The 468,509-nt window shown below is 43.1% G+C and overlaps 2 protein-coding genes and 1 long non-coding RNA gene across 9 annotated transcripts; 1 reads left to right on the top strand and 2 right to left on the bottom strand.

Moving 5' to 3' along the window:
• Window positions 1-16,167: 16,167 nt before the first annotated feature.
• Window positions 16,168-251,946, bottom strand: cobll1b (cordon-bleu WH2 repeat protein-like 1b). Of its 5 annotated transcripts, XM_068035220.1 has the most exons (16): window positions 251,521-251,946; window positions 251,214-251,347; window positions 171,395-171,445; window positions 138,812-138,877; window positions 100,968-101,156; window positions 95,604-95,808; window positions 87,088-87,316; window positions 85,656-85,697; window positions 85,023-85,114; window positions 82,812-83,054; window positions 64,890-65,043; window positions 51,668-51,763; window positions 41,310-41,550; window positions 37,701-37,801; window positions 30,753-32,401; window positions 16,168-18,643 (listed from the first exon to the last, which is right to left on the bottom strand). In XM_068035220.1, the coding sequence occupies exons 2-16, from the start codon at window positions 251,261-251,263 to the stop codon at window positions 18,416-18,418; spliced, it is 3,636 nt and encodes a 1,211-aa protein (XP_067891321.1). In that variant the 5' UTR covers window positions 251,264-251,347; window positions 251,521-251,946; the 3' UTR covers window positions 16,168-18,415. The 5 variants fall into 5 exon arrangements, with proteins under 5 accessions (XP_067891321.1, XP_067891322.1, XP_067891323.1 ...); XM_068035221.1 differs by lacking the exon at window positions 138,812-138,877; XM_068035222.1 differs by lacking the exons at window positions 138,812-138,877; window positions 171,395-171,445 and having other exon boundaries at window positions 251,521-251,945.
• Window positions 251,060-275,860, top strand: LOC137371996 (uncharacterized). The gene is made up of 3 exons (XR_010975329.1): window positions 251,060-251,417; window positions 258,861-259,024; window positions 275,827-275,860. It is a non-coding gene; the product is annotated as an uncharacterized lncRNA (long non-coding RNA).
• A 22,425-nt stretch (window positions 275,861-298,285) lies between these two features.
• On the bottom strand, window positions 298,286-464,013 carry slc38a11 (solute carrier family 38 member 11). Of its 3 annotated transcripts, XM_068035217.1 has the most exons (12): window positions 463,580-464,013; window positions 463,128-463,251; window positions 425,366-425,440; window positions 425,097-425,231; window positions 419,697-419,762; window positions 399,048-399,154; window positions 388,087-388,166; window positions 328,518-328,588; window positions 325,519-325,680; window positions 321,318-321,430; window positions 307,045-307,176; window positions 298,286-298,871 (listed from the first exon to the last, which is right to left on the bottom strand). In XM_068035217.1, exons 1-12 carry the CDS (start codon window positions 463,634-463,636, stop codon window positions 298,581-298,583), a joined length of 1,413 nt encoding a protein of 470 aa, XP_067891318.1. In that variant the 5' UTR covers window positions 463,637-464,013; the 3' UTR covers window positions 298,286-298,580. The 3 variants fall into 3 exon arrangements, with proteins under 3 accessions (XP_067891318.1, XP_067891319.1, XP_067891320.1); XM_068035218.1 differs by lacking the exons at window positions 463,128-463,251; window positions 463,580-464,013 and adding an exon at window positions 462,719-462,797; XM_068035219.1 differs by lacking the exons at window positions 388,087-388,166; window positions 399,048-399,154; window positions 419,697-419,762; ... (2 more) ...; window positions 463,128-463,251; window positions 463,580-464,013 and adding an exon at window positions 375,240-375,305.
• Window positions 464,014-468,509: the final 4,496 nt, after the last annotated feature.

The following is a 468,509-nucleotide window of genomic DNA, read 5'->3' as shown; positions in this document are numbered from 1 at the left end:
GGGCTGCAGTAGAGTGCTAAAGTGGGAGTTTTGTTACTGAGGGAGTTCGGTGAGGAGGGAGCGAGGAGCTCCTTTCATTTCCTACCTGTCCTCAAAGAGCGTAAGGGGAGCCGAGAGTTTCCAAAGAGCACAGTTGACTGGTGAGTAAGTCCTGGTGGGTATTTTTCAAACTGGATTGAATTGTAAGTCATTGTTTTAGCAAGACTTAGTTGATTTTTTTTTATTATAACAGTCTTCTAAAGTTTTAAATTTCAAGGGTTTAGTCATGGCAGGAGAGCTTAAAGCCGTGGTTTGCTCCTCTTGCTGCATGTGGGAATCCGGGAACATTTCCAGTCCCCGGGACCAGCATGTGTGCAGGAAGTGTGTCCAGCTGCAGCTCCAGGAAGCTCGGGTTTCAGAGCTGTGTCCCTATTCTGCTAGGAGTCTGCGTCCCCTCCCCCTGCCAGATTAGTTTAAACTCCTCCCAACAGTACTAGCAAACTGGAAACACTGCGGAGCATCTGCGAGTCTGAGAGCATTGTGGATAGCACGTTTAGAGAGGTGGTCACACCGCAGCTGAAGGGACTTGAGGAAGGAAGGGAATGGGTGACCACCAGGCAGTCCAAGAGAAACAGGCAGGTAGTTCAGGAGTCCCCTGGGGTCCCGCTTGCAAATCGGTATTCCATTTTGGAGGCTGATGAGGCTGGTTCCTCCAGGGAGTGCGGACAGAGCCAAGCTTCTGGCACCACAAGCAGCCTGTCTGCACAGGAAGGGGGAAAGAGAGGAAAAGCAATAATAATAGGGGACTCTATAGTCAGGGGAACAGATAGGCACTACTGTGGCCATCAATGTGACTCCAGGATGGTGTGTTGCCTCCCTGGTGCCAGGGTCCAGGATGTCACTGAACGGCTGCAGGGCATCCTGAAGGGGGAGGGTGATAAGGCAGAGGTCATGGTACATGTTGGTACCAATGACATAGGTAGAAAGAGGGATGAGGTCTTGCATCAAGAATTCCGGGAGTTAGGCAGTAGACTAAAAAGCAAAACCTCTCGGGTTGTAATCTCTGGATTATTCCCAGTGCCACATGCTAGCGAGTATAGAAATAGGAGAATAGCACAGATGAATGCGTGACTTAAGAGTTGGTGCAGGAGGGAGGGTTTTAGATTCCTGCACCACTGGGACCATTTCTGGGGAAGGTGGGACCTGTACAAGCGGGACAGTCTACATTTGAACCAGAGGGGGACTAACATCCTTGCTGGCAGGTTTGCTAGAGCTGTTGGAAGGAGTTTATAGTAATCTGGCAGGGGGTGGGGGCGCAGACTCCTAGCAGAATAGGGACACAGCTAAACACAGGAAAGGAAACAAGTCAGAGGGAATACAGCGGAAGTAAGTTTCAAGGGAGTAAGACCAAGATGGATGGCCTTTACTTTAATGCCAGGAGTATTACAGGTAAAACGGATGAGTTAAGGGCAAGGATTGACACATGGAATTGTGATATAGTAGCCATTACAGACATGGTTGAGGGAGGGGCAGGATTGGCAGCTCAATATCCCGGGATATAGAATCTTCAGGCGAGACAGAGGAGGGGGAAAAGAGGAGGAGGAATTGCACTATTAGTTAAGGAGTCAGTTACTGTAGTAAGGAGAGATGATATCTTGGAGGGGGCATCAAATGAAGCTTTATGGGTAGAGTTTATGAATAAAAAATGGACCGCCACATTGCTAGGTGTTTATTACAGACCCCCAGATAGTCAGCAGGAAATTGAGGAGCAAATATGTGCACAATTCGCAGAGGTGGGTAAAAATAATAATAGGGTAATTTAATGAGGTGATTTCAACTTTCCCAACATTAATTGGGATAGTCATCATGTTAAGGGCTTAGAAGGAGTGGAGTTCTTAAAATGCATACAGGAGAAATTTTTAGCTCAATATGTAGAGGATCCAACAAGGGAGGGTGCAGTGCTGGACCTAATTCTGGGGAATGAAGCCGGACAGGTGGTTGATGGTGGGGGAGCATTTTGGTGATAGCGACCACAACATGGTACAATTTAAGCTTGTTATGGTGAAAGAAATAGACAAGTTGCAAAAAAAGGTTTTGGATTGGAGGAGAGCGAATTTTAGTAAAATAAGGCAGGATCTGGCCAAGGTAGACTGGAAAGAGTTACTTGTCGGGAAATCTGCAGAAGAGCAGTGGGGGGTATTCAAAAAGGAAATGGGGAGAGTACAGGCCCAACATGTTCCCTCTAGGGTAATAGGTAGGAGCAACAAGCCCAGAGAACCATGGATGACCAGAAACATTCAGGGTGCGATGAGAAGGAAAAGAGAGGCTTTTAGCAAATACAAGGAGAGCAAATCAACGGAAGCATTAGTGGAGTACAGAACATGTAGGATGGATCTTAAGAAAGCAATTAGGAGAGCAAAGAGGGGATATGAGAAAGCTCTGCCTGGTAAAAGTAGGGAAAATCCCAAGATATTCTATAAGTATATCAATGGGAAGAGGATAACCAGGGAAAGAGTAGGACCCATTAGGGACCAAGGTGGAAATCTGTGGGTGGAGCCAGAGGATATTGTTAGGGTGTTGAACGAATACTTCACATCTGTCTTCACCCAAGAGAATGAGGATGTAGATATGGAACTTAGAGAGAGAGAGAGACTGTGAGGTTCTTGAGCAAATTGTCATAGGGAGTGACAAGGTATTGGAGGTTTTGGCAGGCTTCAAAGTGGACAAATCTCCAGGTCCGGACGATTTGTGTCCCAGGATGCTCTGGGAGGCAAGGGTGGAGATTGCAGGGGCTCTGACCCAAATTTTTAATTCCTCTGTGGCCACAGGGGAGGTGCCAGAGGACTGGAGAACAGCTAATGTGGTCCCACTATTTAAGAAAGGTAGTAGAGATAAGCCAGGGAACTACAGACCAGTGAATCTCACATCAGTGGCAGGGAAACTATTGGAGAAAATTCTGAAGGAGAGAATCTATCTCCACTTGAAGAGGCAAATTTGATTAGGAATAGTCAGCATGGCTTTGTCAGAGGGAGGTCATGCCTAACAAATTTGATTGAATTTTTTGAGCATGTGACCAGGTGTGTAGATGAGGGTAGTGCAGTTGATTTAGTTTACATGGATTTCAGCAAAGCCTTTGTCAAGGTCCCACATGGGAGACTTATCAAGAAAGCAAATGCACATAGGATACAGGGTAACTTGATAAGGTCGATTCAAAACTGGCTTAGCTGTCGGAGACAGAGAGTGATGACAAACGTCTGTTTTAGTGACTGGAAGCCAGTGTCCAATGGCGTACCACAGGGATCTGTGCTAGGTCCCCTATTGTTTGTCATTTATATAAACGACATTGATGACTATGTGGGGGGCAGAATCAGTAAGTTCGCGATGACACAAAGATTGGCCGAGTGGTTAACAGTGAGGCTGAGTGTCTTGGGTTACAGGAAGATATAGACGGGATGGTCAAATGGGCAGAAAAGTGGCAGATGGAATTTAACCCTGAAAAGTGTGAGGTGATACACTTTGGAAGGAGTAATGTGACACGGAAGTATTCAATGAATGGCCTGACACTGGGAAGTTCCGAGGAACAAAGGGACCTTGGCGTGTTTGTCCATAGATCTCTGAAGGCAGAAGGGCAGGTTAATAGGGTGGTGAAAAGGGCAATTGAGGCATAGATTACAAAAGCAGGGAGGCCATGTTGGAGTTGTATAGAACTTTGGTAAGGCCACAGCTGGAGTAATGTGTGCAATTCTAGTCACCACATTATAGGAAGGATGTGATTGCACTGGAGGGGGTGCAGAGGCGATTCGCCAGGATGTTGCCTGGGATGGAACATTTAAGCTATGAAGAGAGGTTGGATAGGCTTGGGTTGTTTTCGCTGGAGCAGAGAAGACTGATGGGTGACCTGATCGTGGTGTACAAGATTATGAGGGGCATGTTGAAGGGTGAGTTATGAGGGGACACAAGTTTAAGGTGAGGGGTAGGAGGTTTAAGGGGGATTTGAGGAAGAACTTTTTTATCCAGAGGATGGTGACGGTCTGGAATGCTTGGGAGGGTGGTAGAAGCGGATTGCCTCACATCCTTTAAAAAGTACCTGGATGAGCACTTGGCACATCATAACATTCAAGGCTATGGGCCAAGTGCTAGCAAATGGGATTAGGTAGATAGGTCAGGTGTCTTTAATGCATCGGTACAGATTCGATGGGCCGAAGGGCCTCTTCTGCACTGTATTATTCTGTGATTCTGTCTCTCTCCCCCCCCTTTTTGTGTCTCGCGCACACATAAAAAATAGAAACATAGAAAGTTTATGGCACAGAAGGAGACCATTCGGCTCATCACTTCTGTGCTAGCCGAAAAAGAGTTATCCAAGCTAATCCCACTTTCCAGCTCTTGGTCCATAGTCTTGTAGGTTACAAAAGTGTACATCTGAGTGTATGTTTTTTAAATGTGTTAAGGGTCTCTGTATCCACCACCCTTTCAGGCTGTATGCTCCAAAACCCCATCACCCTTTGGATGCAAAGATTTCTCAATTCCCTGGCGCAGTGGTTAGCACCGCAGCCTCACAGCTCCAGTGACCCGGGTTCGGTTCTAGGTACTGCCTGTGTGGAGTTTGCAAGTTCTCCCTGTGTCTGCGTGGGTTTCCTCCGGGTGCTCTGGTTTCCTCCCACAGCCAAAAGACTTGCAGGTTGATAGGTAAATTGGCCATTATAAATTGCCCCTCGTATAGGTAGGTGGTACGGGAATATAGGGACAGGTGGGGATGTGGTAGGAATATGGAATTAGTGTAGGATTAGTATAAATGGGTGGTTGATGGTCGGCACAGACTCGGTGGGCCGAAGGGCCTGTTTCAGTGCTGTATCTCTAAACTAAACATAAACTAAACTAAAACAATTACTATAAATCTATGCTCCCTGCTTATTGACTTCTCTGCTAAGGGAAATAGGTCCTTCTTATTTGCTCTTTCTTGGCCCCTCATAATTTTATAGATCTCAATACAATCGCCCTTCATTGTCTTGTCTCAAAGAAAACAAACCCAGCGTATCCAATCTTTCCTAATTCAGTATTCTAGCTGTGGCCTAACTAGTATTTCACACAGTTCTACCATAACTTTCAACCTTTTGTATTCTACAGCTTTCTTCCTCACTATCAACTACACAATCACTTTTTGCATCATCTGCAAACTTCTTCATCATGCCTCTGCATTAAGTCTAAGTTATTAATATATACTACGAAAAGCAAGGGACCTAGTACTGAGACTGTGGTACCACACTGGAAACAGCCATTGACCATTACCCTTTCCAGTCTGCCACTAAACCAATTTTGGATCTAACTTGCTACTTTCCCTTGGATCCCATGCATTTTTACCTTTCTGACCAGTGTGCCATGTGGAAACTTGTTAAATATTTCACATTCCTCCTCCTTAACTACAATATCTGCATCATCCCCTGTTTTGTGAAGATAGGCGCAATGTATTCATTAAGAATGAAGACCACGTCTTCTCCCTTCACACACAGGTTACACACAGGAAAATGTAACTGGTCTGATTAGTAAGTTTGCGGACGACACAAAGGTTGGTGGAGTTGCGGATAGTGATGAGGATTGTCAGAGGATACAGCAGGATATAGATCGGTTGGAGACTTGGGCAGAGAAATGGCAGATGGAGTTTAATCCGGACAAATGTGAGGTAATGCATTTTGGAAGATCTAATGCAGGTGGGAGGTATACAGTAAATGTCAGAACCCTTAGAAATATTGACAGGCAGAGAGATCTGGGCGTACAGGTCCACAGGTCACTGAAAGTGGCAACGCAGGTGGATAAGGTAGTCAAGAAGGCATACGGCATGCTTGCCTTCATCGGTCAGGGCATAGAGTATAAAAATTGGCAAGTCATACTGCAGCTGTACAGAACTTTAGTTAGGCCACAATTAGAATATTGCGTGCAATTCTGGTTGCCACACTACCAGAAGGACGTGGAGGCTTTGGAGAGGGTACAGAGGAAGTTTACCAGGATGTTGCCTGGTCTGGAGGGCATTAGCTATGAGGAGAGGTTGGATAAACTCGGATTGTTTTCACTGGAACGATGGAGGTGGAGGGGTGACATGATAGAGGTTTACAAAGTTATGAGCGGCATGGACAGAGTGGATAGTCAGAAGCTTTTTCCCAGGGTGGAAGAGTTAGTTACAAGGGTACATAGGTTTAAGGTGAGAGGGGCAAAGTTTAGAGGGGATGTGCGAGGCAAATTCTTTACACAGAGGGTGGTGAGTGCCTGGAACTTGCTGCTGGGGGAGGCGGTGGAAGCAGGTAAGATGGCGACGTTTAGGAGGCATCTTGACAAATACACGAATAGGATGGGAATAGAGGTGTAAACAGTGGCGCGGAGTCAACTCCCCCTTGTCCCCTTTATTCCCTATACCCAGTTGATCCTGGCCGTCACGTGGGCCTGAAGTCCTCTTAATTCAGGCTCAAGCTGAGTGTTTGGGTATCAGGTTTCAAGAGAACCACCCACCAGCTTAATCCACAGCTACAGTTAATGGCTTAGTACAAAGAGGAGGAACTCAGTCCTTTCTTTAACTATCAATTTACTTTATTCACGTTGTTGTACAATGTAAGAATAAGGCGTATACACTTAGTTAGACAAAAACATACAACTCCCACTGAGTTATACAGTTAATAACAAAATTAGCTAGAATTCATAAGCACACCCACTAGGTTCCTCTGACCTTTCCCTGACCTAGTCACAGAATACAAAGGATATTACCCGAAAAAGGGAGAGTTAACGCTGGCCAGGCGTTCCGTTCTCTCTCTCTCTTCTACGTCGTCGCCGCATTGCTCACGCAGGGTCTTCTGCTTCCACGATGGTTGATCTCCGGAGTTTTCGCTGGCTCTATGCCCAAAAAGCTCTATTCTTATCCTGTTGCTTCTCTCTCCAAATCTTAGCTGTCTCTTTCCGGTTGGTTTAAGCTTGCTCACCTCGTTCACAGCTTCTCTTAATTGGCCCAGGCCCAACGACCATGGTATCACACTGTGTCCAAATAAGGCCCTTTTCTGGTGTCCTGTTCTTTGTCTTGTCTCATAAAGTAATTAGTTCAAACTGTTTTTTACCAGCACAGGCCAGTGTCCGAGCTCCAGGTTACTACAGGTCAAACAATCCCAGCAGTTTGTAACTGATTCTCTGTTTCTTGCAGCCCCTGGCCAACAGAGGGATACGGTCCCCGGAAGTGCAGAAGGTTTTAGTTTAGGCAGGTATCAAGATCAGCGCAGTCTTGGAGGGCCGAATGGCCTGTTCCTATGCTGTACTGTTCTTTGTTCTTTGTTACCTTTTTGGTCTCTAACAGGCTCTACACACAACCAAACATGCTAATCTATAAAACAAGTGTAAAGCTTATCTCAGATAAAAGTTCCATACTTGCTGGTTTGCATTCTTTTTGCATTCAAAATTAAATTAGCTGGCAATCTTCTGTTTCTTTCAATGTGAGTGTTGAATTGAGTGAAGCAGAAAAATATCCTTATTATTCATGATGGTCAGTCTTCAAAGATGTGCAGCAAATGACAGGTGTGATTTGAGAGTCTGTAGTCCCCATTTGTGGCAAGATCACAAATGTTTTTTCCTTCTTTCCAGACATCAATGGAGTGTATGGCAGTTCGTTATCAATTTTGTCAGCTCCCCTCCCCACTCACCCCCAACCTTTGGAAGTGGCTGGGATTATCCTGCGCCTCCTAATCCATAGAAATACAAATACAGTTCAGATGGCCATTGGGAAAAGAATAGACAGTCATGTGCATACCAGTTTTCAGCTTCTGGGAGCCAGGACACAGGCTACTTTCAAACAAGGCATCTCATTAGTTACTGGGGATGCAGATCCAGGCCCCACTAGATTAGAACATCAGTGTCTGATCTGGACCTGTCTTGGGCTGCCATTTTCAGAACAGCAGTACATGCCGAGTATCCAGCCTTCCCCCTCAGAGCACCACACCAGTGGCATGTAGGAGATACCTCCAAGGAGAAAACTACCATGGCAGGAGAGCATCTCAGTCCCATGAGCCTTTTGTAGCACCTGAGCAGCCAACCAAAATCCAAGCCCTCAGGTGGAACCTAGGGGAAGTACTGGATTAAGAGAAAGAAAACATATTTAGATAACCGTGGACAGTGTCAGGAAAGAGTAAATAAGCTTGTGATAACTTTGGAGTTTATTTATATTAAGGTGGAATTTATGCATCAGTCAGTTGGTAGCACTCTCACCCCTAAGCTAGAACATTGTGGGTTCAAGTCCCACTCCAGAGACTTGAGCACAAAAATCCATGCTGAGGGAGTGTTGCACCAATGGAAGTGCCACCTTTCAGATGAGATGTTAAACTGAGGCCTCATCTACTCCATCAGGTGAATGTAAAAAATCCCATGGCACTATTTTTGAAGACGAGCAGTGTCCTAGCCAATATTTGTCCCTCAGTCAACGTCATTGAAAAACCAATTATATAGTCATTATCACATTGCTGTTTGTGGGAGCGTGCTGTGTGCAAATTGGCTGCCACATTTCTTACATGATTACAGTGATGGTACGTCAATAAGTACCTAATTGGCTATAAAGTGCTTTGGGACATTCTGAGGTCATAAAAGCCACTATATAAATATAAGACATTCTTTTAATCTCTATGAATAAGAAAGCACAACATAAACCAAGCCATCCAGGAAAGGGTTAATTTACTTTATGTCAGCATTTATTTATTCAATCAAGCAATTATTATTGCTAAAGTCATGGAGAGGCCCTGATTTTGCTTTAACAACGATGGCAAGTTAACAAAGAAATCTAGAAATTTATGTCAGAGATATGTTGCTCCTACATAGGGTGCCCTGCTGCTGTTCTTGCTGATAGATCCAGAACTGAAATCGCTATAATGGCTTGAATTTAGGGTACTTATCCATTAGTTCACACTAAAGACAGCATTAAAAAGCTAGGGCTGGCGCATTTAGGAGTAAGGTAGCTTTTAACTGCATAATATGTGATAATTACTGTTTAACAACCTCTTTGGCCCTGAAAAATTAATTTTACAAGTGTTGAATCTCATTCCCTCAGAAGAAAATTAATGTTGCAGATTAAAAATAACTTTTCTCGTTGTCTCATTTATCTCTCCATTATCCTATCTGCATTTCTTAATTCTTATTTTGCTTCCTGTACATGATTTAAATGTAATTTATATTTCCTGGGATTTACTTACTGGTTTGCAGTCTGCATAGCTCAGGGAGGATACGTCAATCTGATTGGTTGAAGTGCCTCGCTGTTGCCAAAATCTGCACTGCCAGCCAGCGTGCCAGTTTGCCGGCATCATCCCTGTCCCCAGGTTGTTTTCTCAAAGGTGGTATAGGACTCAGCTGGGCTACCGTTTGCAAGTGCCGGGTAGTCAATTAAGGGGAATTAAAGGCCTATTGTCAGAGGCCGACTGGAATTTTCCAGTTGGCCTGCGGGCCCCCCCACCCTTCCCTCCCCTCCCCTCCCCCCCTAGGCCTTGGGGACTAGGTCAGCTGTCCTGGGTCAGATGCCAGTACTCCAGGCAGGCTTTGAGGCCCTCCTGCCTGCCTGCCTGACCACAGGCCACCCTGGTGACCCAGCTGCTAATTTTATTTTTTAATTGTGAAGTTCAGAAGGTTGGAGAACGAGCACATCAAAATGGAGCAGCCCTTTCCCTCTCTTAGCTGAAAAGGGAGGCTGCTGCTCCTTCCGAGCTGGATTTCCTCCTATTGTCCCCTTCTGCTTTGAGAGCCTGCCCGCCATTCTCAATTGGACGATGAGTCTGCCCTCTGGCCGCTAATTGGTCAATTCAGGGAAAATCAGTGCTGGGTGACTGTTGTGACCCCTATTTGATCCTGACGTTGGGGTCCCAAACCAAAACCCAAAATCCTATCCTACAGATCCACTGAAACAGATGCCAGATTAGTGGAGATCTCTGCTAACAACCCTTCGATAAGTCTCTGGACACCCATATGCCGCTGAGAGGAAATTCCAGACCATTGTGATGTAAAGGGTTAAATTATGAGTATGGATTACATAAAATTGGTTTCTATTCCCTTCAGTCTAGAAGGCTGAGGGTAAATGAATTGATGCATTTAAAATTATAAAATGATCAAAGAATTTGATAGGGAAGTTACAGAGAAGCTGTTTCTTAAATAAAAATAAGAAATGCTGGAAATACTCAGCAGGTCTGGCAGCATCAATGGAGAGAGAGGCAGAGTTAATATTTCAGGTCAATGACCTTTCATCAGAACTCCTGAACAGCTGTTTCTTCTTAAAAGCAAAATACTGCGGATGCTGGAAATCTGAAACAAAAACAAGAAATGCTGGATTCACTCAGCAGGACTGGCAGCATCTGTGGAAAGAGAAGCAGAGTTAACGTTTCGGGTCAGTGACCCTTCTTCGGAACTCTGTTTCTTCTTGTTGGGCAGTAGAATGTGAGGAGGATAATCTGAAAATTAGAGGCAGGTCATTTAGGAGGGAAGTCAGAAAGCACTTCTTCACTTGAAGGGTAATGGAAATCTGGAGTTTTCTCTCCAAAAAAGCTGTAGATGCCAAGTCATTTGAAATCTTCAGGGCTGAGGATCAACATATTTTTAGTAGGTAAAGGTATCAAGGGACATCGATCAAAGGTAGGTAAATGGAGTTGCTTTATAAATCAACCATGATGTGGTTGAATGGCAGAACAGACTCGAGGGGTGAATGGCTTAATTCTATTTCTCTTATGTTCCAGGTGGATACTGGAATGAAGGATTAGTCCTTTATTTTAATGTGGGGTGAAAAGAAATTGAAGCTTCCACATGTATGCTGCTGCCATCTAGCTGTACAACTCCACCCACCACCTCTCTCGAACTCTGCACTCCATCTGTGTTGTCAGATTGCTTGTCCAATACCCAGGCTTGGGTGAAGTGCAATTTCCAAAGGCAGTGGTGAAAAAGATGACTATTTTAAAGTGAAGACATCAATGATCAGTTGTATTCAATGTTAACAGTCATAGAGAAAACCTTTAACCTTTCATCCAGATACATCTGCCTCCCAGCTGCTATGACCACCTCCCATACATGTCCACATTCAAGCCTTTTTGGATGATACACTTAAAATGGTTAAATGATTTGATACAGTCAATCAGTGATCCTCAACCTTTTTTTATCCATGGAGCACTTAGCCAGAGAAAAAGAACCTGTGGACCACCTACCAGTCCTACCCCACCCGCTTTCACTTGCCACCACAAAAACACTCAGCAAAATTAATGGGATGAATGGCTCTGCTTTTGAGAGACACCCATGAGGTGATGTCTGCTTCCAAGCTGGAGAGCTTCAGGCTCATGACGGGCTCCACATTCAGCTGGTTCCTCTTCTTTGCTTTCAGCCCCGTAAGTGTTGAAAATCCAATCTTGCAGTTGAATGTTGTAACAGTAACATAAATCTTACTTACAATACTACATTGTTTTTGCTCATGTTTATAACGACTTCTGGTGTCTACATAAAAGCTGGTCTGGTTGTATGACATCATGCAAATGGTGGGGTAAGGGTTTTGGCCTATTCTCTCATATGGCCTTGACCATGGCATTGCGTGTCAGTGACTTACATTTTGGATTAGGCCAAGGACCACCAGTGGTCTGCAGACCACACTTTGAAAACCACTGTGGTAAATACAGAGAAGTTGTTTCTTCTGATTAGGCAGAAGTAGGCTATAACTAGGGGGGATAAATGAGCTGAAACATACTGCAGAGTCTCTCCTGATCTGTCAAAGTAAGGAAAGCACCACTTTAAGAGTCATCTGAATGACCACTGTGTTGGAAGGATGTGCCTCATTGTAGTGTTCCTCTGCTGCTATTCATGCAACATGTTGCAAGGTCATTATAGATTGGAGCAGGGGGTAAGCCTCATCACCCACAAGACATTAATTCGCATTATTTTATTCTGTATCCCAGGACCATTGGGCTGAATTTTATAAGCTCGCCACCGATCATTTAGATGGCCTGGGTGGACCACCCCCCCACCCAACCCCGATGGCGTGGACGGGGAGGGCATCCATCCCCGGCAAGGTTCATCAACTTTAAACTATACCCCTTCCCACCATCCCCTATACCAATTAAATTACTCGGACGCCACTCCCCCACCCGCATAGAGAAACATACCTGCTCCCCACCAGTATTCCGCCTCGTATCTCCGGACGGAGATCCAAAGGCATGGGAGTGCCAGCCACTGGCACCAATTTAGCACTGGAATGGACGGCAGCAGCGGGTCAGTAATGAATTCCTTTATTTCAATAAATTAACATGTGTAAACTTTGGTCCCGTCACTCAGTGGCGGGGAGCCGCCCCGAGGCCTTGCCGCTGCTGGCAATATTGCACTGGGCCTTCCCAACATCGAATCCTGTGGCGGGCCTCTGCTGGAGGCATTTTCTGGCCTCTCCCCCCCCACCCCCACCCACGACCCCTGACGTTGGGGAGACTGTAAAAATCCAGCCCATTGAGTCAAATTGTAGCACCATTAGCATTGCCCCGTCTGAGATTAGCTAACTCAACACAGATCAAGAATTGAACCAGTTGCCTCCTTCTTTCTACATCTCAAGTATTGAGAAAATAAAGTCACTGAGCCATTGGCAAGAGTTTGTGGAAGGTGCCTCTCCAAACTACACTACTGGATTCTAGGAAAGTTAAAAATAAGAATGGAATTGTGGGACTCCTAGTAGTCTTGCAGAGAACTAAAAAATGATGGTGGGAAAATGGCACAAATGGCCAAGATTTCTGCCAAATGTACAGGAGAATGAACAGGAGAACTCATGCAGAAGTTCCAGAAACAGATATTACCAGTAAAGCCTGGAACCACAGGATAATAAAACGTCAAAATAGCAAACCTAAGAGGTTAGTTGACAGGTTAGGATGTTTGGATAAACAACTGTCAAGTAAACAGAAAAGCTTTTAAGATATTAGGATCATGATATGTATGACCCTTTGGTTATAGTTTAAGTGCTGGAAAAGCTAAGCGATATAGTACGGTTTCAGAAGATCTGCTTTTCATCAGGAGGTTTGTAACTTGACCATCAATCATACTTACTGAAAAGATGCCCGTCCAGTTGACAAATTCCTTGTGAAGGTTCCTTGTGACAAAGACAATCCATTTTTTGGCCACTAAGATTTTGTCACAAAAGTGGGTTTGTCCTAGTAGAATCTTAAGCTATAAAGCCATGCTTTCCCCCAGCGTAGGGAAAGGAAGGACAGGCAAGGAAAACAGCAGAACTATAAAGCAAAACAGAAGTGGTAGAGTGGGCAGAAAGACCAGAATGGAGAGAAGATTCCAAAAAAGTGTGAGGAAACTTCCTAGAAAGGACGGAAAGTTCAACAGAAGTTGTGAGAATATTTGATGTAATTCTGATGCAGCTGAGTGAAATTATTCAAAGTGAGGTTGTAGAATTAAGAAACATTAAGAATTTATTCTGATTTAAGTGAACCTATAAAATGCAGACTACTAGAAAAGATCGGATGTCCACCAAAGCTACTAAGTATCATCACCTCATTCCATGACAATATGAAAGGCACAATTCAACATGGTGGCTCCTCATCAGAGCCCTTTCCTATCCTGAGTGGTGTGAAACAGGGCTGTGTTCTCGCACCCACACTTTTTGGGATTTTCTTCTCCCTGCTGCTTTCACATGCGTTTAAATCCTCTGAAGAAGGAATTTTCCTCCACACAAGATCAGGGGGCAGGTTGTTCAACCTTGCCCGTCTAAGAGCGAAGTCCAAAGTACGGAAAGTCCTCATCAGAGAACTCCTCTTTGCTGACGATGCTGCTTTAACATCTCACACTGAAGAATGCCTGCAGAGTCTCATCGACAGGTTTGCGTCTGCCTGCAATGAATTTGGCCTAACCATCAGCCTCAAGAAAACGAACATCATGGGGCAGGATGTCAGAAATGCTCCATCCATCAATATTGGCGACCACGCTCTGGAAGTGGTTCAAGAGTTCACCTACCTAGGCTCAACTATCACCAGTAACCTGTCTCTAGATGCAGAAATCAACAAGCGCATGGGTAAGGCTTCCACTGCTATGTTCAGACTGGCCAAGAGAGTGTGGGAAAATGGCGCACTGACACGGAACACAAAAGTCCGAGTGTATCAGGCCTGTGTCCTCAGTACCTTGCTCTACGGCAGCGAGGCCTGGACAACGTATGCCAGCCAAGAGCGACGTCTCAATTCATTCCATCTTCGCTGCCTTCGGAGAATACTTGGCATCAGGTGGCAGGACTATATCTCCAACACAGAAGTCCTTGAAGCGGCCAACATCCCCAGCTTATACACACTACTGAGTCAGCGGCGCTTGAGATGGCTTGGCCATGTGAGCCGCATGGAAGATGGCAGGATCCCCAAAGACACATTGTACAGCGAGCTCGCCACTGGTATCAGACCCACCGGCCGTCCATGTCTCCGTTATAAAGACGTCTGCAAACGCGACATGAAATCGTGTGACATTGATCACAAGTCGTGGGAGTCAGTTGCCAGCATTCGCCAGAGCTGGCGGGCAGCCATAAAGACAGGGCTAAATTGTGGCGAGTCGAAGAGACTTAGTAGTTGGCAGGAAAAAAGACAGAGGCGCAAGGGGAGAGCCAACTGTGCAACAGCCCCAACAAACAAATTTCTCTGCAGCACCTGTGGAAGAGCCTGTCACTCCAGAATTGGCCTTTATAGCCACTCCAGGCACTGCTTCACAAACCACTGACCACCTCCAGGCGCGTATCCATTGTCTCTCGAGATAAGGAGGCCCAAAAAGAAAAAAAAAGAAAAAGATAAAATGCATTACAATTGTATTTAATAGCTTACATAAATGGGCAGAGCAAACCTAAGAAGCTTATTGACAGGTTAGGGTGTTTACATAAACAACTGTTAAGTAAACAGGAAAGCGCTCAAATACCTGCAACGTTAGCTAAGCCAGAACAAGACGATAACCAAGGACCAACCATCACCACCACAGATAACAACTTGTTGCTGCCGTCGCCAGGGTGAAACCGAGATTCCAACAGCTGGTGCCACAAAAGCAAACTAGCAGAAAGACACCCTATTGTGGAGATAGCCTGTATACTCAACATGTCAGCAACATGTTGAATATGAATAATAAACTTAACATTGCTAAGCCATATAGTAACCTCCTAAATTGCAACATAGCTTTGTTATTCTGTAATCAAGCAAACCCAGCTGCAACAGGGATGCTGCAATAAACTTGTTACATTTGTGCCTTCAAGTACTTAAATGTGTCAATTAGTAGCTTCTGTTTAAGTGTCTACTGTAATTTTTAATGCCTAATCTTGTGATGGTATTAGTTGCATTTAACTTAGCTTTTGTGAACAGAGTATTAGTGTATGTGTCCAACTCCATCTTTGATGTTGTACTGTAATTATGCAATTACTGCTTCAATGCATAATTAACATACATGGGACTAGGTATGCAACATCATTCAGAACTGAGCTAAATTGGGCATTTAACAACGGTTTTCTGATGCAGCCCTTGAGGTTATGTTGGAGGTAGTGAGAGAGGTGAGGGGTCTTATTTCCAGCCATCCACTCAAACTAAGTAAGCCTGGCTGGAGGTGGCAGAAAATGTCAGTAGTCACAGTGTTATCCAGAGAATCTAGGTGCAGGGTCGCCAAAGGTTTAATGTCCTCCCTCGCTCTGGCAAGGTGAGTGCAACGCGATACCCAGATGACAGGGCTCCAGGTCTGCAGTCACCGGCAGACACACAAGCTGAGCAACCTGTGGGTCCATGGTGCTCCTGAACATGGCAGGAATGTGCACCCAAGGAATTACTGACTCATCAGCAAGGCCCAGAGTTCCAGCGCTGTTGAGGACCTAGCAGCACTGATACAGCTTCTCATTTAGATGAACCATTGGCATCGGTGAGGGGGGCAGCATTGCCTTATCTCTCTCTCCTGTCTTTGCAGGAAAACAGGGTGCAGAATGCAAGGGAGAGAGTGTGCACAGGTGGAGGAGTGCCCCGTCCTCACCATGCTTTCAGGTATGCCACTTTTAAATTAGATTTTTGAAAATAATTTGTAATATAAAAACTAAACCCCCTGTGAGTAAGACAAAGATGTTGGTGTTGGGAGATGTGGCTCTTTGTATGCTGTTGGAAAGATTATTGTGCACTTTGCAACTATCAGTACAACTCCATCACTAACAAAATTCAATTACATTTTTAATAGTGGACTTGAACTTCTACAAAAAGGACTGCAACAGTCCATCTCCAGTATCTCTACAGCTGAGACTAGCACATACAGTTAAGTAGGAAAGTAGTAGTTCCAAAATTAGTACCCAGGAAATTGGATCAGCTTCCATTTATTTATAATCTTTCAGATCTCCATTACTTAGTGCTTAACAAAAATAATTCACTTACAAACTAGGTACAAATAGATCCCTCTAGTTTTACATTGAGAATGTAGATTTAAAGATAATTTGGCAGGTAAAAAATTAAAGTTTTAAATATGTATTATAAATGCTGTTAGTGTACAGAAATGGAAACATTGAATATTGCAGGACTTAAGAAGTTAATTCTTAAATACAGTGCTAAATCAGAAAATATATTGCAAATGTGAAAGTGGACATATCCGACTATAACACCAAGTAATAGTGACAGTGTTTTTACTTCAACATAAATATTCCATAATCTTTGCAAAGACAAGCATTACTTATAAATCAGCTAACATAAGTCATTTTATACATTAGAATTCCCTTCCCCCAAAAAAACTTTCCCAAGATTCAGTAAAGCTTTGAATATAGACACAGTGTATTAATTGCTTCAAACAGTGATTAGATACATTACTTTCAATTATTTCAGTTTACTTCCACATTAAGAAGCAAAACAAGTTAAGCCTTTATCTGAACTACCGATTTCTTTACAAGTAATTCATCAACTGATATTTTTGGATCAAATTAATCTTTGAAACATGAAAGACAGAAGATATATATCAATTTTAATCCACTGCATGTATTCCTTCGCATAACACTTCATATAACAGATGTGCTTGTAACAGTTTAGTAACAGAACATGATCATTTCTATCTACAGAAAGCTTCCACCAAATATTTGATATTTTTTTTTTCATTTTTATGACACAATCAAGTACCTATTGATTTGGCTTTGAATTTGCAGTAAAGTGCAAGCCAAGTGATCCCATAAATGCTTCCACTTGATGGAGAAGGAAGGATTCACTGCAGAGATTCCATTTAGAGACCTAGGCTGGATTTTACCACAGGTTTTGGGACACTGTCAGAATCAAATGGGGATCCCAAGCCCACCTGCCGGCAGCACCTGACGGCACAATCTCCCACATCCTTGCTGAACGTCCTATTAAGGACAGCCGGTGGACTCCCAAAGCTGCCGGCCTCGACATGGAGGCACCCTGGGAGGCGTGCATTTGAATTAAAAATTCTGAGTGGTGAAGCCGTTTGGCCCCTCGGGGAAACCCCTCCAGGTGGAATAATTGGGTTGTGGGTGCAGCTTTCTTGCCCATGGCCCCCTCTTTGGGGCATGGAGCCTCTGGCTTTGATCGTTCCCTAGCCTGCCACAGGGAGACTGCCTCCATTGCTCCGCCGGCGGCAAAATTCTAGTGAGCCTGCTAAACGCCCCTAATTGGAGCCTTAATTATTTAAATTGGCTGCCTTCCTCCATGGTGCAGGCAGCTGATCTGTGTTCCCGTCTGCCCTTGGTAAACTTCCCTGCTGGTGGGAATGTATTGGCGAGCCTTTCCAACATAGCTCTCTGCTATTTTCCTGACCCTCCTCCCCACCACAACTATCTCCAAGCTCGCCACCACAGGGCCAGAAAAATCCAGCCCTATTATAGTTTTACGAACAACAGAGACCTGAAATTACAATGTGGAAATACAACACTGCTGAATGTCCACCAGGGAAACCAAAATATTGGTTGGCTTGTTTGTGGTACATGTTTGAACAATTGGAAGGCATATTATAAATTATTTTAGCCTGAAAATCTGAAGACAATAATTGGATTTTAAAAAAATATGGCAAAATAGATATATTTTTCAATTGCATTTAAAATATTTTAGTCCTCATTACAAAAATGCTTTTACTATTATTGTATCTTTTTATGTACAGCATAAAATTTGTATGCAAAAAATGTAGATTTTGTACTGAAATTATATTAAAGGTGTGAACTTGGGATTAGTTTGATAAGTGCACATAATTTTCACATACAATATATAGTATTTGTATTTTTAGGTTCACAACTACAGTTGAGTTATCACATCATCAATTTCGAGACCGAACTCCTCATATTCCAGTGAAATGCAATGTATAGTGCAAGAAGATACTGATGACTGTGTGCTTTAAGAGTTTAATAATCGCTGGACAATTTCTAAGTTTTCATTGAATACATTTCAAAATATAGTCGATAAACTTAATTTTAGTAAATTATTAATGCATGTAGTTACATTGTGGGTAATGTGTCCACCTTTTTAAGTTTGGCAGCTCCTTCTCCTGAGTGAATAGCATCCAGTACAGCTTGATGACTTTCCCGTGGATCACTGATTTGGGAAATTAAAGTAGGTTTTGATTTTCTTGAAGGAGATGGCAACTGTGGTTGTATGTGCTGTGTCTGGGTTCCTGCCGTTTCATTGTAGAAATCCTTTTTTGTTTCTCTTTCAGGAGACAAAGTCTGTAAAAGATTACAAGACAACTACAATTCAGAATGCATCAACTTGCTGCAAAATGTGACAAATTCTGAAAGTGTTAAGACAAAAATCAGACTTTAATCCATCTTTCCCCCCCTACCTTCTGCGTAACTTCCTAACTGAAATATATGCAGCTAACCAGCTCTAATGCATATATGCCAGAGCAGCTCAGTGAGATGCACCCTTGAATGTTTCTTTCAATTTTATAAGGAAATGCCTGCCTCTTCTTCCGAGCAAACAGCATACACTCAACCAATGAACATACACCCTACTCACCATAATAGTGAATTATTGCACTTGACAAGTTGGTTTTGGATTGGGGGAGAGCGAATTTTAGTAATATAAGGCAGGATCTGGCCAAGGTAGACTGGAAAGAGTTACTTGTCGGGAAATCTGCAGAAGAGCAGTGGGGGGCATTCAAAAAGGAAATGGGGAGGGTACAGGCCCAACATGTTCCCTCTAGGGTAATAGGTAGGAGCAACAAGCCTAGAGAACCCTGGATGACCAGAAACAGTCAGGGTACGATGAGAAGGAAAAGAGAGGCTTTTAGCAAATACAAGGAGAGCAAATCAACGGAAGCATTAGTGGAGTACAGAAAGTGTAGGATGGAGTTCAAGAAAGCAATTAGGAGAGCAAAGAGGGGATATGAGAAAGCCCTGGCTGGTAAAAGTAGGGAAAATCCCAAGATATTCTATAAGTATATCAATGGGAAGAGGATAACCAGGGAAAGAGCAGGACCCAAATAAAAACAAGAAATGCTGGAACCACTCAGCAGGTCTGGCTGCATCTGAGGAAAGAGAAGCAGAGTTAACGTTTCGGGTCAGTGACCCTTCTTCCGAAGAAGGGTCACTGACCCGAAACGTTAACTCTGCTTCTCTTTCCTCAGATGCTGCCAGACCTGCTGAGTGGTTCCAGCATTTCTTGCTTTTATTTCAGATTTCCAGCATCTGCAGTATTTTGCTTTTATTAAAGAGTAGGACCCATTAGGGACCAAAGGGGAAATCTGTGGGTGGAGCTAGAGGACATTGGTAGGGTATTGAATGAATACTTCACATCTGTCTTCACCCAAGAGAATGAGGATGTAGATATGGAACTTAGAGAGAGAGAGAGACTGTGAGGTTCTTGAGCAAATTGTCATAGGGAGTGACAAGGTATTGGAGGTTTTGGCAGGCTTCAAAGTGGACAAATCTCCAGGTCCGGACGATTTGTGTCCCAGGATGATCTGGGAGGCGAGGGTGGAGATTGCAGGGGCTCTGACCCAAATTTTTAATTCCTCTGTGGCCACAGGGGTGGTGCCAGAGGACTGGAGAACAGCTAATGTGGTCTCACTATTTAAGAAAGGTAGTAGAGATAAGCCAGGGAACTACAGACCAGTGAGTCTCACGTCAGTAGTAGGGAAACTATTGGAGAAAATTCTGAAGGAGAGAATCTATCTCCACTTGGAGAGGCAAAATTTGATTAGGAATAGTCAGCATGGCTTTGTCAGAGGGAGGTCATTCCTAACAAATTTGATTGAATTTTTTGAGCATGTGACCAGGTGTGTAGATGAGGGTAGTGCAGTTGATGTAGTTTACATGGATTTCAGCAAAGCCTTTGACAAGGTCCCACATGGGAGACTTATCAAGAAAGTAAATGCACATGGGATACAGGGTAACTTGATAAGGTAGATTCAAAGCTGGCTTAGCTGTAGGAGACAGAAAGTGATGACAAACGTCTGTTTTAGTGACTGGAAGCCAGTGTCCAGTGGCGTACCACAGGGATCTATGCTGGGTCCCCTATTGTTTGTCATTTATATAAATGATATAGACTATGTGCAGGGTAGGATCAGTAGGCCAATAAAGATTGGCCAAGTGGTTAACAGTGAGGTTGAGTGTCTTGGGTTACAGGAAGATATAGACGGGATGGTCAAATGGGCAGAAAAGTGGTAGATGGAATTTAACCCTGAAAAGTGTGAGGTGATACACTTTGGAAGGAGTAATGTGACACGGAAGTATTCAATGAATGGCCTGACACTGGGAAGTTCTGAGGAACAAAGGGACCTTGATGTGTTTGTCCATAGATCTTTGAAGGCAGAAGGGCAGGTTAATAGGGTGGTGAAAAAGGATTATGGGACACTTGCCTTTATCAATCGAGGCATAGATTACAAAAGCAGGGAGGCCATGTTGGAGTTGTATAGAACTTTGGTAAGGCCACAGCCGGAGTAATGTGTGCAATTCTGGTCGCCACATTATAGGAAGGATGTGATTGCACTGGAGGGGGTGCAGAGGCAATTCACCAGGATGTTGCCTGGGATGGAACATTTAAGCTATGAAGAGAGGTTAGATAGGCTTGGGTTGTTTTCGCTGGAGCAGACTGAGGGGTGACCTGATCGAGGTGTACAAGATTATGAGGGGCATGGACAGTGTGGATAGGGAGCAGCTATTCCCCTTAGTTGAAGGGTCAGTTACGAGGGGACACAAGTTTAAGGTGAGGGGCAGGAGGTTTAAGGGGGATTTGAGGAAGAACTTTTTTTACCCAGAGGGTGGTGACGGTCTGGAATGCACTGCCTGGGGGGTGTGGTAGAGGCGGGTTGCCTCACATCCTTTAAAAAGTACCTGGATGAGCACTTGGCACATCATAACATTCAAGGCTATGGGCCAAGTGCTGGCAAATGGGATTAGGTAGACAGGTCAGGTGTCTTTAATGCATCGGTGCAGACTCGATGGGCCGAAGGGCCTCTTCTGCACTGTATTATTCCGTGATTCACTGAAATTAAATGTTATAAGGAGGCACCCATGAGTTGGGGAGTATAGCTTATTCTTAGTTTGTAGGATAATTACAGCATATGGTAGATAATGGCCTATAAATAACCAGGATCATTTGTAATTTATTTTGAAGCATCAAAGCCAAGATTAACCATTTAGTGTTATCCTATGCAAACAGTCTATTGAAGGAATACCTTTAAGTGAGACCATCGTGGCCCTTTCTTGAAATTTCATCTTTTAAAATCATAACTGATGAAAAGTACCTTCAATAATTTTATAATATATAAGGAAAATTGTGTGTGACTGGCTTTCCAGCCAAAAACCAAAATGTTTAACATCTTTGCAGATAAAAACATTGTTGATACAAACTGATTTTGCAACACATTCCTAATGTCCTGCCATTCTTCATTTCTTTTGGAGTCTCTCAAAACTCAGTGGTGGGAAATCTTTTAGAGATGGTAATCCAATACAAAATTAACAGTCATTTGGACAAAGGCTGATTAATCAAGGAAAGCCAGCACACATTTGTTAAAGGCAAATTGTGTTTAACTAACTTAATTGAGTTTTTATAAGGTAACAGAAAGGGTTGATGTGGTGTAAATGGACTTTCAAAAGGCGTTTTCTAAAGTACCACATAATAGACCTGCCAGCAAAGTTGAAGCCCATGGAAGAACAGAGAAAGTGGCAGCATGGATCCGAAGCTGGCCGAGTGACAGGAAAGAGAAAGAGTACTGGTGAATGGTTGTTTTTCGGACAGGAAGAATGTATATACTGGGGTTCCCAGGGATTGGATTTAGGACCACTGCTTTCCTTGATATATATTAATGACCTAGACTTGGGTGCACAGGGCACAATTTCAAAATTTACAGATAACATAAAACTTGGAAGTATTGTGAACTGTGGGGTGGATCGTGACTTCAAGAGGACAGAGACAGGTTGCTGGAATGGGCAAACATGTAGCAGATGAACAAAGAACAGTACAGCACAGGAACAGGCCATTCGGCCCCCCAAGCCTGCGCCGATCTTGATGCCTGTCTAAACTAAAACCTTCTGCACTTCCGGGGTCCGTATCCCTCTATTCCCATCCTATTCATGTATTTGTCAAGATGCATTTAAATGAAATTTAATGCAGAGAAGTGTGAAGTGGTACATTTTGGTAGGAAGAACGAGGAGAGCCAAAATAAAGGGTGCAATTCTAAAGGGGTTTGCAGGAACAGAGAGACTGGGAGTATATATGCACAAATCATTGAAGGTGGCAGGGCAGGTTGAGAAATTGGTTAAAAAGGCACACGGGATCCTGGGCTTTATAAACAGATGCACAGAGTGAAAAAGCAAGGAAGTTATGATAAACCTTTACAAAACTCTGGTTCAGCCTCAACTGGAGAATTGTGACCAATTTCAGGCACTGCACTTTGGGAAGGATGTAAAGGCTTTAGACAGGGTGCAGAAAAGATTTACGAGAATGGTTCCAGGGATGAGTGACCAGTTACATGAATAGATTAGAGAAGCTGTGGCTGTTCTCCTTTGAGAAGAGAGCGAGAAAAAACACAGCAAGAGCAGAGCTTTAAAAAACACACCAAGAACTCTGAGACCAGAGACAGAGAGGAAGAGAAAAAAACACAGCGGGAGCAGACCCCGGGGAAAATCGGAAAGTGACATCAGAGTGACGTCACATTCAACAATGAGAGCAGGGAAACAGAAAGCAGCTGGGGTCGGTATTCAGGTAAGCTTTTAATTTAATTGAAATCAAATATAGAGTAAGACCTGATTGATTTATTAGTATATAAACTAAAACCTAAAGCGGATTAAAAAACTAAAGACCAGTCGGAAATTTAAAAAACAAATTAAAATCAAATTAAATAAAATCGAGATGCAGGGCCGAGTGATGTATTGTGCCTGCATGATGTGGGAGCTAGCAGAACCCATTGTGGTTCCTAGTGACCACATCTGTAGCAAGTGTTGGTTGCTCGAGGAACTCCGGCTCAGAGTTGATGAGCTGGAGTCTGAGCTTCGGACACTGCGACACATCAGGAGGGGGAGACTTAACTGGACACTGTTTCAGTAGACTGTCACACCCCTTAGATTAACTAACTTGAATTCAGCCAGTGGTCAGGGACTGGAGGGTGTGACTATGAGTGAGGCAGGTAGAGGGATCCAGGAGGTAGTGTTGCAGGAGCCTCAGCCCTTGTTCTTGTCCAACAAGTTTGAGATTCTTACTCCGTAGTGGGGGGAGAAAAGAGAAATGTAGTCGTAATCGGGGTTAGTATAGTTAGGGGCATAGACACTCTTCTCTGTGGCCAGGATCGTGAGTCCCGAAGGCTGTGTTGCCTATCTGGTGCCAGGGTTCAGGATCTCTCATCTGGGCTGCAGAGGAACTTGGAGTGGGAGGGGAAAGATCTAGTTGTCGTGGTCCACATAGGTACCAAGGATAGAGGTTCTGCTGAGGGAATATGAGCAGCTCGGGGCTAAATTAAAAAGCAGCACCAGAAAGGTAATAATCTTCGGATTACTACCTGAGCCACGAGCTAATTGGCACAGGGTCAATAAGATTAAAGAGGTAAATGCGTGGCTCAAAGATTGGTGTGGGAGAAATGGGTTCAAAATCATGGGACAATGGCACCAGTACAGGGGAAGGAGGGAACTGTTCTGATGGGACGGGCTCCACCTGAATCATGCTGGGCCCAGAGTCCTGGAGAATTGCATAACTAGGGCTGTAGATAGGGCTTTAAACTAAATAGTGGGGGGGAGGGTTCAGTTGCATGGAAAATTAGGAAGTCAAAGTTAAAGGAGCAGGTAAGAGTGCAGGTTAGAGATGAGGCTGATTGTTACCAGAAAATAAAAGGAAGGGACAGAACGTGTGAAGGTCATATTGCACCAAGGAATCATACAAGAGTAGGGAAATTTGATAATAGAACAAACTTAAAGGCTTTGTATCTGAATGCACGAAGCATTTGGAATAAAATAAATGAGTTAACAGCGTAAATAGCGATGAATGGGTTTGATTTAGTGGCGATTACTGAGATGTGGTTGCAGGGAAACCAGGTTTGGGAATTGAATATCCAAGGGTACTCAGTATTTCGGAAGGATAGGCAGGAAGGAAAAGGAGGTGGTGTAACTTTGTTAGTAAAGGAAGAGATCAGTGCTGTAGTGAGAAACGATATAGGCACTGGAGATCATGACATAGAATTAGTCTGGGTCAAAATAAGAAATAGCAAGGGAAAGAAGTCCCTGGTGGAAGTAATCTATAGGTCCCCAAACAGTAGTTCCACAGTGGGGCACAGTATAAACCAGGAAATACCAGGTGCTTGTAAGAAAGGTACGGCAATAATCATGGGTAATTTTAATCTGCATATAGACTGGATTAATCAAATTGGCAAGGGTAGCCTCGAGGGAGAGTTCATTGAATGTATTAGAGATTCTTTTTTGGAGCAATATGTTGTGGAACCAACCAGGGAGCAAGCTATTCTAGATTTGGTATTGTGTAATCTGGTGGGATTAATTAATGATCTCATACTTAAGGATCCTCTAAGGAAGAGTGATCATAGCATGCTAGAATTTCAATTTCAGTTTGAGGGCGAGAAACTGGAGTCCCACGCTAGCGTTCTGGAGTTAAACGAAGGTAATTACATAGGCATGAGGACAGATTTGGCCCTAGTGGACTGGCCAGGAAGACTGAAAGGTTGGACAGTTGATGAGCAGTGGCAGATGTTTAAGGAGATATTACTAAAATATATTCCAGAGAGGAAGAAATATTGTAAGGGGGGGAATAAACATCCATGGCTAAGCAAGAAAGTTAAGGATAACAAAGACAAAAGCTAAGGCATACCATATTGCGAAGGCCAGTGGCAGGCTGGAAGATTGAGAAACTTTTAAAGATCAACAACGGTTTACTAAAAAAGTAATAAAAAGAGCAAAGGTAAATTATGAAATAAAACCATCATAAAGTACAAAAACGGATAGCAAAAGCTTCTATAAGTATATAAAAGGGAAGAGAGTAGCTAAAGTGAATGTTGATCCCTTGGAGGATGAGACTGGGGAGTTAATAGAGGGGAACACAGAAATGGCAGAGACACTAAATCAATATTTAGCCTCAGTTTTCATGGTGGAGGACACTAGTACCATCCCAATAGTAACAGGTAATGCACAGGTTATAGAAAGGGTGGGGGGGGACACTTATTACTTTTTCCCCAGTGATGATGATTGTTCCGAGCAAACTATTGGGATTGAAGGCAGACCAGTCCCCAGGGCCTGATGGCCTACATCCTAGGGTCTTAAAGGAAGTGGCAGCGGAGATAGTGGATCCATTGGTTATAATATTCCAAAATTCCCTGGATGCGGGAAAGGTTCCAGTGGATTGGAAAAAAGCTAATATAACGCCCTTATTCAAAAAGGGAGGGAGGTAGAAAGTAGGAACTATAGACCAGTTCGTTTAACATCCGTCGTTGGGAAATTGTTAGAATCCATTATTAAGGAAGTAATAACAGGACATTTAGAAAGTCAAAATGCAATCCATCAGCGACAGCATGGTTTTATGAAAGGTAAATCGTGTTTGACTAATTTGCAAGAGTTCTTCGAAGCCGTAACAAGCAAAGTGGATAATGGGGATCCTATAGATGTAGTAAATCTGGACTTCCAGAAGGTATTTGATAAGGTGCCACACAAAAGGTTAGTACACGAGGTAAGATCACATGGGGTTAGGGGCAATTTATTAGCTTGGATAGAGGATTGGCTAACCAACAGAAAACAGAGAGTCGGGATAAATGGATCTTTTTCTGGCTGGCAAGATGTATCTAATGGGGTGCCACAGAGTTCAGTCCTCGGGACCCAACTATTTACAATCTATATTAAAGGCTTGGATGCAGGATAGAAGGTACTATAGCCAAATTTGCAGATGACACTAAAATAGGTGGGATAGTAAGTTGCAATAAAGAAATAAGAAATTTACAAATGGATATGGATAGGTTAGGTGAATGGGGCAAAATCTGGCAGATGGAGTTTAACTGGCTAAGTATGAGGTTATCCATTTTGGTCAGAAGAATAGAAAGGCAAATTATTATCTAAATGGAGAGAAACTTCAGAGTGTTTCGGTGCAGAGGGATCTGGGTGTCCTTGTACATTGAATCGCAGAAAACTAGTATGCAGGTAAAGAAGGTAATCAGGAAGGCAAATGGAATTTTGGCATTTATTGCTAAAGTAATAGAGTATAAAAGTAGGAAAGTATTGCTGCAACTGTACAAGGCATTAGTGAGACTGCACCTGGAGTACTGTGTACAGTTTTAGTCCCCTTACTTGAGGAGGGATGTAGTTGCTTTGGAGGCAATTCAGAGGAGGTTCACTAGATTGATTCCACAGATGAGGGGTTTGTCTTATGAAGAGATTGTGCAGTTTAGGCCTTTACTCTCTCGAGTTTAGAAGAATGAGAGGAGATCTAATTGAGGTATATTAGATTAGATTAGATTAGAGATACAGCACTGAAACAGGCCCTTCGGCCCACCGAGTCTGTGCCGACCATCAACCACCCATTTTTATACTAATCCTACACTAATCCCATATTCCTACCAAACATCCCCACCTTTCCCTATATTTCCCTACCACCTACCTATACTAGTGACAATTTATAATGGCCAATTTACCTAACAACCTGCAAGTCTTTTGGCTTGTGGGAGGAAACCGGAGCACCCGGAGAAAACCCACGCAGACACAGGGAGAACTTGCAAACTCCACACAGGCAGTACCCAGAATCGAACCCGGGTCCCTGGAGCTGTGAGGCTGCGGTGCTAACCACTGCGCCGCCCCTTAAGGGGATTGACAAAGTAGATGTAGAGAGAATGTTTCCTCTTGTGGGGCAATCCAGAATGAGAGGTCATAGTTTTAGGATAAGGGGCAGAAGATTTAAAACAGAGATGAGGAGAAATTACTTCTCTCAAAGGGTGGTGAGTCTGTGGAATTCACTACCCAGAGTGTGGTAGATGTTGGGACATTGCGTAAATTTGAGGAGATAAACAGATTTTTAATTAGTAATGGGTTGAAGGGTTATGGAGAATGGGCGGGAAAGTGGAGTTGAGGCTGAGATGAGATCAGCCATGATCATATTGAATGGCGGAGCAGACTCGATGGGCTGAATTGCCTACTCTTGCTCCTAGTTCTTATGTTCTTATGTAAGAGAAGGTGCAGAGGAGATTTGAAGATGTATTCAAAATCATGAAGGGTCCAGACAGAGTAGATAAAGTGTTCCCTTTGGCAGAAGGGTCAAAAACCAGAGGACAGAGGACATTGATTTAAGGTGGCTGGCAAAAGAAGCAACGGTGACATGTGGAAAAACATTTTTACACATTGTGTGTTTAGCATCTGGAATGCACTGCCTGAGTGTGTGGTGGAGGCAAATACAGTTGGGGCTTTCAAAAGGGGAATTTGTAAGCACCCTCTTTATGAGTGCTTTTTTATTTGTTAAATTTTGAAGATTTGTGGTTTCAAACTGAAAAGGAGTCCATGGGTTTTTTTTTTAAACAATGGCCACTGAGAGGTCTGGACTGTAAACAGTTACTGGAAGGCACCTGTCATCAAATAATTATCGGGCAAGGATTGTTTTTGACTTGGGGAAAGATGTTTGCAGAGAAGTGACAGGTCAAGATTTATATGGGTCAGGAGGTGGAGTCTCACTGGTTAATGCAAGGAAGATTTATTTTGAAATGGTACAAACATCTCCAACAGCCTTCACTCCAGGACTACAGATGGCTACCAATTCCAATCCTTACAAGCAAGTCCAGTTGTGCTTCTGGCCCCTTTAGTATAACTGATCATGCAGTTCTCTGATGGCAGCACTGCATTCTGTAAAACCTAGGCTGAGAAGAATGTCCTAATGTTGTGAACTTGGAATTTCCTGAGATTTATTTGGAATTTCTTGACATTCAGTAAGAGTCCTGATTTTATCAAGATCTATATCATCCTACAATGATACCTTTGCCTCTTTATTGAGGCTTGCTGACAATTAATTGTCAAGGTACAGGCACAATTATATTTTTTGATGATTCAGGTGCAGAGTTACAGAACAAAGCAAATGTGAAGATTTTGAATGAAACTAAGCTAGAATTATTTGTCTGCTACCTTGCCTGCTACTTAGAAATATCCAATATCAGTGGTATTTGCATCAAGGTGTAATTTGCTCCATTTGGGATCTAGCACCTGATTCTTCTTGCAGCAGGATTACAGATCATGTCACTATTGTGATCATTTAAACTCTGCCATGGACGACAGTTTTCTACTATAAAATGGTGTTGCCTTGGATATAGGATCTATACGACTGGTACTGCTGAGGTTTTCTATCTGGAAAATAAGCAACATAGACAACTGAAGAATCACCTTTTTCGCTTTTTGGCATTGTTGGTATTTATTAAAAGCTTCCTCCACCTTCTCTGTAATTTGTCAGAAAAATACATGTCTCTAAACTAATTTATTTTTTGAAGCCATGGATGTTTCCAGAGCTAATATCACAATCATACAAAACCTATAGCTGTGGCTGTGCTCCCTGAAGTATCTAAAAATACATCTAAATCTCACTAGGGCTCCAGCACTGGAGTTTTGCAATATTCTATTTATCATTTTCACAGGAGAAAGTCCAGTCTTCGGAGGGGAGGAAATAGGAATTTATTTGTGAAAAACTGCTCATTTAATGGTTTACCCAACACCACCCACAAGCACACACATGTTTGGCAAGAAGTTTTGAAAAGTTACCATCCTTTCAAGAGTTTGAAAGGTCATGCCATCTCTCCTACTCCTAGGCAACAATATTATAATTGCCTATTCTGACCATCGTGGCCACTGTGACACAGATAATATGGACACTTATCACAGATGCTTGTAAAGGAGCTCTACTTTTAATGTATTCTCATTATTGCCTAAATTCCAGGACTTCAATCTATTACGTTTGAACTGACACGAAAAAAACGTTAATTTGTGTCACCACGAACAGTGACACTACTTGAGGAGCAAATGATCAACAAATCATTCAAAGTACTAACCAGCAAAAATCAGAAATGTTAATAGCAAGTGAAAGACAACTGATTAAGAAGTAGATTTATAGCCTCTTACACAAGCAGCTATCCTTTAAAATTTCTTAGCTTATATTTTATTTCAGCTCATTGTCTACATATAACTGCAAATTAAGTTATTTGGTAGACAGAAAGAGCTTATTTAACTCTATTTAGCATATTTAGGCCCTTTTCCAAAATTGGTTCTGGTCTGACCACAGCATGCTGGAGTCAGTTTTCTCAGGCACACAGCAGCCAAACCAAAGATTTTTACTTACCTGAATACAAAGCCAAGAGGCGCATTCCCTCCCCCTAAACTTATCTGCTCCCCCCACAACTGGGGAGCTACATGCAGGGCTGTGGTGGGTGCTCGCAGTTTGCTGGTACTATTCAAATGAGGCTATCAGATCAATTTCCTGAAGTTCTGCCATCCCGAGACATGTAGAACATGCACTGTACCTGGATCATGCTCAGATTTGGGCTCAATCCAACTTCTAGGCCAGAGCATTTTCAGGCAGTTATGATTTAGAATTTCGAAGTTTAAAAAAGCCAGTTCAAGCTTGTTCCTTCTGAACTGGACCAAGACATTTATTAGCATTTGCCAATGTGAAAACTACTCTCAGCAAGAGCAGTTAACCAATAATTTTCCTCGGGATGCTGCTATTTACATCAATTAGGCCTTATGACCTTAAAAGCTAAGAGCAGATTAAACACAGATGATGTTAGTAATAGAATTATGTAATAAATTGTGCATTACATGGTACAATATTCCTATTATATAACAGTGCATCTAAGTTAAAATGAGTAATATCATGGGAGTAAAAGCAAAATACTGCGGATGCTGGAAATCTGAAACAAAAACAAGAAATGCTGGATTCACTCAGCAGGTCTGGCAGCATCTGTGGAAAGAGAAGCAGAGTTAACGTTTCGGGTCAGTTCCGAAGAAGGGTCACTGACCCGAAACGTTAACTCTGCTTCTCTTTCCACAGATGCTGCCAGACCTGCTGAGTGAATCCAGCATTTCTTGTTTTAATATCATGGGAGATTGTCTGTTTAAAAATCACACTGCACTTATTTATACAAACTTCTAAAAAGAGCTTAATAATTGATTAAAATCAAAATTTGCCAAATAATCTGATTATAAATCTTTTGATTGCAATACTGAAAAGAAGTAATCACGTTACAATGATTAGGCACTTATTGGAATTTATGCTGCACATGTCAATTGATAGGGAGAATAAAGGAACACTTAAAACTAAACATGTAGATCTAGTTCTTTGTTGCAAGTCAAAAGTCAGCACATAATATTCCAATATTGTTACCTGTTTTAATATGTTGCTGTAATTGGACTCATTAGGAATTGATGAAGGTAGAGGCAATTTTCTGTCTGCATAGTTAGTGGGAGAAGGTAAGGTTGATGAATCCGTTCCAGCACATTTGGGCTTAAAGGAACACGTTGCATTTGTGTGAGTTTTCTTGACCGCTGAGGATACCGCAAGAGCAAAGGGTGATGGTGAGGTAGAGGTGTATGTTGTTGCAGCTACAGTAGTTCTGAGAGCTTTTGTGTCACTTAATTTTACACGTACGGATGGCTTGCTTGGTACTTTGGGAGGTTTTGAAGGTCGCGATGAAGATGTCTCACCAGGTTTGGACAATTCTTTCTGGGCATTCCCTTCAGAAATACCAGCAAATTCTGGTGGCGGAGGAATTATAACATCTAGACCATCAACATTTCTAGGACTAACTTCCTGAAATGGCACTCCATTTTCCTCTTTTGTTAAAAATGTGTTCTCCCTATCTAAGCTGGACTGAGAAGGTAAACTAGGACTTCTAGCAAGTGCGGAGGTAACATATTGTCCTGAGCTCCTTTTATGCAGCTGAAGGAAGACAGATCCAGGTTTCATTTTTCTCTCCGTAGTACTCTGGGTTCTTCTAGTAACCATTACCTTGGGTTGTGCAACTTCACTGTCAGCAAACAGTTTGGGAACTGTTGCTTCTGGGTGATGAGACTGGGTTGTGGAATTAATGGGCATCCATTTTACAGTTTTATCAAAGTCAGCTTCTTGGTGAAAAGCAACCGGCTCTCTTCTAACGCTTGATGGAGGTTCTTCTGTTGTATTAGACCGCTTTATTGACTTTTTTGAAGTGTCAGAATCTGGGATATCATCAAAAGTGGAAGTTTGTTGATCTACTGGTTCAGCTTCTGGCATGATTCCAGATGTGACAAATGCTTCGTTTTCTAATGACTTTGAAGGCACAATTTTATAGGTAGTCATTCCAATCTTTGGTATATAGTCTCTTGTGATTTCATTAGAAGGTTTAGGTTTAGGCTCAGATTCACACTTATATATTATTGGAATCTTTGTTGGACTTTCTGGACTTCTGATTGCATCTTTGGTCAACAATGGTCCATGGGAATCAGCGAATGTTAAAGTTTCTGGAGCTGGTTGGTTAACAGACATTATACCTTGCTTACCAGCGAGTCCCTGTTCAGTTGTGTCAGCAGATTTAGTTGCAGCAGACACACAATTCTGTTGCTCAGAAGACACTGGCAGGCTGAAATTATTGATTTGTGTATGTTGTATACTTTCAGAAGTATTTTTCAAAGTCGTATCATCCGATGGGATAATGTTACCATTTGTTGCCTTGGTACATCGCGCATTCTGGAAATCCAGTGTTTTATCAGCTTCTACTGAATTAGTTTCTTCAACTTTCATCTCATTGATCTCCATTTTGTCCGAATGTTTTTGCTGGTCTTTAACAGTTATATTAGATGACTGAAAACTGGCAGAATCTTTGGGCACAAGATTTGGTCTTGTACCTCCAGAAATGCTTGCCATTTCTGGAGCCTGAGGCAACTTTTCTGCTGTTCCTTTATCTGGTGCATATGTGGAGCTGAAGCTTGACATTCCATCAGAATCTCTTTGGTGCACCTCACTGGTTGTATTTTCTGCAATTGGTGGTTGTTCAACTAAAATGTAAGCAAAGAATGTGATCAGTTTACTTGGATGAGAAAAATCACCAGCAAGAATATATGGCAAGTTCAACAAGCAATTTTCACCTATGATACAGGCATAAAATAGAGAATGTTCAGCAAAATATCTTTTGAGGTATACTACATTTGGTCATTCACAATACGAGCAAATCTCCCATGACTTTCCTTTTGGTGAGTGTCACATTTCAGGGTTCCTTGACCATTTTTCCACGGGGTAAGGAGCCAGAAACTGGTAATGTTAAAAAAATGTTTTAAGTTTAAGCTTGCTTTAAAGGGATAACAATCACAGGACAGCAGGGCTCCCAAATGTAAATTTTGGTTGCTGATGGGGCATCTGAAATTAATGTCCTGTGGATAATAGGGATAGTTTGCAATTAAAGTGACCAGTCACACTCCCTGATGATGAGACAATCCTATTCACTTGAATTCAGCACAACCACTGGCCAGTTAAGTTAGTGGATTTCACTGGGGAGGAGGACGTAGTCATTTTTGACCACTTGAGTCAGTTTTTTGAAAGAAGAGACACGGACACCAAAAGGCAGTCAAGCTTCCAGGTGCCACATGTAAGTTGAAGAGACAGGAGACTGTAAGGTGGAATATTCGGTCCTGGGCTGTAAGTCAGGGGATCAGAGAGATCATTCTGTTTCAATTAAGTACGATGATCCACCAGAACAAGGGTAGCATCGTGTGTTCTTTGTTTTGTCATTATGCGAGAACTTACTTGTACCCATTGAACTAAATGATTCTGATCATGCCCATCACTCCTGGAGTTTCACCTTACTGTGTAAATTGAAGATGTACATGTGCATAAGACAAAGATCCAGTCCAGACTGCAAGACAGTTTCATTGTTACACTCCCAAGTCCTGCTGCCGTACAAATAGATATTCGGCAGTGCGGTTCAATTACTATAAAATGAAGTAGGAAGAGGCTTGTGTGGAGCATAGACACATGCGCAGACCTGTTGGGCTGAATGGCCTGTTTTTGTGCTGTAAAATACAATGTAATGCTATGTAAAAACGCTCTGGTTGACATCAGTTGCTCCCATAAACAAACCATAAATAATAACAGATCCTCATTCATCACAGGTTTAAAAAGAGGGTTTCTTACCGGGAACACTGACTTATCAGCATTGGGCACAGCTCTGGATCTGGGAATACGGGAAAGGAAGCCCCCACTCTGGCAGCACACCGACAGGAGGCTCAGGGACAATTTTGAGCAGGATCACAGTGTCTGGGAGATGGATTTAAGGGTTCCAGGAACACTAAAAAGGGAAGCTCTAGGAATACTGAGCAGGTCCTGGGATCTGGTGAGCTAGGGACACTGGGGCGGAAGTACTTGGGTCTAATAGCATTGGGTCAATTCGGTTTTCAGGGAGCACTGGAAATGCAGTTTATCTTGCCAGACAAATTTATTGCCCCCCAGTATTGCATCTGCCTGCTTCTTGAATGACTCGAGGTTTTGCTTCACTCTTTGCATGGAGGTACATCTTTTACCAAATTGTACCCATGTCCCTTTTATGAAATAGTGGTTAAACTTTTTTTTAATACTTTATTTAGCGTTTCGCTACACAACTGCAATATGTCATTACAATTCAGCAGTCAAGTGATTGTAAGGCATGTCTCTTACTTTCTATTGTAATTTAAAAGATTTGTATCTGAAAATCCATAAGGTGGACATTCACAACTGTTCTGCACTTGAGCACAAGCAAAATGTGCCAAATGTGGCTAAAACACTACAGGGTACATAACAGTATGTACATACTAGTTACTTTAAAAGAAAAATTGCACTATTATCCTATTTTATCAAATCTAGGTATTTTTTGCTGATTTTCAAATGGCCTGTGGACTGAGTAGCATATCATTGGTGTGGGACTGGAGTTACAATATAGGCCTTTCCTAAAGAACATAAGTGAACTGCAGTCTGACATCTTCATGGTCACTTTTCAAGTTTTTATGTCCAGACATTTTTAAAAATTGGATTAAAATTCTCAAACTGCTAAACTGGGATTTGAACACATTCTCTGGATCATTAGTCCCAGCCTGTTGATTATTACCTTGGTAATATAACCACTACACTACTGTATTCGTGGAAATGTAATGCAGGACATTTTCAGGATTAAGGCTGCAACATGCAACTAAAAGTAAAACAACACTGTAAGGAAAGGAATGCCAGAGCTGGGAAAAGGAATACTTCCCATTTCAGTGTCAGCAGCTAGCACTTCCAGGTCTTGTACAACATAGCAGAGTTGAGCTTCTTTTATTGCAATTATGTGCCTAACTTCAAACTACAAGAATGCTTCCCACTGTACAAAAGTATTTTCAATCCCATTTCTACACTTGTAATTTTCATTGCTTCTCTGAGATAGATTTGCACTAAATTAATGAGTCCTATCAGTTTGGGCTAAATTCAAATCACAACTTATGTCCTCCAGACTTGGTCACATCTACATGTGACACCAATCCAAACCATGTGATTGACTTTTAATCCCCTATGAATTGGCCCAATAAGCAACTTGCTTATATCCTGAGGTAAGCGTAAATAGCAATATATGGCATATTTAAATTTTCAGAAAGCTTTCGATAAGGTCCCACAGAAGAAGTTGGTAAACAAAATTAGAGCACATGGGATTGGGGGAAATATACTGGCATGGATTGAGAACTGGTTAACGGACAGAAAACAGAGAGTAGGAATAAATGGGACATTTTCTGATTGGCAGACTGTGACTAGTGGGGTACCGCAAGGATCAGTGCTCGGGCCCCAGCTAGTCACAATCTCGATCAATGATTTGGAGGTGGGGATTAAATATAATATTTCCAAGTTTGCAGATGACACTAAACTAGGTGGAAGTGTGAGTTGTGAGGAGGGTGCAAAGACGCTTCAAAGGGATTTGGAGAGGCAAAGCGAGTGGGCAAGAATTTTGGCAGGTGGAATACAATGTGGAGAAATGGGAGGTTATTTACTTTGGTAGGAAAAACAGAAAGACAGAGTATCTCTTAAATGGTGAGAGGCTGGGAAGTGTTGAATTTCAAAGGGACTTGGGTGTCCTTGTTTATGAGTCACCGACAGCTAGCATGCAGGTGCAACAGGCAACTAAGAAGGCAAATGGTATGTTGCCCTTCATTACAAGAGGATTTGTGTATAGGGCTGGGATTTTACTGAGCTTCTGACGTTGGGCTTCATGACGGGGGTGGGGGTGGGCAGGGGTGTCGGAAGATTATTCCAGCAGTGGCCCGCCACGGAGCCCGATGCCAGGAGTGCCAGACCGAACCTTCCCAGCAGCAGCGAGGCTCTGTAGCTGCCACGCCCACGCCAACCACCACGCCCGCCCCCCCCCGGCCCCACCGCCACTGGGCGACGGGACCCAGATTAACATATTTAAATATGACATGAATACATTTAAATTAATGAAATGAATACAGTTAAATAAAATCAACAGCAATCTTACATTCAGGTCACAATCCAGCGAGCGGCAGCTGGGACTCACACACCTTCACTTTCCCGTCCAAGGAAAGTAGGCGCCACCGTGGTGGGGAAGGGGAAACATGATGTTTAGTGCTTGGTGAGGGTGTGTGGGCAGGCAAACGGGCTCTAATGCAAATTACTAGCGTAAGGGAAGGTGGTCTGCACGGAATGTCCTCAAGGCCCTACGGGAAAAGGAGATGGTGGATCCTGTCGGATGGTTCCCCGAGCAGACCGTCAAAGTCATTTGGCGGAATGCCTCATCACCAGAACTTTCAAACAAGCATCAAGATGTAGCTTGGCTGGTGGTGAGAAGGGCTCTCCCCGTCAGATTCTTCATGCACACCCGAAGTCTCGCCCCCTCCGCGCAATGCCCCCGCGGTGGCTGTGGTGGGGAAGAGATGGTTGCCCACCTCCTCCTGAAATGTGTCTTCGCAAAGCAGGTGTGGAAAGAGATGCAGTGGTTTTTGTCGAGGTTCATCCCAAGCAGCTCTGTAACACAGGAGTCTGTGCTCTACGGGCTGTTCCCAGGGACGCACACCGAGACAAACATCAACTGCTGCTGGAGGACTATCAATTCGGTGAAAGACGCCCTTTGGTCTGCCCGAAACTTGCTGGTCTTCCAGCGCAAAGAGTTGTCCACCACCGAATGTTGCAGACTGGCACATTCCAAGGTCCAGGACTACGTGCTGAGGGACGCACTAAAGCTTGGGACAGCCGCAGCAAAGGCTCAATGGGGAAAGACTACTGTGTAAGGTCCCCCCACCAAGCTGAACTGAGGGGCTGGATCCATGGGAAACCCCTTGAACTGTATCGGGAAAATTTCTGTCTCCTGTATAATGTAAAAATGTATCTGGCACGACAAATGTGAAATGGAAGGGTTGTGAGGCAACTCATAATTGTATAGGAGGAAACTGATCACTTTTGCACTGTTTATATTTTTTGACTTGATGCTGTTTTAAACTGTTTGGGAATGTAATTTTTTACAGATTTTTATGAATAAAGTATATTTTGGAAATAAAAAAAAAAGGGAAGGTGGGAAGGGGAGACCTCTGCACTTTGAAAGGTTTTGGGGGCGGGGGGTGCAAGGTCAAGTGTTGAAGGTAAGTGTTTTGGGGGGCGGGGGGGGGGTTGCAGGGAAGAGGGCAAATGTTGAATTTAATCGTTATTGGTTGGAGGGGAAGCAGTGATAGATTTATCAGCAGTACATTGGCACCGAAGTGGATGGCGGGAGCAGGTAAGTACTTCATTCCTTTATTTACATAATTTTGCCTAAGTAGATTTGTCTCCCATCGCCGTGGCAGGAAGGTCGCCATGAGGCCTTGCCGCCGCCAGCAATATCGGGCCAGGCCTTCCCGGTGTCGAGGCCCATGGCAGGCCTCTGCCAGAGGTATTTTCCGGCCCCTCCTGCCACGACCCCTGACGTCAGGGGGCTGTAAATTGCATCCCAGAGGGTGGCGAATCTTTGGAATTCTCTGCCCCAGAGGGCTGTGGAGACTCAGTCATTGAATATTTTCAAGACTGAAATTGATAAGATTTTTACATATCAAAAACATCAAGGGTTAAGGGGATAGTGCAGGAAAATGTTGTTGAAGTAGAAGTTCAGCCATGATCTCATTGAATGGCGGAGCAGGCTCAAAGGGCTGAATGGCCTACTCCTGCTCCTATTTCTTATGTTCATAATAATGCACATATATTTAAACTAAAAAGTTGAGGATAATCCAGTTTATGGCTTATTTCAAATGTGAACCTCATTTTTGAAGACTTAGAATTCCAGTTAGATTTATTTCTTTGTTGTTTATATATGGCACTTACCATATGTGTTTGCCACTGACAGATCCTTATTCATATTTGCCATCAACTTTTCATCCTTTTCTGTTGCAATTTGATTACACACATCTTCAGCTGTACTTACTCTGTTGAAACACAAGTAAAAAAGCAATTATAAAGTGGAGGCACAAATATTATAGTGGGCTTGTATTTGTTGGTGCACCAAGTCTGCAAAATGTGTAACAACTTTAAAAATGATATTGGGGACAGGAATAGTTTTAAAGAACACATTTATAGTTATGCTGACCAATACTTCAAACTGATCTAGTGCCCAGTTTTAAAATCATTTTAAAATCTAAGTATTAGACCTGTTCAAAATGATAAAATGTACAGACAAGGTAAATAGATTTCCACTGGTTGAAAAATTGAAGCCACAGTATTAAGTTAAGCACTGGATACAGGAAGAAACTTGGACACAAAGGGTTAACGGAATGTGGTAGCCACAGGTGATGATTGGTAACAAATTAATTACATTATTCAATAAAGGTACTAAATAATAAATTTAAAAATATAGTCGGGTATGTAGAGAATGCCCAGATTAGGTTGGGTAAAAAGGTAAAAAAGTGGGATTGTGCAGGCAAGAAAGGACTTCTTCTGTGTTAAGATTCCTATGTTCTATTTATACAGCAATATTTCACTGAAAAGATAAATTATCCAGTATTATAATCAAAAGAAAGTATTAATATAATTATCTAAATGTAATGCAGATCTTTACTTAACAGCTGCCCATACTATACCAAGTCATGAGAATGTTAATGCGAAACTGGGTTTCCAAAATGGAACATGTTTCCAAGCATGAACATCTATCACTTGGATGAGAAAAATACCCAGCAAATTAACAAAAAAGTGTTTATAAGTGGGGAGGGTCATCTTCCAAGAAGTGTACAGAGCTCACCCTGCAAAACCTTGGTGAATGGATATTAACTGGTAACTAATCTTGTCCAGGTCCCAAATACCAAAATGACAACTGCAGGAATGATCCAGCAGAGTGACTGGTCAAATTTGTGCAGAGATTGCTTCAAACCAGTTGTTTCTTTTTTCTTTAATTCCTACCTCAGAGGATCATACATCAGCAGACAGCCCTCTGATCACAATGCTAACATTAAAGCTTCCTTGATATTTGCTGACACTAAAGCACAGCCAGTTAATTTCTGCAAGACTCAAGTTCAAAACTTTACTCCTGGCTGTGTAGAACTTGCTTTGCCAGCCTTGATTAGTCCTAATCGCATACTAACTTTGATGTACTCCCATAAGGACCTCTCGAAGCTGGAATGGTTCATCAGTTTTGGATTGCAGGCCCAATTTTAAGGTTCCACTCATGGGAGGAAAAGGTGTGCTGAGTGACATCAATATTTTCAATGATGGCCTGGATTTTGCAGTCAGTGGCGAAGTGACAGCACTTGCTGTTGGCCTCGATGAATGCTGCCCACAAAGGTTTAGTGAGCTCTGTGGCATGAATTTCAACTTTCCTGATGTTAATTTCATTTTGGAGCCAGCTACTGGGATCTTTGATGTTCAGCAATAGTGAAGTCATCAAGCAGGCTAAGCAACCAATCACACTGAAGTATTGTTACAGACAGCAAACCAGAAAGTTACAAGCAGGTTTCAGCATTCATTTGTTATCATTTTACAGAAAGTGAAACAATGACAGGGACATTCACCTGAAATTACGGTTGAACATGAAGTATCAACAAACATTACAAATAAATTAAAAATCCTTGGGATGGAGAAATTTGACACTCCACAAATACAAAATTAATTTTTCAGGAACGAGAAGTTGTTCAGCAGTGATTATGACTTTGTATGCTGTTGAAAACCCAGTTGCACCTCATTCAACAAGGCATAAACTTTTTAAGGTTTTCATTTAGCATGAATAAAAGAACAAAAAGTGGAATTTTATGTCAATTCAGTGATTTCTAATTGATTTCCATCAGTGAGAACTTCAGCAGTGTACCCTGTGGAGGAACAGCGAATCACTGACTGCAACTTCTAGATTTCCCCATTTAACTGTACATGTGTAGATGCCAGAAACTGCTATCAATTTCACAGGGCAATGATGGAGAATGCTAACAGTTTCGTCCTACAAAGTCTGGGCCGATGACTGGTCAGCAGTTGAGCTATCCAAGGAATACTGCTCAATAAGTGGCAACATGTTTTAAGTATTCAATATTTTACATCACTAAAAGCCTCTCTTACTTGCTATGGAATTTTTACATTCTAGATGACTGGAATACAATGGGGTAATTTTATGCTGTCCCCGCAGTGGGTTTGGAGGTGGGGAGAGCATATAATCAGGTGGGATGGTGGTGGGGGGGGGCCCCCGCCACCTTCCTGCCTCTGCTGGAATGAAGTCTGGGGCAGGAAGGCCTGTAAAACCGCCCTCCTGCCCCATTGCCAATTGAGGCCCTGTAGTGGGCAATTAATGTCCAATTAAGGATCTCCTCCCACCGCCACAATTAGCTCAGCAGCAGGCGGGCCTGTCGCCGCATGGGCAGCATGGCAAGAAAAACTGTGGGGGTTGCTTACCAGTTCCAGGGGAGGTGTGGGGGGAAAGATAGTGTTAAAAGGCACTTGGTGCCTAAACGACGGACCCAGCATCAGGAAGGGGAGCCTGACAGCCAACCCTGCCCTTGCTGCCAACCACCCTTCAATCCCCTCCCCCATGACCCCTACCCCACGAGACCCCTCCCGCCTGACCAACCTATGGCCTAGGTCCAGTGCCACTCCTAGGCCTCGAGTGGGTGCTTCACCAGCAGCAGCCACTGCCTCTGCAGTGGTGCTGCTCAGCTAAAGAGCTGCCAGTCTCTGATTGGCCGGCAGCGCTCAGAGGGCTGGACTTCTGTCGCCGGGTCCTTGATCCTGTGGAAGGCCCACTGCTGTCCACTTAAGTACCTAGATTAGATTTAGATTAGAGATACAGCACTGAAACAGGCCCTTCGGCCCACCGAGTCTGTGCCGAACATCAACCACCCATTTATACTAATCCTACACTAATCCCATATTCCTACCAAACATCCCCACCTGTCCCTATATTTCCCTACCACCTACCTACACTAGTGACAATTTATAATGGCCAACTTACCTATCAACCTGCAAGTCTTTTGGCTTGTGGGAGGAAACCGGAGCACCCGGAGAAAACCCACGCAGACACAGGGAGGACTTGCAAACTCCACACAGGCAGTACCTGGAATCGAACCCGGGTCCCTGGAGCTGTGAGGCTGCGGTGCTAACCACTGCGCCACTGTGCCGCCTAATTGGCACTTGATTCGGCGAGCCTCCCACAGAAGGGGTGACGCAGAGTTCTCGTCGGTGCTTTTGCCGGAAATTGAGACCCATGACATCTGGATAAATTCCCAGCCAATGTTACAACATAATATACATTATACCTCATTCACATCCATACCATTGTTCATAATCCTAAGTGATAGCAACCAAGCTTGCATTCCATTAAGTGCAAAAGTAATTTAATACTTAAAAGGTTACATTTTGGTAAACTGAGCAAACAATATTTTGGGAACTGTTTAAACAAAATTTGAAAACAGTCTTATAAAATGCACAAGAAGGCCACCAACACTATCCTTCACAATTACTTACTTGTCCTCGGATTTTGTATCGGTTTGTTTATCTGTTGCAATAGAGGAATTATGCACATCTAAGTTGCCAGGTCCTGAAGTCTGAGCGTTTTCAGAATTGGATGGAAAATCTATGGAAACTTGCAAGCAAAGTGTCTCTTCTCCTTTTTGAAGAATAGCATCTTCTGCTTCATCAATGTCCAGAGATTTTACCTCTTCAGTTTCAACAATCTCCTCAAGGTTATGTTCCGATCCAATGCCAGCTGCACCCACAGGAAAAAAGAGTCAATGAACAAGCTACAGTACTTGATCAGTTTACAAAACTGTTTATCAAACTAAAGGTTCAACAACTGAACATTCATCTTTCAGATTTGTATTTTGACAGAAATAAACCCTCAAAACAAATCACTTAAAAAACATCCTGCAGCCAGTATATATGTTTTTAAAAATCATTTACTCACCAGATAATAAACCTGCACAAATTCTGCTAGGATGCTGGCAACACATACATTTTCCACTGCTGTGTGGCCCATATTATTCAATTTCAAAATGCATTGAAAACTATCAGGCTCCGACGATGACCAAATCCATCATAAAAGTGTCAACATTTACCTGCAATGTGCTGCTACATATATTTCCAAAATTTCTGACCTAAAATTAATGGCAGCCTAACTTCATATTTAACTTATGTGGTGGCAGTATGTATGTATGATCTAATGGCAAAAAAAACTTCTTTTTGTTTGCTTGAAGATGCAGGCTCTGGCTACTGGGTGGGTTGTGGTATGAACTGATGTTATTTCCTTGAGTGGTCGTGGATCCTGAAGTTATCTGCTTTGAGGTATACATAATTAAGATAATGAACTATTATTGGGTGCAAACAGGATACTATCCCTACTTTCCCTGCCTGCCAAAACCTGTACCTTACAACAGTGTGCAGCTAATCCCACTATTTTGACTGCACTACCCTTGTGAGATATTCCTTTCCAAGCTCCCAAATTGACACGATAGGCCACTAATCCCTGACGCCACACTAAGCATTTCCTTGGTGCCATCTACCATAGCAACCATCCACCCCAAAAAGTGAACAGTGATGCTGTCACCTCAACTGACTTCTGTCTGAGAATGGGATCTGAACTTAGTGCACAGGGCTTCTGGAGATGCTGTTGTGTGCTGGATGAGTCCAGGCTCAGCTTGCCAGATCATAGCCAACAGATCAGCTGTATCCTTCCCTCCCCCTTCCATTTGACAGTGAAGCTGCCAGAAGGGTTTTTTAAGCTCAACATTTCCCATTTACAGCACTGAACTGTGTTTTTGGATTTTACATTAATACTCTGCATATGGAGTGAATGCAGAAATGTTGAGTGACTCCAACTTCTAAATGCAGATCATTTCAAATTGGAATTAGTGTACAATAACTCGTATGCAAAAGAAATAGTTGATTTTTTCAAGCAGAGTGGAAATAAAGAGCAAACTACAAAAGAATTAAAATCACAAGAGTGTCAGTGTTTATGACAAAAGTAGTTTTGCTTATGACTGCTCACTACGATTCTACGCGATCTATCAAATCAACTTTCCAAAAATGCTGCCATGGTCAACTTCAACTTGCTACCACAATGTAGCCATGACAGGAGCATTCTAAAACCTGATGGAATGACCAACATTCCACATTCAGCAGGTATCCTGTTGAAATGCCAGAGAGATGCCTGGATTTACAGGTAAAGCCAGTCAGTACTTACCTTAGCAGCAAACCTACACAAAGTGATTGTAAGCACTACCTCAAAACCGGAGCCCAAGGTGATTACAGCACTTCTGTCCCTGCCATTGATGCAGGTCCTTCAGCGTTAGTCACAGTTATGGGTAACAGGCCTTCTGTAATCCCTACAGTTGGTTAGGCAGTCATCCACCATTGCTACTACTTCAACTAAGTTAGCACTTAGTCAAACAACACATCCGCAGCCAACGCAGAAAAGTTCGTGGCACACAAGGGCAAACAACAGCATAACAAATCAAATATATAGATTACTAACAGTATAAAACTTCATGAAATTAATTCAGTTAATATGTCTTGTAGTCTGGCATTCTTTCATTGTGCAGAACATAAACCATTGCAGAAAATAAACCATCTGTTATCTAAAAGCCAAACAAGACAAATACAATACACAGCAAAAATGGGTTAGCAAATAAAAATTCTACAACTATCAATATGTCCAAAAGAAAATTTAATGTCAAATTACTCAACTCTGGAGTAACTTCACATACTCATCTCTTTGCAACAAGCATTTAAGGCAGCAGTGAGTTCATTGTCATCGTGAACTATGGATGCTTGACAATCCTTGAAAATCCTCAATGAGCTAGGTGACACAGCTCTCTGGTAAACATGGCCCTCCTGCCCAGACACCAGAAACTGTTGTGGTAGGCCCATCTACAACTTGAACTTTTATGCCATCTACAACTTGGAGTCTTTTATGACCTCGGTGCTTCAGGACTGCCTCTGATGAAAAGTATAGATGTAATTGCTATTATCAGCAAATATTTTGGTGCAATTAGGAAACCTTAAGACTAGTTACTACTTTACTGGTGTTTGTAACTCCTTGCATTCAAAATCCTCAATATATCTATAAAGCTTTCATTTCCATCTGTCTCGTATGACTGTGAAATCTTGTGTTAATTGTGCATGTTTGGCATTTAATTGCGGGGGGGGGGGGGGGGTTAATTAAATTTAATTGGACCTTTCCCCCAATGTTCTAGAAGCCTTTTAACACCTACTTGAGTGGTGGAAATGCTTAGTGCACAGATGATGAATCAACTGCCCATCTTTCAACATTACACCACTCTACATGAAATTTGACTTTTTTTTTTATACAGCTGAATCAACATAAAAATGTTACCTCAAGATTTGTACACACAGAAAATACTTAAAATATCTACTTTAAGAGCATTCTTTAGGACATAGAAGAAATAAATCACAGTAGGAAGATAAATTTGAGAGAGCAAGAGTTGTCTTTGGTGCATGATAACAGAAGAGATGTTGGAAATAGAACAGAAATAATTTCATTAAGTTAAAGAAAAAGACATCAATAAAGGAGACTGCAGACTTGAAACAGGAAGAGAGATGATGCAGTTCACAGAACAGTCAGTCCCATTCACTTCATTCTTGCAGGCAGAAGTGGATTTTTACATCTGTAGACAAGAATGAAAGTGGTCAATTACTTGAGCTTTTTTTTTTAAAAAAGAGAATTTGTTCTCTGGAATAATTGCAATGGGGGAAAAACGATTGTAATAAATCTGAGCATAGGAGTGATTGTTGCATGGGAGTAGCCAGCCATTTTTAAATCTATTGCCAGGAGACTTAATTCAAACTTCAACATACCAGTAACTGCTTATAATAACATTAGTTCAAAGCTGACTACATGAAAGGAACTTAAGGTCAAAGAAGTTCAGAGGTAAGAATTTGTCTCTCTTTTTGCAGCAGGCAGGGAGAAATACTTGCAGAACCAATCCTCGGGAAATTGAATAGGTTGGTACAGCCAATGAGAATGGAGACGATGTACAGTCTCTTGAAGGACTATGGCTGATGGGCCAATGGTCATTGGCCAATTGGCCAATGGCCAATGGTTTCTGTGTTTAGAAGAGGAGCCTGTCTGTTCATCAATGGACAAGTTAAAAGAAAGCAGAAAATGGAATGTTCATGCTCAGAAACCTAAATGCATGAAATTTGTGTGCTTTTAAAAAATAAAATTGCATAATAATTTCAGGAAGCCATTTCAATTTAGGTTGTGCCTTAAGGGGTAGAGAAAAAGTACATGAGGCTTCATGAAAAGAGACACCCTTAATTTGCAGTTTACATTCTTGAGAAAGCAATTGATTGCTGATACATCTGCAATGAAGTGTGGGATTGACAAGTGTGTGTGTTGTCAATACGGTACATAAGAATGTTGTAATTTCAACCGTAGCAGTTTATGATGATATAAAAGGCCAAACCATTAACTTGCACAGGTAAATTAAGTCCACCAGCAGTATCTTTTCTCCCCATCATTAATTGCCAACAAAGTTCCCTGAATAAAAACAAGAGCTTAAGTTCAATTTAGAAACATTCTGTTGGGCAGAAATTTTATACAATTTTCCAAGATAGTAGTTTTTACCAGTCATTGGTATAAAACATTTAACATAAGTTAGGAAATTAATGTTTCCAGTTAATGTGTAAAATGTTCTGACTTAAAACACTAAGTGCTTGTGTTTATCTTAAGGTTAATAAAATTATCTTGGCCTTAATTGTCAATATCCTCAGCAAGATCATAAGATACAGTATGAGAAGAAAATAGAAATCAAGGCAGATAGAGAGAGAAAACAAAGAGGGATTTGTAAAGGCTAGGTCATGCCTAACAAACCTGATAGAACTTTTTGAAGAGTTGGCAGAAGTAGTGGACAAGGCAATGTCTATGGGTTTTATTTATATGGACTTCCAGACGGCATTTGCTAATGCCCCACACAAGAGACTGTTAGCTAAAGTTGAAGCTCATGGAATTGAAGGCAAATTACTGACCTGGTTAGAAGATTAACTGAGCAACAGGAGTACCTGGGCAGGTACTCTAATTTGGAGGGCCAATTGTTGTGTTTATGGGAATTTATGTTGGGACCTCAACTATTCACCATATATGCTGATGGCTTAGTTGAGGATCCAAGTTTGCCGATGACACAAAGATAGGCAGCATTGTAAGCAGTGTAGATGGAAATATAAAATTACAAAGAGATATTAATAGATTAAATGAACAGGCAAAATTGTAGTAAATGGATTTCAACTTCGGCAAATGTGAGGGCATCCACAGGATAGAACAGGGTACTTTCTAAAGTGAAAAGTCAGAAACTGCAGAGGTCCGAAGAACATAAAAAACATATGAAATAGGAGGAGTAGGCCATTCGGCCCCGCCATTCAATAAGATCATGGCTAATCTGCCCCAGACTTCAACTCCTCTTTCATGCCAGCTCCTCATAGCCCTCAACTCCCCTATATTTCAAAAATCTATCTACCTCCTCTTTAAATACTTTCAGTGATCTAGCCTCCACAACTCTCTGGGGTAGAGAATTCTAGACATTCACTACCCTCAGAGAAGAAATTCCTTCGCATCTCAGTTTTAAACAAGGGTCCCTTATTCTGTAACTATGTCCCCTAGTTTGAGATTCCCCCACTAGTGGAAACATCTTCTCAACATCTACCCTGTCAAGCCCCCACTCAGAATCTTGTAAGTTTCAATAAGATCACCTCTCATTCTTCTAAACTGTAATGAATAATGGCCTGACATGTTTTGCCATTCTTGATAAGTCAACCCCTTCATCCCAGGAATCAGCCTAGTGAATCTCTTTTGAACTGCCTCCAATGCCAGTATATCCTTTCTTAAATAAGAGGACCAAAACTGGACACAGTACTCCAAGTGGGGCCTCACCAAACACCCTGTACAGTTGTAACAAGACTTCCCTATTTTTAAATTCCAACCCCCTAGCAATAAAGGCCAAAATTCCATTTGCCTTCTTGATTACTTGCTTCACCTGCATGCTAACTTTTGAGTTTCATGCACAATAACACCCAGATCCCTCTGTGCTGCACCTTTTTGGAGTCTCTGTCCATTTAAATAATAGTCTGCCTTTTGATTCTTCCTACCTCACACTTTCCTACATTAAATTCCATCTGCCAAGTTTTTGCCCACTCACTCAACCTATCTATATCCCCTTGCAGATTCCTTATGTCCTCATCACAATATGCCCTCCCACCTATTTTCGCATCCCCAGCAAATTTGGATATATTACACTCTGCCCCCTCCTCTGAGTCATTAATATAGATAGCAAATAATTGAAGCCCTAGGACTGATCCTTGTGGCACTCCACTACTTAAGTCTTTCCAAGCTGAAAAAGCCCCATTAATCCTGACTCTCTTTCTTGTGTGAGTTAACTAATCCTCAATCCATGCTAATACATTACCCCCTAATACTGTGAGATCCTATCTTGTGCAATAATTTTTTTATGTGGCACCTTATCGAATGCCTTCTGGAAATCTAAATACACATCTATGGGTTCCCCTTTATCAACTCTTTTTATATCCTCAAAGAACTCAAACAAATTTGTCAAACATGATTTCCCTTTCACAAAACCATGTTGACTCTGTTTGATTGTGTTAAGCTTGTCCTGCTATTTCTTCCTTAATAATGGACTCTAGCATTTTCCCAATGACCGATGTTAGGCTGACTGGCCGAGAGTTGCCTGCTTTTAGTCTCCCTCCCTTCTTGAATGGGGTGTCACATTAGCGGTTTTCCAATCTGCTGGGACCCTCCCGCAATCCAGTGAGTTCTGAAATATTTCAACCAATGCCTCCACTATCTCTGCAGCCACTTCCTTTAAAATCCTTGGATGTAGGCCATCAGGTCCTGGCAACTTGTCTGCCTTTAGTCCCATTAGTTTGTCAAATACTTTGTCCCTCGTGATCGACACTGTTACAAGATCTTTCCTCCCATTAGCTCCCTGCTTATCTGATATCTCTGGGATGTTTATAGTGTCTTCCACCGTGAAGACCGATGCAAAATATTGGGTTAAATTATCTGCCATTTCCCTGTTCCCCGCTATCAATTCTCCAGTCGCATCCTCCAAGGGTCCCACGCTCACTTTAGCTCCTCTCTTTTTATATACCTGTAGAAGCTCTTGCTGTTTGTTTTTATATTTCTTGCCAATTTAATTTATCAATTTTCTTCCTCTTTATTAGCTTTTTAGTCATCTGCTGCTGGTTCCTGAAAAATTACCAATCCTCTGGCCTACCACTATTTTTCGCCGTTTTGTACGCCTTAGTTTTTGATTGGATACTCTCCTTGACTGAAAAGACTTGGAGGTCCAGGATCATAAAAGCATGTTGAACAGGTACAGAAAGTAATCAAAAGGCTAATGGAATGCTGGCATTTCTATCTAGAGGACTAGAATACAAGTGGGTAGAAGTTATGCTGCAGTTATACAAAGCCCTGGTTAGACCACATCTGAGCACTGTGAGCAGTTATGTGGACCACACCTTAGGAAGTGTATATTGGCGTTAGGCGGAGTGCAGTGCAGATTTATCAAAATGATATGTGGACTCCAAAGCTTACGTTACAGATTATACACATTAGGGTTGTAATCCCTGGAAGTAGAAGATTAAGAGTGATTTGATCAAAATTTTCAAGTTGTAATAGGAAATAGGGAGAAACTATTTTCACTGGTTCGAGAGTCTAGGGCTCGGGGGCATAGTCTAAAAATTAGAGCCAGACTGTTCAGGAGAGAAATGAGGAAACACTCATCCATGCAAATGGCCATTGATGTTCAGTCAATTGTTAATTTAAAATCTGAGATTGATAGATCTTTATTAACCAAAGATATTAAGGGATATGGGGCAACGATGGGTAAATGGAGTTAGGTTGCAGATCAGCCATGATCTCAATGAGCGGCAGAACAGGCCCAAGGGGCTAAATAACCTACTCCTGTTCCTATGTTCCAAGAAAGGGGTGAGAAAGCGCGAAACAAAGGGGTGGGAGAGTGGGGAAAAAGGCAAGGGACAGTGCGAGAAAGGGGCAGATGTGTGCAAAAGGGGTGGGTGGGAGTGTACAAAAGGGGAGGAAGAGGAGGGCTGGAGCAAGAAGCGTGGGGGGGGGGGGAGAGGAAGGAGAGAGAGGGGGAAGAAAGGGGGGAAATGAAGGGGGGGGGGAGGAAGGAGAGGGAGGCAGTGGAGGAAGAGGGGGGCCGAGTGTTGGGGAGTGGGGGAAAGAGAGGGGGAGGGGGGCCGAGTGTTGGGGAGAGGGGGAAAGAGAGAGGGGGAGAGGGGGAAAGAGAGAGGGGGTGAGGGGGAAAGGGAGAGGGGGAAAGGGAGAGGGGGAAAGGGAGAGGGGGAGAGGGGGGAAAGGGAGAGGGGGAAAGGGAGAGGGGGAAAGGGAGAGGGGGAAAGGGAGAGGGGGAAAGGGAGAGGGGGAAAGGGAGAGGGGGAAAGGGGGAAAAGGGAGAGGGGGAGAGGGGGAAAAGGGAGAGGGGAGAGGGGGAAAAGGGAGAGGGGAGAGGGGGAAAGAGAGAGAGGGAGAGGGGGAAAGGGAGAGGGGGAAAGGGAGAGGGGGAAAGGGAGAGGGGGAAAGGGAGAGGGGGAAAGGGAGAGGGGGAAAGGGAGAGGGGGAAAGGGAGAGGGGGAAAGGGAGGAGGGGAAAGGGAGGGGGGGAAAGGGAGGGGGAGAGGGGGAGAGGGGGAAAGAGAGAGGGGGAGAGGGGGAAAGAGAGAGGGGGAGAGGGGGAAAGAGAGAGGGGGAGAGGGGGAAAGAGAGAGGGGGAGAGGGGGAAAGAGAGAGGGGGAGAGGGGGAAAGAGAGAGGGGGAGAGGGGGAAAGAGAGAGGGGGAGAGGGGGAAAGAGAGAGGGGGAGAGGGGGAAAGAGAGAGGGGGAGAGGGGGAAAGAGAGAGGGGGAGAGGGGGAAAGAGAGAGGGGGAGAGGGGGAAAGAGAGAGGGGGGAGGGGGAAAGAGAGAGGGGGGGAAAGAGAGAGGGGGGGGGAAAGAGAGAGGGGGGGGAAAGAGAGAGGGGGGAGGAAAGAGAGAGGGGGGAGGAAAGAGAGAGGGGGGAGGAAAGAGAGAGGGGGGGAAGAGAGAGGGGGGAAGAGAGAGGGGGGGAAGAGAGAGGGGGGGAAGAGAGAGGGGGGGAAGAGAGAGGGGGGGGAAGAGAGAGGGGGGGAAAGAGAGAGGGGGGGAAAGAGAGAGGGGGGGAAAGAGAGAGGGGGGAAAGAGAGAGGGGGGAAAGAGAGAGGGGGGAAAGAGAGAGGGGGGAAAGAGAGAGGGGGGAAAGAGAGAGGGGGGAAAGAGAGAGGGGGGGGAAGAGAGGGGGGGGAAGAGAGGGGGGGGAAGAGAGGGGGGGGAAAGAGAGGGGGGGGGGAAGAGAGGGGGGGGGAAGAGAGGGGGGGGGGAAGAGAGAGGGGGGGAAGAGAGAGGGGGGGAAGAGAGAGGGGGGGGAAGAGAGAGGGGGGGAAGAGAGAGGGGGGAAAGAGAGAGGGGGGAAAGAGAGAGGGGGGGGAAAGAGAGAGGGGGGGGGAAAGAGAGAGGGGGGGGGAAAGAGAGAGGGGGGGGAAGAGAGAGGGGGGGAAAGAGAGAGGGGGGGGGAAAGAGAGAGGGGGGGGAAAGAGAGAGGGGGGGGAAAGAGAGAGGGGGGAGGAAAGAGAGAGGGGGGAGGAAAGAGAGAGGGGGGAGGAAAGAGAGAGAGGGGGGGAAGAGAGAGGGGGGGAAGAGAGAGGGGGGGAAGAGAGAGGGGGGGAAGAGAGAGGGGGGGAAGAGAGAGGGGGGGAAGAGAGAGGGGGGGAAGAGAGAGGGGGGGAAAGAGAGAGGGGGGGAAAGAGAGAGGGGGGGAAAGAGAGAGGGGGGAAAGAGAGAGGGGGGAAAGAGAGAGGGGGGAAAGAGAGAGGGGGGAAAGAGAGAGGGGGGAAAGAGAGAGGGGGGAGAGAGAGAGGGGGGGGAAGAGAGGGGGGGGAAGAGAGGGGGGGGAAGAGAGGGGGGGGGGAAGAGAGGGGGGGGGGAAGAGAGGGGGGGGAAGAGAGAGGGGGGGGAAGAGAGAGGGGGGGGAAGAGAGAGGGGGGGGAAGAGAGAGGGGGGGGAAGAGAGAGGGGGGGGAAGAGAGAGGGGGGGGAAGAGAGAGGGGGGGGAAGAGAGAGGGGGGGGAAGAGAGAGGGGGGGGAAGAGAGAGGGGGGGGAAGAGAGAGGGGGGGGAAGAGAGAGGGGGGGGAAGAGAGAGGGGGGGGAAGAGAGAGGGGGGGAAGAGAGAGGGGGGGAAGAGAGAGGGGGGGAAGAGAGAGGGGGGGAAGAGAGAGGGGGGAAGAGAGAGGGGGGGGAAGAGAGAGGGGGGGAAGAGAGAGGGGGGGAAGAGAGAGGGGGGGAAGAGAGAGGGGGGGAAGAGAGAGGGGGGGGAAGAGAGAGGGGGGGGAAGAGAGAGGGGGGGGGAAGAGAGAGGGGGGGGAAGAGAGAGGGGGGGGAAGAGAGAGGGGGGGGAAGAGAGAGGGGGGGGAAGAGAGAGGGGGGGGAAGAGAGAGGGGGGAAGAGAGAGGGGGGCAAAGAAGGGGGAAAAGAAGGGGGCGGGTAGACAGGAGGCGTGGAAGGGGGAGAAGGGAGGGTGGAGGAGGGAGGCCTCCTTTCAATTAAATGTTCTTGCTGAATGCTTTGGACAGCATATTTCGTATGGTTTTGAAACGGTATATACTATTATTACTATCTTGTTTGTGGACAGAGTTTGTGTGATATACTACTTTTCTTTATAGCAATAGCCAAATTAATCAGAATTCTCATTTAAGGAAATTATAAACAGATGCTTCCTGGGGAAGAACTGATAATTGCTGATAAGTGAGAAATATTTTTACCTTGATCATCAGCTGATGTGGAGGACATTTTAATAATTGAAGCCTTATCTGCAGCATCAGGACTCGGGCATGGAACCACTGATCCCAGATTAGAATCTGGCAGAACAAAATGCAACAACATTATCGTTGAGACTGAAATACCACTTCTCCATTTATGTTATCTCTATTTAAATCTTACAATTACATCTGTGGTACATGTGCTTTGGCAATGATAACTGTGGAATTATTACAACAGCTCAAAAGATTTGTACCTCAATCCTTAACATAAATCCTTCCATCAGGGCAAACATAGATTTTGAATCAAATGATTTGCTGAAAATAAATACACCCTCCTTGATATAATCAATTAAAAAGTGATGTACCACATTTATCTTCAACTAGCAAGAATTTACAAATTTCTTTAAATGTTTGATAAACCCATATCAGCTGCACAATATTATACTATCCAAATATAAAAGTCATAGAGTCAGAGTTACACAGCACAGAAAGAGGCCCTTCGGCCCATCGTGTCCGTGCCGGCCATCAAGCACTTATCTATTCTAATCCCATTTTCCAGCACTTGGCTTGTAGCCTTGAATGCAATGGCATTTCAAGTGCTCATCTAAATACTTCTTAAATGTTGTGAGGGTCCCTGCCTCTACCACCCCTTCACGCAGTGTATTCCAGATTCCAATCACCCTCTGGGTGAAAACATTTTTCCTCAAATCCCCTCTAAACCTCCTGCCCCTTACCTTAAATCTATGCCTCCTGGTTATTGACCCCTCCACTAAGGGAAAAAGATTCTTCCTATCTATCCTATCAATGCCCCTCATAATTTTGTATACCTCAATGAGATCCCCCCCTCGGCCTTCTCTGCTCTAAGGAAAACAACCCTAGCCTTTTCAGTCTCTCTTCATAGCTGAAATGCTCCAGCCCAGGCAACATCCTGGTGAATCTCCTCTTCACCCTCTCCACTGTAATCATATCCTTCCTATAGTGTGGTGCCCAGAACTGTACACAGTACTCCAGCTATGGCCTAACTAGCGTTTTGTACAGCTCCATCATAACCTCCCTGCTCTTATATTCTATGTCTCAGCTAATAAAGGCAAGTATCCCACATGCCTTCCTAACCACCTTATCGCCCTGTGCTGCTGCCTTCAGTGATCTATGGACAAGTACATCAAGGCCCCTCTGACCTTCTGTACTTCCTAGGGTCCTTCCACCCATTGTATTCATACTTTCCTTCCTACTTTTTTCTAACATATATAATTCTATCTTCTGCTTCTGAGAAAATTAGAAAAAAAAACTAAAGCTAAAATTTAAAGTTTTATTTTACTTCTTACGGTATTTACATAGCAACTTAGCAAATCTCCAACACCATCACATACAATGAGGTAACAGAAACATTGTAACCATTGCTGCAGCACCCGAAGCAATTACTCCTTTGAGTACCCTGATTCTGATGGTGGCTTTATTATACATCTGCTAAATGTGCTGTATTTAGGGCTTGAAGATTTCAACTTGTATACTGCTTTCTCAAACATCTCAAATGCAATTCACAAACTATTTTAAAATGCATTAACTGTGTAGGCAAATATCACATATATTACACATGCAGCAAAATCTCTCAGTGTTAAATTAATATCATTATCTTGCTTTGGGTGGTACTCAGTTGAAATAAGATTCTTGGCCAGGAGCCATGGGAACTCCCTGCTCCTCGCTCCCTCTGCCACTCTTTTCACCAGTATACTACCACTCTTTAGAACTCTCTACCCAATTCTCTTTCATCTTGCTAGCTCATCCCCTCCAAAAGCCTGAGGAAGTCCACTTCTTCCAACTATGCCATCAGATTCCTCTCCTCCACATCTACCATATCCCTTTCCTCTTTATTTTTAAAAAAAGCTCTAAGACATCTCCTTGCATGTATAAACTGATTTAGAAAAGCAAGTTATTGTTGTTAAAGAATAGTGCAATGGGATCTCCATTTCATCAACCAAAACAAGCAAATGAGCTTAGTTTAATGCTTCATCTGAAGGCTAATACCTCACATGGTACACTACATTAGAATGTGAGCTCAGATTAAGAGATCAAATTCTTAGCATGAGGCTCAAGCCTTTTGATTGAGATGCAACAGTGTTAACAACTGAGCTAAGCAGACAAATCTTACATGGATCTCAAACTCACGAGAAATTCTTCTGTTCAATTCTAGCTTCAGTACAATACAGATGGAGTGTTTCACTGTACATGGAAGTTACAACAGAGAAACAGGCCATTTGGCCCAACCAGTGCGGGCATTTATCCTCCAAATAATAGCAAATCACATTAGATTACACACTTACAGATGGGCAGCCATTTGTGGGCTTAATGCACTTTAGTTCAGACATCCAGAAATCAGAGTAAAGATCATCACATACGTGTCATGTTGCAGTTAATTTGGTACAATGGTTTACAATTAAAAATATTCACCATTTCCCTTGTTTGCCTTGATTTGGGTGCCCAGTAGAAAGCGACAAAGATACACGTAAGCAGTCTATAGTTAGATGCAGTTAACAAAATACAGTAGAAGCCCTATTTAATAATTATAATTCTTATTATTAGATCTGCAACACAATTAGGTCAACAGTAAAATTAATGACCTCATGCAGGTGGTCAAGGTAAGTGAATGCATCTTCACAGGACATCTCATACCCAGTGTACAACCAGTCTCTCACGCTGCTCAATACACCACAGCGCCATCACTCACCCATCAGCAGTCCCTAGAACAGGGGGGAGGGGGGGGGGGGGGGGTGCATAAAATCCCCTACCCACACCTGCTACCATTTTACCAGCAGCGGCAGAGGCTGAAAACAGCCTGCTTGTCCCAGGCCAATTGAGGTCCTTAAGCAGCCAATTAATTGCCACTTAAGGGCCTCCTCCCACCGCCACTGGTAATATACCAGCAGCAGCTGGGCACTTTGCCAGCTGAGGAGGCCACCTATTTTTGGGGGACCCTCCTAATCCTATGCCCCACCAGGAGGGCACCCGCCCATGGCACAAGGTGCCCCTGCTGGAGCACCTCCCCCCACCTCGCTGGGGCCTAGTCGATTTTCCCTAGTGAGGTTTGAAACCCCATTCACCTTTTGGTCATCCCTCTTACTTTTCCGGCTGGCTGCAATCCCAGCAGTGGCCACCATTATCCAAGGCGCTGCTGGGACTGAGGCCCTCTGACTGGCTAGCAGCTCCTGGAGGCAGGAGTTCCTGCCTCAGATGAGCAGAAGACCCAACTGAGACCAATTAAGGGCCTGGGCCAAGCAAAATTACAGCCTGGCATCCAGGCCCGGTGAAGGCGGGCTCGCTCCCAACTTTTCAGCTGGTGGGCGGGGCCTCCGCTGCCATGTAAAATTCCGGCCGCAGTGTTTGGTGGCCGCTGGGAGAGGTGAAAGCCGCCCAACATCTGAGACGGAGATTACGAAATCCATGCTTGCTGCTACGCAGGCTCATATTGCTATCACGGCTGCAGATCTCAGTGCTCAAAGGACTATGTAGGCTCTTGCAGCAGTCCAGCAATCTGTCCTCCAGCAATCTGTCCTCCAGCAGATTACTAGAATTACTAAGGTCCCGCCCCATGGGAGTGGTAGTGGTATCATGGAGCATGAACCTGCTGTCCTCTCTCAGGTTGACAACATTTGTGCTCCCACCACTACCATACTAATACAGTGCCCTTGCTGTTGCCTCTCAGCCAGCCAGCCCAGACTGCTGCTGTCTATGCAGTGATGGTACAGACTGAATCAATGCCCTCAAGGGCCGAAACTGTTTGAGGACATTCCCCAGTGGAAGCCAGCAGCCTTTCACCAGCCATGATGCAGCCACTGGGGTAGCACTGCGTAGGAGCAGTAGGAGAGACAAAAGTACATGGAAGACTGGCACTAAGGGAATGCACATGGGTGAATATTTCATTTCTATTTGTGTAAATGCATGTATTATTGGATTAAGATGTCATGGAAAGTTTATTGTTGGTGGCTTTCATTGTAGAATCTTGGCCAAGGGGACACTTAATGGGGCATACCAGATGGATGGTGAGATGGGGAATAGTGGAGCATTTTATGGTGGTAAAATGAAGTTGTCTTCTTGGAAGTGGAGTCTGAGCAGACACTCTTGGACAGCCCTTCCGAAGCGAAGGTGTCCCTGATGCCTCCCCTTCTTCACCCCAAGGTGGCCTCCAGATTCTTCATGGCAATGGCTGCACCCTCACAATGGCGATGTTATGGAGGACGCAACAAACCACCACGAACATGGAAGCAGAGTCCACATGTATTGCATGGTTCTCCAAGCAGTCCAGGCATCGGAAGCATGGCTTCAGCATGCCGATGGTCTGCTTCACAATGTTCCTGCTGGCTCCATGGCTCTCATTATACACCCGCTGTCCTCATAATGTGGGGTGGCAGCAGACGGTCATCAGCCACGTGGATAGGGGGTGGCCTTCGTCCCTGAGCGGCCACCCTCTAGTTGACCTTGGAGGGGCAAAGACGTTGGGAAGACCACCTCAGAACAAAAGCATTGTGGCTGCTGCCAGGATAGCGGGCACACACCGACATGATGTACTGTACATGGTTGCAAAATGGCTGCACACTGATGGAATGGTAGCCCTTTCAGTTCCTATACCTCTCCACGTTGACATAGGGGGCTTGCAAAGATGTGCGTGCAGTCGATGGCTCTCTGCACCATTGGGAATCCTGTTATCCTGGCATATTCACATGTTCCTTCATCCTACTTCTCTCTCCTTAGACAGTACTTGATGTAACAGCCTCTCAGCCTATAGGACCTCTGTCACCTCCTGGATGCATCAATGGATGGCATACTGGGAGATGTTGGAAATGTCATCTGCTCCCGCCTAGAAAGATCCAGTCGCATACAAGTTCAATGCCACTGTGACCTTTACAGCCACCAGCAGCGCTGTCCTCACCCTGGTGTGAGGTCCCAGGCTGTGTTGAAGGGGGTGGCACAGTTCTGTAACCACCTGCTGGATGGACCCAAGTCACCTCAGTCATTGCTCTTGGCTCAGATGGAGGTATGAGAAGTAGCCTCAGAAAATACGTGATGGGTATGGCTTTGTGTCGAGACCCCTTCTTCTCTTCGCAGAGCTCCCCTCTCTGCAACCTTTGCTCGATTTGTTGGTCATATTGCAGACCTAGAGGCACTGCAATGACAGCCCCCATACCTTTTGCAGACTACAGGTGACAAAATCATCCCCATTCTCTGAATGGATGTACAAGCTCACCAATAGACCTTAAAACAAGCCACAGTACTCCCACCAACTTTGCAATAGCAGAAGTCAAAAGCACCTCACCTCCAAGTTGGATGCTTGTCCCTTTAAATAGCAACAGTAAGTTTCTTGTGCAGGTGAACATAGGTTCAGCTGTGAGTAATTAGCACAGGTGCTTGGTGAACCTGGGTAGCGGAGGTTTTGGCAATGTGGGCCAAATCAGCCATGTAATGTCACTATCAGACCTTTGTTCAAGCTACCGGTGCATGCAAGACATCCCCATGCTAGCGTCGTGCCTAGCATGGGGCGCCATGGGGAATGTGTCAGAGGTGTGGCCTAGGCATTTTGTGCTTCTGGCACCTCTGTAGCACTGGCACCAGAGGCACTGTGAAGCCCAATTTCGCTGCGATTAAACCCAATGCTGTGCAGCAGATACCTTTTTGCATTGCTTTCTTCAGTTTAGCATCTTTTTGCTGATAAAGCCTCCCATTAGCTGGACAGTGTTCCACATAAAGGAGTTTCCATTTATTTAGAGTGACAGATAATATTCAATGTAGATAAAGCCATGCAAGTAGGGTTAATGCCATGTGTATGTATAAATAATGCAAACATTTTTTTAAGGTTCACAAGCAGTGCAGAGAGGCCGTAACAATTGCAAATAGACAAATAAAACAAAAATCATCATGGTGTCCTTGTACAAGACCTAGGTTCAGCACTATTTAGAATATTTCTTTCAGTTCGCGTCCCTTATTATGGGGAATACGGAGGAGAGACTCTAGATTAATACCCAGTTTAAAACACTTAGCTACCATGAGAGACTCAATTAGCTTGATCTTTTTACTCTTGGCTTTGGGGAGATTTGACTGAAGCATTTAAATGATGATGGAACTAGACTGTGTACATCTGGAAGATTATTTGAATGAGATAAGTGAGGAAAAATGAGAGGTATGCATTTAAGTTATGTAAGTTGTCATGCTCAGAAAGGTCAGTGGTGTAGTGGTACTGTCGTTGGACTAGCAATCCAGAGGCCCAAGCTAGTACTCCGGGTTCGATCGAATCCCACCACGGCAGATGGTGAAATGTGAATTCAATTAATAAATCTGGAATTTAAATAAAAGCCAGTCTTAATGTTGACCATGAAACCATTGTCAATTGCTGTAAAAACTCATCTGGTTCTATGTCCTTTAGGAAATAAAATCTGCCTGGTTTGGCCTACATGCGACTCCAGATCCATAGCAATGTGGTTGACTCTTAAATACCCTCTGAAATAGCCGAGCAAGCCACTCAGTTCAAGGGCATTTAGGGATGGGCAATAAATGTTGGCCTAGCCAGTGACGCCCACCTCCCATCAATGAATAATAAAAAAATAACTTTAAGCATGCACTGTATCCTGCATTGAATCTTCTGGAACTGAATTTTCCTTTTGTTTTAAATGAACCACAATAAAAGTGGATGTGGGCTGCAAAGATGGCTGTGTATTCAAGAAATGACTCACTGTCTGAAAGGACAAAAGAATACCTCCCAGACTAAGAGGTATCATCAACGCCCATCCTGAAACCATCAGGGGACATTCCGAAATTGTTTCTCCTGAAACAAAGGAGGTGATTGTCTTAACCCTGCTCAGGATGAATGTCTTACCACAATAAACTAGGATGGGGCTAATCAACCTAGACCCCCACCATATTTGGAAAAGAAACAGAGAGGTCACATGGTGGGGCAGCCACATTGGTCTCCTTTTAAAAAATCTTTTAAAATCCAGACTGCAGGAAAAAGCAGACAAGGCAATACCACCATGCCTTAAAAGAACGGGAGGCTGTATTAAGGCCTCCGAGCCTGTTCCATTTCAAGTCCGCCAGTACAAAAAACCAAACTCCTGGAAATGAGACTACAAGCAAGTGACCTGCTGAAAATCCACCTAACTACACTTCAGGATTGAAAACGCCTTCTTCACCAGGCCTGCACTGCATGCCTTTTCCCCAAAACGAGTCAAATCACATGACTTATGAAATATTCCTGTTTGCAATTTGCAAAAGTGCGCTATCCTTCAAATGGCTTTCTTTCTCGAGTGTGTGCGCGAGTGGCAAATGAGTGGCATAATGTTAGACTTTCCATAGAACCATAGAAAAGTTACGGCATAGAAGGAGGCCATTCAGCCCGTCGTGTCCGTGCCGGCCGAAAAAACTAGCCGCCCAACTTGCAGCACCTGGTCCATAGCGTTGCTGGTTACAGCACTTCTGGTGCATGTCCAGGTACCTTTTAAAAGCATTGAGGGTTTCTGCCTCCACCACTGTTCCTGGCAGTGAATTCCAGACACCCACCACCCTCTGGGTGAAAAAGGTTTTCCTCACATCCCCTCTAATCCTTCTACCAATCACCTTAAATCTGTGCCCCCTGGTAACTGACCTCTCCGTTAAGGGAAACAGGTCCTTCCTGTCTGCTCTATCTAGGCCCCTCAAAATTTTGTACACCTCTATTAAGTCACCCCTCAGCCTCCTCTGTTCTAAGGAAAACAATTCTAAACTGATCCAATCTTTCCTCATAGCTGCAACTTTTGAGCCCTGGCAACATTCTTGTAAATCTTCTCTGTACTCTCTCCAGAGCAATTATGCCGTTTCTGTAATGTGGTGACCAGAACTGTGCGCAATACTCAAACTGTGGCCTAACCAGTGTTTTATACAGTTCCAGCATTACATCCCTGCTTTTGAAGTCTATACCTCAACCAATAAAGGAAAGCATTCCATATGCCTTCTTCACCACTCTATCTACCTGCCCTGCCACCTTTAGGGACCTCTGGACATGCACTCCAAGGTGTCTCACTTCTTCTATCCTTCTCAATATCCTCCCGTTTATTGTCTATTCCCTCGCTTTATTTGCCCTTCCCAAATGCATTATCTCACACTTCTCTGGATTGAATTCCATTTGCCACTTTTCTACCCACTCAACTAAACCATTGATATCTTTCTGGAGTCTACGGCTATCCTCTTCACTAGCAACTACATGGCCAATTTTTGTGTCATCAGCAAATTTCCCAATCATGCCTCCCAAATTTAAGTCCAAATCATTAATATATACCACAAACATCAAGGCATCCAATTGTTTCCTGTCCCTGAGCCAATTCTGGATCTAACCTGCCACATTCCCCTGTATCCCATGGGCTTTCATTTTACTGACCAGTCTGCCATGTGGGACCTTGTTAAATGCCTTACTAAAATCCATGTAGACCACATCCACTGCACTACCTTCATCAATCCTTCTTGTTATTTTCTCAAAAAACTCAATGAAGTTAGTAAGACATGACCTTCCCTTAACAAATCCATGCTGACTATCCCTGATTAATCCGTGCCTTTCTAAGTGCAGTTTATCCTGTCCCTCAGAATAGATTCTAACAATTTACCCACCACTGAGGTCAGACTGACTTGCCTATGATTATTTGGCCTATCCCTTGCACCCTTTTTAAATAATGGTATAACGTTCGCAGACCTCCAATCCTCGGATACCTCTCCTGTACCTAGTGAGGATTTGAAGATGATTCTCAGTGCATCCGCGATTTCCTCCCTGGCTTCTTTTAACAACCTGGGATGCAATCCATCCAGCCCTAGCGATTTATCCACTTTCAAGGATGTCAGACCCTCTCGTACTTCCTCTCTCATTATGCTTATCATATCTAATATTTCACACTCCTCTTTCACTACAATGTCTGCATCAACCTTCTGCTTTGTGAAGAGAGACAAAAAACTCATTAAGAACCCTGCCCACATCTTCTACATCCCGCATAAGTTCCCTTGTACATCTCTGATAGGCCCTACCCTTTCCTTAGTTATTCTCTTACTCTTAATGTACTGATAAAATATCTTCGGGTTTTCCTTGATTTTACCTGCCAATAATTTGTCGTGTCCTCTCTTTGCTTTTCTAATTTCCTTTTTTACTTCACCCCTGCACTTTCTATACTCCTGAAGGCTTTCTAAAGTATTAAGATTTTTGTGATCGCATAATCTTTCTTTTTCTGCTTTAACTTACCCTGTAAGCTTCGAGATAACCAGGGGGCTCTAGATTTGGCAGTACCACCCTTTATCTTTGTGGAGACATGCCTACACTGTACCTGTAGTATCGCGCTTCTGAATGCCTCCCACTGGTTTGCCACTGATTTTCCTTCAAGTAGCTGTATCCAATCCACTTTCGCCAGGTCACCTCTCAGTTTCTTAAAATTAGCCTTCCCCCAATTTAGAACTTTTACGCCTGTTTTATCTTTGTCCTTTTCCATGATTATGCTAAACATACTGTATTATGGTCACTAACTCCAAAATGGTCACCCACTGTTACTTCCTCCACTTACTCAGCTTCATTACTGAAGACTAAATCTAGAATTGCGCCCCCTCTCGTTGGGCTTGTTACGTGCTGGCTAAAAAAGTTCTCTGAAATGCAGTTCAAGAATTTTGTCCCCTCTGTGCCCTTCACACTATTTGTATCCCAGTTGATATTGGGGAGTTGAAATCCCCAACTATTATTGCCCTGTAGTTTTTGCATTCAGAAATTTGCCTACATATTTGTTCTTCTACCTCCCTCTCACTATTTGGGGGTCTATAGTACATTCCTAGTAGTGTGGCTGCCCGTTTTTAATTTCTGAGCTCCACCCATTTGGCCTGATTTGATGATTCATTTAGCATATCATCCCTCCTCAAAGCTGTTATTGATTCCTTAACTAATAATGCTACACCATCCCCCCTTTTTTATCTCCCTCTCTATCATGCCTGAAAAACTTTATATCCAGGGATGTTGCAATGCCATTGTGGCCCTCTTTAAGCCAAGTTTCCGTTATAGCAGTGTTGCCTTTCGGGGTGAAAAAAATCCTCTTTATTTAAACCCACGAAAAGCTTGCTGCTGGTTATTCAACTTGGCTGTACACTCAGGGGTTAAGAAACATACACACCTTCCTTGTCGAAAACACACTGATTACAGACAGTAAAGGGAAAAGAACTGGGGTTTCAATTCTCTCTCAATTCTGTCCATAACAAAATATAGAACTAAGTTAGATATCAGTAGGTTTTCGTTATCACACAGGATCTCAGTGAGTGTGGATTTGCTGCAAATGTTCAAAAGAGAGCTGGGCAAGTTCCTGGAGGAGGCTGATATTGCTGTGTACAAAAAGGTAATTGAGATGCTGGATGATGCAACTCAGTCACAACTATCTCCTAGAATTCATTTTGTTCTGCTTCAGGATCAGAGAGGAATTTCACTGAGTTTATTACCCTTAAATTGACTTAGGGAGTTTTTTTTTTGCTTCTCTCAGGGAAAAACATGACTGCTGGTGGGTGGGGAGCATTGTACATCACAATGCATTGTACATCACAAGGGCGGCACAGTGGCACAGTGGTTAGCACTGCAGCCTCACAGCTCCAGCGACCCGTGTTCAATTCTGTGTACTGCCTCTGCGGAATTTGCAAATTCTCCCTGTGACCGCGTGGGTTTCCGCCAGGTGCTCCGGTTTCCTCCCACAGGCAAAGACTTGCAGGTTGATAGGTAAATTGGCTGTTGTAAATTGCCCCTAGTGTAGGTAGGTGGTAGGAGAATGGCGGGGATGTGGTAGAGAATATGGGGTTAATATAGGATTAGTATAAATGGGTGGTTATTGGTCGGCACAGACTCGGTGGGCCGAAGGGCCTGTTTCAGTGCTGTATCTCGAAATAAAATAAAAATAAAAAATGCGCAGTTGCAACATGACTGAATGGGCCAGGCTCAATACAACCGCTGCTCTTTTTCCATCCATCTTTTTCATAATGTTCCCATGTATCTCAAAATCCAAAGATCAACTGAAGCACGTCAACATGGTGTTTGGACATGTTGCATTACTTGCTGGTTTAAAAACAAGTTTACGTCAAGTCCCTGCATTCAGCCATCCTGTCAGCAGATGGCACTGTCCTGAGTTTATAACAATAGGGAAATAACTTCATATATGATGCTTTTCACATATTCAGGATGTCTTAAATCATTTTACAGCCAGTTAACTTTTTAATTGCAGTCACTATTTCTGTAGATAAATGCAGCAGCAATTTACATACCGCATAGCCCTACGAACAGCAATGAAACGACTGACCAACAAAATCATAAAAGCAAAACACAGTGCATGCTGGAAATCTGAAATAAAGTTTTTCATGGTTGCAGTTGAGAGTTAAATATTGTCCAAAACATCAAGAGAACTCCCGTGCTCATCTTTGAATAGTGACATGGGATCTTTTATGTTGACTTGAGAGGGTAGGTGTGGCCTATGTTTAACCTTTTGTCCGAGACAACTGAAAACCTGGTGACAGCCCTGTAATTCATTATCGTACTTTATCCTTTTGCAGCAGGATAGCATGTGAATCAGGAAGAATTAATTTCATTCTTGCTTTAACAGGGCTGCCAGAAATTGCGCTATGAAAATGGGCAGGCTGCTCATTTCCTGGTGCAATCGAGTGGGAAGCCTGTAAATCATACTAAAATGTGAGCTGAGAGTTTGAATCACCTGGTGAGCGAATGGCTGTCACTCAATACACTGTCCAATATTACATGTGATTCCGCGACTGGACAATATTTGCTAAATAATTCTCAGTGCGCTAAGAATTACGCTGACAATTTAAGATGGTCAGTCGGGCTCAAAGTGTGGCGCATTTGCGCGCACTGGAATCTACATACATTTAATACACAGGGCCCTGTTCTTTGTAGACAGAAAGAACATGTACACACATTGCGCCTATTTCAGCTAATCAAAATAAATGACAGCCATTCGCTGGTTCATTCTTCAGGGCAATGCCTAGACTAGAGTCAAGCTGCCTGGTTTAAATTTCAAACAAAGTTTGGCAGTTAACTGTCAGTCACCATAAACTGGTGCATTCTCCATGGCAATGCCTCTACCAATCAGAGTTCACTTGCCAACCATTCAGCACTCTCTTCTCATACAGTATAAAGTTGTTGCTTCCCCTTACATTGGTATTCTTGCAGATTGTCCTGATGAGTATAAGACAAAAAGCTTCAACAACATCTCTATTTTCAGCAATACACAAGTTCTGTAGTACCAAGTGACTAACTGTCATCTTAATTGAGCTCTACGGTGTTACTCAAACTGTTACAAACAAATGGTTCATGGTTCGTATTAATTTTCTAGAGGTAACATTTTAATTTAGGAATTGATTTTTTTTTAAATGCAAGATGAATGAAAACACCTGGTTTGAGAAGCTGGTAAACAAGCCTAGGGTGATTACAAATCAAAGGGTGACCCCCATGTTTATTTAGTAAGGTCATATTGGGACCCCTCTTAACTTGTTGATAGAGATAGTTTGTCTGCAGCTACCTCTGTCAGGGGTTTAAATTATTGATATGATTTCCCAGAACAAAGAGAAGATTTAAAGTTCAAAAATCTCTCCATGAGTGCTTACAGGGACAGAATAAGACCGGTGAGAGCTATAACATCACAGGTGGCCTTGTTTAGTTGGACAGTTGGAACCAGAAAATTTAGGAGAGTTTGTTCTATCTTTGTTAGCAATATCAATTATTCATGTGGGTATCAGGAATCAAAGAGAAGATTTGGAGTTGGAAATAATTAGCTTAAATTGCTATCTGGCACATCCCACATTGCTATGGAGATAGATGCTGCTGGGGAGATGCCTTTTGGCTCAGGTTTTTTTTTGGGTGCTTGCTGATACAGTCAGTAGTTGGCTTTTACAAAGCAAGTTGGAAGTAACAGTCGAATAGGAGTGTTCTGTTGAGATTTAGAGTTTGAAATATATGTCTTCATGTTCTGTTACGATTTTAAGTTTAAAATACAAGTGTTTCTAAATTGTAGTCTTAAGTTAGTAGTGTTTTACTTTGTTTAGTCTTGTACAGTAAAGTTTTTGTTTAAAACGTGAAATCTAATGGCACAGTTCTTTCAGTAATAACTGGGCATTCGACTTACTCTTTTAAAAAGATAACGGACCCTAACACTACCTTTGCTACAGAAAAATTATACATAAAAATAAATATAATAACCTGTTGTATTATCCTGAGATGTTTGGTCATCTAATGATTTACTCGGAGGCAGAGGAGCCTTTCTTTTGGTCTTTCTTGAAGATACGTTACTTGATGTGGCAACATCACCAAAGGGAAGTGACTCCGCCCTTTGTCTGCCTGAACCTGTCACATTCTAAAAAAAGATAGAAATAGAAAACAAGAGTAAGGTTGGAAAAGACAGACATCATGCAGATTTTAAAAGTGCAGCAGAATAAGCCATGAATATTTTTCTTGTGAAGAACTTTGACGCCCATTACACCAGCACATGGGATTTGCAGATGACCAGTGTCTCAAATATCTGAAGGATGACTCAGTGAGCAATGACCTTACAGCATCAGTCCCTGAAAAGATGCAAACCAGTTGTACCTTCAATTGCTCCACACATTCAGATGACTTCAAGCCTAAATGATCTCTCTTTTTGTCTTACTAGGGCAAGATGGTGCTCAGTTCCAGAATAGAGCAAGGAGGCGAGGTCTCAAACCTCCGCTCCCAGACCCCACCAGGAGATGGCACTGAAGATCTTCAGCTGCTACACCACTGTGCCACAGTGGAGGCCAAATTGAGAGATGGGATGACTCCAGAGCCAGGCGATTCCCTGTTCACTTGTCATTTCCAAATGTGTCAGGACAGGGGCCCAGCCTTCACCAACCCTTGCCCCCTCCCCATGGACCACCTCAATACTGACAAAGGCAACCATTCTAACCCACTGCTTTTTATTCCCACAGGTCATTCAAGATGACTGAAGCCCATCACTGTGGAGGTAAAGGGAAACAAAAAGGAGGTGGTGAAAGAGGAAAAGGTGGGCGAACATTTGGAGAATGTGGACACAAACTTTGTTGTGTGACTTCAACTGTCAGATGAGGGGGCGCTGGAGCACCTAAGACACACAACTCCCTTTCTTCCTGGGAGAAAACTCTGCCCTCCTCATCTTCAGGTCACGCTCAAGCACAGTCAGAGTCATCCAACTCTCAACTAGGTACCAGCACTGACACATTTCACCAGAGCAAGGCCAGAAGAGCTCTTCAGTGTCACAAGCCAGTTTCAGGGATCAAGGAGACTCTGAGGAAATGGAGGATGCCGCCATCTCTCCAAAGAGGCCAGTTAAAGGTTGGTCACAAGCTGGTGTAACCTCTGAGTCTGCTCTAATAGTCAGCATTAACATTTTGCAGGCGATGTTAAAGCTGTGAGAATCAACAGCTGCATTAGGACATGCAACAGGTCCCTGGAAGGGCACAGTAAGGGAGTATTTGGGGTTTCCATCTTGATGCAAGCTCAGATCTCTGCACTTAAGGCTTTGGGTGATAGACTGAATGACATGAAGGTGATGGTTCCAGTCTCTTACTAAGGCTTTACAGGATCTGACAGTTGCCATTGCTCCAGTCGTCAGACTGCTGACTGGGACTGCAAATCAAGACCATTGGGAGAACAACTAATTCTGTCCAAGTAGCTGCCGTTGACACCTCCCCTTCCAACCTCAGATACATCTGCCACATTTACATGGAAGGCTGCATGAGACAGCTCTGGATCTCCCTCCAGGGTGCATCTTTGTTCCAGGGGCACAAGGCTGACAACAGAGACCATACACTGGCCCACAACTCATCACCCTGGCATCTTACCACCACACCCAGTCTTTCCAGTCTCTACTGGGAGATGGTGCAAGGGAGCAGCTAGTCAAAGGGCTCGTCTAGGTACTGGAGACAAATGGGTTGCATTGAGGGAATGGGGAGAATTTATTCCTCTCTCCACATCCTCTTCATTCTTCTCCTTTGTCAGGAAATGGGGAAGCTGCCTGGCTGCAACATTATGAACATTATGCTTATGTCTTATTTGCTCAATAACTATCTTACTTCTAATGTCTTATTGCTGCTAATTAAGAATTCTTTCCTTCAAATATTTAAATCTTTAAGTATCAAAGTTTTCAAAAGTTGCAGCAATTTCTAATATTTACAATAGTTTAACTCAGGTTTCCAATGGTTCCCAAGGTTTATTATTGATTTGTAAACGTATATTTTCTTCAACTTTGTAAAGAGAGTTTAACATTGCACTAAAACACAGTCTATAATTGAAATCTGTTCCTCATGGTAAAGTTAGCAATTTATTGAAACATTTCAGTATAGTTTAACTTTTTCAGGCAACATTTGTATTTATTTGTAAAAATTTGCAATTGAAGTTATTAAACATTTTTCATATAATCAAACAGTCTTTGAAGTTAAAAAGAGTTGTGTCTTCTGGTTATGATCAGTGTGGGGACTATCCTTGCTACTCTCTCTGAAGAACACCCTTGGACCTGAAGCAGCTCTTCTAAACCACCTGGCTGGTGGATGCATGTACTTTATTACATCTCGCCTCAACTTCAATCCATGGACTGCACAAAGGCATAATCAACCACAGTGGCAAGAGGTAAGGCTTATCATTCAGGATCCATCCAACTATTCACCCGATTTCCAAGCATTAATTAAGTTATGCACAATGAAAGTACCATGACAGGTCGTAATGTGCTGCGCACTCACATGCAAGTTGTGGAAGCTGGACCTTATAAACCATCTGAACATGCCGAAGTGGTAACTCTTATCGCTCAGGTAGCTTTGTGGGTTCTGATGGGGAGTCAATTCTTTTCTTGCTAAGTTTCAAATTTATTAGACATCATTAACACAATTTCCTTCTGGAACTCAGAAGTCTTTTTGCACATAAAGGTTTAGTTTGCAAATGATTGAAGGGAGCAGCAGCGACGGCAGCTGATAAATCTGTGTGGGGGAAGAGCATGGACCTTCCAAGGTGTTTTCCAAAAAAAAAAGCAAGGAGTGGCATCAGAGCTTTGCAGGTAGGTGTCTAGTTGGTGAATTTTCAGGTTTCTTTTCTCTCTAAATGAGAGCAGTGGTTTAAACTAGGGCTGGAAAACTATAAAGTACTGTATTAAATTTAGAGCTTAGCTTAATTAATAAAATGCAAATCGGGGTAAGTATAACAGTAAGTGAATAAGTGTATTAGCACAGAGCAGGTCTAGAGGCATTAATTAAAATTAATAACTTATACAAAGTGCTAACTAGATCATAGCGATATTTTCTTTGATCATTGGTGGGCAGCTGAGACCTGTTGCTTGCAATTCGTGCACCACGTGGGAACTTAAGGACACTTCATGTGTCTTGGACAACCATGTGTCTTGTGCAGGAAGTGTCTCCAGCTGCTTGACCTCAAGCTCAGGATTTTAGAGCTTGAGGGGCAGTTGGGGTCACTGTGGAGCATCAGGGAGGATGAGAATTTCCCAGATCATATGGCGCAGGAGGTGATCACCCCACAGGCAGAGAGAGTTTGGGATAGTAGATGGGTGGCCACCCGGGAAGAGTAGGAAGAGGCTTTGGGGTGTGAGCCACTCTCAAACCGGTACTGAGCACTGAAGACTGCTGAGAGTGACGGCATTTCAAGTCCAGCATGGTGTGCTGCATCCCTGGTGCCAGGGTAAAGGACATCAAGAAGAGTGTGCAGTATATTTTGCAGGGGAAAGAGTGTGAGCCAGAAGGTGTGGTACACGTTGGTACTAACGACAGAGAGTAGGTATTGAGGTGCTACGGTCAGATTATCAGGCACTAGGGAGGAAGTTAAAAAGTAGGACTTTTGAAGGTAGTAATCTCTGGATTACTCGCAGTACCACATGCTGGTGAGAATAAAAGCAGGAAGATAGGGAGGATTAATGCACGCCTTCAGGCATGGTGCAGGAGGGAGGGCTTCAGATTCTTGGGTATCAGGACCAATTCTGGGGAAGGAAGCATCTATTCAAAAAGGGATCGGGTGTACCTCAACAGGACTGAGACCAATATGCTTGTGGATAGTTTCACTAGTGTGGTTGAGGGTTTAAACTAAACTGGCAGGGGAATGGGCACCAACATATAGAAGTAGAAAAGAGTAAGGTGCATAAAGAAGAGTGTTGGATAGTACTAGAAAAGGAAGTACTACAGTATTAGATAGGAGCAGACTAAGAAGGACTGCGAGGAAAACAAAAACAGGTTTACAATACATGTATGTAAATGTACAAAGTGTGGTGAATAAAGTTGGTAGCTGTAAGCACAAATCGCCTTGTGAGAATATAATATAGTGGCAATATCGGAAGTGTGGCTTAAAAATGGTGAGGACTAGGTGCTTAAAATGCAAGGATACAAACTGTTCAGAAAAGAAAGGGAAGGGAAAAAGGGAGGTGGGGTAGCAGCACTCTTTAGGAAGATATTGTAGAATTGGAAAGGGAGCATATATCCTCGAGGGGACAAAGATAGAATCCATAGAGTTGAGAAGGAAAAAGAGTATGATCACATGACTGGGGTATTCTATAGGCCCCCAAATAGTGAGAGAGAGATAGAAGAGCAAATCTGCAGAGAAATCACAGAGATGTGCAAGAACTATACAGCGGTCATATCGATTTGGACAATGTTCGAGTAAAGGGAAAGGAGAGGGAAGAAACCTCAAACATGTTCAGGAGAACTCCCTTGACCAGTATATTCTCAGTCCAACTAGGAAGGAGGCATTGCTGGATCTGGTGCTGGGGAATGAGGTGGGCCAAGTGGATCAAGTGTGATACGACCAGGCTAGAAAGGTGTCCAGGCATCTGTTACTATCATAACCTGGTCTTATTGTAACAGGGTTTAATTTTAAACACACTGTTTTGAGCTCCCCCTTTGTGAATTCTGGTTCACAACATTCCAATTATAAGGCAAAGAAATGAGTACAAACAGGCTTTCTTTGGTTTAAAGAAGAAAAGATGAAATTTTATTGAAACTTAAACTTAAGCTCTAATATTGTTCATGCCTACGGATATATGACTAGCCCATGCTAGCATGCACACACGATATACACATGCAGATAGGAACAGGAAAGAGAAGAGGAAAATATAGTAGAGAGGGGTTTTAGGCAATATCTTATGGTGCTTTGAGCTCACTGTAGTCCTTTTATAAGTAATCTTGCTTTTCATTGGGACTCCGTAGTCTTAAAACCTTGTTCACGTAGGAAACTTTTCTCTGTGTTTCACGTGTTTTCACGAGATTCAGTTCCATGGGAAGGAGATCGAAGCAGGCAGGAGGTCTTCGTGCTTCAGTTCCAGGAGAGATCTTTACTCCATGAGCACATGGCTTTGTCTCAGTTCAAAAATCCTTTGTTGGAAGTTCAAATTCTCTGCAACAGCCAGTTAGTCATGTGACTAAAACTGGTCTGACCACTTCTTGTGTGTACTGGGGAAGCAACAGCTGGGTCCCTTTTGTTTTAACACTGCTAGTACTATGTAAGTGTCCTTCCAGTCAGGGTCTTGCAATTTTAAGTTTTAATGTTCATGTGGTGAAATCATGTGTGCCTCTGTCTTGACAGGTGTGGGGGTTTGCCTGATAAGTGTCTGTGGAGGAACACTTGGATAAGAGTGATGATTGTATCCTAAGGTTTGGATTAGTTTTGGAGAACAACATGGAACAATGTAAAGTAGAACTTTTAAATTGGAAGTGGGCTAACTTCAATGGGATGAAAGGGAATCTAGCCAGGGTAAGATTGACAGGAAAAACTATAATGGAACAATATGTGATCTTTAAGGATGTTTCAGGTACAGGCGAGGTACATTCCAACAAGGGTGAAAGGTAAGGGAACCAAAACCAGGGTGATAAAGAATATGATGTAACAAAAAAAGGTGCATGATGCATGTAAGGTGAATTCTTCAAGTTAGAACCAGGCCAACAACAATAAGTTGAGAGGTGAAATGAAGAGGAAAATAAGACTGGCAAAGAGAGTATGTGAATAGAATGGCAGTTAACATAATAGGGAACCCAAAAATCTTCTACCTCCAAGTAAATAGTAAGCAGGTAGTAAGAGGTAGGGTACGTCCTATTAGGGACAAAGAGGGTGATATACGCTTGGACGCACAGGGCAAGGCTCGAATACTTAATGAGTACTTTGTATTTGTGTTTACTAAGGAACAGGATGTTGACAAAATATTGGTAGAAGCAGAGATGGTAGAGTTAATGGATGGGGTGAAAATTAATAGGAAGGATGTACTGGAAAGGCTGGCTATGCTTGGAGTGGCTTGCATCCCAGGTTGCCAAAAAAAAGTGGGAGTAGAGATAGTGGAAGGGCTTGCCATAATCTTCCAATCTTCCCTCAATATGGGGGAGGTGCCAGAGGATGGCAGAGTGGCAAATGTGACACCCTTACTCAAGAAAGGGTGTCAGGACATTCCTGATAACTACAGGCTGGTCAGTTTAACATCTGTGTTGGCAAGGTTTCAGAAACAATAATCGGGGGGGAAAAAAATCAACAGGCACTTGGAGAGGTTTGAGTGAATTAAGGAGAGCCAGCACAGATTTGTAAAAAGTAGATCATGCTTGACTAAACTAATTTAATTTTTTGATGAACTGAAAAGGTTGATGAAGGGAAAGCAATGGACCTTGTCTAAATGGATTTTAAGGAAGTGTTTGACAAAGTACCACATTTTTAAAAATTCATTCATGGGATGTGGGTGTCACTGGCTATGCCAGCATTTATTGCTCATCCCTAATTGCCCTTGAGAAGGTGGTGATGAGCTGCCTCTTGAACCGCTGCAGTCCATGTGAGGTAGGTAAACCCACAGTGCTGTTAGGAAGGGAGTTCCAGGATTTTGACCCAGCGACAGTGAAGGAACGGCGATATAGTTCCAATTCAGGATGGTGTGTGACTTGGACGGGAACTTGCAGGTGGTGATGTTCCCACATAACAGGCTGGTTAACAAAACTGAGGCTCGTGGAATAGGAGGCTCAGTATTAGATTGGATAAAAAGATTGGCTTAAGGATAGAAAATAGCGAGTCGTGGTAAATGGTTGTTTTTCAAATTGGAAGATGGTAGACAGTGGTGTTCCCCAAGGGTCAGTGCTAGCACCACTGCTTTTTTGATGTATAAGTGACTTGGATATTGGAATGCAGAGTAAAATTTCAAAATTTGCCAATGATACCAAACTTGGAAGTGTGGCAGACAGTGAGGATGATACCAGTTAACTGCAATAGGGCACAGGTGAGCACAACTGGGAGATGGAATTTAATACAGGGTAGTGTGAGGTGATACATTTTGATAGAAGGGATAGGGAGAGGCAATATAGATTAAATGGCACAGTTTTAAAGAGTGTACAGGGATGGAGGGACCTGGGGGTGCAAGTGAATATACCTTTGAAAATGGCAGGACATTTTGAGAGTCATTCGCAAAGCACATAGGATCTTGGGTTTCATAAATAGAGGTATTGAGTAAAAAAGCAGGGAAGTTATACTGAACCTGTATAAAGCTCTGGTTAGACCACAACTAGAATATTGTGTCAACTTCTGGTCACCACACTTTAGGAAGAATGTAAGAGTCCTTGAGATGTTGCAGAAGAGATTTACGAGAATGGTTCCAGGGATGAGAGATTTTAGTTACAAGGTTAGGTTGGAGAAGCTGGGGTTGTTCTCCTTGGAGCAAAGGAGATTGAGGGTAGATTTGATAGACGTGTACAAGATTATGACAGATTTAGATAAGGTAGACAAAGAAAGGCTGATTGTACAAGGACTCGGGTACACAGGTTTTGGGGTATGGGCAAGAGATGCAGGGCAGTGTGAGGAAGAACAGTTTTATGCAGCAAGTGGTAATAACCTGGAACCCACTGCCTACGAGGATGGTGGAAGCGGAGACAATGAATGATTTTAAAAGGAAATTAGGTGGACACTTGAGGGAAATAAACTTGCAGGGCTGCGAGGGAATGGGACTGATTGGATTATGCTATAGAGAGCTAGCATGGACTCAATAGGCAGAATGTATTCCTTCTGTGCCGTAATAACTTTAGGACTCTCTGGCTGAATTTAACGGTGAGGCGTTGGCCCTGCTCACCAGCTGAAAAGTTGGGGCAAGCCCCCCTCCGTCAGGCTTGGAAGGCACGTTGCTATTTTGTGTGGCCCAGGCCCTTAATTGGCTTCAGTTGGGCTTCCACCCCTTTGAGGCAGGATATCCGGCCAATCAGAGGGGTGGCAGCTTTTCAGTCCCAGCAGTGGGGGTCAGAGTCTCGGGCAGGGAGGTTGTTTTAGTCGGGTGGCCTGTGCTGCTGAGGATGGCTCTGAGTGAGGCATAGAGTGCCTGATCAGGAGGCCCACCCCGCCACTCCCCCCAGCCTGCAAGGAGGCTGCCAGGCATTACTAGGCGGCCTCCTCAGGTGCTGAAGTGCCTGCCCACCGCTGGTAAGACACAAGCGGCGGCGGGAAGAGGCCCTTAAGTGGCAATTTGCTTGGGGCAGGCAGGCCATTTGTCACCTCTCCTGCCACTGGCAAAATAGTAGAGGCAGGTAGGCAATGGGCATGGCACCCACCCCTTCAAGCCCGCTCCCGGGGTGGGTGGGCGGACGTTCAATTCCAGCGCATGAAAGGCTGTCGCTTGGGACATACTAAGCATTCAGCTATTATTCACTGTAACCCTTGATCTTGCAAAATTTCAACCTGCAATGTTGCTATCCATTAACCTTAAAAATGTAGAATATTTGCATAGTCTAAAATTCAGCCAGTTTTCTTATAGAAGCAAAAACATGCCATACAAATTTTAACAATCCATGTATGAAAGTAAAAGCACACTTAGTGGATGGCAGAATCTTTAAAAACTCTGGATGTATTTCAAATGCTCATTTTCTAACCCTCCAATTTCTACCTTTCTTAGGCATTTAATGGTATACCAGCTAATGGAGGTACTCCAGTACAACCTAGTGTTGACTCTTAACCCCGGTGCTACACAGCCCCACTTGATGTTGAGCTAGATCATCGAGCTAAATTAGGAAACATAATATCTATGAGGAAATCAGAGATTTGGAAACTTAGATGGCACTGACATTCTTACTAACATGGTGCACAAACATTTCGTAATGCAAAGTTTCAACTAATATTTATCCTGGTTAAACGCTAGAAATTACACTGTTGAAAATTCAGTATATTAGAAACAAGCATGGTGAAGGCACCATAAAGTTTCCATGGTTACAGTTTAGACTTCTTCCCATTTTCCCCAAAACAACTGCTCTTGTGTCACAAGAAATATGGCTGTTTCTGTAAGTGGGCTTCATGCATCTCATTTACCTCTGTGCACAGGACATGTCCAGATTCAACAGTTACCCTCTGATTGTGGTATATTGTTCACTGGAGAATATATAGAAGGACCACACATTCACTTTTGGAGACAGAACGTTATGCCAGATCAATATGTACAGTCTAAAACCAATTCATCAAATTTATTTATAGCTATAATAGTACACATGGAGGTTTGTTTCTTCTTGGACTGCTCCCATCAGACGGGCAACAGTGGGTCAGACACCTGTTTTCTTTGCCATTTTCCTTAGAAAACACACATGGCAGAAAACTGCATGTTAATAGTCCAAGTGAGTAATATCTTGGTTATTTTCATTCTGTTCAAGTACAATACTTCCATGGCCTGTTGCAGAAAGGTTGGGGTGCATTTTATGCCTGTCCACATGATCTCACTGGCACCTGACCCCATTCTCCCTGGGAGAGGGGCTAATTTTGATATTCCAGATAGGTTTGGAACCAGAATCTACTAACTAGCTCCATGTTGCTGAGAGAGAGGAAAAGCCCCACTTATAGTTATTTGCAATCATCTGATCATTTCATATGTGAAGTGATTGAGCTTTACCCACAGATGGCATAGAAGGTCAAAACCAGTGGGTTGACTGTTGGATCTGTAATTAGAGACATTAGTTAGGTTTAAAGCTTGTTCTTGTCTGGTACACCATATGGAGGTGACATCTAGATTCCTTAGAGGAACTGTTCACATGGAGTGCTTTGAGCTAAGATGGTGGCTTGGTAGGTTAACCGCATCTTTATACAGGGATACATGTGACAAGTCTTGAACCTTAAGGAGCAGATTCTGCAAGGCAATAATAAAGATACATTCCCATCATATACAGCATCAGTACCCTGGTTGTGCAGTGGAAATCAAAGCTACAACTAGCAGGCAAAATATTTCAAATTTTGGCCAGCATAGACTCTCAAGCAAAACTGTAAAATGTAAGAGAGGATTTGATACTTTCCCCGCAGTGATGATGATCAACCTCACAATAGGACTTCTGGAGCAAGGGTTTGAGCCTTCAGAGAGAAATGTATCAAGATAGAACATCAAGAGGACTGATGGACTGAGACTGGTCTCATCTTAAGCAATTGAGCATTGTAGTGAGGGGGCACCACTGGACAGTACCAGTTGATGCAAACAGAGAATTCTTCCTTTTCCCAGCAGTAACTAAGGTCTATGCCAGTATCTCATTAAATAGCATCGGAGGAGGAATTGGCTGACAATGTGTCTATACGAGTTTGTTCTATCCACACCTTTGGGGTGTTAATCCAAGCAGTTACATGGTCTGTTTCACTAATATTGACTTGCATTACTTTCTGGCTGGGGAGGCGCCAAGTACAATGTGATACTCAAGTCATGTCCAGTACTGAGGATTTGGTGGTACCCAACTGAGATGGGTTGAACCAGTCTCGAGGAAGTCATTTTGTCAGTCAGAATATGGTGACAAAAATTGTTTTAAGAAGCAAAAATATCGAAGATTATCACAGTTGTTCGAACTGGTCTTTTTGGAAAATAATTATGTATAGAAGAAGAAATAAAAGTGTAGAAGTTGGCGCAAATCAAAGTAATTCCAATGCACAACTTTGGTTGGCGTGACGAAGCTTGAGAAATATTTCTGGACCATGTCAGGTTACAAAATATGGCAACAGCTGATTTTTCTGCAGGGTGGTCCCTATAATATAGTAAGTTATCCATTAACCTTAAAAATGTGTAATGTTTGAGCAACAAAGGTTACATTAATGAAAAAAAGGTGATACAGTGGTTGATGCAACAATTACATAAGAAATTAGGAAATAGGAGCTGGAATAGGCCATTTGGCCCGTTGAGCCTGCTCCACCATTCAAGATGATCATGGCTGATCTTCTACCTCACATACACATTCCCCATATTCTTTAATTCCCTCAGTACCCAAAAACTTATCGACCTCTTTCTTAAATATACTCAACGATTGAACAGCCACAGATCTCTGGGGTAGAAAATTCCAGCCCTTTGAGTGAAGAAATTTCTCCTCAACTCAGTCCTGAATGGGCGACCCCTTATTCTGCAACCGTGACCCCGTGTTCTAGATTCCCCAGCCAGGGGAAACATTTTCTCAGCAATTATCCTGTTAAACTCCTTAAGAATTTTATATGATTCAATTAAATCACCTCTCATTCTTCTAAACTCCAGGGAATATAGGCCTTGTATACTCAAACTCTCCTCATAGGACAATCAACTCATCCCAGGAACCAGTCTAGTGAACCTTTGATGTACTCCCTCTAAGGCAAGTATGTCCTTCCTTAGGTCTCCACACAGTACTCCAGATGTGGCCTCACCAATGCCCTGTATATGTAGTAAGACTTCTTATACTTCAATCCCTTTGTAACAAGAACCAAAATACCATTTGCCTTCCTAATTGCTTACTATAGCTGCAGGTTAACTATGTGATTCATATACAAGGGCGTCCAGGTCCCTCTGAATGCAAACATTTCCCAGTCTCTCACCATTCAAAAATTATTTTTATTTTTTCTACCAAAGTGGATAATTTCACACTTCGCCATACTGTATTCCATCAGCCATGTTCTTGACCACTTACCCAACCTGTCTATATTCCTCTGCAGCCTCTGTGCTCTCCCTGCAGCTTACTTTCCCACCTAACTTTGTAGCACCAACAAACTTGGATAAGTTACACTCAGTCCCCACATCTAAGTCATTAATATAAATTGTAAATAACTGAGGCCCAAGTACAGATTCTTGTGGTACCCCACCAGTTACAGCCTGCCAACTGTTGTTAGTGTAGAATACTGAATTTATTAGTACTATTTTTCTACTGCTGCTCAGGTGAAAAAGCATTCATCATGATGTGACAAACAAGTTACACACAAGTTAACAACAACTGGGATTAGAAATGGAGATCATTGGCAGAACAATGGAAGCAAATGGAATTGGAAATTCACTCTACCAGTTTATCACCCAAGCAGTTAAAGTGAGAACTGCCCCCTACAAGAGGGTAGTCGGTAGAAAATGACAAGCAACTAGCTCCAAATGGAGCGTGCATTAGCTGAAAGAGCACCAGTGGGGTCTCAGTGATCAATGTGGCTGCAATTTAATTCCACCAAGGAATTCAGAATATAATTACAGAATCAGAGAATGATACAGCACAGAAGATGGCTATTTGGTCCATCAGCTCTTTGGAAGAGCTTTCCAATTAGCCCCACTCTTTCCCCGTAGTCCTGTAAATGATTCCACCTCAAGTATTTATCCAATTTCCTTTTCAAAGTTATTACTGAATCTACTTCCACCACACTGTCAGGTAGCGCATTAGAACAATTGTCCCAAAATTGATCCATGGGAGCACCACTGCACAATTACTCCAGTCTGAAAGACAATTAATCATTCACCACTGATCTCTGCTTTCTGTTCCTTAGCCAATTTCATATCCAAGTAGTGACTGCCCCTTTAATCCAATGGGCTTCCAATCTGCTAACAAGTCTATTATGTGGTGCTTTATTAAAAGCATTTTTAAGTCCACATACACAGCATCAACAGCACTACCCTCATCAACCCTCTCCCTAGCTTCATCAAAGAACTCAGTGAAGTTATTCAAACACAATTTGACTTTAACAGATTCATGCTGGCTGTCCTTTCTTAACTCAAATTGCTGCAAACATTTTCAAAATCAGGAATGTTGCAAGATTGACAAGCCTTAAAACTCTTCATTAAACTTTTTTTTTTGTCAATGAGAAAAGTCCAAAGAATGCTCTGTATATTATCAAGACAACACAATAAAGCTCCAAGGGCTGAATTTTATGAGATTTCTAAGGACGGGCAGGGGTGGAGTGCCCATCGCCTTCCCAAGCCACTGAATTTAGTCAGGTGCGGGGAAAGTCAAGGTCAATTAAAGGCCACTTAGGGGCCTCTTCCCGCTGCTGCTGGTAGGCCCTCCGCCACATGCAGTGTGGTCATGCAGTAAAACCAGGCAGCCTTCCTCTGGGCTGGTGGGGAGGGGAGGGGAAATGCCCTCTTGTCTGGGCAATCTGTGGTCTACGGAGGGCCCCTGGCAGCAAAGGCTACCCATGTGCCACAACCCACTCCCTGCCCTCAACAACCCACCCCCACTTACCTAGAATCCAGGGCTATATGGCTGCTCCTGGTCCGGTCACTGCTCCAGTTCCAGCAGTGACCACTACTCCCGGTCGCCCTTTGATTGGCCGGCAGCTCTTGGAGATGGGATCCCCAACCTTAAAGGGGCGGGGACCCCAGCGCCGGGCAGTTAATTGTCTGAGTGCTGTAAAACACAACTTGGAGTCCCCCAAAGGTCGAGGCAGGGTTCCCTCGCCTTTTGGCCTGGTGTTGGGACTCCGACAGGCTAATAAAATTCAGCCCCAAGTAATTGCTGGAACTAAGTCTCAGAGTAAAATCAATCACACTGCATGGGACATTAATAATTCTTTTTATTTGGATAGTTACAGAGTTAACAAAACTACAACGGTTATAAATGTTATAATTGGGAAATTTTAAAGGAAATGCAGCTTTTGATCATTTGAAGTGGGAACTGTTACAAATATGGTTTTCCATTCAATAGTGCTCTCTTGTTCTTGTGGTCCTGTAATTTTATGCAATTAGACAGTTGATTATGCTATAAAAACAAGAAATGCTGGAAATACTCAGTAGGTCTGGCAGCATCTGTGGAGAAAGAAGCAGAGTTAACGTTTCAGGTCACTTTATCAAGTGATAAAGAACCCTACACCAGCAGCACAGACTCAAAATTACAGCTGTAAATGGAATGGCAGCAGGATAAAAACTCCCTAATGAACATGACAATCTACTGTGGTGGTTTGCCTGTTCCAATTTTCGGGCGGACCTCGATTTAGGCAGCCAACATTCTCACCAGAAACAGGCCAGACCCCATTTACAAAAAGGGATCAACTGATGTCATCAGGATCATCAATACCACATCCGCCTCAACTGGCACAGCTACCATTACCTCCTCAGCCCATTCAGAAACCTTGGGTGGTACATGTTGGGAGGCGGCCTTTTGCAGTGATATTTAAAGTAACCCTCAGCTGCAGTCATGGAAAGCTGGATGCTGGTCTTGTATTTGTTTTTTAAATTCAATCTTGAATGCTTTGAGCCTTAAAGGATTGCATAATTTTATCTTCTTGCCAACATGGGTACTGCTTAAATTTCCCTGATGCTGAAACCTGCTGCTCCATGTCATTCCCGATGCTTCCACATATCCCTTTAAGATGCTGCTGCAAGTCCCTGAGTTCTCATTCTCTCAAATAGCAAGCAGCCTAAAAGCAGCACAATCACCAATAGCAGCTTGCCTGTTGTAGTCGATGAGATCCAACCACTAAAATCAGACCTCCTGCTGATGTAATTGGGCAGCCAGAACCAATAACCCAACCCCCACCCACCTGATCTGCACCAGGAGATATAAATTCTTACTCTGTAATTTTCCAAACATCACAGGAGTGATCAGTATATTTTACCCATATGCGAAAAGCAAGCAGTGTACTACAAGATTTCAAGTTCCTCAATTACAAGTAGAAACACCACAGCTTAAGAGAAACACTCCAAGTTCAGCAGTCTTGGGCAAAGAATGGGTAGAAAAGAATTAACAGAGCTGTATAAAATAGTATCTCCACAGGGAGAGTCACTGAGTGGGTCTGTTATTATAGTATCTCCACAGGGAGAGTCATTGAATGGGTCTGTTATTATAGTATCTCCACAGGGAGAGTCACTGAGTGGGTCTGTTATTATAGTATCTCCACAGGGAGAGTCACTGAGTGGGTCTGTTATTATAGTATCTCCACAGGGAGAGTCACTGAGTGGGTCTGTTATTATAGTATCTCCACAGGGAGAGTCACTGAGTGGGTCTGTTATTATAGTATCTCCACAGGGAGAGTCACTGAGTGGGTCTGTTATTATAGAATCTCCACAGGGAGAGTCGGGTTTAGACGCTTGGGCAACTCTCAACCTCCATACATTCGCCCAGGCATGCGCCATGGAGAGGTCACTCCATAGTTGCCTCACAGCGACTGACACCACTGACCACCTCTAGGCGCTTACCCATTGTCTCTCGAGACAAGGAGGCCAAAGAGAGAGATAAAATAGAGTACAGTGATTTTTTTATTGTATCAATTGAATAATGTAACCAAATCCAAGCTGATTCACTCATCTTTGAAACCATGTGAATTGATACAGGATTAGGAGGAGACTCTTCCATTTTGTATCATAAATCTTGCTTCAAGACAGACAAAACTTTGGTTATGGAATCATAATTACAAATAAAGCAAATTGATCATACAATCTGCTGGAGTGAAATATTTTGCTAGAGGTTGTTAATAGCCATACTGGTAAATGCCACCCATACACATTTCTGCCTTTTTATATTAACCAAGTGACTTTCCACAGCTCTAGACATTTCACAAGCTCTTTGTATCACAAATGTTTAAAAACATGTACCTTTGCACAGTGCACCATGTTAAATATTGACTAATTCAAAGTTTAAATACTTTTTATCTTAAAGCGGCTCTATCAAGAGAGAATTATTTTACTTGTAACATCTGTGTTTACTCTTGTACTACTTGTTCTCTCACTTAAATATACCACTGGTCTTAGCTTAGAGGAAGAATGGTTTCTTAGTCAAGCACTAGAGGGCTACTAATACCTGCAGAACCATACTCCAGCATGAGTTATTGTCTTTCGGAGAGGAAGGACATTTTGGGGGAAGTGGGGGTAGGGTTGAAGGAACCAAATTCATCCTTAACTTTCTTTTTCTACAGATTGTTATGACCAAGTGAGAAAGGGATCTAGGGTTCCCCCTCAGCCTTCACCTGGTCTTACCGTAACAGGGTTTAATTTTAAACACACTGTGTTTTTAGCTCCCCCTTGGTGAACCCTTGTTCACCGCTTTCCAATTTTAAGGCAAAGAAACCAGCACAAACAGGTTTTCTTAGGTTTAAAGGTTGAAATTTATTAAACTTAAACTCTAATTCGGTTAGCGTCTACAGATACAAAACGTGCCCATGTTAGCATGCATACGCGATACACACATGCAGATAGAGACAGAAAAGAGAAGAAATAAAGTGGATAAGTTTGAGGCAATCTCTGAAGAGGGTTTTTGTAACGGATTTTTGAGCTCACTGTGGAGTCCTTGATTGTAGGTAGATCTTGCTTTTTGTTGGGGCCCAGTATTCTTCTTAAACCTTGTTCACTGTAGAAGACTTTTCTCTTTTGGGGTTCATGTGTCTTCAGTGGGTTTTGGAGTTCCATGAGAAAGAGATGGGAGTAGACACGAGAGGCTGTGGTGAGGTCTTTTCAGTCCAGCAGCAAACAGACACTCTGAATTTAAACTGTTTGTACAATTCAGAAAAACCAGGTTGCCAAGCAGACTAATCATGTGACCAGCTAGTCTGACACATCTGTTTGTGGATTTGGTTATCCCAGCAGTCATCCTGAAATTTGGGCTCCCTCACCTTCAATGTCTGGTGCTCAAAGTCCTTATTAGGATAAATGGATAAGGGAAGTAACCTCTCGTGTCCCGATTGGTATGCGAATGACCTCCATCCAAGTCTGGCAGCCCTTGTAACAGGCCTTCTCTTCTCAGCAACAATTTGAAATTTAATGTCCATATGGCAAACTTAATATGCCTCATTCTTGGCAGGTGGGCGTCTAGCATGACAAGAGACAAAGTCATTGTATGTTGTGTTGACAACAAAGGAAATGAGTGGACGCAGTTGCGACAATTTTGGGATAAGGCATATTGATCAATAAACAAGTGATTTTTAAAACCTACAGGAAAACCTTTCACTGTCTGTTTATCTGAAAAAAAACAAGGGGTTAAACCCTAATAACAATACACACTTGCTGCAGTCAGGTGGGGAGTTAAATAGTGGGAACCATCCACATTGCACCACCTGGCCATAACAGAGCGCTAAACAGAAAGTAAGCCCCCTAAATTTTCCTTCATTTTTAAAGACCCCATAGATTGTAAGTGAGATTTTGGGAGAACAAAACTAAAATTCTGCTATGGTGACTGGCATGGAAGCTGAGGGGAAGGGGACAAGAACTGCAAAGATATATTACACTGATTCTCACTTTTCTTCAATTCCCCTGAAGAGTTTTGCAGTGAGGACTGTACATTTTCACCATGGATTTGATACTATCTAGTCAATCAGCATCAAACACCAGTGATGGCCACAATATTGCTCTTGAAGATTGACTCTTGCATTTTTCAGAGGTTCACATTTTTTTTTATATCAAGTAGTGAGGGAAAGCCAAGGTATGTTATAAAATGGAAGTTTGGAGCTCTTAATTTCCTTTCTAGTCTTGAGGTTTGTGAACCAAGTACTAATACTGTTGTTATCCATTCAATTTGTTGTTGATAAAATTCTTTCATTCCCTGATCCCATATCTGAAAAGAAAACCTAGTTGAAACTTGCTTACCCACCTCCTCACTCAAGTAAGATTTTGATAATTCATGCGAGGAGGTATGTGTATGCACATATTCTATCGTTCCAACTAGGGGGCAATCTACTTCAGACAAGAGAGTAACAGCATTGCTGTCAACCATGCACCATAATTGAGTAGACAAGAAAATGAAACACAAAGGACAGCAAAGATGAAACTACTGCTGTGCAGTCATTCAAATACATGGCAAGCCAGTGCAAATTACAACGGTTACAGAAAACGTATTTTAAGGGTTTAAGCCCAATGTATCCTCCAAAGTGGGCTGAAATGTATAATAAATCCCAACTTAAACAGTAACAATACAAAATACTCCATGAAGATTGTTGAACTAGCTATATAAAGATAGCATCTAATTTACTGACCTGTTCAGTGCCATTGACAGAATCATCCGGAAAAAAACAAGACGTAGGCCTAATCGATGCTTGCTGAGTTAAATCTTTTGGAAAACTCTGCGAAACAGATAGGGGTGGTGCAGGTGCACGTCTTTTTTTGGGCAGATCTGATGGTAAAGTATTAGATTCATACGTTGGGCAATAAGCACTTGAACTACTCATGCCAAGTGGTCTCTGTTGGCTTATTAGTGGGGTTGCAGGAGCACTTGCTGGCTGGAAATCAAAGTAAAAGTTTATGTTTTAAAAATGCCCTCCAGTTTTAAAAATTACTGTAATCGTGAAGAATTATAACAATTTCAGAATTACTGCTGCTATAGGGAGTCAAAGTAGAAAGTGCTGGCAGCTGACTTTAAACATCCTCCTGGTATCCTAATTTATTGTTGCTTACATGCATCATGATATTCTGTGTTGTATTAGTGCTGTAATGAGAGAAATAATCTCAAGAAACATCCAATATTCCCACAGGAAAATGTCTCTGTACCTTAATAGAGCACACTATGGGAGTGAGGTATTTATATCTGGGTGGAAATGGGGTTGTTAGTGGAGGTGACAGAAAGAAAATTTTCATCTGGATTGTAGTGGTAAATACAGATGCATTGCATGTTGCATATATAACAATATACATTTTAACTGATTCTGCATATACTGAAGTCTGTGAAATGTTATATAACATATACACTAGTATTGTCAGTGCTAGCCCGCTATACCTGCAATCACATATAACAAGAAAATTGCATTCACACAAATGTGCCTGCTATAAATGATGTTCACATAAATTGCTGTATCACACAGCAAGTCAGTGTATGGTTCCAAGACAATTATGTGGGTAATGTAAATGGCCAGGTGTTGCATCTACATTTGCACAGGAAAGTGTCAGTGGAAGGACAACTGGAAATAGGAGTGGTGGAAGAATGATGTTCCAGTTGACAAAGGGAATGGACCCCCAGAAAGTGCTGAGGGGAGAGAAGGGTATGATGTCTTTGGTGGTGACATCATGTAGATGTGGAAATGGCAAAAGATGATATGGCAAATGTGGTAGGATTCTGTTGAAGAACAGAGGGAGATGATGTCATTTTCTTTTTCAAGAAGGTCATCGCTTCACACTTACATGGCACAACAGTACCTGCCAACTGTAAGTCTAAATGTTGCCCAGGTCCTGCTATAGGTTGGTATGGCTTCTTCATTATCAGAGGAATTGCGCATGGAGCCAAACAAAATAGAATAATTAGCTAATAATTGCACTTGTAATGATATGATGGAAGGAAGGCCAATTGTTGAAACAGCTGAAGATGGTTGGGCCTAGGGCTGTGATGATTGGCCTCCAGAAGCCTGGATCATCTTCCTTGGCATGAGGTATGATTCCAATCAACTACTGAACCAGTTTTGCTTAGGGCGTCCTGAAATGTGGCCTTAAGCTCTTGCTTCCAAGTCTGGATTAAGACCATGACATAGCCAAGAGTTCAGTGGTTCTGACAAAGCCCAAACTGAACATCAGCCAACAGATTATTGGTGAATCGTGTTGCTTTATAACACCATCAATTACTTCTTCCATCACATCTCACACGATTGAGGAGGAGGACATTGCCGGATCAAATGGACCAATCCACTGCAGGGTAGCTGCAGATGTCTCTTGTTCTGGTGCAGTTGTTTCACAAGTAATTGCCTTGTTAAGCCACATCAGAGGATATTACAAGTCAATTAAATTGGAGTTTTGTGTTGCCCACACTGGGTAAAGGGGAAAGATCCTTTCCCTGAAGGACATTACTGAAGCAGCTGTGTTTTTACAACTGTTCAGTTCAACTAGCCCTGATTTAGTAAACTCATGACCTCAGGGTAGCCAGTCCAGTCGTTTTATGAATTCAAAAGTTAAATAATTTGAAAAAGTCATCTATCTACACAAATCAAGTCTAACATTGTATGATCTGTGAAGTTAGGGTCGTTTCTAAAAGCAGAACTGTACCTTTACAATTTTAGCTAGACAATTTAGAAAAAGCAATATCAAGTTCTGGTGATCTTCGTTACAATTTTTTTAAAAAAAGTAACCACTTTCCTTTGATCTCGTACTGAAGGGTACCTTCTTGTTCTTAAACCAAAGTGTGATTGTTCTGTACTAACCACTTACAGTTTGAAAGATTCAATTCAAAAACATGTTTATAACTAAAACCCACATGAAAAGCTTACTTTTTCCCGTTTCTTCTTACTCAGTCTAAACATGTTGAAGAAACCTTTGTTTTCCTTCTCCAGAGTTATATTTGCAGGAATCTGAGATTGTCCTAAAACATAGAATAAGTTTGTAGGAAGTTAGAAAAGAAGGCAGTAAACATTGGTTGGATGTTACACATCATAGTTGTGTGTATGAATAATACAAAACAGCAAATAGTGGGTTTTTTTTTACAATTGTCTGTTAATTAATTAGCATTTCCTACATTTTCAACTATATGTTATGCCACGGTTCTCTCACTTTCTCAAATAAACACTTTAGAATATGAACTGTAGAGAATACAACACAAGAGATATCCAAGGATTGAACATAAATAGGTATCACTGCACACTTGTTAATTTTATAATGGATTTTACAGATTTCAGTGGTAGAGACACACATACACATGCATGCATGCTAACAAATAGGAATGGGGAGAAAGGAACAGAGAAAGGGGAAGAGAATGAAAGGAAACAGGAGGGACAACAAGCGACACACACACACACACACACGTGAACGTAAGGCGTAACTTCAGAGTGAGTCAAGATAACAAAATCTAAAAACTTAAGTGAAAAGTATAGTTTGTAAAATTCTATGTACAAAAACGTCACTACCTTGCTGAATGGATCCACCTTGAAAATTACCCTGGGAGCATCCTAAAAAAGTTGGAAGATGCAATTTTAAATATCCAATATCTATAAACGTACTTTGCAGGCTATTGCACATTTATGGAAATATGGTGTAAAACAGTAACTGTTATTCTCATTTGCACCTTGGCAACATCATCTACAGGCACAGATCAACTTTCACATGTACGTTGAGAACACCTAGCTCTACCTCGCCATCATTTCTCTCAGCCCCTCCTCTCCCTCTGTGTTCTCAGATTACCTGTCTAATATCCAGCCTTTGAAGAGCTGCAAGTTCCTCTGTAACCTTGCCACTGATTACATTCCTCCTCCCTAGCTGAACCTGACTGGTTGAAATATCCTCATCCTATTCAACCCCAAAATGGGCTTCTGACACCATACATTGATCTAACACAAAGACTGACATTTTCACCTCCATAACATCACTCACTTCTGCCCATGTCACCAAAACCCTCATCCATGACTTTTCCACCTTCATAATCAACTATTGCAATGCTCCTCTGGCTGACTTTCGATTTTCCAAGCTCCATAAATTCAGCTCGTCCTCCTCACTCATCACCACTATCCTTTAGTGTTCGCTCTAAGCTGCGCATGTCTGTAGCCATACCGCAATCATCAAGATACCTCATAGGCTGCTCACAAGTTGTTCCCTGCATGACTGTGCAAAAGAATTTCAAGGTCTCACGTACTGAAATAAACAGGTCGCACACAAAGACATTTTAGAGGGAGCATTGCTGTCCTTGCTGATATATATTGGTTCAGTGTCCCCAAAACCACCCTCGTGTCTAAATCCTTCCATGGCACCCCCTGCACCCTGCCTCACCCTCCCACCCCCAAAATCTCTATAACAAATCCCCTCCAGGAACACACTGTTCTTGTGACTGTAGTGTACCCACTCCCTTGCCACACCATTGACAGCCATGACTTAAGTGGTCTAGCCTCTGGAATTCTCTCCGTGAATTTCTCTGCCTTTCCACCCAACTCTTCTTTAAGGGCCTCCATAAAACTAACCTCTTTTACCAAGCTTTTGATCACCCCTCTTCATATCTTTCTCTCGGCATCCAGTTTTGTCTGATTAAAGCTCTCATGCAGCTTAGGATGTGTATCTACATGAAAGATGCTAAGATATTTAAGTTTTTGTTAAAACTATTGGACTCATCTTTGACGTGCTGGTGACAATTCAGTCGTCTGATACACGGTTTTATTTTTTATTTGTAGGACATAAATAAAATGTTACGCAATAGGTATATTTTGAATAAAATCATGTCAATATATAGTTTAACAATGCTACATGTTTAAGATTTTACTGCTACATATTTTAGATCATGTTACAGTAATCAAAACTGAATGTTAGAAATTATTGTGCGACAATATTCAATGGTCTCAGCCAGGTACATACCTACGCTAGTATCCACTGCATACACTTCCCGTAAACCAAGCTCCTTCAGAGATTTTGTTAAGTCATAGGGCTCCTGACACTCAAAGTCTTTTACTAGAATAGTGCTCTTTGGATCAAATTCACATTTATTGCTGATTATTGGAATCAATTCTTGAAGGGGAACAAGAGGACTAACACGTACTATGGTTTTCTGCGTTCTTTTGTAGTTTATGACAACACGCACTGTTTGCTGTAAATAAAAAGAAAGCTAATCAGAGTGTATATGAGCATGTTTAGTTGAAAATGCTGATGTAAATATACATTAAAATTTAAAATCAATTACTTTCAGGCACTGATCCCCTATTGCACAAACTTGGGATGAATTGCAAGCCATCCAACTTGTTGGGACCTTACCCCACCCCCAAATCCTCACAGTTGTAGGAAAAATGTCCAATGGTTTCTTCAAAATAGTGTTTTCAGCAATAGTTAATGCTAAGAATCATGGGCACATACAAAATTGTAAATTGAGGATTAAAGGATCCTTCACAGTTTGTAGATTTCATCAGTGGCCAGAACAAAGCATCCCCAGACTGTTCAAGGTTCAAATGAAGACTTTGCTTCTGACCAAAAATTGCCTAAAATAATCTAGTACCTTTATCTTGTATTGTCTTGTGTCATTATATGCAGACAAACTGAATGGAGTCTCTGAACTAAACCTGGGAACAACCTGATCTTTAACTGGATTGTCTTATTACTATTATTTTCAAGCAGGCCAAAGTGAAGCATATTCCAACAAACAAACCAACCTTAGTTTTCTCAAATAACGAAAACATTTTTCTCATTATAAGTTTTTGAATTGTGCTGGTCTAAGGTATTGTCACCAAATAAGGGTAACCTTGCAACAAGGTGCATCACACAGATTGGCTGAAAGGAAATAAAAGGAGTTTACTTTCAGTAAAAGGTATAAAACATAGGGCCGGATTTTGTTCTCATCCCAACAGTGAGTTTTGTGGCTGGGGGGGGGGGGGGGGGGGGGAAACGGAGGGGTGCCGGAGAATCAGGGCACAGGTGCCCACCATGGAACCAGACGCCGGGAATCTTGGTTCTGATTCTCCCGGGGCAGGATAGGCCAACGACGACCTTCCCGCCCAGAGGCCAAACAAGGGCTTCTTCCCACCGCCGCTCAGATCTTACCAGCTACTGGGGGTGGAGGAGGAGAACCTGCCTCGCGTGGGGAGGATGCCTTGAAAAATGAGGCGCCCTCCCTGTGGGCTTTGCGGGGGAGGGGTCCCTCCTTCGTGGGCAACTTGTAGTCCACGGCGGTCCTCCATCAGGAACAAATGTGCCCCCGAAAATCCCCTCCACTGGACCAAGCGCCCATTCCCCCTCTCCAGAGCCTTCAGGACTGGACCCAGCAACACACTTCACCTATCTCTTCTCTGGGGTAAAGGCCTGCTACCCGACCTGAACCAGACGGGACCCGACATGTGCCGGGTTTGGGTCGAACTTCCGGGTCCGGCATTTGGGCTTGGCTCGGACACACTATCACCCCCTCAGGTATGTGACTTTAATGTTAATTTACTTTTTGGACTTTAAAGGTGGTTTTGCTGCAGTTATTTTAAGCTTGTGCAGGTAAGGAACAAAGTGAAAACCAGAAGGTAGATTAACTGATGGTTGGGTCGGGTGCGGGAAAAAATTGAAGGGCTCGGACAGGGTTGGGCTCCGGGTCAGATGGGGTTTTGTCGGGCTCGGGTTCTCATTTGCAGACCCGAGCAGGTCTTTACTCTGGGGTTCCAGCACTGGGCTTGGGTCCAAGGTCTCTGCAGTACTGGCAATGGCCACCGTTCCTGGTGGCACTGCGGATACTGCTGAGCTGCCAGCCCCGTGATTGGCCAGCAACTCTTAGGAGCGGGATGCCAGTGCTGATTCAGTGTTTAAAGGGACAGGGATCACACCTCCTTAAACTCTGACCCCAAAAGACCAGACGATTGCTCTGGGGGTCTGAAAAAAATGCAGAGGCGGGATGCCCTCCCACCTTTTCAGCCCGGCGCCAGAAGCCCCGCCTCCTACACAAATCCAGCACATGCTGTTTTGTCACGAGATCAGAATGAGAAATCAGGGAAATATTTCGAATGATTTAAGAAAAAACTCACAAGTAGTGGGGAGTGGGTGGGGAGCGTGGTGGACACGAGAAAAACTGATTAATTACAGAAGTTCAAAAAGTCCGCCAGCAAGAGATTGATCTGGTGCTCTTTGATTAATATTCCATACCAGGTTCTTACCCAGCTTACATTTAAGGACCACCATTTTCTTCTCTCTAAAGCTCTGACAAAGTTCCAAACTATAAAATAATATCATTTGTATTATAAAATCATGTAATGGTCACACTTAAAGTTTTGACTAGTGTGTATAGGAAGCGGAGTCCTTAATGCATCAGGTATTTTTTAAGACAATTTATTCTAATGCCGTGTAGATCATTGATGAGACAATGAAGGAAACAGTATATGCAATTGTTGGCATTCCACTTTGATGCATTAGGAGATCAAACAAATGTGATGCATGAGTCTATGATCTGAACTTAGTTATGCAAAGACATCAAGACATCCCTGTTTACTTGGGATAAAAGATTAAGATGAGGCATGACTGGATTGTGAAACTTGCAATTTGAATTGAACAAATAAATGCAAGCAGGTAATGTAACATGGACTATGAGTATAAGCCAAGTGAGCAAGAATATAAAATCTACCAAGCTTCAAGTCGGATTTGAGATTAAAAAGTAAGGAATACGCAGAATAAACTCAGAACTAAGGCAACTGACGTTGAACTAATTTATACCTTACAGAAGAAAACAAGCTGGATGAATATCTGATGAAGAAGATGGAGATCATCAGGATTAATACAGAAAGGGATAATTAAATGCTCTGTGCAGCATGACTGTTCCGGAGTTACTTAGACCATGGATCTGACATAGCATTTTTACTTATAGACTTCTTGTTTTGACAGAATAACCATTTTCAACGTCTTCAACTAACAAATTAACTCCTCACATTTCAACTTTCTACTTGAAACATCAGTCACTACAAGTAAACAAGACATTAGTGACAGATAGGCCCAGATTTTGCAGTCGTTATGACAGCGAAACTGCTGGCGGTCATCATCATAACTCCACCGAAACTGACGGCAACTTCAGAAGTCCACACGCGTGCAAAGTAACACGAAAATCCAGAAGTTGCTGTCAGTGGTTTTACGCTCCTTCCGCCCCCGAGTGCAACCCTTAAGTAATCAACGAATTGATGAAAACTACCACTGTTATGCTGTCTCACTGTAAAAACATTTTAAAAAGTTAAATCTTGTTAAATAAGGTGTAACTTGGTTTTTAATCGTGTACTAACTTCATAATTACAGCTAAGCACCCTCACTGGCCCTGAATAACAAATTTCATATTTGTGGAATGTCAAATTTCTCTAGAATATAAAAAATACACTTAAAAAAATTTTTTAACTGTATTTTTAAGTGTATTTTTTATATTAGAGACATTTTTAAAGTCGGTTCATATTGATATTTTAGCTTGTATCTAAATCCAATGATAATCATTTCTTTCATCATATTAAATTTAAATTAAAAGTGAAGGAGATGAAGTGCTTTTAACTTCCTGGTTTGCCGTGTGTGAGAATGCTTCACATGGAACTTTACCTGCTTGCTGACATCACTATTCCAGCATGTCTGGAGATCCCCTTGACTTGGCACCTGATTTAAACTGTCATCAGGAAAGGGGAAGCCTGCACCACAGAGATCGCTAGATCTTTATAGGCAGCTTTTTGACGTCAGTGGCGAGTATCATTGCTTTGCTGCTGACTGCAAAATTACCCCATTATATTCAATTTTTCTCATTCACTGACTAAATGTGGGCATCGCAGGCAAGGCCAGAATTTATTACCCAACCCTAAATGCCCTTGAGAAGGTGATGGTGAGCAATGTAACCCCCAATTTATTTCGTAGTACAGCTGATTCATTTAAGTCTAGCGACTCTTAAAATTTTTTTGCGTGGCAACTTAAAAGGGCCAACTTTTACATGGCATGCGTGGGAACTTTCGGGTTGCTGCATGATGACAAAGCTTAGAGGGAACATTGGTGGTGGCCGTCTTGAACTGCTGCAATCCGTGTAGTGAAGGTGCTCCTACAGTCCAGTTAAGTAGGGAGTTCGAAGATTTTGACCCAGCGACGATGGAGGAGCGGCGATATATTTCCAAGTCAGGATGGTGTGTGACTTGGAGACAACTTGCAGGTCGTGGTCTTCCCATGTGCCGGCTGGCCTTGTGTTTCTTGGCAGTGCAGGTCCCTGGTTTGGGAGGTGCTGTAGAAGAAGCCTCGATGAGTTGCTGCAGAGCATCTTATAATTGATGCACATTGTTGCCATGATGCTTAGGTGGTGGAAAGATTGAATGTTTAAGGTGCTGGACAAAGTGCCAAACTAGTAGGCTGCTTTGTCCTCCATGGCGTCAAGCTCCTGGAGTGTTGTTGAAAGTGGACAGTATTCCATCACCCTCCTGACTTGTGCCTTGTAGATTGTAAACAGGCTTTGGGAAGTCGGGAGGTAAATCCCTCGCTGCAGAATTTTTAGCATGATTTGATCCTGTAGGCACAGCATATAGATGGCTGGTCCCGTTAAGTTTCTGGTAAATTGTGAACTCCAGGATGTTGATGGTGGTGATTTGGCAATGGCATTGCAGCTGAATGTTAAAGGGAGATGGTTAGACTCTCTCATTAGAAATAGTCATTGCCTGGCATTTGTGTGGTGCCAATGTTAGTTGCCACTTATCAGCCCAAGCCTGAATACTGTCCACATCTTGATGCATGTGGGCACAGACTGCTTCATTATCTGATGATTCGTGTTTGGACCAAGGCTGGAATGAGGTCTGGAGCTGAGTGGTCCTGGTGGAACCCACACTGAGCATCGTGAGAAGTTTATTGGTGAATAAGTGCTGCTTGACAGCACGGTCGATGACACCTTCCATCACTTTGCTGATGACTGATGGGTAGTATTAGATGGACCTACCTCGGCAATTTTTGCTGAATGAGTATAACTACAACAGTGGAAACCAAACAGCTTGGCTAGAGGCACAGCTAGTTCTGGAGCACAACTGCAGCAATATAGCTGGGATGTTGTTGGGGCCTATAGCCTTTGAGGATCTAGTGCACTGTCATTTCTTGACATACATGAATTGCATTGGCTGAAGACTAGTTTCTTTGATAGTGGGTCATCAGAGGCTGAGTTGGATCATTGTTGCAAATGCTTCAATTTTGTCTTTTGCACTCATGTGTTGGGCTCTGCCATCATTAAGGATGAAGATGTTCAAGAAGCCTCCTCCTCCCATTAATTGTTTAACTGTCTACCACCATTCACGATTGGAAAAGGCAGAACTGCAGAGTTTTAATCTGATCCATTGGTTGTGGAATCGCTTAGCTCTGCCTGGCTCGGAGCTGAAACTAGTGGGAAGCTAGATTGCATAAATTGCAGAGGTACATCAGCTGTTTTAGACTTCCATCACCCAGTGACCATTGTCATGACCAGGTGCGAAATGTGTCCAGGGGTCTTTTGCTATCTATACCTTAGTGTAACAGGGTTTAATTTTAAACACAGTGTTTTGAGCTCCCCTTTTTGTGAATCCTTGTTCACAGTTTTCCAATTATAAGGCAAAGAAACCAATTCACACAGGCTTTCTCAGGTTTAAAGAATAAAGATGAAATCTTATTAAAACTTAAACTCTAATATGGTTCACGACGACGGATATATGACTCTAGCATGCACACGTGATATACACATGCAGATAGGAACAGAAAAGAGAAGAAAAGATAAGGTGGAACAGTTTGAGGCAATATCTCGTTACAGTGCTTTGAGCTCACGGTTTAGTCCTTTTTGCAAGTAGTCTTGCTTTCGTCAGGGCCCAGTAGTCTTCTTAAAACCTTGTTCACGTAGGAAACTTTTCTCTCTTTGAGTTTCACGTTTTTTCACAAGATTCAGTTCCATGGGAAGGAGATGTAAGCAGGCAGGAGGAAGGCCTTCTTGCTTCAGTTCCAGGAGAGATCTTGACTCTATCAGCACACGGCTTTGTCTGTTTAAATTCTTTGTTGGGAGTTCAAATTCAAAAAAACTCCAGCCAGCTAGTCATGTGACTAAAACTGGTTTGACCACTTCTTCTGTGTACTGGGGAAGCAACGACTGGGTCCCTTTTGTTCCACCACTACTAGTTACTATACAAAAATGTCTTTCTAGTCAGGGGCTAGTAATTTTAAGTTTTAATGTTCATGTGGCGAAATCACGTGTGCCTCAATCTTGGCAAGTGGGGTTTGCCTGACATCATTGTATTATGAATACTTGACCATTATCCCCTTAAAGGATTTGGGATATCCCAAGAGTCACCTTTCTCTTTCTTACCTTAGTTGTGTACAATAAATCATATTTAAGACAATGCGGAAAAAAGGAGAAAATTTGAACCTAAAAAAATGATTTTCAAATTCAATCAGTATAGGAGAAAAATGAACAGCAATGAAACGGAAGAAATTGTCTCTTTGGATAAAGACCATACATACCTAAATGTGCATCTAACATTATAACTTATTTGTTTACTATCCACATAGAAATTATGAAAATAGCATAAAAGAAAAATTGGAGTAAAGATACGAAGATAAAAAGTTACTGCTAACCTTAGTACATCATCTGTCAACATGACCCATCAGATCAAGACAGCAATGCTTATGAAAACAAATATTTATGTTACTCCAAGTAGTAGCTTTGCAAACAGCTTTGAGAAAAACCTTCCCCCTGCGCCCCCCCCCCCAGCCCATCATAACATGAATAGGATGAATTTTAAACATTGCTTGATAGTTCCTGATGTAGAATCTGGGGATGGATGGGAACTGGCTCACCTTCAACTTAATAAACTCTGCTTCGTGATTGCAATCTTCAGCCAGGCTGTGATTAAACAATTAACATGCTTGTCTTTTAATCCCTGGGCTGCCACCAGATAGAACAAAGAGTGGCTTAAACATGATCAGGAGAAATATTTGGAACCAAGTAAAAAAATTACTGAGATTATCTAAATATGTAAATAAGTAAAATAAATAAATAGAGACACAATTAAATGATGCACACCCCTCACTTTACAAGCACACTAAGTACATGGAAAGGTTTACAATTCACTTCCTCAAGGAACATTAGGGCAGCACAGTGGCGCAGTGGTTAGCACCGCAGCCTCACAGCTCCAGTGACCCGGGTTCAATTCTGGGCACTGCCTGTGTGGAGTTTGCAAGTTCTCCCTGTGTCTGCGTGGGTTTCCTCCGGGTGCTCCGGTTTCCTCCCACAAGCCAAAAGACTTGCAGGTTGGTAGGTAAATTGGCCATTATAAATTGCCCCTAGTATAGGTAGGTGGTAGGGAAATATAGGGACAGGTGGGGATGTGGTAGGAATATGGGATTAGTGTAGGATTAGTATAAATGGGTGGTTGATGGTCGGCACAGACTCGGTGGGCCGAAGGGCCTGTTTCAGTGCTGTATCTCTAATCTAATCATATCTATCATTTGAAGTAGAATTACATTTTTTATTCTTCCTGACAATAAAAGGGTCTTTACAATTCCAAGGATAAGAAAAAGTACACCAAATCACATTCACATTAATTAGATACTCTTCTGATGTCTGTAACACTCTTAAGTATAAGAGCAAATACTGGGGGTAGAGTTTCCGTTTTTGGCACAATCAGTAATCCAGGCGCAAATTGCGTCCAAAATTGTGTTCATTTTGTGAAGTGTCCATTTCCTTAGTGTTTCTGCTCAAACACATTTGCATTCAAAATTTGCCATTGGGCCAGCACAATCAGGCAGCATCTTTTTTAAAAAGCAAGTTGCCTAAAAGATACTGCTTGATGTGGTTAAAGGTAGAAAATGTGATGCAATTTGGGTATCAGTTAAAAATGGGTTTATCACAAAAATAAGCATTTTTACACAGTGGCAATCTACTACTCGCATAACCAGATTTTGAACGACTGAAAATGACTTTTAAAAAATATACAAAACTATTTGCTTGTTATATTGGGGTACAGTAAGTTAAAAAAAATAGATTTAACAGCTTTTAAAACATGCCTATTAGTGTCTGCACCCTAAAAAAAACAGCTTAATTTTTCAAGCCTCCTCAAAGGCCTACAAACAAGCGCACAATGGTGATTAATTAATCCTGGGTCTGCGGCCAGTTTTGCTTCTAGCGCAATGGTTTTTAAATCAGAGCAAAAGATTGGCAAAATTCGATTTGTGCTTCATGTAATTTGCGTTTACAATGCCACAATCTTTTGCCTGCGTTACTTTGATTTTGGACAAATACACAAATAAATTAACACAACCAAGTGGAAATGCTCCCTCATTTTCTATAACAAAATTTATACTTTCAGTTAAACCTACTAATTACAAACTGAAGAATAATTTTTCCTATTAAAATTATTTGCATGTATTATTGCCATTACTTTGATGTGCTAATCAACTTTACTAACCTCAGGCACCACTGAAGTTGGCTTCTTCTTTTCTTCCACAATTTTCTGCTTTAGAATTACTTTCTCCACTTCCAATGTCCCAATCAAAGTGTTGGGTTTAAACTGGATTTGATTCTTCTCTCTTCCCACCAATTCTATAGTATGACTTGATGGATTCATATGATATTTGCCACAGAGGAAAACCAACAAATCCATCACGGGTTTGCTAGGAACAAAATGTTTGTCAGGTTAAACAACTCAGTTACAAACAAACTGCAAAATAAGAAATTAACTAGCTGACACTAATACTGTTGTGATGATATCTGATACTTGGATGTGGTAAGCTTACAACAACTGCAAAGTTGCAGAAAAATTATGAATGGATCCCAACAGGACAGGAGAAGAATCTATTTTGAATTTTAATGAATCTTAATGAAATTCTGACTTTATATAAAAATGTAGCCTAAATAGGAGAGCCATGATAGATCAAGATAATGAATAAAGTTCTATTTTGTTCTAGTCAGAGGCATCTCTCTTCATTTGAGAGATACAGTTGGTAACATACAACTTGAGGGGCACCACTCCACAAGTGTGGGGCAAGATGAGGAGGCAGACCTCCATGAACTATGGGGATTGAACCCGCGATGTTGGTGTCTTTCTACATCACAATCATTTAAAATACTAAGGGCATTCAAAATGGAGACATTTGTAATCAATGATAAATGTATTACAGATCTAGTTTTCCCAGAGAATAATAGAACTTTGGAACAAAGTGTAGGCTAGTGTGCTGAGTGCTGCTTTGCTTCTTTAGAGACCTAGAATGATTCTCGGCTGGGGACTTATATAGCACTTATATAGTACTTTTGATGACCACCTGACTTCCCAAAATGCTTTACAGTCAATAAAGTACATTTGAAGTGTAGTCACTGTTGTATTGCAGGAAATGTGGCATTGAGACCTGCTCTGCCATTCAAAATGATCATGGCTCATCTTTGGATTCAACTCCACCTTCCCGCTTGATTCCCTGAGACACCAAAAATCTGTCTATCCCAGCCCTAAATGTATTCAACGATGGAGCATCGACAACCCTCTGGGGTAGAGAATTCTAAAGATTCACAACCACCTTGAGTGAAGTAATTTCTCCTCACGTCAGTCCTAAATGATCGGCTCCTGATCCTGAGACTGCGTGTCCGTGTTTTAAATTGCCCGACCAGCGGAAATAATCTCTCAGTGTCTAACCCATTCAGCCCCTTTAGAATCTTATATGTTTCAATGAGATCACCCCTCATTCTTCTAAATTCAAAAAAAAAATACAGGCTCAATTTACTTAATCTATCAAAGGACAACCCCCTCATCCCAGGGGCCAATCTAGTGAACCTTCGCTGCACTGCCTCCAATGCAAGTATATCCTTTTTTAAAATGTGGAGACCAATACTGCACACAGTATTCCAAATGTGGTCTCACCAAAACGCTGTACAATTGCAGCAATACTTCCTTATTCCTGTACTCCAATCCCTCGCAATAAAGACCAACATGCCATTTGCCTTCCTAATTGCTTGCTGTACCTGCATGTTAACTTTCTGCGTTCCTTGTACAAGCACACCCAAGTCTCTTTGAACATTGACACTTACAAGTTGCACACCTTCTTAAAAAAAATTCTGCTTTTCTATTCTTATGACCAAAATGCAGAACTTCACACTCCATCTGCCATCTTGTTGCCCACACACTTAACCTGTTTATATCTCTTTGCAGCCTTTCTGTGCCCTCCCCACAGCTTATCTTTCCACCTACCTTTGTATCATCAGCAAACTTAGATATATTACTCTGTCTCTTCATCTAAGTCATTAATATAGACCACAGCACTGATCCTGGTGGCACTCCACTATTGACTGCCTGCCAACTTGAAAATGCCCCGTTTATGCCCACTTTTTGCTTCCTGTCTGTTAACAAATCATCTATCCATGCTAATATATTACCCCCAACTCCATGAGCCTTTATCTTGTGAATTAACAAGTCCTTTCTTCACTCCAGCAACAGTTTAAAATCAATGTTCATATGACAAAATTAATATGCCACATTCTTGGCAGGTGAGGGCCTGCATGGCAAACCGTATAACTCCTGTTAGGGGGCCTATAAATTACTCATATTAGTGCTTTCTGATTCTTGCTATTCCTTAATTCCATCCATACTGATTCTACTTCATGATCTTCTGAGGCCAGATCCTTTCTCACTAATGCCCTTATGTCATCCTTTACCATCAGTGCTACCCCTCCACCGACAGGTAAGCAGGATCAGACAGCAGATTTCCTTCCCTAAAGAACATTAGTGAACCAGATGGGTTTTTAAGACAATCGATGATAGTTTCCTGACTGTTTCCAGATTTTTTATTAATGAAATTTAAATTCCACCTACTGCGTGGTGGGATTTGATTCTGTGTCCCCAGGATATTACCCTAGGCCTCTGGATTACTAATCCAATGACATTACTACTCTGCCACCGTCTCGTCCCTGGTTTATATCTCATTCACAAGACATCACCTCCAACAATGCAGCACACCCTCTGTGCTGCACTGGAGTGTCAGCCTTGAGATCACATTATACAAGAGGTACACGTCAAGTATTAAAAGTCATGGGCAAAGTGATCTCCTGGGCTGGTTTTGATCTCAGAAAGGTTGCATAAGAATTTTGCATATTTTTTTTCAAATTAGCTTAAAGGGAAATGGTTCAATCTAGATGATTGGTCTTTGAGTATAAATAATGGATAATTTTGCCTCTGAAAGAGTTCATTTCAGAACATCCTATCCAGACAATCTCAGATCAGCCCAGGTCAATCACACAGACCAATTAAAAATAAGGACAAATGTACCATGTGTAGAACAGAAGGATTATTTGAAAGAAGGCTAATCAAATAAAGCAAGTGACTGCCGGAAATCATCTTAAAAGTTACTAATTGTCTGCTTTTCATGAGGACTTTCTTGCGTCTGTTTGTGCTGCTTGTGGGTGGGCCAAAAAATCTGCTTAATTTGGAACATGTCAAATTGTCCCATTATTGCATTGCCAGTCATCTCTTCTGCATATACCTGCTGTTTCTGTGTAAGCAAAGACAATGTTTTACGCAGCAAATTCAGCCAGCTGTTCTCAGCTCTCAGGAAAGTACACAAATGGGGTTTGAAGGTTAGCATCTATGAGCTTATTGTGCTTCTGCTGGGAATTTTATTGGGTCTAACTGCTGGCATTGGTGAGTTGTGAAGTATATTAACTTTATACTACACTCTGTGCTGCTAAATTCTATACTAACAGATGCAAACAAAAAGATTGGGTAATTTTTTTTCCCGACCATTTTCTTCCTATAAATTTCCTTTTGTTCATAAAACTACTTTTAAATATTTTGAATGAGATTAAATTAGTGCATTTGTTTTCACAGAAGTGAATACCTATCTACTAAAATGTTTATGCAGGGGAGTGGAACTAATTGGATAATTCTTCAAGAGTCGTCATTGGCACAATGGGACAAATGGCCTTCTGTGCAATATTATTCAATGATTCTTTAAAATGTATAATGGGAGAACATGATCATTTCCATCACCACTCAATTATAGAAGGCTTGCAACATTGCTAAGCTAACGTAATGTTGCAAGCATCCAGATAGATTTACAGTAAATGGAAAGCTTTGTTAATTTAAAAAAAGGAGCAAGCATTTTCCAATATGAATAAAGTACTCCTCCTAAAATTCAGTCCCAATATACTGTAGGTAGCTGCCAAGGGAAATTATTCTGTGATGCCAGTCTGTGAAGACATTAAAAATTATAACAGCTGAATGAGGCAAGTTTATCTATTCAGTGGGTGACAGTGAGGTATTCAGCCATCAATGCTAAGTGGCATCTGTGCAAATGTTGGTCATTGTCTGATAGATTTTTCTTGCAGCATGGAGGGCAAAGAGGATTGCTGTTAGAGAACTGTTACTACAGGGGTGATGTGAACGGATTGGTTTTGATCTTTTGCTGAAGCTGCTGTCTAATAGCTGTAGCCTCTTTTACCTGGGACTTTTCTTCCTCCTCAGCTGCTGCTAGCTCTATGTCATCAGATTTTTTTTCATGACACATATCTTCAAATTACATTTGGATTGAACAGTGAATTTATTTCACAGCATCATAGAATCATACATCACAGAAAGAGGCCATTTGGTCCAGTGTGTCTGTGCTGGCTCTTTGAAAGAGCTATCCAATTACTTGTTTCCCACCTCATTAGAAAGAATTACTGAAGGTTTTCTTAAACCAGGAACTATTTGATCAATCAACTGTTCTCAGCTAAACATATATTTCATAAATGGCAAGGTTAACTTTTAGAAAAATCTCATGCACATTGCCAAACCTTAGCAACTAATTTCTACACAATTTGGTTTTAAAATCCTAAGAAAATGAAGGATGCAGCAGCTATCCTATTAAACTTTCTCAGACTATGCACCACTCAATCCAAATCCAATAAACCTTTGTCCCACCACCTTTCTAGGGTTGATCTCAGCCCTGCCAATGTCCAAAACTAAAGTGCCCTAAACATGTCAGATGTTCAATATACGAATCTACAAATGCTATGGTCTTGTCACCTGTCAAACTACTTCAGCCTTGCCCACTACCGTCCTAATGACGCAGTAACATTGACAACTTTTCAGTCACAAAGACAGCTGCTCTAAGTCACCAATGGTCAGCCTTCAGTCCAGGCTCCTGCCTGCAGCTCTCAGCCTGTCTCAAACAATCTGGCCGATTTTCCATCCACTGCATGGTCCTTCACAACTCCCCCAAAGTCTTCTTTTTACAAACACACAGACAGCCTTTAACTGGTTTAATACTCTGTAGAGGTTTCTTGACAAAGTGAAACTACAACCTCTAGTCACATGTCCTTGGTTAAAAAAAAACTGCTTGCTTGTTCTCAATCACAGGACTGTTTGTTTGTCTAACCTGGGTTTGACTCAGAACCTGGAAACCCCCAGCCTCAAATCAGGGACTGTCTCAAAAACACAAACACAGGCTATTCAGAACTCAGTTTCCACACGAAGATTCCTTAGCAAATGTCTAATGCATCAAATGAAGCTGTACTGTAAACTAATGTTTTTGTTAAACTTGTGCCCAACCAATCTGTGATAACAAGAGTCAATACTAGAACACAATGCATGTGCAATCACATACATAGCATGATTAACATTAAATTATATTAAGCACTTAGTGGTCACATCTTTAATAGCCACAGTTATGATGTGATTTATAGCCACAATGTTAATTAATTAGAAGGGAGGCAAGAAGTTTTAGAAACTGCCTCAGTAGAAGCCAAACGACCAAGCTTTCAAATGCTACATTCTCGATGAATGTGGGAAAAGGTACAAAACACCTACCTTCCATTTATATTAGTTGATTGCTCCACTCCGCCTGGTAGAACCACAGTCAAATCAAAGTGTGTATTCAAGACATTGTCTTTCTGTTCCATGTTTTTATTTTCACCCTCCAGGTTCTCAGCTATTGAGGAGCTCTCAACATGCTTGGAGAGTGTTGGCGGTGCTGGGGCTTTTGGCTTGGATCTTTTGCTATTGGTAAAAAGGAGAACAATAAATCTATTATGAAAACATACTGAACAGCATAATTTAAAAATATCTTAAAATAAAAAATAAACTTAAGTTTTTCCAATTAACTAGAGGACAAAAAATACAGTGAAAAGTCACACTAAGCCCAACAAGGTCACAATATCGGTGGAATATGAATGCTGCAATTGGTCATGGGATTCTTGGGCTAGAAAAGGAAAGGATGGTTTAAAAAAAAAAAAATCAGGATTTGCAATTGTGATTTCTCCGCAGGGATTCCTACTGGAAGTGCATGTGGAGGCTGGCTGAGGCCAATTGGATTTGGCTAAGATGCTCCCTATTGGTCAAGTAACTTGCTAAACACAGACCTTCTAAGCTGACACAAGAAAAATGGCCACTTAGGCAAGCTACCAAAGGTTCATGTTGCCCAGGCAAACTGCATCCAAGCAGACATCACATTCAAAAGGGAAAAAAGGTCAAAAGTGAACAGGGAGGAAAGAAAAGGTTAAAAACCTCAACATTGGTTTATATTTAAAAAAAAAATTTCACCTGAAAAAGATCAAATATGCCAATAAATGAACTAATTATAATGAATGGGGGAGCATACAATTTAAAGTTGAGCCAATTGTAACATTCCAATCGCTGTCATATAAGTTCCATATAAGATATGTAAGAGTAGTCTTGACAGGGTGGATGTGGAAAGGATGTTTCCCCTTGTGGGAGAATCTCGAACTAGGGGTCACTGTTTAAAAATAAGGGGTCACCCATTTTAGACAGAGTTATGGAGACATTTTTTCTCTCAGAGGGTCATGAGTCTTTGGAATTCTCTTCCTCAAAAGGCGATGGAAGCAGAGTCTTTGAATATTTTTAAGGCAGAGGTAGATAGATTCTTGATAAACAAGGAGGTGGAAGGTTATCGGGGGTAGGTGGAAATGTGGAGTAATCAGTTCAGCCATGAACTTATCGAATGGCAGAGCAGGCTCGAAGGGCCAAGTTGCCTACTCCTGCTTCTAATTCATATGTCGTCACTTTGAACACTGCTGGTCTGAATACGTTTCCTTGACAGTGTAAATATCAAAACATATACTTTTGGTAAATGTAGTAGCTTGCTTTGGATTAGCATTTCTTTCTTTTTAAATGATTAGCATATTAAACAACTGGATGCCACACTACATTATGGTAGGTTTTGCACTGACATGTGACATTTTAAATTAAATTTGATCGTGGTCATTTCATAAAACTGTAGAGGAATAGCCCTTAATGTTACTGCATTAAACAAGAAAAATTTCCTCTTCTATGCTCAAAAAAAAAATCACAAAATCCGAACTATATTTAAATGAAAGCACAAATGTTCATTTTACTGACACTTTCTGGTACAGTCTGCACGAAAAAAAATCCATAACATATGCAAAATGCATTTGTGCTATATTTCCAGGAGAGAGACATTTCCCCAACTGAAAAACAGCAGCTACTATCCTATGGATCTCATTGCAGCTCAAATCGCCTTACCTATCCTGTTCCACAAAACGCTAGTTGTCCAAGGTAATTATATATCAAGTGAGATGTAATTCTTCTGGTGAATTGATTTTTTTTATAAAGCTAAGTGCAATATTTAAAAATGAACATATGGTTTGATATCTTAAGTAAAAGTTTGCGATTCAGAAATAGGAGGTGGAACGAAAAGGAGAGAAAAAAAAGAGAAAAATTGACTAAACACTGTGGTAAATCATTAAAAAGAAGCCAACAATGGAATTTCTTCAGCATATTTGAGATAAATATTGACAGTATCATTCCTAAACATAGGTGTTACAGGATTAGCTCACGTAAAGAAATTAACCATACTCCTCATGCAATAGATTTGAGTTATGCCATCTGGTTTTATACTTCGTATATAAAAAATGGATTAGAGTATATTTTCCCGGCTGATGCTTTATACTCATAGCTGCATGAGTCATACTATCTTGTTTCGATTTCACCTCAAAAACTAGATATAATAAACTATTAAAATAATAAAACATAATAAATAGAAAGTATTTGAGCTAACAATATCTGTGGTCTTTACTGATCTAATAGTGACAACCAACAAACCTTTTTATACCTTGCACTAAATGCACATAAAAACAGAAAACAGCAGGTCAGACAGCATCTATGGAGAGAGAACTACTGAAAGGTCATCCACTTAAAACATTGACCATGTTTCTCCCTTCATCATCCCCTTTAGCATCATGGTTCATACCACCAATCCGATACCTCCACAACAAAATACCCAATTATCGAAGTTCTGTCATCTAATTTGTATACTAAACCTTCAAATTGCTGTTGACCATCTTATGGCAGGAGAAATCAAACAATTTAGAATGGCTATAGCATAGAAGCTATTGAGCCTGAGCCAACGCTGTGCAAAAACAATTTAGACAGTCCCATTCCCCTCCCCTGGAATTTTCCTCCACACAAGATCAGGGAGCAGCTTGTTCAACCTTGCCCGTCTAAGAGCGAAGTCCAAAGTACGGAAAGTCCTAATCAGGGAACTCCTCTTTGCTGACGATGCTGCTTTAACATCTCACACTGAAGAGTGCCTGCAGAGTCTCATCGACAGGTTTACAGCTGCCTGCAATGAATTTGGCCTAACCATCAGCCTCAAGAAAACGAACACCATGGGGCAGGATGTCAGAAATGCTCCATCCATCAATATTGGCAACCACGCTCTGGAAGTGGTTCAAGAGTTCACCTACCTAGGCTCAACTATCACCAGTAACCTGTCCCTAGATGCAGAAATCAACAAGCGCATGGGAAAGGCTTCCACTTTGAGTGTGGGAAAATGGCGCACTGACACGGAACACAAAAGTCCGAGTGTATCAAGCCTATGTCCTCAGTACCTTGCTCTATGGCAGCGAGGCCTGGACAACGTATGTCAGCCAAGAGCGACATCTCAATTCATTCCATCTTCGCTGCCTCCGGAGAATACTTGGCATCAGGTGACAGGACCGTGTCTCCAACACAGATGTCCTCGAGGCGGCCAACATCCCCAGCTTATACGCACTACTGAGTCAGCGGCGCTTGAGATAGCTTGGCCATGTGAGCTGCATGGAAGATGGCAGGATCCCCAAAGACACATTGTACAGCGAGCTCGCCACTGGTATCAGACCCAACGGCCGTCCATGTCTCCGCTTTAAAGACGTCTGCAAATGCGACATGAAATCCTGTGACATTGACCACAAGTTGTGGGAGTCAGTTGCCAGCGTTCGCCAGAGCTGGCGGACAGCCATAAAGGCGAGTGGAAGAGACTTGGCTGTTGGCAGGAAAAAAGACAGAGGTGCAAGGGAAGAGCCAACTGTGTAACAGCCCCGACAATCAGATTTTTCTGCAGCACCTGTGGAAGAGCCTGTCACTCTAGAATTGGCCTTTATAGCCACTCCAGGCGCTGCTCCACACACCACTGACCACCTCCAGGCGCTTACCCATTGTCTCTCGAGATAAGGAGGCCCAAGAAGAAAAAAAAAATAAGCATGCTACAATGAATTGATAATGCATTTAATAGTTTAATGTAATAAAAAGGATAGAAAAGCACAGGGGATGCAACATCTGCCCTTTTACCTCCTCCCTTCCCACCATCCAGGGCCCCAAACTCTCCTTCCAGGTGAAAGAGTGATTTACAAATACTTCCTTCAATTTAGTATACTGTATTTGCTGCTCAAAAAGTAGTTTCCTCTACACTGGGGAGACTAAACGCAAACTGAGTGACTGCTTTGCAGAACACCTCCATTCAGTCCACAAATGCAAACCCAAGATTCCTGTCGCTTGCCATTTTAATTCTCCACCTCGCTCCCACTCTGACATTTCAATCCTTGGCCTACTATAGTCTTCCAATGAAGCTCAACGTAAGCTCAAGGAACAGCACCTTGTCTTTCCACTGGGCACTTTACAGCCTTCCAGACTCAACATTGAGTTCAGTAATTTTAGATCATAACCTCGACCCCATTTTTTCTTTTTTTTGCTTTTCTCCCCACAGATGCTGTCTGACCTGTTCAGTATTTCCAGCATTTTCTGTTTTTGTAGTAGAAAAAATACTTCCTGTGATTATCATTCAAATGCAGAATAGCCACACGCTCCATTTGTATAACACATCTTAAACTTCCCTTACATTTTTTGTTACAACTATAAATAAACTACTTGAAATCAATCTGAAATGGGGGGAGGGGAAATTTATTAGATCTAAGGGCTGTTAATATACAAGGTAAGGACGACTTTCACTGAAAATGGTTCCACAAAATTTTCCTGCATTCCCTCAACTTGGGGGCAGGGCACTCCTCCCATCACTTGTCAGCCCTGTTGTATGCAAATGACAGCAGGTGGGTTGGACTTAGTCCAAAGTCCCATTTTCCACTCTGTCTTCCAGGAACAATGTCTGTAACAAAGTAGCATTCGGAGTTCTTTGATAGCAGGAACTAAACAATAGGGTGATAATGACTTTGGATTAATTATTTTGTGCTGTACTCTCCTGTTACTTCTCGCCCACCCCATTATGATTTTTTGCAGCAGGGCTTTTTAGTTTTGGAGGCTTCTCAATTTTATACAGTTGTTGACCTCACTCTTGAAGCAACTGTAGAAAGTGAAATACAGCAGCTGTACAAGATATGCCTCCCACGCAGTGGCAGACTCCCAACAGGAGGTGCACATATTGATGGGAACGTGACCTGAATAGTTCATTAGTTATGATCCAGGAAATGAGACAGGATAACAGTAGATCGGACAGGGGCCAGAAGTCCCCATGTCGTTACAATAAAAATGCTGATGAAAATTCAGTTTCAAGTCTCAAAATATAGTCAAAAAACCTGTTCCACATTGTCTTGTCTAAATTTACATCATGCTTTTTGAAAAAAAGAGTTTTCTGAAATGATGCTTCATCATGTTTCTTCTCCTCTACCCTTGGCCACATCTGTTCACCTCCTACTGCGAAATGAGTTTAATGTTGAAAACAATCTAGAGCAATGAGTTGTGCCATGGGGAAGGGTAATGGCCTCAGAAAATATGGTTCAGAAACTTGCAAGGACATACAATAGCAAGAGGGTTTTTTGAGTATGGTTGGATAGCTTAGGCTTAGTAATTACAGATCATTGAGGTTGTTCAGGAAATTGACGCAGAGAGTGAACAACCAGAATGAGCGATTTGAGACCAGCTCAAGAAAGAACTAGTGCAGAAATGAAATGGGAAAATTGAATGAATTAAATTTAGGAAAAGCAAGAATGGTAAGAAAACTTGCAAAGATACCCGTGATATCTCAATAAAAATAGACATCAAGCACTGCCCAATACAAGGTCATAGAATCAGATTTTTGTACCACAGAAGAAGACCATTTAGTCCATCCTACTTCTGCCAGCTCTTTATAAAGACCTTCTCACTTAGTCCCACACTCCAGCTTTTTATACATAACCCTGAAAATTATTCCTCTTCAAGTACATGTGCAATTGTCTTTTGAAAGTTCCTATGGAATCAGGTTCCACCACCCTTGCAGGTTGTGCGCTCCAGATCTCAACAACTTTGTGAAAACAACTCTCCTTATACCCCTCTAGTTCTTTTGCCATTAATTTTAAATCTATGACCTTTGGTTACCATTGTCAGTAGAAACAGTTTCTCCCTATTTGCTCTATCAAAACCTCTACTCTGTCCTTAATCTTTATTGCTTGAAGGAGAACAATCCCAGCTTCTCCAATCTCCATACATAACTGAAGTTCCTCATCCCTAGTATCATCCTGATAAGCCTCCTCTATACCCTTTTCAAGGCATTGACATCCTTCCTAAAGTGTGGTGGTCAGAATTGTACACAATACTCCAGCTCAGCCTATTTACAAAACCAAGTACGCTTTCTTAACCACCTTATCAACTTGCCCTGCCACCTTCAAAGATTTGTGAATATGCAACCCCAGACCCTTCTGCTCATGAACACCCCTCAAAATAGTACCATTTAGATTATGTTGCCTCTCTACGCTGTTCCTCACAAAGTGCATTTCACATCACACTTATCTGCATCAAATTACATCTGCAATGTGTCTGCCCATTTTACTGGTCTATTTATGTTCTCCTGAAAGTCTGCTATTGTCCTGCTCATCACTTACTATGTTGTTAAGTTTTATGTAATTCACAAACTTCAAAATTGTGCTCCTATACCCAAGTTCAGGTCATTTATATATAAGAAAAGCAATGGTCCAAATGCCAACCCTGGGGGATGTCAATTCTTTCTCAACTTCTGTCAGAAAAGATCCCTTGACTATTACTTTCTGCCTCCTATCGCTTAACCAATTATGTACACTAGTTACGACTGCCCCTTTAATACCTTGTGCTTCTATTTTTCAAATAAGTCTGTTATGTGGTACTTTTGAAAATCCATATATACACACATCTACTGCACTACCTTCATCAACCCTCTCTGTTACTTCATCAAAGGTCCTGGTATGAAACACATGCAGAATATGAGAGGGAGCAGTTTGGACAAAGCCACAATATGTATATCAGAGAAACTATAGTTGCAACGGAATTCTTGCTCAGAAAAATAGAAGGTCATGTGTACCAAAAAGACAAGGCACAAAGAATAAGCAGCTGTCTGCCTGGAACAGTACACATTAAAGAAAGGACTATGCCTTGTGGTGGTCCAAAACAGAGCTGGTGGTGAGAAGGGCCCTCCCCGTCAGATCCTTCCTGCACGCCTGAAGTCTCGCCCCCTCCGCGCAATACCCCCGCGGTGGCTGTGGTGGGGAAGAGATGGTTGCCCACCTCCTCCTGGAATGTGTCTTTGCAAAGCAGGTGTGGAAAGAGATGCAGTGGTTTTTGTCGAGGTTCATCCCAAGCAGCTCTGTAACACAGGCGTCTGTGCTCTACGGGCTGTTCCCAGGGACGCACACCGAGACAAACATCAACTGCTGCTGGAGGACTATCAATTCGGTGAAAGACGCCCTTTGGTCTGCCCGAATCTTGCTGGTCTTCCAGCGCAAAGAGTTGTCCACGACCAAATGTTGCAGACTGGCACATTCCAAGGTCCAGGACTACGTGCTGAGGGACGCACTAAAGCTTGGGGCAGCCGCAGCAAAGGCTCAATGGGGAAAGACCACAGTGTAAGGTCCCCCCCACCAAGCTGAACTGAGGGGCTGGATCCATGGGAAACCCCTCGAACTGTATCGTGAATATTTTCATTTGCTGTAAATGTAAAACTGTAATTGGCATGACAAATGTGAAATGGAAGGGTTGTGAAGCAATTCATGAATGTAATGAAGGAAACTGATCTCCCTTGCAATGTTTGTATTTTTGCTGCTGTTTGAAACTGTTTGGAAATGTAATTTTTTTTTTTTTTTACAGATTTTTATGAATAAAGTATAGTTTGGAAATTAAAAAAAGAGGTGAAACAACATTGGCTGAAATCTTACAAGGGCTTTAAAAGACTCACATACAAAAACTCCCTCAAAACTCAAAAGGTATACCAAGTCATGGTAACTTTAAGTATACTTTAAGTGTTTGGGAAGTCGAGAACTCATTTATGGACATAAATGAATGTTTGGCAAACTGGATTCAAAGCTTCAGTGTTATCATCATAAGTAACTGGGAACACTTTAATAAAAAGGACTGGTACAGGAAACAGACTTGCACCTAATTAATTAGGAGCAAGAGACCTACAAAAAAGGGGCAGCAACTAAAATTCATTTATATTAGATGGGGGAAAAGGAGGATTGGGTAACCACCAATCTCAAACAGGATAGATCATATCATAAAAGGTAGTCAGCAGGTGGATTGTAGTCACAGTAACCTTGAGGTGCATGCCTTGAGGAGGCAAGAAGATGATTCTGTGGGAGAGGGTAAGCTACAGAAAGAAATGCATAGAGATCTCTCAGGTGAAAAAGTCTGTCGAGTCCTTCGAGAAGAGGAAGACTCATGGAAGCGATGGCTTACCGGTTGAGTTGTATTTGGCCCTGTGGGACTGGGTCGGCCCGGACCTGCTGGAAGCATACGAGAGTATGCTCCTCGCTGGCAGCATGTCAGAATCCATGAGGAAAGGCATCATCACCCTCATCTACAAACTGAAGGGGGAGAGGGCAGAAATCAGAAATTGGCGGCCTATCTCACTGCTTAATGTTGACTACAAGATTCTGTCCAAAGTCATAGCCAGTCGAGTCAAGTCTGCTCTGGAGTCGGTGATCCACCCTGATCAGACCTGTACTGTACCCGGCAGGAAGATCACCAATAGTCTCGCGCTACTCAGGGATACGATCGCCTATGTACGGGACAGGAGGGTGGACACCTGCCTCATCAGCCTGGACCAGGAGAAAGCTTTTGACAGGATATCGCACACCTACATGATGGGCGTGCTTTCCAAAATGGGGTTTGGGGAGGGAATCTGCAATTGGATCAAACTGCTCTACACAAACATCAGTAACGCAGTCTCAGTCAATGGATGGGAATCGGAAAGTTTCCCAATCTAATCTGGAGTCAGACAGGCCTGTCCTCTCTCCCCGGTCTTGTCAGTTTGCTGTATTGAACCGTTTGCTGAATCTATTAGGAAGGATGCGAGCATAAGAGGGGTGACAATACCAGGCAGTGGAGGCACTCAGGTTAAAACCTCCCGGTACATGGATGACGTCGCCTTCTTCTGCTCGGATCCGCTGTCTGTGTGCAGACTGATGAGCATCTGCAACCAGTTCTAACTGGCCTCTGGAGCCAAAGTTAACCACGGCAAAAACAAGGCCATGTTCTTTGGGAACTGGGCTGACCGATCCTTTGTCCCCTTCACCGTCAGGTCAAATTACCTGAAGGTGCTGGGGATATGGTTCGGAAGGGCCGGGCGTGCACCAAAACCTGGGAGCAGCAAGTAGCCAAGGTACAACAAAAGTTGAGCATGTGGGGGCAGCGATCTCTCTCCATTGTGGGTAAGAACCTGGTCATCAGGTGCGAGGCGCTCACGTTGTTGCTGTATGTAGCACAGGTCTGGCCCATACCCCACTCCTGCGCTGCGGCGGTCACCCAAACCATTTTCTGCTTCATCTGGGGATCTAAAATGGACCGGGTCCGAAGGGACACGATGTTCAAACCTCTGGATAAGGGTGGGAAAAATGTACCCAACGTCGCCCTCATCCTGATGATTACCTTTGTGTGTGGCTGCATCAAGCTGTGTGTAGACCTCCAGTACGCAAACACCAAGTGTCACTACGTGCTGAGGTTCTATCTGTCCCCAGTGTTGCGAAGGATGGGCCTGGTCACATTGCCGCGGAGCGCTCCATGCAGTTGGACTGTGCCGTACCACCTATTCTTCGTGGAGCAGTTTCTGCGGAAAAACACCTTTGACCACCGATCCATTAGGCAGTGGTCTGCACGGAATGTCCTCAAGGCCCTACGGGAAAAGGAGACGGTGGATCTTGTCGGATGGTTCCCCGAGCAGACCGCCAAAGTCATTTGGCGGAATGCCTCATCACCAAAACTTTCAAACAAGCACCAAGATGTAGCTTGGCTGGTGGTGAGAAGAGCCCTCCCCGTCAGATCCTTCCTGCACGCCCAAAGTCTCAAGCCCTCCACACAATGCCCTCGCGGTGGCTGTGGTGGGGAAGAGACAGTTGCCCACCTCCTTCTGGAATGTGTCTTTTCAAAGCAGGTGTGGAAAGAGATGCAGTGGTTTTTGTCGAGGTTCATCCCAAGCAGCTCTGTAACACAGGAGTCTGTGCTCTATGGGTTGTTCCCAGGGACGCACACCGAGATAAACATCAACTGCTGCTGGAGGACTATCAATTCGGTGAAAGACGCCCTTTGGTCTGCCCAAAACTTGCTGGTCTTCCAGCGCAAAGAGTTGTCCACGACCGAATGTTGCAGACTGGCACATTCCAAGGTCCAGGACTACATGCTGAGGGACGCATTAAAGCTTGGGGCAGCTGCAGCAAAGGTTCAATGGGGAAAGACCACTGTGTAAGGTCCCCCCCCCACCAAGCTGAACTGAGGGGCTGGATCCATGGAAAACCCCTCGAACTGTAATCGGGAAAATTTTGTGTGCTGTAAAATGTAAAAATGTATATGGCATGACAAATGAAATGGAAGGGTTGTGAGGCAACTCATGATTGTATTGAAGGAAACTGATCTCCTTTGCACTGTTTGTATTTTTTGACTTGGTGCTGTTTGAAATTGTTTGGTAATGTATTTTTTTTTTTAAACAGATTTTTATGAATAAAGTATATTTTGGAAATAAAAAAAAACAGAAAAAGTCCAATAATCTGCTCCCGATGCTCAGTTTGGGTTTTGCCAGGGCCACTCAACCCCAGACCTCATTACAGCCTTGGTCCAAACATAGACAAAACAGCTAAGTTCCTGAGGCGAGGTGAGTGTGATTGCCCTCGACATCACGGCAGTATGAGTATGGCACTAAGGAGCCCCATCAAAATTGAAATCAATGGGAATCGGGGGAAAACTCTGCTCTGCTTTAAAGTTACTCCCAGCACAAAGGAAGATGGTTGTGGTTGTTGTCAGTCAGTCATCTCAGCTCCAGGACATCACTGCTGCAGTTCCTCAGGGTAGTGTCCAAGGCCCAACCACCTTCAGCTGCTTCATCAATGACCTTGCCTCCAATATAAGGTCAGAAGTGGGGATGTTCACTGATGACTGCAATGTTCAGTACCATTTGCAGTTCCCCAAAGAGTGAAACAGTCCATGCTCACATGCAGCAAGACCTGGATAGCATTCAAGCTTCGGCCGATAACTGGCAAGTAATATTTGTGGCACACAAGACACATCTCCAACAACGGAGAAGCTAACCATCTCCTCTTGACGTTCAATGGCATTACAATTGCTGAATCTCCCACCATCAACTTTCAGGGGGTTACCATTGACCGGACACATAAATACTGTGGCTACAAGAGCAGGTCAGAGGCTGGAAATTCTGCAGCGAGTAACTCACCTCTGGACTCCCCAATGTCTGTCCACCATCTACAAGGCACAAGTCAGGAATGTGATGGAATATTCTCCACTTGCCTGGATGACTGCAGCTCCAACAACATTCAAGAAGCTCAACACCATCCAGGACAAAGCAATCCACTTGATTGTTTAAGCTGGTGAATGGTGTGACAATCACTCCCTCCACCACCAGCCCACAGTGGCAGCAGTGTGCATCATCTGCAAGATGCACTGCAGCAACTCATCAAGGCTCCTTCAACAGCACCTTCCAAACCTGCAAACTCTACCACCTAGAAATACAAGGGCAGCAGATGCATGGGAACACCACTTCCAAGTTCCCCTCTAAGTCACTCGCCATCCTGACTTGGAACTATATTGCCGTTCCTTCAGTGTCGCTGGGTCAAAATCCTGGAACTCCCTTCCTAACAGCACTGTGGGTGTATCGACACCACATGGACTGCAGCGGTTCAAGAAGGCAGCTCACTACCACCCTCTCAAAGCCAATTAGGGACGGATAATAAATGCTGGCCTGGCCAGCGACTCTCACATCCCAAGAATGAAATTTTAAAAATACATTTATTAAAATAAAATCATTGCTAAAACACTGAAAATGTTAGGCCATGAAATCAAAAGATCGAATGAAACTTGATCAAACCATAAAATGTACATTTTGTTCAGTAAATTAAAAATTTCCACCTTTTTAAGTTGCAGCTTGGAGAGAGAAAATGACTAATTTATGCTGCATAATCTTTTAGAACACTGGATTTAATAAAAAGTTAGGTTCTATTTTTCAATACTGGTGATTTATCTGCATTATAACGAAAATACCCAAGGATAACACTGGGTAAGGATAATAAGTTCAGTGCCCTTACATTTCTATATGTATAGGTGTTGAGTTTAAAAACTGCTACAATTGAAGCATTATGAGAAGTGTTACTCTACATTCTTCAGCAGGCAATTTCCCACAGTTAATAGGTGACAAACCCATGGACAGTTAAGTGTTATTAGTGACACAATTTTTAGGATAAAATTATAGATACTGGACCAACACAGCTCAATAGTTCTAATGACATTTTAAAAATGATGTTTGTCAGCCATGGCTCAGTGCATGGCTCTTTCGCCTCTGAGTCAGAAGTTTCTGGGTTCAAGTCCCACTCCAGGACTTGAGTACAAAAAAATCAAAGCTCACGCTCCAGTGCAGTACTGCGGGGGTGCTGCACTGTTGGAGGCGCCATCTTTTGTGTAAGATATTAAACTGAGACCCTGTCTGCTCTCTCAGGTCAGCGTAATAGATCCCATGGCACTATTTTGAAGAGAAGCAAGGGAATTATCCCTTGACAATATTTATCCCTCAATCAATATCTCAAAGACAGATTATCTGGTTACTGTCACATTGCTGTTGTGGGAGCTTGCTAGGTGCAAATTGGCTGTCATGTTTCCTAAATTATAACAGTGACTACATTTCAAAAGAATAAAGTGCTTTGGGGTGTCTGGTAGTCATGAAAGGCATAATATATAGGTAAGTCTTTCTTTCTCTCAAAGCTTAAATGGTTTGTCGACTTAAAAAAGATGTGAATTGTTGCCTTCAGAAAAAAGTCCAAAAGGGAGTATAATAGGTCAATTATTCACTTGATATTGCAAAAAAGCATTCTTGCTCACCTAATGCAAAGTAGGTGAAAGCAACAGAATAATTGAAGGTTATATGCTATGTGACTGGTACCACTGGCACACTTTGGGCTGGATTTTGCCATAGGATTTGGGACCCCGTGCCGGCACCACATCGGAGTCCAGAGCCCACTCTTGTCGGCAACGAGGTCGGCAGAGCAAACCTCCGGGAGATGGCCTTCTAATTGGCTGCCTCTGTGTTCACCGTCCAATTAAGGACAGGGGTGCGCTCTCGATGCTATCAGTCAAATCAGAGGGCCAGCAACTGCACTGGGAGAGATGGGCGTTGCTGTGGCTCAACACGGAGATGCCTCGCTGGCCTGCACATCCATCATTAGATAACTGGGATGTAGTCTGGTAGGTTAAGGGGGGTGGAAAGGGAAACCCCTACAGCGGACCGGTCTCGGCCACGATTGCGGCCTTTCATAAATGCAGCTCCCTCTTCACGGCATGCAGCCTCTGGCTCTGATGGCCACCCAGCTTGCCACATAGAGGCCGCTTCCAAGGATATGGCAGCCTCCACATGTGGTGGGGCACTCCGCCAGTGACAAAATGCCATTGACTCCACAAAATCCCTCCTAATTAACTACTCTAATTGGCTGCCCAATTCCGTGGAGCAATCCTCTTCCTAACCTGTCCCGGGAAACCTTCCCAGCAGCAGGAATGCATCAGGGAGCTGTCCTGACATGGCTCCCCACTATTTTCCCGGCACCTCTGCCCACCCCACCAAGCTCGCCACCACAGAGCTGGGAAAATCAAGCCCTATGTTTCTTCCCCCCACCCCTTTGAAAACTATAGGAATCTATGCTAAAAATTAGACACAGGATAACTTGCAGTCTGCACTTTTAAATGCTATGGTAGTTATTCAAAGACTCAAGAGTACATCAAACTAAAACAGCCATGTTCAATTTTGGGGGAATGTTGCATCTCGTGTTATTCTGCACTATATTGTGATTTTTTTTCCTTCCCAGCAAGTATCACTAAACAAACGGTATACAATTGAACCATGTAATAGATAAGCAGCAGTATCAGAAATTTTACTGTTGCAGGGAACATTGTTGCTTTTGATCACCAAAACCACATACACGTATTAGTTAACACTGACTGTTAACTTAACAACATTGGGAAATTTCCAACCTAGGTCCCTAACAGAACTGCAACTTCTTACAAAAGAACAGGAGACTTAAAAATCACAAATAGATTTAGTGGACCATCAGCACAGTGGTAGAATCGAAGCACTTGTTAGATGTCAATCAAATCTTCCAGTCTAGATTGTCCGGAGCTGTCAGTTCTTATAAAAAGAATGAAATACCATAGAAATGAACCATCCCTGGAGCAAGGAAAGCTGATTTTGCTTGTTTTAATTTAATAGTTTATAAAATGAAACAATACTTGTGATAATACTGAGCTGCAGCTCCTCTCTCTGAATTATACAGTGTTGATAGCAACTTGTGCATAAAATAAACAAGTCTAGAGTGGAAAAATTTAATGTGTAAGATCTGAATAATTGCTGCCACTTTGGGGGCAGGGCAATGAACAGAATAATAATGCATGAAGATATCACACATGAGCAAACAATGATAGAATTGCAACACCTATTTCTGAGATATTAGATACAAGCCCCATCTATTTTCAGGTGTAATTTAGCCCCTTCTGCCAAATTTCCTCCCCCCCCACCCCCCCCCCCCCCCAGATAAATAGTTAAAACTAATGCACACTGAAGATTATCAATATAGTTCACCACAAATACACCAATTCACAAGGTCAAATCTTTGCAGTCTTCAAAACGTCAAGTTACTTGCGCTCAATTTCATCACAGTATCTGCCACAAATTTGTTCTAAAAAAAGATTTCCCAAATGACTCCACAGGCTTATTCCAGATTCAGTTCCTGGTCTGTGTTGAATGGGTGATCTGACAGAAGTTGGCGATAGGGGTACCAGAACTAGCTGAAGAACAGAAAAAGGTGGAAGGGAAAGGGCAGGAGGAGGGGGAAAAGAAATACAGCGTTCCCTGGCTAGACGTTAGGTGACAACAGCACTGAACTTGGCTGTGTTGTTCCCAGCAATTAACTAATTACCAACCAATCACTTGAAGCTTACCGGTGAATTATGAGCAATTGGCAGAGAAACAGAGGATACCCATCAGACTATATGGAAAGAGGATTGGCCAGGAGGAAAAAAATAGGACAATCACAGCTTAACTACACAGTAAAGGACTGCAAAGCAGCTGCTAATATCAGTCTCACAAAAACAATTGTCTTTACAAAAGTGTTCCAACGATAAACCTGAAAAGTCAGATCAAAGAAACATTTTTAGTATACTCTTTAGTTACATTTCTAGGATATCACACAATGCAAGCACAGATCCGTAACATCTATCATTTCAACAAAACTACAATTGTAATTCAATTTTCCATTTACTGAATTTTTTCAGTCATCATTCATACCTTTTACAAAACTCCACTCACTTTGTAAATATGCACACAGCACAAAGCTATCAGTAGTTTACCACCTGGTAAAAAAAAACCCTTTCCATTTATGAAATAGTTGGTAAACATTCAATCTGAAGTCTTGGAATCAGCCATTTAATCTCCTGAGTTAGAAGTACCAGGCAGGCTACTGTACAAAGCAGCCTGCAACTTATCCCGTGACAATTATTACTGCTTACAAATTAATGATTCTTGAGAACACAAAATAGCACTAAACAGAAGTGTGAAATGTTTTTAACACTTACTGTTGCAGAAACCATCTTGTATACTGAAGCTATGATTACCATCTTGTAAAATTTTTCCACTACAGTTTTTTCTACATCAAATGTTGAGCATGTGACTTTAACCAAATGCCCAACACGCGGTCTTTGGAATGTAGGCACAGAACAGAATGCATATTCACAATCATAGCTATTACTGCAGACTTTTACATGCAAAAACAAAGACAGCCTTATGTATTCCCTTAAATGCTGGGCCATAAAACCACTATGAGTAATAGGAGTTATACTAAGGAATATTGGCATCAACACATGTCATGACCTAGTCATGACATTGGATTGTTCCTTTTTAGAGGCACATGCTTTAAACGTACAAAACTCACACAGAATTACAAAATAATTCCACTGGATGAACAACTACCAATGTTTAAAATTATCAAAGTCATGAGTTCACTTTCAATGCAGATTATTGCAGTGACATTTAAAGACAAAAAAGGACAGTATCGGCAACATGTGTAGTTTTGTTAATTTATTGACTTCATCGTCAGAGATAGCAGGATAGAATCACAAGTATTAGTAATGCCATAAGGAATGTTGTTCTCTACTCAATGTATTTGAAAAAGCAAATTCTATTTTTGTTTTAGAACTGTTTAACAAGAAACAATGTATGAAGATAACAAAATGCCGAAATTGTCATGGTTACCAAAGGATTTTAACTCATTGAAATGAACTGTTCGTCACATGTACATTAATCTGCAAACTAAACTGGATGTTGAGCATAATTTGAGCATTATTTCACTGGGAGAAGGGAAATCTTATTTTAATTAAACAACATAATTTATAAAGTAATTAACATGACATTCTTCACTTTCAGTCTTTTGTACAATGTAAATTGATTGACATGTTACATTCTGACATCAGAAATTTGTGGTGATCCAATGTTGTTAAAACGCGAGATTAATATCGGTCAGTCCCCTATGTTAGCAAATAACTGCTAGCTTGTCTCAACCCATTAGAAAACAAAATTTAATTCTATTCAATTTAAATACATGAACAAGCTTATGCAGCACATAAATTTAGTACTCAGAAGGTTAATCAGTTAATAAATTGAATATTTCTAACTGTAGCCTTTATACCTGTCCCCTTCTCTTCCAAGATTAGAAAAAAAATTAGTCTACATTTTTTGTGTTAAGTTGTGAAATTTCAACAGCTTTCCCCACTAATCACCACACCCTTTCCCCTGGGCAAAGAGAATCAGCTTTTGAAAACAAACACCAAACAAAACAGGATTTCAACTGCCCTAACAATACAAATTCCAAGTCTGTTCAGCTAACTCTTTCCCTCTTGGTAGCAGCTCAATCAGGAATTAAAAATGGATAATTATTTCACAATTTGTGCTAAAATAGAAACCGCCATTTTCTGATTTACAGCAATCATAATTTTTCAGGATAGTTCATCGTTCCTATATGTTCCTGCTATGCCATGTGCCAAAAGGCAGGCAACATTCACACAGCACAATTTCCTTTTCCTCCTGACTTGGAAGTGACTGACCTCCATCTCCAATGGAGACTGGTAATGTGTCATGTTGAAAAGACTAAGAGAATCTGCATTTTGACTAAGCTCTATCACACAGCATTTTGCGGACTCAGTACATTGCTGACTACAAATATAATGAAAAAGATATGCAGAAACTGAACTGAAGTAACATTAAACCAGTTATGTTACTGTTTGTACCAACATTTGAAAACACGTTGAAGCCATCAACAATTTCAAGTTTCGAAGCCCGGAGAGTTTCTGTTCTGGTTTTTGGATTCTGGGGCTAGATCCATTTCTGCCCTTCCAAAGATAACGGTGTAATTCTACTTGGTTGCGTTCACTGAAAATGCTGGTAGTTAATCAAAATGAAAAGCAACAGTCTTGGAATCCCCAAATCCCGTGACTTGTGCTTCTATTACACCAAGGGTAATTTAGGAAAAGAAATGTGCCTGTTGCTAATATCAGCTCAGACAGAACAGCTTTGCCTTGGAGCCTGTAGCTCAAGAAGCTTTCAAGAGAGATTGCTACAATTACAGAAGAGCTTTTAAAGCAATTTTTTTGTATTACACCCAGATTGAGCTGTACTTGCTCAGATAGCCTAAGGGCCTTCCAGTACCCCCATGGAAGCCTTTCCCCCACCCACAATGAGAAGTTCTGAGTACCAGATATGAAATTCCCTAGGATGCAATTTTGATGAACAAGGAGTAGTGCAGAATGGAGACAGGAAGATGGGGCAACATTTGAGACGACAGCATCTGATAACATATTATTCTGGCCCCCCAAAACTTGCAGGCGATGCAGATCCTATAAAGACCTTAGTGAGGAGCTCTCTGTTCACAGTGTGCTTCAATTAATTAATAGGAGAGCTGTGCCAGCTGCAAGATGATCTGTGGCCAAGCTCTTCTGCTAAGGTAGCTCTGCCAGTAGCTGTAAAAGTGACAACCACACTCAAATTTTATGCTGCAGGCTTATTTTATGGGGGCGTGGGGTGGGTTGGCGGGTGCAGGGGATCAGTGCAATATCATACAAGGGGAGGCAGTGGCGTAGTGGTAATGACACTGGACTAGTAACCCAGAAACCCAGGCTAATGCTCTGGGAACATGGGTTTGAATCCCAACATGGGAGATGGTGAGATCTGAATTCAATTAATGAACAATATTTGGTAATAAAAAAGCTAGTCTAAAGGTGACCATGAAACTACTGTCAATTGTTGTAAAAATCCATCCGGTTCACTTATATCCTTTAGGGAAGGAAATCTGCTGTCCTTACCAGGTCTGGCCTACATGTGACTCCTAACCCACAGTAAGGTGGTTGACTCTTAAATGCCCTCTGAAATGACCTAACAAGTCAGTCAGTTCAAGGGCAATTAGGGATGGGCAATAAATGCTGGCCTAGTCAGCGATGCCCACATCCTATGATTGAATAAAACATTTTTTTAAAAAGGAATGAAATCAGGAAACACATCTGTAACACAAAGGATAGCGGAAATCTAAACCTCTCGCCCCTAAAAGACAGTGGATGCTGGGTCAATTGAAATTTTTAAGACCAAGATTGATAGATTTTTGGTACTTAAGGGTGTCAAGAGAATATAGAGCAAGGGTGGGTAAATGGAGTTGAGGTAGCGATTATCATGATCTAATTGAATGGACAAACAGGCTCGAGGGGATGAATGGTATCAGAGCAAGGTGCAATGACTGGCACTGATGTATCAATGCAATTTCCTAATATTAACGCCCTCAGTGTTCTTAAAGAAAGCACCACTTTCAAAGTATCCACATCTTGTGTGAAGAGGTGCAAAGAATCTGTCACATGAATATTAAATCTGCTGGAAGTTGCCATGCTGCCTTCATCCTCAGGAATTCTCCCTTCCAGAGCCCTTTAAGGAAGATTATTCAAGTGAATGGATGGCATAGGATGACAAGACCAATTCTTTGTTGCCACAGATCATTATCCCTTTAATTTGCATGAACATCAGCCAAGGAGAACGGCGATAAGTCACATACCTCCACCAAAGTGGTCGTTTGGAGGAGGACCGAGTGGGGCCTCAAAGGACTGCTTTCACTCTTTTTATAAATCATGAGTGACTTTGCATTGTGCTGTCGATTTTATATCCTGTATAGTTGTGGCTTGGAGTGCAATGCACTACTTTGCTGTCCAAAAAGGTGAGGACACGGACATTCCTGGGCCGGGTTGGCGAAATGGCCATCACTGCTTTGGAGGTAGAACAGCAGAGATCTTCTATTTAGTACTCTACATGATAATTCAAGTCTTAATCATCTGCTTTGAATAAGTCACCATAATATAAATGTACCCCTTCCTGCATGACTATAATCCCAATGGATATCGGAACACAACCTAAGTATATGTTCATTAATACAATTAACTCAGAAATGATCATAAGCCAACCTACTCCTTGGAAATACCTGAGCTGCTGCATAGGCAGGAGGTGTGTAACACTGCCTTGTCTTGTCAGGTATTTGAATTTTTTCAAGCACTGCTCTGCAGTTGGACAATGAGGAAGGTGGCAATCAGTGCGACTGCCAGTTTCCTCCCTGACATTTAAACCATTTTTCTACAGTTTCCTAGGTACACAGTTGTCTTTCTCTCCTTTGTTGCATTTTGTTCAGGAGAACCTGAAGGTTGGTTTTATTGAAACTGCATGCTCTTCTTTTCTACATTCTGGCAATTCTTCCCCATCTTTAGTTATCTTTGCACTTGAAGACATGCTTTAAAATGTAGCACAAAAATCATACAAGCCATCCAGTACATCCTGACAGTAAATTCACTGTGCAAACACTTTTTAAACTTAGCTGCCACTGTCGCCATCTTCAGCTATTCACATCTCACCCCCTGTACTCTACTCCTGTGTTACATGATAAGTGCACTACTGAGGTACTGATGGATATTTATATGAGCTGACCCCATAATTTATGGTGGGATCAGTGCTGGACAAAATTAGCTGGTGGAAATCCCAGTTCAGGGGTGCGACACTGTTGCAGATGGCCTCATGAAATTTTGGGTTGTGGCGGTTAAATTAAATATTAATTATAGAAAGTATTTTCCGAAAGCTTCAAATAAACAATTCTTCCTTGAATTTCTAATAAACACTAGAAAAGTGGCACCACAGTGAAGCGTTCAAATTCAAATAGCAGGGTTTCAATTAGTTCAATTTTTAGAAGTTATTTCTCTAAGAAAATTATGTAGATGACTGTGCTAAAGTTTCATGTAAGACTGCTAAATATATGGAAGAAAAATGAGTACAACACTGATGGTTTTTCATGGTTTTGGTAAGACAAAGTTCAGTCTCAATTTCTTGCAATACAAGCATAGAATTCTAACCCCCAAAAATAATTAAGAAGCTTTTATAAGAAGTTTTGTTTAAAGCCATTTTTTCTCTCTGCAGCAATATAGGAATGAATTATTAAAAGTAGCAATATATCTTAATTTTATAGAACTTTTCCGAAGAAAAACAACTGCACAATATGGCTCATGTTTTACGACTCAATAAATTAATGTCCTTTTTCCTGCTTCACCCCAAAACAGGCCAACTGACATTACAGTGTCAAATACAGCAAGGACACCAACATATTGAACACCAATTAGATCACCAACTTCCTCCCCAAGTCAAAAAGTGTTGAGTTTGGAAAAAAGCTCAACTAATACCCAGTTTAACAACATCTGTGAGTGGTACAAGCAATGGTGCACTGTGTACGATACACTCAGTTGATCACCTAGGTCAGGGTTTAATATTTCGGTGGCTGAACTGTTGCAGTTGTCTGCTCTTTCCACCTGAAGTCTGACTCCATCGCCAGCTATCTGGAAACACAGTGACAGATTCACTAGTGCATTTATCCATTCAACTAATCTAGAGGCAGACAGGCTTTCCTACTGGGTTAAAATAAACTAGAAAAACTATTATTTTTATTCAAATGATTTAAAATAATAGCTTTAAATTGATTATATCCCTGCTCTGATAAGCAATTACCACAAACTCTTGGTTATCAACATTGCAGCTATTAATCTTGAAGGAATAAAACTTGAATTATATTTATATCAGACCAGTCTTCCAAAAAGAAAGTTTAAACGAGAGTAGAATGAGATTCATTCTATTTCTGAAATATGCTGCATTCCAATGGAAGAACAATTGGCTCTTGGAATGAGCAAGTAAGGTACTTCCAGATAATATCAATACCTCCTTTGATCTAAACAAGGCTCTTTCTTCCTCTGCCATATTTTGGTTTCATCAAATATTCCTAGATCAGCTACTGTATTACTGGGTAGAATACAACTGCTCCTGTATATGGAGGTACCAATATTATCAGGTGAAAGTGAATCACCAGCACAATAATTAAAATATAGCAGCTACTTGCCAATAGGGAAGTACTTTAACATTTAGTAGAAATTAGGCACATATTTCAACCAAAATCATTTGTGTCCACATACCAATTAAACACAATTCATTTCTCTTGAAATTCTTTTCAATAAGATGTAAAACCATCATAGCAAAATAGCTGCTGCATGAATGTAGTATAACTATTAATAACAGTAGATGCTTGATAAATGTCTCATGCACATATAAATATTAAATAAAGCTCAAACAAATGAACAATTTCCATGCAATGCATCAACTGCACAAACCATTAATTGATGTGCTAAGAAATAACTTGACAAGAGAACATAAGAATATACAAGCACGATAAATTTTCAGCTGGATGACCATGCAAAAATATTCATTAAAATAAAGCTAAACCGAAAAACTTCACTTCACACGGTTTATCAATTTAATTTCACATAACTAGTTCTAAAGAACCGCAATTTGCAACATCTTTCATATAAACTGCAATAGTTTCCACACTTCAAAGCAGACTTTCAAATGCTAGGAATGACTGCACTCTGAAATTATGAAAATTCTGAAATTCCTTTACATGTGCATTCTTTACAAATTCACCATTCCTTACACTTCCAAATCAAACAAAAAAAGTGAAAGAGCCTCCAAGTGAGGTGTGTCGCTACTCTGACATGGATAGGCCAGATTTTACTCTTCCCCACCCTTCCCCAGGAGTGGGCTGGGAAGTGCAGGGCAGGGGCCTAAAATCATGTAGGATGGCAGGCGTGCCATGCCCGTGGCTTACCCGTCCTCACTGGTATCTTACCAGCAGTGGGGGAGACTTGCTCTTAGGTCAATTATTTAGCCACTTAAGGGCCTCTGCCCACCACTGCTGGTATTTTACCAGTGGCACCTGGGCACGTCGCCACCTGAGAAGGCTTCCCTGTAATAACTAGTGGCCTCCTTTCAGGTTTTGGGCCTTATCAGGAGTGCCCCCACCAGCTGGACCACCACCCCTAAACCTCTCAATCAACCCACTCCCCTCACCAGGGCCTGTCTGATTGGCCCGGGGATCCCTGGTCCCACTTACATGTTTACAGCCTGGTGTCCAGGGTTCTTCTTGTTGCTGGGGGCACCGCTCCTGGTGACACTGCTCGGACTGAAGAGCTGCCAGCCCTCTGACTGGCTGGCAGCTCTTGGAGGCGAGACATTCTGCCTCAAGAGGGCAGAAGCCCTGACTACAGGCAATTAATTGCATGAGCCACGCAAAATGGCAGCATGGCTTCCAGGCCCGGCACAAGCGGGCTCCACTCAGCTTTCCAGCTGGTGGGCTGGGTCACCGCCTTATTGGTGAAATTCTGGCCATACTGTACAATATCTTGTTGCTTTACTGGACCATGGAATCCAGATTTTTATCAGCTACCCCAAAATCAAAATTTACACTTGGATGTAACAAGAAAACAACCTGGAACCAAGGCCAATTTGACCTTCTGAGTGGGCTATGCAAGATTGACAAAGGATTGATATGACATAAAAATCAAATCTGTTCACCGCATTACATTTTTGGAAACGATATTCAATCCATTTCAATATTGTGCCAAATATAAACAAAAGACACACAAGAAAAATGGCGGAGTGATACTCTCTTCAAAAATTAATGTTAATTCAAAAATAATTTAGAAAAATAATTCGCGCCACTAACAGTCCACATTCCGGCTTCTTCTACCTCTGCAGTATCAAGGTTGATGAGTACTGAATGAAGAAAGGCTGCTGACAGGGACTGCTGGACATGGTACAGGTAAGGTACAGCAGCCCAGTATCACGAGGGACCGCCACTTGGTGAAGGAATTAGCTGCGGTGGGGTTTCGAATCTCCTTCAACTGCAGGCTTGGACAGCTGGGCTGGAACACACCTTGTGGTCCTTTCCTGAAGGGGATAGTTGGCGGGGGGGGGGGGGGGGGGTGGTTTTGCAGGGGTGATGGTGAATCAATGAGAGAACTGTGCACTCACCTGTACTTTTTGCGCATTCCTGATTTCTACCGTTCCACCCTTGGCAGTCATGCCTTCAGCTGTCTAGGCCCTAAACTCTGGAATTGCGCCCTGCCCCCCAAACCTCAGCTCAGAGTCATTGAACTGGAGGCCGAGTTACAGACACTGCAATGCATCAGGGAGGGGGAAAGTTAGCTGAACACTTTGTTCCTGAAGGCAGTCACACCCCATAGGATAGCATCTTCTGATTTGATCAGTGGTCAGTAACAGTGGGTTGTGACTGCGTGAAGCAGGTATGGAGATCGAGAAGTGGAGGAGCCTCAGCCCTTGCAATTGTCCAACAGGTTTGAGGTCCTTTCAATTTGTATGAATGAGAGCAAGGGCTGCAGGATGGATGAGCAAACTGACCATGGTACAGGAAGTCATTGAAGCAGGGGGAGTAAATAGGAATGCAGTGGTAGTAAGGGGTAGTATAGTCAGGGGGATAGACACAGTTCTCTTCAGCCAGTCCAGAAGGCTGTCTTGCCTGCTCGGTGCCAGGGTTCGGGACATCTGCTCAGGGCTGGAGAAGAACTTGCAGTGAGAGGGATAGGATCCAGTTGTCATGGTCCACATGAGTACCAACAACATAGATAGGACTAGGAAAGAGGTTCTGCATAGGGAGCATGAGCAGCTAGGGCCTAAATTAAAAAGCAGAACCTCAAAAGGTACCATTGGGTCAATCTTCAGCTGAACCATGCTGCGACCAATGTTCTGGCAAGTCATATAACTAGGGCGGTAGAGAGGGCTTTAAATTAGCTAGTGGGGCAAGAAATCAAGTGAGGGAAGATGAGATAATTTGGAGAGAGAGAGAAGATTGGAGGGAAGCAAAACTGGTAACAGGAAATAGAAAAATAGCAAGTGAAATTCGAAGACTGACGAAGCAAAGGCAAGCATCAAATAGGATCAGACTGCAAAATGATGTTAAAAAGACAAAGTTAAGGACACTCTATCTGAACGCATGCAGCATTCACAAGGTAGATGATTTGAAGGCACAAATAGAGGTAAATCGGTCTGATTTAATTGCCATTACATGGTTACAGGGTGACCAAGCCAGGGAACGGAATATTCATCATTTAGGAAGGATGAGCAAAAAGGAAAAGGAGGTGGGGTAGTGCTCTTAATAAGGGACAAGATCAGTTCATTGGTGAGAGAGAATCTTAGATCAAAGGATCAAGATGTAGAATCAATTTGGGTGGAGCTAAGAAACAACAAGGGGGGAGTTGTTTATAGGCCACCAAACAACAGTGGTACTGTTCAACATGGTATAAATCAGGAAATTAGAGGTGCATGTAACATGGGTAATACAGTAATAATGGGCCACGTTAATTTACATATAGATTGGGTAAACCTAATCATCACTAATGCTGCGGAGGATGAATTCCTGGAGTATGTGCAAGATGGGTTTCTGGAGCAGTACATTGAAGAACCAACTCTCTGTATGTTAGAGCCTGTTCCCCCAATACCACCCTCCTAGTATTTCTGAGATTTTCTGTATCTTCCTCTGTGAAGACAATGTTACGCCTGAGGTTGGAGGAGTGCACTGTCTCCCTCTAGTCCCACTATTCCACTGGTCACAACATATATTTTTAAATATTTTAACCAGTTATGGAAATGGTCAATTATATACTTTTATCCATCTGTTTCAGAATACAAATCCACCAATCAGGTTTCTTTAATGAACAACAAAATTATTCATTTATTAAAAAACAGGACTTATTCAATAATGATGCAAAGTTTATTCACAGACAGGTTGAATAATGAAAGTATAAATATATTCCCTTCAATATAACCCAGCTCGCACGCATGCACACACACACACACTGGTTAAAGTAAAAAAATAAAGAAGCTTTCTCTGCAGAGATCAAGTTTACAAAAACAAAAATACTTTGGCCAAATAATTGTTAATTCTTGAAGAGAAAAAGGATAAGATACGAAGTGTTCCAGATGACTTGCAGTCTGGCGTCCTGGTACATGTAGACAGGTCACTAGACACATGTGGTTGTCACTGGGATCTTTCTGGAGCAGTTCTGTTCAGGAAACGTTGAGGAGTAGTCTTGCAGGCTTTTCAGGAGAATTACCGCATCCATGGTTCCAGCTATCACACTGGATTCTCAGAAGAGTTTTCAAAACAGGTAGCAAAGGATGAGTTGGGTGGATTCACTCTTAGCAGGATACACACCAAGTATCCTCCAAATAATCCCAAAACGAAACCAAAACTCCTGACCACCATAAATCTAGACGTGACTTCTCTGTAAATAACTCCAAATAGTTCCATAGTCCATAAGGCTCCGGCTATTTACTTAGCTTAAGACATGTGACTTCCAGTAAATGTTTGTTTTTAAACAAAGTCTCAAGTGTCCTTCAGCGACCCCTTAAAAAAAAAGTCCAGCATCTCCTCAGGTATTTTCCAGTCTTTTAAACGCAAGTCTTCAAAAAATATTAATAATGGAAGCATCTTCATGACAACAGATACAAAGTAGCTAACAGGAAACAGAGAGTAGGCATAAATGGGTCATTTTCTGTTTGGCAAGATGTAACGAGTAGTGAGCCACAGGGATCTGTGCTGGAGTCTCAGCTTTTTACAATTTATATAAATGACTTAGATGAAGGGACTGAAGGTATGGTTGCTAAATTTGCTGATGACACAAAGATAGGTAGGGAAGTAACTTGTGAAGAGGACATAAGGAGGCTACAAAGGGATATAGATAGGTTAAGCAAGTGGGCAAAGATTTGGCAAATGGAGTAGAATGTAGGAAAATGTGAAATTGTCCACTTTGGCAGGAAGAAAAAAAAAAGCATATTATCTAAATGGTGAGAGATTGCAGAGCTCTGAGATGCAGAGGGATCTGGGTGTTCTGGTGCATGAATCGCAAAAGGTTAGTATGCAGGTTCAGCATGTAATTAGGAAAGCTAATAGAATGTTATCGTTTATTGCGAGGGGAATTGAATACAAAAGTAGAGATGTTATGCTTCAGCTATACAGGGCATTGGTGAAACCACATCTGCAGTACTGTGTACGGTACTGGTCTCCTTATTAAAAGGAAGGATGTAAATGCATTGGAGGCAGTACAGAGAAGGTTTACTCGACTAATACCTGGAATGGGCGGGCAGTCTTACAAGGAAAGATTGGACAGACTAGGCTTGTATCCACTGGAGGTTAGAAGAGTAAGAGGTGACTTGATTGAAACACACAAGATCCTGAGGGGTCTTGATAGGGCGGATGTGGAAAGGACGCTTCCCCTTGAGGGAGAATCTAGAATTAGGCGTCACTGTTTAAAAATAAGGGGTTGCCTATTTAAGACAGAGATGAAGAGAAATTCTTTCTCTCAGAGGGTTGTGCGTCTTTGGAATTCTCTTCCTCAAAAGGCGGTGGAAGCAGTCTTTGAATATTTTTAAGGCAGAGGTAGATAGATTCCTGATAAGCAAGCGGGTGAAAGGTTATTGGGTGTAGGTGGAAGTGTAGAGTAATCAGTTCAGCCATGAACTTATTGAATGGCGGAGTAGGCTCAAGGGGCCGAGTGACCTACCCTTGCTCCTAATTCGTATGTTCATATGGGACTTGTGAAAATGAAGAACTGAAAGAAATTAGTATTAATAAAAAGGTAGTACTCGAAAAATTAACTAGATTGAAGGTTGATAAATCCCCTGGACCAGATGACCTAAATTCCAGAGTGTTGAAGGAAGTGGCTATAGAGATAGTGGATGCACAGTGGAGGAAAAACTTTTTCACGCAGCAAGTGGTTAAGGTCTGGAATGCGCCGCCTGAGAACGTGGTGGAGGCAGGTGCAATTGAAGCATTCAGAAGGGAATTAGACAGTTATCTGTAAAGGAAGAATGTGCAGGGTTATGTGGAGAAGGCAGGGGAATGGAACTGAGGGAGTTGCTCTTTCAGAGAGCCGGTGTGGACACGATGGGCCGAATGGCTTCCTTCTGCACTGTAATAGTTCTGTGATTCATTGGTGGTTCTTTCAAAATCCTACAGTTTCTGGAAATGTTCATGCAGACTGGAAAGTAGAAAATGTAACCCCACTATTTAAGAAAGGAGGGAGAGAGATTAGATTAGAGATACAGCACTGAAACAGGCCCTTCGGCCCACCGAGTCTGTGCCGAACATCAACCACCCATTTATACTAATCCTACACTAATCCCACATTCCTACCAAACATCCCCACCTGTCCCTATATTTCCCTACCACCTACCTATACTAGTGACAATTTATAATGGCCAATTTACCTATCAACCTGCAAGTCTTTTGGCTTGTGGGAGGAAACCGGAGCACCCGGAGAAAACCCACGCAGACACAGGGAGAACTTGCAAACTCCACACAGGCAGTTTCCGGAATCGAACCCGGGTTCCTGGAGCTGTGAGGCTGCGGTGCTAACCACTGCGCCAAAACGGGGAACAACAGACCTGTTAGTCTGATGTCAGTAGTAGGAAAATGTTAGAAGCTATTATAAAGGATGTAATAAATAGACACTTAGAAAATAATGATATGATTGGGCAGAGTCAACGTGGATTTATGAAAGGGAAATCATGTTTGACAAACCTGTTGGTGTTTTTTTTTCGAGGCTGTTGCTTGTAGCATAGATAAAGGAGAACCAGTGGATGTGGTAAATCGGGATTTTCAGAAGGCTTTTGATAAGGTCCCACACAGGTTAGTAAACAAAATTAGAGCACATGGGGTTGGGGGTAATATACTCATATGGATTGAGAATTGGTTAACAGACAAAAAGCAGAGAGTAGGAATAAAAGGGTCCATCTCAGCATGACGGGCTGTTACTAGTGGGGTTCCGCAAGGATCAGTGCTTGGGCCACAGCTGTTCACAATCTATATAAATTATTTGGATGTGGGGACCAATTATAATATTTCCAAATTTGCCGATGACACAAAACTAGGTGGGAATGTAAGCTGTGAGAAGGATGCAAGGAGGATTCAAGCAGACTAGGACAGGCTAAGTGAATGGGGTAGAACATGGCAGGTCCAATATAATCTAAATAAGTGTGAAGTTATCCACTTTGGTCGAAACAAAAAACAGAAAGATAGAGTATTTCTTAAATGGTGAGAGGTTGGGAAGTGTTGATGTCCAAAGGGACCTGGGTGTCCTTGTTCATGAGTCACTAAAAACTAGTATGCAGGTGGAGCAAGCAATTCGGAAGGAAAATAGTATGTTGGCCTTCATCATAAAGGGTTTTGGGTACAGCAGTAAAGAAGTCTGGCTGCAATTGTATAGAGCCTTTGTCAGGCCGCACCTGGAGTATTATGTACAGTTTTCGTTTCCTCATCTAAAGAAGGATATACCTGCAATAGAGGGAGTGCAACAGGCGTTCACCAAACTAATCCCTGGGATGGCAGGATTGCCTTAGGAGGAGAGATTGAGGAAAATGGGCCTGTATCCTCTAGAGTTTCGAAGAATGAGAGGTGATTTCATTGACATTTAGAAAGTTCTTAACAGGATGTGAGGGTGGATGTAGATAGGATGTTCCCCCGGCCGGTGAGTCTAGAACCAGTAGACATAGCCTCAGAATAAGGAGCAGGCCATTTAAGACTGAGATGAAGAGGAATTTCTTCACTTAGACGGTGGTGAATCTTTGGAATTCTCTACCCCAGAGGGCTGTGAAAGCTCAATGATTAAGCATGTTCAAGATAAAAATCGATAGATGGATACAAATGACACAAGGGATATGCAGATAGCACGGGGAAGTGGCGTTAAGGTAGATGATCAGCCATGATCCAGTTGAAAGGCAGAGCTGGCTCAACGGGGTGAATGGCCGAGTCCTGCTCCTATGTTAAAACAATCTACCCTTCATAAATCAATTTTCAGCCGCTCACTTGGTGCTAATTGAATCTTGGGGTCCGGTTGCAAACTGCAAGGTTTCAACTGAGGAGCCAATATTTGTGACAGGAGCTTTTGGCACGGGGTTGTTCATGGGGTTCATTGTCCTGAAAGAGCAGCCAAGGGAGCAGGGCTAACTTGTGCTGACTCCCACCTTTCCAAGCCCAGCATGAATGGTGCAGGTTGAGCTAGTGATCTAAAATCAGGGTGTGCAGCTACCAACATGCCGAGTCTCTGTATCTTTGTTCCCTCTTCACCCACCAGTGTAAACAATCTTTCACCATTTGCCCATGGTTCGGCCTCAGGTTTCATTCACTCTTTTATTGATGCTCCTCCCTTGGCACCGTTCCCTCTCACCAGGTCACTACTGCTGCTGCTCCCAGCTCTGCAGGAAGTGCTGAGATTCACACCCACACAATCTGCACCACTGCACAGTCTTCACTTCTTTCCTACTCAAGTCCCAACCCCCAGTTTCCCTCTCTTACCCCACCCTGCCTGAGCTTCAAACTTCCAACCCCATTCCCTAGTCCCAATTTCCTTTTCTCCCATCAGCTTTCACCATCTACTGCACACCCCACTCCCATGTGCTAAATAAATATAAGCTGTTGTTATACTTTGTAGCAAGAACCAGAAATACTATGCACAGCTGGCTCCTGATATCTTGGCTTTTTCTGATTCAGCACAAAATGAAGGCAAGTCCATTTGGTAAATAACAGCCACTGAATTCATGAAAAAACACATACATTTTGAAAGAAGACAGGGAAAAGTCTTTATATGCTGTCATGCAATGCCACCAACATTTGTAATTTTATTCCATAAACTGTTACCAGCCAACAGTTATTAGGATTGTTTTCAGATGCAAATTGTATCTTTTGAACATCTCAAGCTTTTTTAAAAAATTAACTTGCTCTATTCTAGAGAAACACAGAAATTCATTAATCTTTTCAGTGGATTTAAACACCCAGCATGTTGCATGAATTAACAAAAATGTCAGGGAATACAGGACTTTGTAAATGCTTAATATCGTGTGGAATTAAAATATTCAAAGGAGACAATGGGGGTAATTTTAAATTCCCCTTCCCTTGCTACTGCCCAGAAAGCCACAGACCCAAATTTGCCGATGACACGAAGATAGGTGACATTATAAGCAGTGTATATGGAAGCATAAATTACAAAGATGTATTGATAGATTAAATGAATGTGCAAAACTGTGGCAAATAGATTTCAATGTTGACAAATGTGAGGTCATCTAGTTTGGACCTAAATAGGATAGAACTGGATACTTGCTAAATGGCGAAAAGCTAGAAACAGTGGAGGTGCAGAGATTTGGGGTCCATGTACATAGATAAAAATGTCATGAACAGGTACAGAAAATAATCAAAAAGGCTAATGGAATGCTGGCCTTTATATCTAGAGGATTAGAATACAAGGAGGTAGAAGTCAAGCATAAGCTGTACAAAGCCCTAGTTAAACCACACCTGGAGTACAGTGGGCAGCTTTGAGCACCACATCTTAGGAAGGATATATTGGTCTTGGAGGAAATGCAATGTAAACTTACCAGAATGATACCTGGACTCCAAGGTTTAAATTATGATAAAAGGTTACACAAATGAGGGTTGTATTCCTTGGAACTTAGAAGGTTGAGGGGTGATTTGATTGAAGTTTCCAAGATATTAAGGGGAACAGAGAGAGTAGAAAGAAAGAAATGATTTCCGATCGTTGGGGAATCTCAGACTAGTGGCCATTGTTTAGAAATTGCAGCCAGACTGTTCAGGAATGAAATTAGGAAACACTTATATACATAAAGGATGGTAGAAACTTCCGCAAACAGCAATTGATGCTGGATCAATTGTAATTTTAAATCTGAAATCAATAGATTTTTGTTAACCAAAAGGTATCACAGGATATGGGGCAAAAGCAGGTATATGGAGTTAGGCTGCAGATCAGCCATGATATTACTGAATGGCAGAACAGGCTCGAGGGGCTAAAAAAAAAAAAAAAAATCGGTAAAAATGTGAAACCCCAATGCACCACAAATACACCTACTTCCAATTGAATCACGGTGGGTTTGGGGGCATCCTTCCTTTCATGGGATGTAAGCATCGCTGGCAAGGCCAGCATTTGCTGCCCATCCCAAATTGCCCTCGAGAAGGTGGTGGTGAGTTGCATTCTTGAACTGCTGCTGTACATCTGGTGTGGGAGCACCCACAGTGCTGTTAGGGAGTGAGTTCCAGGAGTTTTATCTAATGACAGTGAAAGATTGGCAATATATTTCCAAGTCAGGATGGTGTGCGACTTGGAGAACTTGCAGATGGTGGCATTTCCACACAACTCCTGCCCTTGTCCTTCTAATTGGAAGAGGTCGCAAGTTTGGAAGGTGCTGTTGAAGAAGGCGTGGTGAGTTGCTGCAGTGTATCTTGTAGATGATACACTAGGCTGCAACTGTGCATCAGTGGCAGAGGGAGTGAATGCTGAAGGTGATGAATGGGGTGCCGATCAAGCAGACTGCTTTGCCCTGGATGGTGACGAGCTTCTTGAGTGTTGTTGGAGCCACACCCATCCAGGCAAGTGGAGAGTATTCCATCACACTCTTGACTTGAGCCTTGTAGATGGTGGACAGGCTTTGGGGAGTCAGGAGGTGCATTAGTCGCACCAAAATTCCCAACCTCTGACCTGCTCTTGTAGCCACAGTATTTATGAGGCTGCTCCAGTTCAGTTTCTGGTCAATGGTAACCACTAGGATGTTTAATATTTAATTATTAACTGTTCCTCAGCTTTTAGGAGCCATGTGAATTTAGCGGCTGCAGGCCAGGTTTCCCAGTGCTTGGCTCAGCTGAAAGGGAGTTGGCAGATTCAGTAGTTAAGGGCTGCTTGTGAACCAGGAGGAGGACTTCTTCACTGTAGCCCCTCAAGCAAACCTCTGTTGCAATCACTCCCTTCACATGCTCTTCAGAACGCCCACATGATTCCTTCCATGATGATATCTCTGCCGCAATCCAAGCACTCCTCCCTAGCCAACCCCACCGATTGTCTCCGACTGCCATCGACTGTCCCCAATGGTCCATGGCTATGGCCCTCTACCACAAGCTTTCCCACCCGGCAGGGAGCCAGCTTTCAAATCAATCTGGCTGCCATGCAGGAAACAGCGTAAAAAATTTCTAATGGGGTCCTGCCGTTTAATTTGGTAGGATCTCCGCGTCCCAACATTTATGGGTTTCCTGGCCTGCTCCCTCCCTGCCAATATTGTGGCCAAATGTAGTTAAATACCATCAAAGATACTACCAGAATTGGCTTTTATTCACTACTTTTCATAATTCTTATTTACAGGATTTGTCTGTCAAACTCTCTATGCATTCATACTTAAATATTTTTTAAAAAAAGTAATCTGTGGACAGGTAGGATACATGAAAATAAGTCAAATGACATTAATACCACAGTCCTTTAACCTTGTGGACTACATATTTCAACAACATATGTTGATAGCTTTTTGCACTAACCATGCAATGTTCAAGTTAGTTGCACATCAACAGAGTGCAGGAATTAAATATTAATATACATTTTTTTTTAAAGGCAGGTGAGGCAATGATCTGGGCCTGAACATCACACTATGTAATTAGCACTATTCTCGGTACAAAGAACAAAGAACAGTACAGCACAGGAACAGGCCATTCGACCCTCCAAACCTGCGCCGATCTTGATGCCTGCCTAAACTAACACCTTCTGCACTTCCGGGGCCCATATCCCTCTATTCCCTTCCTATTCATATATTTGTCAAGATGTCTCTTAAATGTCACTATCGTATCTGCTTCTATCACCTCCCCTGGCAGCAAGCTCCAGGCACTCACCACCCTCTGTGCAAAAAACTTGCCTCGCACATCCCCTCTAAACTTTGCCCCTCGCACCTTAAACCTATGTCCCCTAGTAACTGACTCTTCCACCCTGGGAAAAAGCTTCTGACTATCCACTCTGTCCATGCCGCTCATAACTTTGTAAACCTCTATCATGTCGCCCCTCCACCTCCGTCGTTCCAGTGAAAACAATCCGAGTTTATCCAACCTCTCCTCATAGCTAATGCCCTCCAGATCAGGCAACATCCTGGTAAACCTCCTCTGTACCCTCTCCAAAGCCTCCACGTCCTTCTGGTAGCGTGGCGACCAGAATTGCACACAATATTCTAAGTGTGGCCTAACTAAGGTTCTGTACAGCTGCAACATGACTTGCCAATTTTTATACTCTATGCCCCGACCGATGAAGGCAAGCATGCCGTATGCCTTCTTGACTACGTTATCCACCTGCGTTGCCACTTTCAGTGACCTGTGGACCTGTACGCCCAGATCTCTCTGCCTGTCAATACTCCTAAGGGTTCTGCCATTTACTGTATACCTCCCACCTGCATTAGACCTTCCAAAATGCATTACCTCACATTTGTCCAGATTAAACTCCATCTGCCATTTCTCCGCCCAAGTCTCCAACCGATCTGGATCCTGCTGTATCCTCTGACAATCCTCATCATTATCCGCAACTCCACCAACCTTTGTGTCGTCTGCAAACTTACTAATCAGACCAGCTACATTTTCCTCCAAATCATTTATATATACTACAAACAGCAAAGGTCCCAGCACTGATCCCTGCGGAACACCACTCGTCACATTCCTCCATTCAGAAAAACACCCTTCCACTGATACCCTCTGTCTTCTATGACCGAGCCAGTTCTGTATCCATCTTGCCAGCTCACCTCTGATCCCGTGTGACTTCACCTTTTGTACCAGTCTGCCATGCGGGACATTGTCAGAGGCTTTACTAAAGTCCATATAGATAACATCCACTGCCCTTCCTTCATCAATCATCTTCGTCACTTCCTCAAAAAACTCAATCAAATTAGTAAGACACGACCTCCCCTTCACAAAACCATGCTGTCTCTCGCTAATAAGTTCGTTTGTTTCCAAATGGGAGTAAATCCTGTCCCGAATAATCCTCTCTAATAGTTTCCCTACCACTGACGTAAGGCTCACCGGCCTATAATTTCCTGGATTATCCTTGCCACCCTTCTTAAACAAAGGAACAACATTGGCTATTCTCCAGTCCTCTGGGACCTCACCTGTAACCAATGAGGATGCAAAGATTTCTGTCAAGGCCGCAGCAATTTCTTCCCTTGCCTCCCTCAGTATTCTAGGGTAGATCCCATCAGGCCCTGGGGACTTATCTACCTTAATGCTTTGCAAGACACCCAACACCTCCTCCTTTTTGATAATGAGATGACTGAGACTATCTGCACTCCCTTCCCTAGGCTCATCATCCACCAAGTCCTTCTCTTTGGTGAATACTGATGCAAAGTACTCATTTAGCACCCCACCCATTTCCTCTGGCTCCACACATAGATTCCCTTCTCTGTCCTTGAGTGGGACAACCCTTTCCCTGTTTACCCTCTTGCTCTTTATGTATGTATAAAAAGCCTTGGGATTTTCCTTAATCCTGTTTGCCAATGACTTTTCATGACCCCTTTTAGCCCTCCTAACTCCTTGCTTAAGTTCCTTCCTACTGTCTTTATATTCCTCAAGTGCTTCATCTGTTCCTAGCCTTCCATCCCTTACAAATGCTTCCTTTTTCTTTTTGACTGGGCTCACAATATCCCGTGTTATCCAAGCTTCCCGAAACTTGCCAAACTTGTCTTTCTTCCTCACAGGAACATGCTGGTCCTGGATTTTAATCAGCTGACGTTTGAAAGACTCCCACATGTCAGATGTTGATTTACCCTCAAACAGCCGCTCCCAATCTAAATTCTTCAGTTCCTGCATAATATTGTTATAATTAGCCTTCCCCCAATTTAGCACCTTCACCCGAGGACTACTCTTATCCTTACCCACAAGTACCTTAAAACTTAAGGAATTATGGTCACTGCTCCCGAAATGCTCCCCCACTGAAACTTCGACCACCTGGCCGGGCTCATTCCCCAATACCAGGTCCAGAATGGCCCCATCCCTAGTTGGGCTATCTACATACTGTTTCAAGAAGCCCTCCTGGATGCTCCTCACAAATTCTGCCCCATCCAAGCCCCTAGCACTAAGTGAGTCCCAGTCAGTATATGGGAAGTTAAAATCACCCACCACCACAACCCTGTTACCTTTACATCTTTCCAAAATCTGTCTACATATCTGCTCCTCTACCTCCCGCTGGCTGTTGGGAGGCCTGTAGTAAACCCCCAACATCGTGACTGCACCCTTCCTATTCCTGAGCTCCACCCATATTGCCTCGCTGCATAACCCTTCTGAGGTGTCCTCCCGCAGTACAGCTGTGATATTCTCCTTAACCAGTAATGCAACTCCCCCACCCCTTTTACATCCCCCTCTATCCCGCCTGAAGCTTCTAAAGCCTGGAACATTTAGCTGCCAATCCTGCCCTTCCCTCAACCAAGTCTCTGTAATAGCAACATCATCATATTTTCAATTACTAATCCAAGCTCTAAGTTCATCTGCCTTACCTGTTATGCTTCTCACATTGAAACAAATGCATTTCAGACCACCAGTCCCGCTGTGCTCAGCAACATCTCCCTGCCTGCTCTTCCTCTTAGTCCTACTGGCCTTATTTACTATGTCCTCCTCATTTATTTCACTAGCTGTCCTACTGCTCTGGTTCCCACCCCCCTGCCACACTAGTTTAAACCCTCCCGAGTGACGCTAGCAAACCTTGCAGCCAGGATATTAGTGCCCCTCCAGTTTAGATGCAACTCGTCCTTCTTGTACAGGTCCCATCTGACCCTGAAGAGAGCCCAATGGTCCAGATATCTGAAACCCTCCCTTCTACAGCAGCTGCTCAGCCACGTGTTTAGCTGCACTATCTTCCTATTTCTAGCCTATTTCAGAAATAATTCATAAATAACAGTCCCTGGAAGAGACCAACAACAACTTGTATTTATATAGCACCTTTAACATGATAAAAACACCCAAGGTGCTTCACAGGAGCATTCCAAAAAAAAATTGACACCGAGCCACATAGAGGGCACATTAGGGCAGCTGGCCAAAAGCTTGGTCAACCAAGTCGGTTTTAAGGAGCACCTTCAAAGAGGAAAACGAGGTAGAGACAAAGAGGTCTTAGGGAGGGAATTCCGGAACTTAGGGCCTTGGCAGCTGAAGACACGGCAATTAAAATAGGGGATGCTCAAGAGGCCAGAATTAGAGGAGCACAGATATCATGTAGGATTGTGGGGCTGGAGGAGATTACAGAGATAGGGTGGGGCAAGGCCATAGAGGGATTTGAAAACAAGGATGAGAATTTTTAAACTCGAGGCACTGCTTAACCCAGAGTCAATGTAGGTAAGCAAACACAGGGGTGATGGATGAACGGGTCTTGGTGCAGGTTAGGTCACAAGCAGCAGTTTGAATGACCTCAAGTTTGGAGGGATACAATGTGGGAAGCCAACCAGGAGTGCATTGGAATAATTAAGTCTAGAGGTAACAGAGGCATGGAAGAGGGTTTCAGCAGATGAGTTGTGGTAGAGGCGGAGTATATTACACCATGGTCTGAGCAAATAAACATCTGTCAGGTGTGCCATCTGGTCTCAACAGAAATGTGAAGGGAATAACACTATTATTTTAATTCTTTTTCTATACGTCTATCCCACATCTTTCCTTTTATCAATAATTTCATTACTGCAATATTCTGCTCTTCCTTCCCAGCTTATGCCCAAAACATCCACTGATTCAGAAAATCTGTTTTTTCACATTTTTGAACTTGCTCTGTATGAATCGTTACCATTCTTGCCTGGGGAACAAAAGCATAAAAACAAACTACACCTGTCAGCAGGGACCAGCAAGTCTCACAGCTAAACTGCCTGTGAAGTCCAACAGTCTCTGGGGTAAAAAGCAAACTGACGATGCAAATGCATTGCTAAATAAGAAGACTAAGTCACACCCAGAATATCTTCAGAAATAACACTGTTTTTTTAAAGATAGCAACAAGTAGCTAATTTTATTCACTTAGGCCTGAGCTTTTGATTAAACCATTTTCTAAATTTAACTGTTGACTATTGAGGTCGAGATAAACACAGCAGAGCAATCCTAAGTGACTCATTAACTTGCCGATTGCAGAGAGAGAAATGAAAGGTGGATCTGCCCAAAAGCTAGCTTTTGGTCTATTCAACTGACACTTTAAAAATGGGATAGCAGTATTACTTAAAATACTATTTTTAGTCCATCAGCTGTTTCCCTGCTTAATTTTGCAGTAAGGCAAAAATGCTTGCATGGTAAATTATTTTTCACTGATTTTAACAATGCCTCTCACCATGCTACTGCTCATCGACAAAACCTGGAATAAAATTCACATGCATTGTTCAGACTCTCCATTAAAAACTTTATCCAGGCACAAACAGTTTGCTCGCAGGGAAGTCTGAGTTGCTGTTTTTACAATGTGATCTTTGTAATGTACTAAACAGTATACTGCACTATGTGTTTGGCCAAACTATGATAGCCTATATATGAACGCCTGCTTAAAAGATATTACTAATCAGTTCAGCATTATGCCTGTAGAACACGCACGCTTGTGTAAATTGGTTTTGATGTTTTAAAAAAAAAATGAACAAAATGAGTGAGCAATAAACATCCAAATCTTACTCATCAGTTTTATTTTTAACAAAACTAAGAAAGAATGTTTACCTTTGTGCTACCTCACTTCTCAACCAGTATGTACTTCTTTTGTTCAACCCTTTCGAAGTTTTCTTGCTGTTGAATGGTTAAGAGGAAATGATTGCTTTTCCAACACACTCAGTTTACAGTCCCTCCCTAACTGTGACGTCAAGTTAAACTGACAGGGTATTTCCTTTTAGTGAGACCTCCTGACACGCACTGCATACTTAATGTACATGTAGCTACTTACCCAAGATGTACCTGCCTGACCCAATTATGCACCTGCCTGACCCAATTATACCTCACTGACAATCACCTCTATTATAACACCAATTGCTCAATTTTTTTTTAAAAAGGGCTGCAGTCAATGGAAAAATCTGTTTAAAGATAAAACATTGCCTTCCAGCATAAAAAGTGATTACAAATATGTATATGCTGATATTTAGGGCTCAGTTCAACCAGTAGCAGGATCAGTGTTTGGGGGTGGGGGTTCCCAAGGTGGGCAGTACACCCAAAAGTCATCAACAGCTTGAGGCCCGGCCAATGTTAACTTCCAGGCTTCATTATAACATAGTACGCAGATTGGCTAGTCGATGGCATGAGCAGCAGGACGTCCACTCATCTTTTCTTCGTGATTTCTGGCGGGAGACCCAAGGCAGAATATTGAAAGGGTAAATGTACCTATTAGAGAGGTGGCATTCACTGAATTTTAACACTTTAAGTATCATTATGCTGCACATTGAAGATGGCTGGAAGTGCGTAGATTGCCCCTAATTTTTCAGATGCCTCCCTGGAGGTATTGCTGATAGCAGTCAGGGTCAGAAGGAATTTGCATACTGGCAAAGTGAGAAGATGATGTCCAACAGCATCTTAAAGAGAGCCTGGTTAGAAATGGCAGGCAAAGTGGATTGCAGGAGCATCATCCCAAGGACCTGGATCCAGTGTAACGAGAGATTCAGCGGCCTCACATGATCAGCAGAAGGAGTACAGCTCCTCCTCTCCCTATCTCTTGCATTGGACGTGGTCACAGTCCCTCTCCTCTCTCCAGCTACTGAATCTATCATTTTCTCTGGCAACTGTCTTTGAGGCTGAACCTGACTGTTTATAACCAAGATGAGCTTGTGACCATATATTCACAGCAGAACTAAAGCCGCTTCTTCCACCTCCATAACACTGCCTGACTCCACCCCTGCCTCAGCTCATCTGCTGCTGAAACCCTCATCGATGACTATGCACTCCTGGCCAGCCTCCCACATTCTTCCCTCCTAAAACTGGAGGTCATCCAAAACTTTACCGCCCATGTCCTTACTTGCACGAAGACACCAATTACCCATGTGCTTGTGACCTACACTGGCTCCCAGTTGAGCAACGCCTTGATTTTAAAATTCTCATCCTTGTTTTGAAATCCCTCCATGACCTCACCCCTCCCTATCTCTGTAATCTCTTCCAGCTCCACAACCCTCCAAGATATCTGCATTCATCTAATTTTGGCCTCTTGAGCATCCCTATTTTAATCATTCCACCGTTGGTTGTGTGCCTTCAGCTGTCTAGGCCCTAAAGTCCGAAATTCCCTCCCTAAACCTCTCTGCTCTCTCTACCTCTCTTTTCTTCTTTAACATGCTCCGGCCTTCCAATACATCATACTGATATACTTTTATACTGGTGTGCCTCAAGCATTTTGCTTTTCATGGTTGGGCATCGAAGGTCCATGTCAGTGAGTTGTCTCCTGGGTGATTCCTGCCACCAGTACCTGCTCCTGTCCACTAATGCTGTGTATTTGATAATTAGCAGGCTCCTGTAAGTTGCTATCTATTCCACCTGAGGTGTCAATCCCTGCTCCAGTGGAAGGGATGGAACATCGGATGGCGCTTTCTCAGGAGGTGTGCCCTCTTCAGGTGTTGCTTAAGAAGTTCTTACCACTGAGAAAGATCCAAAGGAAAAGGACAAGAGTTAGGATGGCAGTGGGAGGCTGCACTGTCACATTTGAAAGGCCTGGCCATACTGTTTGAGGTTTTAAAGTTGGCTGAATGTACAGTTGCTTGTGATACATGAAGGGGAACAAGTAATAACAATCACCCTGCTCAGAGATGCTGCCAAACTTGCCATCTGCAATACTGCTTGTTATTGTTGTGCCACTCGTGTCATCCTTGGTAGCATTCTCACCACCGAGTCAGAAGGTTGTGGGCTCAAATCCTACTCGAGAAACTTGAGCACGTAACCTAGGCTGACAGCTCAGTGCAGTATTAACAGAGTGCTGCACCATCAGAGGTGCCGTCTTTCAGATGAGACCTGAAACTGAGGCCCTGTCTGCCATCTCAGGTGTCTACTGTTTTGACTACTGTCCTCAATCAGAAAAGACTCAAATATATGTAGAAAGATCACCCTTAGCCGATGGTTCCTGTTGAGTGGGTGAGGCTTACTGCAAGTAGAATTTCTCACTGGTTGTTCTCAGAGAACCACCTGCAGCTCCTGCTGCAGGGTTAGAGTCAGAGTGTCAGAGAGATACAGCACTGAAACAGGCCCTTCTGCCCACCAAGTCTGTGCCTACCAACAACCACCCATTTATACTAATCCTACATTAATCCCATATTTCCTACCACATCCCACCATTCTCATACCACCTACCTACACTAGGGGCAATTTGCACTGGCCAATTTACCTTTCAACCTGCAAGTCTTTGGCTGTGTGAGGAAACCGGAGCACCCGGCGGAAACCCACGCGGTCTCAGGGAGAACTTGCAAACTCCACACAGGCAGTACCCAGAATCGAACCCGGGTTGAGGTTTGAGGCCTCTGCCCCTGCTTTTCTTCCTCCTCTATCTTCACCTCCATGCAGTACAATGCTAGAAAACACCACCCAGCATATGCTTTCACTGCTTAAAGGGTAACTGAAATAAAGTATGCCAAAAAAAAGTATAAAAAGCGTCAAATGACTTCAATCTCACTAGCATGCTAATGCCAATGCTGAGTGCCTGGAGCTCATGACCTCTTGAAATCCTGCAGCCAGCTGCCTCTGGAACCAATCTCACTAACTAGTGGATTCAGAGACAGGAGGGACTTCCAATTTCTTTGGTTCTCACATTTGGATCCATACTGCATCATTTGCCTGCCATTCATGAGGCCCACGCCTGCCTCTAGCAGAAGCCTTGGCCATCTGGAAAATGCACACTGTTAAAATGGTACTGGTTGCCCAAGTGAGCCGTAAGTGCCAGTAAGAACACTTGTCTGTTTAGTCGTTGTACATCCTATTCCTGCCCAGTTGGGGTGGGGGTTTAAAATTCACCCTCCCGCTTAGTGCTTACAGTTATCAGATCTCTTAGTATTAATCTAAATGATCCTTGGCATAATTTCTTTACAAAGAGAAGTATTGTCATCAGGCCCTGAATAAAGTGAATCTGTATGTTAAAAACATAACTCAAGCTGATAACATTTATAGCTTAAGCTTATATATTAACTTTCTTTCAATGAATAGATTACAAGAATTAATCTCAATTTATTGAAATTGGAGACACAGAAGGCTGAAGCAGATGCTGTATTTTAGATGATGGTGTTCCAACTGCTTGAAGGAATTTGCCATCAAGACAAAATGGTCACAAAGCACAATGAATCTCCAACGAACTGCCACACCATGGCAGGCCATGTGTCTATATTTGTGAACTTTCACATACTGAGTGCCCAATCTCAACTGGATACTGAAAAGGCTATGCGTCCTGACAATATCCCGGCAATAGTACTGAAAACATGTGCTGCAGAACTAGTTGCGCCCCTAGCCAAGCTGTTCCAGTACAGCTACAACACTGGAATCTACCCGACAATGTGGAAAATTGCCCAGGTATGTCCTATCCACAAAAGGCAGGACAAATCCAATACAGCCAATTACCCCATCAGTCTAGTCTCGACCATCAACAAAGTGATGGAAGGTGTCATTGACAGTGGTATCAAGTGCCACTTAAACAGCAATAACATGCTCAGTTTGGATTCTGCCAGGGCCACTCAGCTCCTGACCTCATTACAGCCTTGGTCCAAACATGGACAGAAGAGCTGAACTCAAGAGGTGAGGTAAGAGTGATTTCCCTTGACATCAAAGCAGCTTTTGACAGTGTGTCATCAAGGAGCCCTAGCCAAACTAAAGTCAATGGGAATCGGGGGAAACTCTCCATGGCTGGAGTCATACCTAGCACAAAGGAAGATTCTTGTGGTTGTTGGAGGCCAGTCATCTCAGTCCCAGGACACTGCCGCAGGAGCTCCTCGAGCTAATGTCCAAGGCCCAACCATCTTCAACTGCTTCATTAATGACCTTCCCTCCATCATAAGGTCAGAAGTGGGGATGTTCGCTGACAATTGTATGATGTTCAGTACTATCCTCAACTCCTCAGATAGTGAAGCAGTCCCTGCCCCCACATGCAGCAAGACCTTAACAACATTCAGGCTTGGGCTGATAAGTGCAAGTAACATTTGTGCCACAAAAATGCCAGGCAATGACCATCTCAAAAAAGAGAATATAACCATCTCCCTTTGACATTCAATGGCATTACCATCGCTGAATCCCCAACTATCAACATCCTGGGGGTTACCATTGGCCAGAATCTGAATTGGACCAGCCATATAAATACTGTGGCTACAAGAGTAGGTCAGAGGTTGGGAATTCTATGGTGATTAACCCACCTCCTGACTCCCCAAAGCCTGTCCACCATCTACAAGGCACAAGTCAGGATTGTGATGGAATATTCCCCACTAGTCTGGATGAGTGCAGCTCCAACAATGCTTAAGAAGCTCGACACTATCCAGGACAAAGCAGCCACTTGATCGGCAACCCATTTAACATTCAGTCCCTCCACCATTGGCGGACAGCGGCAGCAGTGTGTACCATCTGCAAGATGCACAGCAGCAACTCGCCAAGGCTCCTTGGACAGCATCTTCCAAACCACCTAGAAGGACAAGGGCAGCAGGCACATGAAAACACCACCAGCTACAAGTTACCCTCGAAGTCACACACCATCCTGACTTCAAAATATATTGTCATTTCTTCATTATCGCTAGGCCTAAATCCTTGAACTCCCTCCCCAACAGCACTGTGGATCTACCACACCACAAGAAATTCTGTGATTCAAGAAGCCGGCTCATCACAATTCAAGGGCAATTAGGGATGGGCAACAAGTGGAGAGAGGAACAAAGTTAATGTTTCAGGTCTGTGGCCATCAGTTCTGATGAAAGGTCAGAGACCGGAAATTTTAACTCTGTTTCTCTCTCCACAGGTGCTGTCCGACTTACTGAGTATTTCCAGCATTTTCTGTTTTTATTTCAGATTTCCAGCATCCAAAATATATTGCTTTTGTATGGGCAATAGTTGCTGGCCTTGCCAACGATGCGTACATTCCAGGAACGAATAAAAAAATCATAGGTATAGGAGTCAGCTATTTAACCAGTCAAGCTTGTTCCAGCATTCAATGAGATCATGGCTGATCTGCGAACTAACTCCATATCCTCACCTTGGTCTCATATCCCTTAATACTGCATAACCGAAATCAATCAATCTCAGATTTAAAATGAACAATTAACCCGGCACCAACTGCCATATGCGGAAGAGTTCCAAACATCTATCATGTAGAAGCGTTCCTTAATTTCAATCCTGAAGGATATGGCTCTAAATTTTAGGCTATGTCCCCTTGCCCTCGATCCCCCCACCTGCACTAATAGTTTTTCTCTATCTACCCTGTCAGTTATAGAGAGATACAGCACTGAAACAGGCCCTTCGGCCCACCGAGTCTATGCCGACCATCAACCACCCATTTTTTTTTAACTAATCCTACATTAATCCCACATTCCTTACTACATCCCCACCTTCCCTCATTTCTCCGACCTACTCTCGGGGCAATTTACAATGGCCAATTTACCTATCAACCTGCAAGTCCCCTTAATAAATTGAAAATTTCAATTACATCACTATTAACCATCTAAATTCCAGAAAATACAACCCTAGTTTATGTAACCTCTCTTCATAATTAATCTTTGGGGTCCAGGTATTATTCTGGTAGACCCATGCAGCACTCCCTCCAATGCCAATATATCCTTCCTAAGGTGTGGTGCCCTGGAACTGAACACAGTACTCCAGGTGTGGTCTAAACAGGGTTTTGTACAGCTTAAGCATGACTTCTACCTCCTTGTATTCCAGTCCTCTAGTTAAGTAATCATTCTGCTTATTTTCTGTTCATGTCATGTCAGTGATCTAATATTTGGACCTTCACAGCTTCTAACTTTTCATCAATGAGAAAGTACTCTGTTTTATTTTATTTATTTTTTATTTAGATTTACAGCACTGAAACAGGCCCTTCGGCCCACCAAGTCTGTGCCTTTCTATCCTTTTATATTAGGTCCAAAGTGGATCACCTCACACTTGCCTAAATGAAATTCATTTGTCAAAGTTTTTCCCATTCACTTCATCTATTAATATTTTCTTTGTAATGTTATGCTTCCATTTACAGTGTTTAACATTAGCGAGCTTGACTATGTGGCCTTCTATCCCATCATCCAAGTTATTAATAAACATGGTAAATAGTTGAAGCCCCAACATAGATCCTTGTGGGACATCACTAGTCACATCCTGCCAATTAGAGTGTCTGCCCATTATCCCTACTCTCTAACTTCTATCACTCAGCCAATTTCCTGACCAGATCAATAAATTTCCCAGAATACTTTATCTGGAAGTCCATATAGGGAACACCCATAGACATTCTCTGTTCATTAATTTAGTCATATCTTCAAAAAATTCCATCAGGTTTGTCAGGCATGATCTACCCTTACAAATCCATGCTGGCTCTCTCTGATCAGCTGAAAAATTTCCAAAGTGTTTCCAGTTTGAAGGAATGGGTTCTGAATTGAAGAACTTTTACAGAGGCATCTGTAATGTTCTTATTTACTTAATTTAACACCCTGGGATAGAAACCAAATGGTCATGGGGATTTGGCACTATTTAGTGTGTTATCTTCTTCATTATCATTAGTATGTGCCCCAAAAGCACGCTGTGCCCAATGATGATTTTTTATTCCACTGGCTCGAGACCTGAATTAAATTTTTAAAAAAGGAACAGATAAAAGGTGACTGCTAGTAGCTGGAATGGCCACCGCAATTTGCATCACTATATCCTACATTCCAATGCATTGAGGTGGAGACCAGTGTCTGCTCTGTCCCCAGCAAGAACAACGACCTGGGAATTTTGAGTGAACTACCTGTCCTGTCCTGATTAAGAAGACAGTAAAGGAAATCACTTGGGACATTAAACTGGTGGCGACAAACCACTCAAACCTAATCACTTGAACAAGGGGACCCTAGTTGAGAGAAGGGAATTCCTACACGTGAACTGATTAAGTTATAAGAGGAAATACACACTGGGTCACGGTTATGTGACAGGCCCCATCATCTGTGTGTTTAAGCTGTTTTTTTTTCCTCTGCAGACTCGACAAGCAACTAGACACTAACCAGAGAAGATCCAAGTGGGGTCCCCCACTCTCGCTCTCCAGTCCACCTTGCAAGTTTCGAACTCTGCCTGCTGGCCGTAACCACCTAGGCCTATCACTGCTGTAGACAGAGATCCTGTGAAGGAAATCATCTGCATTGCTGTTTTCAGGATAACCACAGAATCTGCTGTCCACATCTGCAAGCCGGAAGCCTCAGGACCACTGAGTTCGTCCGGAAGACAACAGAGTCATCAAACTCCACAGATTGTATACCCCTTTTTACTGCTCCGGGCTCTAATCTGACCAAGCTATCCTTCCCCACTCTGTAATCTATTTGTGCGTGCATGTGAGAGAAAGTTGGAGAGTAGTTTATTATTTTACTTAGATCAATTTAAGTACAATAAAGCTAGCCCCTTTCTTTGTTAAGCTCAAGAAAACCTGTCCGATTGGCTCTTTTATGATCATAGCATGTAAATAGTTAAACACTCACTGAATTGGCAAGCTCTTTAAAAAAGGAAATAAAACTCTGTTGCCGTCAAACAAGGAGAGGGACAAGAGGGGTGCCCTTCGGCCCCATCTCACCTGATCGTAACATATGTTTACATTAATTTTGGCAAGTCGCCGCCCTTGACTCAAAATTAGTTTCTTTGGGATGCCCAGCATGCCATGCTCCTCCTCAACTGTAAATACGGATACAACGTAATTAGTCAATGTGTCCACCATTTCTTTATGGCTGTTTGCTGACAATGCAGCCAATAGGTGGCGCTGCACTGACATGCAAAAATGCAGGCTGTTCAACCTAAACGTCACAGTCAGTGACATTCAGGCAGCTGCCAAGGCTAAAGATGGCGCTTCTCAAAGAGTCACACAAAGGCAACGTTAACACATGGCAGCACACAATGACCGGAGAGATCGGCTGGCTGGAGAATGGCCGGAGAGATCAGCTAGCTGGGGAATGGCCGGAGAGAGGTGGTGGGGGGGCGGGGGAAGAACGGCTGGAGAGAGCGGGGAGCGGGCAGGCTGAATGGCCGGATAGGGAGGGCAAGAGGGCAGGCGGTGTGGGTGGAATGGCCGGAGAGCGCGGGGGGAGGGGTGGGAGGAATGGCCAGAGAGAGCGGGAGATCTGGGGGGGGGGGGGGTGCTCTCTCCCCACTTTTCCGCTTGCTCTCTCTCCCGCGTTATGCGATGACGTCAACTGGGCATGCGTGTACCAGTCCTGGCAATTTAGGTGATGACGCCATCTGCGCATGCGCCAACCAGTCCTGGCAATGCAGAACGCAGCGCACGCGCAGAGAGCAGGAGCCCGTTTGCGCATGCACGCAGGTTGACGCAGTCGGATGACGTCCCCGCCGGCTGCGTTGTCAAGAATCACTTTGTTTCTTTATTTTCATTTACAGTATCACCGTTAGCAGTTTTCAAGCAGGCCACATTGTTCCTGTCTATCCTCTATCTCTATTAATACTGAGTGGCAGTGCAGCAATGGGAATGGGAAGATAAAAGGGTTGAGTGGGTCATTCTAAGAATTCTAAGAAAAAGACATAGGAGAAATGATGAGATGATGACATACGAATAAAGTGAAAGGGAAGGAAATGGGACACGATATTTGCCGAGAGACACACTTCTCTTGCAACCTCCAGCCCAAATGCAGTCTGCAACTGCTGATAGCTCCTTTCATTGCTGGACTACAACATACCACCCATCTACTTCTACCCTAATGAAGACAGAAAAGCAAAAGAGGAAAGGGGAAAGAAACAGCAGGCAAGAGAGAGAAAACAGAGAAGAGGAAGAAAAATGAGGAGACCAAGAGACACAAGAGTGACAACATTCTCTGATTTACAGCATGAAATAAGATAGGGAATTGACTAGTTTAAAAGGGAAAAAAAGTGTCATTCCTTTTTTGGTTTCTTACCTTTATGTTGTGCCAACAGTTAATAAATAGTCTGTCGACAGAGAATCAAATGTCTACTATTTGGGGTCAGAATCTGCTTCAAAGCCTGTAACCCATTACATGGTGTGTAAACTGTAATGAACAAACACCTCTATATTGATATTATGCAGTACAATGCTCGAGTCATTATAAAACAGTATATTCTCCAACTTGATGGATTACTGTGAAATGCCATTATGTAAGCAAACTTGACAGCCTTTTGCACATCTCACAGACATTGATGAGAACTTAATAGGTGTTACTAGTTGAGGAGGTAAAAGTTCGTATTCAAAGAATGGCATACTTGACAAAAGAACATTCCTTCAATACTCCACCGGACTATCAGTCTGGAATATATAATAAACTTATGGAGTTGTGCTTGAACTCAACTTTCTAACTCAAAGGCAAGACTGTTACTAATGAGTCAAAATGACTCACAAGGAGCTGAAAAGGTAACTTCATTTCGACCAAATATCTAAAACAGTTATTTATTTCTAAGAAAGAAAATACACAGAAAAAGAGGCAGCAAATTACCAATGATACAACGACTGAGCAAATAAATAAAAGACAAGAATTAGATGACAAGGAACCAAAATATGGGGCTGGATTTTATTGCAACGATAGGGGTTCAGGCAACAGACCGGAAGGCTTGGGGTGGTGGGGGGAGGGGTGACCCAGCCTCGGCCCTTTATCAGCCTCCAGACCAAATTCAATGGCAGGCAGGCAATTAACTGCCCACCTTCGGGGATGCCATCCATTTTAAGGGATAAGATCCTGCCCCAAGAGCTCAGCAGTACCAGCAGCGCCGCTGGGCGTGGTGGCCACTGCTGGTACTCAGAGTCACAGAGCTTTACAGCACAGAATCAGGCCCTTCGTGTCTGTGCCGACCATCAAGCACCTAACTATTCTAATCCAATTTTCCAGCACCTGGCCCGTAGCCTTGTATGCTATAACATTTCAAGTGCTCATCTAAATACTTCTTAAATGTTGTGAGGGCTCCTGCCTCAACCACCCTTCAGGCAGTGCGCTCCAGATTCCAACCACCCTCTGGGTGAAAATTCTTTTCCTCAAATCCCCTCTAAACCTCCTGCCCCTTACCTTAAATCTATGCCCCCTGGTTATTGACCCCGCTGCGAAGGGAAAATGTTTCTTCCTATCTAACCTATCAATGCCCCTCATAATATTGTATACTTCAATCAGGTCCCCCCTCAGGAGGCCTGGGTCAACAAAGGCGGAGGAGGCCCCAGGACTAGTGGTTGGGATTGCCAGTAGAGGGCCACCCTCCTGCCAGGTTCATACGAAGGCTGCCAGGTCTCACTTGGTGGTGTCTCCAGGGTAACCAGGGAAAGGGTTGGCCCACTCAAGGACAGAGAAGGGAATCTATGTGTGGAGCCCGAGGAAATGGGCGAGGTACTAAATGAGTACTTTGCTACAGTATTCACCAAGGAGAAGGATTTGGTGGATGATGAGCCTAGGGAAGGGAGTGTAGATAGTCTCAGCCATCTCATTATCAAAAAGGAGGAGGTGTTGGGCGTCTTGCAAAGCATTAAGGTAGATAAGTCCCCAGGGCCTGATGGGATCTACCCTAGAATACTGAGGGAGGCAAGGGAAGAAATTGCTGGGGCCTTGACAGAAATCTTTGCATCCTCATTGGCTACAGGTGAGGTCCCAGAGGACTGGAGAATAGCCAATGTTGTTCCTTTGTTTAAGAAGGGTGGCAAGGATAATCCAGGAAATTATAGGCCGGTGAGCCTTAAGTCAGTGGTAGGGAAATTATTAGAGAGGATTCTTCGGGACAGGATTTACTCCCATTTGGAAACAAATGGACTTATGAGCAAGAGGCAACATGGTTTTGTGAAGGGGAGGTCGTGTCTCACTAATTTGATTGAGTTTTTTTGAGGAAGTGACGAAGATGATTGATGAAGGTAGGGCAGTGGATGTTATCTATATGGACTTTAGTAAAGCCTTTGACAAGGTCCCTCATGGCAGACTGGTACAAAAGGTGAAGTCACGCAGGATCAGAGGTGAACTGGCAAGATGGATACAGAACTGGCTCGGTCACAGAAGACAGAGGGTATCAGTGGAAGGGTGTTTTTCTGGAAGGAGGAATGTGACTAGCGGTGTTCCGCAGGGATCAGTGCTGGGACCTTTGCTGTTTGTAGTATATATAAATGATTTGGTCTGATTAGTAAGTTTGCGGACGACACAAAGGTTGGTGGAGTTGCGGACAGTGATGAGGATTGTCAGAGGATACAGCAGGATACAGATCGGTTGGAGAAATGGCAGATGGAGTTTAATTCGGACAAATGTGAGGTAATGCATTTTGGAAGGTCTGATGCAGGTGGGAAGTGTACAAATGGCAGAACCCTTAGGAGTATTGACAGGCAGAGAGATCTGGGTGTACAGGTCCACAGGTCACTGAAAGTGGCAACGCAGGTGGATAAGGTAGTCAAGGCGGCAAACGGCATGCTTGCCTTCATCGGTCGGGGCATAGAGTATAAAAATTGGCAAGTCATGCTGCAGCTGTACAGAACTTCAGTTAGGCCACACTTAGAATATTGTGTGCAATTTTGGTCGCCACACTACCAGAAGGACGTGGAGGCTTTGGAGAGGGTACAGAGGAGGTTTACCAGGATGTTGCCTGGTCCGGAGGGCATTAGCTATGAGGAGAGGTTGGATAAACTCGGATTGTTTTCACTTGAACGACGGAGGTGGAGGGGCGACATGATAGAGGTTTACAAAGTTATGAGCGGCATGGACAGAGTGGATAGTCAGAAGCTTTTTCCCAGGGTGGAAGAGTCAGTTACGAGGGGACATAGGTTTAAGGTGAGAGGGGCAAAGTTTAGAGGGGATGTGCGAGGCAAGTTCTTTAAACAGAGGGTGGTGAGTGCCTGGAACTTGTTGCTGGGGGAAGTGGTGGAAGCAGGTACCAGAGAGACATTTAAGAGGCATCTTGACAAATACATGAATAGGATGGGAATAGAGGGATACGGACCCCGGAAGTGCACAAGGTTTTAGTTTAGGCAGGCATCAAGATCGGCGCAGGCTTGGAGGGCCGAATGGCCTGTCCCTGTGCTGTACTGTTCTTTGAAGTGACGGGCCCCTCCAATGTTGGTTAAATGCCAACGGAGGCAGAAGGCAGCCCTTAATGGGCCACTTAAGTGGCTTAAATGGCCTCCCAGCAGACTTTCTGTCCACTACAGTGCCCACCGTGGACAAAAATAGCATGGGAGTACAATTCAGGCATACCAACCTATGCCATTTTGTCTGCCACCCACCCCCCCCCACCCCACCCTGCCCATCCTGAAGGGCCAGATAAAATCCAACCCATAGTTTCTGTAAAGGGTTTCTTAAGCAGATAATCAGCAAGATTTGAGGATAAAGTAGATTTTTCTAAGTTTCTCCCTGCAGTGAGCTAGGTCAGGTGACTCATTTCCTAGATCAACTTCATTAAGTTCAACTTCACAAATTAGCTCAACTAAAGTTGAATGGATGGAGTAGTTTCATGACGAAAGACGCTGGTCATGCCATACAGATGTTAATGAGGAGACATGAGCTAGCTTCCTCTCATACCAATGAATTTATGTACTTTTCCAAATCTATAGACTTGTACATGATAGGATATTAAAGGGAACTTCACCATCAATTAAGTAAACTTTGATCTGATTAGTCTCCAAGTACAGGCTATGACACCATTTTTTTTTTATTCGTTTCATGGGATGTGGGCATCGCTGGCCAGGCCAGCATGTATTGCCCATCTCTAATTGTCCATGAGGTGGTGGTGGCTGCCTTCTTGAACGCTGCAGTCCATGTGGGGTAGTTATACCCACATTGCTATTAGGGAGGGAGTTCCAGGATTTTGACCCAGCAACAGTGAAGGAACGGCAATATAGTTCCAAGTCAAAATGGTGTGTGGCTTAGAGGGGAACTTGCAGGTGGTGATGTTCCCACGCACCTGCTGCCCTTGTTCCTCTAGGTAGTAGAGGTCGCAAGTTTGTAAGGTGCTACCTGAGTAGCCTTGGTGTGTTGCTGCAGTGCATCTTGTAGATGGTCCACACTACTGCCACTGTGTGTCAATGAAGTAGGGAGTGAATGTTTGTAGACGAGGTGCCTAAGAAGGTGAGCTGACTGTCACTGCAAATGTGCCCAACTGTGGTCAGTTTCATGCATCTCAACTCAGAGACAAAAGGGATTATTTTAATGACACAGCTATCTGAAGCATATTTTAAAACACACGCATCTGTAGTGAAAAAATAAAGGTTTCCTCATTAGACACAGAACTGCTTTAGTCACAACCAATTTTGATCACTGCCAAATGACTCATTTTGGAAAAAGCCAATTTGTGAACAGAACTGACTTTGGTTTTAATATTCTTCACGGTTGATAATCATCATCTATGCTGTTACGGTCACTTAGGGAATGTACCAGAGGACCAACTGTACCCATGGAAGTATACACCAGTAAGAGTCAGTGCCTTAATATGAAAATTGGGAAATTCTACATCTCCCAGAAGGAGATTCAAAAATTTACAGCTGCAAAAATTACAACCTGCAGAAGGTAGTACTGACCTGCTAATTTTACTGTCTTAATACGCCTGGATTTTGCAGTAAAAATGGTGAGGCTATCAGCACTCAAGGTTATTAGAGTGTAAACCAGACAGCAACTTCCAGCAGCCACACCGGCGCAGTTAAGTACAGAAGTCAGGAAGTTGCTTCCAGAGTTGCCATACTCCTCCAGAAGCATCGCTACACCAGTATCTCACCAAGAGACTCGGCATTCAAATAGATGGAAGGGCATGAAGTTGCAGTACTTATCCACTCGATACCCACTAAACATGCCAGAAATAATTAGGGCTTGTTCATTCAACTATATATGAATGGTAAAACATACAAGACACAAATATAAAGGGAAATATAGATTCCTCTGCTAATGTTGGAAATCTGTATGCGCAACATAAACTCAGAAAGCCACTAAAGTGAATAAGTGAATCCTTGCAAATGATTCTTACTGTACATGAACTTAGCAAAGTGCTGCAAAGATCTTTTCAACATCCAGTATGCTGCACCCTGACATTCTCAGTGCACTGCGCTGGGAAAATGGCACAGTTACAGGGTGGGTTTGTGAGCATCACAGCTATTAAAGAGCTTTTGCAGAAATCAACTGCTCAGAGAAGCCAGCCCAATTTACACAGAAATTTGTATGTCAGGTATTTGGAGGCACTATAAAGTCCTTGAATGTGTTTCCTGCATTACAATAGTGACTACACTTCAAAAAAGTACCTCATTGGCTGTAAAGCGCTTTGAAACGTCCGGTGGTTGCAAAAGGTGCTATATAAATGCTAGTCTTTCTTTCCTTTTTTGATGCATTATGCATCCCCGAGAAAAAGTGCTGGAGCTCCTAAAACATTCTGGTACCTCAGTGACCAATTTATGGATTGCAAATTGGCTGATATTACATGTTACCACAGCAGTATTGTTGCATTGATTTTCAATTGTATCTACAGATCTTCATTCAACAGGTGGCAGCCTCCTCTTTTAGCTGTGACTCACTATGGCAGTGTCGGTCACTTGCAGCAAACTTTGCCTTGACAGTACACCAGTACAGGGGTACCAGCGAGATATGATGTCACCTAGCCTAATGGGTTGCCTTCTGCTTCTTTCTCTTGATATTCCTCAGCCAACATTAGTGCAAGAGATATACCAAATCCCATACCCATTGGGCAGGATGTTCCTGCCATTTTCCACCCAATAAGTGTCAGCAATGTGGCAGGAAGGAATCAAAAATTAAAATGTATTTTCACCCATTTCTGTGCCAGATGTATTTTCTTTCAGAACTAGGGTGGCACAATGGCGAGCACCGCAGCCTCACAGCTCCAGTGACCCGGGTTCGATTCTGGGTACTGCCTGTGCGGAGTTTGCAAGTTCTCCCTGTGACCGCGTGGGTTTTCGTCGGGTGCTCCGGTTTCCTCCCACAGCCAAAGACTTGCAAGTTGATAGGTAAATTGGCCATTGTAAATTGCCCCTAGTATAGGTAGGTGGTAGGGGAAGGCAGGGATGTGGTAGGAATATGGGATTAATGTAGGATTAGTATAAATGGGTGGTTGATGGTCGGCACAGACTCGGTGGGCCAAAGGGCCTGTTTCAGTGCTGTATCGTGAAATAAATAAATAAACTGATGATGGATATAAGTAGCACTTGCCCAAATACAGGTGGACAGATTCAAATGAGTCAATCATGATGAAGTGACAGCACGTTATGATTTCTACTATTGCTTCAGCAATGCTGATGCTAGTAGTGCCAGGACAGAATAGTTATCCACCTTTGCTACACAATACATAATGCATCATAAACGCTGAATATGAGTTGAGTTAATATAGAACAAACCCAGAGACTTGGAGATTGGAATATTTTGGTCAGTTTTCCCGGGGCAGCAAATGAATCTGTACGGTGATGGTTATCATGTTTGCCTAACACACGAAAGGTCCCCAGTTTGAAACCAGACAGAAGCATTTTGAGGGGCAGCAGGAAAGTGAAGTTGAGCCCCTGATCAGGTCAGCCATGATCATATTGAATGGCGGAGCAGGCGAGGATCCAAATGGCCGACTCCTGCTTCTCTTTTTTTATATTCTTATATTTTATTTGATGCCTGCCCCTTTAAGCTGCTGCAGGCGTCAGATATTGAAACTGGTGTCAGATTACCTGCAGCAGCCATTTCCTGCTTCCCATGACAAGATACCAAACTCAGGATAACCTGCCATGGTCACCGCTAAGTTTGTTGGGATGGATAGAAGTTCTGTGCCATTACATTTCTGATGGCCATTGTGATTATTCCGTTCTCAGGTGGAAGTATTTTTTTTTTTAATTTCCAAAATATACTTTATTCATAAACATCTGTAAAAATTACATTGCCAGACAGTTTCCAAACAGCACCAAAAAATACAAACATTGCAAGGGAGATCAGTTTCCTTCAATACTGTCATGAGTTCCTTCCCAACCCTTCCGTTTCACAATTGTCATGTCAATTACAGTTTTACATTTACAGCAATTCAGAATATTAACGATACAGTTCGAGGGGTTTCCCATGGATCCAGCCCCTCAGTCCAGCTTGGTGGGGGAACCTTACACTGTGGTCTTTCCCCATTGAGCCTTTGCTGCGGCTGCCCCAAGCTTTAGTGCGTCCCTCAGCACGTAGTCCTGGACCTTGGAATGTGCCAGTCTGCAACATTCGGCGGTGGACCAGCAAGGTTGACCAGCAAGTTTCGGGCAGACCAAAGGGCGTCTTTCACCGAATTGATAGTCCTCCAGCAGCAGTTGATGTTTGTCTCGGTGTGCGTCCCTGGGAACAGCCCGTAGAGCACAGACTCCTGTGTTACAGAGCTGCTTGGGATGAACCTTGACAAAAACCACTGCATCTCTTTCCACACCTGCTTTGCAAAGGCACATTCCAGGAGGAGGTGGGCGACCGTCTCTTCCCCACCACAGCCAACGCGGGGGCACTGGGCGGAGGGGGCGAGACTTCGGGTGTGCATGAAGGATCTGACGGGGAGGGCCCTTCTCACCACCAGCCAAGCTACGTCTTGGTGCTCGTTTGAAAATTCTGGTGATGAGGCATTCCGCCAAATGACTTTGACGGTCTGCTCGGGGAACCATCCGACAGGATCCACCGTTTCCTTTTCCCGTAGGGCCTTGAGGACATTCCGTGCAGACCACTGCCTGATGGACCGGTGGTCAAAGGTGTTTTTCCGCAGAAACTGCTCCACGAAGGATAGGTGGTACGGCGCCGCCCAACTGCATGGTGCGTTCCGCGGCAATGTGACCAGGCCCATCCTTCGCAACACCGGGGACAGATAGAACCTCAGCACGTAGTGACACTTGGAGTTTGCGTACTGGGGATCGACACATAGCTTGATGCAGCCGCACACGAAGGTGGTCATCAGGATGAGGGCCACGTTGGGTACATTTTTCCCGCCCATGTCCAGAGTGGAAGTATTTCCTCACCTCTGTTAGTGATCTGCCGTGAATAAACCAAATCATTCAATGAGTGTTGCACCAGCACCCCTGCTGAACATTCTCACAGTACAACATGTATGAAGTGAGAGCACTGGAATATTGTGAAAACTGGATTTAAATATCAGTTATGCTGAAATTTACAAGTTGAACAACATTAATGCACAAATTCAGCATTCTAAATTAAGTAGTCACTTCCTGCTGTGATAAAATCAAGCAACGTCAGCACTACAGGGGACTCATTAATTACCAGTACATAACAAATAGTACATGTTAAAAGTCACACCCAGAGTAAAATCCAAATTTTAGGATTAAACTAAACAAGTATGGTTTCACAATAATCTTTAACAAATAAAAGAAGACATTAAAGAGGTGATCTAATACAGATATACAAGACCACTAAATGTGTGGGAAAAATTAACCCAGATCATTATAATAAATTAAACTGTGGTAGTGCAACTAGGAAACGTGTTCAAACTAGTAAAAAGTAACTTCAGAACGAATATCCGAAAAAAATTTTCACACAAAAGGGTAATCAACATATGGAGTAAATTCCCAAATAAAAGAAAAGAAACTGGAGTCAACGGAGTGCTACAATAACAGAGAGGATGGCACTAGGATATCTCTTGCTGGATGAACTTAAGTAGGCTCAACCATAACTATCTTCTGATCTGGTGAAATCTTAATGTTTCATTAATTTGGATACCAGTACTACTGTGTGCGTCACATCACACACTGTTTGGCGACACATCCTGTGGACTGGCGTGCACGATCACGATGACCAGTGGCTAAAGCAGCTTGGCAACAGGCACCAACACCTCACAGTGTCACTTGACAACTTCATGTGCAGCGCTTGTGGCAGAACTGCCTCTCAAGGATTGGCCTTCACAGCCATCAGCAAAGGTGCACCAAGAGAAAACGCCCCACCCAAATGGATTGTTTGCTGCGTGTCCATCATCTTTCATAGATGGAAGGATGCCAACCACATACTATTGTATGTTTCAATGATTTAACTTTCATTTTTCTTTAGACCACTGTGCAAAATATTTCAGGGACTTGCATGGAGATATTTTCTGATGTTCCACAATGCAGCACCAAAGTGTGGATTTTAACCACTGGACTTAAAATAGCATTGGGCGAACCAAAAGTTGACTTAGTAGATGACCCAACATAGAACCCACGGAATTTCTGGCATATATCATTTTTTTTTTTAAAGAGTAAAAAATTTACAGAATATTAATTTAAACTGAATTAAGTCAATATCCAGTAAATCCCTTAATACCAGAATTCGAGGGAGTGGATAAATATGTAAATATTCCTCCACTAAATTATTTCCAGTACAATGCTTTTGAATGTCATGACAACGATGTGATGAAGTGAAGAAACATGTGATGTTTGATCTCATTCTCATCATGGTGGGAAACATACCATGAGGCTTTCAACAAACAACAATATTCACACCATATTATGAGCTTTTTTTAATTTTAGGCTCCCAGGCTAGCACATATCCACCAAACTGCTGACTGGATTTAAGTGTTAAATTATTTACATTATCTCAAACATATTCTTTAGGTCTGTTCTGCACTTATACTTTTGCTACTCATTGTGATCATTTTAGGCTTTAGCTAAGAAGCCATCAACATTCCACTACTGTATTGCAACTTCTAAAATTAATACATTAAGTGTATATTATGTATATTATGCATTATTTGATCTACCACAACCATCTGAACATTGACATTTTTTCTTTGAAATTCCTTGTTCATATTATTTTGCAAGGAAATTCATGGAGAACTAGCCAACAGCTCAGATTGGATGTCCAGTTTTAATCAGTGGTGTACCATGTCCATCGAACTTTATCAAACATACCTTCAGAAGCAGCAGATAATATCAACAAGACAACATTCGTGACCCCAGAAGCAGGGACCACCACCTGGGCAGCATAGTCTAGTCGCAGGACTTCAGAGCACATAGGACTTCACCAATATAAACAAGGAATTGGATTTTCAATAGTTTTCAATTAAATCAGGGTTTCAGTAACTTAGATGCTACCCAATCCCCTCAAACACTTCAATTTTATTTTGATCTGATCTTCCCTTCTAACCTCATCAGTTTACTGGGTTTTTTTTAAAAACCATTCTCTCTGACCTTCTTTCTGCTTTTAACAATCTGTCCTCAGCAAAAGCCTTAGCTTCATTTCCCTACACCCCACCTCAATGAATTCTGTAAGATATCCTATTCTTATATACATAGGATTAGGTTTAATTTCATTTTTTTTTATTCGTTCATGGGATGTGAGTGGCACTGGCAAGGCCAATATTTGTTGAACATCCCTAATTGCCCTAGAGAAGGTGGTGATAAATTTACCTTTTTGAAGCACTACAGTCCATCTGGTGTAGGTACACTCACAGTGCAGTTAGGAAGGAAGTTCCAGGTTTTTGACCCAGCAACAGCGAAGGAACGACAATACAGTTCCAAATCAGGATGGTGTGTGGTTTGAAGAGAAACTTGCAGGTGGTGGTATTCTCATGTTCTTCTGGATGGCAGAGTTTGCAGATTTGGAAAATGCTGTCGAAGGAGGCTTGGCAAGTTGCTGCGGTGCATCTTGTAGATGGTACACACTGCTATTGTGTGCCGGTGTTGGAGGCAGTGAATGATTAAGGTTGTGGGTGGGGTGCCAATCAAAGAACAGTACAGCACAGGAACAGGCCATTCGGCCCTCCAAGTCTGCGCCGATCTTGATGCCTGCCTAAACTTAAACCTTCTGCACTTCCGGGGACCTTATCCCTCTATTCCCATCCTATTCATGTATTTGTCGCGATGCCTCTTAAACGTCATTATCGTACCTGCTTCCACCATCGCCCCCGGCAACAAGTTCCAGGCACTCACCACCCTCTGTGTAAAGAACTTGCCTCGCACATCCCCTCGAAACTTTGTCCCTCGCACCTTAAACCTATGTCCCCTAGTAACTGACTCTTCCACCCTGGGAAAAAGTTTCTGACTGTCCACTCTGTCCATGCCGCTCATAACTTTGTAAACCTCTATCATGTCACCCCTCCACCTCCGTCGTCCAGTGAAAACAATCCGAGTTTATTCAACCTCTCCTCATAGTTAATGCCCTCCAGACCAGGCAAGAGGAGAGTAGCTCAGTGCAAGTAGGGGATGTAGTTCAGTGGTAGAGCGCATGTTTCGCAATCAAGCGGACTGCTTTGTCCTAGATGCTGTCGAGCATCTTGAGTTTTGTTGGAGCCACGCAGATCCAGGCAAGAGGAGTGTTTTCCATCACACTCCTGTCTTTTGCCTTGTAGATGGTGAGCAGGCTTTGGAGAGTCAGGAAGTGAGTTACTTGCTATGGAATTCCCAGCCTCTGAACTGCACTTGCAGCCATAGTATTTGCATGGCTGGTCTAGTTAAGTTTCTCATCAATGGTAACCCCCAGGATGTTGATAGTGGGTGATTCAGCGATGGTAGTGCCATTAATTGTTAAGGGGAGATGATTAGATTTTCTCCTGTTGGAGTTGGTCATTGCCTGGCCCTAATGTGGTGTGAATATTACTTGCCACTTATCAGCCTATGCCTGAATGTTGTCCAAATCTTGCTGTATGCGAGCACAAACTGCTACAGTATCTGAAGAGTTGCGAATGGTACTGAACACCGTGAAATCAACAGTGAAATTCCCGGCTTCTGACCTTATGTTGAAGGGAAAGTCATTGATAAAGCAGCTGAAGATGGTTGGGCTGAAGGCACTACCCTGAGGAATTCTTGCAGTGATGTCCTGGGGATTGAAGTTTCTGGTTTCTTTTAATTTATAGATAGCTTGTAAACTTTTGTAGCCAGAAATAACACAATGTTTTAAGCTGTTAATTCCCAGGATGCCTTATGGTTTAATGTGTCCGGGTACAATTTAGCTGTTTAGATTCTATTGAAAGGGTAGGATGCATGATTCGTGCCTGTTAACTTATTTTTGTGGCGACACTGTGGAATGAAATAGCAAAGGCAGTCTCGGGATAGGAAGTGGAACAATGAAGCTCAGGATGATTGGATACTTGCTAAATGGTAAACAAGTTGGTATCTGGTGCTTATGGAGGGAATATCTCATATCTCAGGGTTCTGCTTACAATAAGACTTGTCATGCCATAATGAATCAGCAATGGACAATGTGTAAAGTCAGGACTGAGAGGATCTTTACCCAAGGGGATAAAAACAGGGTAATTGCTTTTATTTCTCTGTCTAATGCGCAAAGACATGGTGTGTGTCTAGACTTGTCAAACACAATAAAAGAGAGTACATTGCAAATGGTATTTAGTGTCGGATTAGAACTGTCTTACAATTCCAAGATCAACATTGCGTAAGCTCTTCTATTGCCTTCACTTCTGTGCTTTTTTTTTTCTGGCCAGGTGATTCATTCTCATCAATCTTGCCTTGTTTTCACCCTTCCCAGTTCTTCGATCTCTCTTTCTGGCCTATTGCTTTCTCTCGATCTTTTCATTGAAAATCTGCACTTGATGTTTGTCTGTTAATCTTTCTAATCCATCTCCCTCTGAAATAGCACTGCTTTACTCTCAGTTCCAATCCTGACATCATCATCAAACCTGCTCCTGGGGGGTGTGGACATTGGGGAGGGCATCTTTTATATGGTGGAAGGACGTCCACTTAGCTGAAGCAACACTATATGACTCTTCTTCAAATATCACTTTGTACCATAATCCCACTGCTGATACTTCATCCTCACTCTGCCTCATGAGCCTCCTCATTCATTAGATTGTTTTCTGCCACTTACAACATGGTTCCACAACCAAGAACACCTTCTCCTTCCCTCTTCAAAAGGGTCCAGTCCCTCTGGGATACATCTGTCCATTCTTCCAACATCCCACATTTCAGCTGCCCTTCCCTGGCACACTTAAATCTAATCATGGCAGATGCAACCTCTGTTCATGCATCTCCTCCCATACCATTAGCCAGGGCCTCAAAGCCTCCTATTTGGGACAGCAATTTACATATATTTCCTTCTATCTTGTAGACTACATTCACTCTTGAGTGCAATCTCTTTACACTGGGAAAACTAAAGAAATTCACAGACTCAAACAGAAATTTAGATGCTACCATTGCCATGGTAGCCACCAACAATCTAAATGCCCCCATTACTAGTCAAAGTGCGAAGCTTATGGGAAAGTTAGTCACATCCAGACGGCACGACGAGTAGAGAAACAGTAATGCTCCAGATCGAGGTGGGGGTAGACGTAAAGCTAGTTCAAGCTCCTGGAAGTCCTCGAATGCGCACATGGTGGATATGGAAACAGAAATTGATGTCATCAGTTGTTGTACTCGGAGAGCAAGAAAAACAGCACATGGAAAATGAAAGAAAAAGGGATGATGATATAATTCCAGTGTCCACCGTAAAAATGAAAGTTGGAGATTCACAACTTACTTTCATAGGTGCAGCAGTGTCTGTTATCTGGGAAGGAGAGTACAAGAAGTCCTCTAGTCAGATTCCTTTCCGAAAAACTGGTGTGAAACTGACTAGTTATTCAAACAACAGTATTCCAGTGTCAGGTGAAGTTAGTGTTAGGTTGGAATACAATGATGCATCCTATTATTTTCCATCGGTAGTAGTAGGGAACAAAGTCTCCCTGATGGGAAGAAATTGGCTTAAGAAAATATGTTTAAGTTAAATAAGCAAGTTATTTACAGCAAGGATCAGTAAGGGTACGTCTGACATTGAGGAAGTGTGAAGAGAGCACAAAGTGGTCTTTGAGCAAGGAGGACCAAATGATCCAACCAAGACTCCTTTCATTCCATGGTCAAACACAAGAAAACTGTGGGAAAGAGTACATGTCAATTCCTTTGAAGTGAAAGGTAAATAGCTATAGCAAGTGGATAAATGTTGAGTCTGCGCCCAATACCATCTGTGCCAAAATTGTTGAGGTTTTGAGAAGCTGGTTTGCAATTTATGAGTTGCCAGAAGTGTTGGTGTGAGTTCATGGTCCACAGTTTACATTAGAAAAGTTTGAAATACTTCTGCGTAAGAATGGAATCGAACACACTCTAATACCACCACATCAGCATCGAATGGTGCTTCAGAAAGAAGTGTACAAATTATGAAGAGGTCTTTGCCTTAAGTATTTGTAAGGTGTCAAGCCAAGCAGCATTTTCCTTGTTTCTTTTCAGCACAGGCTAGACAATTTTCTGTTCTCTTATAGAATGACCCCACAATCTACAACAGCTTGCTCACCTTATGAGTCAGTGTTTAAACACACGCCTAGGACAAGATTTAGTTTGCTTAAGCCTGACGTCAACAGCAAAGTAAGAGAAAAGTAAGACAGAGTGAAGATAAGTTATGATACTCAAGGCATGAAAATTAGGGAGTTCAGTGCAGATCAGAAGGTCATGGTGAAAAACTACCGAGGTGATAAGGAGAAGTATGTGTTTAGAGTTGTTGCAAAAAGACTAGGTATATTAACATATCTAGTGAAGATTGGAGACAGAATCCAGTGTCAAGTCGATCATTTGCTTGAAAGAGGAACTCTGACAAAGGGAGAGCATGAGAAACCTCCCATTGTCCAAATTCCTACAATCCCAAGAGAAAGTCAGAATGAAAGTTAAAATCGCAAACAAACTGAAAGTTTGCTAGTATCTCAGAATAGAGCAAAGTGAGTCAGGGTTTATGATTAAGACTAATCAATCAATTTCACAGTCCCAGTCATTAAGTGGAGTTGGCAGTCAAAGTCAAAGTTCAGGATTGACAGTCTGAGATAGAGAGAGCAGAGTCAAGCTAATGGAAATAGGAGAAGATATCCAGACAGAAAGAGAAAGAAGCCAGATAGATTAACTGAAAGTATGTAGAAAGGAAGAAGGAATAAGTTCTTTGTTTCAATACTTTGTTAGATGATGATATTTTTGGTAAAGACATATTGATGTTAAGGAAAACAATGTTTTATACGTAAATTACTCTGGAAGCATTAGTTATACAAGTTTTACTTGTGATTACAGTAAAAAGCATGCAAACAAACCTGTTAATTTCCCAGAATACAAATAATAATTTATGTACAAGTACCGTTTTACATTTTAATGTACAAGCTGTTTAATTTTAAGTGGGGAAGGGGTATAGTGTACTGTATTGAACTGGCTAATTGTACTGTGATAGCTAAGCATTGTATATTGCTATACTGCCTCTCTGCTGCCTTCTGTGTTGGAAGGTGTAAATAAAGTTTCAACATGGCTGCTCCCAGTAAAGGCCTCATGTAGATTTAATCTGTGAATACACAACAGTCTTCAACAGTAGAATCTAGGCCGGGGAAAATCAGTCTCCTTACCAAGCAAGCTGAGATGATCACATTCAGCGTCAACAGAAGGGGGCGTGGGAAACCCACCTTCTCCCAAGGGCAGCTGAATGCTAGAGTCATGGGCAAGTAGGCACTGGAGATGCATCTAAAATGGTGTAGGTGCCAGCCTGTCCAATATAAATGAGGGGCCTTCCCACATACCCCACACTTTCTGATGGGGTTGGTGATTAGAAGGCATCATCAGGTGCAATCCCGGCAGTAATCCTGATTCAAGAAATTTTGAAGTCAATATGTTGTCCAATTTTGGAATTAAAATAGTCAATTACTACAAAAAATTACTTTGTCCAAACATACAATTAAACAAAGGTGACAGTTCACAAAAGACAAGCCTTAATTTACAAAAGGTTGATACTTTATATAGCTGTGTCAAATTTACCACTTTCTTTTTCAACAATAAAGCAAACAAGTTCTTATCAGGTAAAAACCTGTTATGTAAATCAAAGAGACCATTTGCAATCTAAAATAATAAATGAATCTATTGTAACAAAGATACAAAGAACAAAGAACAGTACAGCACAGGAACAGGCCATTCGGCCCTCCAAGTCTGCGCCGATCTTGATGCCAGCCTAAACTAAAACCTTCTGCACTTCCGGGGACCGTATCCCTCTATTCCCATCCTATTCATGTATTTGTCAAGATGCCTCTTAAATGTCATTATCATACCTGCTTCCACCATCTCCCCCGGCAGCAAGCTTCAGGCACTCACCACCCTCTGTGTCAAGAACTTGCCTCGCACATCCCTCTAAACTTTGCCCCTTGCACCTTAAACCTATGTCCCCTAGTAACTGACTCTTCCACCCTGGGAAAAAGCTTCTGACGATCCACTCTGTACATGCCACTCATAACTTTGTAAACCTCTATCATGTCGCCCCTCCACCTCCGTCGTTCCAGTGAAAACAATCAGAGTTTATCCAACCTCTCCTCATAGCTAATGCCCTCCAGACCAGGCAGCATCCTGGTAAACCTCTTCTGTACCCTCTCCAAAGCCTCCACGTCCTTCTGGTAGTGTGGCGACCAGAATTGCACACAATATTCTAAGTGTGGCCTAACTAAAGTTCTGTACAGCTGCAGCATGACTTGCCAATACCTTTAAACAGTAAAGTCAAGCAAAGCAGCAATTCGAACTTCATTACAATACTTTATAATAACAAAATTCAGATTTTTTTTTTTTTAAACACACAAGTCAGTCTAGGTAAAGCATTTCAGCATAATTTTCAATAATATATTTTGCAGGTAGACCTGCTAGTTACAAACTACACTTGCTATAAAACATCACAATGTACTGTTAAACTATATAGATTAAATATATTAAGCTTTGTTTCTCTCTTATTAAAAAAAGAATTTATTAAAATCTAAAACGACCTAATTTCAGATTATTCCTTGGTTCCAATGATATGCTTTAAATATTGTTATAATAAATATAGATACAGATCCCAGTTTTTTTTAAATAATAAAACAGAAAATTTTGACTAACAATCTGTTAGAAGAAACAATAAAAGTATAACTATCCCATCTAACCATTCTTGCACAAAATCCTACCATGTTTCATTAGACCCTTGGTCATTGCAGCACAGTTTTACAGCATAATTTCTAATTATAGTATAGTTTAACCTTGTAATAAACAATAGGTCACATGAGCTTCCTCTCAAGTCTGGAACAACTATAAAAGAAAACAATAGGCCAACTTTTGTTTTCCTCACATTGTGCATAGCATGGCAGCGTATGCTACTTAAGTGTATACCTGCTAAATTAGTTCCTCTGTCAAAACATACAGGATGCAAAATTCATTCTCCTCGATTTTTGGGCACGGGGCCACAATCCATATGTGCCCCTGCCTGGGAAAAAAGTTGGGTAAAATTCATCTACCCACTTCATTTCCCCGACAGTGATGTTGCTCCTGCACAGCCCCAGACTCCATTTCTCTGCCCACATCCTCTGCACACTGCAGGGGGCTGAGTAGCATCGTAAAGAAACCATTTGTTCCAGGCATCCTAGCCTTTTTGAAGGCACAGTCCCTATAAAGGGGAAGTTGCAGCAATGCACTGCAGGCTGCTGGATAATCACTTTTTGCCTTTGAGAGGCAAGGAATATGGCATACCAGAGGAAAAAGAGAGCTCCCCACTTTAGGGGCGATGACCTGGACATGCTATGCAGAGAGGTGGAGGCCAGGAAGGAGGCCATGTTCCTGGCAGGATGGGAGTGGGGGCAGGAAGCCCTCACGAATGAGCCTCTTCAGGCAATGAGAGCAGGTGCTAAGGGCAGTCAATGCCCAGAGTGTGGCCCCCCAGAATCCAACAACAGTGCTGGAAAATGACCTCACTCAGGTACACCACACCACCCCACCACACCACACACCTTACACTGCTCAATGCACCACACCCCAATCATTCACCCAGCAGCACTCCCTGGCACTCCAGTATCACCCCTAACATTCTTATACTACACCACACTCATACCTTCCAATCATATCATCCATGCACAGACCTCGACAAACATACAGCTATTCAGCTATGGCAGGCACAAACCCAATCACAATGACACACAGTTATTCTGCCCTGTCTCTTGTAGGAAGTGGTCACTCACAACAGGAGGGAGCTGTAAAGGACTGGGCGGAGGATCATCATCAGCGGCCTCAGGATGGTCCACAGGACAATGAACACCAATGGCACAGAGCCAGTGACACCTGCCACTGCTGACTCCATCCTGGATGGTGTTAATTTGCTGCCTTATGCACCGTCTCCACTCAATCCTCATCCAGAAAGCTGCCGTGAAATGGAAACTGCTGAGGGAGGGACCGTGGACTTTCAGCTTTCTCCCCCACCACCCCACCCACCATTCCCTCACCTATCTTTCCTTAATCGTTTGCGCTGTCAGACAGTCAAAAACTGCCAGATGCTCAGTCACTGAGACCTCAGGCAGAAGGGTGTGATGAACAACACACCTATGAGGAAGAAGCACTATCACATGACCACATTCACAGCCACCACCTCAGATACTGGCACTGCATAAACACCACAGGGTATTTTAGAGTCAGGGCCTACACGTGACGAGTCACAGGGCAACAACTTTGTCTCAGCACAACTAAGTCAAAAGTACCTCAGCTGCAATTCGTTGAATTTCCTTTTAATAGCCCCAAACCAGGGCTCATCTTGCTTCCTAACACTTGTTATTTCAGGAGCATATAAGGCAACTGTTGCCTGCAAATTCGCTGACCAAGTTTGGTACCCTGGTGTTGCATCTGCCTGTTGACACCATGATGCTCCCACGCCACAACTCTGCAGGAATGTCTGCATAGCACGCTCATACAAGATTCCCTGTTGATCTTTATTATAGTTTCAAATCTAGACTGTTCCAAGTCTCAGTACAACAGTTAATCTAATCTGTATGTAACCTAGCCAGTGTGAATATCATTTTTTTTTTTAACTATTTCCCACCCGAAGGGGGTGCAAGTTCTGTTGAAAATAAGCGATTATTGAAATTTCCAGGTAGAAAAGGTTGATTGGGGGTGAAATTGACTTGAATGGAAGAGAAAATCGGGTGAAGTGTAAAACGGACTGACAATTTACTATTGCCCACAGAAATAAAAACAGTAACCTATTATTTTTGTTTCAAACAAATTATTTGTGTACCGCAATATGGTTTACCTCAATTTCTTTGAAATGTTTGCTCCTGTTAACTGTGCCCAACTGTGAAGTTGCTACTTAACAGGATTGTCCACCATACGGTCCTTCCAATAGAATTGCCTGATGGCAGGACAAATGAAGACTACATTTTTTTTAAAGTTTGAATTGCCATTTAAGAATGCCTTATAAAGGAAGCGTTCCCTCTGGTTTGACAGTAACCTTTTACCTTAAGCAAACATGTTTTGTTTTCAAAAGCATTTAAATAGCTAAAACGGTATCAATTTTTCTAATTAAATTTCAGTCGATGTATTGAGGAAAAGAAATATACTTGTGAGCTACTGTCAGTTAGCTTTTAAAAAAATCTTCTCATCGTCAAAAATAAAACCACAAGAAACTAAAATGGAATGGCTTAATTATAATTTGGGCTAGTTTCAAATACTATTTGAGATGGAAAAGTAAAAGAATTGTATAGAGATGTGAATTATATTACAAACCGCGGAATAAAAAGGCTATTTGTGCATGAAGACAATCCTTTGTGAATCGTACAAACGCCCCTCTCAAAGTTTGAATAAAATTAATCTCCTGAAGGAAAGCTCTGCATAATCTCTTCCCAAAAGATAAACTCCAAAATCTTGAAAAAAAATTTCATGAATCTGTGTATGCACCATACGTTCCAATTTCAGCTCCCTCCATCAATATCAAACGTTCCCCAATCAGGTATAATATAGAAGACTACAGAATAAAACTTCCTCAATTTCATTTTAGCCCCAGTCTACTCTCAATCATCAAAGTAATGGAAGGTCCCAGCAGCACTATCGAGTGGCGCTTACTCACCAATAAGCTGCTCACCAATGTGCAGTTTGGGTTCCGCCAGGGGCACTCGGCTCCAGATCTCACTACACCCTTAGTCCAAATATGGACAAAAGAGCTGAGTTCAAGAGGTGAGGCGAGAGTTACTGCCCTTGGTATCAAGGTCGCATTTGCCTTGTGTGTGACATCAAGAAACTCCAGTGAAATTGAAGTGAATAGGAATCAGGGAGAAACTCTTCACTGGTTGGAGTCATAACTAGCACAAAGGAAGATAGTTGTGATTGTTGGAGGCCAATTATCTGAGCCCCTAGACACCGCTATGTTCCTCAGAGTAGTGTCCTAGGCCCAAACGTTTCAGCTGCTTCATCAATGAACTTTCTTCCACCATAAGGTCAGAAGTGGGGATGTTCACTGATATTTGCAGTGTTCAGTGCCATTCGCAACTGCTCAGATAATGAAGCAGTCCTTGCCTGCACACAGTAAGACCTGGACAACATTCAGGCATGGGCTAACAAGTGACAAGTAACATTCACACCACACAAGAGCCAGGCAATGACCATCTCAAACAAGAGAGAATCTAACCATCTCCTTTTGACGTTCAGCAGCATTACTATCGCTGAATCCCCCATCAACATCCTGGGGATCACGAATGATCACAAACTTAACTGGATCAGCCACATAAATACTGTGACTACAAAAGCAGGTCAGAGGTTGGGAATTCTGCACTGAGTGCCTCACCTCTTGACTCCCAAAGCCTGTTCGCCATTTATAAGGCACAAGTCAGGAAGGTGATGGAATACCCTCCACTTATCTGGATGTGTGCAGCTCCAACAACACTCAAGTAGCTCGACATTATCCAGGACAAAGCAGACCGCTTGACTGGCACACCATCCACCACCTTAAACGTTCACATGCGCACTGTGACTGCATCTACAAGATGCACTGCAGCAACTCATCAAGGATCCTTCAACAGCACCTTCCAAACCCACGACCTCTACCACCCAAAAGAACAAGGGCAGTATGTGCAAAGGAACACTGCCACCTCCAAGTTCCCCTCCAAGTTTAACACCATCCTGACTTAGAAACCTATCGTCATTCCCTCACTGTAGTTAGGTCAAAAACCTGAAACTCCCTCCTTAATAGTATTGTGGGTGTATCTACACCACATGGACTGCAGGGTCTCAATAACAGGGTCACCACCACCTCCTCAAGGACAATTAGGGATGGGCAATAAATGTAGGCCTTGCCAGCGGCACCCACATCCCATGAATGAATAAAAAAAAACTCAGGGCACCCTACGGCTGCAGTGTTTCCCACATCAACAATCCTTAACCACGCAAATAAAATTTCCAATCAATTATCACAAGATACCTAAAAGATAAGGAAGCCATAGAATTACATAGAATTTACAGCACAGAAAATGGCCATTCAGCCCAACTGCTCTGCGCCAATGTTTATGCTTCATATGAGCCTCCTCCTACCCAACTTGATCTAATCCTTCTATTAATTTCTCCCACATTTATTTATCCAGCTTCCTCTTAAATGCATCAAATGTGGTTTGTCTGGACTACTCCATGTGGTAGTGAGTTCCACATTCTCTCTATGCTCTGAATATCCATAGTTGACAAGTTCTCTTCAGATGTGGTCTTCAAATTAAGTTTCAAATTTGGATTGATCCAAACTGATACAAATTGACTCTATTCAAATGTACCCTGTCCAGATCTGTTTGATTTCAGATGGTATGTAAGGCCATTTGAGGTACATCCACAAATGCAATGGCTCACTGTTTAAATTTAATCTCATAGAAAATTAGTGAAATAGAAATCCAAACTTCAGATTCAGAGTTCTGAAAGCAGAACCTCCAAACCTATCATTTAGGCTACAGTTAGACTGTAATAACAGTGAAGTTAGTAGCTGTAAAATGCAAAGCACCACAAGCAAAACTGGTGTTATACTGCAGACTGGTTTACATTCTGCCTTCCAAAGAGAGCGTTTTCAAATTTTTGGCAACACAGGTAAGAGTGTATGCTTTCTTGAAATATTAGAGACGCTGCAGTAAATTTATAAAATACCATGAGCATTTAAAAAATCTCACCTAAACATCACAGTGGAGTATTACTCCACAAGATGTCAAATTCAATTACTTGAAGGAACACACCACTTGCTTTTAATGCATTCTAGAATTGTGCTCCGTCAATCTACACATGAAACTGTTTTGCAGTATCGCAAATGACATAACTGCACCTTCTGATTAACCACCGTGATGTGATTAAGCTTGGAACATTAATGGCTATTTTTGATGCACGCACTTCCCGTATTTAGACTTGCCAAGCAAAATCTATGTAAGCTTATGAGTCATAGAATCTTACAACACAGAAGACGATCATTCGGTCCATCATGTCCATGCCAACTCTTTGAAATAGCTGTCTAATTCAGTCAAATAGCCCATACTTCTGCAAATAAATCCTCTTCAAATACATGTCCTATTGCCTTTTGAAAGTTCTTATGGAATCTGGTCCCTCCACCCTTTCAGATAACAACCTTCTTTGTGAAAAAAAACCCCACATAACTGAATTCCCTCATTCTTTACATCATCCTGGTAAACCTATTCTGTACCCTCTCCAAGAAACTGACATCCTTCCTAAAGTGTGGCGTCGAGAACTGTACACAATACTCCGGTTGAGACCTAACCAGTGACGTGTAAAGTTTTAGTATTGTTTTTGTATTGAATGCCCCTATTTACAAAGCCAAGCTTTCTTAACTGCTTTATCAAATTACCTTGCGACCTTCAAAGATTTGAGAATATGCACTCCCAGATCCCCCTGCTTTTGCACCCACTACAAAATAGTACCATTTAAATTATACTGCCTCATGTCGTTCCTTCCAACGTGCACCACTTCACTCTTACGGCCTTAAATTGCATGTCATGTGTGTGCCCATTTCACCAGTCTGTCTACGTCCTCCTGAAAGTCTGTTTATCTTGCTCACTATTTACTATGTTGCCAAATTTTGTATCATTTGCAAACTTCAAAATTGTACTCTTATGCCCAAGTCTAGGTCATTTATATACAACAAGAAAATCAATGGTCCTAATGCCAAGCCATTGGGAGCAGGGCAGGGGGGGTGTGGGGGGCACTACATGCTTTGTTCCAGTCAGAAAACCATCTATTTACCATTGTTCTCTATCACCTATCCTTGGCCAGTTACATCTCCAAGTTATCATCCCTTGAACACCATGGGCTGAATTTCAATGGCCCCTCGACACCACTGGTCGCGGCGCGGGGGCTGGTAAAATGCTGCAGGGGGGAGGCCCACCTCGACCCGCGACGTTGAGAAGGGTCCGTCGCATATTACCGGCAGCAGGACCTTTGTGCGGCCCCACCCACCGCCAGGCGGCGGGCCCTGCATTTCCATATTAAAATAAGGCCTAATGAAATGCAAATTCACCTACCTGCAGGCAGCCGTCCCATTCCGCACGCTGTACAGAGTTCCGGGTGAGCACCTGGTGGGGAGGGGGCAGTAATAAAATTGTCAGGGCAGGAGGGATGGAGGAGCAGGGAGAACACTTTTTATTGGATGTGGGGATGGTGGGAAGGGGCTGGAGGCCAAATGCTCAAAGGCTTGGGGGGTGGGGGGGGGGGGGGGGGAGAGAAGGTTCGGGAAGGGAACAAATTATTTTTTGAGAATAAATGCCACTTACATGGCCATTGGGGGTGTTGGGGAAGGGCCTCAACATCTTTATTCATTGCTAATAAAACTTCCTGATGATTGTACCTTTAAAAATTAAAACTACATTGTAAGAGCTTAACGCCCTTTAAAAATCACGCCGGCGCCAGACGCCATTACCGGGGACGCAGCGGCCACTCCCTTACATCATTGGGGGTGGCCACTTCGCCCCCTCTATTTAAATGAGCCCCCCGCGCATAATATTGCAAGGGCTCAGGGATGGCGCGGGATGCACGCCATTTTTAGATTGTGCCGCCACGAACTGCAGTGCACTCATAAAATTCAGCCCAATGTGATTCTATTTTCTGAATAAGACTGCCTGTGGTTCTTTATCATAGCCTTTTAAAATTCCATCTATTCACAACATCTACAACACTACCTTCACCAACCCTCATTGTTGCTTCATCTAAGAACTCAATAAGGTAGTCAGACACTATTTGCCTTTAACAAATGGTGCTCGCTGTCCTTTAGGAACCTATGCTTCTCCAAGTGAGAACTAATTTTGTTCTTGACAATAGTCTCTAGTAGTTTTCCCACCACTGGCATTAGACCGATTGACCTGTAGTTACCAGGTTTACCCCTCCCCTTTTTTGAACAGAGATATAAAGTTTGCTGACACTGCACTTCAAGTAGTGCAGAAAACTGCATACATCCACAATGGCTTGTGTTATGGTCTCCGGGAAGCTGTCAAGGTGCTGGACAAACAACAAGCTCACTTATGTGTCCTGGCAGGCGACTGTGGAGAGGCACAGTATGTTAAGTTGGTAGAGGCACTCTGTGCTGAGCATCAGATTCAACTGATTAAGGTTGATAACAAGAAGAAACTTGGTGAGTGGGTAGGCCTGGACAAAATAGACCGAGAAGGGAAACCTCGTAAGGTTGTAGGCTGCAGCTGTGTTGTTGCCAAGGATTATGGCAAAGACTCACAAGCCAAGGATGTCATTGACAACTATTTCAGGGCAAAGGATATGTTTCATAAATAAAAACAAACTTCAAAAAAAAAAGAGTTTGCAATCTTCTGGGGCCACTCCCATATTTAAGGAGGATTAAAAGATCGTATTTAGAGCTTTTGCTATCTGAGAATTGTTATTTTCAATAGTGTACATACTTTCATCACTAAATTGCTGCTGATGTAGTTTCTGACACTAAGAACCTTGCTGAGCTACTTATCTACACTCATAATCAGGGTGGAGTTGTCCTTCAAAGTTTTAATACAAATGAAGCATTGATATCATTTCAATGATCTTTCAAACAAACAAATTTTATAAGACCAGAAAAATGACATTTGATTTCAGGTCTATATTGAATCAGCTGATCGCAACTGGAGATGCGAGACCGTGTTGCTGCAAATGGTTGAATGGCTTGTTAACGCTGAAGGATTATTGGAAAATGTTTGACATTAGAAGAAAGAACCTCAACTCAAGTCATTGATGGCAAGGACTGTTGCACTCTGAACTGGTTTATCAGTAAGAAACTAACAGCATTCAGGAGGTCACAGTCGACGAAGAATTGGTGAAACCTAAGATTAACTGAAATAAAGGAAATAAAGCATAGCTAACAGATGGCCCTGACCACACTAACGGTCTGGCCTACCAGTAAGATGCTTCATGATTTATTCTCCCAAACAAAGTTAGCAAACCACCAAAAACAGTGCACCTAAACAAGGATTTAGGATTGGATGAGATGATCATCCAAATATTGAGGTACTGAGTGTACAGCAAAAGGTGTTTCTAAGGCAGTTGTTTGACACTTCTTGGAACTGCAGTTGATAGTACAAAACTACCACCCAAGCAGAAGGAAAACATAAAGAAACAAACCAAAGACTATAAGTCTCAACAACGCTCTGTCTAGAGCACTCTCCATACAAAAGTTGTATTATGATTGTTGGCCAAAATCACAGGTTAATAAAAACATTAATAAAGTTTTCCAAGAGTATCAGCTTGTGTTTATGATGAATGGTCTATCAGTGGTTCTCAAACTGTCAACCGTGGACCCCTGGGAGTCTGTAAGGTCTTTCCAGAGGGTCCACGGCAGCCAGAGGCAGGCTTGGTGCAAGCTGGGAGACAGGAGCACAGTGTGTCTGCCATATGTGCAATGCAGAGTGGGCTAGCTGTCTCACTTAGGAGGGGAACACATATGGAGGAGTGCTGAGAGCAGCACAAAGACCACCTGCTAGACCCACAGTTACCAAGGTTGGCAGTGGGCACCAGCTAAGTTCAGCCTTGTTCAAGAGAGGAGAGTTTTTTAAAAATATCTACATATTTAAAATAAAAGGGCACCAAAATACAAGTTCACACAGAGCATCATTTTCTCTCAAGATGGCCCTGTTACTGAGTATAGCTGTAAAAACTATTTTCAATGCCTGAAAATGCCACATAAGTGCACTGAGGAAGCTCGCAGTTGGCGTGTAGAGCTAACAAAAACAAATACGTTGCCTTTAGAACACATTTTTGTCATTCTGGCAACTATATGCTATTGTACAACACAGACACCATTACAAATGTTGATTGAAGATAATGACAGAGTAAATTACTTTAAAATGTAAAAGAATTTTCAAACAGCTTTATACTGCCATTGCAAGTACTTCAGCTGAAGCCACAGACAGTGCAAGAGTCCAGTAGCAAAAGACAATGGAAAAAAGGAAGTCTTATTATTTAGAGCTTGGATTTATGGAGCTCGGTGATGGCTGCAACGTGTTGCGTTTTTATCCAACAAAGCAATGAAATGAAAGTGATACCTCACAACAAAGCATCCGAATACAAAGATAAATCAAAGAATTTCTTTAAATGAAAGAACAGTCCTCAGAAAATTCAAATGACAAATATAAATATTGGTTCTGGAAAAGGCACTGAAAGCATCCTTAACAGCATTTTGGATTGCTAAAAGCGAGAAAGCCCATGCTATCGGAAAGGAACTAACTCTTCCAGCTGTTGTAGAAATGTGCAAAATGACGGTGTGTGAAGACACAGCACAAAAGCTAAAGGCCATATGACTTTCTAATGACAGTTCGTGGAAGAATCAAGGAACTTTCATGAGATATAAAATGACAATTGATGAGAAGACTTTGAGGTTGAGAGTAATTCAGCTTGGTGAGACAACTGATGCTGGCAGTGCAGCACAATTAGTAATTATTAGTTCGCTATGTTTGGCTGGGGGAAAGTTTAGAAAATATCCTTTTTGGTCAGGCCTTACCTGAATAAGCAATAGTTGAGGCAAATAGTCAAGTTACTGGATAAATTCATTGAAACAGAAATCGCTCAAGTCGGAGAATTGTGTTGCTGTTTGCAGAAGGGGTTGCTATGACAGGCAATAGGATTGCTACTGCTGCAAGAATTAGAGCTGTAAATCCACAGGTAGTCATGGTACATTGCGTGTTGCATCATCAAACCCTTACTTCAAAAAGAATTGAACCTGAAATTACATGCTATGTGAAATGCAGCTGCAACAGAATTTTGTGAAGTCCAGACCTGTGAATTCACATTTATTTGCAAAGTTGCATTCAGAAATGGGTGCAGGATATGAAAAATTATTTTCCGCTGAAGTACATTTGTTATCTTACAGCAAAGTCAAAAAGAGAATTTTTGAACGTCATAAGGAGCTGCTGGCTTTTCTTTCTGTACACAATTCTGCATTAGCTGAAAACTTCTCATGACCAATTATGAATAATGAAACTTACATACCTTGCTCACATTTTTAACCTGAACCCATCAATAAGAGGGACAATACAACCATACTCGAAATGAGTGACAAGGTTGCAACATTTAGGTAGAAAGAGGAGATTTGGAAACGAGACTGAGCAACAGCGTTTCAGATACATTCCCACTACTGACTTGAGTTTCTAGATGCAAACACAATGACGTGTGGAAGAATGAGTGAAAGAAAGGACCATTGCTCACCTTGCAAAAAATTTGAAAATATAAACACGGCTCTGTACGATTGGGTTCAGGATCTATTTTCAACATTTGTTATAAAGAACAAAGAACAGTACAGCACAGGAACAGGCCAGTCGGCCCTCCAAGCTTGTGCCGATCTTGATGCCTGTCTAAACTAAAACCTTCTGCACTTCCGGGGTCCGTATCCCTCTATTCCCATCCTATTCATGTATTTGTCAAGATGCCTCTTAAACGTCGCTATTGTACCTGCTTCCACCACCTCCCCCGGCAGCAAGTTCCAGGCACTCACCACCCTCTGTGTAAAAAACTTGCTTCGCACATCCCCTCTAAACTTTGTCCCCTAGTAACTGACTCTTCCACCCTGGGAAAAAGCTTCTGACTATCCACCCTGTCCATGCCACTCATAACTTTGTAAACCTTATGTCATCTTATTGCCTAAGTTTAAAAACAGAAGAGGAGCTGGTGTTATCGCCTTGTGACTGCTCACTGAGAATTAAGTTTCAGAAACAAACACCATCCCTGCTTTGGCCACCTGTTGCTGCAAAGTACCCAGAATTGGTAAAAGCAGCAATGAAAGTGTTGCTGCCGTTCCCAATAATGTACATCAATGAAACTTCATTTTCTGCTATGGGAGCAATGAAGACAAAGTACAAGTCCTGTCTGGAAGTGGAGAATGATTTACAAGTATCATTGTCAAACTCAAACATCACACCAAGGACAGACAGGATCCGCAGTGAGAAGCAGGTACACCCAATGCAGTGATATCTGTAAGTAAATACCTGTTTTCTTAAAAGCATTATTAAAATACCCTTCACATGCAGCAATTTCATATTATGATTTATAATCTAGATGGGGTCCATGATTATTAATCCATTTGAAAAGGAGTCCTTCAACAAAGTTTGAGAACACTGATCTGAGACCCCCTCTGCAGGTTCAATGGGTAAATACACCTAATCTAATCCGATTCCCTGATGCTTTAGTGGGCAAGGGCTGCAAACCCTGGTCTGTGTTGTGCCTTTCTGATGGTCAGTGACTAAACAGTTGCAAAGCATACAAACAAAACTAATCCTTTCATGATGCGATTCCATTTGCTTGGATTGTTGAAAACTAAGAGCAAAATGAAGCACAGCAATTCACCCTTTTGATTTCAGCATCAGCCATTAATATAAATTACTCTGTGGCAGTTTTGCCTTAAAGTTTGCTTTGTACTTTGTTCTTGCTGCTGAAAATATTTTCAAGGAGTTAAACCATGAAGAGCTTTCAAAATACTTTTGAGTGCTTGTGAAACATATTTGTACTTGCACATTCTGGAAGGGACATGGTGACATATAAGCAGCACTTGCAAGACCATAGAATATATTCTGTCACTAAATGTGCCTGTTCAGGTTGCTGGAGCAAAATTGCATTAACGATGATGTGAATCCAGAGCTGCACAACCAAATCAACAGAAGGATTATAACCTCGTTAAGTGACAAGTCATCCTAATACTTTTAAGAGGAAAAAGAAAATAAACCATATTTAGAGTCATTCCATTCTGTCACTGACAGAAAATGGCAGTTTTATTCTTTCAGTGCATCAAACACCACGTTATCACCTTATTTCCAAATTCACAACACGCATGCACAAAAATATAAATCTTTAAATTTTCTTTGTAATAAGGAAGAAAATTCTATTTCAATTCTTTTTGCATGTCCAAGCAACAAGTATAAAATGATAATTATCTTCTTACAGATCTTTGGCTGTATTTTAGTCGAGACTCTGGGCAACAGAAGCACATTAGGAGAACACATTTAATTTTTGCTATTGTACAGAAATTGGAAAATGCATTTTTAAGTACAAAAATTTCATCAAAAGTAGGCAATATATAGGGAGTTCTAGTAATATAGGATTAATTGTTGCTAAATCCATGGACAGATAGTTGCATGTCCAAGTCTTAGAACATTTAAAATGCCACTTGTTACTGAGCTGCTGGAAAGCCACCCAAATCCAGGTAACTGACTCTTGGGCAGTACAGTCTATGCCTTGGGTAGCTCTTTCTTCCCCTTGCAACCCCTCACTGTGCTTCTTTGGCCTCCTGTTGACCAGGAAGATACATCTGCTGAAGCTCCACCTTGCTACTCTGTCAAATGTCAGAGTAGCCTGCTCCCATCTCAACTCCCTCAACTGCTGCTCATTCATTTGCCAGGGCTTCCTCTACCAACCTCTGATGCCCAGTTGATGCCAGCAGCCTCATATCCCCTCATGTGGTGGTGAGAACTCAGGCTACTCAGCAGGTGTCTCAACACAACCAACCCAATAGATGACAGCGGTTGTATCATGACAGCACAAATTGGGCAGGAGTATCTTGCATGCCTTTCACATGAAGGCAGAGCTATCAAATGACCCTGCTCTTCACAACCCCCCTATCTTGGCATTGCCCAAGGCCTGATGCGATGGCACCCTCACGACCTCCAGCGCTGCTTCCTCCATTGGAGTCAAAGTGTGGAGCTGCGGCACACAATCTCCCATCTGCGACATTTTGCTTGAATTATTCGCTCTCTTTTCAGACAGGATGAGAAGAAATATTTGAGTAGGCTGTCCTCTCTCATCTATTCATACTCTTCAGCGATGTCCCCTGTTCAATTTCACCCGATATGTTAGGGTCCCCCAGGCACCTCAGTGAGGCAACTTGATCTGACAAGTCAAGGAGAACTACTGGCAATCAGTCTGCTCAGCTCATGTGCACACTGGTGTATACAGAGTTACCTGTCACCTGGGTCTTGCTTGCCACTCACTTTTCCAGACCTTACCAGGTCACTGAGTCGCTTTCTGCATTGGACTCACATCCTTCTGGTGACTCTCTGGTTACTGACCACCGTCGCCAACTCCATCCAGGCCCTCTTTATTTCTCTAGGCAGATTTCTTCTTCAGGACACCAGGAACAAAACATATTTCCTATTGGACACTGCATCCATTAAAGCCTCAAGGGAGGCATGCGAAAATTCATGGTGCTGCCCGAGGATGCCTGTTCTTGCCAGTACTGGTCCTCTGAGGTTCCTGTTGCTCCATTGTTTCAGTGAACAGCAAGCCCAGTCATGGTTTCTGTTTGCCTTTGCAAAGGGTCCACTGCTGCTGCGTCCCACCTCCAGGCCACTGCCCGGACCACTAGTTGAGCACCAAACTCGACCCCAGGCCAATTAGGCCCTTCAAATTTCAAAACCGCTTCACACCACTGACGCTGATGCATCACGGGATTGGGACCCAGAAATGATCTGGGTGTTTGTTTCCTAACTCTGGATTGAAAATCAAGCCCTGGGAGTCTCACCTGAGTTGCACTCCTTCTAAAAAGATAGCTACACAAACACACACATATATATTATATATATGTATATATAAACTCTAGAAGTGTGACTGGAGTCACCCAACCGGTGCTGTTACTCTGTTATTTAAAACAAATACTGTGGAATTTGCATTATGACTTACTTGCACGTCACAAATCCCATGATAAGTTTAGGGCTGTGCCTGTACATACACAATTTGTAAAGATGGGTATCTCTGTGAATGTACAGTGTAAACAGAGCAATCTTGTGCAAGATATAAACTTAAGAACGCCTTAGGAGTTCAGCAATCTCCTAGAGGCACTTATTACAAGAGTGAATTGCAGCTAAACATATATTGCATAGTATATCGACCTTTTTAATAATAATATTAATGAGGAAAATAAGAAAATGTCCCCTAAAATAAAAAAGGGGGTCATTCTTTTTCTTTTGGGCCTCCTTATCTCGAGAGACAATGGATATGCGCCTGGAGGTGGTCAGTGGTTTGTGAAGCAGCGCCTGGAGTGGCTAGAAAAGCCAATTCTAGAGTGACAGGCTCTTCCACAGGTGCTGCAGAGAAATTTGTTTGTCGGGGCTGTTGCACAGTGGCTCTCCCCTTGCGCCTCTGTCTTTTTTCCTGCCAACTGCTAAGTCTCTTCGACTCGCCACATTTTAGCCCTGTCTTTATGGCTGCCCGCCAGCTCTGGCGAACGCTGGCAACTGACTCCCACGACTTGTGATCAATGTCACAGGATTTCATGTCGCGTTTGCAGACGTCTTTAAAGCGGAGACATGGACGGCCGGTGGGTCTAATACCAGTGGCGAGCTCGTTGTACAATGTGTCTTTGGGGGATCCTGCCATCTTCCATGTGGCTCACATGGCCAAGCCATCTCAAGCGCCGCTGACTCAGTAGTGTGTATAAGCTGGGGATATTGGCCGCCTCGAGGACTTCTGTGTTGGAGATACGGTCCTGCCACCTGATGCCAAGTATTCTCCGGAGGCAGCGAAGATGGAATGAATTGAGACGTCGCTCTTGGCTGACATACATTGTCCAGGCCTCGCTGCCATAGAGCAAGGTACTGAGGACACAGGCCTGATACACTGACTTTTGTGTTCCGTGTCAGTGCGCCATTTTCCCACACTCTCTTGGCCAGTCTGGACATAGCAGTGGAAGCCTTACCCATGCGCTTGTTGATTTCTGCATCTAGAGACAGGTTACTGGTGATAGTTGAGCCTAGGTAGGTGAACTCTTGAACCACTTCCAGAGCGTGGTCGCCAATATTGATGGATGGAGCATTACTGACGTCCTGCCCCATGATGTTCGTTTTCTTGAGGCTGATGGTTAGGCCAAATTCATTGCAGCCAGCCACAAACCTGTCGATGAGACTCTGCAGGCACTCTTCAGTGTGAGATGTTAAAGCAGCATCGTCAGCAAAGAGGAGTTCCCTGATGAGGACTTTCCGTACTTTGGACTTCGCTCTTAGACGGGCAAGGTTGAACAACCTGCCCCCTGATCTTGTGTGGAGGAAAATTCCTTCTTCAGAGGACTTGAACGCATGTGAAAGCAGCAGGGAGAAGAAAATCCCAAAAAGTGTGGGTGCGAGAACACAGCCCTGTTTCACGCCACTCAGGATAGGAAAGGGCTCTGAGGAGGAGCCACCATGTTGAATTGTGCCTTTCATATTGTCATGGAATGAGGTGATGATACTTAGTAGCTTTGGTGGGCATCCGATCTTTTCTAGTAGTCTGAAGAGACCATGTCTGCTGACGAGGTCAAAGGCTTTGGTGAGATCAATGAAAGCAATGTCGAGGGGCATCTGTTGTTCACGGCATTTTTCCTGTATCTGACGAAGGGAGAACAGCATGTCAACGGTCCATCTCTCTGCACGAAAGCCACACTGTGCTTCAGGATAGACGTACTCGGCCAGCTTCTGGAGCCTGTTTAGAGCGACTCGAGCAAAGACTTTCCCCACTATGCTGATCAGGGAGATTCCACGGTAGTTGTTGCAGTCACCGCGGTCACCTTTGTTTTTATAGAGGGTGATGATATTGGCATCGCGCATGTCCTGAGGTACTGCTCCCTCTTCCCAGCACAGGCATAGCAGTTCATGTAGTGCTGAGAGTATAGCAGGCTTGGCACTCTTGATTATTTCAGGGGTAATGCTGTCCTTCCCAGGGGCTTTTCCGTTGGCTAGAGAATCAATGGCATCACTGAGTTCGGATTTGGTTGGCTGTATGTCCAGCTCATCCATGACTGGTAGAGGCTGGGCTGCGTTGAGGGCAGTCTCAGTGACAGCATTCTCCCTGGAGTACAGTTCTCGGTAGTGCTCAACCCAGCGGTCCATTTGTTTGCGTTGGTCAGTGATTATGTCCCCTGATTTAGATTTGAGGGGGGCAATCTTCTTGATGGTTGTCCCAAGAGCTCTCTTCATGCCATCATACATTCCTCTGATGTTTCCGGTGTCTGAGGCCAGCTGAATATGAGTGCATAGGTGTTGCCAGTAGTCGTTTGCGCAGCGCCTGGCTGTTCTTTGTGCAGTGCTTCTGGCTGCTTTAAGTGCTGCGGATGTTAAATCACTGGGGGCTTTCTTGTAGTTCAAAAGTGCAATGCACTTAGCGGCTATGACAGGTTCCAGCTCTTCATTATGAGATTGAAACCAGTCTGCATTTCTCTTCGCATTTTTGCCGTAGGTGGTCAAAGCTGACTCATAGATGGCGTCTCTGATGTGGGCCCGCTTGGTCTCAGCATCCCGTGGGAGTGTTTTGAAGGGCTGTTACAAGTGAATTTAGAAATTTTTGTAACAGCTGTGGGTGAGAAATTCTGCTCGTGTTGATGCGCGGGTGGCCCTTCTGCTTAGAATGATGCAACGTCTTTGGTCTGAGTCTAACCTTGCTGCACACCAGGGAGTGGTCGGTGTCGCAGTCCGCACTGTGGAAGCTGCGTGTGATCTGAACACTGTTTAAGGCGGCTCGCCTTGTGACAATGAGGTCTAGCTGGTGCCAACAACGCGATCTTGGGTGCCTCCATGAAACCTGGCGACAGGGTTTAGTGTGAAAGAACGAGTTGGTGATGCAGAGGTTATGATAGGTACACAACTCAAGCAGTCTCTGCCCGTTCTCATTCATCCTTCCAACGCCATAGCGCCCAAGGCAGGAGGGCCATGAGTCATGGTCGGCCCCAACCCTGGCATTAAAGTCCCCCAGCAGGAATAGGTGTTCGGTGTTGGGGATGCTGCTAATGATGTTATGGAGTTGCTCGTAGAACTGGTCTTTAGCTTCAGGTGGGGAGCAGAGTGTTGAAGCATAGATGCTGAGTAGGTGTACTGGACCAGAGGTGGTGAGTGGTCGGATGGACAGTATGCGTTCCGAGCCATTTGAGGGAGGCTCTATCATGCTGAGCAAGGAGTTTCTGAAGGCGAAGCCCACTCCATGCTGTCTTGGTTCTTCAGGATCCCTGCCCTGCCAGAAGAGGTGTAGTCTTGCTCTGCTGGAGATCCACTCGCGGGGAGGAGAGTCTCCTGAAGGGCTGCAATGTCTACATTGAGTCTACTGAGCTCGTTATTAATGATGGCGGTCTTCCGAGAATCGTTGATTTGTGTAAGGTCTTCCGACAGGCCAGGACACACAGTTCTGACGTTCCAGCTTGCAAAGCGAAGGGCTGGTACCTTCTTTCCTTTTTTCGTGTTGTTTGGTGCGGTGTATCAGTCCACCTTTCGGGCAATGACCCTGAACTTCAAGCACCCATTGAAGAAGGTAGACTGTGGCGGGTCAGAACCTTATTGACCGGGGGCTGCAAGGCAGTGGGGTTGTTGGGGCCCCTACACAGGTGTAGGATGGTGCCGGTGGGAGGAGGGGATGCGAGGGGGAGGGGTAGAGGGAGGGGGTTGCAGGGGAAGGGGATGCGGGGGGAAGATGGTGCGAGGGGGGGCGGGCTGGGTCGGGGTTGTGAGGGGGTGAGCTGAGAGGGTGGAGCAGGGAAGGGGATGGGGGGTGGGGGGGTGGAAGGGGGGAGGGAAAAAGCGGGTGCAGGTAATAAGCCATTTCCTCAGTGCCCACCATCAACGTCCGGAAAGCTCATCCACGTCCTTCGGGAGGTGAAGCATCTTTTGGCAGACTTACAGAGGTGATTACATTCACTAAGGGTTTTTTTTCCAGTGGTTTAAATAAAGGCATGCAGCATTGCCGACAGTGCGCTGCAGAAGCTCTCTGAGCCATCTCCCGCGGGCGCTTTGAAGTTGCGGCCGGGGGGCCGTTCGTGGATTTTTTGGGTGATCGGGGCACCTTTTCTCAAGACTTCTCTAGGGTCCCGCTGCTCCTTCTTCACCTCAATGGACTTACCGCACGCCGTAGCTGCAGACACTCTGGGCAGTGAAGACAGCAGGATCGGAGATTAAGGTATCAACATAGAATAGGGCAAAATGATACAAGATAGAAGGAAATTTGCTCTTCTGGTTGGATGATTTCTTTGACTTTGAGAGTAATTCAAACCAATTTGAAACTCCCCTGACAAAAGCAATTTTTTAGAAATTACAATTCTCCAAATTTTCAGTTAGAAAGCATCCTGTTGGAAGCCTGCCATTTACAGTGAGGATCAGCTTTCCTCCAGATCCTGGATGGTAATGTTGATACTTTTGATACAATTATCTGAATCCTGCTGAAACTAAATATTATAATGGTACTGCAGCACCAAGAGTGACCTCAAGAATTAGGAAATAATGGTGCATCATTTGAGTGTCTCTTTTTCAACTGATGATCTATTTCTGATGTTAAGTGAACTCCAACACTCAAATTAAATAAGGAAATGTAATACTTATGGCTTACATTCTGTTATAAAACTACACACACTATTTTTGTGTCCCTGCATTGTGTCATTTTGGCTTCCTCTACAGACAGCCTGGCTGACTATGACTTCTGTGACTCATCACGGTGGGAAGCAGTGTTAAGATTATTGGCTGCTTGTAACTGCGCATGAGCAACATTTCACGTTAATTGATAAAAAGTGAAAAATTTGAATTTAAAGCTACTGTGCATGAGTGATCCATCAAAAGGTTGTGCTTGGCAACTTTATACTCCTGCTGAAGAGCTTCTCTGATGTGAAAATCATCTGGCTGGCCTGGACAAGTAGCTCAAGAGCTCAGTCATCCCACAGCCTTAACAAAATGGTGTTCCTAATGGCAAGCAGTAGCACCACTCACATTTGCGTTTTAAGGGCACTACCTTGTGGAGGCAAAGAGCAAAACTATCCATTCCTCTTTTGCCAAAAGAGATCATTCTTGTAAGGCAAACACTTTCTGAAGTTATAGTTTAAAAATAGGGTCTGCCTAAGTGAAATGGGAGGTTGACTGTCAATATTAAAAATGTATTTGTTGTGTCTCCCACTGATTGTTATTTGTAGACACTGCTGAGAGATCTTTCCTACCAAGAATAAACTACCTGGATTGTACAAAAGAAAGTTAAATCAAAAATAAGGAGATCCTTTCAATGGTTTCAGGAAATGGAAAAATAGGTAAGAAACTGGTAGCTTGGCCAAAGCGTCCTCATTAAACTACTCAATCATTTTGTTGATAACTCCTTACAATCAGCATGAGAGGCCATAGGCAACCTGAAACTATAAGCACAATCCAATAGGTATTAAGCACTCTCCAAGGCCTTACCAAAATGGGCAGTCTTCATTAGTAAGCCTCCAAAGAACGGTGACAGGCCATTCGACTATGACAGGTATCACAGTTGAGCCCAATCCTATTTCCACCAAATGTTCAACATGTACTTAGCCAGTAGGGGCCAACGGTTTTCCCCCTTCCATAAGTGCTGAAGACAATTCTAACACTCCTACTGTCATCCTGGGTAATCAGCTAAGTCAACACAGAATGAGACACCAATTTTGGCATCCTGAAAAGGGCACAATGTGTAACGAAACAAAGATTTCAGTAGAAATCAGGTCCACCTGCTTTCCACCTACTTTTAGCCCTGCTTCAGTTTATGACCGAGCCTAAGTTGGAGGCTCCCAGCTGAACCAGACAAGAGCTTCATTCCCATATTCAGAAGGGATAGTTGAAATTTACTGCTTGATTCACTGGTTGGCAGGTGTTCTGTGTGTCAAGCCCAGTACATACACAAGACTAGATAGGCAGTAATATAAGCAACATGCAAGCTAAAGCTGTTTTGGGGGCATTTTTCTAAAATCTTCTCTTGCTTAAATTTCCATGAGCCTTTGTGACAGCTGATGTTAATTATTTTTTTCCTATAGCTCCTTTTCCTCACACCAGTAAGTTTCCCGATCGGTAGCAGCCATTTGTAAGTAAAGCAAGGCCAACAGAGGGATAGTAAAGGGCAAAATAGCTTCACCTGCCCTCGTCAGCACCTACACATCTGCAAAGAGAGTCAAAATTACCTAAAGTAAGCTGTGTCATCCGTCACAACGGCGTTACAATAGTTGAGTGACTGTGCTGGATGATTCTTCAGAAACACCCACACAACGTGCCTTGTTTTTGGTGGTACTGCATAAAAGATGTTAAGCCAGGGTGATCCTGATTGGCAACTAACTGTGAACATTCCATCAACAATTTCTGCAGACCTGGCACACCTACCTGCTAATGGCCATGGCAACTGGGTCTGGCTGATGCAGAACTGTGTCATTTGCTGAAAGAATACCTCTGACTAGCATTAAAGCATAGAATTGTGACATCAGCGAAGGCAACAGTCAGCTACAGCCCAAAACATGGTCCCATTTCCTTTCAGGTAATTTACAGAGCTGTTCTTATGGGAATGTTACAGTGAAATGGCACAGAGGGCCAACCTCCTCACAAGTACCTCATGCAACACCATTTCATATTAAGTTGCCATAAAACAGGGTGCTGGGCTACTCTTAACACTTGACTGAAGACTTATGCCTGTATCCATAATTCCTTTGCTCTTCATTTTTGCCGACTACTTCTTAGTTCTGGATCCTTCAGCCAGGGCAAAAATTGCTAATGGGTTGACATGTGTCAACAGGCTCTGATTTTTTTTTGTCCCCTGTTGTTATACTCAACTTTAATTGTTCTCATCCCTTTAAATTTGACTTATATACTGTGCACCTCTCCTAATACTCTTGTTCTTTAATCCAGCTGAGTGTGCTTCTGGTACAGTGAATAATTATGTAAATAAGCTTATAAAAAAATGAATGCTATTATGTACTTTAACTAGCAGACCACTGTGCACCAGTGAACTACTTAAACTGATTTAGGTCTTCAGAAGAAAATTGATCCCCCAAGAGTCAACTGTGGGATTTGTTTTGTCCAAACAGCAAAATTATATAGTTTGAGATACAGCTAAAAATATCTCACACTGGAATTACTTCTGATACCACAAATTTACTTAACCAAACCTAATTTCTATTCCTTTACAACACAAAGTATTAAACTAACTTTATTTCTGGTCAACAGGGGGAGCAGAGAGTTTAAGAGAAGCACACTTCCTGTCTTGTGATCAAATCACGTCAGCACATGATCTGCAGTATCATAAATTGGTTACAGCACAGAAAGAAGCCATTCGGCCCATCCAGTCCATGCCGGCTCTCTGTCAGAGCAACTCAGCTAGTCCCTACCCCCTGCCCTTTACCCATAGTCCTGCAACTTTTCTCTCTTCAGATAATTTAAATTCCCTTTTGAAAACCAATATTGAACTTGCCTCCATCACACTCTCAGGCAGTGCATTCCAGACCCTAACTACACACTGTATGAAAATGTTTTTCCTCACATCGCCTTTGTTTCTTAAATTGGTGTCCCCGGTTCTTGACCTTTCCACCAATGGGAGCAGCTTCTCCCTATCGACTCTGTCTAGACCCTTCATGATTTTGAACACCTCTATCAAATCTCAACCTTTTCTTCTCTAAGGAGAGCAACCCTAGCTTCTCCAATCCATCTACGTAACTGAAGGTCGAAATTTTATACCCCCCCACCCCCGCCACTGCTCCTGGTGGCGCTGCTAGGATTAACAGCTGCCAGCCCGCTGATTGGCTGACAGCTCTAGAAGGTGAGATTTCCTGCCTCAAATGGGCGGATGTCCTGACTGAGGCCAATTAAGGGCCTGGGGCACATAAAATCAAAGCGCGGTTTCCAGGCACGGCAGAGGCAGGCCCACCCCCGACTTTTTGGCCGATGGGCTGGGCCTCCTAACCAATGTAAAATTCCGGCCGAAGTCCCTCATCCCTGGCACCATTCTCGTAAATCTTTTCTGCGCCCTCTCTAGTACAGTCACATACTTCCTAAAGTGTGGTGTCCAGAATTGGACACAATACTCCAGTTGAGACCAGATGAGTGTTTTATAAATGTTCGCCATCACTTTCTTGCTTTGTAATCTATGCCTCTATTTCTAAAGCCCAGGATCCTGTATACCTTATGAACCACTTTCTCAATCTGCCTAGCCACTTACGAGTTGTGCACATATATCCCCAGGTCCCTCCACTCCTGCACCCACTTTTGAATTGTATCCTTTATTTTATATTGCTTCGCCTCATTCTTCCTATCAAAATATACCACTTCAAACTTCTCTGCATTAAACTTCATCTGCCTCATGTCTGCCCATTCCACCAGCCTATGTTCTCTTGAAGTTCATCACTATTCTTCTCACAATTCACAATACTTCCAAATTTTGAAATTGTGCCCTGCACACCAAAATCTGACTCATTAACATAGATCAAGAAAAGGAGTGGCCCGAGTACTGACCCCTGCGGAACCCCACTATATACCTTCCTCTGAAAAACAACCATTCATCAATACACTCTGTTACTTTTCAGTCAGCCAATTTTGTATCCATGTTGCTACTGTCCCTTTAATTCTATGGACTCTAATTTTGCTGACAGCCCTGATAAGTGGCATTTTATCAAACACCTTTTGGAAGTCCATGTACACCACTTCAACCATATTACCCTCATCCACCCTCTCTGTTACCTCATCAAAAAACTCAACTAAGTTAGCCAAACAGGATTTGTCTTTAACAAATCTCTGCTGGCTTTCCTTAATTAATCAACACTTGTTCAAGTGACTTGTTAATTTTGTCCCAGGTTATCATTTCTAAATGCTTTCCCATCACTGAAGTTAAACTGACTGGCCTTGTAGTTGCTGGGCTTATCCTTATAGCCTTTTTTTGAACAAGTGTGTAACATTTGCAGATCTCCAGTCCTCTGGTACCACCCCTGTATCTAATGAGGATTGGAAACTTACAGCCAGTGCCTCCACAATATCCACTCTCACTTACCTCAGTATCATTGGATGCATCTCATCCGTCCCTAGTGACTTATCAACTTTAAGTACTACCAGCCTTTCAAATACCTCCTCTATCAATTTTTAACCTACCCAATGTCTCAACTACTTCCTCTTTCACTATGATTTTGGCAGCATTTTATTCCTTGGTAAATACAAAGTCCTGATTTAGTACCTCAGCCATGCCACCTGCCTCCATGCGTAAATCCCTCCTTGGTCCCTAATCGGCCCCGCCCCTCCTTTTACTACCCTTTTACCATTTACGTGCGTATAGAAGACTTTACAAGATTTGCATGTGTATAGCTTATTGGTTTCTAAAATACTTAGCTATTAAAGTGGAATGCTAGCTCATGAAACTATTCTGTTTACCCTTCTAAATAATTGTTTCAGCATGAATTACCTATAAATATTTAACATGTTTAATTTAATTGGTTTTAGGTAATATGGGGCAGGAAATGACTTGGCCTCAGTTAAATGGTATCTGTTTGCTGATTTTTGTTATATCTAATTACTGTGTAAATATTCCTAATTCCACAGAGCCCTGTATTCAGCCATTTTCAGAGAAACAATCATTCTCTACTGATATGACCAGGGGATCCCTTGGCCGTCGTCCCAATGCACAACAATCTATTCAGTTGCCAGTCCTGGCCCTTATTCCAACCTCTTCTGAATAATTGTTCTGGTTTTGCAAATACTTAGTGGAAACCGGAAAAAATGTTTTAATAAAGTGACAATTAGCATCTAAGTAGATCAATGTCACTCGTACCAATATGAAGCAGGTACAGTGCAATAGAGTCCGCTGTCCTACACTCTCTCACCTCATCCCTATAAAATGAAGCACTGAGCTCCACTGATGCCAAATATCTCATCCATGTATTAGCCAATTACAGAGGATTGATAAAGCCCCACTTCTGGAATTATTTACACAATTTAAAAAACAACTAACCACTTTTCCAGTACCCTTTATTACAATCTCTACTTAATAGAGTTATGGAAATTTCCAGCATTCCTATCTTACACTAATATATCTTCAACAAGAGATTTCCACACTGTGTATTTTTCTGCCTAAATGTTTCTCATAAAAGTCAGAAAATATAAATTTAGAAGCATAACAAATATTGACTTTGGGTGAGGGTAAAGGCAATATACTGTCTTCAAATAATAGAAATGACCTTGTGTGAAATAGAGGCTGAAGCTGAAGATGTGTAGGATATTATTACAGCCACAAAAGAAATTCCGTAACCTGAAGGGCAAAAGCTTACCAGGCCCAAAACTGTAAATACCTGTATGCGTTTTCTAGAATCTGATATTTCAAAGAAGGTATCAAACAAATCTAATTTACGGAAAAGAACACTTTCTGTTCTGTTGTAATATTCTTTCCTATGCAATTTATCTTAAGGAATGCAAAAGAAAGTCATAGGAGCTAGGAGCAGGAGTAGGCTATTTGGCCCCTCAAGCCTGCTCCGCCATTCTATAAGATCATGGCTGATCGGTTTGTGAACACAACTCCACTTTCCTGCCTACCCTGATACCCTTTTATTCCCTTGTTTGTCAAGAATTTGTCCACATCTGCCTTAAAATCAGTGATCCTGCCTCTACCACTCTCCGGGGAACAGAGTTCCACAGACTCGCAACCCTCTGACTGAAAAAAAAAATTTCCTCATCTCGGTCTTAAACGGGAGACTCCTTATTTTTTAAACTCTGCCACCTAGTTTCAGTCTCCCCCACAAAGGGAAACTTCCTTTCAATATCCACCCTGTCAAGTCCCCTCAGGATCTTATATATTTCAAGAAAAGACTGAACCTGTCCACCCTTTCCTCATAAGATGGATAGAAAATTGGTTGGCGGACAAGAAACAAAGAGTAGAGATAAATGGGTCTTTTTCCGAATGGCAGGAGTGACTAGTGGGGTACCGCAGGGATCGGAGCTAGGACCCCAGCTATTCACAATATACATTAATGACTTAGATGAGGGAACTAAATATAATATCTCCAAATTTGCAGATGACACAAAATTGGGTGGGAGGGCGAGTTGTGAGGAGGATGCAGAGGGGCTTCAGGATGATTTGAACAAGTTAAGTGAGTGGGCTAATGCATGGCAGATGCAGTATAATATGGATAAATGTGAGGTTATCCACTTTGCTAGCAAAAACAGGAAGGCAGATTATTATCTGAATGGCTATAAACTGAGAGAGGAATATGCAGCGAGACCTGGGTGTTCTCGTTCACTAGTTGCTGAAGGTAAGCATGCAGGTGCAACAGGCAGTAAAAAAGGCAAATGGTATGTTGGCCTTCATAGAGAGAGGATTTGAGTACAGAAGCAGGGATGTCTTGCTGCAATTATATAGGGCCTTGGTGAGGCCACACCTGGAATATTGTGTGTAATTTTGGTCTCCTTATCTGAGGAAGGATGTTCTTGAGGGAGTGCAGCAAAGGTTTACCAGACTGATTCCTGGGATGGCGTGACTGACATATGAAGAGAGATTGAGTCGGTTAGGATTATATTTGCTGGAGTTCAGAAGAGTGAGGGGAGGATCTCATAGAAACCTATAAAATTCTAACAGGACTTGACAGGATAGATGCAGGAAGGATGTCCCCGATGGTGGAGGAGTCCAAAACCAGGGGTCATAGTCTAAGGATACGGGGTAAACCTTTCAGTACCGAGATGAGGAGAAATTTCTTCACCCAGAGAGTGGTGAGCCTGTGGAATTCACTACCAAAGAAAGCAGTTGAGGCCAAAACATTGCATGTTTTCAAAAAGGAGTCAGATATTGGGTCTAAAGGGATCAAAAGGTATGGGACAAAAGACAGAACAGGCTACTGAGTTGGATGATCAGCCATGATCATAATGAATAATGGAGCAGGCTCGAAGGGCCAAATGGCCTACTCCTGCTCCTATTTTCTATGTCAACCGTCTCATCCCAGGAATCAGTCAAGTGAACCTTCTCTGAAGCTTCCAATGCAATTATATCCTTTAAGTAAGGAGACCAAAACTGTACACAATATTCCAGATGTGTTCTCACCAATACCCTGTATAACTGTAGCCAAACATCTCTACTTTAATATTCCATTCCCCTTGTAATATATGACAACATTGCATTTGTCTTCTGAATCACTTGCTGCACCTGCATACTAACTTTTTGTTTTTCGTCTACTAGGACACTCAGCTCTCTCTGCATCTCAGAGTTCTACAATCTCTCACCATTTAAATAATATGCTGCTTTTCTATTTTTCCAGCCAAAGTGGGCAAGTTCACACTTTCCCACATTATGCTCCATCTGTCAAATCTTTGCTCTCTCATTTAGCCTATCTATATCCTTTTGCAGACTCCTTATGTCCTCTTCACAACTTACTCTCCTATCTTTGTGTCATCAGCAAATTTAGCAACCATATATTCTGTCCCTTCATCCAAGTCATTGATATAGACTGTGAATAGTTGAGGTCCCAGCACTGATCCCTGTGGCACTCCACTAGTTGCAGCCTGCCAACCTGAAAACAACCCATTTATGCCTACTCTGTTTCCGGTTAGCTAACCAATCCTCTATCCATGCCAATATGTTACCCTCCATACCAAGGGCTCTTATTTTGTTTAGTAACCTTTGATGTGGCACCTTGTCAAATGCCTTCTGCAATTCCAAGTATGCCACATCCACAGGTTCCCCTTTATCCCATGGCTGCTAATTCAAATATACTGATTGTACAATCTTAAAAGGAAAAAAGGGAATTCTATCCACAAGAAAATGGAATTAGAACTTTTGGGCTATGAGGTCTATTCTTTTCTCCTGCCTTCACCCTTTAATATCATACATCGGATGAATAATAATAGAAAATAGGCTGAAGTTATGTCCAGACAGAATTCCACCCACTTTACACTACAGCTAAGTTTCTAAGGTGTGATGACTAACATTTGAGGGGCCTTTCAAAAAGAAAAGTGGTGGAGAGGGAAAAGGGGATGTAACTAGGGGAGGGGGAGAGGGTTAAGAGTTGACAGAAGGGGACGCAGAACAAGAGAGACTGAGAGAAAGGTAGTGTAGGGGGAAGGTTAAGGGGACAAAGGATTGGGAAGTGAAAAATTGAAGAGCGGCAGTAGGAGTGTCCATGTCTGCCTGTGTGTGTTGGGAGATACTATGTGAAGCTTTTTTCTCCATATTTAAGGAAGGGTATACTTGCCTTGGAGGTGATACAGGGAAGGTTCAACTAGATTGGTTCCTGGGATGAGAAGGTTGTCTGTCCTATGATGAGAAGCTGAGTAAACAGGGCCTATACTATCTGGAGTTTAGAGGAATGAGAGGTGATCTTATTGAAACATACAAAATTGTAACGGGGCTCGTCAGGGCAGACACAGGTTGTTTCCCATGGCTGGGAATCTAGACACAGGGGCACTGTCTCAGGATAAGAGGTCAATCATTTAGGACTGAGATGAGGAGAAATCTCCTCCTTCAGAGGGTTGTGAATCTTTGGAATTCTCTAACCCAAAGGGTTGTGGATGCTCCATTGTTGAATATATTTCAGGCTGAGATGGACACATTGTTGATCTCAGGGAATCATGGGATATGGGGAGCAGGCAGGAAAGTGGAGCTGAGGTAGACAATCAGCCATGATTGTACTGAATGGCGGAGCAGGCTTGAGAGGGGTGTATGGTCTACTCCTGCTCCCACTTCTTATATTCGGGGGAAGGTGGAGTAGAATTCAAGTTCCTGAAGGTCTCTTGAGAAGGGTGCGCAATAATGAAAGCTGGTATGTACACCAATCTCACTGGAGCAAAACAGGTGACTCCTGACCATAACTTATTGAGTCCTAGTCTGTCTGTGCCCCTTGCTCTCCCTCTGTATCTGTGTGTGTGCGCGTGTGTGTGTGCGTAATATATATATAAATAAGATGATGGTTGAATTGGCAGAATGCATGGAGACTCCAATAGACTGGATTAGAGAGTGACTTTGAAATTCATGCTGCATTTAGGCAATAGGTTTGATAAAATTTAAATGCCAATTAATTAGTTTTAGAGAATCAATGCAGTTCACAATACACTTAGCTCCAGAGTATTGCTGAAAATTGAGACATGTTGTCAAAGCTTTTCGTCTTGCACTCATCAGGACAATCTACAAGAATACCAACGTAAAGGAAAACAACAACTTTATATTGTATGAGAAGAGACTGCTGATTGGTAGAGGCGTTGCCATGGAGAATGCACCAGTTTACAGTGACTGACAGTTAACTGCCAAGCTTTGTTTGAAAATTAAACCAGGCAGCTTGACTCTGATTGGTCAAGGTATTGTCCTGAGGAATGAACTAGTGAATGGCGGTCACTTATTTTGTCTAGCTGAAACAGGCGCAATGTGTGTACAGGTTCTGTCTGCAAAGAACAGGGCCCAGTGTATTAATATATGTAGCTTCCAGTACATGCAAATGCGCCACACTGCGAGCCCTACTGACAATCTTAAATTGGTTGTCAACGTAATTCTTAGCACACTGCGGATTATTTAGCAAATGTTGTCCAATCGCAGAATCACTTCTAAGGTTGGACACTGTGTTTTGAATTTTGCAAGCATGGGCTGGTTGGGTATGGCCTGTACCTTGCCTGTTGCGAACAGCGAAAGGGACATGTTTGATACGATCCGCCCGTCTTTGGGACGTACGGCCTATATACCTAGCATCACACTGGCATTGAAATTCATACATCACATTACTCATTTGTGTGATAGGCAGGATGTCGTTTTACCTTGATGCAGCATCCTATTAGTGGCGAACACCACTGTAAACTGATGCATTCTCCATGGCCACGCCTCTACTGATCAGAGTTCACTTGCCAACCAATCAGCACTCTCTTCACATACAGTATGAAATTGTTGTTTTCCCTTACTTGTATTCTTGCGGATTGTCCTGATCAGTACAAGATGAAAAGCTTTGACAACATGTCTCTATTTTCAGCAATACTTAAGTTCCGTATGACCAAACGACTATTTGTACACTTACCTCTTTTCCTTACCTTGAAAGATTGTTCAGAGTGTAAATAAATTCTTGCACAGTTTCAGTGCTGGGTTTAGAGCTAAACTTGTGTGACAGATCTTTTAACATTACACCTATTAGCATTATATACTGCAGGTAAATGTTGACATTTTTCAAATAGAATTTGTCACAGAGCACAACACAGGAGTTTTAACTGCAGTTTGAAATGGGATGTTGCAACCACTCAATGTTTTTAAAATATAGAACAGTCCGGTTTCCTGTTTGAAATTCAATGTCACTAAATTATTCACAGATAGCTGGGAGTGGATTAAAAACAGTAATCTACTTCAGTAAATTAAGATGCCACCTAGATCCCAGGATGAAATTACAATTTAAAACAACCATTTGTATGTCTTACAATATACTAGTACATGTACATCTCCCATGGTATAGTGTTAGAGGATATTGTTCTATAACAACAATGTGGTGTTATGCTGTGTAGTACATAATGTACTATCAGTTGCTAATGCACAATAACCGAAGAAGTCCAAGTCTGCTTTATTACATGGTAGTTAGTAATTTTATTGATGCTTTAGTGAGTGAATTCTGAAACTTAATTTTCCTGTGAAAACTGAAACCAGTGGCCTTGATTATTCTATATTCATGAGGCTGAAATGTGAAGTTTGTCTCAACAGTGAAGTCCTTGGTTGTATCAGCAGTAGGAGGAAAGGGGTGGTCAAGGAGAAGGGTGTGACAACATGAAAGAGAGAGTACGATGACTGGCAGCACAAGTTTTTTAAGTTTTTACAAGTGAGGCAAGGCCACAAAATCTTTTGCTCCTCTAAAAAGAGTTCCTAGCTCCCTCCAGTCCATATTGGTAGTTGCTTGTTCAACCACTATGCCCTGGCCCTCTCGAACTCTCTAACATGGCTGACTGGATGAACCAACATCATCAGAATTATCTTTCCTAGTTAACACTGCTACATTCCTCCTTGCTTCTAAAAAATATTTTCAAAAATCCCATCTTTGCTGTGCCCTTGACTCTAAATCCTGCCTGCACCCACCAACCCTCCCATTCTCCTTCCCTTTGCTCAGGTTTTGTGTCTACCCTCTCCACTTCCTCTTAATTGAAAACACTGATGTCTTCCTGCACACAAGGAAGGAGCATTACATAAATACAAGTTTTTATTTTAGGATTTCTCAGAAGAAGTTTGGACATTTTGACTGTACCAACCAGTATAACTTTGATATTGAATTTTGAAGATGGTGAAAATCTGATCCCAGTGTATTCATTTTAAGGATAGTGGCTTTGAAGACTTTTAGCAGATAAATGATACAAGGTTACAGCCTTTCAAATTTATCAGAATTGAAAGGATCAACCAGATTCTCAGCTCTCCCAGACTGCAGCAATAGAATATGACACACTTTAACTACAACCTCACTAGATTATGTCATTTGACTTGATTGAAATATATAAGATTGTGAGGGGTCTTGACAGGGTAGATGTGGAAAGGATGTTCCCCCTTGTGGAAGAATCTAGAACTAGGGATCACTGTTTAAAAATAAGAGGTTTCCCATTTAAGACAGAGATGAGGAGAAATGTTCTCTTTCAGAGGGTCATGAGTCTTTGGCGTTTTCTTCCTCAAAAGGCAGTGGAAGCAGAGTCTTTGAATACTTTTAAGGCAGTGGTAGATAGATTCTTGATAAGCAAGGGGGTGTAAGGTTATCACGGGTAGGTGGAATTGTGGAGTAATCAGTTCAGCCATGAACTTATTGAATGGCAGAGCAGGCTCGAAGGGCCGAGTGGCCTACTCCTGCTCCTAATTCGTATGTTCATATTCACTGTCAGCTCAATAAAGCAGGTGTCTTGGTGTACTTGCCCACTACGTTACAATCTAGTAGGATCCTAGTTGCTAGACTGATTTAGTACACCAGTGGACTCTCAAGTCTTACTAGAATGACACTTCCAAAGGCTCTCCAAACAATACTTCAGTAATTTTCTTTTGTCCTTGCTAAATGAAGTATGTACAGAATACAGCTTTAAGTTGCAGATTGATAATTCCTGCAGCTTAACTTCTCTCCTTTAAAAATCACTTGTCATTTAGATAAAAATGAATATGATTTTGCCCTTATCTTTTGTGAACTTTGTTTTCTGTTAATTATTAATGGGATATTTATCTTTAGTTGACAGAAGTTCCCTTGTTTGAAAGAGAGAGGAATAAATGGGTAACTATTGACGAGTTAGTTTAACCTCAGTAGTGGCAAACATTTAAGGCATGATTTTAACTCTGGGCATAAGTATGGCAAATCACTCATCCCCTACACCCTGAGGCCTAGGAGATTTTAACTTCTAGGCCTCGTTTAAATGACAGAACTTGACACTCCCACCTGAATGCAGCAGAAATCACCAGGCCAGCAGCAGGAGGCCATCACCAGGAACAGTTCCTAACATTAGGGAAGTGGTCAGGGGGTCCTGAGGCAACCACAATTGGGGAATTCTGAGGAAGACCCAAGGAAAGCAATGCACATGGAGTGGGTCCTTGTGGGGCCTAGAGAAACATTCCTGTAGTGACAAGCTTCCATTTTAAGCACATGCCCATCCTGTTCCCATCAGGTTAAAAATTGGGTTTTCAGAATCTGTAATTATAGAAAACATTAATCATGTAAAATTGCATAGTGTTACAAATTCAGGTCTGACAGGTGCTTTCTCAGGTACAGTGGCATCAGTTGTTTCCTTTAGTCGTCTTAGGGCTAGAGATTAGATAGCCCTGTTTTTTGGGCCACCAACTGCTCAAGCTGCTCAATGCGCCATACCCCCCATCAGTCACCAGGCAGCACTCTCTGGCACTCAGGACTCATGCCCAACATCCAGATACTCTACCTCACTCACCTCCCAATGCTGCCAGTCTCACGCCCATTCTTGCTGCCCCCACAAACCTCCAGCTATTCAGCTATGTCAGGCACATCACCCAAACACAGTGCCACACAATCACCAATGGTCTGCCCTCTCTCTTGCAGGACAAGGTGGAACACAATACAAGGAAGCAGAGTCGATGGTGGACTAGGATGCCTGCATCTCCTCAGCCCTATGGAAGAGATGGCTCTCAGCATCATGGGGCTGACTGTGATGGGGCCCGTCATTCGACGTCTCTCAGAAGATTGAGGATAACGGCGTGTTACTGCATTATGCCCCTTCTCAACTCCTTAGCACACCCTCATCCTGCTATCTGGGACAAATCAACCCACTTGATGGGCACCCCAACCACCAGCACCTACCACCATCTAGAAGGGCAAGGGCAGCAGGCCCATGGGAACACCACCATCTCCAAGTTCCCCTCCAAGTCACACGCCATCCTGATTTGAAAATATATTGCCATTCCTGCATTGTTGCTGGGTCAAAATCCTGGAACTCCCTGTCCACCAGCACTGGGGGAGTACCTTCACCCCACAGACTACAGCAGTCCAAAATGGTGACTCACCACCACCTTCTCAAGGGCAACTAGGGATGAACAGTAAATCCTAGTTTTTCCAACAATGGACACATCAAGTGAATGAATAAATAAAATATATATATTTTTTTTTTAAAGTCAAACAGCTTGTAGAAGATTTCAAATACTCACTTCCTCATGCTCCTCTGACCAAAACTCCACTATTCCTTCCACCACTCTCACAGCTTAGACCAACCTCCCAACACTACTGAAACCACATTACTGACATATCAACATGAAACAGGAAGCATATTTCCTGATTACTGTACTCGCATTGCTGGATATTAAAAAAGTAAGATGGATGGATAGATTATATATAAATACACACCTAAATTAATATATAATAATCAAGCCCACTAGATTACAATCTGAAGAAGGGTCACTGAACTGAAGTTTTAACTCTGCTTCTCTTTCCACAGATGCTGCCAGACCTGCTGAGTATTTCCAGCATTTCTTGTTTTTATTTCAGATTACAATCTACGTTGTATGCTCTTGATGGTTTTAAAACTCTTACTATAATGAGCCATTCAAAATGCAAACAGTACTCTAACTGTGGGCTACCAAAGTTTTGTATCAATTTATCATTACTTCTTTACATTTATACTGTGTGTCCTATTTATAAATGCATTTTTTTTTAAACAGCTTTCCATGAAAATGTAAGCATAGGCACATATAATGTACAATCACCAACACTGACGTAAAATTTAGAAGAAATCCCTGGCACTATAAAATATCATCCATATATAGAATTACATAGAATTTACAACACAGAAAAGGCTAGTCGGCCTAACTGGTCTCTGTCGGTGTTTATGCTCAACACAAGCCTCCTTCCACCCAATTACTTTCTCCTTCATGTTCTTATCTGGCTTCCCCTCGAATACATCCATGCTATTCACCTTAACTAAATGTGGTAGCAAGTTCCACATTCTAACCACTCTCTGGGTAAATAAGTTTCTCCTGAGTTCCTTATTGGAGGCATTATTATATTTATGACACTTAGTTTTGGACTCCCCCACAAGTGGAAACATCTTCTTTACATCTACCTTTTCATAATCTTAAAGGCCTCTATTAGTTCATCCCTCTACAGCATAACTGCACTTTTTGGATCTATCTAAATATTAACTCTTGAATATGCACATAATTATTCTGGTCTTGATTTCTGATAAGAATTTATTATTGAAATTGGCTATGTAAATATTTATAATGGAAATTTCATATGTAATACTTAGCCGTCACAGTATAGCTGCAGGTATCCCATCATTAGCACCACTGTGATAGCCTTCCATTCCCACTCTTTTGCCTCATTCCTTCACTGGCTCCTTAGGATACACCCAAAACATCATAACCTGTCTTTTCTATTTACAGATACTTCTGGACCTGTTGACTAGCTCTAGCATTTTCTGCTTTTATTAGAGCCTGAAGGTGTCAACATTAAAGTTATACATGTTAATATAGATGCAGATCGAATCCTGGAAGGAATAAAAGGGAGTCAAATTAGATCAAGCTTTTGGTCCAGACAGCATTTAGCCCAGGTTGTTCAAAGAAATGGAAACTAAGTTAGCCCTTTGCTCACAGATTTAACAGCTCATTGGAGTATGGAATAGTTTCTAGGGGACACGTATTGAAGGTTTTGTGCAAAAGATACAGGGGGAATATGAGGAAGCATCTTTTTTTTACACAGCGGGTAAAATGACCTGGAACTCGCTGTCCACAAGGGTGATGGAAGTGGAGATGATCACTGACTTCAAGAGGAAGTTGGATGGCCACTTGAGAGAAATAGATTTGCAGGGCTATGGGGATTGAGCCGGAGAGCGGGACTGATAGCATAGCTTCGTGGAGAGCAGCATAGACTCGATGGGCTGAATGGCCTCCTTCTGTGCTGTAAATGACTATGACTCTGTAATGAGTGGAGGCAGGCTTTTATTGTAGCCTTATTCAAGTCAGAACTATGAAATTATATTCCTGTTAGCTTTATGTCAGTTATAGAAGCTGAAGCAAGATCACATAGGCCATTTCAACTGGCCACCCAGTTTCTGACACGCATGAGGGGATTAAAATTACTCCCCTAGTATATTAAGATAGAAGGGATACAAGATGAAAGAAGACATGCTAGAGAGATCAACAGGAACCAGAAACAGAATGGCCCGTAAAAGATGCTCAAGTTAAAAATCAAACTTCTTAAGAACATCATTGTAAGATGTAATAAGGCTTGCACAAATTCTCATACAGACATATGTAGAGAGTTAGTACCTTTGAGCCAGATCAAGCTAGGGGCCTTCTGAAATTCAAGAATGAAGACTGAGAATATGGGTCATGTTTCTTGAACAGATAACCCATAACAAGCCCTGGACACCTAAACAGGTCACCCTCCACCTCCAAAAGCACTCCCATTTAAACAATCTAGAAGCGGGGCTTTTAGCTGCTGTGCCACTCCATCATTTGCCCACATACTCCATATCCTACATTAAAGTTTTTTCTTTGCTTACAATTTTCCAGCTATTCCTTTTGTCCATTAAGGCCTATGGAAGGGATGGAAAATCCACAGAAAATATCTGCAGCCTTAAGATAAGCTGAAATAATTTTTGGCTACATTCCTTTAAATAAAGGGTTGCTAATGTGCAAAATTTCCTTCTTTTGGGTGAGATTTCAGCACTACTGTCGACAAGGAGTTTACTTGAACATTTTAACTAAGCCTTATTCTGGGAATTTTTGTGAGATCATCCGGGCTCCAAATTAGCAAGAGCTATGCTCACTGCCAAGAAATCTTACAATAGTAATTTGATATCGAAGAGCGATGATTCATTAGCAGTGTAAGCCATTTCAGGTTGCGTGTGTAATTATTGTGGACACTTGAAGAATCATCCATTAAGTATGGGCAACAGTATGCTCTCTGGCTTGAAATGGGATCACACTAAATGTCACAACTGTTGAATCAAAACTACCTATGAGCAATGTCAAAGGACATCAATTGGTATACAAATGTTACCAGTTAAACACTAATCAAACTCTTCAGCTGTACACATTTTTTCCAAAATAAATATTCAGCAACAGTGTAGAGAAAAGACAAGTTTTAAATTGAATTATCCCAATATATTTTGCACTGACCAAAGAACTTCAGGATGAATGAACTCTAAATATTAACGATAATGTTGTTACACCAGAGAGAAAATTCAGCTGCTTTTTATGTTGCCAGTCAATAACAAATCATGATGCAACACATTTACAATAACCACTTAATGCAGCATTCCAACATGGAGCCACTCAAGGACTTAACATTGGCAGTTAACCAACATGTAAATCCAGGAGGTGGGCTGTCTTCTAATTTGCACTAGTTTTTCAGTGCAATCTGGGTGAAATCAACAGAACCAACCCAAAGGATCATGAAAGCTTAAGTATAAGCTATTTCAAGCTTAGATCAAGTTTCTGCAATTTTTAACAACAGATTTTAAAAATTTTAAAAATAAACGAGGATGGCAAGTTTCCACTGATTATGCTGATTCATGTAGGGTCTTCAAATTGAGCTTGTTTTCTTAAGCTCACAGGCATTGTAGGCATATTTTAAACGTTTTTTAGATATAAAAATATTTAATTTACTAAGAAACTGACTAGTCTACATCAATGAAACTAGTAAATAGCCCAGCATAGTTGTTTTTTTTTAAAGTCATTTGCAGTGTTTCATCTAACCCCATTAATATATCCTTCTATTCCTTTCTCCCATGTTTATTTAGCTTCCCTTTAAATGCATCTCAACGCAAATTGGGAAAAAATGGGTTTACCTCCATTCAGTATGAAAATTGGGCTATAAATATTGAATATAAATCAAAGTAACTACTATTGAACAGAACATTTCAGCACCACATAAGTCGAGTAATAGTACAAGATGCATACTGCAGTGCTATTTAGAGCAGTGGAACACAAGTCCCTATGATTTCTACATGGTAGCTTGCTGATAATAGCCAGACTATGTAGGAACAAGTTAAGGCAAAATTTATCCCAATAGGAAGCAATAGCTAATCAATTTGGATTGTGTAATGTATTCCTACGTTAAGAATATGCCCAGTGTGTGATGACATCATTAAATATGTGATATGGCCATCTGAGTATCTGTGCATGACCCAGAGCTTCCGGTTGCTGGCCATTTCAACACTCCCCCCCGCTCTCATGCCCACATCTGTCCTGGGCTTGCTGCAGTGTTCCAGTGAACATCAGCACAAGCTCGAGGAACAGCATCTCAGTTATTGATGAGGCACGCTACAGCGTGCCGGATTGAACATGGAGTTCAATAATTTCAGAGCATGAAGGGCCCCTCTTTTTATTTTCAGTTATTTTTTTCTTTTTTCTTTTTTTATTTGATTTTAGTTTGTTTCATTCATTTTTTTTTGACCATGTGCCTGCCCACTGTTTTTTTTCATGTTTGTGCTTCGGGCCAGGGCTGTTCATTTTTCTGTCAATTAACACCATCTCTACACGAACGCTTTGTCTTTCAGCACACCATCAACGTCCCATTTGCCTTTGCTCCATGACCTTCTGATCAGTTATTCTTTGTGACCCTGTCCTATCAACACCTTCCCTTTTGTTAGCTCTTGCCCCACCCCTGCTTTACTTGCTTAAAACCTATTACATTTCCAACCTTTGCCAGTTCTCATGAAAGGTCACTGACCTGAAAAGTTAACTCTGCTTCTCTCTCCACAGATGCTACCAGACCTGCTGAGTATTTCCAGCATTTCTTGTTTTTATTTCAGATTTCCAGCATCTGCATTATTTTTCTTTTATCTTAGTATCTGTCTTGCTTTACAAGTTCCTCCCAATATATACAGATTTTGGCAACAAAATGGAATTGAAGTACAAAACAATATGCAGCGAATGGCAGAAGAGAGAGTGATGAGAAAAGTAAGAAAGCTCCCAATGACCTACCTGCTAGGATGAAGATTTTTGGCTTGATCGTGTCGAGCCTCATTGACTCAGAGTAAGGCAATTGTTGAGAGCAAGAAAGCAATTTTGCTAACAGAGATTGGCCTGGAAGTGTATAGCATACCAACAAACCTTCTTGCACCCAACAAGGCAAAAGATGTGCCATTCCAAATAATCATCACCAAGCTGGAAGAACATTTTAATCCTAAGCCACTAGAGATAGAAGAAAGCTACAAATTTGGAACCAGAAACCAGAGAAGTGGTGAAACAGTTTGCAAGTACATTGTGGCACTGAAGAATTTATCTATACATTGCAACTTTGGCACATTCTTAGACTGTGCATTATGAGACAGATTCTTGTGTGGATTGGTGGATGTAGGAATCCAGTTGAAATTACTAAACCAAGAAAATCTTATGTTTGAACTAGCATGCAAGATTGTTTCTACCATGGAGATGGCATCAAAGAATGCTTGGGAAATTTGTCCTATAAAAGTGACTAGTACAGCTTCTGTCCACTGTTGAAAGGCTTCTCCCAAGTCTAAAGCAGGGAGACCCTGATCAGAAGAGTGCTGCAGATAAAAGTTTAGTGACTTGTTATCGTTGTAATGGCAAGCGTATCAGTACAGAAATACCAAGTGTTTTAATTGCCAAAAGAAAGGTCACGTTGCAACAGCTTGCTGAGCGAAGGCCAAAGCAGGAATGAGAAGTCATTCCAATGGTAATGGAAAACAGTGACGGCACATGGGTGGAGTTCACACTCTTGAAGTGAATCCAGAGTGCCTAAGCAAAGAGGAACTCGGGTTATACAGCATTTATGCCACTAGTAATCACTCAACTGAGACTTTTGAACAGTACACCAACATGCACATTGATACGGCTGCAGATCACTCCATTATGAGTAGAGACAAGTATGGGAGCAAATTCAGTGACACAGGGGAAGCGGTGGCATAATGGTATTGTCACTGGACTAGTGACCCAGAGACCCAGGGTATTGCTCTGGGGACATGGGTCCAAATCCTACCACAGCAGAAGGTGGAATTTGAATTCAATTAATAAATCTGGAATTAAAAAGCTAGTCTAATGATGGCCATGAAACCACAGTCAATTGTTGCAAAAACCCATCTGGTTCACTAATGCCCTTTAGGGAAGGAAATCTGCTGTCCTTACATGGTCTGGCCTACATGTGACTCCAGACCCACAGCAATGTGGTTGACTTTTACATGCCCTCTGAAATGGCCTAGCAAGCCACTCAGTTGTATCTAACCGCTACAAAGTCAATAGAAAGGAATGAAACCGGATGGACCACCCGACATCGACCTAGGCACCGGAAACGACAATGGAAAACCCAGCCCTGTCAACCCTGCAAAGTCCTCCTCCAAAGTCTGGGGGTTTGTGCCAAAGTTGGGAGAGCTGTCCCACAGACTAGTCAAGCAACACCCTGACATAGTCATACTCATGGAATCATACCTTACAGATAATGTCCCAGACTCTGCCATCACCATCCCCGGGTATGTCCTGTCCCACTGGCAGAACAGACCCAGCAGAGGTGGTGGCACAGTGGTATACAGTAGGGAGGGAGTCCTCAACATCGACTCTGGACCCCATGAAGTCTCATGGCATCAGGTCAAACATGGACAAGGAAACCTCCTGCTGATTACCACCTACCGCCCTCCCTCAGCTCTCGAGTCTGCACTCCTCCATGTTGAACAGCACTTGCAGGGAACACTAAGGGTGGCAAGGGCACAGAAAGTACTCTGGATGGGGGACTTCAATGTCCAAAGAGTGGCTCGGTAGCACCACTACTTACCAAGCTGGGCCGAGTCCTAAAGGACATATCTGCTAGACTGGGTATGCGGTAGATGGTGAGGGAACCAACAAGAAGGGAAAACATACTTGACCTCGTCCTCACCAATCTGCCTGCCGCAGATGCATCTGTCCATGACAGCATTGGCAGGAGTCACCAACGCACAGTCGTTGTGGAGACGAAGTCGCGCCTTCACATTGAGGATACCCTCCATCGTGTTGTGTGGCACTACCACCGTGCTAAATGGGATAGATTTCAAACAGATCTAGCAATGCAAAACTGGGCATCCATGAGGCGCTGTGGGCCATCAGCAGCAGCAGAATTGTACTCAACCACAATCTGTAACCTCATGGCCCGGCATATCCCCCACTCTACCACTACCATCAAACCAGGAGACCAACCCTGGTTCAATGAAGAGTGCAGGAGAGCATGCCAGGAGTAGCACCAGGCATATCTCAAAATGAGGTGTCAACCTGGTGAAGCTACAACACTGGATTATCTGCATGCCAAACTGCTTAAGGAGCATGCGATAGATAGAGCTAAGCGATTCCATAACCAACGGATCAGATCTAAGCTCTGCTGTCCTGCCACATCCAGCCGTGAATGGTGGACAATTAAACAAATAACTGGAGGAGGTGGCTCCACAAATATCCCCATCCTCAATGATGCGCTGGGCTCCCCCATCAGTGCGAAGATAAGGCTGAAGCATTTGCAATAATCTTCAGCCAAAAGTGCTGAGTTGATGATTCATCTCGGCCTCCTTCTGAAGTCCCCAGCATCACAGATGCCAGACATCAGCCAATTCGATTCACTCCGCGTGATATCAGGAAACAACTGAAGGCACTGGATACTGCAAAGGCTATGGGCCCTGACAATATTCCGGCAATAGTACTGAAGACCTATGCTCCAGAACTTGCTGCGCCCCTAGCCAAGCTGCTCCAGTACAGCTACAACACAGGCATCTACCCTGCAATCTGGAAAATTGCCCAGGTATGTCCTGTACATAAAAAGCAGGACAAGTCCAACCCGGCCAATTACCACCCCATCAGGCTATTCTCAATCATCAGTAAAGTGATGGAAGGTGTCATCAACAGTGCCATCAAGTGTCACTTGCTTAGCAATAACCTGCTCAGTTTGGGTTCCGCAAGGTCACTCAGCTCCTGAACTCATTACAGTCTTGGTTCAAACATGGACAAAAGAGCTGAACTGAAGAGGCGAGGTGAGAGTGACTGCTCTTGACATCAAGGCAGCATTTGACTGAGTATGGCATCAAGGAGCCCTAGCAAAACTGTCGTCAATGAGAATCAGGGGGAAAACCCTCCGCTGGTTGGAGTCATACCTAGCGGAAAGGAAGATGGTTGTGGTTGTTGGAGGTCAATCATCTGAGCTCCAGGACATCACTGCAGGAGTTCCTCAGGGTAGTGTCCTAGGCCCAACCATCTTCAGCTGCTTCATCAATGATCTTCCTTCAATCATAAGATCAAAAGTGGGGATGTTCACTGATGATTGCGCAATGTTCAGCACCATTCGTGACTCCTCAGATACTGAAGCAGTCAGTGTAGAAACGCAGCAAAACTTGGACAATATACAGGCTTGGGCTGATGAGTGACAAGTAACATTTGCGCCACACAAATGTCAGGCAATGACCATATCCAACAAGAGAGAATCTAACCATCTCCCCTTGACATTCAATGGCATTACCATCGCTGAATCCCCCATTATCAACATCCTAGGGGCTACCATTGACCAGAAACTGAACTGGAGTAGCCATATAAATACTGTGGCTATAAGAGCAGGTCAGAGGCTAGGAATCCTGCGGCGAGTAACTCACCTCCTGACTCCCCAAAGCCTGTCCACCATCTACAAGGCACAAGTTAGGAGTGTGATGGAATACTCTCCAAATGCCTGGATGGGTGCAGCTCCAACTGCACTCAAGAAGCCTGACAACATCCAGAACAAAGCAGCCCACTTGATTGGCACCCCATCTACAAACGTTCACTACCTCCACCACCAACGCACAGTGGCAGCAGTGTGTACCATCTACAACAGTCACTGCAGCAATGCACCAAGGCTCCTTAGACAGCGCCTTCCAAACCCACGACCTCTACCAACTAGAAGGACAAGGGCAGCAAATGCATGGGAACACCACCACCTGCAAGTTCCCCTCCAAAGCACACACCATCCTGACTTGGAACTATATCGCCATTCCTTCACTATCGCTGGGTCAAAATCCTGGAACTCCCTTCCTAACAGCACTGTGGGTGTACCTACCCCACATGGACTGCAGTGGTTCAAGTCAGCAGCTCACCACCACCTTCTCAAAGGCAATTAGGGATGGGCAATAAATGCTGGCCTGGCCAGGACGCTCACATCCCATGAATGAATAAAAAAAAATACTTCCAACTAAGTGCACAGTTCAGTTGAAAACCTCCTCTGATGAGGTGTTAGAAAAGTGTGGACAAATGAAGTATAATGTCCAATATAAGGGGCAAGTCCCTCACCCCTCAAGATACCTATTGTGGTAGCAAGATAGGTCAACAAACCAACATTAATGGGCAAAGACTGGTTTCATAAGGTGAAGTTGGAAAACATGCTTCCAGTCTAAGTTGTGACGACCAAGAAGCTTGACCTGCTATTGAACAGTTACAGGAACATTTCTGAGGATAGCTATGAAGGTTTAATCGGAGTGAAAGCACACATCCGAATTAGGCCTGATGCAAAACCAGTGCTGGTTTAGGTCGGTTCCTTATGCTCTCAGAACTCAGATTGAAGAGCAGCTGAAGAAGCCAGAGAGGAATGGTGCGCTTATAAAAACTTGACTACAGTGATTGGGCAACCCCAATGCTAGGACTACAAAGTCACAACTAATCAGGCAGCAGATGATGAGCAGTATCCACTACTGACCTCTCAAGATTTGTGTGCAGAGTTAGTGTGAAATTCAAAGCCAGAAGTTTTGTTTATTGGCCTGGTCTAGATGGTGATCTAGAAATCACTGGTTAACAAATGTGCTGTTTGTCATTATTGCAGCAATAAGCTGCAAAAAACTCCTTTGCAACCATGGTCACGGGCGACTTGTCCATTTCAAAGAGTACATGTAGACTTCTGCGAAAAGGAAAATTACAATTTCTCAGAGTGACTGTCAATAAGCACCAAGTGGATCGAAGTAATGCATATAGGTCAAAACACCAATGCTAAAAGAACAATGGATGAGTTATGGTCCATTTTTACTTCTCATGATTTATTGGAGAAGCTTGTCTCCGATAACAGCCCTCAATTTTATTCCGCTGTGTTTCAGAATTTCATAAAGCAAAATGGTATCATACACACCCTCACTCCTCCATATCATCCAGCATCAAATGGAGCAGCAGAAAGATCTGAGAGAGTAGTCAAGGAAGCTAGCACTACATGGATGTTCATTCACGTTTCAGTACGAAACAGAGATTAGCTAATTTTCTGCTGAAGAATAGGATAACTACACACTCAACAACAGGGTATACACCTGCTGAGTTCTTAATGAAGCGAAGATTAAGAACACATTTGAGTTTAGTTCTACGAAATTTGACTGCTAAAGTTGAATGAAAGCAATTCAGTCGGAAATGTCAGTCTGACATAATGAAAACACATTCTCTTTTGAGGAGAAATGAACATGATCATGTTCTGAGCCCCCCTCAAATCACACAAGCGGGATGTGGGAAATGTTGTAGAAGTTTATGGTACTAAGAGATACTTAGTTGAAATTAGTGGGAAAAAAAGTGAGACGTGTTCATGTAGATCAAATGATCGCAGCAAGAGATGATCCAAAACTTGAGCATGACCTATATGATAGCAAGCTTTAACCAGAGTGTGTACCAGTTGAGAGTTCAGTGTCTGAAGTACCAGTTTCAGAAAATGAAACAAGATCTTTTGTAAGTCCTGAACTGAAATCAGACATTCCAATCCCTGACTCTACCCCAAAATCTGTGAAAAGATCAGGAAGACTTCGTAAACTTGATTTATAGATATCGTTTAAAGAAAATGAATCAGTTATTTTGCCAAATATGCATATTGTCAAAGAACGCAAATAATTATTTTTTTTTGAAGCTGTATAGTTAATTTTTTTTTAAAAGGGGAAGCAGTGTAATGTATTCCTATATTATGAGCATGCCCAGTGCATGATGACATTAAACATGTGATCAGGCCATCTTGGTGTTTGTCTTGCTTTACTAGTTCCTCCCAATATATTGTTGTTGCTGGTTGGGAATAAGTTTCTTGTTCATCCTCTGGGCCAGGTCTGCAGGACAAGGAAATGGAGAGAGCGAGAAATCTAACAAAAATGGGACTGGTGTGTTGTGTGGGCAGGGGGGGGTGGGGGGGGGGGGGGGGGGGCGGTTAAATCTGACAAGTGAACAAACAATTTGATTATGAATGCTTTTTTTAAATAAAAAATCTATCTAGCGCCCATGCATCAGAGGAATCCTATTTCTTTTGTCTCACTTATATCGTATATTTGACATGGACACAGTATAATCTCTTGCCAGCAGAATATATCAGAATACAAAAATTGTCAGTTTGATACCAGTGGCAAGTCCAGCTGAAATGGATAGCCCCATACCATTAGCTCAGAAAACAATTCTGCCAATTTGACTTGCTGCTTTGTTGATATGGAAACAGCCTTATTAATTTTGTTATTTTAACAGCAGTCGCAGTGGAAGCCACAGCAAAAAAAAAAGGCAAAACCCTTTCAGAAAAGGAAATGCATGGCTTTGGATTTCCTTAAGAAAGCAATACCCTAGAGGAAGCATTTTATACTGAAGAGCTGTTCTCAGAAACACTGAGGGAAAAGCTATGGAAAATGCCATCTTACTGAGGGAAATTTTTTCCATGCTTTTTTTCTGTTACAGAATGTCTGAGAGATCCACCAGATAAAATTTCCAAGCTAGAACTATCCATTTGTTGGATAGATCCAAATACACCCATCTCCATAAAGTGTCAATTATTTGATCAGGAATCAGCATCCTCATTGGTGCTGGATACAGATCCCGCCATTAAAATGCAAATATGAAGTTCAATACTGACTGCAGCTGAATTTCTTGCTGATGCTAAGCTTATCCATTACATTCCATGCCACCACTCAACCAGTAAATTGTGTCTGCTCTCTGGAGATCCAGGAATATGAAAAAAAACTATTTAAACAAAGGGGGAAAGAAACATGGGCTTATCTACCTTCAGCGGAAGATGCAATTTAATTTTCTAATAATAGCTGTGCATCAGTTTATGCAAGTAGGTAGTGCATATTTTTTCCCCACACGTTTATTCTCAAGGTTATTCAATAGCCAGTTTATCTGGTTTTTCTGCTTTGTTTGATTGTGGTTTCTTTCAGATTAAATACTGTTCTGCAACCTACCAATAAATGTCCTTAGGGAAAAAGGGGAAAAAAAATGGTTTTGATATTTGCTTTTATATCATTCAGCTTTTTAAGGATCAGGTTTTCCCTCGGTACAAGATGTGCAAGTGGTAAAACTATTACTATGCTTCAATATTTTCATTCCTGCAGAATTAAGAACCAGAAGGCAAAACAGACTTAGCTCAGTTTTGCAACTTGTCTCGTTTTGATGGTTAAAAAAAAAATAGCACTGGAAGATATGGAAAGCATAGTCAAGAGTTCAGCCATTACAATTTATTATTTCAAAGAACATGTATGCTTTTTTGATCAATGTTAAAGTTAAAAAATGAATGATTTGATTACCTCTTAAAGTTGGGTGTCTAATAACAAAATGCTTACTCCATTAAGTTTATGCCCGATGTCCGAGCGACCACTGATTCGTAGAAATTACTGTGGAATTTACATGTACAATTGGATGCGTAATATACAAGACAAAAAAGAGATTAACTTGTTGCAAATTGATAATTAAAATACTGACGACTGATCAAATTGAATTCAATTAACAAATCTGGAATTAAAAGCTAGTCTAATGGTGGCCATGAAACCATTGTCAATTGTTGTAAAAACCCATCTAGTTCACTAACATCCTTTAGGGAAGTCTGCCGTCCTTATCTGGTCTGGCCGACATGTGACTCAAACCCACAGCAATGTGGTTGACTCTTAAATGCCCTAGCAAGCCATTCAGTTCAAGGGCAATCAATTAGGGATGGGCAATAAATGCTGGCCTAGCCAGCGACGTCCACGTCCCACAAACGAAAAAAAAATTAAACTGGACTGATCTGCCGCAATTTCTGGGGTCAGCCTAATTTGAGATTTATGACAAGTCCCTCACAGCAGTGATACTTCTTTTGTCAGCACACCACTAGTAGGAGTGGGAATTTGCATGCTGTTACAGCTGCAGTAGCAGCAGCACCACTATCACAATTATTAAGTACAACAAAAGGACAAAACAACTAGAGACTAAAAAAATGGCTGGGAAAGCAACAAGGGTGGTGACAGAAAGGCAACCATAATTATACTGATGACAGCAGCAAGCACCAAGCAGTTACATACAAGGAGGCATTTAGCAAGGTGAATTACTTTATCACCAAGTGAAGAAACATTTCCTGGTTAAGAATGTAGAGGTCACTGTGCTGTCTCCTGGCCATTGATACAAAGCAATTCAAACACTTTAACTGGACACGAGGGGGGAAGCACTGGATAAAGCACCAAACATGAGTGAGCCGGAGCAAGTCGGACAAAGATGTGGTGGAAAACATTGCTGACTGGAGAGTCAGGAGGCTTCACCCCGCTCAACTGAAGGGCAGAGATACTCATTTCTCATGGGTCCAGCTTTTAAAAAGCTTGCAGAGCACCAAGCACATCTGCAAGTACTGAGAAATGTTTCAGACAGCAGCTGTAGATGGTGAGTCGAATGGAGAAAATAATCATCCACACATGTGGTACTCTGACAGATGACTTTGTAGCACTACTGTACACCTACAGCATGTTACCCTTGGAGAGGCTCTAAAGAAATTCTGTACTGTGTTCATGGATGCTTAGTCTGCTGCAATAGGTGCCCTGTGTTGCTCAGAGTAGTATTCTTTCTGACCTTTCAATTATTGCAGCTTGGATGCAGACAAATATCTAACAGGGCTTCGCTGCTCTCATTGGTATAACTTCTAGTTCCCCATACAAAAGCAGTGCTGGCACTGACATGTATGATGCTTCTTTCTCGCAGGATCACAGTGTATGCAGTCCTGAGCCAGCTTACTCAAATCACATCTACCTGAAAGGGTGCAGCTCCAGGCTGCCTCTGCAGCCAAACAAGAGATGCAAGCTACAACAGGTCTCAAGCACTGGTACAGTAAGGCAAGGGTCACCTCAATTCCAAGAGGCTTAAGTAGGAATTCAACAGCCATTCACCTCCCAGACTCCTGACATGCAGGAAGCATATAGAACAAACACAAGCTTAGGTTTAAGATGCACCATTTCACGCAGTTATAACAAGGTAAAGCACGGAGCACACACAATTGGGCTGGTTTTTGCTATGCCGGTAGTGCTCCCGGAGCTGGGCAGAAAAAGTGATGGGATACTGCCTCTAAGAGCTGCTGACCAGAGAGCCAGCAGCTCAGTAGTAACAGTAACACCAATGGGAGCAGTGGCCACTGCCAGTACATCAAGAGGCCTTCGACCCAGGCCCAGTGCTGGAGCCTGGACCCAGGTCTTTTGGGGGGGGCGGGTGTTCATGTAAGTGGAGTATTTCCACAGATTGCCCATGGAGGACGTCCCCCCAAACCTGCTCATTTCACAGGTGACCTCCCCGCATGGCGAAGGCCTCGCCCGGTTAAATCCCAGCAGCGGCAGGACGAGGCCTTTAAGTGGCCTGTTACCTCAATTGACCTCTGGGCAGAAAGGCATTGGTCAGCCTATCCAGCCCTGAACTAAATTCCAGTGCGCCGGGAAGGCAATAGGCACCCACCCCTACCCCCTGCCTCAATTCTATGACCCGCCCCCCCGCCTCCTAACCCATCTCCAGGGGGCCCGTTAAATTCAGCCCAATGTGTGGTCGTATTTAAAATTATTGTATGCTAAACTTGATCTGCATGCAAACATTGACAAAAAACAAATTTGCAAGTGGGTTTGATGAGGTGGCATGAATAGGAACTGAGAGTCAATGAATACAGAAGACTCTGTAGAAAATGCAGTGGGAAGGATGAAGATATAAGCAGGACTATTCATGCAGCGGCCTAGATAGTAATCAAGAGAAGATCTCCTGAATTAGTTTATATAATCATAGAATGATTACAGCACAGAAGAAGTCAGTCATTCAGCCCATTATGTCCATGCGGGTTCTCCATAACAGCAACTCACCTAGTCCCATTCCCCTGTCTTTTCCCTATAGCAAACCTTTTCTCTGCTGATAATTATCCAAATCCCTTTTGAAAGCCATGGTTGAATCTGCCTCCTTCATACTCTCAAGCAGCACATTCCAGATCCTTACACTTGCTGTGTAAAAATGTTTTTCCTCATGTTACCCTGCCACCTTCAATGATTTGTGCATATATCTCCCCAGGTCTCTCTGCTCCTGCACCCACTTTAGAATTGTCCCCTTTATTTTATATTGCCTCTCTTTATTCTTCCTACCAAAATGAATTACATCACACTTCTTTGCATTAAATGTCATCTGCCACTTGTCTGCCCATTCTACCAGCCTGTCTATGTCCTCTTGAAGTTTATCACCATCCTTCTCTCAGTTCACAATACTTCCAAGTTTGTATCATCTGCAAATTTTGAAATTGTGCTCTGTACACCCAAATCTAGGTCATTAATATCTATCGAAAAGCAGGGATCATAACACTGACCCCAGGAACCCCACTATATACCTTCCTCCAGTCCACGAAACAACCACTGACCACTACGCTCTGTTTCCTATCATTCAGCTAATTTCATATCCATGTTGCTACTTCCCCTTTTATTTCATGGGCTATAATTGTGCTGACAACCCTGTTATGTGGCATTGTATCAAATACCTTTTGGAAGTCCTTGTGCACCACAGCAATTGCATCACCCTCATCAACCTTCTCTGTTACCTCATAAAAAAACTCAATCAAGTTAAGTTAAACATGAAACAGAAACAAGAAATGCTGGAATCACTCAGCAGGTCTGGCAGCATCTGTGGAAAGAGAAGCAGAGTTAACGTTTCGGGTCAGTGACCCTTCTTCGGAAGAAGGGTTCCGAAGAAGGGTCACTGACCCGAAACGTTAACTCTGCTTCTCTTTCCACAGATGCTGCCAGACCCGCTGAGTGATTCCAGCATTTTTTGTTTCTGTTTCAGATTTCCAGCATCCGCAGTATTTTGCTTTTATTTAAGTTAAACATGATTTGCCCTCAACAAATCTGTGCTGTCTTTTCTTAATTAATTTACATTTGTCCAAGCGACTTTTAAATTTGTTCCAAATTATTGTTTCGAGCAGCTTTCCCACCACCGGCCTGTGGTTGCCGGACTCATCTTTACACCCTGTCTTGAACAAGCGTGTAATATTTGTAATTCTCCAGTCCTCTGGAACCACACCTGTATCTAAAGATGATTGGAAGATTATGGCCAGTGCCTTGCAATTTCCACCCTTACTTCCCTCAGTATCCTTAGATGCATCTCATCCAATCCTGGTGACTTATCAACTTTAAGTACAGCCAAAAACTTTAGCCCATCCAGTGTCTCAACTACCTTCTCTTTCACTGAGTTTGGAAAGACATATGCAAAGTATTCATTTAGTACTTCAACCATGCTCCTGCCTCCATGTGGAAATCCCTTGCAGCCTAATTCCTCCTTTTACCACCCTTTTACTATTTATATGTCTATAGAAGACTTTTGGATTCCCTTTCATGTTCACTGCCAGTCTTTTTTCATACTCTCTCTTTGCTGTTTCTTCACATTCCCTTTGAATCTTCCACATTGAGCCTGGTTCTCAATTATATTATCCACCTGACATCTGTCATATGCACCCTTTTTTGGCTTCATATTACTCCCCATCTCTTTTTTCGTCCAGGGAGCTCTGGATTTAGAAAGGGATACAGCACTGAAACAGGCCCTTCGGCCCACCGAGTCTGTGCCGACCAACAACCACCCATTTATGCTAATCCTACATTCATCCCATATTCCCTACCACATCCCCACCATTCTGCTACCACCTACCTACTCTAGGGGCAATTTACAATGGCCAATTTACCTATCAACCTGCAAGTCTTTGGCTGTGGGAGGAAACCGGAGCACCTGGCGGAAACCCACGCGGTCACAGGGAGAACTTGCAAACTCCGCACAGGCAGTACCCAGAACCGAACCCAGGTCGCTGGAGCTGAGAGGCTGCGGTGCTAACCACTGTGCCGCCCCTACCTTTGTTTGCCCTACCTTTCCCATTCATGGAAATGTACCTTAATAATTCAGGTACAATCTCCTCTTTAAAGGTAGCACATTGCTCCATCAGCAAAAATGTCTCGCAGTTGGCAATGGCTTCTCCTCCAGTTTCTTCAAGTTGCTGCTGCTCCTCTTCCTAAAGATTTTGTTCCCCATGAGGATCATTATCCTCTTTGCATAACAAAATTGTGCAGAAAATAAGGAGGGTCAAGTCTCAACTGTCAGATAGCAGCAGCACTAGCTACACCTGTTATCCTGTGCTATGCTGTTCAATTTGAATGCTTTGCGACTGTTATTCCATACTGCAGCATTACATTAACATTAAGGTAAAAGTCATGAGTTTGCAGCATCCTCTAAAGTTCTAAACTCACCAACCCCCACTCCATTTAGTTTCGCTGCCAAATGTTATCTAAGGGGACAGGGGTCTGCACTGCCTGGTTACATTCAGAGGGGGTCAGCATTCATAGCAACTGAAGGCCACATTGTTCAGTGATTAATATCCAACATTAAAAGCACATGGAAAACTGGGAATGTCAAACAGCAAACTCTGTGCAGCACACTGAAATAATAGGATCACTTTCAAGCAGTATAAAACAGGCTTTCTGAATTCTTAATATGCACATTGCTCTCCATAAATCCTGCATAGTAATCTATTTATTCCCTTTGGGATTGCAACATCCACAAACAAGCATTAACATAGCACCTTTCATGTCCTCGGTATGTCCCATAGCATTTTACAACTATATAACCCTGACTGCAGACTCTGGCGATACACAGGCAAGTGCAACAGCAATTTCTCGCAAGATCCCAGAAAGTGCAAATGAATGAATGAGCACATAATCTATTTTTGATGCTGTACTCATTTCAAAAAATGTTTACATCAACAGCTGCTTTAATATTGACCTCGTTTTACTTAGTATTCTCATAAATAAATGTTCATCAGCGAAATTTTCATGGGCCTATGATTCTGTTGCTAAAATAAGCAAACCAGATTATGGAGTGTAAATTCCAGCAGCGGATTGTCAAGGCACCAGTTTCCTGAAATCAAAATAAGGCCAACCTTTGATTAGGCACTTTACAGGCTTTTGGACTCAACACTGAGTTCAACAATTTCTCTGCCCGCCATTTTGTTTCCTTGTCTTTCCATGTTTCATCTTAATCTTGTTTTTTTTCATTTTGCTTTCTGACAGCAGCTGTTCATTATTCTGCCATTCATACCTCCTCTGGGCACATCTTTTGTCTCTTTACCAGTCCCATTACTACTCCCTTTGGTTCTGCCCCACCAACTCTTCTGTCGTTTAATTTCTCCCATCTTCTGCCCTTTCACAGACTTTCCCTTTTGTTCCTTTCCAATCCTCCCCCATTTGGCCTACGTAAAACCTAACTTTTCCCAGCTCTAATGAAGGGTCATCGACCTGAAACATTGACTCTATTTGTCTCTTCACAGATGCAGCCCGATCCGAGTATTTCCAGTTTTTGGTTCAGATTTCCAGCATCTGCTGTTTTTGCTTTTGTTTTTTATATCTATGTTGCATTACTATACCCCATATTATTCTGATGTAACATTTCAAAGCCGCAAGTGACACCCCTTTGACAGGTGATGGACAGAATTATTGCAGATAATAAAAGCAAAATACTGCGGATGCTGGAAATCTGAAATAAAAACAAGAAATGCTGGAAATACTCAGCAGGTCTGGCAGCATCTGTGGAGAGGGAAACAGAGTTAACATCAAGAAGGGTCATTGACCTGAAACGTTAACTCTGCTTCTCTCTCCACAGAATTATTGCAGAGTTGGCTTTCCCATTTTACAAGTCCTAGACTGTATGTAATCTCATACCAATCAAACAGTAAATCTACACGTGTAGCAGAGAACTTTCACTGTTGGAAAAACAGCAATATCTAGACTATACTAACTTACTTGAGGCTCTTCCCATGTATGTATCCAAGTCCTGTTCTATATCTTGTTCATATGCAACCAAGTAGATTTTACAGAAATTGAACAGTTGGAATATTATTCCATAATTCTACAGATTCTGGAGCAGTTCCTGCAGATTGCAAGCTCGCAAATGTTTCCCTCCCTTCTTAAATAGTGGGGAGAGAGAAAACGGAATTACAGACCTGTTAGCCTTACATCAGCCATTGGGAAAATGTTAGAATCTATTCTAAAGGATGTGATATATGGACACTTGGATAATAATGATCTGATTGGGCATAGTCAACATGGATTTATGAATGGGAAATCATGTTTGACGAACCTGTTGAAGTTTTTTGAGGATGTTACTAATAGAATTGATAAAGGGGAGTCAGTGGACGTGGTGTAACTGGATTTTCAAAAGGCCTTTGATAAAGTCTCCTACAGGAGGTTGGTTAGCAAAATTAAAGCACATGGGATAGGAGGCAATATACTGGCATGGATTAAGGATTGATTAACAGGCAGAAAACAGAGTATGAATAAATGGGTCATTCTCACGTTGGCAGGCTGTGACTAGTGGGGTACCACAGGGTTCAGTGCTTGGGCCCCAGCTGCTCACAATATACATCAATGATTTAGATGTGGGGACCAAATGTAATATTTCCAAGTTTGTGGATGACACAAAACTAGGTGGGAACGTGTGTTGTGAGGAATAAGTAAAGCAGCTTCAAGGGGATTTGGAAAGACTTAGTGAGTGAACAAGAACGTGGCAGATGGAATATAATGTGGAAAAATATGAGGCTATCCACTTCAGTAGGAGGAATAGATGTGCAGAGTATTTCTTAAATGGTAAGCGATTAGGAAGTGTAGCTGTACAAAGGGACCTGGGTGTCCTCGTCAATAAGTCACTGAAAGCTGACATGCAGCTGCAGCAAGCAATTAAGGTGGCTAATGGTATGTTAGCCTTTATCGCAAGAGGATTTGAGTACAGGAGTAGTGAAGTCTTGCTTCAATGGTATAGAACCTTGGTTAGACTGCAACTGTAGTGTGTGCAGTTTTGGTCCCCTTGCCATAAGAGGGAGTGCAATGAAGTTTCGCTAGACTTGTTCCCGGGATGGCGGGATTGTCCTATGAAGAGAGAGTGGGGAAACGGGGACTCTATTCTCTAGAGTTTCAGAGTGTGAGGTGATCTCACTGAAACCTACAAAATACTTAAAAGGGTCAGACAGGGTAGATGCAGGTAAGATCTTTCCCCTGGTTGGGGAGTCTTGAACTAGGGGACACAATTTCAAAATAAGGCAGAATTCACTTAGGACAGAGATAAGGAGAAATTTCTTTACTCAGAGGGTTGTGAATCTTTGGAATTGTCTACCCCAGAGGGCTCTGGAAGCTGTCATTGAGTATGTTTAAAGCAGAGATTGACAGATTTCTAAAAACAAACGACAAGGGGATATAAGAATAGTGTGGGAAAAAGGCATTAAGTGGATGATCAGCCATGATGGTAATGAATGGCGAAGCAGGCTCGATGGGCTGAATGACCGACTCCTGCTCCTATGTTCCAGCAGAATGCTGCAATGTGTTTCAGTGCTGGTCATTGAGAACGTTCAGGAACGTGCTTGGGTGAAAAATGCTAATGATCCAGGTATCCCTAATGGATAGGAAATTCCTTGAGTTGGGATCCGGTCAGATACACCAGAATTATGCCTGAAAGGGACTGCTAACACTGATCCCACCAGAATCGAACGATCCATGTGAGAACTGCCTGCCCCATGCAACCCTTACCTTTGATGCCTGCTGTTGGGGGGAAAAAGAGAAAGCTAGCACAGGGTGCTATCAATGATCCCCCCTTCCCACCTAATTCAGCTCCTTGTGCAAGGGGGCTGATCTGAAATATTTTAAAGAAAAAAAAAGTTTCCTTTCTTTGGGATTTCTAAGCCTCCTCACTGGTGAAGGCTACGAAGCCTCAATTCACGAGCACAACAGCCTCCAAAGTTATCAACTAAGCCAGGCAAGCAGGAACTGCCAACATTATTAGTTCCCTGCCCCTAGCTCTGACCTCTTCACTTGCATGTATGGCACATACAGAAATTCTGCCCTTAAAAGACATGTCAGAAACTCTCAGAAATGACAGAGATCCAATGCAACCAAGTCTCTACCATTTTACAGAGTTGATAAGGAACATAAGAAATTGGAGCAAGAGTAGACCATATGACACATCGAGCCTGTTCCTCCATTCAACATAATCATGGCTGATCTCAGGCTTCAACTCCAATTTCCTGCCTGCTCCTTTGATTCCCTGAGACACCAAAAATCTCTCAGCCTTAAATATATTCAACAAGGGAGCATTCACAACCCTCTACGGTAGAGAATTACAAAGATTCACAACCCTTTGAATAAAGAAATTTCTCCTCAACTCAGTCCTAAATGATTGTCCCCTTATCATGAGACTGTGCCCATGTCCTAGGTTCCCTACCCAGCTGAAACAACCTCTGCCCTGTCAAGCCCCTTCAGAATCTTGTATGTTTCAATGAGATCACCTCTCATTCTGCTAAACTCCAGAGAATATAGGCCTAATTTACCGAGCCTCTCATCATAGGTCAACCCTCTCATCCCAAGGACCAAAATAGTAAACCCTCACTGTACTGCCTCTAATGCAAGTATATCCTTTGTTAAATTTGGAGACCAAAACTGGACACAGTACTCCAGGTGTGGTCTTCCTAAATCACAATTGCAGCAAGATTTTATTCTGCAATAAAGGCCAACATGCTATTTGCTCTCCTAATTGCTTACTGTATGTGCATGCTAACTTTGTGTTCCTTGTACGAGCACACCCAGGTCTCTCTGAACATCAACATTTACAAGTTTCATGCCTTTCAAAAAATATTCTGCTTTTCTATTCTTATGACCAAAGTGAATAATCTCACACTTCCCCACATTCGGCTCCATCTGCCACCTTGTTGCCCACTCACTTAACCTGTTGATATCTCTCTACAGCCTCTGTGTCATCCTCACAGCTTGCACTTCCACCTACCGTTATATCATTAGCAATTTGAGATATACTGCTCTCCATCTAATTCATTAATATAGACTGTAAATAGCTGATACCCCAGCACTGATCCTTGTGCCATTCCACTAGTCACAGCCTGCCAACTTGAAAATGCCCCATTTATGCTTACTCTTTACTTCCTATCCGTTAACCAATCCTCTATCCATGCGAATATATCACCCGCAACTCTATGATCACTTATCTTGCCTACTTAACCTTTTGCGTGGCACCTTATCAAATGCTTTTGGAAATCCAGGTATACGATATCTACTGGTTCCCCATTATCTACCTTGCTAGTTACATAATCAAAAAACTCTAAAATTTGTCAAATATGATTTTCCTTTTGTAAAACCATGTTGACATTGTCTGATCATACTATGATTTTCTAAGTGCATTGTTAAGACTTCCTAAATAACAGATTCCAGTGCTTTCCTGATGACTGTCAGGCTACCTGGGCCTGTAGTTCCCCGTTTTCTTTCTCCCTCCTTTCTTCAATAGCGATGTTGTATTTGCTAACTTCCAATCTGAAGGGACCCTTCCAGAATCAAGAGAATTTTGGAAAATCAGTGCATCCACTCTCTGCAGCCATGTCTTTTAGAACCCTAGGATGTAGGTCATCAGGTCCTGGGGATTTGTCAGATTTTAGTCCCTTAAATTTCTCCAACACTTTTTCCTTACTGATATGAATTACCTTAATTTCCTTACTCCTTTTAGCCACTATAATATTCTTTTTCTGGTATGCAACTTGTGTCCTACTGTGAAGACAAGCAAAATATTTGTTCAACATCTCTGCCATTTCCTCATTCCCCATAATTTCTCCTGTCTCAGCTTCGAAAGGACCAACACATACTTTAGCATTCTTCCTTTTTTTAAAAACTTGCAAAAGCTCTTACAAACTCTTTCAATATTCTTAGCTAGTTAATTCTCTTATTCTATTTTTCCCTTTTTAATTAACTTTTTGGTGGCCTTTTGCTGGTTTCTAAAACACTCCCAATTCTCAGGCTTGCTACTATTCTTTGCTGGTACGGCAACTGACTGACAGATCTTCACAGATTTTCAGGCCCCACTTGATTTTTGGGAGCACTAAAAGCTTCTTGCAGATATTGCAGCTAGCATTAACCTTGTATAGTAGTGACTTACTGCTGCACAGCTTGAATGGGTCAATTAAGGGTGCAAAATTATTGAGCATCCCTAGTTATCATTTAGTTTTTGGGTCTTCTTCTTTGGCCTCCTTGTCTCGAGAGACAATGGGTAAGTGCCTGGAGTTGGTCAGTGGTTTGTGAAGCAGCGCCTGGAGTGGCTATAAAGGCCAATTCTTGAGTGACCGACTCTTCCACAGGTGCTGCAGATAAAACTGGCTGTCAAGGTTGTTACACAGTTGGCTCTCCCCTTGTGCTTCTGTCTTTTTTCCTGCCAACAGCTAAGTCTCTTCGACTCGCCACTCTTTAGCCCCGCCTTTATGGCGATCGCTGGCAACTGACTCCCACAGGACTTCATGTCGCATTTGCAGACGTCTTTAAAGCGGAGACATGGACAGTCGGTGGGTCTGATACCAGTGACGAGCTGACTGTACAATGTGTCTTTGGGGATCCTGCCATCTTCCATGCAGCACAAATGGCCAAGCCATCTCAAGCGCCGCTGGCTCAGTAGGGTGTATATGCTGGGGATGTTGGCCGCCTCGAGGACTTCTGCGTTGGATGTACGGTCCTGCCACCTGATGCCAAGGATTCCCCGTAGGCAGCAAAAATGGAATGAATTGAGACGTCATTCTTGGCTGACATATGTTGGCCAGGCCTTGCTGCCATAGAGCAAGGTACTGAGGACACAGGCTTGATACACTCGGACTTTTGTGTTCCGTGTCAGTGCGCCATTTTCCCACACTCTCTTGGCCAGTCTGGACATAGCAGCGGACGCCTTTCCCATGCGCTTATTGATTTCTGCATCGAGAGACAGGTTACTGTTGATAGTTGAGCCTCGGTAGGTGAACTCTTGAACCACTTCCAGAGCGTGATCACCGATATTGATCGATGGAGCATTTCTGACGTCCTGTTCCATGATGTTCATTTTCTTGAAGCTGATGGTTAGGCCAAATTTGTTGCAAGCAGCCGTAATCCTGTCGATGAGTCTCTTCTGTGTGGAATGTTAATGCAGCATCGTCAGCAAAGAGGGGTTTTAAAAAAAAATACAAGCACTCTTCTCAGATGAAGGATTCAGTTGTGCATTCAAACTAAATTTGTGTTTTACCCTGATCCAAACATCTTTCAGATTTTCTGCCCTTTTGTTGCTGCAGCTGCTCCTAGTAGTTGTGTTTCTAACCTGATATGATTATCAGCTACCAAAAGTGGGAAGACAAGATTTAAGATGGATAGTAACCCATTACCACCTGGTGCAGAGCAAAATACAGGACTCTCATCATTACTGCCAGATGAAGTTCTTTTATGGAATGTTTCAGGGAGTATCACAAGTCTGTGGTTGCAATCAGACAGAAAGCATGCTGGGCAAGAGCAAACTAGCAGCAAAATGAGTCATGGGAGAACCAGATGAGTGAAAATTGTACAGCCCAAGAACGGGAGGTCAATAGCAGAAAACAGCTAGGAGGGAAAACAGAGCGACAAGAATGAGAAAAAAAAAAATATGTAGAAGATGATAAACAGGAACCAGTACAGAAAGAGAAGGCTGTTAAAGGAGGAAAAATAGTTGTCAAAATAGAAAGGGATGGTCATTAAAAAAGAAAAGGGGACATAACTTGAAATATGTAAGCTACTGGAAATAGAGTTGGCAGTAAAATAAGCCACTGCAAACAAACAAATCAGTTTCAGTTCTCAAGTGTGGTACAAAATCTGGCCAACAAATCAAACATCATTGTATAAAAGTGCATGAGAAAAACAGCTTTAACTGTAATCACAGCTGCCCCCATTTTATTAAAATAAACATTTTTCATTTAAATTAACAATGTGAAATGGACTGTCATTTCCACCCTGCCGGTAGCATTTCCATATAAAGAAAGAACTACTGAGCTGTCATGACAGATGTATTCAACGCATGTGGTCATCCCTAAGATATTATCATGTCCATAAATACTTAAGTTAACCCATTTCTTTTGGAGTACCAAATTTACATCTTCTGGAACTCAGCCACTCTCTCACACGTGCAGTGCATTTGGAGTCTGTTTCTTTGATATTCTCTTCTGTCTCGACTTGGATGTTAACATGTACACACAGTCAACCTGCAAAAAGGGATCACCGGCCAAAGCATCTGTTCCTTTTTATATTGTTTGAAGCACATCTTTTCCAAATATTACTAGTAGCTCACCCATGATTTTCTTCATAGATAAAAGAAAACTAGTACATAAATGTTCTCTTCACCCATAACAAATAGATAAGTGAAGAAATAAAATTGTATCACAATACCATTTAAAAAAAAATCTATGTTTGAAATGTTCTTTGATAACGTAATTAAAGGTGCCTCATTCATTTACTGCAGTTCTTAATAATTAAGAGACAAGCATGCAAACATACAGAACATAAACGTAATTGATTGCTTCTTTCACAACCAGTTCTCACATTAATTATAAAATTTTAATCTCACTTTCAATAAATTTGCTGCATATTAAAGAATGGCAGACATACAATGCAAAACAGAACAGTAAAATTTTTGTTTCCTTGCAGCTGAATACATGTAGACCTTAATGAATTAAATCTCGATTTCCCTTTCATTAGAAACATAATCAAATTAAATTGTATAAATAAGCACAGTGATTTATTTTAAATAAACAGATTTACAAACATCTGGATATTTCCTTAAAGGTTTTTATTCTAAGTTGAAGGCTGGGGATACACACGTAAATGTTACAGTTTGCATGCTGCCCATGGCTGGTGGTCCACTGCACCATTCCCTTCTACCAACTGTGCACTTCACACCCATTCCTCAGGGCATTGTACTTTTTTCTCCCCAAGTTATTACTGTAGTTGTGAATCCAATGCCTGATATCTCTGTTGAAGTTAGCTATAGTAATTGTTTAAAAAAAAATCTATTGCTAATGGCATTGTAATGCTTAGCATTTAAATTTAGATTCCTGACAAATATGAGAATGAGGGTCAGAAAGCACGCCTCACTTTTTAGTCATTCCTAAGGCTGTTATTCTTTCCTGTGTGGTGTCAGCAGTCACTCGACAATGGACAGCAGCTGCTCTGGCTTTGCAATGGTGAACTGAATTTTTTTTTGGTCAACGATGTTTGACATATCCAGATATATATCACCATGTTTAACGGTCCCCAAACCAAACTACTAAGGTAACTTACACATGCAGAATTTCTGTCTCCCCAATGCGCACACTTTCTCCACAAGGAAACACCCATTTACTCAAGTGTGCTTGTTATGTGATATATATTACTATATGGGGTTTCCAGCAAGGTGGGTGGTGGCTGTAACTCAATTATTTTTGTGCAATGTAATTATGGAGAAAATTTAAAATCAGGAAAAAAAAGACTGAATTATTATTCATGAACACCAGAAGTAGAAGAAACAGAAAATTATAAACAAGGACAAAAAAGAGAGAATTAAACATTTATCTAGTGAGGAGAAAGAAAACTGACCCTTTGTAGCTGGTGCAGACAACAGGATCAATTTAGAATACAGATACAAGTAATTTTAAAAACAAAACAGGCCAAGAGCAAGGGAAGGAGTAAGTAATGGCGCATGGCAAGAAGCACGGGCACGTTGGGGTGTTACATACAGCACATGGCAAGAGCACCAGCGAGAGAGGAGTGAGTTACAGCACGTCAAGAGGCATGAGCGGTTGGAGAGCGCGAGAAAAAAGATAAAGCTGTGATTGTAGAATCTTACTTAACTACTGACAATCAACACTGCTCTTTTCCTCACCAGATTCTGTGATAATCTGATTCAAGGTGGAGACATTGATCAATTCATCTTTATTTTCAGTAGCAACCAACCAGTCATTTACATGCTTAAATCTGACCTGGGACTAGAACTGCTGACTGCTGCACTGAGTAAGCAGAACTGTTCAATCCAAACACTAGAGTGGGATAAAGGCCTGCTACCCAACCCGAAAGGACCCGACGACGTGTCAGGTCGGATCGGGTCGGGGTGCACTTCCGGGTCCGGCATTCGGGATCGGGTCAGGCCGGGCACACTCTATCACAGGTTAAGTGGCTCCAATATTAATTTAATTTTAGGACTAGAAAGGTGGTTTTGTTACAGTTATTTTAAGCAAAGTGAAAAACGGAAGGTAAGTTAATTGATGGTCGGGCCGGGTTGGGCGCGGGAAAAAATGGAAGGTCTCGGGCCGGGTCGGATGCGGTTCTGTCGGGCTCGGGTCGGGTTTTTTTTTTGGCAGACCTGAGCAGGCCTTTAGATTGGGAGACCTCAAAATGCAAGTGTGTTTCATTCTGATTCCATTCTATTGACATCTCTCTTTCTCTTCCACCATCGGTCTTCATCTTGATAGTGCCTATCTTGCCCATTTATTAAGTCTTCTATTTATTCCTCTCCTGACAGGGTTAGATGAGGAGGGGCAAGAGAAGATTCATGTGCACTGGTATGGACCAGTTGAGTCAAATGGTCTGTTTCTGTGCTGTCCATTCTATGTCGTTCGGGGAATCCAGACAGTAAGAGCCAAGCACTGCCACCAAAGGAAATATGAAGGGTGAGTGATGAACAAAAGACCAGAGTCAAACGAATGGCTACTGCTAATAAACACAGTTCCTTCCAGTTCATGAATCTGGAGTTGATGGGTTAGAATCATAGAATGGTTACAGCATAGGAGGCCATTCAGCCCCTCAGGTCTGTGCCAGCTCTGTGCAACAGCAATTTAGCTAGTCCCACTTCCCACCCTTTCCCTGTAGCCCTGCAAATTCTCTCTCTTCACTTCTTATCCAATTCCCTTTTGATTGAATCTGCCTCCAATACATTCTCAGGTAGTCCAGATCCTAACCAGTGCAAAAATGATTTTCCTCATGCCGCTATTGGTTCTTTTGCCAATCACCTTAAAATTGGTATCCTCTGGTTCTTGACCCTTCCGCCAATGGGAACAGTTTCTCTCTGGACCCCTCATGATTTTGAGCATCTCTATAAAATCTCCTCTGAACTTTCTCTTCTCCAAGGAGAACAACCCCAGCTTCTCCAATCTATCCATTTAACTGAAGTCTCTCATCCCTGGAACTATTCTTGTACACCTTTTCTGTACATTGCTAGCACCAGTCATATAAATCAATGTCCATTCTTTCTTTCCAATCCATAAAACACCTTACAAAAGACTTCTGTAAATTATAATCAAATATCTATAGTCTAATGAAAGAAATATTTACTTAATCTATCAAACTGGATAAACATTTTAGGCTTTATCATCGTTCCTGAAACATTAAACAAACCCATAAGAATAGATAACACTATTCTGGATTCATCATGCATTTCTCGACAGACATATACATATTACTTGCCCATACAATGACTATGCAGTGGGAATTTGAAAACAATTGTTTTTAGCTTCGTGTTCTAACAATTGTTTTGTCAGTTTTTAAAAAGCAGCCTGTGCTGTTCTGATACTCTCTACAAAGGAAGAGATACATTGCACACCTTTGGATGTAGTCACTATTCTTTAAATTAAGATATATTTCACATTACATAGGCTGGGTAAGTTGGAAAACAAAAGACCTCTCGTCCAGAACCCCTGGTCATTCCTTTATATTAAACATTGTTTAGTGCCCTACCAGTCTGTTAGCCCAGACCACCCCTGTCATTAGGCAACACCGATCTATCAACTGCTCAATATCCTCAGACCATCAACCACCAGAAGAATTCTGCTGCTTTGCCCACTATCAAGACCCTAATCCATCAGTCAAGTCCACCTTCTTTGACTACAAAGTAGGGTCCTAGCTTCCAATTATCGGACATGCCTTAGATCTCAATCCCAAGATAAGAATGGTATCCATACAAGAACACCTTGCACACTGCTTGCCACTATTCAAACATCTATTGATAACTTTAAACTGGAGAAGCCATTGCTAGCATAAATGTCCCCGTTCAAATAGTGGGAATAACTTTCAACTGCTGCCCAATTTACAAGGTAATATAAAATGGCAGGAAAACCTTAGGTGCAAGGACCACCTGATGCCATTTTGGGATGAGCCTGTAAATGGCTGTCTCGCAGTCCTGTCCAAAACATGTGGTGGCTGCTTCCACTTGCAATCCAGGTTCTACACCAGCTGTAGAACCCTATTTGGAATTCCCACACAAATAGATCTAGGGTTCACCCCAGAAACACTGCCCACTTGTACCAGACAGTGAGCAGTCTGCGCTATTTTTGGGGAAATTTTAGTCCGGCTAGGAGGAGCAGGAATGCTTTGCCTGGTCCCACAAAAATAATGCAGCCTACTACAGCTGCTGGGTAGCAAATCCCCCCATCTCGCTCCTCCTTCACTCCCAATTTCTAGGTTGGGGTTACTAATGGACCTTCTAAATTTGTTCTTGTTGAATCTACCACCATTATTGGGTGAAAGACCCAAAGTAGAAGAGAATCAAAGTGTTCCTTCACTTTGTCAGTCTTATGATTTTCATAGTATAATGCTTGTAATTCAGTCATGTTGGCCTATATAATACTGAATCTCTGAAATCTTAGCATTTTTTGGCGATCAAAGAAGCTAACAAAATTTTCATCCCATAATGACTTTGATTATAACGACAGGAAAAGTTTAATGCAACCGAGAACAAAAAAGTTAGATTAGTCAACTCGGAGGTAGCAACTAAATATCTTCTAAAAACAGAGGGATACAAAGCAAACTTCACAAAAGAAACCAGTATCACAACTTTCTTTAGCTTACTTGCATTTCTCAGCTGTCAGAGCATTATAAGGGAAAGAGATATGATGCCCATTTAAGGGGTTATTTTTTCAGAACTGGTCATGAGCCCCAAAAGTCTTTTAAGTTGCTTCTACATAGATGCTTACTTACATTTTGATAAGCCAGATCCCTAACCCTGGAGGCAAAATCATTTAAGGGAATGGTTGCACAGTTGTTACATTACTGGACTAGCAATCAGAGGCCTGAACTAATAATCCAGAGACACGAGTTCAAATCCCACCATAGCTCCTGGGGAATTTAAATTTAGGCTGGAATCAAAAGCTAGGGCTGGATATTTTAAAGCCCACTGGGCACGGGAGCGGGCGCATGCACAATTTAAAGATGGCATTGTCGGAGGTCTGCACTGCGGCCCGCCATCTCCGGAACAGGAAGTCATTTTTAAAGGGGCGTCAGGAGGTGGGAACAGTAACCCCATATGCCTCTAATTAAGTGCCTGTTGAGCTCATTAACAAGCTTGTCAGGAGCAGTTTACAATATTCAAAAGGAAGGGAATGGGCAAAACTCTATGTCTGGAACACACAGGATATACAAGTCATGAACACTGAGGGGGGCCATGAGGGACATGGAAAGAACTGAGTTACATAATGCAGAGGCCCAAAATAAAGCTCAGCTGCTCCAAAAACTGGAAGGTTTGCTTTTCTCAGTGGTGAGCAGTCGGAATCTGGAGAGGGATATGAGGCCACTGGCATCACTGGCGCAGTTGGCAGGGGAAGGCCTGGTGAATACACAAAGCCTAGCTGAGGGAGTTCAGATAGGAACAGGCCACTCTGACATTGTATAGAGCACCAAGATGAGCTTCAGCAGATGCAATTTCCTGGATAGCACGAGGCCAGAGGAGCACAAGGGAGTGCTGCAAGAGGAAGAAGGCACTACTCAAAACATTGGGCCTACTGCCTAAGAATTAGTAAGTTGCAAATGACAGAGTGCCAGTGCCATAGGAGGCTACGTCTATCCAGGCAGATGGTCTTTGACCCGTGTGCTCTGATCCACAAAGACCAGAGGCCTCGTGGCCTCCATGGCAGTCCCCCACCTGCAGGCATCAAGGTCACAGTTGCCCTGAATCTCTATGCAACCCAGTCATTCCAGGGATCAGCACTGGACCAGGTGGCATCTTGCAGTCGGCAGCTCATCACGCCATCAGGAAGATCACGGATGCCACATTCAGGAGGGCAGGGGACTACATCCACTTTGACGCACATGGTCCTGCGCAGGTACAGAAGGCATTGGGTTTCACCTCCATTGCTGGATTTCCCCAGGTGCAGGGCATCATCAATTGCGCCTATGTGGATATCAAGGCACCCAGTGACTGGCCAGTGAGATCCATCAACAGGAAGGGCTTCCACTCCCCCAAATCCAACTGGTCCGCAACCACAACAAGAGCTTCCTCCATGTGTATGCTTGATTTCCTGGCAGCTGCCATGGCTCCTTCAACTTCAGTCCAGGGTGCCTCGGATCTTCACTCCATCCCCCAAAGTGCGTTGATGGATCTGAGGGGACAAGGGAAATCCCTTAAGGAGATGGCGACTAACCGCTCTACAGGAGCCCCGGACAGTGGCACAGTGGTGATACAACAAATGCCACCTGCTAAGCAGGTCAAGCATTGAGTAGGCTATTGGCTTTGAAGAAGCAATCCCAGTGCCTGGACTGGTCAGGTGGTGCCCTCCCATACCCCCCTTCAAGCCTCTGTCATTGTGGCAGTCTGCTGCGCTCTCCTTAACGTGGCCCTCCAGAGAGGCCATGGATCTAGAGGACAGTGAGGCCCTGGAAGGAGAAAGCTCATAGGGAAGTCGGCAAGAGAGGGAGGAGCGAAGAGGCGACAAAGGGAGATGCACTGAACAGAGAGGTGCCCATGCTGCCCGACGAGGTGGCCTGCTCCTGTCACCCTCCAGGAAGAGGACCCCCCTCCTCTTCCTCACAACCGCCAGTATTAGATCCAGGTCAGCATCAATGAAGCAAGGGTCTGCCTTGATCCTAGTGTCAGGCCTCTGGCTCCCCTGTGACAGCTCATTTTCCTCTGGTATAGCGGAAGGTTTTGGCACAAAATACAGATCTCTCCCTCAGGACAACCTGCAGCCTCAGTGATGACTGCCGTGGGGTGTCTACATTAGCTCTACACTTGATCTGACCCGCCTCCATTCCCGGCCCCACTGGCTTTAAGTGAGCAGGAAACCCGTCTCCATACCTATCAAGGGCTCACCCACTTGAAAATCTGAATCTCAATCAAGTTTCCCACTGGAGGCAGGTTTCTGACCCAAAACCGGACGCAGCTCCTGTTTCCCACCTCCATAACGAAAATCTAGCCCCCGGTATCAGTAATCGTAACCATATAACTACTGGATTGTTGAAAAAACCCATTTGGTTCCCTAATGTCCTTTAGGGAAGGAAATCTGTCCTTACCTGTCTAGCCTTTATGTGACTCCAGACCCACTGCAACATGGTTGACTCTTAAAAGCCCTCTGAAATGACCTCGCAAGCCATTTAGTTGTCAAGGGCAATTAGGGATGGGCAATAAATGCTGGCCTTGCTAGCAACACCGAGAATTAATGGAAAAAAAGAGCCACTTTCTTATGGTTCTATGAATTTTCCGCCAGGATAAAGGAACCAAATGTAGTTGTGTAAAAGCCAGGAGCTAGTTCAGAGGCACCAATTTCCCAGAATCAAACACAAACAAGCACCAGTATAAAAGCACATTTATAAGGTTCAACATCCTTCTGATTACTGCAGTCACAACACTTAACCCAACTCCGATATGTGAAAAAAAACAAAAGGAAGTTTTGCTGCCTGTCTGAACTTCAGTTGAATCAATATTCATAAACAATTATTAATTAAATTACTGCTGGAATTTTTGCTTTGGCAATCTAAAAGATCACAAATATAATATTTGTATGTAAAGCGGTTGTATTTTTAAATTATAATTGAATAGATTCCAACTGCATTGAATTTTAAGATCTGCTGCTTCAATCTACTTTCACTTTATTTGTGACCCAGATTTTCAACTGTTTGAAATGTCCTTGACAAATAATTCCACGTTGACATTGTCTTTATGAAGTGTCCTGTGTGCTGGTAATAATTCTGGTTAATCTTTTTGTTGTATTACTTGGAAAAATATTATTCTCTCTCCAGCTTTATCAACAGAATATAAAATGGGAATTAAGAAATGCAGTTTTTACATTTAAGGTGAGATTTCATAACACACAGAGGCAAAAAAAACATTCTACAGATTTGTACCATACTTGATATGAATGTAGGTTTACTTACAGTCTACAATGACTACTGCGATATTTTTCAATCACATGAAAGTTTATTTAAATATAAAACATTTCTCACATCTTGATACTAAGGAAATCAAGCCAGTTGCATACCAAAAGCATTTGGAACTGCAGTCACATGATAATATATTCAATACATGGTACTAAGTCTTAAAACGATAGCAGCATTTCAACACATAGTTAGAGATCTGGGTTTCATCACAATGATCGAAAAATCTCTTTCTGATCACTGCATAATAACCAGGTAGCAATGTGTGCTTTACCATACACCAGGAATGATCAAATTGGCACCTAAGCAAATGAAAGGCCTGCTGCATAACATATTGAGTGCAATTATAAATAGGTGCGAGAAGCACGTTAATTATCACGTTAGTGACAATACATGGCAAAAAGGAGTTAGAATTACAGTAATCCAAGAAATATTTCAGTACACTATGACTTTTAATTTGATTAGTTGCTTCTATTTGAATACCAAACTCTCAAATTTTCACTTTTCTTCAACGCGGAACTTAAAATTACAAACATACATACATATGAACATACGAAGTAGGAGGAGTCGGCTCAACTCCACATTTCCACCTACCCCCAATAACTTTTCACCCACTTGCTTATCAACAATCTATCTACCCCTGTCTTAAAAATATTCAAACACTCTGCTTCCACTGCCTTTTGAGGAAGAGAATTCCAAAGACTCATGACACTCAGAAAAAAAAATTCTCCTCATCCTTGTCTTAAATGGGCCACCCCTTATTTTTAAACAGTGACCCCCAGTTCTAGATTCTCCCACAAGAGGAAACATCCTTTCAAAATCCACCCTGTCAAGACCCCTCAGGATTTTATGTTTCAATCAAGTCGCCTCTTATTCTTCGAAACTCCAGTGGATACAAGCCTAGCCTGTCCAACCTTTCCTCATAAGACAGCCTGCCCATTCCAGTTATTTGTCTAGTAAACATTCTCTGAACTGCTTCCTATGCATTTACATCCTTCCTTAATTAAGGAGACCAATACCGTACACACAGTACTCCAGATGTGGTCTCACCAATGCCCTGTATAGCTGAAGCATAACATCCCTACTTTTGTTTTCAATTCCCCTCACGATAAATGATAACATTCTATTAACTTTCCTAATTACATGCTGTACCTGTATACTAACCTTTTGTGATTCATGCACTGGGACACCCAGATCCTTCTGCATCTCAGAGCTCTGCAATCTCTCACCATTTAGACAATTGGCTTCTTTTTTATTCTTCCTGCCAAAATGGACAATTTCACACTTTCTCACATTATACTCCATTTGCCAGACCTTTGCACACTCACTTAACCTATATATATCCCTTTGTAGCCTTCTTATCGCCTCTTCACAATTTACTTTCCTACCTATCTTTGTGTCATCAGCAAATTCAACAACCGTACCTTTGGTCTCTTCACCCAAGTCATTTGTATAAATTGTAAAATGTTGAGGCCCCAGCACTGATCCCTATGGAACACCACTTGTTACATCTTGCCAACCAGAAAATGACCCATTTATGCCTACTCTGTTTCCTGTTAGATAGCCAATCTTCTATCCATGACAAGATGTTACCCCCTTTGATGTGGCACCTTATCAAATGCCTTCTGGAAATCTAAGTACAGTACATCCACCGGTTCCCCTTTAGCAACAGCACATATTACTTCTTCAAAGAACAATTTAAACATAATTTCCCTTTCACAGAACCATGTTCTGTGAAATCTGCCTGATTACCTTGAATTTTTCTACGTGCCCTGTTATAACATCCTTAACAATAGCTAACAGATTCCCTATGACAGATGTTAAGCTAACTGACCTGTAGTTTTCATCTGTCTGTCTCCCTCCCTTTTGAATAAAGAAGTTACTTTGGCTATTTTCCAACCTAATGGAACCTTTCCCAAATCTAGGGAATTTTGGAAAATTAAAACCAATGCATCAACTCTCTCTCACTAGTCACTTCTTTTGGGACAACAGGATGAAGTCCGTCAAGACCTGTCAGCCTGCAACTCCAATTTGTTCAGTACCATTTTCCTGGTGATTGTAATTTTCTTGCGTTCCTCCTCCCTTCCATTTCCTAATTTACAGCTATTTCTGGAATGTTACTTGTACCTTGTATGGTGAAGACCAATGCAAAATACCTGTTCAATTCATCTGCCATCTCCTTATTTTCCCTTATTAATTCCCCAGACTCTCTCTCTGTAGGACCAATGCTCAATTTGTTAACTCTTCTCTTTTTAAATATCTAAAGAAACACTTACTATCTGTCTTTATATTTCTTGCCAGCTTTCTCTCATACTCTAATTTTTTCCTCCTTATTAGTCTTTTAGTCATTCTTTTCTGCTTTTTATATTTTGTCCAATCTTCTGACCCGGCCACCTATCTTTGTGCAATTATATGTTTTTTCTTTAAGTCTGGTACTATCTTTAACTTTTTTAGTTAACCACGGATACATGTCACTTTGTCACCGTAGGAGAGTTTTAAGAATGAAATGAGCAAATTGCTAATATAATTTAAGTTATTTTTTGCACTAAAAAAATGAATTCAAGTAATTTAAGTTAAGCAGCATAGTGGAACACAGTGAAGTGGGAATTTAGTGCAAATTAAATGTTAGTTATCAAATAATAGGACTCGAGTAGACTAGCACAATTTCCAAATTTTAAAAACATGGTAGGAAAAAATGGGGTGAGAATGTTCTCTAATTCTATTCCCATTTAAGGGCAAGAAACACTTTTTCCCCCATTATTAGATTAGAGATACAGCACTGAAACAGGCCCTTCGGCCCACCGAGTCTGTGCCGACCATCAACCAGCCATCTATACTAATCCTACACCAATCCCATATTCCTACCAAACATCCCCACCTGTCCCTATATTTCCCTACCACCTACCTATACTGGTGACAATTTATAATGGCCAATTTACCTATCAACCTGCAAGTCTTTTGGCTTGTGGGAGGAAACCGGAGCACCCGGAGAAAACCCACGCAGACACAGGGAGAACTTGCAAACTCCACACAGGCAGTACCCAGAATCGAACCCGGGTCCCTGGAGCTGTGAGGCTGCAGTGCTAACCACTGCGCCGCCCAATAATAAATTATTTCCCATTGTCCGCAATGCAAATTCCTCCCACATCACAGAGTTCACAGTTCAGACATTTAATCTGTACCATAACAGTCGAGTAAAATTTCATTTCGAGCAACATGATCTGGTCAACACATGCCTTTTTTGGTCTTCTTTTAAACGTGCTTTTTATTTTACCAGAAAAAGTGACCAACAATAATAATAAAATTACACTTAGAAAATAAATTCAAAAGTCATCTTGAATATTACTTGCACTTTGGGAAGCGACCCAATAGATTTTCAGGTTCTTTTCCCTTTTCACATTCGATATTTTTAAACTTTGGTGTTTCAGATCACTTTTTCAGGTGTGCGTTGGCTCCCTACGGATTCGGGAGCACTTCCACTTGCCCCAACATACAGCTTGTATATTGTAGTGAAGCCAGGATAATTATCAGAGAACTCTAAGATTATTTCATTGACCAGAACTATTCGGTGCCTCCACAAATGCTCATTATCTTGAATGTAGCATGATAATGCTACATTAAAATAAAAGTGAAATACTGCAGATGCTTGAAATATGAAATAAAAACAGAAAATGCTGGAAATACTCAATAGGTCTGACAGCTTCTTTCATCAGAACTGGTCACAGACTTGAAACGTTAATTGTTTCTCTCTCCACACAGATGCTGCCAGACCTGCTGAGTATTTTCCAGCATTTTCTGTATTTATTATTGCTACATTAAATTTGTTTTGCACTTTAACTGCCAAATACCTTCATTAAATAAGGAAATAACTAAATCAAAAAAACATTTACAGTCGTTGATACATCGAGCAGAATTGTCTGAAGAGGTAAATATTCCTGTGCTGGTACTGAAAGGGAGACCCGACCCCGCTTGAGGACCCCCAACTGAGGATGGCAGTCCGCGTTCCGGAGCTGCCAGCCCTAGCCTCAGCAACACCTCTGTTAAAAGGTAGTCACTGCTGAGGTTGCAGGATAAAGGAGTACCTCAATGCCATGGCACCCTTAGAAGGCAGGTTTAAGCTCTGTGCCGGGGCAGACAGGCAGGCCCTGACGATTGGGTGGGGGGGGGGGGAGAAATCACATTCCAGCAGCAGCGCCATAGCCACAGGGGCAACCACTGCTGCCAAGCAGGGTGGGTGGGGGGAGCCCTCCATGGGCCACAGAGCTGCCATAAAGGAGGGCCTCCTCACTCCAGAACCTGCTGGGAGGCCGCCAAGGTTTATACGAAGGTCTCCCCACACAGCAGCAGGTTGGGGGCGGGGGGGGGGGGGGGGGGGGGGAAAGAGGGCGAAAGGTGGTCCTTAATTGGGCACAATTGGCCATTCAGTGGCTAATAATATGCCTGGGCAGTGGGAAAACATCGGGCTCCTCTCCAGACACCTTCTGCCGCCACTTTACCCGCCTCCCAGCCCATCTCCAGAAGGCTGGTAAAATCCAGCCCATTATATAGCTCCTTGCCAAATTAATGGCACTGCCACTAACAAGTGACCATCAACAGCCACCAATTTTTCTAATCAATAGGAAAGCAACATATGATGTCCAGTGGACAAAAGAATGCGAGAGAGACAAAAAAAGAATGAGAGAGAGAGACAGAGAGAGAATAAAAAGAGGGGGGGGGGTGGAGAAAGAGGGAGGAATAAGATTCCTTGTATTTCTCCGCATAGAACCTTCTTGAAGTCATACTAGAAGTGATCGCAGTTGATTCTCATCTTTCTGGAGAATCACCCCTTCTCTATTTTGGTCTTGTACCCATACCTTTTGCCCTTCTGACAACTTTGGTATCTTCTGTTATAATTATGGGTCTGCTTGTTTCGATACCACTTTTCTTTGAGTTGTACTTTCCGATAATCCTTGCTTTGCAATCCTGGAGGTAATTTCTTGGGTAGAATTGGAAGCTGTGTTTGAAGTTTTCTTCACATTAAGAGTTCTGATGGCGCCAATCCGCACAATAATGGAGTAGTTCTGTATGTCAGTAGTGCTAATTGGAAATCTTGATTCTTCATCAACATAGTTTTAATGGTTCTGACTGCTGGCTCAGCTTCTCCATTTGATTGTGGATACTTAGCAGAGCTTGTTAGGTGAACAAATCAACATTCTTCTGCAAAGTGCATGAAGTAATCGTTTGCAAATTGTGGTCTATTATCAGATACTATCTTATCAGGTATACCATGCGTTGCGAAAACATCTTGTAAAACTGTGATGACTTTCAGTTGTTGTTGTGTACATCCACTAAACTTTGATCCATCTTGAGAAGTAATCAACTATTATTAGATTGGATCTTCCCTCTAAAGAATAAATCCATCACCAAGAGACATGATAAAGCCCAATATTACTGCAAATATTTCTTAATTACCCTTCCTAACTTTTCTGTCTGACTTTAATACTTCCTATGTAAATAAGAGTGTATTGTTTTACAGAACCTACTTCCAATTTTGCAAATCTGTGGCTCCATAAACATGGTCACTATTACACATATAAATATAGATTTAAGATTTCATGAAGCCTGTTTAAAATGCAACACATTCACATTGCTAGAAATTCATTTATTTTGATATTGAAACATTGAAAACAGACAACTTCTCACAAAAGCATCTGCATAAACATTGTGTCAGGCGTTTCTGTAACTGGAGATCTGTACTGAACTTCCACTCAATAAAACAGCAGCCTCATTTTTTTTCACATTTTACATGGACAAATATTCAGCTTCGAAAATAAATTGCTGCAAATATTATCCTGGAGAGAATAATATAATTCACCAACTTAAGCAAGTCCATACATGTCCAGGTAACATAAGTCAGTTCTCCAACTGGAATGGAATGTATTAGAAAACCTCCAACATCTCCAAAATTATAGCATGGCTTGTGCTAAGAATTTAACTAATAACATGAAAAATCCGAAGCGCTCGTCAAATCAATCCAAATACCCTGCTCGGCAAGAAGTTAATAAGTTAGAATTTGTCAAAAGTAGCAAAAGCACTGCCTGAATGAAACTTGATCACTCAAACCAGCATGTATAGATGTACTAAATTTTCCCAGTAACTTTTGAGATATTTTTGTACTTAAACATTCACTTTATTTTGCCTTGGGTCATAACGTAAGAAGCATAAGCTCAAGTTTACTTGTAAACAAAGAAACAATGTATTTTTTGAACAGAAGTTAAAAGCAGCAATTGTTCATATTTCCATAATCAGAATCTTGTTATTCATATTGTACAAACTAAGTACTGTTTAGTATATTCCATTTTTACTTCATAATTTAAAGATAGCAACTCATTAGACCCAGTGCAATTCCCCCACCCAATAATATAAAAAGATGATTTTGTACTCAACACTCAAACAACGAACTCATAAAATTATATAATTTTGTTGATTAAGACACCAGGCATCAAAGACAAGCTTTCAAAATACTACCATCAATAAAGTTCATTAGATTAGCCCCTTCTTTTATAGTGTTTTCTGACAATATAATCAAGCATGGTTCATTTTTATTCAGCTACCACTTCAAAACTGAGATTTTATACAATGCAAACTGTAGATTATTTTTGACTCTAACACGGTCTATAAATTTCACATTTCGATCGCAACAGCTTATGGTTATTACTGTTATTATTTCTGTGAAAGTAAGCTTGCAGGACTGTAATTTTACAAATAGAATTCCAATAAATGCAGGTGACAATTATCGATAGCAGAACTCGTGTCATATTTTGAATCAAAAAATGATACACATAAATACAGTAAATATTTAATTTTGGGGTAATACTCTCAGAATCCACCTAAAGTTATTTCAGTATTTGTTCCAGCAAAATGTCAAGACAGTGAAAAAGATAATTAACGTTAAATTACAGTTCATTTGTGTTTTTCATTCCATATTAATATTTTATATTAATTGTTTTTTGTTTAATCAAGGCTTTAAAGCCAATGTGCATGAAACAATATGCACCTGCTCTAAATCTATTGTACAGTTGGACACATTGTTTATGGCTGTCATAAATTATTAATGCCTGTTTACAAGGGCAATGGAACATGCTGCTTGCATACATAGCTTTCACACTGATCACATCATTCCACAGAAAACATTCAGAAAAATTAAAACCCACAAAATAATGACAAACAGAACTAATCAAACATCAAATTTGCTTCAAACCCAAAACAACTCAAAAGTCACTTTACACACATCAGTGACCTTTTACAGTAACTGGTCTCACTCAAGCCATACATTTCATTGCTCTTAGTCGATTGCTAAAGCAAAGTTCAAGGTTCTCCATCACACACACATCAGAAATTCCTTCTTTTATTATTACATCCAGACGTCACGTACTTCTGTGGTCCTAGCCCTTGACATCAATAGTTCACTTCACAACCCTCTTCAACAACCCATTCTTTTCAGCCTGGAACCTCCAACTACAAAATTCCCTAAAACTGTCCAGAATTATTAAATAAACAAAATACAACAGTGAGTTATGTGTGACATGGCATTTTTACAAAGATAGCATTTAGCCTTCACTGCTCATGTATTGTGTGTGGGATTATGGGGCTGGCCTATTATATACATTATTTCTTTTCCTTCAGATGACAAATTTGCATATGCAATGCACACTCATACCAGAATGACAATCTGCGGCACAAGGATGTGGTCAGCTCACTGGCACTCAACTCTCCGATGTTCTGCCCACTTCCACTCCCAGCTGCAGCTCATACTTGACACAGTTGCTTCTGTTCAGGAGTAGTACTGTGACTCATTAGAAATGAGAATTCCTGAGCCCACAATTTTTGCAAGAAGAGTATTTTTCATATGCAGCAAGAGAGTCCAATACTAGACTAGAACAAGACCATTGAGTAGAAACCAGAACGCGAACTGGGAATGAGCAAGGAAGAGTGCCTCCCTTTAAAATGAAGGGAGAATGTGGGATTGTGAAATTTGTGTGTAGGGTATGGGATTGGGATCATGAAGATAGCTTGATGTGATGTGAAGCGGCAGTTAGATGAGGAGTGTGTCTCTGTGAGCACGGAGGAAGAGTGCTTCTGTGGGGAATACTTTTAACAAGGGGAGAAAGTGACTTTGCAGGAAGCTTTTAATAGTCTGTTTAGTTTCCTGAACATCAAAAAATCCACATTTCCTCTTTTAGTCAATTAAAAATCTATTAAGAACTTGCAAAATTAACTAGAGTACACCATACTTAAACAACAAATTCTATTTATATAGCACCTTTAATGTAATAAAATGTTCCAAGGTGCTTCACAGGACTGTTATAAAACAAAATTGGACACCAAACCTCATAAGGCAATATTAGGGCAGATAGCCAAAAGGCAGGTTTTAAGGAGTATCTTAAAAGGAAGAAAGGGAGCCTTGGCAGCTTAAGATACGGCCACCAATGGTGGAGCGATTAAAATCGGGGATCTGCAAGAGGCCAGAATTAGATGAGCACAGGTATCTCACAGGTTTGTGGGGCTGGAAGAGTTTACAAAGATAGGGACAGAGTTGTTGGTGAGAGACCATGGAGGGAATCGAAAACAAAGATGAGCATTTTACAATCAAGCCGTTGTTTGACCAGGAGCCAACGTAGGTCAGTGAGCACTGAGGTGATGGCTGAAAGAGAATTGGTGCGAGTAAGGGCATAGGCAGCAGGGTTTTGGATGACTTCAAATTTTACGGAGGGTAGAATATGGGAAGCCAGCAAGGAGTCCGTTGGTTCAGATCTAGAGGTTAACTCAGCCATGAATGAGGGTTTCAGCAGCAGATGAGCTGATGAACAAAAAGCAACATTTATCATTGGAGCATACCCAGAGAGCCTTCTGGAACTACACGCAGCAGCGGGCTCAGTATTTGAAAGGTGTGTGCATAGTTCTAAATTCACTGCTAAGTCCCTGATTATGTATTTGCTTCAAACATCATGCAAATTTCATTTCACAGCAAACTAAATGCTGTATCCTCGGCATAAAATGCCTTGTCTTGTGCTGTATGACATACCCTGTGTGATTACACAAAAGCTGTAGACAGGGCTTACAACAGATGAAGCTAATGCTTCCAACTTGAGGACATCTGCAAAATATCAGCAAGAAAATTCTTGAGCTTCTGTGAGTCCTTTTATTTACACTTGCTGCTCGAGCTTTTGTGGTAAGAACTAGACATTGGTTTTGATGCATATTACTGACAGAGGGAAATGAGTCTCAGATAGAAAGATCTAAGCAAATGATTCTAACTTGCACTGTAGATCCAAGGCTTCAAAAATTAGATGGGCTTAACTATTACATTTGTAGGGAAGCCTGTGCCAACTGATGTAAGAAAAACCGTAAAGTTTACCCAAATCATTAGGTTAAGTCACATGTTGGAAAAATATGAGCAATGCTAAAATGCAAAAGCACTCCAACTTCTCAATAAAGTAAGTCTGACAAATGTCCATTAAACTGAATTGTATAATTAATGTCCTGACATATTTTTGCCTGCAGCCATTGTGTCATTAGAATTAAATTTCACCACATACATATTTTGCTTAAATACATAATTGTGTATTGTAAATTCCAAAGACTCATATTTTAAAATGAACTCAGTTATTGAGTTTTCTCTCAATTTCATAGAGTTCTGCAAATTTGAAATTCAACACATCTGGAAGGAGACTGAAAGCACTCTTGCCTGATTCCAACCCGAAGGCTCTGAAAACTCACCAAGTATTCCCTTCCCCACATTGTGCAGCATGTTGGACCAACTAAATTTCCCAGCCCAACCCCTCCTAAATGTTGTGTGCCTTGTGGTAGTCTCCTCACCAATGCTGCTCAGTTTCACAGTCCTAGTCCTACCCGGAACACCACCAGGCCACTTGAAGGGAAACATCAGGCCAGCAACAGGCCAGTTATAAACAGGAAGGTAATACTGCATTGCGAAAGTTGATACTGTAAATCATTTAAATGTTATTCAAATAGCAGCATTATTTCTCTTTCTATGGGACAACTGCACTGTTTTTTGTGGTGACCAAGTTTAATTAGGGGACTTACAATGTGTGTTTTTTTTTAAACAGAGTTTATTACAGTGGCATTTGAGAAGCGGCACGGATGATCACAGCTGTCTGGAAAAGCTGCAATCTATTAGGTCTTGTCCCTTTAAACTGTTACCTGCCATTAAATCTTGCAGCTACACATGATTTTCCTCCCAGTCATATGCAATGCTTCTATTATTTAATGAAGCTCATTAAATTGCAAGTGTGGTCAGTGCCTAAATAGTCAGGGAGGTGCTGAATTTCAGGGGTGCACAGGTGGCCCATGAATCCAACATTGCTAGAGCACAAATGATAGGAAATACCTAACTTCCTGATTTGCAGATTATCATAATATGGTCCTACCTTGCTAAGTATTTTCAGATACTCAAAACTCTGAAGGTGCACTTTCTAGACGAACAGCGTGTTTCATCTAAAGTTCAACTTAAATGAAGTAGAAAATGTAAATGTATTTGAATAGTCCAATTTAAATTCTTGATTAGTAGCTCAATTACAAAAAAGTTATGATTTATTTCAACATCCTTTTGTCTATTTATGTTTTATGTTAATTTTATTGCTTTTACAATCAATTACTGTGCATCAATATCAGGCAACTAACTTGGCGAAGCAATTGAACCCATAGTGCAACAAAACAGTATTATCAGCATATTAGTCTATAACACCAATCAGGAAACTGTTTCATCATCAAATTTTCTTTAGGCTTTTCAAAATGCATATTTTATGTGCACAATTTTTTTTAGATTTTATATTCTAAACGTTGTGAAAGATCAAATTTCATACTGATTTTGGCATAAAATACTACCAGTGTTCTTGAAGGATTTTCCATCATTGGCAGTAATTATTCATCCTTTTACATAGAAAACTCTGCAAATGAAAACATTTAGTTCATAAACAGTAATACATTTTGCACGGTTTCATTAATTGTATTCTGTCTATGTGAGATTCCACAACTCACCATCTGGGTCAGAGAAAAAAAAATGAAAATTTTGCAGTCAACAGCTGACAAGAGGTCAACTAATTCCATCCTGTGACCCTTGAACAATGTAGCAAACTGCCTGGATCCAGCACAGTTAGCTGGCTAATTATCTGGCATCCATAGCCTTCATGGCCGTGGAACAAAAAGGATTTTCACTTCCATATTCCCAAAGCTCTTATGAAAGAGAGCTGGGTTCCCAAACAGAGGGTCACAAGTTCAAATCCCAGTGTTTGCTAATATTTCAAATTCTATGGCCTCTCCAGGCAAACGTCAGCTATTGACAGCCATTGGATGGAGCATTGCAGAGTTTTGCTTCTCATATAAAATTTGTCATGAATGGTTGTGGCCTGGAAAAACAAATTTCCTGTTACTAATCATTGAAGTGGCACTAAACCCAATCATGGAATAATTTGTGGCTCAAAGTTGGGAGCCTGAAAGGAAAAAGGAAAATATATTTTTAAATTTCTTTAACTCTAATGTTAATTCCATTCTTACTATAACAAACTAGATAGACCATAGTCATTTTGCATTCAGCAGCTCCTTTGTACATGCCATTTATTCCAGGTGAGTGACTCTACCTTTTGTGTGTACCATCTTACAGAGCATCCCACTCCACATACTTGGAATATAATTTGGGTGTGAAAACCTGAAATGACTCCAGAATGAAGTGGAGCAAGATGGCCTCTTCCACTTCATTTGGGTGTCAGAATGCACCCTGACTCTGGATTCAGGCTGTATTTATACTATAACTACAGTATCAGTTCAAAGCAAAACTCATTTAAATCAATACTATAACTGGTTAAGGGAAAGGAACCATAATTCAGACGCTTTTCTGATATTAAAGCATGAACAGTTTCTGGATAAGGGTCATACCTCCCCTGCTTTGACAGTCAACACCTGACACAGCTGCATATTTAATTTTTCAAATGGATATGCAAACACTGTTCTAATTAGTTCTAACTTGAACAGTTAGCACTAATGTTCTGAGATAATTCAAAATGCTTACCCCAGAAGAATAGTAAACCATATTTTCATACAAATAGGAAATCCACTGTGGATGGTACATAAGGTATATAGTTACGTTACAGTCAGGTTATTGGTTTTCTGCCTTTTGCCACCCTCCTGTAGCTTCTACTTTTCCTTAACCTCCAACTTGTTCTGTTTGGAGCCCATTATTTTCGGAAACATGTTGTACACTTCAATTTGAATAGTTTTGTTTCTTCTCTTGTGCACATTTGCTTAGCCAGCTCTGACTCATTTACTGCTGCATGCATTGCCTTTCTGGCTCTGCTGGTTTAATTTAAACTTACCACTTTTTTGATTTGCAAGTAAAATCATTCCAGCAAGCTACCACTTGTAACTGCAATTGTTACAGTTTCTCAAGGGATTCAACAACAACTCAAATAAGTAGGCCATGCCTCCTACCAATTGGAAGCAGTACCTTTTTAAGAAACCTCGCTTTGCATGTTTTTACTTGTCCCAAAGGATTAATAATTATCCATCCTGCAGTAATCCGCATACTGCATGAAGTGTAGTTTTGGCACTATGTTACTTTTTTTTGATCTGGCAGAATAACACACTAAAAGATTGTAGAAGCCTCAGGAACTAATTTTTCTTTGTTTTTTATATTGTTTATCTACAAATTAAAATCAACTAGATAGCATGTATATGAAATACAAATGCCAAAATAAACAGCATCACATAAAGCAAAATCCACAAAATTTAATAGTAGAGTACTTTTGGATTTGAAAAATAAAATTTTTGATATTACTAGAAAGATGAGTTCAATGGCTTTTTATACTACTGTCAATGGAGTCTCAGTATTGTCACGCATCTCCAGGCAGGGATCTCAAAAGTAGCTTCAGTTTGATTTTTGCAGTAGGAACCAAAAGTAGCACCAAGACTCCAGTCACCAATTTCTTTATACTCATTATACTCTCTGTCGTCAAGTTTTACAAATGAATATCAAAATGATTTACAAACTAGATCACCCCCATGGCATTGCTCATAGTCCAGAAATAGTGCATGTAACATGCCTTGCAAAACCACAACAGCAACTATTCTTCCACTTTGCTCCCAGTAGAGCAAGAATGAATATGAACCCTATTAATGAAAAGCATTTACTTTCAAAAACCTGCAAGCAGAAACAGGTAATCTGCCAACAGGGATTGAAAGAAATGCATGAAAAATCTGCCAGTGGAAATAACTGAACTGTTGCTTGTGGTGGTTGCATGAAATTGGGAATATTTAATAAGTCCCAGAAGTGTAACAGCAGCAGTGTCTCAGATTTCTTTTAGTCAAATGTGATTTGGATTGGTTAACCTGCAACCAAACTACACACAAAAAATATACAATAAACTATGGTTAAACATTTAACACAGAACAGTAAGAAACATACCAGATAAGAATACTTGATAAATGTTTTGTTTACAAGCTGGAGACACACATTATACTGTAGAAACTGTCTCCCTATCTATGTTGCTTTGCAAACTATGTCAACACTTCTCCATCAATCCATTCATCAGTGAAAATAATCTGATGTTTGAAATCAAATTATCCAAAATTACATTGAGAAAATAGCAATTGCCAGTATGTCAACTAAATTTTAAAATGAATCAGATTAACATTTGTGTCATCCTTTATGTCTTTCCTTAACAGAAGTTTATGAGCAAGTCTTTGGCTCGGTGGCAGCATTCTAATGAGTTAGAGGTGCAGGGTTCAAACCCTACTTAAGACATTCCCAAGGTGTAGAGACCAAAGCTACAGATATGAATTCTGTGTTGACATGCAGCAGCATATTTGTGTCCAGTGGCTTTAGGTGTAGGATTCCCCCACTTCCCCCCTATTAGTGTGGGCTGTAGGGGCCCAGAAGACCCTCATGCTATATAGGACTAACCACCCTATCAACTGGCACGAAGGTAGTTACGGCCACAGAAGGACCATTCCCATAGTGACCTGTCAAATTGCTTATCAGCCTGTGCATCCTTCCGCTGCTTCACAATACTCTCAAAAGTAAGTATGTGAAAATACAAAGAACAAACAACAGCTACTGAACCACATATATTCCTATATACAATATAGTGCTACCTTTTTTTTGGATTTTACATTCTTGCCCCAGAGATGCACTGAAAGCAAATTTTCTTTCACTTAGAGAGATACAGCACTGAAACAGGCCCTTCAGCCCACCGAGTCTGTGCTGACCATCAACCACCCATTTAAACTAATCCTACATTAATCCCATATTCCCTACCATATCCGCACCTTCCCTACCATATCCGCACCTTCCCTCAATTCTCCTACCACCTACCTACACTAGGGGCAATTTACAATGGCCAATTTACCTATCAACATGCAAGTTTTTGGCTGTGGGAGGAAACCGGAGCACCCAGCAGAAACCCACGCGATCACAGGGAGAACTTGCAAACTTCGCACAGGCAGTACCCAGAACCGAACCCGGGTCGCTGGAGCTGTGAGGCTGCGATGCTAACCACTGTGCCGCCCTAACTTACACAAGTTAATGTTTGAGTACTTTGCCACCTCTTGTAAAATCTACACACACCTATGAATATAAAATTAAAAGTTAATTACAAAAAACATTCATCACTATTGGAAAGATTCAGATAACAACCACCAGCATTTATATAGTACCTTGAATGTAATGAAACATCCCAAGGCACTTCACAGGAGCACCATAAAGCAAATTCTGACTCCGAGCCACATGAGGGGAAAATATGTAGATAATCTAAAGTTGGTCAAAGAAGTATGGTTTAAAGATCATCTTAAAAGGACAAAAAAGAGATAGAGAGGCAGAGGGGTTTAGGGAGGGAATTCCAAAGCTAAAGGCCTGAGCAGCTGAAGGCACCGTTACCAATGACGCAGCAATTAACATTGGGGTTGTTGAGAAGTCAAATGAGAGGAGCACAGATATGTTAGGAAGATTGTGGAGGAAATTACACAGATAGGGAGATGTGAGGCCACAGAGCAGATTTGAAAACAAGGGTGAGAATTTTAAAGTTGAGGCATTGCTTAACCAGGAGTCAAAGTAGATCAGTGAGCATGGGGTGATGAGTGAATGGGACTTGGTACAAGTTAGGACACCGGCAGCAGAGTTTGGATTACCTCAAGTTTATGGAGGTTAGTATCTGGGAGGACAGCCAAAATTGTGTTGGAGGAGTCAAGTCTAGAAGGAACAAAGGTATGGATGGATGAGGGTTTCAGTAGCAGATTAGCTAAGGTGGGACAGAGTCAGGTGATGTTACAGAGGTAGAAATAGGCAGTCTTAAGTGATGGTTTGGATGTGTGGATAAGGAATAAATAATGTTTTTGGGCTCACATTGTTCTTTCCTAACATATAACCAAAGAAGGTGTGTTGTCTAGCCTGTTATGACTTGCCGTCATTTAAATGCTGCCAAGAAAACTTGCCTAACTAATTAGTTCACAGCACATATTGGTCTAGTATATTTTCTAATTTGACCACTTTCAATTCCCCAACAATTTAATGTATTAAAGGATAATAATGGAAACTTTATATAATTCCATCAGTGAAAAGCCTATTCAGCAGATGGCAAACACAGTACATATAATTCTATTTGCGCATAAATGGTTACAATATATGCTTGGCTTTGAGAAATATTGTTAAAAACCCAAGAACATGCATTTGTGCAACCTTTTATGGGATAGCATCATTAAGTTTCAACATAAAAATTTGGGCTCATCAGGTCTGTGCCAGTGTTTTTCTCCATTGGCTTCCCGTTCACTCTCCCCATCTTTAATATTCTTCTTTTTCAATTAATGATCTAATTCTTTTTTTAAAGTACTGAAAGACTGTTTCAACAAAGTTTTGTGGCAGAGCATTCAATATTCTAATCACCCTCTGTGTAAAGAACGTTTTCTAATCTCTCCTTTAATTCTTTTCATGATGTTAAATGTGCCCTCTCACTGACAAACAGAAACAATCTATTCTCCTTTATCAGATTGTCCTCAAACTTATTTAATGGAGTGACTAAAACATTACTGTAACTACTGACTAGACAAAGTCTTGAATAAGTTCAACAGTACCATCCTGATCATGCATCCCTATACTTCTAATACAAAATCAAGTATTCCAGTTACCTTTATGACTTTATCTATTTGTGCTGCCACCTTTAATGATCTGTGGATCTGAACAACATCTCTGTTCCATTTAACATCTTATGCCCAAAAGATATATTTCCTTTTCCTCACTTCCAAAAAGTAATACTTCACATTTCTTCATAATGAACTGCATTTGCCACCTAGCTGTGCAACCAGCGATGTCCTCCTGCAGTCTTTCAGTCACCACTCCAATCACCAGAAAATTTCAATATTGTTCCACTCATTCATGTGTATAATTTGTAAAAGCAGGCCCAATATAAATCCCTGTGGAACAACACTCACCACATTTTCCAGTCCAAGAAACTTCCCTTTCATTCCTGTCTTCATGTGGCCACACTCTCCATGACTCCATGTGCCATTATCATTACCAGTCTCTTGTGCGATATCTCAACCGATGCTTTTTAAAAATTCATGAATCACATGCACTGCATGTCCTTTCATCTATCCTGTTATTTCATCAATGAGAATGGCTAAGCAGGACTTTCCTGTTTGAAATCTATGCTTAATTGGCATTGATTAACTAAAGTTTCTCCAGTGCTTAATAATCTCATCTTGTATTAGCTCTGCAAGTTGCATTTATATGGCAACTTTAACTTAGACAGAACATCTCAAGATGCTTCACAGAGGCAAAGGATGAGATATTAGAATGGGTGAGCACGGCTTGGTAAAAGAGGTGAGTTTAGTGTAGAACTTGAAGGAGAGAGAGAAGTCAAGAGGTGGTGGGTTTAGGGAGTGAATTCCAGAGTGTGGACCTAGAAGGCTAAAGGCACAACTGTCAATAGTGGACCAAAGGGAAAGGGGCATCGTGGGGTGGGGTGGGGGGGGGGGGGGGGGGGGTGCAGGGTGGAGGTGAGAGGAGAAAATACACTAGAGTTAGAGGAACAAAGAGTTCTGGGAGGAGTGTACAGATGGAGGAGTTTCCAGAGAGAGAGAGAGAGAGAGAGAGAGGCAGGGCCTTGGTGGGATTTAAACAAGATGGTGAGAATTTTAAATTTGAGAGGTGAGGTACCAAAAGCTAGCAAAAACAGATGGGTGAGCAGAACCTGGTATGAATTTTGGAAGAGTTGAACTTTACAAAGTGTGGAGAATGGGAGGCTGGTCAAGAGCACTGGAGGTCATAAAGGCATAGAGAGTTTAAGCACCAGATGGGCTGAGGCAAGGAATGAGAGAGGTGGTGTTTTGAGTTGGAAGTTGGCAATCTTAGAGGATGGAGAGGATATGGACTGGAAGCTCAGCTTTGGGTCGAATTGGATGTAAACAGTCTGGTTTGGCTTGCGATAGTGGCTGAGGATGGTATAGAAATTATTGCAGGCCTGAAGACGATGGCTTTTTTCTTCCTAATGTTTAACTAGAAGATATTGTCACTCATCCAAGACCAGATGTCAGACTAACAGCAAAGAGGCAGGGGAGAGGACAGAAAAACTGATGTCGGTAATGTACATAAGGAAGAGAACGGGCCAACAATTGGTCCTTGAGAGACCTCAGATCTAATGGTGTGAGAGCAGGAAGAGTATCCGTTGCTGGAGATGCTATGGCTATGATTAGCTAGGTAGGAGGGAACTAAGCAAAGACAGTGCCACTGAGCTGGACAACAAAGAGAGCTGTTTGAGGACAGAGGCTATAGAGGTCAAGGAAGGTTACAAAAGAAAAGTAATGATGGTCACAATCACAGGGATATTATTTTTGATTCTGATTGGGGCCGTTTCAGTGCTGTGGCAGAGATTGGAGAGATTTATACATAGAGTTGTGGAAAAGATAGGTATAAATTTGGCAGACACCACATTCGAGGACCCTGATGACAGGCAATAGTTTGCAAAAACTGAGCAATTGAAGGTGGAATTTTGAGAGGGTGATGACAGTGATTTACAAAGAGACCTGGGTGTCCTTGTCAATAAGTCACTGAAAGCTAACATGCAGGTGCAGCAAGCAATTAAGAAGGCTAATGGTATGTTAGCCTTTATCACAAGAGGATTTGAGTACAGGAATAGTGAAGTCTTGTTTCAATGGTATAGAACCTTGGTTAGACTGCACCTGGAATACTGTGTGTAGTTTTGGTCCCCTTACCTTAGGAAGGATATTATTGCCATAGAGGGAGTGCAACGAAGGTTCGCCAGACTTGTTCCCAGGATGGCAGGACTGTCCTATGAAGAGAGAGAGACTGGGGAAACTGGGACTGTATCCTCTAAAGTTTTGAAGAATGAGGGGTGATCTCAGTGAAACCTACAAAATACTTAAAGGGATAGTCAGGGTAGATGCAGGCAAGATGTTTCCCCTGGTTGGGGAGTCTAGAACCAGGGGACACAATTTCAAAATAAGGGGGAAGCCACTTAGGACAGAGAGGAGGAGAAATTTCTTTACTCAGAGGGTTGTGAATCTTTGGAATTCTCTACCCCAGAGGGCTCTGGAAGCTCAGTCACTGAATATGTTTAAGGCAGAGATTGACAGATTTCTAAATACAAATGACATCAGGGGATATGAGGATAGTGTGGGAAAAAGTGGATGCTCAGCCATGATGGTATTGAATGTCGGAGCAGGCTCGATGGGCTGAATGGCCTACTCCTGCTCCTATGTTCCTATGAAAGGGCCAGTATCTGAGGAGATGGAACCACTTGTAATGCCAGTTAGCAAGTGGACCAAGAAGTGAAGTTAGGTTTCAGTAGTTGAATAGAAATAGGGTCAAGAGAGTAGGAGGTGGATCTCATGGACAAGATGAGCTCAAAGAGGGCATGAAGGGAGACTGGAAAGAAACTAATGCTGTGGGATTAGGGCTAGTCTAGGCGAGGGTGGAGGTTTGACTTATTGGGCAAACAGAGGGGAGAAAAAGCAGAAGCAATTGAACGGATGGATGGTCTCAATCATAGTGACAAAGCAATCTATGAGGTCCCTGCACTCATTAGAGGCAAGCCCAGTAAGGGCAATAGAGAGCAGTTTAAGGAGATGTTTGGTAGCAGAAAAAGAGGCAGGTTATTATGTTTCCTCCCTAGGAGTGGACAATTTAGGCAAAGTGTGAGGCCCAATGGTACTTGATGCAGTCCAGTGAGATCCAGTGATGGATCATTAAACCAGCTATGTACCAAGTCAGCACCCCTTATGCTTGAAGCAAATGGGAGCCATACCATGAGGAACAATCAGACGAAAAAAAGTATTTTTACTGGGGATAAGAGCAAAGATAAAGATCAGGGAACGCTTTAACAAATCAACATCTGTCCAACTGTTGTGGTGAATGGAAGGTTGAAGGTTTACCAATTGGAAGTTTGAAAGTGCAGTGGTAAGTGACTTGAGGGATGGGAGAAAGAGTTTTTTCTAGGTGTAGATATAGAACAAAGCGGTGTTCGAAGGGATTGGGGGTGGTGCGTAATGATGTAAACAAGGAACTCTAGCAGTTTACCAACATCTGAAGAAAGACTAATTGGCCTATAATTTCCTGGATTAATTCTATCTGCTTTTCTGAAGAAGGGAATCATTTGTCATCCTCTAATTCTCAGACACTCCATAGTGTTACAACCAATTAACAATTATAGCCACTCCAGGCGCTGCTTCACAAACCACTGACCACCTCCAGGCGCGTATCCATTGTCTCTCGAGATAAGGAGGCCCAAAAGAAAAGAAAGAATTCTCAGACACAATTTTTTTTTTGCAGAATTTTGGCAAATCTTCATAACAGCCTTTGCTATTACTTCTCTACATTCCCTTAAGAGCATCAGTTATAAAACACCAGGTCTTTGGTGATTTAACTACTTAAAAGAAATACTTCCATTTATATAGCACCTGTCATGACCTCAGGGCACACACACATTTTACAACCAATTAAGTATTTTTGAGGTGTAGTTACTCTTGTATTGTTAAATGAGTAATTTATAATAGTAACATGATTTCTTAAATTATAGCCTAAATTATTAATCTAAACCCAGCGCCATGGGTGTGAGTTGTCTTTCTAACGTTGTTCTATCCCCGTCTATGAAAATCAAGATTAAGTACACATTCAGTACTTTTTTTTGCCATTTGTTCAACTCCCTTCCGCAAGTTTGCGTGTTTTTCTTATTGGCCTGACTACGAGTACGATGCACCTTTAAAGAAACCTTTTATTGCCCTTTATGACTTTGCTCATTTTCTCTCATGCCCCTTTATCATAGATTTTTGTAATATGCATGTCCCTGTTCTGTGGACGGAATTAAGGAGCCAGGTGGCTTTTTAGTGCCATATTTTCCTGTGTCTCCATGAAAGAAATTATAGAAGAGGGAAAAAATGAGTGTATTATGAAAGCCAAAGTCTCTAATTTAAAAAGAAACATTTAATGACAACTGGATTTGGTGGATTGCAACTGCTCAACGTCCGTGACTAAGTTCGGTGTAATACTCACCCTGAAGTAGGCAAAGCTGCGGTCCCGGACTCTGATACTTGGATTTCCATCGCTGTAAGTACACGGGCAAGTTCTACAGCAGTTCTTCTGCAGCCTCGGAAAGTTCTCGTCAGCGAGAAGTTTTTTTTGTTCAACTGTAAAGGAAATAAAGCAAGGAACGAGACAATTTTGAAGACCGTGCGATGTAACCATAAATGAATTCAGGTATTGCGACATATGGCATCGCACACAGCAGAAAGCTGGATCTGTAAATTTGAAATGTGTTTCCCCTCCACTCACCACCCCCCGGGCTCCTTCCCTCACATACCTCAGTCTGCTGAAGGATTTAGTTGGTGTTGTGGGGACCTCTCTCTCTTTGCTCGTATCGCTACCGATCCGGCCCGGCTTCTCCCGCACTCTCCACAGCACTGGAGCAAATGTCTCAGCTTCAGCGCGGCGCCAGTCGCTCACACTCTGCTTTCGCAAACACAAACATTTTCAAGCCATGACATGTGCGAAAACTTGCCCACTCCTAATCAAATTTTCCAGGCTGTCGGGTCGATCCCGGACACGAAAACTTCAGCATTCCCCTACCCCACCCCCTGCTTCCTTAACGCTGCCTTAGACAGACTGTATACACTGCACACGATCCAAAGCCACTCATTGGGAAAAGGGGTATTTGCATATATCTGTACAAAACTCGTTTCGTTTTCCTGGTTGAAGTTTCTGCAGGCTGGAGCTGCGCTTTTCAATTCCTGCCACTAGGATGCACGAGAGAGAAGTTTGTTACAAGGATTGGAGCTCCCCTGCTTCCACCTGCGATTAAAGCAGAGCCGGACCCTGCCAATAGTATTTGGGTGTACTGGTCAAAAAAATAGGGTGTTCTAGGCAGCAATGAGAAGGGCTCCCCCAGGGCATTCGACTTGCCAAATATCTCGAAATGCATGTTTTGCATTTTGATTTACACTTAATCCTAAGGTTTAAAATGGCCAATATTTTAACTCAGAATTCAAACACAACTTGTTTGTGACGTTTATGTGGAATTGGATTTGCGCAGAGTAGCATTTCTCCCTTCTCCAGCAACCGGCGAGAATCAGCCGAGGTTTTGACCATATTCACTGCGGGTTGTGGCCCCCTTAAAATTAGGGAACTACTTTTTTTACGAACAGCGTCCGTATATAAAACTTCCGTCCCGTTTTATTGGTAGTGTTTGATCTGAACAGTCAAATTCCACATATTATAAAAAAATCTACACCATTCCTGTAGTGCTGCGATTTCCGTTTCTACTTTCTCCGAGCTAATTGAAAAATACATTCTGGAAGCTCTGGGTGAAAATGATCATTTTAACACACAATGTTATAGGTGACCGTTCCCATGCTTTATATCAAGGTGAACATGCAGCAAAGTATGAACATATAACATAACTCCCGTGGCTTTGCTCACGGAAAGTTGGAGAGATGATTTTCTTTTGTCTTTAAAGCTGTGGTTTAGGCGGAGGAGGGGTTCTTCAAGGTGTTCAAATAACCCCTGAATTTCTATGCATTTTTTCTTTATCAGGCCGCTCCTTCTTTCGAAAGAATGTGCCGTTGATCATTCGATAAAACGCATGTTCTTCCAGAGCCAGTCAGTTCTGCAATTTGACCACTGAAAACCGATTAGATGGGTTTGCATATCTAAATATTCGTAATGCAGGATTTTGCCGTGAACAGCAGCAAAATTCTTCAGGCAGCAGAGACACACCGGTGCTTGGCCTTCGTAGAGTTTTTGACCAACAAAACTTTTTTTTTCTTTTCATTTTACTTTATTTGAATTGTTAGATTAATGGAAGTAATGCTTCCATTAAATCTTATTGTGAAATTCCGATTTGAACTGTAGACCTTTTGAAGTAATTTTCTTTAGTCTGGACAAGCTCATATCCAAAGACCCCCTGAAAAGAAGGTTCTGATGAAGGGTCACTGACCTGAAACGTTAACTCTGTTTCTCTCCCCACAGATGCTGCCAGACCTGCTGAGTATTTCCAGCATTTCTTGTTTTTATTTCAGATTTCCAGCATCTACAGTATTTTGCTTTTATTTACCCTGAAAAGGACCCCTGTCTATGCCATTGCCTCACTCATGGCAGAACCTGCATCTCAAGGATTGGCCTTCACAGCTGTCAGCAAAAGTGCACCAAGAGAAGACACCCCACCGAAATGGATTGGTTGCTGCGTGTCCATCATCTTTTATAGTTGGAAGGATGCCAACCATACTATGCCACTGCCTCACAATGCTACAGTGATTCGCTTGGTATGGGGATGTGCAGCTTCCAGAGCTTAATATCTGCCTAATAGTAGAAGGGTGCAACTGCAGGTGTGAATCTGTGTCAGGCCTGTTGATACTTTGCTTTGCAGATGCAAAATTTGGATCCATAGAGCCACTGAAGGCAGTGCCACGGAAGCCGGAGGCACTTTGAGTGGGTCACATGATGCCTCCAGCCTTGCCACGTGGCACTCCATGCTGGGAAGGGCACTCGTGGGGACAAGGCCTGTGTGCACTGGAAGCCTCCGAGCTGGTGCTGTCATGATGTCACTCAGCTGATTTGACACTCTATTTTTGAACTTGGACGACACAGGTTCATTCATAGTACTCGCTTGTCATTCAGCAAAGAACATGCGTTGAGCTGCATGAGGGGCCCAGCATTAGCGTTATTTAAAGGGCTAGACATCCAATTTGCAGGTAAGGTAATTTAGAATAACATATGCTTTTGCAAAGTCCCTGGAAGTACTGTGGAGTAATTTTGCAGGGGTTGTGGTAGTTCCTTGCAGGGAATGTTGCTGCATCATCACAGGGAGAGCAGAGGATTTGCTGACCTGTCCACAAAAAGAGTGCAAAAGGTATGGGGGCTGCAGTTGCAGTGGCCCCTGCATCTGCAGCCTGACAGGAAGCTAGAGCATAGATTGTGGAGAGGGCAAGCTCTGTGTAATGCCCTCTGCCAAGTTGGAGTTGAACTCCTCCATGCTCCGTCACACTGACAGGAGGCTGTCAAGCAGGCCAGCCAATGCACAACATCTCAATGTGCATCCTCATCAACGTTCTCCTATATGCCACCCCATTGAAGTCTTCATTTGAATCTCCTGTAGCAGAACTCGGCTGCGACCTTGCCCTCACTAACTATCCTTTCTCCCTGGCCTGGCTGCAGCCCGTTTGTGCCCAGTGACACATGACATGCAGATCGCAATTCTTTACTTGCATCTAAGGTACGTGCAGCTGTTGGCTGCATGTTTCAGATGATGGGGCCTCTTCATCAGTGCTTTGCTGTTGCTCCCGCTCTCTTCCTCCTGGGTGTGCTGTGGCTGGACAGGCAGCAGTTCATGGGTGTATAAGAGCAGGAAATCAGAATGGGGAAGGTGCCTGCCACAGCTGAGTAGCTGGAGGTAAGTGGAAGCAGCAGGATCTGAATTTGAGGCTGGCATCATTAGAATGTGTGCAAGGGTAAGGTGAAGTAACTGGATGTTATGCCTGAGTCCTGAGTGCAGGGACTGCTGATGGGTGAGTGATGAGGGTGTAGTGCATTGAACAGCATTAAGAGACTGGTGGAGCAGTGGGTAGAAGATGTCATATGAAAATGCATTCACTGTCCTTGACTGCCCATGTGAGGTCATGACTCTTCTTTTGGCAATGCTGCCAGGTCCTCGGGGCCATACTCCAGGAATTGTCCTCCCTGGCCCCCTGCTTTCATTTCAATTTGAGGGTGGTCTTTAAGGGGCTCCTGCCTCCCTGCAGAAAAATTGTCTGGCTCCTTCCATCCACCTCCACAACTAAGACCTCCAGCACCACATCCATGAACCTGGGAGCCCTCTCTGTGCCCTGGTGTTCTACTTTCCTTGTTTAGAATTGCAGAACTGATCTTCAGCAGAGGCTTCTGTAGTTTATTGTAGCTTCTCCTTGAGAGGGACAGGCTTTTGCACTACGTGCTCTCTGCAAACACTGCTCAGCCCTCTACTGAGTTCTCTGGCAGCCAACAATGCTCAGACTGACACTACAATCAAGTAAATGAAGCGGCAGCACCAAGTATGTATGTTGCTTATCTCCACAGCAATGGGCACAGGCAGGACGTGAATCGTGACTCCTATGCCCAAAAAACAGTTGGACTAAATACTAGCCCAGCAAATTTAATGTATTTCTAGTCATCTCTTCCGGTATAAGCAGGGAGTAAAGAAGGTAAAGCAAAGTTAAAGGATGTAGGATAATAGGACCATAGCATGCAGATGTAATTCAGCTTCCATTAATAAGGCATAATTCTGTCCTTATGTTTTATATTTACATTATAAATTCCTGTGTTCATATTTATAATGGAAACTGCCTATGTCAGCTGATCATTCTGTCACTGGGCCTCTACTTAAGGGACAAATACCCAATGTAATCAGGGAAATACTTGTGGTTTCAAATCCGCAGCTTCTTGAAATTTCTGTTTACACATCAACATTATCATTTCAGCAAAGCAGGATGTTGCAATGCTAAAGTTAGTGTGGATTTTTGAGTACCAAACATGAACAAAATAAATTAAAATCTATTATCTGGCAGAGATCAAGTAGACCCTGCAGGAATTTCAGTAAAGTAATTTCAATTTTTGTCACTGACCGGGTTGGCAAATAGCCCAAACCATTTGCCATTACCATTTTGTCATTGACAAAGCAGCCATTTACAGCATGCTAAGGATATCAGCTCTTTCAGGCAGGCACAGGTACTCACTGTGTATTTTGTACTGTGTTACACAGTGGTGCAGTGGTTAGCACTGCAGCCTCACAGCTCCAGGGACCCGGGTTCGATTCTGGGTACTGCCTGTGCGGCGTTTGCAAGTTCTCCCTGTGACCGCGTGGGTTTTCGTCAGGTGCTCCGGTTTCCTCCCACAGCCAAAAAGACTTGCAGGTAAATTGTCCGTTGTAAATTGCTCCTAGTATAGGTAGGTGGTAGGGAATATGGGATTACTGTAATATTAGTATAAATGGGTGGTTGTTGGTCGGCACAGACTCGGTGGGCCGAAGGGCCTGTTTCAGTGCTGTATCTATAAATAAATTAAGGTGCAATTGCCTATTATCTTTCTCTGTGCTTCAATCCAGTTTCAGGTATTTGTTTATAACTTCATAGTCAAAATCTTCAAGGAGAATCATTGTGTGAGTAAATTGGAATCAATATTTTTCTTATGAACAAACTAAAAAGAATCTCAAACTTGCAGCAGCTGGGATCTCAGCTGCCAGACCCCATGATGTAATTGCCAGGGTTGTGCAGTACTACTGCAGAAAATTACATATATATGGACCTCAGGTGAGAACATCTTGATATCGCCACAGTCGAATATTCACTATTATGGCTCAGGCATCACTCGTTACATGGTGGCTGCAATGCTTTCCTTGAAACCATCCTATGTGTACAGCGTGCAAATCATATTAACACCAACATGCCTGAGAGAGGCAGTGGCGTAGTGGTAATATCATTGGACTAGCAATCCAGAGGTCAAGTTAAGTGCTCTGGGGACATGAATTTGAATCCAACCATAGCAGATGGTTAAATTTGAATTCAATTAATAAATCTGGAGTTTAAAATAAAAAGCTAGCTTAATGGCGACCATTGTTAATTGTTGTAAAAGCCCATCAGGTTCAATAATGTCCTTTAGGGAAGAAAATCTGCCATCCTTACCTGGTCTGCCCTGCATGTGACTAGACTCTTAAATGGCCTAGCAAGGGCAATTAGGGATGGACAATAAATGCTGGCCTAGCCAGTGATGCCCACATCCCATGAATCAATAAAAAAAATGGTGGGAAGGATATATGCCTTTTTAAGGCTGGAAAGTACAATTGCTCTTTACTGTCTAAATGAATACACAGGTCAGTTACAAGTCAGGTTGCAGATTAGAACTTCAGCTATATTTCATTAACAGCTCAATTACAAAGTTGTAGACATTGTGGAATTGCTATGCTCTTAGAGAGAGAGCTGAAATACAGACCATGTTAAGATTGTGTAGCTATGAGAAAGAAAGCCAAGCATGGGAGGTAGAAAGTGTCAAATATCTTAAAGGTAGAAATGGTGTTTAAAAAGTTTAAACTTTCCAGCATTTACAACTAACTGTTCATTTGTTTTTAGTTTGTTTGAACTTAACTGTCTGTGGTTTGCTGTAGCTGATAAATAAGTAAAGAACTCCCACTTCCACTCTGACCTTTCTGTCCTTGGCCTCCTACAATGTTCCAATGAAGCTCAAGGAACAGCACTCATTTTTCCACTGGGAACTTTACATTCTCCCAGTTTCAACATTGAGTATAACAACTTTCGATATTAACCATTGCTCCCATTTTCTCTTGGACAACAGGTGCTGGTAATGGAGGATTGCTGCACCAGATCTGCTGGGAGTGGAGGAAGAGTAGGCTAGTGCTTGGTGTGAGAATCTCATATCAGTGCATGGCCGGTGGAGTGGTCTATATCCCTGGGGTCTACCGGCCTGTTTTCCACCACATTCCCAGGCCACAAGAGCCTTCTTTGTCAGATTTTCGATGCTTCCCTCCCCACTCTGCTATTCTGCTATAATCACTTATGAGATGGACCCATCTCTTGGTCATGGAAGAGAGTGTGGAAGTGTAGGGAGATTATGGAGGAAATTGGTGATCATTGAGCTGGAAACAGTTAAGGTTGTTGGGCCTGAGTAAAGCATTCTTGCTCCTCCAGGCTCACAAACATGACTGTAAATACACTTACCTTAAGGATCCAGGCCTTTTTGCCTCTATTTGGAGGATTGATCAATATCCCCCGCCCTACTCCATTCCATACCACCCCATACCACCTCTGTTAAACCCAGCATTGGGTGGGTTGAGGTAAGTTCGAAATATCTTAAACTTTAATTTCTCACTTGACACAAGCTCACCCATTCTTGGGTGTTAAAGTTACCTCCATTAACTCTGTTTCTCTCTCACTTTCTTTCACTCTTCATTTTAATTTGCAGCTTGACAGGTTGCAGTGTATTTACAGTGCCTGGACTGAGACTGCAAAGCAGAGCATGAGCACTATTTCAGAGTTGTGGCTATCCCTAGGTTCATGTTATATTTTCAAAGTATCTGTTATTATTTTATTTCTGACTCTACTTCTGTTTACAAAAGTAAACAATATTATTTAGCTTGATAGGAAAGTTATTCTCAAGGTTAAACAGTTTACAATATGAATGTAAGTTGTGCAATCTCTTAAAAGGTAGGCTGAAACAATAAACGCTGAACCAAACCCTGTCATAAATTCCAGACTGATGCTGGTGAACCGCTTAAATCTTTACCTTCAATTTTGCTTAGTTTTATTTTAACATTGATTCTTCCTGATCCAAGCTGCATCATTTGAGTCCAATCTAGTGGTCAGAAGGCAAGAAAATGAGCTTGAAATACACTGGGACCTTGCTATAATGTGGTCCACATCATGCGACTGCATAATAGGTGAGACCACGTTCTAACGAGGTCCTTTCAAAAGCACCAAGCCAGTAGCCAGAATAATAAACAAAGTGAAGACAATCAATTCAAATAAATTAAATTTTATTTCTCCTGGTAACAGAAATGTGAATATATATGTAGAATTGGTATTTATTGCATGGATGAATGCGTGTCAATGAAATCAGTAATTTTTAACTTTTCACATTTACTCCTAACTCTACCGTTGCTAGATGTAGGATATTCCGATGCAGTTGACTTTTCGTTGGCTTCCAACCATCTCGACGACTCTTCTAGGTGGAGGATGCCTGTATGGGATAATGGCAGTGGCTCGGTCTCGGCGCTGTCGTCATCATCAGCTTGCTGGACATCTTGAGGGTTTGGATCTGTTACAGTGGTCAGTATTTGATCATCTGTCATCATCTCATTGGTAGCTTCTTGGCATCGACATTCAGCCGTGCATTGATGTTGTCAGGATCTAATTCGGCTCCAAGTATGGACCTGGTGTTGTTTAGATTGTAGGCATTAAATCCATTGTAGTCCGTAAAGCTGTTCTCACTTTCAAGTATTTCTTCTTCAGTGAAGTGTTCGAAATCCTCCATGTTATCGCTGTAGGTTTCTGTCTCAAATGCAGCATCCAGGGCATATCTCCAGGAGTTTTTGATACAGTTAATTAGCACTTCTTGCCAGGCACAGCTGCATATGTGGATTCCCGTTTACATGTGAAGTTTTTTTTTATTCATTCGTGGGATGTGGGCGTCACTGGCTAGGCCAGAATTTATTGCCCATCCCTAATTGCCCTTGAGAAGGTGGTGGTGAGCTGCCTTCTTGAACCGCTATGGTCCTTGGTAGGTACACCCACAGTGCTGTTAGGAAGGGAAAGTTTATTCAGCTGAGTTGTCGCATTGTCCTTACTGTCCACCATTCTCCTGATCAGTTCTCTTCTGCAGTTTCATTTGAAGGTTGATATGATGCCTTGGTCAGGGGGTTGAATTTTTGACATGTTTTTCAGCAGGTAGCTGCATTCGATATTCCCATCTCATGTTACCAGGTTCTCTGGGGTTGGGTCTGCAGGGCAGTTGTCAAGCAGCAAGGTGGCCTTCTTCGGCAGTTTGTTCTGTCTGAGATGTTTTCTGACTTTTGTTATGAATTCATATGGAACCAGTCTTCAAAAATTGATGAAGTTCCAGGCTTTGGTGCTACTTGAGTATTGGCATGGTGGTGATTTTAGGTTTAGATAATGGAAGCAGCATAGTTTGCCAAATTTGCTGATGTTGGGCAGAGTCAGCCTGTGTAGACCAGTTTTATTGGACTGTCAACCTTGTCGTTATCTGTTTAAATCATTTTGCTAGTGTCGTTTCTTGTCACTAGTGTCTTCTCTGGTAACATTTTGTAGTACAGGGCCATCTCATTGCAGATATTGAATTGTTTCTCGGTGTATCCTCATTGGTGTAAAACCCTCTTTAATTCAGCAGGAAGTGATTTTGTGGCTGGCTCGTCCATGGGCCTCGTCTTATAATAACTTACAAAATGCCATGTCGGTCCTTGAATCTTGCTAACCATCCTTTGTTGGCTCCAAACTCAACTGAGGCATTGCTATTTCCAGACGTTTGGTGGGCAAACGTTTTAGCCTGAGCTTGAATAACAGGATCGGATACAGGTACACTCTCAGCTGGGATAACCACGTTTATACGGCCTTGTCGAGAGGTGTGTTGTTGGCATTTCAGGCTTTTCTTACTTGGCCACCTTTATCCATCTCCATCAATACCCTTCTTAACTTCTCTTCATCTTTAAGTCACCCACAAAGCGTTGATACAACAATCCTTGCTCTTTGTGAAATGGATATTTGTGCAGCACTTTCCTTGATCTGGGCAATAACTTTCAGCTTCTCAGTGATGGTAAGATTTTTCACTTTCGTGATTCAGTACACTTGATTTTGCATTGACCGTTGTATGGGTATCAGTGCAAGTTTGACTAGTATTTACATAGAGAAAACTGGCACCTTAATTAGTCACGAGGCTGCCATCTCATTAGCTGGTTCTAAATCATTTGTGGAGCATTTATATTTCAGCAATGTTCTGAAATACATTCTGAAATGATTTTTGAGGTCCATGATGGACACGGGTTCCACACTACAGCAGGAACCCAGTGTACTATTAATTCCAGTGATGTTCCCATTAGTACTGTTGCTGTAGCGCAGGGACTGTTGCCTTTTCCACTTGACTGTTCTTCAACCAATTGCAATTTGTTGCAACAAATTACACAGTTGTTGCAATAGGGGGGGTGCTGACCATTATATATTTGTTGAGCTTGTCTACCATTTCCTGTTTTGTGCTATTTTGGCAGGTTCATGTGAATTTCTCTTTAAAAAAAAAATGACCAGGCTGATATCTGTCTGATGAAAGGGAAACCAGTATTGAGCATGTCTACTGATGCTGTTGTAACCGTCAATGTTTTGCTGAGGCTTGGACATGCGGCATAGTGGCGCAGTGGTTAGCACCGCAGCCCCACAGCTCCAGCGTCCCGGGTTCGATTCTGGGTACTGCCTATGCGGAGTTTGCAAGTTCTCCCTGTGACCAAGTGGGTTTCCGCCAGGTGCTCCGGTTTCCTCCCACAGCCAAAGACATGCGGGTTGATAGGTTAATTGGCCTACCTAGTGTAGGTAGGTGGTAGGAGAATGGTGGGGATGTGGTAGGGAATGTGGGATTAATGTAGGATTAGTATAAATGGGTGGTTGTTGGTCAGCACAGACTCAGTGGGCCGAAGGGCCTGTTTTGGTGCTGTATCTCTCTATGACTCTATGCATTTTGTGTGAAAGAAACTATATAAAATTTCAAGTGGTCTGTAATTAAGGACTCTTTTGGTCTGTTACTAACAGTAAAGGAAAATCTCAGCAAAAGTTAGCAGCTCTGCTTGTCAAAAGAAAACAGTAGAAAGAATGAAGGCATTTCTGGATTTGGGTCTGACAATATCCTCTGCTTCGCAGATTCATAAAGGTGCACAATTTGAATTTAGGCTCTATACTAAAACACTTGGCTGATGTCAGTGAGTATGAGATGAAAATTTTGTAGCTACTATTGTATGAGAGGCATAAGACAGTTAAGGTGGTGGATACATAAATTGTTCTCAAAGTTCTTGTACACTAGAATTGTTTCTCTTCTTAGGAGATGTGTTTCATTATTAGCTGTGGGGCATGAGTTTGGCTTCAGATACATTCTTCCATCATTGTTGCACACGAATGTTGCTGGTGGTTGAACAATGGCATTTGTGTGATGGTTTTCAAATGGCCTCAATTTGCTTGGCTACTAGTCTGAAGGATGTATTCAATCTTTATTCTTCTTTCTTGCTGTACAATCAGGAGATAGAAGAACCAGGTTCCGACTAGAGGAGATTCCAGATGTCACCTCATGTGTTATTAGTTTTTCCACTTACTTAATCTATAAATGTCCATTTGCAACTTTCTTCTCTCATCTCATTCCTCAGGTATTATCCTAGGCCCAAAAGTTTTCAGCTGTTTCATCAATGACTATCGTAAGGTCAAAAGTGGGGATGTTTGCTGATGATTGCACAAGTGTTCAGTGCCATCTGCAACTCCTCAGATAATGAATTAGTTCATGCCTGCCTGCAACAAGACATGGGCAACATTCAGGCTTGGGCTGATAAGTGGCAAGTAATATTTGCACCACACAAGTGTCAGGTAATGACCATCTTCAACAAGAGAGAATCTAACCTCCTCCCCTTGATATTCAATGGCATTACTATCACTGAATGCCCCACCACCAACAAACTGGAGTTACCATTGACCAGAAACTTAACTGGACAAGCCACATGAATACTGTGGCTATAAGAACAGGTCAGAGGCTTGGTATTGTGCTCACCTCTTGACTCCCCAAAGCCTGTCCACCATCTACAAGGCACAAGTCAGGAGTGTGATGGAATACTCTCCACTTGCCTTGATGGGTGCAGCTCCAGCAACACTCAAGAAGCTCAACACCATCCAGGACAAAGCAGCCCTCTTGATTGGCACCGCATCCACCACCATAAACATTCACTCCCTCCACCAATGATGCACAGTGCCTGCAGTGTGTACCATCTAAGAGATGCACTGCAGCAACTCGCCAAGGTTTCTTCAACAGCACCTTCCAAACTCGCAACTTGTACCACCTAAAAAAAAAAAGGGCAGCAGGTGCATGAGAATGCCACCATCTGCAAATTCCCCTTCAATTCATGCACCAGCCGGACTTTGAAATATATCACCATTTCTCCATCATCACTGGAATTCAGATATCCTGGAACGCCCTACCTAACAGCACTCTGGGTGTACCTACGCCACATAGACTGCAGGAGTTCAACTAGGGCATTCACCATCCCCTTCTCAACAGCAATTAGGGATGAAGAATAAATGCTGGCCTTGCCAGTGATGCCAACATCCCATGAATGAGTTTTTAAAAATCTATACTACTTACTGCTATACCCAAGTTAGTGTTGTTTGATTCAGATAGTGTTGTAGATATATGCCTCTATATGCCTTCATCTAAGACATTGAATAATGAGTATGAGGTGAATGATAAGAGCAACCTTTATTTATTTAGTGCCTTTAACGCAGTAAAATGTCCCAAGGTGCTTCGCAGGAGTGTTATCAAATAAAATTTGACACCAGGCCATATAAGGAGCTGTTAGGGCAGATGACCAAAACGTTGGTCAAAGAGGTAGGTTTAAAGGAGCATCTTAAAGGAGAGAAGAGAGATAGAGAGGCTAAGAGGTTTACGGAGAGAGTTCCAGAACTTCGAACCTGAGCAGCTGAAGTGCCAATGGTTGAGCAATTTAAAATTGGGAATTCACAAGGCCATAATTGGAGGAGCGCAGATATCTCGGAGGGCTGTGGGGCTGATGGAGATTACAGATAGGGAGGGGCAAGGCCACAGAAGGATTAGAAAACAATGATGAGAATTTTACAGTTGAGGTGTTGCTTCACCTGGAGCCAATGTAGGTCAATGAGCACAGGGGTGCTAGGTGAACAGGACTTGGTACGAGTTAGGACGTGGGCTGCAGAGTTTTGCATGAACAGTTTATGGAGGGTAGAATGTGGGAGGCCGACCAGGAGTGCATTGAAATAGCCAAGTCTAGAGGTAATAAAGACATGGATGAGGGTTTCAGCAGCAGATGAGCTGAAGCATTGGCAGAGTTGGGTAATGTTACGGAGGTAGAAATGGTTCTTAATGATGGTGCAGATATGTGGTCAGAAGCTCATCTTGGAGTCAAATGTGATACTGATCTTGCAAACAGTCTGTTTCAGTTTCCGGGGAGAGGAATGAAGTCAGTGGTACGGAGTGAAATTCATGGAAAGTCCAAAGACAATGGCTTTGTTACTCCCAATATTTAGTTGAAGGAAATTTCTGCTCATTCAGTATTATTTGTTGGACAAGCAGTCTGAGAATATAAAATATTTGTGTTTTTTTTTGGTCATTATCATTTGGGACCTGTCACTAAGTACTAAAATTGTAAATGCTGCAAAACAGAAGGTTAATATAGCATGCCCCATTAAATCCTTATTCCCATTTATAAATTGAAAACTCTTGAGCACTATGCTAAATGTATAAATAGCAAGCTAAGAAAATAAAGGAGACTTTAAAACATCTTGGCTGGACAACAATGACCTATTGTGACGTCCCTTATGAAGGCACAGTGGTTTTTCTTTTTGCTTTTTTTCTGTGCTTATCAAGAGACTGGATGGCAGTACTGAAAAAACAAGACACTCCTCTAGTTTCAATGCAGTAACATAATTGAGAACACTTTAGTATAAGTAGGGCTCATATGAAACTCTACCTACTTTGCAATGACAATGTACCTCAGTGCAGATCTCAAGAATAACTGGGCAGCTGTACAGTTTAACACTCAGCAAGGGCATCAGAATTCAAATCTAATTATTATTTGCATTTATATTCAAGTTTTCCAAGGACAAATGTGCCAACCTTGGTTGGGTTGTGCCAAGAAAAGAGGTTATATTTAGCCTAAGGGAAGATTATAGAGCTTCTTAAATTATTCCAACTGGCAACATATTTGAAATTGGGGCTACAGATTCAAATTAGAATCAAATTTAAATTTAAATCCAGTTTACATGTCCAATGTTCAAGCTGAAAAGAACAGAATACTTAGAAAATCTGAAAAACATATTAGTAGAGAACACATGTAATTTATTAGTATTATACAAGCAAGGATCATACTAGCTAATATAAAATAAAAACAAGAAATGCTGGAAATACTCAGCAGGTCTGGCAGCATCTGTGGAATGAGAAACAGAGTTAACGTTTCGGGTCAGTGACCCTTCTTTGGAACTGGCAAATATTAGAAATGTCATAGGTTATAAGCAAGTGAGGCGGGGTGGGGCAAGAGATGACAAAGGAGAAGTTGTAGATTGGACAAGGCCACATAGCTGACCAAAAGGTCATGGAGCAAAGGCAAACAATATGTTAATGGTGTGTTGAAAGACAAAGCATTAGTACAGATAGGGTGTTAACGGACTGAATATTGAACAGCAGCAAGTACAAACATGAAAAAAAAAAGCAGTGGGTAAGCAAACGGAACAAACTAAGATGAAATGAAATAAACATACAAAAAAAAATTGTAAAAACTGTAAAAAAAGAAAAAATAACTAAAAATAAAAGTAAAATGGGGGGCCCGTCATGCTCTGAAATTATTGAACTCGATGTTCAGTCCGGCAGGCCGTATTGTGCCTAATCAGTAAATGAGATGCTGTTCCTCGAGCTTGCGTTGATGTTCACTGGAACACTGCAGCAAGCCCAGGATAGAGATGTGAGCATGAGAGCAGGGGGGAGTGTTGAAATGGCAGTGAACATCAACGCAAGCTTGAGGAACAGCATCTCATTTACCGATTATGCACACTATGGCCTGCCGGACTGAACATTGAGTTCAATAATTTCAGAGCATGACGGGCCCCCCATTTTACTTTTACTTTTAGTTATTTTTTCTTTATTACAATTTTTACAATTTTTTTTTGTATGTTTATTTCATTTCATCTTAGCTTGTTCAGTTTGCTTACCCACTGCTTTTTTTCATGTTTGTACTTGCTGCTGTTCAATCTTCAGTCCATTTGCACCCTATCTGCACTAATGCTTTGTCTTTCAACACACCATTAACATATTGTTTGCCTTTGCTCCATGACCTTTTGGTCAGCTATGTGGCCTTGTCCAATCTACACCTTCTCCTTTGTTATCTCTTGCCCCACCCCCGCCTCATTTGCTTATAACCTTTGACATTTCTAATATTTGCCAGTTCCAAAGAAGGGTCACTGACCCAAAACGTTAACTCTGCTTCTCTTTCCACAGATGCTGCCAGACCTGCTGAGTATTTCCAGCATTTCTTGCTTTTATTTCAGATTTCCAGCATCCGCAGTATTTTGCTTTGATCATACTAGCTAATATGGAGATGCTTCCAACATCCCTCAAGTACTGGTGAGTTGACCAGAAATCATCTGTAGCACTGTGTACAGCTTGGGCCTCCTTATTTGAAAAATGATGAATTGTGTTAGAAGCAGTTCAGAGAAGGTTCAGTTGACCAGTTCCAGGGATGAAGGGCTTATGAAGAAAGGTTGAACAGGTTGGGCCTATACCCATTGGAGTTTAGCAGAATGAAAGGTGATCTTATTGGAACATATGAGATCTTGAGGGGACTTGATAGAGTGGATACCAGGAGGATGTTTCCTCATGTGGGGGAGACTAGAACTAGGGGACACAGTTTAAGAATAAGAGGTCTCCCTTTTAAGATGGAGATAATGAGATTTTTTTTTCTCTCGGGATTGTTTGTCTGTGGCATTCTCTTTCCCAGAAAGCAGTGGAGGCTGATCATTGAATTTATTCAAGGCTGAGTTAGATAGGTTTTTGATACATAAGGGAGTCAGGGGTTATGGGGTCAGACAGGAAAGTGGAGTTGACACTGTAACCTGATCAGCTGTGATCTTATCAAATGGCGAGGCAGGCTCGAAGGGTCGAATGGACTTCTCCTGCTCCTAAATCCTATGTTCCTATATCTCAGATGATATCCACATGTAAGACTATCACAAATACAGTATTATCTATGATTGGAGTTACCTGAAATCTGAAGAGAAAATAAAGATGACATTTAAAAATAAAATAGATGTGAACTAAGTGAACTTGGAAGTTTCACTTTAGATTTGGAAATTACTATAATCAGAGAATTAACTTGCATTTGAAGAAAATGAGTTTGCTTTACTTTGTGATTTTATTTATGGATTAAACTTTAAAGGTTTGTTTTGGGTTAAAATTTATTCTGTTTGGTGCAGCATGACCTCCTGTACCCCTTTACATGACCAGACATTTTTTATCTTTACCAATTTTGTTCCCATCAAGCTCACAGGATATTCTGAGTTGCAATGACGTTGACCACACTGGCTGGAATGACATAACTGCAGCATGAAAAGTTATAAAATATCCTAGAAATATTTTTGCAATGCCAACATCTGGACCCTCTATTAAAGATACATGCACAACACTTTCAGTCATTATATGTAGAGATGCTACATGCATTGATCGGAACAGGGACTTTAAGAAAGTTACTATGAATATTTCTAAAGAGCTTCACCACTGAGTGAATAATAGGAAATGGTTAACAGCAATGCTACAGTGCTAAATGTCGCATTTAATAATGTTATACTGCAATTTAAAGTGACATACTGTGGAAAATCATAGAAAATTAATTTAAAGCGGATAAGCATATATACATTTTGAAAACTGAAGTCTCTATAAAATCCAAAACAGAACTTTTTTAAAAATGCACAGTTGACACCAATAATGGACAAATAATCAATGATAAATTATATAAACAAGTAATTTCCCCTTTCTTTTGGAGAGAGGTCACTGTTATATTATCCAAAATGACTTAGGAATGCTTAATGCAAGCTCCAGTATCTGTGTCTAAAGTGTGATTATTTGAGAGGGTCTGGGAACCACAAGACATAATATGGTGGCTGCAAGGTGTTTGTGAGTAGAGCTCAAACCCAATGAGCTAGGTAAATGCTGAATTTCATTGTGAAAAACACCCAAATTAGTGCTACAAAAAACCAGTATAAATCATGCAGAAAACAAGATGGCTGCTGCCACAATAATGCATGCGCAGTTCCAGCCCATGATGAATTGAGAGACCAACAAGATTGAGAAAGGTAGCCAGAAAATGTAAATTCAAGGACACGGATGAAAGAATAGTAGATCAGCTTGTTTGGGGTTCTGCACATCCTGATGCACAAAAAGCTTCAATTGGAAAGGACAAGCTTACAATATCACAGCCTGTAGACACTGCCAGAGCACATGAAGCCATGAGTAGACAGATGAAGATGCTGATTACCCAAACAGCTAGCCTTCAGTTAATTCAAGGGAAAGAAAACAGTGTTGATACAATGAAACAGCAACAAAGGAATTCACACCTGAAGAGAAAGATGTGTTAGAGATGTGGACCACTACATGAGCTCATAGAAAGAAATGTCCCACATATGGATCAAACTGCAGAGCTTGTGCAAAACCCAATCACTGGGAGATGATGTGCAGGACAAAGAAAGTAGATGGTAAAGGAATTACCAGAGGCAGAGCAACAGGGCAAATGCAAAATAAAGGAAGCCAAAACATCCATACTGTGGAAGATGTCAGGAAGTTTGAGGACACAATAGACATAGGAACCATAGAGCTACATGAAATTTCTGGATGCAGAAGCTCCCAAAGAAAATAAATTTACATAATGATATAGATTAGGAAGCAGGTGAGAGGTAAGCCCACAACCATAAATCTGAAGCTGCAGCATGATACTGGAGCACAGAGTAACACCATCCAACTCCGACTATACCAGAAGATTTTTCCTGAAAATTTGAAAGATGGTTACCCAAAGAAAAGTGCTTTGAAACCAAGTAACGCCATGCTGAAAGCATACAGTGGAACTAAAATTTGACAGCCAGGAATGAACCAAATCAGAGGGACACATAAAGGAAAAGACATTAACTGTATGTTCTATGTCATTGAAACAGATGGTCCAGCTATCGTGGGGTTGAACAGTTGGGAATAGATGCAGCTGATCTTGGTAAACCATGAGATGGAGGAGGCATCAATGAAGGTTGAAGGTAGCACACCAAATGAAAAGAGCCCTCCAATCTGATGCAAGGAATGTATCCAGAGTATTTTGATGAGATTTTGGCTGCTTTAAAGATTTTGAGTATCACATCACCATTGGCACAGAGAAGAAACCACGTAAAGTACCAATAGAGCTAAAAGGAAAGCTTGAAAGGGAACTCAAAGAGATGGAAGAAAATAAAGTGATTGTCAGAGTCACAGAGCCTACAAATTGGGTAAATTCCATCGTGGTGAGAGAGAAGCCAAGTGGACGTCTATAAATTTGCCTGGATCCCAAAGATCTTAATCAAGTAATAAAGAGGAATCATTCCCCTACTCCAAAACTGAAAGAGATCACGCCAACAGTAGCTGGGACAAAGGTTTTCAACAAGCATAATGCCGGAAATGGCTACTGGAACGAGAAGCTTGACAAGGAAGTTTTGCTGTTGACAGCTATTACGACCAGGTGAGGAGGGGTCTCAGGCTCCCCTTTGTCCGCTTCCCTGATTTGACCGCAACAGGCTTTACCTTTTTAAAAAGTGTTTTAACTTACCAATTCAGTGAGCACTTGCTCCTGTTCCTCTAATATAATTGCAGATTAACCAATCAGACAGGGTTTCTTGCGTTTAAACAAGAAAGCTGTAAGTTTGTTAACCTTATCACTCTAAACCAGTTAAAATTACTAAAATACGCTAAGATCCATGCCCCACATTCACACAAGAGCCACACACACAAATAGATTGCAGAGGGAAAAACAGAGTTGGGCGGTTGAAGTGGAGTCTGTAGTAAATGGAATTCAAATACTGAATCTCAGTTTCAGAGTTCTTGGTTGAAATTGTAGTCCTGAAGTCCTTGCTGGGCCACATGCATGGTTTGAACTTCCTTCTCAGGTACCAGAAGGCAAAAGAGAGGTTTTATCCTTGTCCCCCAGTTGCTGGCTGTGCTGGGCTGTAGGTTTAATGCTTAGAGATTGCAGCTGAGGCTTCTCTGAGACCTTTCTGACGAGAGGGAGAAAGGAGAAAGATTGCAGTTCCCTTGATGACTTACGGTTACAGTCTGCCTTCTGAGTCACCACTCACAATCTCTAGAATAACCCAAACAGTCATATGATATGACCAGCTCTTTCTGTTTGAATGAGAATCTTCTGGAATGGTCTCTGAAATTCAAGGCTCTCCCCTCAGGCTGCGCAGACATACTTGGTGGGGGGGTTTGCTCTTTCAAAGTCAATGGGTGTCGATGGCTTTTGATGACCAACATTGACAAGGCTATCTCAGATAATTGAATCAGAGAGCACCCCATTGTTCTGGCCAGGCTGTGTCAGTCATGTCTGTCTCCAGTCTGATCCTTTTGTTCTTTCATATGCAAATGTTCGTGGCCATCTTGGCTGCTAGCTGTTCTGTTTTAAAAGTTATTTGTAACAATTTCCAGGAAAAGTCTCAGGCAAAGTTCCACATGAGGAAATTAATATTTTCCATTTGGCATGTGGGGTTTTCATCACACAACATTCAATATACCCTTTGGGTGGTACAACTTCCTGCATCTACCTTTTGGCCTTAAAGTGAGACAGGTTGTATTCCAGCAGAAAATAGATGACATACAGGGGATGCAAAAGAGCAATCAACATAGCTGATGATATCCAGATCTATGATTTAGATGAGAAAGACCATAGAGAGAAACAGAAATGCTGGGATCAAGCTGAAGGCAGACAAATGGATTATAAAGGTGACAGAATACCAATTCTTCAGAATGGTGTACACACCTGATGGAGTCAAGCTGAGTTCTGAAAAAATCACAGCTATCTCTGCGATGGAAATACTGAGAGACACGAGCTGAGAAGTTTTCTTGGCTTGATCCAGTACATGAGCTCTTTCATACCTCACATGTCGGAGCACACAATAAACTTACGAGAGCTGATGAAAGAAGATCTTGAGTATCAGTGGTCAGAGTCACGAGAAAAGTTTCCGTAAACTCAAAGAAGTAATATGCCAGTAGGCAAATCTTTCATACTGCAATAGAGTGAAACTTGTCACTATGCAAGTAGATGCTTCTACAAAAGGAATGGAGGTGGTCCTGGTACAAGAAGGAAAGCTGATAGCTTTCGCATCTAAAGCTCAAACATCAGCTGAGATGAGATATGCCAAGATAGAAAGAGAACTTTTGGCAGTGGTGATTGGATGCAAGAAATTCTATACCTCTCTCAGTGGAAGAAGATTCACTTTGGAGAGTGATCATCATCCACTAGAACAGATTTACAAGAAAAATCAGTGCAGAGCACCAGCAAGGCTATAGACGTTACTCTGGAGGTTTCAGAGTTACAGTTTCACTCTCAAATACAACCTAGGAAGAGAAATGGTGCTAGCGGAGACCCTATCTCATCTGTGACCACATGAGAAACCCGAGATATAAGATCTAGGTATAAAGATACATCACCTAGTGAATGTGACATGACTGAAATTGAATCAAATCAAAAATGAGACCAGTAAAGATGAAGAGTTAACAGATGCTGTCTTAGCAAGTGATTCAGGGATGGCTGAATAAGATGCAACAAACACAACCAGTAATACAGTAGTATTGGTCAATCAGAGATGACATCTCACTAGAAGACTGTGTTTTGTTGGCTGTATCCAGAATCATCATACCCAAAACGATGCAGAGAGAATTTCTCCAGAAGATGCATGAAGGCCACATAGGGAGTGGAGAAGTGTAAGCTTACAGCCAGATCAGCTATGTACAGGATAGGCATCTACCAAGTCATTGAAAAAATGGTATCCACATTCAGTGTATGCTAGATGTAAGGAAATGCACCAGCCGACAGAGGAGATGATGGCTAGTGAGGTACCACCTAAGCCATGGCATACTGTGGGAGCTGACTTGTTCACACTAACCAGGAATGGTATCTTATATTAGCAGATTATTATTCAAAGTTCCCATTCATCAGACAGGTAAAAGATTTGACAGCTACAACAATCACCACAACAGTATGAGTCCTGTTTGCCGAGCAAGGGATTCTGGAAAGGGTCATATGTGATAATGGAATCCAATTCACCTCCAGAGAGTTTAAGGAGTTTGAACAATATACATTCAACATCATAACCGCATTACCCAAGGGGACACAGTTTTATAGAAAGACCATCTAGATGGTCAAGAGGACCCTCATAAAATGCTGAAAGACAAAGGAAGACCCAAACCTTGCCTTACTGTCACTCCGAGCTACACCTCTCCAGGCTGACATGAAATTGCCTGCAGAGCGAAAGAATGGCAGAAAATACAGACAACTTTACAAAGCAAGATACCCCCCCCCGACCCCCGCAAATGACCATGAGGAAATAAGGCAACAAATCACTGATGCACAGGTATAAGAAAGTCAGCACTTCAACATACATGCCTGAGTTATTGAGAGGACAAATTGTGCATATCCACGATCCAATCTTGAAAACCTGGAACCCAACAAAAGTTGTTGGTAAAGCTGAGACTCCAAGATCCGACATCATCGAGACTGAAACCAATAAGCACATGAGAAGGAACAGAGTCCATGTTCAGCCTACACCAGTACTGGAAAAGCAGAGAAGGTCGTCAGCGACATCGCCAACAAGCGACACAACATTAGCAACATCAGCAGCAAGCAGAGCAACATTAGCAACATTGCCAGTAAGTGACACAACATCATCAACATCAAGCACAACTTCTACAACACCAGGAGCAACACGTATAATACCGTCAGTATGGTGCACCAACTCACGGCAGATAGGGATGATAGCAACCAAATCCACAAAATGGTGGCACAATATCTTGCCACCAGAACGATATCATGAATAAAGTGTTTAGAATTACGCGTTTAATTGGAAAAGTTCATTGTAAATAGTCTTCAGTTTAGCCAAAAGCAAAGAAAAACAATTAATGTTTGAAAAAGTAATGTTCATAGCAAAAGGCATTGCGATGTTTTTAGAGAGGAATGTTATATTGGTCAAAATGACTTAGGGACTACATTGTTTAAGCATTTGTATAGATATATCTCTACAATGCCACATCACTAAGTACTGCACTACAACCTGTGTACCAAAGATGCGTTGTATCATTCTGCCACATATGGAGAGATGTTAGAAAATACACTCAATACAAGCTCCTGTATCTGTGTCGAAAGTGTGAGTATTGAACAAGCTCTGAGAATCACGAGATGTAACAGTCAGCTTCCTCTTTCTGTTTATTCTTGATGTGATGAAAGGCCAGTAATGAAAGGCTAAGATAAGAATAGTTTGTTATGCAACTTTTTGACATGCTGTTTTTGGGAAGTCACATCTTCAATAGTAGAAAAGAGTGTGGGTTTTCAATAGGTTATTTTTTTGCAAGTGCTTTTCCAATTTGTTTCTGATTATTGATTAAATTAGTTTCCTGATTATTGACATCAGGCTAACTATTGAGTAGTTATCAGGTATGGCTTTGCCAAGGTTTCTTTTTAAACATGGAAACAATATTTGCCTCTTCCCGACATTGCAACCTCATATGTTCATCAATTCCACAAAATGACCAACAGTATTTCATAAATCTTCTCAACTTTCTAAGTATATGATAGTTGAAAATTGTTGAAAATAAAGACATGTTGTCGAAGCTTTTCGTCTTGCACTCATGAGGACAATATGCAAGAATGACCAATGTAAGGGAAAACAGCAACTTATACTGCATGAGAAGAAAGTGCTGATGGATTGGCAAATGAACTCTGATTTCACACTGCTGCTATGCTGCTGTCAGGCCAAAAAGACATCCTGCCTATCACACAAATGAGTAATATATGAATTTCAATGCCAGTATAGGTATAGCATCCCAAAGACTGGTGGATCATATCAAACAACATGTCCCTTCCACTGTTCACAATGGGCAAGGTACAGGCCGTACCCAACTAGTCCGTGCTTGCAAAACTCAAAACACTGTGTTCAGCATTAGATTCTGCGATTGGACAACATTTGCTAGATAATCCACAGTATGCTAAGAATTACGCTGACAACCAATTTAAGATTGTCAGTAGGGCTTGCAGTGTGGTGCATTTGCATGTTCTGGAAGCTACATATATTAATTCACAGGGCCCTGTTCTTTGCAGACAGAAAGAACATGTACATACATTGCGTCTATTTCAGCTGAACAAAACAAGTGACAGGCATTTGCTGGTTCATTCCTCAGGGCAATGCCTTGACCAATCAGAGTCAAGCTGCCTGGTTTAAATTTCAAACAAAGCTCGGCAGTTACTGTCAGTCACTGTAAATTGGTGCATTCTCCATGGCAACACCTCTGCCAATCAGAGTTCACTTGCCAACCAATCAGCACTCTCTTCTCATGCAGTATAGGTTGCTGTTTTCCCTTACATTGGTTATTCTTGTATATTGTCCTGATGACTGCAAGATGAAAAGCTTCAACAACATGCCTTTATTTTCAGCAATTCTCAAGTTCTGTACTACCAAACGACTATTTATATGATAGTTAATGGTTTATCTCCAACACAGAAGTCCTCGAGGCGGCCAACATCCCCAGCTTATACACACTACTGAGTCAGCGGCGCTTGAGTTGGCTTGGCCATGTGAGCCGTATGGAAGATGGCAGGATCCCCAAAGACACATTGTACAGTGAGCTCGCCACTGGTATCGGACCCACCGGCCGTACATGTCTCCGCTTTAAAGACGTCTGCAAATGCGACATGAAGTCCTGTGACATTGACCACAAGTCGTGGGAGTCAGTTGCCAGCGATCGCCAGAGCTGGCGGGCAGCCATAAAGGCGGGACTAAAGTGTGGCGAGTCGAAGAGACTTAGCAGTTGGCAGGAAAAAAGACAGAAGCGCAAGGGGAGAGCCAACTGTGTAACAGCCCCGACAAACAAATTTTTCTGCAGCACCTGTGGAAGAGTCTGTCACTCTAGAATTGGCCTTTATAGCCACTCCAGGCGCTACTCCACAAACCACTGACTACCTCCAGGCGCTTACCCATTGTCTCTCGAGACAAGGAGGCCAAAGAAGAAGAAGAAGAAGAATGGTTTAGAACTAACATTGTGTTAAAGTCTGGAAGGACATGCTGTTATGTTTCTGTGTCAGAATGTCAGGTGAAACTCCATTAATAGACATGAATTTAAACCAAAGATAAGGTAAGTTTCCTATTTAATCTGTCGCCTAGAACTTTCATTTTTAGTGGAGGGGGTTGAAAGGAGAAGAAATTAACTGAGATGATATACATTTGAAATGTAGCATGCTAGGACTGTTCAAGTTTGATACTGACAAGATGGGAGTGAGCATGTGTGGGAGAGGTGATAGAGAGACAGACGCATGTACTTACTAACTCAGTGGTTTGGCTCTCATCCCACTTGTTCAATAGCTAAATCACACAAGGAAAATACAAAGTCAAACTCTAATGGAATACTTAAGTATGACAGCTTCGTTTATAAGTGAAAAATCAACTTACTGCAATATATATTTTATTATAATGTTTAAATGACAGTTTAGTCTGATTTACCAATTAGTATTAGACTTGCAATGTCAATATAAAGGGAAAAACTGCAACTGCTAGAAATCTGAAATTACACAGAAAATAATGGAAATGTACAGTAGGTTTGTTCCTAAGGGAAAACACTTTGCGTAAGTCCACCTGAAATATGATGACCTTTCTTCTCTTCAAAGATGTTGACTAATCTGATGTCTATTTCTTGCATTTTCAGTTGTTTTTCATCAATTTAGTTGTTAGACTTGAGTTTACAACATTGCTATAAAATGCCTCCTCTTAAAAATTGTAAAAGTGCAGCAGGTTCCATTGTCAGTAGATTAATATAGTGCTTAATTGTTTTCTGAAATCAGTGCATTATGGTAGGGCATACTGGGCAGAACAGGGTGTAAAATGGGCAAGAACTGATTATCCACCCATTATACATCTTGTCCAATTTTTATTTCTGTTCAAGTCAGTTGAGCAGAAAAGCAAACAGGGTATCTAGGAGGCAGCAAATCTGATCTCAGCCATTTTCCATCCTGCACTGATTTTAAATAGTATTTATTTGTGGTAATAAAAAAAAGTGCCATTCATTTTATTTGTTTTTATTCCAGAAAAGGACGTGCATGGAACCTCATAATAACCCAAGAGTTAGGAATGTTGTACTTTTAATGTATAAGTACGCGGCTGTACAGAAAGTTAAACCTGCTCTTAATAATAATTGCATCTGAAATGTTTTATGCTTGCTGTTATTCTGCCAAAAAAGCAGCTGCTATGCATCTAACTTATTCTACGCTTTAATATTACAGTTTGCAACTGCTGCTCTTAGGTAATTATCAGATACAATTTTCTTGCCGCTGCCTATGTTCAAACACAGAGTTTGGCTTGAATTCTCACTCCTGTTTACCTATAATTTTAATTACATTTTGGTCATACATACCAGAACATTACCTTTTATAAAGTCGAGTATTTACAGTTCCAGGTTGCAGTAAGGTAGGTGCCATATAGAAATTATGGGGAGGGCATTGTGATGTGGTTCATTTGTATTGTCTGGAGGGAGGGGACACGGCTTATTATGGATAGGTCAGAGAGTTGTTATGATGTGGGAGCACAGGGCCACAACCAGCACCCTCCACCCATAATTACACGCTTTGGGACCTTTCTTCCACTGCTCTATTGAACCATAGAAAAGTTATGGCACAGAAGGAGGCCATTGAGCCCATCGTATCTGCACCAGCTGAAAAACTAGCTGCCCAATCTAATCCCACTTCAAGTACCTGGTCTGTAGCCTTGCAGGTTACATCACTTCAGGTGCATGTCCAAATACCTTTTAAATGAGTTGAGGGTTTCTGCCTTAACCACAAACCTGGGCAATGAATTCCCGACAACCACCGCCCTCTGGATGAAAAGGTTTTTCCTCCAAATCTCCAGGACTCTCCTTTTTGCTGCCAGACCCCTCCCACTCTTATAAGGCCTTGGTACACTAGCTCAGTGTTCCCAATCACTGAGACTGCCTATGACAGTGCTCCCACATACTAAACAAATACTTGATGACATGAAAGCAAAATACTGCAGATGCTGGAAATCTGAAATACAAACAAGAAATGCTGGAACCACTCAGCAGGTCTGGCAGCATCTGTGGAAAGAGAAGCAGAGTTAACGTTTCGGGTCAGTGACCCTTCTTCGGAACTTCGGAACTAGTTCTGAAGAAGGGTCACTGACCCGAAACGTTAACTCTGCTTCTCTTTTCACAGATGCTGCCAGAAATACTTGATGACATTCGGCTTGATAAAAGTTGCAAAGATTCTTTCTATCAGTGCCTGAACGTATAGAGCAACAGCTATGATCACATTCACTTAGTTCAATCAATATAATTTGTTTTCACATAATGGTACAAAATTTTTTTAAAAATAGAAAAATTACAGCACAGAAGGAGACCATTCAGTCTGTCAAGCCCATGCTGGCACTCTGCAAGATCAATCCAGCTAGTTTCACTCACCTGCTCTTTTCCCATAGCCCTGCAATTTTTTTTCGCCTTCAAGTACTCATGCTTTTGAAAGCCACGTTTGAATCTGCCACCACCAGCTTTTCAGGCAGTTCATTCCAGATCACAACCAGTCGATGCATAAAGAAGCTTTTCCTCATGTGGACTTTGGTTCTTTTGCCAATAAATTTAAATCTGTGTTCTCTGGTTCTAAACCCTTCCAACAATAGAAACAGCTTCTTGCTAGCTACTGATCTAGACCCCTCATGATTTTGAACACCTCTATCAAATCTCCTCTCAAACTTCTCTAATCTAGCCACGTAACTAAAGTTTCTCATCCCTGAACCATTCTCGTCAATCTTTTCTACACCCTCTCTAAGGCCTTTGCAACCTTTCTAAAGTGTGGTGTCCGGAAATGGACACAATACTCCAGTTGTGGCCGAAACAATATTTTACAACATTTCACCGTAACTTCCTTTCTTTTGTATTCTATGCCTCTATTTATAAAGGCCAGGATCCTATATGCTTTTTTAAACTAATTTCTCAACCTGCCCTATCAACTTCAACAGTTTTTGCACATATACCCCCATGTTTCTCTGCTCCTGCGCCTCCCCCCCTTTAGACTTAGGCACTTTAGTTTAATTGCCTCTCCTCTTTCTTCCTACCAAAGTGTATCAGTTTGCACTTCTCTGCGTTAAATTTAATCTGCTATGTGATCGCTCATTCCACCAGCCTGTCTATGTCCTCTTGAGGTCCATCACCATTCTCCTCACTGTTCACTACACTTCCAAGTTTTGTGTCATCTGCAAATTTTGAAATTATGCCCTGTATAGTCAAGTCCCAGTCATTAATATGTATCAAGAAGAGCAGTGATCCGAGCACTGACCCATGGAGAACACTACTGTATACCTTCCTCCTATATAGAAAACAACCGTTAACCACCACTCTCTCTTTCCTGTCCTTTAGCCAGTTTTGTATCTATGCTGTCACAGCCCCTTTTAGTCCATGGACTTCAGCTTTGCTGATAAGCCTATTGTGTGCCACTTTTTGGAAGCCTATATACACCACATCAACTGCATTGCTTGCATCAACCATATCTGTTACCTCATCAAAAAACTCAATCACGTTAAACACAATTTGCCTTTAACAAATCCCCACTAACTTTCCTTAATCCATCTGGGGCGGCGCAGTGGTTAGCACTGCAGCCTCACAGCTCCAGTGACCCGGGTTCAATTCTGGGTACTGCCTGTGTGGAGTTTGCAAGTTCTCTCTGTGTCTGCGTGGGTTTCCTCCGGGTGCTCCGGTTTCCTCCCACATGCCAAAGACTTGCTGGTTGATAGGTTAATTGGCCATTATAAATTGCCCCTCGTATAGGTAGGTGGTAGGGAAATATAGGGACAGGTGGGGATGTGGTAGGAATATGGAATTAGTGTAGGATTAGTATAAATGGGTGGTTGATGGTCGGCGCAGACTCGAAGGGCCTGTTTCAGTGCTGTATCTCTAAACTAAACTAAACATTCTCATTCAAATGGCTGTTAATTTTGACCATATTATCGTTTCTAAAGCTTCCACAGCACTATGGCTAAACTAACTGGCCTGTAGTTCCCGGACTTATCCTCACACTCCTTTTTTGAACAAGGGTGTAACATTTGCAATTCTCCAGTCCTCTGGCACCACCCCCATCTCTAAGGAGGATTGAAATATTATGGCCCGTACCTCCTCAGTTTCCACCCTTACTTATCTCCAAAACTGGTGACTTTACCTACTTTAAATAGAGCCTGCCTTTCCAGTACCTCCTCTTTATTCATTTGTAGCCCATCCAATATCTCAACCATGTCCTCTTTTAATGTGAATTTCACAGTGTCTTCTTCCTTGGTAAAGACAGATGCAAAGCATTCATTTAGTACCTCGGCCAAGACCTCTGCCTCCATGCTTTGGTCATCTTTTTGGGCCCTAATTGACCTCTCCCCTTCTCTTTCTACCTGTCTATTATTTATATGCCTGTAGAAAACTTTTGGATTCCTTTTTCTGCTAGCTGTTAGCAGGGATAGGCACTGGCATGTTGCAGTGCGGACATTTGACAAAATTATTGACTCAGCCATGGACATGGGGGCAATTAATCTGTATATAAAGTGTATCGCCAATCTAATGCCTTCAAAACACAGTCCAATTTAAAACACAATTCTTGTTAGAAATAAAGTAGCTAAGCATACAAACATCAATGGAGAGTAGCACAACTGCATTATCTAGCTAGCAAGCAAAATAATATGCAATGCCAATTGAATCACTTTTATTGACAGAATAGAGCTCGGTACATCATGTCACAACGTGGTAGAGGGACCTTATTGGATGACCTCTATGGATTTGCACTGTGTCAGGAATGAAAATTCATCCAATAAACCATAAAACTCAAGGAGGGGATTGTTATTGTGGTTATTGAGGTGAGGCAGTAGAAAAATCAGCAATAGGAAGACAGACCATTTCTCACACTGCTGTTGTCACAAGACAATTTAACCCAATTTAATTTAAATTAAATTTTATGAGCGAGATGAGAGGAGTGTACTGTTAATTCAGTCCCACTTCTCCACAGGTCACAACATTTAAAAAAAAAAATTTCCACTTACTGAAGCAGTCAATCAGATTCACTATTTTTCCCCAAAATAGAACATACTAACCAAGTTTCTTTACTGAACAAGAAAATTAGCAGTTTAATATAAAACGAGCCTTAACTAGTAATGAAGTAAAACAATATCACACAGATCAATTAAAAAAAAATCCAACATTACATTTTTAAAAGTTCCCTTTCTACCTTAACCAAATTTTAAAGTCCATTTTTACCTTAGTCCCTTCACACTCACACATACACATACATACATATATACACTGGTTAACCGAAAAAGTAAAAAAAAGGATTTTTAGATCAGAGCTCCGTTACAGACAAAGTATTTGGGTTACCTACTTGCTCATTTTGAAGCAAACAGCAGATGAGATATGTTGTTCCAAACTGGAATGCAGTCTAACCTTTGAGCACACGCGGACAGGTCACTGATAACTTTAGAACAGTTTTCTTCAGGTGGTGTGGAGAATTATTTTTAGCAGGCTTTCTTGCGATACAGGAAACAAGATGAATCAACACAGTGGACTTCTCAAGGTCCTTCAGAGATATTGGAAAATTAAGCTGGGTTGTGGTCTTTTTCTTGACTTCTTCTTCAGACTTGACTTTATCTCCTTCCAGAAGGTAAAATATACAATCACTGACTGACAACCTAAAAGCTTGTCAGTTTTTCTGCCCTTCCACATGCTCTCTGTTATTACTGGGCTTGTCCAATCAAAGGAGCGCTTGACACCTTTCTGCCCTTGTTACCAGTGTTTCCGCGCCATCTCCAAGCCGAGCCATGTGACAACACTGTTGCCAATCCAGCTCCCTCAGTGTCCTCTTGATGGCTTCCTTTTTTTTTTACAAAAAAAGCCTGGTCCAGCATTTATTCAGCTTAACCATAATGACTGTTTCTAACATAGTCATTGAAAAAAAATTCTATGTCTTCCCTGACAATTTTTAAAACTGTAGCATGGATTTTAAGAAATCATAGACAGTTCATCATAGATGAAAATTTATTAAAGCTATCTGTTACATTGTATTTACCAACTATTGTATATGGGTCAGCAGCATCTTGTTTTTGCCAATATCATTCAGTCCCATTAGACCGTACTCTCATATTTATGAGGAACTTACAGTTCTGACTTCTGGAAATTCCTTGGATTTTCCTACCTGTTTTCCCCTCAATACAAGTTCTGGAACAGTGTGATTCCAAATGGATATCAGTAGACATTTATATAGAAGTAAAAGTCCAGCAACTTTCAAAATGTCATGAGCTTGTGTCCCAAGTGAAAGTAACGTGTGCCAAAGTTTAGAAATCGAGACACTCCCTAAGTGATTTTTGCCATTTTAAAATGAGGTTACATAGCACAAGCCTTTAAATGTGTGTCTTTAAGTAACGTAGCTGCTAAGATATTTTAAAAACAAAAAAAGCCTGGTCCAGCATTTATTCAGCTTAACCATAAATTCCTTAATTTTTTTTAAGGATCACATCCATAACACATGATGGTCAATGTTCGTGCAAATCCTCCACCTGCTTGTAATATGTGTCTGAAGACAGGACAGCCAATGAAAGGGCAGTGATCCAAATCAGGAGAATTTTATAGGATGGAGCAGACAGTACTTCAGAAGAGTCATGTAAAACAGAAAATCAGGGTGGGACAGGAAGGAACAGAGAGATTAACTGTACATAGCCAAAACTAGTTTATTCATTTTGGTAAGCTGTTAAACTAGGTCCTGGATTCTAAAATATAGAAACATCACTCATGGACAAAATGTCATTTACTCACCAAAGCTAGCGACACAATTAGATAAACACAATTACAAAGAAAGAGTGCCCTTCAGTCCCTCCAATAAAGCGTTTCTCTTAAATTCACTTATGTTTATATCTCAGTCTATCACTGTTGATTCTGATTCAGCTCTGACAAAATAATTAGTGACAAAATAATTAGTAACAAAAAGCTTTTCTGCAAAAAGTTGATCAGTTACTACTGTATGTATTATTCAGTTACAAAATATTTAATCACTATCTGTAAGATTGCCCTCCAGACTAACCAATTTATGTCCAAGCCAAATCTCTTACCCATTAACAAAGGTGCACTTTTAATGTAATGCAATTATGATATAGACAACTTTCAAATAACATTGACCAGTCAGGTTATCTGACCTCAAACTAGATAGTAAACAATGCACATTTCAGTTACTGATCTTTGACATACTTGTAAAACTTGTCCTTTCATCTAATTCTCAACAAAACAAACAGTTTAGTTTAGTTTTAGTTTAGTTTAGTTTAGAGATACAGCACTGAAACAGGCCCTTCAGCCCATCGAGTCTGTGCCGACCATCAACCACCCATTTATACTAATCCTACACTAATTCCATATTCCTACCACATCCCCACCTGTCCCTATATTTCCCTACCACCTACCTATACTAGGGCCAATTTACCTATCAACCTGCAAGTCTTTGGCATGTGGGAGGAAACCGGAGCACCCGGAGGAAACCCACGCAGACACAGGGAGAACTTGCAAACTCCACACAGGCAGTACCCAGAATTGAACCCAGGTTGAGGCCTCTCTCTCTCTCTGTATGTTTCTGTCCCCCCTCTCTGAGTCCCCTGCTTTGGGTTCCCCCTTCTCTGTCTTCTCCCGTGTTGTCCCCCTCCCATGTCATTCCCCCTCTGGGTATATGGCTCCTTTCCCGCTCTGTGTCATTGCCCCCCCCCCATCTCTCTCCCCCCTCTCTGTTTTCACTTCTCTCTGTCTCTCTCTCTCTCTTTGTCCCCCTCTCTCTTTGCCCCCTTTCTCTCTCTCCCCCATCTCTCTCTCTCTGCCCCCCTGCCCTTTCTCTGCCCCCTCTCTCTTTCTCTGCCCCCTCTCTGCCCACCTCTCTCTGCCCCCTCTCTTCCCCCCTCCTCTCTGACCATTGCAGAGAGCAGGAACAGCAGTTTCCGAACTTCGCACAACTTTGTGCTTTTCCAGTGAGCTGTTTTAAAAAAAATTCGGAACCCGACAGAAAACCCTGAAGCTGTCCTGACAGGTGCTGGGGCGGGAACAGCGGTTTTCAAACTTTGGACAGATTTGGGGCTTTCCGGTGGATACCGATTTTTTTTTTTTAAAAGCCTGCCGGAAAACCAGGAATCTGTCCGAGGTTTGCAAACAATCCTTCCTGCTCTTAGTACCTGTCAGCTGTGAATATGGAAAGGAGTGATAATGAGAATTAGACAATCATCTGAGTTTAGAAATTTCAATTCAACTGTGATTTTTTTTTTAAAAGCCAGTCTAGATGGAAAGAAGAAGCAAATGGGAAATTTCTCATTCCTGAAATTACCAGTCACGGACTTAAATGATTTTTTACCACGGGCACTGGTGTCCATAAACGGACACATAGCTGACCCCTGGCTGTTAGTTTATTCTCATACTCTCTCTTTGCCACTCTTATTTCCCTTTCACTTCCCCCTGTGAACTTTCTACATTTAGTCTGGTTCTCATTTGTATTATCAACCTGACATCTGTCATAGGCCCCTTTTTCCCACTTCATCTTACTCTGTATTTCTTTCATTATCCAGGGAGCCCTGGCTTTGGTTGCCCTAAATTTTCCCCCTTGTGATAATGTCTCTCAACTGTACAGAAACCATCTCCTCTTTAAAGGCCGTCCACTGTTCAATTACATTTTTGCATGCTAATGTTTGATTCCGTTTGCGTGGGCCTGATCTATTCTCAACCCACTGAAATTGGCCTTCCTCCAATTAAGTATTTTTACTCTAAATTTCTCAGTGCCTTTTCCATAACTAACCTAAGCCTTATGATATTATGACTACTATTCCCTAATTACCTTCAATACTCCCCTACTGACTTTTGATCCACCTCATTCTCCAGAACCAGATACAGCAAAGCCTCTTCTTCGTTGAGCCAGGAATGTACTGATCAAGAAAGTTCTGAACACACTTTAGAAATTCTTCACCCTCTCTGCTCTACTATTTACTATTCTAGTCTATATTAGGATAATTTAACTCTCCCATTGTCACTACTCTATATTTCCTGCACATTTCTGTAATATCCCTGCAAATTTGTATTTCTAGATTCTAGTTGGTGACCTGTAGAATACACTCAGTGATGTAATGGAACCTCTATTGTTTCTGAACTGTAACCAAATTGATTCTGTCCTTGACACCTCCAAGACATCCTCTCTCTCTCCAACATGGCAATATTTTCCTCAGCTATCTTTCCTGAACACCTCCTGTCAGGAATATTTAGGGCTGAATTTTTCCAGCTCACCACCGATCTCAGCAATGAGCTTCAAAACCGGCGCAGTGCATGTATGAGATGTGCACTGCAGAGCCGCTGCGATACTTCGTGTGGCGGCTCATTTCCATGGAGAGGACGGACTACCTGCCCCCGATGACATAGAGGGATAATGTGCTCCATTCCTGGAAAAGACATCCAGCGCCACCTTGCAGGCATGGACACCATTTTTAAAGGGCTTCAAACCTTTCAGGGCCATTTACATTTTTAAATGTACCAGTCTGCAAAAAATACAATTAAAATTATAATAGCCCTTTGAATCCTTTCTCCCACTGCCCCCCCATGAGAAATCAATCTATAAATTGCCCTCTTTCCCCCCCAAAAAAATTTTTTTATTCTGATCCTGAACTTCCCCCCTGAACTTTTATTAATTTTGACCCTCAACTCCTTCCCACCATCCCTACAATTAATAGTAAGAGGTTTCCCTGCTCCCCCCACACTATAAACTTCACTCGTGCCCCCCCCTCCCCACCAGTGTTACGCCTCAGATCTCCGAATGGAGATCTGAAGGTGCGGGAGTTCCGGCAACCTGTTGGAATATTGGCGGGGGATGGCCATCGGGCTGAGGTAAGTGATTGTGCATTAATTAACATTTATTTAAATATTTAAATTAAGGTTCCGTTGCCAAGCGGTGGGGGAACCGCCATGAGGCCTCGCTGCCGCCGGTAATATGGGGCAGGACCTTCCCAGCATCGAGGCCTGTGGTGAGCTTCTCCTGGAGGTATTTTCCAGGCACTAGAACTAGAACTAGAACTAGAACATTACAGCGCAGTACAGGCCCTTCGGCCCTCGATGTTGCGCCGACCTGTGAAACCATCTGACCTACACTATTCCATTTTCATCCATATGTCTATCCAATGACCACTTAAATGCCCTTAAAGTTGGAGAGTCTACTACTGTTGCAGGCAGGGCGTTCCACGCCCCTACTACTCTCTGAGTAAAGAAACTACCTCTAACATCTGTCCTATATCTTTCACCCCTCAACTTAAAGCTATGTCCCCTCGTGTTTGCCATCATCATCCAAGGAAAAAGACTCTCACTATCCACCCTATCTAACCCTCTGATTATCTTGTATGTCTCTATTAAGTCACCTCTCCTCCTCCTTCTCTCTAACGAAAACAACCCCAAGTCCCTCAGCCTTTCCTCGTAAGACCTTCCCTCCATACCAGGCAACATCCTAGTAAATCTCCTCTGCACCCTTTCCAAAGCTTCCACATCCTTCCTATAATGCGGTGACCAGAACTGCACGCAATACTCAAGGTGCGGCCTCACTAGAGTTTTGTACAGCTGCACCCCCTGCCATGACCCCTGACATCAGGGGGCTGGTAAAATCCAGCCTTAGCATCCGGTCTTGCCCTTTTTTGAATTGTCTCCATTATCACCACAACAGCAGAGAAACAGCAACGGGCAACAAACATTGGTGGGAGATGTTTACAGGCCACAAACAGTAGTGATAATGTCGGGCACAGTATAAATCAGGAAATTAGAGGTGCGTGTAACATGTAATACAGCAATAATGGGTGACTTCAATTTACATATAAAATGGGTAAACCATTTATATTTAAACCACAGCACTAATGCTGTGGAGGATGAATTCCTGGAGTGTGTACAAGGTGGGTTTCTGGAGCAGTACGTTGAATGACTAACTAGGGATCAGGCTATTTTAGATTTATTATTATGTAATGACAAAGGGATAATTAATAACCTTGCTGTAAGGAGATTTTGGGAAATGGTGACTTTAATATGATAGAATTTTACATTAAGTTTGAAAGTAATATAGTTCATTCTGAAACTATAATCTTAAACCTGAACAAAGGAAGCTATGAAGGTATGAGGGGCAAGTTGGCTCTGGTGGATGGGGAACTAAAAGATTTGATGGTAGATAGACAATGGCTAGTATTTAAAGAAGTATGACATGGCCCACAATATACATTCCTCTAAGATACAAACACCCAACTGGAAAGATGAATCAACTGTGGCTAACAAAAGAAGTTAAAAATTGCATTAGATCAAAGGAATTATAAGGTTTCCAGAAAAAGTGGTAAGGCCAAGGAGGACCAAGAAACTGATAAAGAAAGGGAAAAGAGAATATGAATGCAAGTTAGCAAGAAACATAAAGGCGGACTGTAAAAGCTTCTTTAGGTATGTGAAAAGGAAAAGATTAGCAAGGACAAATGTGGGTCCATTACAGGAGGAGACAGGGAAATGGTGGAGAAACTAAGCAGTTATTTTATGTTTGTCTTCATGGAGGAATGTACAAAAAACCTCCCAGAAATACTAGGGAACCAAGGGACTTGTGAAAATGAGGAACTGAAATAAATTAGTATTAGTAAAAAAAGTAATACTGGAAAAATTAATGGGGCTGAAAGTTGATAAATCCCCTGGACCTGATTATCTACATCCCAGAGTGTTGATAAAGATGGCTGCAGAGATAGTTGATGCATTGGTGATCATCTTCCAAAATTCTGTAGATTCTGGAACGGTTCCTGAAGTTGGAACGTAGTAACATTCGTGCCACACAAGTGCCAGGCAATGACCATCTCCAACAAGAGAGAATCTAACCATCTCCTCTTGACATTCAATAGCATTACCATTGCTGAATCCCCCACTATCAACATCCTAGGGGCTACCATTGACCAGAAACTGAACTGGAGTAGCCATATAAATACTGTGGCTATAAGAACAGGTCAGAGGCTAGGAATTCTGCGGCGAGTAATTCACCTCCTGACTCCCCAAAGCCTGTCCACCATCTACAAGGCACAAGTCAGGAGTGTGATGGAATACCCTCCACATGCCTGGATGGGTGCAGCTCCAACAACACTCAAGAAGCTCGACACCATCCAGGACAAAGCAGCCCACTTGATCGGCACAACATCCAGAAACATTCACTCCCTCCACCACCAATGCACAGTCGCAGCAGTGTGTACCATCGACAAGATGCACTGCAGCAATGCACCAAGGCTCCTTAGACAGCACTTTCCAGACCCGCGACCTCTACCACCTGGAAGGACAAGAGCAGCAGATGCATGGGAACATCACCACCTGCAAGTTCCCGTCCAAGTCACACACCATCCTGACTTGGAACAATATTGTCGTTCCTTCACTGTCGCTGGGTCAAAATCCTGGAACTCCCTTCCTAACAGCACTGTGGGTGTACCTACCTCACATGGACTGCAGCGGTTCAAGAAGGCAGCTCACCACCACCTTCTCAAGGGCAATTAGGGATGGACAATAAATGCTGGCCTGGCAAGTGATGCCCACATCCCATGAATGAATAAAAAAAAAGTAACCCCACTATTCAAGGAAGGAGGGAGAGAGAAAACAGAGAACTACAGACCTGTTAGCCTGACATCAGTTGTCGGGAAAATGCTGTAATCTGTTATAAAGGATGTTATAATGAGACACTTAGAAAATAGTGGTAGGATTGGGCAGAGTCAACATGGATTTATGAAAGGGAAGTCATGTTTGACAAACCTGTTGGAGTTTTTTGAGGATGTAACTAGTAGAATAGATAAGGGGGAGCCAGTGGATGTGGTGTATTTGGATTTTCTGAAGGCTTTCAATAAGGTCCCACACAGGAAAGCAAAATTAGAACATATGGGATTGGGGGAAAGATACTGGCATGGGTTGAGAATTGGGTAATGGACAGAAAACAGAGTAGGAATAAACTGGTCATTCTCAGGTTGACAGGCTGAGACTAGTGGGATACCACAAGGATCAGTGCTGGGGCCCCATCTATTCACAATCTCTATCAATGACTTGGATGTGGGGACCAAATGTAAAATTTCCAAGTTTGTTGATCACACAAAACTAGGTTGGAACATGAGTTGTGAGGAAGATGCAAAGAGGCTTCAGGGGATTTAGACAGGCTAAGTGAGTGGGCAAGAACATGGCAGATGGAATATAATGTGGAAAAATTGTGAAGTTATCCACTTATGCAGGAAAAGCAAAATGCAGAGTATTTCTTAAATGGTGAGAGATTGAGAAGTTTTGATGTCCAAAGGGATATGGGTGTTTTTGTTCATTAGTCACTGAAAGCTAACATACAGGTGCAGCAAGCAATTAGGAAGGTACATGGAATGTTGCCCTTTATTGCAAGAGGATTTGAGGAGTAAAGAAGTCTGGCTGCAATTGTATAGAGCATTGGTGAGACAGCACCTAGAGTATTGTGTGCAGTTTTGGTCTCCTTACCTAAGGAAGGATATACTTGCCATAGAGGTAGTGCAATGAAGGTTCACCAGACTGGGATGGAGGGATTCTTCTTTGAGGAGAGATTGCATCTGTGGAATTCTCCACCCCAAAGTGCTGTGGAGGCTCAGTCATTAATTATGTTGAAGTCAGAAATTGATTGATTTCTAGATGTTAAAGGTATCAAGGGATATGTGGATAGTCCTGGAAAATGGCATTGAGGCATGAGATCAGCCATGATCTAGTTGAATGGCAGAGCAGGCTCGAAGGACTGAATAGCCTATTTCTGCTCCTATTTCCTATGTTCCTTGCAAGGCACACTTGTACCTCCCTGCTGACCTGAGAAGGACAAAGACCTGGTGGAGAATCCAATTGCCCTGTAGCCCTCCTGCTTTGCCACTGCTGCATTGAGGTCATGGCCAAGACGATGGCATGCAGGTCTGCGCGCAGCTTCGGTATCCACTGACTGGTATGCTAGATTTGGCTCTCCATAGTGTTGCCCATCTCTCGATGAAGGAAGACAAGTGAACAGCCATCATAGATATGGCAGCACTCATGGACTCGGTGGACTCCACCATCATCCGTGCATGGGTGCACATAGCCTCTGGAAGCTGCACCAGATGTTCCATCACCTCGCTCTGCAGCGGCAGCAGTTGCTATGTCGAGGCTGACTTCAAAGTCACGTCATCAGCTTGGAGCTCAGTATGGGCCTAGCCTCCCATTGCCCTCAGACTGTCAGTGATCTCAGCTGTCACAGCCTCTGTCAACTGCTTGCATGCATCTGTGATGTGTTCACCAACTTGTGAACCTGAATCTAACTGCGAACTCATACACCCTGACAAGAGTGTGGCTGTGCTGGTGGAGGGAGAGGGAATTATGTGACACTGCACCATCAGAGGATTCCCCCCTTTTCCTCAGAGATGGCTGGCTGTCCCTGGTTTCATGACATCTTCTGGCCTGGGATCTGCGTGAGAGAACATAAACATGCAAGTTTCCTCATACCAACCATGCTTGCTGTGGCGCTCCATGTGTCCAGCATTGATCACATGGGGCTATGCCTTCTGTGTGCCAGGTGCACCATTATGAAACTGCACTTGTTGATTCACCCTCTTGGGTTGGCACTCCTGTCTCTTCATCAGCAATAGCATGGCCATCTTGGTGGCCTGCCAACTCCAAGGCCGCCTCCTCCCATGGAGGTGAGGATGTGGGAATATGGCACCCCTCCGCCAGTCTTGGCCCTCTCCTTAATGTTGTGTGCTGTCTTTTCCTGGAGGCACAAAAAGGAAGACTGTTAGTTTCCCCACGGAGAAAAGCGCAACGCCTATTCTGGTGGTAGCCCAGTGGCTCATGATGGGGGCACATAGGTGCCATCTGTGTACGACCACTATTGAGAGACCTTGTGGGTGTGGGGAGTGGGGTGGTGGTGGGAGGGGATCAGGGAACACAGAAGAGTACCTCTCACCGAAAGGCAGCCATGTCTCAGACAAGAGGTACTGCTGCCTGAACACCTTGCCACCGACTGGGTGGTCACTCCCTCGGCACCAAGCCTACCCTCTTGCACATACCACATACAAATCATAAAGGGTAAAGAGATACGGAGTACCGACCTTGATGGACCGATAGAGGTCATTGACACACTTCCAATACTGGATCCAGGTTCTGGAGGTGAGCCCACGGCTGCTGACTTCCTTTGCAATCTCCATCCAGGCTTGCTTGGTCGGGCAGGGCGCTCTCTCCTCCTCTCCCTTGGGAAAACAACCACCTGCTTTGCCCTTGAGGTCTGGAGGAGAACCTGCAGGGAGGCAATGCTGAACCGTGGGACCACCCGGGGTCTGGCTTCTGCCATTGTGTGTGTTGCCTTCCAGGGCGTTCCTTGGTGTATTTGAGTCTTCAATGAGGGGAGCAGCAGCAGGATGGTTAAAGATAGCTGTAGCAGAATGTCTGCAGGCAGGAGTGGCAGTTCAAACCAAGGCAACAGGAATAGGAAGGACTGCCTTGTTCATGCTGGAACCAATGTAGGGCTGGCTGTCCTTTAAATATGGCACCAGCAACTACCATGGTGTCAACTAACGTGCTGACCTTACTGCCTCCATTACTGCCTAGGGCTGCAGATTGGACAGCCTCTGGCCGCCGTGATGTTGCGTGCAGCTGGCCGCCGAACACAAGAACAGAAGTAGCACCCGCTTCTGGTGCCACCACTGTGACCCACACCATTGAATTAGGAGGAGGAGTAGGCCATTTGGCCCTTCGAACCTGCTGTGCCATTTGATAAGATCATGGTTGATCTAGTTGCAGTCTCAACTCCACTTTCCTGTCTGCCCCCAGTAACCCATGACTCCGTTGTCAATCAAAAATCTATCTAACTCAGCCTTGAATAAATTCAATGACCCAGCCTCCACTCTGGGGAAGAAAATTCCACAGATTATTTGACCCACTGAGAAAAAAAAAATCTCATCTTTGTCTTGAAAGGGAGACCACTTATTCTTACACTGTGCCCCTAGTTCTACTCTCCCCTATAGGAGGAAACATCCTCCCAGTATCCACTCTATCAAGTCCCCTCAGGAACTTATATGTTTCAATAAGATCACCTCTCATTCTTCTTCACTCCAATGAGTGTAGGCCCAACCTGTTTAGCCTTTCTTCATAAGATAAGCCCTTCATCCCTGGAATTAGTCAAATGAACCTTCTTTGAACTGCTTAATTGCAGTTATATCCCTTTTCAAATAAGGAGACCAAAACTGTACACAGTACTCCAGATGTGGTTTCACCAAGGTCCTGTACAGCTGTAGTAAAACTTCCCTACTTTTGTACTCTATTCCCCTTGCAATAAACTCCAACATGCCATTTGCCTTCCTAATCACTTCTTGGATCTGCAAACTAAGCTCTAGTGTTTCATGTACTAGGACACCCAGATCCCTCTGTACCACCGGGTTCTGCAATCTTTCTCCATTTAAATGGTATACAGCTTTTCTATTCTTCCTAAAAAAGTGGACAAGTTCACATTTTCCCACATTATACTCCAAATTTTTGACCACTCACTTAACCTATATATATCCTTTTGTAGACTCTTAACCTCCTCTACTATCTCTGCAGCCATTTCTTTTAAGACCCTAGGATGCAAGTCATCTGGCTCTGGGAACTTGTAAGGCTTTAGGTCTAATAGTTTTCCCAGTACCTTTTCCCTGGTGATGGTGATTGTTTTAAGCTCCTCCCTCCCTTTCACCTCTTGATTTTCAATTTCCTTGCCAGTTTTTCTAAGTCTTCTACAGTGAAAACAAACACAAAATACTTGTTCAATGCCTCCGCCATTTCCTGGTTTTCCATTATTAATTCCCCAGATTCACTCTCTAGAGGACCAGAATTAGCTTTAGTTACTCTTTTCCCATTTAAATACATGTAGAAACTCTTACTATCTTTTTATATTACTAACCAGTTTTCTCTCATGCTCTACTTTCTCCACTTAATTATTTTTGTCATTCTTTGCTGATTCTTAATATCTGTCCAATCTTCTGACCTACAACTAGTCTTTGCAGATTTGTACAGTACTCCTATTAATTTGGTACTATCCTTAACATCCTTACTTAGCCACAGATGATGCATCCTTCTCAAAGAATCTTTCTTTCTCACTGGGGTAAATCTTTGCTGAGAGTTATTAAATATCTCCTTAAAAGTCTGCCACAACATCTCTACTGTCCGACCTTTTAACCTAGTTTCGAAGTGCTAGCTCTGTCTTCACACCCTTTATTTAGGTTCTAAACACTAGTCTTAGACCCACACTTCTCCCTGTCAAACTGAACATGAAATTCTATCATACAATGATCGCTGTTGCCTAGAGGCTCTTTTACCATGATTAATATTGATTAATCCTGTTTCATTGCACTTTACCAGGTCTAGAATAGCCTGCTGCCAAGTTGGCTCTAGGACATACTGCTCTAAGAAATTGTCCCGAATACACTCTATGATCCCATTTTCTAGGCTACTTTTGCCAATTGATTTGCCCAATCTACGTAAATTAAAGTCACCCATGACTATTACAGTACCTTTCTTACACACCCCATTTATTTCTTCCTCTATACTCTGCCCTACAGTATAGCAAATGTTAGGGGGTCTATGCACTACCCCTGCAAGTGCTCCTTTACCTTTCCTATTTCTTATCTGTAGCAAAAGTGATTCTACATCTGGCTCTTCTGAGCTAAGGTCATCTCTCACTTCTGTACCAATGGCATCCTTAATTAACAAAGCTACTCCACCAACTTTTCCCAGCTTCCTGCCTTTTCAAAATGTCGAATACCCTTCAATATTCAGGTCCCAGCCTTGGTCACCTTGCAATCATGTCTCTGTAATGGCTATCAGGTCATACATATTTATTTCTATCTGTGCTAACAATTCATCCATTTTATTATGAATGCTGCATGCATTCAGATAGTTCAGCCTTTAACTCTGTCTTTTTCCCATTTCTGCAATCTTTGGCCTTAACTGCTGGTCCAGTTTTATGTTTTTACACTCTGTCCCTTCTTGCCACACTCTAGTTATCATTACCCAAATCATTACCCTGCTCTATTACCTCGTTGTTTCCCTTTGATTTACCACATCTCCTGTCACATGATCCCTTATCCCACTATTTAGTTTACAGCCCTCTCTACTGTCCTAATTATGTGACTCGCCATAACACTGGTCCCAGCACAGTTCAGGTGAAGACCGTCCAAATGTACGACTCCCACTTTCCCCAGTACTTGTGCCAGTGCACCATGAATCGAAACCCATTTGTACCACACCAGTTCTTTTGTTCAAATCCTTTTGGTAGAAAAATGGTCAAAAATCTTGAAGCACAATACTTGATCTGTGATACTGTTGGATAGTTTTATCTTGACAGGTTGATTAAAGTATGCCATCTTCTCACACCTTTGTTCATAAGTCCTGCAAATACTCTATCAAGTATTCAGCCTTGACTCTAATGTCTGCCAGCAATGGTACCTTGGCATCCTGTAGAGAGGGTGCTTTGAATCCACCCCATGCCACAGTGCATCTGTTTGAGCAACCATCAGGCAAGGGATTAAATGATGACTTTGGACTCCTTGACGTTGAACTTGACAAAGTTATAAATTATTCAAGCCCTTTTAGTCTTCCTGCCCAGTGGAAACCAAGTGGTTAGGTAGTTGAAATGCTCTGAGTTATTTGTCCACCCAGGAATTGCCAGAGTCCCACCATCCGTGTGTTTAATCTGATTTCCTGAACAAGTGGCTAAGACACCTGCCCAAAGCAGCCATGCGCTGGTCCCACTGCGAAATTTGTGAGACTTTTTTTAGGCATCCTAAGTGTACTGATAAAACGGTATGAGACTCATTAAATATGTAAGTTGGAAACCTAATGTCTGAAGCACTCTATCAACAAATCAGTTAGCTGCCACACTCAGGATTCTTCAGTAGCCCACATGGCTGACAACGCAAGGGAAGCTATTTTTTTTTTAAAAGCAGAATGCTGGACTCAGCAGATCAGGCAGTATCTGTGGAGAAACAGAGTTAACATTCCAGATCAATGATTTTTCATTAGAAGTGAAAATGTTTGAGATGTAATAGGTTTCAGGTAAGTGCAGAGGTAAGGAAAGGGGAAGGAGAGGGAAGAACAAAAGGGAAAGTCTGTGATTGGATGGAAGACAGGAGTGATTAAATAGCAATAGAAGATGGTGCAACTTCAACTTTGGAAAGGATCTTATCATTCTTGAATTCTGTTAGTTTGTAAACATTTAAGAGCATAATCATCTTTGGCCTCCTTGTCTCGAGAGACAATGGTTAAGCGTCTGGAGGTGGTCAGTGGTTTGTGAAGCAGCGCCTGGAGTGGCTATAAAGGCCAACACTAGAGTGACAGACTCTTCCACAGGTGCTGCAGATAAAATTGGTTGTCGGGGCTGTTACACAGTTGGCTCTCTCCTTGCGCTTCTGTCTTTTTTCCTGCCAACTGCTAAGTCTCTTCAACTCGCCACACTTTAGCCCCGCCTTTATGGTTGCCCGCCAGCTCTGGCGATGGCTGGCAACTGACTCCCACGACTTGTGATCAATGTCACAGGACTTCATGTCGCATTTGCAGACGTCTTTAAAGCGGAGACATGGACGTCCGGTGGGTCTGGTACCAGTGACGAGCTCGCTATACAATGTGTCCTTGGGGATTTTTATTTTATTTATTTAGAGATGCAGCACTGAAACAGGCCCTTCGGCCCACTGAGTCTGTGCCGACCATTAACCACCCATCTTCCATGTGGCTCACGTGGCCAAGCCATCTCAAGTGCCACTGGCTTAGTAGGGTGTATATGCTGGGGATGTTGGCACTGCCTCGAGGACTTCTGTGTTGGAGATACGGTCCTGCCACCTGATGCCAAGGATTCTCCGGAGGTAGCGAAGATGGAATGAATTGAGACGTCGCTCTTGGCTGACGTACGTTGTCCAGGCCTTGCTGCCGTAGAGCAAGCTACTGAGGACACAGGCTTGATATACTTGGACCTTTGTGTTCTGTGTCAGTGCGCCATTTTCCCACACTCTCTTGGCCAGTCTGGACATAGCAGTGGAAGCCTTTCCCATGCGCTTGTTGATTTCTGCATCTAGGGACAGGTTACTGGTGATAGTTGAGCCTAGGTAGGTGAACTCTTGAACCACTTCCAGAGTGTGGTAGCCGATATTGATGGATGGAGCATTTCTGATGTCCTGCCCCATGATGTTCATTTTCTTGAGGCTGGTTAGGCCAAATTCATTGCAGGCAGCTGAAAACCTGTCGATGAGTCTCTGCAGACACTCTTCAGTGTGAGATGTTAATGCAGCATAGTCAGCAAAGAGGAGTTCCCTGATGAGGACTTTCCGTACTTTGGTCTTTGCTTTTAGATGGGCAAGGTTGAACAACCTGCCACCTGATCTTGTGTGGAGGAAAATTCCTTCTTCTGAAGACTTGAGCACATGTGAGAGCAGCAGGGAGAAGAAGATCCCAAACAGTGTAGGTGCGAGAACACAGCCCTGTTTCAGGCCACTCAGGATTGGAAAGGGGTCTGATGAGGCGCCGCTATGCTGAATTGTGCCTTTCATATTGTCATGGAATGAGGTGATGATACTTAGTAGCTTTGGTGGGTATCCAATCTTTTCTCGTAGTCTGAAGAGACCACGTCTGCTGACGAGGTCAAAGGCTTTGGTGAGATCAATGAATGCAACGTAGAGGGGCATCTGTTATTCACGGCATTTCTCCTGTAGCTGGCGAAGGGAGAACAGCATGTCAATGGTGGATCTCTTTGCTTGAAAGCCACACTGTGCCTCAGGATAGACACGCTCAGCCAGCTTCTGGAGCCTGTTTAAAGCAACACGAGCGAAGACTTTCCCCACTATGCTGAGCAGGGAGATTCCACGGTAGTTGTTGAACATAAGAACATAAGAACTAGGAGCAGGAGTAGGCAATTCAGCCCCTCGAGCCTGCTCTGCCATTCAATACGATCATGGCTGATCTCATCTCGGCCTCAATTCCACTTTCCTGCCCCGTTCTCCATAACCCTTCAACCAATTACTAATTAAAAATCTGTCTATCTCCTCCTTTAATTTACTCAATGCATCCACCGCACTCTGAGGTAGTGAATTCCACAGACTCACGACCCTTTGAGAGAAGTAATTTCTCCTCATCTCTGTTTTAAATCTGCTACCCCTTATCCTGAAACTATGACCTCTTGTTCTAGATTGCCCTACCAGAGGAAACATCCTCTCTACGTCTACTTTGTCAATCCCCTTAATCATCTTATATACCTCAATTAGATCTCCTTTCATTCTTCTAAACTCTAGAGAGTAAAGGCCTAAACTGGTTAATCTCGCTTCATAAGACAAATCCCTCATCTCTGGAATCAATCTAGTGAATTTCCTTTGAACTGCCTCAAATGCTACTCAAGGGAACCAAAACAGTACACAATAGTCCAGGTGCAGTCTCACTAATGCCTTGTACAGTTACAGCAACAATGACCCTACTTTTATACTCTATTCCTTTAGCAATAAATGCCAAAATTCCATTTGCCTTCCTTATTACCTACTGCACCTGCATACTAGTTTTCTGCGATTCATGCACAAGGACACCCAGATCCCTCTGCATCGAAGCACTCTGAAGTTTCTCTCCATTTCGATAATAATTTGCCTTTCTATTCTTCCAACCAAAATGAATAACCTCACAGTTATCCATGTTAAACTCCATCTGCCAAATTTTGGCCCATTCATCTAACCTATCCATATCCATTTGTAAATTTCTTATTTCTTTATTGCAACTTACTAAACCACCTATTTTAGTGTCATCTGCAAATTTGGCAATAGTACCTTCTATCCTTGCATCCAAGTCATTAATATAGATTGTAAATAGTTGGGGCCCGAGGACTGAACCCTGTGGCACCCCACTAGTTACATCTTGCCAACCAGAAAAGGACCCATTTATCCCGACTCTGTATTCTGTTGGTTAGCAAATCCTCTATCCAAGCTAATAAATTGCCCCTAACCCCATGTGATCTTACCTTGTGTATTAACCTTTTGTGCGGCACCTTATCAAATGCCTTCAAGAGCTATGAGATCATTAATTAATCCCACCTTATTGCATAATACCAAATCTAGAATAGCCTGCTTTCTGGTTGATTCCACAACATATTCCTCCAAAAAACAAACTCTAATACATTCAATAAACTCTCCCTCGAGGCTACCCTTGCCAATATGATTAATCCAGTCTATATGCATATTAAAATCACCCATGATTATTGCCGTACCTTTCTTAAAAGTCCCCAGTATTTCCTGGCTTATACTGTGCCCCACTGTGGAACTTTTGCTTGGGGACCTATAGATTACTCCCACCAGGGTCTTCTTTCCCTTGCTATTTCTTATTTCTACCCAGACTGATTCTATGTCTTGATCTCCAGTGCCTATATCATTTCTTACTACAGCACTGTTCTCTTCCTTTATTAACGAAGCTACGCCACCTCCTTTTCCTTCCTGCCTATTCTTCCAAAATACTGAGTATCCTTGGATATTTAATTCCCAAACCTGGTTTCCCTGCAACCATGTCTCAGTTATCGCCACTAAATCATACACATTCGTCTCTGTTTGTGCTGTTAACTCATTAATTTTATTCCGAATGCTTTGTACATTCAGATACAAAGCATTTAAGTTTGTTCTGTTATCAAATGATGTATAATTAAGTTTTTCTCCTTTATGGGATAAACAGTTTCACAAAAGTCCACAGAATACCTCAACACATTAAATCAAAAATGCACATGTGGGGAGGTTCTTATGCTACTTTTTTTTTTGCGAAATTACCAGACAATACTGTATTCCCAGCAAGGTAACCCTTTAAGGCAGGGTTAAGGCAAACAGGATCAAACACATAGTTTCATTGTAATGCCTCTCCTGCTACCTGAGCTGAGTTCAATGCAGATTAGGGATCAAACAGGGAACTTTCCTGGTATTTTCTTGGTATGTCCCCAAGGACACATTGTACAGCGAGCTCGTCACTGGTACCAGACCCACGGCTGTCCATGGCTCCGCTTTAAAGACGTCTGCAAACGCGACATGAAGTCCTGTGACATTGATCACAAGTCATGGGAGTCAGTTGCCAGTGATCGCCAGAGCTGGCAGGCAACCATAAAGGCGGGGCTAAAGTGTGGCGTCTCGAAGAGACTTAGCAGTTGGCAGGAAAAAAGACAGAAGCGCAAGGAGAGAACCAACTGTGTAACAGCCCCGACAACCAATTTTATCTGCAGCACCTGTGGAAGAGTCTGTCACTCTAGAATTGGCCTTTATCGCCACTCCAGGCGCTGCTGCACAAACCACTGACCACCTCCAGGCGCTTACCCATTGTCTCTCGAGACAAGGAGGCCAAAGAAGAAGACTGGATAGCAAACAGGATCAAACACATAGTTTCATTGTAATGCCTCTCCTGCTATCTGAGCTGAGTTCAATGCCCACTGAGTCACTGATCTAGCTAATTAGTAGTGAGACATATTGGTTATAATCATTTATTGATGCATCCAAAGCAGTATCATTTGTTGGTATGAACAAACATTTACAGATTAATTAAAATGCTACAAGTTCAATTTGTTTCACTTATAAAAGGGGAAGCCAATGTTTTCTTGCTTGATATATTGACAATAAAAGAAAGCATTCAACTATAAACAAATAGGTTGCAAACTTTGACATGAAATATGGGACATAATTTTATATTTACTTGAAAAAGTAACAGCACATTTTTAATAACGTAACTGAAATCAACATATTGTCAATCAAAATCACTGCACAGACTCATATTTTACAATATGTTTATAATGAACACTGGCGATTGACTGAAAGTCTCATTGAAGAAGACTGTAATATTGTCCGTAGATGAATTTGAAGGCATGCAGTAAAACATCTCCTTTCCATGGCTGCACTCATGGGGAAAAATGACAGTCATCACAAACCCAACAATCATCACCACAACGCCAGTGATAAGGATCATACAAGATTGAACGCTGTCCCAGTGGTACCATGACTCTTCAGAGAGTTTTAGATAGCATGCTGTTGGAATGATGAAAACCAATGGAATAGCACCAATCACGCCCTGTGGAAGTGAATCAAAATGATAAAATTGAAGACTTTTTTTACTGAGTTGTTTCATTTCATATTTCTTTTATAACCAAAATATAAAGTTCTTGTAACATGGTGAAAAAATGTGATTTTTAATTTTTTTAATTTACATTCCTTTTTCATTATTACTCCCTTTTTTCTATCACTAAATGCTCCTGTGGATTCAAATACATCTTGGGAGTGTAGTGCAAAATGAGTGATCGTGAATCTGTAGACCATTTTGCACTCCGAATTTCATTCCCATTGAAGACAATTGGTGGTTTGCAAAACGGGCGGCCCATTCACTATCGATGGTTTTGTACTATCGTCCAAAATGAATTTCTACCCCTTTGCCTCCATGTATTATCCTCTGGGATAATAGTGCAGAAATCAAGGCTGGAATTTATGTTAGACAGGAGGCCTTGGGAGCCATGCCGGGATCTTTTGCTCCCAAGGTCCTTCACTGGCCATTAGGCGGGACTTCCACCTCCTTAAGGCAGGAAGTCCCGCCTAATGGAGCTGCCGGCCTATCAACGGACCAGCAGCTGTTAGTCCCAGCAGCGCCACCGGGAACAGTGGCCATGGCTGGGACTACACCCAGCTACCGCAAGCAAGGTGAAGGATGACCCCGGAACATGGTAGGTTTTTGGGGCCTTGCTGGGAACAATTGGCCAGGCCCTGGCGAGGCAAGGGATCTCAGTTGGGGGAGGTGGGGGGAGTGTACTGCTTGGGGGTGGTTTGGGCTTCAGGGGTGGTTGGGGCTTCAGGGGTGCCCCTCCATGGGGAACAGGGTGCCTGATCAGGAGGGCCCCACCCCAGCCCACAAGGAGGCCACCAGGTTTTACCTGGCAGTGTTCTTGGGGCCTTTGCTGTCTGGCCGCCACGAGTAAAATACTAGTGGTGGCGGGAGGAGGCCCTTAAGTGCCAGTTCATAGGCCACTTAAGGGCCTTGATTGGTCTCGGGCGGGGGGTCATTTCTCGCTGCCACCACCCCGCATAAAATTGCAGTGGGGGGGCGGAAGGCGTCGGGAATGGCGTCCCCCCTGCCTCTCACTCAATTTTACAGACTCCCCTGCCACCAGCCCGCTTGTTGGGGGGGCTGTAAAATTCTGGCCCAAGAGACATATGGGCATGGGTTATGCTATTGGCAGTTTGTACCGACAAAGGTTTAGTTTTGAAATTGAGAACGAATTGTAGTCCAAAGGTCCAAGTCAGTTACTTAAAGGAGAAGAGAGGTCCAAGAGGGTTCCTCACTGTTCAACATGCTCCTCTTCTAGGCTTCTAGATATGTATATCTGGTATATAATACCTCCATCAATCTGGAGAGCAAGGGATGTTAATCATCTGTGCTGATAACCTTTAATTAATTTTGAGCTTTTGCTTTCTGCCTTCTCCAATGATCAAAATAATTAATACTCTCTGTAACATCTTGACACCTTGTTCAGTATTCAGAGACATTCATTTCCCCACTGTGGTCTTGGGGACGAATATTAATGACAGGGCAATTTCCAGCTAAATCTGGTTCCACTATAACAACAACTTGCATTTATATAGTGTTTTGATGTAGCAAATTGTTCAAAGGCACTTCACAGGAACATTATCAAACAAAATTTGACACTGAGCCACATGTAAAGATGACATAAGGTCAGATGCTCATCTGAGAGTCAAATCGGATACCCCTGTTTTGAACAGTCTGCTTCAGCCTCAGATAATAGCCAGGGAGAGAGATGGAGTCGGTGACAAGGGAACAGAGTTTGTGGTGAGAACTGAGGACAATGGCTTGAGTCATCCTAATATTTAGCTGGAGGAAATTTCGGACTAGCAGTGTGACAATTCAGAAACAGTAGAGGGGTCAGGAGAGGTGGTGGTGAGGTAGAGTTGATTGTTCTCTGTTTACGTGCTGTCACAAGAATTTTGTTTTTTTATTTGAAAGTTTGGAATTCTGTGTGTTTTTAAGAGACTGAGAAAAAGGATTTTTTGTGAACCTTGAATGCTGAAACTTGGTGTTTGAAGTGAGTGGGACAGACTGCAAGACACCTGTTCCAAACAACAGCAAGGGAAATGACAGGTCACATGACTTGATTGTTGGCGTTTAAATTTCTCTTTTGCATCATAAATGACCAGTGAACTGGTCAGGCAGGAGGCAGACAAAAATGGCTGGGACCTGTTTTTTGCAGACCAGAAAAAAGACCTCTCCCTGAAAAAGAAGGCTTGCCTCTCTTGAAAAAAGAAATGATGGTGGCTGTGGTCTGCCTGGAGAAAGAAAAAGACCCCTGGAGAGGAAAAGACCCAGGAAAAGAGGAGTTTCTGCTCTTTGTGGAGAAACACTCCTTTGCTGAGAGGAAGTCCTGCATTTTTAAAGGTAGCAGATTCCTATTACCTCCAGTCTCTGAAAAATTTCTGCCTCAGGAGTGATTCCTGTTGCCTCTTATGTTTTGGGAGATCCTGAAAGCTCAAGAAAGTTTCTATTGCTAGACTGCTATTTCAAAACCCAAGTAGACCTGTTGCTACACCCTTTGCTGAAAGATCTGTGTGATGCCTACTGCAGATGAAGTGCTGTGAATGCTTACCCATCACAGACATTTCCTCAATCTCACCTGGAGAGACTTCGCGTGGCATCTGACTATTCAACTCTGGGACACCTCACTGACCGGGAAATATCCTACCAGAATGTGACAACCTAATTGTTTTATTATTCCTAAGAAACACCTTATAAACTAAAACATCTTTTTCTCCCAGTTAAACTTTTTTTTTAATGTATGTGTGTGTGCATGGGGGTTAGGAAGAATAAGAAGTTTGAAAAGAATCCTTTCATCATATAGAGTTATTTCATTATTGTTTTAACATTTAGTTCAGTAATAAATAGTTAATTTGTTGTTGTTTAAAGAAACCTGGTTTGGTGTGCTTTATTCTGGGGACAAATAGAGTATTTAATTTGGTTATTTTCCAGTAGGTGGGAAACTTTACAAAGAACAAAGAAAATTACAGCACAGGAACAGGCCCTTCGGCCCTCCAAGCCTGCGCCGATCCAGATCCTAAATCTAAACCTGTCGCCTATTTTCTAAGATTCTGTATCTCTTTACTTCCTGCCCATTCATGTATCTGTCTAGATACATCTTAAAAGACGCTATCGTGCCCACGTCTACCACCTCCGCTGGCAATGCGTTCCAGGCACCCACCACCCTCTGCGTAAAGAACTTTCCACGCATATCCCCCCTAAATATTTCCCCTCTCACTTTGAACTCATGACCCCTTGTAATTGAATCTCCCACTCTGGGAAAAAGCTTCTTGCTATCCACCCTGTCTATACCTCTCATGATTTTATACACCTCAATCAGGTCCCCCGTCAACCTCCGTCTTTCTAATGAAAATAATCCTAATCTACTCAACCTCTCTTCATAGCTAGCGCCCTCCATACCAGGCAACATCCTGGTGAACCTCCTCTGCATCCTCTCCAAAGCATCTACATCCTTTTGGTAATGAATGTGACGACCAGAACTGCACGCAGTATTCCAAATGTGGCCGAACCAAAGTCTTATACAACTGTAACATGACCTGCCAACTCTTGTACTCAATACCCCATCCGATGAAGGAAAGCATGCCGTATGCCTTCTTGACCACTCTATTGACCTGCGTTGCCACCTTCAGGGAACAATGGACCTGAACACCCAAATCTCTCTGTATATCAATTTTCCCCAGAACTTTTCCATTTACTGAATAATTCACTCTTGAATTGGATCTTCCAAAATGCATCACCTTGCATTTGCCCTGATTGAATTCCATCTGCCATTTCTCTGCCCAACTCTCCAATCTATCTATATTCTGCTGTATTCTCTGGCAGTCCCCTTCACTATCTGCTACTCCACCAATCTTAGTGTCGTCTGCAAACTTGCTAATCAGACCACCTATATTTTCCTCCAAATCATTTATGTATATCACAAACAACAGTGGTCCCAGCACGGATCCCTGTGGAACACCACTGGTCACACGTCTCCATTTTGAGAAACTCCCTTCCACTGCTACTCTCTGTCTCCTGTTGCCCAGCCAGTTCTTTACTAATATGCTATGATCTGTGGAGTAGTGAAACTGAATTAACAGAGCATTACTTCCTCCTTGGTAGTGACAGTGTGAAAACTGATGTGTTTTCAGATGATGATGCCAAGAGGCAACATTTAGATGAGAAATAGGAGGGGATCAAGGAAAGATCCTTGGGGGCTCCAGAGTTAATGGTGTGGGATAAGATAAGCCATTGGAGGAGATTCTCTGGCTATGGCTGGATAGATAGGAATGGAACCAGCTGGATAATGGAGGAGAGGTTTTAGAGGAGAATTGTGTGGTTAACCTGCTCAAAAGCTGCAGACAAGTTGAGAAGGATGAGATGGGGTAAATTTACCATGGTAACCGTCACATAGGATGTAATTTGTGACCGTGATAAGGGATGTTTCAGTGCTGTGGCAGGGTAGAAACCAAATTGGACATACAAACATACAAGCATATGAATTAGGAGCAGGACTAGGCCCCTCGAGCCTGGTCCGCCATTCAATCAGTTCACTACCACCTACCTCTGATACCCTTTCACCCCCTTGCTCATCAAGAATCTATCTACCTCTGCCTTAAACATATTCAAAGACTCTGCTTCCACCGCCTTTTGAGGAAGAGAGTTCCAAAGACTCACGACCCTCTGAGAGAAAAATTTCTCCTCATCTCTGTCTTAAATGGGCAACCCCTTATTTTTAAACAGTGACCCCTTGTTCGAGATTCTCCCACAAGAAGAAACATCCTTTCCACATCCACCCTATCAAGACCCCTCAGGATCTTATATGTTTCAATCAAGTCGCCTCTTACTCTTCTAAATTGCAGCGGATACAAGCCTAGCCTGTCCAATCTTTCCTCAGAAGACAGCCTGCCCATTCAAGGTATTAGTCTAGTAAACTTTCTCTGTACTGCCTCCAATACATTTACATCCTTCCTTAAATAAGGAGACCAGTACTGTACACAATACTCCAGATGTGGTCTCACCAATGCTGAAGCACAACCTTCTACTTTTGTATTCAATTCCCCATGCAATAAACGATAACATTCTATTAGCTTTCCTAATTACGTGCTGTACCTGCATACTAACCTTTTGTGATTCATGCACTAGAATACCCAGATCCAGCTGCATCTCAGAACTCTGCAATCTCTCACCATTTAGATAATATGCTTTTTTTTACTTCCTGCCAAAGTGGCCATTTTCCCACTTTCCCACAGTATACTCCATTTGCCAGGTCTTTGCCCACTCACTTAACCTATCTATTACCATTTGTAGCCCCCTTATGTCCTCTTCACATGTTACTTTCCTACCTTTCTTTGTGTCATCAGCAAATTTAAGTCACCTCTTACTCTTCTAAATTCCAGTGGATGCAAGCCTAACCTGTCCAATCTTTCCTCATAAGATAGCCTGCCCATTCCAGGTACCAGTCTAGTAAAACTTCTTTGAACTGCTTCCAACGCATTTACATGCTTCCTTAAATAAGGAGACCAGTACTGTATACAGTACTCCAGATGTGGTCTCACCAATGCCCTGTATAGCTGAAGCATCACCTCGCTACTTTTGTATTCAATTCCCTTCGCAATAAACGACAAGACTCTATTAGATTTCCTAATTACGTGCTGTACATCCTCTTCACAACCTACTTTCCTACATATCAGCAAATTTAACAACCATACCTTCGGTCCTTTCATCTAAAGCATTTATATAAATTGTAAAAAGTTGTGGCCCTAGCACAGATCCCTGTGGCACACCACTCGTTACATTTTGCCAAGCAGAAAATGACCCATTTATGCCTACTCCCTGTTTCCTTTTAGCTAGCCCATCTTCTATATGTTATCTTCAATATGTACTCCTCTATACTATGAGCTTTTATTTTTTGCAATACCCTTTGATGTGGCACCTTATCAAATGCCTTCTGGAATTCTAAGTACAATACATCCACTGGTTCCCCTTCACCCACAGCACATGTAACTCCCTCAAAGAACTCCAATAAATTGGTTAAACATGATTTCCTTTTAACAAAACCATGTTGACTCTGCCTGATTACCTACAATTTTTCTAAGTGCCCTACTATAACATATTTAATAATAGCTTCTAACATTTTCCCTAAGACAGATGTTAAGCTGTAGTTTCCTACTTTCTGTCTTCCTCCCTTTTTGAACAAAGGAGTTACACTCGCTATTTTCCAGTCCAGCAGAACCTTCCCTGAATCTAGGGAATTTTGGAAAATTAAAACTAATGCATCAACTATCTCATTAGCCACTTCTTTCAACACCCGAGGATGAAGTTCATCAGGGCCTGGGGACTTGCCAGCCCGAGCACCAACAATCTGTTCAGTACCACTTCCCTGGTGATTGTAATTTTCTTGAGTTCCTCCCTCCCTTCCATTTCCTGATTTACAGCTATTTCTGGGATGTTATTTGTACCTTCTATGGTGAAGACCGATGCAAATATCTGTTCAATTCATCTGCATCTTCTTATTATCCATTATTAATTCCCCAGACTCACTTTCTATAGGACTAACGTTCACTTTGTTAACTCTTCTTTTTTAAATAGCTATAGAAACTCTTACTATCTGTCTTTACATTTCTAGCTAGCTTTCTCTTGTACTCTAATTTTACCTCCCTTATCAATCTTTTAGACAAACTTTGCTGTTTTTTATATTCTGTCCAATCTTTTGACCTGCCACCTATCTTTGTGCAATTATATGCTTTTTCTTTAAGTTTGATACTATCTTTAACTGTTTTAGTTAACCACGGATGGCGTGTCCCACCCTTGGAATTTTTCTTTCTCATCAGAATGTATCTATTCTGTGTATTCTGAAATATCCCCTTTAACACTGACACTGCATCTCTATTGACCTATCCCTTAACCTAGTTTTGTCAGTTTATTTTAGCTAGCTCTGGATAGATTCAAAGGTGGAGTTGCAAGGAAAATGAGCACAGATGATGTTGCTAAACTGATTGTAGTGATAGAAATTGATTTGATGACTTACCCTGCATGATTGTGGAGCTCCCATCTATGAAGTATGACACCACTCAGGGTGTTGAACACATAGGTGAGGAAGCAATTGAGCAGGTTCACATGGCTAAAATGCTGTGGCATTGAAAGGTCAAAATGGTGGGTGAGATGATCCCAAAAGAGAAGGCTGAGTTGTTGCCCTGGGAGAGCCAGTGACAGTTGCCATGATGGGTGTCATAAAGAAAAGCAGGGAAAGCAAGAGGAAGGCTAGACTTCAACCTGAATGGCAGCTGGAGACAAGTTAGCCTAAGTAGTAGTGTTGGATGAGTGGATTTAGATTTTGGAGAAAGAACATGGCTGGATGAGATTAAAAGGACCAGAGCAGGGGTAGAAATGACCAAAATGAAAAAGTGGGACTGGAAGGTTCAGGGCTGGAGTGCACATGAATGGACATAGTGTGCAACCTTAGATTACATGGACCAGTGGCAGAGCTGCTTAGTGTAGTTGCTGATGTGAGAAAAGCTAACCAGTCCAATATCTGAGGATCTTCTTTAAGAAGGAAATCCCCAGGCAGGAGGCAGCAGTGGGGAGAAGTCCAGGAAAAGAACTAAGTGGAGAACAAAGGTTCAATTTGGAGTTGGAAATGGGCAAAGACCAGCCAGTGGGCGTTATTTGAGAAACCATTTAACAGTAAAGTGAACAAATACAGAAGTATAGAAGTTATGTTACTGGAATAGTAATCCAGAGGCCTGGACTGGCAATTCAAAGAACATTAGTTCAAATTCAATGATGGTAGTTTGAGAATTTGTTTAAAAAGCTAGCCTCAGTAAAAGTGACCAATAAGTTGTCGGATTGTCACAAAAAAACTAACTGATTGGGGGAGAAAACTTGTCATTGTTTTCTGGTCTGTCCTATATGAGATTCCAGTTCCACATCAATGCGACTGACTCTTAAATGTTCTCTGAAGTTGCCCAAGCAAGCCACTCTGTTGTATCAAACCACTAACTCCCTACTTAACAGCATTGCAGGAGCAACTTTGTCACCTGGATTGAAGTGGTTCAAGCCTTTTCAAGGATGTTTGATAAATTCCAACCTTGACAGTGACGTCCATATCCCGAGAATGAATGACAAAAAGAAGTAAAGCATCTCTTATCATAGGAATGTTATTACTCACATTTAATTCCAAAACTATTCCAAGGCAATCAAAGGCTAATGAAATGGCTGTGGCTACAGCAACAATGCAGACTGTCACAAGAACATGACAAATTGTTGACAGGTTCCCAGCGAAAAATAAGTTTCCAATAACCTGTAGATGAAAGACAATATTATGACTCCTTACTAAGTGATTAAAAGCATTTTTGTTCCCATTTTTGCATATTTTTTTCTTAAAATAAAGGTTCAGATATATACATCATGATATATCAAAACTAATGAGAAAATATTAAAAACCGAACTTCACCTGATTGTTTGGCAGTCAACATATCCAATCAAACTTAACTGGTACTATTTCAGGTTCCTCCAAAACATTTTTTATTAATTAAATGACTAATGAGGGTTGAGTTCCACTGCAGATAGTAATGAGCCTTCGCACATGCTATTGGTTCTTGATTTACCATTTTCAATCATAAAGTACAAAATTAAAAGCATATGTTTAAAGTATTTATATTATAATACACATTAATGTTTAGCCTAGGCTTGTGAGCTGGGGATCAGAAGAATAGTAGGTCTATTTTTCATGCATAAAATCCTTAATCAAAAAAGAACTGAACATCTGTATCTCCACTACTCCATTATATTAGCACTGACTGATTGCAAAATTGTATTTATAGAAGCCCAGCTTGCACAGTGAACTATAAAAAGCTACGGAACGTTCTGGATGAAAATTCCAGTCGGGGCACACTGCCTCCCTTTGTTGGCTATAAGGAAAGACAAGTGAGAAAGAATTCAATTTAAGCTTCCTTCCAGTCCCCTTTGAACAAATAGTTTGCATCCTTAACACCGAGTGATAAGCTGTGAAAAGGAGAGAAATGATGACAGGTGAAACCACCACAACTACCTGATTTGCATGCAATTACTAAACTTTGGTTGGGCGCTTTGAACAACTGAGGTAATTACTGATGAATATCAAGAAGAACACAACTAAAAGCCTAGGGCTGTGTCCACCAAAACAATCAAAAAGCAAGAGAAGGAAGCTCAAGCAGCTGATGTCACATAAACTGCAGCAGAAGTCATATCATGGCTTGTCTTCTTCTTTGGCTTCCTTGTCTCAAGAGTCAATCGGTAAGCACCTGGAGGTGGTCAGTGGTTTGTGAAGCAGCGCCTGGAGTGGCGATAAAGGCCAATTCTAGAGTGACAGACTCTTCCACAGGCACTGCAGATAAAATTGGTTGTCGGGGCTGTTATACAGTTGGCTCTCTCCTTGCACCTCTGTCTTTTTTCCTGCCAACTGCTAAGTCTCTTCAACTCGCCACTCTTTAGCCCTGCCTTTATGGATGTTCGCCAGCTCTGGCGATCGCTGGCAACTGACTCTCACGACTTGTGGTCAATGTCACAGGACTTCATGTCGCGTTTGCAGACGTTTTTAAAGCGAAGACATGGATGGTCGGTGGGTCTGATACCAGTGACCAGCTCGCTGTACAATGTGTCCTTGGGGATCCTGCCATCTTCCATGCGGCTCACATGGCCAAGCCATCTCAAGTGCGCTGGCTCAGTAGGGTGTATATGCTGGGGATGTTGGCTGTCTCAAGGACTTATGAATTGGAGATACGGTCCTGCCACCTGATGCCAAGGATTCTCCGAAGGCAGCAAAGATGGAATGAGTTGAGACGTCGCTCTTGGCTGACATACGTTGTCCAGGCTTCGCTGCCGTAGAGCAAGGTACTGAGGACACAGGCTTGAAACACTCTGACTTTTGTGGGTTTATGGCTTGTAAACATACAGATATGCATTCACTAGCCTCTGTACTGTATCTACTGAAGACTTACTAAAACATTTTTGTTGTATTTGTTGAGTTTTTATGGTGAGGAATCCAACTAATGAGTTTATTTTCAAACACTTAATTAGCAGGAACTGAATACGGGGTACAGAAATCTGTAGAAGGGTGTATACCTAGAGTGGGTTTGGACTTTCTCTATTGTGACAGTAAAGTGCTAATTTTGTCTGACTCATCACTTCGGTTTTGTGAAGTTATTCTTGCATTTGGTCTGATGTATAAAGAGCCTTATAGTTATAAGTATCAGGAACAGAAGAATTAAAGCAGTGAAATTAGTTAACACATAATTCAGACAGTTTTGATTTTTTCATAAACCCCATTACAGTGTGATTCTGCAAAAACATGCATTTAGAAAGCACCTTTAACATACTAAATCATCCCAAAGCACTTCATAGGAGTTTTATTGAACAAAATATAACACCGAGCCACAGCAGAAGACTTCTTTTATTCATTCGTGGGATGTGAACGTTGCTGGCAAGGCCAGCAATTATTGCCAATCCCTAACTGCCCTTGTGAAGGTGATGGTGAACAGCTGCAGTCCAGGTGGTGTATGTACACCCACAGTGCTGATAGGGAGGGAGTTCTGGGAGTTTGACTCAGCAACAATGAAGGAGCAATGATATAATTCCACAGGTGAGACGGTGGCAGAGTGGTAATATCACTGGACTAGTAATCCAGAGGCCCATGCTAATGTCATGGGGACATAGGTTCCAATCCGACCAAAGCAGCTGGTAGAATTTAAATTCAATTAATTAATCAATCAAAAATTTGGAATTGAAAACTAGTGTCAGTAATGGTGGTATGAAACTATCATTGATCATGGTAAAAACCCACCCAGTTCACTAATGTCCTTCAGGGAAGGAAATCTGTCGTCCTGCCTTGTGACTCCAGACCTACAGCAATGTGGTTGATGCTAACTGCCCTCAGGTGTCAAGGGCAATTAGGGATGGGCAAAAAATGCTGGCCATGCCAGCGATGTCCACATTCCATGAAATAATAAAAAAAAGGACGGTATGTAACTTGGAGGGGAACCTGCAAGGTGATGTTCCCATATGTCTGCTGCCCTTGTTCTTTTAGGTGGTAGAGGTCACCAGTTTAGAACGTGCTGTCAAAGGAGCCTTGGCAAGCTTCTGCAGTGTATATGGATGTATGAATTAGGAGCAGGAGTAGGCCATTCGGCCCCTTGAGCCTGTACCGCCATTTGATAAGATTATGGCTGATCTGATTGTGGTCTCAATTCTGCTTTTCCGTCTACCTTTGATTCCTGAGTCAATCAAGAATCATCTAACTTGAATAAAAATATTCACTGACCCTGCTCTCTGGGGAAGTGAATTCCACAGACTAACAATCCTCTGAGAGAAATTTCTCCTCATCTTCATCTTAAATGGGTGACCCCTTATTTTTAAACTGTGTCCCCTAGTTCTAGTCTCTTTCATAAGGGGAAACATCCTTTCAGCATCCACCCTGTCAAGCCCTTCAGGATCTTACATGTTTCAATAAGATCACATCTCATTCTTCTACACTCAAATGGATACAAGCCCAACCTGTTCAACCTTTCCTCATAAGATAGCCCCTATATCCCAGGAATCAGTTGAGTGAACCTTCTCTGAACTGCTTCTAATGTAATTATATCCTTTTTTAAGTAAGGAGACCATAACTGTAAGCAGTACTTCTGGTCAACTCACCAGTACTTGTGGTCTCACCAATGCCCTGTACAACTGCAGCAAAACCTCCCTACTTTTATATTCCATTCCCCTTGCAATAAACTAGGGTTTAAAAAAAAACTAGGGAGGGTTTAAACTAGCTTGTCAGGTGGGTGGGAACAAAGAACAAAGAACAGTACAGCACAGGAACAGGCCATTCGGCCCTCCAAGCCTGCGCCGATCTTGATGCCTGCCTAAACTAAAACCTTCTGCACTTCCGGGGTCGTATCCCTCCATTCCCATCCTATTCATGTATTTGTCAAGATGCCTCTTAAACGTCTCTATGGTACCTGCTTCCACCACCTCCCCCGGCAACAAGTTCCAGGCACTCACCACCCTCTGTGTAAAGAACTTGCCTCGCACATCCCCTCTAAACTTTGCCCCTCTCACCTTAAACCTATGTCCCCTAGTAACTAACTCTTCCACCCTGGGAAAAAGCTTCTGACTCTGCACTCTGTCCATGCCGCTTATAACCTAGTAAACCTCTATCATGTCGCCCCTCCACCTCCGTCGTTCCAGTGAAAACAATCCGAGTTTATCCAACCTCTCCTCATAGCTAATACCCTCCAGACCAGGCAACATCCTGGTAAACCTCTTCTGTACCCTCTCCAAAGCCTCCACGTCCTTCTGGTAGTGTGGCGACCAGAATTGCACACAATATTCTAATTGTGGCCTAACTAAAGTTCTGTACAGCTGCAGCTTGACTTGCCTATTTTTATACTCTATGCCCCGACCGATGAAGGCAAGCATGCCGTATGCCTTCTTGACTACCTTATCCACCTGCGTTGCCACTTTCAGTGACCTGTGGACCTGTACGCCCAGATCTCTCTGCCTGTCAATACTCCTAAGGGTTCTGCCATTTACTGTATACTTCCCACCTGCATTAGACCTTCCAAAATGCATTACCTCACATTTGTCCGAATTAAGCTCCATCTGCCATTTCTCCGCCCAAGTCTCCAACCGATCTATATCCTGCTGTATCCTCTGACAATCCTCATCACTGTCCGCAACTCCACCAACCTTTGTGTCGTCCGCAAACTTACTAATCAGACCAGCTACATTTTCCTCCAAATCATTTATATATATACTACAAACAGCAAAGGTCCCAGCACTGATCCCTGCGGAACACCACTAGTCACATCCCTCCATTCAGAAAAGCATCCTTCCACTGCTACCCTCTGTCTTCTATGACCGAGCCAGTTCTGTATCCATCTTGCCAGCTCCCCTCTGATCCCATGTGACTTCACCTTTTGTATCAGTCTGCCATGAGGGACCTTGTCAAAGGCTTTACTGAAGTCCATATAGCTAACATCCACTGCCCTTCCTTTATCAATCATCTTTGTCACTTCTTCAAAAAACTCAATCAAATTAGTGAGACACGACCTCCCCTTCACAAAACCATGCTGCCTCTCGCTAATAAGTCCCTTTGTTTCCAAATGGGAGTAAATCCTGTCCCGAAGAATCCTCTCTAATAATTTCCCTACCACTGACGTAAGGCTCACCGGCCTATAATTTCCTGGATTATCCTTGCTACCCTTCTTAAACAAAGTAACAACATTGGCTATTCTCCAGTCCTCTGGGACCTCACCTGTAGCCATTGAGGATGCAAAGATTTCTGTCAAGGCCTGAGGGGTAGCTCAAATTGGAAGGAAATAAAGCTGCTAACAGGAGGTAGAAAAGTAGCAAGTGACATTAGAAGGCAGGCGAAACAAAGGCGAGCATCAACTGGGCTTAGAATGCAGAATAATGTCAAGAACACAAGGTGAAGGGCACACTGCCTGAATGCATGCAGCATTCGCAACAAGGTAGATGATTTACAGGCCCAAATAGAGGTAAATGGGTATGATCTAATTGCCATAACGGGAATGTGGCCAAGACAGGGAACTGAATATTCAAGGATATTCAACATTTAGGAAGGTCAGGCAAAAAAGAAAAGGAGGTGGTGTTGCGTTGATAATAAGGGATGGGATCAGTACATTAGTAAGGGAGGATCTCAGATCAGAAGAAGAAAATGTGGAATCTGTTTGGGTGAAGCTGAGAAACAGCAAGAGGCAGCAAACATTGGTAGGAGTTGTTTATAGGCCACCAAACAGTGGTGGTAGTGCGGGGAATGGTATTAATCAGGAGATTAGAGAAGCATGTGGCATGGGTAATACAGTAATCATGGGTGACTTCAATTTGCATATAGACTGGGTAAACCTAATGAGCACTAATGCAGTGGATGACGAGTTTCTGGAGTGTGTTAGGGATGATCTTCTAGAGCACTATGTTGAGGAACTGACTAGAGAACAGGCTATTTTAGATCTAGTATTATGTAATGAGAAAGGGCTAATTAATAATGTTGTTGTGAAAGAATCTTTAGGAATGAGTGACCATAATATGATAGAATTTTACATTATGTCTGAAGCCAGGGTGTTAAATTTGAACAAAGTAAACGATGAAAGTCTGAGGGGAAAATTGGCTGAGATGGATTAGGAAAATACATTAAAAGGTATGACATAGGCAATGGATAGTCTTTAAAGAAATATTACATTGTTTACTGCAACTATAAATTCCTTCAAGGCACAAAAACCCCAAAAGTAAAGGCAGTCAACCATGGATAACAAAGGAAGTTAAATATTGCATAAGAATAAAAGAAAAGGCCTATAAAGTTGCCAGAAATAGTAGTAAATCTGAGGATTGGGAGGATTTTAGAATACAGCAAAGGAGAATCAAGAAACTGATAAAGGGAGAATAGAATATGAATGTAAGCTAGCGAAAAATATTGAACAGACTGTAAAAGCTTCTACAGATACGTAAAAAAGGAAACATTTGGCTAAGACAAATGTGGGTCCATTACAGGCAGAGTCAGGAGCATTTATAATAGGGAATAGAGAAATGGCAGAGAAACTAAATGATCACTTTGTATCTGTCTTCACTGAGGAAGATACGAGAAATCTCCCAGAATTAGAGATCCAAGGGATTAGGGGGAATGAGTAATTGAAGGAAATTAGCATTAGTAAGAAGGTTGTATTGGAGAAATTAATGGGGCTGAACGTTGATAAGTCCCCAGGACCTGATATTTTACATCCCAAAGTGTTGAAAGAGGTAGCTATGGAGATAGTGGATGCATTGGTGATCATCTTCCAAAAATCTATACATTCTGGAGCAGTTCCTGCGATTGGAAGGTCTCAAATGTCATCCCACTATTTAAGAAGGTAGGGAAAGAGAAAACAGGGAATTACAGCCTTACATCAGTCATTGAGAAAATGCTAGAATCTATTCTAAAGGATATGATAAATGGACACTTGGATAATCATGATCTGATTGAGCATAGTCAGCATGGATTTATGAATGGGAAATAATGTTTAATGAACCTGTTGGAGTTTTTTGAGGATGTTACTAACAGAATTGATAAAGGGGAGTTGGTGGACGTGGTATACTTGGATTTTCAGAAGGCTTTTGATAAAGTCCCCCACAGGAGATTGGTTTGCAAAATTGAAGCACATGGGATAGGAGGTAATATACTGGCAGAGATTAAGCATTGGTTAACAGGTATAAAGCAGAGAGTAGGAATAAACAGGTCATTCTTGCATTGGGAGGCTGTGACTCGTGAGGTACTGCAGGAATCACTGCTTGGACCCCAGCTGTTCACAATATATATCAATGATTTGATATGTGGACTAAATGTAATATTTCTAAGTTCACGGATGACACAAAATTAGGTGGCAATGTGTGTTGTGAGGAAGATGCAAAGCGGCTTCAAGGGGATTTGGACAGACCTAGTGAGTGGGCACGAATGAGACAGATGGAATATAATGTGGAAAACTGTGAGGTTATCCACTTTGGTAGGAGGAACAGATGTGTAGAGTACTTCTTAAATGGTAAGCAATTCGAAAGTGTGATGTAAAAAGGGACCTGGGTGTCCTCATTAATAAGTCACTGAAAGCTAACATGCAGGTGCAGCAAGCAATTAGGAAGGCTAATAGTATGTTAGCCTTTATCGCAAGAGGATTTGAATACAGGAGGAGTGAAGTCTTGCTTCAATTGTATAGAACCTTCGTTAGACCGCACTTGAAGTGCTGTGTGCAGTTTTGGCCCCTTTACCTTAGGAAGGATATTATTGCCATAGAGGCAATAACAAAGATTCACCAGACTTGTTTCCAGGATGGCGGGACTGTCCTATGAAGAGAGATTGGGGAAACTGGGCCTGTATTCTCTAGAGTTTCGAAGAATGAGAGGTGATCTCATTGAAACCTACTAAATACTTAAAGGTATTGACAGGGTAGATGCAGGTAAGATGTTTCCCCTGGTTGGGGAGTCTAGAACCAGGGGACACAATTTCAAAATAAGGGGGAAGCCATTTCAGACAGAGATGAGGAGAAATTTCTTTACTCAGAGGGTTTTGAATCTTTGGAATTCTCTAACTCAGAGGGCTGTGGAAGCTCAGTCATTGAGTATATTTAAAGCAGCGATTGACATGGGTAGCATAGTGGCGCAGTGGTTAGCACTGCAGCCTCACAGCTCCAGTGACCTGGATTCAATTCTGGGTACTGCCTGTGCGGAGTTTGCAAGTTCTCCCTGTGACCGCGTGGGTTTTCTCCAGGTGCTCTGGTTTATTCCCACAGCTAAAGACTTGTAGGTTGATAGGTAAATTGGCCATTGTAAATTGCTGCTAGTGTATGTAGGGGAATTGTGGGGATGTGGTAGGCATCTGGGATTGATGTAGGATTAGTATAAATGGGTGGTTGATGATTGGCACAGACCTGGTGGGCCAAAGGGCCTATTTCAGTGTTGTATCTCTTAAAAAAATGAAGACAGATTTCTAAATACCAATGACATAAGAGGATATGAGATAGTGTGGGAAAAAGGCGTTGAAGTGGATGTTCAGCCATGATCATATTGAATGGCAGGGCAGGCTCGATGGGCTGAATGGTCGACTCCTGTTCCTATGCTCCAAAACAACAACATTCCATTTACCTTCCCAATCACTTGCTATACCTGCATACTAACTTTTTGTGAATCATGTACCAGGACACCTAGATCCCTCTATGCCACAGAGTTCTGCCATCTTGCCATTTAAATAATATACTGCTTTTCTATTTTTCCTGCCAAAGTGGAGAAGGTTACATTTTCACACATTATACTTCATCTGCCAAATTTTTGCCCACTCACTTAACCTATCTGTATCTTTTTGCAGAATCTTTCTGTCCGCTTCACACCTTACTCTCCTACCTATCTTTCTGACATCAGCAAATTTAGCAACCATACATTCCATCCCTTCATCCAAGTCATTGATATAGATTGTAAATCATTGAGGCTCCAGAACTGATCCCTCTGGCACCCCAGTAGTTACAGCTTACCAACCTGAAAATGCCTCAATTATCCCAATTCTCTGTTGCCTGTTAGCTAACCAATCATTTTTCCATACTAATATGTTGCCCCTACACCATTTTGTATAGTAGCCTTTATGTGGCACCTTATCAAATGCCTTTTGGAAGTCCAAGTACATCACATCTACAGTTCCCCTTAACGCAGATTCCTTGTTACTTCCTCAAAGAACTCTAATAAATTAGTCATACATGCTTTCCCTTTCACAAAACTGCCTGTTTGCATTAAGAGTTTCTAAGTGCCCTACTATAACCTCCTTAATAACAGATTCTAGCATTTTCCCTACCACAGATGTTAGACTAACTGGCCTGTAGTTTCCTGCCTTCTGTCTCCCTCCTTTCTTGAACAGAGGAGTTACATTTGCTATTTTCCAATGGACGGGACCTTTCCAGAATCTAGGGAATTTTGGAAAATTACAACCAATGCATCTACTATCTCAGCAGTTACTTCTTTTAAGACCGTAGGATGCAGACCATCAGGTCCTGGGGACCTTTCATTCTAATAGCTTTCTCAGTACCCTTTCCCTGGTTTTAAGTTCCTCCCTCCCTTTCACCTCTTGATTTACAAGTATTTCTGGGATGCTACAGTGAAGACAGATGCAAAATATCTGTTTAACACTTTCGTCATTTCCTTATTTTCCTTCATTAATTCCCCAGACTCTCTCTCTAGAGGACCTGCACTCTTTAATTACTCTTTTTCCTTGAAAGTACTTGTAGAAATTCTTACTACCCATTTTTATATTTCTAGCTAGCTTTCTCTCATTATCTAATTTTTCCATCCTTATTATTTTTTTATAATTCTTTGCCGGTTTTAAAATTCTGTCCAATCTTCTCACCTACCACTAATCTTCGCAAAATTGTATGCCTTTTGTTTCAATTTGATACTATCCTTAACTTCCTTAGTTAGCCACAGATGATGTGTCCTTCTCATCGAGTCTTTCTCACTGGAGTATATCTTTGCTGAGTGTTATTAAATATCTCGTTAAATGTCTGCCACTGCATTTCTACTGTTTTACCCTTTAACCTAATTTCCCAGTTCACTTTCGCCAGCTCTGCCTTCATACCCTTGTAATTGCCTTTATTTAAGTTTAAAACACGAGTCTTAGACCCTACGTATCATCCCCAAACTGAATGCGAAATTCAGTCATGTTATGATCACTGCTACCTAGAGGCTTCTTTCCTATGAGGTCATTAATTAAACCTGTCGCATTGCACTTTACCAGGTCTAGACTAGCCTGCTGCCTGGTTGGCTCTAGAACATGCTGCTCTAAGAAATTGTCCCAAATACACTCTACGAGCTCATCTTCCAGGCAACCTTTGCCAATCTGATTCATCCAATCTATCTGAAGATTAAAATTTTGCATGACTATTGCTGTACCTTTCTTACAACCCCCATTATTTCTACTGTATACTCTGTCCTACAGTGTAGCTACTTTTAGGGGACCTATAAACTGCTCCCACAGGTGACTTCTCACTGTTGCTATTTCTTATCTTGTTCTTCAGAACTAAGGTTTCACTATTGTACTGATGTTATCCTTAATTAACAGAGCTACTCCATCACTTTTTCCTAGCTTTCTGTCCTTCCGAAATGTGAAATATGCCTTGAATATTTAGGTCCCAGCCTTGGTCACCTTGCAGCCATGTCTCTGTAATGGCTATCAGGTCATACATATTTATTTATATTTGTTCTAACAATTCCTCCATTTCTTTATGAATGCTGCACGCAATCAGATACAGAGCCTTTAGTTCTGTCTTTTTACTATTTTTGCAAACTCTGGCTTTATCTACTGGCAGACTCTTAAGTTTGTATGCTCTATCCCTTCCTGATTATCATTATCCTTATTGTACCTTGCTCTATTACCTTGTCCTTTCCCTTTAATTTACCACATCTTTTCTCACATAATCCCTTCTCCCAACTATTTAATTTAAAGCCTTCTCTACCACCCTAGTTATATGGCACACCAGAACACTAATCCCAACATAATTCAGATGAAGATCATCCCAATGGTACAGCTCCCACTTTCATCAGTACAGGTGCCAATGCTCCATGAATTGAAACCCAATCTGCCCACACCAATCTTTCAGCCATGCAATTAACTCCTTAATCTATTTACCCTACGCCAATTTGCTCGTGATTCAGGCAATAATCCAGAATATATTATCTTTGTGGTTCTGCTTTTTAACTTAGCCCCTAGCTGCTCATATTCCCCAAGCAGAACCTCTTTCCTAGTCTTATTGATGCAGTTGGAACCTACATGGATCACGAGAACTGGATCTTGCCCCTCCCACTGCAAGTTCCTCTCCACCCCTGAGCAGATGTCCTGAACCCTGGCAACAGGCAGGCAACACAGCTTCTGGACTCTCACTCACACCTACAGAGAACTGTGTCTATCCCCCGACTATACTGTCTTCTATTAAAACTACATTCCTCTTTAATCCTCCCACTTGAATGACTTGAATGTATGGTGGTGATATGGTCAGTTTGCTCATCCACCCTGCAGCCCCCACTCTTATCCATACAAGCTGAAAGAACCTCAAACCTGTTGGACAATTGCAAAGGCTGAGGCTCCTCCACTTCAGCCTTCTCGACTCCCATACCTTCCTCACTTGCAGGCACACCACCCACCCCACCATCCCATCCCTGACCACTGATCAAATCAGAAGACCCTATCTTAAGGGGTGCGAGTGTCTTCTGGAACAAAGTGACCAGGTAGCTTTCCCCCTCCCTGATGCATTGCAGCATCTGCAGCTCAGCCTCCAGCTCATTGACTCGGAGCCGAAGCTCCTCCAGCAGTACTTACCGCAGATGTGGTTGCCATGTATCACATTGATATCCACGAGCTCCCACATACTACAACACATGCTGCAACACATCACCTGCCCTGCCATCCTTATTGCATTTTACTTAAGTAATTAATTAATTACTGTTAATTCATGCTTCTCCTTACCACCACTTACTGTACTAATTTAAATCTTAGTAATAAAATTAAGCTTACCACTTAAAAATAAAATAAAACAGTAGACTTCACCAGCTTCTTATGTCCCTTTTGCTTGTGTCTCTTAATTAATTATTATGTAGTTGCTTACAAGCTTTTTTTTTACATTTTTCTAATTTCTTAATTTTGCTATTAACACACGCACCCTATCAGGAGTATACTAACCTACCTGTTTACAAATATTCCCTACAGCAGTTACTCACCAACCAATCACCTCACAGCTTTCCTGTGATGTCACTGATTTCTTTTTTCCAAACTCAGTCAGTGCGCACCAACTTCACAGGGCTCCTCTCACGATTCTAGATGCTCCCTCGTAGGTCCGATCCCTCTCCTCTCCCTGAAGGTAAGTGAAGTGAAGGCCCTGGGCCTTGCTCTTTATTTATCCTCTCCCAATTTTAGGTACTCTCTCGCAGGTCTGATTCCCCTCCTCTCCCTGAAGGTTAATGATGGTACACACAGCTGTCACTGTGTGCCAGTGCTGGAGGGAGTAAATGTTTAAGGTGGTAGATGGGGTGCAGATCAAGAGGTCTGCTTTATCCTGGATGATGTTGAGCATCTAAAGTGTTGTTGGAACTGTACTCATCCAAGCAAGTGCAGAGTATTTCATCACACTCCTGACTTGTGCCTTGCAGATGGTGGAAAGGCGTTGGGAGTCAGGAGTTGATTTATTCACCACAGAATTCTCAGTCTTTGTCCTGCTCTTGTAGTCATAGTATTTATATGGCTGGTCCAGTTAAGTTTCTGGTCAATGACAACCCCCAGGATGTTGAGGATGAGGGAATTCAGTGATGGTAATGCCATTGAATGTCAAAGAGAGGTGGTTAGATTGTCCCTTGTTGGAGATGGTCATTGCCTAGCATTTGTGCGGTGCGAATGTTACTTGCCACTTATTGGCCCAAGCTGAATGTTGTCCAGGTCTTGCTGCATGCAGGCACAAACTTCTTAAGCATCTGAGGAGTTGCAAATGATATTGAACACTGTGCAACCATAAGCAAACTTCTCACTTCTGATCCTATGTTGGAGGGAAGGTCATTGGTGAAGCAGCTGAAGATGGTTGGGCCTAGGACATGACCCTGAGGAAATCCTGCAGTGATGTTCCGAGGCTGAGATGATTGGTCTCAAACAATCACAACCATCTTCCTTTGTGCTAGGTATGACTCCAACCAGTGGAGTTTTCCACCTGATTCCCATTGACTTCAATTTTGCTCCTTGAATCCACACTCAGTCAAAAGCTGCCTTGATGTCAAAGGCAGCCACTCTCACCTCACTTCTTGAATTCAGCTGTTTTGTCCATGTTTGGACCAGGGTCCTAATGAGGTCAGCAGCCATGTGGCCCTGGTGGAAACCAAAATTTGCATCAGGGAGCAGATTATTGCTGAGTAAATGCTGCTTGACAGCACTGTCCACAACACTTACCATCACTTTGCTGATGGGCGAGAGCAGACTGGTGAGACGGTAATTGGCGAGATTTGATTTGTCTTGCTTTTTGTGGACAGGATGTACCCGCACTGTCGGGTAGATGCCAGTGTTGTAGCTGTACTGGAACAGCTTGGCTAAGGGCACGGCTAGTTCTGGAGCACAAGTCTTCAGCACTACAGTCAGGATGTTGTCAGGGCCAAAGTGGTAGGTTTTATGGAGCATCTTAAGGGAAGAGAGAGAGCTAGAAAGTTTTAGGGAGGAAATTTGAGTTTAGAGACTAGACAGCCGAAGGCACAACCACCATTGGTGAATGCACAAGAGGGCAGAATTTGAAGATTGGAGAGTTGTAGGGCTGGAGAAGGTTATGGAGGGATTTAAAAATAAGAGTAACAATTTTAAAATCAAGGCATTGCTTGACCGTGAGCTAGTGAAAGTCAACGAGCACAGGGGTGATGATGAATGGAACTTGTTCAGGAATAGTTAAATCAAGAGGTAACAAGACATGGATGAAAGTTTCAGCATCGAATGAACTAAGACTTGGGTGGAGTCAAACAATGTCATGGAGATTGAAGTAGGTGGTCGAGCAATTCAAGCAGTTAATGTCAGTGCAACTTTTAGCTTGATTATTGCCTTCAACTACAACAGCGCATACATATTTATTTGTTTTTCTAAAAATGTATAAAATGGCATTAACAAAATTAGGTATTTTGGGGCCAGCATTAATGACAATTGGAAACAGTTCTACATTAAGAGTAAAATTATATTTAATACTGCAGAAGGATATATCATGGGTCCCCTATTTTCTAGTCTATGTATAAATTTAAAATCTGTTTCTCATTACTGGGGTAAAAGAAAACATAGCGCTGTAAGTTAACCTAGAAATGTTTATCAACACCATGGCGCACAGTAAAATCAATAAACATTCCCAAAGTAGTTTTATAATTATATTTACTCAATGATTAACTTACCTCGCGTGTAACGAAGCATTCAATGGGAAATGTCAAAATAATGGTTATTCCAAACAGAAACCTTCCAGCAGTCGCCCAATTATCATTTTTGCAATAATTTTCAAATACATCTCCTAGTAGAAAAACATCAAAAAAATTCTAGGTTGTTTTTTGTTCCTTTAAGATGATTAAAAGCATCAAAATTGTTCCTCACAAAATATATGCTATCACTCTGAAGTAACTCATTTTTCTTGAAAATAACTAAAATTTTGCATTACATTCTCTTTACAATTCCAGACTGAGTCAACCACTTCTCTATTGTCTTACAGCTTATACAACTATAAAATTACTTTGATACAGTATAGAGAAACATTCTTGGCTGAATTTCAACCTGCAAGAGTGTCTGGGTTTGTTGCAAATGGGGGTTAAAACTGACAAAACTGTTACTGCTTTGGGAAGCTGGCTCCAACCTGCCAACTTCTGCAATTAACTCAAGCACATTAGGCTGCATGCACACAGCTCTCTTGGGAGGGGCGGGTTGCCAATGTTAATTAAAGCAATATTAACACACATTTTTGACTTTAACATTGAATCTATGGGCTTCCTAGGCTTCTTCAAACTTGCCAGTGAAAGCAAGTTGAGCACACATGGCAACTGAGGGGACTGAATCAATCATGAGGAAATACGCCAATAAATATTCAGTACTCACAGCTGCTTTCTTACCTGCTCGTGGAAAGTGTTTGTTCACAGAGGTAACTTTCTACACTTTGGAGTTTATTTTCCACCCTTTGTGAGTTACTTTCTGCACTATCACATCAGGATGAATGCTGTTTATGCTGCCTTAGATTGGACCTCAGACGAAGACTAAGATGTCCAGCAACAGCACCTGGAGCTGTTCACAGACCTGTAGCTGCATAGGAGAGAGGGAAGCCGCAGAGAAAGCAGCAAAAGAGGACTCGCTGGAGGCAATATGCATGAAATAGGGTCTACAAGCAGAGGCTGAGTTTCCTTAACATGTCTGAAAACCAGTGTCTCGGGAGGTTCAACCTATGTAGGCTCTTGGTACTGCATCTCATGTTATCCAAAGGAGGTCTCACCTTTTGCATAGGAGGCCTAACAGTTGCATGCACCAAGCAATGTAAGGCTTTTAGTTCTCTACTGTTTTAGTTTAGTTGAGTTCTGACGAAAGGTCACAGACCTGAAACGTTAACTCTGCTTCGCTCTCCACAGATGCTGCCTGACCTGCTCAGTATTTCCAGCACTTTCTGTTTTTATTTAAGGCTTTTAGTATGTTTTATTGTACATAGGGCTGTGAATGAAGGAACACTTCCAGTTGATGACTGGGAGTATAAAGGACAATGTTCTATGTCTAAGGTATTTGTAGTATGTTTGGTTGTCTAACTTGGAGAGATTACGGAGTCTTCAGTAAGTTTTAACAATAACTAGTTTATTACATATTAAAGAACTACATACAGCTTTACTGAAATATGTCTAACTCCACTGATGCCATGCTGCTTCTTCTCCTTCAAGTCTCTCTATCATGTGATTTCTTACATCATCATAGTGGGAGGTGTTATTCTCACTGTCCCAGACATTAATCCTTCCAAACCCTTATACCACAATTCCCCCAAGTCTTTGTCCATATGTTTTTAATACATTCATTTTTACTTTTACTGTGACGGTAAACATTTTAATGGGTGTGAGATGAGGTCACAGTAAGAGGCAGACATTCTTAGAATACATCCTTAGAAGGTGTGCTGACTCCACCTTTTTGCCTGACTTTGAGGTCACAACCTGGCTATTTCCCTCCACTGACTCTGCACTGACTCATTGGGGCCCTCCACAAGTCCATTCCCTGCTGTTCATAACCTCCTGCAGGAGCACTTCAACATTTGTAACAACCAAGTGCCTTCATTAGACCTCTCAGAACTTGCACTTAAAAGATCTTTGTGGTTGCTAGCAAAAAAGTCTTCTGAGGAAAGCTGATTTTTTAACTACTGCAAATGTGTAAGGCCTCAGCAGCTCATTATTTCCAAATGAGCAAGCTCCCGAAGAGACACATTTCCAATGCTCACTTAAATATTACAGTTCTTGCCTCAAAGGCCTAGTATGGGACAACAAACCAAGTTCTAATCACTAATTTCTTCCACCTACTCCCATCATTCTAATCCTGAGTTAATTACTTTCACTAGTGAAAGCAATTATCTATCCTCTCAGAACATTTCATAATTCTGAACACCTCCATTGTATCGCTTTCTCTGTTCCAGTGAAGAAAACATATTTTGAACCTTGCTTGAACACTCTCGTTCCTGGTATGTTTCCAGTGAACATCTGTACAGCTCTAATATCCTTCTGATAATAAGCTGCTTGGAGCTACTTGCTTTCATCTAATCGTGGCACAAACAATTTTCTTGTACATATTCAACATCACCCCTTGATTTTGCATTCAATGTTCCCATAAAGCTCAGAATCTCACTTGCCTTTCTCAGGGTTTTTTTTGTTTCTGTACTCCTTTTTCCTCAGCTTTAGGCCGGGAGAATGGGCAAAGTTGAGGAAAATTTGCCCAAATAACCATGGCTCCGCCAAGGAAGAAGGTTGAAGAATGTTAGTCCTAATAACTGTGGCTGGACCAGATTTGTTTCAGAATCACAAATGGGAATTTTATGCTCTCCCCTGTGTCAGGTTTGGAGGTGGGGAGAGCACATAATAGGTTGGGATGATGGCAGCGGGACTGGGAGGCGGCGGGGGGGGTGTCCTGGACACATTCCCGCCTCCACCAAATTAATTCTGGGGCAGGAAGGCCTCTGAATGGCTTTCCCGCCCCGCCATCAATTGAGGCCCTTAAATGGTCAATTAATGCCCAATTAAGGACTTCATCTCACCACAGCTGGTATTAGCCCAGTGGTGGGCAGACCTGTCGCCATACGGGGAACACACCAAGCAAACCTGTGTAGGTTGCTTGCTGGCTCCGGGAGGGGGGTGGGGGGGAGCAGGAAGGCGCAGTGTTTCTTCATTAAAAGGCACTTAGTGCCTGAACAAGGGACCCAGCATCGGGAGGGGGGGAGGGGGTGGCCGCTGAGAGCCCTACACCCCTCTCCACCGCAACCCCCACCCCACGAAACCCTTCCTGTTGTGACTGGTTTCAGGGCCTCGGGTAAGTCCAGTATCGGCAGCAGCCACTGCCTCCACAGTGGTGCTGATCAGTTAAAGAGCTGCCGGCCTCTGATTGGCCAGCAGCTCTCAGCAGGCGGGACTTCGATCACTGGGGTCCTTGATCCCGGGGAAGGCCCACTGCCATCCACTTAAGTGCCTAATTAGCACTTGATTTGGTGGGCCTTCCACAGAGGAGACGACACGGGGCTCTAGCCGGCACTTTTATCGGTGGTCGAGAACTCGTCGCCAAGACAAAATTCCGGCCACAGTGTGTGATGTGAAGAATTACAGAACTGTTAGGCCCAGAATGAAAGACGTTTCCCTGCACATGCTGGCATTCCAGGAGTTAACTAGTCATGGTTGCACAAAGCTCTAAAATATGAACAAATAAATAATACAGGGGCCAACGATGGTTGTCAAAGCTTTTAGATCTCCCTCTTCCTTCCCAATCCCTTTTTCCTATTATCCTCTCTTCTGTCAATCCTTTTTGTAAAAATTTATCTCTCAAATCATATTCTCCTTCCTCCTCTTCCGACCAATTTTATTTTGAACTATCTTGTCTTTATAGCTACTTCAGTTCTTTCTTTTCTTGCAGCATTTCCACCACTGAGTGGGTTTTGAGCCAGTGACTAATTAATTGGCAGTATATGTCCCTAACCGCTTATCTCAGCCATTTGATCCACTTTTTTGTTTTCTCTGTTTTCTTTCAAAAAAAATTGTCAGTCTGTCAGTTTTTCTCCACTTAAGGGTGGTTAAATGTTGATTTCGACGGCTAGACCACTGGGCCATTATCAATATCAGAACAATAAACCAAACTCAACAAAGAAAAAAATTAAATCAAGATCATTTTCACCTTTTGCACCAGTAATTTCTGCAGGGATTCCCCCAATCTCCCACTCCAACTTCAGTGAAAATTGATGGAAACCCAAGAAAAATGGTGTAAATGGTCATTTATGCTCTTTCTCCAGGGTTTCTGCCAGTTTTCTGCTGAATTTACGGCAATAGATTGGGGAACTCCTGCAGAAATTCTCCCCCTTTTACATTTAATTAAGCTAATGTGTTTCCTTACCCTGTGTATAGCCTGTGAAAGTTCCATATCCACATGCAGCAAAGGTCGCACTGATGAGTAGGGCAAATAACACTGACACATGAGTGATATGAGACCAGTTCTTTATTGTAGGCTGTTCCAGTGATCCATAAATTAAAAAACTGTTGTGGTGACAAATAAAAGCTGAAAGTACATAATAAGATGTTAATCAATATTATGCTGTTTCTCATGATGGACAAACAAAGAAACATGTGTTTTTTTAGGCTCCTGGAAGAGTCTTTTAACTTTGCTATTTTTCAGATGGAGAAGTTGCCAGAAGAATGTTACTTTCCAAATGCAATGCAGTAAAAAAAACTTTGTTGCTTTGGGCTAGATTTTTTTGTCAATTGGCAGTGAATGGGTGAAAAACCTAGCACATTAATGAAGTTTTTGTTTGCTTAAGTTTGGAATTTCCATTAATTATTTGCTTATTCATCTAATGCTCATTAAGGATGAATACTACATAGTAGCTTGCTGAAATATTAGAATATTTTATTTCTTCCATTTAGAACTAAGCAGTATGATAGAGGCAGCAAGATCAGAGGAACCCCAACTATATTAACATCTGATGAATGTTGGCCACGGATTTATATAAATCAATGGCAACTGCATACTTTGGTGGAAAACAGCTTCAAATCACACTTAATATGAAGGAATTAAATTGGTATGAAAACAATATAAGATACATTTGTCTGAGAACATATAGCACTTTCTGAGCATTCAGAAATCAGGAAAATTAAAGATGTCAAAATTAGAGAAGATTTCCAACTGAAAATATTCTGTTCAATATTAATTATTTTCAAGAATATATTAAAATATACAAAAAGGACTGCTTGGCTCATCAATAAACCAAATACAATTTGCACTGTCATAGAAACTTCCATTGTTATTTGTTATTTGATGTCCCAAGGGATGTCAACAACAAACAACTTTCTCAAATATAACTCTGAATTTTCTCCTTAATCTCCCTACCAACGAAATTCATAGTATGGCAATTGAGTGGTTAGGGCACTAGACCAGCAACCCAAAGGTTTTGAGCTTAATTCCCATCATGATAAGATGTGAAAACAGAATTTGATAAATCTGGTAGTGGACGAGAACAAAGAAAATAACAATGAAAGCTTCTGGATTGTCCTAAAAGCTCAATTAGTTCATTAATGCCCTTCAGGAAAGAGAGCTTACGACCTCTACCAAATCCTACATATGACTCCAAACCCAAATCTATGTTCTCCTTGGTGTGTCTACCAAGGAATTGTAGCACGTCCACCGATGATTACTTATGGGCCTGATGGAACTTACACTGCAACTATGTGAAAATAATAATGAGTTAAATGGGCTAATGATTAATTCAAAATTTATTTTCATCTGCAGACATTCCAATCTGATAATGCTTTCAGGTGCAGGCTATGCAACAGACTCTTCACTTACAGTTTGATTTGAGGTGAATTATACTTCAAGATTTCAGTACCTGCATCAACAACTATGCATTCACTTACGTTGTCCAAAATAGAGCAGACATTTAAATGTTTCTAGCACTATATTGCAATTTGTGGTGAGACAACTCGCTCCAAAGTACCAGAACCACCCTTTTTTGGGGTGGATTCCTGTCTTATGAGCCAGAGAAGGGTTGTGCTTGCCCATATCACTGTGAACATCCTGGAAGCTTCTCAGTGTCTTGGGGCTTTGGTCACAAGGGACAATACTCATTGCTGCTCCTCCTTCTGCCATTTAAACCCTCTTCATTGCTCTCACTTTCTCTTTCCCAAACATTTTTCTGTATTTCTGGGACATGCAGCAGCTCCTCAGCAACTACAGTAAAACACCTTCCTCTCAGTGGTGGAGCACCAGTCAGGAACATGATTACCACTTTAAACATATACAGCATATTAAATTAGTTCCTCTGACAAAGAAAATGCTGTTGCTATTGCATGGGATGACTAAAATCCCTACCCTCATGTTGCTGATGTGCTCAGGAAAATCTAACCTTGGGTGTTTCAAGTAGAAAATGTTTTGTTTCCCAGCACTACATTTGTCAAACAAAAAATTTGAAACAAAAAAGACCACCTACATAATTAACATGAGATATAGATTTATATTACTGTAGAAAGCTAGGACAGTTTATCCTTTTAACAATTATTAGTGTTAACATTAATCAATAATCAATAATAAGTTCCGATATGGGATGGGGGAAATTTTATGTTTTCCCCCGCGGCAGGTTTAGAGGCAGAGAGAGCATAAAATTGGGTGGGATGGTGTGGGGGGACCCTGCCACTATCACGCCTCCGCTGAAATTTAGCCCGGGGCAGGAAGGCCTGTGAACGGCCTTCCTGCCTCACTGCCAATTGAGGCCCTTAACTGGGTAATTAATACCCAATTAAGGGCCTCTTTCCGCTGCAGCCACAATTAGCCATGCAGCAGTAGAAAATTGTGTGGGCTGCTTCACAGCTGTCGGGATGGGGGTGGGGTCCCGCATTATAAGGCACTTAGTGCCTGAATGAGGGACCTGGCATTGGGAAGGGGGGGCCTGCTGAGGTCCACACCCCCCCCCCACCCTTGCTGCCAACCCCCCTCCTCCGCATCCCCATCCCACGAGACCTCTCCCACGCTAACCTACCTGAGGTCTGGTTCCAGCAATTCTCCTGGGCTTCCAGCAGTTGCACATGCAGCAGCAGACCCCGCCTCCGTGGTGACACTGCAGCTGCTGGCCTCTGATTGGCTGGCAGTTCTGCAAGGGTGGGATTCTGGCGCCAGGGCCCTTGATGCCGTGGAAGGCCCTCCGCTGTCCACTTAAGTGCCTGATCGGCACTAAATTCGGCGGGTCTAATAGAAGAGGTGACGTGGGGATCTCGGCGTCAGTTTCTCTGGACGTCAAAACCCCTGCCACCAGGACAAAATTCCCCCCATACTATATTTGTTACACAGTAGATAAATAAACAAAAGAATGAAGATTCATTGATCTATGCAAAATATTTAAGACTTACAAAATGCCATAATTCCCACTGCTTGTATTGCATATGGCTGTGCAAAAACCCAGGCAGCTTCTGTGGATGGACTGGAAAATAAATAATAGTCAAATAACAATGGTCTATAGTTTTCTTTCTTTACTAATTTCAGTGAAAATCTAGATGTGCATAAATAGTGGTTCAGTATTTGTACAAAGCAGTAACAGATTCTTTGCCCATGTTCAGAGAACTCATAGTATTCGATTCAGATGGATCGGTGGACATCATGAGGCGATGGCTCCAGCAATGTTATACATGGAGAAGCACAGAAGCAACTGGTTAGGAATCACATGAGTGGCTGTTCTGTGTTATTGAATAACACTGCAGGCACTTTCCCTAAAGCATTACAGCAATGAGGCCAAATGGCTACTACAGCAAGCTTCTAAGTCAGTTTTGTCAGTTATTTTTGCAAGCTGGCAGACTGTGTAATAGAACTCCCTGCAGAGATAAGCTGTTATATTCAGGATGGAAATACATGAAACAAACCCCTTGCTGAATTCCAAGGATGTGCTTCCTTGGAAAATCCTGAATTTAACAAATTAATGAGCATTGTAAAATATATGAGTAAACTAATAACAGCCAGCATGGATTTTTAATAGCAGGAATGAAGGGAATGCAGCAGCTGTAGCTTTCATGGACTCTCAGAGAGTGCTTCACAAGAGACTCATTGGAAAAATTCAAACACACGGTGTTAGGAGAAAAGTAGCTGCACAGATAGAAAATTGGTTTCGGAAACAAAGTTAGAAATGGAAATGTTGAAAATACTCAACAGGTCAGGCAGCAGCTGTGGAGAGAGAAATGGAGTTGATGGGCTCGATTTTAACCCTGTGCAAGTGGGTGGATTTTAAATGAGTTAAAATCTCGCCCAGTATTTCAGGTCGATGATCTTCCATCAGAAAGTTCTCAGGAAAGGTCATAAACCTGAAATGTTGGGCCGGTTTAACTCTGTGGAAGTGAATGGATTTTGAGTGAGTTGAAATCAGGCCCATTAACTCTGCTTCTCTCTCCACAGTTGCAGCCTGGCCTACTGAGTATTTTCAGAATCTTTTGCTTTTATTTTAGGATAAATGGGTGTTGCTTGTGCTGGAGAAGGATTTGAAATAGTTTACCTCAGGGGTCACTGGCAGGCCCCATTAGTTCTTGGTATGATTTTGATTTCTAAATTTACTGATGATAAAAAGTAGAGTTTGCCAAAAAGCAAGGAGGAATGGAAATCACTTCAGGAAATCAAGACAGGTTAGCAGAATGGGCAAACAGAGGACAGACACAATTTAATGTGAATAAGTTAATATAACATTTGGGGCAGGGTTATTACTTGAAGTCTGATGCCACCACACCCAAATTTTTACCTTCACGCATCTTAATGTGAACCACTTTTCTTCCATGCTTTTCCCCTTTAACAGTATTGCCTTCTTAAGGTTGAATGATTACAATTCAAACATTCTCTTTTTCATCATATACTCCACTTTAAACTCTACTATATGGTGGTCACTGTTGTCAAAGAGTTCACTAATTCAGATCTGTTCTTGTTAATATATTTGGTTCTTTATGCTGCCACCGTATAGAGTCTAGTCAGACAGGTTCTTAGACTGTAGTGTTTAAACATTAATCTTTATTGTATAGTAACTATATACACTCCACACTTGTCTCTGTGTCTCCTTCAAAAGCCATGCTGTAGCTGTTCTCCAGTCTCTCCCACATGTTCTCTGACCTCATCCTGGTAGGCAATAATTGTTGTGTGATTGCCTTTAAGAGTGTTTTCTTTTTACGATCTTAGTATGATAATGAGCTGAGTACCAGGATGCAGTCATATGACTACATGCCAGTCTCACTCTCTAACTGGAACACCAAGAGGCAAGTCCTGTAAATAGATAGCTCTGCACTGTATATATTTGTCAGCTGTTAATAAACCTGTTTGCAATCTTCAATCAGCTGAACTCCACGCATCTCATTTATGTTGCATCAGATAACAAAAAGTTTCTCATTACAGTAATGTTTACATTCTCTCTAGATTAACCCTTTGACACCCTTATACGACATCTCCCCCCAAATCTTTATCCCAATATATATTTACATGCTACCCCATCTTCCCCAATCTGTGACTTCATAGATTCATCTTATCAGGAGGCTTCACAACTCTCCCTGATCTTGTCGTCAGGTGTCATCAGGTAGCACCACAACTGACCGAGCTGGCTGAGTCCTGAAGGACGTAGCTGCTAGACAGGGTCTTCGGCAGGTGCTGAGGGAAAAACATACTTGACCTCATCCTCACCAATCTGCCTGCCGCATCTGTCCATGACGATATTGGTAGGAGTGACCACTGCACAGTCCTTGTGAAGTCCTGTCTTCACATTGAGGATACCATTATTCGTGTTGTGTGGCACTACCACTGTGCTAAATGGGATAGATTTCGAACAGATCTAGCAATGCAAAACTGGGCATCCATGAGACGCTGTGGGCCATCAGCAGCAGAATTGTACTCAACCACCATCTGTAACCTCATGGCCCGGCATATCTACTTTACCATTACCATCAAGCCGAGGGATCAATCCTGGTTCAATGAAGAGTGCAGGAGGGCATGCCAGGAGCAGCAGCAGGCATACCTCAAAATGAGGTGTCAACCTGGTGAAGCTACAACCCAGGACTACTTGCATGTCAAACAACGTAAGCAGCATGCAATAGACAGAGCTAAGCGATCCCACAACTAACGGATCAGATCTAAGATCTGCAGTCCTGCCACATCCAGTCATGAATGGTGGTGGACAATTAAACAACTAACTGGAGGAGGTAGCTCCACATATATCCCCATCCTCAATGATGGGGGAAACCCAGCACATCAGTGCAAAAGATAAGGCTGAAGCATTTGCAACAATCTTCAGTCAGAGGTGCTGAGTTGATGATCCATCTCGGCCTCCTCCTGAAGTCCCCAACATCACAGATGACAGAATTCAGCCAATTCAGTTCAAGATATCAAGAAACAACTGAAGGCACTAGATACTGCAAAGCCCAGGGGCCCTGACAACATTCCGGCAATAGTACTGAAGACCTGTGCTCCAGAACTTGCCATGCCCCTAGCCCAGCTGTTCCAGTACAGCTACAACACTGGCATCGACCCAGAAATGTGGAAAATTGCCCAGGTATGTCCTGTACACAAAAAGACTTCAAATCCAACCTGGCCAATTGCCGGCCCATCAGTCTACTCTCAATCATCTGTAAGGTGATGGAAGGTGGCAAACGGTATCAAACGGTACTTGCTTAGCAATAACCTGCTCAGCGACGCTCAGTTTGGGTTCCGCCAGGGCCACTCAGCTCCTGATCTCATTACTTCCTTGGTTCAAACATGGAAAAAAGAGCTGAACACAAGAGGTGAGGTGAGAGTGACTGCCCTTGACATCAAGGCAGCATTTGACCGAGTATGGCATCAAGGAGCCCTAACAAATCTGGACACAATGGGAATTGGGGGGAAACTCTCCATTGGTTGGAATCATACCTAGAACAAAGGAAGATGGTGGTGGTTGTTGGAGGTCAATTATCTGAGCTCCAGGACATCACTGCAGGTGTTGCTCAGGGTAGTGTCCGAGACCATACCATCTTTAATTGCTTTAGCAATGACCTTCCTTCAATCTTAAGGTCAGAAGTGGGGATGTTCGCTGATGATTGCACAATGTTCAGCACCATTCACAACTCCTCAGATACTGAAGCAGTCGGTGTAGAAATGCAGCACGACTTGGACAATATCCAGGCTTGGGCTGATAAGTGGCAAGTAACAGTCGCACCACTTAAGTGCCAGGCAATGACCATCTCCAACAAGAGAGAATCTAACCATGTCCCCTTGACATTCAACGGCATTACGATTGCTGAATCCCCCACTATCAACATCCTGGGCGTTACCATTGATCAGAAACTGAACTGGAGTAGCCATATAAATACCGTGGCTACAAGAGCAGGTCAGAGGCTAGGAATTCTGCGGCAAGTAACTCACCTCCTGACTCCCCAAAGCCTGTCCACCATCTACAAGGCACAAGTCAGGAGTGTGGTGGAATACTCTCCACTTGTCTGGATGGGTGCAGCTCCAACAACACTCAAGAAGCTCAACAGCCTCCAGAACAAAGCAGCCTGCTTGATTGGCACCCCATCCACCACCTTTAACATCCACTCCCTCCATCACCGATGCACAGTGGCAGCAGTGTGTACCATCTACAAGATGCATTGCAGCAACTGATCAGGCCTTCTTCAACAGCACTTTCCAAACCTGCGACCCCTTCTGCCTAGAAAAACAAAGGTAGCAGATGTGTGGGAACACCACCACCTGCAAGTTCTCCTCCAAGCCACACACCATCCTGACTTGGAAATATATCGCCGTTCCTTCATGGTCACTGGATCAAAATCCTTGAACTCCCTCCCTAACAGCATGGTGGATGTATTTGCACCAGATGGACTGAAGTGGTTCAAGAAGGTGACTCACCACCTTCTCAAGGGAAATTAGGGAGGGGCAACAAATGCTGGCCTTGCCAGCAACGCCAATATCTCATGAAACAAATACAAAAGTATCGCAAATCATTTTTATTTTGTTTACAATAACTAAACATATAAATTCCTGGTCAAATGTGGGTTGAATCACTGATGAATATTAAAAAATATCACAAGAAATTGCATTAAAATCATAAGCAGTCTTATACATGTTCTGTGCTAACTGAACCACCTTTATCTATTCCTCCTCCTTCACTCCAGTTTCTCACTCTCTATATTCTATTGCATAAGAACATAAGAAATAAGAGCAGAAGTTGAGCCTGCTCTGCCATTCAATAAGAACATGATTGAATTTCTACATTAATTCCACTGTCCCGCCGTATCGTCCTATCCATTGATTTTCTTGTAATCATTTTATTGACGACATCAATTTGCAAATTAAGAATCCAACTGGAAACCAATTTAGAACTAGAGAGCTATTTATTTATTAATGGCATAGGAGGAGGCCATTCGGCCCATCGAGTCCATGCCGTTTCTCTACGGAGCAATCCAGTCAGTCCCACTTTGCTGCTCTATCCCTTTATCTCTGCACGTTTATTTCCCTCAAGTGCCTATACAATTCCCTTTTGAAATTATTGATTGTCTCTGCATCCAGCACCCTCGTGGGCAGCGAGTTCCAGGTCATTACCACTCGCTGCGTAAAAAAGTTAAAGGAGAAGGTAGGAGTGCAGCTTAGCGATGAGGCTGATCGTTACCAGAAAATAAGAGGTAGGGACAGAACGTGTGAACGTCATAATGCACCATGGAATCGTACAAGAGTAGGGAAATTTGATAATAGAACAAACTTAAAGGCTTTGTATCTGAATGCACAAAGCATTTGGAATAAAATTAATGAGTTAACAGCGCAAATAGAGATGAATGGGTATGATTTAGAGACGTGGTTGCAGGGAATTGAATATCCAAGGGTACTCAGTATTTCGGAAGGATAGGCAGGAAGGAAAAGGAGGCGGTGTAGCTTTGTTGGTAAAGGAAGAGATCAGTGCTGTACTGAGAAATGATATAGGCACTGAAGATCAAGATGTAGAATCAGTCGGCGTAGAAATAAGAAACAGCAGGGGAAAGGAGACCCTGGTGGGAGTAATCTATAGGTCCCCAAGCAGTAGTTCTGCAGTGGGGCACAGTATAAACCAGGAAATCCTGGGGGCTTGTAAGAAAGGTACGGCAATAATCATGGGTGATTTTAATATGCATTTAGACTGGATTAATCATGTTGGCAAGGGTAGCCTCGAGGGAGAGTTAATTGAATGTATTGGAGATTGTTTTTTGGAGCAATATGTTGTGGAACCAACCAGGGAGCAGGCTATTCTAGATTTGGTATTATGTAATGAGGTGGGATTAATTAATGATCTCATACTTAAGGATCCTCTAGGGAAGAGTGATCATAGCATGCTAGAATTTCAAATTCAGTTTGAGGGCGAGAAACTGGAGTCCCACACGAGCGCTCTGGAGTTAAACAAAGGTAATTACATAGGCATGAGGACAGATTTGGCCCTAGTGGACTGGGCAGGAAGACTGAAATGTAGGATAGTTGATGAGCAGTGGCAGATGTTTAAGGAAATATTCAATTCCTCCCAACTAAAATATATTCCAGAGAGGAAGAAAGATTGTAAGAGGGGAAAAAAAACATCCATGGCTAAGCAAGGAAGTTAAGGATAACATAAAGAGAAAAACTAAGGCATACCATATTGCAAAGGTCAGTGGCAGGCTGGACGATTGGGAAACCTTTTAAGATCAACAAAGGGTTACTAAAAAAGTAATAGAAAGAGCAAAGGTAAATTATGAAAGAAAGCCAGCACAAAATATAAAAACGGATAGCAAAAGCTTCCATAAGTATATAAAAGGGAGGAGAGTAGTTAAAGTGAATATTGGTCCCTTGGAGGATGTAACTGGGGAGTTAATAGTGGGGATCAGAGAAATGGTGGAGACAATAAATCAGTATTTTGTCTTAGTTTTCACGATGGAGGACACTAGTACCATCCCAAGAGTAACAAGTAATGCAGAGGTTATAGAAAGGGAGGAACTTAGAACAATCATCATCACTAGGGAAAAGTACTGAGGGCAGCACAGTGGCGCAGTGGTTAGCACTACAGCCTCACAGCTCCAGCGACCCGGGTTCAATTCTGGGTACTGCCTGTGTGGAGTTTGCAAGTTCTCCCTGTGTCTGCGTGGGTTTCCTCCGAGTGCTCCGGTTTCCTCCCACAGCCAAAAGACTTGCAGGTTGGTAGGTAAATTGGCCATTATAAATTGCCCCTAGTATAGGTAAGTGGTAGGGAAATATAGGGACAGGTGGGGATGTGGTAGAAATATGGGATTAGTGTAGGATTAGTATAAATGGGTGGTTGAATGGTCGGGACAGACTCGGTGGTCCGAAGGGCCTGTTTCAGTGCTGTATCACTAAACTAAACTAAACTAAACAAACTATTGGGATTGAAGGCAGACAAGTCCCCAGGGCCTGATGGCCTACATCCTAGGGTCTTAAAGGAAGTGGCAGCGGAGATAGTAGATCCATTGGTTATAATATTCCAAAATTCCCTGGATGCGGGGAAGGTTACAGTGGATTGGAAAAATGCTAAGATAATGCCCTTATTCAAAAAGGGACGGAGGCAGAAAGTAGGAAACTATAGACCAGTTAGTTTAATATCTGTCATTGGGAAATTGTTAGAATCCATTATTAAGGAAGTAATAACAGGACATTTAGAAAGTCAAAACACAATCCATCAGAGTCAGTATGGTTTTATGAAGGGTAAATTGTGTTTGACTAATTTGCTAGAGTTCTTCGAAGATGTAACAAGTAAAGTAGATAATGGGGATCCTGTAGATGTAGTATATCTGGACTTCCAGAAGGCATTTGATAAGGTGCCACACAATAGGTTAATACACAAGGTAAGATCACATGGGGTTGGGGCAATTTATTAGCTTGGATAGAGGCTTTGCTATCCAACAGAAAACAGACAGTCAGGATAAATGGCTCCTTTTCTGGTTGGCAAGATGTAATTAGTGGGGTATCACACGGTTTGGTCCTCGGGGCCCCAACTATTTACAATCTATATTAATGACTTGGATGCAGGGATAGAAGGTACTGCAGCCAAATTTGCAGATGATACTAAAATAGGTGGAATAGTAAGTTGCAATAAAGAAATAAGAAATTTACAAATGAATATGGATAGGTTAGGTGAATGGGCCAAAATTTGGCAGATAGAGTTTAACGTGGATAAGTGTAAGGTTATCCATTTTGGTTGGAAGAATAGAAAGGCAGATTGTTATCTAAATGGAGAGAAACTTCAGAGTGCTTCAGTGCAGAGGAATCTGGGTGTCCTCCTGCGTGAATCGCAGAAAACTAGTATGCACGTGCAGCAGGTAATGAGGAAGGCAAATGGAATTTTGGCATTTATTGCTAAAGGAATAGAGTATAAAAGTAGGGATGTGTTTCTGCAACTGTACAAGGCATTAGTGAGACCGCACCTGGAGTATTGTACAGTTTTGGTCCTCTTACCCGAGGAGGGATGTAGTTGCATTGGAAGCAGTGCAGAGGACGTTCACTAGATTGATTCCAGAGATGAGGGGTTTGTTTTATGAAGAGAGATTGAGCAGTTTAGGCCTTTACTCTCTAGAATGAGAGGAGACCTAATTGAGGTATATAAGATTATTAAGGGGATTGACAAAGTAGACGTAGAGAGGATGTTTCCCCTAGTGGGGCAATCTAGAATGAGAGGTCATAGTTTTAGGATAAGGAGTAGCAGATTTAAAACAGAGATGAGGAGAAATTACTTCACTCAAAGGGTCGTGAGTCTGTGGAATTCACTACCCCAGAGTGCGGTGGATGAGTAAATTGAGTAAATTTAAGGAGGAGATAGACAGATTTTCAATTAGTAATGGGTTGAAGGGTTATGGAGAATGGGCAGGAAAGGGGAGTTGAGGCTGAGATGAGGTTAGCCATGCTCGTATTGAATGGCGGAGCAGGCTTGAGGGGCTGAATTGCCTTCTCCTGCTCCTAGTTCTTATGTTCTTCCTCACATTCTCCTGCATCTCTTGCACAAAACCTTCAATCTTCATTCTCTAGTCCTTGTACAATCAATTAATGGGAACAGTTTTTCCTTGTCTAACTTATCTAAGCCTGTCATAATCTTGTACACCTCTATCAAATCTCCCCTCAATCTCGTTTGCTCCAGAGAAAACAAGCTCAACTTTTTCAACCTAACCTTGTAACTAAAATCCCCCTCCCTGGAACAATTCTGGTAAATCTCATCTGCACCCTCTCAAGGATCCTCACATCCTTCCTAAAGTGTGGTGACCAGAACTGGATGCAATAATCTAGTTGGGGCATAACCAGAGGTTTATGCAGGCTCATCATAATTTCCCTGCTTTTGTACTCAATGCATCTATTTATGAAGCCCAAAATCCCATATGCTTTGCTAACCAAGCTCTCAATATATCTGGCCACCTTCAAAGATCGATGCACTTGCATCCCTTTGTTCCTGCACACTCTTTAGAACTGCACCAATAAGTCTATACTGCCTCAGCTTATCCTTTCTGCCAAAATGCATCACTTCACACTTGTCTGTATTAAATTCCATCTGTCACTTGTTTGTCCATTTTGTTAGTCTATTCGTGTTCTGTTGCAGGTGATTCATATCATCCTCACTATTTGCCACTCCAAGTTTGGTATCATTGGCAAAATTTGAAATTCTGCTCTGTATTCCAAAATCCAAGTCATTTATATATTGCAAAGTGGTCCTGGCATTGACGGTTGGGGAACACCACTGTCTACCATCTTGCAGTCTGAAAACTAACCATTTACCACGACTCCCTGTTTTCTGTCCTTAAGCGAATTTTTTTTATCCAATTGGACACTGACCCTCCTATTCCATGAGGTTCAATTTTGCTAACCAGCCTTGTATCTGGTACTTTATCAAATGCTTTCCATACAGACAACATCCACTGCATTCCCTTCATCAACCGTCTCAGTTACTTCCTCAAAAAACTCAATTTGATTTGTCAAGCATGATCTGCCTTTTACAAATCTGTACTGGCTATCCTTATTTTTTTTTTTTAGAATTAGAATATTACAGCGCAGTACAGGCCCTTCGGCCCTCGATGTTGCGCCGATCATCTGACCTACACTATTCCATTTACATCCATATGTCTATCCAATGACCACTTAAATGCCCTTAAAGTTGGCGAGTCTACTACTGTTGCAGGCAGGGCGTTCCACGCCCCTACTACTCTCTGCGTAAAGAAACTACCTCTGACATCTGTCCTATATCTTTCACCCCTCAACTTAAAGCTATGTCCCCTCGTGTTTGCCATCCTCATCCGAGGAAAAAGACTCTCACTATCCACCCTATCTAACCCTCTGATTATCTTGTATGTCTCTATTAAGTCACCTCTCCTCCTCCTTCTCTCTAACGAAAACAACCCCAAGTCCCTCAGCCTTTCCTCGTAAGACCTTCCTTCCATACCAGGCAACATCCTAGTAAATCTCCTCTGCACCCTTTCCAAAGCTTCGACATCCTTCCTATAATGCGGTGACCAGAACTGCACGCAATACTCCAGGTGCGGCCTCACCAGAGTTTTGTACAGCTGCATCATGACCCCGTGGCTCTGAAACTCGATCCCCCTACTAATAAAGGCTAACACACCATATGCCTTCTTAACAGCCCTATTAACCTGGGTAGCAACTTTCAGGGATTTATGTACCTGGATACCAAGATCTCTCTGCTCATCTACACTACCAAGAATCTTCCCATTAGCCCAGTACTCTGCATTGCTGTTACTCCTTCCAAAGTGAATCACCTCACACTTCTCCGCATTAAACTCCATTTGCCATCTCTCAGCCCAGCTCTGCAGCCTATCTATGTCCCTCTGTACCCTACAACACCCTTCGACACTATCCACAACTCCACCGACCTTCGTGTCATCCGCAAATTTACTAACCCACCCTTCTACACCCTCATCCAGGTCGTTTATAAAAATGACAAACAGCAGTGGCCCCAAAACAGAACCTTGCGGTACACCACTAGTAACTAAACTCCAGGATGAACATTTGCCATCAACCACCACCCTCTGTCTTCTTTCAGCTAGCCAATTTCTGATCCAAAGCTCTAAATCACCTTCAACCCCATACTTGCGTATTTTCTGCAATAGCCTACCGTGGGGAACCTTATCAAACGCCTTACTGAAATCCATATACACCACATCCACGGCTTTACCCTCATCCACCTGTTTGGTCACCTTCTCGAAAAACTCAATAAGGTTTGTGAGGCACGACCTACCTTTCACAAAACCGTGCTGACTATCGCAAATGAACTTATTCTTTTCTTTAACTCAAAACTCTCCAAATGTCTGTTAATATTTTCCCTGATTATTGTTTCTGAAACCTTACCCATCACTGATGTTAAACTAACTGGCCTGAAGTTGCTCGGACTGTCATTACACCCTTTCTTGAATAAGGGTGCCACATTTGACACTCTCCAATCTTCTGGCACCTCCCCGTATCCAGGGAAATTTGGAAAATCATAGCAAGCCCTTCTGCCATCTCCAACCCCACCTCCTTTAGTAACCTGGGATGCAAGCCATCCAGACCCTAAGCATAGCCAGCCTTTCCAGTACCTCCTCCCTCTCAATTCTTGCCCCATCCATTGCCTCTACTCTCCGCTATTACTGATATATTGTCAAATTCCTCTTCCTTAATAAACAGTGTTACAAAGTATTCATTAAGTATTCTAGCCCTGCCCTGCGCCTCTAAGCATATATTTCCCTCTTAAGTTCCTATAGGCCCACTCCATCTCTTACCACTCGCTTACTATTTACATGCCGGTAGAAGATTTTTGGGTTCCCTTTTATGTTGACTGCCATTCTATTCTCACATTCTCTCTTTGCCAGTCTTATTTTCCTCTTCACCTCCCCTCTCAACTTATTTTCTTAGGCCTGGTTCTCACTTGAAGAATTTACCTGACCTGCATCATACACCTTTTTTTTGTTTCATCGTAATCTCTAGTTCTGTCGACATTCAAGGAGCCTTGTTTTCGGTTTCCTTACATTTAATCCTTGTTGGTATGTATCTAGCCTGCACCTGAAGCATCTCTTCCTTAAAGATAACCGATTGTTCTGTTACAGTTTTTCTTGTCTGTCTTTGGTTCCATTTTATCCTGGCTAAATCCCTATTCATCGCATCAAAATTAGCCCTCTTCCAATCTAGCCATTCTACCTAATGTCATTTCTTGCTTTTCTGCATTATGAGTCTAAACCTTATGATACAATGATCACTCTTACCCAAGTGCTCCCCAACAGACATTTGGTTCACTTGGCCCAATTCATTTCCCTTTATCAGATACATCAATGCCTCCTTTTTATTTGGGCTCAGAATATACTGATCAAGGAAGTTCTCCTGAACACAATCCAGAAATTTCTCCCCCTTCTTACCCTTTACTCTAAAATTTTCCCAATCAATATTTGGGTAATTAAAGTCCCTGAATATCACCACTCTAAAGTTTTTGCATATCTCTGTGATTTCCCTGCAGATTTGCTCCTTTATCTCTCTCTCACTATCTGGAAGCCTGTCGAATACCCCTAGTAGCATGATCAGACACTTTTTGCTTTTCAACTCTAATCAAATGGATTCCACCCTTGCCCCCTCAAGGACATCCTCTCTTCCCCACATCACAATGTCTTCCCTAATTAGTACTGCCACCCCACCTCTCTTTTTTCCTTCTCTAGCTTTTCTGAGCACATTATAACCTTGTATATTCAGGGCCCAGTGCTCATCATTTGTAAGCCACGTTTCCTTTATTGCCACTACATCATATTCTCATATTACTATTTGTGCTTTGTAGTTCACCAATCTTATTCATCATGCTTTGTGCGTTTAAATACATGCACTGTAATCCTGTACTTACATACCTCATAGCCCTTCTCAGTCTGCTCCTATCTGATATGGACCTATTCCCTACTCTAATACTGTCCAAAACTCTCACATTATGTACCTTATTCCTCTTTTCTACTTCTATATGCTGCTGCCTATCCATCTGCCAATTTAGTTTAAACCCTCCCCAACCACACTCGAGAACTTCCCCATGAGGACATTGTTCCCAATCCTGTGAAGGTGCAACCTGTCCCTTTTGAATAGGTGCTTTCAAACCCAGAACTGGTCCCAATGCTCTCCCTCCTGCATCATGCTTCAAGGCACGCATTGATCATCCCAATATCCCTGTTTCTACTCTCGCTAGTGCATGGCACTGGGAGCAATCCAGAGATTACTACCTTTGAGGTCATAGTCTTTAACTTCCTCCCTCGTTCCCCAAAATCTGACCATAAGACCTCAATACCTGCCCTTGCTATGTTGTTCATACCAATGTATAACACATATTCTGGCTTACTCCCTTCCCCCTGCAAAATATCTTGCACCCTCTCCGTGGTGTTTTTTACAGGGAGGCAACACATCATGTGGGACTCATGATGACGGTTACAGAAATTCCTGTCTTTTCCCCGACTATGGAATCTCCTATAACAACTGCATTTCTACACTTTGCTGCTCCCTCCTGAACAGTCCCTTGCCCAATAGTGCTATGGTCTGGACTGCACTCCTTCAGGATATCGTCACTTCCGGCAGTCTCCAATGCTGAATAAAAGCAAAATACTGCAGATGCTGGAAATCTGAAATAAAAACAAACAGTGCCGACCTCTACCTTGCAGAGGCTAAGTGCCAACTCTCAGATACTTCTACCTACCTCCCCCTGGACCATGACCCCATGAGGTCCAACCAGTCCCCATCCACCACCACCCTCCTCCGCCTGGCTGAACTTGTCTCAGATTGTACAACTTCTTCTTCAACTCCACTCACTTCCTTCAAGTAAAAGGTGTTGCTATGGGTACCCGCATGGGTCCGAGTGAAGTATTGGATGTGATAAACATAGGGAAAGAGGAAGTATTAATGGGATTAGCATCCTTGGAAGTTGATAAATCACCAGGGCCAGATAAAATGTATCCTAGGCTGTTAAAAGAAGCAAGAGAGGAAATAGCAGAGGGTCTGACCATAATTTTCCAGTCCTCACTGGATACAGCTGTGGTGCCGGAGGATTGGAGAATTAGAACATAGAACATAGAACATAGAACATAGAACAGTACAGCACAGTACAGGCCCTTCGGCCCACGATGTTGTGCCGAACCTTTAACCTACTCTAAGATCAAACTACCTACCCTTCATTCTACTATCATCCATGTACCTATCCAAGAGTCGCTTAAATGCCCCTAATGTATCTGCTTCTACTACCACCGCTGGCAGCGCATTCCACGCACCAACCACTCTCTGTGTAAAGAACCTATCTCTGACATCTCCCTGAAATCTTCCTCCAATCACCTTAAAATTATGTCCCCTGGTGATAGCCCTTTCCACCCTGGGAAAAAGTCGCTGACTATTCACTCTATCTGTGCCTCTCATCATCTTGTACCCCTCTATCAAGTCACCTCTCATCCTTCTACGCTCCAATGAGAAAAGCCCTAGCTCCCTCAATCTTTCTTCGTAGGACATGCCTTCCAGTCCAGGCAGCATCCTGGTAAATCTTCTCTGCACCCTCTCGAAAGCTTCCACATCCTTCCTATAATGAGGCGACCAGAACTGAACACAATTTTCCAAGTGTGGTCGAACCAGGGCCTTATAGAGCTGCAGCATAACCTCGCGGCTCTTAAACTCAATCCCCCTGTTAACGAAAGCCAACACACCATACGCCTTCTTAACAACTCTATCAACTTGGGTGGCAACTTTGAGCGATCTATGGACATGGACCCCAAGATCCCTCTGTTCCTCCACACTACCAAGAATCCTGTCTTTAAGCCTGAATTGCGAGCATTGTACCTTTATTGAAAAAGGGAGTGAAGGATAGACTGAATAATTACAGGCCAGTCAGTCTAACCTCAGTAGTGGGCAAATTATTGGAATCTATTCTGAGAGACAGAATAAACTGTCACTTAGAAAGGCACAGGTTAATCAAGAATATTCAACATGGGCTTGTTAAGGGAAGATCTTGTTTGACCAACCTGATCGAACGTTTTGGAGAAGTAACAAGGAGGATAGATGAGGGTAATGCAGTTGATGTGGTCTACATGGATTTTAGCAAGGCTTTTGCAAGGTTCCACATGGTTAAAAAAATAAAATCCCATGGGATCCAGGGAAATGCAGCAAGATGGATACAAAATTGGCTCAGTGGCAGAAAACAAAGGAAAATTATTGACAGCTGTTTTAGCAACTGGAGGACTGTTTCCAATAGCGTTCCGTAGGGCTCAGTACTGGGTCCCCTGCTTTTTGTGGTGTATGTTAACGATTTGGACGTAAACGTAGGGGGCTTGATCATGAGGTTTGAAGATGACACAAAGATTGGCTGTGTGGTAGATAGCGAGGAGGATAGCTGTAGGCTGCAGGAAGATATTGATGGTCTGGTCAGATGGGCAGAAAAGTGGCAAATGGAATTCAACTTGGAGAAGTGTGAGGTGATGCATTTGGGGAGGTCAAATAAGGCAAAGGAATACATGATTAATGGGAAAATACTGAGAAGTGTAGAGGAAGTGAGGGACCTTGGAGTGAATGTCCACAGATCCCTGAAGGTAGCAGGACAGGTTGAAAAGGTGGATAAGAAGTCATATGGAATCCTTTCCTTTATTAGCTGAGGTATAGAATACAAGAGCAGGAAGGTTTTGCTGGAACTGTATAACTCATTGGTTAGGCCACAACTTGAGTACTGTGGGTAGTTCTGGTCACCTCATTAAAGAAAGGATGTAATTGCACCAGAGAGGGTAGAGAGGAGATTTATGAAGATGTTGCCAGGACTGGAAATATGTAGCTATGAGTAAAGATTGGATAGGCTGGGGTTGTTCTCCTTGGAACGGAGAAGGCTGAGGGGAGATCTGATTGAAATATACAAAATTTTGAGGGGCCTGGACAGAGTGGAGGTGAAGGGTCTATTCACCTTAGTAGTGTGGTCAGTGATGAAGTGGCATAGATTTAAAGTGATTGGTAGAAAAATTAGAGGGGAGATGAGGAAAAACTTTTTCACCCAGAGGGTGGTGATGGTTTGGAACTCACTGCCTGAAAGGGTAGTTGAGGCAGAGATTCTCAACTCATTCAAGGGAGTCTGGATATGCACCTCAAGTGCCGCCATCTGCAGGGCTACAGACCAGATGCTGGAAGGTGGGATTAGGCTGGGTGGCTCGTTTTTCAGCTGGTGCAGACACGATGGGCCAAGTGGCCTCTTTCTGTGCCATAAACTTTCTATGATTCTAGTTATGTCTCTCTTTTTGTGGGATATGTCAAACATTCCTTGTTCCAGTCCTACTCAGGCCCCCTCCCCCAACTCTTTTTCCGATACATTGATGACTGTATCGGTGCCGTTTCCTGCTCCTGCCCCGAACTGGAAAACTTTATCAACTTTGCTTCCAATTTCCACCCTTCTCTCACCTTTACATGGTCTAACTCCGACACTCCTCTTCCCTTCCTCAACTTCTCTGTCTCAATCACTGGGGATAGGCTGTCCACTAAAATTCATGAAAAGCCCACCAACTCCCACAGTTACCTGGACTACACTTCTTCACACTCTGCCTCCTGTAAGGACTCCATTCCATTCTCACAGTTTCTCCATTTCCGATGCAACTGCTCTGATGATGCTACCTTCCACAACAGCACTTCTGATATGTCTTCCTTTCTCTTCAACCGAGGATTCCCTCTCACTGTGGTTGACAGGACCCTCAACCGTGTCCGGCCCATTTCCCACACTTCTCCCCTCACTTCATCCCCTCCCTCCCAGAACCAGGACAGAGTGTCCTTGTCCTCACTTTCCAACCTAACAGGCTCCACATCCAGAGGATCATCCTCCACCATTTCCGCCACCTCCAGCATCAAGCCACCACCAAACACATCATCCCCTCCCTTCCCCTGTCAACATTCCGAAGGGACCGTTCCCTCCGTGACCCCCTGGTCCACTCCTCCATTACCCCCAACACCGCGTCCTCTTCCCATGCAACCATGCAATAGGTGTAATACTGCCATTTTACCTCCTCTCTCCTCACTATCCAAGGCCCCAAACACTCCTTTCAGGTGAAGCAGCGACTTACTTGTACTTCTTTCAATTTAGTATACGATATTTGCTGCTCACAATGTGGTCTCCTCTACACTGGGGAGACTAAATGCTGATTGGGTGACCAATTTGCGGAACACCTCCTTTCCGTCCGAAAGCATGACCCCGAGCTTCTGGTTGCTTGCCATTTCAACACTGCCCCCCTGCTCTCATGCCAACATTTCTGTCTTTGGCCTGCTCCACGGTTCCAGTGAACATCAACACAAGCTCGAGGAGCAGCACCTGATCTTTCGATTAGGCATGCTACAGTTTGCGGACTGAACATTGAGTTCAATAACTTTAGAGCATGACCGGCCTTTTTTTAATATTTTATTTTTTAACCATATGCCTGCTTTTCATGTTGTCATGTAGCTGCTCATTATTCTGCTATCAACAGTCTCTATGGACTAATGCTTTGTCTTTCACCACAAGCATTAACACACACTTTGCCTTTGTCCCAGGACAACTTGGTTATTTAATCACTCTCTGCCTATCAAACACCTTCCTCTTTGTTCTCTCCCCAGCCCCCTCCCCTTCACTTGCTTAAAACCTAATCTTTCTAATCTTTGCCAGTTCTGATGAAAGGTCACAGACCTGAAACGTTAACTTTGCTTTTCTCTCCAAAGATGCTGCCAGACATGCTGAGTATTTCCAGCACTTTTTTTTACTCCAATGCTGAATCCCTGTTTGGGAGTGCCACACACCCTGAAGACTCCTGCACTTCCTGCTCTTCCTAGTCTTCCAGTTGGTCACCCACCCAGTATCTTACTATCTGTGGGGTCACCATTTCCTGAAAAGTACAATCCAGGAAACTCTCATGTTCCCTGATGCTCCGTAGTGACTCCAGCTGCCTCTCAAGCTTGGAAATCCTGAGTTTGAACTGAAGCAGCTGGAGACACTTCCTACACATGTGGTCACTCAAAACACATGATGCAGGAATTGCAAGCAATAGGTCATGGCTGCCCATCTATGATCTAAAAAAAAACCTTTATTTCCTCTTTTAGAATCGAGTTAGCACCTGGTTTAAGCTATTAATTTTAATTAATGCCTGTAGACATGCTCTGTGCTATTATTGTTATTAATTCACTCACTGTTATACTCATCCTGACTGAGGTTATTAATTTCCTGGCTCCTAATTTGAAAGAATGCCCTTGTTTAGAGAGAGAAAAAGAGAAATACTCACCAACCAATCAGTTACCTGCTTTCCTGTGACATCACACTTTGATTTTTTTTTTGGTTTCCTTTTGCAGTGCTGTCTCCCTCCCTCTCTCTCTCTCTCTCCGCCGTTGTTTTATCCCCGCTGTGCTCTCGGACCTTCCACTGTTCTTCAGTGCTCTTTCTTAGCACCTAAAAATCTGTCAATCTCAGACTTGAATATACTCATTGATTGTGCATCCACAGCCCTGTGGGATAGAGAATTCCTAAGATTCACAACACTTTGATTGAAGAAATTTCTTCTCATCGGAGTCCTTAATGGCTAATTCCAAATTCTAAACTGATGGACTGAGCTTACTCAGTCCCATAGAGATAGGTTTGGAGGTGGAGGTGGGATGGAAAAATAGTGGGGGAGCCATGTTGGAATGGCTCCCCGACACACTCCCACCTCTGGGGAAATTTCCCAGGGGCGGGCTAGGAAAAGGGTCTGCTGCCCGCTCTACAGAAACAGGCAGCCAATTCGGGCAATTAAGGCCCCATTTAGGGGCCATTTTACAATGGTGCTGTAATTTCCCACCATTGGAGTAGCCCCCCACCGAATATAGATCCTAGTAACTCACTGAGGCGGCCTCCTAGCGGCAGGTCAGGAGGCCATAAGAGCTGGAGGCTCAATGCTCCGGTAATGGGGCTGTGGGGATGAAAGGCGTGCAACCACATCCAAAACCAATTCTGCAGAAGGATTTTGCCTCCACCTTGATGTGGGCGTTGGTGGCTAGGCCACTATTTATTGCCCATCTCTAATTGCCCTTGAGAAGGTGGTGGTGAGCTGCCTTCTTGAACCGCTGCAGTCCATGTGGGGTAGGTACACCCACAGTGCTGTTAGGAAGGATGTTGATCCAGCGACAGTGAAGGAACAGCGAGATAGTTCCAAGTCAGGATGGTGTGTGACTTGGAGGGGAACTTGCAGGTGGTGGTGTTCCCATGCATTTGCTGCCCTTGTCCTTCTAGTTGGTAGAGGTTGTGGGTTTGGAAGGTGCTGTCTAAGCAGTCTTGATACGTTGCTGCAGTGCATCTTGTAGATGGTATACACTGCTGCCACTGTGCATCGGTGGTGGAAGAAGTGAATGTTTGTGGATGCGGTGTCAATCAAGCAGGATTAGAATTAGAATTAGAATTAGAATTAGAATATTACAGCGCAGTACAGGCCCTTCGGCCCTCGATGTTGCGCCGATCATCTGACCTACACTATTCCATTTACATCCATATGTCTATCCAATGACCACTTAAATGCCCTTAAAGTTGGCGAGTCTACTACTGTTGCAGGCAGGGCGTTCCACGCCCCTACTACTCTCTGCGTAAAGAAACTACCTCTGACATCTGTCCTATATCTTACACCCCTCAACTTAAAGCTATGTCCCCTCGTGTTTGCCATCCTCATCCGAGGAAAAAGACTCTCACTATCCACCCTATCTAACCCTCTGATTATCTTGTATGTCTCTATTAAGTCACCTCTCCTCCTCCTTCTCTCTAACGAAAACAACCCCAAGTCCCTCAGCCTTTCCTCGTAAGACCTTCCTTCCATACCAGGCAACATCCTAGTAAATCTCCTCTGCACCCTTTCCAAAGCTTCCACATCCTTCCTATAATGCGGTGACCAGAACTGCACGCAATACTCCAGGTGCGGCCTCACCAGAGTTTTGTACAGCTGCATCATGACCCCGTGGCTCTGAAACTCGATCCCCCTACTAATAAAGGCTAACACACCATATGCCTTCTTAACAGCCCTATTAACCTGGGTAGCAACTTTCAGGGATTTATGTACCTGGATACCAAGATCTCTCTGCTCATCTACACTACCAAGAATCTTCCCATTAGCCCAGTACTCTGCATTGCTGTTACTCCTTCCAAAGTGAATCACCTCACACTTCTCCGCATTAAACTCCATTTGCCATCTCTCAGCCCAGCTCTGCAGCCTATCTATGTCCCTCTGTACCCTACAACACCCTTCGACACTATCCACAACTCCACCGACCTTCGTGTCATCCGCAAATTTACTAACCCACCCTTCTGCACCCTCATCCAGGTCGTTTATAAAAATGACAAACAGCAGTGGCCCCAAAACAGAACCTTGCGGTACACCACTAGTAACTAAACTCCAGGATGAACATTTGCCATCAACCACCACCCTCTGTCTTCTTTCAGCTAGCCAATTTCTGATCCAAAGCTCTAAATCACCTTCAACCCCATACTTGCGTATTTTCTGCAATAGCCTACCGTGGGGAACCTTATCAAACGCCTTACTGAAATCCATATACACCACATCCACGGCTTTACCCTCATCCACCTGTTTGGTCACCTTCTCGAAAAACTCAATAAGGTTTGTGAGGCACGACCTACCTTTCACAAAACCGTGCTGACTATCGCAAATGAACTTATTCTTTTCAAGATGATTATAAATCCTGTCTCTTATAACCTTTTCCAACATTTTACCCACAACCGAAGTAAGGCTCACAGGTCTATAATTACCAGGGCTGTCTCTACTCCCCTTCTTGAACAAGGGGACAACATTTGCTATCCTCCAGTCCTCCGGCACTACTCCTGTCGACAATGACGACTTAAAGATCAACAACAACGGCTCTGCAATCTCCTCCCTGGCTTCCCAGAGAATCCTAGGATAAATCCCATCTGGCCCAGGGGACTTATCTATTTTCACTCTTTCCAAAATTGCTAACACCTCCTCCTTGTGAATCTCAATCCCATCTAGCCTAGTAGGCTGTATCTCAGTAATCTCCTCGGCAACATTTTCTTTCTCTACTGTAAATACTGACAAAAAATATTCATTTAACGCTTCCCCTATCTCCTCTGATTCCGCACACAACTTCCCACTACTATCCTTGATTGGCCCTGTTCTAACTCTTATCATTCGTTTATTCCTGATATACCTATAGAAAGCCTTAGGGTTTTCTTTGATCCTATCCGCCAATGACTTCTCGTGTCCTCTCCTTGCTCTTCTTAACCCTCCCTTTAGATCCTTCCTGGCTAGCTTGTAACTCTCAAGCGCCCTAACTGAGCCTTCACGTCTCATCCTAACATAAGCCGCCCTCTTCCTCTTGACAAGCGCTTCAACTTTTTGAGTAAACCACGGCTCCCTTGCTCGACAACTTCCTCCCTGCCTGACAGGTACATACTTATCAAGGACACGCATTAGCTGCTCCTTGAATAAGCTCCACATTTCGTTTGTGCCCATCCCCTGCAGTTTCCTTCCCCATCCTACACATCCTAAATCTTGCCTAATCGCGTCATAATTTCCTTTCCCCCAGCTATAATTCTTGCCCTGCGGTATATACCTGTCCCTGCCCATCGCTAAGGTAAACCTAACCGAATTGTGATCACTATCGCAGGATGCTTTGTCCTGGATGGTGTCGAGCTTCTTGAGTGTTGTTGGAGCTGCACTCATCCAGGCAAGTGGAGAGTATTCCATCACACTCCTGACTTGTGCCTTATAGATGGCGGACAGGCTTTGGGGAGTCAGGAGATGAGTTACTCACTGCAGGATTCCTAGCCTCTGATCTGCTCTTGTAGCCACAGTATTTATATGGGCAACTCCAGTTCAGTTTCTGGTCAATGGTAACCCCTAGGATGTTGATAGTGGGGATTCAACGATGGTAATGCCATTGGATGTCAAGGGGAGATGGTTAGATTCTCTCTCGTTGGAGATGGTCATTGCCTGGCACTTGTGTGGTATGAATGTTACTTGCCACTTATCAGCCCAAGCCTGGATATTGTCCAGAACTTACTGCATTTCTACACCGACTGCTTCAGTTTCTGAGGAGTTGTGAATGGTGCCGAACATTGTGCAATCATCAGCGAACATCCCCACTTCTGACCTTATGATTGAAGGAAGGTCATTGATGAAGCAGCTGAAGATGGTTGGGCCTAGGACACTACCCTGAGTAACTCCTGCAGTGATGTCCTGGAGCTCAGAAGATTGACCTCCAACAACCACAACCATCTTCCTTTGTGCTAGGTATGACTCCAACCAACGGAGAGTTTTCCCCCGATTGCCATTGACTTCAGTTTTGCTAGGGCTCCTTGATGCCATACTCACTGAAATGCTGCCTTGATGTCAAGGGCAATCACTCTCACCTCACCTCTTGAGTTCAGCTCTTTTGTCCATGTTTGAACCAAGGCTGTAATGAGGTCAGGAGCTGAGTGGCCGAGGCGGAACCCAAACTGAGTGTCACTGAGCAAGTTATTACTAAGCAACTGCTGCTTGATGGCACTGTTGATGACACCTTCCATCACTCTACTGATGATTGAGAGTAGACTGATGGGGCGGTAATTAGCGGGATGGACGTGTCCTGCTTTTTGTGTACAGGACATACCTAGGCAATTTTCCACATTGCCGGGTAGATGCCAGTGGAGCACAGGTCTTCAGTACTATTGCCGGAATATTGTCAGGGCCCATAGCCTTTGCAGTATTCAGTGCCTTCAGTCGTTTCTTAATATCATGTGGAGTTAATCGAATTGGCTGAAGTCTGGCATCTGTGATGCTGGAGACGTCAGGAGGAGGCCGAGATGGATCATCAACTCGGCACTTCTGGCTGAAGATTGTTGCAAATGCTTCTGCCTTCCCTTTCGCACTGATGTGCTGGGCTCCCCCATCATTGAGGATGGGGATATTTGTGGAGCCACCTCCTCCAGTCAGTTGTTTAATTGTCCACCACCATTCATGGCTGGATGTGGCAGGAATACAGAGCTTAGATCTGATCCATTGGTTATGGGATCGCTTAGCTCTGTCTATCGCATGCTGCTTACGCAGTTTGGCACACAAGTAGTCCTCTGTTGTAGCTTCACCAGGTTGACACCTCATTTTGAGGTATGCCTGCTGCTGTTCCTGGCATGCCCTCCTGCACTCTTCATTGAACCAGGGTTGGTCTCCTGGCTTGATGATAATGGTAGAGTGGGGGATATGCCAGGCCATGAGGTCACAGATTGTGGTTGAGTACAATTCTGCTGCTGCTGATGGCCCACAGCGCCTCATGGATGCCCAGTTTTGCATTGCTAGATCAGTTTGAAATCTATCCCATTTAGCGCGGTGATAGGGCCACACAACACGAAGGACGGTATCCTCAATGTGAAGGCGGGACTTGGTCTCCACAAGGACTGTGCGGTCATCACTCCTACCAAGACTGTCATAGAGAGATGCATCTGCAGCAGGCAGATTGGTGAGGACAAGATCAAGTATGTTTTTCCTCTTGTTGGTTCCCTTACCACCTGCTGCAGACCCAGTCTAGCAGCTATGTCCTTTAGGACTTGGCTAACTCGGTCAGTAGTGGTGCTACTGAGCCACTCTTTGTGATGGACATTGAAGTCCCCCACCCAGAGTACATTCTATGCCCTTGCCACCCTCAGTGCTTCCTCCAAGTCGTGTTCAACTTGGAGGAGTACTGACTCATCAGCTGAGGGAGCCTGTGTGCCTCTTTATTTGCTGATGTCCCTGCAGGAAGCTAAGGGTACCTCCATGTTAAGGGCTCTCTGATTGGGTCTCCAGCCTTGGCAACCCACCCACCATCCTTAATAGAATGGCAAGCATGGAGATAGCCATTTAGGAGGCTGCCTCTTGAAAGGTTGCACTGGCCAGGAGCTGACAACATGGGCAGGCTACAGATCTCCATATGGGCTTGATGCCTGCCAGAAAATTCACTCTTATTACTTCTAGTTCTAGATTTTCTAGCCAGAGGGAACAGCCTCTCAGTGAGTTCTCTGTCAAGTCCTCTATGACATTTTAATGTGGTCACCTCTCATTCTTCCAAATGCCAGGGAATGTGGGCTCATTCCGTTCAATCTGAGCTCACAGGACAACCCTCTCATCCCAGAAGTTAAACAAGTGAATCTTCAGAACATCCCTCAAGGGCAAGTATATCCTTTTCACCATATACAATCAATCCCTCTACACCTTCATTCCCTACCAGGATGACCTCAGGCATTTTCTATTCTTCCTTGAACAGTGGGCAACCAATCTGGACCCACCACCATCCTCTTCCACCTGGCTGAACTGGCTCTCAAACTGAACAACTTCGCCTTTGACTTGATTCAATTCCTACCAATGAAATGTGTTGGTATGGGAACCTGTATGGGTCCCAGCTCTGCTTGCCTTTCCATGGAATATATTGAACATGCTTTGTTCCAGTCCTACTCAGGTTCCCCTCCTTCACTTTTTTTCTGGTACATTTATGACTATATAGGTGCCATTTCCTGTTCTCTCCTCAACTAAAAAAATTCATCAACTTTGCTTCCAGTTTGCACCCTTCCCTTGCCTTCTCATGGTCAATCTCTGACTCTCCCTTGCCCTTCTTCGACTTCTCTGTCCCCATCTCTGGGGATAGGCTATTGATCACTATCCACTATATGCCTACTGACCCCCACAACTACCTTGATTACAGTTCCTCCCACCCTGCTTCCTGTAAGGATGCTATTCCATTCCCCTAGTTTCTCCATCTCAGTCGCATCTCTTCTGGTGATGTCATCTTCCATAACAGTATTTCTGATATGTCTTCCTCATTCTTCAACAGAGAACTCCCCAACACTGTGGTTGATAGGGTCCTCAACCATGTTCGATGTGCTGAGCATGGTTGCATGCCAACTGCATATTCAGTGCAGTTTTTTTTTAGAGATACAGCACTGAAACAGGCCCTTCGGCCCACCGAGTCTGTGCCGACCAACAACCACCCATTTATACTAACCCTACACTAACCCCATATTCTCTACCACATCCCCACCATTCTCCTACCACCTACCTACACTAGGGGCAATTTACAATGGCCAATTTACCTACCAACCTGCAAGTCTTTTGGCTGTGGGAGGAAACCGGAGCACCCGGAGGAAACTCACGCAGACACAGGGAGAACTTGCAAACTCCGCACAGGCGGTACCCAGAATCGAACCCAGGTCGCTGGAGTTGTGAGGCTGCGGTGCTAACCACTGCGCCACAGTTGCAGCAGATTTCTGCATTTAGATGCGCTGCCTGCAAAGCCACAAGTATGCAGCCGATGGCACCATGGGGAAGACCGCTATTTTGGCAAAGCCATGAGCATCTTCTGCCTGCTTCTCTCTGGTCACAGAAAACACATTGAACTCCTCTCTCCTGACATAAAGAGCATCTGTCACTTCTCTTATGCCGCAGTGGTCAGTAAACTGGAAAGATCCCGATGCAAAAGAATTCATGGCCATGGTCACCTTCACACTCACTGCCAGTGCCACCCTTGCCCTGCTCTGAGGTCACAGGTCTGGCTGCAAGAGGTGGAAGAGTTCTGTGAGCACCTCCTTTGTACAATGCAGGCGATGCACAGGTTGTTTTGGCTTGAGTTGAGGTAAGAGAAATACTCCTGGAAATGCTCTCCTGCTGAGAGCCCTTCTTCTACTCCCTCTGCAAGCACCTTGTCTTCTCCTGTGCTGCCTTAGATAAATCTCCCTTTCATGCTGCAGACCAAGGGGGATAACAATTGGAAAAAGTGGTCTGACCCGAACCATTGAAGTCAGAACCAAGGCCTCCTCCTCTCCTTGCAGTACCGCTCCCTGTCAACCTTACTAGCTTTAAACAACGCTGGAAATTACTGTGCACTTCCACAAATCCAGAGAGAGCCAGTTTTAAATGTTGCTGGTGAGGGGGATGTTCAGCTATCCCTGTTAAAGCTTAAGGTGTTAGCTGGAGCAGTGAAGTCAAAAATGGCAGATCTGGTGTCAAATCAGCATTACACACTAACTCATGTCATGATTAGCCTAATCTGCACACTTCCGGTGCACGCTCATAACCATGCTAATACTCTCACCGAAATGGCATCAACCACTTGCTGCACTGGAAGTGTGTGCGTGTGCCACGGATGCCGTTTTAATACCAAAAAGGCACCCATGGCACTGAAACTATGGGTGCTATGGAGCCCGATTTTGCAGCAGAATTTCTCATCCACAGCTGTTACAAAAATTTCTAAATTCACTTGTAACAGCCCTTCAAAACACTCCCACAGGGGATGCTGAGGCCAAGTGGGCCCACATCAGGGACGCCATCTATGAGTCAGCTTTGACCATCTAGGGCAAACGTGCGAAGAGAAATGCAGACTGGTTTCAATCTCACTTTGAAGAGCTAGAACCTGTCATAGCCACTAAGCGCACTGCACTGTTGAACTACAAGAAAGCCCCCAGCGAGTTAACATCCGTAGCACTTAAAGCAGCCAGAAGCACTGCACAAAGAACAGCCAGGCGCTGCGCAAATGACTACTGGCAACACCTATGCAGTCATATTCAGCTTGCCTCAGACACTGGAAACATCAGAGGATTATATGATGGCATTAAGAGAGCTTTTGGACCAACCATCAAGAAGATCGCCCCCCTCAAATCTAAATCAGGGGACATAATCACTGACCAACGCAAACAAATGGACCACTGGGTTGAGCATTACCTAGAACTGTACTCCAGGGAGAATGTTGTCACTGAGACTGCCCTCAATGCAGCCCAGCCTCTACCAGTCATGGATCAGCTGGACATACAGCCAACAAAATCGGAACTCAGTGATGCCATTGATTCTCTAGCCAGGGGAAAAGCCCCTGGGAAGGACAGCATTACCCCTGAAATAATCAAGAGTGCCAAGCCTGCTATACTATCAGCACTACATGAACTGCTATGCCTGTGCTGGGACGAGGGAGCAGTACCTCAGGACATGCGCGATGCCAATATCATCACCCTCTATAAAAACAAAGGTGACCGCGGTGACTGCAACAACTACCGTGGAATCTCCCTGCTCAGCATAGTGGGGAAAGTCTTTGCTCGAGTCGCTCTAAACAGGCTCCAGAAGCTGGCCGAGCGCGTCTACCCTGAGGCACAGTGTGGCTTCCGTGCAGAGAGATCGACCGTTGACATGCTGTTCTCCCTTCGTCAGATACAGGAGAAATGTCGCGTACAACAGATGCCCCTCTACATTGCTTTCATTGACCTCACCAAAGCCTTTGACCTCGTTGGCAGACGTGGTCTCTTCAGTCTACTAGAAAAGATTGGATGTCCACCAAAGCTACTCAGTATCATCACCTCATTCCATGACAATATGAAAGGCACAATTCAACATGGCGGCACCTCATCAGACCCCTTTCCTAACCTGAGTGGCGTGAAACAGGGCTGTGTTCTCGCACCCACACTTTTTGGGATTTTCTTTTCCCTGCTGCTTTCACATGCGTTCAAGTCTTCTGAAGAAGGAGTTTTCCTCCACACAAGATCTGGGGGCAGGTTGTTCAACCTTGCACGTCTAAGAGCGAAGTCTAAAGTACAGAAAGTCCTCAACAGGGAACTCCTCTTTGCTGACGATGCTGTTTTAACATCTCACACTGAAGAGTGCCTGCAGAGTCTCATAGACAGGTTTGTGGCTGCCTGCAATGAATTTGGCCTAACCATCAGCCTCAACAAAACGAACATCATGGGGCAGGACGTCAGAAATGCTCCATCCATCAATATCGGCGACCAAGCTCTGGAAGTGGTTCAAGAGTTCACCTACCTAGGCTCAACTATCACCAGTAACCTGTCTCTAGATACAGAAATCAACAAGCGCATGGGAAAGGCTTCCACTGCTATGTCCAGACTGGCCAAGAGAGTGTGGGAAAATGGCGCACTGACAAGGAACACAAAGGTCCGAGTGTATCAAGCCTGTGTACTCAGTACCTTGCTCTATGGCAGCGAGGCCTGGACAACGTATGTCAGCCAAGAGCGATGTCTCAATTCATTCCATCTTCGCTGCCTCCGGAGAATATTTGGCATCGGGTGGCAGGACCGTATCTCCAACACAGAAGTCCTCGAGGCGGCCAACATCCCCAGCTTATACACACTACTGAGTCAGCGGCGCTTGAGATGGCTTGGCCATGCCAGCCGCATGGAAATGGCAGGATCCCCAAAGATACTTTGTACAGCGAGCTCGCCACTGGTATCAGACCCACCGGCTGTCCATGTCTCCGCTTCAAAGACGTCTGCAAACATGACATGAAGTCCTGTGACATTGATCACAAGTCGTGGGAGTCAGTTACCAGCGTTCGCCAGCGCTGGTGGGCAGTCATTAAGGCGGGGCTAAATTGTGGTGAGTCGAAGAGACTTAGCAGTTGGCAGGAAAAAAGACAAATGCGCAAGGGGAGAGCCAACTGTGGCACAGCCCCGACAATCAAATTTTTCTGCAGCACCTGTGGAAGAGCTTGTCACTCTAGAATTGGCCTTTATAGCCACTCCAGGCGCTGCTTCACAAACCACTGACCACCTCCAGGCGCTTACCCATTGTCTCCCGAGACAAGGAGGCCAAAGAAAAAAAAAAATCCCTGTGCAGCCGCTTCACAGCTTACTTTCCCTCCTAACGTCGTATCATCAGCAAAATTGGATACATTCCACTCAGTTCCTTCATCTAAGTCATGGATATGGATTGTAAATCACTGAGGCTCTAGCACTGATCCTTGCAGCACTCCACTAGTTATGCTGCAATCCTGAAAATGACCTGTTTATTTCTTCTCTCTGTTTTCTGTTCATTAACCAATCCGCAATCAATGTTTATATATTACCCCAATCCCATCAGTCCTAATCTTGTGTAACAACTTCTTGGGCTGAATTTTACCAGCCCCTCAACGTCGTGGGTCATGATGGGGGAGCCCGTAAAACACGACGCCGAGAAGGCCCCACCGTATTTTACCGACAGTGGCGAGGTCTCAGTGCGGCGGCGGGGCCTTCGTTTAAATATGAAAATCAATTTAAATGAGATGCAAATAAAGCTATCTGGTCCCAGCGGCTGTCCCATGCCAATTTTACGGCCGCCATCCGCAGCTCGCACGCCTCTGAAACTCCATTCGGAGTTCCGAGACAAGACACTGGTGGGGAGGGGGGAGGACTAAAATTATCAGGGCTGGGGGCGGCGGAGGAGCAGGAAAAACATATTGGCTGTGGGGATGGTGGGAAGGGGTTGAAAGGCAAAAGTGAAGAAGTTGGTGGGGTGGGGTGGGGTGGGGTGCGAACTTCGGGTTGGGAATAAAGTTCATTTCGTTGAAATAAAAACAAGAAATCCTGGAAATACTCAGCAGGTCTAGCAGCATCTGTGAAGAGAAAAGCAGAGTTAATGTTTCAGGTCAGTGACCTTTCATCACACAGATGTTGCCAGATCTGCTGATGATTTCCAGCATTTTTTGTTTATATTTCAGATTTTCAACATTTGCGGTATTTTGCTTTCATTTAGTTGATATTGCCTCAAAAACAAACATGGGCCAGGTTGTGGGGGGGAGGGTGGCGGGAGGTGGGGGGGTGCGGTGTGTGGTGGGAAAGGGCCTCCAGCATTCATTTCAATTTTTACGCACAATGCACCACAATATCACTTTAAAAATTAAAATTACTTCTAAGGGCTCAAAGCCCTTTCAAAATGGCGGCGCGCCTTTGCGGTGGTGCCTGATGCCGCTGCTGGGGATGGAACAGTCGCCCCCTCTACATCATCAGGGGCGGACGCTCCTCCCCCTCCATTCAAATGAGCCCCTGTGCGTAATATCGCAGGAGACCAGTGGCAGCCGATGTGCGCAGGCACGCCACTGACTTCAAAGCGCGCCGCACTTATAAAATTCAGCCCCTTCTGTGGTGCCCTATTGAATGCCTTCTGAAAATCTAAATATGTTACATCCACTGGCTCTCCCTTATCTACCCTGATAGCTACGCCCTCAAAAATACTTGAACAAATTGGTCAAACTGAAGGTGGAATCTTCCCAGAAGTGGGGGGACATCCCAACGTCGGAAAGTTTTTTGGGGGGCCAGCATGCTTCCCTCGATATTACATGCAATATTGCCAGGAGGAGTCAATCAAGAGGCGAGTCAGATGACGAATTAAGGAAAGCGGGCAAGCCTTCCACACTGTTGGCCTAATTAGACGGCCTCTCGCATGGGTGGCACAGGGTTTTATTTTTGCTAGGGCCAAGCAGCCAGGCCCCAATGATTGAAGGGGAAACTGCAGGGGTGGCCCCTCCTTGGGCCGTAGAGCCTCTGGCTCTGATGGCCTCCACAACCCCCCCCCGGGAAGACGGAGGGAGGCTGTCTCCTTGCACCTGATGGCCTCCCCATGTGGCGGGGGGAGCGGTAGGGTGGGGAGGGGACAGCCTTTTGCTGGTGGCTTGGGAAAATGGCCTGTATTGGGCATTCAATTGTCTAAACTGGCCGCCTGCCTCCAGTCAGCAGGCAGCCAAGCTGCTGCCATTTCCTCCATGGCGTGGTGCTCCACGGACAGGAAGCCTTGGTTCCACCAGGCACCAGTAAAATTCCGTCCACAATTTCTCTGTCATAAAACCATTTTGGCTCTGCCTAACCATAATGAGATTTTTCAAGTGCCCTGTTACCACACCCTTTAGAATAGATTCTAGTATTTTCCTTATTACTGCTGTCAGGCTTTCCTTGCTTTCTTGAGCAACTTGGTTACATTTGCTACCTTCCAATGTGCAGGGAATGTTCTAGAGTCTAGAGAATTCTAGAAGAACAGACCAACACATCCACTATCTCTGCAGCCACCTCTTTTAAAATCCTATGGTATTGGACATCAGGTCCAGGGGATTTGATGGCTTTTGGTCCCAATAATTTCTCCAGCACTTTGTTTTTATTAATATTAATGACTTTAATTTCCTCACTCTTATGAGATCCCTGGTTCCCCACAATTTCCAGTGTGTTCGTGTTGTCTTCTACTGTGAAGACAGACACAAATATTTGTTTAATGCCTCTGCCATTTCCTTATTCTCCATTGTAATTTCTCCTGTTTTTGCCTCTGGAGGACCCAGATTTGTTGTGATTTATCTTTTCTTTTTTTGCATACTTGTAGAAACTCTTGCAATCATTTTATATTTCTTATTTCCTTATTTTTTCACTTTTAACTGACCTTTTATACTCTTCTGTTTTAACCCCTTTACTCGCAAGCCCCCGCCCATCTCATTTTCCTCTGCAGGATGCTTTTCTGTCATGTTTGCATACCAATTCAGGAAGATTACAAGGATGTGGTTGGGGGCTGGGGTTGGAAGAGACGGGGCACTGAAGAGCTCAATAGCATAGGCTTTCAGAAGAGATGGAACTCTAAATAAATGAACAACTCTTTTATTACCTCACCAAGTACAAGGAACACCAAATAACTCCACTTTTTCATCCCACTAGAATAATGTCTAACTGTTTTGTATGAAGAAAAAAACAGGGTTCTGGAGAAAACCAAATAGGTGCAGTTTGGAACATGTGACTGACATGAACTCAGCCAATTGGAAAAAATCATGGAACTGCTGTTGACCTCTGTGCCTTTTAGTGAAAATTCAAATCATGGCACCTGTGAGTACAGTGAGCACAGCGTTACCTACCCCAAATACTAATGATAAATATCAACAAATAATTCTTCCAGACATACTCAGCTATGTTACTGATCTGGCAAGATTTAAACCTTAAAATGGAGCTCCATTTTATTTTCAAAATGAGACTAAAATGTCATTTCTTACGAAGAGATGCTGCCTGCAAACCTACATTCCACATCGCACTCCACACAAAACTGTTGGCTCGATACAGTTGCCATAGTTACAAGATCACCATGATGAAGCTTTCTTTTCCACACATTAATTCTATAGATTTTGACAGTGAGGTACTATAAAGTGTGTCAGGAAGCAAAGATGAGTTATTTATTGCATTTCAGAAAACATTTTAAAGCTTCTTGTTAATACAAATGTTTAATTTCACTGGACAGCACATTAGCTAAACTTTTTGCTGCAGTTTTATTTTATATATTTCAGTTGGCCTAAATGTTTTGTTATTTTCAAAGAAACCAAAGAATATCTATTATAGAACTGCATTTATCCACTAGTTAGCTAAGCTGATTTCATCTACAAGAAAAACCACAGAAAACAAAGCTGAATGTATAAATGTCAGAACTCACGATTAAATGTCTTTCTTAATTAATGCTATTCAGAAAATGCAAAGATTGAAAAGACGACTGAACCATTTCTGAAACGTTATTATAGTTGTAAAGCTTTTAAACATGAAAAGATTAGCATTTTCCATCCTCCCACTCAATCGAGCTGCTGACATAACATTTTAAATTCTTAGTCATCTTTGCATGGCTTAAATTAGGGCCTCCTCCCTGAAGGTTTTGCTTCCTCAATTTTGCTCGGCCTCTCAGTATTATTGTAAACAATGTTTTCTCCAACCTTTATTTTTAATTTTTTTTCCCCAATGGCCTAGAAATGCAGCTCTGGTGTGTTACTAGAACACTCTAATTTATTCTATTTTGTAGCTGGGTTTATTTCCAATATTACAAATTTGGTACCAGGCAAGCAGCTGCATATCCGAATGAACTATAGAACCAAAGGAAAGTACATTTTGTCTGTTTTCTTTCAATGTAAATTACATTTGATTTTTGGCAACTCTGACAATGTCTGCTTTTTGTTTAACCATACATGGCAACTATCTATATGCTATCCATGATAATGTTAGGAAGCCTTTCAGAGGCATGTGCAACAAAGGTAGATGTATTTTCAGCAATAACTTACATTTTCATAACACCTGTAGGGTACAGAAAGTTCCAAAACACTTTACAGGCCAGTAATAAGAGGAATGGAATGCTGAGGCAGGGAAGAAACTTCAGGAGGAGTGAGGGAAGGCTTGGATGACAAAATGTTTTGAGAAAGTTTTGATCAGAGTTGTGCAAAGCAGTGATGTGACAGGGTTAGGGAGGCATTCCAGAGAGCAGGGCCTGGTTGGCTAAAAATGCTGCCAATAATTGTAGGATGAAAGGAGAAGACGAAAGTCAGAAGACCGAAGGGCGCTGGAGGGAAAATATATCTATGAGAGATCACAAAGGGTACAAGGTGATGGAGAGATTTGAAGTCAAGTCAGAATGGGGATTTTAGGTTTCATGTGTTAGGGGACAGGCACCCAGTCTAGAGGCCTATGATAAAGGAATATTGGGTAAACAGGAGTGACTACTGTTAGGATATGGACAACTGGGTTTCGGGCAATCAGAGTTTATGGAGCGAACAATGTCCAGTTAGAAAACAATTAAAATAATTGAGTCTAGAGGTTGCCAAAGCATGGTAAAGATGTTAGCATCAGAGGGGATGTGGTGGGTTAGAAACGGACCATGTTACTGGGAGATGGAGTTAAGCAATCGTTGTGATAGAGGCTGTGTGGGTTTGATGCTCAGGACAAGTTTATTAACAATTCTTCCATATAAAATACACTTTCCATATCAGTTTTTGCTTAATTTTTGGCTGTTTGACTGACATGAAAGGCCATCACTGGCTTCTCATGCTCACCAAGGATGCCAAGATTTTACATGGTCTTGTTTAGCTTGAGTGAGTGGTGTGGGAATGAGAGTCCATGCTACCTGAGTACCTCACTGTCCTGTGCTGTCCAAAGGATGAGCCACCTTGGGTTAAGCTCTGAAGGGGAGTTAAAACAGCTTTTTGCTGTACATGTGGTTATAAATAATGCACTGTACAAGGGGTTGAAAGATATGAGCATCTCTACAGATAAACAGGATGATGGAAGAAAGTGCTCAGCAAAATCTGTGATGATCTGGAGTATGTCTCTCTGAGCACTTATGCTCATGAGGAATGGAACTGAGTTAACTAAGGCAACGTACCCTGGTAATGGAATAATTAGAAGGGATTAAGAAGGGCAAGGTGCATCTTTCTGGGTCCATGTTCTGTAGATTCTGCTGTCACCACATGTATTTATGCTTCAGTACAATTTATTGATAATATGCATGGAACATAATGATCAAAGGTTAGAAGGGCATATAAGTGTGAGTTAATCACTATATAGCGGCACTCATATGGGAATTGTGAGTCTGCTGTCACAAAAAAGACCGAGTTTTTAATTGCTACAACTGTATGTGTGTGTGTGTGTTCTATTATGAAAGGTAACACAACAAATTTGAATGAGAAAGCTGTCCAACAAGTAGCCAGGGAAAGGGATGGAATCAGTGGCATGGAAGCAGAAATTGTGGTTGGCACTATGAACAATTGCTTCAGTCTTCCTGATGTTCAGCTGAAGGAAGTTATGACTCATCCATGACAAAGGAAGGAAAGGTGGGAAAGAGGAAGGAAGGAGGAAAGTTAATTGATTAATTCAAATATGTGGAAGTTTACCCTATGTTTGCACATGATATTACATAAAACATAACAGGACAGCATAAATATGAGGGAAACAAGGAAAGACTCGGGAACTTCTGGAGTAACAAAGTGAAGAGAAACCTTTGTTGGAGATGCTTGGCTGCTTCTGGATAAGTAGCAGTGGTATCACCCACAAGTGTAAGCTCATAGGTCTAGAAAATGAAGGAGCGACAATGAGGATCAGAGTGTGATCAACAATGGCAAATGCTGTGCAACGATCCAACAGATTTATCTTATTGATGGGAAGAAAGTTTTGTGGTGAGAATGAAAGTCAAAATGACTGCTGGACACTGAAAATAGGAAGGCCCATAAGATGATGATAAAGTCTGTCTCCTTCTTCCATCTCTCTCCAATTAATGAATCTGCACCACCCTGAGAACTGCCATACAGGAAGAGGTTCAGTTACTTCACTGGGGTGACCTGGGTAAGTCAAGGCACCATTGCCAGTAAACATGCAGCCTTCTCTCAGATCCATCTCAGCATCTGGGTGTCAAAATAAAAATCAGTTATCAACAGGAAATCTCTACAACTAGTCAAGCACCTTCCTTCCACAAAACTACTCTGGCAACTCATGTAGCCTGCTACAATAGCCACTGCTCACCTTTAAGGACGCATAAAGGCACAAGGCACCTCCATATTTCATGTTCATGCAAGGCATGCACTCAGATAGGGGAATGTGCCAATGCCACTTATATGCCCTTAATATAGTCTTCTTTCCAAGAAAATGGCTGCCTACAAGCAGCGCTACAGACATATAAATGGGGGAGGAGCAACAGCACTGAAAACCCTGAGTGCAAATGAAGAGGAAGCACTGAAAATTGTAAGCAGGCAGAAATGAGAACATGTGGGAAAGGCCAATGTTGGAAGGTACTGTGGCAACAGAAGATTAGTAAAAGCTGGTAGTCTCAGCTTTGTATGCTTTCTTAATGTATTGCAATTTTCAGTTTTACTCTGAAATAATTCTAATGCTATTTGTATATCCTGACAAGGTGTGTGACTTGCAACTAGTGCTAAAGGATTCATCTGAGTGTTCGGCACTGCTGATGGGGACCCATCAACTTTGATTTATGTGGTGAAAGGAAGGGGATCTCGTGAGCCAGTCCTAACTGCTGGAAGCTAATACCTGCGGTCAGAGCATCTAGTGAGTAGTACAGCAATGGGAATTGTTCAATGTGGAGGTGGATCATCAGATGAGGAGGACCTTGCCCCTATGAGGTACAGAAGGACAAATGTGCAGGGGAACGTGCAACAAGCTGACCCAGTGCACCATCATGATGTGGGAGGGAGAGCAGGTGGCAGAGTCGCCTGTTAGCGAACACATGTCAGGATACGTGCCTACCCACCAGGAGGGGCATACCGGCTGCGTCTGAGCTACCTGCAGCCGTCAGATCACCAGTGCAGAAGAAGACTGCGGCTGTCACAGGAGACTGTCACATCTCTTTGTGAGATGTTGGCAGTGGATGTTTCCTCAAACTGTATCGGAGGCCATCCAATGCCAGTCGCTCTAAAGGTTACAATATCTCTTAACTTCTATGCGTCTGGCTCATTCCAAGCCTCAGCAGCAGACTTGTGCGGAGTCTCACAAGCAGCAGCGCACCACTGCATCAAGGTTGTGACTGATGCATTGTTCCAACGTGGTAACCAATTCATCACGTTCAAGGCGGACAACACTTGTGAGGCTGAGAGAGCCAGAGGCTTCAGCACTATATCTGGGTTTCCAATGGAACAGGGCGTGATTGACTGTACTCATGTGGCCTTCAGAGCTCCAGCAGGTCAGTTGGGGGCATTGATTAACCGCAAGAGATACCATTCAATGAACGTTCAGCTCGTCTGTGATCATCGTCAGAGAATCATGCAGGTGTGTGCACGTTACCCTGGGTTTTGTCATGATGCCTTCATTCTCCGAAACTCCCACGTACCTGCACTTTTCAGGCCTCCAGACAGAATGGAGGGATCGATACTTGGTGACAGGGGGTTATCCTCTGAAGACATGGCTCATGACACCAGTGAGGAATCCAAGGGGTCATGCGGAGGAACGATACAATGAGAGCCATGCGGCCACCACAGTGACCATCGAACAAACTATAGGCCTGCTTAAGATGAGGTTCAGGTGTCTTGACCGCTCAGGTGCAGCACTGCAGTATGCACCTTCAAGGGTTGCAAGAATAATTGTTGTCTGCTGTGCCTTGCATAACCTGCCGACTGAAAATGGAGAGGCACTGGAGAAGGATCGGTGTCATCGCGATGTGTCATCAGATGACAATGATGTTTCTGATGATGAAGCTGGACACCACTGACTTGATGGTCATGGAGAGGAAGCTGAATTTAATTTGGATCTAAGTGCTCGATAGACAAGGGTGTCTTTAAGAGGCAGACGTTTCCATTGAGAGTCTGTAAATTTTCACACAATTAGGATTACCGTATGACAAGACTAATTGTGAGGCTCTGAAAGGGCAAATTCACTCACCTTCACGGGGAGAGAAAATGCAACGATGCAATCCTTCACATCATGAGGAACGCCATCCAGGTGTGAGACCTCACGTGTTGAACTACTTTTGTTGAGCAACGATGTTGGAATTGACTTCAGGAAAGCCATGACAAAATCTCAGAGAACCCGATTTTATTACAATATTTTATAACACATTCAAATAAAAAACCTTTCAATTCACCCTGTGAACCATTAGTGATGTTAAAGTGAATTCTTAAATCTTTTCCGAGTGCTCTTTTGGGTGCATGATCCCTCGCCACCAGACACACCAGAGGCAGATGGCTGAACTGTTTGCTGCCCTGCTTGTGATGGCTTTGGCGGACGTCCTCTGCTTGCTCGCGGCCGTGAGGGCCCCGACACCTCAAGGTTCTCCTGGGAAATCTCATGAGTACCCTGTAACACCCTGGGATTTCGCTGATCACATGTCCTTGGCAGAGGGAGTAAGGAGCTGGAGGATGCATCAGAGGGGCCCTGAGAGGAGCTCCCATATGCGATCTGCTGCCCCTGTGCCCTCGTGAGGCTCCGATGATCCTCAGTGGTGACATCAGAGGGATGAGCGGCCTCGACCTGGCGCCAGCGCATCAGATTCTGCTCTCTTATGCTCTGGTCCAGGGAGGCCACTATCGATCTGACATCACGAAGTGCATCCAGAACTGGCCCTTCCACTGCAACCGCCAATCTGTCAATGGGGGAAGTTAGATGTTCAATTGCCTGAATTTGAGCAGAAATCATACTCTGGATGGATGTAGCCAGAGTTTGATTAATTCCGCGCATTGTCTCAGGCAGATCTGCCAGATTTTCAAGGACCGCTTGCTGCACCTGCAACATCTCCCGCCGAATGGATGTGCTCAAAGGCATGTCATCAGCTTGCTGCTCTGCACTGGCCTGGCCTCCCACACTCCTCCAACTGTGTGAGGCATCGGCCGATTCTGCCTCCGGTGGCAGGCCTGGCAACTGTGCTGTGCTGACACCTGGATGTGAAATTGAATCCACGGACACGCAAATCCCAACCGAGGTGTCTGTATCTGCGCTGGTGCTTGGTGCGTCGCGAGGATGTGACGGTGCGCCCTCTGAGGCGCCCTCCTCAACCTCAGAGGTGGATGGTGATACAACTGAGACGCTTCCTGTTCCATGCAGTCGGTCACCTGCCGGGAAAATTATATTGATCAGTTTGATCAGGAATCCAGAGTGGAGAACATGTATTTGGGCTTAATTATGTTCATTAGTAACTCATAACAACATTGGCCCATCAACCTCCCCCACCCTGCCCCCTCCCCCCCGAAATGCACTAATACACCACTTTCTGGATCACTCACGATCATGGCAATGTCCACCGGCCTCGCCATCTGCTATGGCTCGTCCTCCTTCCTCCCCTGCTATCATCAAGCGTCCTCCTCCATTCTACTGAGGAATGCTGGACAGGCCACGCCACCACCTGTCCGGGACCTCTCTCGGGCGTTGTGTGCCCTCTTTTCCTAATGAAAGAAAAACATTAGGTCAAACATTTGTGTGCGCATTTCACGCAATCACCCAAATGGGTTGATGTGGCTTTTAACTGCTGTGCCATTGCTGAGCGTGCCCTCATCAATCCTTCCTTAACGTTCATCTCACATATGCCCATCTTGCATCCCAATGCAAGGAGGCAGCCAGGCAATGATCACACAGGGGTTCCACATTGCATCATGAATACAAATACACCCTCCCTTGACAAAATAACGATTAGATGAATGAGGAATGCCCCTTACCCGGGCAGAGCGAAGCAGGTCATTGAGGCGCTTGCGGCACTGTAGCCATGTGCGCCGAACGACGCCACGGCTGCTGACCTCCTCCGCGACCTCCAGCCAGGCCCTCTTTGTCACTATCGATGGTCGCCTTCTACCATCTGGGTTGAAGAGGATATCACGCCTCTCCTCAACCGCCTGAAGGAGGACTTGTAGTGAATCATCTGAAAAACGGGGGGCTGAGCGAGTGCTTCTCCCCTCCATGACTTCCTCCACCTGTGTTTAAATCTCTAACTCCTTCTGCACTAACAGAACTGTAGCCTCTCAGTGAACCACAACTACTACTGCTGATTTTTAAACAATGAATGAGTACCTGGTCAATTTCATTGAGGTAAACATTTTTCAAGGGTTTACGTCAGACATTCCCGGATGTGGCTCCGCCCCCAATGATGTATATCTTCCCGCCCACACCAGCCGATTCAGGTCTCAGTTACGCCGCGGGGCCGCTAATTGGCTGCCCCGTGCGTGATGCCGGTGGATAGGAGACGCAGCGCGGGACGGAGGCCGCATCCATTTGAGTTCCACCCGTGCCGGAGCCAGTGATTACGGTAAAATTCCGGCCAGTATCTTAGTGAAGGATTTTGCTGGTGAGCCAACTGGAGGAGAATTCAGCATGCAATATGATTGTTGCTGTTATTCTTGCTGTATGTATGTGGCAAAGTTAAGCCTGGAATTGTGGGACCCCTAAGGAATGACACATGTTCAGCGGAATATAGGAACAGGTATAGGAACAAGCTTTGTATGCTTTCTTAATGTATTGCAATGCCCTTACACTTAACCACTATTCCTTCAAAGGGAATGTCATTGTGTACGCAGCTGAATAAGCTCTTCTGTATTTCACAGCATAGGAAGATTCTGACCATAAAAACGACCACCTGGATACTACTATTTAGCCCCTTGAGCCTGTTCCAGCATTCAGTGAAATCCTGTTTGATCTACGACCTCATTCCATACACCTGCATTTTTCCCATTCCCCTTTGATTTACAAAAATCTATCAATCTCAGATTTAAAATTAACAATTGATCTAGCATCAATGGCCATTTGTGGAAGAGAGTTCCAAACTTCTACCACCCTTTGTCTGTAGAAGTGTTTCCTAATTTCACTCTTGAAAAGTTTGGCTCTAATCTTTAGACCAAGCCTTCTAGTTCTAGACTCCCCAACCAGCAGAATCTGTTTCTCTCAATCTACCCTATCATTTTCCCTTAATATCTTGAAAACTTGGATCAAATCACCCCTTAATCTTTTAAATTCCTGCTTTGTGTAATCTCTCCTCATAATTTAACCCTACCCTCCAGCTTTTGGGATTCCAGGTTTGTTCCAAAGTTCATGTGTTGGTTTCTGTGGTTTTTAGGTTCTGTGAACCAAATAGTAGCTCACCCATTGTATTTTTCCATGCGATCTGGAAGCTACTCATGATGTAGAAACTGAGAGCTATCGTTAGCTTATCTGTCACTGAAAGAGCAGTACTAACTGAAATCTGTAGCTGCAACTTACTGTTCAGAAGGTGGCATAGTTCAATCAGCATTTCCAGAAATATTTTAAGTTTTGCATGCACTGCTGATTTGTTGGTGACAGGGAGGTACTCCTTATACTATTCATATTCCCTGGGAGTTATTGTTTCGGGCGGTCTTGAGCTCTCTGAAGCGTCTACTTCTGCGTTGCTTCCTGCAGCAGCACAGAACATTACTCTTCTACCTTCTTCACCCTCATTGCTTTCTATTTATCTTCTCGCTTTCACTGCCACATCTCCTTCCTTAGTAATTGTCTCTGGTTCCAACTTATTGCATGTGGATTCCAACTGAAATTCTGCCCTTCGTGTTTTGGATCCACCCACGATTACAGAAATCTCCAAAATATTCAGAATTCCGCAAAACGCTGTTCTTGCCACATCCTGAGATCCACACTCAATGCCATGAGACACCATATGTACACATTCAACCTCACTCTTAGGCAGCAAAGACTCACTGGGCCAGATTTTATTCTGGTGACAGGGGTCCCGGTGGCGGGTTGGAAGATGGGGAGAGACCGCGCCTTGGCCGTCTGTCGGACCCCCGTTGCTATTTAATGGTGCGCAGGCAATTAAACTGCCTGCTGTCCCTTTAAGGGATTAGCTGCTGCCTGCAGAGGTGCCAGCCAATTGGAAGGCCAGCAGCTCTGCAGTATCAGCATTGCCATTGGGAGCAGTGGCCACTGCTAGTACTACAGGAGGCCCTGCAGTACCAAAGACAGGAGAAGACCCGGGAGCGGTAAGTGGGGTTGGGGTTGCCAGGCCATTCAGGCAGGCCCCGGTGAAGAGGTGGGGGATGTCAGTGAGGGCTGGGGGGGGGGTCTTTCTAGATGATTGCCATTGTGCTGGGGGGCCATCAAGGGGCCCTGAATTGCCCCCAAAGGAGGGATCCCCCTGTTGTATGATCGCCTTAAGAGTCATGTCCCTTTAAGATCTCAGTATGCTAATGAGCTAAGTACCAGGATGTGGTCATGTGACTACAAGCCAGAATCACTCTGCAACTAGAACACCCAGAAGAAGGTTCTGTAAATAGTTTGATCTGTATTGTAGATAATAGTTTAGCTGTTAATAAACCCATTAGAGATCTTCAATGAACTGAACTCCATGCATCTCATTTATGTTGCATCAGAAAACATAAAGAACTCATAATATGGTAGCAATTGTGGTGAAAAGACAAAGTCTAAGTTTGAAGACCACAGGTAAAACAGCTTTGAAAACTTCTCTTCCTACAGCCACTACAGAGAAAGTTCAAAAGAAATACTGGCCCAAACAACAGAAAGAAAAAAGAACACCTCTCGCTGTAGAACACAGAGCTCAGAACAACAGGCTGCAGGTAAATTCCTGCGATCGGGTCATTTATTATGCCGACGGTCGAGGAATCCCCATTTATAAAAGAAAGTTTGAAGTGCTTAAAATGCTGATTTTTTTTTCAAAGACACTGTGGAAAAAAAACAGGGAAGACCAGACTCCTCTCCAAGGCTGATCGAGGTTGGCGCCATTACCAGAGGCGTCCAATAGCAAAAATCACGGGAATCCTCCGAACACTGCAGAGTCTCTATTCATGCAGCCAAAGTTTTAAAAAGTCATTAAACCACTCAAGTGTGAAGAACAGTCTCCATTCATGCAGCCACAGCTTAAAAAAGCTATTAAACCACTCATGCATGAAGAACATAAACAAACTCTAACAAGAAAAGCAACTGAACTGCCAATTGAACAGCTGTATAAATAGACAAGCTTAAGTGCAGCAGCAAAATGAATAGAGAATACTGTCAAACACCCGCTCCTTTCCATCCAAGCAATTAGTCTAAACAACAGAGAATTTCTTAAAGGGGAAACTGCACAGAGTCATAGAACAAGTCTTAAAGCAAGTTTTAAGCAAAATAACAGCAGAAAGATGGATACCAAATTTCCCAGCATGAACTGGAAGGCCATTGATATCCTATCTGAGTTTAAACTTTTCAAACAAAGAATGCAATTATGCTTCATAGATCAAGTGATTGTAGAACCAGAGAAACAGGCTGTAAAATACTGATAGCCGTTGGAAATGAGGGATGATACAGAATAAATACCTCTGGTTTATCTGAGGAAGATGAGAAAGATCCTGCAAAGATATGGAAAGTGCTAGAAAATCAGCTCCAATTAAGAGTGAATTTTAGAATTCACCGCCTGGAATTGATGTCCTACAGGCAACAGCCACAGAAATCAATAGGGAAAAAGGTCAAAGCATTGATGCGCTGCCAGAAGATGGCAGGAAATACAAAGCCATTGCAGCTGGACAACAGTATCTGCAAGCATCAGCTGCAGCCAACAATATTGGAATAATAACCAGGTTGCAAAATGTAAGCAAGTTGTGTGGTCAGTGTGGTTTGTCCCACTCACCATGAAGTTGTCCTGCATTTCAAGATCTGTGCAAAGTGTGTGGTGCAAAAGGGCACTGGGCCCGCCTATGCAAGAAATATGGCTCCAAAGATGTAGACAGAAGTCACAGTAGGACACAAACAAACAAAAGACAGGCGCAGCAACGAGGTGACAGCAGCAAGCAAAGTGCCAGAGACCTGCATAAATGCAAGCTGATACACCAAGTCCACAGTGAAGCAGACCTGAGACAAGACTCAGAGCAGAGCAATTCTCAGCCAGAAGATGAGCAGGCATTTCACATTCTGAACCTGACACATTGTGTTGAAGAAGTCAAACAGCTGGAAGCTTTTGCTACCATTAACATCACGTGCCCAAAGAAAGATAGCAAACACACACTCAGGGTTAAGGTTGACACCAGAGCTAATGCAAATATCCTACCAGTCTGAATCCTGAAGGATATGTACCAGAGTTGTTGGAAATAAATGATACAACTGACAACTGCAAATTTATCTGCATACAATGGGGCACCCATCCCTTGGAGTGGCACACTAACAATGCAATGCAGCTATGGCAAGTCAGCATGGAAAACACAAATATTCTACCTCGTAGACATCAGCGGACCAGCAGTTACAGTGCGTAAGGACCTCAATATCGTGACTATCCACGAGGTCACAAGGTACCCATTAAAGCAGAAAAGACTAAGGGTACCCACATTGAGTCAGTCTATGATCTACAACAAATGTACCCGGACAGGTCCGACGCCATCGGAGATTTCAAAGGCAATGCCACACTGCACCTCAGAGAGAGGATGCAATTCCGTCAATTGACCCTCTCAGAAAGTGCAGCATGCGCGTGCAAGTAGAGCTTAAGCACAAGTTAGATGACATGCAACGCAATGGCATCATCCGTCAAATGTATCATCACACAGATTGGTGCAGCTCAAATATGTGCGTACTGAAGAAGGATGGAGCAATCAGGGTATGTCTAGATACGAGGTGTCCAAACCTCTCTCTAAAGAGATGCCCCCACAAGATTCCAACATTAGTGGAATTGAATCCCAAGTTCACAGGAGCCAAATTCTTCCATGCTAAACATGGATATTAGTCAGTACACCTAGCTAACGAATCACAAGAAGTCACCGCCTTCAGGACACCATTTGGAAGATACTCCTTCCAGAGACTACCCTTTGGCTTATCTGTCAGTCAAGATCTGTTTCAGCAGCATATGGACAGAATTATATAAAATGTGCCTGGATGTATATGCATTGCCGATGATATTGCGATAATGGGCAAAACCAAAGACGAGCATGATCGAAATCTTAATTCACCGATGGCAGTAGCTTGTCGCAAAGGGCTTATTTTTAACTGCAAGAAGTGCCAGTTGAATGTAAGTCAGATAAATTTCTTTGGCTCCATCTATTCCAGTTGTGGAATCCATCCTGACCCAGGCAAAGTCGAAGATGTAAGGCATATGCCTATGCCACAAGACAGGGAAGACCTCCAGAGATGTCTTGGATGTTTCAACTTCTTGGCACCATACATTTCAAATTTTTCTGACAAAGCATCATCACTGAGAGCTCTTAAAGAAAGATGTACCATTTGTATGTCATGAGAGCCGAGGTTTGCGTCTCTCAAACAAGCATTGTCAGCAGAAACCTGTATCCTGCAATACTACAATCCAAGGAAGAAGACAATCCTGGAAGGCGATGTCTCACAGAAAGGGCTAGCAGCATGCATCCTTCAGGATGGCAAACCAATCGCATTTGAATCCAAAAGTTTATCCCCAGTACAATCCAATTACTCAAACATACAGCGTGAAGCACTTGCTCTGGTGTTTGGGATCACAAGGTTCCACATGTACCTGTTCAGTAAACAGTTCACTATGGAAACCGACCACAAACCACTGGAGATGATCTGGCGCAAACCATAACAAGTACACCACCTCGACTATAGCGACTCTTCGTGAAGGTACGGGGGTACGACTTCAATGTCTGCTACAAACCATGTACTAAAATGGTCACCTCGGAAACGCTGGACAGATTGCCAAACCCGAGCAAGAATGAAGAAGTTCCACTGGATCTGCAAGTAGGCAGCATGGACATCGAGGTGGAAGATGTGCTCAAAATCGATTTATTGCATTTTGGTCAGCACAAATGTGACCAACTACAATCAGAAACAGCCAATGACCCACAACTGAAGGCACTGTGGAGAGTCATCATAAGAGGTTGAGCTGATACGGTAAAAGAGGTGCCAGAAACCCTCAGGTGCTTCTGACCTTGCAGAGATGAACTCAGTATCTCGAGACATGTCACCTTCAAGGGAAAACAAGTGATCGTGCCCAAAGCTCTGCGACAGGACATCTTGTCACAACTTCACCAAGGCCATATGGGCATAGAGTGAACAAGACGACTGACACGAGACACTGTTTCTTGGCCAGGGATCAACACTGACATCGAAAGGTTAGTGCGAATGTGCGAGGCATGCCAGAGCCACCAGCCACAACAACGCAAAGAACCTCTACACCCTCATGAGATTCCGTCAGTTCCTTGGTCCAAAATCGCCAGTAATCTATTTTCCGTTAATGGACACGACTTTTAGTCACTGAGTGTTTCTCCAAATTTCTAATTGTCAGACAGGTAAAAGACACTTCAAGCGTCTTAGACACAGTGAGTGCCATATTCAGTCTATTTGGTGCACCTGAAGAAATGATTTTTGACAATGGGCCACAGCATATGGGCACACCTTTCAGGGATATATGTGCCAAATGGGGTGTAAACCATGTCACGTCCTCACCACATTACCCTAGATGTAATGGTCTTGCTGAGTGAATGGTTTGCACAGCCAATTCACTTATCCTGAAGGACAGCAAAACAGGATTTTCATGTTTCTATGCTCCACCGCAGAGCTACATCTATGGATATGGGCTTACCGTCACCAGCAGAGATCATGTTTGGCAGACGAGTGTGAATGACTGCCAAGCCACCATCTGTCCAAATTCTCTGAGATGCAGGAGGCACTGCTCCAAAAACAAGGGAGAATGAAGATGGTGCATGACTGACATGCAGGGGCAGAACTACCTCAGCTATACATAGGACAAAAGATCAGGATCATACACCTCACAATGAGAACATGGTTACCCGCAGAGGTATCCAAAGTATGCAGTGAGCCTAGGTCCTATGAGATTACAACGTCTAGTGGAGCAGTGTTGAGAAGGAAACTAAGGCAACTAAGAGACATGTGCAATACTCCAATTGCATACAGCAGACTTGAAAGAACAAACTCCGACAATGAGGGTGTGACGGAACAACAGGACAACAACCAACACATTGACAACATGTCTGCAAACCAAAAACAGCCAAGGTGAAATCCACATCCCCAGAAGGCTATACCATAACCGGATCTGGAAGAATTGTCAAACAACCAAAACAATATATGGACTTTTTAGCCTCTGTACTTGTAAATTTCACAATCCCTATCCTTGTACTGTAAATTTTATAATCTCTATCTGTATAACTAATTTTGATGTTATTTAATTTTATATTTTTACTTGGAGCATATGAGACTCATCTTTGGAAAGAAAGGGGATGCTTTATGATCACCTTAAGAGTGATGTCCCTTTAAGATCTCAGTACGTTAATGAGCTAAGTACCTGGATATAGTTATGTGACTCCAAGCCAGAGTCACTCTGCAACTGGAACATCTGGACAAAGGTTCTGTAAATAGTTTGCTCTGTATTGTATATAACAGTTTAGCTGTTAATAAACCTGTTAGAGATCTTCAACAAATTAGACTCCACACATTTCATTTATGTTGCATCAGACTGCATAAAGAACTCATTATACCCTTCACCCCGCTAGGAGGCCGCCAGGTTTTACCTGGCTGCGTCTCCACACAACGGTGGGCCTCTCCGCCCTCAGGAAAATTGAGGTGGAGATGAGAAGAGGCCCTTAAGTGGTCATTAATTGGCTACTTAAGGGCCTCAATTTGCGTGGGACGGGAAGACCAGGTTGGCCATCCTCAGCCTTCTCCTTCCCAGACTAAATTCGTAGGCGTCGGGAAGGTGACAGGCACTCCACTCCCCACCTTCCCATGCAATTTTATGGGTACCCCCCCCCCCCCCACCCCTGCTCTGCTCCCATGCCGAGGGGGCCCATAAATTCAGTCCACTCTATCTCAGGTCCACAGTTTTGTTTCATCCTTTGCTTCATCCGGCCCTTTTACAAAAACTTTTTATTTTTGTTTCAGGTATGAAGGATCACAAGCTTCAACAACTCATGGGCATCAATACCCCTCTGGATCCTTCTTCCCCTTCCCTTCCCTCTGACTCTATCTCTCCTTCGAATCTCATCTCTTGCTGATCTCACCCTCCAACTTCCACTCTGACTCTGAATGATCTGTCCCTAGCAAAGGACTCAGCTTCATTCCATAACACCCCCACCGCAATGAATTTTGAACTCGGCATGATGCTGAGCTCGTCATCCAGTGCCTTCACCACTGCGCCCACTTCTTTGGTAAGTAGTCTTCCCCCAGCTCAGTGGACCTATTTACAAGTCTCCAGTATTCTCCCTCCACCTGGACGCCTCCTTTGGCTTCTTACCTTCTCTTGATCATTTCATTGAAAACTGCTGCCGTGACATCGGCCATCTAAATTTCTCTGCTTGCCTCACTCAGTCTAACCTGTAAGCTCCAATGCTTACCACAGAATATTTTCTTTTCCTGGAAATACAAGGGTAAATTCACAAATCCTGTGCTCCATGCAGAAATTCACCGTTGGAAAGGAAGTGGGTCAGAGATAACACTCTAAAACTGCAGTGATGATTCTCTGTGCTGCATTTCCTTCAAGTGCCACTCATCACTGAGATTGTGATATTTTTGGAATGTAATTTATGGAATAATTGGAACGAGTGGAAAATTGATTGCATCCAAAATAAGCCTTAATTGCATTATTAAGCTGTGGGTATTAAAACAAAGGCAGAATGTTGTGCTAATAAATTATGTTTACAAAAGGGAGGAAACTTTAAATAACACAATACTGCCAGCTGACACAGCTAGTACTTTTCCTCCGAGTTCTTCACCCCTTTATATGGCAATCTTTATAGGCACAAGTAGCAAAAAACATAGTTGCACTAAATATCAGTTTGCGTTATGACTGAGCGTGTACATCAAAACCTTACTGTTTGACAAACCTGCAACTTGACAGTATAATTTTATATATTTATCCCCAAGAACCATTTGTCTTTTAAAGTGGCACTGTCTTCATGAAAAAGCATGTGGAAAACCTTTTATTTAATGAACATGAGGATTTAAATCATGGCAAAGTGAATGCAAACTTCTTTTGGCTCTTTGCTCTTGCCAACTAAAAAATGCTTGCCAAACAGCACCACTGTTAACAGGCTTACTTTTATTCCCCAAGAGTGGTTTCGATTTTTCTACTAATGAAATAGGGCTGTTGCAATCACAGATAGCTTTTGCAATGATTAATAACTGCTATGTCAATAAATTTGCTGCAATGCCTAATGGAAGAAAATGGAATTGGGAGGCAGCAGATTTTCCATTAGTAGTAAACTTGCAGCTTTTTATCAAAATGTAACCCTGCACTATTTGTTAAAACAGAGATAATAGCAAGAAAACATCTGAAGTGCTATTCCTGCTTTATTTAGAATGTGAGATCATTCAAATATCAACATATTTTCTTCAACTTATTGGAACTTTATTTCCAAATAACAACAAGTACGCCCCCTGGTAAAATAATACTGATAGCTCAGAACTGCCTTGACTGACTTACAGCAAAATGTGAGACAAACTGGAGTAGAATTTGAATGTGTTTAGTATTAGTTCATATTTTAAACAGTTTCTTCCTTCATTGCTTAGTTATATGAAAACTTGATTTTAGTGACAGTTCTGACTCAGTATGTTCTCTGTGCATTTTTCTTTTTTCTCCTCCCATCCTCCTACCCCTTCCCCATCAGGAGGCTATAATTACAGCACAGACAATTTCCATTATTAAAAGTGTACACAGGAGCTTGTAATATAAAATATTAAACTGAGGACAGAGTGTATGACTTTAAAATAGGGACTAACAGGACTTGACAGGGTAGATGCAGGAAGGATGTTCCCGATGGTGGGGGACTCCAGAACTAGGGGTCATAGTCCAAGGATACGGGGTAAACCTTTCAGGACTGAGATGAGGAGAAATTTCTTCACCCAGAGAGTGGTGAGCCTGTGGAATTCGCTACCACAGAAAGCAGTTGAGGCCAAAACATTGAATGTTTTCCAAAAGGAGTTAGATATAGCTCTTGCGTCTAAAGGGATCAAAGGGTATGGGGAGAAAGCCGGAACAGGCTACTGAGTTGGATGATCAGCCACGATCATAATGAATGGCAGAGCAGGCTCGAAGGGCTAAATAGCCTACTCCTGCTCCTATTTTCTATGTTTCTACGGACTGAATTATGCCTCTGTGCACTGGTTCAATAATCCTTCATCCGCGAATCCACTTCAACTGAAGACTATACTTGGTCTTAACTTTCCATATGTCATACCACAGAGATAAATAGACAAACAGGCACACACATACAAACATGTATGTTACATTTTACTTGTACTCCTTTCATAGATGCTTTTGAATTTTCTTTGAATAAACGGGGACAAAAAAATACCCAGTGATCAGAGGAGGTAGGATACAGATTACCGACCAGGATATTGTTTTCAACATTGATATTTGCTCCTTTATCATGTCCAACAAGGAAGTTGGATAAACAATTTAATATATTTTCTAGACAAAGCTTTTGAAGCTGAAAGCCTTTGATTTAGGTGTACAAAACCTTGCTTGCCTATTGTTACGACCAGGTGAGAAGGGGTCTAGGGATTCCCGCTCAGCCTTTGCCTGGTTTAACCTTAACAGGGTTTAATTTTAGAAACACTGTGTTTTAGCGCCCCCTTCATTGAATCCTTGTTCACTGCTCCAATTGTAAGGAACGAAATCAGACAGGTTTCCTTAGATTTAAACAAGAAAGGTGTTTATTAATCTTAAACCCTAATCTGGTCAATGATTATGAATATGCGAGGGGATCATGCTAGCATGCATACGTGACATACGTACACGCAGATAGAGACGGAAAAAGTAGAAAGAATAAAGGGGAAAAGTTTGAGGCAATATCTGTTAGTTAGTTACTGTCCTTTGAGTTCAATGTGGAGTCTTTGGTTGCCGGTAATTCCTGCTATTCGTTGAGGCCCAGTTCACAATTCAACTTGTTTCGATGTCGGATTCTTTTCTGTCTTGAGGTGTACGTGTCTTCCGTGGGTCTGGTGGCTTGGGAGAAGGTGAGAGAGAGAGAGAGAGAGAGAAGCGGAGCGAGGCTTGCTTGTTCCAGCTTCAATTGCCAACTGTCTTCTGAATTCAAACTGTCCTGTGGCTAGTTCAAAAAACCTGGACCAGCTAGTTAGTCATGTGACCGGTCCTGGCTTTGTGGATTGTATCATCTTAGTAGGCCCTGGAATGCACTTCCTCACACCTTCAATGTCTGGTGATCAAAATCCATTTGGGTTAATTGGAGCAAGGTATAGTCCTTAGGCTCCACAAGCAGCATCTCTTAGTATGCAAATGTCCTTCCAGCCCTGTGTCTGGTGATCTTCAAACAAGTCATTTCTTCACTCCAGCAACAGTTTAAAATCAATGTTCATATGACAACATTAATATGCCTCATTCTTGGCAGGTGGGGGGTCTGCATGTGACTATCTATGCAAATAATATCACGTGAACCTGACAACCTCTTCATATGACATCTGGAAGTTCTGAGTTGTTTTCAGTTTTTATCTGTTTTAAACTGGAGCAGCATTCACGACAATGGCATTCATCGTCCCAATATTTTATTGGAGGAAATTTCTACACATCCAGTACTGGATGTTGCACAAGCAGTCTGATAATTTAGCAACAGTGGAGGAGTCGAGAGAGGTGGTGATGAGGTAGGGCTGGGTGTCGTCAGTTTACATGTGAAAACTAATGCTGTGTTTTCGAATGATGTTGCTGAGGGGTAGCATGTAGATGAAAAGTAGGAGAGGGCCAAGATAGATCCTTGGTGGACACAAAGGTAACCTTGTGGGAGTGGGAAGAGAAGCTATTGCATGTGATAATCTGGCTATGATTAGATAGATAAGAATGGAACCAGGTGAATGTAGTCCCACGCAGCTGGATAACAGTGGAAATGTGTTAAAGGAGAATGGTGTGGTCAACCATATTAAAGGCTGCAGACAGATCGAGAAGGACAAGGAGGGTTAGTTTACTTTTGTCACAATCACGTAGGATGTCATTTTGACTTTGATTGCGGGATTCAAGCATAGAATTCTGGGAAATATGGGCACAGATTTGGGAGATGACAACAAGTTCAATGCTGGAGATGACATATTTTCAATGAGAGGATAAACTGAAGTCATATCTGCCTGTTTATGTAATGAAAAAGATCCCATGGCTTTATCCTCCCTGCGTCTTGATCAACATTTATCCCTTAATTAGCACCACTGAACACAGAATAACTAGTGATTCATCTTATCATTGTTCTTGGGGCTTTGCTGTGCATAAATTAATTGCCACATTTGCATACATGACAACAGTGACTGCACATCAAAAGTAAATCTTTTGGCAGAATTTTCACCATGGAGGCGGGAAACAGAAGCCAGGTTTGTTTTCGAGTCAGAAACCTGCCTCTGTTGGGAAATTGATTAAAGATAAGATTTTCGTGTGGGTAAGCCCTTAATTAGTATGGTGATGGATTTCCTTTCCAATTAGAGCCAGTGGAGTTGGGAATGGAGGGGGGCCAGATGAAGTGACTCCACACAGCAGCCATCACTGAGTCTATTGGTTGCTGTTAGGGAGAAATCTGCTGAATATGCCAATCATGATTGGCACCCGGGGCAGGGGTGGTCCTCACTTCATCAACGCCGCCCTCGAAATAATGCTGGAAGCCATGAGAGAGAGGAAGGAGGTCCTCTTCCTGGAGGGTGGTAGGAAGGTGGTACCTCGTTCTTCAGCTGGGGCACCTCTTTGTTCAGCATTATCTCTATTGGCTTGTAATTCATCCTCCTCTCTCACCTTCTGCTCCTCCCCCGATGAGCTGTCTCCTTCCAGGACCTCACTATCCTCAAAGTACATACCTCTCTGAGGGTCATGTTATGGAGAGTGCAGCAGACCACCACAATGACCCTTGCTGCAAAGTATTAGAGGGCACCACTTGACCAATTTAGGCACTGGAATCGGATCTTCAGAAGCCCGATGTCCCACTGAGCAGGTAGCATTGGTTGTATCACCTCTGTGCCACTGTTGGGGGCTCCCATAAAGGGGTGAGTAGTCTTCAAGGGATATTCCTTGTTCTGGAGGATCCATCCACGCACTTTGCAGGTTGGAGTGAAGATCTGATGCAGCCTGGACTGTTGGAGATGAAGGAGTCATGGTAGCTGCCAGGAAAGCGACCGCACACATGGAAGAAGCTCCTGTGGTCGCAGATGAGTCGAACGTTGAGCAAGTGGAAGCCCTTCCTGTAGATGAAACTTAGAGGGTGGTTTCTGGGGGGATCCAGTGATGGCAGTGAAACCCAAAGCCCACTGTCCCTGCGAAGTCGCATCTGTCATGAAATGACAGCTCTAGCCAAGAGGACATCAGTGATGTGCAGCTGCTTGCAAGATGCCAATAAAGTCTGCTGCTGATCCTTGGAAGGAGTCAGAGCAAAATCAAAGCCACAGTGACTTTGATGGTTACTGGCAGGGCATGGCAACCAATGCTGCAAGGTGCAAGGTCTTTGACAGTGAGGACACAGATGTCTGTGACTATCTGCCTGGAGGGTTGCAGTCTCCTGTGGCACTGGATCTTGGTCATTTTCAGGTAGCTACGTCTTTGTCAGGTGATCCTATTTTGAGGGTATGGCTTCCATGACCTTCCTGCCCCTCTTTCTTTCCTCTTCTGTGCCCTCCTGCTGCTCGGGGATCCACCTTTCCTGTGGAGGGTGTTGGTCCTCATCGCCATGGGCCCAAAATCTGACAGGCATGCCCCCATTGCCAGCTGCAGCCTTTTTGGACAGGTGGCTGTAATTTTCCTTGGCAGTTTTGCCCCCTGCTCTTCTGCCCCTGTGATACCGGGGGAGGGGGGGGGGGTTGGGGTGATGACCTCATTCAATTCCTAAACATGGATTGCCCCTCTCGTCACCACCTTGCAGTGCCAAGGGTACCTCTTAACCAAATGCCAAGTCCCCCTTTACCCCACTGACTTTCTTATTGTGCCATGGTGATGCCCTGGGGCAGCCATGACTGGCTTCCACTCAGTACCCACCTCCCTTCAACTGATCTGCAACAGAAACCTCCTGAAACCAATGTGCCCCCTTCAAAATTCAACCCTCCCCATGCAGCAAGCTCTTAATGAGCTTTTTAAATGCCTTAATTGGCCTCAATGGGGAAGCCCTGCTCTGCTTCACATTGCCATCGCCTGGAACGGTGTCCTGAAACTGACTTGCCAGGCCAACACCAGTACTTTTAGGCTCCTCCCCCACCTCCATTCCCTACTTCAGGGGGGCCTGAAATGTCACTCCTTGTCTGTGAAGTATCTTGTGACATCTTGAGGATGTGAAAGGCACCATATAAATGTAATTTTCTTCGTTCAGACTAGTAAGCTAAATTTAACTCCCAAGGGAATAAATGCATAGAGCAGCCAAGTGCAAGAGTGAATCACATCTTGATGTACGTGTTGTTTAAATGGTGCCTTCCACATAGCACTTCAAACTGTGACAAAACAAATTCATTTTGACATTCCTTAAGCATCCACACCCATTATGTTAATATGCCCAATTCATTTGAGGACACAGGGAATATTTGCAGGACACCTTCAATGAGGATGGTGTAGCCAATTTAATTGACAGCGCAACTGGCTAGTTTATAGATATGGATAGCTCATTAGAATTTCAAGATCAAGACATTGGCCTCCTGTGCAGCAAAGAAAGAAATGAACAAAGAACGCGCAGGCACACAATCTGAGTCATTATGAAAGATCTGGTCAGAGAGAGACATAGTGAGTAACAATGCTCCTCTTGATGTTGTACTAATCAGGTTCAAGGTGTTATGACTAGGTGGGTGTGGCATGGCTGGTTTCCACTGTTCAACTCCCAACTGACCACAGCAAGTGTTTTTGTTATCAGTGTTTAACCATTGTGTTTTATTTTCCAAATAAAGGACAGTGACAAGTTTTCTTGTAGGTTTAAAACAGCAAATTAATTATTTATTAAACAATACACATTCCCCAAAAATGCTCGCAACACCACTCACGCACGCATTCATTCTCACACGCACTCTCAAGAAAAGATAGAAAGGTGCAGGGTAGGGACTGTTCAGAGTTCAGGTTTTAAAAATCTGCTGTCTCAAGAGTAAGCTTTGGGCTCCCCTCGGGAGGTGAATTTTATAGTTGCAGGCCTGTTTTCTGGTTGTCTGGTATTCGCTGGGCTGCAATGTCCTGGCATTTCACTTTGGGTTGAAGACAGTCTGATGTCTTAGGTCAATTCTGACCAGTAGAAGAGTTGTTTTTACAAAGGTAGTACAAGAAGTCACTTGTGGGAGTGGTGTACAGGCCACCTAATATTAACCACACTGTCGGATGGGGTATAAAGGAAGAAATAATGGCAGCTTGCCAGAAAGGTACAGCAATAATTATGGGGGATTTTAACCTACATGTAGACTGAAAAAATCATATAGGCAGACATAGCCTAGATGAGGAGTACATAGAATATTTTCGGGATAATTTCTTGGAACAATATATTCTGGAGCCAACCAGAGAGCAGGCTATACTAGACCTAGTATTGTATAACGAGATAGGATTAATTAATGACCTCATAGTTAAGGCACCTCTAGGTAACAGCAATCATAATATAATTGAATTTTACATTCAGTTTGAGGGAGAGAAGAGTGGGTCCAAGACTAGTATTTTGAACTTAAATAAGGGCAATTATGAGGGCATGAAAGCAGAGCTAGCTAAAGTGAACTGGCAAATCAGGTTAAGGGATAGATCAATAGAGATGCAGTGGCAGATATTTAAGGGGAGATGTCAGAATACAGAGAATAGATACATTTCAACGAGAAAGAAAAATTCCAAGGGTGGGATTTGCCATCCGTGGTTAACTAAAACAGTTAAAGATAGTATCAAACTTAAAGAAAAAGCTTCTAATTGCGCAAAGATGGGAGGCAGATCAGAAGATTAGACAGAATATGTAAAAAAGCAAAGAATGACGAAAAGATTGATAAGGAAGGTAAAATTAGAGTTTGAGAGAAAGCTAGCTAGAAATATAAAGACAGACAGTAAGAGTTTCTATAGATATTTTAAAAAGAAAAAAGTTAAAATGAGCGTTGGTCCTATAGAAAGTGAGTCTGGGGAATTAATAATGGATAGTAAGGAGATGGCAGATGAATTGAACAGATATTTTGCATTGTTCTTCATGATAGAGGATACAAGTAACATCCCAGTATTAGCTATAAGTCAGGAAATGGGAGGGAGGGAGGAACTCAACAAAATTACAATCACCAGGGAAATGGTACCAAACAAATTGTTGGAGCCGCGGGCTGACAAGTCCCTGGGTCCTGATGGACTTCATCCTCGGGTCTTAAAAGAAGAGGCTAGTGAGATAGTTGCTGCATTAGTTTTAATTTTCCAAAATTCCCTAGATTCGGGGTAAGTTCTGTTAGATTGGAAAATAGTGAATATAACTCCTTTATTCAAAAAGGGAGGGAGTCAGAAAGCAGGAAACTACAGACCAGTTAACTTAACATCTGTCTTAGGGAAAATGTTAGAAGGTATTATTAAAGACGTTATAGCTGGGCATTTGGAAAAATCCAAGGTAATCAGGCAGAGTCAACACAGTTTTGTGAAAGGTAAATCATGTTTAACCAATTTATTGGAGTTCTTTGAGGGAGTTATTTGTGCTGTGGATAAAGGGGAACTGGTGGATGCATTGTACTTAGATTTCCAGAAGGCATTTGATAAGGTGCCACATCAAAGGTTATTGCAGACAATAAAAGTTCATGGCATAGGGGTAACATATTGACATGGATGGAAGATTGGCTAGCTAACAGGAAACAGAGAGTAGGCATTTTCTAGTTGGCAAGTTGGAATGAGTGCTGTGCCACAGGGATCTGTGCTGGGGCCTCAACTTTTTACAATTTATATAAATGCCTTAGATGAAGGGACCGAAGATATAGTTACTAAATTTGTTGATGACACAAAGATAGGTAGGAAAGTAACTTGTGAAGAGGACATAAGGCGGCTACAAAGGGTAATAGATAGGCTAAGTGAGTGGGCAAAGACCTGGCAAATGGAGTATAATGTGGGAAAGTGGGAAAATGTCCACTTTGGCAGGAAGAAAAAAAAAGCATATTATCTAACTGGTGAGAGATTGCAGAGCTCTGAGATGCAGAGGGATCTGGGTGTCCTAGTGCATGAATCACAAAAGGTTAGTATGTAGGTACAGCACGTAATTAGGAAAGCTAATAGAATGTTATCATTCATCGCATGGGAAATTGAATACAAAAGTAGGGAGGTTATGCTTCAGCTATACAGCGAATTGGTGAGACCACATCTGGATTACTGTGTACAGTTCTGGTCTCCTTGTTTAAGGAAGGATGTAAATGCATTGGAGGCAGTACAGAGAAAGTTTACTAGACTAATACCTTGAATGGGCGGGCTGTCGTACGAGGAAAGATTAGACAGGCTAGGCTTTTATCCGCTGCAATTTAGAAGAGTAAGAGGCGACTTCATTGAAACATATAAGATCCTGAAGGGTCTTGAGAGGGTGGATATGGAAAGGATGTTTCCTCTTGTGGGAGAATCTCGAACTAGGGGTCACTGTTTAAAAATAAGGGGTCACCCATTTAAGACAGAGATGAGGAGAAATTTTTTCTCTCAGAGGGTCGTGAGTCTTTGGAATTCTCTTCCTCAAAAGGCGGTGGAAGCAGAGTCTTTGAATATTTTTAAGGCAGAGGTAGATAGATTCTTGATAAGCAAGGGGGTGGAAGGTTATCGGGGATAGGTGCAAATGTGGAGTAATCAGTTCAACATGAACTTATTGAATGTTGGAGCAGGCTTGACAGGCCGAATGGCCTACTCCTGCTCCTAATTCATATGTTCCAATGTTGGTATTTTGGTACTTTCTTGTGTCTGCTGTAGCTAGCTTCCAACTTGTTTCAGCAGGTTCAACTGTATTGGCTGGAACTGATCTCTCTCTCTCAGCCTTGATGGAATGCAAGATGGCTTTATGTTACACCGTGTGGCTGAGGACAAACCAGACTGATGTTGTTGTCTCTGGTCCTGTCCTGAAAAAACATCCTCTCCGTTCCGCAAAATGATGACTATTAAGGTGAATTTTACAAGGGTTAGCTTTGCCTATGTGACTTCAGGTTTCAGTCCTAGCTGGGCTATATAATGGCCTTGATGATGGCCCCATTCTGTGGAGATGATGGTTCACAGTCCATTGTAATGGAGGTTATTCAGAAACGAAAAGTTTGAGAAAGGTCTTATCTAATTGTTTTTGAGTGTAGCTCACATCCAGGTCTGATTATCTGTTGCACTTCCACGCAGAGGGGTCTTACTTGGTTTTCAGTCTCAGTAGACACGGATGTGGATTTGAGTGCAAGAGATGCGAAGGGTCAAGTGTCTTGTCCTTCATTTTCTTGACAGCATATGTCTTTAAAATTGCTCCTTTTTTTTAATAACTCTTCAGTCTGTACTTTCATCACTGCTCTTCTCCTGAGCATAAAAAAGGGAATTACTGGTGAGAAGAGTTACACTCAGTCCACTAACAGTGACAGTGTAACTTGTTTCGCAATCTTCAATGCTACAAAAATTATAAAGCATATTGCAATTCACTGTGAATCACTGCTTTGTTCTTTCATTTACCATTTATAAAATAAATCCACCTGTTGACTTAAATCTGTCTTTGTCTCACCAGAGTGTTAAATTGTCCACCTTTTGACACATTGTACATTCTTCTTTGGCCTCCTTGTCTCGAGCGACAATGGGTAAGCGCCTGGAGATGGTCAGTGGATTGTGAAGCAGTGCCTGGAGTGGCTATACAGGCCGATGCTAGAGTGACAGACTCTTCCACAGGTACTACAGATAAAATTGGTTGTCCGGGCTGTTACACAGTTGGCTCTCCCCTTACGCTTCTGTCTATTTTCCTGCCAATTGCTAAGTCTCTTTGACTCTCCACACTTTAGCCCCACCTTTATTGCTGCCCGCCAGCTCTAGCGATCGCTGGCAACTGACTCCCACGACTTGTGATCAATGTCACAGGACTTCATGTCACGTTTGCAGACGTCTTTAAAGCAGAGACATGGACGGCCGGTGGGTCTGATACCAGTGACGAGCTCGCTGTACAAAGTGTCCTTGGGGATTCTGCCATCTTCCATGCGGCTCACATGGCCAAGCCATCTCAAGCGCCGTTAGCTCAGTAGGGTGTATATGCTGGGGATGTTGACCGCCTCGAGGACTTCTGTGTTGGAGATATGGTCCTGCCACCTGATGCCAAGGATTCTCCGGAGGCAGCGAAGATGGAATGAATTGAGACGTCGCTCTTGGCTGACATACGTTGTCCAGGCCTTGCTGCCATAGAGCAAGGTAGTGAGGACACAGGCTTGATACACTCGGATTTTTGTGTTCCGTGTCAGTGCGCCATTTTCCCACACCCTCTTGGCCAGTCTGGACATAGCAGTGGAAGCCTTTCCCATGTGCTTGTTGTTTTCTGCATCAAGAGACAGGTTACTGGTGATAGTTGAGCCTAGGTAGGTGCACTCTTGAACCACTTCTGGAGCATGGTCGCCGATATTGATAGATGGAGCATTTCTGACATCCTGTCCCATGATGTTCGTTTTCTTGAGGCTGATGGTTAGGCCAAATCCGTTGCAGGCAGCCGCAATCCTGCCAATGAGTCTCTGTAGACACTCTTCAGTGTGAGATGTTAATGCAGCATCGTCAGCAAAGAGGAGTTCCCTGATGAGGACTTTTTGTACTTTGGCCTTCGCTCTTAGACAGGCAAGGTTGAACAACCTGCCCCCTGATCTTGTGTGGAGGAAAATTCCTTCTTCTGAAGACTTGAACGCATGTGAGAGCAGCAGGGAGAAGATCCCAAACAGTGTAGGTGCGAGAACACAGCCCTGTTTCACGCCACTCAGGATAGGAAAGGGGTCTGATGAGGCGCCGCTATGCTGAATTGTGCCTTTCATATTGTCATGGAATGAGGTGATGATAATTCGTAGCTTTGGTGGACATCCGATCTTTTCTAGTAGTCTGAAGAGACCATGGCTGCTGACGAGGTCAAAAGGCTTTGGTAAGATCAATGAAAGCAACGTGAAAGTTGTTCACGGCATTTCTCCTGTAGCTGGCGAAGGGAGAACAGCATGTCAATGGTGGATCTCTGTGCTCGAAAGCCACACTGTGCCTCAGGGTAGACACGCTCAGCCAGCTTCTGGAGCCTGTTTAAAGCGACTCGAACGAAGACTTTCCCCACTATGCTGAGCAGGGAAATCCCACGGTAGTTGTTGCAGTCACCGCGCTCACCCTTGTTCTTATATTGGCATCGCACATGTTCTGTGGTACTGTTCCCTCGTCCCAGCACAGGCAAAGCAGTTCGTACAGTGCTGAAAGGATAGCAGGCTTGGCACTCTTGATTATTTCAGGGGTAATGCCGTCCTTCCCAGGGGCTTTTCCACTGGCTAGAGAATCAATGGTATCACTGAGTTCCGATTTTGACGGCTGTTCGTCCAGCTCATCCATGACTGGCAGAGACTGGGCTGCATTGAGGGCAGTCTCAGGGACAACATTTTCCCTGGAGTACAGTTCCAACCCAGCGGTCCATTTGCTTGCGTTGGTCAGTGATTGTGTCCCCTGATTTAGATTTGAGGGGGGCGATCTTCTTGATGGTTGGCCCAAAAGCTCTCTTAATGCCGTCATACATTCCTCTGATGTTTCGGTGTCAGAGGCCAGCTGAATATGACTGCATAGGTATTGCCAGTAGTCATTTGCGCAGCGCCTGGCTGTTCTTTGTGCATTGTACATGGAAGATTACAGTATCCAGTTCAAATAATAAAAGGTCATAATTATTCTAAACCTTGTTTCACGCTATCATTGGAATATCTTTGGGCAATAAAATGGTAAACACCTGATTATAAGAGACAAGCATCCACTTCCAGGGAAGGCTAGTGATTCTAGGGCAAACTGAAAATCTGTAACAGTTCCACATGAACAGTATTGCCATCAAATTCAGTTTAGGCAATTATGATCTAAAATTTTGCCTCTAGTGAATAAATACCATTAATAGCATCAGGACTAGATTCAGTCACATTTAAGCTCTGAATAGCAACTTTTCCACTGCAGTGTATTAGCTTTTATTTCAGATTGGTATTGCTCTATGTTAAAGTGAAACACTTACATGTATGGTCCAAGTGTTGCAGCTTTCACGACAACAATTCCCAAGATTGCAATAGTTAAAATAAGTGAGATAAATGACACCTAGAAAGAAAAAAAACAAAGGAAGTGAGTTTCCATTTGTTCAAAATCTTATGCCAAACTATCACAATATGTCAGAACATAAGAAAATCAGCACCAGCAAGAGGATTTTTTAATCCAAAACTTCTCCCTCTGTATTTCAAATCTCCAATACAGGGTTAAAAGATCCAGATTAAAATCTGTGAGTGTAGTATTTGAGAAAAAATACTTCAGAAAGAATCTCAGTTAAAAAAAAGCCAGCAATGGAGAAGTGGCAAGGATGGCAGGGTATTTAAACAGAGACCAAGATGCAAGAAGACAGGTAGAATATTTGGCCTAATTTTTTGGCATTTTGGGAGAGTTTAGTTGATGCTCCACAAGTGTTTGTGCCTTATAAGCCACACTTAGAATATTGCGTGCAATTCTGGTCGCCACACTACCAGAAGGACGTGAAGGCTTTGGAGAGGGTACAGAGGAGATTTACCAGGATGTTGCCTGGTCTGGAGGGCATTAGCTATGAGGAGAGGTTGGAAAAACTTGGATTGTTTTCACTGGAACGACGGAGGTGGAGGGGTGACATGATAGAGGTTTACAAAGTTATGAGCGGCATGGACAGAGTGGATAGTCAGAAGCTTTTTCCCAGGGTGGAAGAGTCAGTTACTAGGGGACATAGGTTTAAGGTGCGAGGGGCAAAGTTTAGAGGGGATGTGCGAAGCAAGTTTTTTTACACAGAGGGTGGTGGGTACCTGGAACTTGCTGCCAGGGGAGGTGGTGGAAGCAGATACGATTGCGACATTTAAGAGACATCTTGACAAATACATGAATAGGAAGGGAATAGAGGGATATGGGCCCCGGAAGTGCAGAAGGTGTTAGTTTAGGCAGGCATCAAGATCGGCGCAGGCTTGGAGGGCCGAATGGTCTGTTCCTGTGCGGTACTGTTCTTTGTTCTATAATGTTTTTCATATCTGCTGAACTTTGTGGAGACTGATTAATTTCAGTACATCATGGATTTTTCCTTGACTTAATTACAAAATGAAGCTAATTCAGAATTTTTGACTTGTCTGAACAAAAGAACTTGCATTTACATATGATCTCAGGATGTTCCAAAGGATTTAACAGTCAATGAAATGTTTTTTGAAGTGCCGTCACTGTTATTGTATAGGGAAATGCAGCAGCTAATTTACACAAAATAAGGTTCCACAGATAGCAATGGGATAAATTACCAAGCTGAATCAAGAAAGAAGAGAGCAGATCTAAAAAATGGATTAAGAGAGGCAAAGTTAAGAGTATGAGAATATGTTAGTGGCGACCAAAAAGGAAAACAAAAGTCTCTTATAAATACATAACAACAACTTGTATTTATATAGTGCCTTTAACATAGTAAAATGTCCCAAGGTGCTTCACAGGATTGTTATCAAACAAAAATTGATATTGAGCCACAGAAGGAGAGAGTAGGGCAGGTGACCAAAAGCTGGATCAAACAGTAAGATTTTTAAGGAACATCTTAAAGGCAGAGAGAGGTAGACAGACTGAGAGGTTTAGGGAGGGAATTCCAGAGCTTAGGGCCCTGGCAGCTGAAGGCTGATCTTGGTGTGAGTTAGGATAGGAACACCAAAGTTTTGGATGATATCAAGTTTATGGAGGGTAGAACGTGGGAAGCCAGCCAGGAGCTGATAATACACAATGGGTCATTAGCTTCTGTGGAGGGAAGACAGTTGATCCTGGCTTGCCATTTAACTCCGTCTCTGATTCTAACTTTAACCCACTTTTCCTTGATCTTTTACACTGTTCCAACAAAACTTCAGGAACAATTGAGCCATCCAGGACCATCCAGGACAAAGCAGCCCGCTTGATTGGCACCCCATCTACAAACATTCACTCCCTCCACCATCGACGCACAGTGGCAGCAGTGTGTACCATCTACAAGATGCACTGCAGCAATGCACCAAGGCTCCTTAGACAGCACCATCCAAACCCGCGACCTCTACCAACTAGAAGGATAAGGGCAGCAAATACATGGGAATTCCACCACCTGCAAGTTGCCTTCAAGTCACACACCATCCTGACTTGGAACTATATCGCCGTTCCTTCACTGTTGCTGGGTCAAAATCCTGGAGCTCCCTTCCTAACAGCACTGTGGGTATACCTACCCCAAATGGACTGCAGCGGTTCAAGAAGGCAGCTCACCACCATCTTCTCAAGGGCAATTAGGGATGGGCAATAAATGCTGGCCTGGCCAGTGACGCCTACATCCCATGAATGAATTAAAAAAAAAAGCCAATTTTGATGTTACCCCTTTCATCGGGTAGAGGGCAGGTGAAGTGATAAAAAGTGATTCCTGATAACGCAGCGGCCCGCTGACGTCACCAGAGTGCGCCACGCTGTGCACATGCGCAGTTACATCTTGCCAGGACTTAGTGGTGCACGCGCGGGATGACGTCATCACGCAGTGCAAATGCCATTGAGTATCCGCACCTGGTCCATCTTCGCGCATACGCGATAATGTGGATTCGGGTATCCAGCCGCTCACTTGGCTGGAGGAAGCAGCTGAATGGGAGAGTTTGAGGCTGGAGCTCTCCCCCCTCAGCAACTCACTCCAGCCTTCGACACTTACTCCCCTCAGTCGCTTGCTCCGGACCTCACTGCTCCCCTCCACTCCCTGATTGTTCCTCGCTTCGTGCCATCCCGTTCTCCAGCCGCTTGCTCCCTCCGCCCTCCAGCCACTAGTTCTAGGCCGCGCCGCTTCCCTTTTCTCGGCCACTCACTCCTACATTGCCCCATCACCTCTTGCTTCTTCGGGCGGCACGTGGAGATGCAGACTGATGAAACGTGGGAGCAAGTGGAGAGAAGCAGCACAGCCCAGTGCTCACGGTTCGGGAAGGGGGGCGGGGGAGCGAGCGGCCCACTGAAGAGCGAGGTGACGCGAGCCGGGAACAATCGGCCAGGGAAGTGGGGGGGAGCAGCGAGGTCTGGAGCTAACGGGTAGGAGGTGGGAAGCGGCTGGTAGGGAGGGGGGCGGGGGAGAAAGCAAGTTGCTGAGATGGGAGAGCGGCCAGTGGGGTAGGAGCTAGTAGCTGCATTCGGGTGAAATCAGTCCGGGTCAGTCATATAAACATATAAACAAATCGCAATAACGAATTGGCAGCACATTTTATACTCTGCCCAATTTTCTTTTCCATCTATCGGGGTGCCAATTCACTATCTTCCAAGGAAAATTCAATCCTAAAATTCCTTTTGTATTTAATAGGATTACTGGACTATTAAATGGATCTGAGGATTACAGTTAGTATCCTATAACTACATAGTCGCATATTACTGGGCTTCTATCCAACTTCATGTAAGGTTAGTTTGCTAGAACGATTTAGTCATGAGCATTTCCTGTGATAAATTGAGCAGCACCATCTTTAATCCTGGCAGCTGCCTGAATGTGGCAGATACTGACGTTCCAGCTGAAGAGCCTGCATTTGCGCATGTGCTAGCACTGCGCCACCTAGTGGTTGCGTTGTCAGCAAACGCAGCCTTCTATAAAAGCCAGAAAATCCTTGTAGATCAATGAACTGCTCCATTTTTGTATGACTTCAACCTAGTCAATCATAAGTGCTCACAGTTTAAATCATACTCAAAAGTTTTCTTGAGTGCAGAAATACAATGGCTCAATGACATTCCCACAGCCTTCATGCGTGATATCCTCCCACCGTGGGCCACCATTGGGAATGTCTGGCAGTGATGGGAAGACATTGGGCTTCCAATCCAATGTCTTCCATCCCGATATTCATCCCCCTTCCCCCCCACACCCCGCAGCTCCGAGCCCATCCACAAAGGTCAAGGGCCTGGAAAATTTGGGCCATAGGATCAGAAAGCAGTGGCAGGAAATAGAAGTTTTATAGAATGGCTAATACATGTAGCAAATAACTCACATGGAAGTTTTACTTTTGAGAACCAATCTTATAATTATGCAAGGTTTCAATAAAACTTCAGATAAATTCTCTCTTTACCTCATTTTATTGATACAATTATCGCTTTTGCAGAGTGGTGTGTTGACTTTTTCATTTAATAATGTGATTCCATTTCATAACTTTGTTACTAGTACATATTTGTAACAAGGGAATTGAATGAAATGAAGATTATTCAAGAGGAAAACTGCTCCTCAACATTACTCCAGATATTATCTTTCCAAGGCCCACATGTGTGGTGCAATGGATAACATGTCAGCGTGTTGGATGTCTAAACAATGACAAGTAAGGCATTTAAAGGTTGGAGGTTTGAGTCCCAACAGAGTTATTTTTTTGATCTCTGCAGCTGAAAGCGTGAATCCCAAAGGGTGTGTTGCCTGCCCGATGCCAGGGTTAAAGACATCTCCTCGAGGCTGAAGAGAAACTTGGAGTGGTAGGGGAAGAATCCAATTGCTATGGTCCATGTGCATACCAACAACATAGGTAAGCCAAGGAAAGAAGTTCTGCTGAGCGAGTATGAGCAGCTCGGGGCTAATTTAAAAAGCAGAACCACACAGGTAATAATCTTTGGATTACTGCCCGAGTCATGAGTAAATTGGCAAAGTGTAAATAAGATCAGAGAATGCGTGGCTCAAACACTGGTGTGGGAAAAATGGGTTTCAATTCATGGGGCACTGGCACCAGTACTGGGGAAAGAGGGAGCTGTACCATTGGCACAGCCTTCACCTGAACTGCACTGAGACCAGTGTCCTGGTGAATCATATAACGAGGGCTGTGGAGAGGGCTTTAAACTAAAGAGTGTGGGGGAGGGTTCAGATGAGGGGAAATTTAGAAAGTAATGAGAAATGACAAGGCAATAGTGCAGGGTAGCGATTTGGGTAATCATCTCCAGAGTATGACAGGAAGGGCCAGAGCATTCAAACAAGGGCGGCACAGTGGCGCAGTGGTTAGCACTGCAGCCTCACAGCTCCAGTGACCCGGGTTCAATTCCGGGTACTGCCTGTGTGGAGTTTGCAAGTTCTCCCTGTGTCTGCGTGGGTTTCCTCCGGGTGCTCCGGTTTCCTCCCACATGCCAAAGACTTGCAGGTTGATAGGTAAATTGGCCATTATAAATTGCCCCTAGTATAGGTAGGTGGTAGGGAAAATATAGGACAGGTGGGGACGTGGTAGGAATATGGAATTAATGTAGGATTAGTATAAATGGGTGGTTGATGGTCGGCACAGACTCGGTAGGCCGAAGGGCCTGTTTCAGTGCTGTATCTCTAAACTAAAGATAAGAGTGCATCAGAAAATAAGGTCACAGTAGAGAAAAAAGGTAAAAAAGACAGAATTAAAGTCTCTTTATCCTGAATGCATGCAGCTTTTGTAACAAGATGAATGAATTAATAGCACAAATAGAAACAAATGAGTATGATATGATAGTCATTACAGAAACGTGGTTGTAAGGTGACTGAGGCTGAGAACTAAATATTCAAGGATATTTGTCATTTTGGAAGGATAGGAAGAAAGGAAAAGGAGGTGAGGTAGCTCTGTTAATAAAGGATGACATCAGTACAAGAGTAAGAAATGATCTTGGCTCAGATTAAGATGCAGAATCAGTTTGGGTGGAGATAAGAAATTACAAAGGAAAGAAGTCACTGGCGGATGTGGTTTCTAGCACCCTAACAGTAGGTACACTTTAGGACAGAGTATAACTCAAGAAATAATGGTGGCTTGTAGGAAAGATACTGCAATAAGCATGGGTGATTTTAAGCTTCATGTTGATTGGATGAATCAAATTGGCAAAGATAGCCTGGAAGAGGAGGTCATATAGTGTATTCGGGACAGTTTCTTAGAACAATACATTCTGGAACCAACCAGGGAGCAGGCTATTTTAAACTTAGTAATCATCGAATCACAGAATCATTACAGTACAGAAGGAGGCCATTCAACCTATCGTGTCTGCACCGGTTCTCTAAATGAGCAATTCACCGAATGTCATTCCCTTGCCTTCTCCCCGTAACCCAGCATATTCTTCCTTTTCGGATAACAGTCTAATTCCCTTTTGAAGGCCTCAATTGAAACTGCCTGCAGCACATTCTCAGGCAGTGCATTCCAGATCCTAACCATTCCCTACATGAAAAAGATTTTCCTCATGTCACTTTTCCTTCTTTTGCCAATCATTTTAGATTTGTACCCTTTCATTCGCGATCCTTTCATGAGTGGGAACAGTTTTTCCCTATCCACTCTATCCAGACCCCTCATGATTTTGAATACCTCTATCAAATCTCCTCTCAGCCTTCTCCAAGGAATACAGGTCCAACTTCTCCAATGTATCTTCATAACTGAAGTTCCTCATCCCTGGAACCATTCTCGTGAATCTTTTCCGTACGCTCTCCAATGTCTTCACATCGTTCCTGAAGTGCGGCAGCCAGAACTGAACGCAATACTCCAGCTGAGGCCAAACTAGCATCTTATAAAAGTTCAACATATCCTCCTTGCTCTTGTACTCTATACCCTTATTAATAAAGCCTAGGATACTGTATGCTTTATTAACCACACTCTAACCTGTCCTGCCACCTTCATTGACTTATGCACATATACACCCAAGTTTCTTTGCTCCTGCACCCCCTTTGGAGTTGTACCTTTTTATTTATCTTGTCTCTCCATGTTCTTCCTACCGAAATAAATCACTTCACATTTCTCCACATTGAACTTCATCTGTCACCTATCCGCCCATTCCACCAACTGATTCTGATGAAAGGTCACAGACCTGAAACATTAATTGTTTCTCTCTCCACAGATGTTGCCAGACCTGAATATTTCCAGCACTTTCTGTTTCTATTTCTGATTTCTAGCATTTGTAGTATTTTGCTTTTATGTCCTTTTGAAGTTCTAAACTATTCTCTTCACAATTGTTCCAAGTTTCATATCATCTACAAATTTTGAATTGTGCCCTGTACACCAAGGTCTGGACCATTAATATATATCAAGAAGAGCAAGAGTCCCAACACTGACCTTGGAGAGCTCCACTACAAACCTTCCTCCAGCCTGAAGAACATCTATTAACCATCACTCTGTTTCCTGTCACTCAGCTAATTTTGTATCCATGTTGCTACTGTTCCTTTTATTCCATAAGCTATAACATTGCTCACAAATCTGTTGTGCGGCACTGCATCAAATGTCTTTTGGAAGTCCATGTATACCACAAAAAGAGCATTGCCCTCATCAATCCTTTCTGTTACCTCTTCAAATAACTTCAGCAAGTTAGTTAAACATGATTTTCCCTTAGCGAACTGTGACGGAAATCACACTTACTAAATCATAGAATCATCGAAAGTTTAAGGCACAGAAAAAGGCCACTTGGCCCATCTTGTCTGTGCTGGAAATGGAAACATATTAATTTTGTCCTATGGGACATTGCTTGAAATGTTTTTACTGGATATTGCAAATAACTTGTTTAACAAAGCAGAGCTGAGTGGCTGAAAACATGGTTGCACATTTGCATTCTGAGAGGACAGGGGCTGGCTGAGAGACATGAATGGAGAGACAATGGGAATGCTCCCTGATTCAATTAGCAAGATTAGTCTGGTCAATAGTGGTAATCAACATCTTTTGACTTTGTAATAATGAGAACTACCCCCCCGCCCGTCCCCCTCCCCATCGCGTGTGTCTGGAAAGCTTTGAAATCCAACAACCCTCCAAGGAGCTGTTGTTTCAAACAAAGAGATGGTCACATGACTTATATGCTGGCCAGACTGGGGCTTTTTGAATTGTGCCTCACAGAAAGGAAACCGACTGCAACTGGACTGGCAGAAGTCTCTCTCTCTCTCCTTCTCTCCATCAAAGTCCCAGGGAGCCCACGCTGGAAGCTTAAACTTCAAGACTACAGACAAAGCCCCTCTTCAGCTTTCTGACACCAGAGAAGCAAGCCTGGAATTGTGCACTTAGCCCCAGCGAGGAATCCAAGACCTTCACCTCAATCAAGGACACTACCATAAGAGCACCAAGAACCATACCTGTATTCTATTTATTGCAAGCTGTACTTCAACCTCCCTCCCCAAATTCTTTCTTCCCCTCTGTATCTATTTGTGTGTGTGTGTACCTCTCGTTTGCATGCGAGCATGGTTGCTTCGCATATTTTAGTAATTTTAACCGGCTTAGAGTGATAAGGCTAATAAACTTACATCTTTCTTGTTTAAACCTAAGAAAACCTGTCTGATTGAATCATTTGCAATTGTAATGACAGTGCAGTGAGTAAGAGCTCACTGAGGTGGTAAGCTAAAATTACTGTGTTTTAAAAGATAAACCCTGTTACGGCCAAACCAGAGAAGGGGCAAGAGGGGAGCCTGAGACCCCTTCCTACCCAGTTGTAACAGAATCCATGCTGGCTTTCCTTAATTAACCCACATTTGTCCATGTGACAAATAATTTGGTCTCGAGTTACTGTTTCTAGAAGTTCTGCACCACCAAAGTTAAACTGAGTGGCCTGTAGCTACTGGGCCTATCTTTACATCCTTTTTTTGAACAAGGGTGTAACATTTGCAACTCTCCAGTCTTCTGGCACCACCTAAGTCTAAGGAAGACTGGAAAATTATGGCCAGTGCCTCCATAATTTCCATTCTCACTTCCCTCAGTATCGTTGGATGCATCTCATCCAGCCCTGTGATTCATCAACTTTAAGTACAGACGGCCTATCTAATAGCTCCTCCTTAACAACTTTAAACCCTTCTAGTGTATTTATTACCTCCTCTTTCACTGTGTCCTGGGTAGCATCTTCCTCCTTGGTAAAGACAATTGCAAAGTATTCATTTAATACCTCAGCTGTTCCCCTGCCTCCATGTGCAAATTCCCCTCTTGGTCCCTAATCGGTCCTACTCCTTTTACAATTTACATGCCTATGGGATCCCCTTTTACGTTAACTGCCAGTTTCTTTTCATACTCTCTCTTTGCTTCTCTTATTTGCTTTTACACTTCCCCTCTGAACCTTCTATATTCAGGTTGGTTTTCCATTGTATTAGCTAACTGATATTTGTCATAAGCACAATTTTTCTTCTGCAGCTTCATTTTTATCTTTTTTGTCATCCAGGGAGCTCTGGATTTATTTGCTCTACCTTTCCTCTTTGAGAGAATATACCTTGACTGTGTCCGAAGTATCTCTTTTTTGAAGGTAGCCCATTATTCAGCTACTGTTTTTCCTGCCAACCTTTGATTACAATTTATTCGGCCCAGATCCACTCTTACCTCACTGAAGCTGGCTTTCTCCCAGCTAATTATTCTTACTCTGAATTGTTCTTTGTCCTTTTCCATAACCAGCCTAAACTTATGATACAATGATCACTGCCCCCTAAATGTTCTCCTACTGATATTTGATCCACTTGGCCCACCTCATTCCCCAGAACCAAGTCCAGCTGTGCCTCCCCTCTTGTTGGACTGGAGATATACTGCTGTAGAAAATTTTCCTGAACACACTCTAGGAACCTTTGCCCATCTCTGCCCTTTACACTATTACGATCCCAGTCTATATTCGGATAATTAAAGTCCCCTATCATAGCTACTCTATAATTTGAGTATTGCTGAAAATAGAGACATTTTGTCGAAGCTTTTCATCTTGCACTCATCAGAACAATTCGCAAGAATACCAATGTAAGGGAGAGCAACAAATTTATACTGTATAAGAGAGTGCTGATTGGTTGGCAAGTGGACTCTGATTATTAGAGGCATTGCAATGATGAATGCACCAGTTTATGGTGACTGACAGTTAATTGCCAAGCTTTCTTTGAAATTTAAACCAGGCAGCTTGACTCTGATTGGTCAAGGCATTGCCCTGAGGAATGAACCAGTGAATGGCTGTCACTTACTTTGTATAGCTGAAGCAGGTGCAATGTGTGTACATATTCTTTCTGTCTGCAAAGAAAAGGGCCCTGTGTATTAATATATGTAGCTTCCAATACGCGCAAATATGCCACACTGCGAGCCCGTCTGACAATCTTAAATTGATTGTCAGCGTAATTCTTAGCACACTGAGAATTATTCAGCAAATATTGTCCAATCACAGAATCACTTCTAATGTTGGACACTGTGTTTTGAGTTTTACAAGCATGGGCTAGTTGGGTCTGGCATGTACCTTGCCCATAGAGAACAGCAGAAGAGACATGTTATTTGATATGATCTGCCAGTCTTTGGGACGTAAATAACTCTAGTGTCTGATCAGCACTTCGACTGAAACAGCTCAGTCAGCACAGGCCAGCTGCAAACCTGGAGCTGGATTTTGTGGAGGAGGTGGGCTCCCGGTACCAGGCCGAAAAGTCATGCGTTGCTCCACCCACCCACCCCCCCCCCCCCCCCCAATTCGCAATTCTTGCGAATTGTTCTGATGAGTGCAAGATGAAAAACGACAGCGATCTTCTGTCGTTTTACTGCCTAAGTGCCATGTGCCAGGATTCCCGCCCCTTCAAAGGGACTGGTGACTCACAGAGCCCACTTGACGGCAAGTGGATTTGTGGCCATAATAGACCCAGAAAAGCAAGTTATTTTCAATTTAGTTTTTTTTGCTACCAGGTTGGCACAGGAAACCTTGAGCCTCCCCTGCCCTGGGATTCCCTCCATCTCCCTTGACTGAGAGGCACTCCTGATCTCACCTGACTACCTGACTACAAGAGGCTGTTTCCTTGGGTTCCTGGTAATGGCCTTCATTGCCCAAAATCCCAGACCTGCTCCCCGTTGGGTTCGGCCGGGAGACTTTTGGGGTCCATAGAAAGGAGGCCTGGAAGTTAAAATCTCCTAAGCCTCACACTGCACAGGGCCAAAAACTTACCCCTCGCTCCTGCCCACCAACTCATATCGGTGTTTAAAATTGGGGCTCTCATTGTTTTTTAGTTAAAAACAGATTACAGCAGTGCATAGATTATTCACGTTAAAAACCTTTGAAATTTAACATCCAATAGTTCATTAAACTGAAAACAATAGTCACCTTTCCTAAGTTAACAATGTTGCGATACAGGGACAACGGAAGTGTAAGCAGAATGGTTGTTAGCATAATTACAAAACGTCTCTCTGCTAATATGCTTTCAGGATCAACTGGAAAAAAAACAGATGACACAGAAATGTTAAAATTTAATTTTACAAGGGTATTTCCAAAGTTAAGAAACAAAATATTGCACTCATTTACACAATAACAGCAATTTGTCTAACGTTCTGAACTGTGTGGAATAATATTGTGGAGAAATGCATCTTTAACATACCATTTTTCAGTACATGGACAGCAATAATTTTTCAACTTGTTTTTAACCTGGTAACTTCAACATGCATAAATGTCGAAGTCAAAATGATCAAAGGTGGAATTCTTAAGAAACAATTTTCAACTAATCAGTGGCCAGTGATGCCTGAGTGAAATGTGTAATCAGGAGCCAGATATTAATTCACAACTCCCTATGTCATGTGCAATCTTCCAGCCATCTCATTGGGGCTAGCCAAAAGTGTTCTCAGCAAAAATGGATGATGGCTTCACTTAAATATATTACGAGATTTACTTTAAGTGCAGTTTAGGGTGGGATTGTGCAATGAGTTCCTTTTGCCCATCTACAACAGGCCTAAGGGAAGCTCCTTTACTGCTGGAGCTCAAAACGAAGATTTTTTGGCAACTTAAACATTCTGATTTACGATATGCTGTAATACTGAAATTGCAATAGAAATATTACTGCATTTTTAAGAGTATTTATTTGTCACAGAATGGTTATGCGGAACTTTAATTTAGAACCTAAAATAGCTGGATATTTGTTATTTGCTAATTCATCAAAAAGTGACTGGCATCATATAGATTAACTTAGAAAAGCATTCAAAGCTGTTCAACAGCTGCAAAAATATTGATCCACCTCAAAAAAAAACTACTCTTAAAATGGCCCAGAAAGTGCATGGAAACATCTGCTTGCAGTTTAAGCTGTAGGTATATTCAATACCCATTTATATTCGGAGCAAAAAAAAGTAAATAGAAGCTAGAAGAGGGATATAAGTGTTGAAGATATAAAATTGATTTTCATGGGGGTTGGATGTCTGAGGCATGCCTCTCAAGAGATTTTTGATCTCTGATTCTTCACTTGGTGCATTTTGAGGCAGTTTAGATTCTACAATGAACACAGGCAATGCAATTTTTAAAATAAAAAAAAATGAAGAAAGATCTGTTCATGTTTATTGAGAGCTATGCTGAATTAGAAAAAAAAATCTATATATAAAGCACTTTTCATGATGGGTGAGCATTCCACATATTTTGCAGCCAATGAAGTACTTTTGAAGTGCAGTACAACTGTAATGTAGGGAATCACAGCAGCCCAATTGCATACCATGAGGTTCCACAAAGAGCAATGGGATAATCAACCAGATAATTTGTTTTAGAGACATTGGGTGAAGGAAAGACATTGACCAGGCTACAGAGAAAACTCCCTTGCTCTTTTCAATAATGCAATGGGATCTTTAACACCCATTTGAAGGAGCAGATGTGGCCTCAGTTTAACATCTGATCCAAAAGACAGTATACAACCCCCGCAGTTAAATTGAACTGAAGCATCAGCCTAGATTACCAACACAAATATCTGGAATGAGGCTTGAACTCATGGATTTTCCTGATTCAGAGGCAAGTATTTTAACCACTGAGCCAGAATGTATTTCTTCCAGTAGCAGATAATTTAAGTCTGTAAGAATGAAAATGTTAATTTAACACAAAAAAAATGACAAATAGCAATTAAGGAAGTCAAATCAGTCTTACTGAACATAGGATTGGAGCTGGAATATTTAGGAGCTGTACATGCTTATTGCAAATGCTGCCCCATGCCAATGATTAGGTGGACAGGGCATACACCCCTGGAAATGTCCAACTTTTTAAACAACTTGCATTTCAATGGAGGCTTTACTGTAATAAAACATCCCAAGGCACATTCCAAGATTTATCAAACAAAATTTGACACCAAGTATGACATGAAAAATAGTATGTTATAACTAAGTGTGAAATGAGTTATTTTTGTTGGCAGTTGATGTTTTTTTAATCCAGAAGGAAAAACACAGGAAAAGCAACTGACATTTGGGGTTTCTGCAGACCAAACAGGATATCACTTCCTCAAAACCACAACCAACAGATCGGTTCAAAGCTCGGGAGTCCTGCCACATCCAGTCGTGAATACTGGTGGACAATTAAACAATTAGTGGAAGGAGAGGGAGGAGGAGGCTCCACAAACATCCCCATCCTCAATGATGGTGGAGCCCAGCACACATGTGCAAAAAACAAGGCTGAAGCATTTGCAACCACCTTCAGCCAGAGGTATGGAGTAGGTGATCCATCTCAGCCTCCTCCTGAGGTCCCCACCATCACAGATTCAATTCATTCCAGGTGACAGCAGGAAACAGATCAGTGCACTTGATACAACAAAGACTAATGGTCCTGACAACATCCCAGCTGTAATGTTGAAGACTCATGCTCCAGAACTAGCTGTGCTCCTAGCCAAACTGTTCCAGTACAACTACAACCCTGGTATCCACCTGACAAAGTGGAAAGTTGCCCAGGCACATCCTGTCCACAAAAAGCAGGACAAATCTAACCCAGCCAATTATCACCCCATCAATCCACTCTCAATTTTCAGCAAAGTGATGGAAGGGGACATTAACAATGCTATCAAGCATCACTTACTCAACAATAACCTGCTCACCACTGCTCAGCCTGGGTTCCACCACAGCTACTCAGCTCCAGATCTCATTACAGCCTTGGTCCAAACATGGATAAAAAAGCTGAATTTCAGAGGTGAGGTGAGGTGTGGCTGACTACGCTTGGCATCAAGGCAGCATCTGACTGAGGGTGGGATCAAGGAACCTCAGTAAAATTGAAATCATTTGGAATCAGGGAAAAACTCTCCATTAGCTGGAGTCATATCTAGCATAAAGGGGAGGCAGTGGCATAGTGGTATTGTCACTGCACTAGTAACCCAGAGACCCAGGATATTTCTCTGGGGACATGGGTTTGAATCCCACCACAGTGGAAGGTGGAATTTGAATTCAATTAATCAATCTGGAATTAAAAGCTAGTTTAATGATGGCCGTGAAACCATTGTCAATTGTTGTAAAAGCCCATCTGGTTCACTAATGTCCTTTAGGGAAGGAAATCTGCTGTCCTTACCTGGTCTGGCCTACATGTTACTCCAGACCCACAGCAGTGTGGTTGACTCTGAAATGGCCTGGCAAGCCCTCAATTGTATCTAACTGCTACGAAGTCAATAAAACAAAATGAAACCGGACGGACCACCCGGCATCGACCTGGGCACCGGAAGCGACAACGGCAAACCCAGCCTTGTCGACCCTGCAAAGTCCTCCTTACTAACATCTGGAGTCATACTCATGGAATTATGCCTTACAATGTCCCAGACACTGCTGTCACCATCCCTGGATATGTCCTGTCCCACCGGCAGAACAGACCCAGCAGAGGTGGAGGCACAGTGGTATACAGTTGGGAGGGAGATGCCCTGGGAGTCCTCAACATTGACTCCGGACCCCACGAAGTCTCATGGCATCAGATCAAACATGGGCAAGCAAACCTGCTGCTGATTACCACCTACCGCCCTCCCTCAGTTGATTGAATCAGTACTCCTCCATGTTGATCACCACTTGGAGGAAGCACTGAGGGTGGCAAGGGCACAGAATGTACTCTGTGGGGGACTTCAATGTCCATCACCAAGAGTGGCTCTGTAGTACCACTACTGGCCGAGTCCTAAAGGACATAGCTGCTAAACTGGGTATGCGGCAGCATACTTGACCTCGTCCTCACCCATCTGCCTGCCGTAGATGCATCTGTCCGTGATTATATTGGTAGGAGTGACCACCGCACAGTCCTTGTGCAGACAATATCCCATCTTCACATTGAGGATACCGTCCGTTGTGTTGTGTGGAACTATCACTGTGCTAAATGGGATAGATTTTGAACAGATCTAGCAATGCAAAACTGGCATCCATGAGGCACTGTGGGCCATCAGCAGCAGCAGAATTGTACTCAACCACAATCTGTAACCTCATGGCCCGGCACATTCCCCACTCTACCGTTACCATCGAGCCAGGAGACCAACCCTAGTTCAATGAAGAGTGCAGGAGGGCATGCCAGGAGCAGCACCAGGCATACCTCAAAATGAGGTGTCAACCCCGGTGAAACTACAACACAGGACTACTTACATGCCAAACTGCGTGAGCAGAGGTAACAGAGGTAAGCGATCCCATAAGCAACGGTTCAGATCTAAGCTCTGCAGTCCTGCCACATCCAGTCGTGAATGGTGGTGGGCAATTAAACAACTAACTGGAGGAGGTGGCTCCACAAATATCCCCATCCTCAATGATGGGGGAGCCCAGCACATTAGTGCAAAAGATAAGGCTGAAGCATTTGCAACACTCTTCAGCCAGAAGTGCCGAGTTGATGATCCATCTCGGCCTCCTCCTGAAGTCCCCAGCATCACAGATGCCAGATTTCAGCCAATTCAATTCACTCCACGTGATATCAAGAAATGACTGAAGGCACTGGATACTGCAAAGGCTATGGGCCCTGACAATATTCCGGCAATAGTACTGAAGACCTGTGCTCCAGAACTTGCTGCACCCCTAGCCAAGCTTTTCCAGTATAGCTATAACACTGGCATCTACTGGCAATGTGGAAAATTGCCCAGGTATGTCCTGCACACAAAAAGCAGGACAAATCCAACCCAGCCAATTACCGCCCCATCAGTCTACTCTCAATCATCAGTAAAGTGATGGAATGTGTCATCGACAGTGCTATCAAGTGGCACTTGCTTAGTAATAACCTGCTGAGTGACACTCAGTTTGGGTTCCTCCAGGGCCACTCAGCTCCTGACCTCATTACAGCCTTGGTTCAAGCATGGACAAAAGAGCTGAACTCGAGAGGTGAGGTGAGAGTGACTGCCCTTGACATCAAGGCATGAAAATATCAAGGCTTGGGCTGATAAGTGGCAAGTAACATTCGCGCCACACAAGTGTCAGGCAATGACCATCTCAGAGAAGAGAGAATCTAACCATCTCCCCTTGACATTCAATGGCATTACCATCGCTGAATCTCCCACTATCAACATCCTGGGGGTTACCATTGACCAGAAACTGAACTGGAGTAGCCATATAAATACCGTGGCTACAAGAGCAGGTCAGAGGCTAGGAATTCTGCGGCAAGTAACTCACTTCCTGACTCTCCAGTGCTTGTCCAAATCTACAAGGCACTAGTCAGGGGTGTGATGGAATATTCTCCACTTGCCTAAATGGGTGCAGCTCCAACAACACTCAAGAAGCTCGATACCATCCAGGACAAAGCAGCCTGCTTGATTAGCACCCCATCTACCACCTTCAACATTCACTCCCTTCACCACTGATGCACGGTGGCAGCAATATGTACCATCTACACGATGCAGTGCAGCAACTCACCAAGACTCCTTCGACAGTACTTTCCAAACCCGCGACCTCTACCACCTAGAAAGACAAGGGCAGCAGATGCACGGGAACACCACCACCTGCAAGTTCCCCTCCAAGCCACACACCATCCTGACTTGGAACTACATCGCTGTTCCTTCACTGTCGCTGGGTCAAAATCCTGGAACTCCCTTCCTAACAGCAGTGTGGGTGTACCCACACCCCAAGGACTGCAGCGGTTCAAGAAGGCAGCTCACCACCACCTTCTCAAGGGCAATTAGGGATGGGCAATAAATGCTGGCCGAGCCAGCAATGCCCACATCCTATGAATGAATAAAAAAAAGGAGGCCAATAATGTGAGCAACAGTATATCACTACAGGAGATCCTCAGGGCAGTGTCCTAGGCCCACCCTTCTTCAGCTGTTTCATCAATGACCTTCCCTCCATTTTTATCAGGTCAGAATTGGGGATGTTCATTGATGATTGCAGTCTTTAGTTCTATTCACAACTCCTCAGATAATGAAGCAGTCTGTGCCCACATGCAGCAAGATTTGGACAATATTTAGGCTTGGGCTGATATGTGGCAAGTAACATGTGCATAACACAAGTGCTAGGCAATGACCATCTCCAGACAAGAGAAAGTCTAACCATCTCCCCTTGACATTCAATGGCACTACCATCGTTGATTCCCCACCGTCAACATCCTGGCAGTCACCATTTATTAGAAACTTAACTGGACCAGCCACATAAATACTGTGGAGGCAAGAGCAGATCAGAGGCTGGCTATTCTGCGGTGAGTGACTCACCTCCTGACTCCTCAAAGCCTTTCCATTATCTACAAACACAAGTCTGATGTGTGATAGAATAGATATGTGCAGCTCCAACACTCAAGAAGCTTGCCACATTCCAGAACAAAGAAGCCTGTCTGATTGGCATCTGTCCACCACCTTAAGCATTCACTCCCTCCACCACAGGTGAACCGTGTGTGCAGTGTGAACCATCTGCAAGGTGCACTGCAGCAACCCGCAAGGCTCCTTCGACAGCAACTCCCAAACCAACCTCTACCACATAGAAGGTTAAGGGCAGTGGACACATGGGAACACCACCAAGTTCCCCTCCAGGTCACACACTCCCATCTTGACTTGGAAATATATTGCCATTCCTTCATTGTCACTGAGTCAAATTCCTAGAACTCCTTACCTCACAGCACTACGAGAGTACACCACACAGATTGTAGTGGCTCAAGAAGGTCACACGACCTTCTCAAAGGCAATTAGGGATAGGCAAAAATCCTGGCCTTACCAGTGACACCCACATCCCATGAACGAATAAAATAAAAGCTACCTCAACTGTCTCTGTCCCCTTCCACACCTTCTCACAGGTCACCAAGACTCTCCCCTCCAATCACCCCCAATTCAGACTTTCTTCACCTCCAATTCCCCTGTTCACAGAAACTCTTCAACCATAATACATCTTTCCCTCCAGTTCAGAGAATCTCTGTCTGTCGAACCCTCCCTGGGCTCAGGAGGAGCAGCAGTAACAACAACAACTTGCATTCATAGGGCTGAATTTAATGAGCCTGCCGCCGGGATCGGTGGTGCGCCTGGAAAAGGGAGGCGTTCCTGTGCGTCACGTGTGCAGCCGCGATTACGCGATGGGCGGCCATGTAACATAGTGTAGGTGCCAGTCACCCCCAATCATGTGACGGGGGCGGGAGGTGAGACATCGATTACAGCATCAGCTGACAGCGGTTCAGGTGCTGGCGCCATCTTTAAAAGCCTGCCAGCTCTGTATTCATTCTTGCCTTGCAGCCAATAGAAGGTCTGTTTACAGTCAGGTGCAAAAATTAACAGCACTGTTTCCTACATCATCCAAACCCCCCTAAGAATAGTGGACAGGATGGCAGAAGGTAGACCAAGGATTCTCCTCCAGGCTGCAAGTGAAAGGCAGGAGGTTCTCTTCCCAGCGATGGCAAGGAGGTCCTCCCGCCTGACCAAGCAAGCCTGGATGGAGATCACAGAGGAGGTCAGCAACCGTGGGGTTACCGGTTGCAACTGGAGCAACAGCCTCTTGCGTTCAGCCAATCTGAGTGCTAGGTTCGAATACTCTTTTCTGAGGTTTGCATGTGACTACAGCGTGTGTGACACGGTGAGGCCGCCACTGCCAGCGTGATGACTCAGAGGTTATAACCTCATCATGACAGATACATGGCTGCATCTGGGACACATGCCACCCTTATTCATAGCTCAGCCCCTGTAAATCCCATGACAGCGTGCGTCATCATTAGATATATCTGATCTCCCAGTCGGGGATGAGGGGCCCATAGTAGCAGCGTTGTCATGGTGATACTTATGCCAATTTATAATTTCTCCATCCTTCCTCTTGCAGGAGAAAAGGACGCATAACAGGAGGGAGGTGGCCAGGACTGATGGAGGGGTCCCTTACATTTGTCCTCTATGCTAGGCTGAGGAAGAGACGTTGGAACTAACGGGGAGCCAGGGCGGACATGCTATATCTGATGGGGAGACTGGAGTCCCTGTGCAATAGAGTGATTATTGCCGTTCATCGAAAAATTCATGATGGAGAACCACAGCAGGCAGTTTTAGCATACGGGATATGTGCAGCCACACGTTTCTGCTCTCTCGTGCTGAGACAGCCGAAGCATCTGACAGTCAGTGAACTGTGCATGACCAAGCCCATGCTGAGCCCCAGGCTCATGTTGAGCCTCTGGTGTCGACAGCACAGGGCATACTGGAGCTGCAGGGAGAGGTAAGGCAACATCTGGCGGTGATGCCAGAGCCATGCACAGCCAAGAGTGGACAATGGAGGAATCCATCCATGCCATGACGGCTGCCAGGTCCGAGGCATACGAGCACATGGCTCCTCCATTGAGAGGCTGGTGAACTTCATGGGAAGCCAGATCCTATAGATGTGCAAGGACCTGCACACCATCGCCTTGGCCATGTGCTCAACTCAGCAGTGGCAAGGCGAGAGAAGAACGAGGGGCCTGGAGAATTTTCCCACTCCTCATCCTTCTCTGGTCATCAGGGAGGTTCCAGAGAGCCTTGAAAGGGAGGAGGAGAGGCTGCGCTCCACATCTGGGGGCTCCCCTCAGGGTGCTCGGAGTGTGGACACTGGCTCCTCAGTCCCTCCACCAGTGTGCTCAGCTCTAGCAGCCGCGACACCTGAGGAGAGACCTGCACCCTCCAGGCCTCAGGCACCCAGAGGACAGCCGCCGAAGTCATCTCAGGCCAAGGGGAATCCTGATCAGCAGCCTGCCTCCAGCCCAGCTGCTAGCGGATGGTTCACACTGCATTGAAGCACCCAGAAACATATTAAGTAAAGCACCTAGCCACACTTGGAGATTCATGTGTGTTACAAATAGGTTCATTGTAATTTAATGAAATGCACTTTTGTGACAATCATTAGCCATCATTGTGTCAAACCCATGTTCTATCATGCTTTAATTGTGAGTTTCTGACTTCCACCCTACCCCTTACTGCAGTGCCAATGTGACCACAGCCCTCATTATCATGGCAACGTGACTGCAGATCTCATTAACATGTGTTCTCCCATTAGCACTAGCGTGCATTGCAGCTGGTCAGCATTCAGGTAACACAGATGGAATGGAGGCAGAAGACTACATGCATGAAGATGAGTCCTTATTGGATTCTCAGCGAGTGGACATCAGGGTGGCTGAAAACACGTCATTATGAGGTAGTCTGTTGCCTCATTTGCATGTTGCTCAACATGTTTGGCCTCCATCACCGTGTTATCACCATCCATTGCTGCTTGACTACCACCCCACCCACACCCCCACCCCCCCCCCCCACTGCCTGTCTCTCCTCTGCATCCTCCTCATCAGAGGATGATTGTCACTCAGGCATACCTTTCTCATGCAAGGCCTCCCCCCCTGCCTTGCTAGATTGTGCAGAGCACTGCAGAACACCACAATACACGAGACCCTCGCTAGGGCATAGTGCAGGGCTCCACGAGATCTATTGAGGAAGTGGAACCTCATCTCCAGCAGCCCAATGGCCTTCTCGATGGTTGCTCAGGTGGAGCCATGGCAGATGTCATACCTATCCTGCACTGCATTGCGAGCTTTCCTCACAGACATCAGAAGCCATGTCTCAATGAGTAGCCCTTGTCCCTGAGAAGCAACCCTTGAAGGCGAGCAGGGGATTGAAAAGCTGAGGCACCTGGGACTGACACAGTATGTAGGTATTGTGGCTGCTTCCCGGAAAGGGGGCACACACCTGCAGGAAATGCTTTCGGTGGCCACAGACCAGTTGAACACTGATTTAATGGAAGCCCTTCCTGTTGATGAAGGTGGCTGGCGGGTCAGTTGGAGCCTTGATGGCCACATGTGTGTAATCTATCACACCTTGCAGAGAATCCAGCTACGGCCCCGAAATGGATGGCCCCCTCGGCCTGACTGTCAGGGTCAGTCCGATAGCGCACATAGTGCCATCTCTCTCGAACAGGGCATTGGTCACCTCCTTGATGCAGTGATGGGCTGCAGCCTGGGAGATGCTACACATGCCATCCTTGTGGATCCCTGCAAAGATCCAGATGCGTAGAAATTTAATGCCACGGTAATCTTTAGGGTCACTGGCATAGGGTGTCCCCCAAATCCCAGAGGTCGTAAGTCGTCCTGCAGATGCCGCATAAGTTAGTAATGACCTCCGTGCAGAGCCGCAGTCTTGGTTGACAGTGTTGCTTGGAAATTTGGAGGTTGGTGATGCGAGCTTTGTAGACTCTCTCGTGTACGTGGGCCCTTCTTAGCCTGGATGGCTGCTGCTGCTCTCATCACAGAGCTTCAGGGTCAGGCACAGCTGCTTCTTAGGCCTGCCTCTGTTGGAGGCACCTTAACACGCCAAGGGGATCAAAAAACACAGGGTATATGAGACGCATGGCAGGTGTCCTGAGGCCTTTGGATTGCTTCAGATGCAGAGACAACCCTGCCTTGACAACTTTGCTTATCACTATTTGCTCTGCGGAATATCTGATGTGCCTCAGAACTCCAACTTACTGATGGGCCACCATCATTTTCAGCAGTGTGAACCACCACACACAGTCACACACAGTTACAATACCTTCTAATGTCCACTCACATCCAACCTAAGCCCTCACAGATTTCCCGATACACACAACCCCTTTGCAGAGCCTACATCAGTAGAAAAACAATGGCCTGAGAACACCCCCCCCACCCCCCACACACTTCATGCAGGTGGCTCCCTGCAGTGCTGTCCAGGGGGTCAACAGAGCCGGAGGCTCTATGCCCCACAGAGGGGGCCGCAGACAGGAAAGCTAGCCCCCATGGCCCCATTGATCCTCCCGGAGTGGTTTACTCTGCTGCTCTCGACCATCATGAATTTTAATTTTTACTTACCTGTCTGAGGGCACCTCCATTTAGAAGTGCACCGAGGTCTCTGACCTGCCTCAGCAGTGCCCAATATCCTGGTGGCACTGCTGAGGCTTTAGAGCTGCTGGCCCTCTGATTGGATGGTGGGCCCATAGGTGGCCAATTAGGAGGCCACCTTTGGCAAAATCAACAAGCTGGTCCCAATGCTGGTAAATGCAGACACGAGACCCAATTTTCTCCCTGACATCAGGGTCCCAAAGCCCGTGATAAAATTCAGCTCATTGAGTCATTACAGCACAGAAGGAGGTCATTCAATCCATTGAGTCCATGTCGGCTCTTTGCAAAGCAATCCAATCAGTCCCATTCTCCCACTCCATTCCCATAGCCCTGCGAGTTTATTTCCCTCAAGTGCCTATTCAATTTCCTTTTGAAATTATTCAACGTCTCTACTTCCATCACTCTCATAGGCAGTGAGTACCAGATCATTACCACTTGCTAAAAACATTCTTCTTCACATCCCTCTATATCTCTTGCCCAAAACCTTAAATCTGTTTCCCCTAGTCCATGTACCATGAGCTGATGCGAAGAGCCTTTCCTTGTCTACCTTATCTGAACCTGTCATAATCTTGTACACCTCTATCAAATCTCCCCTCAACCTTCTTTGCTCCAAGGAGAACAACCCCAGCTTCTCCAACCTAACCTTGTAACTAAAATCCCTTATCTATGGAACCATTCTGGTAAATCTCTGCACCCTCTTAAGGAACTTTATATCCTTCCAAAAGTGTGGTGTCCAGAACTCGACGCAATACTCTAGTTATGGCCTAACCAGAGCTAACCAGAGTAACTTCCCTTCTTTTGTACTCAATGCCTCTATTTATGAAGCCCAAGATCCCATATGCTTTGCTAACCACTCTCTCAATATGTCCTGCCACCTTCAAAGATCTATGCACATGAACTCCTAGGTCGTTCTGTGCCTGCACACTCTTCAGAACTGTGCCATTGGGCAGAATTTTACCAGCCCCTCGATGTCAGGGATCATGGCAGAGGGGCCCGTAAAATACCTTCGGAAGCCGCCCGCCACAACCCCCGACACCGAGAAGGCCCCGCCGCAATATACCAGTGGCGGCAAGGCCTCTGTGCGGCCCCTTCAGCGCTTGGCAGCGGGGCCTTTATTTAAACATTAAAATTAATTAAAACCACATGCAAATCAATTTACCTTGTCCGGCGGCCATCCCAAGCCGATATTACGGCCGCCGGCTGCAACCCGTGCAACTCCGGAGTTCCGAGGCGTGACACTGGTGGCGAGTGGGGAGGAGTGAAAATTTCAGGGCAGGGGGGTGGGGGAAGCAGGGAAACCCCTTTTGATTGGGGGGGTGGGGGGAGAGGTGGGAAGAAGTCAAGGTTTAAAGTTGCTTAAGGTCAGGGGGGAAAGGTTGGGATCTGCACAAAAATTTTTTGGGGTGGGGGTGGGGGAATGTCCAATTAATCAATCGATTCTTCCTTGGGGGTGTGGTTGAGGGGAGTGAAAATGTTCTTACATGTGTTAATTTAATTTTCATCATTCTATCTCTTTAAAAATTCAAATGCTCCTCAAGGACTTGAAGCCCTTTAAAAATGGCTCCGGAACCTGCATGGTGGCACCGGAAGCCATTGCTTGAGACAGAACGGCTGTCTCTTCTACATCATTGAGGGCAGCTGCTCCACCCCCTCCATTTAAGTGACCCTCTGCGTGAAATATTACGGTGGCTCAATGACACCGCATCTGCGCCTGAAGTATGCTGACTTCAAAGTGCGCTGCAGCGATGTGTGGTGCACCTATAAAATTCAGCCCATTAAGTCTATATTTCCTCTCCCTATCCCTTCTGCAAAATGCATCACCTCACTCTGTATTAAATTCCATCTGTCACTTGTCTGCTCATTCTGTTAGCCTATTTATGTCCTGTTGCAGGAGATTGGCATCATCCTTACTGTCTGCCACAACTCCAAGTTTGGTGTCATCGGCAAATTTTGAAATTTCACTCTGTATTCCAATATCCAAGTCATTTATATATATCAAAAAACAGTGGTCCTGGCACTGACCCTTGGGCAACACCACTGTCTACCATCCTCCAGTCTGAAAAATAACCATTTACCACGACTCCCTGTTTTCTGTCCTTAAGCCAATTTCTTTGCCCAAGCTGACACTGACCCTCCTATTCTATGAGGCTCAATTCTGTTAACCAGCCTTTTATGTGGCACTTTGTCAAACGCTTTCTCAAAATGGAGTGTCTCCTAATAAAGCAGAGCATGCGCTGCGCGATCGCCAACGTCATCAATGCGTCGAACATTTGCCAGCTTGCCAGTATGAATCCATGCGTGCGCACAGCAACGTCACCACATAATGACGTCAGGCATAATAACGTCAGAGTCCTGTCTCACCACTCAATGGCCGCAATCGCTGTCTCCATCCCTCCCAACTGTACCCCGCTCCCTCCGCAATTGCCGCCTCAATCGCCGCTTCTCTTCTCTGCTCTGCCTGTCTGCTTGCCGCTCCAACCCGCCATTCTCTCCTGCTCCCAGCTGCTTGCTACTCGCTTCCTGCCTTGCTGCTTGCCACCCCCTGCCCCTCGCCACTTGCACCCTGCTCATTCTCCCCCCGCCACTTCTCCAGGTGGCAAGGCAGGGAGTGAGCGGCAGGAGGGAACGGAAAGAAAATGGGCACAGGAATGGCAGGATGGAGCGGCAAACAGTTGGGAACAGCATGATGGAGCAGTGAGAAGTTAGGAGCAGCAGGATGGAGTGGTGAGCAGTCGGGATTGGCGGGATGGAGTGGTGAGCAGTCAGGAGGGACAGGATGGAGGAGTGTGCAGGTGGGAGGGGTGGGATGGAGCAGTGTGAAGTCTGGAGGGTTGGGATAGAGCAGCAAGCAGGCGGGAGGGACGGGATGGAGCAGCGTGAAGGCGGGAGGGATGGGATGGAGCAGCGAGCAGTCGGGGCGGATGGAGCGGCGAGCAATTGGGAGAGGTGGATGGAGTGGCGAGCAGGTGGGAGGGCCGGAATGGAATGGCGAGCAGTCGGGAGAGGTGGGATGGAACGGCGAGCAGTCGGGAGGGGCGGAATGGAGCAGCGAGCAGTCGGGAGTGGCAGATGGAGTGGCGAGCAGTTGGGAGAGGCGGTATGGAGCGGCGAGCAGTCGGGAGCGGCAGATGGAGTGACGTGCAGTCAGACACGGGCGAGAGTGGTGAAGGGAAGTGGCGATCGTGGGAGGAAGCAGGGTACTGTTGCGGGGGGGGGGTGACTGAAGCAGCGATCACAGCCATTAAAGGGCGAGGGGGTTTGGGCTCAAATTGTTTTTTTGTGTCAAATTGAGCAGCGCCACCTTCATTACTGGCAGCTGCCTGAGACGTCGCAGAGCATAGCGTTTCAGTCGATGAGGCTGCATTTGCACATGTGCCAGTACTACACCAGCTAGTGGTTGCATTGTCAGCAAACGCAGCTTTCTTCAAATCCATTTAGACAACATCCACTGCATTCTGTTCATTAACCTTCTCTGTTACTTCATCAAAAAAATTCAACTAGAACATGATCTGCCCTTTACAAATCCATGCTGGCTCTCCTTAATTAACTCAAACATTTCCAAGTGCCTGTTGATTTTTTTCCCCGATTATTGTTTCTAAAACCTTACCCATCACTGATATTAAACAGACCAAGCTGTAGTTAGTAGGAATGTCCTAACACCTTTTCTTGAATAAGGGTGTTACAGTTTTGCCACTCTCCAATCCTCTGGCACCTCTCCCGTATCTAGGGATGATTGGAAGATTATGGAAAGCCATCCGGATCAGGTAACTTATGCACTCGAAGCATAGCCAGCCTTTCCGGTATATCCTGCTTATCAATTTTCACCTCATCCATTACTTCTACTTTCTCCGCTTCGACTGATAGTTTGTCAGCATCCTCGTCCTTAGTAAACACTGATATAAAGTGCTCATGAAGTTTTCTAAACTGAACATTTTGCATCCTTGAATATTAAGCGCCCAGTCCTCCCCATTTTTAAACCATATTTCCATTATTACCACTATATCATATTCCCACAAGGCTATTTTTGCTTGTAGCTCACCAACAATATTCACCACACTTTGTGCATTTACACACATGCATTGTAATCCTGTATTTGTATTCCTCAAGGTCCTTCTTATTCTGCTCCTATCTCATATGGTACTACTTCCATCTCTAGTACTATCCAACACTCTCACTCCTTTAGGCACCTTATTCTTCTTTTCTACTTTTATATGCTGTTGCCCATTCCCCTGTCAATTTAGTTTAAATCTTTCCCAACCAGAGTAGTGAACCTCCCCACGAGGACATTGATCCCAGTACTGTTGAGGTGCAATCCATCCCTTTTGAATAGATGCCTCATGCCCCAGAACTGGTTCCAATGCCGCAAGAATCTGAAATGCTTCCTCCTGCACTATGCCTCAAGCCTTGCATTGATCCTCCCTATCTTCCTATTTCTACTGTCACTGGAGCATGGCACTGGAAGTAATCCAGAGATTACTACCTTCGAGGTTCTACTTTTTAACTTCCTCCCTCGCTCCTGAAATTCTGACCATCAGGCCTCAATACCTTCTCTCTCTATGGACTGGATTTTATGAGCTAGCTGCTGCTCCAAAAATAGTGACACGCCTGTGCAGGCCGCGCACCAAAGAGCCGCCCATAGTCTCAAGCGCAGCCGCTCATTTAAATAGCTGGGGCGGCCCCCCCCACCCCCCCATCATGTGGAGAGGGCGGGCTGACCGTCCCCGGAAATGGTGTCAGCTGCTTGCACGCAGTTGCTGACGCCATTTTTAAATGGCTGTCAGCCCCATCGGCTTATTTAAATATTTAAAGACAGATTGAATAAAATTAAATAAATACATTTCTTTTGCCCCTCTTCCACCCCCCATAACAATTAACTATTTGCCCTTACCCCCCCAAAAAACTTACCTCTAACATCTGACCTTGCCCCCCCCCACACAAACTACATAAAGTTTAAAGTACAACCCGTCCCACCATCCCCTACACCCATGATATTTATTTGATCCCTTCCCGCCCCACACCCATCGTACTGATAAACGTACCTCCTCCCCCCTCCCCACCAGTGTGTTGCCTCGTTTCCCCGGATGGGGATCTGAAGGCACGGGAATGCCGGCCACCGGGCCAAAGATCGCAATGGACCATCAAATTTAAGGCTAAGTACATACAAATCTACTAATTTTATTCATTTGCATATGGTGATTATGGACTCGTCACCGAGTGGCGGGGGGCCACCATGGTGCCCTACCATCACCGGGAGGATTGGGCCAGGCCCTGCCACCATTGAGGTCCATGGGGGCGCCAGCCTATGCGTTTGGAACCGATGTGCACCACAACTTCTGGCTTATTCCCTTGCCCCTGCAGAATATTCTGCACCTTCTCCATGATGTCCTTTACCCTGGCACTAGGGAGGCAACACACCATGAAGGACTCACAATGACGGTTAAAGAAAAGCCTATCTGTCGCTCTAACTATGGAATCTCCTGTAATGACTGCATTGCTACACATTGCTGTTCTCCCCTGTGCAGTCCTTGCCCATTGGTGCCACTGTCTGGACTACACTCCTGCAAGATGTTGTCACTCCTAGCAGTCTACAATGCTAAGTAACAGTTTGAGAGTGGCACACACCCCAAAGGCTGCTGCACTTCCTGATCTTCCAGATGGCCACTCATCTACTATCCTGAACTCTCTCTGCCATTGAGGTGGCCACCTCCTGGATCATATGATCCAGGAAACTCTCCTGTTCCCTGATGTTTCACACTGACTACAGCCCTTCAAGCTCAGAAACCCTGAGCTTCAGCTCAAGAAGCTGGAGACACTTCATACACATGTGATTCCCCCAAGACACATGAATTGTCCTGAAGTTCCCATATGGCATAGGAATTGCAAGCAACAGGTCTCAGCTGCCCACCCATGTCAAGGTTAAAGTTAAGTAAAATGCTAAATGCAAAATTTAACTAAATTTTAGAAAGATATCAACCCTTAAAATTCTCTTACTCACCAAATTCCGTGAGTTTATTACTCAGTAGATGCAGTACTCGGTAGAACTGGACTCTGTTTAACTTACGCCGTGCATTAGCAAAAGCCTCCTTATAAATGCCCAACCTACAACCTATGTGTCAGAAAGTGACCATGCATCTCCTCCAGGTTGAATTCCAATGATTCTGGATTAAAATCTTTGAAGACGTTGTACCTTGAGTCTTTCAATTCTCTACTGCGGCTGGAGTATGCAGAGGTATGGTCAGCAATTGAAGAGCTTTCAAGTTGTGCAAAGGCCATCATTAATGTGGAACAGATTGATAGACTTCAATTGTGCCATGCTACTTGGCCATTCATTTGGTAACTGTTATTTTAGGTAATCATACCTTGGTAGCTTTTGTAGGATGTGCCATCTTTCTTGCATCTACTTCCAATTTGCATTGAGCCTGGCAGCTACTTTCTGCCAGTCATGCTGCACTTTTGTTCTCCATGAAGAGTGTCATGGAGCAGCAAGCAAGATAACCCTTCCTACAAGCTGCTCATACAGCATCATCTCCACTTCATCAGCCCTCAATAAATGGTTTCAGGTGCTATGCTGCTTCACCACGAGCCCTCAGACACAGTTTTGTGCCTCCATATTTCTTTGGCAAATAGTTCTCACCCAAAATAACTTTTGTTAAAGCTGAAAATGCATTTATGTTTGCAGTCTTTGGAAACTGAAACAATTTTTGTTTCCATACACAGCCACTTACCTTTAAGTGGACATACATTTTAAATATTGGCTTTAAGAGTTGATCACTCTTACAATTTCTCACCCTCCTCCTTGGTGAGCTCCCAGGTTCAAACTGAAAAATCTTGCAAGATTCCAAAATTCCCCCATCATTCCCAGTCCTAAATTCTGACAATATTCTGCAAACCAGTATTCTGGAAAGCGCATCCTTGCGGTGGCCAATTTTAATGGGAATCTGTTTACAATGAAGTCAGCATGCCAGTGTTAAGGTGGTGTAATGGTGCCTCTAGGGAATGGAAAACATAGTGTTACCAGTTAGTTACTTACACATGGCTCAGAATACCAGGGATACCTACCACTTTAGACTAAGAAAGCTGTTAGAACCAGTCAGCAGTCAAAATGACTTGGACCTTAAACGCTGCTGGGATTTCACTGATTTCCTTAGGGAACCAAGAGCTGAATTTTCCCAGCCCTGTGGAGACGGAGGGTTGGCAAAATGGCAGAAGGCAGCATCAGAAGAGGAGCCTGATGTCTTCCTGTCGCCATGGCATACTGCCAGCGGCAGGACCCTTTGCGGTGCAGCTGCCCACCGGGCAGCCAATTAAACCACGTAAGTGCTATTTCTCACCCCTTGGGCATTTTGCCCACATCGGGAGGGCCCGCTGCCGCATGAGGAGACTGCCAGGAAAACCCTGGTGGCCTCCAAGTGGGTTCCCCTGGAGGCACTCCATTGCCCATGTTGGGCCCCCCTAGTGGCAATAGTTGCCCCTGCGCCTAACTTGCCACCGCTGTAATAAACCTCCCCATGTCCCGATCGCTAGGGCCTGCCTGCCTGGTCCGCCTTACTCAGCAACACATGTGTCTTTGTGGGCAGTTCGGCATTGAGGCGCTTTCTCCCTTAAGGTGGAGCCTCAGCAGTGGCCACCACTAGCAACGGTGCTGCTGTGCCTGCTGAGCTGCCAGCCCTCTGACTGGACCAGCAGCTCTGAGGCATGACCTGCCATCCTCAATTGGTGACCCTGCCAGTGGCCATTGGCCGCTGGGGGCAAAATTTCATCCCATGGTCCTGCCATCTGCCTCAGCGGGGTCGGCTCCCGCATTCGGCCCCGGCAGTGGGACTTCTTTGAGGCTGACAAAACTCAGCCCGAGTAAATGGCTAAGAATGGCTGCTTATGTCATTTCCATCAGGGTTTTAATGGAACGCTAGTAGAAACTCAATAGTTTTCTACCGAGTTTCATGGCACTTGCATCCAGTTTTGATAATAAGCAGAAGCAGACCTTTACCAAGTAAAAACCTGCTCCTGACTCATATGTATTAGTATAGCCTACAAAAAAGTACCAAGTGAAAATTCGCTCCTGACTCATATCCACTCGTGTAATCCACAATAACAAATCTGATCAGAAACAATTGTCTTGCTCCTTCATAGACTACTGTCTAAAGAGAGTAATAGGTATAGCATTAAGCCAACAAGTCCGAGGTTTATTCTCCAGTCTGGCACAGCAGTAGGAATGCTACAATAGGTCTCAGTGTCCCTGGGCAAAAGAGGAGGTCAGAAAAAAATAATCAGCTGCTGAAAATTGTGCTTAGCTGCAGAAAAATCAGCAAACATTTACAATCAGATGATCTTTGAAAGTTACTTAACTCAACACAGTCTGTCTGCATTTACATAACCTTTATGAAGTCAGCCTAAACCTTGCCCACAATAGGACTATTGATGGAACAAAAGGGTTCTTTTTATATAGAAACTGTTTACATGTTTTCCTCTTCTCCTTAAGGGCACCATGGACCATTGATCATACTGTGGATGAGAGGATAATCATGAGACGCACTCAGAGGATGACTTACACCGCTCTTCCAGGAGTTGTAGAAGGGCAGCACATTGTTATCCACAACCACTTTGTGTGGTGGAGAAAGTCCTGACCTCTGCATGACATCTCCCTACAGCTAAGGTTGGGAAGCGACTATGTACAGAATCAAAAGTGCAATTGCCATAGCAACAATTACTTTAGTTAGAAGTCTATTCCACACACCTGGTACTCTGTGGGGGGAAAAAAATCATTCTAATCTGAAATCTTCCTCGAGGGTGGTTAATTATATGCCTAAGTCATTCAATTCTGCATCCAGAGGTGAAGTTACTTGCACCTAGATTATCCATTTAAAAAATCTCAATTTTTTTTTCCAGTAGAAGTTTCGTTGATCATTGTCTCTTCATCATGCCATGCTGTGAATTAAGGACCTTTACTTTAGCTAAGTCTGGAGGAAATCATTTATTTCCCTTATTGTCTTGGGTATCTTCAGGAGAGGCATAGCAGTAAATTTAAGATGCAGTGTTCCTTACTTTTGAATTAAGTTTTGTGGTGCACACTGACAAGATCAGCATTCAAGCAACATTTAAACATGTTCTTGTTCTTTTCTAAACTATAAGCATATACCTTTAGTAACTGAACTATTGTGGTCAGCAATATTTACACTTGTTTCAGTCAAAAATGTATTGAGGACAAAATATATATAATTTATATGTATACATACACAAAAACATACATTCTGAATGTGTTTTTTTCGGAGCACAACCACATATTTTAAAACAGAATTTGCATTTATCATAATCTTATATTTGCCAAAAATATGCGTCATGGTAGGAGAGGTGCAGGCAACAGAAAGGGTGACTGAGCAGAGGCTATTTGTTTCCCCACAGGAAATGAGCCACCCGAAATGCTGTTATGCAACTCCCAATAGCTGGTTGCTGAGCAACATTGGTGGAAAGCTACGAGTAAGCTCTCTGTCTCTGTTCTCTTGACAGTGCAACAGTGCACATGATGAGAACTAGATAAACAAGGTGAGAAACATCCAATATATTTAAGATTATTCCAATCTATGCTTTGTTAATGAAAAAGCATTTAGGAAGAATGAAAAGCCAAGCCATCACAATGGCAAAAAGTGCAAGGGTTCAAATTTATTTTTATTTAGGTCATGCCTTAATACCTCATTTTAGAATTAACCTGGTTCTGATGCTTTGTGTTACTGTATTACATGAAGCAACCCTAAAACAATCACTTACCTCCAGGAATTCTTTGGAACACTTTTGTTAATGTATCTCCCGTGATTATGTTGTAGCTTACCATGGCTGAAAATTAAATTTTGCATTTTAAAAAATGAATTAATATTCATATAACTACTGCAGCACAAAACAAGATCTATGATGACATTTTTGGAAATTTAAATCAACTCCTTTTTGAATCTCGGTTGAACATTTTTGCACACGATCCACATCATAAAAATCAGTTGCTTTTTTTTCAACTTTGTGTCTATTTGCAAAGTCAATAGCTTAGGTTAGTCAAGACCAAATGTAATGCCAAACTAAATTCACAGTTTTCCCAAAAATTAACCTTAGAACCAATTTTACAGGAGTCAAAGAGGTTGATTCAACAGAGTTGTATAAATATCTGACAAAAAATTTGATATAGGGGTAAGAGGTACTATGGGATCACATTTCCGGCGCATTAGGATTGGACAGATGGTCTTTTTCAGTGCTGTACATTCCTATATTTCTTAAGAGTTAGAAATGCGCGATGAAAGTTTTCACCAAAATTATGTATATTACAGACGGTGACAACAAAGTCTTTGATTTATTTGTGGATTTGTGCTGGATTCTTGGGGTTGACTCAGTTCGGCTCCTACCAGGACCACTTGGTTCCAGACCTCAATACACAGACAAAAGAGCTGAATTTCAGAGGTGAGGTGGGAGTGACCGCCCTTAACACCACAGCAGTATTTGACCAAAGTGATTCCTGACAACGCAGCCGGCCACTGACATCATCAGGCTGCGCAAAGGTGCGCACATGCGGAGAAGGGCTCCTGCTCTCTGCACGTGCACTGCGTTCTGACTTGCCAGGACAGGTTAGCGCATGCGCGGATGACGTCATCGCGTGACGTGGGCACCTTCGGGCAATGCACCTGTGCTTTACGTGTACAGGAATGCAACGCCAATGGGTATTCACCCATGCGTCAAGCTCCGCTCCCCGCCCCCCCTCGTTGCTCTCTCCTGCCGCTCCGCACTTTTGGCGGCTCCGCTCCCCACTTGCTGCGCTCTCCAGCCGCTCCGCCCCCCCCCCCCCCGCTGCTCTCTCCGGCCGCTCCGCTCTTTCGGCTGCTCCGCTCCCCACATCCTCACTGCTCTTTCCGGCCGCTCCGTCTTTTGGTCGCTCCACTCTTTCCGGCCACTCTGCTCCCCCCCACCCCCGGCCCGCTCCGCTCTGCTTCCCCACTCCCCGGCCCGCTCCACTCCCCTGCCTCCTCCGCACGCTCGCTCTCTCCCTCCCATCATTGTGTGCTGCCATGTGTTTAGGTTTGGTTGCCTTCGTGTGATTATTTGAGCAGCGCCAACTTTAGCTCTGGCAGCTGCTTGAAGTCGCAGACTGTGACGTTTTAGTGGCACATGCTGCATTTGTGCATGTGCCACTGCAGCGCCATCTAGTGGTAGCGTTGTCAGCCAACGCAGCCATATTTGACTGAGTGCAGCATCGATATGCCCCAGTAAAATGAATCAATGGGAATTGGATGAGGATGCTGCACTGGCTGGAGCCATACCTAGCACAAAGGATTATAGTTGTCTTTGTTGGAGGCCAATAATCGCAGCCCCAGGACATCACTGCAGGAGTTCCTCAGGGCAGTGTCCTAGGCCCAGCAATATTCAGCTGTATCATCCACGACCTTCCGTCCATCATAAGGTCAGAACTGGAGATGTTCACTGATGATTACACAGTGCTCAGTTCCACTCCTATGATAACGATGCAACAATATCTGTACAGCATTCAAGTTTGGGCTAATAACTGCCCACACAAGTGCCAGGCAATGGCTATTGTTACAAAGGATTTATTTTTGTACTAAAATCTTAGAATTCTATGTGTTTTAAAAAACTGAAAAAAGAATTTTCAGTGGACATGGACCTGTATATAGCTGGAATTTTTGGATGTTGACTTTGTATAGAAGAATAGGAAAGCAAGCAGTTTCAAGGAAGCCAGTCAGGGTTTTTTTAACCTCCTCAGAGCAACACTTTGAATGACAGGGGAGACACTGTGTCCGGTCATGTGATTGGTTCAGCAAAGTTTACTTTCACTTTGGACCCTTTAAAAAACCAGTGAGTTGGACAAAGAGCAGGCATTTGAAATTCAGTTTCTGACCTGCCTGGAGATCAAAGTGGAAGTCCCAGAAAAGACCTCTCTCTGTAAATGAAACTTGCATCTCTTGAAAAGAAACCCTGTATTTGAAAAGTGGCAGAGTCCTATTGCCTCCTGTCTCTGAAGAATTCCTACATCCAGTGTAGTTCCTGTTTCCTCCTGCTTTTGGGAAATCCTAGAACCTGAAGAAAGCTTCTACTGCTATACTGCTGCTGTGAGTCCTAAGCAGACCTGTTGCTACACCCCCTGCTGGAAGACCTATGTGATGCCTGCTGTAGCCAAATTGCCTTAAACGTCTACGCATCACAGACTGTTCATCAACCTCGCCTGAAGAGACTTCGAGTGGCATCTGACTATTCGACTCTAGGACACCTCACCCAACCAAAGAATTTCTTACCAGAACGTGACAAACTGAATTATTTTATTATTTCTTTTATTCAGATGAACAGCTGTAACCAGAATCCTTTTTTCCCTGGTTAACCTTTTTTCTTGAATGCATATGTGTGTGCATGAGGGCCAGGGAAATAAGGAGCTTTCATATATATAGATCATTAGTGGTTAAGACTTTTTTTTCCTAATAAATAGTTAATGTTGTTATTGTTTAAAGAAACCTGGTTGGTGCACTTTATTCTGGGGGACAGAGTTTGAATTGGCTATTCTTTGGTAGGTGGAAAAATTCATTGATATGCTGTGACCCGTGGAGAAGAGGAATTGAATTAGAAGTGCATTTCTCCCACCTTGGTCGTAACACTATCTTCACCAACAGAGTTTTAAATCTTCCCCTTGATAGTCAACAGCATTACCATCATCAAATTACCCACCATCAATATCCTGGACAGTACCATTGACCAGAAACTTACTTAGACATAAATACTGTTGCTGTGGGTGCTGCAGCGATTGAAGCACCTGACTTCCCAAAGCCTGTCCACCACCTTCACGGCACAGATCAGAGTGTGATGGAATGCTTTCCACTGGCCTGGATAAGTGTAGCTCTAACAATACTCAGGAAGCTCAACGTCATTCAAGACAAAGCTGCCCACTTGATCAGCGCCCCATCCACCGCCTCAAACATTCATGTCCTCCACCACCAGCACAACATGACTGCAGTATGTACCATCTCCAAGATGAACTGCAGCATCTCACCAAGTCTCCTTCAACAGCACCTTCTAAACTTGTGATTTCTACCACCTAGATGAACAAGGGCATCAGGCATATATGAGCATCACCATTTCCAAGCACCTCTCCAAATCACACACCAACTTGATTTAGCAGTATATCGCCGTTCCTTCATCATTGCTGGCTCAAACTCTTGGAACTCCCTACCTAATAGCACTTACGCCACATGGACTGCAGAGGTTCAAGAAGGCAGTTCGTTGCCACTTTTTCAAGTGTAATTAGGGATGGGCAATAAATGCTGGCCTTACCAAAGATGGCCACATTCCATGAATGAATGAATAATAATAGACATGATTTCTGTGAAGGGTTTTGTAAGTGACAATCATTACCCCCAGCAATCTGATAATTTCTTGCTTTTGAAGAGCTGTAGCTTGGTAATTGGTTTGGAAGTAGAGGACAGCAAGTAGGAATAAAGAGAACGTTCTATGATTTGCAGTATGAGAGAAGTGGCATTCCCTAGGGATCAGGAGCCTCACAATTCACAATAATGATTTGGATGAAAGAATAGAGGGGCGTAAAGTAAGTTTGCAAATGTGACTAAGCTACAAAGCTCAAAAAATAGTGTAGATGGAAGCAGGAAGTTACAAAGAGACATGGCCAAACTAAGTGAGTGGGCAAAACTATGGCAGGTGAAGTTCAATGTGAGGAAGTGTGAGGTTATCTTTGCATCCAATGAAGATAAATTGGAATATTTTCATGGTGGTGAGAGACTAGGTGTTGTGGAGGAACAAAGGTATATGTCTGTAGAGAGATCACGGAATGTTAGTGCACAGTTATAAAAAGTAAACAAATAGGTTCATGGAATGTTTGCTTTTATCTCAAGTTGATAGGAGTACAAAATGGGGAAAATTATGCTTCAGTTGTACAGAGCCTTGGTTAGACCCTATCTGGAATGCTGTGTTCAGTTTTGGGTACTGAACCTTAGGAAAGATATATTGGCCTTGGTGGAGATACAGTGCAGATCTACCAGAATGATACCAGGGTTTAAAATTTTAAATTGAGGGCAGGTTGGATAAACTTGGTTTTTACTTCCTTTAGTTTAGAAGATTGAATGGTGATTTGATTGAGATGTTGAAAACAATAAAGAGATTTGATAGGGTAGATACATAGATATTCTACCATCAGGTGGTGTAATCCAGAACAAAGGATGCATAATCTTAAATCAAAGCTTGGCCATTTAGGATTGGAATCACGAAACACTCTTTCACATAAATGTGGAACTATCTTCCTCAAAGGGTTGTGGATGCAGGATCAACTGAAATTTTCAGGTCTGAGATCATTAGACTTTTGTTAAAGATATCAAGGAATATGGAGCAAGAAAGGTAAGTGAATTTGAGGTACAAATTAACTCTGATCTAATTGAGTGCAAAATAGACTTAATGGATCGTCTACTTGTCGATGAGTATGGAAAGAGATGAGTCAGCAGAATTATTGATCTGTTTTCAGATTTTTCTAGTTTTAAAACAATGACAAATATAAGGCCAGCTAGAAATTGGTCATGTTCCTGCAGCATTCTTTATTAAATGAGTCCTCTTGGCTAGAGCTGGTGTCATCCAGTGGAGTGTTTAAATAGTTCATATGGACCTCAGTGGCCAATGACAGCAGGAGGTCATTCAGCCTATCGTAACTGTGCTGCTTCTCTGAAAGAATCATCCACTTAGTCCCCATACTCCTGCACTTTTCACATACCCTTTAATGCTTTCCTTTTTTGAATATGAATCCACTTCCCTTTTTAAAGCTTCCAAGATTGCTTTTGATACAGCATTACATGCTCTAAATTTATACCATCTTGTTACTTTAACTGTGAAAATACTTTTTCCTGATTTACTTTCTCAAAACCTCTCAAGAGTTTTGAACACATCTATTGGAATTCCCCTTAACCTTCTTTGTTGTAATGACTCAATAATTTATCATCAATGTTATGCAATCAATACTTTGATTTATTGTTATTTTGTTGGAGAAAATTACAAAATGTTATGATAAAATTGTCTGTTCCTTTAATTTAATATTCAGCACATGAATGTTTCAGGTAATATATACAGTTGTTATCTTTACAGGCTTTGAAGAAATTCAGTGGCTAAAGAATGCAGAAATTAAATGCTTACCAATGAAAGGATACAGAAACTGCAGGAATGAAAGAATCACATAACCTGCAATACCAAAAGCTCTGTTCACCAGAGATTGATAAGTGCTTGTTCCAGACAGGTTCGCTCCTTTAATTAACAGTATAATAGAATAATCTAGGAACAAAATGGAACATTTATCATCAATTTAGAATATTTGCCATATTAAACTTTAACTGTTATCCTTCATACTTGGAATACATTTTAAATGTTAATACAATAGTTAAAAATTAATTCATAGAATGGATTACCTGTTATATATGCGACCAGAAAAAGGAGCAGTATTCCTAAAGGGAAACCAGCTTGTTTCATTGAGTAAGGTAGTCCTGACAACGTATACAAAATGTTGTGAATTAATTTTGCAACAGGAAATGAACACATCTAAGAAGTGTTTTTGAAAGAAAAAATGTTTAGTTTATATTTTTAAAAAAACAATCTTATTTTAACATATTACAAATAACAGATAAAGTACAGACCACAATTTATCCCCACTGTGAATAATCCTTTCTTCTACTCTAAAATCCATTTTCCTTTGCTAATCACCCACTGTAAGTCTGTCTAAATATCTGAAATAAGCACATTCAACGATAGCATCATTGGCCTGTATTACTTCTCAAGAAATTTACATTCATACTATCCTATGAAAGGGTATTATTATGCACTCCATTACTTTAAATTCAGCACATCTTATCTTTCTTTCATACCAGTACTTGATGTTTAAACATTAGGATAAATGACAAGTCATGCTAGAAATTGGATCATTGCATTATAACAGGTTGATGGTATAATCTATATTATTCACAAGTAAACCAATTTATGAAGAGAATACTCATCTAATATGTCCTTAACTATGATACTATAGACAATAACAATGTTATAGAATCTATGGGGAATACTTTTGTGATCAGGGTATTTCCTACCTTTATTGTGAAAAGAATATGCACTTCTCAAAATCTTGATTGATCCTATCTTAAAAACAATTGTAGATCTCTCCTAAAACCTCAGGTGGGCAATACAATTAGTAGCTGAGTCACAACAACCTGGAAAGCTCAAGACCTTGACCCGCACCAACTACCCCAGTCTTTGCAGAGTTGGCTCTCAGCTGAGTCTGCAGTTGGGGCAATCAGACTATATACCCTTAGGTTAGAAAGGTTAAAATTGGCCCCGAATTGCTAACTAACTGCATGCTGGAAGCTTGAGGAGTGCAATTTCACCTTCACAGTCCAATTTCAAGTTGAATGAAAATAAGGTGGATTCTTTTAAATGCATGTGATCCACCTTGCACAATCACCAGTCAGGTGGTGAAGGAGAAAATCTAACCCCATGTGTCTGGATGCTGAGAGAGAGAACGCAAGAAATAGGAGTAGGTGTAGACTATATGGCGAATTGAGCCTACTTCACCATTCAATACGATCATGGCTGATCATGGGCTTCAATTCCACTTTCCTACCTGCTCGCCATATCCCTTGATTCCCTGAGAGACCAAAAATCTGTCTATTCCAACATTAAATGTATTCAACAATGGAGCATCCACAACCCTCTGGGATAGAGAATTCCAAAGATTCACAACCTTTTGAGTGAAGTAATTTCTCCTCATCTCAGTCTTAAATGATCGGCCCCGTATCCTGAGACTGCGCCCCATATTTTAGATTCCCCAACCAGTGGAAATAATCTCTCAGCATCTACTCTATCCAGCCCCTTCAGAATCTTGTATGTTTCAATGAGATCGCCTCTCATTCTTCTAAACTCAAAAGAATATTGGCCCCATTTACTCAGCCTCTCATCATAGGACAATCCCCTCATCCCAGGGAACAATTTAGTGCACCTTCCCTGTACCACCTCCAATGCAAGTATATCCTTTCTTAAATGTGAAGACCAAAACTGCACACAATACTCCAAATGTGGTCTCACCAAAAACATGTACAAATATAGCAAAACTTGTTTATTCCTGTCCACCTACCTTTGCATCATCAGCAAACATAGATACATTACTCTCTGTCTCTTCATCTAAGTCATTAATATCGATTGTAAACAGCTGACGCCCCAGCACTAATCCTTGTGGCACTCTATTATTCACTGCCTGCCAACTTGAAAATGCTCTGTTTATGCCCACTCATTGGTTAACAGACAGGAAGCAATCATCTATCCATGCTAATATATTACTCCCAACTCCACGAGCCCTTATCTTGCCAACTAACCTTTCGTGTGGCACTTTATCAAATGCCTTTTGGAAATCCAGGTATACTATATCTACTGGTTCACCTTTATCTACCCTAGTAGTTACATTCTCAAAAAACTCTAATAAATTTGTCAAACAGGATTTCCCTTTAGTAAAACCATTTTGACTTGTCTAATCATACTGTGCTTTTCTAACTGCATTGTTAAGACTTTCTTAATAATAGATTCCAAGATTTTTCCAACGACTGATGTTAGGTTAACTGGCCTGTAGTTCACTGTTTTCTCTCTCCCTCCTTTCTTGAAAACGGTGTAACATTTGCCAACTTCCAATCTGATGGGCCCATTCCCGAATCTAAAAGCACTTCATTGGACTTGGTTGTGATGCTCCATAGTCAAATAACACACAATTCCCAGCTCCACAATCCCCGGCCCCCGCGATTCCCCAGACCCGATCCCTAATTCCATCCCCCAGCCCCAACTCCGATTCCTGGCCATGATCTCAGCCCCTACCCCTCGGCCCAAGCCTGACTTAATATATTAATCTATTAGGATGGATTGATGATTGGTTAATGGACAGAAGACAGAGAGTAGAAATAAGCAGAATATTTTCAGGTTGGCAGGCCGTAATTAATGGGGTACCACAAGAATTAGTACTTGGTCCTCGGTTATTTACAATCTTTATTAATGATTTAGCTGAAGGGACTGAGTGTAACCTATCCAGGTTTGCTGATGATACAAAGTTAGGTGGGGAAGGAAGCGGTGACACACAGAGGACTGAATTTTATGGGCCCTCCTGAGATGAGTTCAGAGGCGGTGGCGGGGGGAGCTTAGAATTGCAACAGGAAGCGGGGGATGGAGGGCTCATCGCCTCCCCATCGCAATGCAGTTTTGTCAGGGATGGGATAGGCTGATGATGGCCTCCCCACCCAGAGGCCAACTGAGGTGTTCAGGATGTCTATTAACAGCTACTTAAGGGCCTCTTCCCCTCCTGCTGGCATTAAGCCAGTGGGACTTCCACCATGCGGGAAGGTTGCCCAGTAAAACGAGGCAACCTCCTTGATGGCTTTGGGGGAGGTTCTCCTCCATGGCCAATCTGTGGTCCATGAAGGACCCCCGCCAGCAAACAAAACCCCTCCCTGTATTCCCTCCTCCTGTACTCAACGCCCCCGCTCCCCGCACTACCCCACAACCCCTCTCCCCATACCGCAGGGCCTTCTGGATTGACTGCCTTACCTGACGTCTGGTTCTACAGCGCTGAGCCTGGGACCAAGGCCTCTGCAGTACCGGCAGTGACGCAGCCAATACTACTGAACTGCCGTACCTACTGATTGGCCAGCAGCTCTTGGAGGCGGGATCCCTATCTTTAAAGGGACGGGGGTCCTTGTGCTGGGCTGTTAATTGGCCCAGCAGCATAGAATTGCTCCTGGGGGGCTCCAGCTGGCTGAGGCAGGATTCCCTACCACCTCCTTTTTGGCCCAACGCTGGGAGCCCTGCTGGGAGCAAAAGATTCTGCCCTTAATCTGCAGAGGAATATAGATAGGTTGCGTGAGTGGGCAAGAACATGGCAGATGGAATACAATGTGGCAAAGTGTGAAGTTATTCATTTTGGAAGAAAAAATATAAAAGAATATGTTTTAAATGGTGAGAAACTGGGACATGTTTGCATTCAGGTGTCCTTGTACAAGAATTTCAAAAATGTAACCTACAGGTACAGCAAGCAATTAGGGAGGCAAATGGAATGTTAGCTTTTGTAACAAAGGGCTTGGAGTATAAGAATAAAAAAGTCTTACTATATTTATACAGGTCATTGGTGAGGCCACAGCTCAAGTAATGTGTGCAGTTCTGGTCTCCTTAATTAAGGAAGGACACACATGCCCTAGAGGAAGTGCACAAAGTTTAACTAGGTTGGTTCCTGGGATGAGGGGATTGTCCTATGAGGAGAGATTGAGTGGACTAGACCTATATTCGCCAGAGTTTAGAAGAATGAGGGGTGATCTAATTGAAACATATGAAATTCATCAGGGGCTTGACAGTGTCTCTAGTGGTAGACTCCTTGTTGTTTGAGTACTGTTATGATCATCTAGTTCATGGTTTGTATTAATATTTTAGTGGTTACTTTTAGTTTTGTGGAAATTAAATGTGTTGGTGTAAATAATTGAAATTCCTGAATTCAAAAGGTTGTAGGACCACCCAAGAGATTGATACATTTCAAAGATCTTTCCATGTGTACTTACAGGGTTAGACGACTGCCAGCCATAAAACAACAGGTGGACTTGTTTAGTTGGCGAACTGTAGCCAGTATGTCAGGAGAGAATTGTTCTGTCTTTGTTAGCAGTATTAATTATTCATGTGGGTATACAAAATTAAAGAGATGCTTTGGAGTTGGAGGTAATTGGCTAAATTACTATCTGGCACATCCCAGATGTACCGCTGCCATGGAGACAGATGTTGCAGGGTGATGCCTGTTGGTCAGATTTTTTATCTCTGTGCTTTCTGACAAAAAAGGTAGTTGGCTTTGAAAGCAGCTGGACCCAGGAGCAGAGGCCATCAGGAACCAGGGTGTTTCTGATTTGAATGGGATGCATGCTCAGGTTGGGGAAATCCAGATTTGTTAGGTGTTGAAGGAGAGTTGGAGAGTTGCTTAGCCGAATGCTGGAGGGAGAATCCCCAGGAAATCCCATACTTTGGAAGATAGCTGAGAAACTAAGGAAAATTGAAGTGAATTCCAAAGAGTTGTGAAACACTATGGATTGCTCCCAGGAGAAGTTAACAAACTGCCAAGATCCTGTAAAGTATAGGGGAGTGTTCTGTTGAGATATAGAGTTTAAAGTTTACGTCTTCATGTCTGCTAAGATTTTAAGCTTGAAAATAAGTGATTGCAAATTGTAGTGTAAAGTTAGTAGTGATTATTTTGTTTAACTTTTGTACAGTAAGGTTTTTCTGTTTAAAATGTGAAATCTTGTGGCGTTATTCTTTCAGTACTAACTGGGAGTTTGAATTTCTTTTTAAAAGGTTATTGATCTCTAACAGGATCGTAACAGTATGTCCAAGCTGTAAACGATTCCATCATCTTCTTTGGGTCCTCTCATGACTGAAGAGTCCAATGTGGGATTAGCATGGATGTCCACAGAACTGGCAGTTTATACTGTTATTGCTGGTGCTTGGGAGAACTTGTGCAGCTGTGCCACCTCCAGCCTTCCTCTGGGCATGTCGGAGAGTTGAGAGTTTGACATAGATGGTCCTCAAAAAGTGCTGAACCAAATTTCAGTGCATGCCTCCACGTGGGCTGCAATATTTTCCCAAGAAAGGTGGTCTGCAATGCAAAAGTTTGTAAGGCTCTCTTTTAAGGTATCCTTATATCGTTTGTACTGACCACCTTGATGATGTTTGCCCTGAGACAGTTCCCCATTGAAGATCTACTTGGGGATTCTGTAATCATCTATGCGGGAGACATGGCCTATCCATTTAAGTTGTGTTGAGCACAAGAACACAAGAAATAGGAGCAGGAGTAGACCATATGACCCATCGAGCTTGCTCCACCATTCAAAACGATCATGGCTGATGTTAGGATTCGATTTCACTTTCCCGCTAGCCATACATCTTGATTCTCTGAGAGACCAAAAATCTGTCTATCCCAGCCTTAAATTACCTCATTGTTTGTGATTTTGTCCTGCCATCGGATTCTCATGATGGACCTAAGATATCTTTGGTGGAAGCATTCCAGAGCTTTGATTTGGCGTCTATAGTAGACCCAGGATTCTGCATCATACAGCAGGGTGGTAAGAACTATAGCCTGGTAGAGTTTGATTTTAGTCTTCAGCTTAATGCCATGCTGCTTCCAGGCATGATCATGGAGTCAGCAGAATTTGTTTTCTGGATATGTGCATGGATATCTTCATCAATAGTGGCATCGCTTGAGAACACATTACTAAGAATTTTTCTACAGCGTTGAGACTGATGCCATCAACAGTTATGTCTGTTGCTTCATAGTGTGTGCCTGGAGCTGGCTGAAATATAATCTCGGTCTTGGAGACAATGATTTGGAGACTAAAGTTTTTGGCAGCACTCGAGAATTTGTTTGCCATAGTCTGGATGTCTTCCTTGTTGTGGGCAGCGAGGGCACAGTTATCTGTATACAGAAGCTCTCTGATTGCTCCCTCTGTGACTTTGGTGGAGGCACACAGATTGGAGAGATTAAAGAGCTATCCTGAACAGAACCTAATGTTGATGCCTACAGGCATGTCTCTGGTGGCTTCCTTAAACATTTCAGCAAAGAAAAGATTGAAAAATTGAGGAGCCATGATGCATCCTTGCTTTACCCTGCTGGTTACCACAAAAGCATTGGACATCTCAACACAGGCACAAACACGTCCAACCATACCATCACGCAGTAGGCGGTGGATTTTGACAAACTTGTTTGGACATGCTTGCTTGGAGAGCAAGTGCCATAGACCAGGTTGACTTACATTGTTAAAAGCTTTAGTGAGATTTATGAACAGCATATATAGATCCTGATGTTGCTCTCCGCAGTTTTCTTGTAGTTGCTTGCTACAAACACCATATCGACTGTCCCACGGTTACCCTAATACCACACTGTGATTCCGGGAGGACATCATCTACAAGGCTGTCTAATAGACAGTTTAATAGGACCCTTGCGAGGAGCTTTCGTGTGAAGAAGATGCTCAGAAAACGTTTATTCTGGCTGGGAAATCTAGAACGTGGGGCCACAGTCTCAGAATAAGCGGTTGGCCATTTGGATTGAGATGAGGTGAAATTTCTTCACTCAAAGGGTTGTGAATCTTTGGAATTCTCTACCCCTAAGAACTTTGGATGCTCAGTCCCTCAATATATTCAAGACAGAGGTCAATAATTTTTTTGCCACCAAGGGAATTAGAGACATGGTTATAATGTGGGAAGATAGAGTTGAGGTAGAAGATCAGTTTGTTGAATGGTGGAGCAGGCTTGAAGTGCCAAATGGCCTATTCCTGCTGCTTGTTTTTTGGTTCTATTCTGCACGCTGTGGTTCCTTGCTGGCAACATCGTGGACGAGCTGTGAGGGTTGAGTGTTTCAAGTTTTAGGTCTGCCTTAGATATTCTCTTGAGTACATCACTGATAGCCACTTCCTTAGGCACTCTGACCATCTTGTGTAGCTGTTCTAGCCAATATCTAGCATAACCTCGAGATGTAATAATAGTACCCTCAGGGAATCTACATTGGAGATTGTGATCCAGATTTTAGCAGCAGATGACTAGAGTTATGATAGATGATACCAAGGGAAGCAAATGAAGAGAACAGTATAATTGGGCTCAAGAAGCAACTCAGTGTTCAGAAGGAATTGATCAATATGTCACAAAGGTGGAAAATAGGGTTGGGCCAGATAGTTAGCTCAATGATTCTAACAGGTTTACTATCAGGTCGCGGGCTCTGTCGAGCATGGTGAGGAGGAATCCTTTGTCATGAAAAAGGAAGATACGTTGGAAGGTGTAGTGTGGAACTGTTAGAACAGATGCGACAGAGACTGAGAAACTGGGAATGGAACAGAATCCTTACAGGAAGCTGAGTGGGAGAAAAGTAGTCAAGGTATTTGTGGGGTCAGTGGGCTTATTGTGGATTTTGGTTGATAGCCTATCCCTAGAAATGGGGATAAATAAGTCAAGGAAGGGAAAGAAAGAGTTGGAGATGGACCATGTGAAGGCAAGGGAAGGGTGGAAGTTGGAAGCCAAGTTAATGACATTTTTCAATTCGGGATGAGAGCAGGAAACGGCACTGGTACAGCCATCAGTGTACTGGAAAAAGAGGTGGAGGTACAGGGGGCATATCTGAGTAAGACTGGAAAGGACCACTCTCTGTCTGTTTCTCTTTCTCACACAAAGGGCTGAATTTTATGAGTGCGCCACAGTTCACGGCAGCGCAGTCTAAAAACAGCGTGCATCCCAAACGGATGCGCCATCCCTGAGCCCCCACGATATTACGCCTGGGGGCTCAGTTAAATAGAGGGGGCAGTGCAGCTGCCCCCGATGACGTAAGGGGGTGGCAGTTGTGTCCCTGGCAATGGCATCCAGCGCCACCGCGCAGGCGCCGACGCCATTTTTAAAGGGCTTTAAGCCCTTACAATGTAGTTTTAATTTTTGAAGGGGCACTCATTGGGAAGTTTCATTAGCAATGAATAAAGATGTTGAGGCCCTTCCCCAACCCCCACAATGGTCATTTAAGTGGCATTTATTCTCAAAAAATAATTTGTTCCCTTCCCGAACTTTCGCCCCGAGCCTTTGAGCATTTGGCCTCTAACCCCCTCCCATCATTCCCACATCCAATAAGAAAGTGTTCTTCCTACTCCTCCACCCCGCCCACCCTGACAATTTTATTACTCCCCCTCCCCACCAGGTTCTCGCCTGGAACTCCTTAGAGTTCCGAAGGCACACGGAGCACAAACGGCGGCCATAATATTGGAGTGGGACGGCTGCTGCCTGCAGGTAGGTGAATTTGCATTTCATTAGGCCTTATTTTAATGTAGAGATGAAGGAACCGCGCCGCCTGCTGGCAGGGAGGCTGCACTGAGGTCTCACCGTCGCCGGTAATATGTGGCGGGCCCGTCTCGACGTCACGGGTCGAGGCGGGCCTCTCCCCCCAGCATTTTACCGGCCCCTGCGCCACGACCCGCAGTGTCAAGGGGACAGTAAAATTCAGCCCCCACTCTCTCTACGTTATTAATTACTTTCAAAATCCTTGAAAAAGAAACTTTTATCAAGTCACGCCTTAACTTTCTTTATTCAAGTGAATGCAAGCCTAGTTTATATCATCTCTCTTCCTAATCTAACCCTTGGATAATTGGTAACAGTGTGGTGAATCTGCACTGCACTCCTTCCAAAACCAATATATTGTTTCTAAGTGCAGTGACCACAGCTGTACATAGTACTCAAGATGTGGTCTAACTGGGCTTTGTATAGTTGGAACAAAACTTCTTCCCCATTATATTCTAGCCCTCTAGTTCCATTAGCCTTTTTGACCATTTTGAACCTAATTACCACGTTTCAGTAATCTGTTCACATTGATGTCTACATCTCTTTGGATCTCCACTGTTCATTTTCACCGCTTAAATAATACACTAACCCATCCATTTTTTCGTCCAAACTGAATGATCTCACACTTACCTGTGTTGAGATCCCTCTGGCACATTTTGGCCCACTGGATGGAATGCTTTTTTATGGATTAGTTACTGCAGAGACTGTTGGATCTTTTCAGGGAAAAGTTGACATGTTTGGGGCAGAAAGAAATACAAGGCTGTAGGGAAGGAGGAGGGCAGAGGGATTTGTTTTGGAATTCTCTAACATAAAGCCAACTTTATCCTATGGACCTAAAGGTTTCCTTCTATTCTACAGCTTCCATGGTTCATCTTTTATAATTTTATGTTATTCGAATATTTCAAAGTGGTTTAAATGGTCAAAGAATCCGAGCTTACTTGGCTTTAGCATTTTAACCAGAGAGCGAATGGGGAGGAAAAGGGAAATTGAATCTGGTCTCTGTGTATGAGCAAAAAACAGTTCTAAACCTCAAAGACAGGGAATGATAACACCCAGGTCAAGAGATGGCCTATACCTCGATAAGGAACTCATTGCTAAGACACCACATTCCATAGTAAAAGATAAGCAATAGCTCGTGCATTACAGAACCTTAAACAAGGCTTGTCGAACAGAGTTGGGGACAGAAAAGATTTGAATGTGGGATAAACACCTCAAATGTGGCATCAGTTTGGTGGAATACTGTTATAAGAACATAATAACATAAGAAATAGGAGCAGGAGTAGGCCATTCAGCCCCTCAAGCCTGCCCCACCATTCAATAAGATCATGGCTGATCTGTCCCAGGCCTCAACTCCTCTTTCGGGCCTGCTCCGCATAACCCTCGACTCCCAGAGATTTCATGTTATGCATAGGTACAGCCCAAGGTAGCTGAGTACTATGAGAATGGTACCTGTTCCCTCCAAAAGTTAGAGAGCACTCAGGTCAGTTGGAAGTCCAATATAAAAACAAAATACTGCAGATGCTGGAAATCTAAAATAAAAATAAGAAATGCTGGAAATGCTCAGCAGGTCTGGCAGCATCTGTGGAGAGAAAAGCAGAGTTTACATTTCAGGTCAGTGACCCTTCATCAGAACTGGATCATCAGAGTTCTGATGAACGGTCATTGACCTGAAACATTAACTTTGCTTCTCTCTCCACAGATGCTGCCAGACTTGCTGAGTCTGACGAAGAAATAATCAAAAACTAATTTATTTCACTAGTTATTTTAGAGGGATAAAAGGGCCTCAAGTCCAAACTAATCAGAAGGATTGGTTGCCGAAAACAAACGCAGAGTAATAATGGAAAATACTAACTTGATTGAGTTTTTAATGAGTAACCGAGAAGACTGATGAGGGTAATGAGGTTAATATTGTTGTCAGGCAAACCCCCCACCTGCCAAGACTGAGGCACACATTATTTCGCCACATGAACATTAAAACTTAAAATTGCAAGCCCCTGACAGGAAAGACATTTGCAAAGTAACAGACAGTGTTGGAACAATAGGGACCCAGTTGTTGCTTCCCAAGGCACAGAAGAAGTGGTAAGACCAGTTTTAGGCACATGACTAACTGGCTGTTGCAGAGATTTGAACTGAGAGTTTTGAATTGGAGAAAACAGTGTTTGAGGTCAGAAAGCTCCTGGCTCCTGGTTTCAGAACATCTCACTCCTGTCTGCCCTCATCCCGCTCACACCAGCATCGGAAACCATTGAAGACACAAGAACCTCAAAGAGAGAAAAGTCTCCTACGTAGAACAAGGTTTAAGAAGAATACTGGGCCTCAATGAAAAGTAAGAGCTGCCTACAATCAAAGACTCTACAGCGAGCTGGAACCACAGAAACAGTAACCAGAAACCTCCTTCAGAGACTGCCTCAAACCTTTCACCTTATATTTTCCTCTCCTCTTTTCTGTCCCTATCTGCATGTGTGTATCGCGTGTGCATGCTAGCATGGGCACATCGTATATCCATAGGCGTGAACCCCCATATTAGAGTTTAAGTATAAGGCTTAATAAATTTCACTTTTCTCCTTTAAAGTGAAGAAAGCCTGTTTGTGCTAATTTCTTTGCCTTATAATTGGAAAGCTGTGAACAAGGATTCACAAAGGGGGAGCTCAAAGCACAGTGTGTTTAGAATTAAACCCTGTTCCAATAAGACCAGGTGAAGACAGTAACAGACCCTAGACACCTTTCTCACCTGGTCGTAACATTGTGGATATAGACTTTTTGTTGATAAAGTGTTGATAAAGTACCGCATAAAAATTGAACCCTATGGGATTAAAGGGACAATGGCTGTGTGGATATGTAATTGGCTAAAGGACAGGAAACAGAAAGGAGTGGCGTGCAGTTATTTTAGAGACTGGAAGGAAGTGTGCAGTGGTGTCGCCTAAGGCTCGTTGTTGGGACCACTGGTCTTCTTGATATACACTAATGACCTGGACTTGGGTATACAGGGCATAATTTCAAAGTTCACAGGTGACAGAAAACTCAGAATATAGTTATCAGTGAGGAGGGTAGACTTCAGCAGGACAGATTGGGAAATGGGCACACATTTGGCAGATGAAATTTTATACAGAGAAATGTGAAGTGATTCATTTTGTTGGAAGGAGGATAGGCAATATAAACTAAATGATACAATTTTAAAGGGCATGCAGGATTAGAGAGACATTGGGGGTGTACATTCACAACTCGTTGAAGGTGGGAGGACAAGTTCAGAAGGTTGTTAAGGCATGTGGGAATCTTGGCTTTATGAGTCATTGATTACAAAAGCAAAAAAAGGTTATACTATATCACTGTACTAAAACACTGTTCAGGCCTTAGTTGGAGTATTGTGGCAAATTCTGGGCACCACACTTTAGGAAGGATACCAAGACCTCAGAGAGGGTGCAGAATGGTACCTGGGATGAAAGACTTCAGTAACATGGAGAGACTGGAGAAACTGGGATTGTTCTTAGAACAGAGAAGGTTAAGGGGAAATTTGACAGAGGTATTCAAAATCACAAAAGGTTTTGATAGTTTTTCCTTATTTACTCTGTTTCCAGTGACAGAAGAGCTGGTAACCAGAGGACTCAGATTCAAGGTAATTGGCAAAAGAATCAAAGGTAACTGGCAAAAGAATCAGAGGCAACATGAGGAATAAGAAATATGCAGCAAGTTTTTATCATCTGGAATACAATGCCTGAAAGGATAGTGGAAGCTGATTCAATGACAACTTCCAAAAAGGAATTGGGTTAAACACTTGAAAGGGGAAAACTTGCAAGGCTATGGGGAAAGAACAGGAGAGTGGGACTAATTAGAGAGTCAGCACAGGCACGATAAGCCGAATGGCCTAGCTCTGCGCTGTATCATTCTGTGATTCTATGAATACTGACATGAGGTGAATAGGGTACACATAAAAGACATACTAACCAGCAGTAAAAGGGATTGAGGCAATGGCCAGAGCTTGACAGACAAACAGATTTGCTTAATAATAAATTAAAAGGGCATATGAGAAAAGTAAGGAAGAAATACCCAAAAACATCGAAGAATCAAAAGGAGTCTCTGAAGGGACTGAGAGCATGAGAAAAGTCTGGCAATCAATATAACAGGCAAAAGCAAAGAAATATTGAACAAGAGGATAGTTCAAGAGGTAAAAGTAGTAAAAGGAAAAAGAAAGCATTCTTAGAATAGAGAATAAAAGAATGCAGAGATGCTTCATAAATGCTTCACCTCTGAACCTACAGATGTGACTGAAGGAAGGACTTGCATAAATAGAGATAAGACACACATATGCTTGCATACACATAATGATCTGGATTTTGCAGTCCCAATAGAGGAGAACGCTGAGACGGTCGTCGCTATTGAGGGTCGGAAGGAAGCTGCAACTGCCGGTGTGCACACCTGTGCAGCCTTACTCCAGCACCAGGAAGCTGCATTACTTGAGAATGTGCTCCAAGGGCCTCAGTGAATCTTGATCTAAACTTTTAGCCCAAATTTACCAGGAATATACGTTTGTCAGACAGGGTTGTTGAATGCTGCAGCCCCCTTTCCATTTTCATGTACCTCTTTCTCCAATTCCTGACTGAAGACATTGTCCGTCTGAAGTTTGACTTATCTCTGTTAAATTTTACAAAGTTTTACCTTTTAAGGTTTTGCCCATTGTATTGCTCACACTGCTACCATAAGCCAGTCTGCTCTGAGAACCAACCACAAAATAAGGAATGCAAATCCAACAGCGAGCATTCACAGGTAATTAATGCACCCAGGCTACAGTATGATGTTTTAACTTTGTCCCAGGGTGCATTAATCACCAGTTAAACACATACTCCATTTCTTTTGTTTCATTACTTGTATGGCAATTTATAATTCACAGTGAATGACAGAAATTAACACCTTCCACACTATCTGTGAAAAAAGCTCACAATCTGTATTCCTGTCTAAATCTGCAATGATTTGGGTCATTTAAATAGGTGCAAGATGTAGCGGTAATGAGTATAATTGTATATTCTTCAATTTATTGTGATTTTTTTGCTTGTTTAAATGTGTGGAAATGCATAATAATATCTCCAGTAACCAGGGAAATGCTGCCTTGTGGCAAGACAAAGAGTAATTTTTGTTTATAGACAAAATAATCTTTGATTAAATAGCATTTTATTAACATTTGGTACATATATTTATTACATGTGTTTTGCTTTTTTTTATTCGTTCCTGGAATGTGGGCATCGTTGGCTAGGCCAGCATTTATTGCCCATCCCTAATTGGCCTTGAGTAGGTGGTGGTGAGCTGTCTTCATGAACCACTGCAATCCATGTGGAGTAGGTACACCCACAGTGCTGTTAGGAAGGAAGTTCCAGAATTTTGACCCGGTGACAATGAAGGAACGGCGATATAGTTCCAAGTCAGGATTGTGCGTAGCTTGGAGGGAAACTTGCACGTGGTGGTGTTCCCATGCATCCGCTGCCCATCCAAAAGCGGAACAGGCCACCACCCAAACCAGTGGCAAGAGGAGGCTACCTTCTGAGACAGACGACAACAGCTCCTCTTCACTGGACAGGGAAATGCTGGAACGACAGCCCCTTCAAAAGAGGTGGCAGAACTCCAAGGAGATGGAAGATAAAGCCCCCCAGCCCCTGGGCACGGGAAGCTGTGATGGGCCCGGCGTGCCCCAACCCCAAAGCGCCACATGTAACGACGTTGCTAACGCATCCCAGCTCCGGGACACTGAGAGCAAAGACACGTCTGGCGCACCTCAGCTCCGGGAAGCCGGGAGCAGTGATGTTTTCGAGGATGCAACAGAGGGAAGCAGCAGAGAACAACCCAATCCTTGCTGCCTACAAGACCCCCCCCCCCGATGTCACCCCAGCGGAACAAACCCTGCATGAAAAACCAGGAGGGGTTTCTGAGCCCAACTAATGTGAAACAGCTTGCTCACACGATGGGTATGCAGGAACATCCCGAAGGACTGGGACCAGCAAGGACAAATGGTATGGGAAGCAACAACTAACTTTAAAAAAAATGGGTGTAAGGATTGCTTCCATTAATGTGCGTAGCATTAAATCTACTACGCGATGTGTTTCAACCTTGGATTACCTTGCCAAGGTCAAAGCCGACCTACTGTTTCTGCAGGAGTGTGGAATACCACACCTCAGCACCTACAGGCAGTGGTCGCGATGGTGGTCCCACAGGCCATCGATCTGGTCGGGGGGTAATGATTGCCGTTCCTCCGGCCTGCGTATTCTGCTGCGGGGAGGTAACGTCACCATCTCCGAAGTTAAGAAGGTGGTGGGTGGTCGCCTCCTCGTAGCAGACGTAATGTACAACAACGCTCCGCTCCGGTTGATCAACGTGTACGCCCTGGTACAACGCAGCGAGCGGCTGACCGTCTTCCAGCAGATCCCACTGCTGCTGGCGACGTCCAGGCCGGTCATCCTAGGCGGTGACTTCAACTGCATCATCGATGCGGCTGGTCGATCCAGCAGTGACGACAGCAAACTGGACGCTACGTCCAGATTCCTAATAGAAACAGTTAAAGATGCCAAACTGCACGACATCTTCAGCAAACCTGCAGACGGAGCGCAGCGCAGATACACATGGTCAAGATCGGACGGGTCTGCCCGTTCCAGGATTGACTTCCTGTTTGTGTCCCGTGCTGTCACAGTCGGATCCACCGACGTCAAGCCGGTGTTCTTCTCCGACCACTGCCTCTTACTGGCCGACTGTCACTTGCAGGACGACCAGCGGGTTTGCAGAGGGACTGGAAGCTCAATGCTACACTGCTGACCCCAGAGACTTTTGAGGAACTCAAAAGGGATTACAAAGGTTGGAGGACTTTGAGTCTCCAGTTCACTGGTGGGAAGCGATCAAGGAGAACATCAAGAGGTTCTTCATCCACAAAGGTGTTCAGAGGGTGAGAGAGAGACAGAGGGAAATGTCCCGACTCCAGAAAAGTATGCAAAATCTGCTCCAGCAGCAGTTGATGGGAGTCGAGGTCAAGGAGGACCTCCAAGAGGTGAAGAGCCAGCAGGCCTCGCTCTTTGCCACGGAGGCCTCCAAGATCATCTTCCGGTCCAGAGTCCGCTCCATCGAGCAGGATGAGACGTGCTCGCGTTACCTCTTCCAAAAGGTACACAGAGAGAGCTCTGTTATCAGCAGCCTGAAGGAAGAGGATGGCTCGGTAACATCTTCGCAGTCCGACATCCTAAGGATCAGCAAATCCTTTTATGCTAAGCTGTATGACGCGAAGCCCACAGACAGCAGAGCCTCCCAGTCCTTTCTGTCAACTATCAGAGGTCTTAGATGACATCAGGAGGGAAAGACTGGACAAGTCGCTAACTCTGGACGAGCTGACAAAGGCCGTCGAGTCCTTCGAGACGAGTAAAACTCCCGGAAGTGACGGCTTACCGGTCGAGTTGTACTCGGCCCTGTGGGATTGGGTCGGCCCGGACCTGCTGGAAGTATACAAGAGTATGCTCCTGACCAGCAGCATGTCAGAATCCATGAGGAAAGGCATCATCACCCTCATTTACAAGCGGAAGGGGGAGAGGGCAGAAATCAGAAATTGGAGGCCCATCTCATTGCTTACTGTTGACTACAAGATTCTGTCCAAAGTCATAGCCAGTCAAGTCAAGTCTGCTCTGGAGCTGGTGATTCACCCTGATCAGACCTGCACTGTACCCGGCAGGAAGATCTCTGATAGTCTCGCGCTACTCAGGGATACGATCGCCTATGTACAGGACAGGAGGATGGACATCTGCCTCATCATCCTGGACCAGGAAAAGGCTTTTGACAGGATATCGCACACCTACATGATGGACGTGCTTTCCAAAATGGGGTTTGGGGAGGGAATCTGCATTTGGATCAAACTGCTCTACACAAACATCAGTAGCGCAGTCTCAATCAATGGGTGGGAATCGGAAAGTTTCCCGATCCAATCTGGACTCAGACAGGGCTGTCCTCTCTCCCCGGTCTTGTTTGTTTGCTGTATTGAACCCTTTGCTGAGTCTATTAGGAAGGATGCGAGCATAAGAGGGGTGACAATCCCAGGCAGCGGAGGCACTCAGGTGAAAACCTCCCTGTACATGGATGACGTCACCGTCTTCTGCTCGGATCCGCTGTCCGTGCGCAGACTGATGAGCATCTGCGACCAGTTCGAACTGGCCTTGGGAGCCACAGTTAACCACGGCAAGAGCGAGGCCATATTCTTTGGGAACTGGGCTGACCAATCCTTTGTCCCCTTCACCGTCAGGTCAGACTACCTGAAGGTGCTGGGGATATGGTTTGGAAGGGCCGGGGCGTGCACCAAAACCTGGGAGGAGCGAGTAGCCAAGGTACAACAAAAGTTGAGCATGTGGGGGCAGCGATCTCTCTCCATTGTGGGTAAGAACCTGGTCATCAGGTGCGAGGCGCTCACTTTGTTGCTGTACGTGGCGCAGGTCTGGCCCATACCCCATTCCTGCGCTGTGGCGGTCACCCGAGCCATTTTCCGCTTCATCTGGGGATCTAAAATGGTCCGGAGGGACACGATGTTCAAATCTCTGGATAAGGGCGGGAAAAATGTACCCAACGTGGCCCTCATCCTGATGACCACCTTCGTGTTCGGCTGCATCAAGCTGTGTGTAGACCTCCAGTATGCAAACTCCAAGTGTCACTACGTGCTGAGGTTCTATCTGTCCCCGGTGTTGCGAAGGATGGGCCTGGTCACATTGCCGCAGAACACTCCATCAGTTGGACCATGCCGTACCACCTATCCTTCGTGGAGCAGTTTCTGCGGGAAAACACCTTTGACCACCGATCCATCAGGCAGTGGTCTGCACGGAATGTCCTCAAGGCCCTACGGGAAAAGGAGACGGGGGATCCTGTCAGATGGTTCCCTGAGCAGACCGCCAAAGTCATTTGGTGGAATGCCCCATCACCAGAACTTTCAAACAAGAACCAAGATGTAGCTTGGCTGGTGGTGAGAAGGGCCCTCCCCGGCAGATCCTTCCTGCACGCCCGAAGTCTCGCCCCCTCCGCGCAATGCACCCGCGGTGGCTGTGGTGGGGAAGAGATGGTTGCCCACCTCCTTCTGGAATGTGTCTTTGCAAAGCAGGTGTGGAAAGAGATGCAGTGGTTTTTGTCGAGGTTCATCCCAAGCAGCTCTGTAACACAGGAGTCTGTGTTCTACGGGCTGTTCCCAGGGACGCACACCGAGACAAACATCAACTGCTGCTGGAGGACTATCAATTCGGTGAAAGACGCCCTTTGGGCTGCCCGAAACTTGCTGGTCTTCCAGCGCAAAGAGTTGTCCACGACCGAATGTTGCAGACTGGCACATTCCAAGATCCAGGACTACGTGCTGAGGGATGCAGTAAAGCTTGGAGCAGCCGCAGCAAAGACTCAATGGGGAAAGACAACAGTGTAAGGTCCCCCCACCAAGCTGAACTGAGGGGCTGGATCCATGGGAAACCCCTCGAACTGTATCGGGAAAATTTTCATTTGCTGTAAATGTAAAAATGTAATTGGCATGACAAATGTGAAATGGAAGGGTTGTGAAGCAACTCATGATTGTATTGAAGGAAACTGATCTCCCTTGCAATGTTTGTATTTTTTGGTGCTGTTTGAAACTCTTTGGCAATATATTTTTCACGGAATTTTATGAATAAAGTATATTTTGGAAATAAAAAAAATAAATAAATCCGCTGCCCTTGTCCTTCTAGGTGGGAGAGGTCACACGTTTGGAAGGTGCTGTCTGAGGACCAATTGTGGGTCTTCTAAGTAAAAGTAATAGGTTTTTAAACTATGGAACCTAAAATATTTATCTGTCCTGGGCACCACACTTCAGGAAGGATATATTGGTCTTGGAGGGAGTCCAGTGTACATTTACTAGAATGATACCAGGACGCCAAGGTTTAAGCTAGTAAGAGAGATTAAACAAATTGGGTTGTATTCCATGGAATTTAAGAGATTAAATGTGGCTGCAGAATTGGTGCAGGAGGGAGGGCATCAGATTTCTGAGGCATTGGGATCTGCTCTGGGGTAGGTGGGACCTGTACAAGATGGACGGGTTACACCTGAGCAGGATTGGGACTAACATCCTCGCAGGGAGATTTGCTCGTGCTGCTGGGGAGGGTTTAAACTTGATTGGCAGGGGGTTGAGAACCTGAGAGGGAACTCAGAATAGAGGAAAGCAAAACTGGGGACTAGAAAAGTAGTGAGAGAAATTAGAAGGCAGACGAAACAAAGGCAAACATCAAATAGAATCAGAATCTCTGTAACTTGAGGTCATCCAAAACTCTGCTGCTCATATCTTAACTTGCACCAAGTCCCATCCCCCGATCATGCTGTGCTCGCTGACCTACATTGGTTCCCAATCAAGCAATGTCTTCATTTTAAAATTCTTGTTTACAAATCACTCCAAAGCCTATCTCTATAATCGCCTCCAGCCCCACAGCCCTCCAAGATATCTGTGCTCCTCTAATTCTGGCCTCTTGTGCATCCGTGATTTTAATCACTCCACCATTGATGGCTGTGCCTTCAGTTGCCTTGGCCCCAAACTTTGGAATACCCTCCCGATAGCTCTCCACCTCCACATTGCTTTCCTCCTTTAAGACATTCCTTCAAACCAACTCTTTGAAAAAGTTTTTGGTCATCTGACCTAGTAGTTTCTTTTGTGGCTCGCTGTCATACGTCCTTTTATAATGCTCCTGTGAAGTGCCTTGGGATGTTTTATTCCATTAAAGGTGCTACATGAATATAAATTGTTGTTATTGGTAAACCAGAAACCAGTGGAGAAAATAAATTGAGTGCAGCAGAGAAGTTCTGGACAGTTAAAGTATTTAAAAGTTAATTACAGCTTTTTAAAGTGTTTTAAAGTATGTTAAAAAGCACTTAAAGTACTTACAAGTATTTAAAATCATTATAAAACAAAGTCACCTGCCTTTGAGCTGAAGACTGACCTCAAGGGGCGTGTCTTCAGCTCGTGACATCATTGGGAGTGTGGCTTTGCCAGGAATGTGCCACGCTGCTAGGTCACGCAGATCATTTCGTCGGTGAATCATGCTGCAGCAAGAAGCTTTGTCGCTGATCACAAAGTCTGGATCATTATTTAGCTTTAATCTGGTTAACGGGCCTTAAAGTTGACAACTTACCTGGACCAGATGATGTACACTTAAAATACTGAGGGAGATTATTGTTAAAATAACCATAATTTGCCAAAGTTGTTAAACAAAGGGCAAGGGCTAACACAGGCAAATATAGACCAATTAACTATGTCAACAGAAAAATTGTTCAATATATTAAAGGGTAATATTACTGAATTGTGCGTTTATGAGGAACCATTGGCAATGATTTATAAAGGAAATGCAGAAAACGTCTGCTAGCTTCTGTAAAGAGAAAGGATAGTTAACATTTTGGCTGAGGTCCTTACATTCTGATATTTCCAACATTAAGTTTTAATTTGAGATGTTTTAGATTTTGTAAGGACACATAATGCTTGACTAATTTAAGTAATTGAAGAACTTACTGAGCAGTGACATAGACCCTGAAGTTCCTAGGTGTAGGGAAGGTCTTTTATCAGGGTGGGGGAGGAGGGGGCATGAAAATTGGATCCATTGGGTTTCCAATCTGCAAGAAGTGCACAGAATTCTGGTGGGTGGGGAGGGAAGCCATTGCGCCTCCCTGCAAAAGCCTCCCTTCCCCTTGTCAAGGGGATGATAGATCTGAGGTGTCCAGATGAAGTAATTTCTCAACTTATGCTGTTGTAAGGTGTAATGGAGCTCTCAATAGTTCAGAGTTGTTGTGAGTGCCAATCAGGACGAAGTAGGGACTGAAGTAATTGGTTCCAGATGGAATGATTACCTTCACAATGATGGTGTTAACCACACTTCAAAACTGAAGAACAACTTACTGCACTTTTACTTCTGCCTGTCCCAGGCCATAGAGTCCCCTAGCACAGACTTAAAACAGTGGAACAGGGAGGACACCTGGTAATTGCTTTTACGGACATAAGCCGCCCACCACGACTCTGCTAATAACTCCATCCCTGAGATTTAGGAAAGGGTCTGTATCTTTCTCTATAGGCTCTTGGGAGTCCTGCTCTGCTGCACTTCCACTGGTTGAGATGGATGCATTGCATTGCAGCCCAAAGAAAATGCAGTGCATATGGTATATTTAGTCTTTTGTAAAAGTATTTGATAACATTCCATAAAAGAGTTGTTGCGTGTTATTAAAACATAAAGTAACAGCATTGTTAGAGAGATAACTAAAGGCAGAAATCTACAAATGGGCATTCCAGTATTAGAAAATGTAACTAATGAGAAGTGTGTCCCATGGGTCTACCACTAGGCAGAAATTCCTAAGCTGCATATAACCATATCAATTGAGTCACGAAAGCATTGTGAGGCAGTAGCAGGATATTTTTTCCCAGTGAATGTTTGGACATTAGTTTGCCAAACCAAATAAAATTACTTTAAAAGGTCTGTATTTCAAATAGGAGTTTTATACAAGGGTTGTGTAGAAACATTACTGCCATTAATCTAATGATCTAAATAAAGCAAATGTAAAGGAAAAAGTCTTGTTGGACAAAATAGCACATAGTCCACTGCTTGAGTTGTGCACCTATCATAACCTCTGCATCACCAACTCGTTGTTTCACACTAAACCCTGTCACCAGGTTTCATGGAGGCACCCAAGATCGCGTCGTTGGCACCAGCTAGACCTCATTGTCACAAGGCGAGCCTCCTTAAACAGTGTTCAAATCACACGCAGCTTCCACTGTGCGGACTGCGACACTGAACACTCCCTGGTGTGCAGCAAGATTAGACTCAGACCAAAGAAGTTGCATCATTCCAAGCAGAAGGGCCACCCGCGCATCAACACGAGCAGAATTTCTCATCCACAGCTGTTACAAAAATTTCTAAATTCACTTTTAACAGCCCTTCAAAACACTCCCACAGGGGATGCTGAGACCAAGTGGGCAGACATCAGAGACGCCATCTTTGAGTCAGCTTTGACCACCTACGGCAAAAGTGCGAAGAGAAATGCAGACTGGTTTCAATCTCATAATGAAGAGCTGGAACCCGTCATAGCCGCTAAGCGCATTGCACTGTTGAACTACAAGAAAGCCCCCAGCGATTTAACATCCGCAGCACTTAAAGCAGCCAGAAGCACTGCACAAAGAACAGCCAGGCGCTGCGCAAACGACTACTGGCAACACCTATGCAGCCATATTCAGCTGGCCTCAGACACCGGAAACATCAGAGGAATGTATGATGGCATGAAGAGAGCTCTTGGGCCAACCATCAAGAAGATCGCCCCCCTCAAATCTAAATCAGGGGACATAATCACTGACCAACGCAAACAAATGGACCGCTGGGTTGAGCACTACCTAGAACTGTACTCCAGGGAGAATATTGTCACTGAGACTGCCCTCAATGCAGCTCAGCCTCTACCAGTCATGGATCAGCTGGACATACAGCCAACAAAATCGGAACTCAGTGATGCCATTGATTCTCTAGCCAACGGAAAAGCCCCTGGGAAGGACAGCATTACCCCTGAAATAATCAAGAGTGCCAAGCCTGCTATACTCTCAGCACTACATGAACTGCTATGCCTGTGCTGGGACGAGGGAGCAGTACCTCAGGACATGCGCGATGCCAATATCATCACCCTCTATAAAAACAAAGGTGACTGCGGTGACTGCAACAACTACCGTGGAATCTCCCTGCTCAGCATAGTGGGGGAAGTCTTTGCTCGAGTCGCTCTAAACAGGCTCCAGAAGCTAGCCGAGCGCGTCTACCCTGAGGCACAGTGTGGCTTTCGTGCAGAGAGATCGATCGTTGACATGCTGTTCTCCCTTCATCAGATACAGGAGAAATGCCATGAACAACAGATGCCTCTCTACATTGCTTTCATTGATCTCACCAAAGCCTTTGACCTCGTCAGCAGACGTGGTCTCTTCAGTCTACTAGAAAAAATTGGATGTCCACCAAAGCTACTAAGTATCATCACCTCATTCCATGACAATATGAAAGGCACAATTCAACATGGTGGCTCCTCATCAGACCCCTTTCCTATCTTGAGTGGCGTGAAACACGGCTGTGTTCTCGCACCCACACTTTTTGGTATTTTCTTCTCCCTGCTGCTTTCACGTCTTCTGAAGAAGGAATTTTCCTCCACACAAGATCTGGGGGCAGGTTGTTCAACCTTGCCCGTCTGAGAGCGAAGTCCAAAGTGCGGAAAGTCCTCATCAGAGAACTCCTCTTTGCTGACGATGCTGCTTTAACATCTCACACTGAAGAGTGCCTGCAGAGTCTCATCGACAGGTTTGCGGCTGCCTGCAATGAATTTGGCCCAACCATCAGCCTCAAGAAAACGAACATCATGGGGCAGGACATCAGAAATGCTCCATCCATCAATATTGGCGACCACACTCTGGATGTGGTTCAAGAGTTCACCTACCTAGGCTCAACTATCACCAGTAACCTGTCTCTCGATGCAGAAATCAACAAGCGCATGGGAAAGGCTTCCACTGTTATGTCCAGACTGGCCAAGAGAGTGTGGGAAAATGGCTCACTGACACGGAACACAAAAGTCCGAGTGTATCAAGCCTGTGTCCTCAGTACCTTGCTCTATGGCAGCGAGGCCTGGACAACGTATGTCAGCCAAGAGCGACGTCTCAATTCATTCCATCTTCGCTGCCTCCGGAGAATACTTGGCATCAGGTGGCAGGACCGTATCTCCAACACAGAAGTCCTCGAGGCAGCCAACATCCCCAGTTTATACACACTACTGAGTCAGCGGCGCTTGAGATGGCTTGGCCATGTGAGCCGCATGGAAGATGGCAGGATCCCCAAAGACACATTGTACAGCGAGCTCGTCACTGGTTTCAGACCCAGTGGCCGTCCATGTCTCCGCTTTAAAGACATCTGCAAACGCGACATGAAGTCCTGTGACATTGATCACAAGTTGTGGGAGTCAGTTGTCAGCGTTCGCCAGAGCTGGCGGGCAGCCATAAAGGCGGGGCTAAAGTGTGGCGAGTCGAAGAGACTTCGCAGTTGGCAGGAAAAAAGACAGAGGCGCAAGGGGAGAGCCAACTGTGTAACAGCCCCGACAAACAAATTTTTCTGCAACACCTGTGGAAGAGCCTGTCACTCTAGAATTGGCCTTTATAGCCACTCCAGGCGCTGCTCCACACACCACTGACCACCTCCCGGCGCTTACCCATTGTCTCTCAAGATAAGGAGGCCAAAGAACTGGTTATGTTACATAGGATTATATAGGATGTACATCATAAACACAGGCCATTCAGCCCAATGAGTCTATGCTGGCATTTATGCTCCACTCGAGCCTCCACCCTCTTTCCTCACTTAAATCTTTCATTGTAACCCTCCATTCTCCCTCATATGCTTGTCTAACTTCCCCTCAAATGCATCTATACTATTTGCTTCAACCACATGCTGTGACAGCAAGTTCCACAGTTACACCACTCTTTGGGTAAAGAAGTTTCTTCTGAATTCTCTGTTGGATTTCTTGGTGACTATCTTATATTGATGGCCTCCAGTTATGCTCTTCCCCACAAGAGGAAACGTTCTCTGTATCCACCCTATCAAAACCTTTCATGATTTTAAAGACTTTTATTAGGTCACCCCTCAGCACTCTTTTTTTCCCCAAGAGAAATGAGACCCAGTCTGTCAATCCTTTCCTGATATGTATAAACAGACATTAGTGGTATCATTCTTGTAAATATTTTCTGCACCCTCTCCAGTGCCTCTATATCCTATCTATAATATTGCAACCAGAACTGCACACAGTACTTTAAGAAGTGTGTTCTCACCAAGGTTTACACAGGTTTAGCATAACCTTCCTACTTTTCAATTCTATCCCTCTAGAAATAGAGCTGAATGCTTGGTTTGCTTTTTTTTTATGGCCTTTCTAACCTGTGGCACAACTTTTTGTGATTGGTGTATTTGTACTCAGAAATCCTTTTGTTCCTCCACTCCACCTAGACTTGCACCTTCCAAGTAATAAGTGACCTCCCTATTATTCCTACCAAAAAGTACTACCTCACATTTATCTGTGTGGAACTCTGCCAATTATTTGCCCATCCTGCAAGTTTATTAATATCCTCCTGTAATTTGTTGAAGTCCTCCTCAGTACTGACTATCCCCACTACCTCCCCCCACCACCTCCCCCACCCCCAATAATTTGGTGTCATCTGCACATTTAGAAATTGTGTTTTTGATTCCAAGGTTCAAACTGTTCATGTAAATTGAGAACAGCAGTGGTCCCAGCACTGATGCTGGGGAAGACCATTTCCTGCCTTCTGCCACTCTAAGTAACTACCATTTACTCCCATTCTCTGCTTTCTGTCTTGCAACCAGCTCACAATACATTCTGCTACTTGTCCCCGACTCCACATTCTCTGACCTTATTCATTAGTCTGTTATTGAAGGCCTTTTGAAAGTCCAGATAAATTACAGATTCTGCATCACCATTGTCTACTCTGTTATCTCCTCAAAAAATTCAATAAGGTTGGTCATGCAAGAGTTCCCCTTTTTAAATCCATGCTGACTATTGATTATTATATTTCTCTAGATGTTCTACTAATCTGTCCTTTTAGTAGGGATTCCATTATTTTTCCTACCACTGATACTAAGCTGAATGGTCTATAATTCCCTGGGCATGTTTTCAATATAGGAATTACATGAGCTATCTGCCAGTCCTCTGGCACTACACTTTTTTCTAAATAATTGTGTCACTAGTCTATAAGTAACTTTGCTACTATTCACAGCAATATTCCAGTGAACATTTTAAAGTGCAAGCCCAACTAAATGGTTTTCACCAGTCAAATTGCAGAAAAAACTAGACATGGATGAATATTCATTGTTTTTGTGTTCTTTCAAGCAATCTAGGGCAAATTCTTTCAAAAGATGGAGTGGGCTGATTACAAAAAAAACCCCATAGAAATTCCTGGAGATATTTGAATACCCCAAATAATACTAACAGCTCCCCATTTCCTCTCACCCCTTCCACCATCAGCCCCCTGTCCACCCCACCCCACCCCGACCAGCTTTCTATGCACTGAGGTGAAGCTGGCTCTCGTACAGGCCTGATGGATGAAGGGCAACATGGCCTCCTTTGGTGCTGAATTTTGATTTTACAGTCTGCCAATTCAAAGTAGTTCTTCTCTGGAAAAAAATTCCCAAAATGGAAACCTACAATAACTGAATAAATTAATGTTCAATCTTGTTTCCTGACTTGCAGCAATAAATTTTTGGCATACTCAGAAGGTTTCCCAAGTCATAATTATATTGGATTTTCTCAAATGCGTTCTTCATTTGTGAGCAGTCCTCCGTGCCCACTTCAGCATTCTTTTGTAAAGCACAAATGCTGTCCCAATCCGCAATGCAGGCAATTTTGTTAAGTAGGTTACCGAAGCAAGTTATATTTGCCACTGTGCCTAGTCCCAATTTGTAAGTCAAATGACAATAGTTTTACAGAGGCAGCTTCTTTCTTTTAATTCAAGGTTGCTTAAATTGAAAAATCTATGAACTTTACTGTTTTACTGTAATTGCTTAGTTGGTAAATATTTTGGCGGCTTTTAATTCAAGTTCATAGATTTTTCAATTTAAGCAACCTTGAATTAAAAGAAAGAAGCTGCCTCTGTAAAACTATTGTCATTTGACTTACAAATTGGGACTAGGCACAGTGGCAAATATAACTTGCTTCGGTAACCTACTTAACAAAATTGCCTGCATTGCGGATTGGGACAGCATTTGTGCTTTACAAAAGAATGCTGAAGTGGGCACGGAGGACTGCTCACAAATGAAGAACGCATTTGAGAAAATCCAATATAATTATGACTTGGGAAACCTTCTGAGTATGCCAAAAATTTATTGCTGCAAGTCAGGATACAAGATTGAACATTAATTTATTCAGTTATTGTAGGTTTCCATTTTGGGAAGGAAACTCTAGAAGGAGGTTGTTATTTATTTAAAAGAAAATGTTAAATACTGCAGATGCTGGAAATCTGGAAAAACAGAAAATGCTGCAATCACTCTGCAGGTCAGGAAGCATTTCAGGCCCTTAATTAGATTCACTCCATGTGATATTAAGAAACGGCTGAAGCTGAGAGTGACTGCCCTTAACATCAAGGCAACATTTGATCGAGTGTGGCATCAAGGATCAAAATTGAAGTCAATGGGAATCAAGGGAAAATGCAATGCTCCACTGGTTGGAGTCATATCTAGCACAAAGGAAGATGGTTGTGGTTGTTGGAGGCCAATCATCTCAGCCCAGGACATTGCTGCAGGAGTTCTTCAGGGGAGTGTCCTAGGCCCAACCATTTTCAGCTGCTTCATCAATGACTTCTCCTCCATTATAAGGTTGGAAGTAGGAATGTTCACTAATAATTGCACAGTGTTCAGTACCATTTGCAACTTCTCAGATACTGAAGCAGTCTGTGCCTGCATGCAACAAGACCTGGACAACATTCAGGCTTGGGCTGATAAGTGGCAAGTAACATTCGTGCCACACAATTGCCAGGCAATGATCATATCCAACAAGAGAGAATCTAACCATCTTCCCTTGATGTTCAAAAGCATTACCATCACTGAATCTCCCACTATCAATATCCTGGGGGTTACCATTGACCATAAACTTAGCTGGACTAGCCATATAAATACTGTGGCTACAAGAGCAGGTCAGAGGCTGGAAATTCTGTGGCAAGTAACTCATCTCCTGACTCCCCAAAGCATATCCACCATCTACAAGGCACATGTCAGGAGTGTGATGGAATACTCTCCACTTGGGAGGATGAGTGCAGCTCCAACAACACTCAAGACGCTCAACACCTTCCAGAACAAAGCAGCCCACTTGATCAGCACCCCATCCACCACCTTAAACATTCACTACCTCCACCACCGGCGTAATGTGGCTGTAGTGTGTACCATCTTCAAGATACACTGCAGCAAATCACCAAGGCTCCTTCACCAGCACCTTCCAAACCTGCGAGCTCTACCATCTAGAAGAACAGAGGCAGCAGATGCATGGGAACACCACCACCAGCAAGTTCCCCTCCAAGCCACACATCATTCTGATTTGGAACTATATCGCTGTTTTTTCACTGTCACTGGATCAAGAATCTGGAACACCCTTCCTAACAGCACTGGAGTGTACCTACACCACACTGACTACAGCAGTTCAAAAAGGTGGCTCACCGCCAACTTCTTAAGGTAATTCGGGATGGGCAACAAATGCTGGCCTAGCCGGCAATACTCATCCAATGAACGAATAAATAAAAATAGCCCAAAATATTATATTTTTATCTCTGCTTCCCCTATTTTCAGCTCTTGTTATACCATACCGCACCAGGAAGGCCAAAAAACAATTTGCTCTCAGTCCTATTCCAATGAAAAATTTGCAACAATGTAACAAAGGATGATTCGGTACTCTTCCCCTCCCATTTTGAGGTCTTGTTCGACTTTCCTTTACTCACAACCATTATAAATAGGCAAGATGAATTGAAATATGTCAATTCATATCAACTCAAGGAGGTATGGAAGAAGTATTGCCAAGCAGAGGCACAATTACCGATAAAATAAATTAATGAGTTCGGGAGGGAAGAAAGGGGAACTCTCAGGAATTGGGGCAAGGCAGTGCAGATATATCTCACGATTAAAAACATAGGGCGTGGGCAGTGTCTTTCCTTAGTGTCAATGTCATTTACAGTTGCACTTAAAAGCTCACAACTGTCTAGCCTTTGGTCCACCATCCACCACAATACTTCTGCAGCTACCATTCTAATCAATCACCACCATCTTTGATGCCCTTGTTCCTAGTAAAACATTTACTCTCTCCCCTTGGATTGTCCTCCTTGGTATGGCCCCCATCTTTGTTCCCATAAGTCCATGGGTTGCAGATTTAAACTTTTATGGCAGACAACTGCTTTAGCCATTTATTGCCAGATCTGGTTGGATCACATCAAGCACAATCAGGTCCTACTTTCCTCTGCCAGAACTGCTCACTAGAACAGGATCATACTACAATTCAGAAAGATAATCCCTAGATTCTTTTCTGCAAGCATCTCTGAAAATCCCTGCCGTTTTCCCCCCACCCACACCTCCAGCAAATTGAGATCATCTGTTCAGCTACCTCTGTCACATCTCTTCCTTGCTGTTGTCCACCAAGCCAAATTTCTCCCAAGATTTCCTCCAGCATAGTCTGAACGCACATATTTCTCTAGTTTCTCCCTTATCAACCCTCATGCCCTCCCAGAGTTCATCTTGTCCATGAGACCCACCTCCTGTTCTCTCAGCCTATTCCCACTAAACTGCTGACCACCTAACTTCTATTCCTGGAACCCATGCTGTAAATGATTGCCTGTCCTACTGTCCCCCTTTCAAATCTACAACCATCAACCTCTTCCTCAAAAAACCTAACCTCAACCCATCTTAAATCTCCCTTTCCTCTCCAAAGTCTTTGAACATGTAGTCACCTCCCAAATCCATGCCAATCTTTCCTGCAACTCAATGTTTGAATCTCTCAAATCAGGTTTCCACCCCTGCCACAGCATGAAACGACCTTAATCAAAGTCATAAATGACATCCTATTTCACTGTGACCATGCTGCACCATCCCTCCTCATCCTTTTTGACCTGTCTGCAGTCCTTGAAAGGACAGACCACACCATCCTCCTCCCCTTTTCAGCTAAATGTACCTTGGGATGCTTAAAGGCACTAACTAAATGCAAGTAATGAAGGTAAGGACAGAACAGTACCAGAAAAAGGTACTAATGGAGAAAAGGTTAAAGTGTAAATGATTGCAACTAGGTGTAAATAAGCATTGTCCTCATGCAAAGGTAATGTTAAGAGGAATGAAGGAATCAGTATAAATGAGAATAAGAGGCTCTTGCAAATTATATTGTACATACCATGACAACTAAGAAATTGTATTGAAGACCATGCCGCCCTGGCTCATTTCACTCTGCCATTGTCATCTAGGCAGCATTCAACTGAGTGTGGTACCAAGGAGCCCTAATAAAACTAAAGTAATTGAGGATCAAGGGAAAACTTTCCACTGACTGGAATCATACCTGTACAAAGGAAGATGGGTGTTGTTCTTATAGACAAAATATCTTAGCCCCAGGACATCAATCTAGGATTTCCACAGGGCAGCCAACAATGATCTTCTCTTCACCATAAAGGCAGAGGTGAGGCTGTTCACTCAAAATTCTTCAGGCATTGGAGCAGTCCATGCCTGCATGCAGCAAGACCTGACCTGAGCGGCTTACCTCCTGACTCTATGAAGCCTCTCTATCACCTGCAATGTACAAATCAGGAGTGTGGTGGAATTAATCTTCACTTGCCTGGATGGGTGCAGCTGGAACAACACTCAAGCAACTTGACACCATTCAGGACAAAGCAGTCTGCTTTATTAGCATCCCATACAAAGGTTTAAAGTTCTATTAACTATCACAGCTACAGTGTGCACGATCTACAGAATGCACTGCAGCAAGTCACCAAATCTTCTTTGACAGCAATTCACAAATTGCCCTAGAAGGATAAGGGTAGCACGTACATGGGAAGACCATCACCTCCAGATTCCTCCCTAAGTCACACACCGTCCAGACTTGTCCATATATTGGCATTCTTGCATTGTTACTGAATCAAAATCCTGGAACTCCCTAGCTAACAAAATTGTGGGAGCACCTTCACCACACAGATGACAGAGGTTCAAGAAGAAGGTCCATAACTACCTTCTCGTGGGAAACTAGGAGTAGGCAATAAAATACCAGCCTTGGCAGTGACACCCATATCCTGAGAATATTTTTGTTTAAATCTGGCTGTCTAGAAGATATACCTGGTAGCAATAATGGTACTTGATCTACTGCCTGGCACTTCCTGACAAGAGACATGGGGGGGGGGGAAAAAAACCCAAATAGCAAATTAGAACCTATATTATGGGGTTTCCACAATTGAATTGTAACATAAAAAAAGATTTAAACCTTATGAATTGGTGAAAGATTCAACAACATACAATTTGGACAATAAAAATAGAATTAGATTTTATACCTTGAAAGATTAACATCATCTATCAAATTGATCATTCAAATTTAGTATTCCTCTTAAAATGGAGAGAAGTATGCAGTGGTGTCCCCTGGGGGTTGGTATTAGAACCACTGCTCATTTTGATATATAATAATAACCGAGACTTGGGCTTGGGAGGCAACATTTCAAAGTTTGGAGGTGACACAAAACCTGAAAAAGTAGTAACTGCTGAGGAAAATAGCCACAGATATCAGGAGGACGCTGACAGTCTGGTGAAATGGGCAGACACACGGCAAATAAAGATTAATGCTGAGAACTGTGAAGTGATGTATTTTGTAGATAAGAATGAGCAGTCAATATAATTAAATGGTACGATTTTAAAGGAACAGAGAGATCTTGTGGTTTACATACACAAACCTTTGACGGTGCAGGATAAATTTGTAAGGCTGTTAAGGCCCAAGATACTGTATGCTTTTTTATGAATAGTGGCATAGAGTACAAAAACAAAAAAGTTATGCTAAACCTTTATAAGTCACAAGTCAATCCTCAGCTAGAGTACTCTGTTCAATTCTGAGCAACACAGTATGGGAAAGACATGAAGGCTTTAGAGAATTAAAGGTGCAGAAGAGATTTATTAGAATGGTGCCAGGAATGATGGACTTGAGCTATCTGGCGATACTAGAGATAAAGGAGTGTTCTCTTCAGAGCAGAGAAACTTAAGTAGAGATTTAATAAAGGTGTTCAAAATTATGAAGAGTTTTGATAGCATAGAAAGGGAGCAACTGTTTCCACTGGCAAAAGGGTTGATAACCAGAAGATGCAAGTGTAAGGTAAATGGCAAAAGTATCAAGAGTGAGATGAGAAGTTTTTTTTTTATGCAGTGAGTTGTTATCATCCGGAGTGCACTGCCGGAAAGGGGGTTGAAGCAGATTTAACAGTAACTTTCCAAAGGAAGTTGAATATATGCTTGAAATAAAAATTGCAGGACTATAGAATCATAGAATGGTGACAGCACAGAAGGAGACCATTCAGCCCGTTGTTTCCGTGACAGCTCTCAGCAAGAATAACTCACCTAGTCCCTCTCCCCCGCCTTTCCCCTGTAGCCCTGCAAATGTTTTCTCTTCAGATAATTATCCAATTCTCTTTTGAAAGCCTTGATTGAATCTGCCTCCAACATACTCTCAGACAGTGCATTCCAGATCTTAATCACTCACCGCGTAAAAAAAGTTTTTCCTCCTGTCACCATTGCTTATTTTTTCTGAACACCTTAAATTGGTGCCCTCTGGTTCTCAATCCTTCTGCTGTTATGAAAGTGTTTGTACATTATTTGTTCAGTATATGTTTTTGAGGACTTATATTTAAATTGTGGAGAAGGATTCATTGGAAGGCTGAGTATTTCATAGAAGCTGGACATTGCTTTATTGTTGGCAGTTCATTGAAAGGACATTGAGATGTTGTTTAAAAACAACCTTGCTGGAAGTCATGTGCTTTAAGCAATAAACAACAGAAACCTTGGTGACCTGGGGGTGATGTTTACAGAGAAGTGACAGGTCAAGATTTATAGGGGTCAGGAGGCTTGACTCTTGAGATATTGTTTTTGGTTTCGCTTTGGACAATGTGTTGGGGTGTGAACTGTTTTGAAGACAGTTGTAGAAAACCAGTCAAGAGAGCAGTCACCATCAGCTCACCCTCTTCCGTTTCTTTGAGAACTTCCTGAGAATAAAGTATAAGAAATAGAGAAACTGATGTTGCATTTCTCCTAAAAAGCCTGTCAGAAACTCCTGATGCTCCATTTCTCCTGGAAAGCCTGCCAGACACCTCTGATGCCGCAGTTCTCCTAGAAAGCCTGCTAAACTGATCCTCAAAGTCGCCTGAAAAGAACTGCTCTAGAAAGATCCCAGTGACAGCTGTCTATGCATATTTGGGATGCCAGACCAAAAAGGGACAAGGCATCTTTCCATATCTTTTCTCTTTGCTTCAAGAATTAGCAAGTATTTAGCCAAAGTATTCTTCTTTTGTCTTTTTTTTGTAACAGACCTCTGCAGAGAAAATTTCTGTATTTTTTTTCAGTATGTATGTGAGTTTGTGTGTGGGGAATTTAAAAAGGGAACTTTCATATTTCAATCTGTGTGCTAATGCTTTGCTTCGTTACTGGTTAAGTCTTGTTTTATAATGAACTGGTAATTTTGCTATTAATTAAAGAACCTGGTTGGTGTATATTATTCTGGGATAAACAGCAGAGTAGCTGATTGGCCGCCTCAGTAACTGGGTAAACATTTAAAAAAATATATGTTGTGACCTGTGGAGAAATAGAACTAGAAAAGATAGTGCACTCCTCCCACCTCCGTTGTAACACTGCCAACAGGAACAGTTTCTCCCTATCTACTCTGTCCAGACTCCTCATGACTTTGAACACCTCCATCAAGTTTCCTCTTAATCTTCTCTTCTCCAAGGAGAACAGACCCAGCTTCTCCAACTTATCCATGTAAATGAAGTTGCTCATGCCTGGAGCCATTCTCTTTTTGCCACCCTCTCGAATGCCCTCACATCCTTTTTAAAGTGTGTTGCCAAGAACTGGACACAATACTCCAGTTGAGGCCGAATTAGTGTTTTATACAGGTTTATCAGAACCTTCTTGCTTTTGTACTCTGTGCCCCTACTTATAAAGCCCAGGATCCCATATGCTTTGTCACTTTTTCAAACTGCCCTACCATTTTCAATGATTTATGTACATGTACCTCTGCTCCTGTACCCCCTTTAGAATTGTATGTTTTATTTTATATTATCTCTCATCGTTCTTCCTACCAACTGAATCACTTCACACTTTTTTGCATTAAATCTCATATGCCACTTGTCCACCCATTCTACCAGCCTGTCTATGTCCTGTTGAAGTTTATCTCTATCCTCCTCACAGTTCGCAATATTTCCAAGTTTTCTGTCATCTTCAAATTTTGAAGTTGTACCCTGTCGACCAAATTCAAGGTCATCAACACACATCAGGAAAAGCAGGGGTCCTAGCACTGATCCCTGGGGAATCCCATTGTATACCTTCCTCTAGTCCAAAAAACAACTGTTCACCACTACTGTTTTGTGTCACTCAGCCAATTTCGTATGCATCTTGCTCCTGTCCCTTTTATTTCATGGGCTCCAACTTTGCTGACAAGCCTGTTATGTGGTACTTTATCAAATGCCTTTTGAAAGTGCAAGTACACAACATCATCCATTTTACCCTTATCAACGCTCTTCGTTACATCATTAAAAAACTCAAGCAAATCAGTTAAATATGAATACAATAGCAAAATATTGCAGATGCTGGAAATCTGAAACAAAAAGCAGAAAATGCTGGAAATACTCAGCAAGTCAGGCAGCACGTGTGGAAAGAAAAACAGAGTTAATAGCCAGTATTTTACGCACCCCCGCTGCCCACAGGAGCAGACTGGTTGGGGGGGGGGGCATAAAACTGAGTCGGATGTGGGGGTGCCATTCCCGACGCCTTCCTGCCCCTGTTGCAAACTTACAAGGGGTGGCAGCGGCGAGGCACGGCCCGTCCACCCCAGGCCAATCAAGGCCAAGTGGCCAATTAACGGCCTCCTCCTGCTGCTGCTGATATTCTACCAGTGGTCAGCGGGTGGCTGAGGTCCCCCAGGAGGCCACCAAGTAAAATCTGGCAGCATCCTTGTGGGCTGGGGAGGGGGCTCTCCTAATCGGATACCCTGTGCCCCATGGAGAGCCCCCACCCCCAACAGCCCAAATGCCCCCTCTACACAACACTCCGCAATCTCCCGCCAACCAACCGACCCTCTTGCCTCACCGGGGCCCAGCTAATTGTCCCCGGCGAAGCCCCACAAACTTACCTTTTCTCCTGTGCTGCGTCCCTTTTGCTGATGAGGCTGGGTGCAGTCCCAACAGTGACCACCATTGCTGGTGGCGCTGCTGGGACTGAGAGCTGCCGGCCCACTGACTGGCCAGCTGCTCTTGGAGGCGAGATTTCCTGCCTCAGAGGGGCGGAAGTCCTGCCCAAGGCCAATTAAGGGCCTGGGCACGTAACATCCTGGTGTGCTCCCAGGCCCAGTGAAGGCGGGCTCACCCCCAACTTTTTGGCCAGTAAGCAGGGTCTTCTGCTCAAAGTAAAATTCCAACCAATGTTTCATGTCTGTGACATTTTTTTTTTAGAGATGCAGCACCGAAACAGGCCCTTCGGCCCACTGAGTCTGTGCCGACCATCAACCACCCATTTATACTAATCCTACACTAATTCCATATTCCTACCACATCCCCACCTGTCCCCTATATTTCCCTACCACCTACCTATACTAGGGGCAATTTATAATGGCCAATTAACCTATCAACCAGCAAGTTTTTGGCATGTGGGAGGAAACCGGAGCACCCGGAGGAAACCCATGCAAACACAGGGAGAACTTGCAAACTCCACACAGGCAGTACCCAGAATTGGACCCGGGTCGCTGGAGCTGTGAGGCTGCGGTGCTAACCACTGCGCCACTGTGCCGCCCTTGACCTGCTGAGTATTTCCAGCATTTTCTGTTTTTGTTTTAATTAAACACGATTCGCCCTTAACAAATACATGCTGCCTTTTCTTAATTAATCCACATTTGTCCAAGTGACTGTTAGTTTTGTCCAAAATTATCATCTCTAAAAGCTTTCCCACCAATATACAGAAAGGGCAAAGGTGTGGAACTAATTAGATAGCTTTTCAAAGAGCTGTAACAGGCATGCTAAGCTATATCTCCTGAGAACACAGAGCATGTGCAGAGTGATCACCAATGTCATCAGTGCATCCAAACATTTACCAGTGTGCACTGTTGTCACCACAATGACATCAGACGTAATGACATCTGAGCGTTACCTCACCCCTCAATGGCCAGAATCGCTGCCTCCATCTCCCCCAACAGTACCCCACTCTCTCCCGCCATCCCCGCCTTCAGTTTCCCATTCCCCACCTCCCCGCATCCCCCTCCCCCGGTCGCTCAATCCCCACAGCGAGCGGCCGGGGCAGGGAAGCGGCCGGGTGGGGGAGAGGGGAACAATGAGGTGGGGAATGAACGGCAAGCAGACAGGCACAGAAGGGAGCAGCGATGGTGAGTGGGAGCGAGGTACTGTTGGGGATAGGATGGAGGAAGTGATCACACCCCTTCGGGGGTTTAGGTTTAATTCATTTTTTATGTCAAATTGAGCAGCGCCGTCTTTATTACTGGCAACTGCCTGCAATGTTTCAGACAGTGACATTTCAGTTGATGAAGCTGCATTTGCGTTTGTGCTAGTATTGTGTCACCTAGTGGTTATGTTGTCAGCAAATGCAGCCATCATAGTATGATACAGAACAGAAAGAGGCCATATTTTCCATCATTCCTGTACCAGCTCTTTGGTAAAGCTAGACAATTAATCCCATTCTCCTGCTTTTTCTCCATAGTCCTGTAAATTCTTTCTCTTCAAGTATTTATCCAATTCTCTTTTGAATGTTACTGTTGAACTTGCTTCCACTACTCTTTCAGGTAGTATATTCCATATCACAACAATTTGCTGTGGTAAAAAAAATCCTCCTGTCAACTTTGGTTCTTCTGTCGCAAGGTGTGGTGCCCATAATTTAACCCATTACTCCAGCTGAGGCCTAACCAGTATTTTATAGTGGTTTAGCACAATGTCCTTGCTTTTGTAATCTATGCCTCTATTAATCGAGCCAAGGATGCCATATGCCTTTTTAACAGTGTTCTCAATTTGTTCTGCCACCTTCAAAGATTTGTGTACATACACCCCTGGTTTCTCTGTTCCTACACACCCTTTGAGATTATATCATTTAGTTCATATTGTCACTCCTCTTTATTCTTACCAAAATGTATCACTTCACAATTCTCTGCGTTAAACTTGATATACCATGGGCTGAATTTTACGCTGCCCCAGCAAGTCGGATGATGGCGTGGGTGAGGATGGGGGTGGCATAAAATTGAGCAGGAGGCTCTGGGAGGCCTACCTGCCCTGCTCCCGCCTCTGGTCAACTTTATGGCAGTCGGGCAGGAGGTGGGGAGTGCAATGGCCCCGCCCGAGGCCAATCAATGCACTTAAGTAGCCACTTAACGGCCACTTCCGGGCCCTCGCCTGCACCTCCACAGGTATGTTACCCGTTGCAAGCGGGTGTGCTGGGGACATGAAAGGCTGCCCAACAATTGCTGCCAGCCTTTCCGCGTGCCGGGGGGGCATGGCAGTCGGGCACAGAGTGCCCGATTGAGGGCCGCCCATGCCTCCCAACCCACCACCGGAACCCAAGATGCCACCACTCCCCCCAAACGACTACTCCAGCCTCACCAGGACATGACCGATCTCACTGGTGAGGCATGCCCAACTTAGCTTCCCTCCTGGTTCCATGGTGTCAGCTGGGCTGCAGTCCCAGCAGTGGCCACTGCTCCCGGTGGCGCTGAGGTGGGACTTCCTCCCTCAAGTGAGTGGAAGTCCCACCTTGGGACAATTAAAGCCCGGGGACCAATAAAATGCAGACCAGATCCCCGAGCTAGGCAGAAGCCTAAGGTAAAATCCAACCCAGTGTGTCTGCCTGTTTTATCAGTCTGTCTACAGTCTCCTAAAGTCTTTTACTATCCTTCTCATTGTTTACTACATTTCTGAGTTTTGTAACATTTGCAAACATTGAAATTATGCCCTGTTTACCCAAGTCCAGGTCATTAAAATATATCAAAAAGAGCAGTGGTCTTAATACCAACCCTTGGGAAACATCACTGTCGGCTTCCTGCTAGTTTGACAAACAGTTGTTCACTACACCGCTCTGCTTTCTGTCCCTTGGTCAATTTTGTATCCATGCTGCCACTGCCCCTTTATTCCCATTGGATTTAATTTTACTAACCAGTCTATTTTGTGGTACTTCGTCAACCCTCTTCAGTACTTCTGTTGTTTCCATGTCGACCTTCATGTTTATATTTGGAGGCTATGGCAAAATTACTGTCTCACTGAATATTCTAGGTGCCTGGTAATCGTTTTTAGATCCCTTACTTAGAGAATCACATGACTTCTCATTCTGTCTCTTCGCATCCATCCACTGAAACCTTTTCAACCACTCACTTCAAAGCGTTTAGATTTTTTTTAAAAAAAGCAAGCTCTAAATTATTGATCGTGGAATTTCCGAGGCATTGTTTGGGGAGCATTAAACTCCTGGTGCCGATAACTGACTCCAGACAAAATTATACTCGGTTCGTTGTTGGCTGCTTGGATGAATGGCTTTTAATGAATGTAAAATAAATAGCAAGCATGTTTACCTATGATCCCAGAGCCTATGATAGAGTTTATTACATTGAAGCTGGCTGATGAAAAGTTGCTTTTCTCCCCTTCTGCTGTGTTCTCGTTGGAAACCAATGCTTTTTTATCTTCCATATCGACCATCTACAAAAAACCAATGCGCAACGTTCATCAATTATGAATGATGAATTCCATTTATTTCAGTTCCTACCCGTTTTAATAACAAATAAACTAGAATTACAGACTTTCCAGAAAAAACAAACAGCACTGGCATTTTACTCATTGCTTAACATTTTATTTTTCTCAGAAGTGTGGATTAACAGTTGTGAAAGTATTCAGTTCTGTGCTAATAGAATAAGTTTTTCTCCGTGAACTTCTTTTTCAATACAATTCTATATAGCAGTATAATGTCGTATTGGTTTATCAGATGTAAATATTGGGAGCATGTTTAAAATAGTAATGCTCCTCTTACCTCGCCGTAGGTGTCCCGTATCTTTTGATTTTCATCATCCATGCTCAGTGTCTCCATGAAGAAAAAAGAATATCCTGTGTTTTTCAGGCTAGCTGTGTGAAATTGAAGCTACCGTACCAAACCACCGTGCTGTCGGCTTTTTGCAGATGCCAGGAGGAAAGCCTTATAAGGAAATTCAGCTCCTGCCTTATCCGCCCCCTCGAAACGGACCCTGCCACCCGGACTCAAATGAGGGATAAAATATAAAATTTCCAACTTCATTATTCCAGGAGAATGAACAGTACAACTTTATCCCTTCACAGATTAGCATCCAAAATTATTTTGTGATAATTTTTTTTTCCTTTTAAGCACAGAGGTTAGCTCCAGTACGATGTAAGAACACTGATAACAAAGTTAACCCCTCTCACCCCACCCACACAACACTCAAGCCCCTCCGCTTGCTTGAAATTCTGCTGGAAACACTACCATTATTTTCCACCCAAATTTAATTACGTTGCAGTTGACAGCTCTAAATGTAGCTATATTTTTGAGTTGGACAGTTTCCAGTATCAGCAGCAATTTCTAAATAATCAATGTAACAACTGAGTTATGTTTCTGGTCATGACGTTATTATTTCTTATCTATTTCCATGAGAATTGGAAGCTACACAAAAAGTCAACCATGATGTGCTGACTAGCAGATAGGACCTCCCAATGCACAGCTCCAAGAGATTTGAATAAAGTCTATTTTTTCAATTTTTTTTAGAGCCACCAGAAAATCAGCAAGCTGTCAGTGAACCCCAGCAGACTGCCAGCGCACTTTTTTCACCAAGATAGCACTTAGAAGGAGCGATAGGTTAAGTGTTACATATCTGAAACCAAACACAAGCACAAGGTCAATTCAAACTGCCAGCATTCCTACATTAGACAGCAGACTTAAGCTGCACTTGATTTGAAAATTGTACCGAGTACTTATACATTTTTGGTTACAATATAACAGGCACCCAGAATATGACTGCAATAAACAGTGGTTGAAGAACTGAGCATGAAAGAGTAGGGCAAAATTCTGAAAAGAAGCACTTGCATTTATATTCACAGCCACCGGACATCTCAAAGCACTTCACAGCCAATGAAGTACTTTTTGAAGTGTAGTGACTGTTGTAATACAGGAAACACAGCAGCCAGTATGTGCACAGCAAACTTCCACAAGCAGCAATGTGATAATGACCGATAATAACCTGTTTTTGTGATGTCATTTGAGTGATAAATATTGGCCAGACTCTCCTGCTTCTTTTTTAAATAGTGCCATGAAATCTTTTACACCCACCTGAGCAAGCAGATGGGACCTTGGTTTAACATCTCATCCAAAAGACAACACCACCAACAGTGCAGCACTCCATTGAAGTGTCAGCCTTGATTTTTGTGCTCAAACCCTGGAATGGGACCTGAAACCTTGCAATGCAAAAGCAAGATTATTACCAACTGAGCCACAGCTGACATATTTTTATGGTTTCTTGGCAGATTTGGTTAGTTGTGACACTGTTTGAAAAGTGTCTAGAATTAATGCGTGGTGCACCTGTCTTTCTTGTATTGCTGTTACTGATGCTAACCTTTCACCTCTTATTCCTTACTCCATCTGCACACTGAGGTCTTTCGTCATGTCAGGTTATGGCGCATTGAGGGCACTTTATAAGGCTGTTCCCAATTGAACTACAGCTGAGATGCTGCTTCAACTTCTGAATGGCATGTTTCATAATTCTGGTTGTAATGATAACTTTCTATTGCATCTGCTTGGGTTCTGCCCATATTATATGCAAGAATGTTGTGGCTCCATGAAATAACATTGGTCTCCTTGGTGCTGTGCTTCCATTCTCTATTCCCCCTCTAACATGGATGGTGCACATGATTGCCTTAAAAGAAGAGCCTCATGCGAACTTTCAAGGAAACAAATATTGACATACATTATTCTATGTTCGGAGTTGTGCACACTGAGGCTGAATTTTGTGGAGCCGGTGGGGGTCTCGGCGTCGATCTGAAAAGGTGAGGGAAACACCACCTTGGTCATTTGGAGTCCCACAGGTGCAATTTAATGGCGCTCGGGCACTTACCTGCCAGGCACCAGGGTCCCCATCCCTTTAAAGACATGGATCCTGCTTCCCAGGGCTGCCGGCTAGTCAGAGAGCTGGCAGCTCAATAGTATCAGCAGCGTCACTGGGAGCCATTGCCGGTACTACACCAGGCCTAGGACCAGGACCATTGTTGGAGCCCTGGACACCAGGTAAGTGTGGCGGGGTTGTCTGGGCAAATCCAACAGACCCTGACGAGCGTGGGGACAGAGTGGTCGTTGAGGGTGGGGGCAGTGTTCGCAGAGGGAGGCCCTCCGTGAGCCACAGATTGCCTGTGAAGTGTCCCCACTCTCCACCCCCCTCCCCAAGGCCACAGAGAGGCAGCTTGTTTTACTGGGCAACCTCCCCATGTGGCAGAGGCATCTTCAGGCTTTCCCATCCCCGACTTTATTGTAGGGCGACAGGCACTTCACCCGTTGCTTTCCATTGCTACTTTATGGGCCCCCCACCTCCCATCCCATCTCCCAGGGACCCATAAAATTCCACCCTGAGAATTTTAAAAAATCCTTTCAGTTTCAAGTCTGAATTGTAATATAGGAGCTTTCAATGACCTCTGCAGTCTAGGAAAACTAGCAGTTCTGTAGAATTGTTTTATCTACTCACATTGCTGTTGTTGATCAATGGCAAAAGAGATGAATTTGATACCCCAGATGAACAACATATTTTTAATGCATCTTTCACAAAAATCTGTTGAACAGTGGAGATGTCCCACTTTTGTCCTAGAAAAAGCAAGACATATAAAAACTGAAGACCACACTGGCTATGATGGTCCTCTACAGTAGCATATGGATGTTACATGTTAACTGTAGCTCATCCTGAATGAGCTGGCACATCTTTACCTTCCTGCTGTTCCCCCACTTCCTTAGGTACATCTCCACTGTTATTACCAAACAGCAGTATCTAAGAAGGACTTCTTCTTCTTTGGCCTCCTTGTCTCGGGAGACAATGGGTATGCGCCTGGAAGTGGTCAGTGGTTTGTGGAGCAGCGCCTTTATTGGCTATAAAGGCCAATACTAGAGTGACAGACTCTTCCACAGGTGCTGCAGAAAAAATTGGTTGTCGGGGCTGTTACACAGTTGGCTCTCCCCTTGCGCTTCTGTCTTTTTTCCTGCCAACTGTTAAGTCTCTTCGACTCGCCACACTTTAGCCCCACCTTTATTGCTGCCCGCCAGCTCTGGCGATCGCTGGCAACTGACTCCCACGACTTGAGATCAATGTCACAGGACTTCATGTCACGTCTGCAGACATCTTTAAAGCGGAGACATGGACGGCCGGTAGGTCTGATACCAGTGGCAAGCTCGCTGTACAATGTGTCCTTGGGGATCCTGCCATCTTCCATGTGGGTCACATGGCCAATCCATCTCAAGCACCGCTGACTCAGTAGTGTGTATAAACTGGGGATGTTGGCCACCTCGAGGACTTCTGTGTTGGAGAAGGTAAGAAGAACGTAGACCCACTAATATACCATACCAATGGAACTTGACAGCAAATCTTGCATACCACCTAACTTCCTGGGCAACTGTCTCTTACACTTTCTGGATATCTGATGCCAAGCCAGTGGGAGTAGAGTACTGAATACTTCCCCATAGTGTAGCAAAACCTAGAGTATGGAAATAAAATTAACAGCAGTTAATTTTTAAATGAAATTTCTGACATTCAGATAGGTGTTCCTCCAGTGATGTTTATTTCATTTGAGTAAAATTAATGCATTGAATTAATGATTTGGTGTGACACTAATGTCTACCCAATTTGTTAGTTTCAATGAGCTTAAGGGCCGTCAAATGTCTTGAGTGTGTTGGTAGATGCTGGCAGGCTGTTTCCCCTCAATGGAGAGTCTAGAACCATGGGTCATAGTCACACAATAAAGGTTCAGCCATTTGCAACTGACAAAAGGAGAAATGTCCTCAATCGGAGGTTGTGAATTTTTGGAATTCTCTTCCCCAGAGGGCTGTTAATGCTCAGTTAATGAGCATATTCAAGAATGAGATTGGTTGATTTTTGGACACGAATGAAATAAAGGAATATGTGACTGGGTGGGTACTAGAGTTGATGTAGAGGATGAGCCATAATATTACTGAATGGTGGAGCAGGTTCATGTGGCCATATGGCCTATTCCTGCCCCTACATCTTATGTTCTTATATATATGCACTAAAAAACCTTTAAGCAGCAATTTTGTCATGGGCGTGCTATGCTCCTGACATGAGTGTCCATTACTGTATATTTGTCACCAGCTTTAATCTTAATGTAGACATGCGTTTCTAGGCAGCTGCACAATACTTTAAAGCACATGTTATGAAGAAACTCTGGTTGTATCCTCTTTAGTTGCATAATGCTCCTGTTTAACTGCAGTTGTTGTGAAGGCAACTTTTTAAACTTTATCTCTCTCCCCCTGGTTTCTACATAGTCGGTAAGAGGATACAGTTTTGTGCTATGTGACATGCAATATATGATCAACATATATTTATAGAGATTGGATATAAAGGGAACATTTTATTTATATTTTATTGCAAGGTATTATGGGAATGTTGGCAGTATTTTGGGATTCAAATTATGTAATTAAGTCCATATTTTTGTGGAAAATGTAAGTAACAATGCTAGTCTAGATATGTAATTAATTTTAGGTCTTACCTTTTATAAACTCCAAGGTCTGGAAGAAGCTGCTAAGGAAGATCTTCCATATTGCAGGTTCTTTTCTTTCTTTCTTTTGGGCCTCCTTATCTCGAGAGACAATGGATACGCGCCTGGAGGTGGTCAGTGGTTTGTGAAGCAGCGCCTGGAGTGGCTATAAAGGCCAATTCTGGAGTGACAGGCTCTTCCACAGGTGC

Source organism: Heterodontus francisci, chromosome 7, assembly GCF_036365525.1.
Source record: "Heterodontus francisci isolate sHetFra1 chromosome 7, sHetFra1.hap1, whole genome shotgun sequence".
NCBI lineage: Eukaryota > Metazoa > Chordata > Chondrichthyes > Heterodontiformes > Heterodontidae > Heterodontus > Heterodontus francisci.
The sequence above is the reverse complement of the archived record's forward strand: the minus strand, read 5'-3'. Positions and strand labels throughout refer to the sequence as shown.

Bases quoted from the DNA above. Each gene is read 5' to 3' on its own strand.
- cobll1b (XM_068035220.1), bottom strand. From the start codon at position 251,263: ATGGAAATCCAAGTATCAGAGTCCGGGACCGCAGCTTTGCCTACTTCA. The intron at 138,878-171,394 runs GTAGGTGAATTT...ACCATTCAACAG, and splicing joins AATGGGACGGCTGCCTGCAG to CAAGAAAACTTCGAAAGGGT. The intron at 65,044-82,811 runs GTCAGTAAATTA...ATCTTTTTTTAG, and splicing joins CTGTCAATGGCACTGAACAG to AATGTGACAGGTTCAGGCAG.
- slc38a11 (XM_068035217.1), bottom strand. From the start codon at position 463,636: ATGGAGACACTGAGCATGGATGATGAAAATCAAAAGATACGGGACACC. The intron at 425,441-463,127 runs GTAAACATGCTT...ATACGTTGTCAG, and splicing joins CATAGGCTCTGGGATCATAG to GACTACCTTACTCAATGAAA. The intron at 298,872-307,044 runs GTGAGTAATAAC...TCACTTCCACAG, and splicing joins GAATAGTTTTGGAATTAAAT to GGCGTGATTGGTGCTATTCC.